Here is a 576,716-nt window from a genome sequence, read left to right on the forward strand (position 1 = left end):
CTGACTCGAGAGTCCAGTGGTCTCTTGCATCCTCATTTATTTGAGAGAGAGACAAGGACAGAGAGCGAGCACGAGCAGTGGGTAGGGGCAGACAGAAAAGCAGACTTCCTGTTGAACAGGGAGCCCGATGTGGGGCTCAATCCCAGGACCCTCGATCCCAGGCTCATGACCTGAGCTGAAGGCAGACGCTTAACTAACTGAGCCACCTGGGCACCCCTGCTCAAATCTTCTTGTATTTATTCCTTACACAGGTTTTCTGTGTGTGTCTGCAGGTATGTACATACATTGTGTATATACGTGTATACATCTGTATCTATAGCCATCCACGTTTGTCTGAATGGCAACAGTAACAAAATTTAACCAAGTGCAGTTCTGATTAATTAATTTACTTTACAAACCCTCATATAGCCCTTCCTGTATGTGGGGTGCTGTTTCAAGTTGTTTACAAATATTGCTGCATTTAACTTTCAGAACCATTTTATGAAGTAGATACTATCACTGCTTCTGCCTTGGAGATAGGGAAACTGAGTCACGGTACCATTTTTCTTACCCAATTCCTCACTTACTGGGTGGTTATTGTTTTAGGAAAAAAACGACCTTGAGCCATACCCTACTTCCTCCAAAGCATAAGAACACTTTGTATATATAAATAATGCAGGCTAAGAGCTTCCCTCGGATATGGTGCAAGAAAACCTCATTGATTTTCCTGGGAGAGGATGTGATAAGGTCTGTGGCAGAGTTTCATTATGATCACAGTTTCCTCTAGGAAGTAAATTATACTTCGATAACAAGCAATTGGAATAATTTAAGACTATGCCCATTTTTTCCCATTGGATTTATGGATTGCATATCACTGGGAAGGAGTTGTTTTGTTTTGTTTGTATTTTTTAGAGAGGGAGGGAGAGGCCGGGGAGGAGCAGAAGAAGAGGGAGAGAGAGAATTTCAAGAGGCTCCACGCCCAGAACAGAGCCCGATGTGGTGGTTCATCTCACAGACCCTGAGATCGTGACCTGAGATCATGACCTGAGCCAGAATCAAGAGTTGTTTGCTTAGCTGACTGAGCCACCCAGGTGCCCCTCACTGGGAAAGAGTTTAACAATCAGCCTAACAAAGGAAAGGTAGGGAACCACGATAAATAATACTGAAGTTATCTAAAGAGTTCGGGAGACCAAACAAGTCAATCTGCTTGGGTCTGGAGGTCACCTTGCACCTGGGACTTTGAGTTTTAAAACCCTGACTGTTGCAGGCAAACGGAATAGTTGGTCTCTGTGCTCTTGGCTTCAGGCTTCTGACAGTGACAAAAACAAAGAAGCAAAATTCGATTATCCGTGGGCTTTAAAATCCGGAAACCAAATCCCTCAAGTCTTCCCTTGGGACCCTACAATGAACTCAAGAACAAAGCTGTGTTAAAAATGGATTTCCTGCCTTATACAAGATTTTCCTGGCCTTTGTGCTCCCTGTGTTAATGTAGCTGCTCTGTATTTTAGACATAACACAGTTTAAAAAAAAAAAAAAAAAAAAAAAAAACCTCTTAATTATTTTAAGCCTCTTTACATGATTGCCCTTTGATATGCGACTTTTTTTTTTCAATGTCTGTTTCATTCGATGTCTGGCCTGCCTCTTCGTGAGAAGGCAGATTTCACCAAACACAAGGGTATATATAGCCATTGTGGGAGAATTTCTTTTCATTCTTCTGATTGGAAGCTTTATAATTTGGCCAGCCCTAGAAGCAGCAACAATTCTCATCTTTCAGGTAAGTCTCAAGAGCCCATTTTTCCACTTTAGATCTGATCACATGTATGAAAGCCTAGATGAAAAGAGGTTAATTCGTTGCTCTGTAAGTAGAGAACAGTTTGGTTGGTTGCTCACAAGGAACCAGGAAAGGTGAGCCCCTATAATCCAGATCAAGGATCATGTCTGTCCCCCTGATCCTGCCCTCTTCCCACCAATGGCTCTGTATTTCCTCTCTGTCAACCTCTCTTCGCTAAGCATCACCTCTCACAAGAAAAAAAGGCAGATGCTATGCCAGTGATGGACACGGAGCTCTAGGGAAGCTGGCCTCACCAGACAAAGGATACCGTCAAAGACCTGGTGCGGGGAGGCCATGGTTTGTGAATTTCCTCTGTTTCTGGTGTCCCACCCAAACAACTTCTTAATATGCCTTACAAGGGTTGCCCAGGTCTGTGGCCTCCCTTGGTGTCAGCTGCTTTCAGAAGTTAAGCCCTTCTGGACCTGGGTGGCTATTAGGTTTTACCCCATATCGACCCCTGCCTCCCCTTGTCCTGACCCCACAGTGAAGACAAGCCTTCCTGATATCAAAACAAAGTAAAGGCAATGAGTTTGGTCAAATAAGTGCCCAATTTGATGAAAATATTTAGGTTTTGGCTCAATTGGTGAAATGAATATAGCATTCAAATTGTGTTTTCATGGTGTCCGAATAATTGCTTTCAATGAGGAGAGTTCAAAGACACTGGTTTGAAATAATTGATTTTCTGTCCTTTTTTTTCCTTTCCCCCACAGGTTCTTGTTTGGATTCAGCTGCCACATTGCTTGATCATGGAGATCAGCTTTAATGTCACCTTTCAAGCTGGTTCACACAAGGTAATTAGGCTCAAAATGGATTATTTCTCCCCTGGTGAATCACGAGCAGTGAGAGCCATGATTTAGTGTCACAGGGCAGCCTGGGGTGGTGGGAAGGTGGTGGCTTCGTGTGGGGGCTTGGGCCAGAGTGACTGTGACTGTGGCCAGGCCACTGCTCTCCTGGGGTTCCTTGCCCTCTGCTGTGAAAAGAAGGGCTGGTGCACGCCAGGCTCCTAACTGTAGAAGATCCAGGATTTATGATGAAATGATTGAATGCCCTCTTTCCTTCAGGTTGGCTTTAATTTCTTCCCTCCAGCTCACAGGTAGAAACATTCTGTGTCTTGGGCCTTGTACACACTTACCACACCTGTAAGACCTGCGGAGAGAGAGTCGGGTTGACACTGAGCCTTGTGCCGGACCTCTCAAGGTCGATGGTACGGAAGTCTGCTATGAAGCCCAATGTCTGAAAAGGGGCTGCAGGCTCCCGCAGAGTGACGGGGCATCTGAAGGGTGGAAACACCTGCTGTGGGTCAGGCTGGAAGAAAGGTCTCAACACCTTTGGTTAAACCTTTATGATCTTTTGGGGCACCTGGGTGGCTCAGGAGGTTGACCATCTGAGTCTTGGTTTCAGCTCAGGTCAGGATTTCGGGGTCGTGAGATCGAGTCCCAAGTTGGGCTCCGTGCTAAGCATGGAGACTGCTTAAGATTCTCTCTTCCTCTCTCTTCTCCCTCCCCCTTCCCTCTCTAAAACAAAGACAAAAACCTTTATGATCTTTTGAGGTCCCTGTCTTCTGCCACTTTTTTCTACAAAGCATCCAGCATCTGCTTGCCATGCTTCCCTTCTGTCCCTGAGCTCTGGGAGCTTTTCATCATGGGCACTTGCGGGCGTTGGTCTGGCTCTGCTCTTGCAGACTCCCGGCTACTTAGGACAGGGGCAACACTCTTCATGTGAACCGTCCCTTCATTTGCTCACTCACTCGCATACCCTGAACGTCTGTGTGTGTGGAGGGCTACCCTCAAAAGATGTCATGTGAGGTCTGACCACCCCAGGGTCCAACCTGTGACCCCACTTTCCACAGATGCTGCTTGGAGACAGGCCCTTGGCTCCCCGGCAGAGGGGCTGAAGCTTGGTTCTGGAAGCAGCTTCCATCTCAGGGACTGGGAAAGGGGCCAAGCCAGGGGTTCATGTAAGTATTCGTAAGATATTTCAAATATAATCGGGTAGGACAGTCCTTTACTTCTGGCCTCTCTTCCCCACCGCACGTGAGGAATGAGTGGCCAGGACAGTTCCTGCAGCTGCTGGGACAAAGCGGGTGCTCCAAACAATGGGAATTTAATCCCTCCCGTTCTAGAGCCCAGAAGCCCTGGATCGAGCAGTCAGCAGTGCCGCCCTTTTCTGAAGGCTCTCGGGGAGAATTCTCTGTTGCTCCTTCTTAACTTCTGTGGCTCCTGGAGACCTCTGGTGTTCTTTGGCTTGTGGCTGCCTTTTGGTTTCTGCCTCCATCCTGTGGCTTTCATATCTCTGGACCTATCTCATCCCCTCTTCTTGAAGGTAAGGGCATCTGTCATGTGGTTAGAGACCGCCCCCACCCCCGCCCCCCCACCACGCAGTGTGGACTGATCTTAACCAATCACATCTGCAAAGACCCTATTTCCAAATAAGGCCCATTCTGAGGCTCTAGTTGGACATCAATTTGGGGGGACATATTCAGCCCAGGATAGGTTCGTTCTCTAGAAACCAAGCTCTGAGCTGGGGATTTGTGTGCACGAAGAGGGTTGGGGAAGCTCTGGACGCCAACACCTTCCCGGCCACGAGGGAAGCAGGGGGAGAAGTTAGCAGAGAGGCAGTCGTGAATGAAGAGGCAGGGAGCATGTTCACACACGGGAGAGGGATGAGGGTTTCTTGCTGACTTATCAAAACACTGACATCTTCAGCAGGATTTGTCACATACCATTACAGTGCGAACGGCAGTTACAAACTAGTTATGAGTTTACTATTTTTAAATGGCATTTATGAACTGTCGGAGGCAGGCCCCTGGCCAGGGCGGCCTCCGCCATTAAAAGATGGCGCCTGGCTAGTTGCCAGGTGAGGATTGCCTCGTGAGACTAAGCGGAACGCCCAAAGAGGAAGTAAACAGCATTGGTTGCTAGCGAAGTTGTTCGTTTAGGTGCACAGCCTGATTCGCTCCCTCCTGTACCCTGCTCGCTGATTGGTCATGTAAGCGTATATAAGTGTGTAGCCTTGCGGAAATAAAGAGAGAAGATGCATCCGAACCAGGGTTCTTGTCCTTGCGGGTCGAGGGCGATAATGAACATTGGAATTGTTCTGAAATCTTATAGTTAACATGTAGAGGAAACATCATAGAGGTTTCCCTAAATCTGACAAAAAATCAAGGCCACTGTAATACCAATAATGAGCTATTAGCATAAAAGAAACTCCCCAAAGTTATCGATACTAGAAGACAAATTTCATTCAATCATGGAAAAGAAAAGCTGAACCATCCTCTTTATCAAAAGATGACCTATGAAACCATGGTCATCTGGGAAAAAGATCAAGAAATATGAAACCCAAGAGTCTTTAGAAAGTTAAGTATTATAAAATTACAATAGAGAGTAAGTTAATTAAAAGTATTTTCCTGCATTTTGTGATATTTATGTATTTGCCAGCTTTCAACATTTTCAGAATGCTATCTATGGTTTCTTTCTCCTTCTAAAGAGGCACTTCAAACCTAATTTTGTGTTCCAATTTTTAAAAAGTATTTTATTTATTTTTTTGACAGAGAGAGATAGAGCGAGAGGGGGAACACAGGAGGGGGAGTGAGAAAGGGAGAAGCAGGATCTCTGCAGAGTAGGGAGCCTGATGCAGGGACTCCATCCCAGGACCCTGGGGTCATGACCTGAGCTGAAGGCAGACGCTTAATGACTGAGCCATGCAGGCGCCCCAGTATTCCAATTTTTCTTAAGGAAGACTCTTTCAAAATATGTAAGCTCCAGGTCTCATGCAGTTTGGATCTGCCCTGGCTGCTGGGACCAGGCCGCCATCCAGCTTGGATGCAGGGCCAAAATATCAGTGTTTAGAGCCCGGGAACTCAGGGTTCCTGGAACCCTAGATCACAGAGGCCCATGCTGGTGAGGTGGCACTTGAGCTTCTGGGAATGGGGCCCAGAGCACAGCTGTAGGTGGAATGGCCCTGAGGTCACCCAAGGTCTGGCCCCTCCAGGACTCAGCCCAGCACACCCTGGGAGTGTGAGGCACTATGTGACCTCTGAGCTTGGCTGAATTGGGGTTGCAGGTGTGAGGCTGGGGAGCACAGGGGAGAGGATTGCTTTTCTCGAGAGACTTCCCTGGAGAAAGTCTATCACATCCATCATCTCTGCAGAGCAAGACAGAGGCCCCAGAGGTGGCACAAGAAGGCACCTGCTCGTCTGCACACTCATGTCTCCCGGCTAGGACTGGACCTTTCTTTGGCTCCTTTGGGGGCTGTTTTGTTCCTACCCCTTTACCAGGGAAAGAGAAGCCAGACCTGTGACCCAGCTTCTCTGGGTTCAAACTGATGACTTTATTGAAACCGGCTGGGCTGTGGGGAGCCAGAAGGTGCAGAACGTCTCTACATCTAGGAGAATGAGAGCATGGAGAGATGGGTGCGGAGGGCAGCTTCCCCAGCTCTCCCAGGAGCACACAGATCTCCACACAGATCTCCTAGGAAGCCAGCAGGAGGGAAATTTCTGCAGGTTCAGGGAGGCACCATAGTTCTGTCTCCAGCCCCCACTGGCCACGCTCTTGCACAAATCACTGATCTGTCTCTACTAGACTCAGAATTAGTCCCTGCTCCTTGAAGGGGAAGCAACATCTTCTACTGACTCCGTCTGTGGCGGGAGGTGGATTGCAGGTGCCGATGCTCAGGGTGCCGGATCAGGATGTGTGTTGCGGGTGGCACAATGCAAGCCAAGGGCACAGCTCCAGATGCCCAGAGGGCTGGGAAATGAACAATGGCCAAATATAGAGCTTGATGTCCCTAAAGCCACTTCACGCTTTACACTGCTATTTAGGTAGCTTTTAAAATATAATATTGAGCTTTCTTGTCCTCAATCGGAGGTGCAGAGACTTGCTTTGATGCTCATCTCCTTCCTGCTGGGAGTGCTCCAGGACTGCCCCTCTCTGGCGACTGGTTATCTCCTAGGGGCTGCCCCCCACTCACAGGCTGGCTGTGCAGGGACTCGGCTGGAACCTAGGAGCCAGGCCTCATACATCTGCATTGCGTGGGTACCACAGTTCAGCGCAGACTTTACCCCGGGGAATAGCCTTGTCCCCATCTCCTTACCATCTGGGTTAGCAAGGTCAGCGGCGAGGGCAATGGCCAGGGCCTGGAAGTGGGTGTGCAGTGGCATTTGGCTTTGGCTTCCCCGGTGGCCGGCAGGGCACGGGTGTTGGTGAGGCAGCTCCTGGAGGTTCCCCATTCTTGCTCCCATCAGGCTGGGAACTTTGGGGCAGGCTGTGTGCCTTCCTCCCCAACCCACCCCACTCCAGCCGCATTCCTCCCAAGAGTCCTTGTCAGATGTTGTCCAGAAAGGCTTCCTTCAACTTACCCAGCCGTTCATTCCACAAACACCCTAGAAATACTTCCTGTGTTCAGGACAACGTGCTCCGTGCAGAGAGCCTGGAGATGAATGACATGTGGCCTTCGCCTTGTGGGTGACTGACCACCCCCAGTCCTCTTTGGCTTTGCGGTACAAATGTCCCCGTATGAACAACAGTGGCCAAGCACCACGACTTCTTACAGGAGCCTGTGCCATTGCACGGCTTTTCTCCAATCAGTTGTCCCCGCCACTCTCAGAGCTCCCAGAGAAGTTATGTTTTTCACGGTGGGAACGCAGCCTCCCAGGGGCGTCGCCATGCCCTTGCCCTTCGGTACCCATGCCCTTGCACGGTGCCCTCCCACAGGGAAGCTGGGCTGGCCTGGGTGGCCACTAGGGGTCCAAGGAAGCCATGCTCTCTGCCTTCTGAGGCAAGGTCAAGAACAGCTTCATGTGTGGCTGGGAACAAAGCAGAGGCGGCCTCTGCAGCACCTGCTGGCAGCCCTTCAGCCCCAGGTCTGTCTTTCTCTCCCAGGTGAAGGGTGGTGATCTGTTGTCAAGGTCCCTCGGTCTGAAAAATATGGCTTTACACATGTGTAACTTAGCTTAAAAGAAAATGGTCATTCCTCCTCTGATGTGCCCATCTTACAATCTTTACAAAATCTCTATCAAAACTATCCAGTATATGCAGGTTGAATCAGCATAACACTTACTCAAATGGGGTTTAGGAATGAAGGACAGAGAGGAGTAGCTTCACAAACCCCAGCACCATGCAGGGGTATTTCTCTCTACCCGAGTTAGACAATATGGTAATATCCAGAAAATCTTTTTGCTTTTATTTTCCTTATGGAGCAAATTTATGGTAAACTCAGATGCAAAAGTAAGGTGTTTGGGTTACAGCATTGCTGTAAGGTATTTAGAAATACATCCATTGGGCTATTGATGTCTGTGTGTGGATCATGTGTCCATATTATTTCTCATCTATTATCTCTTTATACTCATCCAATCCCGGTCACCACCACCAACTCTGTCTCTAACCAGACCGCACAGACGGACTCCCGGTACCTTCTCTTTTTTCCACGGTGTTTACGTGTGGCCAGGGTCATACACAAAACAACTACTGGTCAGTAAGTATTTCCTTTTGGGTTTTGTTTTATGGACCTGACATAACTTTTTGTTTATTGAAGAAGAAAAAATCACAGCAAGCAATCCAAAAAGTACAAGGCAAAACCAAAACCAAATTCTTTCAACTCTTATCATTTAGAACTAGACATTTCCTTCGTGACGATCACACCAGTCCTCTCTGTACAAACAGGTGAAAGTACAAAAATAGACACATTATTTTATAGGATGGGATCTTATTTACTATGTTAAAATAAAATTGTAACCGTCTTCATGGAACTTAAAGAGAAAAATGGGTAGGAATTTTGAAATCCAGATTAATGTTTCTTCATGAGAGAGATTCACTTCTAGAAGCTTCCTCTCAAATTTGAAGTGGACTAGATTATTGAAGCTCTTATGTTTTAGAATTTCAACTATTTCAACATTTTCTGTTGATTCCTTGCATGGGAATATGGGGACAGGGGCACACCTGGGGCCTTGCACCATTTTTAAAATATGTCTTGATTTTTTTTTTAAAGCTATATTATTTATTTTCCATTTTTAAGGTTTAGAATATTTACATTGCATTCTTTAATGACCATTTCTCAATTTTTTTTAGTCTTTTTTATTTAAATGGGTTCAGAGCTCACCATCCATTTTTAACCACTGCTTTCTGTTTTTATAAGAAATTTTTGTGATTTATCCCTTGCTTGGCTAAATGTCATCCTTTTTCTTTCCCCAAGAGAGGCTCATGGGTTTCCTGAATTATTGACTACTTGACAACATCTGCCTTTTTTTTTACTGTATGTGTCACCTGGCTAGGGGGAAACTCCTGGGTGACACTTTTCCAATGCAGAACCTTAAAAATACTGCTTCCCTGACTTCTGGCACTGAATACTGGAATCTGAGCCCAACCCAATCTTTTCCCTGGTATGTAATGTGGATTTTCTGCCTGAATAAGCGTGTGAATCCCTCCGTACATTTGGAGTTCAGTAAGTAGTCTGGATTAAGTTTGATCTTGATAATTCTACCCCACTATCATCTATCTCTATCTATCTACAATATTTATAGTACAGGTTGTATTCTTTCATGCTGTAGAGTCCCTGCCTCCCTAGTCCTTTTCTTGGTTTGCTCCTTCACTGTAGTGGAACATGTCTTCCAGTAACTACCCCCCCCCAAATGGAGGCAGAGGTACTGTTTTGAACTACACATATTTGAACTGTTTCCCTCTAATATTTGTGATCTGACTGAACTACATTCTGGTTTGGAAACCCTTAGAAATTTGAAGACACCCCTCCATTATCTTCTAGTCCCCATGTGAAAGACCCCCCCCCCCGCCCCCGTCGTTAACTAATTAACTGCTCTTTTGTTGTGAGAAGATCATTATGGTACCTTTTCCCCATTCTCTTTCTCTGAAACTAATTCGGATATTGTTTCTAACTCTGGGGTTCTGAAACGTCATGATCAGGTGCTTTGAGAGATTCTTTTCATTGATTACATGGCAAAAATCATGATCTTCATTTCTTTTATTTTGGAAAAGTAATTTCTAATCATCTGTTTTCTCTTTTTAAATTCCCAGCAGTGTGGCGTTGCACCCTCTGATTTAATTATCTGATTTTATTATCTTTTCTCTCTTGTCTTCCTTCTTATAATTGAGGATCTTTGTCAATTTCATCTTTCAAATCTTCCATGCGTGTTTCATTTAAACTCTCATATTTTTAAATTTCCCTCTCTTCTTACCTTGTTTTCCGAGGGCCATTTCCTCCCTCCTAACATAAACTGTTCTTATGTCTAGAGTGCAAGATCATATTACCTTTTGGAACGCGTTATTGTGCTTTTGAAATTCTGCCCCTGAGTTCCATTTGTGGGTGTTTGGCCTCTGCCCTTAGGGTTGAAGGCCCTTCCCAGTGTCTCAGAGATTCTCAGTGCCAGAGGGAAGCCCTAAGGGCCAGTGGGAGGAGCCACTAGTGGGCGGGCCTTACGGACAAAAGGGCGGTGCCGCAGGGCACTGTGTACAGGTAGGTGGTCACAAGTCTCTTCTGAGCATCCTCAGATCTTCAGGAACCTAAGGTCTCTTCTTCGAATCTATACTATTTCCCAGAGAAGACATCTCCAGGGTTCTGTGAGCAGGTGGGGGGCTGGCGTCCCTCAGCAGCCCGTGGACATTCACCTGGACTGCCACGACAGCCCTTCCGCCCGGCTGCCCTACCTCTGACCCTCTAGGGGTGGAGAGACTCTCACCCAGGGAGCACGCAGGTGGGGGATATGAGGAGCTAACTGCTCCTCGGCCAGATTTGGACCCATTTCCGTTTCCAGCCCTCACCTCACTTCTCTGGTTGCTAGCCTGTCTCTCTCGCCAGGCTTCCTGCGAGCCTGATGGGGTGGCTGGCTCCCGCCTCCCAGCCGCCACCGTGACAACTGTCCTGTTAGGGCCCCGCCCCACCTGCCTAGTCTATGTGTTCTAAACCACAGCCGTCCTTGTCCTTGGTGTGTTTGTTTCTAATGACATCATCGTCTAAAACTCCTGTTTTTGTCTTCTCTTTTTTTCCTTGAGGGGATTGCTATGGACCCTAAAACCTCTTTTCCGTGTCAAAGCATGTGTATGTGTGTGATTTCTTTAAGACTATGGAGATCTATTTCTCTAAGCCTGCCTCCTTCTTAGGCAGAAACTCTCTTTTTTATGATTGGGTAGTGTCTTCTTTTTAAGATTTTATTTATTTATTTGACAGAGAGAGAGATCACAAGTAGGCAGAAGCAGGCAGCAAGAGGGGGAAGCAGGCTCCCCACTGAGCAGAGAGCCTGATGTGGGGCTCAATCCCAGGAGGCTGGGATTGGACCCTGGGATCATGACCGGAGCTGAAGGCAGAGGCCTTAACCCGCTGAGCCACCCAGGCACCCCAGTTTTTTTTAAGAGTATTTGAGTGTAATCGACGCACAATGTTATATTGACTTTATGTGTGTAACACAGTGATTTTACAAGTTAATGCGTGATGCTCAGCCCACCACAAGTGTAGCTACCAGCGGTCACCATGCAATGCTGTTATAATACCAGCGACTAAGTCCTTAGTAGGCAATCTCTTGTGAGACACATTTGTCTTCTGCCTTTCACTTTTATTAATTTCCTACTCAAAAATATTTAGATCTAGGGGCACCTGGGTGGCTCAGTCTGTTAAGTGTCTGCCTTCAGCTCAGGTCATGATCCCAGGGTCCTGGGATCCAGCCCCACATTGGGCTCCTTGCTCAGTGGGGTGCCTACTTCTTCCTCTCCCTCTGCCTCTCCTCTACTCGTGCTCTCAATCTCTCTGACAAATTAATACATAAAATTTTTAATAAAAAATATTTAGGTATAGACTCTATGCATGATCCTTTCTGATCACTACTCCTCTTTAAGTATTAGTCAAAACTTCCATGGGGAGGCTAGCGTCACCTTTCAAGACCTCCTGTTTGCTCCTAAACAAGGCTGTGGTGTGTGAAGGAGAGAAGCTGGTGTTTCTTCCATGCTCTGAGATGTGCAAACACCCAGCATCTCTTCTCTGACTTCTGCTGCCAGCCATCTCCTTGAACACTGCGGATGATTTATTCCATTGGCTGGGTATTACTTGGCTGTCAATATTTCCAGAGCTTTCTTGGGGATTTGACTCATCGTCCTTGAACTTTGGTGAGAAAATTATACAAAATACCATATGTGTAAATGTCAGTGAGAGGAGACAGTGTCATGGAAGTGGATTGGCTGACCTGCCCGTGGCCTGGGGCCTGGGGGCCTCACCCCCTCCTTTTTCAGGTAGGGTCTGTTCCAAAGAAAGAGAACCCAGAGAGTGGCTTCCAGGATGGAGCGAATGTAGGAACTCTGCCAAAGGCTGCCCCAGCCGTCCTAGATGACCTTGGGGGGATTCACTCCTGGTGTGGTTTAGCCCCTGTGTGGGTCCCCTGGCTGCAGGCCAGAGTAAGCTAGCTGAGTAACTTCTAATTCAGACTAGAATTAGAAGAGAAGCAAGATTCTCCTACCTGTGAGCCAACAGAAAGGGGGCATTGTGGCAGGAAAAGATCTTTGGTGAGTCAGAATGTGCTCCTGCTGACCCAGCCAGACTCAGTAAGGCCACAGTGCTGGGGGTGAACTCATGGTTTGATCATCTATCATTGCCTAACACTCCATCCCCTAGCTTAGAGGTGTAAGCCAGCACTTTATTATGTCTCCTGTTCTGCGGGTTGACTGGCTTCAGAGAGGCAGTCTTATTTGGGCCCTGGATTGCTGCTAGAAGGAGGGAGATTGGAGTCAGATAAGGGTGGAGATGGCTGGCTATCAAATATGGTGCCCTCCCTCTGGGGCCGGTGGTCGATGCTGGCTGTTGGCTTGGACCTTAGCTGCAGTGGTCAGTTGGACCCCCACCATGGGGCATCTTGTGTGTCTAGGCTTTCTATATCATAGCAGCTGTGCTCAGAGGGCATCCCAGGCACAGGCATTCCAGGGAACCCAAGTGGGAGCTGAAAGGCTTACTATGGCCTAAGATCAGAAGTCTCCACGTGCCATTTCCTCCTCATCCTATTTGTCAAACCAATTGCTAGGACTGGTCCAGACTGAATGGAAGTGTAGATTGATTCCACTTTCAGATGGCTGAATGGCAAGGTCAGCTTGCAGAAGAGCGTGTGGCAGCCACGGGGTGAGGTGAGGACACAGTGAGGAAGGCTAAAGTTGGACCCATCTCCTACCTTCCACTCTAGTGGGGAGAGCACAGCCAGCCCACTCCTCACTTATGGCTTTCATTCTGACACCTGCTGTGCAGAAATCAGCTGGGGATAGATGTGAATATGAGAGTAGCTTCTGGAAGGATTATCATCTCTTCGGTCCTCCTGGATAAGTATATGACCCCATGAGTGTCTCTGCCCCATGAACTTGGCCAGGGTCACCCCTCCAGGACTGAGACAGGGGTAGGTCCTATTCTCTGCCCTGGCTGCAGGAACACTGTTTCAATCCTGCATTGCAGGATTGGAGTCCAGAATCCACATAGGAATCCATGGATTTTCCATGGACCCCTTCACGTGCCTCCCTGCCCTGTTTTATCCTGTTTCTCCAGCTGTATTGCCCATCGGAGGGCAGTGGCCTGGGATGGCTGATTGCAATGCCAAGCTTAATTGAGCCTTTTCTCCAGGGAAATCAGCATGAGAAAGCAGAATAGGCCACGAGGAGACCCTTCCCCGCAAAGGGTACAAATGGACGATGTCTCCAGGCTTATTTTCCCAAACTCGCTTTGGAGAGTTGGCCGAAACATCTAGATATAGAAGCTTCATACTGGCTCTGTCTCTCCACCCAAACATGAGTTCTCTCACTTTCCTTTGGGAGCTGGATACTGTGTTCATAAAATGATACCTGCTGCCATTTCTGGGAGCATATTCCCTGGGGAGCAGGATGTTTCCATGGACGGAGACCAGCAAGCTCATGGCTGCCAAGCCTAGAAGAGGGGGACATGGAGCTAAGCCTCTTCCCGGAGCGGGCCCCTGGAGTAGGAACCAAGGCAGAAAGTGGCTCCAGAAATGCAAGAGGCTGGCCCACGGGAGCTGCACTGAAGGGAAGGGGCGAGGGCGTTGGGTGGGTGAGCAGCAGGCCTGCGCCAGGCCTCATCAAGGCGGCCTTCCCAGAGGCGGCCATGGTGCCCTGGAGGAGCTCGGTGAGCAGCTCTGGGCCCCACCTCCTGGCTGAGCCTCAGAGAGAGGAGACGTCCCAGGGTGCATCTAGTTGGTGCGAGCACAGTCCCCAGTGCCAGCTGCAGGAGTCACACCCAGCTACTTTTTCACCTCAGTTTACCTCAGGAAGGGGCCAAGGGGGGGAGAGAGGGAAAAGGAAAAGTGATCATGGTTTTACGACTTTGCCTTGTTTAACACAACTTTCAAAGTAAGAAGCGTTGTTTCCATTTTGAGGGATGAGGGAACTGAGGCAAAGCAGCGCTCAGTCCACTCAGCCGAGATGTGCTGGTGCTGTGCTAAGAAGGAGGGAGAGCTGCTGTCCCCCTCCCTCCTCCACAGGGTCGTAACACAGGCCCCATCTGAGGGTGGCCAGCGGGCTGAGGGCCTGGGGTCTCACCTCAGGATTAGTTTGCAGCTCCTGGGGCAGAAGAGGTGAGGAGAACTGGTTGCGGGCTACCGAGGGAAGCAGATGGCGGGGAGCGAGGGCAGGGTGGGCACCCCAAGTGGAACCCAGAGCTGACAGACAGTTCTGTGTCTCAGCACCGCAAGATGGCTCTGTGCGGGCCACCATGTTTAAGGCTTCGATTGTGTGCTGTGTCTCCTCACCAGAAAAGTGTGTGATACAAGGAACCCCGTGATTTTTCTCTTCTCTCTGACCCGAATGCTTCCCTGCCCCTCATGTCATCAGCGTCATCGTGATCCTGGGTGTCTGTGATGAGACCAGACTTATGTACCGCGAGACCATCCCAGATCTTCTATTCTCCACACCTCAAGCCCCGTGAACATTTCCTCCACAGAAAACACGGAGAACTAACTTAGTTTACTCCAGACAGTGGTTGGAAATCCAGGAACCCTGCTCTGTAAGTTCTGTCTCATCTGTGATCAGCACGTCAGGACTTACCTGAACATCCCGGGAAAAAGAACCATGTGACCAAGGTGTAGCCTTCCCTAGCATTTTGTCACAGAGAATATCTTTTGGTTAATTTGGACAAACATAATTTTTTTTTTAACTCAAGACAAAACTTGAGTTGTGCTATCCAGCAAATGCAGTTTGGACTAACACCAAAGCACATTGATACATTTTTCTTTTATGTCTTAAAAGCTTTTTTTGATGGCAAATCCTGAGTATGGTTTTAAAAGCATGATTAATAGCTGGAAGAGGGTTGTGAATTATGTATGAACCCACAAACTCCCATAGGGGGAAGTGTATGGAGGTGACAAGGAGAGGACAGCACCATCACACTCCAGAACTTTCATTCCCGAGTGCGATCAAAGTTGTAGAAGTCTCTGGATACCTTGCTGCGTGGTAGAGGTAAGAATGAGAATCCGGGGTCAGGCAGGATTAGCGGCCAGGGGGCTGTAACCATCAATCAAGCTTTATTTCTTTTCTCTCTCTCTCTGTCCTTCCTTTTTTCCTCTCTCCTTCCATTTACCCTGTATCCATTCATCTTTTCATCCCTTTGTTCCTTTTCCTTCCCTCCCTTCTCCTACCTCTCTCTCTTTTTCTCTCTCTCTCTTTCTCTCTGTCTTGGGCAACTAATACTCCGGTTTGTCTGTGGAAAACTGTCTCGTAAACTAATAAAACCAGATCAACCGAGACAGAAATACATAAAATTAATTGTACAACCTCAGACTCAAAGGGTCAAGCATTCTTTACATTTGTTTTTTTTAAAGATTTTATTTATTTATTTGTCAGAAACAGAGGGAGAGAGAGCGAGCGAGCACAGGCAGACAGAGAGGCAGGCAGAGGCAGAGGGAGAAGCAGGCTCCCTGCCGAGCAAGGAGCCCGATGTGGGACTCGATCCCAGGACCCTGGGATCATGACCCGAGCCGAAGGCAGTTGCTTAACCAACTGAGCCACCCAGGCGTCCCTACATTTGTTTTTCATCAAAGGGGGTCATGTGGTCCCCCAATCCTGGAAATACCACTCTACCTCTTAGAATAAAGAATATTCGGTAACTTTAAGTCAACACGCCAGCCCTCTGGCATTCTCTCTGGAAATGGAGTCATGCACATGGTTTAGCAGCAGAGAGGCTGTGCGCCAAACTAATTCACTGAAGGCTCGGGTCCTTGGAGCGAGGGTGAGCCGGGCACTGTGGGAAGCCGGAAGTGCAGGGGTTCTGCACGGCCTGCAGAGACAAAGTGTGGAGTCACGAGCTGAGAGGCTTGGTCCTTATTTTGTTTTTTCCTTCATGGACCTTACCCCTGCTACCTAGTTAGCATTACAGAGTTACCAGCACAACCTTCAGAGTTCACCCACACAGTCAGGGAAATGGATTATAAACATGTATTATAAAAAGAGTTACGGGGAAAGTTCAATTTCTCTAGAAGGTTCTGTTTTTTTGAAGTTTGCACTGAGTTGCGAGATGGTAGGTTGTCTATTCGCCCATCCCTGGTCCATGCTGTAAATGCTCCGAGCACTGTATGTTAGAAAAAAAGCCTAGAGTTCAAAAAGATAATAAAACAGCACGATCAGAGAAGGCCTCGTGCCTTAAGTATCATTTGCGCTAAGCCTTAAGATTGAAGGTGTGGGAGGCCTGGGTGTCTCAGTTGGTTAAGTGTCTGCCTTCATCTCAGGTCATAACCTTAGGGCCCTGGGACTGAGCCCTGCGTCGGGCTCTGCACTCAGGGGGGAACCTGCTTCTCCCTCTGCCTCTGTCCCTCCCCACCACTTGTGCTCTGTCTCTCAAAGAAATAAATCAAGCCTTTAAAAAAAAATGAAGATGTGAACAGAAAAGGCTCATGGGTGGTAAGGCAGGTAATAAGGCAAGAAGAGGAGAAGTCCAGGGGGAGAAATGGCTTGAGCTGCTGAATCCCCACCCCCGATCTCCCCCAGAAACCTTGTGTGCATAGCTGTAACCCTCATGGATTGTGGCATGTTACATCTGTTTGTTTCCTGCTGCCATGTTACACTGTGAGCTCATCTAACACTGCACACGGCACACAGTTCTAGAATTTCTCATGGACGGAAGCTCACAGTATGTTCTCTTTCACATAACCCCCCCACCACCACCACCACAGAGCATAATGCTTCTAAGATTCATCTATGTTGCTATGTATTTCAGTAATTCCTCATGTTTAATTGCTGAGTAGTATCCATTGTATGATTATCCCACATATTTTTTTTTTCTAATTTTTATTTAGTTATTTGACAGAGATCATAAGTAGGCAGAGAGGCAGGCAGAGAGAGTGGGGGGGGGGGAAGCAGGCCCCCTGCTGAGCAGAGAGCCCAATGCAGGGCTCAATCCCAGGACCCTGAGACCATGACCTGAGCCAAAGGCAGAGGCATAACCCACTGAGCCACCCAGGCGCCCCGGATGACCCCAGCTGACCTTCTACTCATGATCACAAGGGCTATTAGAGAGTTTTCCTCTTCCTTTCTGATATTTCTGACTTTATTTCTTTTTCTTCTCTTACTGCTTTGTTTATACCCCTGGTATGGTGTCGAATAGAAATGCAGAGAAGGCATCTTTACGTTGTTTCCAACTGTAGGTAGAAAGCACTCAACTGTTTATAATTCAGTACTATACGTTTTTCCTAAAATGTTCTTCATCACACCAAGACAATTCCCTTTTATTCCTACTTTGCCAAGAGTTTTTATCACCCTGATAAAAACGTTGACTGCATCTACTGAAGTAGTGATATTGTTTTTCTCCTTTTTTTTTTTAATTGTTGGATTACAACAATTGATCTTTCAACCCTGCGATCCTGGAATAAATTTTATTTGGCTTTAATGTATTATCCTTTTAATATATTACTTGATTCAATTTGGTAATTTTTCTTGAGAAATTTTATGTCTATTTCATGAGGATATTGGTCTGTGTTTTTCTTTTCTAGAGATATTTTATTGTATTATGTTCATAGGGTTATACTTGCCTCATAAAATAAGATGTTTTACTTCTTTCTCTACTTTCGGAAAGAGTTTGTGTAAGATTAGTGTTATTTCTTCCTTAAATGTTTGATAGATTACCCAGTCAAAATCATCTGTGCCTGGAGCAGCTTCTGTGGAAAAAATGTTATTAAAAAAACTCACTTTCTTTAGCATACATCTGGTTTCCAAATTTTCTCTTTCATTTTGTGCCAGTTTTGCTAAGTTTTATTTTTCAAGGAATTTGTCCATTTTATCTTAATTGCCAAGGTATCTGCATATTCATTTTCTATCATCTGCAGATTAAATAATTTCTACTAATCTTTCAAGTTCACTCACTGCTTCGTCTGTCATTTCGTTTTAGGCTGATAAATATTTTCATTTTAGGTATGCTACTTTTGAGTTCAGAACAACCACTCGGATCTCTATATTTTCTATTCCTCTGCAAAGAATTGCTATCTCTTTATTCATTAAGAGGTTGTCATTCATCCAACAAAGTTGTCTTCATGGCTTTAAAATCCTTGTCTGCTAATTTTGACATCCAGGTCATATCCAAGTGGTCTCTATTGTTTGTCTTTTCTCTTGAGAATGTGTCACACTTTCTAGTTTCTTAAAATGTCAGAAGATTGTCGTTTGTGCCCTGATCATTGTGAATGCTCAGCTGTGGAGACTTTAGGTTCAGGCATCTTCCTCTGATGAGCACGTGTGATATTCTGTTTTATCAAAATTAACTTGCTTGGGGGCACCTGCGTGGCTCAGTGGGTTAAGCCTCTGCTTTCGGCTCAGGTCATGATCTCAGGGTCCTGGGATCGGGTCCAGCATGGGGCTCTCTCTTCAGCCGGGAGGCTGCTTCCCACCCCCTCTCTCTGCCTGCCTCTCTGCCTACTTGTGATCTCTGTCAAATAAATAAATAAAATCTTAAAAAATAATTAACTTGGTTAGTTTCAGACATCTAATTCTGTCTCTTGAACAAAGGAACTCTATCTCAGTTTAGTTCTTTGCTTTTTAAAAATTATTTTAAATTTTTTAAAAATTTATTTGGGAGAGAGAGTGAGAGTGCATGAGCAGGGGAGGGGCAAAGGGAGAAGCAGGCTCCCCACAAAGGAGGGAGCCCAGACACGGACGTGCGGCTGGATCTCAGAACCCCAGGATCATGACCTGAGCCGAAGGCAGACACTTAACCTACTGAGCCACCCAGGTGCACCCAGTTCTTTGTTTTTTAACTGGGCAGCTTGTCACCTCTCTGCCCAAGCTTAATTCAGAGTGGCCAGAGAATTCGACTTTCTGACTCTCTCCTTTCCAGGACCATCCCCCTCACTTCCTCCCTCCATCCCACCCTAGGACTCTGAACCCTGTCCTCCGCTTCTTCAGACCAGAAAGCCCGATGTGAGGTAGCTCAGTAGTCCCTGCACCTCTGCCTGTGCTCTGACGTCAGGCTAGGAGTCATGAAAACCAGAGCGCACCCAGAGCCTTTCTGTGCTTCCAAGAGCCAACCTGCTTTCATTCTCTTCCCATGGTCTCCGGGCTATTTTGTCTTTCTTTTCCTCTCCCCTTTTCTTCCTCTTCTTTTTCTTTGTACTTGACTCTGTGGTTTCTAGCAGTTACCTGCAGACGGGCTTTCCTGACAGGGGCTTGGTCAGCTCTGTCAAAGATGGAGGGCGGCTCTGTATCTGAGTCCTAGGGAGAAGAGAGACCCAAGCCAACCAGCCAACAGAAAGGAATGTGAAGTCTGCTCTGTGGCTTCTGTGTCTGTTGACAGGGGTCTCAAGGTAGCACGTCAGTGGTTCAGAGCAAAGGAAGACTCCTCAGGCTGAAAGGATATCCACCCAGAAACTGTGGGCCATGTGGGCTTCGAGGGCTCCAAGGAATGCAGGCCACTCCAGCGCTTTGCAGACTGCCTCGCGGAGGAGAGGACATGCTTGGAGGCCAAGGGAACTCACAGAGAACTGATTCACAAGGGCATGGAGCCCCCTTTATGGGGCTCCTAGAACCGCTTGGGCATGTGCCTATTACGGTACTACAAGGAGCTCAGGCTCTAATAGCAAGAAAAAGGAGAGACTGTTAATTATGTCATGGTAACCACTTTTCTTAAGTGTGGGAATAAGAAAACTGACTCTGTGAACAGAGTCTCTAGGACAGAACAGGTCCAATAAAGAGATGGAATTCCCTTTCTTCACAGGCTCGCAGCCATGACAGCCTCTGAGAGAGCCTCTAGACCCACGTCTACACCCTCGATCCGGCTTTCGTCATGCTGATTCCAACGTCGTTGGCCAGTCTTGTGACAGCTAGGGAAATAGCCCATATGAGGCATGTGGCTCATTTTATTGCTATCAGGTAAGAGGGCACATGATCTGAAAGGCCACCGGAAGTGGGGGATGAAGAAAAGACACTAACCTTACAATGATATTCATGCCTATTCCAGGGCACCTGAAATAAGCCTGTAATTTATGAAGCAATTAGGATGTTTCCCTTTTTCTGAGTTAGACCTGTAATGCCTCAGGAAATTAATGTTTGTCTTTGGGAATGTGTGTGTGTGTGTGTGTGTGCATGTGTGTGTTCTCAAAAGACTGTAGAGGTACAAATGGTGGATACTTGAAGAAGAAGTTATATTGAGGAGAAGGGACAAGAAGGGACCTGAGAAAGGTTGAGTTCTGCGAAACTTTCCCTCAGACCCTGTGGACATAAGCAGTCCCATGTCTGCTGTCCCAACCATGCTCTGATTCTCCGTAGATGTCCCCGCCTGGCAGGACAGACATCTGTACGTGGTGCTACAAGAGAAGCGTTGGGGAGGCAGGCCACCTTCAGGCGGAGAAGCAGCACCCCTGGGAGACAGCCTGAGAGGTTCTGGAAGGGGTCAGCTCACAGCATCATGGGGCGGGCTGGGCAGGTGTGACCTACCAGGGCGGACGGTGAGGAATGGGGGCAGCTGAAGGTCAGGGTGCTATGGCCGGCCACCTACCGACTTCCGTCTGCTTTGGGGCCCGTTTGCTCTTCTTGTAGGGTCTTCCCACTGATTGAATGAGGCTAGCCTTCCTTATCCTAACCGTTTCTAGACTTAGCACTGAGGAAATATGGCAAATGAAATCCTTTTCCTCTAGTGTCTGACTACCAGGCTTTCCCACCCCTCATCAGTTACCGTGTTCTCCTTTCTCTGGCAGCAAGAACATTCCAATGCTTGTTTCTCCGGCCAGTTTTCCAGCCCTCTCTCCCTGACGGGTTTCTGGATCTTCATTGCCTCTCCCTTCTCACAGTACTGCGGCCCCCAACTTGGTGTCCACCCAGCAGCCACTCCGTTCTCAGTAATGAACTTCTGAGGCGGCAGGAACAACCAGCCTGGCTTATTACGCACCCAGACCTGTCCGTACCTGTGACATGCAAGGTGCCATGAGAAATGCAACAGGGCAAAAAGCTTGCCATCCGCTTTCCTCGACTGCCAATAAACTGGCTTCAGTTAGGTTTTATCTTCCCTGGAGAAAACCCTAGAAAGTTCAGGAAGATCCTGCACTTTCTCTGTGAGCCCCTCCTGCATCTGCTGGGCTCACCATGTGTGTAACAGTTAGTTTCACACCCAACACACCCGCCCTCTCCCAGCATGCCGGCGCTCCTTCCCCAGCTCCGTGTGCGGCCAGCTCCCGACCCCTGCGCAGGAGAGAACCCACTCCATCATGGTGGATTTTGTTTTTTTCCTTTTAGCACCCTGCTGATTCTATTGGCAAATATTTTGTTAAGAATTCCATGGATTGACCGGCTCAGTTGGCTGGGTGTGTGCCTTCAGCTCGGGTCATGATCCTGGCGTCGGTCTTGTTTGATGACTCAGTGTATGGTCCATCTTCGTGAACGTTCCACTGGGAAGCAGATGGTTTTTGTCATTGGGTGAAGCGTTCTCTACATGTCGATTAGGTTAAGTTGGTGGGGAGTGTTGTTCAGATCTTCCGTGTCCTTACAGATGGCTTTTTTTCCCCCTTATTTATTCTGTCGGTTGCTGAGAGAGTAAAATATAAATATAAATATAAAATTTATATTTATAGAATATATGTATATTTATAGAAGTATAAATTTTTTTTGCCAGAGTTGAGCAGTGTGTGTGCCTAGCCTGGAGTTTTCTTTGTGAGAAAGTTTCTAATTATGAATTCTATTTTCTTAATTGTCACAGGGTCATTCATTCTGGTTTTTAAAAATGTTGAGTCCCTCCTCCCTCCCCCCTCCTCCCTCCCTCCCTCCTCCCTCCTCCCTTCCTTCCATCCTGTGGCCTGTCTACAATAAATTCTCTTTTTTTATCTGAAAACACTTTTGTCTTCATTTTTGACAGATAGTTTTATTTCACGTTGAATTGTTGTTTAACAGTTTTCTTTCTTTTTTTTTTTTAATCAATTTGAATAGTCATTCCAAACAGACGTTTTGTTGGACTCTATTGTTTCTGCACTTGATCTTAGCCCAAAGGCCAAGAAGTGATTAGCCTCTATTGTTCTGGATACAGCATCAACTGCTGACTGTAGCATTGTTCCATGTGTATGTTGTTTTTTTCCTTTTCTTTTTTTTTTTTTTTTTCTTTACTGGTTTTTTAGATGATTTTCTTTTTTCTTTTCAGCTCTAGAAGTTTCATTATATTCAGGTGTGGCTTTCTTTATGTGTATCCTAAATTCTGATTGTTGGATCTTCTTGGATCTGTAAGCTAATGGTTTTCATCACATTTGGTAAGCTTTCAGCCATTATTTCTTCAAAATGTTTGTCTATCTCTTTCTCTATGGTTTATTCTGTAACTAGATAGGTTGTTGGAGGTTTGTTCACAAATTTTGTTTTCTCCATCTTTCTTTCATCTTTTTTCCCTCTCTTTCCTTTGGATTCGATATTTTCTTTTCTTTTCTTTTTTTTTAAGATTTTATTTATTCATTTGACAGAGAGAGACACAGAGAGAGGGAATACAAGTAGAGGGAGTGGGAGAGAGAGAAGCAGGCTTCCTGCTAAGCAGGGAGGCCGACATGGGCTTTGATCCCAGGACCCTGAGATCATGACCTGAGCCCAAGGCAGATGCTTAACAACTGAGCCACCCAGGAACCCCAGGATTAGATATTTTCTACTTAATCTATATTCAAATTCACTCATTAAAAAATTCTACCTTCACATGTCTGTTGTTGACCCTTGGTAATTTAAAAACTAGCATGGATTTTGTAAGAATTGACATGTTTATGATTTTGAGATTGTACATCTATAAACATGATGAACCTCTGTTAGTCAAGTGAATTTTAAATTTTTTTTCTTAGAAACTTTATACTAGGTATTTTAAAGGTTTTCCCCCTCTGCATGTTATGAATGCTGTCCTTTTTTATCCTGGTACATTTCGTTGTTGGTTATTTCTGCTTGATAGCAACACTGTTGATTTTTGTAGGTCAATCTGTTATTCAATAGCCCTGCTAGGGTCTCCTATTAGTTTTATTGGTTGTGTGTAGGCTCTCTTGGGTTCCCTAAGCAGACAATCAGGCGTTTGGTTTTTTTTTTTTTTTTTTACTCTCTTAACATTTTTTATTTATGATTTCTTTTATTACCTATTTTGATGAGTTTAAAATTTTTGAATTTCATTTTCAGAATGCATGAACTATTTAGGAACTTATTATTTCTGGCCATAACCTAAGAATTATTTTTGCTTAGCTACTTAAAATGTAGTTTAGAAAAATAAATTTAACTTTGTACTGGTTTAAGAAGATGTTAGCCAAGATAGCCTAGATCATATTGCCATAATAAATAACCCCCAAATCCCTGTTTCTTAAAACAACAAAATGTTTATCTCACCTACACTATCTGACCATCAAAGTTTGGCAGGTAGGATCTGCTCCTTGTGATGACTTTGACACTCAGGTTGATGGAATAGCCACCATTTCAAATTTTGGCAGTTGTTATGCCAAGGTGAGGAGAGAGAGGAAGAAAGAACGCTCTGGAAGTTCTCTTGGGCAATCGAATGCTCTAGGCCAGAAGTGACCCATTTCATTTCCGCTCACAACTCATTGGCCAGAACTCATCCCATAGTCATACCCACTCACAAGAGGTTGGACACAGGAAATGCGATCCCACTATGTTCCTCAAAGAGGGGAGACCTGCAATGGTTGAACAACACAGTATAATAACATTTGCTAGAAATTTGTTGATACTTTTCTCTCCACCTATTCAACTTCTGTATTCTCTATCTGTAGAGGCTGCATTCCATTAATAACAGACACATCAAACTTCTGAGCTGAGTTGTTCAAATCTTATTTTTATTCAACCTGATCTGTAAGATTCTACAAAAGCTATATCGTAATCTCGCACTATGGCTAGGATGTTGGTTTTGTCAACTTCTCCTTGCAATTATTTTTTTATGTTTATGTATTTTGTGTGTGTGTGTGTATGTATATATGTGTATATATATACACATATGTATATATATGTTTATATATTTTGAAGGGGATATGATTAAGTTGAACTTATTGCTTGTCCTTTTGCTCTGTATCCTTACTTCTATCAAAATGATGTACATATAGATTGGTCGAGAAGTTACATAATTTTCCTACATTTGGCCATCTTCACTCATTGACAGGGCTTGGCACTAGTAGTTACTTGTAGCAGGTGTACACGATTTCATTTTCTCCCAACCATACCCTTGTAAGGTCATTGCCGTATTGTTATTCCTGATTTCCTCCCGAGTCCATGGATCCCGCACTAGAACCTCAAAGTCTGGGCTCTTTTCTAGGCCTGTGCTGCTCTCAGAAAACACAAGCCAACCTTTGAGGCCAAAGCAATCATCAAAGACGTATTCTCCCCAGAAGCTGTTTTGGTGGCTCTCTGTGGTGCCAATATTTGTACTAGAAAGTAGCTGTTCATGCTGTGCCTTGCCGCTCTGCCAAACTGAACAGCGTCTTCCTGGTCTTTCATTTCCCTGTACCTTGTTAGCACCTCGCACACAGTGGAGCTCAGCAGCACCAGGGCGACGAGGGAGAAAGGAATACAAGCTGTTTAGTGGAGAAGTTCTCCTAGCTTGGAAACCTTCTTCCTTCTAATTTCTTCCTGAAATATGTATTCCCTTTGCTAGAACACATCTCCTAGGTTATTCTCATGAGGGGTCCCTTACATCAGTCCCGAGTCTGATGATTCATGTTTATACTTCCTCCTTGGGGAAGCTTTTGGCCTAGTCCTGCTTTGGAGTTTCTTTGGGGCCTGCCTGACTGCAGTGAGAGGTGGTGGCCTGGTGGTCTGATTAGGCTCCTTAGGTAACTGCTCTCTGCAAGAGTTCCTGTTCTCCATTCAGCAGACAGGCTGTGCTTTTCATTTACTGACTTAGATCAGAGGGAGTTTTTTTCTGTCTTCAGGCATTATTGTGTTTTTTGGGTTTTGTTGTTGTTGTTGTTGTTTTGTTTTGTTTCTTTTCTTTTTTTTTTTTTTTTTTATGTTTTCTCGGTCCTTTGTTCCAAGGGCAATGCAGGACAAAAGCTACTTGGCTTGTCATGGACCGCCGCACCCTCAGAGCAGTACTGAACCGTGTGCAATGCAGCCATCTGCAAGGTTCATTAATATTTCACTGCCTTGCTTCGGTCTGGGTGCCACGAAGCAGCATCATTCATAATTTACTGCTATTGCTGGGCCATTCCCTAATGCGTCATTAGTGTTTTAGGATGGTCTGGCCCACGGAGCACTCAGCATATGTGTCAGCAGCCTCAGAGGTCAGGCTCTGGGCAGCTCCTCTGCACCAGGGTGGGGAGGGTAGGCTGCACAGAGCAGCCCAGCTGGGCCGTCAGCTAGCCAGAGGCACCAGGAGTCCAGGAAGGTTACCCCAGAACTTTCCACAGCTCAATCCACTTCTGTTTTTGCACGAAGCCTTCCTGCATGGAGATGGAACAACATTCAAGGACGTAAAATTTTCCCAGAGAGAACTTGGCTGCAATTGAGATTGTACCAAAAATATAAAAAGATGAATGCCTTATGAAAAACAGCAAGTTAGATGCAAACTAATTTTATTTAGCCGGATTTTAAGAAGCTATATTTCCACACTCGGAAGTGTATGTCCTTATGATTTTGTTTTGCTTTACACTTGCTAAAAAGCCACCGTGGTCCTTAAGTTTTATAAATTTGATGGAATGTGCCATTGTGCAGACAGGTCCAGGTGGGACTAAGGGATAGAAGCGCCCACCCTGGTCCTGAAAGACCCCTCCCCTAGAAGATAGATAGGATAACTAACCGCTTGTTTGCTTTTCTGTGAACCGCTGGCTTTTAGGCGTAAATTAGGTTATTAATTGCTTATTAATTGCTCTTTTGCCCTTCTGTAACTGCTTGGCTTATAGAAATAATAGAAGACGCCATGATGGCATTCCTACCTTCCCCCTTCTTGTTCCCCCTCCCTGCCTCTCTCCTCCCGTGGGCGGGCCCTCAGAACCAATCAGCTTGTTCCCCCTTCCCGCCTCTCTCTTCGCGCGCAGGCGCACGGGTCCCCAAAGCCAATCAGCAAACTCCACATATGCCTTTTTCAAAAGTTCTAACTGTCAACCAATCAGTTGCGCCCCACCCAAAACTTGTTTGTACCTGTCTATAAAAACCCGGCACCACCCCAGCCGGGTGTGCTCAGCTAGCAGGAGCTGTTGACCACCCGCAGGCGCGCGCTGACCACCCGCAGGCGCCTGCGTAACAATAAAGAACCTCTTGCTGATTGCATCCAGTGGCAGTGTTGGATTCTTGGGTAAGGGGATCCGCGGGTCTTTCAAGTCTTTCAGTCCAAGTGCTCTGGGTATTCCTCGAGGTAATGTCCTTCCCTGGGGACTCCAGCCTTTTCCACTTGCACCCCCTCATATTTTCTACTCATCAGCCCTCCATATATCAAAAGGAACTCTCTGAGATGATCCAACCCTTGGCAGAATTTTAAGGCAATATTAAGGTATTCGCTTCCCTGGTGCTGCTTGCGTGTAGGAATTCGCTCTAGCTAAGGGTTGAAAAATTTTTGTTTTCTTTTCAAAATCATCTCTGATATAATCCAGTGGGAGAAGAATGATTTTATGTGAGGTGTGAGAGCCTTCTTAGTGTTACTAAACCCATTCCAAGTGGGAGACTTGCAACCTCTTCTAATTGTCTTTGAGGCTGAACTTGGAGCCACTGATTATACCTTCTGGATTATCATTTATTAATGAGGCTGACCAGACGTTTCCAATTATTGCTTACTTGGTTCCAGGTCTGAAGACTTCCCTTGTCAGGCATCATTTTTATAAGGCTGCAAAAATTCTTCACTCTTCTCAGTAAACTTGACCTAGTTTTTCCAATGGGCATTCGACTAACACCTGAGCAAGTGTGACTGATCAGGAAGCGAATGAAAGGAAACAGACCCTTACCTTCCATCTCTGGAGTTCTAGTTCTTCAGTTGCTTTAGACATTCCTTTCATGAGGGTAGTGAGGGCAAAACTTTGGGGCCAACTTGGTTGGAAGGATGGCAGAGCCCACATTTATTGTGAATCTTCTATACGTTATCATGATACATTAGATCTAGAGTCATCTGGCCAGGATCCCCTCTAGGGCAAGATGGGAAGGGAGTGTCTTCAAACCTGGCCATTGTTGAAATCATCTAAAAGGATTTAAATGCATAAAGATGTGTAGAGCCTGGTGTCCTTATTCAGAGACATAGGGAGTCTAGAATTTGTAGTTTTTAACAAGAGCAAGAGATGAGGGGCACTTGGGTACTTAGTGGGTTAAACCTTTGCCTTCAGCTTAGGTCATGATCTCAGGGCCCTGGGATTGAGCCTGGCATCGGGCTCTCTGCTCAGCAGGGAGCCTGCTTCCCAAACTTCTCTCTCTGCCTGCCTCTCTGCCTACTTGTGATCTCTCTGTTAAATATAAATAAAATATTTTTTTAAAAAGTCAAAAATGGTTCTAATGATCAGCTAGTGGATTAGATGTACTGTCCTTAAACACAGATCCATGACCAATAGTTCAGAATCAGCAGGGTACAGGTTAAAGAAGGTTATTTCTGGGCCCTAGATCTATATGATGTGATAGAGGAGTCTCATAGGCTTCAGAATCTATAGGTTTCTAAAGCTGTCTATTGATTCTGATCATCAGAAAGATTTGGAAACTCCTAGACTAGAGAGGATGGATGGAGAGTGGAAGCCTGCAAGCCCACAAAGGGTTGTTGGGGTAAACAATGAGAAGGGTGAGGGCAGAGCCGCAGGACGAGAAGAGCAGAGGTTTAGGGACTGGACCAGAGAGACATCTGCTGGACTCCCTGGCCTGTGTGAGTCTTAGACTCTTTGAGGTCCCAGCAAGAGTGGCTATTCTTAACAGACTTAAGGCAGGGAAGATAGAGAGCTGAGATGAAAATCATGATTTTGGTTTTGATCATATTGCATTTGAGTTGCCAAGGGGTTATGAATGTAGAATCCCTCTGAGCAGTTAAGAGAAGCAGAACAGACAGCGAAGAAGTCAGACTAGACATCTAGAACTGTCTGCATGGTGAGCGGTTCTGTCTGCAGGCATGGGTGACATTCGTCATCTGTGACACCGGCTTGGAAGAATCTTCAGAAGAAAATGGACCAGAGGAGGCTTTTAGCACAGATTTTAAGTACTTTTTAAAGGTTGACTTCATATCTCAGAGTCTTGGGATCAGGATACACGGGAATCTGTGGGTGCAGTTTTCTTCCTGTTGGATGATGGCTTGTCCTGTCTATGAGCCTGGATCTGGGTCCCTTATGAAGAAGAGCATGCATAGTTCTCCTACACTAAGAGTCAGGCTCTTGACATTCCTTCTGTGACCCAGATACTCCTGGGCTGTTCTGAACTCCTGTGATCACCTCTCAATTCCATCTGGAGACTGGTTGGTAGCCTCTTACCCAAGACAACAATGATGTCCATAAGCCTAGAGCCCATACCTCTTGAGTAATGGAAAAACATCTTTTAAAAATATAACCCACCTCTATATAAGTAACTTATACAACTCTACACACACACACACACACACACACACACAAACCCAACAAATAATCTGATTAAAAAATGGGCAGAGGACCTGAATATACATTTTCCCAAAGAAGACATCCAGATGACCAACAAACACATGAAGAGATTCTCAACATCTCTAGTCATCAGGGAAATGCAAATCAAACCCACACTGAGATCTTGCCTCATACCTGTCAGGACAACTAGAATAAAAAAGACAAGAAATAACAAGTGTTGTTGAGGATATGGGGGAAAAGGAACCCTGTTGATGGGAATGCAAACTGGAGCAGCTCCTGTGGCAAACAGCGTAGGGGTCCTTTAAAAAAGTAGAAATAGGGGCACCTGAGTGGCTCAATAGGTTAAAGCCTCTGCCTTTGGCTCAGGTCATGATCCCAGGGTCCTGGGATCAAGTCCCGCATTGGGCTCTCTGTTCAGCAGGGAGCCTGCTTCCTCCTCTCTCTCTGCCTGCCTCTCTGCCTACTTGTGATCTCTGTCTGTCAAATAAATAAATAAAATCTTTTTTTAAAAAAAGGAGAAATAGAACTAGCCTATGATCCAGGAATACTAGATATTTACCCAAAGAAAGTGAAAACACTAGTTTGAAATGCAACCCAATGTATTCACTGCAGCATTATTTACAATAGCCGAAATATGGGAACAGCCCATGGCTTTATCTATAAATGAGTAGATAAAGAAAATATAATATACATACAATGAAATATTTCTTAAAAAAAATCGAGATCTCACCATTTGTGACAACGTGGTTGGACCTAGAGGGTATTATGCTAAGTAAAATAAGTCAAAGAAAGAAAGACAAATGCCATATGATCTCACTTATATGTGGAATGTAAACAAAACAAAACAAAACAGACAAAAAGCAGAAGCAAAGCCATAAATACAGAGAACAGACTGATTGATGATTGCCAGAAAGGAGGGGGTGGGGTTTGGGCAGAAAGGTGAAGGGCAGTGGGAGGTACAGGCTTCCAGTTATGGATTAAGTCACAGGAATGAAAGGCTCTGCATAGGGAATGCAGTCAATGATATCATAATAGTGTTGTACAGTGATAGGTAGCTACACAGAGGGTGAGCACTCTATAAGATACAGACTTTTTGAATCCAGACGCCCTATGCCGGAAACTAAAGTAACATTCTGTGTCAGCTGTGTGTCAGTTAAAAAATACTTAGCTCAGCTGGGAAGGAGACAGACCACCTGGCAGGTACGTGGGTCAGAGAGAGCACCCCTGCACCAAGCCCAAGGAGATGGGGAATAGACTAGGCAGCTTCTCCTCCACAGCCCCCTCCCGCCCGGGGGCCTCTGTATACACGACATTACTCGCTGTTGTAATACAGTGACTGAAAGCTCTTCCAGCATCCGTGCACTTGCTGGCACAAGGCTGGGCTCCAGCCACAAAGCCTGACGAACTCACTGAAATCAAGCCGCCACACTGCCAAGCTGGCCTAGAGCACTTTCCCAGAACGAATACCTCTGGATCTTTCCAGAACTCCTGCTCCTGTATGTCAGTGCCAGTCGCCCGGCCTAGGACTCATCTACACCTTTGGCTTCTCCTTCTGCACCATCACCTCTGTCTCCTGCTCCCTAGTGGTCCCTGGCCACACCGCTCTCCCGTGGGCCATGAGTTGGTGGGCCATGAGTGGGCCATGGCCATGAGTGGGCCATGTGAGTGAAGGTGTCCTTTTCAAAGCAGTGTGCCAGACCCCAGTGGGGGACAGAGGGCAAGGAAACAGGGGCCTGGAGCTCCTTAAATACCATCGGCAGCTTCCATTCCTCCTACGATGTTACCTGGGGCATTTAGCTTCAGTTCTTTCCTTCAGCTCGCTAAAAGTTTTAAACTCACGTTCTGTTTTAGCTCTAAATCTTCGCCTGACATCCCCCAAGATGATGAGAACTTGTTCGGGGTCCTAAACCCTTGGGTACAGGGGCGCTGCAGCCAGGGCGGGGGTGGGGGAACAGGGATGGGAGTGGGGAGGCCTGACTTGCGGGTGCTGGGTCTGTGGCAGGTGCTTGGCTGAGGGCTGTGCCCCTTCCTGGGGCTGGGAGCCGTGTCCCCCATGATCGCCTTATGTCCTCCTGGCTGGTGTTACTAACCCGTACTGCCTGAAAAATGAGAATTAGAAAAGTGGATTTGTGGAAATAAAGTTAAACAAAGACATTGGAGAAAGTCTCCATGCAATCGATTAAAAGTTTTCCCTAAATCTGCCAGTTTCCCTTACCCTAAAAGATGTTTCTTGAGGCATTGCTTTAGACCTGCAAAACAGCTCCATCCTGTGGGCGCCACTGAGTGCTAGCGACACATGTGCATATGGTGGTGGCCCTCTGTCAGCCAGCATCAGCTGCCCCAGCATTGGGTCTGCACTGGCTTCTGGGATGGGGCTGTGCAGGGGCTAACCTCACGTTCCAGAAGCGGCTCCGCCTACTGCGGAGTTGACCCCTCCCATCATCTGCATAATTAATCCCCAGGAGGAAGAGCCCCTGCGGCACAAGTGGCCAACTTCAGAGGTCTGAATAATTCTACGACAAGGGACAGCGGAAGCAGTTACTCTAACTTAGGATGAACACTGCTGCTTCGTGACTCAAACAGAAAGTGCACCCAATAGCATTTCCATATACTCGCTGCCCCCACATAGGCGCATGCTCCACCGGGCGTGGTGCTTGGTTACAACTGACACACTGTTAATCATTCAGAATCCTTCATTGACCTTAGGGTTCCCTCTTGGGTTCTACATTCTATGGATTTGGACAAATGTCTCATGACTTGTTTCCATCATGACAGCATCATGAACTGTTTCCATGCGTGGAAAATCCTTTATGCTCTACCTGTTGACCCCTCCCCACTCCACCCCACACCCACCTCACCCCAGGCAATACTGATCTCTTTACTATCTCCATAATCTTGTCTTTTCCAGAACGTCATACGTCATACGGTTGGAATCATACAGCATGTAGCCTTTTCAGACTGGCTTTTTTCACTTAATAATATGCATTTAATTTTCTTCCATTTTTTTTTTTTTCATGGCTTGAGTTTTTTTAAATTTATTTTATGAATGTCTGTCTGTCTGTATGTATTTATTTAAATAAATAAATAAATAAATATTTATTTATTTAAAGATTTTTATTTATTTGACAGAGAGTGAGAGAAGGAACACAAGCAGGGGGAGTGGGAGAGGGAGAAGAAGCCTTCCCCCTGAGCAGGGAGCCTGATGCAGGATTCAATCCCAGAACCCTGGGATCATGACTTGAGCTGCAGGCAGATGCTTAATGACTGAGCCACCCAGGTGCCCCAAGCGTGCAATATTTAAATAATTAAACTTTTAACTGATAATTTCTGTAAGCTTGGAGCATTCCCACTTCTGATCTGGGAGACCCTGTATATAGCCTCCAATAAGTACCATCAGACAGAAAAACAAGGATTTCTATACCCAACCCAGGAAGTCAGAATAAAGAATAACACACACATGAAAAAAAAAAAAAAGAATAAGACAAAAAAAGAAAGAAAGAAAGAAAGAAAGAAAGAAAAGAAAAGAAAGAATAAGAAAGGCAGGAGTCAAGATTTCTAAAGTAAAAAGCACATACACAATAGAGAAGATTACCAACCATGCCTTGAAAATATGAGTAGGATAGATAGACCAGCAAATTTGGTTAATGAAAGTACGTGTGAACACAACCACAGATATTTACTACTTAAAACAATTAAAATGTTTTTTTGTTTTGTTTTGTTTTGTTTTTAAAATAACTCTTACTCCAAACAATGTAGGCTCCTGAGAACTAATCACTTGTGCACACTGTGCACCTTTTTGCCAAATAATTTGTGTCAGGAGGCCAATGAGATGTCAGTCTTTATTTCCAGCTGTGAAAGTAAATGTGTTCTTCCTTGTTAATACTGTGTTGGAAGGCTGTGTTTAGAGGAATCAGGGCAGGTAAAGGCAGGAGCAGCCTGGTGTCTGGTTTTTCCTCAGTGATCCTTGTTTTCCTTCCCTGCTGCCCCCCAAACTGAGCCAACAAGGACAAACCCCACTGACTTTGTGATGTGGAGCAGCCCAGATGCAGAAGGCAGAGGAGAGAAGCAAAGATCGTCTGGCAGAGCAGGGATCCAGAGCCCCTCTTGGCAACACTGTTGGTGCCCGGGCACCCCGGGAGGGGACTGTGCAAGTCCCCATTCAGGGATGAAGGCAGGGACTCAGCAGCATGGACTGGAGGAGCAGGGCAGGCTGGACCTGTGAACTCTCAAAACGAATTCATTGACACTGCCTCCCAGGACCAGGCCCCATGACGTGGGGACATTGCTGGGAATCGAGCAGATGGAACAGCTACCCCTGGGGAGAGAGGCCCATGGAGGGACGAGTGGGGAGAGCAGCGTGGGGCGCCTAAGGAAGGAGGGCATGTCCCCTGCCATGTCCCCTCTAGCCTCCACATGCCTTCCTAAAGGAAGCACATCCCTTCTACATTTCTTTATTTCTAGTTTTTAAATTTCCTTTGACATTTTCCCCTCTGATGCATGGGGAAGGTTTTTCTTGAACCCTGGAAACTGTTCTCTTGAGGAACATGGGCATTCTGGTGTACTTTGACTTTACACTTTCTTCTCAGGAACATTGCCTCCTTCTCCTCTTTCCTAAATGTGTCATAATGAGCTCTCTGGAAATTCCCTTGAGTTGACATTTTTAAAAGAAAGAATTCACAACCAGAAATATGCACAATGATTCTTGCTGCTGTTGGAGAATCAGAATGTGGTCCAAAGAGTTCCCCTAAATAGTCAGAGCTTATTATTACGATGACTGGAAGACTTGATTTCCTCAGGGCAGAAGTATGTTGGCTTTCACGTTTGAAGAACAAATATGCACTAATTTTCTAGAAGACACTTAACAGCTCCGGATTCACTGTAACTCTTTGGAAATTAATTTGTTACCAGTTGCATCCTGCTTATATTATTCACATAGAATAATATAATCTCATTATTCACATGAGAAAGACAAAACCAACAAGAAGTGAATTCTTCCCTCAGTTGATTTTTTTAACACCTTGTTTACATAGGGTTGAAAACAGTCGTTTTTTCTACTTCATGCAAAAGAGGCAGAATGAAGAGTATTCTTGAACTGACTTTGCAAGATGTGCTTTATTTTAAATCAGTCCTGAACCCAAACTACATAGGATCATTTTTTTTTTGACGTATTCTATTCCATTCGATGATTCCTCACAAACTGTATTTTAATATGGAATGAAAACTACATTTCGATCATAAATTTTCATGCTACATTGTTATTTAATGAAGAGGTTGTATTACCAATAATAATAATTTAAGAAAAGGCCATTTTTTTTATTTCCCCAAGCTCAATATACATATTTCTTCCATAATTATGAACTTAAAAAACCCGTCTCAGATGTAAAAATGTGAATTGGAATATGTAAACTCTTTGATATACCTGAAAAACAGAGGAAAATGTCACATACTGGAAAACACCATTGCCTTAAATCATCGAAATGGGAAAAAGCATGTTGAGGGGGAGAGGGGAAAGGTAGAAGAGCATTCATGACCTCAGTTAGTAAAAGTTACAAAGTCAGAGTATTCATTCCACACCCAACTGGGCGCCATTTTTATCTTTCTACCTGGAGCCCGTGTCTGAGGAGGAGCGGAAACTCTAAAGCAGAACAGCCACCCTCACGGAAGCGGGTCATGAGCTGGGCCTCAACAAAGCCAGTCCACATATTTGTTTTGCTGCTTTTTTTTTTTTTTTTTCCTGAGAAGTCACTGGTGTTTAATGGAAAGATTTTTTTAATTAGTCTTCAGTTAAGATAAGGCAGTAAGAGTGTCACTAATGTTAACTTTTTGCTTAGAATGAGGCTTATCCTTCCTCTGGTATCTTCATGGGTCTTTAGCTCCCTTTCTCTTTTCCCCCTAGAAATCCGTTCGGGAGTTTCAGCCTCCTATTGCTGTTGCATATTTTTGGGGTGTGCTGAGTCCCATCTGTTCTCCTTCCCCACTGGTGACAGAGCGCAGTGTCCGCCATGATAGCATCTCTGCAGGAAGGGTGCAGTCCCCGTGCCGAAAAACACAGGTGTCTTACCTTCTCCCTTCATCTTCTCTCCTGTTTCTCTGAGAGAGGAGATCCATAAATGACTCCTTTGCATAGTCAATCAGAACACAAGACACTGTTGACTAAAACATAAAACAAGTAGCCCTGATTTTGGAGAAATGGAATTACAAATAACTTTTTCAACAGCGCCTTCATTTGCAAGGTAGCTTAGACTGCAAAAAGAAGTCAGCTCCTTCTGATCACCTGTCAGAAGAGAAGCCATTTCCATCCAACTAGAAATGCTTAGCTCTTATGAGAATATTGTGCTTTTTTAAAAAAATTCAAATGTTAACTTGACTTGCAGTCTGTGTCTTAAATGATCAATTTGTTTTTTCTCTAGTCCATTTGATCATGGTTTCTGGTGAGCGGTACAGGAATATTAATTTGGCATAGAGATCTTCCTCTAGTTCCAGTTCCCCTGTCTCTCGAACTAAAAAAATATCTGTGCACAACTTCAGGATTCGATCCACATTTGGAAGCTCTTCAAACATGATCGAGTGAGAAATGCCACTGAAGAACTCACGGACAAACTTCCCAATCACAAGGACAACCGAAGCATATAACCCCATGATACTGAAAAAAAAAAAAAATCGAGTAGACATTGTATTTACCAGTTAAATACAGTTAATAGAACGCATCTAAAAGAAAAGAAAAAACAGTATTTCCCTCCAACTCCACATAAGATATGATAAACTGATCAAAGTTCAAAGTTTTTCCCTGACAGAACTATAATACTTGAAAAATGAAAATGAAAAAAAATCCAAATTTTGAAATAACCGATGTTAAGAGTTTCACAGATGAACTTCAGGTGGTTTTACTGCATATATTAAATAAAGAAATCACACAATCGATTTGGTAGAAATGCCACTGTATTATATACACTTTTCTGCACCCAGCACTTTATTTTTAGAAATACAATTCTGCATAGACAATGAACAGATGTTCATGTCCTATTGGGGATGTATGTGTCCTAGCATTTAAGGATCAGAACACTGTGAAATGGTATCTTCAGACCATCTGGACATCGGACCATATCCCAGACTGTGACGTCTGACTAAGACCCTGTCTGCTAGGGTAAGAAGGCAATCTAAACAGAAAAGAGGTAACCCAACATCAATTTCTATGTTTAAACACTGAATGGCCTCAAACATAACAGGAAGGTGTAGAGCGAAGAAACTGGACATATGACTTCTAGACCTGTCCTTAAGGGTGTTACTCACATCAGGCATTTTGACTTCTTTGGGACTCTGGTTCTCCATTTTTTTAAATGAAGAGCCAATAACCTATGAATTTTAATGTTCATCTATTAAGTTCAAGAATTCTGGGAAGATATAAGGCTTCCTATCCTCAACTTTATATGATACAGAAGTAGACTCTTACAAATGTTAACTATGAAATAAGTTCTTACCCGTAGCCAGCCAGGAACCCCAGACTTGGGGGGCTGACTTTGTCATTGAAGACCACCAGTTCCAAGGCCTGGGCGTGCTGATTATATATTCTATTTCCAGTCAGATTGAGAACCCACCACTCACTGTTAGATTTAGTTGTATTGTCTCTGGACAAAATGATGGTGATATTCATGAAATTATTTTCTGGAAGAGGAGTAAAATGAAATTATGTTAGCATCAGACTATTAGGATTTAGGCTCAGCAGTCCTCAGATGGCAAACCCCGGTTACTATTATCCATAGCATGGTGTATAGTGCCTGGATGAGTAGGACACAGGGACACGGTAACAATGTGAATGGGGAAAGAAAAGTGGGCTCTTAGGTGTGCATGTTTTCTCCTTGTCACTAAACAGGTAGCTCCCTACTGCTGAGTGAGCATGGCAGACACGTCACAGGAAAGAAAGATGACCCATCACCTGAGTGTCCTTGCTGAGAATTCCAGACAACTTGTTAGACATTTAAAAATCCCAAATCACCAACTTTTTAGTGAATTGAGTAATTCACTAAATTATTACCAGCATTTATTAAGTGTCTTTGAGAAGAAGCCCCTCTGTCAGGTGATGAGGGGTTACAAAATTGCATACAGCATGATTCCATATCTCAACAGGAACAGGCCATGTATACAAGTGTGGCTTATGGGCATGAGGCAACCACTACAGGACCTGCACCCACAAGTTCTGTAAGCATGGGGAGACTACTTCTCCTTGGTAGGATCCAGGAGGGCTTCCCAGAGAAGACGGCTTCTGAGCTGAGTTTTGCAGGGTGAGAACTTCAGTAAGTGGGGATGGACAGGGAGAGGAGGCTATTTCAGGAGGGCTTGATGGCGTGAAGCTCAGTAAAGTTCTGAAAATCCATGATGCGTGGTTAATGATTGCTTTTGTTGGAGCACAGAGTAAATATAAAAGAATTGTGAAAGGGTGGAAGAAAACTTGGAGTTCTTTGAGTAGGTCTTTCTAAGAAAATACCACCCCCGTCAATAATAATAGGGCCTCAGCTGAGAATTCTGGTGGTGGACTGTGAGGGTAGGGACCTTGTCTTCATTATTTCCTGCTAAATTCCTGGATCGGAGGAATCTGGGACAGTGCCTAGTAATGAATGTCTATTTGATGGATGGATTGGATGGATGGATGAATGGATGGACAGACAGATGGATGGAATGATGGAGTGTGAGGTAGGAAGCTCTTAAAGATAAAGAAACCCTTACCCAGCCTGAATGTGAACCATTCAGAATGCTCAGGAACAGAAAGAACCTTGGTTCTGAAGTCTAGAGATTTCTAAGAAGTGACATCTGGCCTAGGTTTGAATCTAGTTTGTTCACATATCAGTTGTATAAACTCTGCTGAGTAATTCACACCCTGAGCCTCAGTTTCTTCCTTCGTAAATTGGTGATAACCACCAACTTATGCTAAAGATTAGACATTACTAAGAAAGCAGCTCATCAGAGAAGCTATTGTGTTGGCAAGACCCGAGAGCACAAGACCGTGTGGTCTGGGGAAGGACTTTGTTGACTGGACCTCAGATGACCCACAGCCAACAAGCCTATGTTTGGGGAGCACAGAGCATGTGGCTGATAAAGGGGAAAATAAGGGTGGAGAAGGGCTGGGAATCTGGGCACAAGGTGAGGCTGACCCTGGAAGGAGGAGTCCCATCTTTCTGAAGCTGAAAGGAAGTGGGGGGATTGGTGAACATTTGAGCCCCATTGCCAGGGAGAGGGAGGCAGCTGAAGGAGGGCCCTGGCAGGCTTGCAGGATCATTTGATGAGGGGGGCAGCAGCTGTGAAGGACCCACTGAGGGACAGTAGCATTTCAGAGGGAATGACTGATCATTGAGCAATCTATGCTCTTGGACTAAGCATTTCTAGAACTATCTGGACTGAAACGGAAATACCAAAGTACTCAGTGCATCTCACAATTACCATGTAAGACATATGTATTATTTATTGACTGTTGAGGAAGAAAAGCATAGAGATGTGGGGACCCACCCATGCTTGTCTTCTGAACCTGTATCCTGCCTCTACTTCTGTTGGTCTCCATGGGACCTTCCAGCTGTTCGTTTACATCTCCATCTTTCCAGGTAAACATGAGCCTCAAGGAGCCTGGTGTCCAGTGCCTGACACACTGTCTGATGACCATGAGCACTCCATGTTGGCAAAGGAATGAACATGACTTGGATAACAGCTTTGTCCTTTTACTTTTATCACATGTACCCATCTGCTCTGACCCAGACAACTGATGAAGGCAAACAATGCTTAGTAATTAATGCTTAAGAATCCCCAAACATCAACATGCTACCATCACTGTTTTTTGGGGTACATACAGTCCCTAGAGGCTGACCTTGATACTTAACCACCCTTGGGCTGAATCAAGTACATTTCCTGCTCCGTTTTTATTGTTCTTATCATAGGGCTTTCATATTTAATATTACGTTAGGCCATTTTCTGCCTAAGAGATGGACGTTAATAGAAACAAATGAACAGACTGATGAATCAGTAACAGAAGCTGCTAGAACACAGATTTAAGCCAATCATGTTCTATATCAATGAAAACCATGAGGAATATGGTTCCCGGTGCCTGACTGGCTCCTTCTGGCTGGTGACTGTAGCTGGGAGTCTTTGGCTTCTGTAAGCCGCGTCTCACAGGGAAAGAAAACTGGAAAGCAGCTGTAGAAAGGCTGAAAATGCAAACTATAGACACTGATAAAAGAATTAAAAAGAGTTCTGAAACAATTCCTTCTCATCCTTACCAGACAAAAGTTGCTTTATAGGTTTAGAGTTCGAGTCACTAGGTGCTTTCACGTAATATGGGTAGATCCTTTCTATAGTCCTATGCGTTCAGAAAAAAAAAGAGGAGGAGGGTCATGACATTTTAGTTGTTTTATCCACATAAAACTGACTTTTTGTTACCATCTTTTACCTCATCTCAAACAAATAACAGTGAGTCGGTACTTCTACGCAATGTGGTGTCATCAAAATTTATGGGCCCCATTATAATCAGAAATTTCTGAAGCCAAACAAATTTAGTGGTTCTATTCAAAAACTTAGGTAAACTCTGTACATGAGCTTATTAATGCCTTAAAAACTACCTATGACTGTTTCTGAAGCAAGGGGCTATCTTTCTTGCTAGGATCTATGTCTGCACTCTATGTAGGTATATAATTATATCCATAATCAAGTGGACTGCATGAATCTATCTAGTGACAAGATTGAGGCTCGAGGAGACAGCTGGTGGCCTGGACCTCACCCTCCCTCTGCAGAGGATGAACTGGTTAATGTGAGCAGGTCACTCTGTCCTTCTAGGCCTGTTCTTTCACGGGGAAACAATGAGGGAAGACTTGGAAATCTTTGAGGTTCCTTTAACTGTAGTGATTAAAAAATGCTGTCTTAGGGAAAACAGTGTGAGGACTGCATCATGGTAGCTCTGATGCTCAGTGCAGCACAGTGGGGCCAGGGCAGACTGGAGGTCAGAACTAGACATTGACCAATGAATGTGATTTAGTGGTTTTGCACCCATAGCATTTCACCCCTTCCTCCTAGTTCTCATACTAGAATCTAAACATCCCAGCTTGGATTTCTTTGAAGTGGAGTATTTATATGCATATGCATATATGCAAGATAATATATTAATATAGAGGTCCCCCCCAAACCCCTGCCTAACTTCCCTTTATTCCTTGTCTTCCCTGTACCCCCATCCAGTAGCCAGGCATTCAATGAGCCCAGGTCGAGTAAGAGTAAAAGAAAGGTTTCCCAGGGGCTCTTCTTGGCTTTTGGTGATTATGGTCAGGTAAGAGCAAGGTCTGCTACCCAGAGACAAGATCAGGGCTCCCAGGGCTAGGTGGACAGAGAGGGAGAGGGGAGAAAACAGAGTTGTCTTAATGTAACATAATGAGATCTCCAAGTAGAGATTCACTTGGGTTACTGGAGAATGGAGAATGTTGCATTTCTTGTGTATATGAATTTGCAAATGGAGATTTTGTACCAAATATAGCCATATATTAAAGCTAATAAACAGGAGCAATCACTTACACGGGCGTTCTTGAACTTTCTGTGTTGTTGCCAGCGATCATTTTAGCTATATTCTTACGTGTATTATTTTTAAGAGGAAAAGATAGCTTATCGGTTGCTATTTCTGCTTTTGCACCCAGACTCATGTTTCTGTGAAGAAAGATAAAAGGGCCCAATGTCAGTGATTAGTCAGAAGTCTGGAAGAGAGATTCAAAAATTCACTTGACTATTTTATTAATCTCACCAAGTCTTCATTGGATCCACAACTGTCAACCCCAACCTTTTCTGTCCACCTCACCTTTATGTCCAGCTTCGTAGACAACCAAGTTAGTAAACCCCACGGAGGCCACAAACACCTTTAAAACAGACGGCACGTGAGGAGGCAGTCTGCTGACTAAAAGAGAAACTGTCTTGATGCTCTGATATGAATTTCTGCAACATTCCTATATTAATCTAATGAGGTTAGTCTCATGCTGACTAATAGAATCCACATTTTTTTTTAAAGATTTTTATTTATTTATTTGACAGAGAGAAATCACAAGTAGATGGAGAGGCAGGCAGAGAGAGAGAGAGGGAAGCAGGCTCTCCGCTGAGCAGAGAGCCCGATGCGGGACTCGATCCCACGACCCTGAGATCATGACCTGAGCTGAAGGCAGCGGCTTAACCCATTGAGCCACCCAGGCGCCCCTAGAATCCACATTTTTAAAAGAACATTCAATCAAAATCTGATCTTTAATGTCGTTAATTTTTTGGTAGCTCTTCAAAGAAAAGGCTAGAAAATAAATTTTTGGCAGTCCAGAATTTCGTGTGAGGAACTTGGGATATGAATTCTAAAGGAGAAAATAAGATTCAGGAAGGAGTTCTTTCAATTCTGAACAGCCCCCTTTGAAATCCTCTTAGGTTGGAGAAGGCTTTCTAGGTACCTATCATGATTTTTTCTTAATTTCATCCTAGAAACCAGGAATCATGGACCCAAATGCACCTACCACCTGACTTCCCAAATAAGCCGCCAGAGAATCCTGAAATCACAAGACCATGATAACAAACGAACAAACAAACAAACACTAAGCCTTTCCAACTAGCTTATCTTGTCAAGGTGTCCCAAGTACTCCACTAACACACTGGGTTTTTGAATGCGAGAACTTTTCCCAAGACATGCTCTTAGGAATGGATAAAGAAGATGTGATATATATATATATATATATATATATATACGGTTATTACTCAGCCACCAAAAAGAATGAAATGTCATTTGCAAAGCTGTGAATAAAGCTAGAGAGTATTATGTTGAGCAAAACAAGTCAGAGAAAGACAAACATCATGTGATCTCACTCATGTGTGGAATTTAGGAAACAAAACAAATGAGCAAAGTGGGAAAAAAAGAGAGGGAGAAGGAGGCAAACCAAGAAACAGACTCTTAACTATAGAGAGCAAACTGTTGGTTATCAGAGGGAAGTAGGTGATGGGAGCTGAGGAGGGCCCTTGTGATGAGCACTGGGTATTGTATGGAAGTGCTGAATCACTATACTGTACACCTGAAACTAATATCACACTGGATATTAGTATGTTCACTGGAATTTAAATAAAAACTTAAAAAAAAAATGAGCGAAATAGTGGCCGCATGCCGGCCATTGGCTCAGGTTAGGTGGGAAAGAGTCTCTCTCAGCTCTCGCCTCCTGGGACTGCCAGGCTGCTCGCACACATTACGTGTGGAGAAAAAAAATCTGTTAGGGTTTCCCCACGTTGGGGGGATGGGTGCAAGTGAGAACTGGGGTTCCTGAGGCTGCTAGTTCTTCATTCCAAAGAACAAACTTCACCCTTTCAGGGAAATCTTACCACCATCCAGACTATTTCATTTCTATGAGTCCTTACCCATTTTCCTTTCACTTTGCTTCTCTCTCTTGTTCACAGAACTCATTGCCAGCCTCTCTTTAAAGACTGAGGTTAGCAGGAAAAAGGAAAACTACAAGGTTCTTATTTTTTGCCAAAGATTCTCAGGCAGATCATTATTTAACAAACACAAAAGTTTAGCTGTAGCATCCAATGAATGTTCCCAAAGCATGATATCAACTAAAACCCACATCAATTGAATTTTTCTGTCCTTCTATCCTCCCGCCCCCGCCCCGAGTTTAGATTGGGGGGAAAGGGGGAAATCATACATGGAAAGACAGTAACTACCTCTGAATACTCCATGAAAAAACAACAGAGAAGCTACTATTGGGGTCCATGAGTTCCTCTATCATTTTCTGCTTACTGGGAGGGCTGATGGTCCACAAAGAATTTGAGTTTCCTTCCAGTTCTGCTACTGTTATGTCTTCTTTTTCATAATTTTCCAGAAATTGCATAGCACCCTGTATGCACACAAATACACATGCATAAATATATCATAGACATGGTGATGTATAAATAAAGCAATTGCTCTTCCTTTTAACTGACTGCTGAATGAGGATTTCTTCCTATGGAAGGACAGTTTCTACAGTGGATGGGCTTGGTACTCCGTGGTACTACTTTCCCTCCACATGCGGAATAGGCAGCCCCAGTGACACAGAGCAATCTCAGTATAGTACAGGTACAGAATTGTTTCAATTAATCAATAAAGGCAAATCAAAGTATTTGGTGTTGTTTTTCCTCCCCACTAAGCAGGAAACTTATCAACACTTGGGGTGTTCCCTCTCATGAGACAGTCAAATTTAATCCACCCACAACATCTTGGTCCTACCTTCACAGCTGCACATCCCTTCAGATGAGTCTGGGCAGTGTGCATTAGAGGCTGATAATTTTATAAAGGAGCTAAGCCTCCATCTGCCTAATCATTTTCTTTAAATAGGGAAGTATTATTTGTAAAGCAAATTTTAATTATGAAAAATCAATTTCTCATATTATTCTGAGTTTACAATGGAGAGAAAAGAATACATCAACCACAACTTTGCCAACAGGACATTATCACTATTATATGCAGTAGGAAATGCAGATTTTTAAACATCACTTAAAAAATAATAGCGTATATTCTTTTTCATTTATGTCTTATCTTGAGACATGTTCATGCCATGTGTGGTCTTTGCAATGATTATTTTGTATTACAAAAGAAGTTGCCTGGAAAATATTCAGACAACACAACGTGTAACTAAAATGAAAAGTGGTAGCCCCCCTCTCCCATGTCAACCACCCTAGGGAAGCCAGTGCCCAACAGATTCACTGGACACATTTGCTATAATTTATTCAACAGCCTTTACTTACTGAGCCCTCAGCTGCTTCCCACTTTTGTCAATACTAAGAATGCCATCACAAGCAGGTGCCTGCATAGAGATTTTCCAATATTTTGAATTACTCCCTGAAGATAAGATTCTCAGACTAGACCTAGCCGTCAAAGGGATCAGTATCTACTGCAATTAAAAACATCTAAAAATATAAAAGAGGACCTACATCTGTTGAGCTTAAATTAAAATGTCCTGAATTAAAATTATGTTTATTGACACTTCTATCCAATAATACAGACATAATGTCTCAGATTATCCAAGTGGCCAGTGGCCACTGGTAATCCTTGAAGAGTCCTTCCCACAACCACAGGCCACAGCAGAACAGTGAATAAAGTGACAAGCCATAAGCTCACCTAGATGAAAGGTCTTCACAGACATCTACAACATGCATTTACTTACAGTGTCCCTAGAGAAAGCTTTCATAAACTTATTAAACTTTAGCTGATCCATAACTTTCAACTGGCTTTGCTGGGCACTCATTGTGAAAATGGGCTGGAAAACAAAGAAACAGTGCTGTCAACACTCCTGAGGCTTGTCTCTGCATCCTGGGTTAAAAGAGAAATATTTATACAGTATATCATCACCCACTGTGTACCCAATGGCAACTGGCCTCAGGGATCTCTTTTTGGAAGTGATTATTCCAGTGCCTCACACCAGAACAGAACTACCCTTTCAACGTCTTCTGCACCTTATCTCATATGCCATGCATAAACTGACCAGTTAAAATGTAGGGGAAGAGAATCTGGCCGCAAAAGCTAACTGAACATCCTGTGGCTGGTGGTCAGGAAAGACACGGGCAGGGGAGCCAGACCTGGGGGAAGGGACACAGCAGTTACCTGGTACCCTCCCAGGGTAATCGTGACCGAGACGTCCAGGGGCTGGTTGATGACCCCTGCCACAGATTTGATCAAGGACATGAAGAGAAGGGGAAACCAGACGATGCAGATGAGCAGAACGATGATCATGCCTCCCATGCCATACTTCACCACTTTCTTCTTCTTCTGCCCCCGGGGCTGCGGGTATCTCTGCAACAGAAAAGTCACACAGGCCTCAGGCTTCCAGTGCTGGAAGCAGGTGGGGGAAGGATGCCTTGCTCTTCCCACAGGACCTGACTGGGACCTGATTCTGCATCACTCACCCTGAAGTGGGGAGAGCAAACTTGTCCCCAGTCTATGAAGTTAGGTGGTGATGTGAAGCTGTAATGAGCTCCCAACACATTTCCACTGTGTTACCATGAGGGACCAATGGGACCTGACAGACTTTCTCCTTAAAATTGTTGTGTGTGTGAGGGGGGGTGCCTGGGTGGCTCTGTCAGTTAAGTGTCTGCCACCGGCTTAGGTCATTAGGCCGTGATCCCAGGGTCCTGGGATTGAGCCCACATTGGGTTCCCTGCTCAGTGGGAGCCTGCTTCTCCCTCTCCTTCTGCCCCTCCCCCCACTTGTACTCACGCTCTCTGTCTCTCTCTCTCAAATAAATAAAGAAAGAAAGACAAGTAAACTATGACTAGGACCAAGTGTCCTGCATTTGTGGGTGTTCATATGTCAACACTCTCTCTTTCAGGAAATTGTTCTGCCTTCATAAGCATATTCATAAAGCCCCTGGAGCACAGTATATTCAACTCAGAGTAATCCCCAATAAAAGTCACTGTTAAAAGAAGCTTACTTTTCTGCTTCACCCTAGACAAGAGATTGTCCCTGGTAATGCTTCAGTCTCTGATGGGACAGAGTGGAAATGAGTCCCAGATTTACTCAGACTCCCTTGGTGTTGACCTCCCCAACACGTAAGTTCTCAGAAAGTTTTACCAGGTGTGATTTAAAATATGAAATACCCTTTGACTTAGCATAAGATAGCAGTATATATTTAAGTAGGGGTGATACATTAAACAAGGCTTTTTATTTCTTGAAATAAAACAACAGCAATGATTGTAAACTTTTCATGGGCAGGAATGCCTAGTGTTTCAGGGCAGAGCAACACCAGCCTTCAAGGCAGACTGACAATGGTGTCACCTCTCACTATGGTACTAAGAAGGTTGTCACCTGTTGACTCAAAGACAGTGAAAGGCTTGTAAGAGCCAACAAATGGGGCAGAAACGCTGCTTCCATGGAAAGTGACCCCGTATCAACATGGTACAGTCCTGTGAGCTCTGACGGAGAGCCTACCTCATAAGAACTCCCCACCCATTCATCTAGCGGAAGTAGTATCTCACTGTTTCTGGTGCTCCTGGGGTCGGGCCCTGGGTCCTGGGATGTCGTCCTTCCCCCTTGCTGTCAACACATGAACTCATCTATTTCGTGGAGAAGACGAGCTATGTGGTGTGTTTCTTCACTGCTCATCTTTCTCTAGCTTCCTGTAGGGTGGCCGGTCCTCTTCCCTACTTCCCTCTTCCCTCCCCAGGCCTCTGATTCCACGCTTTCCAGACCCCAGACCACCCCCCACAAGCCTCACCCCCCTGCCTTGATCCCCACCCGGACCTTCTTCCTTTGGCTTTAATACTAAGAACTTTTGCTTTTCTTTTTTCTACTATTCTTTTCCTTGACACCTATAGAGGTACAGATCCTCTCCATTCTAAAATTATCCTCTCAATTTGCCTCTCCCTTGAACTGATTCTCTCTCTGGCCTTTCTCTTGCCTGTGCTCAGCCCCTTTGAAAGGGGAGCCACAGGATGACCTATGGCAAGTCTGTTCAGTGGCGTCCAGCCCGAACTGCCCACCTGCAGAATTGCGAGCAAAGGAAATGGTTGTTATTTTTCATCCACTGAGTTTGGGGTGTCTGGGTGGCTCAGAAAATTAAGCAAGGGACTAGCTCAGGTCATGATCTCAGGGTCATGAGATCAAGCCCCATGTTGGGCTCTGCGTTTGGTGCAGGCCCTGCTTGAGTTTCTCTCTTTCTCCCTCACTCTCTGCCCGTACCTGTTCTGCATGCTCTCTCTCTCTATATATATATAAACATAATATATAATATTTATTTAATTTATTTTAAAAATATATATTTAATTAATTAAATTAAATATGTATTAATTTATTATATATTATATAGAATAAATATATAATAATAAATATATATACATTTTTAGGCAATTATGTTTGAGGCTGTTTGATTGCAGCAATAGACAACTGATATGGTAATTATTGAATGAATAAATAGCTCCTGGAGCTAGAGATGAACCTATACCTCCCAGCGGGGAGGGTCCAGGAAATGAGGTCTCCTAGTGTCACCGTGTATACATGGATACCTCCTGAGGCAGTCAAGCTATGATGGGGTAGCTTCAATTATTAGAAAGTTCTTCATATACCACTGAAACTTACCAGAGCTTTTGCCAACTTGTCTTTTTTTTAAATTTAATTTAAAATTTTTCAGTGTTTCAAAATTCATTGTTTATGCACCATACCCAGTGCTCCATGCAATATGTACCCTCCCTAACTTGTCTTAAACTCTGTTATCTTGAACCTTGCAAATAAATTCAGACATTTCCTCTATTTCCCAGTATTTCAAACAGTTACAAATGGGTATTGTTTTTGCCTCCTTCCATTTTTTTTTCTACTTCAGACAGAACAATTCTTGGTTCTTTCTCCTCTTCTTCATTTGTTATGATTTCCAGGTCCTTTGTCAACATGATTGTTACCCTCAAAGTCCCTTTGGTAGAACAGCTCTCATATATCTCATATTCTGTCATTTAAAAATTATATTTTATTTATTTATTTGACACAGAGAGAGAGCACAAGTAGGCAGAGTGGCAGGCAGAGGGAGAGGGAGAGGGAGAAGCAGATTCTCTGCTAAGCAGGATGCCAATGCTGGGCTCAATCCCATGACCATGGGATCATGACCTGAGCCAAAGGCAGCCACTTAATTGACTAAGCCACCCAGGCACCCCACCATATTCTGACATTTTAACAGTTTTTCTGCTCCTTAAAAATCAGTACAAGCTCTATGATTTTAAGTTTACTGCCAGTCATATCTCCTTCACTCCCATAAACCCCATAAACACAGGGCCCACAGGTCAGTGGGCCCCTGCCCTGTGAAGCTGAAATTCCTAGAAGCAGCAACAGAACATATTAGAAAGTATATAGATTAGAGGAAACTTTTCCAAAGAGAGTATTACGGAGAAGAAAAAAAAAAGACATTTTATACCACCTCAGCTAATTATCATTGAGCGGTCCTGTTGCTATTATTCAACAGACTCCTGTTTCAGATGTTAAACTTGTGAAAAAATCCAATAAATAACAGTAATCCTATCCATATTTAAATCTTAATATTCAATCTAACAGAATAAGCAAATATTTGTAGTTCAATTTCCTCTGTACAAAGATGTCATATTGTCCTGTCGCTCATCAAAGAATGAGTCAGAGGGTGAGCCTGAGTCCAAGCCACCTGACCTCACTTTTCTCTACCGTACCACATTCCCTTCTGCTCCCCAATGAGCCATTTAAGAATTATTGGGTCACACAGCAATATATAATTTCTTCTTTTAAAAATAACTACAATATACATTTGCCATAAGGGAAGACATCTGGACGCTATTGCTGACTAAAGGCAACAGTGAGTCCAAAATTCCCAAGTCCAGAGGGTGGAAACCAATGGAACACTTAAAGATCCTCACCGTTTCTGCCCCCCCGTCCCCCTTTATTTGGCTATAAAACTTATAGAGGTTCACATTAATCTCATAACCAGCCTGGATGGAAGGGAAACAAAAAGGGATCAGGCATTTTTCTGGCTTACTTTTTCGGACTCCCGCCAACATTTCAGGATGAATATGTGAGCATAGATATCCTCCACACATATCCAGCTGGAAAGGCTCAAGGTCGTGTCTGTCCACACCCAGTCCATCACAGCCCTCAGCTCCGTCAGAAACGGAACGAGGCGGAACCTGCCAGAAGCCACATCTTGTTAGACAGATAGTTGTGGGGTGGCCCCCATCACCCTCTCAACCCCAGGAGCTCTTGTAGTTCTCTGTCATCTTAGCCTTATGTCTCAGAAACAATTCTCAGGGTGACTCTTATGGTAAAATACAACTGGGATTACAAACTCTTTCCATCATGAGTCAATGTATAAATTAGTATTGCCCATTCATTTTTCTTTTTTTTTTTCTTTTTGTTGATGGTCTTAACAAATTAGGATTCCCTTTTTATTTTTTTTTCTTTTTAAACATTTTTTATTTATTCAAGAAAGAGGGTGAGAGAGAGCACAAGTGGTGGGTGGAGGGGCAGAGGGAGAGGGAGAAGCAGACTGCCCATTGAGCAGGGACTGGATCCCAGGGCTCGATCCCAGGACCCTGGGATCATGACCTGAACCAAAGGCAGATGCTTAACTGACTGAGTCACCCAGGCTCCCCAGGATTCCCTTTTTAAATACATTTGAAGGTGTCCTCTCCCTCACCAAAGCTTTGTAGGGGTTTAATCTTTTTGATTAAATTTATCTCTGAATATTTCATTGTTTTCGGCGATGTTGTGAACGAGATAGTTTTCTTTGTTGTTGTTGTTGTTGTTTTCCCCTCACGATATTTTGTTTTTAGCATATGGAAACACCACTGATTTCTGGGTGTTGATTTTACAGCCTGCAAATTTACACTGAATTCGTTGATTACTTTCAACAGTTCTCTGGTTGAGTCTTTAGGATTTTCTATACTTAAGAACATATCTTCTGCCAAGAAACTCCATAATTTTACTTTTTTAAACATTTGCTTGTGAGAATTTGTTGGTCAGAGGATTATTGAACATTGGGGTTTTGCTGCTGAATGAGCTAGGAAAAGTTAGGTAGCTGGTGCCTGAAAGATGAGGACAAATGACTGCTGTCAGAGGGAGCAGGACAAGTGTTTGGTGGCACACAGTAGAGCCCACACCTGGTGGACTTAGTCGGTGCCCAAGTTTAATAAGATTCTGCCTTTGTTTCTTGTATTTAGGAATGGGTTGGCCTGGGCTCCTTTTGGGTCTGGAGGCTGTTCCTTGTTTCTTGACTAACACAGAGCTTCTCTCCGGCTGGAGAACCCAGGTGCACCTCATGGACTTTCCCCTAGACCACTCAGCTCTGCCAAGTGAACACTAATCCAACACCTGGAAGAAATACCAGGCCATCCTCAGACCAACACCAAGTGACTCAGCGAGCATGCTCGACAGCTCTTTTGTGACTACGTCACCATCCCTATGTCTGGTACAATTGAGAAGCCAGCAGTGCCATGAGCAGCCTGGCCTTTTATGCTCTGGTACAATTCCAAGGGAACAGAGAGGAACTACTACCAAAGAAATCCTCAACAAAGAGCCAATATGCTTCATTTGAGTAGCTAACTTACTATCAGGAACAAGCAAGCCATGTGGCATTTAGTTTGACGCTAAATGGAATAAATGGCCCTTGTCAATGGAGGCACTTATTGTAAACACAAAATCCCAATGGTATTTTGAAAGAGTCCAGATTCCAAATTTCTGTTCTATTGTGCCCAGAAATATATTAATACTTAAAGATCATATATCCCTATTTTTCATCCTGAGATATTACCACACTAATTACTCAGGATACAGCAATAGAAAATTAAGCCATGTGGCTGATTTTAGAAGGACATACTGGCCAGATGTATGTCAATTATCCACAGAAAGTTATTTAAAGAGGCATATCTGTCTTTTGCCGAACATCATGAAGAGTTCTGGGATGCTCCATATTGCTATGCCAGTGTTCTGCACCTTCCTATTTCTTCCTGAGGAAAATGAATGTCTTTTTCTTACTAGCCTCCCCTCCATGAGTGTCTGTGGCAATACAGAGTGTCCTTCCTTACCCTTGAAACAAGAAGAGGTTGACATAATTGTAGCTCTTGGTGAGGAAGTTTCCAAGGACTCGTGTTGGGTAGCCACAACGGATTTGGTAGGCAGACAGCCCGAAGTAAACACATTTCACAAAGTACCAAAGCTGAGCAACCAGGTTCTGGCTGAACTTCCTAAAATGTAAAAACACAGGAAAGTGAAATAATGCTACAACATCACATCAGTTTAGGATTTAAAAAAAGAAAAGCCTAATTGACCCTCTGGCGCTTAGAGTCAATTCAATTGTATATAGATCACTTCAAAGGCAAAAAGTAAGGTAAGAAAATCTAATAATTAAAAATATATATATATATAAACGGTGGCTCCAATGTATTAGTGCATTATTCAGTTTTTAGACCATAATTCATTTATTTTTAAGCAAATTTACTAATATTTTCTCCCAACATGGAAGATGATGCTACCATGTTCCAAATCAAAGCTCATCAAAAAATGCATTTTTTTACTACAAAAGGACCTATAAATGGAAGATGTAGGAGAAAGTATTCTGAGAAGTGAATTACCTCCTCCCCTCATTTTTTTGTTTGTTTGTTTTTGTTTTTGCTATATATATATATATATATATATATATATAGAGAGAGAGAGAGAGAGAGAGAGAGAGAGAGGTGTCATGGATTAACAAAGTTTTAAAACCAGATGTGGGTTCCAGTTGTGTTTATAAACCATAGCAATTACTCCTCAAGACATCATGCCCAAGACATCCATGACTTTATTTGAAGATTTTCCCTACCTCTGAAAATCTATGATTCCATGATCTAACATTCTTTTCTTAATGATGCCTCGAACAAGAGAGATCACAGTCCCTTCTCGTGGGGAATAATTGATGAAGAGACCCACAGTGCTGGACAGTTCATAAATGCTAGGATAAGTTGGAGGAAAAACTTGGTGGAACTAAATTTCACACCAGAAACAAATCTGAAACACTTTTCAAAGGATGGTGAGCCACAGGACCATTTTAAACTTTGGATTAAGGCAGAATTCTACAAGAATACTAGACATGGTCAATATATGTTTAAAAGGAAATGAAACATAAGACTTTTGACTCAGCAAGCACTAGGCAGGTATCATTTTCCCTGGGTTTAAAATTAAGTGTAAAGTTTTTTACACCAGTATATTACTTTTTGTATTTTGGATTTGTTTTGTTAACTTTTAATTTTGACATTAGAAGAAGACGTGTTTTTTTTTGTTTTTTTTTTTTTTTTTAGCTGAAAATAGCTATTTAGTTGACCAGATCCAAGAACCGTCCAGGAACACTTGAATCTTTGTGTCCCAGGGGCCTGGTAACCTCCATGTAGATCTCAATACGTAGAAACCTCAAAAATATTGCTTGTAAGTGTCTCTGCTGTGAAGAAACCAGCTTTGGTATTTCAGTTCCTAATAAATTAAAAATATTTGACCATGATCTAGCACTTGACAAGTTATTAATAAACACATCAGAACCCTTACAAAGAGCCCATCTCAAACATCCCTTTCCTCTTCCTTCCTGGGGTTGTATCTATTGGCACTGTAGTAGGAAAGAACATTCTTTTAACTCTGCAGGGAAATACCCTTGGCTTTTACAAATAATTTGTACAAGAACTGCATGAGGAAAAACTCTATATTTATCAAAATTATACAAAGACTTAAAACTGTATTGTCTTCTAGTCCTTATAAAAGGACTAACCCATATGGTGATGAGCACTAGGTGCTGTATGTTAAGTGCTGAATCACTAAATTGTATACCCCAAACTCATTTTACACTGTATGTTAACTAGCTGGAATTTAAATAAAAACTTAAAAACAAACAAATAAACAAACAAACAAACCTTTCCCTTCCTACAACCTTAAAATGAATCAAGTTGGAATAAATCATAGTTAATCTGTAGTTACTGAAGTAATTGTGTCAGATCTAATTAAGGACATTAAGATTGTCCCACACTGAAAGACCTATTTCTTTGGTGATCTCTCCATTTTTTATTGCTGGAGGCTGGAATCATGCCTTACTCATCTCTCCATCGCCCAGAGCACAGGCCACACAGGGCTTTGTAGACTGTAGGCACCTAATGAAAGTCTGTACACTAAATCATATGCATATACACAAGAAATGCCATTTTTTTCAGATTAATTATTCAAAACACCAGAGCTTCCTGATGCTCAATATTATAACCAGTAGCCATAATTTTTTTCTGTATGCTTTAGAACCATACAGAAATTCCAATTCCAATGTGTACCTTCCCTTACTCTTTTCCTGTTTTGAAAGGATTTAGACAATATGACTATTAATGAATGTTTTCTTTTGCACAATAATGAATTAAGTTTTCAGTAACAATATCTGGAGAACAAATGAATTATTTTCATGTTAACAAGTGATGGCAGCATAGGGCTTGAAATGTCATGAATGTGTTCTGTCACAGACATGCTGGCAATGAAGACTCAAGGCTCACCGATCCTAACATATCTTGAATTAAATATCCAAAAATAAAGATAGGGCAATCCTTTGCATTAGGAATGACCATTGAGGTGAGGCCATTGAGATGAGACAGAAATGATCTCTGCGGCCATTCTCAAAAAATGTTTATAGCAGCTTTATCTGTAGTTGCCAAAGAAGTAAAAACAACTCGGGCACCTGGGTGACTTAGTTGGTTAAGTGAATGCCTTTGGCTCAGGTCATGATCCTGGAGTCCCAGGACTGAGTTCCCCATGTGGCTCCTTGCTCAGCAGGGAGTCTGTTTCTCCCTTTGACCCTCCTTCTTCATGTTCTCTGTCTCTCATTCCCTCTCTCTCTCTAATAAATAAATAAAATCTTTAAAAAAGGAAGTAAAAACAACCCAAATGTCCTTAAACTTTTCTATACTTAAACACGCTTCGGAACATTTATATGATAGAATATTACTGACCAACAAAAATAATTAAGTACTGACACAGGCCACGATAGGGATGAATATCAAATACACTATGCCAAGTGGAAACAGCCAGCCTTCAAGGCCATCGAATGTGTGATTCCATTCATATGACATTCTGGGAAAGGCAAAATTGTAACAGAACAGAAAATGCATGTCCCGGAAGCTAGACGTGAGGGAGAAGGGGCCTACAATGGACAAGAAGAGTTTCTGGGTGATGGAACTGTTTGATAACTTCCTAAGTTTTTATTACTTTAAAAACTGAGATATTATTGCCATACAACATTATATTAGTTTTAGGTGTACAACTGCAGTCAAACTTTTAAATATTTATCATAGTGCCTCAATCCATGGAAGCCATTGTGTCGTCCTTCCCACAAAGGGCCAGGTCTCTGCTTTAGTCACAGGGACATGATGCCCCTTTTCACCTGGTCTACTGCCCTGGACATAGCAGGTGCTCAATAAATGAAAAATTGAATTGATTATGCAATTCAATATGCACAAAAGAAGTTTTCATTCATTCAGTCATTTTAAAAAACATTCCAGCTCTGTTTGGTTTGGAAGGTATTATTGCTTAATCCCCAGAACCTATGGATATGTATTGTTTCATGGCAAAGAAGACTTTATACTTGATATTGGTTAAGGTGTTCAAGGTAGAGAGAGTGCCTGGGTTATCCAGGTGAGTTGAATCTAGTTAATGAGCCCTTAAAGGGAGAAATCTTTCTCCGCTGTGCTCAGAAGCAGCCAAGATGGCAGAGGAATGTTCAGAATGATGCAATAAGAAGCGGACTCCATGCACTGAGGTTGCCTTTGAAGGCTAAGGTGGGGCCATGAGCCAAGGAAGGCATCTCCGGAAACTGGAAAAGACAAGTAAAGGGATTCTCCCCCAGAGACTTTATTTTTTTATTTTATTTTATTTTATTTTATTTTATTTTTTTCAAGATGTTATTTATTTATTTGAGAGAGAGTGAGTGTGAGCGAGAGAGCAGAAACAGAGACAGAGGAGAAGCAGGCTCCCAATTGAGCAGGGAGCCCGATGTGAGGCTTGATCCCAGGACCCTGGGCACATGACCTGAGCTGAAGGTAATCACTTAACCAATTGAGCCATCCCGGCGACCCACCCGAGGGCCTTTAGAAAGGAATGCAGCCCTGCCAACACCTTGATTTTAGTCCAGTGAGAACTGTATCAGACGTCTGGCCTATACAACTTTGAGGTGATAAATTTATTTTAAGTCCTTAGTTGGTGGTAATTTGTTACAGCATCAATAAGAAACTCATACAAGTGGGAATGACCCAACTATTTGGTGATTTGATCCTGCTAAAGGATTCTCTAGGGTTTTGCCATTGCCATGGTCCTGGAAACATCAGTCTTTGTTGAGGACTGTTCTATCGAGACAGGGCAAGATCGATGTTCTGAAGCTCTCTGCTGGGGGTGAAAAAATTAAATTCTTTTCATAAGTGCATAATGAATAGTAGGTTATATTATGATAACAAAACTGCTTGGAAGTGAGTATAGGATGCTCCCCATGGGAAGAGAGGTGAGGCATAACAATTGGGTCAAGAGGTCTGTGATTGGGATCTGATCTCACTACTAGCTAGTTGAGTGACTTTGGGAATCCCTCTTGGGTTTGGTTTCACCCACCTTCATCTGTGGAATTAGTAGGTCTAGAAATATTTTAAAGGTCTCTTTCACTCTGAAATTAAGAGTTTCTAGGAAGGCTGATGGAGAATGTGTGTTGAAGTTTTCAAATGTCACAGAAATAATCAAAATTCATCATCTAACTACCATGGGTGTTGAATGTGGTTTATTTAGAAAATCACATTTATTCTGTTTTAAAGACTAACAAATAAGATCCACAATGTTCTCATGAACAAATTCTAGTATTTTTACAAAAAGTTTGCCTTAATCTGAATCATTTTATCAGCCAAGCTATCTATGTTCACTCTCCCCATACACAGTGTGGCATGAAAAACTTACTGGGCTGTTGGTAGTCTGGGGGAAAAAAATCCTTTCTTTACTTAGTTCTGCTTTAGACTCATGGAAAATTATCCTAATTCCATTCTTCCTTTTAAAATATTTGCATTGCCACTGAAATCAAAAGGTCAAAGTCTAGCCCACTGGGTGAAAGCAGACATGTAGCTCCAACATTGTCAGAAGAGATCTGAATTTCCTTGTTAGGAATGACAACTGAGTCAAATTATGAAGCACATAAATGAGAGAAGTTTTCCTTACTTTCTAGTCATACTTTGGAAAAGCGTTAGCCAGCCTGATTGGCTTGTTATTCATGAGGCTTGGCCAGGGATGACCCTTGAGTTATGATAATAAGATCAATTTTCCTGTTAAACGTGAAGACTTTTAATGAGATGTTAATTAAATTGATCATTATTATTACATTATAGGGGTGCTCCCACGTGCTCTAGTGCTGCCTCTTTGCTCCCATTACCTCCCATTTATACTAGTCCCCCTTGTTTCTCTTCTATCCACTAACCCACTCATTTGCTCAAGCATTAAGCACTGGCTTGGTCCCAAGTAGTGTTTCCAGTGGAGGCAGCCTGGGAAATCTAAAGAGTGAGGAAGAAGAGTGGATTGGTTGTGGGTCAGAAGAGTAGCGAGCCTCCTTTGAGGTGCAGGAGAATGTGGTGCCCTCTAGTTACTAAAGAGGTTCAATATGGCTGGAGCTTAGATTCCAAGGAGACAGAGGGAAAGGCAGGAGCCAGCCACTTCCAAGGATCTCACTAGCCCTTTCCCCATCGACCATTAGTCTCCTCTTTTTATGTGCCTCTCCCACTCCAAACTCATCTCTAGTGCATCTTAACCAGCACCAATAGCTTTATTAACAATGGCAGCATCATGGCGTCATGGAGATGAACGCTTCCTTCTCCTACCCTCTTCCTGTCAGGTGCTTTCCAAACACTGTCACGTTGCTGTTTACAACTACCTTATGTGGTAGACACTACTGTCCTCCACCACCAACCAGCCCTTTATATTTTCTTCTACTAAATGGTCTCCATTTTTTTTCATCCACTATTCATATGACATAGGCTGATATCCTCATCCTTTTAGGAATGCCTGTAAGACCATGTCTCCGTTCATCTCTGTCTACTAAGGTATAGAGACAATGACAATGGGAGAACCCTGGTTTACTCAGATCTCTCCTCTCATTCTGAATATCCTATTTCCATGAATACATATGGACATGCAGTAAAATGCTTTCAAGGAATCAGTTCACATTTTGGAGTCACACTGAATTTAATGCTGATGAAGACCTCTCACTTTTCCAACCCATGGTGCTGTTCTGTCATGCCTCCATCTGTACCTGGTGATTTTGTTGTGGCCATGCCTATGGGATGATAACCCATCATAGTGAGTGCACGTCTCCAGCTTCCACCTTACCTCTCAGTCACACCGGGCAGGATGAAGAACATCCAGAAATGAATTCCAAACACGAGAATGACCTGAAAAATGACCTTTCCCAGTACAGTCTTCCTCAGGTATAGGGCTCGGTCCACCACCATGGTTCCAAACTGAATGAGGACCATCACCAAAAACGGCCCAGGAACCTGGTCCTCCGACAGTGAAGAGGTGATGTCTGCTGCTGCTGAGTGTTTCTGGTAAGGAAACAACAGGTTCACCCATGAGTGGCATTTCACAGGACAGCATCCCTCTTACTCATTGAACGTGTGGTGGCCTTTGTCCCCAACCTACCCCGAAGGCCCAGAAGCCAAAGACGATGATGACAAAGTCAACAGTGTCAGCCAGGAACATGAGCACATACACGTCGGTCACAGCACTGTAGTCTGGGTGGATGAGGTCATAGAAGAACTGTCTGATGGGCACATATATTTGCAGAGTCCTGCAAAACAGAGACCCCCAGCACTTGCTTCAGGAGGGGTGGGTGGGAAGAATGACCAGATACTGCCATCATTCCATTCCTCTGCATCCCTCTTTCTAAGCAGGTCACACCTCCCTCTTCAGGCTCAGCAGAGTTGGCTACAGGGGCCTCCTGCTCTAACAGAGAGCATAGACAAATTTCTTTCCAAGGAAGGCACTCTAGCCCTCTTTGCTGATGAGACCACAGGCCTCTTCTCATGCTTGAAGCATAACAGTGGTCTCAGGTCTCAAGGTGGGGGGTTTGTCACCTGATTCAGTGACTCCCTCTCTGGGAGCCCCTAAGCATGCTCCCTAGTTCTCTGTGTTTTATTTCCTCTACTGGAAAACTGGGGTAAGAAGCAGACCGGAGACTCAGGGATGGGGTGAGAATTGTATGGGGCTATATGGCGGTGCTTAGACCTGGAGTCTGACCCAAACACCAGGGACACATTAGGTAGTCCCTGCTCTTCTCCTGTTTGGGTCCTGTGCCCCTCCTTGTTCCCAGGTGGTGCCTTGGGCTTTTGACTGCACCTTGTTCTGTCCAGCCTCTGCCTTCAATTCAAGACCATGTTCAGTTTGGATGGCCCACCTGGTCTTGGAGCCCACATTCAGCGCTATCCTTCCAGAACCTCTTCCATTCCTGTGGCTCATCTGCTGCCCTATGTCCCTGGCACTTGGACATGGGATGGTGAGCATTTTGTTGGAGATGAGCTGTGTGACATAGGACCTTAGTTTCCACTCTCTTGGTTGAGAGTGTTTCTCTAAGTCCCTTCCAACTTTGACATCATACCCCTGTCTGTCTGGTTGGGCTTTAGCATGATGATGCTTGGGAAATCCTGAACCAGGAATCCTGAAATCATTTATTCTTCAAATAGGAAAACTGTGCTTATAAACATAATGGATATAAAAATGAACCACACTGAAAATTGATTTTTAAAAACAACACATCCCCTCACACCTGTTAGAATGGTTATCATCACAAAGATAAGAAATAACAGGTGTTGGTGAGTATGTGGAAAGAAGGGAACCCTTGTGCACTGTTGGTAAGAATGTAAATTGGGGCAGTCATGGTAGAAAACAATAGGCTCCCCCTAAAATTCAAAACAGAGCTACCATATGAGAAAGCAGTTCCACTTCTGGGTATTTATCTGAAGGAAACGAAAACTACTAACTCAAAAAGATGTCTGCCCCCCAGGTTCAGTGCAGCATTATTTACAATAGCCAAGATAGAGAAGCCGCCTAAGTGTCCACTGATGGATAAATGGAAAACAAAAATGTGTATACACACACACACACACACACACACACACAATGGCATACATTGAAATATATATATTATACATGGAACAAGTCAGAGACTATCAGATAACATATGATCTCACTAATATATGGGATCTAAAGAAAAATCAAAATAAAAAATCCATACTCATAAATACAGAGAACAAATTGGTTGTTGTCAGAGTGGGGACTGGGCAAAGGGGTGAAAGGGGTCAAAGCATACAACCTTCCAGTTATGAAATAAGTTAGTCCTGAGCTGTAATATGCAGCATGGTGACAACAGTTAATTAATCCTCTACTGTACATTAATCTTAAATACTCTCATTATAAGAAAAATAATTTGTGACTATACGTGGTGATGAACGTTAGCTAGACTATCGTTGTGATCATTCCCCAGCATATGCATATATTGAATCATTATGTTGTACACCTGAACTTAACCTGATATTATATGTCAGTAATATCTCCATTAAGAACAATGGGATAACTGGTCATTTTCTTTTGCCTTAAGCAGATGATATCTGTGATATGAGAAGTAACTTCTCTGCCCTTTAGTCCTGGTTTATATCAAACAACTGATACCAGCTTCCTGGCCCTAAAATAAAACACCCCACGCAAATGTGTTCAGGCACTCACTTCTTTATGGTAAATGCTTTTGCTTTGATTAAATGTTCTTGAAGCTTTTCCATATAAAGTTCCCTTTTGCTCTTCTGCTTGATGCTTAAAACACTGCTTCCTTTTTGACTGCTGTTCCTTGTGCTTGTGCTGCCTAGAAATACAAAGAAACCAAGATGTTCTGAGCTATGGGTTTGTTGACATAAGAACCACAGAAACCCCTGGGACCCCCAGGGCGGAGGGATGGCGTGAAGTGGATTTAGAGGGCGGGTATACACAGGTGCCTGTAAGAACAGTGACTAAGGATTTGGAACCTGCAGTTTCACCTCTGCCTCCCCAGTAAAATGCATCTGTGGGCTTCTACACCCAACACTCACTCTTTCTGAAGTTGTTATGGGATCTTTATCCCCAGAAGAAAGAGACTGGAAGAAGGGACCCCAGGTTGTGGGGTTTCCAGATCGGGTCAGTGACCTAGGCCTTTTTCATGTCTAGATTTCTCTAACTGCAAAATGGTTATCGGACGACTGCCGATGTCTGCCTGAAAAGCGTATTCCGAAGATGGATATGCAGGTGTTTGGAAAGCTTCAGGCAGGAGCACTATATATACAAAAACCCACTTTCTCCAAGAGTGGCAACTATCGGGCCTGTCTATCTGCTGGTAATACTCACTAGTTCATAAGAAAGGAACAAGAGTATAAATAGATAGTTTTGCTAAAAGTTCCCTTGATTAAATGTAAAAATATTTTCGAAATGAATTGTGCTTTATAGTATTCTGGTCACACCCAGCAGAATTCTCTGGATGTGACTTAAAAATTAGCATGTGCCCACATAGGCAGTGTCCTGGCACCTTTGCACAACTACCCGAAGTCTTTGTCCTGGGAAGGAATCAGACATTTTGAAGCATGAAGTGACCGTCCCACAGCTGAGAGAGGATCTGAACTCGGGTCTGTCTGTTTTCAAAGTACTTTCTTCTCTTATCACAACATATTTCTTTGACAGCACCCAGTAAACCCTTTTACCAGAGACCCAGATCGCTAGTACCAGAAGAACCAGAAAACTCAGGAGTTACTCTAGCCTAAAGATATCTTGTGATAGATACCTCTTTGGGACCTATTGGAAGAAAAGCTGGATCTGGGGGATATCTGGGAGCTGCTTCCCGATCGCTTCCTCCGGATGGCAGAAGGCTGCTCTGGAAAGGATACGTGTACCGACTCTGCCGACGCAGCCAGGTTGATGGATTTCAGAGAATCGGAGGAGGCTCTCCTGCCACGACTAAGGGAGAGCTCATCATCTGACTCTTCCTTGTCCGTGCCACTGTCGGTGATGTCATCTTCATCCCACAAGCCATGGCACTGAGAAAGCATAAGGGACAACTCAGGGGAGCGTTCCAAGGGAGGGAGCTACATTCTTCCCTACAGTATTTCATCCCCCATGATCAGAAAGCCAGACGTGAGATATGGTGACTGTAGTTGGTGACACTGTATTATATAGCTGACATGTGCTGAGTTAGAATTTAAATGTTCTCACCAAATAAATAAATAAAGAGAGGCACCTGGGTGGCTCAGTGGGTTAAAGCCTCTGCCTGCGGCTCAGGTCATGGTCCCAGAGTCCTGGGATCGAGCCCCACATCGGGATCTCTGCTTGGTGGGGAGCCTGCTTCCCTTCTTCTCTCCCTGCCTGCCTCTCTGCCTACTTGTGATCTCTGTCTGTCAAATAAATAAATAAATCTTTAAATAAATACATAAATACATAAATAAAGGAAAAGACCAAAGAACATAGATACATATGGGAGGTGATGGGATTCCATGGAAAGGATCCTTTTACAGTGTTTCGTAAATCACATCATTGTGGGGTACACTTTAAATATACTATAATTTTTTTGTCATTCATACTGCAGTAAAGTGGAGAAAAGATGAGAAAACCAATGGATTCTAAGAAAGCTTTTTATCTCGATGTTTATGATGGTCGCAGTAAAGGGGAATGAGAGAGTGTAGATCATAAGAGCATGGCTCATGAACTGACATGGAGGTAGATAATGTTTGGCAGATGGAGTAAAGGTGAAATTAGAATCACTTGACATGTTCCTGAGTGAAAGCACTTTCTAGAGCATCCTTCTCTGTGCTTACAAGTAGCATTTTAAATATCAGTGGGCGAATTTACTCCCATGGCCCCATGTTCACCAAGTATCTATACTTGAATAATGATGCTCCCTCCGTCAACATACACAGTAAGATGTGAACCCCTGGATCACACATGGCTGAGTCAGGAACAGTACTGCAAATGCTTTACCCCAAAAATATTGGTCCTCATATTAGACAGGGATTATGATGCACTCTGCAGAGTCTGGATTCTGCTTCAAAGAATAAGCAAAGGGACCTGGTAGGACAGATAGGAGGAAGGACAGCAGAAGAGGCTGAGAAAAACCAGGGACCTTGCTGGTGCAAGATGCTACCTGGATAGAAAATTCCCCTTCCAATGAACTTCCTGCTTCAGCTCAAAGCCACCCAGTGAGCCCACTGTCTTCTGGGTTCCCAAACTGTCAAGCTATGCATTTATTCCCTAAGACCTTGCCCAGTCCTCCCTCTGACACAGGCTATAGAGGACAAGAGCTCCAGGCCAATTTGCCAAAATTCAGTTGGTCAAAAAATAACTTGGAAAATGATCAATTCATTAAGAGAAAAAGTCATCTAATTTACAGACTTCTTAAATGTATATAAATACATTATTTCTAAAAGTTATTCAATGGATGCTATTCTTATAAACATAGCAAACATTCTAGATTTTAATAATGGGAATTTTCAACTTCTATTAATTTCTTTTAAATCATTTTAAAAGTTGCTTCTTCTTTTGCCAACATTTGAACATACTTAGATTCTTTTACTACTTTCATAGTAGCATATTTGTTAGTGAACTCTTCCAATTATTTATAAAATGTCTAGAAACTCATACCAAATAGGATAGTTTTAACTGCTTTTGAAATTTCCATATGGTTGGAGTTGTTTGGTTTCCATAGCATTGTTTAATAGGTTTGCAAAGCTGTAGGGTAGTTTTGTCTTCTTATGAAAAGATTTGTCATTCCAAAAACTATTTTTCATTTCATTAGCCAAAATTTTAGCATTATAGTACCTCAAATACATTCATCATAAATATGAAATATTCTAAGAAGAAATCAGAGTAAGTATATCAATATGAAACACCAACATTTTGCTTATTGTATGCTTTAAATATACAATTATAACTGTTAAACCATTTAAATATTAGTAAAAAGGCATCCCAAATGTCCAAAGATTTATAAAAATTTTTAATTTTTTAAATTTTTAACTTTAAAAATTTTTTTTTAGAGAGAGAGTGAGCAGCCTGGGAGGGGTAGAGGGAGAGGGACAGACTCTTTAGCAGGCTACATGTTCCACTCAGAGCCAGATACAGGACTCAATCTCACGACCTTGAGATCATGACCTGAGCTCAAATCAAGAGTTGGATGCTCAACCAACTGAGCCACTCAGGTGCTCCCACAAATTTTTAAAATGTTGCACAAAAGGATTTAACAAGTTGCAAGGGAGTTCTGAAATGACAAGATTTATACGGTCATGTCTTTTTTTTTTTTTAAATTGAGGTATAATTGACATACAACATAATGCCACCATGTCTTAAATGCAGAAATTTAAACTTCAATTTCTAGAACTAAAATAATGATGTTACTATATTTGTTAATATAGTCAGAACAAGAATTAGTAAACTGTATGATTTCAGCTAATTTATCAGAAGAACTGGAAATTTTAGGCAAATTCAATACTGGTTAACTGGTTTCCTTGGATAATATACCTTTGCAAACCCACCACTCTCCTTGACCCAGGTAAGGCTCCCCCTGAGTGGAAGGTTAGGGACCAGCACATTTTGCAAAATGGTGAAGACAGAGTTAAGATCCTGATCAAGCAATATGCAGAGAAAGCCCAGTTTGAAATAGCATACTGAGTAAGACAGAAGTCAAACACACTGTTACATATGTCTGCATGTGTGCGTGTGCGTGTGTGTGTATGTTAACTTATGTCAGCTTGTTCTAAAAAAGAACTATAGGGCGCCTGGGTGGTTCAGTTGTTAAGCGTCTGCCTTTGGCTCAGGGTCCTGGGATCAAACCCAGCATTGGGCTCCCTCCTCAGCAGGAAGCCTGCTTCTCCCTCTCCTGCTCCCTTGCTGTGTTCCTTCTCTCGCTGTATCTCTCCCTGTAAAATAACTAAACAAAATCTTTAATAAACAGAAATGAATAAAGACACTACTTGATAAAATGAAATTGGATTATTTTGTAAAAAGAGACGAGGTTAAAATAAGAGGTGGAAGTAAAGTAGTGACAATTGGCACATTTATACATAAAATGTATATTATGCAGCAATTTCTAATTTTTAGAGTTAAGCAGTATATTTGAAAGCTTAGCTTATAGTTCACAGTGTACAAGAAGAAAGACCCACATGGTCTTTTCAGGGGGATGACAAGAGTTGCTGACTCTGAGACAGGCCATCCTGTAGATAGGTCTTCCCAGAGTAGTGTAACAAATGGCTTTCTCAATAAGCTTACAAGAAGCCCAGCTCTGGGCTTCACTCAACCATTAAATGTATGGTCTCTCACTGAAGCTAATAGTTTCATGGCAAGAAGTAACAAACAAAAGCAATTCTACTAAAAGAAGGTAGGCAGAAGTTGGACTTGAGAGGCAATATGACACTTCCTAAACTGTAGCTCTCTTGTGTTCTGGCTTAAACAAGGAGCAGAATTTAGTGTATTAGGCATGAAGATTTTTCACACCATCCAAGCAATTCCCACAAATATGGATTAAGTAGGATATGTTCATAACACAAGTAGAAATATAGGGGAATTTTCTCCCAAATTTATAACAAGTTCTGTTACTGAGCACATCGCGTTAGAGAAAATGTCCACTAAATGAATACAACTGTTAAAAAAAGAAAAAAAATACAACTGTTAAAAAAAGAGCATACAAGTAGATGCACTCATTCGCCCTCTGGCCTCATGACCAATCCTAATGTTCAGGTTCTCCAGGAATATCACAGGTGGCTGCAGTTATCAACATGTGCTGGTCAGGTGTTCATGGGCCGTACCTTCAAAATTGACCGATGGAAGAAAAGAGCCAGGAGCTGGATGAGATCATAAAGGACATAACCTTCTTTCTTTTCCACTCCTATGATATTAGGTGGGTGGTAAGGTTTATCTTTGTTCAATTCCACATTCTTGTTCCAGGGAAAGAACCCAAATTGGAAAAAATACTTGACCACAATTGCCACCTACACACAGATGATGGAAATGAAAAAAAAAAAATTTACTCCTTTTTAAAAATGGTTATATATGAAAAACAGTGATATAAAAAATTAAAATATCATTTCTTAGTTTTGATGATAAGAATGAACAAATTATGTGGAATAATAACATTATCATTCTCACATGGACTTTAGACCCACAGTAGTATTTTACTCTCACTAGTGCCTCTCATTGCACATACACGAGGCCCCATCAGGTTACCCATGACACCTACTTAAATGACTTTACTTTTGAAGAGTTGGCTAATTTATACTGATTGAATGAGATATTTATATGATTATTCAGTTATTAAAAATGGTAATGAGGAAAAGCTTGAACAAAAAGAAGTTTATATTTTATGTATTGCTTTCATTTGTTGTCCGTCTGAGCATCTCAGGTAGTTCTGAGGCCGATTTTCACTTTCCTCTGACCTCTTTCTTCTCACCATTTTATTGATCTCTGGAAGTTCTCCTCAAGAAGAAATAAAAGTAAATAAAACAAAGACTTGCCAGTTATGGTGACTAGTTCAGGGTATAAATGTAGCGAGGCTGTTTGCGATAAAGACACATGAGAAAACTGATGTGCCTCATTTAAGCATACCGCTAACATTTGTGTCAGCTGAGGTTAAGTGCAATATATGCAATTCATCAATAAAAATATTTTAAAAGTCCTCTTTTGACCTAGAGTTTAGTTTTACCTCTTCTCCTGTCTCTCTCCTTCTTACGGTCAAGCTTCTGCAAAAAACAGTCCTATGCTCCTTATCATGCTGAGCGGCACAGCCATATCCCGGATGCCAGAGCAGAAGTCTGAAGATCACATCGCCTTTCCCATTCTCACTCACACCCCAAACTCTTAGTCATTTACTAAAACTTCTCATTTACCCACTCATTTAGCCTCATCGCCGTTGGGTAAGTTCACATCCTATGACCTCTCACCCAGACAGTTAAGACAGATTCCTAGCTGGTCTCCATGCCTTCACTTTCATTTTGTGTAAAACCTTGCTAAAGATAAGCATGTCTGAGTCATGCCTCTGTCCAAATATTTCCATACCAAGAGGAGAAAGTCCTGAGCATAAACTGTGTTGACATTCCTGAGATCCTGCTACTGTGCTGTTCACTCACAGCCTGCTTACCAGCCCTCATATCCAGCTGTCATTCCTGGCACATGACAGAATATCTGATGCCTTTGTTTCTTTGCATGGGTTATTCCCAATGACTTGCACCTCCCTTTGCTTTCCATCCTTTGGTGACCTTACATTCATCCCTTAAGACTCAGGTCTAAGATGCCTTCTGCTGATAAATGGCCATGATAGCCTCCTCCCTGTACCCATTAAGCTGCAAGAGGCACAGTATCCATCGTTTTTTGTATACTCTAATGCAGTTTTGTGTCATATTATAGGGCAGTTATTTGTTTACAACATATTTTGCCACATTGGTCTGTGAGCCATTGAGAAACAGAAAACAACTTAAAAAAAAAAAGAATTTATTTTCTTTTTCTCATGCCTAGCACAGTTCTAGGGTTTTGGCACATAGTCTAAGTTGTAGAGTGAATTAACACCAAGTTAATTTTCCACTTCCTCACTCCTCGGTGTGATGGAGAAAATGGAGAACCCAGTTTAACTTAATAAAGAAGATTTTATTTTATGATGAAAGCTACATATAATTAGCTCTTGTTCCCTTTTCTAAGTTCTTAGTACCTGCTCTTCTTCCACTTCTAGGTTAGAAACTCCCTCACTCAGAGGTGTTAGAGAGAACAGACCCACTCCCCAAAGGGGAGTCATTTACGTCCCACATCACAAAGTGATGTAGTGGAAGTAATACTTAAAAGCGATTATTTTGACAAGAGTGTGATGGATAGCCTACTTAAAATAATAGACACAAATTTGGTTTTACATCTTTTATTTTTATAAGCATTTAAATGTATTTAAATAATTATTATGGAAAAGAGATACATGATAGTTTAAACTGTTGCTTTTGAGATGATTTGACAAATAACTTTGTTTCATTTTATTGAACTACCTATAAACCAACACAATTTCTAGAATCTAAATGTACATCCACCTTGAGTTCTTTCCTTTAAGAAGCAATCATAGTATCATCGTTAGCAAAAACTTTCCCTTATGAGCCACGTAAGAAAATCAGTCTTATTCATAGACTCCAGAACACAAAGAACTACAATAACCCAAGGCACAAAGTCTATCAAGTCTCCCATTTTATTCCCAGTTTTATTGTTATTATGGGAATTTGTGATCTTGTATATATTTAATGGAGGAAGGACTGAAAAGCAGGTTTAGACAATTGGGAAGCCTTGTCTCCTGTCCCTTTATATTTGATGGAAATAAGGTATCTTACCCTTTTGTCATTCAGATTTTTAGGTAGGTACTTATATGGCGTTGTGTTTAGGTGTGTGGACACTGGCTTTTAGGCTTAAAAATGGGAAATATACCTGTTGTACCAAACTATATTCACAATGATTACTGTATTGTATAATTCAGTGTCCATTCACTGGACATCCACCAGCACCAGGCACCACACTTAATTCTGCATAACACATGATCTCTGTGGCTAATATCACAGGATGCATGAGCAGATTTCAAAAGCCTACCCCACCGTTTGCCAGCTGGGTAACTCTGGTGAATTATATAGTCACACTAAAGCTGTTTCCTTCTCTGTTAAGTGGAATGACAGTAGCACTTATCTTGTGTGAGGTGTATAATGTGAAAAGATACACAATTGCTAGCATTAAACCGCTGTGAGTAATAATTGAGTGCCTATCTAAGAGCATCCATCTAGCTGAAAGTCCTATTTAAACTGTCCTGGAGACAGGGCAGAGCAGTCTAGAGTGAGTGCCAAAAGTGATTTCCAGGAAGGTTTTACCCCAAGCTTACCTCTGTGTAGACAATGGCCATCATCCAGAATCGTCTACTGGGTCTGGGAACAGACAGCATGGCCCAGAGGAAGATCAGAATGGGGAGCACAAGGGTGATCATGGAGGCAGAGACCATGTGGTTGAGTATGATCACAAAGTAGCACACCATTTCTGAGCGTGCCACTAGAGTGTTGTACATGGCGTAAAACAACAGCAAGAAGCGGGGCTGGCCAACATAGAACTTCTCAGACTCTTCAAGCTCATCATCATGGAACATCCTGTTAAAATGAACAACATCATACGACATGGGTCTTCATGTCTCCAAATTACTGATTTCCACCTTGTATGATCCCTTCCCAACGACACGCCTTCCTACATTCCCCAGATTTCCAGTGGAGTCAACCTAATAGCCTATTATAGAAAGAAATGTGTGCACAAGTGTCTACTCTGGGCAGCCTTTGCTAGTTCTATCGTTCTATGATGGAAGCGCCCAACCCCGGGTCTCTATGCTTGATCCTCTAGGTGGACGGTTTTCCGTGAGAGTTTCTCTGTCTCCAAGCACAGCAGACAGGGAAGCCCTCGCAGGCTCTTACTTGTTCAGCAGCAGCTCGCTGGCCGTCAGCTCATGAGTCAGGGGTGGTAAGATGCTGGACTCCAGCCTGTCCGAGCGGCTGTCGTCGGGGCTCACGGCCATGTGGCTCTGGCCTGCAGAGTCATCCCGCGAGCCGAAGGACAGGCGCTCGAAGCTGACCGCCTTGCTGTAGGACGGCGGGGCCTCCACATCCCCGTCTTCGGTGGAGTACTGCGGCAGCTCGGCATCCGGGGTGAGGCCGACTTCTGAGGCCTCCGACACCTCAGAGGCCTCCTCCGGCCCCATGTCTGCTGTGGCCTCCCCGCTCTGGTCAGCGTCTCCGGCTGCCGCCTCGTCATCCTGCTCGGCCTCCACCTCTGCGATGGTCTCTGTGGTCCCCTGGCGCGAGTACAACATGGTGCACTGCGTGGGCTCGCTGTCCAGAGAGAAGGACGGCACACACCCGGTCTTAGTATCCTCCGGACTCTCAAGACACCTTCTCAGCACTCCCCGATAAAAACATTAAGAGAAAATTAAATACCCCATCTCCCCACCCCACCCTAAGGCTGCATTTCACCTGCTTTATTCCTTCAGGATATCCCAGTCTGGTCCGCAGAGCCTACAGACCGCAGGCTCTTAAATGCAAAAGCCGACAGGGATCACACATCATCGTTGAAAACCTGAGCGAGTCCCATGACATGACTCCTCAGTTGCTAAACCCACCTATGCACAGAGGTTGTCTGAATTGGGTCAGGACTCACAGCCAGGGGTTCTGGTGTTTATTTCCAAATCAAGACAGAGTTAGCATAAGCCCACCTAGCATTCTATTAAAGGAGGTGCCCATGGAAACAGGAAGCCTTGCCAGCCTGGGTCTGTGGGTGTTGGTGGGAAGGTACTCTACTCTCAGTTCCACACAACAGGTCCACCCCTACCCATAAGGGGGAGGATAGGAACCATAAAACATCGGCTAAATTAAACAACAGCATTCTTTATAGAAAAAAGTGGCGATCTTGTTGAACATCTGTTCCTTCTCTCTATTTTCCCATCCTTTGCCTTCTTCTTACTGGTGCTTATCACATTTGACTGAAGCTTCACCTTTTCTCCAGCTCCCAGCCATCCTTGCCTGGCACATGCAAACACCCCTATTTTCTTCTCCCCAGTGCTGTGGACCCTTAGCCCTTCTCCCTTTTGTACTGTTGGCTTCAACCCTGGGTGTACTCCTGCTCTCGCCACTTCCCCCCCACCCCCACCAAAGACTTCAATTTATTTTCTTCTACCTGTTCCCCCGGGGGGGATTCATTCTCTCTAAGCTTCCCTACATAGCTTCATCTTCTGTTTCTGGCGACCTGTCCATCTCTCTTGCACCTCTCCTTCTTTAGTCCTTGGTCTCCTCACTTTCTCTGTCAAGTCCCTGCTGGAGACTTTGGAAATGAAAGTACAGCAGCCACACCAGGGAAATTCATGGCATGCCTGTTTTTATTGTCCATCCCAGCCCACCAAAGGGGAGAAGTGTAAAGATGTTCTGGAGTTGTGGAATCTGGCGGATGTAGAGCCATAGTGTATTAGACTACGAAATTGTACTGTTATTTGAACGACATATCGTGAGCATCTAGGGTCCACAAACACTGAGATTCTCAAATATACAGATTGCACTCATTTTTCTTATCATAGACACCAGTGTAGACATGTCAATAAGTGAGTGGATGGAGGTATGAATGGACAGATGGATGGATGGATGACTAGACCTTGGCAGAGCCCTTTGTGACATCCCAAGACTGAAGGACATTTGTGTGAGCCCTTGGTGCCCACTCATGTGTTTAATGTTCCCAGGACCTTGGCCTTCAGTATGGATGCCACATAGAAAGCTCTTAGAATGTCAAGACAAACTGGATTTTTTATTTTTTTTTTTTTTTGGACTTACCTCCATTAAACAGCCTCGTAGGAAGGTCATGAAATTGATCACCCTAGACAGTTTTCAGAGCAATAGAGCCAACCCCACATCAAGTCTAACTTCCAATTGGACTTTAACCAATTACAAACATGGTTTTTATGGTTTTGGATCAGGTCTGGCCCGGAAGGGATTCAGCAAGTCCTGGGACCTTCAAGGCTCAACCAAGTGGAGTAGAATAGCATGGGCCTGCCAGGGGACACCTTAAACGGCCAAGGCATACCCATCAATGCCAGGCTCCAGCATACTGCAGCACTGTATTAAGATATACAGGTGCCAACAAAAATAAGTTAACACCCCTCTGATTTACCACTATGTACAGTCAAAATTGGAATCTGTCTTGGACTGGGTTATTTTGGTGTCAGGATGAACATAATATAGCTGATGTTTCTGCGCCTCCGTGGGCCATTCTAAAAGGCAATTCCAGAAAGAACTTTTGGACCGTATATACATAATTTCATTTCTGATGTTTCTGCGCCTCCGTGGGCCATTCTAAAAGGCAATTCCAGAAAGAACTTTTGGACCGTATATACATAATTTCATTTCTGAATTATTATGCTTTTATGGTAGGATCTAATGAGACAACTCAAGCCCAAAGCAATACAAGTTACTGTCTACAAAGTTGATCTATTCTACTGCATCATAGTATTCTTGTCTAAAACCAATGGCAAAATATATTCTAACTTTTACAGAATTATTATTACCAATGAAAATGGACTACTGATGGCATATTTTTTTTTCTATTGCAGGTATCTTTCCTGACACATTTCCCCCCATGAGGACTACCTACATGAGCTCTCAATCAAGGAGGAAGCATGCTTATTTATTTAAAAATTAAAAGTGCAAAATACTTACAAAATGGAGGACAATGTTTATAGTAAGGATTTTTAAGAAACTCCTAACAGACAAAAACTGAAGAGCGGTTAGTTTCAGAGAATGCCGTCCTGGGACTGAGCAGTTATGTCCCAGAATGAGGGGCAGTGATGCTTTGGTGAGTCATGCAAATTCTTAGCATAAAAGTTAAAAACAAAACCAAAAAACAAATAAACAAACACACATCACAAGAACTTATATTTGCAATGACACGAAAGGGAACAAGTGAGAAAATTCTGGAACAAAGCATGCACGAGTTAAGCACCTTGATGCTAAACTGCCACTGTCAGCTGATGAGGAGGACATATCCATGCTGAACATTTTACGAAGCCTAGGTCGAGCACGCTCACTTGTTTTAGGAACAGTTTCTGGTCCATCTAAATCATCAAGGGTAGACTGCCTTGAGAACAGCATGGTTGCTTCGGTGTAGCAGCTAGCAGCGCAAACAGTCACAGAGACACAGGGTTAAAACACCAGTGGTACATCAGTTTACACACGGATCAGTCGACCAGTACACTGCCATGCAGCAGACCACACGTGACACCAACAGTGCTGACGCCGAGCACCACAGCGGGGCTCACGGAAGGGAGGTCAAGAGGGTCCCGTTTGGCGGGAGAATAAGATACAGCAGTTCTCAATTGGTCAAAATGTATGGGCGGGGTGATAAGTCATGAATGGTTCCCCTCTCTGGGTGGGGCGGGGAGCGGGAATAATGACAAGTCCCAACATGCCTTGCGCAGAGCAGAATTCACCCTTTATAACTTTGTAACTAAGCTTTTTGCTGTTTTCATTAAAGAAGATATGTTTTATTTGGAGCTCCCCATCCTGAATTCCTTGAAAGCATTTTGTAACCCAATTGCTGAAGCAGAAATATCTGCCCGTGTAAAATGGATACAGAACACTTCCATGTTTTGAAAAATAAGTCTCCAACAATGAGAGAGGGAAGCTCAGAAATAATCACACGGAACTGAATTGTCCACCCCGTTTTCTGAGTGGTATTCAGTTAAGCCAAACTAGATGCCTTGCGTGGAGAAAGAGATGCTGGTTTGATACGCAACCGGATATAAACCAACATCTGAGAAAAAAAAGAAAGAAAGAAAGAAAGAAAGAAAATGGTACAAAGAAAATAACGGAGGAAGTCTAGCGATGGCAGGGTCATTTTGTCTGTTAACTTCTCATTTTGCCTAATGATTTTTTTTTTTTCTTCTGGATCATGTTTTAGGTCTTGGCAGATGTCACTAGGGCGAGAACCCACTGGCTAAAATCCTCATGATGCCCCCACAGAGCAACAGTCGGGGAGGGAATGGTGGCAGATTCAGGCCTGAGGACTGCGTGAGCTACGAGAGGAGAAGAAGCAGACAGAATTACCATGTAGGCATCATCTCAGTGCTGACGTAGAGTTTAATCCAAAGGGGGGCACGCACCTCAAAGGCCTCTGAAGAAGGCTACTGGAATAAGAATCTCCCAGCCTGAGCACCAGTGGCTGACCCAGGGGAATGGGTCTTTGTGGTCCAGGATGGCTGATTTTTCTGGCTGAACATCGTCGTCGTGGGGGCAGACTAGGCCTGCACACACCCAGGTGTGCCCAGCCAGTGACTGGGAGGCAGAACGGAAACCATGCAGGAAGTCACAACCTCCAAGCCTAGCAGGTGAACAACCAAATGGTCTCTAATGAAGACATAGAGACTGAGTTTTAAGAAAGGCCCTAACTCCTTTAGGATGTCAAATCCTTGGCAGAATGAGGCGATGAGGAAAAGGCAAAGCGGAAACTCAATGGCCAAGCACAGGGAGCCCTGGGCTTGGGTCCCTCCCTATGCTAATGTTAACTGGCCATTGGCATTTAGATAAACTGTCCTCTCTAAGATCTCATTTTTTTTTTTTCTGGATCAGAAAAGGTTTTAATATAATGAAAATAACTGCAGATATAATTATTTATTTGATGAAGTAGTTTCAGTAGAAATTGTTGACCTCACGTTTATAGACCTATTAATATTTAACTTGTTCTCTCATTTGTAAGACAGGGGATCTGGACCTTGGAACTTCTGTATTTAATTTCCTGTTTTTAGAGCTACACTCCTATGGCCTTTTAGGGGTTTGCAGGCAAAAAGATACTGTGTACCTTTCCCTGTGGCCCTGCTCAGATTTTTTGCATGGGAACCACTGTTGTAATCCTCAAGTGTGACTCATCTTGCTAATGCCTGCGTCCACTGTCACAGCAGCTGACCCTCACACCCCACACCGTCCCACTCAGTTGGGTTATATGGAATGTGACCAGTTTGTGGCCCAATCCCGGGCAGTTTTAAAAGAAAAAGGGAAGAGGAGTTTTCTGATAACAGGCCCAGGTGACATGCCTGAAGGGACAGTTGTGGTCTCCTCACTGATCAGCCTGCCCTTCGAACCACCCCAGGGCACACCGCAGCCTCTTAGGTGACTTGTTTCAAGGGATAAACACTCCCTCTATTTCTAGGAATGCTCCTTAAAGTGTCATCTAATGTTTCTTGCACAATTTAAAATAATTTATTTTCAGGGAAAGTAGAGGATATCTGATTTCATAAAACAACCATTAAGACAAGTGCCATTTTACAGCCAGATTTAAAGGAAAGAGGGCTTTTTGCAATAAGTCAAAGGGAATATAAAGGCATTTGTTAGACTCTCACCCCATCTGCAGTATGCCCAAAGGTGAAGATGGGTGACAGGGATGCCAGGCGGGGTCACCACACAGGGGACGGGGCCACACCGAGCATGCGCAGCCGCACCCAGGGTATTAGAGGGGAATGGTACTAGACCCTCGCTGATGACATAGGTGTCTCCACTGGGAATCCCTTCTTGGGAAGACTCCTGCCTTTCTAGAAATCAGGTGGCTTCCAGTAGACTTTCATGTAAACAGATACTGTCTACTGATTTGATAGCTTCCTAAAGCAAAAAACTAGAAGTGGAGCTCAGCCATTAAGAAAAGGGCAAGTGTGGGGCGCCTGCGTGGCTCAGTGGGTTAAAGCCTCTGTCTTCCACTCAGGTCATGATCCCAGAGTCCTGGGACTGAACCCCGCATCGGGCTCTGTCCTCCGCGGGAAGCCTGCTTCCTCCTCTCTCTCTGCCTGCCTCTCTGCCTACTTGTGATCTCTGTCAAATAAATAAATAAATAAATAAATAAAATCTTTTTTTTTTTTTTAAGGGCAAGTGTGTTAACTCATGTATTAACAACAAAACAAACCCTCTTGTGTTTTCCCTTTCCTTAGGTTGAAATAAAAAGTAAAAGATACATTAGGAACTAATTTTAAAGGTACTGGTTTTGTACTAGTAAATTCATTGATCGGTCACTTCTAAATTTGGGAGATAATTCTAATAGTCTTTGTTCAAAAACAATCAGTAGGTTTAAATAACTCCTACCTCATGGTTTTTGATCGTGGGTACAGTTTTATAATTGTAATCTTGGGTCTGCTTTAAAGGCAGTTACCTGATTTTATTTGATCAGTCTTCTTCCTTTTTTTATCCTTCTTAGCTTATGTATGACTTATAACATTAAGCTAATTTCTTAGTGGGGCATATTGTCAGTTGTTATGCAGTTAAAAGTTACTAATACAGGAGTCAATTATGTTTATATTATGGACAACTTCTTTTCTTTTTTTTTTAAGTTTTTTTTTTTTTTTAATGTGTTTATTTGACAGAGAGAGTCACAGCAAGAGAGGGAACACAAGCAGGGGTAGTTGGAGAGGGAGAAGCAGGCTTCCCAAGGAGCAGGGAGCCCAATGACAGGATTGATCCCAGGACTCTGGGATCATGACCTGAGCCAAAGGCAGACCTTAATGACTGAGCCACCCAGGGGCCCCTGGACAACTTATTTTCAATTCACTGTCTAATATTCTCTTTGATTTGATTCCAAGTTTGGTTCTTGAGCAGCTCTTCTTAAGCCTGGTCAGGAGGCCTGTGACACCCTTGAAAATTTATGGGGAAAACTGGTATTTATTTGCACTTTCCCCCCTTTGGGAGATAGTATATCTCAGCATTTTTCTCATCTTACTATTCTCCACAATTTTTTTTTTTTTTTTTTTCCAAAACCAGTTGTTTGGTCATGAATAGGTTATAAAGTGGGTGGATCTGGAAACTCTATGATCCCTCCTGTGGACCCTCATTCACCCCTGTAACTAGGAAACAGCATCTGTCAGCATCTTGAATATTGACTACATTCAGACAATTTTTTTTTTCATTCAGACAAATCTTGTCTTCCCCTGCCTCTGCCAACACAATTGCACATTTTTGCAAACATGCTCATGCAGTCTTTATTTATTTTTAAGGGAAAAGCTCCCATGAAGTATCTTGGTAGAATGTGGATAAAAATGGATTTTCAGTTTTTGCATAAAAATGAATCAAAAAGAAAATAATTCTGTTTAAATTACTGATCTATATAGAGAAAATTGTTGCAACAAGAACAATTTTAAGAAAGTTGGCAGCTTCCAAATGGGATAGTTATTTATGGTTTGCAAAAAATAAAAATAAAACATAAACCATAATGATTTTTTGTCTCAATGTAGTCTGCCCAAGGAGAATGAAACTCCTCTTTCAAAAACGCAGATTGTGGGGTATTTTCAGGAAGGCACACAAGGGGGCGATGTCTGTCAAGCAAGGGACATGACGCGAAATTTTCACTTTGTAACTTTGCTATTACTAATGGTTGTTTAAATTGCCAATTAAGAAATGTTAGGGGGGTGCCTGGGTGGCTCAATGGGTTAAAGCCTCTGCCTTCGGCTCAGGTCATGATCCCAGGATGGAGCCCTGCGTTGGGCTATCTGCTCAGCAGGGAGCCTGCTTCTGCCTGTCTCTCTGCCTGCCTCTCTGCCTACTTGTGATCTCTGTCAAACAAATAAATAAAATCTTAAAAAAAAAAAAAAAAAGAAATATGGGTATGTTTGGGTGGAGAGATAATGAGAAACTTTTATTAGCATGCCCACTGTTGTAACAATCACTTATTTTATTCTAGAAATTTAAAGCATCTTGAATAGGATCTCAGTTAGCAAATAAATGTTTTGACCTTGAAAGTCTTGAGAGTTTCTGGCCTCAGTGTCTCTTCTCACAGAAATCTACAATAGCTGAAACATTTCTGTTTCTTTGGAACTGACAAATGAGCAAAGATTATTCCCAAATTATGGGAATAATGCCTTTTATTATCCCTCAAAGGACTTTAAAAGAATCACTACCTATTTTCGGGGAGGGGCAGAGGGTAGGAAAGGATATATCCAAGCAGAATTTCATCTGTACAAAAATCACATTTAAATCAATATATGAACACATATTTTTTTCATCAATAAAAATGAGGTTTGGGGCATACATTCTATTTTAAACCTCAATTTTTTGCTCAATGCAGTGAATATCTTTCTATATCAATAAATACAGATTTGCATCAATAGGTAAATTATTGGGGAGCAAGACAACAGGCACAAGTGGAGCAGCTCAAATATAGCAGTTCAGCAGCAGTGAAACATAGCTCTTCAAGGTAAACCTTTTTTTTTCACCCACCTCTCCCCATTCAGATTGCAATTTCCACTTGTGGTTATCTATTTGGGATTTGGTATCAATAAAATAATCTCAGCTCCCTCCCCTCTCTTGTCCTGTATTATATTCGTTATTTGTGGAGGTCAGATAGTCCTCCAGGGCTCTGAGGCCCTGCACAGTGTCCGACGTGGGACTGGAGACCATAGTGCCGATCACCTAGGACCTTCTACGACAGCAGGCTTGCAGGGTGTGTCTGCTACCCTTCCCCGGGCAGGAGTCCCAATTCGGGGTTCCATGGATAATCCTACCAGTGGGTCTTTCTTCCCGGACTTGAACTACTTAGAGATGATATACCTATATGTGTCTTATCTCAAAATCGAGTTCAGGGTCTGGCTTGGAATCGGTGCTTTTAAACCTGTTTGATGAAAGCAACGAATGCCCTTGGTGATAATGCTCCTGACCTATGAAGCTGTACACAACGTGTGATTCATGTAGTCTAGCTAATCATCCTAGGCCTGCTGGCCTCTTCCAAAGACAGGACTTCTGCTTCAACTCAGAAGCTAGCTCTGTGCAATCCCCAGCAGCTATCTAGAATGCTGAGGCTGAAAACAGGGGAGGCTCTACCGGGACAGGTGGTAAGAAAGACAGGTCAGTTCTTCAAAGTTGGCCTGGAGTACAAAGGAGGCCACTAGAGGCAGCACACCATGGTGGGTAAGATCCTGGGTTCTGAGCTGAACCATGGGGTTTGGGATGCTGACTCCCTTTTATGGTACCTCCTAGTTGTGTGGCTCCGGGTACGTTACGTAACCTCTCTGTAACCGAACTTCATGTTCTGTAAAATGGGGATGATAACATGAATCTTACAGGGTCTTGGAAGGATGCAGTGAGGTAATCCATACATAGTGGGTGGTGCTGGCCCGTGGCTAGTGCGGGGTCCCTGTAGTGAGACAGTGCAGGTGATCACAGAAGCCAGGGAGGATGGAAGAGGACAAAATCGCCTCTTAAATGTTTATTATGGATCACTAACAATTCTGAAAGGAGAAAGATCAATGATAGCAACAGATGGAAGAAGATTCCAGTACAGAAAATACTCTGTGGGGCAGCATTTTTTTCAGAGGAATGAAAGATGGTGGCCCTTGACACAAATAGTCATTCTGTGATCAGGAAGTCTCGTTCTTACTTGCCTCTGGCTTAGAAGTCTCTGCCCTGTGCCCATGAGTCGTACTGGTATTTTTAATATGGTCTACTTTTCTTTCTTTTTTTTTTTTTTTTAAAGCTCAGCATGGGGCTCAAACTCACAGTGGTGAGATCAAGAGTCAGACGCTTAACCGACTGAGCCACCCAGGCGCCCCTCTCATAGCCTATTACTGATACCTGATTTTTTTTCTGGCTCAGTCGAGGGGAGGACAGTGTTCCTTTCGCTTTGTTGCACCCAGGGAGGTGAACGGGGTGGGGATCCATGAACATGTTTGATTAACTTTCACCTCACACATCCATTTCTCATCTTGCTGAAGCCTGGCTCTTTCACCTTGGTCAAAAGCAAACCCACTGTTTAGAACATGAAGTACCTGGAGATGCTGTCATGGGAATCTAAGCTATCCATCCTGTGGGCTGTCTGTGCAGCAGATGCGGCGCCAGCACGGTCGTCTATGGTGTCCAGTCCAGACTCTCTGGAAAGGTTCATGATGTGGTTCTGGTAGTACATGTGGATGCTCTCCCGCGTGGGGACGTTGCCCTGCGGAGGGGAGACATCGCCACAGTTCTTACTTGTCTGGGCAGCCCCCTGGCGCTTCTCAATACCAAGAACTCTTGGTCGACATGCCCACCTCGTGCAAAGATGAAAATAAAGCTAGTCAAGGAGGCATTGATGTTAACTCATTGCATTAGTGGCCCCCGATATCACTGCGGAAGGCTCACAAGAAATCCCTTCTTGGTTATGGGTGAAGACAGTCAAAAGACACAACTTCCAGCTATAAAATACATAAGTCCCAGGGATGTCAAGGACAGCACAGTGACTGTACCATATACTTGGAAGTTTCTAAGAGGCTGGAACTTAATAGTTCCCATCACAAGAAAAAATAATTGAAACAATGTGTGGTCATGGATGTTAAATAGACTAACTGTGATCATTTTGGAATATATGCAAATATCAAATCGTTGTATTGTACACCTGAAACTAGTATGTTACATTGTCAATTACATCTCAATAAAAATAAGATAAAAACTAGTAAAAATCAAATCCTTTCTTGTATGTAGGTAGTTTGGCTAAGTGATGATAACTTTTTCAGAAACAAACTAGTAATTTTAAATACTATCTATAAACCGTATGTGCCTATATTTTGCTGTTCTGCATATATCTTGATTTTTTCCCCCTGAGAAGTTTCAGATCAAACTTCCCAGACTAAACAACATAATCCTTCCCGAGACAGCGGAGTCGGTGCACCTGCAAACTGGTGAGGGGAAGGAACAGAGTGAATAAACTGGCCATTGTCCCAGAACTGTGTGTGCACGTGTGTGTGTACATGTGTGTGCATACAGTGTCTGATTATTTTAATTCTGAGCAATGGAACAGATTTAAATATACAGAAAAACAGAGGGGTTATATAAAGACTGTCCAGAAGACAGACTATAGATTTTGTGTTATCCTTTTTGGAGTTCTGGACATTGACTTTTAAAAATCTTTGTAATGAGGGAAGACGCAAAAAAAATTGTACCCATTAGTGTTACCTTTTTAATTTCTCTGGTCAGCATACATCTTTCAATTCTCAGAACTGTAGATATATCAATATGTTCCCTTGAAATGGAGTTAAGCCAAGTTGTGAAACTATCCACTGTTGCCAGAAAGAGAACCCAGGTGAATTTCAAAATGTTAAATATCCTCTTGATGATATTATCTAGGAAGAAGAAAAGCAACAAGGTTTCAAAGGTGCAAAATGCCCAAATCAGCCGTTTTGCTGTTGTGTAACACAGCGATCTCTTACCAAGGACAGACCTGGTTTCAGACCTGCATACCTAATATGAAGTGATGCCTGTGACGCTCAGCGTGATGGGGATGGGGGGGTGTGTGGAGGAGGACAGGCAGTATAGGAAGCTATGGGTGGGTCTTTCTACACATGCACTGGCAGCATCAAAACCAAACTGGGATAGAATTTTTATCCCGTGCTCAAAATATCAGTCAGGATAGGTCCATATTCAGACCACAGGTTTGATAAAGAGTAAGGTTGCATTCAAAGTTATTTCTGTTGTTGACACAGGGATAGAAGCTATCCAGGAAACTGGATCCTTTAATGTTTTTTTTTTTTCTAGAAATTTCTTCTTTTCTTAAGGAATGACTATTTTTGGAAACAATTCTATTGATTCAGTGAGACTTTTGATGCTTGGCAGCTGCTGTTCAGTTCAATCACCCGCCACCTATTCTGTCAAGAGCTGAGTAGGGTTACCAGAAGTATACTGATACTACGAATTAGCTTCAACATTCCTATTTCATTCTACTGAGCAGGGCCCACACAGAATTCTGCACATGAGATCGATCCTGTCCAAACCAACAGATGCTGTGAGATTCCTGATGTTCTCGGGTTGTCTTCCCTCTCTGCAGCTGTGATGTGGGGAGCCGGGCCAAGCTGCCTAGCATGATAAGCTCAGCTCAGATTGTCACCTGTCTGTGACACCCTCTGGGTGCAGGCACATGTGCCTGTCTTGTGCCCTCAGGGAATCCCACACGGGCTCTCTGATCATTGTTAAGGTTGGAGGAGGTTCCCTGGCTATGACCTAACTTATTTTAGGTCAGAATCAACATCAAATAGGGAAGATGGTGTCTTAACTATCTGTCTGACACCTCCATTCCCAGAAGCCAATGGTTTCTCAGATGGTATCCAAGGAACCATTCAAGCCACCAAATTTTGATCCATGTGAATTTTTTAGTTTGGCATTTAAAACATTTTGTCTTATTAGCGATTTCATACATTGACTACAGTAAAATGACTCCTTAGTGAACACCATAATGAATTAAAAACTGCCTTCATGTTTATCAACAAAACCCTTAAACACCACCAGCAGCACCACTAAGAAAAACAACTGGTATCCCTCACCCTTTCCTCCAACCAAAAGATGCCAGGCTGACTCTGAATTTAATTTTGGAGTAGGGGGAAAAAGAAGTTATTTGTGAATCGGGTTGCCTTGGAGGAAGGCATAATTTCTCTCGGGGAAAGGTTTGTTCTTTTCAAAAGGAGAAACATCGAAGGGAGCTTTAATCTATGGACAGTGTGGCCTCAGGACAGAGTCCAGGTGGGCAAGGTAGAGACAAAGAAGAGTTGAACAGTTCTACCTACTGAAGGAACAGGAATCTTGGAGCTGCCAGCTGGTACCTGGGGAAGAAAGCGGGAATGATCTAATGAGCCGGGCCCCAGAGGCACTAGCTGGGGAGAAACCCGCTGAGGCAGGAATAGTGATCACTGATTTTCCCTCCAACGTTGTTGCCTGTCTCTGCCATCGCTGCCCACCCCCCACCCCGCTATCCCCCAAAGCCTCTGTAAAATGCCGTCACACCTAACAGTTTTCCATGAGGTGTACTTTAGGAAGTAAGGCAATGAGGTATCTTCTGCCGAGCAAAGCTCAGGAAGGGACCACCTGCTACATGAAGCCGAATGGAAAGAGGTTCTGCAGATTCCACAGAAGAGCCATTCTGAGCCGGAGGTGGCCAGGGGCCCTCTATGGGTCTTGCCCCTCCCCCAACCCATTTTGAGTTTAATCTGAGCCAGGTGTGAATTTCCCACAATGCTTTCTATGGAATCTCCAGCTGTGTTGTGTAGACGTAAAAAGAAAGTCTGAGCCCTGGAGGCTGAAGGACTTGGGGGTGTGTGTGGTCATATCTATTAATAAACTTTAGCAGCATCTCCCATTTTGGACAATTTATTTATTTACTTTGTCATATTCACAATGATCGCCTGCGGTGGTGATGAGACGTGATTATGTCACAGTTTTGCTGAGCATGGTCCTGATGGTAAGACTAAACTTGCGGTGATGGAGACACGGAAAACGCATACTTTCTTAACTCACATGATCACAAACTAACAAGAGATGTGGCTGTTTTAATTTTTATTTATTTCTTAGCCAGAGAGGCAGTAAGGCCCACAGTGGGGAAGGGCACATACTTGGGTTCAAATCCCAATTCTACCCCTTAGTGGTTATGTAGACTTGGAAAATTTACCTCATCTTTCTCTGCTTCAGTTTCTTATCTGTTAAATGAGGGAGAGGGTTTTTGAGGGGAACAGTGAGATGCCTAAAGCTCTTGGGAAAGTGCCTGGTAGAGATGTGTGATCTAAAATGTTAGCTACTATTGTTGTAGGTAGCTTCGCAGCAAGAATAGAACATCTGGCTCCACATATGCGAGAATCCAGTATTCTGGAAGTGGGGGTTCAGGTTTAAGAACAGAGCCAAAGACGGTTAGACAGCCTTGGGGAAGTCTCATTTTGGGCCAGCAGATGGCATCCTTGGAAGTATCTGTGTCCATAGCAAGAGTATCTGAAAATCTTGGCCTGTTATAAATAACGCACACAGGAGTTCTAACCCTATGACATTGAGGTAATGGCATGTTTATGGAATTACAGAAACATTTAAGTTCATTTCATTTGAAAGCTCCCCCCCCTTTTTTCTCCTTCATGGAAAAATCTTCCTCCCAGTCACATCTATGTGAAGCCCAAATGACACCATGACTGAGGTAGGGGTTAGAAGACAGGGATTCAGTCCTTACTCTAGTAACTACATAGTCCTGAGCCAGCTCACTGGGGATAGATGCTCCCTTTGTCAATTGAGGACTTTGACCAACGTTTTTAGAGAAACTCTCATTTCCCCCACTGTACTTACCTCTCATTTAAATCCTTCTATGTCTTTTAAAATTAATTGACAATAGTTTTTGTGCTTTTCTTTGGGTGGCTTCCATGGGAAATTTATAATTTACTCCCCTAAATCCCCTTTCACAAATATTTGGGGAAGATAATTGACAAACGGACTTTAATCCAACATTTAATCCAACAGTATAAGTGTCAGATCTACTTTAAGGAGTCCACTTCGAAATGTCACTAGAGATGAGATTTCAAGGGACACTTGATTATTTAGTCAAAGTCCAGAAACAGTATTTGATGAATTCTTTTTAGGCAGCCTTCCATGACATATCTTCTGGGAAAGCAACATTTTCAAATTTCCCCCAGCTCACATTTGTCTTTGTTTGGTTACCTGGTCCATCAGATTTCTTTTTGATTGGTTCCTGCTCTCGGTCTTCCCACTCCACAGGACCTGCCAAGTGTGTTCAATAAACATGAGTTAGGTCTTTTTTTGGTAGATTAAACGTCAACACTACTCTTCTGGGCTAAAAGGAATTCTGTAATTAAATCTAGAATATTCTGCCTAATATAAGAGTTCTCAGGGAAAAGTTGTAAGAACTTATAGCTCTCAGATTCTGCTTACTCCAGAGAAGAATCACTTTTAGCTGGGAATGAGTGAACTATGGTGTACTGGCTAAACCGTGCCAGCTTCCTATTGTTAAATGGCCTCTGAGATCAGAACAGTTTTTCTATTTTTGATAGTTGAAAAAAAATCTTAAAAAAACAGCAATATTCTGGCATGTGAAAATTATAAGAAATTCAGATTTTAAGGAACAGAACTACACCCATTTGTTTACATATTGTCTGTGGCTACTTTCCCACCCCCATCCTGGCAGAGACTTGTGGCCTGCAAAACTCAAACATTGACTATCTGGCCCTTTACAGAAAGAGTATGTTGACTCCTGATACATACCATGACATTTTAATTTTGAATACTTAGAGGTAATGTTACATATTTTAGTGTGTCACTCCATAGAATGGTATTATGGGACCCCATTTTATTTTTTAGCCTCTTATTTCAGGCTAAAGATGTCAGATCTAGCAAATGGAAAAATGGGACACCCAGTTAAATTCGAATTTACAAAAAACAATATTTTTTTTTTCTTAGTTTAAGTCCCATGCAATATGTCCACATTATACTTGGGCTAAAAAATTATTTGTTGTTTTTCTAAAAACTCCAGCTATCACTGGGCCCTGTGTATTTATCTGGTAGTACTAAGACCATTCATGAACTGACTTCAATGAACCATCCCAAACTTACTTTCCACCATTCTGTTTTCCATCGCATCTTGTCTTTACCAACTAAGATGACCTGTTCTTTAATTTTCATACACAACCTTTCTTTCTTCTGCCAGAATGTCAGGCTCTACTAAAATACTTTTTCATGAAGTACTTTATTCCTTTATACTCTTGGCTATAAGTCCTCCTTTCTCCCTCTGGTCCCACACTATTTTATCTATGCTTATTTTTTAAATGGAACTCTGCAGTTACTTCATTTCCTCATCTGTAATGTAGGAAGAATAAAATGTCCTGGACTGTTATAAGGATCAAATGAGTTACAGCCTACAAAGTACTTCGAGCAGCACCTGGCATTGCAGAAGGCTGGAATCCACTTGCTTCATCTGTCTGGAAGTAATCTGAAAGGGACGAGCCCTTCTACCAAAGAAGAAGTGGCTAAATAAATATTAAAGGAATGAATAAACATCTATTTTCATCCCAATACCTTTTAATTATTGCTGTCTTTGATCTGAGGTAAACATCGGCACATGGAATCATCTTCATGAAACAGAGTAATGAGAGATTTGCAAGATGACTAAAAACACATTTTTAGAGCTCAGCAGATAATTTTGTGAGAACGCATGGTGGAGGATAGCAAATACAAGTTGGCTGGGGGGGCGTAGAAAAGGGGATAGTGAGGGAGAATTTGCAACACTAAATATTAAAACTAACTCGATACCCACTGGACTTAAAAATAGATGACACTGGCCCAGAGCTAGACAGTAGGATAATGGATCAGAGTCCAGAGCCCAGAAACAGACCAAAGAATAAATGGGAGCTGAATATCGACAAAAGTAGCATTTAAATTCACTAGAAAAAAGGAGAATAATTTAATAAACAGGGATAACATAACAGCCTATCTGTGTAAAAGTAAACAAAGTAGGTCTCTAGTTCACAGAACAATAAAAATGCAAAATGTAAATAAAATTGGGAGGAAATAAGGGAAAATAATATCTGGGGGGAAGACTTTCTTAAGCAATATGGAAACCCTGAAATTGCAAAAAGAAATTGAGACCTCTCTGATATCAGAAAAAATTAAAAATTGTTTAGATAACATATACCAAAAACTAAATAAAAAGATAAGCACTGGGGGCACCTGGGTGGCTCAGTTGTTTGAGCAACCGCCTTTGGCTCAGGTCATGGTCCCGGAGTCCTGGGATTGAGTCCCGCATCGGGCTCCCAGCTCCATGGGGAGTCTGCTTCTCCCTCTGACCTTCTCACCTCTCATGCTCTCTCTCAGTGTCTCTCAAATAAATAAATAAAAATATTAAAAAAAAAAAAAGATAAGCACTGGATGTGTAAAAAATATTTGTAACACATAAGCAAAGGTTAATATCCTAATATATAGATGTTTCCTAAATCCATAAGGACAAACAACCCAATAGAATGATATTATGGAAAATGATAAAAATGTTTAAATCTCAGATTTGGAAGTATAAACCTGAAAATAGGAAATAAAAAATGCTCAGTTTCATTAGTTAGGAAATTCAAATGAAAATAAAAGCCATTTGTTACTCCAATGAAAGACAAATGATAAAAACAAAAAATAACATTCTGTAGGATAAGACTACAGGGAAATGGACGCTCTTGTACCTTACATGTAGGACTGTATATTTCTAAAACCTCTTGGGAAAATATATATTAAAGTAAAAAATGTCACATCCCTTTAGTCAGAAGTCCCACTTTTGATCTATTCTGTGGAAAGTCTGTGCTCTTCCTGGCTTTTTGCTATGCATTTAAATACACACACATATATGTATGTATGACTATGTGCATTTTTGTGCGAGGCTATCTATGATAGCATTATTCATTATGGCAAAATTTTGGAAGCAAATATAATGTCCATTAGTGATGGGATAGTTGAATAAATTATGCATATCCATACTGTAGACAATTCTGCAGCCATTAAAAAAGGATGATATAGTTTTATAAATACTTAATTGGAGAAATGTTCATTTCCCACTGCTAATGAACATACCAGAGGGATCTGTAGAGCATGAACTCATTTTCGAAAATAAACAAAGTAATTGGTGCCTGCACACACCTACATCACAGACCAGTAAGAAGTGGACATGAGTACCACACACAGTGAGGACTTAGCCCTTGCGGGGATGGGTTTCCACTGCAGATTATCAAATCTACCTCTCAACTCTTTGACTTGAGTCAAAGACTCTTGACTCATTGGCTGTGTCTTCATTTTGTCTTTTGAACAAATAAAGTAAAATAAAATTAAAGCTACCAGGAGACAGCAGGGAGCAGAATGGTCAAAGAGGAGAAAGGGTTCGTAGTTAGAATTCCATGAGTAAGTATGCTTCTTTTCTGTGACTTTTGAAGACATTTTAATTTCACAAAAATCTGGGTCTATTTCCTTTGTAAAAGAATCAAAATATAACACATAAGCGTAAAGTTCCCTAAAATCATACCACTTAATCTCAGTCTGTTCACAGAAGAGACTCCACTCCTACTTCCCCCAGAAGTAACCACTGTTGTTAATTGCTAAGTATTCCTCCCAATCTTTCTCTTGCATTTATACATATTATATGCGTCCATTAAAAATGCAAAACACTGTCTTGAGGAACTTTGTTGGCTTCCTTTGTTTCCCAAATGGTTTTATAATGTGCATGCCATTTGCAACATAATACTTTTTATTTAATAATATGTCAAGTTTAAAGTACTGTTGATGTTTGAACAACACAGTTCTGAACCCTGCAGGTTCACTTATATGAGGGTTATTTTCTTTATAAATACAGTGCAGTTCTGCAAATATATTTTGTCTTCCTTATGATTTTCTTGATAGCACTTTCTTTTCTCTAGCTTATTGTTCAAATATAGTATATAATGAATATAACATACAAAATATGTATCATTTGACTATGTTATCAGTAAGGCTTCTGGTCAATAGTAGCCTATTAGTAGTTAAGTTTTTGGGGAGTCAAAAGGTATACAAGAGTTTTGATTGTGTGCAGGTCAGTGCCCAAATCCCCACATTGTTCTAGGATCAACTGTAATCCATCTAATTTTTTTAACTACTGAATAGAATTCTAAGTTTTTGTTATTAAATAATACTTGATAAATATTTGTAGATACAGGTCTTGTGCAATATGCAAATATTGTTTCAAATTAAGCCACGCCTCTAGAAGTGGGACTGATCATTTAACATTTGAATATTTAACTGTACATTTAACATTTAAAAAAATTATTATTATTTTAGATTTTTAAAGATTTTTATTTGTCAGAGAGAGAGAATGAGAGAGCACAAGCAGGGGGAGCAGCTGGCAGAGAGAGAGGGAGAAGCAGACTCTCTACTGAGCAGGGAGCCCAACATGGGGCTTGAACCCAGGACCCTGGGATCAGGACTTGAGCAGAAGGGAGACGCTTAACTGACTGAGCCATCCAGGCGCCCCCAACATTTTTATAGATATCTAAACATTCTCTCCAAAGTGGATACACTACTCCACTACACCAATTATCGTGTTGTATGAATTGTAACTCATACAAACACTTATTTTCCTACTAGCCCCAAAAAGTGATATTAACAAATGTTCGGTTTTTTCCAATCTGATAGGTAAAACACACAAACAAACAAGGAAAACAGGATGTCAAACTGTTGGTTGTGTTTCTTACATTAGTAGTGAAGCTGGGCTCCTTTTGTCTACTTCTGTTTCCTGATCTGTGAATTATTTTTCAAATCTATTCATCTATTGAATTGAGCTTTTCTTTTACCGCTCTTTAGGAGTTCTTAGTATATCCAGAATACTAATCTTTAGTCTGATATATATATTTATATATATATAAATATATATAATGAAAATATTCTTTTCTGGGTGTCCCACTTTCACTTTCACTTTGCTTTTGGTGTATAGTTGTAGCTTGGAATTTTTCCTATCTTCGGAAAAGTGTTCCTGTTGTATGTTTTCACATGTAATGTTGGAGATGGCATAGGTAGTTATGTTCCTTTTTTGGCTCCTGATACTGATAGTGTGTTTTTCCTTTTCTTCTTAATACAATTTCCAAAAGTTTATCCATCTTACTAGTTTTTTCTAAGAACTGCTTTTCACTTAATGATAAATCTTGTCCTGTTATTTCTTTTCTGTGACTCAACATCTGCTTAAAAAATTAATTTTTTCCTTCTACTTTCTTTGGATTTATTTTACTCTTCTCCCTCTTCTCATTTTATAAAATGTATATTCACTTAAATTCATGTTTTTACTTATTCCAAAGGTCTGACATGAGCAATGATGGGCAAGCAGAACTGTATGCACTCCTTAGAATATGAGAATGATGTTCCTCCAAAGCTTCTGTCCTGCTGTAGCCCAAGGCCACAGAAACAGAGAGTGCTGGCTGGACCCTGCATTCACACAACACTTACCCTCCCCAGATCCTTTTCTCCTTCTTTTCTGTTCTTCTCTTGCAGACCTTTTTTTCTCTTTGCGTCTCTGTCGGAGTGCGGTTTTAGGGTCAGTGATCCAGGCTTGATAAACAAACTGAAGGGGGAAAGTTCGATTATTTTCTGGCTTTTTCATAATTTGAATGAAAAGAAAAGGGACCAACACCAAGCTTCCAGACTCTGATCATATATATATATCTATATGTAGATATAGATATATATACACACACATATATTTCTTGGTCATACATATATATATGTTCTTTGGTCATATATATATAATATATATATATATATTCCTGGCTTTGGTCATATATATATATATATATATATATATATATATATATATACATTTCTTTTTCTCCCAGTGCAAAATAAATCTGCTCCCATTTCCTTCAGTATCCTGAGTTGACCTGTGTTCTTTCTATTATCATGAAATGAAATATGAAAACAGACATTGGAGGAAGATATTTCTTCCAGTTTCACAATCCTGAGATACTTTGGGTGACCACCATTCCTCCCAAGTCCCCATGTACCACCACCACTTGGGAGAGTTACTGAGTCTTTGTATTACACATGACAGGAATAAGCTGGGCACCTTGCTAAGTGTCATTGGAGTAGTTTTCTCCCCTTGCAAATAAACTTTAAATCAAAAACAAAACATCGTTTGCTCATTTACTTTGGGAAAATAGCTTTGCACATTTGATACTCTCCCTTGTGGAAAACAGCTATGACCAACAACTTAGGAAAGGGTTTTGTGGATCGATTAGTATTTGGAGAGGAAAAAATAATGTGATAGCAAGGTTAAAGAGTTATTCTAGAATGTTATGGAAAGAAAACTGTGGTGCTTTTGGTTGCCTTTTGTCATTTTTATTCAAGACCTGAAAATGGTTACATTAATATAACAAACCCAATAACCACCATAGAGCAACTTTGAACAGCCCTCCCACCAACAGTCTCCCAAGTCATGCAGATGGAACCGAAAGAAAGCCCTGATACACAAAGTCAGCCATATGTAATCATGAAGCCAAGCAGACATGCTCCTCATGCACCCAAACACACCTGGGTCTCAGGGAAGCTGGGTTTTCTATTACAATGATAAAGTTAAAGGAATGTTTTGTGGGGTCACTTTGTAAACCCAGAAACTTCACTGTATTTTATATTATTTTCAGATTTCTGAAAACACAATGTAAGCAAACCACTAGCATGGTGATGTCAGTAAAAATAAAAGGGGATCCAACTTTTCAATGTACAGAAATGTAAAGGTCATAGTGACTAAAGAAGAATATTCTTTTTTCTCACTGTAGAAATCTGAATCTATGGGCAATTAACATGAATGGAACATCTGTATTATTTCTGAAAAATAAGCCTGGAAGGCAAAAAATAATCCTATTTTATGCCAGAATGTTTTTTGAGAAAAGAGAAAATGAACTGACTCTGGAAGAAGGACCAAATGAAGGAATTTATGGTAGATGTGTACTAAGCATGCTAACCAGGAACTCCATCAAGAATATCTTTGCCAAGTGTGTAAATTACCTTGCTCATTAAACCTGCCACCTACTAAAAAAAAAAAAAAAAAAAACTTTGAGGCTTAGTACATTAATAAGCAAACTGCTTCAGAAAAATATTGATTCTTTTACAAAAATCTGAACTGCTAAACACAATAAATTTTCAGGTTTAAAAACAACATCTGATGACAAGTCATTTAAAGAAAGAGTTATGAAAATATTGCTTTTAGATAATGCCATAATCTCCAAAATGGAAAATTAAAAAGTAACTCAGGATCTGTGAATGTATTAGGTGTGTAAGTTGGAGGAGTGCTTTTGTTCTGGAGAAAAATGGAGAGGGAGAGAGAGAAGGGGCATTTAGGACAGAACTGTAGAACTCTTGAAGAAGGTTGAGTGCCATTATTAAAAGGAAATTCCTGGTTCTACCTATGATCCCTTAATGATTAAGCCCATCAGTGCTTTCTCACCGAGATGAGAATTTACATAATTCAAACAAGGGGAAATGAGAGAGGGAGGAAATCTTATGAGGAGTCCCTATTTGTAGGTAAACTATCTTACTGTTCATGTTTGGGATTACAAACTCTATCGAGTGCCAGGAATATTTGACAGAAGCTCAGTCTGACTGTTTCAGGAAATGATGGTAACAAAGTAGGAGGAAAGATCCCACTTCTGAGTCAAGAAATAGAAGTTTCTTTAACTGGAACTTCTCAGTTCTCACATTGTAACTATAACCACCATCCAAGTTCATGGGTGTACACACCACTAATCATGTGAAAGAAAATACATGAAAATGTCCATAAATTAACTTTGGTTTCTTCAAATTGCCACTATTAGTCTATATTCTTAAGATAAGATAACTAATGTTAAATTTTATTTATTTATTTATTTATTAACTTCATCTTAAGTTTTATCTTAAGTCTGGTCATGTGATTTTATCTTCAGTTTTATCATATATTTTAGGGGGAAATGAGGTTCGCTTTACTGAAAATGTACTATGCAAAAAGCATTTAATTTTTTAAAAAGGATAGAACTACATAGAAATGGATGGAGATTTTTCACTGAAATTGATAAATTTTAATAAACTGTCCTTTAATTCATGTGTGACCCAGAATTTTATGTTGTATGTAAAGTTTTCTTGTTTGTTTGTTTTTAAATTATATATATATGTATATACCAAAGAAGTATATACACATATGTGTATATATCTGTATATATACACATATGTGTATATATTCTTGTATATATGTATATATATGTGTATATATTCTTTCCTTTTTTTTTTTTTTTTTTTTTTTTTAGAAAGGGAGTTGGTAGGGGGCAGAGGAGTAGAGGGAAAGGGGCAGAGAGAATCTTAAGCAAGCTCCATGTCCAGTGCGGAGTCCGATTTGGGGCTTGATCTCACAACCCTGAGATCATGACCTGAGCCTGAGCCAAAGTCAAGAGTCAGAAGCTTAACTGATGCATGCAGGTGCTCCTTTGTTTTTATTTTTAAAGTAAGATAGAGGATAATTGTGTTATAATCGTTCATGTAAATTCTTAAATATGAATGGAAAGACTTGCATGGTAGTCATAAAAGCGAAAAGAAAAGAATCCCAAGGCAGTGAACACATTGAATATTAAACTAACAATCAGAATCCCAGCATTTTAAAAATGGGAGGAACCTGGAGGTTTAGAATCCCTGGCCCCACCCAAGATGGACCAGCAGCTACCTTTCCTCTGGGCGCTCAAGAGAAACACACATTATACGTGCCGTAGGTGGGACCTGTTTTCTTTACATCACCTGCATTTAAATAAAATCCCAGGTGAAATGGGAAAAGTGCTGGTCTCCTTCACTGTACAAACAACTGCTTAACATGTGAGCATAAAGACCTAAGAGTTTAAATTCCTGCCCCAGATTACGTCCACAGAACCAGCTTTCTATAAAGTGCGTGAATAGGAGTTCACTATTTATGATTTTCAGTAAGGAGTGACTAGAGCATGGGTAGCTGGATAATTTCTGCTGTGCGTTGGCTAAACTGACCAACAGCATTCTCACATTTTATTCTGCACTCTCTGGGGTGACGTGGGAGTGAAAAGCCACACAGACCTGACATGATAGCCCAGCCTTGGAAGGGGTTGAACTGAAATCAGAAGAGTAAATGGAAGACAATACCCAATTTAGGCAAGATGGAGCCTTGAAAAGGAAGCCAACAAGGAGATGGAGCAAAACGAGTCTTTTATTAGGCTCGTTCATAGTTTTACCAGCTTTCTGAGAATAATAATCACACATTTTACACATCACGACCGATGCATGCAACCAGATGTGACCTTTTTAAAAATGAGATGTGACTTAGGCAAAACTACAAGAAGGACAGAGTAGACGTGTATCTGCATTTTCTCGCTCTATGTTTCGACAGGCTCTGGTATCAGCTGAAGAATGAGAATCAAATAACAGGAAATGTGGCTTCTCGAAACTCTACTTGGAAAGGTCTACAATTGTAAGTTCTCATACTTCCTCCATTGTAGGATCTATAGAACAGGGAAAATGCAGATGTAGGGCAACAGGGAATCTGCTTGTCTAAAGTTCTATGGAGCGGAGGGTCACACACCACACATCAGTGAAACGTCAAATACCTTTGCAGCTCTGATTAAATACTGAAGAATAGTTTTGGGAAGTTTAATGACAGACTTTGGCAAGGCTAAAATGGCCGACGCAAACTTCCCAATAGCTCTCTACAAAGAAGGACAAAGCAAGAGTGGTTAGTAGAAAAACACCAATGACTAAAAACTTAATACATGATGTCAGTGTGAGTTCGTCTCTACAATTACATCAACTAGGTTAAAACGTGCCCATCCCTGAAGCTAGAATCAAATGTGCTCTGCTCAGAGGTTAGGAATAAGGAAAAGAGTTGTTGCATGTAATCCGTAAACATGGCAAGCATGACCATGTTCTCTCCTTTGCTGAATGAGGAGTGATGGTTATAAGAAAAATCATTAGAGTAAAAATAAATGAGTCATTAGTATTTGACAAGCCAGCCGCACACATGCACACAGACGCCATCTTTAAGACAAAAATTCGGGTAGCGATGGGGCCAGTGAGAAAGCATCAGAGCAGGGTGTCTCCACAAATAATTTAGTTCCTTAATTTCATTGGGAATACAGTAACGGATGTAACCCTCCAGTTTGAGAAGACCTGGGCAGCAAAGGAGCCATGACCTTTTCATGGACACATTATGAGGCTTGATGGATATCACCCTCTATGTCTTGCGGTATAATAACTAAGAAATAACAGTCCTAACACATGACTCCTTTATAAAAGAAATATATATCAAACTTTCACCCTGCATGTAGTTCTACTGACCAGTCCTCATCTTTAACAAACATGGATTAGACATTCCCTGGATATACAATACTGGCTGTTAAGCTATGTAACTAAGAATGATCTGGCAGTTTCTGAAAAAGAAAGGCAATTAAGCTGAAAAAAAAAAAATCAGAACTGTGCTAGCTATTTCCAGGTTTTCAATCAATTCTCAAACCTTTGGCAACACAAATGAAAAGGATTCTCAAGATTTGAAGTACCATTTAAGTGACCATTTGTTTCCAAAGAAAGCAAGAGCTTCATTTTTATGATCAGCTAGTTCACATATCAAAATATAAGTCCATTCAAGTGGTTCAAAGTGATACCAGACAAGTCTTCTTCACCTCGTACTTGTAACAGAAAAATAAAGTTCACCCAGGGAAGCTTTATTTTTTTTTTTAATAGCATCAGAAGATTTTTTTGATGCAAGTGAATGAAGACCTGGTGGGAACAGTGTTCTTTGCAGTAATTATACTGATGCTGACAGCAAGCAGCGTTAGAGTTTAATGAGGAATAAACAATTTCAGGTGGAAATCAAAAACATCTGGAAGCTGTGACACACATGAACACAGTGGCAGAAGTCTAGGCCTGCAATCAAGATCTGTCAGAAAGAATAGCTCTTCAACTAGCAGAGGAGCTGGTTTTCCCAACCCCATAATTACCTGGAAAGCTGACCTCCTCGGAGGTTCTTCATCTTCCTTTTTTAATTCTTCCTCTTCCTCCTCTTCACTATCCGTTTCAAACAAGTAATAATCTCCACTCCTGACCACTAAGCAAAACAAAATATTTATTTATTTCTTGGAAGAGATATGAGGTCATTAAGGGCTTATTCATGAAATGCCCCCCCCCCCCCCAAATACATAAACTGTCCACAAAAGACCATAGCAAGAGATGTTGGTAAAAAGGAAAAGACAAGAGATGAAGAGAACTCATTCTGGGCTAATACTACTTGGTGTTGGTGTGGTTGGGTCTACAGAGCGTGAGGCCTTGTCTACACTGTGTAAGAAAACCGGCCACTACTGGGTTCATCTGACAGTTTCTTCCTTCTTCAGTGTCAATTTTACACAAATGCTTCAGATCAACTCTGCAGCAACCTGTTTTGTTACCAAAATGGCCAAAATAATGGCTAGAAAACTGTAAAAAGAGTTTCACAGTTCAGACGATTTGGCAATTTGGGTCCTTTAGACGAGGCCAAAGTGAAGTGGAAGATTTGGTGTTGTCTGAAGGGGTTGAGTGTGGTAGAAATGCCAGTCAGGATGGTTCAGGACCAAGAATCAGCATCACCAACTTCCACTTCACTTTCTACTGTGCAGACCTGGCTCCTCCACACGTGACACAGGAACATTACGCATATGCCAAGACATTTGAAAGAGTTAAAAAAACAAAAGAACAAACAAACAACCACCAACAACAAACACATTGCCATGAGGAGGAAATGGGCAGGTAACATGAAAAAAAGAAAACAACCGCAAAAACACCACTACCACACTCTGGCTATTTCTACACATAGCATGGGACAGACTAAGGCAGGGCAGACAGGGTCCGTACGGTTTAGCACTGTTGGGCTTCTGGTCAACCAGAAGGTCTGTTACCTATTGAAGTGTGAGGAGAACTGTACTGACCATAAGACTCAAAGCACAAACAGTACGGATTGCCCTTGTCTTGCCTGATATTTTCCCTGCAAGAACATATTGCTGTGTTAAAACTTAGGAGCAGAGAAAGTGGAAATGTCCAGAGACTTAAAGAAATTTGAGAATCCAATCTTTTATTAGTTTGAGCATTATTTTAAGTTGTTCAGGGAAAAGAGACCCAGCATATACATTTCTGATGCTACAAGAACTGTACCATCATTGCAGGAAAAAATATGAATTATTTTCAAGTTATATTCAAGTTTTCGAATGCTGAGGTATCTTTTGGATGACATCACATGATGTCTTTCTTTTTATTTTGGATTCATATGTTGTAAGGTAATGGAAAACCTTGGCTTGTTTAAAATTAGTTGCTTGAATATCACTAAACATGGTCAAAAGGTAAATAATTTTGCCCATGATTTCAGACGTATCTGAAGCCTCCATCCGTGAAGATGCAGAGTGAATGAATTGGGCCTTATATCCTTGAACAGAAGCACTGTAATTTGTTACTTGTATTTTGAAGAAAGAACCAGACCCAGAATACTGGGTCCAGGCCCGAGGGAATAAATGCAGTACAACATAAGGTAAGAATAAGCAAGAACAAACCAAAGTTATAGCATCACATTTGACAGTGGGGAAGACCATTAAAGTAATGCCTTCATGTAAGCTCAGACATTTGCAGGAAAGTTACATGGATTCTATGTCACATGGTAATTTGGTAAAAACAGAGTATCATAAGATTGAGCATTTTACCCTCATTATAGGCTCTAAAATCAACAATAGCTTAAATTGTATTCAATCATACCTTCTATGGCTTTTATTCATGTGGACCCAGGGGAACCAAAAAAAGTGTTCATCTCAAGCAGTCTCAACACTGATTTGATCCTTTAAAAAAAACTACGAATTTGTATGCGAGAAGTAGAATTCACACCTTTAAAAAGGCAGCAAGTGTTTTAGGAAAAGTCTCCTATTCTTTTATAGAATGTTACTGAAATAAAAGTAGGAAAACCACAGAAAATGTTTTCTTCAGTGCTACCTGCTAATAAGAAGTAGAGAGAATCTTGCATCTGCATTGATTAGTTCAGAGTCAGCTCCTGCCTGCAGCCTGTGTCCATGAACATATCCTGGATACTGATGTTATTGCTGCTGCACTGAGTGTGGAAATGACTTTTAAAATCCTACTTCTTGTATCCCCAGAAAGCTGGACCTTGATTTCAGATATTTAACAATGGAGTGAGGCATGTCATTGTTTTAGGCAGTACTGAATTGGCACGGAGACACACTATCCTTGAACAGAAGGTATCATTGAACAGCAATAATGCGATCGTATGTGTGCACATAGGTATGGAAGTGGAAGGTTTGCCACCTACAGACTAGGTTAAGATCTTGACTGCTTGCCAGTAATACGAACAACATAGCGACATTATCGTATCATGGACAGACTCACAGGAGGGTGTTCCAAGTGCACGCATTCTCATATTCCACACCTGCATGAAATATCTATTTAAAAGCCCAGCGGCTCAAGAGATCAAAATAAGGGCTTTTAATAAAGTTTTCTGATTCTAAAGATAAATTTTGGAACTCATCGTGGTCTAAAAAAATAATCCACATACTCGTTCCTTTCCTTTCCTCACAAGCTTGTAAAAGGAAACAGAGTTTGCTGAAAAATTTTAACACCACAGTCAGAATCTGGTTCCAAACTATGAATTGCACACATTCCTGCATTATTGCACCAAGAGGTGGTGTAACAAGGCACATTTCATTTAATACCGGTCTTTAAGAACTTGCTATAATGAGGGTGAAATGAATCAGAAAACTAAAGTCAATAACCTTCACGAGAAGTTCTTTAAATTATTACCAACTTGGAAGATGATTATCAAAGACCATATCCAATTCCTTCCAAAATGCAATGTTTAGATCAAAAAAGGAAAGACCTCTATGATTGCAATGGGAATTTACCCCAGGTGAAAGAGAAAACTTTCAGTATGAAACAATTTTGAAATGGATAGGTCTGTCTAAACTAGCAAAGGGCCCTTTAAAAACAGAAAGATAGGCACAGTTTACTTGTGACTTGATAGAAATAGGCTTATAGTGTACTGCTTGTGACTGTTAGTAGGACGAACATGGCCAATGAACAATACATTAAAGAGTCACACAGAATTTCCACCTGAATCTTTGTCTTTTGACTTGGCAGCAAACAAAAAAAACGCTTTAAAACTCATGGATTTTTTTTTTTTTCCTGCCATAAGGCTAGAAATTCAATATTTGAGATTAAATTTAATGACACCCAGGTATACTGAGCAAATTTTGTGCAATACTTTCTGAAATTGGCTTGCTGATTAAAAAATATTAATTTGGGGGTCAGGGAAACCAATGCCATATCTCAGTGAGGCCAAGAAATTAGGCATGGCAAAAGATTCCAATCAATTTGACTTTCTTGTGATTCTGAAGATCCTACTAGTAGAGTCCCTCCCACCATCATGCGAGGTTGTGGGCCTTGGTGATAATCCCTGTCAGGTCACATTAGCCAGGCATAAAAGCCTGAAAATATTATAAGTAATGTGCAAAATAATTAATAATTATTTTGTAGTCTAACGAATATAAGGAAGGTGAGATCAAAATGGATCATTGTATTCTAAGACCATACACTGGCCAACAGCGAGGCCAGTTGATTTCATACGTTAAGCAGAACAAATATAGCCACTGAGTTCCGTAATTCCTCATTCCTTTTATGATCCGGAGGGAAACACAGTAATTCTCTGACTGTGACGCTCTGCTTTTCAAAACCTGTTGTCTGCCTTTGCTCTTAATCGGTCATGGCTGTTTGCTGGAGGCTGCGGCCATGCCACATGCTGGGGTTTGGATTGGGAGTGTCATTTGAGAGCCTTTAGAAACTGGGGAAGAGGCAGTGACTTGATAGAAATAGGCTTATAGTGTACTGCTTGTGACTGTTAGTAGGACGAACATGGCCAATGAACAATACATTAAAGAGTCACACAGGGTGCCTGGGTGGCTCAGTGGGTTAAGCCGCTGCCTTCGGCTCAGGTCATGATCTCAGGGTCCTGGGATCGAGTCCCACATCAGGCTCTCTGCTCAGCAGGAAGCCTGCTTCCTCCTATCTCTCTCTCTGCCTGCCTCTCTGCCTACTTGTGATCTCTGTCTGTCAAATAAATAAATAAAATCTTTAAAAAAAAAAAAAAAGAGTCACACAGAATTTCCACCTGAATCTTTGTCTTTTGACTTGGCAGCAAACGAAAAAAACGCTGATTAAAAAATGCATTTTAAGTCATCCTGATCTTTATATTTGATAAATTGCTTTAAAAAACGTACATGCAAATAAAATCAAAGCTCTGGGGGTGAGGAGAGGAGATACTCATTGGCATCCAAGCCCAGTGCCTTACAAAGAGGGTCACCGACTCTTTGAATTTAATGATTATTCTCCCAGGAGGAGCCAAAACTCATTTTTAATAAGGGTTTTCAGCCGTAAAATAAATACACATCAGCAGAACTCTAGACCTCAGAATCAGATAAAATGGTGGCAGTTCATCTTCCCTTTCTGAGCCCACAAATGGTGCTCGGGAGTGTGTCAGCCATATGCTGGGCTTTCTTCAGCCAGCATGGTAACCCCGGTGGGTTTCTTGGGAAGATTCCATCTCCGGGGCCCAGGTACCCATTCACATCACCATTTTCCTACACTCTGACCCCCTATCAAGTCACAAGGATCAAACCATGCATGGAACACACAGGTCATGGGGACGCCTGAATTCTGGTCAAGGATATAAGGGTTAGAATCGATGAAATCGTAAGAGGATCGAGAAAACCTACTGGAAGCATGATCAACCCAAGGCCGCCACCACTGCTTTTTTTTGCCCTTGGCTTTCTGTTTGTCTGCTTCTCCTAAAATAAAATATGTCCAAATATTAATTCTTAGGAAGTGAGAAAACAAATTTTGAAAACCACGCTTTAACAACTCAACTGTCAAAATCTAGACAAGTCATAAAAGTACATCAGAGGTCAGGGAAAGGAACCATATTGAGTCTGAAATGTTTATACATATGAGAAAGTTGATTTCACAAGGCAAGTACTAAGTGTTCTAGGAACATTATGCCACATTTTCACTTTCTTTTTAGTACTGCAGGGCATGTAAAGAAACATAAAAAAGAAAGGATTATCTCTCAAAAAGGCATCTCACACTGAATTCTCCATTGAATTAACAGAAAAGAAGCATCACCTAAATTTTATAAGACAATTTAGTGGCAAATAATTTGTAAAAATGCCTACATTTCAATAATCAGAAATTTCCTTGTGATTATTTTAAAGCATGGTTGGAAAAATATAAATTTATTGGGGATTAATAGATGTTATGCACTGGAAAATACCATGCACTATTTCTCCATTCCCTTTAAACAGAAAAGCATGCAAACATTTATAAGAAGACCTTTCAAACTTAACGATATAACAAATCTATAATCCGATATAATAAATATATATTTCATTTTCAGTTTCATTGGAACAGACAATAATTAAAGGATATTTTATCTACCATTATTCAGATGCCACATAAATATGCATACATACTCAATATTGGTTTAGAATTTATAGAAATTAAAGACAGTAACAGTAGTCTGTCTCTGAAATACCTTCCCTAAAGGAAGAAATTAAGCAAATCCATGCTCATTTTCTTCAAAAAACTCATCTCTGCAAGACAAACACTAGGTGAGGGGTTGATTAAAGTGGTTTTGCTGAAGAGGAGTTACTTGTAAAATCATGGAGTCATTAAATATGTCCTTAATGAAACAAATACATGTATCCCATTCACAATCGGAAGATAAAACTTGCTAAGTTCAAAAAAAATTTGATAATCCTGGCAGAATAAGAATAATGTTATGTAACAGCCCTCCCCATACTCATGCTATCATTCAATGCTAAGCTACTTGAACAAGAGGGAAATGTCTTGACATACTTTCGTCATCCTCTTCAGAGAGTTTTTGGATGTCTTGGCCTTCCCCCGATTCCTGGGTCAAGCTCAGCATCCTCTCCTTACCCTTTTTGTATTTCTGTTGCCTGGCTTTGATGCGATCCATCCTGGAAAATAGAACAGCCACAGCAATGCCAAGAACACGCCCCGAGTAATCACACAGTTGGTTTGCGTTTAAACCTGTATGGATGGGACTTATGAATTTTTTTTTTTTTAATCAGCAACACATACTTGCTTGGGGATGTCTATATGTGTGTACACGGACACAACCATATTACTTGGCTTTGGGTAGACGCTCATCTCATTAAGATGATCACAATTATGTGAAGGTTTGCTATGCAATACTTGGTGTCCACTTATGCCTCGTACCATAGCCATTTTGAACACAGTAAAGGATGAAATGTGAATCCTTTATCCTCCCAGGATTTGCAATTTTAAAAAATTAGGAACTGTCTAGCTCATGCAGTTGTGAAGAGCCAATGAAAAGGGGTGAAAGGGTGAGGACTGTTTTGTAAAAAGCAAGTTGTTCCGCGATATTCATAAATACTCTCTGAGACCGCATGACTCTTCTCTATTTCAAATCTAATCTCTGATCAGTTCTGGAAAAATGGTTTAGTGTGTCTTTGATTATTGAGTCAGTGCCGTTTATTTTGTCTGCTTATTCAGGAAGTCTGACTCTTCAGAAACTATAATGTTGACCGGACCCGTCCTCTTGCGGTGTTCCATTTCTTAATTTAGCTTCTTAAAATTCTGCTCAGGTTTTTAAGCTAAGTGCCATTTCTGCTTCCTGTGGCTTAAACAACACTTTTAGCTTCTCTTTTGCAATGATTATTACCTTCATTCTTTTACATCCTGACTTTCTGTCACCTAAGAGGATGTATTCTTAAATGGAAAAACTCAGTGAAGTGAATGATAGTAAACAGGTCTTCCTAATGGGTAAATAGGAACTCATTCTACATGTGGGTCCACATTTGTTGCTTGTCTAAGCCTGATGTAGATAACTAGAAGCAACAATGGCAACAGTTATGCCATAACTGCTTATATAATAGTTTATATACCTCATATCTTTGATTCTGGAAATAACCATGCTACGGGATGGTGTGATTTATGCTAAAAACATTTCTGAGTGGGGTGGAGGAAGAGCTGGGAAATGAGGTCAGAACGGAATGAGGGGGTCTCAGCAAACCTGGGGAATTTTCCCCGGGTGTGGGGGGGTGGTGATGGAGGATGGAGTTTCTGCTTTTTTGGAGAACGTGGGTAGGTATGGAATTCTGTGGTCATCCATTCCTAAACCCAGCCCCTAAATGAAGTGCTACCTACCAATCCTTACAAGTTACATTTGCTGCTAAAAATTTCACTCTAAGAAAATTTGTTTCAAGGGCTTTTTAAAAAATGAACTAATAAAATTGAAAAAGAAATTCTCAAATCTCCTGTTAAGTCAGTCCATTACTTGATTTATCCAGAACATGACAGTAGAAAAAAAGGTCTTGAACTGCATCCATGGAGACAGGGGCTGTATTTCTAGGACTGCTTCTAGGTTGTTGTGGATTGAAAGTCATCTAATGTCATGCATCATCAGTTTCTTCCCAGAAAGACTGTTATTATAATATCTTTAGAGATCCTTCCAATGCCAAATCTCTGCATGTATTCTCTTAATTCGTAGATAGAATGAACATTTACTCCAGTTGAATGGGACCGGGAAAGACCCTGTCTCATTCATGAGCTCATTTAATCTTTATAAAAACCCAGGCAGAACTGTGAGCCCTAACTTAAATCAGAAGGCTGAAATTCAGAGAATTGGAATGACTTGCTCAGGGTTCCAGAGTAAGCAGTTGAACCAAGACTTGACATTAGTCTTGTCCAACATGGCGCCCCTTTCCACGACATTGCACCTCTCTTTCTTTTCAACTACTTCCATTTTCAGTCCAGTGAGCAAAAGCTTCTGCCATGACACTGAGCACATACCCAGAAGCTCCTTAACACGGTGGGTTTTTTAGGGCTATTGAGGCTCCCTGAGAGGTGAGAGCCAGCTGAACAGGACCAGACAAACCCCAATTATAACAAAAGAAGGACAGTAAAACCAAGCTTCCTTACTGCCTCTTCAGCTGATCCATTGACTTTTTCTCTTCCTCAATTCTTGCCTTTACAGCCTTGACAATTGTGGCTTGGAAAAGTTCAGCCCCTCTAGAGAAAAATAGGAAGTAGAGAACAAATTAGTGTTTCTATCCTTGTTACTTACCTTCCCCTGAAAATGATTATCAAGGGTTAGAAAACATTTCTTTCTGGACCATTGATTAGAGTCTCCTGGCTGGGAGTGGGAGTCCCAAGACCCCATGTAGGAGCCCATTCTCACTGGATGAAGAAGGCACAGCCTTTCCTGGGAGGGAGTGGGCTGCTCACAGCCACAGAAGGTCATCAAAACAAACGAACAAACAAAAAATGGTTTGTGTTTTCTAAGACATTAAAAAGGATGCACCCCTTTGAACCTGTCCCGCAGAACCTTACATCTCAGCAAAGTATTGTTCACCTGAACTTATTATAGTTGTCCCATGAGGGACCATTGGCAAGGAGGAGTGAGTTCGGATTAGTTTTCTACTCAGTGAGCAGAAAAGGATCTGGAGTGAGTTGGGCTTCCCTAAGGAAAAAATGCAAAATTGGAGTTCAACCTCCATCACTGAGATGTTCAGATTCCTGCCTCTTTGCTTTTCTCCCTCCTATCCTTCCATTCCCTTCTGTTTGTTCTCACTTTTCAAGCCAATTTTAGAGTCCCCATTGATCTATCTCATCAGCCTCTCTTAATGTCTTCAAGTCCGGTCCATTGTCATCTGGTTATATCCGCTTGGTAAATCCCAAGTGGATAGGAACCCAGTGGTGTGCCCACCCTTTTCCGAACTGTGGTCAGGGGTGCAGAAAAGGCGTGACCAACATGTTATCTGCTGACCCTTCATAGGCTCTGGAAATTCTTCTCTGTACTGACTATTTAAAACTCCTTACACTTTTCTCAAATCTAGAATTTTGTCAAAGGTTTTTTTACTCCTAGTAAATAACCTCATCTCCCACTTCCTGGAGAGAAAAAAGTCATGAGGCAACAGTTTGCTCAGCTGCCTACCATCTATCCCGTGGACACCATTTCCTGCAGTGACGGTGGGAAAGGTGACATCCTCACCCGGGCTCTGGCCCCTCCCCCATGCAGCCTGAGAGGCTCCATCCTGCCCTTTCTTCCTCCCTTTCTGCATTCTCAGCCTCCCCACTGCTACCAAGTCCTCCTCCGAAGTATGCAAACATGCTCACATCTTGCTAATCTTAGGAAAAAAACAACAACATGTCCACTGCACAGTTTTCTATGTATAGCCTCCATCACTATCCCTGCACAAGTATCTCACAGCCACTGTCTCCAAAACTTTCCGTTTAACCTCAGCTCATCGGTGTTAAGCTCTGATCCCACGACGTGTTGAGGTCACTGCCTTCAATGCTCAGTTTTCAGTCTTGTGTTTGTATGTCCTGTCTGTTGGACTTCCGCCTTGAAGCAGCCTTCCTCAGGCTCCTAAGGCACCATGCTCTTCCAGCTTTCCTTCTTCCTTGCTGGCTCAGAGTTCCTAGTTTTCTCTGTCCATCTCTTAAAAGTGGGTGGTCCCTGGGGTCCTCTGCTCATTCACACATTCTTTCCAACCACTCACCTGCTCTAAATCTACCTGTGTCATGATGACACTCAAGTCTATTTCCACCTGCAGACCTGTCATCCTGGCCATCCACTGGACTCACCATGGGTTTAGTTTCACGAGCCCACGAGCCCTACAACTCCCTGGTTGTGGTCAGTGTCCTCCCAGCCTAGAACTTCTTGGTTTCTTTACATTTGGGATTGGCACCACCATTGGCTTCAACCAAAATCCTTTCCATAACACCTTCTACCCTCCTTTCCTCTCCACTTCCCTTCCTTCCAATCAACTTTCCAGTTGTGCCAGTTGTACTCTTAAATGTCTTCCTAGTTTACCTCCTCCTGGTCTGAGCCACTGTCTTGGTCCTGGATGAGTAGAGTAATTACCTAACCTGTCCTGGGTCCTCCACAGTCCAGGCAGGGTGGGCTTCTGAAACACAGCTGTAACTGCATCACTCCCTGGCTTCTTCTTATCTCTGGGATTACTTCTAAAGTCATAAACATGGTTTATAAGGCCCCTGATAAGCAGACTGCTCCCTATCTCTCCAGCTAATTTTTCATCACTCACTATCTTCACCTTCAAATTTCTGTATTTAGCCACACTGAACTTCTCAGGGTTTCTTCATTAAAACTTTCCCTGGTAATTTCACTTGGGCTGTGTCCCCTGCCTCCCACCTTTAATTCTTGTTCATCCCTGGCTGCAGCTTAGAATGGAAGGTTGCCTGTGTTTATGTACCTTGATATAATTCCCACAGCTTCCTGAAGGTCCCCTACCATCACGGTAGTTGCACAGCACGGTGACTGCTTGTTGACATGTACCTTTTCCCACCAGCTTTCTGAGGGCAGGACCAAGCAGCCACCTTCTTGTTACACAGTAGGCAAAGAGCTTATCATTGAATGAATGAAGGTCTATTCTTTGGAAATTCTGTTTATTTTTAAGACATGGCTTTTCTTTCTTTCTTTTTTTTTTTTTTAATTTAAGGATTTTATTTATTTATTTGACAGACAGAGATCACAAGCAGGCAGAGAAACAGGCGGGAGGCGAAGAGGGGGAAGCAGGCTCCCTGCTCAGGGAGCCCGATGTGGGGCTCGATCCCAGGACCCTGAGATCATGACCTGAGCCGAAGGCAGAGGCTTAAACCATTGAGCCACCCAGGCGCCCTCAAGACATGGCTTTTCTTTTGCAGGCATGAGTTGTGCTCTAAACCAAACTATTGGTTTCCATAATATGAGGAATATGTTTTCTAAATAACTGTTACAACTCCTCGGAAAAGACGCTGGCTTACTATTATGTCCCGGATATCTAAGGACCAATACTGCTCAGAAGAAGGCAAAAAGACACATTTATCAGCACAAATAGCAGCTGTTATATGAGTTAATAAAATTACTATTAGGACAAGATAGCATGGACAAATCCCCAAAAGGAAAGAAAAAGAAATAAAAAAGGACAAGACATTGTGCTCTAACGAAACCGATGTCCTGCGTGTTAGAAAAACCATTATAATGGTAAATTCCTGGGTCATTTATTGTACATAAAATGAAGTCATTGTTCCTATGTATAGTGAGGGCCTAGGGTATCCCCAAACTCCTCAGATTAAATGTAGGTCCCCTACTGAAAATTCTTTCTACCGGGCTCCAAGTTAGTTAACAAAGGCCAGGAGTCGCTCCTCTATTAATGGACTTCTGCAATAAACATTTTGTTTATCCTGGCAGAGGAAAAGAAGAGTCTTTAGGAACACTGGCAGTATAAACAAAAGTGTGTTAGTCTAAACCACAAATCAAAATGATGGATTTGGGGGGAAATTTCATATGATACAAGCCGATGTTTATCAGACTATTTAACACCACAGATCGGATGGGATCTAGTGAGGCCAGTGTTTCTGAGACGGGCAGAGCAGGTTAGGGTACTACAACCTGACCTCCATGGCCAGTTTCTTCCCAGTCTTTCCCCCAAAACCTGTAAGATCAGGGGAAAATTGAAAAAGGGGTGGATAGGGATTAAGAAGAAGATGGTAGTAAAGGAATAGAACCAGTGGCCCAGAGAAAAAAATCAGATCATTGGGAACAAAGATGGAAAGGATGGAAAGGATAAGAGAAGATAGATCAGGGAGTTGAGAATGAGCCTGGAGTGTCACACTCTTCAACCTGAGGTCTGAAAAATAATATATAATTGTGTTTTTCTCTATTTTCTGGAGTATCTTCTAAACACAGAGTCAGAGAAGAAGAGTGTGGACTAATGTCTAGACCAACATGGCCTGTGGTTATTGCTTTGGCTGAGGCCAGAATGACCTGCTTCTAGTGAGTGGTCTGTGCATTGAGGGCTCTAGACGACCCATTTGTCTCTGACTTTCCATAGGATCCCAGATCCTTGTAAGTGTAACTTGGCTCCACAGACTTTCTTGTTTATTTTAAGTTTTAAAGGCCTTGTGCTAAACCCTTCTTGGACTGGTTTTCCTAGAAGGAATTTCTTAATTTCTTAGGAGTTTTCCAGGCAAGCTCAGGCAACAGCACTGCACAATGTTACTTCCAGACAGATTTTTTAAGAGAAACCACTCAATTCCATGGCCCGACCTACCTTGAGGCCAGGATCTGTGAAGCTTTTATATCAGCTACAACATGTAGGAAATAGTAACTCATGAAAACTCTTCTCTGCAGCAGAAGGAAGGCAAAACATATGCTGTCCCAAATAATTCCTGCTTCACCACTGGGTAGTTTGCATGAGGAATCATCATCAGCTAGGGTAAAAATATAGGGAAAAAAAATTAAAATTAACATCCATTTTCATTGTTATTTTATAATATCTGTGGTATGATCAGGCTTGGGCAATCCCACAGGTGTAGGAGCAAATTCCTGATGCATGGGTACATTTATTTATAAGCAAAGATACAGGTTTCAAATCCAATATCAACCTTGACTTATAAGATTGACCACAAATGACCTTGTGGCACAGGAGGGTCTCTTTGCCAGGAATGGTTCCTGAGTGCTTCTCTCAGTGGAAGAGAGCTCTCTTTCTTCCTAAAGAAGGGCCATGGAAAAATAATGTCTGTATGTCCCAACGCGAAAGGCAATGCTCCGATATAAACAAACAAACAAAAACAAAAAACAAAACTACCTCTTCTGGGAATGGTGATCCGGGCTAATCAGAAGTATAGTCTATTAGAAGAAAAGGTATCAACAGACATCTTATCCTAAATCAGAACAAATACCCAGTTACTCTTCATTGTGGGCAAAGCATAGCCTGGATTGGAAGCCACAGTGGGGAGAATGTCATGGTCAAGTTGTCCCCATTCTGGGCACCATGGAGGACCAAGCACGGTATTGTCCCAGGTTGTGGTGCAAGAGGCAGAGGGAGAGAAATGGAAACTTCTGGAACTGCAGAGACCGCGAAGGTCCTCCCAGTTGTTTTTCTGAGTCTGAAGCTTCCTGAGCTTCCTGAGGAGAGAAGGACCTGAAAGCCAGAGGAACGCTGACAACCCAGGATTCTAGTGACAACCACCACAGGCCTATGGCCTTCTGTAACTCTTCCTAATGTAACTCAAAGAAGTTTGGGGAGTTATACTGGGCCACACACAGTCTCCAGACCAGCCCAGAGCCTGAGAAGTTTCCAGAGGGTGATCAAAGTTGTCTGGAGTAGGAGCACTTCCTTATGGACAATAGATTTGTAACGAGCTACAGTCCTATTGCCTTCATCTAGAGGTTGAATTCACTGTCCCTGTTTTCTCTTTGTGTGCTTTGGCCCAATTTTAAAATTAGAACAATACAACCGTCCTTCCTTCTCTCTCCTTCCACTTTCGGACGAGATCGGGCGCGTTCAGGGTGGTATGGCCGTAGACTCTCCTTCCACTTTCGGATTTGCTTTGCATACTTACGCATTTTATAGCCTTTGACAGTGCAGGCCAGGCTGAAAGCTTGGATCAACCAGCAACTATTTTGAACCAATTTTTCAATGTATCCACATGCTCCTATCTGAAAAACAAATGGGAGTGGCAAATTGTGAAACTCTGTGCCCAGAAAAAGAGGCTGATGCTTTGTGATCCTAGTCTGTGTAAGAATTCACAAAGTCTCCATGCCAACAGGTCTAGGAGGCACCTGTAGAACCTCAAATCTCAGTTACCATGGGATAACGCATTTGATGCTTTGGAAGCACCATGATTTCCTGGGGGAAAATAAGCCCCATGAGTAAAGGGAGATCTTTAGTGTGATGATTTCAGCACTTAGAAGTACCCATCTTTTCATAGAGAAAATCATGGACTCCTGTAGGAACAAGCCAATTCTCATATCAAATGGGTGAACAATGACCACCCCCACCCCAGAACTTTGATTTTGGTACAGTTATTTTCTTACACAATTGGACGAATTAAACTTATGCTGTTTGCCAGGAGATCATCACAAACACTAGTTGTATGGCATAGTTCTTAGAATAGGAAAAGAGCTTGCGTTTTGAGGCTCTTTTGGCCAATTCTCTGGGCAAAGAAATATAATTCATTGATTGGCATGTCGTTGTCTCTCCCATAACAAAGATTTATGTTAAGTTCACATGCTGAGGGGGAAGAAGTTTAAACAGACAACCATTGCAAGCTAATTCATAAAGGTGATGGCTGAACTATGTGTATTTCCTGGGAACATATGAGGTAGGAGGATATACTTGGAAGTTGTTCCCAAGGTGAAAGTTTTTCAGTCTGAGTTCCTGCACCTATTCAAACATGCTCTTCACATGACCATCTCTGCCCTACATGGCCATGCCTTTGTTTGGGTTCTCTATGTTAGGCATGTCCTCCTCTCTTTGTCTCTCTGAACACCCTTGAGTCTGGTTTTCAAGTCTCCAATCAGTTCAAATGGCATCACCTCCAGGAAGTCTATTCCCAGTTTATTCAGGCAAGGTATGAGGCACTCCTTTTTTGTTTTGGTTTCCTAAAATCTTGTGATAATTAGCTTTTATGGACCACATTCTAATTACTAATAAGTAGGCATATCTTCCCTCTTAGAATATGAGTTCCTTAGGGTAGAAACTGCAGGCAATACTATATCTAGTTCTTGGAGACAAAAATAGTGCCTAGCAAGTCTATGATATAGGTTTACAGGATCAAAGAATGAATGAACAAATGGACTTTGTAGCCATACGTTTCCAGGATTGGCTATAGGAATCAGCCTCTGGCAACAGATCCCTCACCATCAGACTGGCCATTGATGAAATGGTGTTTTTGTTCTCTCTGTCCAAGAACTTTCAATACTACCCTCAATATAAATAAATATTGGGGGGGGCAAAATTGCTGCATAAGAATCACTTTTACTATCAACTGATCTTAGACAGAATTTCAATGTCTTAGACAAAATAAATGACTCAAATACATATTTATGGTGACACAGACTTGGCTCTTGAGGACCTCTAAACACAGAAATACACATGCAAAAAGAAAAAAAAAATTAAATGCCTGCATGGTAGACTTGCTAGGTGAGCTCATCTTTCAGTAACCAGGAAGGTGAGAAGCAGGAAGCTGTTAGCTCAGGGCTCATTCTAATGCACTCTCAGTAACCGGGAGCAGCAGGCACAAGGATTAACTTTGACTTAGGGCCAGCAAGAGATGTATGAACTCCTTCAGCTCATGAAAGGTTGTTGTTTAATTTCCTGAAACAGTAAATAACTTAGAAGGTGTCTCTAGGGTCCAAAAGATTTTACGCAATCCTGGGATGACTAGTGGGCCGTGTGAGTTACCTATTAGGTCAAGGGGGAACGTGGTGCCCCAGGACGTGGCTATTTCAAAGCAGAACAACTAAACTTTGTAGAGGAAGGACATGTGTTTTACCCCTACCCTTTACTGGCTTATGCTTTCATAATTCTTTCTAGGTAAGCCAACATGGTATCAGTTTGAAAGAGATTCAATGACTAATTCAGCTCGTAAATGGGCCAGTTTGCAGCACAAAGTGTGAATGGTCACAGATGATCGCTCATTGGAGATGGGATGTTGACTTGCAAATACATTTTAGAATGTATTCCTACAACTCCCTGTCCTCCTGTCATGTGACTTTGAGATGGCGGAAGTGAGCAAACAGGACTCTGCTTAATGTGGCGGCGTGAGAGTAATAATGGTTCTCTGAATCCTGACTTTGCATCATCTTATTTGGGGCTTTTAAGAAAGGAGTGTGACCCGCAAGTAGGCTTTTAATAACCACTGAGTGGGCTGTTTACTCTTGTGCTAAAACCGCAAATGTGTTATGCATTGGGAGGCACTTACTGACAGTATGTTTTTCATCGTAATCACGAACACGTTGTAGGCAATCAGCCAGTCCCAATAGCGCAGGATACTCTTGATGGGTTTCAGCAGCAGATCGCCCCCAAAGAGCAGAAAATAGAAACAGGCCACCAAGTAACCCATGCAGAAGATGCTGATCCTGGTTGTCCCCGTGATGAATATGATAGTGAGGACAAACCAGAAGAGGTAGCTGAAGATGATCACCTTGGACATGTCTAAGTAGGATCTGGAAAACAAAACCGAACCATAAGAGGACAATACTCATAAACAAACAGACAAAAATTTAAGGCAGGAGATTCCACGGTAAGGAGGGAAAGAGTTTGTACTGTTCATTTGACTCAATATGGGAGCACTTTCCAGTCATATTGTGAGCTTTGTACTCATCTTTCACTTAACACTGCCTCGTCTATAGGAAATCCACACCCAGTTGGTAAGAGATGAATAAGTAAGTGGTGAAAACACTTATCAGTGTCTTATTTGGGCCAGCTTTCCCACACACTGCAGCATCTTCTGCCTACTCTAGAGTACTCAAAATTCCTCACTGTCTTCTCATAGGAAGCACGAATAATGGTATGGTGGGGGAAAGTCTAAGAAACAGATGTCTCCCCAAGACAGAGAACAGAATGAACTGGAAACTGACAGATAAAACAATCTGTGTTACATCAAAGGCCTTACTGGAGATGGAAATCCCTCATTGACAATGAGAACTCGTTCTCACAAAGCACACACAGCCACAGTGGGACTTGGAGGCTTTAATCCAACACTCTTGTTTTTGGATGGTCCTGGGGTGAACTCAAGATGCCTTTTTTGGGGGGAGTGTTGTCTCCCTATGACCTTCATGATGAGAGGTGAGGGAGAACTGAGGTCAGTCACTATGCAACAAGTGGCAGCTTCTGGGAGCTTCTGAGCATGGGTCTTTGACAGCCAAGTGTAGTGGTACCCATAAGCCTAGACCCATCTGGGGTGGCTTAATTAGATCTTCATCTTGGAGGTTTTCTTTGGTTGTTTCTCCCCACAGGTAAGGAGAGAAGCAGAGCAGAACCAACTGTGGGTCAGTTATTTGATAATTACTTGTTATTTTATAAGAATTAATAAGCAACGTCTTGATACAAAATAAATTATACTGCTCAGCCTCATTAGAGAAAGCTGTTCCTAAAAGGTACATTGTAGGGTGAGCAAACTTTTTTAAACTTTACTCTTTAGGGAGTAAAATATTCAATCCATTAAAATGCTTTCATGAACTTTCCCTCTCAAATTTATTTTACCTTTCTTTGATGTCATAGTCAAAGGAGAATGAATACAATATCAGGATTTCTCAGCATCCCAGGAACATCACTGGTGAAATCAGTGATTCATTTGAGATGTAATATTGGAATGCCCATAGGGCCTTCTTCTTCTTCCTCTTTTTTTTTTTTTTAAGATTTTATTTATTTATTTGACACAGAGAGACACAACAAGAGAGGGAACAGAAGCAGGGGGAGTGGGAGAGGGAGAAGGAGGCTTCCTGCTGAGCAGAGAGCCCGATGCATGGCTCAATCCCGGGACTCTGGGATCATGACCTGAGCCAAAGGCAGATGCTTAACGACTGATCCACCCAGGCACCCGCCGCCCCCAACGGCTTTCTGGTGTGTGGTGTGTGTGTGTGTCTGTGCATGCGTGCACACTTTAGAGTCAGCTGACTGGGCCTGCTGGCATTTTGTGAGTGGGTGTGTAGAAACGTATGTGTGAGTACAACACGTGCTTTCTGTGGATTTCCCTTCCTTGCCCACAGTTGGCAATTCCTACTCCTGGCGCCCAAGCCTCAGGAATCACTTGAGCCACATCAGGCTCAGAAATCACAAGATCAAGCTTGAAAGTCACTTGGAAAACAGCAATCGAGGGGCTCTGAAGAGGAGCCCCTATGCACACTGAATGTGCCCAGGGGACACGGAGTGAGGTGAAGAGGCTGCCTTCCAGAGCTGTAGAAGAGCACATACCCACAGAGAGGGCGCGGGGGATGCCACGCCTCCCACGGCAAAGTGGTCACTTGCTTCCCACTCACAGTCGTGCTGTGTGACAGGTTACTTCCTAAGACGCATTTTTGTGGCAGTCCTCATTGAGACATGGAACTAAAAGCTTGAAATAATTCAAGTTTTCAATGATACCGCTCTAAAAATCAGGGGTACACAGTTTTCGAGTTTTAGGCTTTTCATAAATACACTGTAGAGTTGCATACTTGTCTTTCTCCAACTTGGCAAACTGATGTGATAAAAAAAAATTCCTTTTGTTCTAGATTTCCTGTCGCTGTGAATGTTCAAACTATGTCTGATTCATGGTAAAGTGTAAACATATGTTGTGAACGATTTCTTGGGGATTTTACTGTTTTGCCTTCAGATAAATACTTTTTTGGGCATCTGGGCAGCTCAGTTGGTTAAGTGTCTGCCTTTGGCTCAGGGTGTGATCCCGCAGTCCTGAAATCAAGTTCTGCATGGCGCTCCCTGCTCAGTGAGGAGTCTGCTTCTCCATCTGCTCTCCTGACCATGTTCTCTCTCTCAAAGAAATAAATAAAATCTTAAAGGAAAAAAACCCCTAATCTTTCTCCCTTTATGATAGGGAAAAAAATCAGCTGCACTGATATTTTCTGTTAGTATTATAGAGAAGAGATAAAAAGTGAAAGTCTTATATTAGTGTTTAGTGTGGTGCCTTAACTCTAAAAGGAATGTTTAGTTCTACATAGCTTATCATTTTATTTCTTGTTTTAATTTTCATTTTTATTATTTTTTAAAGATTTTATTTATTTGAGAGAGAGAGAGAGACAGAGAGAGAGAGCACAAGCAGGGGGAAGGGCAGAAGCAGAGGGAGAACCGGACTTCTCACTGGGCATGAAGCCGGATGTGGGGCTTGATCCTAGGACCCTGAGGTCAGGGCCTGAGCCAAAGGAAGATACTTACACAACTGAGCCACGCAGGCAGCCCTAACTTATCATTTTATCATTTTTTTATTTTTTAAAGATTTTATTATTTATCTGAGAGAGAGAGAGAGTAAGTGATGGAGAGAGAGAAGTAGACACCCCGCTGAGCGGGGAGACAGACACAGGGCTTAGCCCCTGGACTCTGGGATCATGATCTGAGCGGAAGGTAGGTACTTAACTGACTGAGACACCCAGGCGCCCCACCTCACTTATGGTTTTAAAGCAAATTCACTTATTGGTTTGTTCTATACATGCTGAGCTCTTAGGTCGTTGAGAGGCACAGAAGGACCTCAGCACCCAGGTTTTAGAGCTAGGTCGATTGGGTTCAAATCCTTGCTCAGCTTCCTCACCTGCAAAATGGCGATAATAATAGCTCATAGGTGGCCATTTGGGTAAGAGGGCTTCATCTATGTAATGCCCTTAGAACAAAGGGTGGCACACAGCAAGTGTCCAATAACTGTCATTACTAACAGGACCCTATGTGTTGTAGGAACAACCATTGGCAAGGATGGGGGACAGGCATGCGCACAAAAGTAAGGTAGAAATGAACTTTGCCCTAAGTTGACTATATTTCATGGCAGGGTGGGGAGAAGTGGGGGTATCAAGTTCTTCAAATAACAATCCCCTGCAAACACCATACTCTGGGACTCAGAAGCCGGGGAGCAAATCTCAGGTGAGGAGAGACACACTGGCTGGCCCAGGACTGATCTCCACGCTGCACACTGATGCACATTTCTCCCAGGTGGGACTGTGGACCTGGAGGGTAGATGCTAACTTGTGAGGATCAGGGAGTCTGGAGGTGCAGGGCTGGTGAGGAGATACAAACAATCCCACCAGCCCTTCTGACCCCGACCGCAGGGGACAGAGCTGGATTGTGATTGCTGACGGTGGAGGTGGGGGTGTCGGCCATGACTGAGGGGCAGGTGAGAAAAAGCACGAAGACTTGGGAACCCAGAGAACACAGAAGGAACACAGAGTGAGAGATTCAGTCAGGTTTCAACATAAACTCTGCTGAGGGGACAATCAGGCTGCCAAGGTCACCTGCCACCAGACTGGAGAGGAAAGAAGAGGTCGGAGAAGTTGCTGCAAGGGGAACCGGCATGCCTGAGGGGACAGCACACAAAGGGAGGGGCAGCAGAGGACAGGCTGTGCTTCCCAGGCTGCCACAGTGCCCACTGAATATGGAGGACCAGGTGGAGGACAGGGGAAGGGTAAGAGAGTGAGGAATGGGGATCAGGATGGACAGAGATGAGGAGGCAGAGGAACAGAAGATAAAGATGGAGGGGTCTCTGTTGGGGTACCAAGAGGCAGAATCACGTTTGTGAGGGAAGAAGTGAAGGGAAACTGAGGGCAAATATGTGGTCCATGATGAGAAAGGCAGAACCAGATCTGTAATTCAGAGTCTCAGTCGCTTGACCACCAAACCCTCTGTCTGCCAGTTTCTAAAAAAAAATGGCAGAGAGAGAACCGGAAGTGGAGCTATGTCCTCTGGGTGACACGTGCACACAAAGCGGCTTTGGCCCCATGCAGTCATGCTCACCTGCAGTGGATGAAATCCGGCACCGGGTTATGCTGGCTGAAGGAGGCCGCGTCCAGGTTCATGCAGATCTCCACGTTGTCCCCTGCCATGATGCGCACCGCAGCCTTGTTCTCATCCTCGAAGATCTGCCTTTGCAAGGAGGCACACAGGAGCAGCATGAAGTCATCTGGCAGGACAGAGAGATCACGGAGTCACCTTCTTCTCTTCCGGGTTTCCATGATGCAGAAAACAGCCCCCACAAGGGAGGAGCCTCTCCCTCCCCAGCTCCTTAGTGCATCACATTCCCAAAGTTCCCAACGTACAGCCCTCCCTGGATTCCAATCTAGGGGCCAAGTCCCACCTTGCCCACCATGGACGATGTAAGGGAGGGGTACAGACACGGGAGAGCACAAGTATCAGGTGATAATCCTAGCCTCGTGACTTTCTTATGGGATAATTTTTTTTTTTAAAGAGTTTATTTATTTATCTGACAGACAGAGATCACAAGTAGGCAGAGAGGCAGGCAGAGAGAGAGAGGAGGAAGCAGGCTCCCCGCGAGCCCCATGTGGGGCTCGATCCCAGAACCCTGGGATCAAGACCTGAGCCGAAGGCAGAGGCTTTAACCCACTGAGCCACCCAGGCGCTCCTTATGGGATAATATTTATTTGCATTTATCTCCCACCAAAATTTTGAGGAAGCCGGTTGAATATACTTCCCCATCTTTATCTTCTTCCTCGTGGTAGAGCCAGGAGCTTGTGGCTTTCTTCATCCTTCCATCCCCCATTGTATTTGTAACCAAACACTGTCCAGAGTGGGCGGAGCAGTGAAGGCAAGGAGTGGAGGTGAAGATCATGGCCAGTTATGGGCAGGCAGCCTCCCATACATTAAACGTGAGTGTGTGGAGGCAGCACGGTCCCTCTGGAGGTGACCTTCTTGTCTTAGGTGCAGCTGCTCTGATCTTGGGATCATCAGCCTGCCCTTGGAAGGGCCAGGGGCTACAGCTCATGCTCGAGCATCTGCAATGTGGTAGTACATTCCTAGCTTCCACAGTCTTAGCATTGGCTTTGGTCTGCCCACAGTGGCAGCATGAAAGATCTACTTTGCAAAAAACGGGGCCTCCCTCCACAGCTTACCTTCTAGAAGGTGGATAAGTAGAGGTGTGTGTATATGTGTGTGTGTTGGGGGGAGCAGTTGGAGAGTGTGTGTGTGTGTGTGTGTGTGTGTGTGTGTGTGTTGAGAGGTAACATTATGTAAGTAGAGATGGTATTTCCGATGTTTACTTATTTATTTTGCAAATGGAATAGGGCCAGTAGAAGCCATTAAGGACTTGTGATATTAATGCATCAAGACAAGCTTTTTCATGATCACCAAGTATGCTGGAGGAAGCAGGGGCACTAAAGCAGAACCCATGAAGAAGGAGCAGCAAAGAGGAAACCAAACCCCAGCGCTCTGCGGCCCCGTGGCTCCAACACTTACAGACAAGAAACACGGGGTTGGGCCGCACGATGAAGTCTGGGAAGTACAGCCACTTTATGATATTGTCGTTGAAGCTAGCCCCCTTGAACCTCCACGGGTAATCTGCAGGGACAGAAGTGGCAAAGAGTGAAATCAATGTGCTCCTTCCCTGCCCTCGTCCCAACCGTCCATGGCACCAGGGCTGATCACCAGAGCGGCCAGCTCCCGGGAGGGGCCCACGCACCTCTGCAAGGGGCTGCAGGGATGCCGATGCAGATGAAGTACTGGAAGGTGATGATGCAGGCCAGGAAGCAACAGTACTTGGGCCAGATCTCCGCAATGGCCTTTCTTCTGCGCCGGTACAAGACAGCAATCAGCCAGCAGGCGTGAATCATGGCATAGAAATCCATTCGCTGGCCAATTACGTTAACTGACATTAGGAAACAGGTCTGTGTAAGGATGAAAAGAGGCAAAGAAAAAATCGGGTTTACAGGGAAGGGGAGTGGTGTCACCTATTAGCCCTGTGCAGGTGGCTCAGAGACCTGCACTGCTGAAGAGGGGGGGGGGCGGGGGGTCTGTCTGTGCATGTTCACTGGGTCTTGCCTCGGTGGGGTGTCTTACAGCATGAAGACTGAAATCTTGTATAAGTTACTTCCAAGGTCATTTCTGTGAATAAGAACCACTTCAAATTGTGGAGAGAATATAGCTACAATCTCTCCATGAAGCCTCACTATTCCAAACTCTTTCTATAAAGAGGCAGGCAGTGCCACAACCGTTTCAGGTCAAACCAGTTCATTTTGGCACAAGTTAAACTCTCAGAATGCGCAAAACACAGAAAAGATTTGTAATACGTTAAAGAAGACAGTGAGAATGACCAAATGATATCCACACATGTACGAGGCTACAGAGACCTAGAGAGGCCAAGTTCACTGGGGCAGAATATGGAGCACTGACCTTGGTCTTAGAAAACTTTTAACAAGGCCAGGTGAACCCTTCAGTAGAATGTCCTCCTGCTGGAATTGTGGGGGGGGAACAGTCATCACATCACGGAGATGGACCAGTAAGCTCTAGTGGCCTACTGGCCTAAAAACAGCAACAGGGATTTTCATAGAAAAAAGAAAACAAAAAACAAAACAAAACAAAAAAACAACCCATGTCAGCAAGGAAACTCACCTCCAAACCAAACTTGTAGAAGAAGTAATTTATGAAATATTTGGCACAATTAATAAGTCCATCATCTAGATGGAGTCTTGTAATGTCGTGAAAGATGGTTTTAGACACAGGGGCTGTGAGGTTGTTTCGACCTCGATAGTATTCCTGATGGCGGTAAATTGTAACCTCAAAGGCCAGAATGGCCAGCATCAGGAGATGATTCTACAAAGCAAGAAAACAGTCATGAAGCCAAACGCTTTAGCTTGGTCACTTTAAGCAACCCCCATAATCAATCCTTTTTTCCTCCATTTTTGGTGTCTAAAAAAAACAATGTTTATAAAATCCCACCTCTACAGAATTATTGCATTCAATGTTCATTTTCCCTATGGCATAGTAACAAGGTGGAGAAACTTGCACTGTGCCAATCAGGATAATTTCTGGGATGCTGGAATCTAGACTCTCTAGAGAGAGAAGGCCGGTGATGCTCATTCCTGTTTCCGGGAAAGTACACTAGCCACAGGAAGATACAGGGGCCAGCTGCCTTGGGAGAGTGATCCAAACTTACTTGCAACTCAAAGTGCAAAAGAGTCCAGGGCCATCTGGGAAACCGACGAAGCTGTAGGGGAAATCTTTCAACACCCCAGAAATCTGGCTAGAGAGAGCTCGGGACTGACAAGCATTCTGCTGACCATAATGTAATCATCATAATAATGAAAATAGTTCATGTTGATGACACCCCATGGGCCTTACACCATTCTGATTGCTCTTTTCAAGTATCAGTTGGTTTTATCCTTATAACCGTTCTTGATGGTGGGTGGCATTTATATTGCTGCAATTGATGTCTGATGTATGAGGGAAAAAAAAGATAAAGCTACCCACAAAAAAATGGGATGCCTAGTACTTTGAAAAATTCCAGGTGTTGAGTATAAATGCTTTATTTCTAAGGGCTTCTGTTGGTGTGGTTGGAAGACCGCTTAGATTACCCATCAAAGTAAAACAGGAATGGTTCCAAGTATGTCGCTTTTGTTACGGTTGTTTTGACTATTTGCAAAGTTTCTTTTCAAAGACAGGTTGTTAAAATCTGTATTACCTCTAATGATAACCAGCTGGAATTCAATTGAAAAATTGAAGAAAAAACTGTATTACTTTTCAACATAATATAGGTCCTTTATTCAACATTATAGAGAAACAATTTAGATAGCAAACATTTCTCGTAATGCTCTACCTGTTTCTCAGGAATAATCACTGTAGACAGTTTGGTATATTTTACTCAATATTTTTTTCTGCATCTAGAAGAAAGCATGCCATGCAGGGTGTACTGAAATTTGTCCTTTCTCTTAAAAAAAAGTTAACATATTTTGGATGTCTTTCAACATCTCATAGTATCAATCCACCTCAATCTTTTAGTGGTTATAAAATATCCTAGTGAATATATTTGTCAGACTTTATTCAATTAATCCCAAACTCCTCAATCAATTTCTTTTCACAATGGGGCACTGATGGTAATGTCTAGTCATTTGTTTCTGACTCCAAATGTCACGTAAAAATGCAAGGTTATGATCAGTTGTGATATCAGAGTTCTCAAGGCAAAGGAGGTCAGGTGTTAACTGTGCAGAGGCTCAGGTGAAGTACAAAGGAGGTCTTACCCTCAGGTAGACAAGCAGAGGGGAAGACTTCCTCAGGCCCACCCATTCTGTTGGGTCAATAGGAGCACTGTAGAGCTGAGACTTGTTCAGCTGGTGGATGGGTATATTCGTCTGGTTTTCATTTGGCTGAAAAGAAGATAATGAAGAGTTTAAAAAAAAAAAAAAAGTTGCTCAGATTGGAAGAGCTCAGATTTTTCTCCTCAACCTTTGTGCAAACGGACACGGTAGGACCGGAAGGGAAAGTTCCACTTCAGAGGGGAAGAGGACTAGGGCCAGGACATATCCAACATGGCAAGAGGTGACTGAGGGGCTGGTCAGAATGTGCTTGTGGGTGAGGGTTCCCCAATATCTGTGTCACTTCCCTAAAGACCAGTCAAGAAAAGTCCTCTATCTTCAAGGCTCACCAAGGAACAGTTGACAGAAAAGTTCTCGGGCTTAATGGTTTGCAGCTGGTACAACATTTTGCAAACGATGATCACACACGTCCAGACAGTGCAGACACTCGAAGCGAGACGACGCAGCTTGGCGTATGGCAGAGCAAAAGCCCAAGAAATCAAAAATACATAGTTGAACAGAGACACCTGAAAACATAAAAATCAGAAATGGGGATTAAAAAATACATAACACAGTACAACAGCCATGAAATGTGGCAACTCGATTTATTCAGTTCGGCAGTCTGATTGAGTTCCTGGCATGTACGAGGAATTGCCCTACGTGTGTGTGTGTGTGTATGTATGTGTGTGAATGTGTGTGTGTGGTCTTATACGGTGGAAAGGTACATAACCAAGTAATGTAAGTATAACGTAGCAGTGGGTCAGTGATAGATGGAACAGGCTCCTGTGAGAAGACCCAGAAGGGCTCCCTGGCCTCATATGGAACTTCCAGAACATTTTCTGGAAGGGATACTACCTGAGCTGGGCCTTGAAAGATGCAGAAAGCTAGCCAGGCCAAGAAGGTGAGAAGTGTGTTCCAGGTAAAGGACATACAGGTAACAGGCAGGAAAGCATGAGGGAGCACAGAAGGGACAGGTGACCACAAACAATGGGAAATTCTGGAGTTATGTGGATGAATGGCAGCAGTAAATGAGGCTGAAGATTCAGCTGGGAGCCACACTTTATGAACCTTTTTGAAACCATGCTGTGGCCTTGGAACCCTCTGTGTGGAAAATAGAGAGTTAATAATTCTCAGCGAAAATCTTAAGGAAGGATTTTCATTTTGTTGAAATAAGTAGAACTAAAAAATGGAGATGCATCCATGGGGGTTCAGGGAGAGGTTGGGAGACCCAGTCATGGCTGCTGCTAGGAGAACCTGACCAGGGCCCAGGGCCATGGAGCAGAAATGGAGAGGAGTCACGGATTTGAGATGAGAAGTAAAACTAGATGGAGCTGTTGACTGGTTGGTTGGATGGTGGTTGTGGCTGGCGTACATGAGCGGGTACAAGGAACACCTTCCAGGTTTCTGGCTTGGGAACCAGAGCCCTGAGACAATGATAGTAACCCAACTGGCACAGGATCTTGGTGGGGGTGGGGAGCAGGTGTAAAGAGGGAAGTCTGTGACCACAACTTGGCTTTAGACTCTGTGTGTGTTTATCAATCGGGGAGTGTCCAATCATTTCCAGGGGTTCTCCACAGCCAACAGTTCATGGAACAATATAGAAGCAGAGCCATCTTACTCATCCACGGAAAACACTCAGGGGATTCAAATAATGATTCATATAAAATTGGATATTGTTAAGATAATGTCATAAGAGCATTTCATATTATCAGTATGAATTAATTAACATTAATAGCATGCAGTCAGTTGATAAAATTCCACATGTTGCCAGGGCTATGCACTGTGGGCTATGAAAAGTATGGTCACCTGATTGGCGGCAGAACTACACAACAAGAAAGGAAGAGTCTCCAGGATAGTATTTAATTCTGTAATTTAGTAAACACTACTTTTCTACTTAACTACTCATCGCTGTCCAGGAAAGGAACCTCTCTGGGAATGAAGCCCTGAGGTATTAGGGTAATAAGAACTGTATTTCAGAATTAATTAAGGAGGAAAGAAATACCGCCCTGTGAATTCTACCACACTCACAAACACAATAAATGTTACATTTGAACAAAGCATGACTCTTCCTTAGTCATTGGCCAGAGTCATGTTAACTGGGATATTAAAAAACATTTCTTTCGTCTTCAATGAATTCTGTAAGCCTATTAAAGCTACTATGAAATTGTCTCGTTATTCCTTTTAGTATGTATTGAAGGCACTGGGCACAAAAATAGCACAATGAAGTCACATAGAACTCTTTTAACCTTTGAGTGTTAGAGAAAGATATGTTTTAAGAAGTCCTAACTAGATCCAAGGTAGCATATCCTGTGTGGATTCCTGGCCTCAAAAAACACATGGGTAGTGCCGGGGAGAACTGTGTAGACAGCTCGTGACAATCTGGTAGAGGCAGAGTGTCTGCCTGGGCTGAGACCAGCTGTATGGAAACATGAGGCTGATCAGCTGGTCCAGGGTTAGGGAAAAATGCCCAATGGGCTTTTGATCCAAACTAAGGCTGGAGGGACAAATAGTAGATATCCAGACAAGGGAATTGCAGGTGTGAGACCTTTTGGTAAGGGAGAATATGGGATGGACATCCTTGGAGTAGTAAGTGGCTCACCATGAGAGCAATGTAATCAGGGTCCCTTCAGAGGGCTGCTTTGGAATCCACCTAGGCTAGGGCATCTAGGAAAGAAAGTGGCGAAGGAGTCCAGGGCTGGATTGTGAGGGTCCTATAGCTCATGCCTGTGAGGACGGGAGAGTTGTTGAAAGTTTTTGAGTCGAGGATTAATGTGACCATATCTACGCAGTGGAAAGACTGTTCTGGTTGGCTGATGGAATCCATACAGGTAGGAGAAGAGATTGCTGCAGGGGTGGGCATCTGGTAGAGCGATCTAAAAGAGAAATGATGTGGAGGGAGGTGGTTCAGTTTTAGAGATATTGAAGGTGATTTGGGGAATTCAAGGATGAGGTCATGTCCAGCTGTCACTTGGAGATGCGAGCCTGGAGTTCAAAGACCGGATGGGATGAAGACATAGATGTACAATTCTTGCATATAGATAGTGAATCACAGGCGTTCAGGAGACCACCCACAGAGTGTCTAGAATCAGAGAAGGGGCTGCAGTTAGAACCTGGAGAAGAGAGGATTGGTAGGAAAAAAAAGAGCCCATGAATGAGGCAGAAGGGAGGGGCCAGGGAAGTGTGCTGTTTAAGAAGACCACAGAAGCTCTTCAAGGACAAGGAAATGATTGTCAACCTCCAATGTCATAGAGAATCAACTAAAAGGAGGTCTAAATAGCGTCCGTGAGGTGGGAAAACACAGATTTGGAGAAACACCATACTTCGTCCAACATAAACATGGTTGATGGTGGTCTTATCCTTTCCCTGATGGTGGGAGTCTCGTGGAATGTACTTAAAAAACTTACAAAAGGCAAATATCTGGGCCCCAGCCAATATCTGATGAATCAGAATTTCTAGGGAACTAGTTGGTCATCCATGCAGCTCACATGTGTCCAGGTGATTCTTATTATCAAGAAATTTGGGGAAGTAATTTTATGCCATATGCTTTCCTCACCAAACACTTTTCCATAAATTGTCACTTTCTCAATATAAACTTGTAAGGTTTGAGACCACCACCTTGAGAGAGGAGCCCCTGAGAACTGTGGTCCCCGCTGTGTGTTGGCCCAGCGGGCCTCCTCCCTCAGAGCACCCGCAGCCTCAGAGACCGCCTCCACAGTACTTCCCTGCATGACATGCCCCTGTCTTGCACCCACAACCCTCCTGGGAATGTCGCTAATGTGACTTTGGTTTCGTGTACCAGCCATGACCATCAGACTGTGAGCCAAGGCAAGAAATACGGCTTCCATGCCTTTGTGTTAACATCTAGCACAGTATACGCATTCACTTTATTGTAATTTAAGTTTAAGTGCGTGATTAAGGCTAAATGAATGATTAGTGAGACTGAAGATAATAACAAAATGTCAACTGGCATGTAGAGTAAATCTCAAGCTTGCAAAGATGTTTTATTCCTTTCCTTCAGCCAGTAAAACTTTACTGAGCTGACACAGTTGACTGGGTCCCATAGGAGCTGCTCAGGATGCTAGAATAAGGTGCGATCCCTTCCTCAAAGAGTAACCCAGTCTCTCAGAGCTTTCTAGAAATTAGAAACATAGTTGCATATAAAAAAGAGGATAGTATTTTTCATATATATATATTTTTACATATACCATAATTATATATAACATATATAACATAAATTACTATATATAAATAAATATGTATTATAAAAATAGAAATAAATATAAGTAAAAATTGCTATATGTAACAAAAAATATTATAAATAAATAAAATTACTATATATTATAAATAAACATATTATAAATAAATATATAATAAATTTATTTAAACAAATAAATTACCATATATATTATAAATAAACATATATACACATATATGCATGTGTATCCACTATATATATGTGTGTGTGTGTATATATATATATATATATATATATATATATATATATATTTAAAATCTAGGTCCTTCCAAAGTGGTGTCCCTCTGATAAGAGATACTGATGTAAAATGAAGGCCTCTATACTAAATTCCTTCTCATGGGCTCTTCTTCCTCAGACGCCCATGAAGAGAACCTTGTAAAGGTTTAATGTTTGACCCCACAATGACCTGAGAAATGACTCTGAAAGTTTGTGAAAACAAGCAGCCTGCTGATGGCCTTAGATAAGGATGAGGATTTCACTGGGTTTGTTGACTTTGTTCTCATTTTGCCATTTACTGATAGCAATTTTTGAGAAAGGGTATCTTTTGTACCAATCAAAATTAATAAACTATGAATGGAAACATCATTGTGACAGAAGCATCAGTGACAGGCTTCTCTGGTTGAGAATGAGCCAAGCCTTCAAAGCAGAAATTCATAGGTCCACAGTGTTGGGGCTGCTGGTCACAGGTGAACACTGCCCCTGGAATTATGTGGCCTAGCTTCCTTCCTGTCCCCATCCGATGTGAAACCCTGGACACTTGTGTTTGTTTTCAGCCAATAAGATTCAGACATATCATAGCCTGGGTTTGGCACATGGCTCCTTCCAGGAATCAGTGTTTGGCCTTCTTCCCCAACTGTACCCATAAATAGAGAAAGAGTTCAAATAAAACCTTATGAGGCGCCAAGTTAGAACCGATGGAACCAAAACATTCCGAAATGAGGTGCTAGGCCAGCCAGGTAGAAATTTCAAATCAAAATAGTTGACGGGAAACCGTTTAGAGGTCTTTCCAAGCTCTCTGGGAGGGTACAGATGGGTCAAGATGGCGAAGGTGACAGGAGGGAGTGTGAGGAAATTTCTTCATAAGAGGTGCTTCTGTCAGTGCTTGCCCATCACCCTCCCCACCAGACGATGGGGGAGGGAGGAAGGGATGCTATATTCTCTCCCCAAACCCCAAGCAAGGAGCTTCAAGAAGCACCAGACAGAGATGCTAATTTGTGTATTAGGGAGTCTGGACACCGTTGTCCAACTTCGCCCAGAAAGCCCAGCTGTCACGGACTAGGTGACCAGGACAGTAATTGCCTCATTGTGAGACACATACTCTAACAGAGCACAGACTGTGTGAGTGCATCTCTTAGACCTGAAGGGGGAAGAGAGAGCACCAGAGCCATCCTAAGTCCTGCTCCGGGGACATTCGTGCGTGGGGGATGGGACTCCGACAGAAAGGGTCAGGAGGAGCAGATGCTGGGAAACCAGGGGCTAGAGGAGGCCTACGAGAGAAAGGGGAGATTTAATCAGCTCCGGGTCAGTGTGAAGCCATCCTAAGACAGCACACCGCCATTCCCACCTAAGGCTGTGGTCCAGCATGGGAGACCTTGTAATAGCCCTTATTTCACTGGAAGGAGGGACAGGGAGGGAGGCAGTGAAGGAGGTGTGTGTGAGAAAGAAAGAAGCTGCTAGAAGAGGTAAGATATATCTCCACATCACCACATGGTAAGAGATAGAGTGTTGTGTTGGTGTTGTGTTGGTGAGAGAAAGGGGAGTGCTCTTGCACTGTTGGTGGAAATGTAAATGGCTGTAGCCACTGTGGAAAACAGTGTGGAGATTCCTCACAAAGTTAAAAATAGGTTATCTAATTAGCAAGACAGGAACAACATGTGTTGAAGGGGATGTGGAGAAAGGGGAACCCTCTTAGGCTGTTGGTGGGAATGCAAGTTGGTGCAGCCACTTTGGAGAACAGTGTAGAGATTCCTCAAGAAATTAAAAATAGAGCTTCCCTATGACCCTGCCATTGCACTCCTGGGTATTTACCCCAAAGATACAGTATAGTGAAAAGAAGGGCCATCTGTACCCCAGTGTTCATAGCAGCAATGGCCACAGTCACCAAACTGTGGAAAGAACCAAGATGCCCTTCAATGGATGAATGAATAAAGAAGATGTGGACCATATACACTATGGAGTATTATGTCTCCATCAGAAAGGATGAATACCCAACTTTTGTAGCAACATGGATGGGACTGGAAGAGATTATGCTGAGTGAAATAAGTCAAGCAGAAAGAGTCAATTATCATATGGTTTCACTTATTTGTGGAGCATAATAAATAGCATGGAGGACAAGAGGAGTTAGAGAGGAGAAGGGAGTTAGGGGAAGTTAGAAGAGGAGGTGAACCATGAGAAACTATGGACTCTGAAAAACAATCTGAGGGGTTTGAAGCAGCGGGGGGTGGGAGGTTGGGGGAGCAAGATGGTGGGTATTAGAGAGGGCACGGATTCATGCTGAAAATAAAGAAATAAAAATAAAGAAAGAAGAAAGAAAGAAAGATTAAAAAACAAAACAAAACAAGTAAACCTTTGCTATGTAAACCGTCCCCCCCCCCAAATAGGTCCTCTACCCTAGGATCTGGCAATTGTACTGTGAGGTATTCACCCAAAGAATACAAAAACACGAATTCAGAGGGATATGTGCACCCTGATGTTTGTTGCAACGTTATTTACAATGGCCTAATTATAGAAACAAACCAAGTCCCCAGTGACTAATGAATGGATAAGGAAGATGTGGTATTGGAGTATTACTCAGCCATAAGACAATAAAATCTTGCCACTGGCAACAATGTGGTTGGAGATAGAACATATTAGTATACTAAGCAAAGTGAGTCAATCAGAGAAAGACAAATACCATGTGATTTCACTCATCTGTGGAATTTAAGCAACAAAACAACCAAAGGGAAGAAAAAGAAAGAGAGAAAGAGACAAAGCAAGAAACCAACTCTTAACTATAGAGAACACGTGGGGATGGGTGCAGTAGGTGTGGGATGTAAGGAAGGCGCTTGTGATGAGCGCACGGGTGATGTATGGAAGCGCTGAATCACGGTATTGTACACCTGAAACTAATATCGCACTGTGTGTTAGCTAACTGGAATTTAATAAAAACTTAACAAAATAGAAAAACTTCCATCTTCTTGAGAAAAAAAAAAATCAGAGTTTGGTTCTTTTCTGTGACCAGACCAGTCTAACTAATGAAGTAAGATTCTGTTTGCTCTCTGAGGTAACTATAGGACTTTCTATGGGCTGGAAATGATCAGAAAGTTTTGCGTTCAGGGACATGGAGAAAACTTTCTCTGTCAAATACATTTTAAAGGGAACGTAGAGGTTTGAAATGAAGTAATTTTTATGAGGACACCCCACATGTTCTGATTGCTTGATACTGCAGTGACATTAGTAAGAATAGGCCATGAAGGGAAGCCCAGAGACCAAAGTCAGTGCACAGGAGAGAGTTCATGATGTCCAAGGATCAGGCAGGAACTCACCCTTTGGGGCCAGGGAGCCCTCCTGTGGGCGGGATAACAAGATGTGAAATGAGGGTGACGCACTTTGGGCTTAGCTTTCTCACAAGGGGATTCTGGCAGAGGTTAGCAGCAATGGAAGCAGTATTTCTCTAAGGCATGAGTGCCTTATGTGTCTTAAAGTTATAGGTGAAAGAGATGGAATTAGGGAGGAAAATTCTGGAAGTCTACACAATGAATGAATCTGGAGAGGGAAATGGTTGTATGCCATCAAAGGCCTTTTTCCTAATGGTGTAACAGGATGAACAGGTCATGATGCTTTATCTACTCGACAGTCTATGAACAAGACATTCTTGGGACTCATTAAGATGATTTTAACAAATATAAGTCTGCCTTTTATTTAGGATTTGTAAGAAAGGGTTATCATTGAACTCTTCCTTTCTCTTTCTGAACTCCAAAGGATGGATTTCAGATAGTGGATTTTCTGTGCTCTACTCACACTAATTCTCTTCATTTAATGCTGATTCCTGTCATAAAACTGTCTTCTTTGCAACAACTTCTCATGCCATCCAAAGACATCTCTGCATCAGATTTGGTTAACTCTGAAATGGCCTTTGCTTTTTGCAGCCAAATGCCTTCTCTTGCCCTTCTTCATTGCTCTTTAATACTTTATCCTCAAATTCTTTCTGAATTGGTCAATTAATGGCTACAGTTAAAATGCTTACACATCTTTGTCTTCAAGGAATACACATAGTAGGCTTGATTTTAGTTCTAATTAGTGTGTATACTGTTAACAATGGAGAGCATGTCCCTCTCTGCTATAAATCTCACAGGTAGAATAGTTTCTATTTTTTTCCACACCTGGCAGTGATCATGGAGGCATTCCAGATGGTTTGCATGAAGTCGAGAATGTTCTAGTTTAGACTAGGGAGCTCGAATTAAGGTTCATCCTTTGTTACCTACTTGTGGACCTTTTAGGTGTATGGTGGTACGGTTATATGATGTTATTATTTAACTTTTTTAAAAATTAGAGGCAGTGGGTTCCCTACTGAATTTTTAGAAGGCAAAGACTCCTCAAATTGTCACTCAAAACTAGTTCAGGGAAATGAGAAACATGTTTCAATTATCTGCTGAATAAATTGAGAGTTAATATCTTCACAGTCAAGGTCAAAGAACTATGGGCTGAATGGTGGCTCTCCTCCTTCCAGAGGAGAAAACAGAACCACAATATAAGGTTGAAACGTGGTGTCTTGTCTCAAAACATCCAATAATAAACAAGGTGAACTCTGGCACAGATTTTATTAAATTTGAGGGCTGAGTTTACTCCTTGGTAACATAAACTGGAATATTACTGCTTTCCTCAGAGAGATTTTATGCATGGGTAGTACAGAAGGGCAGCCTGCTCTCACACAATTCAACTAAAGACTCTGAAAATAAGTCACCTTTCTGATATGACCAAGCCAATCAGGAACTAAGCCAGAAGCTTCTTTCAGCCCTGCTATCTTTCCCATGTCTCAGGACAACCGTCCTTTGGTTTTCTGCATGTCAAAGCGTACGTGCTGTCTCTAAGTGTTGGTGCTCTAATGTAATGGGGATTTCATTTAAAATAAAATCATAGAGTTGCGAAAGGTAAATGATGATCCGCTGTGGTTTTGTTTGGCCTGAAGACAATAACAAATGTCCACTTGCCTCTTTCACAGAAACCCAGATAATGTATGATGAAACGATTTTGATGATATGCAACTCCAAAATCCACCACACGAACACCTGCAGCTTGTGGAAATATTCCAGGAATTTTAAGAAGAGCACAGTGAGACGGTCAATCACCAGATGCCATTTGTTCCTTAAATCTGCAAAATAGTAAATTCACCCAAGAGCATAAAACATTGTGGGTTGGTTTGTTTGCAGTATTATTTAAAGAAGATCTTGTAACATTCAGATGGGAAGGAGAAGGTGCAAAGTAATAGTAGAGGATGTATTTAACGAATACCAAAATCTGGAGGAAACGTGGTCTAAAGCTCCCATGGCATGATGATTTAGACATGCACTGAGACTCTGAGGGACAAGGTTGCTTTCCTTAAATTTGTTTAATCAGGGTGAAGAAGTATTTTTTGACCTCTTAAAGCTGAGCTATAATTCCCTAATTTCTTGGGAACATTAGGTAGCTGAGTTCCCTTGAAATGACATCTTTCTTGCTTCTGTAAGTTCCAGGGGCTTAAAGAGGGAGTGGATCAAGCTCACCGGTCACCCCAGAAGAATGAGGGCCAAGAATCTCTGTCTCTTTGCAACTGAGAATGAACACTGAGTGTCTGAATGACCCAGTCCCAATTCCCGAAATGTGGTCAGACTCACCCTAATCAAAATTTTTGATCACATTAGTCATTCCCTTCTTTCCACCTTGTGCTAAGTAGTAATACTTTGCAGACTGGGGTCATGCTTCTGTCTATAAGGGCTTTCCTGGTCCATGTGACTGAAAGTCACCATAGAACTATTTTGTGGACCATCATGTTACCACATGTGTAGACAAAAAGTTCACCAGCCCAGACAGGTAAGACCTGAGCCTCTCTTTAAGGAGCTTCTTCTTCACATGGCTGGGGTGGTTGTAGCAGTTATTGTCTTCAGTTCTGAAAGTTTCAGTAAGGTCCCAGTTATTGTGAAAAATGCATATTTACAAAGTGACACAGATAATAGTTGATACAAAGATGTCAGTCATAACCGACCATAATTTAGAGTTGTAGATGGCAAGTGTATGAGGGAGTGCCAGAACAAAGGGCAGTCCACAATTTCTGGGGAGATCCTCTTAGTAAAGCTCAAAACCATCATGAAGTAGTTGAGCAAATCTTAGTCCTAAGTCCTGGGTCCCATCGAGCTTGGTTCTCCTTCATCCTGAGGAATAACCATTACTTAGACATGGAAAGGGCCATTCTGGGTCCCTCTAAGGATCTTCTGAGATGAGGGGGTAAAAGGGACCAGGTTTGGGGGAATTTGCCTTTGGGAGGGATCTTCATCCTTGTGCCTTTTCATTTTCTAATCCTTTAAAGCACAGAACCCTGGAACAGACTAAGCGTTCTGCCTTCTCTGCTCTGTTAGATAATGCGTCCTGGTCACCACATACATCTGGTTCTCGTCAAGCCCCATTAAACATTACCTCAAATCTATGAAGAACAACAGAAAAAAGAGCCCAAAGAATAAAGAGGGGGAAAACCTAAGCTGACAAGACAACAAAAAATCCTCTACGAGTTGGCTTGATACGATAATTATCCCATCGCTCCTTTGTTCCTCCAGTTCCCAGGTCCTGAAACAATTGGACCGAATTACAAGTATGTTCTTAATTACCAGTTCCCTGGGGAAGTTCCAGACTGGTTTCTTTGAGAATGCGTTTGAAAAGGCCCTGTCTAGAACCTTCTGAAATTCTACACAGCTGCCTGCCTCTGCTGCTGGTAGGAAACATCCCCAACTGAAGACACAGGTAGGAGCTACACCCACCCTGGGCCTGGTGGGGACACCTCTGGCAGATCAGGAGACGAAAGTCAGTCATCTGCTCTCTTCTCCTACCTCAGATTCACAAGGAAATGATGGGAGCAATTGGAACCACAATGTTGTAGCTATAGCAACTAAAAGACCGCACCCCAACTTTTACTTCATGGACTGGATCAAATCTCTATCCATTGGGAATGTGTCTGTTTCATTCACTGAGTCTGTCAGGCAGGATTTTCTAAGCAGCTACTGGTAGTGGGCAGGTTACCTGAAGTCTCTTCCTCCTCATCCTCCTCTTCCTCTTCCTCCTCTTCTTCCTCCTCCTCCTCGCTGTCTTTCCCAAGCTCAGCCTTCTCAGCCTTATAAGGGCATCCCTCTGATTTGTCGTCCCCAGGCTCGGCCAGCTTCCGGATGTCCGGCTTCTCCAGGATGGCAGTCAGATTCATCATGGCGAGGTCCGGAAGGCTTCCTTCAGGGTGGGCCAGTCTGTTGGCAGAGAGCAGCTGAGTCAGGGGAGGAAAGAGCGCCAGGAGAGATTGGAGTTGAGGGGGCAAGTAAAAGGAGGATAAGTAAAATAAAAATCAGTGCAGGTACACAGGCCTTGCAATGTGGGGTTGTTAGCATCTTGTCACTTTTTTTTTTTTTTTTAAGCTCTTTCTAAAAACAAACTGTAAACTCAGTTAGGTCTTGTTAGCTTTTCCAATTCAGGTTCTAGTGATTAGTCACTATTGAGAGCTATCGACACCTAAACTTGACATTTTTCCCAGAGGAGAAAATGGTCAGAGTTTAGGATGTAGAAGCATGAAATGACAATCGTGTAGAGCAAGCATTTCATGGCTTCACGGGGGACTTACTCATTTTGGTGGATTGGTAATTTTTTCTTGATGCTGCTCAAAGTAATTGAAATAGAAAGGAAAAAGAGGAGATGAGAACAGAAGAATTATAAGGAATGTCAGAGATCACACATCATGCTACATATCATCCACTATCGCATTCCTGTATGCGGATGCAGTGGTCCTAACGCCAAGAGCATTCCAAGATGGCGTCAGTAGCGTGCTTTGGCTATGAACCCTAGGCTTGGCCACTGAGTTGAGAGTGGGCAGGATTGCAGGTCATAAAGGTGGAGAACGGAGAGACAACAGAGGCAAATCACATCATGCTTTTTAAGGAATGCAGCCAACCATCCCGCAAGAATCCAGTCATTCACACTCCAAATAGGTTTTTAAAAATATATATATATTCTTAAATAACATGTAATCACAATCAACCTTTTGCACAGACTTATCCCACTCTGCCGTCATCTAAATCATAGGCAGTGGAAGCAAAATGCTTTCGGGAGTAAGAAGTCAGTATCACGTGCCGGCCCGTGGGCACCAAGGTTGACTGAGGGACTAGCCATCTTTGGGACACAGGGTGTGACAGCCCGGGTGAGGCATGGGGACACAGTTTCACCGAGCCTGGACAGCACCAGGGGCATTCCAGCTTATTTCGTGTTAGACAGTAACAAGTATCATCTTCCTCCTACATTGTTAAAAAGTATCTTTTTTTACTCATAGCCAATTTGAAGAAACATCTGTGGGCAGTAAGGAAATATCATGGAATCATCTATTGGAAATACTGATAATCTTCTCCATTTGTAATAATAAATTTCATTTGTAATAATATATTTCAGCCTAGTTATAACAGGAAGGACAATTAATAATGTTATCCTATCTGTATAATTGTGGGCTCCAAGTATATTATTTAATCTTTCTGAAATTCATCTTTTTTTCTATAAAATCAGTAAGTTTGACTAGATAAAAATCTACACTTCCTTACAACTCACTGATTTTATATTTGAAACACACCTGTGATGCTGGGAACCTATTGCAATGACTCAGCATTGTCTTTAGACTTTCCGAACCTTTATCATTCAAAAGTAATTCCTCTTAACAGGGTGCCAAGCAGGTAAATTATAGGGTGCAGAAACATTTTGTGAATTGAAGAAAGACAAAATGTCCTGAGGATGTTCCCACATTGGTGGAGGGAGTTATGATGACGTACCCCCTTCTTATTTTCCAAAGCTAGTCAATCCACTCTCCTGTCCTTGGGGAAGTCCCCCCAACTCCTGAAACTTCAATACCACATTTTCACACCAGCACTGCGCATCAAATTCAGGGGTCATATGCGCTGTTCTTGTTTTGCTGGGACTTGGCATATGAAATGGTGTTAAATGTAGAAGCAGTCAGTTGTCACACAATTGTCAATATTTATATGTTCTCTGCAGCACTGGTAGCAGGTGCATTTTATAAGTGAAAAGATACTTCTCATTATGACATTTGGTGGAGGGATGACCATCTTGGAGTGCACTTTTCCCCTCTACATCAATACTGCCATGACTTTGCACTGACAAGAAAAAAACTTGCCAGGGATTAGAGTTAATCAGTGGAATGAAACTTACAGAGATGAGGCTGTTTCTGCAGCTGTCACTCTGGGTATGTAACAAATAGCCCTCAAGCAAAGAGGCCCCCAGATTGTCTTGCCATAGGTGGGACATATTGAGGGGAGATTAGGGAATGAAGGAATCAAAGAAAAACACTGGAGTAAACCTAGTGGAAGTATGTCTAGAAGATTGACTTCAGAAACTCATAACAGTCCACAAGAGATCGAGGACTAGATAATGCTGGGGAGAGAAAAGAACATAGTATCTGCATCTGAACCAATTATCTGTGTATTTCTGTCTAACACGATCCTTAGGAGGAAACAGGGCATGTAATTCCTGGATGCCTCCTGGAGCAGTCTAACATCAGGAGCTCGTAACGGATGACAGAGAAAGAAGGGAAACCTGTATTGGGCTGTCATTTACTTGACTGTAGGAGTCTGTTAACTGAGAAATTGCATGAGATAATCTGTGTTCATAAAATGTGTACAGATGAAAATATTTTTAATGCCTGATTGGGGTTTACAATTTTAAAAAGGACACCTACGTAAAGCCTTTCATTTTTCTTCCTTTTTTTTAATAGCAGTTTTTTGAAGGTAATACAAAATAATGTTAAAGCACGCTCATTGGAATCAGAAAGACTCAGAATCAAGCCTCAACTAGACAACTATTAGCTAGATGATTTAGAAAAACTCCCTACCCTGTCTCCCAAGTCTCAGTCCATTGATCCGCGAAATGGAGTAATAGCTACTACCTCACAGAATGCTGGGAAAAGTAAGGTGATTTCTGTTAAGTTCTTAACACAGTGCTTAGTACACAGAAAATATTTTTAAAATAACCATCTGCTCATGATAGATCTTCACGTACCGCTTTTGTTCATTTGCATCATGAGAAGGCAGAGTTAGAAATATACCTATGCAAGGAACCTCACCACACTGGACAAGGGCTCATCTTGGACTCTAACTCTGTCATCAGCACATTGTTAACTGAACTTGTATATTACAATGGCCATTCAGAAGAAAAAGCGCCAACGTTTCTTCCTTGGAAGTCTGTCCCCCCTACTCTCAACCTTCTGTGCTCTCTGCTGACTGCCCTCTACCTACCTTTGCTGAGGCTGGGCTGCTGCACAGGTGGGGCTGTCGGCCCAATGTGGAGTTCATGGGCAGAACCAGTCCCCAGTTTGCCATAGTGAACAGCTGGACTGAATCTCTTGGAAAGCCTAAGTACCTCAATGTAGATACTCCCCCTCTCCCCTGCCCCCAGTCAACTTTCAAATGGGATCCTTGTTTTCCAAAACGTAAATGAGTAACCATGCTCCCCGAAACTTACAATACCTACAATACTGGTAACGGGGTGCCGATCCTCATGTGCAAGTTATATAATCAGCATTTGACGGAGATTTAAACTGGATTCTCCGAGAACTCCCTCCCCCACTTCCTTAAATCCCACTTTTTGCATGCCTTCCCACCCCCCCCACCCCCACTGTGGAGTTCATTTTCTATTCTTTTGCATCGTTTTTATCCACACCTATAACTTCCTTGCCTTGCTTTTATGATGCTCCAGGCTTGGAGCTGTAATCTTGTCACTGACTGACTGTTTCTCCTGTTGCATTCTAACGAAGCAGGTGATGTTCTTCTTCCTGTGTCGTCATTCACTCTTTCCTTCTGCACCCACAGCTTTCTTTAAACTGTCCTCAATGCATGCATCTCTCCATTTGTATCTACATAATTTTATTCTAATGATGGTTCTGGGGACTCTTCCTTTGAGGGCAGAAAGCCAGTCTTAACGCTCCTGGGCTCCCTTGAAAAGTGTAGCACTGGACTTGGTGTACAATGTGACTCACTGAATATTTGGCCAATGGCTTCTAGGCACTGGTTGGGCATTTTTATTTGAAACAGAAGAAACAAATTATGTTACATGGATAGTTGAAGAGGCTTAATTCTGTATTAGGAACTGACTTTGAGTCAATATCTGAAACCACATATTAAGGTAGTTTCTGTGAAAGAAAATGGGAAGTCTACCATTACAAAAACTCAGTCTAAATTCTATTCATTTTTATGACTACTCTAATTTGGAATATTTGGCAATGTAAAGTGCATCCACCCTATTCATTAGACTATTAGAGGAAAGAGGTGTATTGCAAATTTCTGGTGTTTATAATTGGTATTTAAATAATCTTTATACTGCTTAAGATTATTTTCTAGAATGCATACACACTTTTAGAAGTGCTCACAGATGAGCACTTGATTAGTAAGTTTAATATCATATCTTAAATGTGTGTGGTAGTAATTCCCTCTGAAAAAAATATACTTGACAGGTTTGGGTATGATGGCTCTAGTTTCTGCATTTAAGACAGAAATGACCGTTACTTCTTTTAAAACATTCTAATTCATTCTGTTTAAGAATTCAGTTGGAACTTCCCCACAAGGATTTGTATCAACAAAATTTTAACCAGTCATCCACTGTCCTCACCATCCCCACCTCATACCTTGTTAAGTCATGTCTAAATTTTAATCAACCCAGAAGCTGAAAGTAGGCATGTCTTCTCTTTCATCCAGACCTCACATTTACAAACACATTATTCTCCTTATGAAATAACACTGAACATACAAAGAAGAAATTATGGGAGAAAGCTTCCTTAATAAAAGGATTGACTTACTATTTTCATCAAGACTAGGTCCTGTTCAAAATTGGACATGCTTTACAAACAGCCTTTCAGAAGAGCAGTGAGAGAAGAGTTTATCCGGTAACATCCTCCCTGGGGAGTAACTATGGCCTGTCTTAATATGAAAAGGAAAGATTCCACTGCAAAGAAGACAGTCCTAACAGTGGAATATTTTGAGTTTTTAATTATTTTAGGTAGATTTTGATCATTCTAAGAATTCCTGAGCATATTCCCTGGCCTTGTGACTTGGGTTAATAAAGATAGGCTTTTTCTCAAGAGGGAAGTCCTAGACATCTGGAACCATAACTTGTATCAGCCCCTACTGTTGGAGCACATCAAACCAACTTCTGCCTTCTAAGGTAGGTCCCAGCCATCTCCTCATATAGCAGATGGTAAATCCTTTATGGGAAGAGATAGAGAGAGAGATAGAGAGAGACAGAGATGGATGGACAAGGGAAGAGAGGGAGAAGGATGGATGGGGAGGTATAAGAGTAGAGGGGAGTGAGGGGGGGAAGGAGGGGAGAAGGTGGAGAGAGATTGAAAGAGAAGCTCCTTATGTTTGAAGAGATGACGTTTCAATAGTTGCTCAAGATCCCCAGCTAGTGTCTATCAGCTAAAAACCCGAGGTTGACTCCTCTCTCTCAGGATGTCAACAAGAATGGCTCCCCAAGGAACCAGCCAGTCTTCATCCCTCTTTCTTCAGCGATCTGCACAGTGATGCATTAATGTTTCACCCTTCTTTCTAGAAGTTTTGGCTCCCAAGGTTTGCTATGTGGTTGTCAGCCTTGGAATTTTACATAGGAGAAAAGCGAATGGAATAGAAAACCAACAGATCTTTCAAATATTTAATTTGTTCATTGGCTTTCTTGTAAAATACGTGTTTTTATGACCTACATCACTGGCTTTACTACAAATAAGATAAAGTTATAGGAGTGGCTCTTTTAATTCACCTATTTAATAAGGTCAGGGTAGCTTTAGGAAATTAGATCTCCAAAGACCTTTTCTCTGTACTCTTAGGGAAGTTGAGAATAACTCTGCAGACAACACTATCAAATCTTACTCTTTATTATGTGTGGTCATTTGCATGTTTTATCTCCCCAGCTGAGGGATAAGGCTCTAAGGCAGGGCCTTGACCCAGGGTCCATCTTTGCATCTTTTATGAAATCTGGTGACCTAAAAGATCTTTCTTCAATACGCTGATCTTTTAAGTCAAGGTATATTTGTAGAAATCGATGTCTTAATTTTCTTTTAACCATACATTATTGTGACTATTATCACTTTATTCAGGAAACATCTACCGAGGGTCAACAGATGGGTGAGGCCCTGAGGTAAAGTGATACATGGACACAGGGTGAATTATTAATACAGGGACTCCGGCCGAGGAGCTGATGCCTCTGGCAAGGGAGATAAGACAGGCAAGCAGACAGTGTCAGAAGGCAGCAGTGATGAAGTGCTGTGGAAATTCAGAGGAAGGGCAGATTCTTCGTAGCAGGGAAAGTTGGCATTTGTGGGCAGGTTTGTGGCGGAGGCGGTTCTTGAGCTGAGCTCTCAGTCACGTGTCCAAGAGAGCGACGATGAGCTCTCAGGCCATCGTTGGACTAATTGACCAAAGAATGAAATTAATGGGGCATCTGTTTGAACCAAGCCCAAAGGCTGAGCACCAGCTGAAGACCCTTGGCAACCTCCAAGTCCACTTGCAGCACCATTCGGGATAGATACCAAATGGTCTGGTTGGCAGACTACATCCATGAGCATACCTGAAGACCACTGTCCCCTATCTGATGACATCATTTTTCATTTACAAAACAGCAAAGTGTTTAACACACCACAAGACCATTAGAAAAAAAAAAAAAACAAACAAGAGAGAAAACATTGACATACCCACCTATTTATTATTAGATAAACGCGCCCATTGACTTTGGCATGGCTACGAGGTGAGAGATGAAAGCCCAAGGTGGCGTAGGGATGGGGCGACAGGTGGGAGAGAGAAAGAGGAGACCGTTAGAGAGGAAAGACGCAGACTGTCTCGCAAGCTTTAAGGCGTCAGGTGCTCATCGATACTCCCGTGCACGAAGAGGAGTCAGGGCAGCAAGACTCAGGAGAAAGGAGAAGTTAGATATATTCAGGAAAAAAATGCTTGAAGGTAACAAGTCGCTCCATTCGTCTCGTCCCTCCCCTCAACACACTTGACTAAAGATTGGTAATGTTTAAATTTTCAGAGCACAGTTATCAAATAGGAGACAACCTAAAAGATGAATTCTTGCTCCTTCCCCCAAATTAAAAAAAAAGAAAGAAATCTTCCTAAGTAACCATAGGCCACATAGTATTCTTTAAGTTTTCTAAGACTGAAGTTAAAAAAAAAGTCATTTTGTTTCTCTGTGCACTGGAACATGTTCTAAAACAAAACACGGATCAATTGCAGGGATGGCTACTTAATGACATGATGAATATTTCATACATTATCATATATATATGTTACCATAGACTGTAGTTATGTTCTAATAGTATATATCTTATCAAGATAAGTAAAATAATATTCCTGAGAACACCTGCTTAGAAATAATAATAGTTTTTTTTTCTATTATCATGTACATCCAAACATTTTCCATAGTGTCAACTTCATCACTTCTCTAAGGTTAAACACAGTAAAGTCTTCCTCAGACGCAAGTGACATTTGCCTACACAACCTATGTGTGCACAAAAACACAGCACACACAAATGGTGGACAAAATGGGAAAACAGCAGCTGGATATTTACAGAAACCACGGTACTGGAATCAATGTTAAGGAATACAATGAATTAATTATTCCCAATTTGTGGGCCAAGTTTTGGAAAACATTTACTAAGGAGGTGGGAGCAGAGAAGGCAAAGCATGCCAGTCAATCCCAACTCTGTAAATATTCTTTCTTTTCATCATTTTGATCTCAATGTGGTCATTTATTACGGCTCCAGGGACAAAAAATACTGTTAGTAAGGAAAACACTAGAATGGGAACAAGTTAGTCAAAAAGATGGGATGTGTATCCTACGTTCAGAGTTAAAAATTGGGGACCTTTATATTACACTGTTGCAGGAAATTCCAAAACATGGAACTTGAGTTTGACCTGAGATTTGAACCCTTTAAGGCCTAGAAAACTGTTTTTTTGAAGACTGAAAATGAAAAACCATGTTCCTAACCTCTTTAGGTAGCTGGTCTTTTATAGCCTCTCATCACTCTACGTTTTCTTGGAAAAGTAACTGCTTAAGGCATGCTTGGGGTTAAACCATGGCCACGAGGAAGGCAAGCGATGACCGCAAATGGCTACAAATAATTTAGATCTTTCTTTTCTTGTCATGGTATGGAGGGTGAGGGCTGTGCGTGGAGCAGCCATGGAAACAGGGAGAAATTACCTCCACGTGAGACTGTAGTCCTTTCCAGAACCTACATAATTAAATAATGTTCTACATGCTTCCAGGGAGCTCTGAGGATCAAATTCCATTTTCACATACCCTAGGTCTCAAAAATTGTGATTCCTTTGGGCTTGTACAATCCTTGTTGAGCTGCATGGTCTTCTGCAAAACTGTGGTCCTGAGAATCTCAATTTTCCTGAAAAACTGTAACCCGTATCTCTATCTGATTGTGTGACATTAGATTCAAAGACATGATAATAAAAACAAGGGCAGGAAAAAAGCGCCTACATCCTGGAGGAATTCTGAATAAGAAGAAAATAGAGATCCAAGGCAAGAAAGGCATTTAGAAGAAAAAAAAAAATTAAAGGCATCATTAGCTATCGCCAAACATGCAAATATCCTTTGCTGCCCAACAGGTTTTTCTTAATTATTGAATAAGACTTTTTGAACAAATAGTGAGGGTTTATAATGAGATAAAGCATGTTACCTCTCAGAGTTAAATATCAAATTTTATCCCTAGCGTTCGCAAGCAATGTCAAAAACGTCATAAAAAATACTTTCACAATTACTGATAAATGTTACTTTCCTGTGCCAGGGCTGCGTTTGTAAGCTTTTAATCTTAGGGTGACTTCTCCTGCTAACTCCTGCTAACAAGTTTGCCTAGAAACCATCTCTCCTAGGGGGCTCCCAGACTTCCAATAACTACCTTATTTTTCCTAATGTTTGATTATCACTGAGAGCAGTCACTGACCCCATCAGGGCCCTCACCATGGCGGGGCATTGGGAGGAGACAGGTAATCGCTGAGTTTGCTTATTGATACAGCCAAGACAGAACAAGAAATAACAGTTGCTTGTTGACTCTGGATTCTACTGGTTGGGAGCCATTCACAGACTGAAAGGCATCTGAAGCTTACTCAGCTTACGTCCAAAAAACACAATACGAATATGGAAAAGAAATCTGCTGGCTATCCATACACAGATAGAGATTATAAAATGGTTTTCACAACCAAAGACGGGTTTTGGAGTCATCTATGACTCTAGTTCCTAGTATAGCAGAAAACCGAACGTCCAGTGGTTCATAAACTGTGCGAGATGAAATAAGACTTCATCTTCTTTTGCTGTACTCATTGTTTCCCTTGAAAAGTTCAGAGCTAAGTCAAGGGGACTAAGGGGATTGTCGGCTGGCATCTACACTCCCTGGGTACAGCCCTTTGCTCCCTCAGTTGCTCAACAAGGGTTTTTCCAGGAACTGAGTCATCAGCTAAAACTGAAGCAAAGAGAGAAATCACCATGAACGTTCATCAGAAGAATGCTTGCAATTTCCCTGTGAGAGACCCGACTGTGAGATTTGTGATAAAACCATTGTGGTTGCAACACACACGGGCGGGGAGAGAGATACCTCATCTGTTGCTTGTAAGCGATTTATATATTTACAGATGAGAAGACAACAGAGAGCTGATAAAAGCAAACACTGTCTTCACTTTATTTCCTTGCACGTCATGCTGATTTCTGGTAGACTGCAGATTTTATCCTTTTAGGCGAAGTTCATTTCCAAAGCTGAAAGGAAAATTCTGCCCATCGTTTTTGGTATGCTCTCAGAAAACTCATCCTCTGAATCAGCCAGATTTCCTAAATGTTCTAAAAACACATCACAGCCCAGACACAAAATATCCACCACCAACTCTTAAAGTATTTGCATCCACGCAGCTATTTTAAATCTACTCACGTGAGGATCAAGATCACTTGGTATTAACCAGTCCTGAGTCACTACGTAATGTTTCAGAAACTGCCATCAAATACGCCACATTTTTCTCTCATTTCTTATTTTCACTCACCCACGGAGAGCTCAAGGGTGAAACTCTAAGGTTAGTTATTGGTTTCCTGCAGGGGGCTCCTCCCCGCTGAAGTGAGTCAAAGCTGTCTTGCCCAGAGCAAGAGGCTCGTGCTTCTTGCAAGCGCTCACCTGTAGATGGCGCTGTCTTCCTTACTGGGAATGGACTTCAGGTCTGTGAGCTCCAGGAACCGATCATGGAAGTAGTGAAGGTGTAAAATGCACACCAAAAGAAAGGAGGTGGGGATGAAGATGCGAGTGAACAGCTCTGCTACGGTAAACTGTTTTAAGCCAAGATCCTCCAGCCTGTAAAACAAAACAAAATGAAACAAAACAGAAAGCGAGTGCTTTTCTTTCCTTTTTTTTTTAAAAAAAGATTTTACTTATTTACTTGAGAGAGAGAGCATGAGAAGGGAGAAGGTCAGAGGGAGAAGCAGACTCTCCATGGAGCTGGGAGTCTGATGCGGGACTCGATCTTGAGACTCTGGGATCATGGCCAGAGCCTAAGGCAGTTGCTTAACCAACTGAGCTAACCCAGGCCCCCAAGAGTGCTTTTCTTAGGCACATTGGTTTTGCTGTGGATCACATCACCCTCTTTCACCACCCTGTTATACCATTTCTTGCAACCCCCACTTCCGTGCGTTGACTTTGATTTTTGTCTCCATCAATCCAACTGACCTGCTCTCCCAGAGGTCAGAAACAACCTCAATATTGCTAAATTCAGTGACTGCTTCTCTGTCTTTGTTTAATTCTGCCTCTAGTCCTTCTTGAAACAATTCTGGTCTTGGTGCCGCCACACTGGCCTGGTTTTTCTCTTCTGTCACTGTTTCCTCCATTTTTTTGTTTGTTTGTTTGTTTTTAATTGGACCTCCAGATGTGACATAGCCCCAGACTTCAGTGCTGAGTATCTTCTCCAGCTTATTTCCCCCCCACGTTATCTCACAAGTCCCACTTGGACACTATCTTTTCTATACACCATCTTAGCACCAGTGACTCAAATATGCATTTACAGCTCTGGTTTCTCCTGTGGACTCTCATGCCCAAATATCTAACAGAAGTTCTTTTGTTTTTTGTTTTTTCCTATAGTTATTTCATATTGAGTGTCTTCCAAACAGTGTTCTTGATTTCCCAGTTTTGCTCAGTCACGCTGTCCTGCACCCCTGCCCCCCCCCCAACTAGAGTCCTTCCTTTATAACTGTCTACCCTGTGCCACATTCTGAAATCAGAAAGTCTGCCTTTCTTTGCCTTCATAGCACATTCATCCACATTTCCTTCAGCCTCCTAGACATCTCTTGAAGCTGCCCCCTTCTGTTATCTGTCTCTGCATCACCTGCTCTAGATAAACCACCATCATTTCTCATAGGACTCGTGCTGCTGCTGGCTAACCTGCCCTATGGTTTCTACCCTCACCCTCAGATAGCACATTTTTTTTCAGCCTGTCAGGAGTTCTTTAAAGACTTAAAAATGTCACCAAGATTAAAATGCCGACAAGCCCTGCCCATCCCCGGTGTCTGGCTGCATTCTCCACCTCGGCTCTGTCCACTGTCCCCCTTGCTCCCGGCAGCTGAAACGTCCCCGGCTTCCTCCCTTGTGCCAAACTCAGTCTTGTCTCAGGATCTTCCTGTTTGCAGCTGGGATGCTTTTCTGTATCTCACACCCAACTCACACTTTTCTTAAGCCCTTCAGGGGGAGATTAAATGGCACCTCCTCAGGGAAGCCTGCCCTGACCACTCCGTTTACAGTTTGTACCCTCACTGTTCACTACCTCGCCCTGTTTTTGTCGCCTGCACAGACTTGCCACAATTAATTAATTAATTAATTAATTTGCATATTAAGTAGGGGTTTTTTTGGTTTTTGTTTGTTTGTTTGTTTGTTTGATTTTTGGTCTCCTCCACTAGAAAATAAACTCTGCAGTGCTTAGGCTCTGTCTGTCGTGCTTCCTGATGGGTTCCCAGGCCAAGCCAGTATCTGGCACATGGGAGGTATTTGATAAATATTTGTTAAATAAATGTTAAAGATGGGTCAGCCTAGCTACATGGCGAACCTTTCCTTTTAAGCTTTTCTCTTTCCCACCTCAGTATACTCATTCAGCTCCGTGCCCCATTCTGGTAACTCCTTCCAGAAGTTTACAGCAGCAAATCATAAAAGAACACAGCACATGCACAGATCTATTATGTGCACGTGAATAATGATTTCCTCATTAGTCCACTAGCACTTTTGCTATGGCCTCAAGTACTCCTTAGAATCTTCGCAGCCAGCTCCATAAGCAAGGAGAGGCTGCTGCTTTTTATCATAAGCCTAGGAATCAACTGAACTGCTGAGCGTAACTTCAACTGGGAAGTAGAAGGCATGAGTGATGAATGATGAAGCAGGTATTTCACAGGAAACAGTGGGTTGAGCCTCTGCCTTCAGCTCAGGTCATGATCTCAGGGTCCTGGGATCAAGCCCCGCATCGGGCTCTCTGCTCAGCAGGGAGCCTGCTTCCCTTCCTCTCTCTCTGCCTGCCTCTCTGCCTACTTGTGATCTCTCTTTCTTTCTGTCAAATAAATAAATAAATAAATAAATATTTTTTAAAAGTTATTTCATTCAAATGGGGTTGAAAATGCACCTTTTGGTTAATAGTCATTAAGTACATACTCTACGTGTCAAGCCTAGGGCTTGGCAGGGAGACCACAGAAGGACCTGTTCTCAAGGAACTTACAGACAGTGATGACTTCACAGTTTACTAGAACCTCCCTAACTATATTTGAACAAGATGCATGGAAATCTTCACGCCATCTGTCCCTTTCACAGCCCATTTTACACCAAACTGCTTACTTTTCTTTTTTCAATCCGGTCATATTTTGCCACAGGCCTGGGAAGTTCTCAAACTGATATGTGTATATAAAGATAAGCACCAGCATTGTGTAAATCACCACAGACATCCAAAAATACTTTAGGATTCGCCTCCACCATTCATAGTGCACCTGTGAATCAGACATCAAAAAACACACAAGAAAAAAGAACTGATTAAAAAAAAACAAACTTACAAAAGCACCTGATTTATTCAAGTATGACAAGTGATGATGTTGACAAGTACTCAAAAATCAAATATATTTCATTTTTGGCTTTTGAGGCTCTGTTCCTCATAGAGGCAGCTGGGTCCAGATTAGAACCTCAGGACCATGAGAGTTGCTAAGGAGGTCTTGGGTTAAGTCGCTCGACCCTTCTGAGCTTCTGTTTCCTCCTCTGTAAGTACCTACTTTGAAAGCTGAAAAGAGGATGAAATCATCATGATTATAAGCTAGTCTATGGGAGGCGTTCAATGACAGCATTGTGGTAGTTATTGCTGGGAGAAAAAACTGCCTCCATTTTGAGATTCCAGTATTTAAAAACTTCACCAATGTCGGTTGAGATACTTTTGTCTCTACAGGTGAATTAGTGTAGTTATTTCATTTATTCTATTGGCTGCCTGCAAGAACAGTGTCCTGTTACACTTGTTTCTATCACTGAGCAATAATTTTTCTGTAAGTTAAGACTGAATTGGTGGAGATCTTCTTATATTTTAGTGGAATCTTCCATAAATCTAATGGATAAAATACTAAAGAAGGTGATGTATTATACACACACACACAGGTTCCTGATCCTAAAGTCTGAAGTACAAGTGAACTGGTTCAACCCATATTTTAGATTACCCAGCCGCTGTTCTTCACTGGCTGTTGAACAGTCAGTGAAATTAAAAAATGAAATTGAAATTGAAATTAAAATCGAAAATTGACATTAAATGTAGACTTAAAATTGAAATTAAAAATGAATTTAGTTACACAGGTTTTCTTTTTTTTTTTAATCAAGAAGTTTTGAAAAACTCATGAAGCTTTTTTTTGTTTGTTTTTTGCTTTTTGTTTTTTACTTTTGAAGAACCCCCAATTTTAAAATAACATATACGCTGAAGACAGTCATTTCCCCTTCCAGGCCTTCTTCATTTGCCTTTGAATTGCACTGATCACTTTAGATACTACATTCCTGGGATGACAATCATTTAGAATCTCAACAAAGGAAGCTCCCATGTATTCCTGGGCTGGCTACCAGGATTAGAAAAAGACAGAAGACGATGGTTTACCTACCTGATACAAGGCCACACAGAACAGAAACAGCACCATGTAGATGATTTTGTACATCACAATTTTACCCTCGAAGCTGACGAAGAAGAACATTCCTCCGCAGACGTAGATCCAGTACTTGATGAACATGGCCACCACCAGATTGCCCAGGACCTTCATGATGTCCTGGTCATCATCTTCTTCCACCTCCTCTTCTTCTTCCTTCCTTCTTTCTTGCTTCTCTTCCTTGGCTTCCTCTTCCTCCTTCTCTTCAGGCTCTCCTTCTGTTTGTATATCTTGCTCGTCATCTTCAAAATAGAAGACCATGCAGTTACACTTAGTTAGCTCCCCACCCAGAGCCACACTTTGACCATGTGATGTGTGAGTGGGTGGGGGGCATGGAAGTCTACGTTGTCTGTGTTACTCTGTGATTTGAATGATTTTAGACGGTTGCAGTAAACCAGGCAGCGTTTATACCCAATCATAATCAACTTTTGAATTTCATACAGTTTAAAAGCTATGAACCGGGAATATTTTATGCTCATCTTTTTTATAATACCTAACTTAATTTCCAGTATCCAATGACTTTGAGTACTACAGGATCTAGAAAATTAAGCTTTGAGTACTACAGGATCTAGAAAACTAAGAACAGGGACTCCCCTTGCCCTCCATTCCATGGTTTTGCTTTCTACCATTGCAGTTACCCAAGGTCAACCACAGTCTGGAAGCAGGTGATCCTCCCTCCTCCTGACACATGGTCAGGTCAATAACAGCCTAATGTTAATGTCACCTGCCTGTGTCATTCACCTCGTCTCAACGCCTGGGCATTTTCTCATCCCACAGCCTCACTAGAGGGCTGAGTACACCACAAGAAGATATTTTGAGAGAGAGTGAGACCACATTCACGTAACTTCTATTACCAAGTATTATTATAATTCTTCTTAGTAGTAGTTGTTCATGTCTTATGGTGCTTAGTTTATAAATTAAATTTTATCATAGTCTTGGATGTTCAGGGAACGAACACAAGTATCTTCAGGGTTCAGTACTATCTGCCGTGGTAAGCATCCACTGGGGTCTTGAAATGCATCCCCTATGAATAAGGCGTCCCCCACGCATGACAATAACACAAATTAAAAGGACGGTATCAATTTCAAATTCTGATTGTGTCAGGGCTCTGAAAGTGTGACCTTGGATAAAGCATTTAACTTCTCTGAACCTTTTTCTTCTTCCCTTAAGTGGAAATGAATTTTGTGAGGATGGAATGCAGACGCATTTCCAAAAGCTCTTTGTGAGCTCCCGCATGCGCACGAAATCGTCCCCACTGGGGCCCTGGTTTTCCATCACTCCAGGTCACGCTCAGCTTTTATCTGGTCTGAAGCACAGAGGCTTTCTGATGTATGTGTGGTGTCCTCTCTCTGTCATTTGCTGAGCACAAAACTCTCTAGTCCCACTAATTTACCTTTTTCTTCATTTTCCTGACTTCCGATTTTGATCTCTGATAGAAGAGCTTCCTTCTCTTGAAGAGCTTTTTGCTCAGTGAGGTGTTGCCTCAGCAGGAGCCAAAAAGTAATGGTGAAAAGTATCTGAAAGCAGGGAATTAAGAATTAAGAATTAAGCCACCCATTTGAAATGTAAATACAATTCAACATATACAACATTTTCTCCACATTTCAGCAGAAACACCATAAATAAGCCTCTCCGTTAGAGACAGTCGGGCAGACACTGGATTTCACCTGAAAGTCACTGGCTTTGAAATCCCCTTTGCTGAAGACACGGACAAGCGTGTTGAGGGCCAGGAGGACATTTGGCAGCAAGCTGGGGCGCAGGAAAGGTGTCCCGACAGCCCAAACTACTTCCATCTGGGCCGGAAGTCAGCTTTGGCAACTGGTCTCCCAGGAGGGGAGAAAGTCCTTGCTTTCCTGTCCCAACTGTGACATGAGCACAATTACAACAGGAAGACATATTTCTTCCGTAATACTTGTTGACTTTGCGATGTTCCTTGGGATGAAGAATTCCACAGATGGGGAAAAAGAACACTTCATCCCGGAAAACAGAACCCTCTAATACCCTATTCATCTCCCAACGCTGAAGGAAGAAATGTTTTAAGTGTCCACACTTGTATTTTAAGGTTTTGTGGAGGGCTGGGGGCAGAGGGGAAGCTGATGCTTTGGGGGAGCACCTTCTTCAGGAGATAGAGGACCTAGTACATAGTATTTGTTTTGTACTAGCTTTACTGCAATACAATTTACACGCCATATACAATTTACCCATTTAGAGTGTGTGACTCTGTGGTCTTTTACAAAGTCACAGTTGTGCCACCAACACTGCAGTCAATTGTAGAATATTCTCATCACCCCAAAAGAAGCCCCAGAGCAGTCACCCTATTCCTGCCCACCTCAGTCCTGGCCAACCACTACTTTACTTTCTGTACAGACTGCCTAATCCGGGCATTTTCTATAAGTGGCATTACTTACTAAACATTCTTTGGTCGGTGGCTTCTTTTGTTTGGCATAATGTTTTCAAGGCTTATTCTTGTTGTGGCACCTCACTTCTTTTTATTATTTGATAGTATTCCATTGTACAGACAGCATTTCATTTCTCAGTTGATGGGCATTTAGGTGGTTACATTTTTTTGAGGTTATTCTGAATAATACTGCTATGAGCATTCATGGCCAGGTTTTTGTGTGGACATAGGCTTTCAGTTCTGTTGGGTATAAAACCTAGGAGCAGAATTGCTGGGTCTTGTGGCAATTCTGTGTTTAACCTTTGGAGGAACTGAGAGACTGTTTTCCAAAGTGGCCGCAGCATTTTCCATGCCCCCCAGCATGGGGTTTCAGTTTCTCCATTAACACTTATTATGGCCTGCTTTCTTCTTCTTTTTTTTTAAGATTTTATTTTTTCATTTGAGAGAGAGTGAGTCAGAGGAAGGGAGCAGGGGAAGGAGGAGAAGCAGACTCACCACTGAACAGGGAGCCTATGCTGGGCTCGATCCCAGGAACCTGAGATCATGATCTGAACTGAAGGTAGATGCTTAACCTACTGAATCACTCAGGTACCCCTCGTCTACCTTTTTGATCCTAGGCATCCTGCTGAGTGTGAAGTGGCATCTCACTGTGGTTCATAGTATGATTTTAATAAACACTTGCCAAAGACATGAAAAGAAATAGACAAATGAATGGGTCAGTTTTAGTGAAATAACTGCCCACTTGATGGTCCATAAATTACCCACTTCTTTGCCTTCAGCATAAACCAGTCCCAGTCAGTCTGGGACAACATGTTTAGGGCCAATGGAAGCCAAGATCCAGAGTGCCTCCATTACTGAAAACCTGGCATTCAACTTCTGGGAGTCACAACAAATTGAACTATGGCTGCAATTTGGGAAAGGAATCTGTTTCTCTAGTGCATGTCTAAGGAGCTTAGGACAATGCTCAGTGGTAGATGAGACCCCTTTCCTGGAAAAGGTGATCGACAAGCCCGATTTAGAAAATGCGGTTGGTGTAGTTGATGGAGTGGAGAAGACACACTAGCAACTGAAGGATGTTACCAAAGATTTGAGTCTTACTTTCCCAGAGTGGTCAGACCTCTGGGGTCACGGGACATATTCTTTCTTTCCTCTCATTTTCCATCACAGTGACCCATTCAGTACTTGGCAAAGAGTGTGTTTAATAAAGTACCTTGACAAATGTCACCATGATATTTTATGATCTTAGGTTGTGTTGTTATCTGTGATAAAGACTTGCATTTTTTTTTAGCTCCTGGGTACATTAAAATATAAGTGGAGACCCTACTTTCTTCAGAATAACACTGTTTTGTTTTGTTTTTTGTTTTGTTTTACAAGTAATACATCTAATTCTCCAACAGTGTCCCCAGACCTCCAAGAGCTGTTCATCTTAGATTAGACAGGAGGTTGTTCAACCAACTAGCTGGGATAATTTCCAGATGTCTCACCAATATTCCAAGCTAGGCTGGAATGGATTTGTGTAGTCAAAAGATGAGGTTTTGAATTTCTCTTATAAAGAAAAGACTAACTTCTCAGTTTTGGGTGTGTGTTTAAGGGAAAGGTCAGGGAGGGAGAGAAGGAGTGGGTAAGAGTGTGAGACTAATGTGAATTATCGGTGAAAAACTCTGTGGGACTGTCAGCATGGGGTGGGGGTTTGAGAGAGAAAGGAAGGAGGTTGCCATGGTCTGTGAACACAGAGGGTTATGAGCTAATTTCTGTTATCACTATTTACCCGTTGGGAGTTTCTCCTCTACCTCAATAAACTTCACCAAAAGGTCTGTTATGAGAACCAATCCTTGGTTTACTAGTTCCCTGTTCATGCCTAGTTGCCTTGGATATGGGGTATTTGGTAACCTGTAAGAAAGGAGCTTGCTCTCAGAAAAGGTGGGCTTCGTGCAATATAAATTCATGTCCTTTTCAGAGAACGATTCTCTCCCTGGAGGAGAAAGGTGTTTAAGGATTGGGGAGTAATGACACAGGACTGCTCTCACAGGTCTTAACACAATGTCATCAACACAACAGACACATATGGTTTAGAGTCAACCACACTGTCCACAAAACAGAAAGGTTGGGGCACATAATCTGAAGTCAAGGGTATTAAAACAAGCCATGAAAGTAATGACTACTGGGAGATCATGAACCTTGTTGCTACCTATGAAGGCATACCATATAATCTGCAGAAGGAAAAACCAGAAGTGTCATACTCAATTTTTGCTGCTAACAGCATTTTTGAAGATATAATTGAATAAAAAATGTTGTTACTAATAATCAATGATTACCTGTAACAACAATGCATTCAGCCTATTTTGAAAAACGGAGATCAAAGAAAGTCCTCTAACGCTTACACACATTTTACCCTGTATTTTCTTATTTCCCCTTGTAAATTCTACTATAGTGTAATTGACATTAAAATATAGAAGACAGTATTTTTCCTCTCAGTGGAGAGCCTTGTTATTGTAAATAAAATATGAAAGTGTGTTATAATATTAGAGAGGCCATTAAGTAATATAAATTGTTTCCTAGAATTTTTAAGCTATTCATTTTTGTAAAGCGTCAAATATTTGGAACCCATGTGAGTAAGTCTGTGCACAGATATGCTTCTTATGATTATTGTGGATTTGTTTCAACATTTTGTTTTCTTGTTTTCCTATTCATTTACCTTGGAGGCAAGTTCTCCTGGCTCTTTTTTTTCTAAAAACCCTGGGACCTTCTTAATTTCAGGAAGTTCAAAACTCCATATATACTGTAATATCAGCAACAGATTTCCGTAGACAACCATGAAAGGAGAGCTGATCATGGCATATTTTCTTCTGTTGCGAATCATCCAAAGGGTGCACGACCAAATCAACAACACAAAGGTCAACCAGCTGTGATAGGTAATGCTCCAAGCCTTGAGGGAGAAGGAAAGAGACAACACAACGATGGTGAGTGCAATGTGAAGTCCCCACCCTCTGCTGACTTAGAAGTTGTCTTAAAGGAAAAAGTGAATAATATTCAATCCAGGGAGAGGAGGGAGTGGTGAAATCACGGAGAGACATCCCAACCTGGGGCATAGGGACAAACTGAAGAGAAAGACTGATCTTGCCAAGAACATTGTTTTTTAACTTCCTGCAGGGAAAGGAGCCAAGGGCATCGGTGTGTTCCTTCTAAATTTTTTCCCCTTTGGGTAGAAAGGTCTTCATCTTCACTGCACTTTACAGTATTGAAAGCAACTGTAAGTGCTTCATCCCTTCTTTTTCCAAACTAGCTTGAGAGTGATTTAAGTCATTTAAGAGTGGCAGGTCAATGTGGTCATAGCTGGGCTCTGAAATGGAAATCATGGGCATCACTAGGGTAAGCACACAAGTCGGGCATTAGAGATCACTCTGGGATTATCTGAGAAGATGTGCACCATAGAAATTACAAAATTTACACAAGGAAGGTGTGTCTTTGGCTTCCGCACACTCCAAACAATAAAACCAAGTTCATTTGAAGGTCAGCGTTGGCTTCTGTCCTGCAAGGGGTAGGATTAAAGAGCCATCAGACCTATTGGACAAATGATACATCTCCTTCCATTCACATGAAATTTGCAAAGAATCAGAAACGTATCATAAAGGGCAGCTACCAGAACAATACCTAAATCAGGCTCAAGACTATTAACAACTTCCAGAAATCTATCCTTTCTTACCATAATCTTTGATAATAAATCTTTGTTAAAAGACATTTAAAAGAATTTTCTAGATATATTTGAGCCTAATTGAAATCAATTGTATTCCTGAATATCATGAATCACCAGGAGTTAGTTAGAAAGCCCAAAATGTTTTACAAGTCTCTTTTGTTTCTGGAAAATAGAGAAGTATTAAGATAAAGGAAGTCAACATGGAACAGTTATTTCTTCTCAGCAATTTGCAAACTTGTTCTAAAGGTCAACTAGCTTTTTAAGGGGCGGATTATTTAAAATTTTTGGTTGAAACATATGATAAACACAAACTGGATATTAAAATTGTTTTTATTAAAATTAGATTCGTGATTGATAACTACTAGCAAGGCTGAATTATTTTCATGAAAATATGATTTCTTGGAAGTATTATTTATCGGAAGTTAAGTAACATTAAATGCTTTTACATTTGCATTAAATAGTGTATTTAATGCATTTATCCCAATATAAAATGCAGACGAGACTGCCATTTTTGTGTGTGACCCAGGAGAATAATAATCTTATCTTCAGAGATATCATAATTCTAGTAGATTGTCCCCCTCCTCCCCACAAACTACTCTTGGGAAGGTGAGGGTGATAGAGGAAGGAAAATAAGTTAAGAGGAATTTTTTTAAGCCTCTTTCCTTAATAGTGTCTAAGTCACCTATGCCTTTCAGTGTGGTGGTTTGGCCATTTCTGCATTACGTTCAGTTTCCAGATTGCCTGATAGTGTAGCAAATTTGTACTTTATAGTTTTGAATAAATACATGTATCATTCTAACAGACTTGGCTCCCCACGACTGTCCTTTCTGTCTGTGATTAAAATTCTATTGCAGTAGCCTGCTTCTGTGGGAGGCAGGCACTTTTAAAGACACTAATATTATGGCTCCGTTAAAACAATGAAAATGGCACCAGACAAGGGCATGTCTTTAATGAAGGATCTGCTCTGTTACGTTGTTTTTACAATAGATTTTTTCTACTAAGTAGCAAAATGTGTATTCCAAGTTTTTTGTTTTGTTTTGTTTTGTTTTTAAGCTCTATTTCTTTACAAAGAAACAAAGATCAAACTTTATAAAGACCAAAGACCTTTACAAAGACAAAACTAGGGGTGCCTGGGTGGCTCAGTCGGTTAAGTATCTGCCTCCAGCTCCAGTTATGATATCAGGGTCCCCCCCTGCATTGGGCTTCCTGCTCTGGGGAGTCTGCTTCTCCCTCTCCCTCTGCCTTGTCCTCCCCGCTGCTTGTGCACGTACTCACTCTCTGTCAAATAAATAAATAAAATCTTTAAAAAAAAGATCAAACTGAACTGGCTTATTTTTAGAAAGAAGAAAAATGTATAGATACTCTATTGAGTTCAGAGTCAGAATTGTATATTTCATTTATAATTGGTATTTTAAAATTAGAATTTTATTACAGTTTAAATTAGAGGTTGATTTATCAAAAATGTCAAAAGGTACCAAGAGCACAGAATTAATATTATTTAAAGAACAGAGTTTGTAATCACTAAATGAGCCATCTTTAATTTCTAGGAGCTTTCTCTTTGCCATCCCTCTCTCAGATGCACAGTGGTCCTTACGAGAAGCTGACATTGACTAAACCTGCAGGTACATTTGGAAGACATCTTGAGGGAGTGACTGGAGAAATTGTGTTTAGGTATTTCCCCTTTAGAGGTATAGAATATTTTCATTTTTTATCATCAAAGTTGTCATGGGATCTCACCATTGACAACTAAATATGGAATATTTTTGTCATTTTTTGGAAGATTTTATTTATTTATTTGACAGAGAGAGAGAGAGAGAGAGAGCCAGAGAGCACAATGGAGGGAAATAATAGAAGGAGCAGGAGAAACAGGCTCTCTGTTGATCAGGGAGTCCAATGTAGGACACAATCCCAGGACCCTGGGACCATGACCTGAGCTGAAGGCAGATGCCCAACCAACTGAGCCACCTGCCCCAATAGGGAAGAGTTTTGTGTTAGTTAAGTGGTAGGCATTTCAAAAATAAATCAGATTTCTCATACAAGCTTGTTTTTAAGAAGGTTATAATTTAGACGGTCTTTTATTTTCTATCTCTAGGTTAAAGGACTATTTTTTTGAAGCTGTGATGCCCAAGATGGAAGAAGCAAATATAAACACACATCAAATGAGTGCGCACAATCAGAAAAGCTCTTGGGTACTCTGGTTGCTTGACGTTCATACTGGTAAAAATTTACTGCAGCTAAGATGGAGTAAAGTCTCACTCAAATTTAGGGTAAGATGTGAAGGTAACTCTCACTGTCTGAAGAAAATAAAAGCGGTCATTGTTAACTTTGGACACCTTCAATACCATACAGAGAAACTACCCAATAGATCTTTTAATTTTTTAAAAATGTATTATTATTATTATTTTTATAGAGAGAGGAAGAGAGCAGGGGGAGGGTAGAGGGAGAGAAACTCTTAAGCAGGCTTCACACCTGTGGCAAAGCCCAATGTGGGACTTGATCTCACAATTTTGAGATCATGACCTGAGCTGAAATCAAGAGTTGGACATTTAACCGACTTAGCCACCGAGGGGGACTGCAATAGATCCTTTTAAACTGACAAAAAAGGAACAATCACATTTGACAGGCTAATTTGAGAGAAATATACTAATATTTAAAAAGAGGTTAAATAGAACAGAACAGGATTTTGAAGTCTGTAGTATGAGGATCCCAAGAAAAATAAAAATAAACCAACCATCCCCCACTGAGACATTAGGGAGATTAGAATCTGGTGCCAGCCACGAGAGGGTTGTGGGGGCATTTGTGGAGCATTCCGACTGTCCCCTCTCATACATACCATCATGGCAATGAGGGCACAGATGTAACTTTGTTTCATAATAAACTGGAACACAGAGACCATGGCGTGAACTTTAATGCTTCGTTTCTCCTCATGGCTCCTTTCCTCCTCAAATTCTTCCTTCTCATCCTCTTCTTCCTCTTTCTTTTCTAGATAGAGAGATAATTTATATAACTTGATGCTAATGTTTAAACTCTGGATAAATGTCCCCAGCAGTGTAGCACATATATGGTTTTAACATAGACTTTTATTTAAGATTTTAGAGATGATTTCCAACGAACAAAGCCTTTAGATTTAAACAGATTCAGTAAGTGCTGCCTGGTCAGTGTAATGGAATCCTGCACTCAGAAATCCCAGAAAGAAAATTTGAACTTAAGAGATGATGTAAGATGGTTCCTAATGATCCTACCTCATGATTATGTATTCCTCTCCCCTTGAGTGTGGGTGGGACCTCCGATGGGTCACTCACAAATAGGAGGGATGGGATAAAATTTCCAAGATCAAGTTTAAAAAGATCGTGACTTCTGCCTTGGGTACTTTCTCTCATTTTCCTGCTCATTCTGAGAAGCCAGCTGCCGTGTTATAAACTGCCCTAAGAAGAGGTCTGGGAGGCAAGGAACTGTTAGTCTCTGGCTAGTAGTCAGCAAGAACTTGAGGCCAGTCAATAACTATGTGGGTGTGGGTGAAAGCAGATTCTCCTCAGGTGAGCCTTCAAATGAGACCACAGCCTGAGCCAGCAGCTTATCTATAACCTCATTGGAGACCTTGAGCCAGAGAAACTCACCCTAGTCACACCTGATCCCTGCACCACAGAAACTGTGACAATAAATGTTTTAAGCCACTAGTTTTTGGAATAATTTGCTATTCAGTAATAGATAATTAATGCAAAGAGTATCTGGAGTATGGGTATAGTGAAGGTGCAGAAAACCAACCAGGCAACCAACTGAGCAACCATTTTGCCAGCGTGAGCTCAGTAACCCATGGTTTCCTTTTACATCACGCTGAGGCAGAAAGTCATACTAAGAATGGAAATATCACATTAAAAGCAAGAGAAAGTGTGGAGGGCTGAGGAGAATAGGACCAGCAATGGAAAAGAACTGGCACAGTGGTGAAAGCAGGGTTTCTCCTCAAGATCGTCTTCTACAGGTCAGGAAAACTAATTTGATTTCAAACATGAAGTAGTGAGTGACACACTTATGTGAAACATCCTTTCTGTCCTGTTCAAATTAAATGGGTCGCATGTAAGTGGGTTGCATCAGGGAGTTGCTCTACACCACAAAGAGGAAACATAAACCACCAAAAACCCAGTGAGCATGCACAGCACACTCCAGAAGTGAGTGTAGTGTGATGTGGCAGTATTTCCTCATGCACAAGCCCACTGCCTTCCACCCCTCCAATGTTGGGACCGGAGGCTATAAGGGGAAGTCCACAGATGGGAGACAGTGAGGAAGAAATGGAGTCTGAGGCATTTTTCCAATTCCTGGCGCTACTTTTCTGGTTGTAACACTGTCTGCATATATAGATTCAAATTAAAAAGAAACAACAACTAACTTTCCAGCTTTTTTTTTTAACCTTTGGAAGTCCAGGTTATGAAGTGAGAATGCGTACGTGCCCTGTCAGTAGCCAGATTCTGCTCATTTCTCTTTATGTTAAGTCATGGGTAATGAAAAGATACCGGGCCGTGACCTGAGTGTCTCAACCTTTAGAAGTTGCATATGCTGGTTCCTGGGCCTATCCTTTGTAATTCAGATGCCAAAGCATGGAAGAGCCCACTTGAGAGAGTACAGTATTTCCTTGAGCTATTTGGTAAGTGAAAACCTTGGTTTAAGCCCAACTTACAAACTGAAACACATGCATGTAGAAAGCAAAAATGGGTAATTAACCCATGGAGTCTGGTGCTCCATGAAGATGGCAGGTGCCACCTGGGGGTGGGGGGATGGGCGGGGCTGCTAGCTTAGAGACCTGAACTTGGTCTGACCTTACTGAGGAAGGCTGCAGAGTGTGACTAACCCTTTGTACTGCTCAGTGGATACCGGGTCAGGGACAACTGCAGGGAGTACTATAACTACATAGAACACTATAGTAGAATAAGTCTGACAAAGAATTATGAAAAAAAATACATTAAGCTGACTGTATCAATAATACAGACTGGAGAGTTGCCCAGTTGCTGGCCATTTACTCAAGGTAGGATCATGGGTCACAACTCTAGGTTTAATCCCAGATAAACAGAAAACACCTGCAGGTACTCTGCTTTTATTTTTCTCCCTCAGTAGCAAACTTAGTTAATTCTCTCTCTGTGAATTGATGATAGGCATGGTCTCTGGCAGGACAGTGACAACAGTGGTTGAGTCAACTGTTGCCTTGCAGGAACAAGGGGCTAGCATTGCCAAATATTCACATTGTTCAAGGGATTCCAGAAACTTCCATATCTCAGTCAGAGCTGCACTTTCAAAATGTTGGTTATTTTCTTTTTTTCCCTTCAGAAAATGCTGCATAGACCAACCAGACAAAACATGACCCAAGTCACAGACACCAATTTGTCATCTCTAGGAATGGCCTGTTTTCCTTCAACATAATAAACTGAGAGAGACAGGGGGATAAGGTCTAGTATAAGTTTCCACCCTCCCATTCTCCCCCACCCTTTTTTTACTAGACAAAAAGAACTCTTTCTGAAAACATTCATCCATTAACCAGCAGAATTTCTGACCATGATAATATCAAATTCTAGAAAAAAACAAAACATATACACACACATGGGTTTAACACTATAAATGAGTTGACATGTTTAAAATGATTTTTTCCCCTTTATTTTTCAAAGCTTTCAATTATACCATTATTTTGTACAGAAGGACAAACTAGCCATAGCAATATGGTAGGGCGATATACATAACTGAAGGAAAGAAGCTTCATTATGCTGACCATGGAAGACAATACCTGTTAGAAAAAAATAGAATGGACACAAGAAACAATGAAACACAAAGAGACGCCGGGCACATGCATGAGAGGAGACGAAAGCAGCAGGACTGGCTTCTTACCTGAGGAGTCTTCAGAGGGCTGCCACCGGTACTGGGGGGTGGAGTACAGCTCAGCTTTGGCAGGGCCGTTCTCTATGGGCAGACTTGGGTGGATGGTATGGTAGTCTACAGGATTGCCGTTCACAGTCACCAGCAGGCCCTGGCAGGGGAGCGCGGGGCAAAGGCACAGTTGTGTTTCCAATGTGGACACACTGTCTCCTTGCCTTGTGCTAGCTAGACAGAGCCCTAGAGCGGAGAACTGATTGACAGCTGAACGAGGTGGTCATTTACCCACTTGAGCAAAATGAATCATCTACACTCCTCGGTTCACATCTATTTTCCAGAGTGGTCCCAGTAAAAATGGAATCTGATCTTCTTGTACTTCTGCTAAACCCCAGGCAAGGTATCCTCTGTTCTTAGTACCAAGGGGAAACCCTGGAAAGGGCTGGCTGAGGCTTCCTGGTCTGGATTGGTCCCCTCTCCAGGCTCTGCTCTTAGGGTTTCTCCTCCCAGCCCTCTCTCCAGCTGTTGGAATTCCAGACTCTTCCTAGTTCCCAGCCAAAGCACCCCTGCCTTGGCCACTCCCCACCCTGTCCACAACCCAGTGCAGCTCTGCAGAGGACTAATGCAGTCTTGGGTTAGCTAGAGCCCTCTCGGAAGGTCTTTGCTGAGGCACCTTTGGTGATTTGCCTCAGTGAGTTATACTGTCTACCAAATATTGACACATTTCATTACACATTTCATTCTCATCTTGGATTTCCCATGTTGAACTTCGTAAACGCTTAGTGTGATTTCTTGTTTTTTCCCTGTCTCTTTGGCTTTAGGGTATAAGCATGTGTGTGTGTGTCCATGAACATGCAAGACTTCCTATTCCAATTATGTAATAGGTTTATCTGCAGAGCAAAATGTTTTAAGAACCCTCCAACTGGCTTTTAAAAAGTTTAAATACATTCTGTATGACTATAGTCGAGCTCATATTATATGAGGTAGTGTTATAATGGCAATAAACCAGATAGAATTTCTACAAGAAAAATATTCAGAAACTTAGGGAAATTTTATAGATCATTAAAATACACTCAAAGGAGCCAATCCCATTTATATCACTTCTGCATCACTTATACGAGCATAAAAGATAATTCTAAGAATATACTAACATCGGATGGTTTGTAGTCATCTTGGGTCATGGATAAAAGCTGTAAAAGCAATGCAGGACAGCAATGTTAATAGGTAAGCAAAAAGCATTGCAATGTTTATATATATCTGTAAAGTTTTACTACACATATTCCATTCCTTCAACTAGCTAGATGCTAGTATGTTAAAATTGCCATGCAAAGTACAAAGGGACAAATAATTGAACTGGATGTCGTTATGTGTTATAACTACTCTCCAGCTTCTGATGTTGACTTTTAATTGTGACAACAAATAACCAGTCACGAACCACGTGATTACAAAGGCTGATCATATTTTTAACTGTCTTGTTTTACTAGAATAAGCTTCTGCTATTAGTACCCCCCAAACACCTGAGACCTCTGCAGAATTCTGAAAACATTTACTTTTCAAGAAATAGATGTTTCATACTCAGGAAAAATTGATTTGTAATGCACACTGAGAATATTTTAAGATTTACATATTATCTACCACAAACTAATTATTACATGACTGTGCTTTTATTTTTTACTTTTTTATTTATTTTTTTATGACTACGCTTTTAAACAGTATTAACACCAGGTGGTTTGGGCCTTCCTCAAATAAGAAGCACTTTCTGGGCTAATGGTTCTCTGACTTTTTTGGATCAGTACTCATTTATAATCACAAAAAATCACTGAGAGTCCCAAGGAGTTTTTAATGATGTGGGTCCTGTCTGTCAATATCTACTATACTAGAAATTAAAACCGAGGCCTTGAAAAATATTTATTAGTTCCATTAAATTTTCCTCAAAATTTAACATGTTCACATAAATCATTTTATTCAAATAGCTATACTTTAAAAAAGACTGAAAAAATATGCTTTTGTGTATCTTTTTAATGTCTGGCTTAAACGAAGACAGCTGGATTCTCATATCTGTTTGTGCATTTAATCTGCTGTGATATGTTATTCTGGCTGAAATATATGAAGAATATCTGGCTTCACCAAGCTTCATAGTTGGAAAAAGAAAGAGTATGTCAATTGGCTAGCCAGGTCATTGTGGACAATTGTTTGTTTTGATACCATATCAAACTCACCAAGTGGTAGTGACCTCAAGATTAGCTGCTACGTGGAATCTGAAATTGTATCAATGAGGGTTTCATTCTGTTACGTTAAAATCCCACTGCTATATCACATATTGGTGATTTGCCTCAGTGAGTTATACTGTCTACCAAATATTGACACATTTCATTACACAATATTTAAAAAAAACTCATTTTTTAATACAGTCTTACCACTGATCTCATCATGGAGGTCCTCAAGTATGGGGGCGTTTTTAAGCTTTGAAGACTGGATCCAAGTTTTCTAATACTCTAATTTTCACTCAAAAGTTCAAATTTTACCACTGGCAACAAACATTGTCGGTTGTTTGCCTTGAAGTGATGGGCTCACTTCATGTACTTGCCAGGAATTCTCTGCCAAATCCTCATCTCTGAACACCCGTAACTCGTCTACTTGCAGCTCCTCCCAGGGCCTGTGGTGTGTGGTGGGTGACGGCCAGCTCAGCTTACCCTTCCTACACTTGACCAAGCAAGGGCTTTTGAGCAAGACATCATCACCCCCTCACACGTGGTACTTTGTTGGACTTCCCACTTTGCCACACAGGATATTAAAAATATGGTGAGTTCTGAAGTAGAGATTTAAGAAGACGGATATCCATTTTGGGTTCACCAAGGACATTCATAAGTGAACTGGCCTCACCGCTTTGTTTCTTCAGAGTGCGTGGCCACCAAGGGTAGGGCTATGGGTGTGGGGGATTCGTGCCACCGCCTGGGTTTGCTTTTTGCTTTTGTATCAGCAGAATGCAAGTCAGCATAGTGAAAAGAAGGCACATATTTTAAATATTACTTAAATAAGAGTTTTGGGCTTTTGGAGGGTCTCAGGAATTCCCCAGAAGTCCATAGGTCTCTCCTTTTGAAAAATTCCTGGGCTGTCTTCTATGGCTATCTGTCGTTTGTAAAAGAAGCAGCATAATCTGACACATGGTGTGATGAGAGAGAAAGGCCCCTGGAAATCCTCAGACATCTTAGGGCACCCCATGGGCCTGCAAGGCCATCCACTGCCCTGAGGCAGCTCATTCATTGCTTTGCACATGGTGGCCATGTTGAGAACAAGACCATGTGACTTCAGGAACCCACTGGCCACCAAATAAGTCAGAGAATCTACTCCTCAATTCTCTAACATGCTACCAAGCAAGTGGTTTGTATCTGTCATGATGACATTGCAAATGGGCATTTTTAATGAATCAGTAGAGCCCTGGGTTGAGTTCAGCATGGTCAATAATTGCTCCAAGGGTTATACGAATTACCCATCGTGACTCGTTTTTCCTTGTCAATCCATACTGTTGCCTGGGAGTCGTAAGAGATCCTTAATCATATTCACATAGACTGTTTTGTTCTAAGTGGTTACTTGAGTTATTACTGTGGCCAGCTGGCCAATGAAATGAAATTATTTTCTGCAATGTTTTTGACACTGAGACTTTCCCTGCCTGGTGCTAACAGTTGCTTTGTTATTTTTTTGTTTGTTCTAAACACAAATCTATTTTTCTTTTTAAATTAAGTCTTTCTTTTGAGGATGAAGAGACTTCATAGGAAGCACTCAAATGTAAACTGGTGTTTTCATAGCACTGGGTTCCCCTCTCTGCATAGAGCTTTCTGCTACCGAGACTTCAAAATCAAACTCCTTCTGTAAACTATGCACAATCTGAGTTTGCATACGATATATGACTCATATTCAGCAATGTAACACAAAAGAAGCAAAATAAATTAGGGAATGGAAATTGCTTTCTTGTGGCTTACTTTTCTTTCGTCAGTTGGGTAATGGGTGGCGTACCACAGGCTGCGCCTCCTCTCGGCTGTTATTTGGATGGGGCTACAAGCCAGGGCTCTGTCCTCTTCCTTGGTCCTGTCATCCTGCACCTGAGACACAGAATGACCCACAGGACAAGCTCTGCTTCCCAGAGCAGCTCCCTTAGTGCCCTGGGGGACCCCGAGAAAGTGTTTCCCCCGTGCCTTGATAATGATCAATTTTTTAAATGAATGTATATGATAGATGGGATTTCATCAAGACATTTTTAATAATGACACCAATGCTCCCTTGTAAATTCTCAGCACATCAGTGATACATCCTGATCCCTTCCAAGCCCCATAAATAACAGAGATAAGCTCTCATGTGAACTATCCACACCTTCCCACCAGGTATTCCAAATTCCACTCACCACGCAAATGGTTCTTAAAGGAAGAACCTTCAAAAAGTGCTCATTGGACTGTGTGACCCATCCATGGTTAGTTTTTAATTAAAAGGAAATTAAGTAAAGGTAGAATCATTGAGAGCTTACACACAACAGTAAGGAAGAACTTATCTAATGCACAAAACCATCACCTTGCCTTACATGACACTGGCCTACATTAGACAATTGGTCTAGAAGAGATATAAAGAAAGAGAGAGAGTGTAAGGGGCAGAATGCCCTTGAGTGCTTTTGTATGGTTTCCCAACAAAGGTGTTCCAACAAAAAGGGCATTAACACACCACTGATAGTGGAGTACAGGAAGGGAACTTAAGGTCTTGGTGCCCAATTTCTGGGTTCTGGTGTGCCAGGATAGAGCACCCATAGGGAGAACCCAAATGCCTTGGGTGGGAGTTCATGCATGCCAGGTGGGAGCCCATACACTACTTAATTCTTGACACCTGCTTCTCTCTCTCTCTCTCTCTCTCTCTCTCTCTTCTTAAACATGCATCATAGACTTTCACCTCAGAACTCACATTTGCTGGCTGGCATTTTTCATGAAATGTGCCAGGTCATCTGGAACTATGATATAATCAGCCACCTGTCTTCCATCATTGCCTCAATGAGAAAGTGCTGTGTCCCAGCCCATTTAAAATACTGGCCACCTGAAATGTTGACGCTGGTATGAATTAGGCCCTATTCTCCACACACCCCTCTAGACATGGCGGTCTAGAAGACGGCTATTAAATCTACTTTCCTTTGTCCCCAGAGAGCCCTCGGCTGAGGAAGCCGAATGTCTCATGGGCCTGAGGGGCTATAACACAGGCTTCACCCATACAGAAGCATGACAACATGGGTATGTAAGCTCCTGTCATTCTGTGGGGCTGCCTGAGGTCTCACAGAGAAAGTGAAGAACACACGGAACGCTTATTAACTTGGATGCCTTAAAGTCATCTCCATCCCATGTAAGACGCTGTTGAGAAACCGTTCCCACAATATATTTTAATTCCTTTGGTATATACTTTTATTTGCACATGTGTGCCCATCCCTTACCTTCTGTGTGTTTATGGAGGAAGTGAACACAATGACATCACTGTAAAGCATTTTATGGCCACACGCAAGTTTTGGGAGCGAGTTGGAGAAAAATGTAAGACAAAATGATTGGCATTCCTTGTGACCCCAGAAAGCATTTTGTTGCATGCAGCTGCCATCAGTGGGGCCAAAGAAAGACGCCCTATGAGAACCCCACGAACAGAAGTGCCTCGTGGTCCCTGTTATCTAGGCCTGTCTCCCCAGTGGGGAGAAGGTGTCACACAGGAGGAAGGACAGGACACAGTCCCATTTCTGCAGGAAGCACTTCAGCTGAGGAGAAATGGGGACATCCAACTCCCCTCGTTCCATTGTACTGACTCGGATCCCATTTACTTGAGTTGGGTCGGCTTTTTTTCTGGTACAATGTCCAGTTCCTCTGAGTGGAGTGCTTGCCTCTGGGCGATATTCTATCCCCAGCTTAGCGTCTGAGGTAATTGGCTTTCAATACATATCCTGTCTGCCTGCCAGGCTGCCCAAGTGAATGTGTGAACAATAGTCTGCAGGTATGAACACAGAAAAGGCCCGAATCTAGAAGTGACAGGAGAGGACGTGTGACTTCATGCAGCCGTGCTCATTAGGAATGGCTTCTCAGGTGTGAACGCTCCCCTGGCAGGGGGTGGATGAGAGGTGTGACAACCCTGTCTACACTACTTTCCTGCCTTGTGTGCTGATGAGCTACCTGACGACTGAGCTTCTTAGAGTCAATTAGGATAAGAAATATAAGTGGCTAATGTTTTCTCTCACAAAAAGGGAAAAGAGAGAAGCTACCCAGGCTCTCTCACACGGCCCTCAAAGGTGGCATATGCCTTGTTAATAATACCCCATGGGAAGAAACCAGTTCTCTATTGTGCTGGTCCCCATACCTCACAATGGGGTACTTGGGAAACTCCAGGTACCACTGACAGCTGGGGTGTTCCTATCCCATCCACAGATGTTAGAGGTCTGAGAAGTTTCTGGAAGTCCAGGCACCAAGATAACAGTCTGGCTTGTCCCCAAAGCCCTAGCTTTGTTGTCAAATGTGGGTTTGAAGCTAATTCCTACTGCTCAGACCAAGTTACCTCTCTAACCTCACTTTCCTCATTTTTAGGATGAGTATGATACCTATTCAGAGTTACGTAGTGCATGAAATGGAGATAATGTAGAGGAATAGCCTTGTGTATGACCTGGCACTTAGTAAGTCCTCAATGAAGGTATCTTTGATTTTCCTCACCACTGACCATTCTTGCTGGTGATATATCAAAGGGAAACCAGGCTTTGTTCTAATAGCATATGTATTCCCATCGTGCTCTTCGCAAAAATAAAATATTAGCACCAGAACACTATAGCTATTTAAGAATTTAGCACTGGTGGGACACCTGGGTGGCTCAGTGGGTTGAGGCCTCTGCCTTCGGCTCAGGTCATGGTCCCTGGGTCCTGGGATCGAGCCCCACATCAGGCTCCCTGCTCGGCGGGGAGCCTGCTTTTCCCTCTCCCTCCCCCTGCTTGTGCTCCCTCTCTTGCTCTATTAAATGGATAAATAAAATCTTTTAAAAAAATTTTAAAAATAGGAATGGACCGGTTCCCCTGGAGTTTCCAGGTTACTCAGCCCATAAGATCACCAAACGTTTCGATCCTTACGAGGGGCTCCTGTAGCCAGATGCGGATGAGCGTTGCGAGCGTGTAGTACATCACCAGCAGGACGATGGGGTTGGCATGGTGATACCATGATAGGTCTGGGTTTGCTATGATCTTCCAGGTGCTGGAACAGTCTGTGTGAATGACTGATTTGATACCAAACAACCTGTTTCAAAACAAAGGAAAATAATAGGAAGATGCAATAAATTACATGTCCCTAACATAGAATAAAAACATCTTATTTTTAAGAGGCTTATGAGATAGCCCTAGGCTAAGCCATCCCAGTGTAGGTATTTCATTACTTTTCTGTATATACAACTGTATCCTTAAATGACATCTGTACATATACATATAATATGTATTATATAAATATACATATAATATACATATATACATATATATACGTTATATATACATATATAGAAAATATACATCCTTAAATCATATAAATGTGTGTTAATGTGTGTGCAAGTATATAAAATCAATGATCTTTACACTGACTCAAAAATCTAATACTATCTAATCTAATATATAATGCTAATACCATTAATCAGACTAATTTATCTAATAATAGCTCCTTGCATATCTATTAGAAATTTACATTTTAATTGCCAATCAACCCTATTAGATTCCTGCATTACTAAAATGCCAAGTATGTGGGGACACCTTACTAAGGTCAGCGAAATGGGCACCTATTTTATTTTTGGCAGGATTTAGTGTTAGCTATTCAGCTAGTGTTGATATTCTTAGGCAAATATTGAAATTGGACACAGTTCTCTGATTTAGCCATAAAAGCCAGATAGTATATACTAGAACTTCTGGAAGATATATATTTCTGTCAAATTTCATTTATGGGCAAATTCTCATTTTAAAATTTATGATCAATTATTTATTTTGAAATATAACTTTATGAAGCTTGTTAAATTTTGAAATGATATACTTTTTATGTTATTCCTACTATAGGATCAGAAGGTCTCTGACTCTATCATGGAAATTATATAAATATGATTCATTGGGAATTCATTTTACATTTTACATTTTACCCTTTTTCTAAGAAAGCGTTTTATTAAATGAATAAAACATTTACATTAAGTGAGTCTCTTTCTATTGTTTGTATCTCTTAGATGTGAACTTCCATTAATGCTTTTGTTATATTCTTCATTCAGTTGTAAGATCTTCAAGAACTACACGTCCCTCACTTATAAAATCTCCCAGGGCTCTCACTGTTTTCTATCACAAGGCAAGTGTCATATTGGTGAATTGTTCAACATAGATTTTAGAGTAAGCTAAATAGAAACTAAACTTTCTTCAATTTTATCAGAAAAATGTAAGTTATAGTAGAACTTGCTCTTATTTCAAGGCTTTTCTTCTAAGTCTAGCAAGATTCTTTGTACTTAGCATTAGAGGAAAAATGTCCTGCTAACAAAAAAAAGAGTTATGTCCAGGGGCGCCTGGGTGGCTCAGTGGGTTAAAGCCTCTGTTCGGCTCAGGTCATGATCCCAGAGTCCTGGGATCGAGCCCTGCATCGGGGGGGGGGGGTCTCTGCTCAGCAGGGAGCCGGCTTCTCCCTCTCTCTGCCTCCCTCTCTCTGCCTGCCTCTCTGCTTACTTGTGATCTCTGTCTGTCAAATAAATAAATAAAACCTTAAAAAAAAAAAAGAGTTATGACCCTCTTAGAATGGTGGAACACTCTGAAAATGGTTTTGCAGTCCTAGATTAAAATGTTAATTTCTGGTATGTAGTGTGCAGAACTGAAAGCATTGAGATTTCAAATCAAACGTTAGCTGCAAGTCTCTGGATTAATCAGGCATAGGTTTCAGCCCCCAAGTCATTCCTCTTCTTGTCTCACACCTGGTGCATGCACTAACAATGACATCATCAATCACCAGTTTATATATACCTGTGTCAGAAAGTCAGTAGAAATTTCTGCAGCTGTCTGTAAACTGAACCACATGCCTCCTAAAAGTCTACATGGACACTCCACAGCTTACCATTAATATTATAGCTTATTACACACTGATTTTGCACACTTATGTAAGAATAGTGAGAATCAGTCTCATGTTTTGTACTACGAGTATGGACTAACTAACATGGGTCAGAAGCTCTAGAATGATGGATTGTGGTATCCTTTAAGGAACTTCTAACAGTATTAGACAAATATGGTTAAGACCTAAGAGTTCTCTGTTTTTTTTTTCTTTTTTTTTAATAGGTTGGATGCTCTAGATAAAAATTTTTATATAACATGGGAGGCTTGTACTTAAAGTTTCACATCATTTCTGGCACAAAAATTCTAGGATGCTGTGTAACACCCAACTATTATTTAACTTACTCAATTTTTTCTTGTGAATCTTCCCTATCCAGAATTGCTTCTTAATATTGACAATACAAAGAAAAGTGAAATTATCAGACCTGGCCTCCAGGAAACTCACTCTCGATCTCACCGCAGGGATGAGATATGCTTGTTTGAGGAGAGCAAGATGTTACAGAACCCCTTCTGTCTGGAGGTGTTTCTGTCTGGAAAGGGTAGTCAGGAGAAAGAATGTTCCCTGTTAGGATAGTCAAAGAAGGGTGTGGGTGAGTAAATGAGAGAAAAGAGAAGTCCTGTCAGATGTTGCCAGGCTGTGGGGCTGGGCTGGGAAGGTAAACTGGGCACAGTGAGAACAATCTTCTCTTTTTGTTACTGCCGCCTCATTGGATATATATAAACTTCCTTCTATCTTTTTTTTTTTTTTTTTTTTTTTAAAGATTTTATTTATTTATTTGACAGAGAGAAATTACAAGTACACTGAGAGGCAGGCAGAGAGAGAGAGAAGGAAGCAGGCTCCCTGCTGAGCAGAGAGCCCGATGCGGGACTCGATCCCAGGACCCTGAGATCATGACCTGAGCCGAAGGCAGCGGCTTAACCCACTGAGCCACCCAGGCGCCCAACTTCCTTCTATCTTGATGATTCCCATATAACTGCTCATGTATTTACAGTGGTCCTAGTTCACAATGATTGAATAAAAATGCCCCTGTTGTTCATTGGTCAATAAAATACTCAAAATGACTATCTTATATCTCTCTCCATAGAAATGTCTCTTTGCCTGAGAAGCAAATAGTGACACAACCATGGAGCTCTGCATTCCTGCTTATTGCTCATTTAGAATCAGAAAGATAAAGCTTCTCTCTTCAATGCATTTGGAATACACTTGTACCCCAGGCTGGTTCTATCAATAACAGTCAAGGTGCATTGGGTGGGCGGCTCACCATCTCTGAAAATCCAGGTCCTTATAAAACCTAATAGAATTGGGGGTAGACAGGGGTGTGAGCACATGAACAAAGAAAGAGCATTTTCCAGAAGATCTTAAGAACTCACAAACTCTTCTATTTTTCAGAGGATGGTTGGAGACAGCTTCCTCTGTGATGGTCAGTTTCCAGTAGAAACATATCAGACCCTTGGGGCACACGCTCCTGCTTTGGTATCTGGTCTGTCCTGCTCTCCTATTTCACTCCCAACATCCCTGTCCACAGAACACATCCTCAGCTTCTCTTCCTGAACAGTTGTAACACAAAGGGTGGTCTCTAGTTTCTCTCTCCTCTACAGTGTGACCATTGTTAGAGTCACCTTCAGAAAACTCAAGTCCAGCATGCCACCTTCTTCTTCCCATTTCCTATTTTCTTTTCATTTGCTGTCTGGAGAATAACCCCAAGTCCCAGCAAATTACCTCCCAGGCCTCAAGCAGCCAGGTCTCCTCTCCTTTCTCCCAGACACCATGAACTCAAGCTATGCTGGGCTATTTGGGGTTTACCATAAAATCTCATTCCCTTTGGCCTTGCTACTTCTTGTTTGACCAGAGTGATTTCCAGATAGCTGTGACTTTTCAGGGTTTGCCAAATCAATGATTGGGGTATGTGCTCCAGGGAGGCTCTGTCCTCTCCTTGGCAATGCAAAACCAAGGCAGCAGGCCAGGCAGACTCTGAGACTCTCAGATATCTCTCAGGACCACTCGAGGTCCACCCCAACTGCACCCCATAATCTACACATATCCACCTACTCCTTCCAAGTATGCTCAACCACTCCAAATTACTACAGGGGACCCAGAGACACTAGCGGCCCAGGAATGCATAATTATATTACCATCATAACCCATCACCTGAACCCTCATGCTCATTGATGATGGTTGGTGTTGCTGAAAGCATTAATTCTTCATTCTTCCTTTTGGTCTAGATGGCCTATAGTTAATGTAAAGCTGATCCTCTAAAAGTAGTTTCCAACACTCTTCATTTGGCTTCTTTTTCTTGTTCCTTTCTGTTATGGGGGGACATCCTGGACATCATCAACGTCTACCTCTTGGGAGTTAGGGAATCCACCTCTGGGAAATGTAGGATTTCTAACTGGAATAAATTTGTCCTGCCCAACGCATAAACAAGAACAGTATTTGCAGTCATAATTTGTAGTTGGATTATTGTTAGTTTATGTGCTTATCTCTGCCAGCTTGATTCTAATTTCTTTGAAAAGGGATATGTGTTTTGTCATCTTGCTTTGATGGACTTGCCTAGAATATAGCAAGTTTTAAGTGTAAGCTTCTGCGAATGAGTTAAAAGCACTAAGGCTAAATTATACCACGAAGTTATAGCAGGTGATCGTGGTTACAGCAGGAGTAGAGACTAAGGGATAGCAAGGTTACTGCTTTTGAAAAAGGGAAAGAGAAAGAAGGAATGGGAAGGAAACATAGCTCACAGGAGAATTCTAGAATTTTTAGAGAACCATTGCTGCAGCTCCGGCCACACCCTGCATCATTTTAGTGCCCTCAGTCTAGGAAATAAGAACACAGAATAAGCCTAACAAAGACGTCGAAAGGACACTTTATCTAATTCTGTCTTAGATCATATGTAACAGAATTATTTTTGTTCTCTACAGGCTGCCAATAAGAATTCAGAACTTTATCTTTCAGAAGAGTCGATACATAAATGTACATAGATGAGAAGTAACTTCTTCAACTCCAGAGGTTGATAATTAAGAAGCAGTAAGAGATTCGAATACCCAATAAGAACAAAATATGGAGCAGCCTGGAACATTCTTTCAAGACCCCCCCAAAACTGTGCCTTACTCAGATTATTATGTGTAAAAATCCATTTCACCCCTTTCAATAGAAGAGGACCTTGGAGCTACAAGGAGTATCCCTGATCCCAGAACATTGGTTATTCTTCACCTGCAGGCCCAAGCGGACAGCTGACTCTCTCAGCTCTGTTGGGCTCTGTGGGCTCGCTGTAGATGTTTCTCCACCTGCCCGGGGGCACTGGTTTTGCACTTTTTTTTTCCCTCTTCCTCCAAGGCACTCATAATATCTGACAACATATGGTGACTACAAATTGGCAGCGTATTTGTTTCAATTTGCACATGTTGGCAGATTTATAAAACCTCCACCTGTTTTCAGTTTCCTCCAGACCACATCTGCTTGGTCGCTAGTAATACAGATACCCAGCCACTTGCGAAAGAACTATGTAATACTGAAAATAAGACCACATTTTTAAAAAATCTTAATTGTGGTAAAATAGACATAACATAAAATTTACCGTCTTAAATGTTGAAGTGTACAAGGTAGTGGTATATTAACTATAGTCATCGTGCTCTGCAACCAAGCTCTAGAACAATGTCACTGGTTAAAACTGAAACTCTCTACCTGTTAAACAATAACCCCTTTCCCTTAGCACGTGGCACCCGCCATTTTACTTTCAGTCTCTATGGATTTGACTACCTAGGTCCCTCATACAAATGGAATCACGTAGTATTTGTTCTTTTGTATCTAGCTTATTTTACTGACCATTATGTCCTCAAGGGTCATCCATGTTGTAGCCTGAGTCAGAATTTCCTTCCTTTTGAAGATTGAATAATATTCCATTGTATGTATGGACCACATTTTGTTTATCCACTTCTCTGTAAATCAACATTCACCTTTAACTCATTGCAAATAATGCTGCTAGGACCACAAGTGTACAAATGTCACTTCAAATCCTTGCTTTCAATTCTTTTAGGTATAGTTCCAGAAGTAGGATTGTTGGACCTTTCTATTGGTAATTTTGTGAGGAACCTCCACACTGTTTTTCATTGTGGTTACACTGTTTACAACCCCATCAGCAGAGCAGAAGGGCTCTAGTCTTTCTTACATTATTCCCAGAACTTGTTATATGTTCTACGGTTTGATAGCAACCATCTTAGTGGGGGTGAGAGTGGACATTGCATTTTTCATTGAGCTTTTTGTTCTTCAGATCTCAGAGCTTTTTATGATCTAGGGAGATGTAGTCTTCAGTTAAACAGGCATTTGCTAATGAGAATGGATAAGTATGCAGTTAGGTTGATTGTGAAGTCTGGGCAGGTTTTACATCCTCTTATGAAACCAGGGAATATATTCTCTCCAACTACAGTAAAATGATTGCTTCAGGGCAGTAATTGTCTAGAGTAACTATATATATTTTTTAAGATTTTATTTATTTATTTGACAGAGATCACAAGTAGGCAGAGAGGCAGGCAGAGAGAGAGGAGGAAGCAGGCTCCCTGCTGAGCAGAGAGCCCAATGCGGGGCTCGATCCCAGGACCCTGAGATCATGACCTGAGCCAAAGGCAGAGGCTTAACCCACTGAGCCACCCAGGCACCCGAGAAACTATCTTTTAACAACCCTCTCATTTAACCTTAGATCCTTTAATCAAAATAAATGGGGGACTGAATGGAAGGAAGAAACAGAAAGGGAAGGAGGGAGGAGGGACAGGTATTTCTCAGGGAGTTTGAGTGCGAAGGGTGGGCTGTAGTTTAGGAACCAAGCTCAGAAGGGAGGAGGCCCACTGAAGTCTGGGATAGCTCCACCAAGACAAGATTTTCCCATCGTCAGACCTCCAGGATGTTTGTTTAGCCATTTCTATTCTGAGACCATTTTCCCTGGAAAGGGGTTTGGTGGCAGACCCCAAGGGTCCAAGGGTCCTAGTGCTCCCCATGCTGAGTATTCTGAGTATTCAAGAAGCCAAATGAGTCAGCGGTCATTATCACTGATGGCTACACACACTCACCTGAGTCAGGTGGGTACCCAGGAACAAACAGCAAGTAGATTCAAAGAGGGAAAGGTGACGTCTCCTTTCTATAAGCAAATCATGGTTCAGAGAGAAGCATAGAGCCTTCGAGACAACTGTGTTTGAAGGTATAAAGCTAGCCCTAAGGGAAGCTGCCCAGAAAATGTCCTTGGCAACCCTGACCTCTTACACCAACATGGGTACCCTGTGGAAGTAACTTCAGGGGAAATCACCAACCACTTAAAAATAACCAGCTTTCCTTTCTTCTTCCAGCCCTGCCCATTCTTTCCCTCCCCTGATGACCACAAGTCTAGGGGTAACAAGATGTGGGTTATTTTTAAAAGTTAAAAAAAGTGATGAAGATTCGGGTGGTACATACTTGATTAATATTTTGATTTTAAAGTTAATCCCTTGAGTTAAATGGCCTTAGCATGAACTCACAATAAACTTGAAAATAATCAGAGGCTGTAGGTCTCGATAAAAAGAACAGGAATCCTGTACCCCTGGGGATAAAAATATATGCTTATAAAAAATAAAAAATTATATAAAAAAAACCATGGAAATAGAAAAAAAAAAGAACAGGAATCTAGATATGCCACTTGAATTATCAACTGTGTGACCTTGCATATGGCATTTAGACATTTCTGAGCCTCAATTTCCTCCCTTGGAAATAATTCTCCTGCCAGTTCAACTTGGAATTGTTTATATGGGGTTTGCAAATATCCTAGGTACAACAGTTTCAGATTGTAAGCACTACAGCCAGTAAACCTCTTTTCAAATAGGACAGGTATTATTTTTTTTCCTTGCATAAAAATATAGATCCAGATGAGTTAAGCTGGAATTATAGACCTATTTTTTGAATAGTACTATAAATAGCTAATGTCCAGATTTGGTGATATTAATGAGAAATAAATGAAGAACTGTTCCTTGATGAAACATTCAGGTTATAATCTAAATATTCACATTTTTTTTTTATTTTTTTTATTATTTTTTTTTATTTTTTTTTTTATAAACATATATTTTTATCCCCAGGGGTACAGGTCTGTGATTCTATTTATTTATTTGAGAGAGAGAGAGGGAGGGAGGGAGAGCAGGGGAGGGCCAGAGAGAGAAGCAGTTTCCACGCTGAGCAGGACCCTGACTTGGGGCTCCATATCAGAACCCTGAGATCATGACGTAAGCTAAGGCAGATGCTTAACCAACTGAGCCACCCAGATGCCCCACAAATACGCATGTATACTTCTTTCTCATATAGAGAACATACCTTTCCTGCTCTAAGGAAAACCATTTCAAAATGCTACCCAGTTATACAAATCACCAGCTGGATCCCTACATGGTGCTTGGTCATTTCTTACAGTTCAAGAAGTACTCCATATTGTTCTGCAAAATTGCACCAACTAGTAACATCACAACTGCAGCAAAATCTCCCATCTGGAAATCTAGAGTTTGGGCAACACACTACAGGCTGGATGCTAGACAGGAATTGGTTGGGATAACTTCTCGCCTAGCAGACCAGTAAGTCTCTCGTAGGCAGTTCTTGATTCTTCTCATTAGAAGGAACTTCCTTGTCCATTGTCTCTCTTGACCCACTGATATTGGCCAATATGAACCTCATCTGCTCCCCAGACCCATCTCAACTGTTATGTGTGGTTCCATTTTGGCCTATTTAATGTCCATAGTCCTCATTTAAGCACAGATCACAATGTGTTTCATCATTAGTCTCCTGTTATATGTCTGTGTCCTGTGTCTTGAAATAGGTCATGAACTCCTTAAGGGCCAATATCATACAGTTCTTGGCATCTTCTAAAACACCTACAGTAGTTTTCCAAACAGCCCATACTCAGATTTATGATAAGCGTGGCCCTAGGAGTAGCCTTCCTAATACAATTTCAAGAATAATTCAAGATATCACTTAAAAGATTTTAGATTTCTATCATGTAATCAATGCAAAAACGTTGCAGCCAATATCAGTATTACAAATGTATTTTTCAAAGACTCAGGTAAGAAGGTCTTGAAATTGCCTGTTTCTTTGATCAGTTTGACACTAACTGCTTTCTCAAAGTCTAACAGCTCACTCAACAGCCCAAAGATGAATGGTTCAAGGCTGGTTGTTGAGTGAACATCACTAAGGACAAGTGCAGTCACTTTCTAAAACGTGTTTCCCAAACTACCTATGAGGACCATCCAGGAAATACCCATTCATTGGATACAGACACATTTGTGAAATACAAGAAAAAGTAACTAATAGAAAAATAATCACACACCTGAGTGCCACACCATTGCCAAACTGCTATATAGATTTTTAATGCTTCCTTTTTTCAGATACATCTGTGTTTAACTTGTTGAAAATTTGTTTCAGACAATTCATGGAACAGCAATGACCTGCTACATAGAGTATCCAGAAGCCCTTGTCAGAATATTGTCAGTAGTCTACTACTAAAGGTTTGATCACCTCTAATTAACCTTTTACTCTGATGCATCTTTCAAAATAAATATTTATATTCTTACATCCCACATATTAGTGAGATCATATAATTGTTTTTCTCTGATTGACTTATTTTGCTCAGCATAAAATCCTCTAGTTCCATCCATGTCATTGTAAATAGCAATGATTTGATGGCTGTGTATTCCTGTGTGTGTGTGTGTGTGTGTATGCGTGCATGCATGTGTGTGTGCGTGCATATGTGTATTTCACATCTTCTTTAAGAAACAAGGTAGTGGGGGTGCGTGGGTGACTCAGTGGGTTAAGCCTCTGCCTTTGGCTCCAGTCATGATCTCAGGGTCCTGGGATTGAGCCCCGCATCGGGCTCTCTGCTCAGCAGGGAGCCTGCTTCCCCCCTCTCTCTCTGCTTGCCCCTCTGCCTACTTGTGATCTCTCTGTCAAATAAATAAATAAAATTTTTTTTTTTAAAAAAGGAAAGAAAAGAAACAAGGCAGTGGATCATAGGGGAAGAGAGGGAAAAAAATGAAACAAGCTGAAACCAGAGAGGGAGACAAACCATAAGAGACTCTTAATCTCAGGAAACAAACTGAGGGTTGCTGGAGGAGAGGGGGGTGGAAGAGATGGGGTGGCCAGGGGATGGACACTGGGAAGGTTATGTGTTATGGTAAGTGCTGTGACTTGTGTAAGACTGATGAATCACAGATCTGTATGCTGAAACAAGCAATACATTATATGTTAATTAAAAAAATAAAAGGAAATAAAAAAATAAACATTTAGAACTACTCTTCACAATATAATTAACATTCTTAAAACTATCAATACAGTCAGTGATGAAGATGATAATTCCCTTTTGCTGTGTGTACAGGGGGAGATTCTTTAAGATCATTGAGGAAACACTGTTGTGCTTTGTGTCATCAGGGTGTCTGACAGCTAGTTGGAAGAGGAGTTCCCCAATCTAGCACTGTAAAAGGAATGCCGGCACACCGAAGCTCTTCCTGATGAACCCCAAACCCTGAAAAGAATGGAAGGAACCAGGGATCTGATGGTGTTCAGTCAGCCAACGGGATCAGCTCTCCCAGGTGAAGAAAAAGTCATGGACCTGGTGCCTAAGAGTTGCCACACGTCCTGTTGGATGGGACCAGCATCTCTCTCTGCAGTTTTCTATTTAGTGAGGACAGATTGGAGAACACCAAGCTGCTCATGAACGTCTACTTCCCAAGGTTCTAAAAACAGTACAGGCCCAAAGACAGCCAAAACACAGAGGCATGATACTTTGGATTAAACTGGATTTCATAAATAAAACTTGAAAGTTAACATCTATATCTAACCCAAATAAATCAGCGGCTCCACAGACTTTTGGAACTGGACTAGACTGAAATCTGTGTACTTCTTTTGTGTTATATAGGTCACTATTTTTAAGGAAATGGAGTATGTCTTAAATTAAGACACTTTTGAATATGATAGAACTTTTTTTTCAAGATTTGGAAAGTCTTTATGATCTTTCACAACCTTGCAGCCAATGTTGGGAACATCTGTTCCATTATATGTCATTGCATGGGTAGAGGCATAAGGTGTGAGAGTGTGCACTGGTCTTCAGAAGTATCTGATAATTTCTATTTTTCTTTTTCTTTTTTTTTTAAATTTTAAAGATTTTATTTATTTATTTGACAGACAGAGATCACAGGTAGGCAGAGAGGCAGGCAGAGAGAAAGGAAGGGAGGCAGGCTCGCTGCTGAGCAGAGAGCCTGATGCGGGGCTCAATCCCAGGATCCTGGGATCATGACCTGAGCCAAAGGCAGCAGCTTTAACCCACTGAGCCACCCAGGTGCCCCGAGAATTTCTACTTTTAAGACAGAAAATGTTAGGGCACCTGGGTGGTTCAGTTGGTTAGGCATGGCTCAGGTCATGATCTCAGGGCCCTGAGATGGAGCTCTGCTTTGGGCCCCCTGCTTACTCCCTGTGACCCTGCTTGTGATCTCTCCCCATCTCTCTAAATAAATAAATAAAATCTTTTAAAAAAAGGACAAAAAATGTTTCCATTGATTTGTCTTAGTATTTTTGTCTTTTTAATTAAAAATGTTAGCTTTCAGATTCTTTAATTTTGAGTAAGTAATTTCCTGTTGTATGTGTGATTTTGAATTACTCACTTTTTATAGATTTTGGAGATTTCTCCTAACAAAAACTACCTGAAGCTTCTTTCCTTATCCCCTTTATAATTATGATGCATTTTTAACTGTCCACTCAACAATGACAGTATTTAAGAGAAATACTACATACAGCCCTGAATTTTTTTTTTCTTCACACCCACTACTAAAGGCACTAAAACTCCATCTATTATCTAGTGTATGGAGAAATAAAAGACAGCCTGAGAGCTGTGTACTATTTTGGTGAATGATTGAGGGAATAATATCTTCCTTGAATTCCTTTTCATTCTCTTATATGGCCTTGCTTCAATTGAAACAAAGTATCAGTGTCATTGGCAAATATCTTCTCCCATTCCCTGGTTGCCTCTTTGTTTTGTTGACTATTTCCTTTCCTGTGCAGAAGCTTTTTATCTTGATGAATTCCCAAAAGTTTGTTTTAGCTTTTGTTTCCTTTGCCTTTGGAGACATGTCTTGAAAGAGGTTACTGTGGCCGATGTCAAAGAGGTTACTGCCTATGTTCTCCTCTAGGATTTTGATAGATTCCTGCCTCACATTGAGGTCTTTTATCCATTTTGAGTTTAATCTTTGTGTGTGGTGTCAGAGAATGGTCAAGTTTCATTCTTCTATACATAGCTGTCCAATTTTCCTAGCACCATTTAGTGAAGAGACTTTCTTTTTTCTTTTTTTTTTTTAATAATTTTATTTATTTATTTGACAGACCAAGATCACAAGTAGGCAGAGAGTCAGGCAGAGAGAGAGAGAGAAGGAGGGAGGAGGAAGCAGGCTCTCTGGTAAGCAGAGAGCCCGATGTGGGGCTCGAACCCAGGACCTTAGGATCATGGACTGAGCCGAAGGCAGAGGCCCAACCCACTGAGCCACCCAGGTGCCCCGAGACTTTCTTTTTTCCACTGGATTTTTTTTCCTGCTTTGTCGAAGATTATTTGACCATAGAGTTGCAGGTCCATATCTGGGCTCTCTACTCTGTTCCACTGGTCTGTGTGTCTATTTTTGTGCTAGTGCCAAGCTGTCTTGGTGATCACGGCTTTGTAGTAAAGCTTGAAATCAGGCAACTACTAGGTATTTACCCCAAAGATACAGATGCAGTGACAAGAAGGGTCATATGCACCCCAATGTTCATAGCAGCAATGGCCACAGTCAACAAACTGTGGAAAGAGCCAAGATGCCCTTCAACAAATGGAAAAAGAAGATATGGGTTATATATACAATGGAATATTACACCTCCATCAAAGAGGACGAATACTCGACTTCTGTATCAACATGGATGGGACTGGAGGAGATTATACTGAGTGAAATAAGTCAAGCAGAGAAAGTCAATTATCACATGGTTTCACTTGAGGAGCATAAGAAATAACATGGAGGACACCAGGAGAAGGAAAGGAAAAGTGAATTGGAGGAAATCAGAGGGGGAGACAAACCATGAGAGACTGTGGACTCTAAGAAACAAACTGAGGGTTTTGGAAGGGAGGGGGCTGGAGGGATGGGTGAGCCTGGTGGTGGGTATTAAGGAGGACACATATTGCATGGAGCACTGGTTGCAATGCATAATCAATCTTGGAACAATGAAAAAATAAAACAGAATTTTTAAAAAAGAAACAAAGTATCAGGGGCTTCTGGGTGGCCCAGTTGGTTTAGCATTTGACTCTTGTTATTGGCTCGGGTCATCATCTCAGGATCCTAAGACAGAGCCCCACAGTGGCCTCCTTGCTCCCCGGGGAGTCTGCTTGGGAATCTCTCTCTCTCTCTCTCTCTCTGCCCCTCCCACCACTTGGGCATGCATGCTCTTTCTCAAATAAAATAAATAAATCTTTAAAAACAAGGAAAAATAAAGTGTCTGGAGAAAAAGAAAAGGGAGAAGTGAATACATTTATGTGCCATCAACAGGTACCAATATAGGCAAGATAAAGTCCATCTTTGAAGTATCAGAGGGAAGACGGGTCCTATAAAAATGTGTCCACAATGCAATGGATTGAACTCAACCACATATAAATAAAATTCTTTTAAATTTTAAAAATTGGATGTATAGACAGAACTAATAAAACACACAAATAAATGCCCTTTGCTTAGATAAAACAGATACTAGCATTCTGACACATTGCAGCTTCTCTTACGTTAAAGCAAAAAAAAAAAAAAAAAAAAAAAAAAGTCAGTGGCCTTCTCCATGATTCTCTTGCTTCTCCTCTCCCTTCTCCACCAAACACTGTTTTGAGATTAGTGTATATCATTTCCATAAGCATCTACTCACTTTTACTACATATTTCTACATCCATTAAATAATGCATACTATTGTTATATGAATTTGACTTTATATAAGTGGTCATAAATGGTTATATTTGTATATACTCTTAAGCACATATTTAATAGAAGTCATCTTAATTTCTGGGTGGTATTTCATTGCATAAATAAACCAAGTGTTCTAGAAATTCAGAAATGGAATATTTTACAGGAGAAGAAAGAAACAAACATCATTAATCTGCGGGGAAGTTGTACTAAAAATAAAGGCAATAGGAAGGTGACATAAAAGCCTTCAAGATCTATTTTTAGAACATTCGATTCTTTTTTTTAAGATGATGGATTTCTTTATTTTTATTTACTTCTATTTTTTAAAGATTTTATTTATTTATTTGAGAGACAGAGATAGCAAGAGAGGGCATGAGCAGAGTGGAGAGGGAGAAGAAAGATCTCCGCTGAGCAGGAAGCCCCATGCGAGGCTCAATCCCAGGACCCTGGGATCATGACCTGGGCCGCAGGCAGACATTTAACTGACTGAGCCACCCAGGTGTCCCCTGCATTTACTTCTTATGTATAGCTTCCTCTATGGTACTTGTCAAAGCTTCTGTAGGGTTTATGTGTTAGATATAGACAAATCCTTGCATATGCATGCATATTTAAGAATGTTTATTGGGCATGGGCAGCTGTAGGACAAAGCTACTAAATCTCTAATTGACCATGACAGGGTATGTCCAAGTAAGTTATGGCGTATCCATTACATTGCAGATAAAGAATATCTCTATATATTTGACATAGAAAATGTTGCAAGGGATATTTCAAAGTAAGTTTTAAATTTTGGAATAATTTGAGATTTACAGAAAACTTGCAAAGATTTCACAGAGGTTTCCCCACACCCAGTTTCCTCTATTGTTAACACCTTAAATTAGCATAGTACCTTTGTTACCACCAGAGAACCAATACTAGCACGTTTTTCTTAAAACCAAAGTCCATTCTATTTTTCAGATTTCCTTAGTCTTTACCTAATGCCCTTTTTCTGCTCTGGCACCCCATCAATAATGGGGCATCACAGTTGGTCATCATGTCTCCTTAAGCTCCTCCAGATTGTAACATCTTCTCAGATTTTTCTTGTTTCTGATGACCTTGACAGCTTTGGGTACTGACCAGATATTCTGTAGACTGACCCTTAGTTGTAGTTTGTTTGTTTGCTCATGGTTAGCAAGAGTTACAGATGTGGGGGTAGGAAGACCACAGAGGTCAAGTACCATTCTCGTGATGTCACACAAAGGATACATGCCTTCAACATGACTTATTATCGATGAGATTAATTCTGACCACAGAGCTGAGGTAGTGTTTGCTAGGTTTTTCCACTGTGAAGTTGATCTTTACCTCCTGTCCTTATTTTACACTTTGGAAAGAAGTTACTGTGTTCTGCCCATACTAACAGGGTGGGAAGTTATGCCCCACCTTCCTGAGGGGTCAGTATCAACAATTAATGATGTGGAATTCTTTCATAGGAGAAGACTGTCTCTTCTCCCTTCTTTATATATTAAATCATTTACATAGATCCCTGTGGACTCATGGATCTGTGTTTTATGTGTATTTGTATCCATATGAACCCATGGATATGGTTTTAATCCAATACTGCTTTATTTATTTGGTTGTTCAAATTGTTCGAGCTTTGACCACTATGAATTCTTTCAGTTTACTCTAGCTTTCCTTTGACACGTCTATTACTTTGTTATTTTCTGGCACTACAACGGGCTCCAGACTCATAGTCCTTGACTAAACCCTAGAATCAACCATTTCTGCAAGGAGCCCTGGTTCCTTTCATGGGAGAATGGTATTAGAAACCAAGCTCTGGGCACTAAGTGTGCTCATTGCCACTGGGGTGTCACCACTTGCATGCCCTCTCTGCTGACAGAGCAAGGAAGTACTTGTGTGCATATTAACCCATGCACACACAAGTATCTATATATATTTGTGTATGTAACCTTCTGTATCTACACTAACATACACCTGAGTTCATGCTGATGTCTCTACACTGCTGTCAAATGGTCCTAGCCTTCTGCCCTTGATTATCTGTGAACTTGCACTCAGACAGTAAGAAACCTGGTCTCCAATCTGCCTTGCATTTACTTATTCATATAATCCCAGTATACATGTACAGTGGTCTCAGGATTATTAACACAGAGCACTACAGTAAACAACTTTATCAACTAGAGTATAATACTTAATGGACTGTTCTTTTTGTCTCTAGTCTTACAATTCTATTCATGTTCAAAGTTACTTAAGTAAACACCTTTCTTCCTATCTTTTCAGTGACGTTATATCATACATTTGGAACACAGATTATTTTTCCCCAGTCTGCATTCCATGCTAGGATCTTCCAATCTCCTTTTTGATTATTTTTAAATTTGCATACTTCAAGGTTCACTATATATGCTATAAAGTTCAGTGGGTTTTGACAAATGTTTGGTGTCATGTAGCCTCCACTATAGTATCATACAGAGTAATTTTGCCACCTTAAAATGCCCCATTCTTCACCCATTCAGCCTTCTACCACCCCTCCCCACAAACTATTGGAAACCATGGATATATTTTCCATCTGTACACTTTTGCCTTTTCTAAAATGTCACATAAGTGAAATCATACAGGATGTAGCCGTTTGGAACTGACTTTTTCACTTTGCAATATGCATTTAGGTGTTACCCTTCCAGCCTTACTCTGACCTTATATATGTTCTTATGTGTATGTAAATATACTAGGAAAATATTTGGAAAGATACTTATTATTGGACTCAGCTATCTCTGGCGGAAAGGAATTGAATTTCAGATAGCAGCAAAGCAGAGGAGGAAAGCTTTTGATTTAATTCTCTCACATACTATATATATATATATTTATATTTCTGGATGATTTAGCCTTTTTCTGATGAGCACGCATCACTACTGTAATTTTCAAGATTATTTTAAAAAATTCCACTCTCTGCCACATTTCTTTCTTTGTTCATGTCCTTGAATTCTTAGATGTTCATTTCTATAACTGATATAAAGAGTTTTGATTAAACGAATTTATAATTTATACAGAATAGATTCGGCACTCCTTTGGTTATGCATTTTGCCCATTTTAATGTTTAAAACAATATTAAACCCAGTTTTCCTTCCTTAGACAAGCATCCTTGCCTTCTTTCTTTTCTCTCTCTGTGTTCTTTTCCCGTTTTTCTTTAATACATTGAACCTTAACAGGCATTACACATTAGCGCAACACAAGGCTTACAAAGAGTTTTCTAAAGAATTACTCTGAGAACTGCCAAGAGGTGGTTGCATCACCCATTCTGAGAAAAAGACAAAAGAAACTGGCATTATCTTCCAATAATTTCAGCTACAAGTTATGCAGCACTTACAGATAAAGGCAAACACAGCCTTGGACAAGACCACAGTTGTGTACCCCTCTCCTCTCTTTGCCTCATAAAAAGTAAATCTTCTTCCACTCAGGGAGCTAAAATTTTGAGAGATTTCTTGAAGCACATGAAATGAATAATGGCTTTAACTTCTAAATGAGTATTTTAACTATCTTTTTTCTTTAACAATGTCAAAAGGAAAAGGAGTTTCTGGTAAAGAAAAAAAAAATCTATCCAAAAGTCAAAGGACTAAGCAATTACATCACAAGGACTTGTTATTATAGAAGCAGATTTTATAAGCAAAGGACAGAATAAAGACATAAAATATGGTCTTATCCCAAGGCAAACTTAACAACGAATAAGTCTAGGAAAACTTGAAATAGCATGATGGCATTTAATTAAAATAAAACCGATCTTGTAGATAGTCATATGTCACAGAACTTCAAACTTCAATAGTTGGAGACAGGATGTCGAATTATTACTTGATATAAACTTTTCCCAATTTCTTAGAAGTGTGTTAATGATGGAAAAATTTCCTGAGCTTTCACAATTTAAAACTGTTGGAGTTTGAATACTCACTAATGGGTATTGGACAATAAATTCATCAAAATGAAAAACAGAGCTGCTGCCCTGTAGGGATCTCTATTTTAATAAAACGTTTGGCAGCTCTGGTGCATTGTGGACTGCTCTTTTCTATGAAAGGAGTCATGTTTTCCTTCCATCACCTTCTAAATGAACCAGAAAAAGCTGTAAACTAAAGGTAAAACATACAGAGAGAACGGGTTCTTGGGAGATCATGGAATTATTGCAGTGTGTAAGATTTTGATGTCCAGATAGGCCCCTGAATTGTAAACTGCAAACTCTGATTCTACTCACTACCCAGCACTTACACCAGTATTACCACCACACAGGTGAAAACACTGGGCCGTATCTTTGGAGGAATTCCAATGCCCACATTCTGAACATCCACAAAAGTATCAGAGCCTTATAATCCATTCCACTCCCTTAATATCTGAGGCTGAAAGTTCCATCTCATCCCCCAAAGTGCTATGTCCTCAGGGTTCCTGTGCATGCTCCCTGATTGCTTTCATGAGTTCAACGTGTACAAAAATAAACCACACTGAGGCAGGAATTCACAGGTAAACTCATCTTTCATAAGAAGTAATGCACATTCACTTCCTGTCTGGCCATCAATGGTTCATGGTTCTGTCCTGTTATCTCCTCTCCGCTTCTCTAAATGAACCCAAGTCCTGGTCAAGAACTGTCATTCCCAACCCCCAGCAGCTCCAGATCACCACTATCTTCCAGCTAGTGTCCAGATCCTTTCCTTTCATGAATAATCCTGCCTCCTGGTTTAAGCTCCTCATGCCCCCACACTCAGACCCTTCCCACAGCATGTTGTGTCCACATTGGCCTCTCTTCTCTCCTCAAGTTTTTACCTCTTACTTAACTCAAGTGTTGAGAGCTCCCTTGCATTTTTACAGTCATGTATAATTTGTACCCAGCTACCTCATATGCCTTATCTTATTTGGTGGGGACTAATTTCCTACTTGCAGGAGTATAGAAGCCATCTCGGCGATCTCTGAAATTCTCCTAAGAACCAGGGTTGAAATTTATGCTTCTTTGCATCACACAGGGGATTAACTCAATCTTTCTTTAGCTGAGATGTTTTTCTATCACCTAGAGATACTGGTAAGATGTCAGGTCCTAGATCCCAGCTCTGGGCATTCTGTATCTCCAGATGGTGTGAAGCCCAGGGGTAAGCACTTTAAAAACGTGTCCTCTAGTCCCCAACCCCAGGGATTCTTATGTCATGAAAGTTTGAAAATCTTTGATCAACTCAATGCCAGTCATTGTTTCATCAAAACAATGCTGAATAGATACAAATGACATTGGAAACATTCTCATTAGACCAAGAACAATTCTAATTCCTAATTTCTCATTAGCACTGAAAGGAAGTGAGAATATTTGTGAAGGAAAGGACTCCTCCTACAGGCAGACAAGGTACTGGGAGAAGTTGTGTAGGTGTTTTTTGTTTTTTTGAATTTCATTTCATTTTATTTTTTTCCAGAATTTATTGTTTGTGCACCATACTCAGTGCTCCATGCAATACGTGCCCTCCATAATACCCAATACCAGGCTCATCCCACCCCTCATTACCCCCTCCAAAACCCTCAGTTTGTTTCTCAGAGTCCACAGTCTCTCATGGCTTGTCTCCCCTTCCGATTTCCCCCAGCTCACTTCTCTTCTCCATCTCCAAATGTCTTCCGTGTTATTCCTTATGCTCCACACATAAGTGAAACCATATGATAATTGACTCTCTCTGCTTGACTTATTTCACTCAGCATAATTTCTTCCAGTCCCATCTATGTTGATACAAAAGTTGGGTATTCATCCTTTCTGATGGAGGCATAATATTCCATTGTATATATGGTCCACATCTTCTTTATTCATTCATCCATTGAAGGGCATCTTGGTTCTTTCCACAGTTTGGTGACTGTGGCCATTGCTGCTATGAACACTGGGGTACAAGTGGCCCTTCTTTTCACTACTTCTGTATCTTTGGGGTAAATACCCAGTAGTGCAATCTGCAGGGTCATAGGGAAGCTCTATTTTTAATTTCTTGAGGAATCTCCACACTGTTTTCCAAAGTGGCTGCACCAACTTGCATTCCCACCAACAGTGTAAGAGGGTTCCCCTTTCTTCACATCTTCTCCAACACATGTTGTTTCCTGTCTTGCTAATTTTCGCCATTCTAACTGGTGTAAGGTGATATCTCAATGTGGTTTTGATTTTAATCTCCCTGATGGCTAATGATGATGAACATTTTTTTCATGTTGTCTGCTAGCCATTTGTATGTCTTCTTTGGAGAAGTGTCTGTTCCTGTCTTCTGCCCATTTTTTGATGTGATTATCTGTTTTGTGTCTGTTGAGTTTGAGGGGTTCCTTCTAGATCTTGGATATCAGTCCTCTGTCTGTAGTGTCATTTGCGAATATCTTCTCCCATTCTGTGGGTTGCCTCTTCGTTTTGTTGACTGTTTCCTTTGCTGTGCAGAAGCTTTTTATCTTGATGAAGTTCCAAAAGTTGATTTCTGCTTTTGTTTCCTTTGTCAAGACATATCTTAAAAGTTGCTGTGGCCGATGTCGAAGAGGTTACTGCCTATGTTCTCCTCTAGGATTTTGATAGATTCCTGCCTCACATTGAGGTCTTTTATCCATTTTGAGTTTATCTTTGTGTATGGTGTCAGAGAATGGTTGAGTTTCATTCTCTTTTTTGCTTTTTAAAGTTCTTTTTTTTTTTTTAATTACTGAGAGAGAAAGAGAGCATGAGAGGGGGGAGGGTCAGAGGGAGAAGCAGATTCCCTGCTGAGCAGGGAGCCCAATGTGGGACTTGATCCCAGGACCCCATAATAATGACCTGAGCCAAAGGCAGATGCTTAACTGACTGAGCCACCCATGCGCCCATCCATGTAGGCATTTTATTGAGGCTCTTATAGGGCTACTGTGCTATTATGGTGCTAACTTTATAGACAAAGCTACTGACACATAGAAACAGCAATTTGCCCAATGCACATGGTTCCTGATAAGGGCTGAGCAACATTTGAATACAGATGAAATTGGCCCTTGAAGAGGGGAGAGTTATTTTGTCTTCTTCAGAAAGAACAGAAATGATAGGTGCTTATTAATAATATTTGTCGAATGAACAAAAGCAGGAAGGAAGGACATGGGGGAGTTAGAACAAATAGAGCTCTATAATCCTATCAATCGGTTCTCAAGGTGGTAACAGCGAGCTCGTCCACCCACTGGAATGTGCTGTGAAGTACTTCTCTTTGTGGTTTCTTGTATACCTGAAGAACTTGGTAGAATGCCGATTTCCAGGCCCCCAGTTCTGAAGATTCAGGATTTTCAAGTCAGGTGAGGCCTGGGGAGAAGCCTATTTTGGGGATCAATACTTCAGGTAATCCCTATGTACGCCCTTGAAAGACCCTAAAAGGTGGCTCTCCAGGACCTGACATTTCCACTGGAGGCCTGCCTCCCGCACTCTCCACTGCCTGCTCAGATGAGCCTGCTTCATAACCCTTCAGGATCAAAGGGCTAGGAGAGGCATTTTCTTTAGAACTGGTTTGCTGGTGGCTGCAGGCAGACTTACCTCTGAGAGAAAATTCAGCGCAGAGGGACAGCTGTGGCTCTGTGCAGCTATCCCTGAAGGATGCAGTGATGGTGGGGGCAGCATTTGGTGAAAGGCTGGGGGCTCAGAGAATGCTGGTCCAGGGTAACAAGGGGATTAAAGGGTACAAGGATGAAACAGAGACCTGAGGCACTGGATTCACTTTTCCCCACTTTCTCTTCCTCTTTGCTACTTGGAACCTACCGTGGCTCCTGTAGTCTCTCTCCAATCTTGAAGCTACCTGAGGCCCTCTTAAAATACCATGGCCTGGTCCTACCTCAGAGCCTGGAATCTCTTCAGGTGGGGCCGAAGCTGACAGAACAATTCAGAAGCTCCCCTGTGGGTTTGCATTTGCGGTCAGAACTGAGAAGAACCTACCCGAGGCTCTAGAGTATAAATTGTATACAAACAACGCCAAGTCACCTCGGAGGCCTCAAGAGCCGGTCTCCCTGTTTCAGTCTATTCCACCCTTAGGCTTAGACCAAGCTTGTCAAGCTTCCAGGTCTCTGGAGAGGTCCTTCCTTCCTTCCCCTCAGCTTCAGCTGAAATAGGCTTTCCTTCCTCAGTTTGGAAGCTCAAGACTCTGCTTCTAAAAATCTATCTGCAAGTCCTTGGTTTGGAGAACTCATTAGTTTACACTTTCCCTAAACCAAAGGTTGTCCTTGCAAACATATCATTGGCACTGGCTAATGTTGCCCCCGAATGCTTGTTTTTACCATTTTTCTGTGGATCTCATTACCTTCGTGTGTGGTCGGAAAATAGGGTAAGGCAGCGATTTGGACTATGGGTCTGACTTCAAATTCTGCCTCTGCCATTCCTATCATGTGGCTTGGGATCAATCACTCAAAAACACCTCACTTTTCTTATCTTTAAAGTGGAAATACTAGAACTTACATTACAAAGTTGTGAGAGGGTAGGGGGATTCAATGCATTGATTAGAATTTGACAAAAATAAGGTTTCAATAAACCTTAACTATTGTAATTATGAACACAGCCCCACTATGTGCACTGGGTGCCTGCTTTGCCTTTTGTATGTCTTCATAGAGTTCTAGAGCTTTTCTGCCAGGCCCATTATGTCTACAATTTGCATTAACACCTCATTGGTTCCACGGGGGTAGATATTATCCAACCAACAAGAGGATGGAGAAGCCAAAACTCTTGAGAGCTTTCGTAACTGGCAGTCCCACAGAGAATGAACCAAGGCCCATGGGAACCCAGGCTGGTTGGAATGCTAAAGTCCCTCACCTCATGAGGCCAAGCTGCCAAGGAAAGGAAGAGTTCCTAAATCAGTTGCTCAAGAGAGACTTCCCTTCTTACTTGAGCAAGAAGCATCCACTTTCCTTTCCTCACACTACCTCCATTTATTCACTTTTATAAGCATATTTTTATAGGCTCTACATTGAAGGCCATACAAATGACCTTAGTCTTTTGTGGAAGACACAGGAGAAGAAATACACATTCCAGATTTAGAATATTGAGCTAGAAGCCACAGAAGAGTGCTCACTATATAATATAAAGCATTTTTCTAGAAGGAGAAACTTTCTAGATATCTGTTCAATATTTTTCCAGCATTTTTTTACACTATCATTGCATCAGAAATGTTACACTGGCAATACGCCTATGACAAAACTTGACTGCGCAATAAAACTCTCCACCAAGTCTGTACACTGATAACTTCACATTTCTAGTAATTCTTACTAGATCCCAGTTTTGACTAGTGGTATCTTAGCAAATGTGCCATTACAAAGATCCAAATAATGTTTTTATGTTAATTTTCTTTATGGAAAATCATGCCTTTGCTCTGATAGTGCAATTAATGTCATTGCCAGAAACTGATATAAATGACTCAAAATAAGCCAGTGTCACTTACACTTCAGTTTTCTGCCTATTGGAAGGTAAAATAAAACCTCTGGTTATCTAAACACTTCACGTGATTCTCTCGGTTGCTGGATTACATTAACAAGTTCCCTCACAATGGAATAAAATAACTCTAAGCCAGATTTAACTTCTTTCTGGAAACACTCCCCACATCTCCAAATTTAAGAGTCCTGAGTTACTGTCCTTCCTCCCCAACCCCCGACTTACGATTACTAGAATTTATAATGCCATACCTTAATAGTGCATTGATAAAGCTGTCCTATGCCAGCAAGCAATCCAAAGTCTACTGACTCCATTGTGTTAGACCCTGGGGATCTATTTTAAATCATAAATATTTTTGAGCTGGAAAAAATCTTAGCAATCACTGACCTTTTCCCTTGCTACTCTCCTATGTCTACCCGGTGCCCTCCCCTGCCTTCTTTTCTGGTCCAGATATGACTGGCTCAAGATCACAAACCACATAGAAGAAAAGAGCTAAAACTAGAAGAGTGAGCTCTGGAAAATGACTGTCAGTCCATCGGTAATTCCTCTACTTTGTTGCTGATGACTAGATTGAGATAACGAGGAAGACGATATAACGCAAATAAGTCAATACCACTGAACATGGCACATAATAGCTGCTCAAGAAATTCTGGCTACTGCTACTATTATTGGCATTACGATAAAGTAAAACATGAACTTGGTTTAGGCCAGGGTCCCAACTTTTTTATAATATCGTATTGATGCTGCTGACCAATAAGAGTTAAAAAATGTCCTCTTTAGGGTGGAATAGAACAACAATCCTCCTCAGAATAAAATGAATCTCTTCAAGGGTGGTAATAATTTGGCACAGATTGGGAAAGCATGGGCAAGATGGTAGGAGAGTGTGTAAAACACCCCATTGCATAATTAATTATGTTATTCACCAAGAAAAAAAACTATTTCTTTTAACCTGCTAATGCAGTCAAAGAAAGGAGACATGGACGTCTGAGAAAACTCCAGATTGTATATGGGGTTTCTGTAAAACATCCATGCACTCTCACACACGCATAATCTCTATGCTAGCTTCTTGTATTAAACAAAGACATCCTCTTTGCACAGAAATGATTTTCCAAGCCAGGAAGAAAATGAATGAGGCGAGGGTGCTGTGCAGTCTTGTACAGACATGAACTGGACTCGGGAATCGATGCTTCTGGTGGGCTTCATTTCAACAGTCTTCTTTAACTTTCTTTTTATGCTTTTCCAAGTCTGGAATGGAGAAAGTCTGTGGAATCAGTGATTCTCAAAGAGAAAAGGAAGTACCTGCTAAGGGGGCAAAACAGAAATTCTTTTTTTTTTTTTTTTTAAAGATTTTATTTATTTACTCGACAGACAGAGATCACAAGTAGTCAGAGAAGCAGGCAGAGAGAGAGGAGGAAACAGGCTCCCTGCTGAGCAGAGAGCCCGATGCAGGGCTCAATCTCAGGACCCTAGGATGACGACCTGAGCCGAAGGCAGAGGCTTTAACCCACTGAGCCACCCAGGTGCCCCCAGAACAGAAATTCTTGAGGTCTTTTTTCCCAACTGCTTGCTTCCAGCCTGCTGTCATCCTCCCCCTAATTATTCTGATACAATTTTCTGCAGAATGCTCTAGTACCCTGAATCCTAGGACAGGGTGGGATGGAGAGAGGACTGCTCTTGAGAATACGAGGGCCGGCAAACAAACTCCAGAAGCAACAGCAGATGGTGGCAGAATGTCTTCCCAATCGAAAACTGCATGGTGAGATTAGCACAAATAAAGGTCCAGATCTAATTGCTGGCAGAGGGGAAACAGGATTGGTTTTTATGTGTCAACGAAAGCCAGGACACACTGTCAAAAAGGTGAGGGAAATCAGATGTGCACAAAAACTGATGTTTGTAGTCCCAATTCTTTCAACAAGTGATTTCAATGTCAGACTAATGTCTTTGCTGGAACGAGATTAAATCTATCTTTAAGGGATCTTTCCAGTAAGGTTCTCTCTCTTTCTTATGGAATCTCATCCGTATGAGTATAATACTGCTTTTTACACATGAGTTTTTGCCACTTTGGCTTCCAATTCCCCTTTCCCCTCTGCATTGCATCATATGAAAAACACAGCCAATGTTTAACGATCTTTTTTCATTAGTTTCTTACTTGTGCTTTAAACACATTTCCCTGCCAAACCCATAGACACTTTTCGTGTGTGGGGGGAAAATTGAATTCTGACAGGTTTCGCACTACATTGTTTTTTTAAGCTTGGAAAAACTTTGCATTGAGTCCCCTGGGCTCTGCATCATGGCTTTGAAGTCTTTTTTGGCACACACGTGTCTTCACTGTTTGCCAATTTGCTATAATTGGGCTTTAGGTTACATGTGCAGAACGCTGCTTTGTAATAAAGGCGTTCTGTCCAAAAGACAATTTTGCTTCAGGTAGAAGGTGTGCTGTCCTCAGACCGGGATTGTTGACAGACAAGTTGAGGCCTTTTAAAAGGCCTTTCCATTTAACTATTAAGGCACTCTGCCCTTCTCTGATGTCACATGTAGGTTTCATAAGAGAACGTTTATATTCTATGAGTGTTTCAAATTTATGGTCTATTTTCCTTGCCTGAACACATTTTCACCTCTGAAAGAAATGTGAGAAATTAGTCAGGACCAGGACTCCCAGGGCTAGCTTCTCGTCCAGGCTCCTTCCTGTGCTGCTGCTTATAACAGTAAAGACCAAACCTGATATGTAAGCCATGGGACCCTCTGTGCTGGGGAGCAGAAGATAAGAAAGAAGTAGTAAAGGTAGGCATTTTGATCACACACAAATATAACTTTCCCTAAGCAGCTATAACGTAAACATTAATTCAAAAACCTTGTTTTAAAGTCTGACATCATTAACAACCAATAAAGTTGCAAAGTGAGAGGGAAGACCAACAGCCAGTAAGTGATTCCTCTGATGAATCAAGTACTATGTTAAAAGGTTTACACCAGCCCTTATGGGTATCTGCTCTTGCTCCCATTTACAGAGAGATTTGGGACACACATGACTAAAAGTTAGCAAGTGGTGAAGCTTATGAATCCAGGTCTCCTGGCTTTAAATCACATTACCCTATTTCTCAGATGCAGTAAGAGGTGGTATAAGAAGACCCCAAAAGGATCAGGAAATTCTACGGAAAGAGCATTGGTTATAGGGAGGTTGCATTGCAGGACTCACTTTTTAATTCATCCTTCTATTTGCTGAATCCTGACTCTGGGTTGGGTACTATCATCAGTGCTAGCGATACCCAGATATATACGATATAAAGAACACCACACTGTAGAAGGACTATTACTCAAAAAAGAGTGGAGTGCTTTTAGGAAGTTGTCCTACTCATCACATAGGTGATATGTGTCAAGCTTCATAGAATTGCTTTCCCTGGATGGTGGGTGGAGAGGGATGCTGGCTTACGCTGCCTCCTTTTGAGCGTCAAAGCAGCAAGAGGTAACTCTGAAGGGCACCAGGGCTCCTCACTGACCACACAGGAGGGTACCTTCCTTACCAAGAGAGTAGCTGCTTATCTGCTCTTGCCTTTTAGTTTACAGGTAGGACAGTAAAAAGAAACATGCAAATTAATGATCAAGGGGTTCAGGTAGTGCTAGAAATGTCAGAGAAGTAAAAGGAAGAAGACTGGATAATCTACTTACAGAGGGATACTCTCACAGGGAAAACAATAAATCTTGTACAAGAAAAGTAGCTAACTGAGAGTTACTCAGGGAAGAAGTGAACACATCTAGAAGAGGAAACAATCAGCAGAAGTCTAATTAGAACTCAGATTTTTTGGGGCGCCTGGGTGGCTCAGTGGTTTAAGCCTCTGCCTTTGGCTCAGGTCATGATCCTAGGGTCCTGGGATCGAGCCCTGCATCAGGCTCTCTGCTCAGTGGAGAGCCGGCTTCCCACCCACCCCCCACCCCTCCGCCTGCCTCTCTGCCTACTCATGATCTCTGTCTGTCAAATAAATAAATAAAATCTTAAAAAAAAAAACCAAAAACACTCAGATTTTCTCACTTCAGTTCCAGGTAAGATGTGTCCATAAATTCTGGGATAAATTCCTAAGTTTCTGAGGTTCATGTCATGGGAAATGACCTTAACTTTCCAGGAAATATCCTTGTAACAACACCCAACAAAAGTACAGCTGAATGGATCATTCTTGGGAAATTTCTTTTGTAGGAAAAAAACATAAGTAAACATAAAACATTTTAATATACAAGATGCATCATAGAAATATATTCAAAGTAATTTTAAAGAAAGGCAAAAGTCACCTTTATGAGAAAAATCCTCTTACATCAATAAATGTCTGAGAATTAAATTATCGATTTTTCCTTAGGTGATTTCTCATTTATGTCTACTCTCACAGAAATCAAATTAATATATATGCATCTAGTGTCAGATGAGATTAAAATCTTTGTAAAAAAGTGGCATATTGGCTTAGTGGTCACATTAACCAGCTCCAAAGCCAATGAACCATTAGGATGAATGTCAGAGCTGTATCTTTTTCACTTTGGGTAACAGTGGTCAGGAAGGTGACCACAATTTCTCATCGATACTAATTTCAGGTACGATTTCTTCCACAACTTTAAGTGAAACCAGTCCTTTCAGGAACAGGTGGGAAAAATCTAGCTCAATAAAAGTAAAATATGTATAGTTTATAAACAAGCACTCAAAATGTCAGATTTTGACAATAAAAGGCCCATTTCTCCTTAAAAGGTATAATGGGAGAATACTGGAATTGAATCCATTAAGTCAATTTAAAAGGTACCTACAGAAACAGATTAGATCTGCCATTGGAACCATGCTCCTATCTGTCACAGTTGCCAGATTCTTCCTGACAGCTCTTTTTGGGAGCTGGACACCAGATTTTCCAGAGTAGCTGGAAAAATTAAAGAAAAAAAAATACGTCTCTCATGCTCAATGAATTCTTACTGTTCAGATTATTATCCAAATCCTTCCCATTAGTTATGATCTGGATACCATAGTTTCATGTGGGGTGTGAGGACAGCCTTCATGTGGCTAATGAAGAAAAGGCTCCTTCATGTGTTGCCAGCATCAGGGTCTCGGATGACTGTAGAGGAAGGGATAAACAACATTCTGAACTTCCGTCATTAGCACCACTAATGACACAGAAATTTGTTTCCTGTCAAGGTGAGTGACAGCGATTGGATTTACCTTCTTTACTGGAACAACCAAAAATAAATGAAACAATGACTTGATAGACAGTAGACATCAGGGAAAGAAGAGTAGTAACCTCTGAGGAAAAAAAAAAAATGACAGAAAACAAGATCATTTCTAAAATTACCCATGCATACTACACTGGATTTCCAGTATGGAAATCTCTCCCAGTACTGGCAGGAGAAGCCCTCACAGCACATGACAAGTTCTCTGAGTGGAAGAGGTGTTTGAGGAGAGTTTAGAGAGGTCATAGTAGCTAAGTTTCAGAGAACAGAGTATCTGAGAGGGAGAGACTAATCTAAAGAGAGAGCTCCAGAACCCAGAAAGAGACATCCTTATCACTCTGCAGAGTAAACTACACTACACTAGCAAAAGAACTACCTGGAAGAACTAGAGATAACAGTACCTAGTGTTCATAGAGGGTAGAGAATAGTGCTTGTCTCACCAATCAGAGTGTGAAAACCCTTATGATCATGAAGCACTGGGTAGAGTATCCAGAAAATCCAGAAAGAAAGCATTGAGTAGAATAGCCAGAAAATTGCCTCAATAGGGAGGAATAATTCATCCCACACTGAGCACTGCTTTCATTTCTCCTAGCAAATCTTAATAAGACCTGCTTCCCAGAATACCCCCCATGAATAATTTTGAGAATACAAAATATTCAGCACCCAACAAGGTAAAAATAACATCAGGCATCCAAGGAAAATTACCAGGCATAGAAGAATGCAAGCAATTAAGACCTAATTAAAAAAAAAGGGAAAAAATCAATATTGAAACTGACCTAGAATTGAGAGTGATGCTAAATCATTAGCCAGTCAAATATTTCATAATATACAAAAAATTAAACAGTGGCATGGAAGATATAAAGAGACAAAACCCAAACTAAACTTCTATTGATAAAAAAAACTAATGTGTAAGAAGAAAAATATAGTGGATGAGATTAACAATAAATTAGATACTATAGGAAAAAATATCAGTAAACTTGAAGTAGAAAGTATACAAAATATAATACAAAAAGAAAAGAAAATGACAAAAATGTGAACAGAACATCAATGAGCTGAGGGACTACTTTAATTAGTCTAATACATGAATTATTGGAATTCTCAAAATAGATGTGTATTTGAATACATTAACAAATACATTAATGGCCTCCAAATTTCCAAATTTGATGAAAACTATATACAAACAGTTGCAAGATACTCAATCAACCTCAAGAACAATAAAAATAGGGGCACCTGGGTGGCTCAGTGGGCTAAGCATCTGCCTTTGGCTCAGGTCATGATGCCAGGGTCCTGGGATCAAACCCATATTGGGCTCCCTCCTCAGCGGGGAGCCTGCTTCTCCCTCTCCAGCTCCCTCCTTGTTTGTGTTCCTTCTCTCACTATCTCTATCTGTCATAAATAAAAAAAATAAAATAAAAACAATAAAAATAGAGAAAAATTATATCATACAGAAAACTCAGGATTATGAGAAAATCTGAAAAGCAGCCAGAGGAAAAAGACATGTTACAGAGTAACAATTATAAGAACTGCAGATTTCTTGTTAGATATAGTGCAAGTGAGAAGATGGTGGGACAACATCTTTCAAGAACTGAAATAAAAACTTCACCCTAGAGTTCTGCAACAAGCAAAAATATCTATCATCAAAAGACTTGCAATACAAAAAATGTGAAAGTAATTATTTTTTTTTAAGATTTTATTTATTTATTTGACAGCCAGAAATCACAAGTAGGCAGAGAGGCAGGCAGAGAGAAAGAGGGAGAAGCAGGCTCCCTGCTGAGCCGAGAGGCCAACGTGAGGCTTGATCCCAGGACCCTGAGACCATGATCTGAGCCGAAGGCAGAGGCTTTAACCCACTGAGCCACCCAGGTGCCCTGAAAGTAATTCTTTTATTAAGAAGAATATCAATGAGATGGAAAATTGGACATACATAAAGGAATGAAGAACATCAGAAATTATAATACATGAGGGGCCCCGGGGTGGCTCAGTGGGTTAAGCTTCTGCCTTTGGCTCAGGTCATGATCTCAGGGTCCTGGGATCGAGCCCCGCATTGACCTCTCTGCTCAGCAGGGAGCCTGCTTCCCCCTCTCTCTCTCTGCCTGCCTGCCTCCCTGCTTATTTATGATCTGTCTTGCAAATAAATAAATAAAATCTTAAAAAAAAAGAAATTATAATACATGACTAAATATGTTTTTAACTAAAAATACTTAAAATATGGTTGAACCACTTAAATAAACATAACAGTGTGGTATGGAGCAATTATATATATATATATATATATATATATGACATTTATGATAATATATATTTTATATTATATTTATATATTACATATATTTATATTTATATGTAATTATATATTTTTATTCTTAATGTTAAAATATATGTATATTTTTATATTTAACATACAATATTTTACTTAATAAACTTAACATATATATATATATAAAATAAAATGTATGACAACAATAGCACAAATTTAGGTAGGAAGAAAGAAATTATAGTTTACCATTGAACAATTCTTATGTTACACAAGAAAAGGTGTTATAATATCACTTAAATTTGAATTAATTATGCTTTAAAATAGCCACCAATTTACCAAAAAAATGCAATAAAATGAAATCATAATAAATTTTTATTTACACAAATGAGAGAAAAAAATGTAAAAATTAAAAATAATTAAGGTGATAGATCTTTCAAGTTCAAAATATTAATAGTCACTAAATATAATTAATTTAAATACCTCTAATTAAAAAGCAGGGATTGGATGTCAGGAAAGTACTAGAACGAGGACTAGTACTAGGACTCTGTCTCATGATCTGGACAACGTACTGGCAGAAACTGTCTGAAGTAATTATTTTGGAACTCTAGAGTTTTCTAGAAGTCTTGACACTTCTAGAAAAATGCTTGCAGGAAGCCATTTTTAATATGGGTCAAATTCAGTCTTCAGTGTCCTGGTAGCTATACATCTCTCATATTCCAGCCCCATCACAGGCAGCAGTGGGGATGGTGGTCTGAATTCCTGGTATCACTTGGGGGGGCCAGAGTGGGCAATAAGGATCTTGCTCTCCAAATCTCAGAGCTTGTATTTGAATTGTATATTGCTATTTATGGTCACTGAAGTGCAAAAAGAGGTTAGCTACCATTGTTTCAATCTCCATTGTGTGAAACAGCTTCCAGGGGATTTAAACCAAACCTGGGCTCTTTTTGGAGGGAGAGGCAGGGGGCATTCAAGAGCAAACAGGTATAAGGAGGAATTTAGAAAGCTATCACAGACACCCAGGGAAAGATACAGGCTAATAAAAGACCAAGGAAGACCTTAAGTTTTCAGACTGATCCCCAGCCAAGACACTCTGCAATTTAAAACTAAACAAACCAAAACAGCAAATCCTGGTAATTATTTCCAGAGTTATCACATTATAAGATTCAAATGCCTAATTTTCAACAAAATATCACAAGGCATATAAAGAAACAGAGAAGTATTACCTATTCAAATGAATAAAAGAAATTGAAAGAAACCATTTCTGAAGATATTGCAAGCATTGGTCTTACTAAACAAAGGCTTTTTATTTTTATTTTTTAAGGATTTTCAAAAATTTATTTATATGAGAGAGAATGAGTGAAAGAGAGAGAGAGAGCATGAGTAGGGGGAAGAGCAGAGGGAGAGGGAGAAGCAGACTCCCTGCTGTCTGGGACTCTGGGATCATGACCTGAGCCGAAGGCAGCCAGTCACCTAAATGACTCAGCCACCCAGGCACCCCCAGACAAAGGCTTTTTAAAAACTGTCTTAAAGATATCCAAAGAGCTAAACAAATACAGGAACAAAGGCAAGAAAATGATATATGAACAAAATAATGATACTCATAAAGAGAAATTATAAAAGGAATCAAAAAGAAATTATGAAGCTAAAAAGTACAATAGCTAAAATGAAAATTATACTCGAAGGGTTCAAAAGCAGACTTGAGAGGGCAGAAGATTAAGTAAACTTAAAGCTAGAACAATCGAAATTATTGAGTTTGAAGAATAAGAAGAAAATATAATGAAGTGAAATGAATACAGCCTAAGGGACCTGTAGGACCTCATTGAAGAGGACCAACAAATGCATTGTGGGACTCACAACAGAGAAAGAGAAAGGGGCAAAGATAATATCTGAAGAGATAATGGCTGAACACTTCCCAAATGCAATGAAAGACATGGATCTTCAAGAAGCTTATAAACTTGAAAAGATGCCCACTGAGACAAATTATAATCAAACTGTCAAAAACCAAAAAAAGAATCTTGAAAGCAACAAGAGAGAAGTGATTCATCACGTACATGCAATCCTCAGAAAGATTATCAGCTAATTTCTCATCAGAAACCTTAGAGTCCAGAAGGCAGTGGGTTGATATATTCAAAATGCTAAAAGAAAACAACTGTCACCTAAGAATTCTATATCTGGCAAAACTATCCTTCAAAAACGAGGGAGAAATAAAGATAAATTAAGATAAACAAAAACTGAAAAAGTTCATCACCAGTAGGCCTGACCTGCAACAAGTGTTAAAAGGGGTCCCACAGGATGAAATGATATGATGTTAGATAGCAACTTGGAGCCATATGAAGAAATAAAGACCTCCAGTAAAGGTAAATAAATGGACAAATTTAAAAGCTAGTGGTATTTTAACTTTGGTTTATAATGGCACTTTTAAAATATTCTATGTGATTTTAAAGGCAAAGTTGTTACAATTCTGTATGGAAAATTTATAAAAATAGACCATATTCTGTATTAGAAAACAAATCATATTCTCTGACAACAATGGAAGTAAATTAAAATAAAAAGAGAAACATCCCTGTAAAATCTCCAAATATTTGGAAACCAAATACATATATAAATAGCCAATGGATCACAGAAGAAAGTCAAATGGAAATTAAAAAGTATTTTTGAGCAGAATGAAAAATGAAACATGGAAGCTACACTTGTGGTGAGCACTGTAATATAAAAATTGCTGAGTCACTATGTTGTACACTTAAAACTAATATAAACATTATGTGTCAACTATACTCAAATACGTTTTTTTTTTTTGAGACACGCCTGGTGGCTCAGTCAGGTAAGCATCTGCCTTTGGCTTAGGTCCTGATCCCAGAGTCCTGGGATCAAACCCCACATCAGGCACCCCACTCAACAGGAAGTCTGCTTCTCTCTCTCCCTCTGCCCCTCTTGGGGCAGCTTGTGCCCTCTTGTGCCTGCTTGTGCCCTCTCTCTCCCTCAAACAAATAAAATCTTAATTTAAAAAATATATACCATATAAAAGTTTGTAAGATGTTGTTACAATAGTATTTAGATGGAAATTTATATCTCAATTTAATTAAAAATTTCTGAATGCCTATATTAGAAAAGAAGAAAAATATAAAATTAATAACCTCAATTTCCATCTTTGGAACAGCAATAGATATGATAAATAAAAAGAAGAGTGTACTAAGCCCAAAGTTTAATTTAATTAAGTCAATTAAACAAAAAGGAAGTAGAATAAAGGAAACTAAAAACATCTGAGTTGCAATCAATGTATAGAAAATAGAACAACAATAGGGGAAAAAACAAGGGCTGGTACTTTGAGATAACATTGATGATTTACAACATCTAGCTAGACTCACCAGGAGAAAAAAAGAGAAGGCATAAATGACTAATTTCTGGGATAAATTAAATAATACCACTACAGATTCTACAGATATTCAAAGAAAAATAAATATTATTAACAACTTGATGCCAATAAAGTTGACATCGTACATGCATAGACAAATTCCTTGAAAGACACGAAATACCAAAACTCATTCCAGAAGAAATAACCTGAGCAGTTTATATCTATTAAAGAAATTACATTTGTGGTTGAAGACTTTCCTACAAAAGAAACTTCAAGCCCATATAGTTTTACCAGTGAATTCTACCAAACACTTACAGACGAAATAATAAAAAATTCTAAACCAACTAACTCTTCCAGACCATTGAAAAACAGAAAATACAACCCAAGTCAATCTAGGCAAACATTACCCCAGGCCCAAACAAAACACACCCCAATAAAAGAAAATGTCTGGCCATTATCTGTAATGAAACACGGATATAAAAATTCTAAACAAAATTTTATCAATTCAAATTCAAAAATACATAAAAAAATATTGCTGCTTGGCCAAGTGAGATTTATCCTAAGAATACCAGGATGGTTTAATGTTAAAAAAAAAATCTATTCATCATATTAACTGACTAGGTAAAAATTTTTTGAAAAAGATGATTTCAATAGATACAGACAAAGCATCTGACAAAATCTAATGTGGATAGTGGATAAAAATTTCCAGAAAACTAAGAATAGATGGGGATTTTTGTCAATCTGATAAAAAGCATCTATAAAAAACCTATAATCACCATCATACTTAATGATGAAAGACTGAAAGCTTTCCTCCAAAGAGGGAGAGCAAGACAAGGCTGTCCGTTCTCACCACTTCAATTCAACATTGAACTGTTAGCACATGTGATAAAACAAGAAAAATAAATAAAAGGTATCCAGACTAAAAAGGATAAAGATAAACTATCTTTATTCATAGATGACATGGTAGAAAACCCGATGCAATCAGTAAAAAGAATCTTGTAGAACAAACACACGTGCTTAGTAAGGTGGCAGGATACAAGTTCAATACATAGAAATCAATTGCATTTTTATAAGCCAGCAATGAAAATTAGAAATAAAAATTAAAATCATGAAATACTTAGGGGAGAACTCTGACAAGAGATGTGCAAAACCTGTGAATTAAATATTAAAAAGCACTACTAAGAGAAATCTAAAAAGACCTAAATAAATCGAGAGCTATAACATACTCATGCATCAGAAGACATAACATACCCAAAAGATTATGCAGATTCAATGCAATTCCAACCACAATCCCAGCAGGCTTTGCTGAAGAAGTTGACAAACTGGTTTAATATTTTCTGCAGTTTGTCAGTTACCTGTGGTCAACTGTGGTGCAGAAGTCACTGATCCTCCCTCTGATGTATCACTAGAAGGTCAACCATAGCCTAACACTGTATCACCAGCCTACCTCATTCACCTCACCTCATCTCATCACATCACCTTAAGAATAAGAACGGTGGGTACAGTAAGACATTTTGAGAGAGACAGACACTACCTTCATGTAGTTTTTATTACAGTACATTGTTATAACTGTTCTATTTTATCATAGTTGTTAATCTCTTACTGTGCCTAATTTAGAAATTAAACTTTACCTTTGGTATACAAGTAAGGAATAAGTTAAAAAAAAAAAAAATATATATATATATATATATATATATATATATATATATATATATATATATGGTTCCTGGTACTATCCTCAGTTTCAGGCAACCACTGAAGGTCCTTCAATGTATTCCCAGTGGGGGACGAACAAATCAATGGTACAGAATAGAGTTCATGTATACATGTAACCACAATACATGGATATTTGATTTTTAACAAAGCACAAAGGCAGTTCTGTGTAGAAAGGATAGTTATTTAAATAAGTGACGACAAAACTATTTGAAATCACAGGCAAAAAAAGCCCATAAAACTTTTAGATGAAAATATAGAATTTGGGTTTGTGTATTTGGGTTTGGCAAATATTTTTTGACTACACACCAAAAGCATGATTCATAAAAGAACAATAAAGTATGCTTTACCAAAAGTAAAAACTCTACTCTTAAAAATTATAGACTGGGGAAATATTTTCCAAAACATAAATGTGACAAATAATAGATGGCTTGTATCTTGATTTTCTAAACACCTCTTAGAACTCGTTTCCAAGAAAACAAACAGTTCTTACGTTTTTAAAAAGTGGGTGTAATATTTTAATACACACTTCATCAAAAAGGCACACGAATGTAAAATCAGCTCATGAAAAGATTCTCAGGCTCTTCCGTCATTAGGAAAATGAAAATTAAATTAAACCCACAATAAATTACCAGTACATACTTGTTAAAATGCCTAAAATTTAAAAAAGAAAATCGACCACACTAAGAGTTAGTGAGAATACAGAATTGAATGTGGTTGCATTTCAAAATGATCAGGCATAGGGAAATAAGCCAGATCTACTACTCCCTGTCTCGGAGCCAATAGAGAAATCATAATCATAATCATAATCAGTACATACTGTATGATCCCATCTATACAAATCCTAGAATATGTACACTCACATAGTTCTAAACAGCACATCAGTGGTTATCTGGGCAGGGATAGGAAGAGGATAAAGGACAGGAGAGAAAAATCACAAAGGGTGTGAGGAAATGTGGGTTTGTTGGATATGTTCATTATCTTGCTTGTGGCAATGGTTTCATGGGTAGGTTTATGCTAAAACTTATCAGATTGTATGTGCTAAATACACGCAATTTATTACATACCAATAATATGTCAAGGAAACAATCACACGCTTTCACTAATAATTAACTAGCATGGTGATCAAAACCTTTGCCAATCTTCTCAGTAAAAAGCCTCCTTAGAGAAACTCTGAGGAGAAAATCAAAGCCCTCTTAGGTCATTTTCAGAGCTCCTCTCTTATACTTGAACTTGGAGTTGCTTAGAACTAGAAAGAAGACCCAACTGCAAAAATTACCGCATAAGCAACATTCGGAACATTAATAAGCCAAGCAGTTATGAGGCAATATTATTCATTATATTTATTCTCAAAATACTTCAAGAGTCAGCCGAATCAGCTTATTTATAATCAAACTAAAAAAATTAATGAAGTGTTGCTGCAATTAATGAAAACCCAGACCATGAGGAGACTCCTAATTCCAATAAACAAGATGGCCACACTTCCCAGTAAAAAGCTTAATAACTAAATACTGCTTTGTTCCAAAACGCCCTTTCTCAAAAGAGCACTTTAGATTTAATTTTTCATAAGCTGTTATCATAACTTGAAGGAACAGTTCATCTTTCTCTTACAAGAAATTCTACCATCTTTATTTTCCTGTTAATTTTTAAAGTTGAAAGAACCTAAATGTACCATCCAGACATGGTTTATAATATGTTCATTAATACCAAATATTTGAAGTAAATTTAGAAAAAAAAATGTAACTGCAAACTACATCTTTACCCATCTTACATTCTGAAAAATTAAATGTAAAATGAATCTTTTTTTTTTTTTTTTTTTTTTTTTTTTTTTTTTTTTTTTTTTTTTTTTTACCGAACAAGTGTTCACTGGAGCTTGTGGCATGCTAGGCCTGGCTCCAGATACTAGGAGAACACAGTGATAAACTAGATGTCGGTTCTGCCCTTAGGTTGCTAGGCGAATCCTCTAACACTGCTCCATGCCCAGATGTAAAGGTTATGTGTCCAGGACTAGCTCAGTCCACCTTCATTAAGTCCAGACCAACAGGCTACCTCACATTGCTATGGCTATAGATGTCCTTCCTACATATGGGCTCAAACTGCAGACCCTGGACCTCAGAGAGGGTAAGAAAGTGCAAATACTGGGTCACCCAAAAGTCATTTTGGAGCCTGGTAGTACAAAGCATTCTTCATCACTATTCTAGGAAGGCAGTAGAAACATTACTATTTACGGAGGTTGTGATGCTCAACATAGCAAATAGGGTTATAAGCTTCAGAGTCAGACAGAATCGGGTTAAAATCCTGGCTCTGTCCCTTAATAGACCTGTGGCCTTGATATGTGACTCAACCTCTGTAAGTCTCAGTTTTGTCTTTGAAAAAAATGTGCATAGAAATAACAGTATCTACCTCCTACAATTATTATCAAAATTAGAAAAGAAGTGCAGAGCAGCAAACAAAGTATCTTGTACAAAGTCATGTACCAAAAATAAAAGCTACTTGTAAGTCATGAAGCAAGCACTTACAATTCTTTTGGCCAAAACCAAAATTGTTGTTTGAGCTCAAAGTTTACAAATAAAATAAATAAAAAGATGATAGCTATATATAGTTATTGAAGTTTTGATCAAAGGTTTGAATCCCTATTGTTAGACAACTTATTTATAAGTTTATTTAATAAAACCTCTTTATAGTTCTTTCTATGTGCTAGGAACCAGTTTTTACAAATACTAACTCATTTAATATTCATGGCAGAACTATGGGAAGGTATTATTGCTATTATATATACATATATACATAATTTCAACTTAGGTGTGCCTATGGAATATGTTTTGTTTTATAGGGCGGACATCAAGAAACAGAAATAAATACTGTTAAATTTTCCCAGAGACAGGACTGTTTTTTTGTTGTCAGTAATACAGTGATGGTGATGAGACTTTTATGGGAAGATAAAAAGAGTTATTAGAATAGTTTCTACTAAACTAGTAGATGCCATGCAAGTTGGAAATCAGCAAATAGAGAAAAACATGGTTACTTACTAACTCTTACATATAATCATTTATTTAATTTGAAAAAAATCACAATCTCACCAAGGTGTTGAAATAGGTCATTCCTAACTTCACTCTCCCTCATAAGAAGAACAACTGATAACTATTCAAAACAAGACACCAGTGAGAGAATCCTAGAACATGGAGTTGAGGCTGAAGTGCTCCTGCACCACAGAAACCAAGACAGAGTACACTAGAAGGGTAAGAGAAGTAGCTACAATTGGCTGCATTGCCCTTTCACCAGGGCAGTGCAGTACTACATGGTGAGGTCCCCCTGAGCCTCCAATTCCTCCAGGGAGGGAAAAAAAACCAACAACACAAAAACTGGCAGGGGCAGGGGATGGACAACAGTGCCTCCCAGTATTAGGGTCATGCTCTTACTCAGATCTCACCCCAAAGGGATTGCAGGGGAATCTGTGGGGCTTGATCACTGGGAATCGGAGTCTAATGAAGGGAGGAAAGGCTCACAACCACCAGCACACAGATCCTGGCAGGTCGAGTTCAGACCTGCCATGCCCAGCTAGCAGTCCCAATCAGCAGTTTTGCTCAGTTGCAGAACCTTGTCAGGGGCATACTCTGACCAGGGAACTTGGTGGGGGTACAGGTCTGTCTGATAGGAACCCTCATAGGAAGAGCTTTGCTGTCCCTAAAGCCCAGTTTGCCCATGCCCATGTAAGGAGTGGAGTTGTTGTCACACCAACTGTGGAGTGTCTTCCAGCCCCTTCTCACCAGGAGGCCTGGTCACAGTTCATGGAAGCTGTGACGCCCAGTGGCTCTCCAGTTAAGGGCAGGAAAAGCCAACAGTTTCCCAAACAAAGCCCATGGCCCTATTCAACCAAAGATCATAGGGTGTGGATTAACTTGAGTTAAGACAAGGAAGAGCTTCACTGGTATCAGAGCTGCATTTCTAGCTGCACCTGAGCAGAGAATTAATTTGTAGTCCTACTCATCACTAAACAGACTTCACCCTGTCTGACCAAGGAAACTAATCAGAGCATATGGAAAGCTGTGTAGCCCATTCAAAGACCCTATGTACGAGGTACTTGAACACAGAGCACAGACCATGGCTTCCCCCAATGAAAGAGCAAAACTAATGGCTTCACCTAAAATGAGAATTCAGTGTATGCTGGATTGATTTGGGTCTCTAAACAATGAGCTATAAAGGTACTAAGTCCCAGCTTAGGGACTTAGGGACTTAGCCCTGCCAGGGTAGGGAAGCTAATTCATGGCCTTTTCTACTACTAAACATAAAATGCACTCCTGACTAGTAAGCCTGACCAGAGAATCCAGGCAACTGCAGAGGCTATGATACAGTCTTACTGAGGTAGGGAATCAAGTCAACAGTCTTGTTTCACTGTTGTCTCCTAGAGGCACACACCAATCATACTGATCCTCAGAGCCTGAACAAAAAAGATTTACAATAGTAAATCTTCACCTATCGGTAATTACTTTAAACATAAACAGATTAAATATGCTGATAGAAAGACAAAGAATGGCTGAATACATTAAAAACAAGATCTAACAATGTGCTACATGTAGGACACTGACTTGAGTCTTAAGGGCACACTGAGAGTGAAGGAATGGAAAAAGACATTTCAAGCAAATGATAACCAGAAAGCACAATAAAATGGAAGGGTAGCTAAACTTATGTCAGATAAAACAGACTTTGAAAATGGTAAAAAGAGGGATGCCTGGGTGGCTCAGTGGGTTAAGCATCTGCCTTTGGCTCAGATCATGGTCCCAGGATCTGGGAATTTAGTCCTTCATAGGGCTCCTTGCCCAACAAGGAGCCTGCTTCTCCCTCTCTCTCTGCCAATAGCTCTGCTTGTGTTCTCTCTCTGACAAATAAATAAATAAAATTTTTTAAAAATGGTAAAAAGAGAAAAATGTCATTATATAATGGTAAAATTGCCAATCCATCAAGAAGAAGATATAATAATAGTAAATATTTATGAACCCAACTTTAGAGCATTTACATATACATAGCAAAAGTAACAGAGCTAAAAGGAGAAGTAAACAGTAATACAAATATCTCACTTTGGTGAGATACCAAAGTCCCCGACTAATAGTATCTCACTCCCAATAATGAATAGATTATCCAGTCAAAGAATCAATAAGGAAACAGCATATTTGAACAACACTATAGATCAAATGGACCTAATAGGCATATACTAAACAGTCCATTCAACAAAAGCAGAACAAATATTCTTCTCAAGTGCAAATGGAACATTATCTAGGAAGACCATGATAGACCACAAAACAAGTCTTAGAAAATTTAAGAAGACTGAAATCATACCAAGAATCTTCTCTGACCACAATGACATAAAACTAGAAATCAACAAGAGGAAAACTGAAAAATACATGAATACATGGAAATTAAGCAACACTCTCTTGAACAAACAGTGGATGAAGGAAGAAATTAAGAAATTAAAGAGGAAATAAGAAAAGTTTCTTGAAAACAACATCCCAAAACATGTGAGTGCAGCAAAAACAGTTCTAAGAAGGAAGTTCATAGCAATAAAAGCATACTTTAAAAAGCAAGAAAAGTCCCAAATAAGCAACCTAACTTGACGTCAGCCTTAAGGAACAGGGAAGAGAAGAACAAATGGATCTCAAAGCTAGCAGAAAAAGGAAATAATAAAGATCGAAACAGAAATAAATGAAAAATTTAAAAACAATAGAAAAGGTTAACCAAACTAAAAGTTGGTTCTTTGAAAAGATAAACAAAATCTACACACCTTTAGCTAGACTAAACAAGGAAAGATGAGAAAGGACCCAAACTGAGGTGCCTGCGTGGATCAGTCAGTTAAGCAGCTGTCTTCTGCTCAGGTCATGATCCTGGAGTCTCAGGATCGAGACCCACATTGGCCTCCCTGCCTGCTTCTCCCTCTGACTGTCTTCCCTCTCACTCTTTCATTCCATCTTTCAAATAAATAAATAAATAAACTGACCCAAATCAACAAAATTTTAAATGAAAAAGAAGACATTACAATTGATAACATAGGAAATCAAAGAATCATAAGAGGCCACTATAAACAACTACACACTAACAAATGGACAACCTAGAAGCAATGGAAAAGCTGTTAGAAACATACAAATTACCAAGAGGGAATCAGGAAGAAATAAAAAAATTCTGAATAGACATAATAAGGAAATTCAATCGGTACAAAACTCTCTTAACAAACAAAAGTCCAGGACCAGATGGCTTCACTGGTGAATTTTACCAAACATTTGAAGAAGAATGAACACCAATCCTTCTTAAACTCTTCCAAAAAAATCAAAGAAAAGGGAATACTTTCAAATTCATTTTATAAAGCCAACATTATCCTGATACCAAAATCAGAAAAGGACACTACAAGAAAAGAAAACAAAACAGAAAAGAAAACTACGAGAAAAGAAAACTATAGGTCATTATCTCTGATGAATACTGATTTAAAAATTCTCAATAAAATACTAACAAACTGAATTTAGTGGCATTGAGAGATCATTTACTATGATCAAATAGGATTTCTCCCAGGGATGCAAAGATGGTTCAACATATTCAAATCAATCATTGTTATAAATCATATTAATAGAATGAAAGAAATTAACCACATGATCATTTCAATAGACACAGAAAAAGCATTTGGCAAAATTTAACATCCATTCATGATAAAAACTCTTAGAAAATTAGGCATGGAAAGAACATATTTCAACATAATATAGGCCATATGTGACAAACTCACATCTAATATCATACTCCATAATGAAAGTTTGAAAGCTTTTCCTCTTAGATTGGAAACAAGACAAGGTGTCCACTCTGACCACACCTATTTGACATAGTCCTGGAAGTCCTAGCTACAGCAATCAGGCAAGATAAATATATAAAATACATCAAAATTGGTAAAGAAGAAATAAAATTATCTCTATTTATTATATTACAGAGAAACATATAAATAAATTATTTATATTTATATATGTGTGTATATATATGGAATACATAGAAAACCCTAAAGACTGATTTATAGAGAAATCCTAAAGACTCAATGAAAAAAAGGTCAGATACAAATAATGAATTCAGTAAAGCTGCAGGACACAAATTAATATACAAAAACCAGTAATGTTTCTATACACTAACAACTAATTTTCTGAAAGAAAAGAAAGAAAAAGAAATTGATCCCATTTATGATAGCATCAAAAATAATAAAATACTAGGAACAAATTTAATTAAGGAGGTATAAGATCTCTTGTTGAAAGCTATAGGACATTGATGAAAGATATCCAAACAGAAACAAATAAGTAGAAAGATATCTTACATTCATGGGTCAGAAGAATATTGTTAAAATGTCAACACTACTAAAAGCCATCTATGATTCAATGCAATCTCTCTCAAGATACCGATAGAATTTTTTACAGAAGTAGATAAAACACTCTTAAAATGTATATATAACCACAAAAAGAAAAAAAAAAAAAACAACAAAAGAAATCCTAAGAAAGGAAAAACAAAGCAGGAGCTATCATACTTCCTGATTTCAAGCTATACTGTAAATCTATAGTCATCAAAACAGCATGAATGGCATAGAAATGGACAAGGGAACAGAACTGAGAGTCCTGAAATAAACCCAAGCATACAGAGTCAACTAATATTTGAAAAGGGAGCCAGGAATACTCAGCGGAAAAAAAACAGTGCCTTCAATAAATGGTGCTGGAAAAACTGAATATTCATATGTAAAAGAATGAAGCTAGATGCTCATCTTACACCACTCACAAAAATTAACTCAAAATGAATTGAAGAGTTCAATTTAGGACCTGAACCATGAAACTTCTAGAAGAAAACAAGAACAAAGCTCCTGGTCATGAGACTTGGTAATGCTTCTTTGGACATAACATCTAAAGCACAAGGAACAAAATAAAAGGTAAGTAAGTGGGACTACATCAAACTAAAAAGCTTTTGGACAACAAAATATATTACCAACAATGTGAAAAGACAACCTATGGAATGTGAAAAAAAATAGTTGCAAACCATACATCTGATAAGGGCTTAATATCCAAAACATATAAGGAACTCCTACAACTCAAAAGCCAAAAAGCAAAAGCCCAATTTAAAAATGGGCAAAGAACCTGAATAGACATTTCTCTAATAAAGGTACATGAAAGGTCAACAGGCCCGTAAAAAGATGCTCAAAATCACTGGTCATTGGAGAAATGCAAATTAAAACCACAATGTGGTATCACCTAACACTTGTTAGAATGACCATCAACAAAAAAGACAAGAGATAACAAATACTGTTATCAATGTGGAGAAAAGGCAAGCTTGTGTTGCTAAATTGTGAATTGGTGCAGCCACTATGGAAAACAGTATGGAGGATCCTCAAAAAATTTAAAAAAGGACTACCATATAATCCAACAAATCCACTTCTGAGAATGTATATCCAAAGGTACAGAAAGATACCTTACTGGGAAAGATATCCGTACGCCATGTTCACAGCTACATTATTTATAGTAGCCAAGACATGGAAACCACCTAAGTGTCCATCAACTAATGAAAGGATAAAGTTGTGGGATATAAACACAATGGAATATTATTCTGCCATAAAAACAAGGAAATCCTATCATTTTCTTCTTTTTTAATACTATTATTTCGACAACATAGATGAACCTTGAAAGCATTATGCTAAGTGAAATATGTCAGACAAAGACAAGTACTATATGATCTCACTTACTTATGGAATCTAAAACCAACCAACTAACCAACAAAAACCCAAATTCATATAGAAAAAAAAAAAAAAAAAGATCAGACGTGTGGTTACCGGATGTGGGGAGGTGAGGGAGGGGAACTGGAGGAAGGTGGTCCAAAGATACAAACGTCCAGTTATAGGATAAATAAATACTAGGGATATAATGCAAAGCCTGAAGACCACAGCTAACAGTGCCATGTGATACACAGCAAAGTTGTTAAGAGAGTAAATCCTAAAAGTTCTCCTCACAAAGAGAACATTTTTTTCACTTTTTTTCTTTTCTTCTGTCTTTTCTGTTTATCTGCATGAGAAGAAGGATGTTTGCTGAACCTATTGTTGTAATCACTTTATAATCTATATAAATCGCACCATGCTGTATGCCTTAAATGTATACAGTGATGTATGTTAAATATTTCTCATTAACACAGAAAAAAAATCATACTGTGTACTCCCTCTACACAAAAAACTACAAGGAAAAGTAGAACTAACCTTTCTTAATCACCTTCTGATTGCCAGGCCTGGGCTGACCCTGGTACATATCATCTCATCAGTATTCACCATGGCTCTCCCATTTTGAAGACAAAGTCCAGAGAAATTAAAAACCATAAACCAAAGTCTCTCAAAAAAAGAGAGGAGCCGGGTCCCTGAGAAACATTGAGTATGAACAGAAATCTCCAGTTTCTTCAAAAGTGAAAGCTACTGTCTACACGAACCACATTAACTGTAACCATCTGCGATAAAGCTATTTTTGAATTTTTTAAATAAATAAATGTAAAACCATCATTTTTTTCTCAAGCAAAAACGAAACATTTGCCAACACAAGTAAGGACCCACATGTACTGTAGCCTCCTCAGTTTCTCACTGAACTTGACATTCCAGATATCTTTCCCATTCTTGACATTCCCTACCTGGGGACAGGTACCACGGAGCAGCACAGTGGGACTGTCGTGGGGGCATTGAAATTACAGTGACCTCTCTGGGAAATAATTTTCCCATACGTGTCCTAGCCAGTGGCCTAACTGTGACTTGGACTTCAGGAAAAGCCTAAACAAATTTTACTTGATTTGGGGGCACAAGGAGAAGAAATCCAAGCGTTGTGGGAGAAAGAGCAGAAAATAGATTGAACGGGGAGTTCCTGAAAGCAGTATGATCAGCAGTATTAGAGCCCGAGAGTACCCAGTCCACCCAAACCCAAACCTTTAGCAGGGAGACACATTCACAGACGATCATTATGATCAAGGGCAGCAAGTACATGGAAGCAAGTGTGTGTAGAGTAATTGCCCAGAAGATCATTCTTGTGCCTCACAGAAGGAAACATGGAAGGTTCCAGCAGTTTCCAGAAGGTGCACATGATGGGTTTTGAGGAAAGACTAGGAAGGAGTGGCATGAGGATAGGACATTTCCAGTGAAGGAAGTGGCACAAAGGCCAGAGTAACTTAATATTCTCAGGGAACTGCATTTAAGGTGCTAGATGGCTACGGTGTCAGATATGGGGAATTTCGTTTGAATAAGAAAACTATTTTATGTGCGTTACTATGATGTCTACAACACTAAAATCAGGTCCTTTTAAATGCACACCCCATATGGCCCAGCATTTGGTGAGTATTCTCTCATTTAATACATCACTCTTCTTGGAGACAAGCACTATTCTCATCCATATTTTGTAGATAGGGAAACCCAAGCCCAGAGCATGAGGTAATGTGGTGACTGGATGCTCTGTCTAGAAAGTAGCAGGGACAGGATTTCAGTCCCAAGGTGTTGGACTCCAGAGAATGAGTTTGCAAGCATTACCACAATCTTCTCAGTATCTATCATGCTATAAGAGAGTGGAGCCCCATTTACTCCTTGATAACAGGGACAGCACTGGGGCAGAAAGGCCCTTCCCTCTTGCAGCATGTAGGCAGGGGGACCGCTCTGGTATATATGACCCCGAAAGAATGGGACTGCACTGTCGCATCAGTCACTGTCTAGTTCCCACAGAGAAGAGAGCAGATTTTCCATGAAAATGGAAAGGAGACCCTTCCTGGGAGGTGCTCTCAATGAGCAAAAGGTGAGAAATTTGGTGCACAACATGTAATCAAGGCTGAAATTCTGGAAAGTGAGGTTGGGAAGTTTTAGGTCCTTAGGTTAGATAGACATTCTGTGCCAAGGCTTGTCCCCCTGGTCAGAAGCAGGCGCTGCTTTGTACGCAAGGCCACGCAAGGTTTCCTTCTGTGAGCAGGGCACCCTGTTTCCCAGGGATCCTGGGTCTCCAATGCACCCACATATGTCACCCACTAAATGACCCCAAGATTATGGCAAATTACCCAACTGGACTCAGGGGCTCAAGGATTTACATTCTCTTGATTTTGCACCTATTCGTGGAAAGTCAAGTTCTCTTTTGGCTTCTATTTTTCACCTTTTATTTTTTTAAGATGTTATTTATTTATCTGACAGAGAGAGAGATTTCAAGTAGGCAGAAAGGCAGACAGAGAGAGGAGGGATCCAGCTCCCTTCTGAGCAGAGAGCCCAGTGCAGGGCTCGATCCCAGGACCTTGGGATCATGACCTGAGCAGAAGGCAGAAGCTTTAACCCACTGAGCCACCCAGGCGCCCCTATTTTTCACCTTTTAGATAAGTGTAGGAGAACTCTATTTGAGATATTAAAACAAGGCACTTCATCACTAAGAGTCTTTTCAAAATGAAACCCATAGTTTGGTTACCATTGTATCATCTACCAACTCTGTAATTCTATAGATATCTGCCGGTGCCATCTTTTAACAAAGAGGTAAGGGAAAAGTGTTAACTTCTTTGGGTGAATTTACATTCCTAACCATGAAAATGGTCCGCTTTACATTTATTTCCCACCCTTCCTCCCTACCCCCCTCCCCTAAATGGACTGCTTTCAGATGACATTCTTGCCAACTGGTCTCCATTAAAAACAATTTGGTCTTTCTGGGCTGTCTTTGTAACTAAACCTTAGATTATTCCAACTCAGGAAAGGCATAACATAGCTGTCTGGGACTGGGGTGCCGAAGCACATTCTTTTAAAGAACCTGAATGATAGAACAGCTTTTAAAGCAAACTGCACCAGACGTAACAGAAAGACTGATCGCACTGTTCCATTTTTCTAAAGGACCCACTGGCTTCCCCAAATCAGAAGAAAGACATACAGCATTGAGACCTTTATTATTCGTATATATTATTGACATTTTTATGATTTGCATTAAGATAGTGTAAATATAATAAATGAGATTGTACTTTTTTTAATATTCTAGGTATGAAATTTTTTTTAATTTTTAATTTTTTTTATTTTTTATAAACCTATAATATATTTATATCCCCAGGGATACAGGTCTGTGAATCGCCAGGTTTACACAATTCAACAGAACTTACCAAAGCACATACCCTCCCCAATGTCCATAACCCAACCCCCCTTCTCCCAGCTCCCCTCCCCCCAGCAACCCTCAGTTTGTTTTGTGAGATTAAGAGTCACTTATGGTTTGTCTCCCTCCCAATCCCATCTTGTTTCATTTATTCTTCTCCTACCCACTTAAGCCCCCATGTTGCATCACCACTTCCTCAATGAGATTGTATTCTTAAGTTTGTTTTTTTTAAACATTTTTCATAGAAGAGTTAACTCATGATGCTGGGTTCTAGGCTTTGCTTTTTCTCTTTTATGTTGTTTTAACACTGAAAGAAACATAAGCATTTCCTTCACTAAACATAATGTGTTTTCTTATCATCATGATTTATTGAAATAGCACCTAAAAAAGGTAACGTAGGGCAAACTGTTGTCTATTTATTTTACAGAGAATCCTCCTTTCACAGAAAATGGTCCAAAAATCTCTCATTCTTTCCCGCCCTTTTATGTTCAGGCTCCACGTCTTAAAGTGAAGAAGGCAGCAAATGAGGAAATTGAATTTGGACGAACAAGTTCAATGTCCACAGTAACTCCTGCAAATGTTTTCTTGAGAACGTTCAGGAGTTGAAGTGAAAGCCGGCTGAAGATCAGAAGAGACAATTTAAAGAATGACCTTACTCATCCAACCGTGGAACATACACAAAATGCCCATTAACCATGCTCCAAGTGTCTCCATCATAATTAAGAAAACAATTGGCATTGTAGTCTCCTGTCACATCTTCCCCACTGGCCTACAATGGAACTTTTACCTGTTTTGTCAAGATAACTCAAGATTCATAGACAAAGAATTCACTTCTTGTCGGGATTGTTTTTCGAGGAGTTCAACTCAAAATTACTTTAGGTATCACCTTCACAAGGAAAACTAGTCAGTGGTATGCTGCCAAACTCTAACAGTGGGCTTTTAATTCATGCCACCAATAAGTAGAAGTTGATCGCATTCAAACTCCTGTTAAAGCCTTTCGTCCATGAAAACGCAGAACAAATCAGGTCCACCTGCCCTCACCTCCTCCCTTCCCTGCACACCTGCAATTTTAATGCAGAAAATCACTTTGAATCTTGCGTCATGTCTTCTAAAATATGAGGTGTTTGCTGTCTATGGAAATTCCCTTGAAAACATAAAACCTTTGGAAGAGATTCCACACTGCATTAGCAAAGCCATATTTTGTTTAGTTCACCATTTTTGTTAGGGACATTTTAGAATAGCAGTTGTCATAGGGCTCTATCCTATTAAACAGACTACGTTGGCTGGTACCTTTGCGATCTTACATACAACTATGTGGATTTGCTCTGAACTTCTATTTGGCTTGATCAACCCTTAGAAAACAGTATGTGCCTTAGGATTCAAAGTTTGTTTTAAAAAAGCACATATATGCCTAGGAAAAGTTCTGGGAGAATACAGACTCAGAAATAAATAGTATTTATTTCTGGAGGTTAGGATTACATTTTTAAAAGGTGATTCTCCTTATCCTCCATTATACTTTTCCAAATAATCATCAACAAATATGCATTGGACTAATGATAAACAAATCAATTCAGTTTTTCTAAAAATAAAGATAATTCTGACGGGAGAGCATGTTTGAAAGCTTTTGAGAAGACAAATATGGCTTGGATTGTTTTAAGAATAGCCACATCCGAAGCTGGATATACGTGCTAGAGTCTCTGTGGTTATGAAATTCTTGACAAGCGTCATGGAAGATGAGTTTGTTTGTTTTTTTTAAGTCACTTTCCAGTTTGCTTTCTTCTGACTCAGAACCTGGATTTAATAACAATGCATTGAAATTATGCTTTTTGAAAAACTATTACTTTAGATATGTTGATTTCCAAGCTTTTTAGGACTAAGATACAATGTCTTGTTAAAATCAAGTGAGTGCGGGGAGGATGGGAATCTACAATAAGACCGTGTATTTATATTTACATTCATATTTCATTGTTTAGCTCAAACTGTTATACCCTAATAAGCAAATTAACCTTTAATAACTTATCTCTTGAGATTATAGTAATGGACCTTTTAAACTATTTAAGTGGATGATCTACAAATTGTAATTATAATTACATGCAATGTGATTATTATTACATGCAATAAATTATAATTATAATTTTTTGTGATGATCAAGTGAATAGTAAATACGCTATTTATTACCCCATTAAGACTATTATTATCTACACCATAGGTAGGCAAGCCTTGTTTATCACTTGCTTGGGTACAGCTTATGAGCTAACCATGGTTTTCACATTTTTTGTTTTGTTTGCTTTTATATTTTTGAGTGACTGGAAAAAAATCAAAACAAAAATAGTATTTGTGAAATGTGAAAATAATATGAAATTCAAATTTCAGTGTCCACAAAGTTTTACTGGAAGAGAATTGTGCTATTCTTTTAAGTCTGCCTGTGGTGGCTTTTTGCATTAAAAATGCTTCTGAAAAGAACTGTGACAATGTCTAAAATACTTATTAGTTTATCTTTTTTTTCTTTTTTTTTTTTTAAAGATTTTATTTATTTATTTGACAGAGAGAAATTACAAGTACACTGAGAGGCAGGCAGAGAGAGAGAGAAGGAAGCAGGCTCCCCGCTGAGCAGAGAGCCCGATGTGGGACTCGATCCCAGGACCCCGAGATCATGACCTGAGCCGAAGGCAGCGGCTTAACCCACTGAGCCACCCAGGCGCCCTATCTTTTTTTTCTTAAGATTATTTATTTATTTATTTATTTGACAGAGAAAGAGAGAGATCACAAGTAGGCAGAGAGGCAGGCAGAGAGAGATAGGAAAGCAGGCTCCCTGCCGAGCAGAGAGCCCAATGTGGGACTCAATCCCAGGACCCTGGGATCATGACCCAAGCAGAAGGCAGAGGTTTTAACCATTGAGCCACCCAGGCACCCCTATTCGTTGATCTTTGATACAAAAAGTGTTTCCAAGGTGGTTCTGAATATCGTCTGTATTTCCCATCATCAGTCTCTAGATGGCAGAAAAGATCCTTAAACTGGGGGGGGGGGTGTTATCAGGTTATAGAAGATATTTACATTCCCAATTAAATCACCCCCTAAAAGTCAGCCCTTCCAACAGCACAAGACATTTTTTCTATGCATGTTCTATAATCCAAAAATTAAACATCTAAAAGAAACCAAAGGATTCATTTAGTCTAGAACTACTGTCTGTACTGAAATTTAGCATTTATTCGCTTCTGCCTTAAATAAATAAATATTATATAAATCTACACCATTAACGAGGCTTCTCAGGTATCACCAACATATTAAATTGTAATAAATTTGAAGTGTACAATGTGATGATTTGGTATAAGTGTATATTGTGAAATGATTACTTCAACTAAGTTAATTAACACACCAATGACCTCACATAATTACTTTTTTTTTTTTTAATGAGAATGCTTAGGATCTATTCTCTTAGCAAATTTCAAGTAGGCAATATACAACACAATACTATTAGCTATAGTGAGCCTGCTACATTAGACCTTCATAATCTTTTCACCTCGTGAGTTTATATCCTTTTATAAGCTTGTCTTCCTTCTTTCCAACATGTCACACACACACACACACACACACACACACACCTCCAACCACTTTCCTACTCTGTTTCTATGAGTTGACTCTTTAGTTTAGATTCCATATATAAGCGGACAAGTCTGACTTATTTCATTAGCATAATGCCCCCAAGTTTCATCATGTTGCCATGAAAGGCAAGATTTCCTTCCTTTTTAAGGCTGAATAATATTTCATTATGTTTATATACAAATATATGTATGTATGTACATATACACTATAGCTTTTTTATCATTCATCTGTCAGTGGGCACTTAGCTTATTTCCAACCATGCTTCTTCAGTTGTAACTAGCCTCTAAGATTCTTCTCTTTAGAGACTGAATTATACTTGCTAAGCCTGTAGGTTATGCCAGCTGGGTTTAGAATTAGTTGGCTTTAAGTGTGTAGACAACTAACTTGTTTGGTTTTAGAACTTGATCCCCCCCACCGCCCCGCCCCCGCCTCGCATTGTGTAGTCACAGCTACAGACCAGGCAGATTTTATGCATGAATCAAGAAAAGCAAGGTGAGGGGTCCCCACACACATTGCTGGTTCATATTTACTAGTCCATGAAAACCAAATCTGTATCATCAGGATGATATTCACTCATGTTCTTTTCAACTGCAGGTTTCTCATTTCTCAACAAGAGGACAAAAAACTCTTACACCACTTCCCAGACACATCAAAGACAAGGCTGCTGGCACTCCTTTCATCCCCCTCACATTCTCTCCCATCATTTCTGTGCCCCTTCATTTTTTCTGTAACTTCCGGTTATAAACTTTTCCACGGAAACAGAAAGTTAAAACAGGACAATGGATAACCCGATGCCAATCATACATTTTCCTATACAACAATCATGCACCTGAGAATTAACAACGGGTCTATACAACCAGCTAATAACCAATGAACATTGAAATTTCCCCCATTTAACCTCAGAATATTTTTCAGAGACCTGTGGTTGAACAGGAATGTAATCTAAAGTCAGGCTTCCCATCAGTTTGCTGGGTTTCCCCAGTTCTCCTTTAATCTAGAACAGTCTCTCCCCTCGCTGCCTCTACAAACACTCCTTTTCATGATGTTGAGTTTTTAGGAAATTGGGTCCTTTGCCTTGCAGAATTCACATTCTGGATTTCTCTGATTGTCATTATTTTTCTATCATTTTCTATATTACCGTAAATTGGGGCTTAGGTCTAAAAGTTTAACACTATGATGCTGTATACTTCATATTGAGCTATCCCACTTTGGGTTATAAGAGTTTGATCAACTTGTTGTGGTATTGATCACCATTACAAAGGTCTGATTTTTCCCTTTGCCACTGGCAAATAATCAGTGAGGTTGTACCTTGTCGTTCTGCAAACATCTTTTAGCCCAACAATCTTTGCAAGTAAAGGTGTCAGTTTGCCATGAGAATCAATATTTCATTAAGAACTGAGAAACAGTAATTTTCTAATTTATTATTCCTTCCCTTTTCATTAGCTGGCGTTATCCTATAAAGGTGGGTTTTGTCTCATCAGCTGAGAATCGCCTAGGGTTCCTTCTAAAAAGTCAAAGTCAGTGCTGGGTCCTTTACCTTTAATTCCCATCTTCCAAAGTAAGGATTTAATTCCCATTTTCCAAAGTAAGTAACAGTTGTCTTCAACTGAAGCAAATTAGCTCTCTCTCTCTCGAGAGAGAGAAATGCATGAGAGAAAAATGCATGAATTCATACATTTTTATTTTCATATTTTTACAACCAATTCAATATGATACTTGATGCTCTGTTTGGCCTGTGAGACCATCCTCCAGCTGGATTCTTTAGCATGTTTTTTAATCTTTGATGTAAAATGTTCTTCTGGGGTCTCTTTCCACGGCTGAGACCAAACAGCAGCCTCTCCTCTCTCTCCATGTCCTAGCAGCACCTCCATTGAAGAAATCTTCTACTTCCTTCTAGACTTTGTCATTCAATAACTTGAAAACCCTGGATTGCTTCCTACTACCCCTGGCCAAACCTTTGCTGAGCACATCAAATGGCACTGAGAACCCCTGCAAATTCAAACACGATCATGAAGAAAGGCTAGCTCCTCTTGAAATGTCTTCACCGTTTCTCTTACCTTGCATAGTAGTCATTGGGTGGAACCGCTTCTTGAAAGAACTGGAACTGGTATAAATAAAGCCCAATCAAGTGTCCCGCAGTGAAAATAGCCAGCAGAACACAGAGACAGCTGAACAGCAATGGATCGAACGTTCGGCACCAGGACCACCAGGTGCACAGACCCAAAAATACGAAGAAGTATACAGATGAGGTCAAAGATGGTAACATCATACCTGAGGAAGAAGAGATATCGTCAAGACTCACTGCACAGAACTGGAAAAGCATTTACCACTCAGGAAATGTAACTCTTGGGAGATTATGTACATTTCCTTTGTGTGTTTCCAGGGATGGATCAAGTTATCAAAGTATGAACCACATTTTATTTATAAAATCAGAACTTATGCTATTTTTGTTGTGAAACAAATTCAGACATAAAATGATATTTGTAAATATAAGTAGAAATAGAAGATCATGAAGTTCTTCCCATGATGTTTGAGCAGAATAAATATCTATTTTTCATATGAACAGAATTTAGCATATTTGCTTGCTTGCTTCCATCTTTCTACTTTTCCCCCTAATTTTTCAGGAATACTTGTGTGTCTATTCCAACTTTCCCTGATATCATTTTTTATAATAACTCACTTTTTTTTGGTTAAGTAGGATTCATATCAATATTACATCTGTGGCAAAGTCTCACTAAAACTTTGCCCTACCCAACCATATTGGGATCGCACTATTAGCAAAAGGGGGCACGTAAAGTGAGGTAATTCTTTGGCAGGCATTTAAAAACTCTTGCTGGGCAGGGGATGGGGCATCTTGAAATGACTCTTGGTTAAAATATTGCGATATACTTCTTGAGGAATTCTATTCTCTTTCCCACTTTTTTTAAATTTTCCTCACATTATTTCATCTTATGCAACTTCCACAAAGAGGTATGGACTGAACTTCACAGCGGCTCTAGAGCAGCTGCCAACAGCTCGATGGAAGGAGGGAGAAGATAGAGATAACATTATTATGGAACAAGCGGTCAGCAGCCAAGATTTCAAGGAAGTGAGTGTCCGTGTTGCAAGATTACAATCTGAGGAAGAAAAATAGTATATCCTGGAGAGTTAAATTAAGATTGCTAACGGCCCAATGTAAACAGACATGCTTTCAGAAGGCACACATGTGGCTCTGGAGGGCGGGGGAAGGGGCGGGCGACGACACATCAACATGGTTCATCAGAGCCCATTGCCCTTCATGGGCTGTGGGGAGAGGAAGAGTAGCGGTTTTTTGGATCTACACCTAAAACATAAATCACTTTTAGATATAGGAAAAGATGGCTTTATGGAGGTTGACAGAAACCAACTGAACACACAAATGCTAGAACTGAACCAGATAAATGACTTCTGTGTGTGTGTGTGTGTACACGAGGCCAGTTTTCCAGCAGGTACGGTTACGAGTTTTGTGTCACAAACCAGAATTGTGTCTTTTTGCATTTTCTCCTCAGCCATGTCCTTCATTATTCACCAAAGCACTACCTGTGCTCCATCCAGTGCCAGAAACGCTCACCTGACGAACCGAGTAAAATCGTCACCACGACCTTTCCTGCGGTGGTGATCATGTTGCCAATAAACTCTTTAAGCTTGGAGGCCACGGAGGCGAGTCTGCGGAACATTTTTAACTTTGTGCTCTCTTCCACATCGCCTTCGACACCGTCCCCTTCATCCAAATCCTCTTCATAGATCAGCGCCTCTTCTGCATCTAATTTTTCCCCTCCAGCCTAAATAAAGGAGAAACAGAAAACACTGCAGTCCAGACCTCTGCCTCCCCGCCCAGCAGATTATATGGTTTGTAATTTGTGGGTCAGTCAGTGAGGTGAACTTCACAAACCGGCAGAAAAATGCAGACAACCACTTACGTCCCCCTCCAGGCCTCTGACAGTTGCTTGTGGAAGCCCAAGTCGCTTGGATCTTTCCCGAAGAAGTAAACAAGAAACATCACCTATCATAGAACCCTGAACAGTGTGTTGTCTGAGCCACAGGAACTCATTTTTTTTTTTTTTTTTTTTTTTTTACAGGCAGAAGAAACAGAAACATCTCTCAAGAGCTTAACTTTCATCAGTCTGGGTTTGGTTCCTCACATTTATAGTTTGCCACTAAGCTGATAGACAGCGTGAGGAGAATATCCATGGCTTTAACCAAAATGGTGAGTCCAACTCTTGCTTATGAAACCCCTTTTCTTTCTGAAGTCAATTCTGTCCACTATCCTAGTGTTTCCTGACAACAGGAGTGTGAGTGGTCCTGGGTTTGGTCCTGGGTTTACTTGACTAGATACAGTCACTTCTTATTTTATTCTTTCAGAGAATGATACACTCATTCTATCCTGAATGATTCAGCCCCTCAGTATGATCATCAGAGATTTAGGGAAGAAACTCATGGGCAGAATATACACATATTTCTATGCATTATTTTAAAAACTGGGTATACAAGGTGTTTTTGACCGTTTTGTTTTTAAAGAATACATAGAAATTTTTCTTGGCCAAGAACAGTCTTTCCCTAGAAGGCTTGAATTTTTTAATTTTTATTTTTTATAAACATATATTTTTATCCCCAGGGGTACAGGTCTGTGAATCACCAGGTTTACACACTTCACAGCACTCACCAAATCACATGCCCTCCCCAATGTCCATAATCCCAACCCCTTCTCCCAAACCCCCTCCCCCCGGCAACCCTCAGTTTGTTTTGTGAGATTAAGAGTCACTTATGGTTTGTCTCCCTCCCAATCCCAATTGTTAGAAATATAAGCCATCATTTTAAGACAAAAGGTTGTTTCAGATGTATGAGGTTTTGTTTGCAATTGCCGTAGGCTGGCAGTCTTCTCTTAATCCCAATTGAAAAGACTGTACTGGCTGCAGAAACAAAAGGTTTTTTACGTCCAGTTCAGACATCTCTTTAAGGCTTAGAGAGTACAGCCCAGCCTCTCCGTTTTTCCCATTTTAAAGGTTCTTTTTTTTTTTTTTCTTTTTCCGGCCCAGCCTCTCCATTTTCCTATTTTAAAGGTTTTTTCTTGATACATTTAATTCAGATATTTAAAGATTATTTATTTATTTATTTGACAGAGAAAGAGATGTAGCAAGAGAGGGAACACAAGCAAGGGGAGTGGGGGAGGGGGAAGCAGTCTTCTAGCTGAGCAGGGAGCCTGATGTAGGGCTTGATCTCAGGACCCTGGGATCGTGACCTGAGCTGAAGGCAGTTGCTTAACTGACTGAGCCACCCATGAGCCCAAGTTCAGGTATTTAAAGAATATTCACCAGTGGCAACTGAACCTCTTACTATGCCCATGTACACTGAAGGAAGCCAGCATACAGAGGCTGGTATGAAGTTCAAGGTAGTCCTGAGCAGCCTTGAGAACTCAGAGCTCTTCTCTTTGCCTAGAAGGGTACAGGCCACTCATAACATAAGCTGCTGAAGCCAAGAGTACAGAAAGCACATTTACCCAGGACACCAAATACACAGATTTAATCTCAAGCCCATTCCTGTCTATATACCCAAACGGGTTCTACTGTATCACATCATGACACATTTTTTCCTGAAGAAAAAGGAATGTCTCAAGCATATTCATGAAGATTTCTCTATATGGTCAGGGCCTAGCATATGCTAATATCTCATAAGAGATGCAGTGATAAACATGTAGGCAAGTAGAAAACTAACAAGCTATCTCACAGTAACAAATGCTAGTCAGAGAATTAAAATAGGGTGAGGTGACTGTGAGCGGCAGGGGGACTATTTTAGATTCCGAGGTCAGGGAGAGCCTCTCTGAGAGGTGACATTTAAGCCAAGATCTGAATGTCACAAAGTAACCAGCCACGTGAAAATCTTCATTAAGAACATTCCAGATGGAGGGAAGAGAAAGGTCAAAGAGAAATGGTCAAAGAAAGGCTCCATATGTTCAGAAAGAAGGCACATGTTCCCAGACATACTTCCTCTTCCACCAATTCACCCTCCCCATTGTCAGCTGATGAGCCCACTTCCTACTTCACTGAGAGAAGGGGCTAACCCTTCTCAGGGTCTATGTGTCGTCCTGTTGTGCAGGGGAAATCAGCGGGCACATCAGCTTGCCAACCTAAAGCTCACTTGCACAGCAGGTACTTGGCTCCCTACTCCGTCCTGTGACTATGGAGAAGCTGCACCGCCTGAGACACCAGAGAAAAGGACGCCCCCAGCCATCCTCCCCTCACCCCTGTATTACCTCATGCTCCCTTTCTCCCATATCTCCCCATCAACAAACAAAACATGCCTCACCATCTCCAACCCACACCTCTTCCAATCCACATTTGCCTCTCAAAGTGACTCTCCAAGAGTTGGCTAAAAACATGGCATCACTTCCCCTAGGCCTCATTTCTGTTGAACTCACTCTAACAGGAGTTTCATCACCAATCATTCCACATAGTGAGGGCTATGACGTGGCCTGTATCACATGGTGATGCCAAGGGAGACCGCAGCTAGGAGGCTATTGCTGTGGTTGAGGGGGAGACACAAGCTCAAGGATCTGAGAAGAGGATCGCGTCTTTGCCATTTGTCTTATATTCAAGTCAGCAGCACTTATTGGTAAATTTGATGTGGAGGGTGGAGGGACAGACGAGAGACAAAGATAGTGCCTATATTTTTGTCATTATTGAGGAGATGGGGACAAGCAAGGGTGAAGCTGGTTGGGGAATTCAGTTCTGAGATGCCCTTCCGGCTTTCTTGTTGGAGATGTTAAAAGGGCAACCAGCACAGCAATCTGGAGGGCTGGAGGGAGATGGAAACTGGAGAGGTCTATCTAAAGTTCAGTGGTAAAGATAAGGTTTCTAAAGTCAACGGTCTAATGAGGTTATCTGGAGAGAATACAGAGCTCACCCACCTCTCAGGCGCAGCCAACCTGGAACCGGTCTCTCTAGCCCTATCTTCTTCTTTGCCTAGAAGCACTCCCTGCAGGCAACCACATGGGGAACCCAGAGTCCACAGGCTCTCTTGGCCTTGGAACATACTTGAAACGTGTCCTTGGCCATGGGCTCCCCTCCCAAGCTCTTAAAGACTCTAGGTCCCATACCAGCTCTTCCTTTCCACTTGCTCCAGATCCCCCAGGAGTTTCTGTGGGGATCCATCCAGTGAAGCTATGGCTATGGTGTCCACACTGCCATCCACATACAAACCATCCATTCATGGGGCATGTCTTGCTTAATTTCCCCCTCATGATGCAGTGACACATATAAATCCTCCCTGGGGAAGAAAGGCCAAAACCTTCAGTCACCATCCTTGAAAAGGGAGACATGGAGAGACAACAAAGCTAGAGCTGCCTGGGTCCCAATCAGAAATGCACTCCTAACTTTCATAACAAATGGTTTCTTATTCATGTGTAGAATTGCTACGGATGTAGATTAAATCAAATAGAGTTCTCTGGTCGAGGTTAGACAAATGCATTTCCTTGACCTCTCTTGGGCAGGACCGGGACCCCATGACTTTTATAAACATACCACTGGACTTGAGGGTTTTCAGCATTTTTGTACCAGAATCCTCAGTTGGAAACACTTAAGAAACCTGCCAAGCTGGGAGGGAGCCGGAAGTGAGCCAGGCTGGCCTCTGTGAGCCCCCACTGTCTAGGCTGGGGCCAGAACGGCCATTAGTCACGTCAGGGCTGCTTTTTAACAGGCAGGCTTTCTCCCCCTAAATGATTCGTCTGGTGAAATATAAACACTGATCCTCTGGAACAGCATCCACTCGCTCAAATGTATTTACTAACAAGCAGCCTTACTTGTGGGAGCCGTAATCTCTCCCGGCTTTGGAACGCAACCGGACTCCGGCCCTGAAGCGAAGAAGGAGCAGCTATAAATGAAGATTTAATTCCCCCTGGTTCCAGATCGAGCTTAGAAATTAAAAAGACAACACTCCACAGTTTAGAAAGGCAAGAATAAATAAATAAAATAATCATAATAATAAATTCCATATTATTATTGCCCATGTCAACATCTAAAACTTATTTGAAGACGTGTAAATCCTCCAACTTGCCCTTGCTAAACGTTCCCTACTTTAAATGTGCCAACATGTAGTCCCATAACACCTCTGAAATCAACTGAGTGCGAGGCCAAGCTTGTCTCTGAACTTGGGTCAGGGTCTGAGCGCCAAGTAGCCGCCGCATCTCCTCCCACAGCTGCCTCCCCACACTCGGCACACAGCAGTCGTTCCCACACAATTCAGACAGGGAAGACACTGCAGTTAGTTTTGGTGAAAGGCAAATATCCATTTTTCTTTAACTCCGAACAATCTTTGAATGGGTTGGGGTATGTCCTGATGATGGCTCGGGAATCTTGAAGAGGGCAGGAACCTAGCCTCACTTCAAACTTACTAAATGAGAAATTCTTGGAGCGAATCTCAGGCATCCGTATGACCAAACAGTTGCCCTACATGATTCTGAAGCAGCCAATCTAGAATCCATGCACAGGCCACCATCTGTAATGCCTGATAACTGATGGCACGCTTGGCAGACCAGGCAAAACTGCAGACGTTTTGTTGGAATCATGTGCTAGGCAGACTCCCTTCCCTGGAAAATGCACTGAAGTGATTCATCTGCAGAACCTCCTTCCAGTTTCAGTCAAACTTTACGTGTTAGCCCAGAACTCCTCATCAGATGAATCCACTTTCTTCTTTGTGGCTAAAACCATGCTATTCAAAACATTTCGACGGAGTATATCAAAGTCACAAACAAATGATCTGGAGGCAAAGGGAACGTTTTTCTAAAGTGTCATGAGTTGTTTCTTCATTGTTTATTATGAAAAGTTAACCATGTATCCTTGCAGAATGGTTTCATCTCCACAGAAGAGCCCAAGGGAGGAAAAGGCAAGCGTGATGCCTCATGGCTCAAGGCAAACCCGATAGATAGGCACCATGTTGCCTGTGGAAGGGAGTAGAGAGAGCATCTCGTCTATGTGATGTCACCGTATGTTATGTAAGCCTAACGGGACAGCATTGTACAGATAAACAAATATTTCATTCTATGGCCACACTTGTTGTAGGAAGATTATCTTTCCAAACTTGCAAGAACAGTGGAGCCTTGTGCCACCATCCACATCCCCTTGCTTCCAGGACACTCTGATTCCAGAGCTCTGGGATGGGCCCTGCATCAGAACATTCCAAAACATCCCAGGTCAAATGGCCAACTTAGAAATTGCACCAATCTTTGAGAATCACCTGAACATCATTTGAAAGGGAAATGAACAATAATGGAGAGCAGCCAAATTGGACAGACTGTCATTTTAAAAGTTTATATCTTTAGGGTTTATTTTTTTAGAGAAATCACTTAATAGCATACCATAAAACCAAGTCAGTATTAAAACACACACACACACACACACACACACACACACACAGAGAGAGAGAGAGAGAGAGAGAGAGAGAGATTGATTCTGATACTATCTACTCAGTTTGTCTCTGGTTAGAGAGATTATTACTGACCCGGAATCATCCATTTTCTCTTATAAGAAACAGCAGAGTTGAGCACTTCTAAGTGACATACCCAGTGTTCCCTTTAGAAATAAAAAATTTAGGGAGTGATAACAAAGCAGCATTTTGAGGGCACAGAATCTTTCCTGTTGCTCCAAAATTTCCTGAAAGATTCAGGATCCCTATAATGCCTTCTGATGGGCTGAGATGGAAACAAAATGCAAGCCTTTGTTATTAAAGTGCTCAAAGGCTGAGCCCTGCTCTAGCTGCTCTGGAATCCACAGCATTCCAACCCCAACCCCAGTCCGGCTCCTCCCTCCTCTCAGAACTTCTCCTGAGCCTGAGCTCCGCTCTGAGCACTGTGCCAGGTCCAAGGTGGGAGTCCGCCCTGGGACCCCAGAGATTTGCTCGCTCAGAGGAAATAAACCAAGTATAAAACTGTTTATAAAGTGAGAATATGAACTCCTCTAATTACAGGGATCTGGAACGCCCAATTCCACTTATTCCCAAAGCGAACATGACTGGGGCGGGGTGGGTGGTAAAAAAAATAAATAAATAAATAAATAAAATAAAATAAAAGGAGGGGGGTTAATGTCCTGGAAAGCAAAGCAAAAAAATTAAAGAACACTCCCTGTTAGATATTTGTTTTTGCCCATCCTGGCACATATTGGGTACTGAATAAATAAATAAATAAATAAATAAATCCTTCTCTGTAGACACAGCAAGGAGAGATCACTCAAGACAGAAGAGTGGGTTTGCCTCGGCCCTGCCAAGTTCTCTGACAGTTTGGGGGAGAAGCAACTCTTTGCAGATGATCCTGGCCGCAGGCTGACCCCTTGCTTTAGTTCTATACTTTGCACAAAGCAACCCTCCGTATTAATCAGTCAGTGCCTAACCCATTAACTTGATAAGTATATAAGTATTACTATGTGCACAAGCTCAGGTTACCTCACTAACTTAAGATCTGTTGTAACAGAGAACCAGACGGACGTGTGAAGCTTTCCCTCGCTCAGCTTATAATTTAGTGAGGGAGATGGAAAGTCAATAACAGCGACCAAAAGCGGATGTAGCGTAATTACAGTGTGATAATTGTTACAGATACAACAAGACAGAGACTAGGGAATAATCTGGGCGGGTGGCTGGCGAAGGCCTTGGTGGGGAAGAGGTCACCCAATGATGGAGGAGAAACTAGCCGTGAATGAGCAGGGAGTGGACTGAATGGCAGAAAGGAAAAGTTAGTCTTTTCTGGGCGGAGAGAGGGAGTGGGACAGAGCCCGGGAGGAGGGGATGGGGTCAGGAAGTGCCATGGGCTTCAGGGTTAGGAGCCTGAACTTTGTTCTCATTTAGTGAGAATCCAGTGAAGTGTTTAACCCCAGGAAGTGACATAGTTTGATTTATAACTTTACAAGGCTAATCCAGAGAAGGCAGAGAGTTCAAGAACAGTTGAATAGGGTAAGAACAGAGTCCGGAGGTAGGGAAATTCAGCTGTAGGTTACTTTGGGGTCTGGCTGAGAGTTGGGATGAGGACTGTGGCAGGAGAGACAGAAAAGGGCAACGTGGTTAGACAAAATGTCAAGGTAGCGCCCGTAGACTTGTTGATGATAATGGGTGAGGCGTTCAAGCCATCAGGGGTCTTACCAGGGCTCGGGGTCCTAGGAAAGGAATGAAAGGTGACTCTGCGAACCTGGGTGGGCCGTCCGCAGGAAGGCTGGGTGGAGGGAGGGGAGGGGGATCTAGCTCCTACTCTCAAACATACCACCAACACTTTGAAAGTTTTGAAACATGGGGAATTAAACAACATTAAGTTGGTGGCAGTTCCATCTCGGTATTTACAGTTGAGAGAAGGATGGAAAGCATGACACCCCCCTCAAAGGAGTGCGGGAGATGCAGACCCCCTGAAGCAGAAGCAGGTGACAGGAGTGGGATATATAGGTTCCTTCCCACCCACTGTGCCTGACCAAGCTCCCCTCCCTGAAGGGACTCAGGGCTCTGCATTCTCCCCAAACAAGCCTCCCTTGTGGGTGTTTTGTTGTTATTTGCAATTCAGCTGCAAAATCACCTGTTAAATATACCAAGGACAGAACAAAATATTCTGAGAAATTCTAAAAACTCAGAACCAGACGTATTGTTAAGGGTAAAAGTCTACTTCGAAGCTTTGATTTTCTTAAAAAAATAAAGCAGAGAATAGGCACACACTGTGAAATGTTGTTAAATGAATGAACACATGGGAGAGAAATGAAGGTGGATTTAATTTGAAATAGTTTCATTTTAATGATGTAAAAATACTTGAGCTGCCTTCCTAATTGCTTATTCTTTCCTTTATTTTTACTACTGGGTCACATATTCAACTCCAGGCTGGTCAAATTTAATTCAATTAACCTAGGTCTGTAATAGAACATCCCTGCCTTTTTATGTGATAAAGAGGGTAAGCTGTCCAGGTGTGTTTCTCTCAGAGGAAAGGATGAGAGGGACTCCACACTCTCACCTTGTGGCTTGGGAGATGTAGCTGACGGACAGTCATGGATACATTCAGTCATGGATCTAAAGTTAACTTGTCTCTATGACACTCATCCTGAAACTGTAATACCGAGCTTTCCCAAAGCCTTCTGAAGACAACAGGCCAATGATTTCCTCCAATTAAAAACTTTTTCTTTGGGGTTCCTGGGTGGCTCAGTGGGTTAAAGCCTCTGCCTTCGACTCAGGTCATGATCCCAGGGTCCTGGGATCTAGTCCAGCATTGGGTTCTCTGCTCAGCAGGGAGCCTACTCCCTACCCCCCTGCCTGCCTCTCTGCCTACTTGTGATCTCTGTCTTTCAAATAAATAAATAAAATCTTAAAAAAAACAACTTTTTCTTTATTTAAACTAATGGCATCTAAAATCACCACAATTAAAGGTTTCCTCCAAACTGTAAATGTGTTTAACCCAGAGAAGACAAACCCAGGATACTGCATTTCGGGGGACATATGACAATAAGTCCTTGCCTAGTTTCTGAAAGTGACCTTGAGACGCGGCAAAAGCCAGGAAGCTCAAGGCTGGGAGGGCAAGTGGGTAGTTGCCTAACTTCTTACTCTACTGAATGCTGCCATGTTTCAGATGATTATGTCTGGGTGCCAGAAGAGACAGGATCTAGAAAACTTCAAACACATGATTCTGGGCTAAATCTCAGGTGAGAAGCTAAATGCCTTATTAGAAGGTGAGAGTAAAAAGAAAAAAAAAGGTGACAGTAAAAAGATTGATCTCTTTCATTCTTTGTTTCTTGCTCTCAAAAAAAAAAAAAAAAAAAAAAAAAAGGAGTAACTTCGAGAACCTCAGTGCTAAAACTTGAGGCACAGCCTCATTGGCGTTTTTATGTGCCAGAATGTGGATGCAGTAGGAGCTTAATGGACATTAGGTATCAGAAAGGATACAGGTTTTGAGGCTCAGGATGAATTTCCAAACAATATTAGCAGGTTCCAAATGTAGCATCCTCGAACTTTTAACAGATGGTGGATACCTATACTAAAATATTCTTTTTATGCTTCATATTTGATATGTCCGACTAAGCAGACTAAGTCATGACTAAAATTCCTATTTGAATAAACAGCTTCTCATAAATTTGGATTAATAATATACTGGAATACCATTTGCTTCCAAAAAAGTAAAGCCTGAAATCTCATTAAATCGCTAGAAAGCACTGATAGTACAAAACTATACAAGATAACAGCAGCATAGTGAAATTACAAAGTGTTTCATTGCGCAGGTGACCCTTTCCTACACGATTTTATTTTTATAACCTAACTCTTTTTTCTTAAATATTTAAGATTAGGGATCTTTCTCCCAGTTACAACATGTAGGTCTGCTTCTGAATTGCAATGAACAGATAAACAAGATCACAGATGTGTCAGTTGAAAGAGAACCTTTTCTGGCACTTGAGGAATTGGCTTACTTAACTGAGCTCTGTTCTCTGTACAATGCAAGATTCTCTGTAACAAGATTTTTTTTTTCTTTTTCCGGGAATCCAGGGATTTGTGATGCCTTTTAAAACAGCAAACTTGAGCCTCATTATCAAGCTGAGCAAGATTAGGAAAGACTCTGAGTCTTCTTCAAGGATTAGTTGCTAATTTAAAACAATGCAGGATTTAAAAAGACATTCTCGCATGCACCAGTGGATTAATCTTGCCATTTCACCATTGGGATAAATGAAAGAAGAAACAATGCCAGCAAACACTATTCTTTCAAAGGATCCTCAAAAACCAAACATTCTACAGTGCAAATGTCAAGATTTATTACAGGGAGGAAATATGTCGGGGCCTTCCAACACAAAATAAATTCTCCTACTTATTTTGGCCATGTGCTTCTATTCTTTCCAGACTCAAGCCAGATTGTTCACATGTAAGAAATATTTCCTTGTGGATTCATCTCAGAAGATTCACACACCAGCCTGCTCCTCCCGGGCCACTGGGGGGGGGGAGCGGGGAGGGTTGGTGGGTGGCTGGAATGCATGAAGAGAATGAAAATTAAGATCTAAATGAGGCCAAAGCAAATCTAAATGGGAAGAAATTCAATCTCATCATAATGACATTTAGTATTTTTCAAAGCCCCAAATAAATAGTATTTAGAATGTCAATCATCTTACAGTTATTTTTATTTTATTTATTTATTTATTTTAGATTTTATTTATTTATTTGACAGACAGAAATCACAAGTAGGCAGAGAGGCAGGCAGAGAGAGAGGAGGAAGCAGGCTCCCTACCGAGCAGAGAGCCTGATGTGGGGCTCCATCCCAGGACACTGGGATCATGACCTGAGCTGAAGGCAGAGGCTTTAACCCACTGAGCCACCCAGACATCCCCTTACAGTTATTTTTAAGTAATGTGATTAATAATATAGAGACTACAGTTACTTAAACGGGTTTCAAATGGGAGAGAAGTACCGTAAGTCTGTCTTTGAGTACAATGTGAAATCAAAAAGGAAACGTATTAGAACTAATCCATGGGACAGTTCTGTGTTCTTTTCTTTCCCAGATGTGTGACCCTAAGCATAACCTGAAATCCGTTAACTTGCATCAGTCAATGTAGGTTTCCCTGGTCCTATGGCAAAAAGGCCTTTGTCCTTAGTGACAGACGTTCTTTTCTTGAGAAGCTTTGCCATTCATTTATGGCTGTCTGTGAAAAATGGCACAGAAAGGACTCTCTGCCCGAATGGGTTGGCTTCAAAGTCCCCACCCAACTTTGCTTTCTATCATCCTAAGAGGACTCTGAATTTGAAACTGTTCTAGAACCTCTCCAACTGGAGAGCGCAAGGTGACGAGAGCTAGTAGCATCTCATTAAGCAACCCAATGGGCAGGCACTGCACTAGACGTGTTGTACATGACATTTCATTTAGTGCTTACAGCAACCCCATGACATAGGATTATGATCGACCTCATTTTGCAGAAGAGAGAGAATAAACAAATTTCTCAACATCATGTCGCCACTGTTAGTAGCTTCCACATCTGCTTTCAGTGTCTACTCAATTTACAGCAAATATCTTTTATCCTCTATATGAGGATAACTGAAAAATAATCTTGCCTTTTTAAATACTGGTAATGAAAAATCCTAAGGCTGGAGAGCTTGTGGGTTTACTTTCACCAAACTTGGACAATTTTTGGCAATAATGATCAAAGCCAGATGATTTTCTAAACTGTAACTCTTCTAAATTGAAGTTTGACTATAAAACTAGAAATAAAAATTTTAAGTTTTGTTTTAAAATTGGAAAGCCAACAGGAAGAAAAGTCACTTTCATGGTTTTACCCATTTTTAAGATGCTGACAAGTGCTACATAGTTTGTAGAAAGAATGTAACACAGGGTTAGTTGCTACCTTGCTATAATTGTTTTTCACACCAGGTACTTGTTAACTTGTGCCTTAAAAATAACAAAATATTGCTATGCAATGTGACCAATGTGATTGTGTATTTTTTACCCATAAATGATATTTGGGGGTGGTAATATGATTCCTAGTTTATAGAGATTTGTTGAATTACATCCTCACTTTATTGTTCTGTTTTTAATAACAATACAAGACCATTTACTGCTTATTTGTGAGGCACATAGGTCATTTGCCGTAACTAAGAATTGTCTTCCTTGAGGCCTTTGTGATTACCATTCTCAAAGTAAGTGATTTCAATTAACTTCAGTTTGGCAGGTTCAAGTTCTGGCCAAAACTTCCGAATAAGAACATTTGGTAGTTGTGTCTCGTGTCAACTATCCTGATGAAGTTTTTTTGTAATTTTTTCTTTGTAAATTTCATCTTTCAACTACCAAATCAATTACTTTTTTAAAATCAATGTCTCTGAAACTCACAACAAAGTGCAGTCATTAGAATGGAGCACAGTTCAGAAACTGAAAGGGATGAACTAACTTGCTCTCATACACCAAGTGAGATATGATGTGCTCCTTGCTCCTCCTGAAGCTCTTTCTACTAAAAGACATAGCTAAATTTCCTCATTATTGCTATCTTTTTCCAATTCTTATGATTTTCTAAAGGTATATATTTTTTCTCTGGAATACTTTAAAACAACCTGATCAAAATATGCTAACATAAGTCCACTCTGAAGAGCGAGGTGCACAGACTAGAAAGCTTCCGTTCAGGGAGGAATTACTTTTTTTTTTCTTTCCAAACTACCAGGTGTTACTTCTTCTCTAAATATTTTGTAATAACCAAGGTATCTAGACCATGGGCTACAGCATTATGAACCTAGATGATTAACCATCTGGGATAATACTAGATGAGAGTGAAAAGAACTGTGTCAGTATGATGCCTCACAAAGGGCAGCCTCCACGTTCCTTGAACTGGCTCCTCATGGCCAAGGTGTGGCTGCCAATGCCTTCCCATCGCAACTCCATCGGGGGCTTTGCATCGTTAACTGAAGCCAAACACCCCAAAGTTTCAGTGCTTTGCACATTTCACTCTGACACAACTCATTAGAAGGCTCAAGGCCCTCAGCAATCAAAGAAGGAAGATAGATGCATGAAATCAGATTTACCAATTCTTCGTTTTCAAACTCCGAGTTATACTGTGCTGCCTCTTCCGTCCCTGGTTTCTGAACGATGTTTCTGCAGACGAGCCAGATGGTCAGACTCGCAATGAACATCCCAATATCAGGCACGAACACTCGGATCCCATTGCCAGCATCAGCTCCCTTTAGGCTATGGAGGGACAAGAAAAAGGGAGGGGGGAGGAAATTTAGTTGTTTTTCTATTCCTATGGTGACACCCTCTCCAAATAGGTCTGTATCTCCTTAATGAATTTTTTAAAAAAGCAATACTCAGTTTCTGCCTAGAAGATATAGGAAAGCGTTTCATCGACCTCAGAATCTTACGTAATCCGTTAAGATTCAGGAAGGCACCAGGATTTCACTGGAGTTTCAGAAATATTATAAAGACTCCTAAACCAATTCTCTAAAACACGCTAATGAACTGTATTGTTATTAAATAAGCCCGTGTGCAGTACAGAACAGGTGTGGGGAATCTAACTGAAGCAGTTAAAAACTAGACCTATACCAGCAGCCAGGAGATATTTTACCTTAGAGGTAAATCAAAGCTGGAGGGAAAACAGAGAAGATGTTACAGCAATCCTTGAAGGGAGGCCCTCTTCATTATTTTGAATACATAGTTGATTTTGTTTTCCATACTGTTCCAAGAAAGGCAGACCTAGTACACTTCTTCTTTTAATCTTGGAGAATGGACTGTGAACTTCGAATTGGAAGATTTGGGTTCAAGTGTAATAAGCCTGACACTGACAAGCAGCATTCCTCGGTGGAGGGGGGGGGCAGGTAGGGGGAGGCAAGGGTCCTTCCCATGGCCCTATGTTCCTCCTCCTCCGTGCCAAAGAGATAACTACTCTTCGCCTTCCTCATCTCATTTAAGTCAAATGCAAGTGACTCAAGGTTTATAGAGATAAAAGCTTATTTAGGGACTCCGCATATGCACGATCAGATATGGACTGGATTCATTTACATTGTGTATATTATGTATTTGGGCAAAAGCATAAAGTATAACACACAGCAAGACCCCCATTGCCTACCTAGATATAACCACTGTTAACATTTTGATAAATTCAAGCATTGTTAATAATATCTACCACTAACTGAGCAATTGCTCTGTGTTATAAGATTGGTACATATTATTTCTTCCAACCAGTTACCATACAGAGTTAGGCATTATTATTTATCCTTCTTTGCATTAAAAAAACAAAACAAACAAACAAAGAAAAAAACACACACACACACACAAACCGAACTTCAGCTCCAAAATGAAAAAGTATTTTCCTGAAATCACACAGATAGAGGAGAGTGAAGTATACTCAGGCTCCATTTAGATAAAAATTTTATGCTCTCCACCACTGTGTTCTCATGTATGTACCTGCCTGGCTTTCCTTTCCAAGCTTCCTCGGTGCCTTGAAATGCATACCGAGAGTTTACAATGCTAAGCTCATACATCACCTATTGTTTTGAAAATAATTAGTTCATTTGCTGTATCACTAATATTTTTATTACTCACTGATGATTTTTATTTTTTATTTTTTTTAAGATTTTATTTATTTATTTGACAGACAGAGAGGCAGCGAGAGAGGGAACACAACCAAGGAGAGTGGGAGAGGGAGAAGCAGACTTCCCACAGAGCAGGGAGCCTGATACGGGGCTCGATCTCAGGACCCCAGGATCATGACCTCAGCCGAAGGTAGACACTTAACGACTGAGACACCCAGGCGCGCCTCACTGATGATTTTTAGACATCACCAAGTTCATGATCAGACATCACATAACTATTCCACTATTGTGCAACTAGAATGTTTTCATTTCTTTGTTACTATCATAATATGTAAAAGTTAAAACTTAATTACTTCAAGAATCTAGGAGAAAATCTTCAGACCAGTCTGATTTGCTTTTTTAAAAACTGGTCTGGAAGAGACCAAGCCCCACAGAAGCTTCACGTTCAGACATGGCTCTAAACCCTCCCGAACGGAGAAACAAGAAAGTGAGAAGAGATCCCTTTACCTCCTTAAATGAAACAAACGTGATTGTGTCAGAGGGATTAAAAAATTACAAATTCCATTCATTTGGAGTAAGAGGAAGAGAATTCAACTAAGAAAGTTGCATCGAAACGACACTTAGAACAATGAAATTTAATGATTGATTTTATCACCAAAGGTAGAAGTTTGTTGTATACTATTAAAAGTGATCAAACAAAGCAAACAAAAATTAGCATCATTACAGTGAGAAGAAAGAGGGGCTCCAGGAGACAGACCAGAGCACAAAAGCCAGGCTCTGGTAGGTGCTTGCTGTGTGGGGCTAAGATCAGGAGAGCTGCTAGTCCTAATAGGTTATTAGAGCTCTTTCATGGGAAACAAATTGACTGCGGCATTGTATAAAAAGCACTAACCAAGCAGGGTTGAGGGCAAAAGAATTCTTCAAGGAAAGGTGTCAAGGACTCCAGCTGTGGCCTCAGCTGCTCCTTGCCCCATGGTACAGAGACCTAGGAAGCCCCAGCAAAGCCTTATGCCTTTCCCACCTGTGGACTGCATTAAGCTCCCAGTCTGCAAACAGTCTCTTTGAGGCAACAGACTCAGCTTTGTGTTTCTTGGTCCCAAAAGACACATTTCACAGCATACATATATTACGAGAGTAAATGAATGCTGTTTGCAAAAGCAATCACGCTGCTTGCTGTGATAGAATTTAGCTACTGGATCCAGGATTGAGCTGTGATCCCGATTTGCAATGAAATCATTCAGCCACAGAGGTGCTAACCTATTAACTACTACTCTTGGCTTGCTGATTTAACAAAGCCGTGCATTCATAATGCCACGACTGCAGAAACAAAGACACTTTTGAAGAATATAATGAAGAGCACGTCCAATGAACAGGTCACAGTCTAACTGATATAGCATTTGGGGATCGTTTTATCAATCAAGTCTCCTTCTTCACTGTTTAGATCAGTGTCTACTAAAGCACATTCATCAGAATGTCAGTCCTCAGAAATGCACTAAGTTAAACAAAATAAGGAAAAAATGAAAAAAAAAAGTCTTCAGTCAAATAAGAGTTAGAAAATCACAATGCATAGTACTATGGTAAAGAACCTGTGAAGTTCTATAGTAAAACAAGAATTTTGAGTTGATTTATGCCTCTGTTCCAAAATTTATTTGACCAAAAATCATTTCTTAAAATTTTTATCTGATGCCTATCACATTTTACTGAGCTAGTGTTCATGGAACCGGTCTTAGGAAATGTTGGGCTACAGTCTGCTTAATGGTCTAGTTTTTGATTGAAATGAATGGATAATTTGGAAACTATCCTAATGTGCAGCTAAGCCCTACAAGTTTGATGTTTACTAGGTCTCAATAACTTTTGAAGTCAGTGGAATCTCATTCCATTCTCTTATCCAGTCGTCCAACTATCCATCCATTAACTCACTAAGTCATTGAAATCATGAAGCTGGAAGGAACTACAAATAGTCCAGCTCTTTTCATCTGATAGATAGGAAACCAAAAAGGGAAAGGGCTAAATGGTTGGCCCAACTGCTCACCTAGGGGCAGAATACTTCTACTCAAAGTCTTCTGATGAGTATAGACAACACTCACTGCTCCTGTCCTTACTCAGCCATCTTCCACCCACTTTAACAGGCTCCTTTGCCCACACTGCTCAGAAAACGCTCTTTCAAGGGTCCCAAATGATCTCCCTGCTACAAGGCCCAAATAGCCCATCCAATTCTCATCCTACCCCACCTCTGAACTGCACTTGACAAACAAGATCAGCCCTTTCTGTTCTCGAACCTATTCCTTGGTTTTCTTACCTTTCCCTTCTAGCTATTTAGATAGCTATGGATAACTGTGGATATTCCTGAAAACTTGCATTGTTTAGTGGGAAATCCCACTAAGAAGTACTGGGCTGGGGGTGCTGGGTGGCTCACAAGGGTAAGCTTCTGCCTTCAGCTCAGGTGATGATCTCAGGGTCCTAGGATCGAGCCCCACATTGGGCTCTCTGTTTGGCGGGGAGTCAGCTTCCCCCTCTCTCTCTGCCTGCCTGCTTGTGATCTCTCACTCTCTCTTTCTGTCAAATAAATAAATAAAGTGTTTTTAAAAAAAAAAAAAAGGTACTGGGCTGGGTTTTACCCATCGGACTCTTCTCCTCAAATATTGATGAGTCTGCAAGGTTCTACTCTTCACTTATTTTTCTTCTAATGCTACATGGTAAACCTGGGTGATTTACCTACCCCCCAGGCTCCCCAGGCACCAACATCATGACTTACAAATCTACACAGCCAGTCCAAACCTTTCCCCTGAGATATACCAACGGATACCCACTTTCCTACTAGATATGTCCACTTCTAAAGCTTTTAAAACTAAATGTTACCTTTATTCCAAAAGCTGTTCTTCCTAACCTTGAAAAGTGGTACTGTCATTAATCTAGAAACCAAGACAGAACCTGGACCCTGAAAAGCTGGAGGTTCTGTCTCCATAATATTTCTCTTGACGCCATTTTCCCCCCACATCTCAGTTCTGCTCCTGGATTACTGCAGTAGCACCCTCATTATTTTGTCTCAGGTGGCCCCCTCTGCCAACAGGTCTCCATGTTACTACCAGAGTTTCATTTTTAGAAGCCTAAGGTTGACCATGTGCTGCCCACAGGAAAGGTCCATATTCCTGAGTATGGTATGCGAGGCCCTTGGTGTTCCAGGCCTGGTTGCCTTAACTCTTACTCTTACTATGATTTCTTTGTACCTCAAATCCCATCCACCCTGAATATGCAAATGTTTTTCCCTGTGAGCTGTTGTGCAACCTTCTCCCTTAGCCAGCAATGCCCTTCCCCACATCTCCCCCGTGAAGCCCTTCCATCACCCTTCCTTGACCATGTCCTCCTTTAGAAGCCTGCCATACGTTGCACATACTTGATCATAAAATGTTTAATATTTTATGTCACTCAGTTATTTACCAGATGAGAACTTCCTGTCAACTTCCTCTCTGCATCCAAGAACTATATATGTATGTATATATGTATGCTTTCTTTGTACGTGTGTGTGTGTGTGTATAGAGAGAGAGAGATAGTATTTATTCTGCCAGCCCTTACTCTCTTCACACTGTCCCATATCTATATCTGTGTATAAAATTATGTACATATACGGATGTGTACATATATATATATATATACACACATACATACATATATATGGGATAGTGTGAAAAGAGTAAGTGCTGGCAGAATAAATACTGTGTGTGTGTATATATGCATGTATGCGTGCATGTATACATGTGTACACGCATACATGCATATATACATAGGTGTATATACATATATACGAGTATGTGTATATACATATATGTGCACACACATACATATATGCATATGTATATATGCATACATGTATACATATGCATACATACATGTGTTACATACATATGTATGTACACATACATATATGTATATGATATATACACATGTATACACACACACACACATATATATATATATAGGACAGTGTGAAGAGAGTAAGGGCTGGCAGAATAAATACTATCTCTAAATATTTACACTTTACTTTGTATAACAGTAGTTTGTGCAAAGTATTGGTGAAGAATTAGATGAGATATTTTAGTTCATTTAGATTGTTTCATTCAAGAAAAATAAAATACAAACCCAGACAGGAAGAAATGTTACTTTGTCTGGGAATAGCTAGAGATCAGGAGCTCATGATTAGTCTCAGTTACTTGAACACAAAGATGTAATTGACAAAACTGGAAAATATAAATCATGATATATATATAAATATCATATAATATATATACCACATATGTATGTGGTTTTGTTAAATACATACATTGGAGAAAACATTTGAAGAACAGGAGATATGGAGTGTATCTAATGAACGTTAAAAGGCTCAATTTGGCAGAATTCTTTATCCATTCATTCAAAAAATATTTATTACACCATCTCCAATGTACCAAGCACTGTCTTGGAAATTGATTGTTGGTTATAAAGGTATGTAAGGGAGATAAAGTCAAAAAGATGGGTTAAGGTTGGACCCAGCTGGGATTGGATTTTTGGCAAAGAATCCCATAGCCCAAACTGCTGAAGGATTTGGAGCAAAGGAGGAACATAATCACCAAGAAAACTGAGAGACTGTGATTTGGTTGTAGGAAGTGGGGCATGGAGGCAGTGTTTTCATGGTAATGTGAGGTGTAGTGCGGAGGCAATATTTCATGCTGGAAGCCACAGTAGGATTTGTGCTTGAGAGAGAAGTCATGGCTGAAGGGGTAAACTTGAGAGTTTCCTTCCATGTAAGTTGGCTAAAGTCAATAGAATAAATTAGATTGTCCAGGGACAGTGCATTGCATAGAGTAAATCTTTGGATAAGGTTCTTTGGTTCTTTGAACTAATTATAAGTGTACACCCAGAGCACTTAACAATAAATTACATTTTATTTCAAATAAATTCTACATTTGAAATCATACTAACCAGGTTTTGTGTTGAAGTCCTATTTTAATGAATTAATGAGTTAAATAGATAGATATTTCCCTATAAAATGTTACCCTAGGGTTCCAGGTATAAAACAGTTACATTTTTCATATATATATATATATGTGTGTGTGTGTGTGTGTGTGTATAATTTCATATTTATATATCATATAACATTTCAATATTTTAATTATAATATTTATATTTCATATAAAATGTCATATATATATAAGCTTATGCTAAACTGCTTAAAATGTCATGTTCTCTTAAACAGGCAAATATTTTCTTTCTAAACTTGCTGTAGTTGCATTGATCTTATTTGTTGAGCGTGATTATACTTCTTGAAGAGGCATTGGGGAAGCTGGAAATTGGGAATAACCTACATATCCTTCAAGAGGAAAATGAATAGATTAAATTAGTATACCCTCACAAAATAAAATAAATACTATAAATGAATAAAGTGGTACAAAAGTATGTGTGATGGATCTAAATATGGATGTATCATCTCATAACCGTAATCTCATAACATAGTGGTATTGTAAATAATGCTGCAATGAACATAGAAGAAGAAGCAAAAGTACAGAATGTAGATCACTTAGGGATTTATGCATAAAATATGACATGAAGATGACAAACACTTATTTCTGGGAAGGGAAAAGGGATATAATAATCTACTGTATAAATACCAAAAATATTACTAATGTTCAAGTCCTTAAATTGGTTGAAAGCTAGTTGATAAGAACAAAAATGTATCTTTAATACTTCATATTATTTTGAAAAGTTGGAATAGTCATGCTGCTTAAAATTTCTTGTGTAGAACATATCTGAAAACCACGAAATCAATTATCTTGGCTGGAAAAGACAATGACTTTTGTATTGAGGTAAAATTGGTATATAGCATATTAATTTCAGGTGTACGATATAATAATCGGTACTTGTACACACCACAAAATGATCACCACAATAACTCTGGTTACTATCCGTCACCATACAGTTGATCCCTCTCTACCCTTGCTGACCACCCCCTAATCCCCTTCTGTTCTCTGAATCTCTGAGCTTCGTTTTATCTTGTTTGTTCATTTGTCTTCTTTGTTCATTTGTTCTGTTTTTTCAGATGCCATGTATAAGAGAAATCATATAGTATTTGTCTTTGTCTGATTTATTTCACTTGGCACAATATCCTCAAGGTCCATCTGTTTTGTCACCAATGGCAACATTTTCTTTTTTTTATAGCCGAATAGTATACCATCATGCGTGCGTATCACATTTTCTTTATCCATTCATCTATCCATGGATAATTATGTTATTTCCATCTTTTTTTGTTATTTCCATATCTTGACTATTGTAAATAATGCTGCAATGAACATAGTGGTGCATATATCTTTTCAAATTAGTGTTCTCATTTTCTTTGGATAAATACCCAAAATAAATACCCAAAATAAATCTAGCTATTCCAAAAGTGGAATAGCTAGATCTAGAACACATGGTAGGTCGATCTTTAGTTTTTTAAGGCACCTCCATATTTTTTTTTTAGTGGCTGCACCAACAGTGTAAGAGGGGTTCCATTTCTCCACATCTTCACTGCTTGTTATTTCATGTCTTGTTGATAATAGCCATTCTAACAGGTGTGAGGTGGTATCTCTCTGTGGTTTTTATCAGCATTTCCCTGATAATTAGTAATGCTGACATCTTTTCATGTGCCTGTTGGCCATCTGTAAGTCTTCGTTTGGAAAAATGTCTGTTTAGATCCTATGACCATTTTTTAAAAATTGGATTGTTTAATCTTTTGTTATTGAGTTGTTTGAATTTTTTATATGTTTTGGATATCAGCCCTTATCAGGCATATGATTTGAAAATGTTTTCTCCTGTTCAGTGTTGGCTTGTCATTTTGTTAATGTTTCCTTTGCTGTGCAGAAGATTTTTCAGTTTGATGAGATCCCACTTGTTTATTTTTGCTTTTGTTCTTCTGCTTTTGGAGTCAGATCTAAAAATTCAGCACTAAGATATGAGAAGCTTGTGGCCTATTTTTTTTTTTTCCCCTAGGAGTTTGATGGTTTCAAGGGATTAATTTTATTAATGTTTTATTAATGTTCTAATGACCATGATTATATTAGGTCTGACTCATTACTCAAATACAATCACCAGCCTTCCTGACAAGGTCCAGAGAAGTGAGGCATGTGGGTATTTCCAAGGGCAAATCAATTCATTTTTCCAAGTTTCCCAAGTTTCAGTTTTTTCATCTACAAAATGATTTCTCAGGGTCTAAAGTTCCATTTCAACTAGGAAAATCCACCATAAGGAGGCAGCAAAATTGAGATGGGACTGGGAAAGAAGAAAAATGCTGGAGTTTCAGGTATTGCTGAGAAAGAGCAACCAGGTGTAAATGCAACCACAGTCCTCTCTGGAAGTTCAAAAACAGTAATTGCATTTATGCAACTCTTTTGGGGAGGTAAGTCTTTTGGTTCAGAGTTAGTAGGAAGGTCAACTTCAATGGGATTCCAATAAATGATTAAAATAGCAAATGAACATTATTTAAATGAATGCAAACTATTAATTTGGTCTACCTAGTACTCTGGTGGCCTCTGAAGTTGACACACTGAAAGTCAGACTACTTTTGTTTTTCTTAAGCATAAGTACTCTGAATGAGGTCCATCAGTTACTCAGATTTCATAAATCACCTTAAGAACAAAGTGAATGTATATCTAATTGTAAAACCTTAATGTCAGAGATAAAACTCTGGTTTCAACTGCTTCCCACGTGTCTTAAAAATATGTATGGAGGCTACCTTTTTATTGAATCTGTGACTTCACATAGCAAGTCACATAAGGAAGTATTAAATAGATTTCATGTAAGTGAAGAAAGATATAGATGAGTAAAACTTGAAGGAAATGTATCAAGTATTGAGAATCCCTTTCAATATTCAAATCAAGGGAGTCCACTGTTGTTAATGCATTGAAGAAGCCATGTAGCTCATTTCTATGAATTCAGAAAACTTTTCTGCCACTAAAAGAGCAATTGCTTGGCAATTTCTAATTATATTAAGGTATGAGCTAAGGCTGAATTTCCAGGATTTTTTTTTCTACATTTAGTGGCAGGATTCTTTTCACCTTGAAGGTGAAACACTACTTGAGTATTTTAATCCAGTTATTGTGAGAAGTTGCTCTTCTCCTTTGGAACACACACACTTCATTCTTATATAAAGTGTTTTGATGGCTTTTCACTTCTGTTATGAGGAAGAGGGTCAGTTAAGAGAGTCCTAAGGCTCTTGATTTGACAGAAGTTAAGAGAAGGAAGAAAAAGTGTGGAAGACAGTCACATATTTGTCCCTATGTACTCGACTATTCAGGAGTGTGCAGGACCTGGTTGGTTCTAGGTCTGGGTTCAGTGGCTATTTATTACCAGCTTGAAATTGACCTCAGTGGGAGTATTTACATCATGGAAGTTGGCAAGTGCTGTCAATAGGTACTTTTCCCCCAAAGAGTTGGTTGGAATGGAATATTACTCAGTCATAAAAAAGAATGAAATATTGCCATTTGCACAAGTGTGGATGGAGCTAGAAAATATTATGTTGAGTGAAATAAGTTAGACAGAGAAAGACAAATGCCATATGATTTCACTCATATGTGGAATTTAAGGAAAAAAAAAAACAGATGATCAAAGGGGGGAGGAGAAATAAACCAAGAAACAGACTCCTAACTAGAGAGAGCAAACTGATGGTTACCTGAGGGCAGTTAGGTGTGGTAGGATGGGCTAAATAGGTGATGGGGATTAGGGAGGGCAATTACTATGATGAGCACCAGGTATTGTATGGAAGGGTTGAATCTTAAATTCTACACCTGAAACTAACATTATACTGTATGTTAACTAACTGGAATTCTAATAAAAAACTTTTAAAAACATACTAGAACAAACAAAATACAAAATAAAATAAAACTCCAAAGCAGTAACAATAGAAGGCACTTCTTTTACTATGTGTCTATCTTGGGCAAAATTCTAAAACATACCCTTAAACATCAAATCTAAAGTCCTCTACCTGATGTTTAAGGTTCCCTATCATAAAGCTTATTTCTGGTTCCTCCTAACCTTGTGATCTTCCTCTAGGGGCCTCACCATCCTATGACAAGGACAGAGTCCTTCCAACTTCTGGATCTTTGCTAACGCAGTTTCCATTACTTGGAATTTCCAACCTCATCGTCTGCCCTTGTCCCCGTCAAAATTAATGTGTGTGCTCTTTCAAAATTGTGGCTAGAAACATGCCTGTAAATAATCATATATTCTATCCACTGGTCTCACTTCCTGTCAACTTCTTGAAGCACTGAAAGCTCCCTCCCGTGCCTCCTTTTTAGTGATTTTGTGACCATGACAAGGCTCTCACCAAGGAAAGGTCCTGGTGAAAGCCTCTCAGATATCCTTTCTTACTGCTAGTCAAAAATGGTAAAATATTCAGCAAGCCAAGAACTTCCTCCAGCTGCCCCCTCTTCTGTGCTGGGGGAGTGGATATGTCCTGCCTCTTGGATTTGTCCCTTTCTTATTTTCTAGGCACTTACAAAAGATAGTCTGTCCTCCATCAACAATGCTAATTCCTACAGATCACTCTTGGGAGTCTCCACATCATTTATTCTTAAGAGAAAACTCCATCCTAACATTTATAAAAACAGAGCTGCACCACCTGGAGCCTATCCCAAAGTGACTTGCCTTCCAAGTTATAAACAAAGCATTGGTCATACTGTCCAGCTTGTGAGCTACCAGGGTCTGGTGGATGTGGGTTTATAAAAACAACATGAAAAACAAGCTGAAATCTCCCTGCTTAAGCGATGCTAGCAGTAAACACCAAGTGCCATCTCGGAGGTCCCCTCTTGCTTGAATTGCTGTGCTGAATAGCTTGAGAAAAAAATGAACTCAAATTAATTTTGTTAAAAAGAAATTAAGACACGCAATGGATCACTGTGACCAAGTAGCCCATTTATGCTTTTCATAAACACTTGATCTGAAAAAAAAAAAAAAGGCAAGAGGCTTTGTGTCACTATTGGAAGTGAACACAGAATAAAGAAAACAGCATGAACTTTGGACTTCAAGACCTTGAAGTGAACCCTATCCCTGCTAATTTAATTCAACAAATATGTATGAGTATGTATCAGGTCACAGGCATTTGGCCAGGTCCTAGGCTGTCCGTGCCGAGAAAGATAAGAGTCCCAGCCTGCAGCAAGGTCTTGTATAGTAAGAAGGGCTGGCAGGAGGCAAATAAATTCCTGCCGGTGGGGGAAGGCAACAGTAGGCCTGTGTGCAGGTATCAGTCAAAGAGAGACAATTGACTCTCTTTGTCAAGGATGCAATAGGAAATCTCCCTCAGCTGACCAAGTCTGAGATGGGTTTTGAAGGAACTCTGAACTAGTAATGGTGTGTCTGGGAAATTACAAACAAAAGGACTTTGTTGTGATTTACAAGATGAGGATGAATGGTGGGAGACAGCCTTGAAAGGGAATGGGGTCCATGCCAAGGATGACCTTGAATGACATTTGGACATGCAAATGCAAGATGCCAAGGCATTGGAAGAGGTATTGGTCGATATTTATAAGCCACTTGATTTTATGTGCACATATGCAAGTTCTTTAACTTCTCAGTTTCCTACATTATAAAAGAAGAAAATATCACTTCACCCATAAGGGTGTGACAATAATCAGATGTTTGCTGTGCCCCAATTACCCAGCTCCCCACCAGGCAAATTTTGGATGAGTGTTAGAAGCTGCACTTGGGAGCGGTCAGAGCAGTGGGCTGGGATGAAAAAGAACCAGTGTTCATTCTTATTCAAGTGTGTGAGTTTGGAAAGGGAGAAAACTCAACATCCAGCCCAAGGCAGCCACCAGAGACTAAATCCAGGATCTGAAGAGAATCTTAAAGGAGACAGAATGGGTCAATACAGGAAGCAGTCTGAGGGACTGAGAAGAGGGTCATACCATCTACGTGCCTGCACACACAGCATGCAAATGTGGTTAAATCAAGCAAGCAGAAGCGTAGTCTAGGTACAAGAGGGTGAGCTGATGTGCTCTGTGTATTTGTGTGGGATGAATCAGGACCAGATATGGGGACCATGTATCTCCATCTGCGTCACCGCCTCCCTCTACACCACTGAGGACTTCTCCCATATAAGGACTGTCCTGCATTACCACCATGCATTCTTCCCCTGTGGACACCCATGTTGACTCGCTACCATCCAGTGTCAGACTCCGTTTTTACTCCTCCACCTCTGGGGCCAGGAGTGTGCAGTGCGTTTAGCTGTCATGTCTACTCAGTTTCCTTCCATCTGGTCAACTTCTCAGTCTGTCATTCTTAGTTTTTCATGCTCTTGGAGGTGAATGAGTACAGTCTTCCTTATGTAGGATGATCCTCAACCTGGCTCATGCTTCTTACGAAGAGCACCATGGAAATGATGCTGTCCTGCCATTCCAACACATCCCACCTGAATTATTTGGCTGGGGGCTATTGCCCTTTTATCCCCTTTGTATTTGACTCATATTTTGTGGGCAGATATTCCAAAATTAAAATCATCCTGGTCCTTGTCAGACCTCCATCTACCTACCTCAGCAAATCATCAACTCCTACCAGGACCCACTACCATCATGGCGGCTGCCAAAGCTGGCCAGTTGGGCCTGTCGTTATTAATCAGTGTCCTACTCTAAGAAAGCACATTGCCTTACCCGCAGTAGATTAATTACTTAGCCAACTGACATCAATGTGGACCCAAGAATTCCTCCTTTACTGCATAGATTGTATTTTGAAACTACCATTATTTATTTTGATGCTCAGAGTGTTCCTGAGCTGGGAGAGCCCCTAGAAGTTGGCTCCTGTGATGTCCTTATGGTTTATTAAGCATTTTCTGACTTTCTGATACAGTAAGGTCTCAGGCCCATCCCCTGTTTCCTCTTCCACCAGCCCACCTACTCTCTGGGCCCCAGAGCCCTGTTTCTACTTTCGGTGGCATGTGATCTTCAGAAATGGGCTCTCAGGAGTCTGGTGCTTGGCAAGCTCCTTGTTTCTGGGCCATCCCACTTGAGAGGGTGGGAAAAAGATAGGTATGTTTATTTTAACACACACACCAGCTGCCTCATCCACCTTCCCCTTCTGTAATCTCTGGCACAGAGTCACTTTCTTATACTGGGGACACCGCCTCCAGTAACTCCACGTTGCCTTCTCCTCAGGCCCTGGCTTCCCCACACACTGTTGCAGCAGCCACCCCTTCAAGCCAGCCGCTCATCTTAACTGCACACTGTGCAGACATCAACAACTAAATGCTTGATTGCAAAGAGGAGGAAGAAACAATGGGGAGCTAGGAAAGATGGAGAACTTCACGGATGCTTGATACCAGTGGGATTTAAGGAGAGACAACAGGAAGGAGAAATGTGAACACCTCTGAGTCAGTCCATACGTGCACGGGTACTGCCATTACAGCAATGCCCCGAGTTCCAAATCCAGCTTTATGTTCCTCCTGCCTTCTTTCCTTATCCCCTCCCCCAATCTGAGGATTGCCGCCTGAATAAAGTACCACTGAGCAATGTTGAAGGAAAACAGCAGCAAATTAATCTAAACCGCAACCTATTTAAATAGAAGTCAGAGTATTTTGGTGAAGTCAGATGGAGAAATCTTTTTGTTTTGAAAATGAATTATTTTCAGGCCTCAGACCAAATGCTTGACTCCTCTAAATGATAAAATGTGATTATAATATCTCTGCAGACTGGGGAAATTAATGATGAGCATTGACAGTACGGTTTCTGAAGACAATGGTTAAAGGCATAGAGAATAATCATTTGTGATGGAGAGGAACCTCCTAATTGCTGGGTTGGGCTGCCTCAACTTAGTTAAGGTGGGGCTGTTTCTGGAATCCTGACCCTGCAGGGTTCTGAATCAGAAATGTCCCAGGAGATACCTGTGTGTGAACTGGAGGGTACAAGTGAAGAGGCCCCTGGGTCTGTGGTCTTCTCTCCGCAGGATGCAGTGACAGACTAACAGAGAGGTGACAGTAGGTTCCCCTTGCCCTGGCTCTTCTCCATCCCACACCCAGCACTTCCTTCTGGGACCTGGCCTCAAGGCCCAGCACCCCACCTGCTTGGGTGGCTTCCCCAACAGAGCTTCCTATAGACCTTTCCAGAAGCTTTCCACCAGGTCCTGGATGTGCCCACTCCTCAGCACTGGCTCACCTCCATCTCTCTCATCAGACCTCTCCTTCCCCAGCTCTGTCCACAATTTGTACAGTCTAATTCCTGGAATAAATTCTTTATTGCATCACTGAGCAGACTGGTCCCTGACAAGCCCTGACTGACACACTCCTACTATGATTCTCTAATGGGCTTGCAAAGATCTTGTGAACTACTGCAAACTGGGGAACAGGTAAGATCTACTCTGTCCAGAGGTAGGGGATGGACTCCAGATTACTGAAGGATATGCAGCCCTGGGTCTCCATTCTGCTTGATCTCAAGAGTAAGGACTATAAATCTGATCCACACACATTTCTGAGGCTCTCATTTGTCCATGTGACAGTCTGCAAATACCATGAAGTACAAGCATTGGTCATTGCAGTAATGTCTCACAGTAAGCAGCCAAAGAAGAATTAACTTCTACTAAATCTGCTTCTAGCTATCTGTATATCATGCTGGGCAGGGCATGACCCTCCAGCTCAGTGTGGTTTTTTTGTTTGTTTTTTGTTTTTCAAATGAAAGCCATGGCTAATCAGTTTATACACTGAGGTGCCATCAACCAGCATTTTCTTTCTCATGAAGCAATAGAATAAAGTGGAACAAAAATCGAGGAGTGTAGTGCCTGTGGCAAGAGTAGCAATTGTTTTTTTTTTTTGCAACTTCATACATTGGCATGGCATTGGATCTTGACATGCGTAGTTACAGCAGAAAAAGTTTGAGAACGATTCTGTGGCACATTCTATCAAACAAGTGGTGTCTTTAGATAGGGGCAGAGGAAGATGATACAAAGGTAGAGAACAGATGAAAATAACACAGATCCTCTCTCCAGATCTCTTGGAACCAAACGGTATTTCAAAATTCATACTCTTCCTGACTTTGGAGAGACCCCTCTTACTCTATGATTTAACACTGGCAGAGGGTGCTAGAACAGTGACCACAACGAACCACACACACTTGGGGCAACTCACACACACTGAAATGGTCTCTGCTTGGTGACCAGGTGAGTTCAGGTCAGGTCAGGTTTTGCCATCAACAAACTGGGCTCTGAAACGTTAAGTTTTTGCTGTATTTTTGAATTGGAGATTGTGGATCTGTACTCAAGCAAATTAGAGCAAACTAGAAGTACCAAGCGGTAAAACAAATCAAAATTGTTCCAGGAATAAATCTAATAATCACATGAGAAAAAAAAAAAAAAACCAACTCTGGATTTTTAACTGTCCAAAAGTGTACCCATAAGTAAATCTAAAAAATGAAAATATAAATTTGTAAAGCACAAATTATAGTGTGCTGATCTACACTACAAATAGAATTGCCAGAGAGTATCTCTAAATATACTTCCCCAGTGAAAATGAGATTTAGTTTTCAAAAGTTTGTTCAGTAAGCATTTTGAGTAATGCAGAATTCATTAACTGGCAGGCAGACTGGAGGCAAAATAGACAATTTAGAGACTCCCAGAGTAAAAGAAACAAAAATATATATTCACACAAAGACCTAGATGCAAATGTTTTTAATAGCTTTGTTCATAATCACCAAAACTAAAAACAGCCCCAACATCCACAATGATCTACACAACAGAACATGATGAGCAATAAAAGGGAATGAAGCACAGATACTTCCAACTCTGTGAATGAAGCTAAAAGGCATTATAGTAAGAAAGAAGCCAGACATAGAAGGTCACTTGCTCCCTGAGACCATTCATAGGACAATTTGGAAAAGACAAAACCACAGAAACAACAATCAGATCAGTGACTGAGCGGGGAGGGTCTGACTACAAAGGAAGAGAAGGAGACCTTCTGGGACAGTGGAGATGTTCCATATCTTGAAGGTGGTGATGGGTACATGATGTATATGTCTGTGAAACTCACAGAACTACACACCTCAAGGAGGGTGAATTTCATTGAACATACACTATACTTCAGTAAACCCAATGAGAGAGAGAGAGAGAAGGAGCTGGAGTAATCCAGTATGAAGTGACAAAGGCAATCTAGAATGACCTATGTACTCCAGAAAAGAAAAACCAACATCTGAGACAAAGTAAAGGAAGAAACACTACAACCAAACTTAGCAAACCTTTGATAAAAATGGCATTCTTTAAAACAAGCTGCATCTGTAAATAATATAACTGTTGCAAATAACACAGAATATGTACTAAATGGTAGACACACTGTTCTGTGACATCTCAACATTCAAAAAGAAAGATGGTCCCAAAGGTCCTTGAGCATTTCACTATGGTATTTCCACAGGAGCTGCTCATTGGCTTCTGCTCCCAGGGGATTTTCCCTAATAGAAAAATTTATGGCAAGGATAAAATTAACACTGCTGGATGCAGAGGAAATGGTTTCTTTCGTGAATCCCTTTGCTTGAAATTCTGGGAAATTATGTTTTAACTGTCCAAGACCTATTACCAAATCACTGATTTATGGGATTATGGCTAGATTATTGAGAGACCTCCTAAACAAAGATTCTCTATTTTTATAAATAAGAAATAAAATAAACTCTCCTTGAGTGAGCTGTGGTAATTTGTATGGCTACAAATCTGAACACTGTGTGTTTCTCTCCTGTTTCAGGATAGGAGTCTTCTACTCTAGCCAAGCCATATTTTTTCAGTGGAGCTCATACAGTCATGCCCACCACATCCTTGTTTCTGTCACTGCCCATCACAGACTCTCCCCTCTCTCCATAGAAATACTAATTTTAACCCTCTTGAGTCACCAAGATGCCACCAGATTTCCACATCTCTTCCAGTCAGACCCATAGTCTCTCCACTTGGGTTCCTTGATAATTAACGCAAAAGCTGTCCATATTGACATTACCCATACTGACAACTTTGGGGCGTCTCTTTGAGAATGAGTGAGCAATTCGGGGTGAAACCAGTTCTTTTTTTTAATACTTTTTTTTAAAGATTTTATTTATTTATTTGACAGACAGAGATCACAAGTAGGCAGAGAGGCAGGCAGAGAGAGAGGGGGAAGAAGGCTCCCTGCTGAGCAGAGAGCCCGATGTGGGGCTGGATCCCAGGACTCTGGGATCATGACCTGAGCCGAAGGCAGAGGCTTAATGCACTGAGACACCCAGGGGTAAGACCACTTCTTAATGCTCCTTTCCCACCCTCTTCATGCCTACCATGAGGCTGGGTATGAAGTATTTAGTTAATTAACACCTGTATTGGACTGTTTAAGAAATCGTCCTTTTTCATTGTTGATAAATTTGGTGGGACTTGTTGTCCAATAACAGTTCATTGTTTAGGCTGTAATGACGTTCTCATTTTACCATGCAATTCAATAAGCATGTCAATTAAATATTCTTTGAGTGCTTAGACAATGCGATGGCTCTAGAGCTTCCTTCTGGTACACATAATGTTATATTGCTGCAGATTCCACAATCCTTCTCCTTCCTTACTGAGAAGGAAATTCTTTCAGAGAGAAAAGCATTCAGCTCATGTTCCCACCTGGTTTTTCCTCTCCTTACAGCCTTCATGGACTATCATTTGCCTAGAGAGAACGTTTGTCCTCCAGGTGCTTACAAGCCCCCAGCTCTGGCTGCCCCTGGCTTGCTTGGTGGATAATGTCAGTGACCTTGTGAAGCTACTTGGACCCCACAACAGAGCTACCAACAGGACACATGGCTTGGGGGATGGTGCTGTTGGTCAAATCATGTGCAGTGTCAGAGCTTGAGAGGGACTGGTGATTGTGGGGTGCCTAACTCAGAGAAGGAAACAAACCTTGGCTTACCCATTGGAATGAGTATGTTCCCTTCAACCCACAGGTTTTATTTCTACCCAATGCCTCTCTGCCCCAGAGGAGTGGGTTTTGGGGCTTTATTTGTTTGCTTGTTTTGGCTTTTTTTCTTCCCTAAAGGTAAGTCAGAGCAATGTGTGGATAACTCATAACCCAGACTAGCATTCCTGGGCTGGGAGACGTGGAGACCAGCAGTAACCACTCAACCACTTGGTGGAGGTATTCTAGTGAAAATTAATGAGTCAAGCAGAACAACGTTCATATCTTACCATCATTTTCCTTCAAGACATTAAGTACCTTTTTTCTGGAAAGTGCTGGTGACTACCCAACAATTGAGGGCAAAGCCTGAGCACTTGGTTTCAGATTTCTGGGGACAAGAATTCTCTGGACAATGGCCTACATCCATTAGTGTTCTAATACAAAACATGCTCATTCACTGAAATTACATTCATTCCAGTATGGAATTCGATTATCTGTGTGGGTTTCTTCGTAAATATATTTCACTGGTCAGAGCAGAGTGCAGAGAAGATTGCAAACCTAAACAGTGATCCTGATGACCAAGGAAAAACAATTTTCTCTCTGTTTATGACAAGCAGGTCAATGAAGGGCATCCGGGTAGAAGCATTCAAAGCTATCTCTGTGGCTTTTGGGACTCCTCTCATTTAATGTGGATACTTCCCTGTGCTACTGACTTGTTCATTGTTCAACATTCCCCATTTGCTCTGTGAATAACATGCTCTCCGGTATTTTCTCTTTCACAGGTCATGAGAAGAGGGCAGACATATACAATGTTAATGAAAAGTTCTGCTGTGGAACTTTGTCACCATCTGTTTCTGGCTCTTGAGTGTGAGCTTGTTTCTCCTCACCACCTACTGTACCATTAAGAGTGGTGGGGGCCGGGGGTCTAAGCTATTTCTGTCTCAGGTATGGCTTTCAACACTATATCTGCAGAAGAAAATCACTCAGCTTCTCAGGATAAGGTCAGCCACTCCTAATTCCCTGCAGCCATGACCACTCATTTGCAAGAATATTCATGCTTTTTTTCCTTTTCCAAGGACTTTAAATACATTTCAGGGTACGTGGATGACTTCTGAAACTGTATTCTTAGAGTCAAAGGAAAATACAGTCTGTATTGCCAAAAATTATGATTATTTTATATGTTCCTTCTGAAATAAGGGCAATGACTCTTGGATGTTACACAGTGAATTAAGGATTTCTAAAGTATTCTTCCTCTTCCACCAGAAGAGAATACTCTGCATTCTCTGCATAAAATAGTCTCCCTTTAAAGTTTTCCCTGCTATAAAATGATATTCAGGCAGGCAGATACAATGTCTGCAAATCCTCCTTCCTTACCCATTTTTTAGATAAAGTTCTAGCTTACCAGCTGTCTCTGAATTCAGTGCCACAAATGTTATTTTGTATCTGCTCTGTGCAAGGTTTTGTACTGAGCACCCAGCTGTGAATAATGGTTCTCTGTTTGGCATGGATGCTATCTGAAAGGTAAAACTTTTACAGTGAGAAACTATACATAACATGTAAAATCAGGACAGGGAAGTATTAGGAAGAGGTGAGGTGACAAAGGGAAATGCCTTGTAGATGGAAAGAATTTTGATAATAAGACACAAAGCAAGGAGTGTTCTGGATAGGAACAGAGGCTAGAAAGTGTGTGTGTTGGGGTGGGGGGATTCAGACTCCAATCTTCAGAAAACTGGAAATGCTTGTAGAAGGTAGTAGTGAAAGACAATCTTCATTTACACGTCAGCTGTGTAAATGAAGTGACTAAGCCATAGAAATGGTACAACACTGTAACTGTGCGCCACTTCCTAGATTTTGTGTAATTTAGACACGGTCGTGTGCTGCATCCATGCATAAAGATAGAGCGGGAAGGATAGTCACAAGGAACTGTTTTCAATTTGTTGGATAATCCATTTCTAAGGGTCCTTATGGAAAATTCATACAGTTCCTATGAGACAGCCTTAACACAAACTCCCACTTTTTTTTTTTTTTTAAGATTTATTCATTTATTTGAGAAAGGGAGAGCACATGCATGAGCCGGAGGAGGGGCAGAGGAAGAGGGAGAGAGAATCCTCAAGCAGACTCCCCACTGAGTGGGAAGCCCAATGCAGGGTTCCATCCTGGGACCCTGAGATCATGACCTAAGCAGAAACCAAGAGTCCGATGTTTAGCCCACTGAGGCACCCAGGTTCCCCCACAAACTGCCACCTTATGCAAGCAATAATGTCTTGGTCTCTAGCAAAAGTGTTAGCTGGAAAAGACATTTCAGAGTAATCTGAGCTATGCAAGAGCTAACTTCAGATTTTAAGTAAGATGGAGAGCAAAGAAGAAATCTGAACCCCATGCCTGTATCTGGCTATTAGCATAATTCCCCCAAACATTCCATTTTATAGACTCAACATCCAAATTTTACCTCCATATCAAACAGCGTGAATTTCCTGCCTATTATTCATCATGCTGTCCACACCAAGACTTGAAATCTTTAAGTGATATATTATACAGTTCATTTGTTCATGTCACTAATGAAATCTAAAATGTTCCTGCTGGTACCTCTAATTTTGTATAGAATGAAGTGCCAAGGTAACCACCTGAGAATTTAGATTTTTAGTTCAAGAATGCACTATTTTCTGTAGGACCTGATCTTTATCGCTCATTAACTCGAGACTGTTTATTTTAGTCATAATGACCTGATTTAGTGAAGATCAAGATTACAAATCAGAAGATCTTTCTTTCAACCATATTTTAACGAAGGATTACATCTTTTTTTTTTTCCCTAGAAGAAAAATAGGTCTGTTCACAAAATACTTACTAAATGATGTCACTATACTTGAATTAAAAAATCCACTTTCTAAGTTAGGAGCCCAGTCCTAGGGCAAAGCTTTCAACAGCCTAAGAAATGTAAATCACCCCCTTTCGTGATACACATGCATACACACACACCTGTGTATATATATTAGTCTGTAGTTTTTAATCTGTTTCGAGTATACAGAAGGAATTTTGGCAGATTAAAGAAAACTGCAAATTTGATCAATTGCACAAGAAATGTGTCATGAAACAGATGACATGTTATCACAGAGATGGAATGCCTAGATTTAAGATTTTCTAACTTTTCTTCCAGTTGTGTGTGACTTAAAGGCACTTTCTATGCACTGAATGTCTGTGTCCCTTCAAAGTGCATATGTTGAAACCCCCAATGTGATAGTATTAAAAGGTGGGCCTTCGGGAGGTGATGCGTTCATGAGTGTGGAATCCCCATGAATGGGATGAATGCCCTAATAAAAGAGATTCCAGAGAGTTCTCCTGCTCTTTCTCTCTTTTTAAATCTATTTTTTATTCTATTTTTAAAAGAATTTGTTTATTTGACACACACACAGAGAGGGAGTACAAACAGGGAGAGCAGCAGGCGGAAGGAAAAGGAGAAGCAGGTTCCCCGCTGAACAGGGAGCCTGATGTGGGGCTTGATCCCAGGACCCTAGGATTATGACCTGAGCCAAAGGCAGCTGCTTAATTGACTGAGCTGCCCAGGCACCACTCTATTTAAAAAAAAAAAAAAAAAAAAAAAAAAAAAGGATTTAATTATTAGAGAGAGAGAGAAAAAGAGAAAGAGAAGGAGGGAGAGGGGGGCGGGGGTGGGGGCGGGTAGAGAGACAGAGAGAATCCCAAGCAGATTTGCTGAGCAGGGAGCCAGACTCATGGCTCCATCCCAGGACCCTGAGATCATGACCTGAGCCAAAACCAGGAGTCAGCAGCTTAACCTACTGAGCCACCCAGGCACCACTCTCCAGCTCTTTCTGCCATGTAAGGGCACGGTAAAAAAAAAAAAAAAAAACAAATGTCTGTCTATGAACCAGGAAGCATCCTTCTAGCAGACACTGAATCTGCCAGGCTCTTGATTATGGCCTTCTCAGGCCCCAGAACTGTGAGCAATTAAAGTTTGTTGCTTAAACCACTCAGTCTGCCGTATTCTGTTAGAGGAGCCTGAATAGACTAAAACAGCAGAGTTCGTGTCTATCAAGAACAAATGGGACCTCTATCTACAATGTCATGATGAAATGCGGCTCTCTCACGACAGTGAGTTTAGAGAACATCTAAGATAGAATTCTGGTTATCTTACAGGTGTGCTTCGGGGCCAGTTCTTTATTTAGACTAAGATTAAATCATTCCATTGGTCTTCATCATAAAACCGCAGTTTCCTCTAATGGTACCTAAGGGGCCTGCTAGTCACCACAACCCTGCAAATCTTTGACGTATCCATTTTGATACCAAATGGTCACATCCCCCTGGGCTAGGCTGGCGGTGTGAACATCCACCATCCTCCTTGGAAATGGAAAACAGGGGCAGGTGTACTTCTGCTCCCACATTTGCACCCAGGGCATAGAACTCTCCAACCTGCCCACAGCATGCCCTTTTCCTTAAAATCTTTTACATTGAGGGCTCTGGTCAGCCACCAGCAACAAATCTGAGAGCCCTGGATACACGGTTAGGGAAAAGCAATATGCTTACTTCGTACTGTGTTTGGTTCTTTCTTTAGTGATACGTTTTTGAAAGGCAAGAATAGAGGGAGAGGGAGAAAATATTTATTAAACAAAACAAAGTCTCTTAGTGCCAAGGATTTCTTTGATATACACACGTTACGCGCATCTGAGAAAACTCTTGATTCTGTGACTTGAACAAAACATCAGCAAATGTCTAAGAATGATGGTGGGATGCAGGGAGACTCAATCCATCTCATTCTCTGGTGTTTTTCCAAGCTTGCCTCATTGTTTCAAGGCAAAAGGTGTCCAGGTGTTTGTTTCTGGTTGAATGGTTGGTGTTCTGAGAATAAATTCATCGTCTACTACTCACAAGCCATGTGGCCACCGGGTGGAGATACTTTAGTTTCTCTATGTGCAAACTCTCATGGAGCTAAGAGCCACGACAGGATAGCGGGTAGCAATGATGCACACACAGTTTATATCTATAGTGTTTGGCTGAATATTATTACTTACACGAATAATGATATAATTATTCTTACTAAGTGGTGGCAAAACAAATCCATTAGTAGTAAAATTCCATTTCATTGAACTTATGAAATTTAAACACAGACCTGAATTTTAACCCATCTCCATTTAAAAAATCCTCTTTCTAGCTTTTTACTTAATTCAATTATGCAAAAGAAGGGAGAGGTTCCCTCTGGGGACTCAGGAGTTGCAAACTGGATGATTCTAAGACCCCAGTTTAACTCCCAATGCTTAGGGGACTGGGGGAGGAGAGGAAACAGTTGCAGATTTATCATTTGAGAAAGAAATCCAGGACATTCTCATCCAAAATGGGGCTCTTGAACTGAGAGTTTCATGTGCTATGCTATGCTTCCGAGGCTCTTCGAATGCCCTGAACCTGAATGCAAAATTTGTTGTTTATGTGGGTACGGATGTTTCTGGATGTGAGTCTCTTACTTTTACCAGATTCTCTAGCAATCCATGACATGACGCCACCTATGCCCCCCTCCAAGAAGTCATAAACCAAGGATTTCATATTACTAATACTAATAGTGCTGTTTTTTACTCATAGAATAAGTTAACACCAACGATAAAACTGGAATCCAAGCTTTCTAGTTTAGCATCAGTTAGTGCTGGTATCTTCCTTTAGGTCTTCCAAAGGCCGACCTGGAGCAGAGGTCCTGGGTGCAGGTGGCTTATTTGAGAAGCCCCCCCGAAAAGTGCGAGGATGTGACAATGAGGGATGGACGAGAGCAGTCCACGGATGTGTACTGTGGACAGGTTGCTGCTGAAAGGGCTCCTACGAGTTGCCCTGTGGATTATCTAGGGCAGCCCCAGCACGTCTCCACTTACTTCTGCTGCTCCTCAACACTTTCCAGCCCTTCCATCCCAGGCCCTTCCAGGCCGCCCCACGTGCAGATGGAGCAAATTTCCAAAAGGCTGGAGAAGCCCTGGGCCAGAGAGCAGAGTGTTGGCGGCACCAGAAGGAGAGATGGCAGCCAGAGAGTGGAGTCAGCCAAGTGGATGTGGTCCATTTCAGGACCCTTCTCTCACACAGCACACCCAGTTACCCACGGAGTAGTAACTTTAAACTTTACAGCCTAAAGCACGTTCGGCAGACATTGTCTCTATCCCGTTCGGTTGTCCCCACCTGGGTTCAGACACGTGCAGTCAGTCCCCTGAACTCCTGCAATGCTTTTCCACTGATCTTCCTCCTTTACGCCACCCTCTGGTCTGGACTGCACCCCTGGGACTCTTCTAGAAGTGCATCTCAGAGTATCTGCCCTAGGTTTCCCACTCTTCGATGGCTCCTGATACTATCAAAGATGATCCAAACCCCTTGGCATTCCTGTTGGGTTTTTCACTCCTTCTCAAGTTCATTTCTGTATTCGTCTGTGCCCCTTGCGCTCCATCTCTAACATCCGATGGGAGGTCTCTAATAAGTTGGCGTTGCAAACCCTGCCTGGGCAGTCCCTGAAGTAAAGCTTTCACAAACCACTCTGCCCTGCCCCCAACCTAGGCAGCCAGACTTTGGCTCAATGCTGCCCCAAGCACACATTGCCCCCCACCCCTGAGCTTTCTTTCCTCCACTCTGTACCACTCATATCATTATTGTTGTACCTGGTACATAGTGGCTGCTCAAAACCATTTCAAACGACAGCATTAACCAATAGCACATAATCGCCATGCTATATTATACATATCGGTGGTGTCTCCTATAAGAATGAGACCCTGTGCTCCTATCCCCTCACCTCAGCCCTCAGCATAGGAATAATAATGTGTGTCCAGAAAATGCTTGTCAACATGAAGCATCATAAATATTGGCATGATGGACTGTGAAAGAACAGAAGATAGAGTTACATAAAACTGAGTTACTATTGGGGCACCTGGGTGGCTCAGTGGGTTAAAGCCTCTGCCTTCGGCTCAGGTCATGATCCCAGGGTCCTGGGATCGAGCCCCGCATCGGGCTGTCTGCTCGGCGGAGAGCCTGCTTCCTCCTCTCTCTCTCTCTGCCTGCCTCTCTGCCTACTTGTGATCTCTGTCAAATAAATAAATAAATAATCTTTAAAAAAAAAAAAAAAAAAACTGAGTTACTATCTTACCTTTGGCCACCGAGCTGGGTGGTCTTGAGTAAATTACTCAGCCACTCTGAGTGGACTTTGCTCATTTATTAAATGGGGGTAATCTACTCAAGTAGATTATATTACTGCTTCTAAATAGATACTCTCCTTATCCGAAACAGTCATATACACCGCTGGTTATTCCCATGTGACTACAGTGTGCCTCTGTGGGAGGCGTGTGCTGCTGTGCCCACGGACTTTGAACTTGGCCATGTGACCTGCCTCAGCAAGGGAAAGTGAGCAGATGTGGCACATGTCCCATCAGAGTCAACACTGAAAGAGCCCCATCTCGCCTTGGCCATCGCGACCTTCCCCAGCTACAAGAAGGGCATATGCTCAGTGAAGGTGATATCAGCCTAGATCCCAGAATGAGAAAGGCAACAGGAGAGCCACAGTTGCTCCACGGCTTTGGAAGCCGACATTGAATATGAACCAGAAATACACCTCTGGCCTCTTAAGTCACTGGTATTTGAACTTGTCAGGTAGCCTTGCCTAAGTCAGGAGAAGCCACTCCAGAATGTTGCGAGAATGCATTAAATCAGAAAAGCCAAGCGTGTCTCAGGCCAGCATTCCATAGATCTTTTAAAAACTCAAATCCATTTTTACCCCTGTCATGTTTTTCTGAAAATCCAAATCTAGCCCAGAGGTGGGCACAAAGTTAGGGTTCGAAAATAATCAAATGATAAGTGAATAAACACATCAGTTAGGCTTCATTTGAAAACCAAAATACAGACACATCTTTTTCATCTAGTCATTTCCTGCATATAAATTACCCTCACAAAACTTTTTTATTATAATTTCAAAACAGCTTGCTAAAACTTCCAGGAATATTTCTATGCAGTCTGAAGGAATTAAAGACTTGCCTAGCTCATCTTTCAGAAAGCCAACACAACAACAGGGTACATAATTTAATTGAGAAACATCTGTCATGTATGTTTCTATCATGTATGTTTCACCTTGACTGCTACAAATGTGATGGCGCATCGCAGAAGCCCAGCTACGATTTCCTTTGTTTAATCCCATAGACCATGAGATTAGAGCAATAGTGTGACTTGGATTGAATGTGTTTTCCCCTCTGCATACTTCTCTGAGGTGCAGTATAAAGAAATACTTGTCTTCGGGCACCTGGGTGGCTCAGTGGGTTAAAGCCTCTACCTTCGCCTCAGGTCATGATCCCAGGGTCTTGGGATCAAACCCTGCATCGGGCTCTTTGCTCAGCACGGAGCCTGCTTCCTCCTCTCTCTCTGCCTGCCTCTTGTCTACTTGTGATCTCTGTCAAATAAATAAATAAAATCTTTTAAAAAAAAAAAGAAATACTTGTCTTGATCTAAATGAAGAGGTATTCAAAATTATCCATTTGATCCTATAGTCAGTCCTATGACCTTCACTTAAAAAAATTCAGGAAAATAGAGCAGTGACTATAGAAATTGATACCTCTGTTTTGGTCATAATTGATTCCACTTAACCATCACATTTCTTGGATACAAGTTTTCACATAAAAAAACGCATCATAAATCCATCACTGGAGTGTAGCTTTGCATTCTTTTCCAACATTTTACAAAGCATTGTCTGAAGAAACACCATTAATTTCAATAACACAGCTAATGAGGTACACATAAAACTGGAGGGGAAAAAAGAATTTAAAAATTGGCCTTGCATTTCCTAAGGAATCTGTTCATTCTCCAAAGCCAATAGAAATTATAATTTATCAGGAAGAGCAGATTCCACAGGCCTGGGCCAACAGAGAAATGACACACTAATATTTATTTGAAAGGCCGTTTATTTATCAAACACTTATTAAGTGCCTATTATTTGCCACCTCCTGAACTGACCCTAGAGATTATAAGACGGCCACACAGAAATCCTGCCCTCAGAAGGATAGGTCTAATTTAAGACCCAGACAAGTACATTTAAGATTATGAACATACCCAGTGGCTTTGTTCTAAAAGACAGTAGGAAATTGGAAGACAGAAGAGGAACCCTGAGATGGTAGTCAGTGGAGTTAGGGGAAGGCTCTGGGAGGAGGTCAGGGCTAGGCAGGAACAACTACAGCATTCTGAAAGGCACCATAGACAAGAGTGGGGCAAAGCCAATGAAACATGGTACAAAGATGTTTCCTATGCCCTCTTATGGTTCTGTTGCCACAGAATCAGGTCCTCAACTCATAACTTCCCTTATCCAACCATTTCACTTTGCTGACCTTTGTGAGTTAGGTGCAAGGTGTCTCAGTTAACAAAAGAGACATGGAGGGGGGTGTCGCCTGGGTGGCTCAGATCGTTAAGAGTCTGTGATCAGCTCAGGTCTGATCCCAGGGTCTGCTCATCAAGCCCTGCATCAGGCTCCCTGCTCAGCATGGAGCCTGCTTCTCCAACTCTCACTTCCCCTCTCTCTCACTTGCTCTCTTTCTCAAATAAGCAAAATCTTAAAAAAAAAAAAAAATGAACAAACACACACACAAAAAACAAAAAACAAGACAGACCTGGTGCCACTTTCAATCCTATTGTAGAGATCCCATGATGGGGAGCAGCTGAGGCAGAACCCAGAGCATCAGACTCAGTCCTTTGCAAAGAGAGACTCAGAATATTCCATGTTAATACAAAGGTGGGCAGATTAAGTCATCACTCACACCGATGCACAGAATAAAGCCACATCTTCATCCCTATGCTTTTAGCGATGAGCCAGCCCTAATTGCAGCCTGTCCTCTCTTCCCCCAGGGCGGCTGCTGTGCAGTGAAAAAGAGATGCAGGGACCCTGGTCTCCTGCTTCCCAAGAAGCCCACTCTTGCATAATGACTCTCCACCAAACCCCAGGGCCCCGGCCCACGGAGGGCTCGGTTCTGTACTCGAGACATGTCTGATGGTCTAAGCACACAAGAGTGCCCTGGGCACCAAGATTACCGAGACAGTCCAATCCTTTCCACGCTCCTGGACTTCAAGGTCCAAAGGAAGAGAAACATGGAAAATAGGTCCATGCAATGTGTCTATATGTCACACAATGTGAAGTATCTGACAAAATAGGTCCACATTTCATCCACTGAAATATGGTCCTAATACAACCTCATAGAAGAATGCATGACATATGATGGAAAAGGCAGGGCACTGGGAGGAAGCCATCGGGAACAGTTTCACAAAAACAATAACGTTTACACCTAGACTGGTGGGCGGAAGGACCTTGCAGGAGAGACAGAAGGAAGGAGCCCGACGACAGACAAGGCTGTGGAGGGCTGCCCAACCCCCCAGAAACAAACCATGCTTTTTGAATTATGTCTACATTGGGGGAAAAAAAAATCCTTGGAATATTTGTGTTTCATCATAGCAGACTGTCTTCGGGGTGATTTGTCTTTTAAAATACTCTTTGAAGAGGAAAGAGACTTCATTCCACAATCCAAGTAGAGCATCAAATAAAGTCACAGGCAGACCGGGGAGTAATAACGTCATCTGAGGTTCTGTGCTGATTCTACAGATTCCTTAAGACTACATTCTCTGCATTTTAAGTAAAAGGGGGTGAGAGATCAGTAAAAGATTGGTATTTTAAAAGAGGCGGCAGTAAGATTTCCCAGAAGGGAGGAACTTTTATTTCTTTTGGCAACTTACTAGGCACAAGCCTATTTACTTGTTAAAATATTTTCTTCTCAGAGGGAAAGTGCAGCTTTGGAAAGAGATGAACCATTTCAGACCTTGCTCAGAGCTGACGGTGATAGCTATGACTAGCACCTTCTGCTATTTCTACCTCTTTTTTTTTTTAATTTAAATTCAATTAACCAACATACAGTACATCATTAGTTTTTGACGTAGTGTTCATTAATGCATTAGTTGCTCAAAACATCCAGTGTTCATCATGTCATGTGCTCTCCTTAATGCCCATCACCCGCTTACCCCATCCTGCCCCCCCACCTCCCCGTCTGCAACCTTCAGTTTGCTTCCCAGAGTCAAGAGTCTTTCATGGTTTGTCTCCCTCTCTTATTTCTTCCCTTTCTGTTTTCTCTCCCTTCTCCGATGATCCTCTGCACTATACCTTATACTCCACATATGGGTGGAGAATTCTCCGTAGGAGAATTGTCTTTCTTTGACTGACTTATTTCACTTAGCGTACAGTCAGCAAAACTAAGAGGCAATCTACGGAAGGGGAGAAGATATTTGCAAACAACGTAACAGATAAAGATCTAGTTCTAGCTCTTGTTCCCTTGCTGGGTACATGGCAGACTGACTCTTCTTCTTCCCCCTAAGTTAGCGAGCTGATTCTCTTTGGGTCGTAGATTGTGAGTTCCAGTGACCAATGCCACGTCCAGGTGGAAACATTTAGGAGCTGGTGCATAAGGACGCTCCCCTTCCATGCTTAAGCAAACTCAGAATCATCGTGTTGAGACAGAACTGCAAAGAAGCTGAAGTCAAATAATGGCATGCCACCCTCTAGATGACTCTGACTTCCTCATTAGATTTTGCATGAGTGAGAAAGGAACAGGTGTTGTATTAAGCCACCGAAAGCATGGCCCATCCCTTAGCTGAGATACTTGTTTCTAACTTGCAGAGTATCAGTGAATTCACGCCCATGTGTATGGAGACCGAGTGACTGATTTACAATTATAAACTTAGACAATGTGCCTAGGAAGGTAAGATTTCTGGTTGAGACCAAAATGTTGGGTACAGATTATTTTTTTCTTTACATTAACAACAAAAACAAAACAACGAAAAACCCATGTCTGCTTTTATTATGCAAATATAGATATTATATTAGCAGGAATGGGAAGGGAGTATAGGAGGTCCCATCTAAGACATACGAACCTACATCCTTCTTGTGCTACAACACACTCCTGTAATGAAGTCCTAAAATAAACTCCTGATATCCCCCCACAGAGGGGCAAGGCGATTGTCTGTAAGGTAAATAGAACATACTTTCTTGAACCACATAAACTGTGAGGATGCGTACTTATTCTGAGATCATGTACATAATCCCACAGATTCCAGAAAGGGAATGGCTGAACACCGTCTCATGGCAAGTGTTCCTGCAAGGACAGCAAGTAGGACAGATCCCTGGGTCTTCCTTTCAGTTACAAAATGTACAACAAAGGGCATCTTTGCTTTCTTATTCTTGGAGAAGACTTTGAAGATTTAGCTGACTCGGTCACTTCTTTTCTTTAGATGTGGCTACTTTAATATAATCTGCTAGCAAACAGACTGATGGGCTGACTTCAAAGAACTTAATGAGGAGAGGATCAATATCCTAGTACAACTGCTCTAAAGAACCAGGTAGCTTCATTTAAGACATAATTGTAATTCCCTTTAAGAGAGAGAAGAGGCTAAAACTCCAGAAGAAAAAAAGCACAGCTACATTGAACAGCACTGCCTGACACAATCTTTGCAACTATAAATGCACCATCACCTCAAAGATCAATATTTGTTCTATATTTTAAGATGCAGATGCAAAACAGAGAATGCTCATTGTGCTTCCGGGAGGATAATCTGGGAAAACACAACAGGACGTTTTAAGGCAATGTCTAAAAATCAAGATGATCACCCAGCTGAGATTACGGTTCAACAATAAAGCATTGCCCTTGATATACTCCCTATATATTTGTACATCTACTGGGAAGTATAACAATTTTACGGAGGCAGTGTAACATCAACTTTATACTGTCTGGCTTTTTTCAAATGAGAATATCCAGTAAGGTTATGGCTTAAGACCACATGCCCAGAGGTACAGGGATAAGGAAACATGAAACAACATAAAAAAAAAAAAAAGGATCTATAATCAAGATTTTAGGGTGTTATGGTGTAAAAATCTTCATCTTTAGAACTAGGCAAAGTAGAACTGAATGTAGGTCAGTACTAATGCAGGTCAATGGCCATGACTGTATGTGTAGGTTACTTGAATTCTTTGAGTTTCTTTACCTGTGAGATGGCAACCAGAGTGTACAAGTGTGTGTGTGTGTGGTGGGGCTGGGGGGGGGTTTCAATAAGTGATGGTCAGTTACCTGTTTTTGTAAATAAAGTTTGATTGGAAGACAGCCATACTCCTTGTATATGGATGCTTTCTGTTACAGAGGCAAAGTTAAGAATGACAACAGAAAACCTGAAATGTTTACCATCTGTCCTTTCCAGTAACTGGTAACCAATCCCTCCCTGGTCTGTGAGGTTGCTGTATGGACTAGAAATTATTTAACATAGTGTGTGGTACATGGTAGCTGTCTTGTTAGATCATTATTCAAGTAAGGGAAAGGTTAAGGTCATATAACCTAGGAAGAAAATGTTTCAACTGCCAAATACTGTTGATCAATGAATCCTTAATCATCTGAGAAGAAGCTCTTACACAAAGTGCTTCACCTAGTTGACAGAAAGGATAGTAACCTATACTTTACTCTATGGAAAAATGATGCAGGATAAATGCAATGTAAAAGGACAATAAGATTCCATTTCTCACCTATCAGACTGGCAAAAATCTCAAGTCTGACAACTTTGTTGGTGAGGCACTGGGGAAATGCTCTCATGCATTTTTACTAGGAGTGCAAATTGTTGAAACTCTAGGGAGTGAAACTTGGCAAGATTAGCAAAATTCCAGATAATTTACTCATCAATTATCCTTGGGAATCTAATCCCTAAGATATCTGGCAAAAGCACAAGTGTGCACAGGGTTATTCATTACAACATTCTCTGTAAGAGCAAAAGACTGAAAATAGCCTGAATGTGCCCCATGAGGTATTGGAAAAGAAGGAGTTAAAGCAAGTCATTTGTGATCCATTTTTCTCTGATACTGGGGTTGAGGGAAGAAGATAAGTGACCTGATTTAGCTTCTTGTAAACATATGAACTAGATACGGGACAAATAGAATAAATAACTCATTACTTATTTATTTGTTTGTTTGTTTTATTTTCTTGCTAGGAAGAGTCCTCATCAAGCAAGAAAACCCTGGTTTGGGACATTAGGATAAACAAATCTTCAATCCATAGATGGATGAGTTAAGACTCTCTGGAAAATGTCACATGAGCTCTTCAAATTTCTTAAGTGTAAACCTGGAGATGTTGCAAAATCATGTTTCCTGCCATGTGAGGGATTTGGAAATCTCACTGGAAACCTCATTTCTCACTCTGGACCAAAAAGTGTGTATAGATATAGATACAGATATAGATGTAGGTATAGATAGAGATATATATGCATATATAGTATGATAAAGAAGAATAGGACAAGGTTACAGGTATATGCAAGTATGAGCTTGCATATGTGCAAATAAACACTGGAGGATTAAACCAAAAGCTCATACATAACCATATAACTGGGGGAAGGAAGAAGGCACAGGACATTAGGGGCAGGGGACGCATGTGACATTTCTCTGAAAACACTTCATATATATAAAAACATATAATTTGTACTTAGAGACACATAAATGTTATATATTCAAAAATAAAATGAGATTTTAAAAAATCCATTAAAATTGAAAAGATTCTGAAACAAAGGAACCAAATTATGTATAAAAGTTAGAATATGACCACATAGGAGAAAAAAAAAACCCAAAAACTTAAGTAATCTAAGTTTTGAGTCTTTAGTTGTACATCTTTAATGTAATATAAAATGAAGACTGAAAGCAGATTTTAAAAGTTCATTTAATATTCCTGGGGCTCCTGGGTGGCTAAGTCAGTGAAGCATTCAACTCTTGGTTTTGGCTCAGGTCATGATCTCATGGGTTGTGAGATCAAGCCCAGGGTCAGGCTCCATGCTCAGCAGTGGCGGGGCGGGGGGGGGGGGTAGTGGGAGTTCCTGCTTGAGAGTCTCTCCCTCCCACTTGCACATGACCATAAGTAAGCACTCTCTCTCTCTCAAATAAATAAATCTTTTTAAAAAACAAACAAACAAAAATTTAAACTTCATTTAATATTTTTATTATGAGTGGTAATATTAGTATTTACATTTTTGAAATATATATATATTAAAATAAATAAGTCTTTTTAAGAACCACGATTTTTTAGTGGAAAAGAAAATAAATGCAAATATAGTGCCAGAGAAATTAAAAATTCTGTAAAGCTATGTCTGATTTGGAAATAATGTAAGAATTCGTATTATTATTATTATTTTATTTAAAAAAAGGTATTTGCAGGACACCTGGGTGGCTCAGTCAGTTAAACATATGACTTTGGCTGGGTCATGGTTCCTGGGACCTGAGATCGAGCCCTGCACTCCCTCTACCTTTCATCCTTACCCCTGCTCCTGGGACCTGAGATTGAGCCCTGCTTCTCCCTCTACCTTTCATCCTCACCCCTGCTCATGCTCTTGCTCTCTCAAATGAATAAATAAAAAATCTTTAAACAAATAAATTACAAAGTATTTTCTGGCTCAGCACAGAAACATGACAGTGCAGATATAATGGCCATCCCTAGTATTTAGACTGTGATTTCAAAATACCATTCTCTATAAAGAAAAGAGGGCTCCTTGCCAGGTCTGGAATGTTGGATGGTCTTGTACATCTAGTTGTTCTAGAAACAAGGAAACTATCAATGACAGGTGGTCCTGTGTCAAAAGGACACAAAGTCAGTGCGAAGTTGTTCCCCGTGACCAAAAGGGAACAAAGTGAACATAAGTGCAACAAGGGGCTAGAATAACAAGATAAACAATACCACAAACAGACAAATCCAGAATGGGAGACACTCTTCCAGAAACTGACCTGGTTTCTTGACAAGTCAATGACATGAAGAAAAATGAAATAAAGCTATGAGGGAACTGTTACTCTAGATGTAACAAGACAGAATGTGTAGGCTTCAGTAGCATGATGATTCAAACCAGTATCTATTTTTGAGATGGTCAGGAAATGCAACATTGACCAGATACTCTATGATGCCAAGGACTTACTGTTATTTGCATTTGGTATGATAGTGGCATTATGATTCTGGAAGAAAACACCTACTTTTTTTTTCCGAGATGTGTCCTCAATCTATGTAGGGACAAAATTACATGATGTCTGTGGTTTCCTTTAAAATATTTTAACCCTATCCCCAAGAATAGACAAAGGAAGTATGACAAGGTCCTATCGAAGATGGATAATGACATTTCATTTGTTATTCTCTTCCCTTTGCTTATGTGTTTCTCATACTATGAAAAGAGAGTCAAGAGAAAACTTCTTTGGGAAAAGATTACACACAAAATGAAGGATTGACGTGATCTTTTATGCTTTAAGTCAGCCTGTGAGATCTGCCCATCTCAAGCCCAACTCCTGTAATAGCCTTCTTGTGAGACCTACAGTGATGGTGTAGACTCTGGGAGTTTAGGGAAAGAAATAAATCTTTTTTATTTTCAAATTTTAAAGTAGTTTATTATTTCTTTAAGCATTTGGTCAGCTTGGGATTAATACACATAAAAACACATTTTCAATATGATAAAAAGAATGAGTCAAAATCTGCCTTTACAGTAAAATAAGAAATGAAAATCACTTTTCTCTATTACAATAGCTGTACCAACACGGCGAGCTCCAGACTAAAAGCCACCGGGAGGGATCTGTCCCACAGGCCATCACTGAGTTCCAAAGCAAGTGGGTTAGTAACCTTACTGACCCTACCTCGACTTTGTCTGATGTCATAATGAGTCCATTTGGGACTGCTTTTAGGTAGGAGCGCCATGATCTCAGTTTTTAACTTAGAGTGAATAAGACCTAACAATTTTGATGACTGGGAAGATGTCAATATCAATATATTTCTTTGCTCTAAAACTTTAGAATGGGGACACCTGGGTGGCTCAGTTGTTAAGCGGCTGCCTTTGGCTCAGGTCATGGTCCCAGGGTCCTGGGATCGAGCTCCACGTGGGGCTCCCTGCTCAGCGGGGAGCCAGCTTCTCCCTCTCCCTCTGCTGCTCCCAATTCTATTCTCTCTCTTTCTCTCATGCATGCACTCTCTCTCCAATAAATAAATAAAATCTTTAGACAAATAAAATAAAACTGCAAAACTGAAATGACATGGGCGGTAATAAAGCTAGAAACTTCCTGGAGTTCTCCAGTTGGACAACTTGCCTTTGATGCTCTTTCCTAGTTTAAGAGGATTTTCACATACGTTCCTCTATGGAAGGCAGGAATTTTATAATGAAAAGGGCTACTTTACAAGGAAACAGAGGCTCTGGGGACAAAATGATGACTGCCTCACGGGCACACAGTCCCTAAAGCAGTGGTGGTGAGACCACTGATTTATCATCAGGAAATTCCTTAGAATGAAGCAGGACATGAGACCCTGAAAGTGAAGACATGCCAACAGGCTAAACCCTGCTTACCTTTCAAAGCCAATCTGCCGAAAGGTCTTTTCCCACGTGGAGCCTACAAAGAGAAGGAAAGAAAGTAATTAATTGATGCACAGTAAGCACGCAGTTAGTTCTGTCCTGGGCTTGCAGACCCTGGCAGAGACTTGGTTTTAGAGTTAAGTGGGAGGAGTTTTCCCTCAGAGGCATCGTTCTCCACCTCCAGTCCCCCAACAGCCCCTTTGGAGAACAGTCCACGTAACGCTCCGTGCAACAAAGAGCTCTGTCATTTTCCTCTGGTCACGCTGCAGGCCACTAAATCATTCTCTAAACGTCTGGATGTGTCACAATAACGTGGGTGAAACTCTCCTGTCAAAATTAATGCAACAGCATAGTGTAAGTTCTACTCTCTAAAATTGAACACTTAATTCCGTGGGGGCCCATGGAAAACTACATGGGCCTCTGAAGGTCCGACTCATACCAGGTTTTTATCTCATCATTGTTGAGGGACAAGGATTCACATGTCTCTCTTTCTAAAGCTAAACATTTAAATCAGAAGACTCTTGAATATAAAAATGTTGTTTCCAGTGACATGACTTGAAGAACAGTATATCCAAATCTATAAAAGAACAGCTGGGTTTGAAAAAAAAAAGCTTTTGTATAATTTTTTTCATGTAATAGTTCTTTCCTACATTATAGGCATAATAATTTTCTGAGGACTTGATATAAAGCAAAGTGCTCATATTTGTCAAAGACCACTCTAATAAAAACAGCATTAATAAAAGTTAAGGATTGGTACTAGTCCCACAATTTTACATTTTTCCATCAATCCATGGCAAAATCATTTTGATTTCAGTAAACAGCCACCTAGCCCTAAATCTGTGAGTTGTGTTATGCACAAACTGCTTGGTAATCACAGTATATGATCACTATCATTCTGTACAATTTCCTTCTGCAAATAGGAAATGGTAGATTCAGGCTTGGGTCTCCAGAGGCAGCTAAAAATCTACCCTTCTTCTTTTCCTCCAATCACAGTTAACTAGGTTGGTGCTATGCTTCTTTCTTGAGAACTCTGCTTTACTCTAACGCTTTACTGTCAGCTGACAACTCAATGTCTCCCAGGACTTAGTCTTCTGGAAAGATAGGCGATTACACAGTATTCTCCCCAGGCCCTCTCTGAGGACTGAGCTAGTCCCAAGAGAGCATGAACATGGTGTTTCACTATGGGCTTTGGGCTCATATACTTGGTTATGATGAATCATTTTAAATAAGTATTATACATAATAAAGGACTGCCTTTTAGATATAATTACACACACACATGCACAAATTTAAAGCAGATTCAGGCTTATCTCCTCGGATGAAGTCATTCTTATCCAAATTAAATTCCAATATGCTTTGCTGAGTAGGAGTGAAAGTCATGGAATTTTAGTTCACCAGCCCAGGAATTTCCATGACTCCTGGTCCAGGGGAGTAGGCCTATATGAATGTCGTCTGTCCTGTGAATCTCATGCAATTCAAAATCCCTATCTCAGGAATTCTTGGAAGACAATTACCCTGCCCTGGAGATACTAACAATTAAGACTCTGGCAAAACATAACATAACCTGAGTCAGAAACCACATAAAGACAGCTGGCAACCGCCTGGCCCGAGCAGAGAAGTGGGAGAGATTAAGAGTCTCTTGCCAAGTGAGAACCAGACAGTCTGAGCTCAGACCAAGTGGGAAGGGTCTAGAAAGGCTGGAGGGGTTGGTGAGGGCGTTCAGATGCTACTCTTCTTGACTTGCTTCCAGGGAGAAACAAAGCACCTTTACATGTTTTCTACATTTTCATCCCCCGCCACCCCAATCTGCTCAGTGTATTCCTGAAAACCTCCCTTTTTGATAGACTCAGTCTATTATCAAGTTAAAATAAAAATAAATCATTTTGTGATATAGCACTATCAGGCTTTTAAACATGACATTTTAATTAAGACCTAGGTACCCTCTTCACGTTTCTTGGAAAAGTAAAGTTACTCAAAGAAGCAGAACAAGATAAGAGTTTTTGGTGCGAGACTTCCAGTACTCCTTAGAATAAACATTTCCAACCAATCAACCAGGCACAACAGAGATGGCAGAAAAATGACTTCGTCCTAGTAGCTAGATATTAATGTTAACTGATAATTTGAGCATCTTACATACAAAAGGCACTCATCTTTGTTTGCTGTTGATACTCTATTAATCATTTTACTATATTAGGTATAAGACTGAATAAATTAAAATATGGTTTCTGCCCTCAAACACCACATACCCTAGAGGTTTGGGTTTTTATGTCTTTTGTGAGCACTTAGTCATGATGAAATGAGAAACACACAATAAATGGAACAGACATATCCAGATCCTTTGGCACCACGAATATTTTTGGCAGCTCATTATTCAGTTGTTGGGGAATTCTTTTAAAGCCATTAACCATGTTTTACATGGTAAGGTAATATTATTCTCTTTTGCTGGAGCAGTCCAACAGGGAGAGAAAAGTAGGGAAAACAAAAGTAGCTGGCAGACTTCCTTGATTCAACACTTTTTAAATGAGATTTATAATATGGAGAAGTCTAAAACATGCTACATTCTTCAGGGGAACAGCAACAAAGAAGAAGAAAATATATAGCACAGAGAAAGGGGCACGAAACTTAGAGGGTTTTTTTTTTCCTTTCCAATCATAGATGAAGTTAGAAATAATGAATTATGATTCCTCATTTCCCAAATATCCCTAACACCCAACAACAGAACTAAAGTCTGGAATGGAGCATCATGGTATCCAGAAGCTACAAACACACCCTGGACTCAAGGTCATTCAGTCTGCAGAGCAAGTTCCCATATCTCCTGTCCTAGGTACCCAAGGTAAGAAAATGCCCTTTGGCACCCTACAGCACTGACACTCCAAGGTAGGCGAGGGGGGACTGCCATGCCCTGAAGCAAAAGCACGGGTCATTTCCTCCTCAAATACATCAATCAGCAGTCGCTCTTTTACAAGAAAACTCGACCTATCTCTTCTCTTCTCTCCCTCTCTTTCTCCCCCCATTTCCTATTGACCTCTGTAGATCCAAGCTCCAGTTCTTTCCAGAAGAGAAAGAAGTCATGGAAACTTTTTTGGGGAGCTATCTTCCCCCCACCAATGAGCTGATTCTGCTGGGGCTCCCAGTCCTACTACCTCTTCAGCCTTGTCCCAGCAGGCAAGAAAATCCAGGAGATTTGGAACCCCAAAGCTCTGAACTTCTTTACTCACAGCCTTGCCATCCTTTGGGGGCTGTTACTCTTGTCTTGCCGTCCTTCTTCATTTTCCTTTCCTTACTCTCCTTGCTATCATTGGTATGTCACCCTGATCTGGCTGTAATATGGAATTTAAAACAATTTTTTAATTCTACAAAAATTTACGTGTCTGATTATTAGCTTTAGTAGCATTCAAGAGCCTCTAATAGAAGTTATATCATCAAATACCTTCCCACACCACTTTCCATCCAGGACCTGTGACTTTCCCTAATTTCCTTGAGCACTCAGCATGCCCAGCAGGAGTTCATTTTGTACAAATAGTCACATATAGAATAGAATGCCACATGCCAACATGTCAACTTGAAGATGAGGGCACAGGGCTGATTCATTTTTACTTCTAATTTTTTTGCAGCAGTCGTTTAAAATCATGGGACTTTACCTGTCCCCTGAAACAGACATTAGAGTCCCAGGATTTGCAACCAGGTCCCTTTCAGTTTGTAATTTTCTGTTTTTCATAAACATTAAGGAGACTGCAAAAAAACATATTTTTGTGTTGTAAATTGGTTACTTGCTTTATTATCACATTTCCTCTGTAATTACTATTCTCAATCATTCTTTCAATCAACTTGTTGCTCAGCTTCTAATACAAGAAGAAAGGAACTGGATTTTTCCTTCAAGTTTCATAATGCAGTGGTGAAACTGGTAGCTAAATGAGGCAGAGTTTCTTCTAATTGAAGTTTTATACCAAGTACATCTGAGATGTTGAGAGCCACTTGAACTTGGACCTGCACCTCTGTGTTTTTTCTAAATAATTAGCAGAAAAGGACTAATAATTCATAGGAGTGGTAGATTTTTGCCAGCACATTCCTAAAAAAAAATGGAAGTATTTTTATATACGGAAGAGGTTGCCAGGCAGTAGACCATGTGAGTTGGTCCAGAAACGGGTGATCAAACAAAAATATCAGAAAATGATACTGCTTCAGAGTTTTCTAGTGGGAGCTCCATTTACATTATTTTTAACTCTTTTTTTTTTTTAAGACTTTATTTATTTACTAGAGAGAGAGAGAGAGTGAGCAAGAGAAAGCACAAGCCCAAGCTGGGGGTATGGGGAGAGGCAACAGATGGAGAGGAATAAGCAGGTTCCCTGCTAAGCAGGGAGCACAATGTGGGACTTGATCCCAGGACCCTGAGATCATGACCTGAGTCAAAGACAGTCGTTTAACCAACTGAGCCACCCAGGTACCCCTATTTCTAACTTCTACAAAGATTTTCACATCTAATGTCTTGTTTTACATCATCTAGGGTCACCCATTCATCAGTAAAGGTCAGAATTCTTCATTCTCACTAAAAATGTAGTGGTTTATATAGAACATATGATTGACAATATGCTTTTCAAAATAAATAGCTTTATATTTTTCCTTATTTGTAAAATAATATACAGTTGACCTTGAACAATGTGGGGGTTAGTGGTGCTGACCCCCATGCATCTGGGGGGTCCATATAACTTTTGGCTCCTCAGTAACCTAGCTACCAATAACCTGTTATTGACTCGATAGTCACATTACCTCTATATCACATTAACCTCTATTTTGTATGTCATGTGTAGTCTATACTGTATATAGTCTATACTGTATACTGTATTCTTACAATGAAGTAAGCTAGAGAAAAAAATGCTATTAAGAAAATCATAATGAAGAGAAAATACATTTACAGTACTATAGTGTATTTATTGATGAAAATCTGTGTGTGGCTAGACCTGTGCAAGGCAAACCTGTGTTGTTGTCTAAGGGTCAACTTTAGATCATGACAAAACATGGAAATACTTACAATCTTTTATTTTTGCATGAGCCCTACACACTGTGACTCTCACATTTATACTTGTACATAGAAAAGGAGAGTTATCTTATGTTGAAACTTGCTTTAATCACTTAATAATATATAATATAACTCTTTCCATGTCAATAAATATAGGCATGTAATCATTTTATCACTCATATAGTATTTCATAATTTTTTAAAATGCAAGTCTTTATTAATATTTATATTCTATCTACATTTTTGCTATTAACCATAAGAACGTGTTGAATAACTTTTACATGTATCTTTGAACATTTGTTCCATTAGTGCTTCAAGATAAATTCCTAAAAGTAGAATTAATACATCATGATCTATGCATATATATTAATACAGTATATATTAATGTATAAGCATATATTATGCATATATGTGCATCATATTTGATAGTATTAATCAAAATTTCACCCCTAAATCTTAAATAAAGACATGTCCTTGATTGAATTCAATTTATGAATCATTTTCCCTTTTATAAAATATTTTATTTTAATTTATATTTTCATAATTAGTAAAGAAATTAAGCAAATTTCCTAGGTTTTTAAGATTTTAATGTTTTATATTATGAATTACTTGTTCATGCTCACTGCCCACTTTGCCTATTAGATGTTTGTCTTTAATCCTATTGATTTATAAGAACACTATATATTAGCGTTCATAATCACAAATATGATAAACCTACAGGAAGTGAATTTACTTTGTAGATTAAAATCCTGAATATTTATTTTATCTTCCTGAATAGAACTGGTGAATGTTTGCATGATTAATCAATTTCTATCAGTTGAGATTTTCAGTTTTTCAGTTTGCAAGTCTGTTGCCCCAGCAGGTGGGAACAAATGTTACATTTGTTTCTTTGTATCCAAATATCTCAACTCCAGGAGGTCTTGAATTAGCATAATACATGTTTTATGCAGTCATCTGAGTTAACTGGTCGGTCTGAAAAGAAACCTACTACCAGTATTCACTCTTTGTAGAGAGGAGGGCAAGCCTATTCAGAAATAATCAGCAAGTCTATTCACAAATCTGCCACACTCTCTTCTATGAATGGAGGATGTTAAAACACCATGAAAGATTTTCTTTTGAAAATTTATCTTCAAAGTACTCTAAAATGAAGTGTAACTACTAAATAATTAATCCCCTCATCAAAAAATGGATTTTAAAAGATAATTGTTGAGTTTAAGATTTCTGGTTTAAGATTGGATCTGGGGCATGTGGTTGGCTCAGTTGTTGGAGTTCGACTCTTGATCTCAGGGCTGTGAGTTTGAGCCCCACGCTGGGTGTAGAGACTACAAAAAATTAAAAAAAAAAAAAGATTGGATTTTATTGGCAGTTTATGATGTTTCTTCTACCACTTCCAGTCAAATAGCCATGGACACGCTGGAAGTGAGAAACACACACACACACATTCACACATACACACACAGAGTAAATCTATTTTCAAGAATCTCAAAGGAACTTTCACAAGTAGGTCAACTGAACTGAACTGTGAAACTCAGCCTGTAGTGCTCTGTGCATTTGTCTCCCATGGAAACCAAACAAACCATTCAGCCCTCCAGAAGGTAAAAGTATGTTCTATTCTCTTCCCACCATACTCCCCCTGGTTCAGAAACACAGATCCATACAGAACAGGAAGTGGAAGTTGTGCCTTCTCTGCACAGAAACCTCTTCCTGAGGAGGCCAGACTGCTGTCCCTGTCATTCTCACCATCCCCCTACCCTCGCCTGCCCTCCCTGCCTTCCAGATCTTTCCACATCCACTCCAACCCTCGGAAACAACTGACAACAAGGATGTATGTGTGTGTGTGTGTGCACATATGTGTATTTGTTTGTGTATATTTGTGTCTGTGTATACATGTGTGCATGTGTACAAAGTGATGAACAGGAGGTAAAGGAACCAACCCTCCTTGGCCCAGTATGTTTTAGAGCACACAGTCCTCATCAGGAAAACTTATAGGAATAATTAGGGTTTGAAAATCCTTGGCAATTACCTATCTTGAGAACCAGAAATAGCCTAAATATTCAATGATTATAAAATTATTATATACACTGTTTATACACAGTGGAGTAGTATATGACATTAAAATTAGATTTTTAACTAGAAACTGATGAGATAATGAGACTCTGAATCTCCACAGAACTCAACTGAAATTGTACTTGATGTGATGCCCCACTCATTCCAATCAAGGTTTCCATGATGCCAAATGATTTTTGATCCTTCTTCAGCAAGAGCATTTAGAGATCAGAGATGGGAGTTGGGGGAAATTTACAATTTTTAAAGAGCAGTCAAGAAAGATGACCCAGTTAAAAGGAAAAAAAAAAAAAAAAAGGAAGGTAAATGAATGTGAGATGTGGGATTGGAGACAGGGAATCAAATACAGTAGAGAGATCAACTTGGATAAGAAGGCATTCAGGTATTTTAGCTTTGGGTAAGATGGGTAATATGCATAGAAATTAACTCAGTAGAATTACAGAAAAGGTCGTGTGGAAGAAGAGTGAGAAGTACGTGGAAGGTCAGGATGTGGAGGCAGTTAGGGTAGACTTCTCTTTTTAAAAGCCAAGGCCAGGGGTGCCTGGGTGGCTCTGTCGTTAAGCATCTGCCTTCAGCTCAGGTCCTGATCCCAGGGTCCTGGGATGGAGTCTCTCATCGGGATCCTTGCTCAGTGGAGAATCTGCTTCTCCCCCTCTCTCTGCCCCTCCCCCTGCTCATGCTCTCTCTCACTCTCTCTCTCAAATAAAAAAAAATAAATAAAATCTTGAAAAAAAAAAAAAAAAGAAAGCCAGTACTTGAGGTGGGGAGGGACAAGCTGGGGGTTGGAAGGAGCTAGGGCAAGGCCATGGAAGTCCTACTAAACTAGAGAGAGGGAAGCAGGGTGAGCAGAGAGAAAGGACAGAGATTCCTTAGCAGCCAGGATGGAGAAGATTCTGAGCAGGGAGAGGACTCTGAGACCACAGGAGACAGACAAGGGAGAACACTGTGGGCCATCTCTCAGCAGACCCTGTGCCGGGCACCGGCAGCTCGTATTGTCCTCTTTAAAGTGGGCAGGGATAGAGGAATGTAAGCAATGGATATACAAAAAGCATCCTGATTGGCTGCCTACTTGGATAAAGGCAGCCCCTACACAATCCATATATAGATTATATTTTTCAGGGAATGATGTTACATAGAACACTGAAATTATACGAAGAAAGCCAACTGTTTCAGACAAAGCAGAAGCTACTTTGGGATCTGGCCATGTTCCTCATGATGGAGAAGAACCTTTACTGCCGAAGCTTAGAATATGGGGCTGCCTCTGAATTGGCCCCATGATATATTCTGAAATCGACTTAAAAATCGAACTCTTATGCCCATGTTTGTTTTCTCATAAAAGCTGACTACAGAAGACATTCCAGTAATGATCATTTCAGTTGCTACAAAGCCAGATGAATGGGGGGGTCTCCCGTCTCCGCACAGTCCTGTAAGTAGATCTGAATGGGAGTCTCTGCACAGCCTCGTATGTGAGGCATTTGCCCAGAAAACTGCTTGAATATGACTTTGGACTTCTTAGCCTACCGCACTGCGATGATGTGCCCCATTCCCTGGCTCACTTCAGACTCTTGGATGATTGCCTGAGATTCCATTCCTGCTCATTGTTATAGGAACTTCACAGTATGGCTTGAGAGAAAAATTTAATGAAATAAAGACCTATAAGAAATCAACTAATGAGCAGAAAATCACTAGAAAGCTCTAATTGTTAAAATTCACAGTCTGCAATCCATTTCTGGTGGTGTTCAACTTTAGGGAATATAATGGGTCACAGCTGAAAATTCATGAGCAGCCCATGAGAAGAAAGGTCCAAATTCTAGCTGGAGACCAAGTTAGAGCACCGCCTTAAAGAGGGCACCAGGAGCCTGGCCATCTCTGTCCTTATAGGTCAGCACGTCTTCATAAATTACTATTTAGTTCATGTGTACCTATTTTCTAGGTTTCAAATATAAAAGGTTACATTTCAGAGGCAAGGATGCACAGCTTTTATCCTTTCTTAAACCAGCTTGCTATTTCGTAAACTTTGCCTGGATCACACCAACAATGCTGATTTCCTCCATTTTGGGGTGTCGTTTCTTCTCAAAACCAGAGATGGTGTATCTGAAATTTCAGCCGGGCAGTTGGCAGTAACTTAGCCCCAGCAGCAAAACGACTTTGGCCTTAACTTCCTTCTTTCTACCTGTCACGGTCCAGTTATGATGTTGGTGTAGGTCTCTGCAGGTCACTGCAGGTCTCCAGATTAGCTGAGGCATCTCTAACATGAGATCAGCAGCACCTTCACACAAATCCAACGAGGACAAGTATTCAAAGCACCTGCATGGTGCCTGGTACAAAGCAGGTGGTAGAAAGCTGGTAGCTGCTACAATATATGGTTCTTGATTAGCGTTGAAATGTACAATGCCACAGTGCAGCTGGTACTTGGGATCCTGAGAACCTTGATTGTACAGAATAACCAGAGCCCCTTGTCTACACACACACACACACTCAAACTTTCAGAAAGACATGCATTATGGTGTATACAAATAAGTTTGAATATCATTCCTCTCTGTAACTGGTACATCCTCACATTTTGTAGTCAGTTTCAGTTAACCTGTGTTCAGTTAATCTGCTTTTCCTTTTAGCGTGCCAAAACTCTCCTAAAATTATCTTGGGGCAAAGGCAATGAAAGTGTATGTAGGTTAAACCCATAAATAACTTCATTCATTTAAGCTTAGGTCCTTCAGAAAGAGCTTAGGAAGCGAATACTAGTATTCAAGTTGGTGTTTATGAGATTGTCCCTGAAAGACACACGTGAGAACATGAATCATGTGGAAGAGCTCCTGTCCTTTCCTATGCTGCTGGTCCCAGGTGTACAGCCCACCCATGAGAGTGGTGGTAGAATAAAGAAATCCAAAGTGGACCTACAAGATTTCTTCAAAAACAGTCCCCTAAAAATGCACGTACAGAATTCTTCTGAGAGAAAGAAGAAGAAGATAGAATTATTTCAGTTTTCTTATTTCCCGTATTTACAGAACATTGGCAAGGATTTCCATGGAGGACTCTTTGTTTCCCAGGGTGAGGATCTTCACTTTTATGCTCCTTTGGGCGTCTTTTGTGACATTACAGTTCCTTTGTAGGGTTTGTGGCTTTCTTTACGCTAACTACGAATCCCCTTTGCCAGAAGTGTGTGCCATGTTCACTTGTAAAAAATTAAATAGAGCGACGCTGGCAGACATTTTGAAAGCTGGAAATTTTATGACAAAGAAAAACTAATGAAGCATATTTAGTTGAAAATTGCAATGGCAGCAGCTGAGTACTTGTTTTCTCTGAACCTGGGTCTAATATAAAGTACAAAAGACCGTCATACCTATTTATTATATGAAGTGCTAGGTAGCACTGTAGCTCCCTATTTTTAATACAGTTGATAAAATATATACTATGCTATGTCATAAAATATTTAATGCATGTAGAGAAATCTCCTCTTGCCCTCTGTCACACATTTTAAAACGTGAATTTCAAGATTCCCTTAGTCCTGAGAACACTGCATATTTCTAAAGGATTGAGTCTATAATTATTTCAGTTATCTTTGTTGTTAAATGTCAGATATTATCTTTGGGTTAAAATTATGGAAATAAAATGTATTCTTTATTCACTAATACCCATGAAAACAGGTAAAATTAAGATATTCATTCAGTTTATTCAGTAGATTTCATTAAGCCGTAATATATGCTAAGTAGTGGTAATATAACAGTAAAGATGAATTTTAGATTTACTGGGGTAAAAGTAATAAAAATAATCTTGTTATATACATACACATACACATATACATCCACATGCATACATACGGTAGAGAAAATACAGAAGAGAGTAGGGTTAGGAAGATAAAAGGCAACAGATTGAAGATTTATTTGAGGGGGCGAGAGAGGAAGTGTGAGTGGGTGGAAGGGACAGAGGGAGAGAAAAACCACCACCAAGCGGACAGATGGAGTGCAGAGCCCCACACAGGGCTCAATCCCAGGACCCCAAGAAACCACGACCTGAATCGCAATCATGAGTTTGCTTCTAGAGGGGCTGAACCATACAGGTGTCCCCAAAGGTGTTACAGATTTAAGAGGATACATCCTTAAAAGGATTTCAGGATAAAAATGTTAAGTAATAAATGAAGGATTTATTTATAATGAAGTGAAACTTTTATGTTTGTAAATGATTTTGAACCCTCTTCATGGTGAGTGATAAATTGGAATCTAAGGTTTGACTTTATGGTGGCCATCATTCATTCTGAGTTAGCCACGTCCTCCTCAACTGGCTGTCAGTGTTACTTAGAGAAATACTCACACTGATTTGTTTTCATTCTGGATGTTAGGAAATGCCTGCCCAGGACTCCCTGTCTGATTCAGCTTGCACTCCAGGGTAGAGAACGTGTCATGGGAAATGCACAGAAAACAAGCCTCTTACAATGTTAATGTTAGCTTGAGTGAGGATGCTGAAGGTCAGGGTTTGACCTTCAGAGGTATTTTTTGACCAGCCACAGCCTGGGGAGGAAGGGTGTCCTGAGGGCAGCTAGCACCTGTGCCTGGCCTCTTCCTAACTCCATAGTCAGTAGCTTGGCATCCCCTATGGTCAGTGTAGGTCAAGGTGTTTATGCCATGGAAATCAGGAAATACTACAAAGCAGGGGGTTTGCCCTGAAGATCTGGTTGAACGTCAAATTCTCCAGTGCACCCTAGGTTGGGACATATTCCTGATGTCTGTCCTGGCACCTGGAAAGGCTCAATTCAATCAGACAGATGGCATAGGCTTAAATAGGGGTCTTCAAAAACCTGAAAATCTTTGAAAACCTGGGCCCAATAAATCAGCTGGAGAGAAAAGCAGATTACAATGAACCCAACTAGGTAAACCCTTCAGTTATCCAGACTTCCATCTGATGCTAAGTTGTGCATTTCTTTTTCCTCCAGTACTCTGCTTTCAGGAAAAAAGAAGTAATTGAAACAAACTGAAGGTCAGATTTCATGAAAAAATTGGTGCCCAGGCTATTTCCTGCCCCTTGATACCCCCATCCTCTCTCCAGGACTGCTTGCAAAGATGACTCCGAGAGGCCCTTGTTGGAACAAGAAGGCAAGAGCTTCATGCAAAGGTGTGCAACAGCAGGAGTTCTATGGGGCTGACTGTCCCCTGACTAGAAGACACAAACTGGACCCTCTATGGAACACGTCCTTCTTTTTCCTGAGGTCTTACTGGAAACAACTAAGTAACTATGCAGCCTGACATTTAAACACAGGCCCCTCGCCTCATAGCCCCAGTCTGCTTCTGTGTAAGAAACAATGAAAAGGTTTTGCTCGTGGCTACTTTTCACTTAGTAGCCACCGGCAAGGAGGGACAGGCATGTGCTTGTCATCTGGGTCACACAGGGCAGAACGAGGCAAGCTGCAAACTTCCTGAATGTCCTTCCTGTGCGTCTTCTGTTCTCCCCAGAGACCCGTGGCCACTTTTCCAAGTATTGTTATCAGATTTTCTCAGACGTCAGGATTTTCTTTTCTTTTATTTCTTTTCTTCTTCTTCTTTTTTTTTTTTTTTTCTTTTTTAAAAGCAGAGATCTCTTTTGAAAGCTTGAGTTCCTGAGCCATAAAACCATCTGTGGAGGAACTCAGCCTTCCACACAGAAACTTGAAATTGGTTAGCTGGGGCTCTCGATGGGGATTTTCCAGGCCCCAGATAGGGAAGGTCTCCTTGGGCTTCCCCCTCCCCTGAGCTATAAGGAGAGTCTGATGGAAGACAGTTCCGGAGCAGCCAAGCCTTTGTTTCAGAATCATGCTTTTTACTGATAAATACTGTGAACACTACACTCACATTTAAGAATGTCTGACTAATTTCTTGGCAAAGAGCAGAATCCCTGGGTTTTATATTCGAACTGGTTGAAAAGCAATCAATACACATTTAAAGCATGCAGCAAACGCCAGGCATTTTAAAAGCAGATAGACAGACAGACAGACAGACAGATACTGTTTTTTTCAAATCTGAGGTATTTAGTAACACCTAAAATGAAGGGCAAAACTTTCTTGGACAAACGACAGAACTTTCCTGTCTCTCTGTGGTTTTCCAGTAGTCCGACTCAAATCAAGCCAGACTAACACTTGCAGACATAAGCTTTTCTGGGGGCTGATAACTATAGCAGGCTTCTTTTATTTTATTGTCTACGCTCCATGCTTTAGGTCAAATTGGAGATATTAAAGCTGCATTTTTAAGGGAATAAAATGTTTATGACGAGGGCAGGAGACCAAAGCCTGAAGAACTTAGACGTGGATTAATGTATTTAGTCTAGGGAGAATTCAGAATTTCATAAGCATCCGCTTCCTTAATAACAATACCGTCCCTTTGCGTGGCGACACTGTGCCTAGAGCAGCCTTTCAGATGGAACTTCGCAGGGAAGCACTGCGGGTAGGCGTGCACACATACACACACACACACACACACACACAAACACACACCCCAGGAGGAAAGAGGACAGAGTTGCTCAATTTGTTCTGTGCCTTCTCACTTCCCCTTTGAGGGGAAAGACCCAGGGTTTTACTTTATTTAATTCTTGGTTCTTAAACAGTGCCAGGGCACATACATGCTATGATAAAAAATGAAAAAGGGGTACTGTGAAAGACGAAAAGTGATAAGCATGGAACAAAGGATTTAACAGGTTCCTGGTCTCGATGCCGCTGGGTTCCGGCCCAAAGGGACAGATCAGAGCCAGGAGGTGTTTCCAGATCCAGCACTACCAGAGCCAAAAGTTCCCCTTATTTATCAGGGACCTAGAACGATCTGTGGCCACCTTCCTTAGAGCATCCATTTGTCCCCTCTTTTACCGGCCAAGGCATCGCTTCCCAGGCCATAATTCAAAGCAAAAGAACATTTAGAAACAGCCCTCCGAAGCACTGGGGATAAAAGCTGCCCAGTAAGGCAAGTCTGGCCACAGCATCTCAACGCTGAACATCGCACTTTCCTAGTATGGCCCAACTTTCCCAACACTTCACCTTCATCCCTGTTTAATGGTTTAATTCAGATGCATTAACGGGAAGAGAAAAAATGATTCTTCGTTTGTCTTAGCACTGACTCGAGAAGATTTACAGGGCTTTTCTGAGGTCTTGGCTGAGGGTAGCCTCCCAGCTGCTGAGAAGGTATCCATCAGGCTTTATGTAAACACTCACAGCGTTAACCCCAGCTGCCATGTAAGTTAGAGCCACGGAAAATAGTCTTGTTTGGGGATGAGGTAGAGCATCTGCGCTCACGGGCTGCCTGAAGTACATGGAAGCTCAATAAAAGAACGTGGAAAGGGGTGTGATAGGAACCACAAACGCTTGGGGATCTCGCGAAGGCTTGCTGGTGCCTGGTGAACCAGGACATGCCACCACACGCGGTATTCCCTGAACTCATTCATAAAGGGGGCGGGGTGGGGGGGGCAGGCAGAACCGCCGTGGGCGCAAAGAAGATCTGAATAATTTTGACCGGACTCCTACACCTGTTCCTGCCTCTGCAAGTAAGACTGGAATGTTTGAGCCAAAGAAGAAAATGCTTTCACTGGTTGTTTAGTGTAAAACATAACTGGTGCATTCCAGAAGTTTCACATTTGGGGGCCATTCCGCATAAGGCACAGGTAGGTCGCGGGCGGCACACACGCTCACCTCTGCCGGGCTGGGAAGGAGGTGGTCCCTGGCAGGTGGTGAGAGGAGACGGTCCCCATCGCTTTCTCTGACCTCGTTCGCTGCCTGCCCTTAGGACAGAGGCTGTTATTCTCACCCATCATTTTCTTTTAAAGCTCTTCCACAGTGTTTAATGGAGTTCCACACACACTGGTAAATGGACGGAATGTCAGAGTAAACATATGCTTGACTCGAGGGGATCTTTCATTTACAAAGTTCTAGTGGCTTCTTAGCTGGGGGTGAAGCAGGGCACTAATATTTACTGAGCCCCCACGACGTGAATGGATGGATGGACACTGTCTGTTCCCAGTTGCTTTTTCCGGTTCTCTCTATACTTTGGAGAGAATAAGCTTGTAATTCTAAGATACCATTTCAAAAGCAAATATCTATGGAGCTATTAAAGATAAGAATTTTATAATTCTGTTGTAAAATTCAAATGTGACTTAAGTTCAGAGAAAGAGGGGCTGGATGCCCCTTTTAGGTGATCTCTTAATCTCCTAAAACATCGCAGTGTGATAACTAGGAATGTTTCACTTGAACTTTCTCAGCCTTTTTAGTTTGAAACAGAGAACAGTTTATTTTAAATTGTAGAACTTTATGCTGACTACCCTGGACTTCAATGATAAAATCAAGAACTCCATGATATAACTTTATTAAATATAAGTTGCTTGGGATTCAGGAGGGTCTAAGGTATAGATCTCAAAGGAATTATAATTATAGTTATCTCTTCCCTATTTATCTGCCATTGAACTCTCTAAATATGTATCTACCTATAATTTTAATAGGTTCTAGAATTGAATATTTTTAAAGGATCTTTCCCTATAGCACAAGTAGTAGATATTCATTATATCATGAGTAGCCCCAACATCCAGAAATTAACCATTTTTAATGTTGGTATATATCTTTCTGAACTTCTTATTGATCTGTAGGGTGTGTGTGTGTGTATGTGTGTGTAGGTGTGTGTGTGAGAAAGAGAGCCAGAGAAAGAAAATCACATATACTATTACATAATGTACTTCGCATAACATCGTGTGGTAAAATGTGTCCCGTCAACACATATTCTTAAACTTCCAGGGTACACAGATGTCCCCTAATTAAATTAGCTAGTTCTTTTCGATTAGACATTTCAGCTGTTTCAATCTTTTTTTTTTTTTTTTTGTAAAGATTTTCTTTATTTATTTGACAGAGAGAGAGAGAGAGCAAGACAGAGCACAAGCAGAGGAGCAGGAGAGGGAGAAGCAGGCTCCCTGTTGAGCTCCAGGACCACGACCTGAGCCGAGAGCAGCTACTTAACTGATTAAGCCACCCAGACATCCCTCAATCTTTCTTTTTATTATTATTATTACTAAATTATCAACAAGGCTATCAACGAGGATATCAACTATTATCAGCAACACTTTTGCTTACCTATATCTATCTATCTGTCTCTATATATCCTTAGATAATAGCAAGATATTGGCATGTTTACATCTTTTAATACTTTCAACTAAAAATGTTCTCTGAAAATCACATTAATTTATAATTTATAAATTATAATATAAATTATATTAAATTAATGAGAGTTGAAGAAATTTTGGTCTACAAGAACCATTTCATACAACTCAACACACCATAAGCATAACATTTTGAGAAGAATCTTAATAACCCCACGTCATAAATGTATTCAGTCGTTCCGAAAATGTGAATGGAGTAACCACTGCCTGTTAATTATATCTGGCCCTGTGCATAGATCTGGGACCACACCACCCACGGTTCCTGCACATTTGCAGCTTATTCAGAGCAGAAGAGAAGCAAGAAAGACTATTAGAAGATTAGAGATTAAAGCAAGTTTTAAGAAATTGAAAGACAGGTGGGGGAGAGAATACTTTATCTTTTTACTTTTTTTTTTTTTTTAAGATTATTTATTTATTTATTTGACAGAGAGAGATCACAAGTAGACAGAGAGGCAGGCAGAGAGAGAGGAGGAAGCAGGCTCCCTGCTGAGCAGAGAGCCCAATGCGGGCCTCGATCCCAGGACCCTGAGATCATGACCTGAGCCGAAGGCAGCGGCTTAATCCACTGAGCCACCCAGGCGCCCTATCTTTTTACTTTTTATTAAAGATTTTAGTTTTTCATTTGACAGAGACAGACAGCAAGAGAGGGAACACAAGCAGGGGGAGTGAGAGAGGGAGAAACAGGCTTCTTGCCGAGCTGGGAGCCCGATGCGGGGCTGGATCCCAGGACCCTGCGATCAGGACCTGAGCCAAAGGCAGACACTTAACTGACTGAGCCAACCAGGTGCCCAAGAGAATACTTTAAATTGGGAGGGCAAGGGGCATTTAGGCAGAACAGACAAGGAGCAGGGGGAAGAAATTCCAGTAAGAGAGAACAGGAAGGAGAAGACCCAGAACACAGTTGTCTTTTAGCACTTTGAGAACTTAGGGATGCAAGTCAGAAGGACCAAAAAAGTTGTAATGGGGGTGGAGGGGGACAAGGCTGCAGGCTGCGGGTGGGAGAGCAGAAAGGGGCCATTTGCTTATGACATTTTTACAGGTAAAAAAAAAAAAATGTAATCTCATGTTTCCTTTGACATTTCTTTAATTCTGGTGATATGGAACTTCTTTTCACATTATCTCAGTCATTTAAAATTCTTTCTAATTGCCTGTTTTTGTCTTTTCTCTATTTTTTTCTTTGCTTTTTCTTTTTTTTCCCTCTATTTTTCTATTGGGCTAATCATTTCCTTATTAAATCCTAAGATTGCACATAAATTTTTCATTGATTTTGCAGGTTTTTTTCTCCACTTGTTATCTTTACAACATGGAATTGATGAGTGTGTGCTGTGTTCTATGCTGCAAAGGTCCCTGTCCCTATAGTCAGGGGACCGACAACATCAGACACGTACGTCATCTGTCATTTATCTGAGATGATGGGTACACCTTCTCTCTATCCATTCGACACACTTCTTGGAGAGGTCTGAGAGCCCCGCACATGACCACCATTTGTCATGCAGACATGTCATGAGACAATCTTTTCCTGAGTTCTAATTCAGATGAACGGGGGCAGGATGTAACTATCTTTCAAAGTTTGAAAAAATGCCAGCCTATAATTAAGGTCCTTTGTGACCTCATTAGCTGTTTTACATCATCATCAAGGTTCCATGAAAGGGTTTTCGTAAGGAAAATTAGTGAGTGCCCATTGAAAACTTCTCATGTTCTCTGTCCCCCAGCAGAATTAACCACTGTAATTTCTCAAGACCTGCCTAGAGGACGGCAGTATTATGACCCCTCCCTGTCAGGGGGAAAGCTCCAGCCCTTCATCGATGTGTCCCAGGAAGCTGACTGAGGTCAAAGACAGGCTGGGGTGAGAGAACTTGAAGCTCCCATGACTTCTGGTGTGTGTATTTCAGCAGAAGGTGTGGACAGAGGTTTCTGTCCTACGTCCACCCCAAATCAGGCAGAACATCCACTTTAATTCCTGCATGGAAATTATAGAAAGCATCTGCTAATATGCTGAGGCATTCTGACTAATTGCAGTGGGTAACTTGAGTCTTATGCAAAGATTGAGAAATGAGAAGTACTAGGAATTGTCAATATTATAAATATATTATATATTTACAGACCATATATTACTTTTGGCAAACATACAATGCCCTGATTGATGAATTTTTTTGAACTATGGTAGGCCTATTGAGCACAGCAAAGAGCGTCAAAACCTAAACATCCAGGAAAATCACTTAATTTAATATCCAACTCTCCACTACTCTTGACACCTGACCCAACAGGACAATTTCACCTTCGGACTGTCTTGGGAGTCCATGCTTTAACTGCCCTCTTCAGCATCCAAAGGAATAAAGTCTTTCTTCTTAAATGACTTCCTTCCTTCCCTCCTTCCTATCTTCCTTTTGACTTAATAAGCCATTTTATAGCACTTAATATGTACCAGGTATTATTGTAAGCCTTTACAAATATTAACTCCTTTTATTAAATTTTCAGATCGCCTCTGTGAGATAGAGACTCTCATTAGATCTGTTTTACAGGTGTGGAAGCTGAGGCCAGAGAGGTTAACTAACTTGCCCTGAGTCACACAGGCACTCTGGAAGGGCCAGGATTCCAGCACAGTCCGTCTGACTCTAATGTTCTAACCACCATGTCATGGTGTTGCTGTTCCGTGGTAAATAAATAGCCATGCATGGCTCTTGCAATAAGAAAGAAAGAAAGGCCATTGGCAGCGATGGCCACAGTCGCCAAACTGTGGAAAGAACCAAGATGCCCTTCAACGGATGAATGGATAAGGAAGATGTGGTCCATATACACTATGGAGTATTATTCCTCCATCAGAAAGGATGAATACCCAACTTTTGTAGCAACATGAACAGGACCGGAAGAGATGATGCTGAGTGAAATAAGTCAGGCAGAGAGAGTCAATTATCATATGGTTTCACTTATTTGTGGAGCATAACAAATAGCATGGAGGACAAGGGGTATTAGAGAGGAGAAGGGAGTTGAGGGAAATTGGAAGGGGAGGTAAACCACGAGAGACTATGGACTCTGAAAAACAGTCTGAGGGTTTTGAAGGGTCGGTGGGTGGAAGGTTGGGGTACCAGGTGGTGGGTATTATAGAGGGCACAGATTGCATGGAGCACTGGGTGTGGTGCAAAAACAATGAATACTGTTATGCTGAAAAGAAATTAAAAATTTAAAAAAAAAAAGAAAGGAAGGAAGAAAGAAAGAAAGAAAGAAAGAAAAACATAAAAGGCACACCATTTTTGTAATAACTGAAGGGAATATCATGGTAGAATTCCTAGTTTTCTTCTTGGGGACAGTGCACTGTGGGGACTCTGGAGAGCGTTCCTTAGGGTGCTACCGTGCTCCTGAGAAGGAGTATTTATTTGGCTGGAGGAAGCCTGCATCAGTTAGCTGGCCGGCGACAGAGAGGAAGGGAAACTGGACAACTCTTAGGAACATTCTAGTGCTGTGATGCCAGAGAGAAGCCACGCTGCTTGGCCCTACTCAGCAGAATTAGAAGTTGTGGATGAAAATGACAGCAAAGGTTCATTCGATGCTTTCTAAAAGCACACCATTTCTGAATTAGATTCTGTGAACCATGATGTGGATAAAATCCCATAGCAGGGCACCCTGAAAGTCCCCCAAACCCAAGATTTCACGAGAAGGAGATTCTGCGCACATAACAGAAACCTGCTACATTATAGTCGTGAACAAATTCTGGCTTCAGTCACGGCAAACTTGGTTGGAAAAGCAGTCTGGTTCAATCTGATTCAAGAGCCAGGACTCTTCATTCTAGGGCCAGTCAAACCCACTTCGCTACTCACAACTTAAGAGCCTTCGCCTGTCTCCAGCACGACGGTGACCACTGCTCTGCCTGCTGCTTCAACAGAGGCAGCACCCAGCCCACAGCACCTATCGGAGCACCAGGGATGGCCCAACAGAGAGCTCTGTAGCCCATGTTTATCTGGAAGGAGATTCCAAGTCTCAACACTTCTCCTTTCTATCACTTTTGAGGAACAAATTTAGAGGGGTATCCTCAGGCGAGGTAATTCATTTAAAAGGGTCCCCTTAAAAACCTTCTCTTCCTGGGCACCTGGGTGGCTCAGTTGTTAAGCGTCTGCCTTCAGCTCAGGTCATGATCCTGGGATCCTGGGATCAAGCCCCACATCAGGCTCCCTGCTTGGCGGGAAGCCTGCTTCTCCCTCTCCCACTCCCCCTGCTTGTGTTCCCTCTTTCGCTGTCTCTGTCATAAATATATGACATAAATAAATAAAATCTTTAAAAAAAAACCAACAAACTTCTCTTCCACCCATCATCTCTAGCTGATATCCTTGAGGATGTCTTGGCTTGGAGGATGTCTAGGAAGCAGATTCTAGTGACTTCTCTGAACCTCTGCTCAAAGAGGCTCCATGGGGGGACATTCAGCACTGTTAAGTTGGCACCTGTGTCCCCCCACAACTCTCTCCTGCTAAAAATGAGGCTTGCTTTCTCAGAGCACCAATGCCTCTCCTGGGGCCCTGTATTACTTTCTGTCTGAAGAGTTTTCAGACTGGAGTCCTAAAACTGCAACATCTCAATGCCTTTTTTTTTTCTTTAAAGTAATGCAAACTTTACAGCTCATAAACCTTCATTAGATTTATAAAGATGGAGCTGACTTTGGAATGTCTCCTGGAGTCTGTGCAATTGAGATGGCTTTTGAACCCACTCTGCAGAGAAAAAAGAAAGAAAAAAGAGTCTTAGAGTCGCAGCAGGGAGGCAAACCTTAGGTGCAGGGTCACTGATCTCAAGGCCCCTCACTGTCCCTTTGTTTCTGCTGATGTGCTGGTTGGTGTTAACCCTCCAGGCCAGGGAAAGTTCAAGGCCTGGCAGCTATGCTGTAGCAGTTTTGCCAGGATTAAAATACCCAGGGCTAGAATTAACAGTCTCTGTAGGAAGGAAACATTCAGATGTCATCGCTCCAGGCCAGACAATCAAACACGTAACCCAACAGAATAGATCTTCGCTACAGATAAGAAGGAAAAAATGCTGTCTACACTGAGTTCCACTTTCAGGACTGTGTAGACACAAACCAACGGCACACTCCTGTCAAATACCGCCGCTGTTCTGGCTTGAATCCTGTGAGGACGTGGCTCCCCTACCAGCTTTGCCTGATGGAGCTAAGGGCCATCCTCCCTGGGGGCTCCCTCCTGGCGGACACCCCCAGCCCCTTGACAACCCTGAAGACCTGGGCAGTTTTTAAACTTGTTTAGAATGTTTGTTTGAGTCTACTCTGCTTTCTCCACAAAGGCAAATCCTAAAAAGACAATCCAGCTTGCTGTCATCAAGAGAAATGAGTATTTAGTTTAGGAGGAGTAAACTATTTGCTAGAAAATGACATATAATGACCAGGAGATGGCACAAAATTAAACACAGCTCCTGGAGGCAGCTGAATGGAGCCGTGCCAGGAGCTACTATGAGAATGAATAAAAAGCCACCGCCCATTTGCCTGATACTTTACCAAGTTCCGTGTTCTTTCCTTACAGACACTTCGAGTCTTAATGAACTCTTTTTTTCTGATTTTGCATTTGGCATCTTAATGCAGGCCTCCTGGACCTGTTGGAGACAGACTCTTCAAACTAGCTTGTGCACATGATAGTTCACGTGTTCTAAGCCTATAACGCTCATGGAGAGCTTCCTATAGGGAAGAAAGGGTCAGTGCTTATCCTGAGGTTGGACTGATTTGGGGCATTCTGGCAGATTTCCCTAAATTTTTATGTTATCTCCCCATGTACAGAGCTAGTGCATTATAATGTTGTCTTTATGCTCTATGGGATAGATGGAAGCGATTTAAAAATAGTCCTCTAGTAGAGTCAAAACTGGATGTCCACAAAATCAGATTTTTTTTTTTATTCCTTTCATTTTACCAGTGTTTACTAGTGTCTCCCAAACTTCGGAAACTCCTTTTCAAGCACCTAACCTTCCAGCCACTTCCAGTCCCTCCTGAGCAATCTACTGGGTTCTAGATGTCCTTCTTGTCATCTTCCCTGATGCTTTCTTGAGTTATGCCCCAAATTTTCAAATACTTTGCCTAGGCTGTGATTATCTAGGGAAATGATAAATTAATTCAAGTTCAAGTATTCCTTTAGGGAAAAAAATATATATAGCTTTGGCCTCCTGGGCTGCTCAGTTGGTTAAGCATCTACATTTCATCTCAGTTCATGATTCCAGGGTCCTGGGATTGAGTCCCACATTGAACTCCCTGCTCAGTGGAGAGGCTGCTTCTCCCTTTGCCTGCTGCTCCCCCTGGTTTGGGTGCTCTCTCATTCCTTCTCTCTCTCATAGAAATAAATAAATAAATAAAAACTTTAAAAAACTAAATAAAGTAGCTTTACTTCAATTGGCACAAAGAGTGGATTTCAGAGAGCCGGGCATAGAGAAATGAGCATTTAGTGTAGGAATTGAGAGGTGAGAGAAATAATTCTCAATAAAAAATTATGTAGGTAAACTTCTAATAAGTCTTATAGGTGTGAGTTTACATATGTTTTGGTTTTGCACATGTTATGCTATTATTATGCAAATAACTTAGCCATCTGAAATGGCATGTAAAGTTCTCATTTTATAGTCAATTCCACTTTATAATTCACCAAAATGGGAAGTGGGGTACCTATAGAATAACAGAAAGAGCAAACTTGGTATTGTAAGACATATGGTTAAATCTTCATTCAACCCTGACCATGGGCAATTGGCTTCAGGTTTCTTATTTGTAAGATGAAATTAGTAATACCTGCTTTATGCGGGTCTTAGCATTAAATGGAAATCATAACGTGGAGAGTGCTTTGCAAATTGTTCAGTGCTGCAGAAATGTAAAAAACTGAATAAAAGTTAATATACGAGGCACCTAATAGGTATTAATAGCAACAAGGTCCGACCACAGGCAAACACCTATTTTAAGCTCTGACTTGTGCCAAAAATCCAGGGCCAGACGGAGGAAGGAAAGGCCCATAAATCAGTCTCCTTAAGAAGTCCCCTTAGGAAGTCAGCAAAGATTTAAACATTTTTAGCTTTCAGTTTAATTAACATCGAACAACTCCAGAAAAATACTAAAAATTAATTATTTAGGCCTTGTGTGTCATGAATAAAATATATTATTGTCCTGACAGCAATTAAACATATTGAAAGATTCTTCATGACCAGGAAAAGAGACAATCCTCAACACATTTTATAAATGAATCAGTAAGAGAATTCATTTTGTAAATGAAGATGATTTTCCAAACAGCGTATTTCTAATACATGAAAGAGATAACCAGAGTATTATTCATATTTCAAAAGCAGGTTTACATTCTCAACATAGTTTCAAGATGAAACTCCTGAAAATGTGGGAGCTTTAGTGAATATTATAGATTGTACAAAAAAATTCAATCCCAAGCCCCTTTTTAGCTCATAGATGCATGTGTATTTATGCCAACAGAAGAGACACAACAGACAAGGAGAATCCAAAAAAGAAGAATCATCACAGGCCATGTGAGATATGTGCATGTTAGCGGATTTTCATCCACATCCCAGGGACAGTCAGACAAGACAGACAGTCTTGTCCGAGACACACACTCCAGGGGTGGGTAGCCAGCATGTCTTATAAGAAGCCACACTCTAGAGGAGTTTCTAGTGCTTTGGCCATTTCTATCTCTGATTCACACGGGTATTTGTTATTCATCAAAATAAATGTTAAAATGAGCATTTCTGGGTGAAATTGGTTGTGTTCAAGCTATGTTGATTGGTGGGCCCATGGCAAAGCCCTGGGACCGTCATGTAATATGAATCCAGTGAGCTCTTCCCCCAACTCCCAAGCACAAATACAGATGGGAGGGCTGATGTAGTCATAGTGCTGAGTCTGCTTCTTGAGTTCACAGGATTTGTGCTGCACCGATATCAATGACAGGAAGGACTCATCCTGCCTGTAGAATATCATAGTGTTTCCCTCTAGTGAATATGTCACGTGAGGTGTGCTCAGAGCTTCTTCTAGCATTAGGCACTGGAGCTTTGTGAAGACCATAGGACAGGCAGTATCACTGCTGGTATGCCTGCTGATAATGAAGGTTGACAACCCTAAAAAATATTCAGTCTAAGATGCTAAAAGATGGAATCTGAGTCCTCATAACTCAAGCAGAGTTATAGAGAAAAGGCATGTGGCCCTGAATTTTCCCCGAATTGTTAAAGACTATTGCCATTTACTAAAAATAACTAATAGTTACACAGGACTGGGGCGCCTTGGTGGCTCAGTGAGTTAAGCGGCTGACTCCAGCTGACTCTTGCTCCCAGGGTCCTGGGATCAAGCCCCACATTGGGCTCCAGGCTCAGCCAGGAGTCTGCTTCTCCCTCTTCCTCTGCCCCCAACCCCCTCTTGCTCTCACACATGCATTCTCTTTCTCTCAAATAAATAAAAAATCTTAAAAAAAAAAGTTGTGCATGACCAAATTTACTTGGGCCCATTTACAACTCTGACACACTGATTTGAAAAAATGCAAGGTCTCAAATGGAAATATCTAAACAGAAAGGACTTCCATTTTTGGCATGTAGCCAACTAGATGCTCTCAATGAAAAATTCTCCCAACTGAAAAATAAAAAGCAAAAAATGTTGAATACAACATTTCCAGAGACATTTAAATGCATTGCTGATCTGAGAAGAACTTAAGGAATCCTCAGAGGACAGAGAACGAGTAAAGCATAGGCCCGTGCTCCACAAGGGTCTGCTTTACCCTGCAATGCTGATACAGTCAAACAGACCACTGTGAAATGGTTATCAGTCCAAGCTCCACCCATAATAGGGAATCCAAATGGAGACATCTGGATAAAGTTGGCCTGTACATGGTTATACCCTTAGTGTGAATTTTAAGTGGAAATAATGTAATCCAGTGGTGAATGGCAAGGTGACCTCTCATCTCCATTAAGCAGTGGGAGAAAAACATTTGCCCTGAGAATTCACACCTACAAACTACTCTACACACAGGCGTGCTGCCTGAATTCACAAGACCTATGCGGTCTGAAAGATTTCTTCCTGAGAATTTATTTTAAGGTGATGCCAGGTTGATAGAGCCCCAAGGTGCCTGGTAAAAGCCAACAAATTCTTTTGGAAAGGGACACACTTTGTAAGTTTCTAAGTATCCCTCTAAGACAAGTTCCCCAGGAATAAGAGATAACAATTAAATAATAAGAATCAAGAATCCAAATATCATGATCGAAAACCAAAAGCAACTACTGAGAGTTGAAATATTAGAATTATGAGGAAAGATACAGAATATAAATTGAGTTGGCTTAATATATTATCATCAACAAAAATTAAGATCAAAAATGTTAGTAAGGAGGAAAAGACCAAAATGACAAATGGGAGGATATTTTTTTTTAAGATTTTATTTATTTATTTGACAGAGAGATTGAGAGAGCACACAAATAGGCAGAGAGGCAGGCAGAGAGAGAGGAGGAAGCACCCAGGCGCTCCAAGCAGGAGGATTTTCAAAAGAACCAAAAAATTAGAAAAGAAATGGAAATATAAATATTGATAATAAATAACTCAGTGGAGGAAGAAACCATCAGATTAGATTGGGCATAAATGAGGATAGAATCAGGGACTGAAGGATTGAAAAATAATATCCAAAATACATGAGAACAGAGTTCTACCTAGACAGAGTTTCAAAAAAGAGAATAAAAAGAAGAAAGAAACAATATTCAATACACATTATGTATAAATTTTCCAGATTTGACTAAAAATATCAATTCTTTTTTTTTAAGATTTTATTTATTTATTTGACAGACAGAGATCACAAGTAGGCAGAAAGGCGGCAGAGGAGAAAGAGGGAGAGAGAGAGAGAGGAGAAAGCAGGCTCCCTGCTGAGCAGAGAGCCTGATGTGGGGTTCGATCCCACCTGGGATCATGACCTGAGCTGAAGGCAGAAACTTTAACCCACTGAGCCACCCAGGTGTCCCCAAAATATCAATTCTTGAATTATACTATAACAATCCAATGAAACACAGACAAGAATAAAAAAAAGGAAATGTATATAAACATCTTGGTCAATGCAGAGATCACCGCAAGACACAGGCCATATCTTAAAATCAGCCCGAGAGCAAAAGCAGATTACCTACAGAGAAGAAACAATTAAACTAACCCAGAACTCTAATAACATCAGAGGCAATAGTGGGTGGAGTAATATCTTCAAATTGATGAATGAGTTTCCACTTCTAGCCAAGATGTAGTTCCAAGAATCAGACTCATTCTCCCATCAGGGATAATCAAAAGCAAAACAAACAAAAAATATACCAAAGACCAGACCATGAAACAATTATTTTCAAGACATTGAATCTTAGGCAACTTTAGACAGTGGTCCTTGAGGAAAAGAAAACAAACTAAGCACCCAACCATTGTTCCCAGATTACTGCCATGAGAATGTAGCATGTAGCATGGAGGGAAGGGGGAGCCAAGTTAGTTCAGGAGACTCCCTGGGTGGTAGAGACAGAGCTGAGTGTCCAGGGAGAGCAATGATGGCACATTTCACAGAAGGGAGTACCAGAGGGTAGGGATCAGCACAGAAAAAGGGCCCTGGATATCTGCAGTGTTCTGCTTGGGCATTCAGCCAAGTCATGGATAGCGGACATCCTTTTAAAAAATTAAAAGGAATAGTACCTACCTTTCTTAAAAGGCCAACAATAGTGTCGATTACTACCAGCCAGCATTGAGTAAAATAATCAAAAGGGTCCTGCCTCAGTAATGAAGAAAAATTGACCACAGATTTAAAGCTGTTCTGGTCTTGCATAACATATGTTAAAAACAAGACCCAAAAGGGTCAGAATGTTTCCAAATAACTTCACTTCATTTCATAATGGAGCTTAGGACATTTAGGAATTCACAAAGTGGACATTCAAACCAAATTTACCAGATATATACAGAATCAGAAAAAATATGATCCATAATTAGCAGAAAAATCAATCAAAATCCTTCCATAATTGCCACAGATGTTCAAATGAGCAGATGTTCAAATAGTAAATTAAAGCAACTGATGTAATTGTATTTTATATGTGCAAAAAGTTAAGTAGATACATAGAAGGTACTTAAAATAACAAAAATTATGCTTCTGGAGATAAAAACTATAATGTCTGAGATTAAACATACATTGAAAGTGATTAACAACAGATTAGATGCTGCAAAAGAAAAAGTTTGGGCACCTGGGTGGCTCAGTTGCTTTAGCAACTGCCTTCGGCTTAGGTCATGATCCTGGAGTCCAGGGATCAATCCCTCATCAAGCTCCCTGCTCAGCGGAAGTCTGTTTCTCCCTCTGACCTTCCGCTTCCCTTGCTTCCTCTCTCTCATTCTCTCTCTCTCTCTCTCTCAAATATATAAATAAAATCTTTAAATAAAAAAAAAGAAAGAAAAAGTTTGTGTGCATGAGTATATAACATTAGCAAGTAATCAAAATGAAACAAAGAAAAGAAAAACAAAAACTAAAAAATCAGGAGTGCCTACGTTGGCTCAGTCAGTTAAGCGCAGACTCTTGGTTTTGGCTTAGGTCATGCTCTCAGGGTCCTGGGATCCAGCCAGGTGTTGGGATCTCTGCTTATCAGGGAGTCTGCTAGAGGATTCTCCCTCTCCTTCTACCCCTCCCCCTTCAAATAAATTTTAAAAAATCTTTTTATAAAATGAAAAAGCATCATTGAACTATGGGCAACACCAAGTGGTATGGTCTACAAGTAACTGGGCTAGGAAATAACTGTCAAACATTTTCCAAATACGATGAAACCATAAACTTAGAGATCCAGGAAGCTCAATGATCTCCAGGAACAAGAGAGATGGAAAAACATTACCCTATAGCATATCATAATTTAAATGCTCAAAATCAATGAAGAAGGAAAATCTTAAAAGCAGCCAGAGACGAAAGATGGGCTATAGACAGAGAAAAAAGATATGAGTAACTGCAGATTTCATTTTTTTTTTTAAGATTTATTTATTTGAGAGAGAGAGAAAAGGAAGTAGGGGAGGAGCAGACAGAGAGACAATCCCAAGCCAACTCCCTGCTCTGTGAATAGCCTGACACTGGGCTTGATTTATGACCCCCAAGATCATGATCTGAGCAGAAATCAAGAGTCGGATACCTAACCAGCTGAGCCACCCAGCTGCCCCTGACTACAGATTTCTTATTAGAGGCAAAAAAGTGAGAAGACAGAGCCTCAACATATTTAAAGCATTGAGGGGAGAAAAACAAAACAAAACAAAAACTCTCACTTTTAATTGTAGCTCCTGCAAAGATATCTCTCAGAAATGAAGGGTTGCTTAGTTAGGAACAGTGATTTCACTTCTGCTGGGCAGTGACAGAGCGTGTGATTCCACTGCCCATTCCCTGGTATGAGTAGGTTCAGCAAGGAGCTGAGCTTACACTTGAAAGGAATGAGGTGGTATGGGGCAATAGATCATTTTCACTAGGAAGGTATAAATGGGGTCAATGGAAAGTTGATATTCATCTCACATATTTCTAATAAAGCAGTGTAAATCAACATTTCACTTCTCTAGGCTGCTTTTGGCAGGGTTCTGGGGGAAGCTGAACACCCACCTGGCCCTTGTGCTGCACCTCAACAGGGGGACTACTTGTTTTAAATATATATATATCAAATGGGATCCAGAATTGCATCTGTAACAACTAACATGCCCCAGATATGACTGAAAGTCAGTCATCCTCACCAGAAACAGAAAAATCACAACTTGAATGAGGAAAAAATGTTAACACAGACCAACACCAAAATGAACCAGATTCTGAAGTTATTTGGCAAGGATTTTAAGTTAGCAACCACAAATATGCTTTAATAAACAATCATAAATTATCTTGAAACAAATGAAAAATGGAAAAATCTCAACAAAGAAATTATAAAAAAACACTGAATGAAAATTAGAAAACAAAAAATGCAAATACAAAATAAAAAAAAAGAAACTTGTTAGATGGGCTCAGTATGAGAGTGGACATGAAAGAGTATAGAATCAATATGATAAATCTGAAGAACAAAATCTATAGAATCAGCCTAATCTTAAAAACAGAGAAAATGGAATGGAAAAAAAAAAAAAAAGGAATAAAATCTCAGCGACTTTTGGATCAAGAACAAAAGAGCTAACATTCATATCTTGGCATCCCAGATTAAAAGGCCAAAGAGTAGAAGTAAAAAAAATATTCAAAGAAATAATAGGTGAAAACTTCCAAATTTGGTAAAAGACTTAACCCTACAGATACAAGAAGTTGAGCAAACCCCAAGTAGGTTTAACCCAAAGAAACTCTTGCCAAAACACATCTTAATTAAGCTTCTGAAAACTAAAGAGAAAGAAAACAAACAAACAAACAAACTCTGAAAGCAGCCAGAGAGAAATCATGCATTATCTATGGGGAAGACCAGTTCAAATTAGGACATATATCTAGTCTGAAACCATGGAGACAAGAAGGAAGTGATACAAGACTTTTCAAATATTGAAAGAAAAGAAATGTCAATCATGAATTATATGTCTGGTAAAAATTTCTTCCAGGAATGAAGGAGAAATAAAGACATTCTCAGATGAAGCAAACCTAAGAGGATTTCTTTCTAGCAACTCTACCTTTTAAGAATAACTAAATGAGGGCGCCTGGGTGGCTCAGTGGGTTAAGCCGCTGCCTTCGGCTCAGGTCATGATCTCAGGGTCCTGGGATCGAGTCCCGCATCGGGCTCTCTGCTCAGAAGGGAGTCTGCTTCCTCCTCTCTCTCTCTGCCTGCCTCTCTGCCTACTTGTGATCTCTGTCTGTCAAATAAATAAATAAAATCTTTTAAATAAAAAAAATTAAAAAAAAAGAATAACTAAATGAGGTACCCCCCATCTCTCTCTCTCAAATAAATAAATAAATAGATAGATAAATAAATAAATAATTTTTTGAATTAAAATAATCAGAAGTGTTCGTAGAATCTCCTGCTAACAATTACTGTAATAAAATTGATGCATATACAATGAAACTATTTTTATATTCTGACCAATAGTTCTTTATTGAACTACGAGATAAAATTAATTTTGTTAAATTAGAAGACTCTTCTATAGGACATGTGTTCTTCAAAAATCTATGATGCATATTTTTTAATTAATGCAATCTCTGAATACTAGCAAATGTCAAATAATCCTAATAAAACCTGACCTGGTTCTCAAATTGTTGCATTGATGGTGTTTTGAGATTTATACAGTTTCTGGTTCCTTGATCAGAAATGGGTGTTGAGGGACGCCTGGGTAGCTCAGTTGGTTAAGCGGCTGCCTTCGGCTCAGGTCATGATCCCAGCGTCCTGGGATCGAGTCCCACATCGGGCTCCTTGCTTGGCGGGGAGCCTGCTTCTCCCTCTGCCTCTGCCTGCCACTCTGTCTGCCTGTGCTTGCTCTCGCTTCTCTCTCTATGACAAATAAATAAATAAAATCTTTAAAAAAAAAAAAAGAAAAGAAATGGGTGTTGAAAGTGTATTCACTGATGGTCAGAAATGATGGGAATCAGTATGGTACAGAACAGAAAAACAGTGTTGGGGGCAGGGAGGAATGGGGGTTACATAAAGCTTTACAGTTCCACAGGGGAAAAATATTTGGAAGTAGCTATAAAAAACCAGTTGACTTCTTTTTTTGAACAGTCGTATCATTCCCTCATAGTAACTCTCAAAGATATAACCGTCTTTACAAATTTAACTTAAAGAGAATTCAACTTCAGATTTTATTTTATAAGGTGTATGTGCAGGCATGTGTGTTATAAAAATACAAAAGTAGGCATATAAATTAAGTGGTGTGTTTTGTATAGAGGCATGTGGACATGCATGACAGTATACGTGAGGGTGTTCATGCATGTTTCTAAAAGCCAGACTCTTGTAAACACGTTGAGGTGATGTAAGCACCTAGTGTCTGCTCCAGAAAATAGATGGAACCTGTCTGTTTCAATGCCAAGGCCAAAAGCCTCCAAAAGAAGGCTAAATAATAGAACTCTGAGTATTAACACTGAGACCATCATTTATTGGTTAGTAGAAATAGTAGTTGTATCTATTTTGAGATAACATTTCCCAGGAAGCAATAATGTAAGGCTTGAGTTTTGTAATTGGCTTATGACAAAGAAATAGGAAGCATTTTTTTCCTCATTTCCTGCCACTTTGTAGCAGCCTAAATCAATAGCAGGATGTGAGTAAAGAGTCTGTGTGCATTTGCCCTTCACCAAAGCAAAGCAACCAGCCCTACAAGAACAAGAAAAATCGAACAAATTATATCAATACCAACCTGAATATGCCCAAATAATTTTTTTAAAAGGATAATGGACAAGACCTTTATGGGGCTAAAGATGTCCCACTTCCCAAATACACTTAGGAGCAATCATCCCAGGGCTGTATTCTCCAGACCAGAGTTGACAGGAAGGCTCCAAGAGCCCCTATGCCTACCTTCTTAGTGTTAAGAGTTCAGGTGGCTTCAGGAAGAACAGGAAGCCATGTCAGCTCTCAGGCCCCATGTAGCAACCTTGCACCAAATTCTTCTATGCCATCTGGATGGAAGATCCCAGAAAAGCATTCAATCTGGCCATGACACCAGCAGGAAATCACCACCTTCAGATAGCTAACAAGGCCAGCTGAAGTCAATCATTTGAGAGGTATGTTGGCTTTACCCTGTATATTTTAATGAGAGCTAATATTGAAAATGAATGAATTACAGTTTAACTCCAGGGATGAGGTTAGCACAGATCAACCTACTCTTTTCTATTACAAATTAATGGGGATGTAATGTGTCTACAGTGACCTGAAGAAAGGTCAATAGATAGTCTACCAGTCATGTCATCGCTTAAAAAAAAATCTGCCTACCATGTGCCAGACACCTTGCTTGAAGCTGAAGATGAGAAAAGCTAGCTTCTCTGAAGTTCACCATCTAATGGAAGAGGCAGGTACATACTTGAGCAACGAATGGAAAATGAGAACTGAATGACACACATTGCGCAAACAAACTGATGATAATTTGTCCTTTCAGCTGAAATCTCTGATTGCCAGTTGAATATGGCTCCTTTCCAGCTCTTTTGTTTCAAGTAGGGAGCAGGAAATGTAAGTTACTGTAAATGTGGCTTTATCTATTACCAACACCCTGATGACCTCCACATCTCTGTCCCCACAGTGTCTTTTCCGAACCATAAAGCCATTGACACAATGACCTACTGGATATTTTCACTTATAAAGCCCATCGATCTCAGGAAGGACCCATTGATCTCAGGATTTCGATTTCAAACTCTGAACTGACTCCCATCTTCCCTCCTCCTCTCACTCCTTCCCTCCCCTCCGTCAAATCTGAGCTTCCTCATGTGGTCTTATACTGTTTAAATGACACCTCTATCCACCAAGTCAGTCTTCCTCTTTCCTCATTGTTGAATTAGACAATCAATCCCATTGCTTCTAAAATTCCTCTGTAATCGACTTCATTCAGGTACCACTTTTCACCCAACAGTCCTTAGACGGGTCCTCCTGCCTCCATTGCCCCCGTTTATCATCACACACAAATCCACACCTGTACCCACACCCACCTGTACACTGAAGGTAACACTGTGACCAGGACGACCTTTCTAAAACATAAATTGCTCATGTTTCTACAACTACGTAAAACCCTCAGTGGCTCCTGTCACCTACAGACTAAATTCTGAATTCTCTAAATGATGTATAAGACCTTCCAAGTTCCAGGACTCCCTTCCGTGGCCCCACAGCTGGAGTTCTTCAACCTTTCCTTCGGGGACCACTTTACCTTCTAACTATCTACAGCAACTTCAACAGACACTGTTGCAGGGATCTGTCTACATGTTGACCTCGTATTTTAGATGGGCAATTCCCCAGGCCAGGGAGCTATCGCCTACTTATCTGTGAGTCCCTGAGGCGGGCACACTTTTGGGGACACGGTATGCCCACACAGTCAACAAATATTTGATGAATGAATGCATGAAGAAAACATAAGTTATAAAGTTGTTTCAAAAAACATTTATCTAATTTGGTATTTACATTACCTCTTGACACAAGTAATCGTGACCTTGAGAACTTAAAGCCAGAACCAGAATCTACTGCTGTGATCCACCCACTCCTCATTAGAGACCCAAAACAAATGATGAGGAAAAAATTCCGATTTCTTCCAATTATGGTCACTGACTATTAAAATTTTTTCTTCTTAAGGTATCATTTATATAGAATAAAATTCACTGCTTTCTGTGTATAATTTTGCAAGTTCTGATAAAGGCACATGGTCATGTAACTATCACTTCTGGTAGTTATGGAGAAGTTGTCATCAGCCCCAAATTGCCCATAACATTGGTAGTCAACCATTGCCCTGATCAGAGTATTGTAATCATATGGCATGCAGTATTCTGAAACTGGCTTCTTTCACTTAGCATAATGCATTTGAGAGTCATCGATGTTATTACAGTTATCAATGCTTTGCTACTTACTATTGCTGACTAGTATTCCATCAAAGGACCACAGTTTCTATCTCCACTCACCAGCTGAAAGACATTTGTGTTGTTTTGTTTCTCCAGTTTGGGCTAATTATAAATAAAACTGCTATAATCATTTGCTAGAGATTTGTGCGTGAGCAGACATTTTCATCTCATCCGAATAAATATCCAACAATGGGATTGCTGGGCTTGATGATAACCATATGGTTAACTGTATAATATATCACCAAACCATTTTCAAATTAGCTGTACAATTTTGCATTCTCACCAAAGATGCATTCAAATTCCAGCTGTTCCAGATCTTCGTCAGAACTTGGTATTGTTTCTTTTTTCTTTTACTTTGTTTTCTTTTTCTTTTTTCTTTCTTTCTTTCTTTCTTTCTTTCTTTCTTTCTTTCTTTCTTTCTGCCAATCTAGGAGGTATATAATGTTAATCTCAAGTTTTAAATTTGCATTTCCCCACCCTCCTACACTGTTGGTGGGAATGCAAACTGGTGTAACCACTCTGGAAAATAGCATGGAGGTTCCTCAAAAAGTTGAAAATAGAGCTACCCTAGGACCCAGCAATCACACTACTGGGTATTAACCCTAAAGATACAAATGTAGTGATCCAAAGGAGCACGTGCACCCCAATGGCACCCCAATGTTTACAGAAACAATGTCCACAATAGCCAAACTATGGAAAGAACCTAGATGTCCATCAACAGATGAATGGAAAAAGAAGATGTGATATATATATATATATATATATATATATATATATATATACAATGGAATACTATGCAGCCATCAAAAGAAATGAAATCTTGCCATTTGCAATGATGTGGATGGAACTAGAGGGTATTGTGCTTAGTGAAAGAAGTCAATCAGAGAAAGACAACTATCATATGATCTCCCTGATATGAGGAAGTGGAGATGCATCTTAGGGAGTTTGGGAGGTAGGAAAAGAATAAATGAAACAAGATGGGACCGGGAGGGAGACAAACCATAAGAGACTCTTAATCTCACAAAACAAACTGAGGTTTGCCAGGGGGAGGGAGGCAGGGAGAGGGTGGCAGGGTTATGGACATTGGGGAGGGTATATACTATGGTGAGTGCTATGAAGTATGTAAATCTGGCGATTCACAGACCAGTATCCCTGGGGCTAATAATACATTATATGTTAATAAAAAAATAAATTGAAAAATAAATAAATCAAAAAATTTTTTCATTTCCCCAATGACTAATGATAGTAAGCATATTTGCATGTTTTTATTTGCCATCTGCATATTTTCTTTAGTGAAGTGTCTCTTCAAAATTTTCATCCACTTTTTTAAAGATTTTATTTATTTATTTGACAGAGATCACAAGTAGGCAGAGAGGCAGGCAGAGAGAGAGGAGGAAGCAGGCTCCCTGCTGAGCAGAGAGCCCGATGCAGGGCTCAATCCCAGGACCCTGAGATCATGACCTGAGCCAAAGGCAGAGGCTTTAAGCCACTGAGCCACCCAGGTGTCCCAATTTTTACCCATTTTTTTAAAATATTGAGATGCATGTTTCCTTGGTATTGAACTTCAGGAGCTCTTTGCATATTCTGGATATGAGTCTTTATCAGGTAAGTGATTTGTAAAAATTTCTTCCAATTTGTGATTTGCCTTTGTATCATAGTCACAGTGGAATTTGAGGAGCAGAAGTTTAATGAGGTGATATCCAATTTATCATTTTTTTTCTTACAAATCATGCTTTAGTTCATATTTAAGAAATTTTTGCCTTTGTCTAACCCAAGATCACAAGATTTTATCCTATATGTTTGTAAGAGTTTTATGGTTTTAACTTTTACATTTAAGTCTATATAACTCATTTTGAGTTAGTTTTTGCATATGGTGCAAGATAAGTATTGGTGTTGGTTTTTTATTTTTTTTTAAAAGATATATTTATTTATTTTAGATACAGAGAGAGAGCACAAGCATGAGGGGCAGAGGGAGAAGGAGAGAATTTGTAGCAGGGTCTGTCCTGAGCTTAATCTCACCACCCTGGGATCACAAGCTGAGCCAAAACCAAGAAGCTGGTCACTTAACTGACCGTGCTACCCACTCAGAAACAGAGCAAACCAAGAGGGCTGTGACAGGCAGGCTTTGTAAAATGCAGAGGATAGGGTAGCCCCCAGTTACCCAGGAGGATGAGATTGGTTTATCTGAATGATTCTGTGGACTAGCAGGAAATGAAGCCGAGGCTGAAGCTGTTAGAGCTAAGTCAGGGCAACTAGTAGGGCCTTTCTAACTATATATCCAGTGACAGCAGGGAAACTTACAGTTTGGTTGGGGGCCCTGTGAGGCTCCAAGATATCAAGGCAGCACATGAAATTTTAGACCTTATGCTACACAAGTAAATCTTGAAATCCTATAGTGTAAATATTCCAACTTTCATTTTTTCTTTTTCTAAAATTACTTTGACTATTCTAGTTCCTTTGTTTTTCCATATATATGTATTAGCTGGTTGATTTTCACAAAAATACTCTGCTGGAATTCTGCCTGGAGTTGTGTTAAATCCATAGATCATTCAGGAGATACATGCCATCTTGACAACACTGAGTTTTCCAATTTATGAACACAATATATCTCTCCATCTGTTTAGATTTCATGTGATTTATTTTCACAGCATGCAGATCTTGCACATATTTTGCTAGATTTATATCTAATCGGTGCTATTTTGGTGCTATTAAAATAGCACTTTAAAAAATTCTATTTCCAATTGTTGAATGCTAACTAATATAGAGAAATGTAATTGACTTTTGTATATGGACCTCGCATCTGGCAACCTGGACTGTGGAATTTTCTACAGAGAGAGAGTACCTCTTTATCGAGGTATGGGAATCATTTATACATGTACTGCACAGAAATGATGTTGCTTAATCAGAATGCAAACAAACCAGCAGGAAAACCATGAGTGACTCACTTCCATGAGTCTCCATCAGGTTCTTGAACTGCTCCTTGGAGATAGGATCTGTTTTAACTTCTAATTAGCAACAGAAAGAAAGAATGGGGATTTGGTGGGCCTGCTGGCCCCATCCACACACCTGTGGTAGATTCAAAGCTTGGGAAGAGTGATGACTGAGGCAAAGCAGCACGCAGAGCCAGAGCCAACTGGGATCCCGTGGGTCTGTTACTTATGTTCTGGAAAGAAACCCATGTGAGTCAGATGTCAGATGCCGGGAACGCTGAGCCAGTTGCTCACGTTTCCTGATCAACACCTTGTCGGGCGGGTACCCTGTGTTAGGGCAGCGAGCAATGCAAGCATCCAGCCATCTCCAGAAAGAATTCCCTGGGTCAACTTAGTTACTAAACACATAATAATCACAAGAAGAAGAGCCTTTGTTGTTCTGTGCTATATCCATTCACTTATTTTCAAGAATGAAGATAACTGATGGGTGTTTTCCAAATCTCCCAAAATAATCAAGTGTTCATGACATGAGTTTTTCTCTAAAGATGGCCCATACTAGAACAGGCTGGTGAGCCATGAGAGCTAAGAAACAGTTGAGGAGGGCCCCACCTCTGCAGGTTATTGTCAGATCAGATCTGAGCAATACAAAACAGCCCAGAAAGTTCTGCTTCAGCCTCCCACCCATTCTCTGCACAGGCAAGCTGGCAGACACATACCTCGCTTGTTTTAACTAAATAAGCAAACATGAAAGCTGTATTTAGAATTTCTAGAGATGTCTTATATCTATAAATGTATATATAAGCTTGATTATTATGAAGAATATTTAGCTCTAAGCACCTGAAGCCATGGATATTTAGGAAAGAGGTCATCGCCAGGAGCTCCAGGACCAGGGAGAGCAAGCTACATCATGGTTCTCTCAGCCGGAGTGCCCCAGAAAGCAGACCCTGAGGGCCTTTTTTCAGGAGGGTAATCCCGAGGACAAGAGTGAAGAAGGGAAGTGAAGTAGGGAAATGGACATTCTAGCAACTGGCCACCACCTAGGGACACTCATAGCTCCAGTTTGCAGGATTGTCTACCAAGAGTAGACATAGTAACTGCTTCTCAGGACAATCCACCTTGGGAGACAGGGAGATAAATCTATCCTCCTCCTGTCATGCACCGATGGAAGGTTCTTTCCCTGAGGTATCAAGCCCCCCCACCCTTTATGTGTGATGAGCCTCAACTCCAGCGGCCTCCCCATAATCACACCTCAACCTCACCAGAAGAACCTGTGGGCAGGAGAGTGAAGTCCGAGCCTGGGTGACTGGTGGCAGCCCAACTCAGAGCTGGTTGCCATGATGATGGCTATGGATGACAAAAGTGACAGAAGACCCCAGAGACAGGGAGGCTGAGGGGATCTGAAGCAACATATAACAGGTATCTGGTACAAAGATGAATAGATTTCTCAGGGTGCTGCCACCTTTTGCCCTCAATGTCTTCTCCTCATGATGCCCTGTGGGGGAGGCTTCCTTCATCTCACACCATGAAGGGTACAGACATCACAAGATGCTAGCTTCTCTGCATTCTTGTGGCCCTTGAGACAATCCTTCACACATCATGACTATTCAATGGAGAAAAGTAGGAAGAGAAGAGAGAAGGGACAGGGAGAGGAATGGAAAGAAAGAGAAGAAAGGAGAAGAAGGGAAAGGGAAAATGTGAAAAAGGAAATGAAGTAGAGCTGAAAGGAGGTGAGTGTGTGCCTTACCTTAAAAGCTCTGGAAGAACATGTGTCTTTATGCTGTATTTCAGGGTGCAATTGAAATACATATGTTCATACAGAAAAGTTTTCTAGAAATCAAGTCCAAATTACATTTAGACAAGGTCACCTTCATCTCCACCAACTACAGGGCCTGGGGGCAGGAGAAGTGAGGCTGGGCTCTAGTGGGAGTGGAGGGGACACAGAAATGTCTCCTGATGTGGCCCAGAGGCCCATGAGATGCCTGACAGAAGTTGTTTAATTGTGTCTCATGTTTCCTTTCAGTCACCTGTTATCTGGGATCCTGAGGTGGGAAGGATGTGGACACACGGTCACTAGAGCAGAAATGCTTGTATTTTCGTGGGTTTTTTTTTTTCCAGCTACTTAACACTTCAGCTCTTTAAACAACTCCATAGAGTGTGTGCTTTGGAAGCAAACTCATCTGAAAACAGAAGTTCTATGGATGAGGAAGTTTGTGCTGTACTTTTTCATGTTTCCACTTTGTGGGTTTCCATGACCTCCCTATCTAAAATTTCAAGCACAGCAGACTTCAATATTTCATTCCTACCTTCCTGGATGGATTGTCTTCTCAGCAATCATTACCATCAGAATATTAGGAAGCTCGCTTATTCCTGTCTTCCACATTACACAGTGTCTTCTTCCCAAGAACAAGGGTTTCAGTTTTTGTTGTACTTTTGAAGTGACTTTATCCCTGATATCTGGAACAGTGTCTAATGCATTGTGTTTGACTAATCAATATTTGTTGAGTGGATAACTAGACTTGGGCGGTGTTTTCCATGACTCTGACATTCTTGGGGTAGGGAAAGGGGTACATCCTCTCTCTGTGTATTTATTTCCAGGAAATCAGATAGAAGGCTTTGAATGGATTGTCCTCCCAGGAACAATGAGTCTTATCATGGTCCAGCTTCAGGATTCTCAGCCAGTCCTAATGTCCTTGTTATAACACCTTGGTTTCACCCTAATGGAAACAAAAAGCCTACTTTTTTCCAGAAGTGCCTGCATGTATTTCAGGCAGCTTATCCTTTAAAATAAGTGTTAAGGCCATAAAAATGTAGACATATTCATATTCTAGGGAATAAATTTGGCCACTCTGACTTTAAAACATAAATAAAAATACCAACTCTATGAGAATTGTATATTATTGTATATAAAGTTTACTGGCATTGTCACTGAAACATAATAAATTTAAAAATTACATCATTGAGCATGTTTACTGCTATGACTCAATGTCAAGGAAAATAATAATTTCAAGAGTAAAATAAATGCCAGACACTATTGATGATAATGTCTAGCTATAACCATAGCACAAAGACGTGGAATATATTTGAATATGTTAATTATTCAGTCTTAGGAAGGAGATGACTGTTGTTGCATTTCACAAGCCTATTGATTCAAATTTTAAAATATGAACTAGTAACTCGAAGAGCTGTTTTAAGTGGAAAATATATTTTGTTTTATCTTGTTTGCAAAGTCTTTGAGGTAAAATGGTTGCCCACCTGCATCTGAATTAACGGAAAGGGCAAGTAATTTCATAAGGATTTCAACGACCTCACATTCTATTTTGATTCTAAGCTTATGATTATCTGAAGGCAGAATTTTAAATAATGTCTTAAGTTCTAGATCACTTCATTATTTGGATTGAGGGAAATGTCACATGACCGAGTTCATTACCAATATGTCAGAACATCATATAATCTACTGTAGGCATAGCTGACATGAGATGTCTTATAAAACATTCACCCAAATATAACAAGTAAATTCCTAAAATGTATTATGAGAACTCTGCATCGCACCTCGTCAGACAACACCTGTGCATAGCAATACCTTCTGCAAGATTTCTGATCAGTTTATATGCTCCTACCACCACCCTTTCATTTCATGAGATCACAAAGTCTGCTGAGGAACAGTGACTTGTCCAAGGACAGAAAGAATTTTAGACTTATTTAAGAGCCTCTGGTTTGAATTATTGCTCTAATGTAATAAGCATCTACATTTCTTTTAAGTAACATATTAGTTCAAAATACCTTCAAGAAAGTCAAATAAGTGACATAAATTTTAATCTCCTCATTAGAGCATATCAATGTCTTTATTGTATCCTAGGTACTTAGAAATAAATGTCTCCATGTCGCAAATACTGGAATAATTAAAGCTGCCATATTTCTAGTTTCAGGGAAACTTGAATTTATTTTATACATGGATACTAAGTTTTTAATATTTCTAAAAGTCAAAAATTATCAAATTGAGGGGTGCCCTTGTGGCTCAGTTAGTTGAACGTCTCCTTTGGCTCAGGTCATGATGCCAGGGTCCTGGCATTGAGCCCCGCATTGGGCGCCCTGCTCAGTGGGAAGCTTGCTTCTCCCTCTCCCCTACTTTCTCTCTCTCTGTCAAATAAATAAATAAACTTTTAAAGAAATGATCAAATTGAAGTAGATGAAGCTTTTTACCACTTTTGCAATAATTGAGAACATAAAGCTCCGAGCTTAATCTACAGAAATGCACTTTCATTTTTTATTGAAATTAGGAAATCTTTAAGTGCCAAAAGAATATAACAGCATTAGTGTGTACTTTAAATATTAACATTGGTTTTATTCAACCTAATGCCGCAGAGTTCATTTAAAATGTTTTAAATATAGCCTTAAAAGTCTTAGCTACGTGATAGTAAAAAGCAAAACTTCTTACATGTCCAATTTCAAAGATCCCTTATAAGAAATATGGAAGCCAGACTCTACAACAGAACTAGAAATTCTCTACCCTAAAAGCTATTGTCTTTATACTCTTGCTTATCTTCACTCAAACTCTAAAAAGTAATTAAAAATATGAAATCTAGTATTTCCCGCCCTAAAGCTGCCATTTATAAACACAGTATATCATAACACCCTCACTAACATAAAAAACCAATTGAGTAGTAATAATTACATGGCTGTGGCCACAAAAAATGAATTTTTTAACTTTATAGTAAGCATCTACTTTTATTTGATGGTTTTCATAAACCAACCGCGTGTGCATTTTTTTCTTCCTGCATTGACAGCTCTGCCCAGAAAAAGTGCCTTAAGTCTAATTTTAAAATTATACTCTCTGTTTTCTCAAAAACATTAGTAGATGAGCCATGGACTAGATGCTCTGTTGTGATCTTTGTCATCAGCGCTCAGTGATCTTGGGAAAGTCATGTGATTACTGTGTCTCTGTTTGTTTATCTCTGAAGTGAAAAGTTTGGATGGGATAATCTATGACATTCCCATTATCCTGTAGATACAGACATATAAAAATGAGTTGGCACAAACAGAATACAATTCCCAGCAGAGTAAAATCCATTTAGAATGGTGCTTCCAGGTATCCTCTTAAGCTCAAGATGAACCCAGGCAGTTCGGCACTCTCGAGTTACACTGCTAGGGATCTAACCCCACAAAGGGAATTTGAGTTCAATAGAGAGGATTTCTGTGAGTGATCTGAGGCCATGCTTATCCGACCTTTAACGTAAGAGTGAGTATGGCCAGATGGCTCTTATGTCTGAGAGGAAAGAAATTGAAACAAATGACAAAGAAACAGAAAACAAGGACTTTCATTCAAGATCCATTAATGAAAATGTCCACAACCAAACATCAGCACTGAGAGCATCAGCTTTCCCTGAAGGACATGTAGAAATTCAGGTGAGCCGCCTCACTGTTCAGGCTGTGTGAGAAGCCACCCTGTACACACCCTGATTCTCATCCACTCAGAGAGAGAGTCACCCACATGATCCTGCTTCCGCTGAAGGGAACCTACATCCAGCTGTGCACAGTAGTTTAGATCCTCAACCCTTAGCCTTCTGCCCGCCTACTGTCATCTCCCCTCTGCCAGCACACAGCTTCTCCTGGGCACTCGCTGTCCACCTACTCACTGCCCACAGCCTCCTGCTGACAACCAGCATTTCCTACAGTGCATTCTCGTTTTTGGTTTTTTTTTTTTTTTCAGTGAGTGGAGAAAGGGAAGGCATGGAGCACCAGAACTGCCCCCAGGCTTCATTCACTCCTTGCTCCTCTCCTTTGGAATCATGGCGGACTCCCATCCAGTCTCAGAAGTTATGATGGCAGAAGAACCAGCCTTCCATGCTTCATACAACTGTGCCACATCGCCTCTCCTTCTTCTTCCTTTCCTCCCTCCACTGACACCCTTCCAGTACTCACTCTGAGATTCAGTATCATCCCCACGATGTGTCCAATATCGAACCTCTTTAAATGGAAGGGTCCTTTCTAGTCACCACATTCAATGAGGACATGTTAGCAAGAGAAGGGTTACTTTGCCCTCGAAGCCATATAAGCTGGTGGCTATTTGTTGGAACAATCATGAAAGCTCCATCCTACCGAGACATGCATACACCTCCCTCATCTTGTGGACTCTAAAATATTAGACTCAGCTCTGGGGCTACAAACACGCTCATGAACATTCCTCCAATCAAATTCTGTAGGACAGCCTCAGAAAGAACCAGTTTACTGAGATTTCGGATAGCTCTTTGAACGGTAGCATTTACTCTATAAATTAAATACACGTGTCTATACCTCTGCCTGGAGTCTAATTGAATTGCACCAAAGACATATCAAATTTAAATTTGAGACCTTGACCAGATGCATAACATCTAAAAAAAGTCAGAGATGGTTTTCCCCATTAACTGGTTATACTAGATAACAATAAGGAAAAAGTACTGTTTCTCTTCTACTTTTATCTTCTGTTTCTCCCAAATAGATGTACTTACTCCTACTGATGTAATCCATGGAAGAATGACATATAAAAACACCTATAAATGAAAGGTGAGCAGAGTCTGAAAATACGTGGTACAATATGACCTTTACCAGAAGATATTTCTCAATTTTATGGTTTTTAATGAGCCACACAAGAGTTGATGCCTTACTCTGAGATGAAGGTGATTAGGTATATCAGTAGTTGCTAATTCAGGGTATTACCATCTGCATCTGGGGAATCTGCATTTTCTACTTGCATTTTGGTTTTCCAGGCTTATTCGAAATCTTCCCCAAATAGAATTTCAAGTTTCACAATAAAAAGAAGCATGACAAGGGGAGCAGAAAGCAGAAGAAAGACAAGGAACAAGAGAAGCAGACGTATTAAAGAAACAGACTCTACCAGGTACTGAAAAAGCCACCTTTCTGCCAAGCCTCTTGTGCATGCGCAAATTTACCCCAATGGCATCAACAAAAGGACTATTTAATCCGTAGTGATGGGAAACTTAATAGCTATTTTGGGGAAAAAAAAAATTCTCTAAGGTTTCTATGCAAAATAAGCTTCAGGTGAATTCAAGAGTTGCATGTATTTTAACATGTAAAAAAATGAAAACAGTGGAGTGCAATAAATATTAGCTCTGTAAATTTACAGTCATTGGAGCAATAAGAAAACAATAGGAATAAAAGATTACAATTCTAAACACGAAAAAAACCTTAAAGTAATGAAAATCAACTTCAAAAATCAAACTTTAAAAAACCAACTTTAAAAGAAATTTAAAAATCAACTTTAAAAATCAAGCTTGTAAAATATATTTACAGAGAGTAATATGAGTTGGTCTTCCACAAATAGAAATATAAATAATAAACCTATGGGAAAATGATTGTTTTTATCAACAGTTATTTCTACAAAAAGCATTGGGTTATTTGACATCTAGTAGGGTGGCAAAAATGCTTTCTTCAAATGCTGACAAGATTTCCTCGAATATGGTACTCTTTTATTCTTTTTTTTCTTTGTGAAGATGAAGTTCATATACATATAATTAATCATTTGAAAACAATCAATTCAGTGGCCTTTAGTACATGCATAATGTTATGCAAACATCACTTCTCTCTACTTTTAAACATTTTCATCACCCCAGAAGAATACCCCACACTCATTAAATAGTCATTCCCTGTTGCCCCCTCCCCACATTTGGTTTATCCATTCCCCCTTTAGGATGGATATTTGGGTTTTGTTCTGTCATCAACTATGATGAATACTGTTGCTATGAACATTCATGCATAAGTTTATCTGAACACCTGCTTTCAATTCTTTTGAGCATATACCTAGGAACGGAATTGCTAATCATAAGGTAGTTTATATGTTAGGTGTTTTGTATATAAGGTGCTTTATATTTTAGAGAACCACAAAACTCTGTTCCAAAGTGACTGCACCATTGTACATTCCATCCAGCAGTGTCTAAGAGTTTCAACTTCTCCACATCCTCACCAATGCTTGTTACCGTCTTGTCTTTTTTTAATATAGCCATCCTACTGGGAGGTGGTATTTCATTGTGGGAATGATTTCGACGATCCTAATGAATAATGTTGAGCATTTTTTATGTATTCATTTGCCACTTGTATGTCAGCATTAGACTGTGAGCAAGGGTTTCTCTGAGGTCTCAAGGTGTCCTAAGACTTCAAAATCTATGATACATTCTAAACAATCTATCGACCTACCTTTCTGCCATCTATCAATTTATTACTTATTTATTTATCTATCTATCTATCCATCTATCCTTATATCTATTTATTGCTTATTTATAATGATATATATAAGTATATATAGGTGGCTTCTTAAAGGTACAAACAATATGCTCCAATATAGGAATTTAAGTTATTTGACCTAATAAATCCACTCTTGAAAATTTATTCTGAGGAGATAAGCAACATATTTGCATATATAATTGCTCACCAAAAATACTGAATGGCAAAAATCAAAACCACCCAAGAAAAACATTAGGACACTCTTCTATGTCAACATGAAGAAAAATTATGCCAGAAATGAAATATTTATAAAGACCATATAGAAATGTGGAATCATAACCCATGGCAAAAAAGATCTGATTTCCAGGTTCGGTGTCAGTCACAGGGACACAGATTTGAAGGGAATGTCCTCAACCTTTGGGATTCTGCTTCAGTAGAACTTCCTTCAGCACTCTCCCATGCCAGGCCAAAGTAGGTACATACTATGTATATTTCTGTCCTTCTTCATATGATCTCAACAATAGTGCTTACCACACTCTATTACTGTGGTTCATTTATTGTCTGCTTCTACCTCCCACTGGCAGACTATAAAGTCTGTTAGGGCAGGGCCTGTGGTGTTTACTGGCTGCTGCAAGATAAACACCTAACAGAAGGAATGCACACAGCAGGGATTTAATAAACAGTAGTCGAATAAATTTACATATGACAGGATCATGGCATTATGATTAACCTGAATTCCTTAAAACTAATTTTCTTTGTGTTTGTTGTGATATCTATTTTATGGGGAATATTTTCAAAATTGACAGTGCAATATCTCATAATTATCGTTGTTATAATCTAAATGTGACATGCTTCCAAATTTCTCAATTAGGAAATTCTTAATTCTGCAAAAACAAAAAGAAGGAAATCTGTGACTGCTCTTTCCTGATTAGAATAATGTGGTTTATATGTCATGATTGCCTTGGTTTTTCTTACCCATTGGCAGTGGGGAAAATGCAATGACCATGTGAGAGTTTTTAGAAATCAGCCATCAAATCTTACTCCATAGGATTACTACTTTACAATAGTTTTTGGCCCGTTGAGAATGATTGCTCACTTAAAAACTAAAGATTATTACTAAATAACCATGCGAAGTTATGAAAGAAAAGCATTTGGAACCATAATTGTCAATGCAATGGATGTTTGCAAAGCAAAGACTTTTTCAGAAAATAAATGATAAAGCAATAGGCAAACCTTTGTCTGTAATTGTATCATAACATTTTTATGGTAGTATCTTCAGTATTAATATTCTATAATATGACCATAATCTGCAATGGGAATCTCAAGAAATTTTTAAATGTCTCTAAAAATGAATGTAAGAGAGAGTTTACATTAGCAACTTCTTTGCAGATCTTCTGCAGCCTTGAAATATGTTTTTAATACACGAAATCAAGAAGGGTTTTCTCAATCCAAACTTCTGTTTATAGGAAGAAACGGTATTCACTTAGGAATCCACATACCTAAGCCCTAAGATATACGTCAGTTTTGTAAGTCTGAAGAATAACTAGACTTGTGTCATACGATTAATATTTTCTGGAATGTCATGACTATATCTGGCCCACTTTTGCTGCTTCTACTCTGCCCTTGAAATATCCTTCCAGTATACCGTGAGTTTCTAAACATACAATTATAGCTTTATGTTGTCCGTCTATCACTTTGAGGTTAAGTTTACTCCACACAGACCTGTTTTAGTGCTTTTATGGTAAATAATTCACACTAGAAATGCTGCATCATGAAACTGAGGTTAGGGAAATTGTTATTTAAGCAAACACAATCGATCCCATATCATTTTAAATTTCCTGCCCTGTGATTTATCTTACAGCAAGGACCAGTGGGCCCAAGGTGGCAGCAAGGAGCTCTCGAGGAGAATGGCACACCTATCATCGTGGGCAGGCTTCTCTTCCCTCCCTCATTATTAATAAGCCTGCCCTGCCGCACCACCTCTACGCCTCACAGCTCTACTCCTCTTCCCTCCCTTGCTACTTCCAGCCTTATCTTCTCCACATTCATATCTGATCTCCCCAAATCCAAGTGGAAATCCAAATTTCCTTTGGCCAAGGAAACCGTATCAAGTTACTTTTTTGGTATATAATTTTTAAAAAGAAACAAAGGCCCTCAAACGAATGGATCATTCTCGTATTTCCTTCTGAACTGGGAAGAGGGAGATGGCAACAACTATGAGAGTCAGATCTTCAGGATGCCCGTGGGGACAGAAAGAGAGGGGTGCAAGCTCCTGGCAGAAAAGGGACATTGTCCTTTTCTCTTGATAGCTTAGCCGCCCAATGGGGAGCACTCCACTGAAAACTGGTTACAAGAGGCACCCCCTTTCATCTTCGTCACACTCTCATTTCCTTTTTTGCTGCTATTAATTCATTGATTTGCTCTTGAAACACTCACTGGGCAGTATACGATATAGGGGGCCACACTCTAGGTACTTGGGTTACAAAAATAAACAAAATGAGATAGTCCCTACCCTCCATCTGATCATATTCTAATGAGAGAATATATAAAAATCAATGATTATAACTCAGTACGAGATCCATGATAGATGCTTAGAGCATTGGGGGAGCACAGGGACCCCTGACCCAGTGGGCCCGGGCCCCCTGGAGCAGGCGCTTAGCACTGAAGCGTGGGTCCAGTGAAGGAATGGGACGGGTGGTGTGGGTAAGAACCCTCTCCCAGAGGACTAACAAGAGCAAAGGTACAGATGGGGAATTGGAAGCTTGCAGGATTGGGCAGTGGGAGGCAGAAACAACACCCATGGGAAAGGGAGAAGTAGAGCTGGTACGGTCGTCCCTCTGCTTGGCCATAGCTCTTCCTCCGTTGTCTAGACGAACCCGCCGACCTGCACACACACAGGCCCCAGGGAGCCAGCACCATCCTCGAGACCCTGCAGGATATGGTCACATTTCTCACTTTTTTCATCTAATCGGAACCACCTCTTCTGTTGCTGCTCGGTTTCTTTATCTGCTATTTGCTATCTGCTTACTATTTGATGAGTGAAACATCAGATATTTGCTATCTGCTTACTATTTGATGAGTGAAACATCAGATATTTGCTATCTGCTTACTATTTGATGAGTAAAATATCAAGCACCTTGCAGAACTATGCAGAATCAAGACAGGACACAGAAACTCTGCCTGACCTGTAAGGGGCAATTAAACACCGAGGCTATCACCAATACAGATTTAGAGCAAAACTTAGAACCAAAAAGATGTTATTAAAAAAAAAAAAAAATGAAGCAGCAGCAGCAGCAGGAGCAGCTGGGTGTGAGAGGTAGTGAGGCAGAAGCAAGAATGAAGGAAAACAAGGCCTCCTGGTGTGTTTGATCTGTGCCAAGAGCTACACACATTTTGCCTCATTTAGGGGTAAGACGGGGATGACACATGGTAAGGAAAAAGTTCTACTCAAGCAGACTCAAAATCCCAGATCAAGGATGCCTTGAGGGGATTAAAAGTTGGATTGCCCAAGAAATAGACTGGATACTTTAGATAAGAAAAGATTTGCATGGCAAATATACGATACATGACAGATCCATAATGTTAGCTGATGGGGAAAAAGGACAAGATTCCAGAACAAGGAAAGTCACAGTCTCATGGTGTTTGGCACAATGGAGCCGCGGTGATCCCACCTGATAAGATACGGATGCGTTCTTATCCAAACGTTCACACAAGACGGACACGCTGAGCTGATAGCAGAGGGGAGGGACCCACGATGGATCTGAAAGAAATACTTAGATGTGACATCACAGCTGCCTTCAAATATTTGAACGATGGTTGTGTAGAAAACATCTTAGACTCTTCGATGTGTCATTTTGGAAACAGCCTCAGGATCCAGGATCTCAGGGGTTCACATTTCAGGGGATGAGATTTCCACACACTGAAAGGCATCCCATATGTTCTTGTTGATTTATTGACTGATTTCCATCTTCAGAAAAGAACACCTCCAGTTTTCTCAGGCTTGAAGATGGCAGGTTAAAGCCACTCACAGACCAGAGAGAGGCCTTTGTTAGCAAGGATCTGCCTGAAGTGAGGCAGGTGAAGGCAGAGGACCAGGCGGGAGTAGGAAATAAGCAAATGGACACCCACGCACCCATGCACCCATGCACCCATGCACCCATACACCCAAACACGCAGCCCTGCAGAGTTCACATGGCTTCGTGGGAAGGGATATTCTTAAAGGCCAGTATTTACCAAGTAAAACATACTACCAACCATTAGTGCTTTACTTAGAGTGAGTATGGCAGATTAACTATCCTCTCTCCCAGCACATGCTCCTAAATCTGTGGCTCCCAATCTCATCTATTTCTCAGAATCTAATTAATCCAATTTCTCTACAAAGTTTTCCCTGTGCACTTACGAAGGCCATCTGACACACTGCAGAGAACACAGGCTAAGGAGTCCAGAAGCCCTCAGTTTGAATTCTGGCTCTGCCGCTGAGGGACCTCATTCATGCAAGGGTCCTCATGGCCCTATTAGTAACACGATAGTGAGTTTTTACAGACACGGGAGGAGTTAAGTGAAATAATATGAGTGAAGTGTTGGCGTACTTTACAAAAAAAAAAAGTTAACACCTCTCTTCCTAAAATTTTTATCCTTTGTCTCATCTAAAATTCCATAATATAGGGGTGACTGGGTGGCTCAGTCGGTCAAACATCTGCCTTTGGCTTAGGACAAGATCCCAGGATCCCAGGATTGAGTCCCTCATCGGGCTCCTTGCTCAGCGGGGAGCCTGCTTCTCCCTCTGCCTGCTCTGCCTGCCATTCCCCCTGCTAGTGCTCTCTCTCTCTGATAAGTAAGTAAATAAAAATCGTTAAATAAATAAATAATAAAATAAAATTCCATAACAAAGAAAGGGTAATAAATAATAAATAATGTATTAGTACTATTCCTCTGTGCTACAGGGCAGACGAGGTGGGAATTTTCAGTGGGGAAGAGGCTCTTAAAGAAGCAAAAAAAAAAGGTACTGACAGAGACCGGCGGAAATCCACACAGTGGGGAGTGCATATAAAGAATTAGTAGGGAATTAAGACAAAGACTGTACTAGGTAATTATCTGACACCAGGTAAGTTTCATACATGTCATAACTTCAGAGTTTCATCCATGTGATTGTGGATACTTTGGAGACAAGATTCAGTTCTGAGCCGTTCCTGTTACCTTGTAGTTGTGCATGACCCTGGGCAAGAATCATGACTCCTCTAGTAAGAATGACAACAGTAACAATAGCTGATCGTTAACGTGCACTCAGTGCGGGTCAGGCACTGTAGTAACTCTACTGCCACAACAACGCTTTGAGATGGCAGATCGTCATATTCACAGTCAAGGACCCGGAGCCACAGACGTGAGTCACCTCCCATGGTCATGTAAGATCCTGCATTTATTCATATACTGAATAATATAAGAAACCCTCATGTAAAGTCTTTCTCGCAATGAAATGACACATTCTATTTGAAAAACACCATGTGAACTGAACATCCCTGCATGACTGTCGCGCCGAGAATCAGGATATCAACAAGGGGCTGGCCTAAGAGATTTTTATCCCCATGCGGTTTCTCTTCCGCATGGGTGCTACTCTCTGAATCTGCCCTCTTGCCTGTAGAAATCTAGCTTTTGGCAGTCGACCCTGAACGTGTTCGTTCTTCCAAGAAAGCAGACTCCATCCAATCTCGGTTGCCAGAGTTCTCTTTCAGCAACGCTTCCCATCCAGAGACTACAGATCATAAATCAGTGTTAGACTGGAGTTGCCTTCTTTGCCCACAGTGCCGAGTGCCAGGCTCCATCGCGGGCTGGCACGTGCCTAAGTGTCAGGGGACGGAACAAGCAATCGGCCTCACTTACCAGGGGCGGAAGGAAATAACACCCAAGGCTAACTGCACGTGTAATAACTGTGATTGGGAGGTATATGGATGATCCAGGGGCTTTGAGACTATTTTAGTTTAGAGAAAATCAGACCAATACCCTCATCCTTGCACACATGACCAGGGAATTAAAACTCGGTCTGGGTATTTTTCTGATTGTTGTGTTGAGGAGCAGTATGTCCTTGCAGGGAGTTGTCAGGGGAGAGAAGAAAAGAAGAAGGAGAATCAAGGCTCTTCCAGATGCCACCTCTTGGGGCCTCCAGGCTAGCTTCCATGAGAAAGCAGGAAGCAGGAAGTGACTTCAAAAATTACTCTTAAAAAAAGCACAGGCTAGTTTCCTTTTATATATTTTGTCTTCCACTCCATAAATATTAACTCTTTCCTGCACTGTACTGTGTCAAATGTGAAAAATCCATAGGGATCATTTATATGAGGATGGATCATTATATGGGGATGGATTCATCAGGAGACTTTGCAAATCTAGGGGTCTATCTCTAATTAACACCATTAATGATGAGTATGATTAATGTGGAGTCTTCTGGCTACATGTGCCACGAGACGAGTCAGCACTAGCACTAAAAAGCAGAGTGTCTGCAAGAGAGGCTCGCTGTAAGCATCTGTCTCACAATCATCAAGATGAGATGCCCATCAGGGAAATACAAATCAAAACCACAGTGAGATATCACCTCACACCAGTCAGAATGGTTAACATTAACCAATCAGGAAACGACAGGTGTTGGCGAGGATGCAGAGAAAGGGGAACACTCTTACACTGTTGGTGGGAATGCAAGCTGGTGCAGCCACTCTGGAAAACAGCATGGAGGTTCCTCAAAAAGTTGACAATAGAGCTACCCTATGACCCAGCAATCACACTACTGGGTATTTACCCTAAAGATACAAAAGTAGTGATCTAAAGGGGCACCTGCACTTCGATGTTTATAGCAACAATGTCCACAACAGCCAAACTATGGAAAGAGCCTAGATGTCCATCAACAGGTGAATGGATAAAGAAGATGTGTTATGTATATACAATGGAATATTATGCAGCCATAAAAAATGAACTCTTGCCATTTGCAAGGATGTGGATAGAACTAGAGGGTATTATGCTGAGTGACATAAGTCAATCAGAGAAAGATAATTATTATATGATCTCTCTGATCTGAGGAATTTGAGAAACAAGACAGAGGATCATAGTAGAAGGGGAAGGGGAATGAAACAAGATGAAACCAGAGAGGGAGACAAACCATAAGAGACTCTTAATCTCAGGACACAGACTGAGGGTTGCTGGAGGGGAGGGGGAATAGAAGGAGTGGGGAGGCTAGGTGATGGACATTGGGGACAGTATGTGCTGTGGTGAGTGCTGTGAATTATATAAGACTGATGAATCACAGACCTGTATCCCTGAAACAAATAATATATTATATGTTAATTAAAAAAAAAAAAAAGATGAGATGCCAAACTGCCAGGCCCACATCTGTCTCTTGGTGTTCTTATCACACTCCACTGTTTTCTACATTGGGTCTCAGCATGGAGATCCTCCTATGTTTTAAGCACAGAAGAGCATCAGGATAAAGTACTGTGAAGGTCTATCATAACCCCTTGGTCAGTGGGCTTCTAGGCCCAGTTTCCTGTGCTCCTAGTGAGGAAAATTAGAACTCTAGATGCTCCTTCCTCTAGAGGGGGAGAAAGCAGCTGATCTGGGGGGGTCTGCCCTCAGGGAAAAATGACTCTAACCATGAATACTACAAATGAATAAAGCAAAGGAGATATTGTAAGGAAACAGCAGCAACTTATTTAAGTCCTGTGAAACTAGACTTAAGAAGTGCAGTGGAGAAAGGAATCATAAGTAGACAACAAATAACGAGTTCCCAAATAGAAGGAAAGATGGTGGAAAGCCAGGCAGCTCAGTGCTCAGATCCCAGTTCAGACGTGTGGCAGCCTGGGTGACTCACTTGCTCTCCTGGAGGCCATTTCCTCATCTTCACAATCAATGCTACCCTCACCCAGCCTCATCATCATTGAACTCATCCCTACCTCAGCACCTTTGGACAGGAAATACACTTATACAAAAGAAAGGCACCTCTTTGGGGGAAGACAGCTCACAAAAGGCATAGCCCTATTGGGGCAAGGCTTGACCAGTAGACTGCCTCTTTGTAGGAATAAAATTATCCCGTGTCCAGCTTAATCCAGCTTGGAAAAGGCCACCAGCCCAGTGCTCAGAGCCTACGGTGAATGGCAGCTCCCACTCACCTCCTCAGGGAAGCCCACAGACTTCCTCAGGGAAGCCGTCCATCGGCATAGCCTGACCCACCCTGACTCACAGAAAGGAACCAGGTCATGGGTTGGGAGAGCCCTCCCTAAGAACATTTGAGCTCATCTGTAACAAGGAAAAAAAAAATGAATCCTTAATTAGAGAAGGAATCTAATGCTCCGTGGGGTCTGACCGCTAGTAGGCGCTCTACAAAGAGCATCCATTATCACCACAAATTTTTCCTTCATAGTTTCGAACTCAAAAGTTTCTTGCAATCAGTAACCTGCTTTAACACAGCACAGGAATCCAGAGAGGCCTTGAAATTTCACAAACACTGCCGCACAACCACCAGTGAGTCCAATAAACCACTTCTGTGGCATCTGTAGTGACATAATTGAAGCCGGATTTACATTTATTTAAATAGTATAGTTTTGAGGGAATGAAAATATTTTAGTAAGCGGCACAACACATGTTTGAGGAAAATTTACAGAGGTACCTACCCCCTGCCCCACAGATTTCCTCACTTACCTATAAGCACCGTTTTGGAAATGAAGAGAGAGAGGGGAGCTGGGGGAGTAAAGTTTCAGGTCTGCACAATGGCACCTTTAACAAACCTGCCAGCTAGTCAGGAACAAAATAGGCTGGTTTGAAAAACTCTTTACCACTGCCAGTTAATATTCACAGGGCTCTAGGGGAACAAGAACTTTCAATGACTCAATATTTATAAATGCTACTGTTGTCCCCCAGACATGCGTCTTAGATTCCTGAGGGATCTTGGGAGTTTTTGCTATAATGAGGGTGAAGGTATTTGAGTTTTAAATGGGGAGAGGAGTAAGTAGGAAAACAAACTTAAACACACATAAAGGAACAATCGGTGGTCTTGAATTTGAATGTGACTTCAATGACTGGGAAATCCGACCTGTGTGGGTGATTACATTTTAATTTACCAATGTCTTAAACAGAGAGAAAGTATTTTAAATTGCACAGCCCTTCTGGTGAAGATACTTTCTTTGTCTTTTTGTTTGAAATTTTGCTGCTTTGTGTCCACAGATGCCAAAAAAGGCTACCCTTCAAATGCAGGATATCAAACTAGCTGAGTTTGTGTTTACAACTCCAATGGTGTAATCGAAACTCCAAATGCTCAAGGAACAATAACATTAGTGAAATGAAGTCAACTCTAAATTAAAAGTCAGTGTTTCCATTACCCACTCTCACAGTATTTTCTGGAGTTATATAACTTGATCATTAAAAAAAATGCTTGAGGCTGAAAACCTGTTCTGTGCCAATCTTGAACTAACCTAGTTTTGCAAAGCTCTGAAGTTTGTTTGCCCTTCCTTTTTATCCCTTTTCAAGAATGTATTACTTTTAAACACTACACATGAAACTGGACCAAAAAAATCGGTAACACCCGATGAGCCAATGCTGTTACATGCATCACTACTTCTTTTTTCAGAAGAAATTCACGATTTCTGTAAACTCACTTTCAAGGTGCCTGTGACACCTTGAAAAAGAGTTCAAATTCCTTTTTCAAACTTGGTCTTTAGCACATCTCTTCTCTGTTGGTGACCTCATCCACAAAACTGTAACTGCAAATTGGAATAGTAACTTTGGTAGGAATAAATCTCTCTCTAGAGCTTAACTTGGTAGAAATAAAGTTTACTATTATGATTTCCGTTATATTGGCCCTCTGTGGAACAGAAAAGAGCTTTTATACAAGGATATCAAAAAAAGGAAAAGAGGACAGTATGTGAGATCATTCTTCACTGACAGTAGACCGTAATTGTGCATGAATAAAGATATCTCGGGGGGGAGACATGGAAATATCTGGGCATCTGGGAACCCAAATACTTAGGATATGAAATTAGGAAAGGCAGAGCTAACTCCCCAAGATTGAGTTGTAAGGAATGCTTATGTCAAGAGGCCAGCTCTGGCTACGCTCAGGATGGCCTCCACATCTTCGCCACTGAAAAGTGCAAACTTCTGCATGGCATTAGCATAGGACCCATCCAATCTGGATACTTGCCTGGGAAGAAGGAGACAAATGAAACAAACTTCTGTGTGTGTGTGTGTATGTGTGTGTGTGTGTGCGCGTAAGTCTGTATATCTTCCTGTTTGCATCTTATAGGGGAGGCCATACATAGAGTAAATATATCTATAAATGTGGAAAGGGGAATGTTTTAACATTTCAATTACATTTTTATTTTGACTTTTATAGAACTGTGGAAAATCATCCTTTTTAAAGTTTTATTTATTTTTATTTTTTTTAATTAATTTTTTATTTTTTATAAACATATATTTTTATCCCCAGGGGTACAGGTCTGTGAATCACCAGGTTTACACACTTCACAGCACTCACCAAAGCACGTACCCTCCCCATAAAGTTTTATTTATTAAAGTCATCTCTACACCCTACTCAGGGCTTGAACTCCCAAGCCCAAGATCACATGCTCTTCCAACTCATCCACCAATCACCCCAAAATTCATCATTTTGCATAAAAATTAGAAACAGTTAGACTCTGGGTGAGAAGAAATGACGAACCGCACTTAATCTAGACACCCTCCAGTACAGTTGTTTCTACAATATCACTCAGCATCTAAATTATTTTATAGACACAGGCAAGATATATATTTATAAACTCAAATTTTAAAAAAACTGAATGAGTTGTTCTCTATCTTGTGATTAAATACTTTCAGTGATAGATAAATCATTATCCATGAAATAGCCTTTTATTCAGACAACATTTTTGGTTAAAAAATCTTTCCTCATGATCCTAGGAATGTCTTCTTAAGAAGTATCAAAAGGATTTGAGATTGAGAAGCACAAGGAAATATTGCTATAATATTTCTATTAAGTCTAAAAAGATCTGAACCCAGTCAAATGTAATAATTTTTTAATCATTAAAACATAACTAAACTACTTATTATATAAGCACTTTCTTTTATCAAGTTTTGAATAATGAAGTGACTTTCACCAAACAGTAAAGCCACGTTATTGATGGAATATTATGCGGCCATGAAAAGGAAGGGAGTACTGAAGCACGCTACAACATGGATGAAACTTGAGAACATCATGCTCAGTGAAGGAAGCCAGATACAGAAGGTTACATATTGTATGATTCTGTTTAGGTGAAATGTCCAGAGCAGGTAAATCTAACAGAGGCAGAAAGTAGGTTAGTATTTGCCTAGGGTTGGGTGGAGAGGGAATGGAGAATTACTCTTCTGTGGGCAGGGGACCAATGGAAGTGTTCTGGAATCAGAGAGCAGCAATGGTTCCACACTCTAAAAGCCACTCATTTGTAATCCTTACATCAGTGAATTTTATTGTATATGAATTATATGCTAACTTAAAAATAAGAACCATATCTTAAATCATGGATTTCACAGCAAAACAATTTTGATACATATTATTATCCAATGGATTCTGAACTCAGTAAAATGGCCAAAATGAATACTAACTTTAGGTCTGTAAAAGGTAGCTTTCTAAAAGTTATATGCTGAAGGATACTGAATAATTTATAAATATGGATTTTACTAAAGGATCTCTCACTAGAGAGATTTATGTTAATAGTTTTTGATCCATGAAGAATTTTAATCATTTTTATTTTTCAGGGAAGTGTGGGTTTACTTCCTATTATTTGTGCTTGCCTTTATGAAAGATCAGGAAATTTAAACCTCACTTTGCGTTTATTCAAAGAAAAGCTGACAATTTAAAACTTACTATAATCCATTTCAAATATGTCAGGGTTTCTTTAGATTTAACTTAAAACATGAGTGTTGTATTCTACCCACTTGTCATTCTTTTTTCAAATAACAATCACACATCCTAGAAAAACTGAAGGCAAATTTATCCAGTAACAGGTTAATTTTGGAAACATGACACTGCCTAGATAAAGAATATAGATGTTGACATTTTCAGATCATAACTTCAAAATATGATGCATATGAGACATATTATTTCTGTATAAGTAGCAGTAAAAAACTCTCAATTAAAAAGAAACTACAGAGGCGCCTGGGTGGCTTAGTGGGTTAAGCCATTGCCTTCGGCTCAGGTCGTGATCCCAGGATCCTAGGATCGAGTCCCGGATTGGGTTCTCTGCTTTGGCAGGGAGCCTGCTTCCCCTTCTCTCTCTCTGCCTGCCTCTCTGCCTACTTGTGCTCTCTGTCTGTCAAATGAATAAATAAAATCTTTAAAAAAAATTTTTTTTTAAAAAGGAAACTACATTGGGGCCCCTGGGTGGCTCAGTGGGTTAAGGCTCTGCCTTCAGTCCAGGTCATGATCTTAGAGTCCTGGGATCGAGCCCCACACCAGGCTCTCTGCTCAGCAAGGAGCCTGCTTCCCCCCCTCTCTGCCTGCCTCTCTGCCTACTTGTGATCTTGCTTTCTCTCTGTCAAATAAACAAATAAAATCTTAAATAAATAAAAAAGAAACTACATGTCATTGTATTTTTTTCCTATAAAGGCACATGAAATCTTCCATTATGCTATAGAATAGGATTGAGGTCACAGTCATATAATGTTATCCAATTTTTGTACTCATATTAGTCATGTTAGAAATTGTACATAGCTTGCCTCACTAGCTGTACTGTATGCTCCAGGGACTAATATAAATCTTGTTGTTGTTTTTTTAGACTAAGCCCAGTAATAATGTCTTGCCTACAAATAGGGACCTCATATCTAATTTTTGTTGAAAATTCATTCATTAAGTTGCTTGTATTACCCAATTTTCCATGACAGTTGCAGTACAGGATCGCTGAATGACCAGAAATGATCATGAATTCTACCATGTAATTGCTGCATAGATTGTTATGAGCATTATGACACATAGCTTTATTCATCCATAATATGAAGGGAAAAAAATCACCGTAACACTCACAGTTGTAACCAGGTCCAATACGGTGTTGAGCTTCCAGGCTAGCCAACGTGATATGGAAGATGATATGCAGCAACAGGAAGGAAAGACTGGTGAAGCACAGAGACTTTAATAGCCGGCCCGTATGTCCTAGACAGGAAGAAGCATGGAGAATTAAAGGAGTTTCAAAGGCAACGGACTTAATCTGACATCTGGAGCATTCCATCTGGATCCCATTTCTGCCTCATCTATTATAAGACACACTTGGAAGTGTATCAGGTATAATAATACTCAATTATTAGTCCAAAGCTAAAGCTATCTTATTCTCTTTATAAAATTATACAACTAATATTGATTAAAAATTCAGGCACCTGGGTAGCTCAGGTAAGTATCTGCCTTTGGCTCAGGTCATGATCCCAGGGTCCTGGAATTGAGTCCCGCATGGGGTTCCCTGCTCAGTGTGGAGAGTCTGAGTCTCCCACTACCCCTCCCCCCAGCTCGTGCACGCACTCTCTCTCTCTAAAATAAACACATAAATAAATAAATATTGATTAAAAAATCAGTGTAAAAGAAAAATGCTTTCCTACTTATTAGATGACAAATTACCACAAAATGGACCCACAAATAGTCCCTGGCCCAAAAAATTTTGTAAGAGTTCTGCCAAAGTTGAAGGAACAAACAACCCCTATCTTATAAAAGTAGTTGCAAAGAGTAGGGAAAGAAGGGACATTTCCTAAAATATTTTACAAAGTTAGAGTAACTTGACGTTTAAAGTAAAATCAGGCTAGAAAATAAAAAGAGGAGTTATAAGCCTGTTTTACTTATGAACAGAGACATACATTATCAGAAAAGATATTTGATAACCAACTGAACAAGCATAGTAAGAATATAACACATCATAATAAGCTAGATTGAAAAGAGCAGAATCAGACCTATAAATACAGAGAACAAACTAGTGGGTGTCAGGAGGGAACGGGTGGAGGGATGGGCAAAATAGGTGAAAGGGGGTGAGAGACATAGGCTTCTAGTTATGGAACAAATAAGTCATGGGAATAAAAGGTATAGCATTGGGAATTTATTAATGATATTGTCCTAGCATGGTATAGTGACAGATGAATGGTAGCTACACTTGTGGTGAGCATATGTAACATACAGAAAAGGTGAATCACCATGTTGTATACCTGAAACTAGTGAAACATTTTGTGTCAATGACTACCTGCTCCCTACTCCCAAAGTAACTAGGGTTTATTTATTGCAGAGAAACAAATGTGATTTAATGTTAGTAAATGTAAATGTTTATGTTACACACCAGTGGGCTGATATCATAATCTTCTAAATGGATGTAGAAGAAGCATTTCATAAAATACAAATGCTATTTATGATGAAAGAAGGTAACACTCAATAAACTAGGAATCGAAGGAAATATCCATAAAATGATGAAGGATTCAATACCGTAACTAAAGCAAGCATCCTGTCTGTGGTGGAACTTTAGATATACATTACTGTCAGAGAACGACCAAGGACACTTGCTATCCTTGCCATCACTTAATGTATCAGTGGGCGCACTGGCCAAAGTCATCAGATAAGAAAAAGAATCAAGAATTGTAAGAACTACAATTGTTTGCAGATAACATCCCCTTAAACTATTTGCAGATGATAGCATCACCAACACAGAATGTAAGAGTGAAGCCCCAGACCAACCACCAGAAAAAACACAATTCAGAAAGTGATTTAGACACAATATCATCTTACAAAAATCAATATAGCTCCTCTACATTGATTAGCAATAATCAAACAGAAAACAAAACATAACTTAAGTTAGCAAACAAAACTGTACTGTAAAAGGTTTTGCCAATGTATCAGTTTGGCTGGGCAATGGTCTCCAGTTATTTAATCAAAACTCTAATCTACATAGTGCCATGAATTTAGAGATGTGATCGAAGTCCATAATCAACTGACTTTAAGTACTGATAGTATCCTTGACAATTTGGGCTGGTCTGATTCCATCAGTTAGAAGTCTTGAAAATAGGTCTGAATAGAGAAAGGGAGAGAAAGAGGGTGGGGGGAAGGGAGAGAGAAAGGAAACTCTGTCACCAGAGCATAGTAGTTTGACTGCGCCCATGAATTTCAACTTGCCCATGACCGTACTTCTAACCTTCCTGAAAGCCTACCTTATGGATTTTGGACTTGCTGAGGCAGCTCATATAATCAATAGTGCAAACCAATCCCTTGTGATAAATTATATACATATAAATATATCCTATAGGTTGAAACTGGACTGAAAAAATATATACAAGAATAACCCTTAACAAAAAATACACAAGACCTTTATGGACAAAACTGTAAAATCCAACAGAAAAACAAACTATAAGACCTGAATAAATGAAGAGATATACCACATTCATGAATGAGATAACTCAATATGAAAAAAAATCAGTTTTTCCCAAATTTAGTCTACAAGTTCAATGCAACATCAAATACAATGCCAGGAGAAACCTTCAGGCCACCAACAAACATATTTCAAAATATATAAGAAAAGAATTTTTAAGGAATTCAACAAACTTATTTAAAAATATATTGGGGGGAAAAAAAACTAGGAATTGCCAGACCAACTTTGAAATTTTGAGAAGTAAGATAAAAAATGGGTGAGGAGTGTTTGTCCTAATAGACAATCAAGGTATGCTATAATCCGTAAGTTAAAATAAAACAAACAGAACTTAGATTTCTTACAGAAAGGGAAAAAAGTCAAATGGAACACTACATAGAGTTCAGGAAAAAAACCTAATTTGCTTACATGAATTTGATAAACGCCAAAGTTGATCCCACAAGGTAGTCAGAACAGGCTAGCATATGAAAAAATGGCTTCAATAAATTAATAATAATAATAATGATGATGATGATGATGATGATGCTATATCCCTGCCACAAAGGTGATCTTCAGGTGAATAAAGACCTAAATGTGAAAGCAAAAATTCTAAAAAGTCAATAGATGAAAACATGAAAGAATAACTTCGTGCCTTTTCCATGGGGATTGCCTCTAAACTAAGACCCAAAGCATAAGTTAGAAGGCCATAAATAAATAAATAAATAAATAGATAGATAGATGAATTTGACCACATTAAAATTGAAAATCCAACAAATGCCACCATAAATAAAATTCACTGACAGAGGAATAACTGGAAATCTAAGATTAGAGATGAGTTTCCATGAAATTAATACTTTAAATAGATAAAGAATGCTTGCATATCAACAAGAAGACTGGTCAACCTATAGAATAGAAGCAGTACATCTAATAAGCATCTCACAAGAGAAAACTTGAGAGGGCAATATGTTTATACAGAGGAACAAAAAGCATAGAGACATTTAATAGAGACATTATAGTTAAGACACAAACGGGTTAACATTTTATAGCCATCATATTAAATTATAAAGATTCATAATATCGGGTTTTTTTGTAAGGGGAGCGAATGTTTTGCTAGTCATGTGAAACTGGTAGTCCTTCTGGAGGTCAGTATTTAAGTATGCCTAAGGCTCTGACTTGGCAATCACTCTCTGAGTTATAAACTCCAGAGAAATTTTTGCAGCAGGTCTACATGGGGGCTTGAGTCAGGATATTCTTTATATCCTTGTCTGTAGTAGCAGAGAATTGGAGACATTCCAATTTTCCACCACGAAAGAGATGAATATATAAAAAATGAGTTGAATAAGCCTCTTAATACATTAGATGCATGAAAGCAGAACATATGTGGATCTAAAAAAAAAATTGGGTTAAGAAATGATAAGGAAAAAAATGGGACAAGAACACAAGATCATTCAGATAAATTAAGAACACAGACCTGGAAAAACAACATATATGTTTAACACCAGTGTGTTTATGGATATTTAATATATGTACAAAACACATTTGTATAGTTTCACATGGGGAGGCAGGAAATAGGAAAGAGAATGGGAGACAAACAAGCAAGAGTAGATCAACAAAACGAGAGACACTCTGAACAATCCTAAAATAAAACTATTCTTGTGAATTGATGAATAAACTGTTGCAACACTTCTCTGAAGAAGACTAGGTGGGTGTTGGATGGGGTGACCTACATTCTGGTCCTTGGTCTGCCTCTGGCCATGCAACTCTGTTTAGAGAGGCTGCCAGGCCTTTGACACTCTAATACTTTATACATAATAAAAGTTATTTATATGGCAAAAATATACATGATAGATATGTGGTATATTTACATATTTATATACATACAAAGTTTATATTTACATAATGATAAATACATAAGCTAAATACATACATGTCATATTGGCATATATAATTTTATATTTCCGTATACATGTGCAAATGCACATCGTGATCTTTAAGATCTAACCAAAAGTTACATTATCTCATCTTAGCCTAAAATTCTTCTCTAGAGGTTAAGAAAACTGTTTGCCACAGTGTAATGACTTGATGACTACTCTGATGTCAAAAAAGAAAATTGAGGCACTAAATGAAAATATCAAGATACCATAAATTGAATATCTTTCGAGTCTATATTCAACAAGCCCATACTGGAAGAGGGATTTCTTAGTAGCCCAGGAGAAGATTCCATTAAATCCTGTGCAATATGTCTTTCAGGCAAAGCAAAGTCATGGGAAACCACTCATCTCCTAGCCACTCTTTTTTTTTTTTTTCCCCAGCATAACAGTATTCCTTGTTTTTGCACCACACCCAGTGCTCCATGCAATCCGTGCCCTCTCTAATACCCACCACCTGGTTCCCCCAACCTCCCACCCTCCGCCGCTTCAAACCCCTCAGATTGTTTTTCAGAGTCCATAGTCTCTCATGGTTCACCTCCCCTTCCAATTTCCCTCAACTCCCTTCTCCTCTCTAACTCCCCTTGTCCTCCATGCTATTTGTTATGCTCCACAAATAAGTGAAACCATATGATAATTGACTCTCTCTGCTTGACTTATTTCACTCAGCATAATCTCTTCCAGTCCCATCCATGTTGCTACAAAAGTTGGGTATTCATCCTTTCTGATGGAGACATAATACTCTATAGTGTATATGGACCACATCTTCCTTATCCATTCGTCCATTGAAGGGCATCTTGGTTCTTTCCACAGTTTGGCGACCGTGGCCATTGTTGCTATAAACATTGGGGTACAGATGGCCCTTCTTTTCACTACATCTGTATCTTTGGGGTAAATACCCAGTAGTGCAATTGCAGCTCTATTTTTAATTTCTTGAGGAAACTCCACACTGTTCTCCAAAGTGGCTGCACCAACTCTTTTAAGCCACTGAGTTACCAGCCCCTGATCTGCTGCCATGGCAGCTGGAACATTGGCTCCCCCCAGGCTCTGAGCTCAGGATATTTGCTTCTGTGTTTCTAATGTTGACTTGAGAGCCTCTGTGAGTGCTGCTCACATGGACCTAAGGAAGAAGAGCCCATAAAATGTCCTCAGGGAAGACATGGAACTGCAAAAAAAAAAGGGAAGCTTAAAGGCTTAAAATGTCATAAACATAAAATATATATACCTAAAATACATATAAAATATATCTACCTAAAATGTGCATTTCATTTGAAAATGCCTTTTCTTTCAATTTTTCTAACTTTTGACATACAGAGTTTTGGCATGTAGTCAGTTATTTAAAAACATAGCTGAAGGAAGCTGAATTTATTAGCTTTTTAGAGCAATGGAAAGTTTAAAATAAATATAAGCAGAAGGCAAGGGAATTAGTCTTCTGATTTCTTCTCAATTCTACTGTAGTTTTTATTGCTTTCATAGGGACAACTAAGGATTAAATAAAGTATAATTATGTGATATGAATAATTGGGTTTTACTTGTCAAGTATTGCTTTACAGTAACATTTCCTGATTTTATATATATTTACATATATATATAATTCAAATATGTATTTTATACACACACGCACACACACAAATAACATATAAAATTTCAGAGGCATTTAGTATATTCTCAATGTTGTGCAACCATTTTCTCTAACTACTTGACAAAACATTTTCATCACTCCAGTATCACCCACTAAACAGTTACTTTTTCAATTCCTGCTTCTCCTCCCTGCTGAAAACCACAAGTCAGCTTTCTGTCTCTGGGTATTTCCCATAAATATTATCAGACATGATGTGGCCTTTTGTGTCTGGCTTCTTTTCTCTTAGTATGATGTTTTCAAGTTCAGCCATGTTGTAATGTGTGTTGGTACTCCATTATTTTATGGCTGAAAATTATTCCATTGTACGTATGAACATTTATTCATTTATTCATCTGTGGACAGATATTTGGGTTGTATCTACCTTTTAACTACTGTAAATATTATATATAGGTATTTGTTAGAGTACTTTTTCCACTTATTTTATGTACATAGGTAAGAATTGTACATACAAGGATCATATGGTAATTACATATTTAGCTTTCTGGAAAGCAGCCAAACTATTTTCTATAGCAGGTGCACCATTTTACATTCCTACAAACCATGTACAAGAGTTCCACTTTCTCCATATCTCTGCCAGAACTTGGTATTTTCTGATTTTTTAAAATTACTTTTTATATTAATAGTCATTCTAGTGGCTATCAAGTGGTATCACGTTGTGGTTTTGATTTCATTTTCCTAATGACTAATGATGTTGAGCACCTGTTCATGTGCTTGTTTGGCCATTTGCGTATCTTCTTTGGAGAACACTCAATTCTATTTTATTGGTCTACCTTTCTATCCTTATAGAAATACCATATTTTCATTATCATAGCTTTGCAGTAAGTATTAAAATCAAGAGACAGAAGTGTGAGGGCTGAAACTTTGTTCTTTTTCGATACTGTTTTGGCTATTTGGGACCCTTGCAATTCCATATGAGTTTAAGGATTACCTTTTTTATTTAAAAAAAAAAAAAAAAGGCCATTGGAATTTTGACAGGGATTGCACTTCATCTATGGTTTGTTTCGGGTAATAATGAGATCTTAAGGATATTAAATTTTTTAACCTATGAGCATAGGATTTTCTATTTGTTTAAATCCTCTTTAATTTTTGTCAGAGTGTTTAACATTTTCAGTGCAGAAGTCTTTCACCTCATTGGTTAAACTTATTCCTAGATATTTTATTAGTTGCTTTGCTAAAGTAAATGGAATCGCTTTCTTAATTTCTTCTACAGATTGTTCATTTTCCATGTACAGAAATGTAACCAATTTTTGTGTGTTGATCTTGCACCCTGCAACTTTGCTGAATTTCTTTATTAGCTCTGGTAGTATTTTTATGGATTCTTTGAATTTTCTATATATGGGAACATGCCATCTTTGAATAAGGATAGTCTTACTTTTGCTTTTCCAATTTGGTAGTCTTTTACTTTTTTTTTCACCTCACTTCTCTGGCCAGAACTTGCAGCACAGTGTTGACTAGCAACTGTAAAAGCAGATGTATTAATTTGCTAGGGCTGCCAGAACAGAGTACCACAATTAGGTGGCCCAAGCAACAGAAATTTATTTTCTCACAGTTCTGAAGACAAAACATCCAAGTTCAAGATATCAGCAATTTCTGGTTTCTTCTGAGGCCTCTCTGTTTCATTTGCTGCCTTCAGGTGTCTGCCTTTGTGCTGTGTCCTTACATGGTCTGTTCTCTATGCACATGCATCCCTGGAATCTGTGTGTCCAACCGTCTCCTTTTTATAACACCAGATAGACTGGATTAGGACTCATTCTAATGGCTTCATTTTAATGTAATCACTTCTTTAATACAAATCTGGGTCAATTGAGATGATTATGTTTTTATTTCCCCTTTTGTCCTATTCATATGGTGCATTACATTGATTTTTTTATGTTGACCCACCCTTGCAGGATAAAATAAATTCCACTTGGTCACAGTGTATAATCCTTTTAAAGTGCTGTTGGATTCAGTTCATGAGCATATCACTGAAGACTTTTACATCTATATTCGTAAGGGGTATTGGATGCAATTTTTCTATTTTTGTTTTTGTTTTTTTTTACTTGTGTTGTCTGGTTTTGTTACTGGTGTCACAGAATAAGTTAGGAAATGTTCCCTCTTATTCTATGTTACATTTTGGAAAAGTTTGAGAAGTACTGGTGTTAATTTTTCTTTAAATTTTTGGTAGAATTTACCAGTGAAGCTATCTGGTACAAGACTTTTCTGTGTTGAGAGGTTTCTGATTACTGATTCAATTCTTTACTTTTATAGGTCTGTTTATATTTTCTATTTCCTTTTGTGTCAATTTTGGTAATTTGTTTCTAGAAATTTCACCATTTCAATTAGGTTATCTAATATGTTGGCATATCCTTGTTCATAATACTCACATATAATTATTTTAATTCTATACAGTTGGTAGTATTGTCTCCACTTTCATTTCTGATTTTATCATTTGCATCTGTTCTCACTTTAGATTTGTTAATTTAGCTAAAGGTCTCTCATTTCTGTTGATCTCTTCAAAGAACCAACTTTTAGTTTTATTGATTCTCGCAACAAATTCTCTCTCAATTTATTGCACCCAATAAGTTTTGGTATATTGCATTTCTATTTTCATTTGTCTCCAAGTATTCTCCAATTTTCATTGTAATTACCTCTTTGTCCCACTGGAGTCTAGGAATGCATTGTTTAATTTCCAGGTATCTGCAAATTTTTCACTTTTCCTTCTGTTATTAATTTCTGGCTTTATTCCATTGTAATTTGAAAACTATATGATTCAATCTTTTAAAACTTCTTGAGTATTCTTTCACGGCTCCACATATGGTCTCTTCTGGAACATATTTCATGTAAACTTGAGAAGAATATGCATTCTCTTACTGTTCATGCAGTGAGCTCTCTCTCTATATATATATATATAAATATATATACATACACACACATAGTCTTGTTGGGTTATGGTATTTTCAAGTCCTCTTTTTCCTGATTGATATTTTATCTAGATGCTCTTTCCAGTATTGAAAGTGGACTTTTGAAATATCCAATTATTACAGTAGAATTGTCTCTTTATCCTTTTCAAGACTGCCAAAGTTTGATTCCCATATCTGGGGACTCTGTTGTTTGGTAAGTACATGTTTATCCTTGTTGTATATTCTTGATGAATTGACCTGTCATTGATATATAATGCCTTATTTGTAACAGTTTTTAAAAAGTATTTTATTTATTTATTTGAAAGACAGAGATCACAATTAGGCAGAGAGGCAGGCAGAAAGAGAAGGAAGCAGGCTCCCCACTGAGCAGAGAACCTGATGTGGTGCTCGATCCCAGGACCCCAAGATCATGACCTGAGCCAAAGGCAGAGGCTTAACCCACTGAGCCATGCAGGTGCCCCCATAATGGTTTTTGAGTTAGAGTGTATTTTGTATAATATTAATGTAATGACCTCTGTACTTTTTGGTTATAATTTGCATATTATTTCTTTTTCCATCCTTCCACTTTCAACCAACTTTATCTTTGAATTTTAAGTTAGTTTCCTGAAGACAACATACAACTGAATCATGTTTTATCATCCATTTCACCATCTTTGCCTTTCATTGGAGAGTTTAATCCAATTACATAAAAATCATTTCTAAGGGCACATTTCTGTCATTTTGCTATTTTTTTCTGTATATCTATACCCTTTTTGTTCCTCACTTCCTCTATTACTTAATTCTTCCATATTTAATTAATTTTTGTAGGGTATCATTTTGACTCCCTGCACATTTTCTTTTGTGTATATATTTTTAGATATTTTCCTACTTGTTAACAGAGGGATTACAGTTGATATCCTAAATTTATAATAATCTAGTTTGAACTGATAACAACTTAGCTTTAATATCATACAAAATCTTTGCTTCTATATGACTTCACCCCTTTTTATGTTGTCACAATTTACATTTTTATACATTGTATACCTATTTATAGATTTGTGATTACTGCTTTATGCATTTGTCTTTTAAATAATAAAGGAAATTAAAAGAGAAGTAATGAACCAAAGATGCAGCAATACTGTATTTTATATTTACCTATACAATACCTTTACTGGAGTTCTTCATGTCTTTGAATGTCTTTGAGTTATTGTCTGTTTTTTTCCCCTTTCATCTCAGCCTAAGGATTCCCTTCAGCATTTCTTGTAGGACAAACCGATGAGTGACAAATTACTTTTTGTTTATCTGGGATTTTCTTGTTCTCATTTGTTTCTAAAAAATTTAATTTGCATGATATAAGATTCTTTGTTAACAGGTTTTGTTTTGTTTTGTTTTTCTTTCAGTAGTTTAAAAGTATAAGCTTTCTGATTTCCATGGTTTCTCAGGAGAATCTGCCCTTAATCCTACTGAAGTTTCCTTGATGGTGGTGAAACACTGCTTTCTTACCATTTTCAGAATTTTCTCTTTGCCTTTAGTCTTGACAATTTGATTATTATGTGATTCAGTCTTATCCTCTTGGAAGTTATTGAGATTTTCAAATGTGCACTTTCATGTGTTTTTTCAAACTTGTCAAGTTTTTGGTCACTATTTCTTCAAATAATCTTTCTGGCCCTTTCATTCTCTCCTCTGTTTCTGGGACTTCCATTAAGCATGTGTTGATATGCTTGACAGTGTCCCAGAATTCTCTTAGACTGTGTTCATTTTTCTTCATTTTTTTTCCCTCTTTCTGATCTCAGGCTGTATAATTTCAACTGGCCTGTGTTCAACTTCATTGATTCTTTATTCTGTCTGCTCAGAACTGTAATTTGAACACTCTGATGAGCTTTTCATTTCAGCTATTATACTCTTCAGGTCCAGAATTTCTATTTGGTTACCTTTTACAATTTCTATCTCTTTATTGCTTTTCTCTATTTGATTAGAAGTTATTTTCACTTCCTTTAGCTCTTTTCTCATGGTTTCCTTTAGCTCCTTGAACATACTCAACACAGGCAACATAAAGTCTTTGTCTAGTAAGTTCAATGTCTGCTTTCTCAGGGAAAATTCCTATTGATTTTCACTATGAATAGATCATGTTTTCTTGTTTCTTTATATATTCCATAGTTTTATGCTGAAAACTAGATATTTTTAATACTACCATCTGATAATTCTGGAAATCAGATTCTTCTGCCTCAGATTTTGTTTTTGTTGATTACTGTAGGCTATAGCTGCATGATACTTTTCTTTTTCCTTTAGATTTTTATTTACTTGTTTATTTATTTGAGACAGATAGCACAAGCAGGGTGGGGAGAAGGAGCAGAGGGAGAGGAAGAATCAGATTCCCCAGTGAGCTTGAAACAGGGCTCAATCCCAGGACCCCAAGATCATGAACTGAACCAAAGGCAGATGCTTAACTGAGGGAGCCACTCAGGTACCCCTGTATGTTACTTTTCTAAACTTTCTTTTTAATGAAAGCTTTATTTTTTTCCACGTGTAGTCCATTCCTTTGTGTTGTCTTTCACTAGTGTTTACATAGAAATGTTTCTGAATAGCAAGGATTATGTGTGTGTGTGTGTGTGTGTGTGTGTGTGTTAGAGAGAGAACACACAGCCTATTTACAACTCTTCCTTAGGATATACTTTCTGCTTGCACTGAAACTAGAGATCTTACAGAAGTGAAAACTTGAAATCTTCTCAAGCTTTTTTAGAGTATGCATCCTGCCTTAGGCATGCATATGACTTTCTATATTCCCCAGCAGACAAGGGCACTATGGGATGCCATAATTTCCCAAAGAAACTCTCTTTCTGGAACCTTCTGAAACAAACAGCTATGAGTTGTTAATTTGCTTTATAAGGTTTCGAGAAATGCTTGCTCTTCTTTGCCTTGAGTGAGGTCTGAATTAGATGAAGCAAGTCAAGTGTCTTGCATCAACCTTTCACACAGCCCCAGACATATAAGAACACCAAACATAATTCTTTGAGAATAGGTCTCCTCTCTTCCTGCTGGAACCAGCGACCAGGGTCCAAAGACTGTCCCAGTTGCAAAGCTGCACTGTTGTTACTGCCCTCAAGGCTTCTAAAGTCTCCACATCCTCCCCACCCAGTTTTACCTCTCTGATTAGAGGAACTAGGGAGTGGGATCCCAAGAGCTAAAGATTAAAGGGGAGATACCAGCAAAAAGAAAACCAGAAGGGGGGGGGTTCGTCTAATTCTGTTATATATCAGTAAATGTCTGCTCTCACCCCCAACTACACATGCATGGAATGAACCCAAAAGACCTCTGAGAACTGAACTATGATATAATGAACTATTCAAGTACCAGTCTGATCCCTGAGTGATGCACATGCAGGGCAGACTGAAACAGAAAAGCAAAGAATTTGAGAACTGAACTGACATTGAACCACCACCCACAGAAAGTGAGACAACACTTGTGACTTGAAACCCACATGACTTACTGCAGAAACAAAGAAAAACAAATCAACAGTTCCCCCCCAAATTTTAGCACAAACCATAACATAATCTTCAAGGTGACCAGAATATAATCCCAAATTACTTGACATAGAAAAATCAGGAAAATCTGACCAATTCTTAAGAGAAAAGACAATAAAGCCAACTTTGAAATTACCCAAATGTTGAAATTATAACAAAATGATTTTTTTAAAAGATTTTATTTATTTGAGAGAGAGAGACAGAGAGAGAGAGCATGGGAGGGAAGGTCAGAGGGAGAAGAGACTCCCCATGAAGCTGGGACCCCGATGTGGGACTGGACCCCAAGACTCCGAGATCATGACCTGAGCCAAAGGCAGTTGCTTAACCAACTGAGCCACCAAGGCGCCCCAACAAAATGATTTTAAAACATCCATTACAACCCCACTCCATGGAGGTAAAGGTAAACAATCTTGAATGAATGCAAAGATCAAAGTTGTTAGCAGAGAAATAGAAAGTACAGGAAAACAAATGAATAAAATTTTAGAACTGAAAATATACAGTTTCTGAAATTTAAAATTCCCTCAATGGGCTCAATAGTAGAAGAGAGACAACAAAGGAATGAGTCAGTAAACTTAAAAAAATTAATAGAAATTATCCAACACAAGTAACACAGAGCAAAAGATTAAAAAACTTGATAGACCCTCAGGGACCTGAGCATCTAAAGACCTATAATTTATGTCATTTGTGTCCTTAGAGTTAACAAAGAAAAGAGAAGAGATTGGTATGGAAAAAAAGATGGGTAATAACTTAAAATTCCCTAAATTTTGTGCACACATAATGTACATGCTCAATAAGCTTAGCAAACCCTAAAGAGGATAAACTCAAGAAAACCACTCCCTGATACATGACAACCTAGGTACAGAAAAACTGAAAGCAGCAAGAGAAAAATGTTACATTACATTCAGACTATTTGAATTACCACGTATTTTCATCACAAACCATGAAGACCAGAACACCGTAGAACAACACCTTTTGAAGTTTGAAAGAAAAGAGCTATGAACCCAGAATTCTATATCTTGTGAAGATATCCTTCAGGAAAAGAGTCAAAACACAGACATTCTCAAGTGAAAAAACAAACAAACAAAAAGCTAAAATTATCTGTCATCAGAAATTCTGCTCTAAAGAAATGCTAACACACAGGTTCTTCAGGCAGAAGGGCAACGGTACTTAAAGAAAAGTTGAAACTTCAGTCATGAAGAACAGCAACAGAAATGAATAAAAATGTATTTGTTTTCTTTCTCTCTCTCTCGCTCTCTCTCTCACACACACACACACACACACTTAATTATAATCATGCTCCAATTAAGTCATGGCATTTTTAGAAATGATCCCTGGTTTTTCTGGTTTTGGAAATATTTTGTGTGTGCAGAAATAATTGAGGGTATTATGTTGCCCATGTGTTTTGAGTAGTCACTCTTATTTATACAAGAAAAACGAAAAATCCAAAGATATGTCACCTAATAAATAATCACTCATAATTAGAAACATAAGAAAATGAGGTATATATTAAAAAGGATTAAAAATACATATGCTAACTTCAAGATGATTTGCAAAAGTACCCAAATAGCAGATTTGCAAAATGAACAATTTATGGCCAGAATGACAGGGTACCAAACTGTGTTATTTATATACTATATTTCTCTAATTATTAGAAGGTGAAGGCAGAAAAAAATTGAGCTGTATCAGAAGAAATAGAAAACAAGGAGAAAACAGTTTTTCTCAATAAATTTTAATTTGAGCCTTTTTAAATAGATTCTGTGTAATTGTCATAAATTTCCTCAAATAAAGCTAAAAAAAAAAAAAGACTTTATCACTTTATGGATTTTATCCAGGTACTGGGAATTAAACACAGGTATAAAGGTAACTTAGGTATAAATCTAAAAATAAGAATAATAAATTATTATACTTTTGAAAGTAATTCAGAGGTTATTACCTTAGACAATATTTCTAATTCTCTAGCTTTCAAGGGATTTGAAATGTGACATGCAAATGTGGAAGATTCATGGCTCTCATAATTGTGCTAGTATGTGTAAGCTAATTTTGAAATTTTCCACATAAGAAATAAGGCATTCCATAAACCTAGCCATTCTTAAAGGAGAGCTCTGAGCCTTGTGGTCATTTGCTTTTCAGTGAAAATGAAACAGCAAGAAGTTTCATTGGTATGAGTTTATAGATAAGTTAATGAATTGAATGCAAATTCAACTTCTGTATATTTCAAAGTCTTCAGCTTATGTCCCCAAGATATTTTTATTATTTATTTGCAACTTAATTAGAAGGACCCTAGTAGAAATACCATGTAGCTAATGTACATGGTATCTAGGAAAAAAATACCTTGGGAAGCAAATATTTATATTTAAAGGATTTCCCACAACTTTATGCTCCAGAAGGAAAAAATGAAAAGCAAGTTGATATGTAAAACTGAGGTTTTTCTTTTCAATTCAAAATGAGGTTAAATATAGATACCTATTAGCCAGAAAGAGTGTGCTGGGACTTCAAAATCAACTAAGCAGTCAAGCTTTTAGGTTGAGTACATAAACTTGATAATACTAACCATTTTGATCTACAGGAATGGCCATTTCATTAGCATCAAACTCTTACAAATGGAGAGAAGAAATACATGTCTACTACATAATTCTATTTGAAATCTTATTGGTAATCATTCCAGCACTTCTCAAACCCTTTTTTGCTAAAAAGAGCAAGAGAGTCTTTCTGGGAATACTACAAGGCCAACAAAAGAATGAATGACAAGATCATTTCCTTCAGAGTTCTCCCCACCTTCACAAATTGGACTAAAATTTCCACTGCATGTCTCCAAGTGGGACTTGGAATTCCCCACCACACCCACCTCTTAATCCTCCCTTGCGAAAGCTCGACTTTCTATTTCCAACTTTTTTTATTAACATATTGTTGGAGCCAAAAAAAAAAAATTTTTTTTTCCCTTTCTGCCTTCCCATTTGGATCCATCATTTATTACCTTGGCATTATATGCTATTATTTAATAACTTTTAAAGTACTATAATTTCTGCCTAAAGATACCCCACAATGAACTGATATAATCAGAGAGAAAAATGGTGCCAGAAAGAAAAAGAGTGTTCAAGGCACATAGAACAATGATAAGTGAGGAACTAGGAAAAGGATGTGAAGCTGCCAGCATCAAAAATGTCCACTCCATCCTTCCTTCTAAATTTATCATTCACGACCAAGGCTTAGGTCTTCTATATCTTTCCTTACTACTCTGAGAGAAAGGGATCCCTTTCTGAGTCCTATATTGTATAATGCCTTTATCTGACACTTGGAAATATATACCTTACCATGTAAGTTGCTTCCCTATGCTAGGTCACCAGGAAAAGACTCAGATTGAGATTGATGTACAGGAAGTTGCTGGAGAGGGCTCTGGAAAAACTACCAATAGGGGAGTGAGGGAGGCAGAACTGAGCCAGGAGGCAGAAGGCAGGAGGCAGAAGCTGGACCAGGGCTAAAGTGGCAGTGGAGCCCTCAGAAGGTCCTTAGAGAGCTTTGGAGTTGGAATGGCCCTTCACAACTGTCCAGAATTGAGACAAGGTGGCTGAGCCTATGTATTTCACTCACTCCCATCACTGGCTAGAAATTGGATGTGGGCTGTTCCCAGAGATGGGTGTTACGTGGGCAAGGCGGCTTCCTAGAGTTAAAGACAGTGATTGCTCTGAGTAGTCATGAATCAGCTCTCTAGAAACCTGGGGGTATCAGTGCCACCATCATTGAAGGGATGGGGCAACACCCACAGGGAAACTAAGTCATCTTATTCTAGACATTCATTGTCCTCAGATACAGCATAAGCATCCTGAAGGGAAGGACCACTCCTAGCATAAGATCTCACGCCAACAGGTACCTCACAACTAAAAACTTGGACAAGAAGCAGAACTGAGAGCATGAAGCAACAGAGTTTTCTCACTCCAGAAAATACCAGGGCCTGGGACTTGCTGGGGAGAGTGCAATTCTCACTTTGAGGTATCTCCTTTGCTCTAAACACATGGAGATATAGTGGACACTGAACAACATAAGTTTGAACTGGACAAGTCCACTCATTCACAGATTTTTAAAGAGTTGACAGCAAAAGCCAGAAGATATTTCTTTACAACTGCTTGCTCTCCAGTCTTCAAGGCACCCAACTAAAAGCAATCTGCACAGGGGTCATGCCTGCTGCACTCTGAAGTGTCCCAGGCAAAGGCAGGACCTGGCAGGGCTGCAGGAGGCTCCATGTATTGATGGGGGTGGTAGGGGTGAACACCAGGTGGGCAGGAGGCTGGGCTGAAAGAGGAACTTTCCCAGAGGGCAGGGATGGCACAAAGGCATAAGGGAGCCCCTCCCAGTTTTGGCCCCTCCACACCTCCAAAGGCCAGTGTACTCGCACATGGCCTTGGCTGCGGACAGCCCTCCATTGTTGGTGATCACCTCCAGGCACATAGGGTAGCTGTCCCTGCTTGCAGAATCCCCTGGAAGCTAAGTCAAGGCCCTTTGGCAGCCAAACATTGCCATGCCATCCTGGGGTGGGACCCATCACTGCCCCTGCACTTGTCCCAGCCTGGCCTGCCTATCCTTGGATTTTTTTTTTTTCAATTAATACACATAAAGCACTATAAATGTATTTTCTCTTCCTTAGAATTTTCTTATCAATATTTTCACTTCTCTACCTTACTTTAAGAATACAGTGTATAATACTATAACATACAAAATATGCGTTAATCAACTATGTTATCAGTGAGGCATCCTATCAATAGTAGGCTATTAGTAGTTATGTTTTGGAGAGTCAAAAGTCACAGGTGGATTTTCCATTGCATGGGGAGCAGGGGCAGGGGCAGGGAGTGCTCCTAACCCCTTCGTTGTTCAAGAGTCAACTATAATAAGTAAATTATGGAGCTGATGGCCAAGAAGATAAAACCAGACACCAGCTGAAGACAATCAGCTCTAAGGGGCAGAACTAGTAGAAAAATGCAAAGCTGTGTGCAGGCTGCTCTTGAAGCAGGCAAAAAAAAAAAAAAAATCAAAGTTGACTTTATGGTGAACATCTAATTACATACTTGGTATAAGCAAGGAAGCCATCATTAGGAAGCCTGATTAAAATAAGAGTTTGGGTTACAGCTCCTCAGATTTTAAAAGGATGCTGGGAAAAAATCTGCTCCTGACTACTTTGTGATTCATAGTTTATTAGGAGCTGTGTGCTTGGGGAAGAGGGAGAACATGGATTATGAACACACACCAGGGAAGCCCAAATCCCCTATGTCATCACAGGACAGATCTCTCAGTCTCCACAAGGATCCATGGGTCCAGGTGAGAGCAGCTGGAAAGCTTTGGAAAGAAAGATGAGCATGGAGGATGTGGAGAAGGCGAGTGCTAGAATCAGAGCAAGAGAGACAGGGAGAGGCTGAGACCAGGGAAGCCTTCTTATTCTGTATGGGTAAACAAACAGTAATTCAAAACACATGAAGAAACACGAATTCACTGAAGGTAAAATGAAAAATTATGCAACATATTAAAGTAAATCCTAAAACGGTAACAAGAAATTATTTTTTTCAAAGACAGAAGAAATGAAACAAAATAGATAACACTGAAAAACAGCAACCAAATTCTTAGAAATTTAAAATATAGTCATTTACCTAGTTAGATAAATCAATAGGGAAGTTACTCCCTAGATCTGGTAGAGACAAAGACAGATTGAGCAAACTGGATGACAGGACCAAGGAGCTCACCCAGAACTTAGCACAAAGTTAAAAAGAACATGTAAAACAGCAGTCAGCAGATATCGAAGACAAAACAGAATCTCCACGTTGACCATCAGGGTAGTCCACAGAAATTGTTGAAGAAGTATTTGATGAATTGCCTTCTACATATTTGTGAGATTATTTGTGAAACAAACCATTGTTTCATAACTAAGTGTGGGGGACATCTTGTTAAAAACCTCAAAGTCTTTGGGTAGAACAAGACATATTGTACCCTTGTGATCATACATGTTACTGAGAAGTAGAAGATATGCTAGGTTCATAATAAAGACAATGACAATTCAAAAGACATCAAAAATGACATTTTTCTTAAATTTATTAGAAACCATATTCCTAAAAAGATATATTTGACTCTTAATGTAGTTATTAGGGCTACTGATCCCCCCATAGTTGAAAATCCACATGTAAGTTTTAACTCCCCCCAAATTTTACTACTAATAGCCTACTCTTCACCAGAAACTTTACCACAACATACACAGCTGATTAACATATATTTTGTATCTTATATGTATTATATCCTGTATTCTTACAATAAAAGTAAGCTAGAGAAAAGAAAGTGGTATTAAGAAAATCATAGGGCTACTGTGTGGCTTGGTGGACTGAGCGTCTTAACTCTTGCATTTTGGCTTAAGTCATGATCTCAGGGTCATGGAATGGAGTCCCAGGTCAGGGTCTATGTTCAGTGTTGAGTCTCCTTGAGATTCTCTCCCTCTGCCCCTCTCCCAGCTTATGCGTGCCTGCTCTCTCGCTTGCTCTCTCTCTCTAAAAATAAATAAATCAGGGGCGCCAAAGTGGCTTAGTCAGCTAAGCATCTGCCTTCAGCTCAGGTCATGACTCAGGGTCCTGGGATCGAGTCCCACACTGGGCTCCTTGCTCAGCAGGGAGCCTGTTTCTCCCTCTCTTTTTGCCTGCCGCTCTCCCTGCTTGTACTCTCTCTCTCTCTCCCTTTCTAATAATAATAATAATAATAAAATCTTTTTTAAAAAGGAAAATCATAAAAAAAAGAAAATACTTCTACAGTACTATACCACATTAACTGGAAAAAGAACAACACATGTGTAGGCCTGGGCAGTCCAAACTTGTGTTGCTCAAGGGTCAACTGTGCTGGTAAATGACCATGGAGAGTTGGTAAGAAGCCAAAATTTTCAGCAAAATTGGAAATTCTAGGTCCTCCGGCTCTGAAAGCCAGACTGTAAATATTTTAAGCAAGGACACAATTCTGCCCTTGTAGTACAAAAGCCGTCACAGACAATACATGAACATGTTAGTAAGGGCTGTATTCCAATAAAACTTTACTTATGAGACTGAAATTTGAATGTCCCGTAATTTTCATATGTCAGGAAATAATGTAGATTTTTTTTTCAACCATTTAAATTAACTTGCAAGTCATGTAAAAACAGTGGTGGATTGAGTCTGTGTTGGCCTGTAGGTCGCAGTTCTCCGACTCCTGCTGTAGCAAAAAAAGTCACTTGAAGGCAAGATGTTCATAAGTATAGAGAACCAAAAAGGACTGGGCCTTGACATTCAAGAAATGTTCCAGTAAGTGTTCCATGGATTCCGTGATGTTCGAGAAATTTTCTGGTAGGCATTCCATGGATTCCGTGATATCTGAGGGTCCTTCCCCATGTACGGAGAAGGAACAAGGTGCAGTGTAACTCATTCACACCAGGTGGTAAGCACCTGCCCTCACTGTCTGTGCTCATGTGGTTTGTTCCCCAGACAAGACTCCTTCCCCCACCACACACACACTCTCACTTTCTCTAATTTCACCATTTCCAAAAGGAAGTTGGGCCAAAAATCAGAGTCCAAGTTGTAAATATATGCCAGATTCTTAATACTAGGAGGTACCTGTTCAGTCATGATGTTTTATTAGAAAGAAAAAAAAGATATTCAGGTAGAAAAATATTCATATACACAGAGCCTTCTTGTATAAGCACACTGACAAACTCCTGCTGAGGTCTCATAAGCTGAACTATGGAAAGGAGGCCAAATTGGATAACTCAAGCACCCAAATAAAATGGCTTTCCTTGCACATTCTCACGGCCCTCCACAGGCAGGCTTGGCAGAGAGCAGGCCAATACAAACATCCAACGTGGATATGAAGAATTTCCTTTAGTAGGATCAATTGATTAACCAGTCCCACTCACACAGAGGAAGGCATTTCCAAGTGCAGTGAGCACTGGGGCTTCCTCGTGGAATGGCCAACGCCTTTGCATGAAGTCAAGGGCAGAGAGCCAAACACAGGAGACAGGAAGTCGCTCAGCCTTCTGCAGAGCCACCCCAGGGATGAGCCTTGCCCTTGTCCTTCCAGGTCTTCCTCCTGCAGGGGAGGAGAGCCCTGGGGAGGTCGTATGATGCAGTGAGATTCAAGACTACGCATGCTATTCGCTAGAGCACTGAGAAAAGCTTTCATGTAAAAGTGTAACCTCTGAATTGGGGCTTTTTGCCCATTCAGTAAACAAATTACAGGACTAAAGGAAGGGGAAGAACAGTCGGTATTTTATGGAGCTTTTACTTTTTGTGTGTTTTAAACCAAGCTATGACATCGCAACTGACGATGGTTTGATGGTTTCCGTGTCTTTCTGCTAAGGCCTGAGAAGTATAGGGTGTGAGTGTGGGCCTGTCCAGGGCAGAAACTCCCTGCCTGCAGACATGTTCTGGCTGCAGACATGGCCTGCCCATGCCCCTGCTAGCTCCCAGGGATCTACGTACAACACATACGGTGGGGAGCATTTAGCAGTGACCACCCTCCACCCCGAACACTGGGAGTAGGGGGCCAGCTACATTGCTCCCCGGTTCCCTCTGGATGAAAATCCTGCAAACTTCAGGGTGAAACAAAGCAAGATAGGAACTTAGATATTTACCAGACTCGGCCCCATTCCACCTCTGGTTCGGGGACTTCACAGATTTTTCCAGACTGACTTGTCCTTCGTTATTTATCCTCAAAGAAATGACATAGCAGCTCATCGATATCAGGGAGTAGTCATTTGGGAATAAAAAGCCTTAGTCATTTTTTTAGATGATTCAAACTATAAGCCAGTATGGTTTGATGTCCATACATTTCCTTTCAGTTGGAGAGGATGTGGAAGGGAAAAAGAAAAAACAAAATAAACAAGTAGTACGGGGCGCCTGGGTGGCTCAGTGGGTTAAAGCCTCTGCCTTCAGCTCAGGTCATGATCTCAGGGTCCTGGGATCGAGCCCCGCATTGGGCTCTCTGCTCAGCAGGGAGCCTGCTTCTGTCTCTCTCTCTCTCTCTCACTCTCTGTCTGTCTCTCTGCCTACTTGTGATCTCTGTCTGTCAAATAAATAAATAAAATCTTAAAAAAAAAAAAAAAAACAAGTAGTACATGAGAAAAATCTGCTGTGCTGCTCAAGCTGTCAAAACCAGAAGGGAGAATTTTAAGGAAATTCTGAACTTATGAATGGTCTCATTTCTCAGAATTTCAGTTATCTCAGTAATTCGTTATTCCAGAGAAGAAAAGGTGTCCTTCTGAAATGTGTGCTTCCCCAAATCCCCACCACATTCACCACCATGCAGTTTGACAGAGAAGTCCTTCCCAACATCTCGCTCCAGATAATTGATTTGTACATTTCCTAATGTTGACCAGACTGTAAGTTCCTTGAAGGTAGGAGCCAAATATCACACCTCTCTAGACACTCCCGAGTGTCTAGCACAGCGCTTTGCACATAAGAGTCCCCATTAAATGGCTCCTGAAAGGACATAATAAATGAAAATTACATCAATGAGAAAAGGCGGTCCTTGTGTACTGATCTCAATATATGTTGGCAAGAACATTTTGCATCAAGCCAACAAGAAGTCTGCATACTTCTTGTTATTTTACTAGGCCGGTTTGCCAAATTCGGCACCAAGGGACCCACAAATGGTAATGAATGGGAGAAAACAATTAGGTTATTGAGTCCATTCCCCGTCAAGGCAGGCTCATTCCCTGCGGAGCATTCTTCCAGCAATTAGCTTTAGATGTTTTCTGCACAGTTATTCTGCAATTCCTTTAGGAAAACAGTGAATTCAATTCTGAAAAAAAAAAAAAAAGTCTCCTCTGCTACACTTCATTCTCTTAGACACCATATAATTTTGCCTTCGTCTCTTTTTTCTTTCCCATCTCTTTAAGAAGTCTGGTTTAGTTCCACGTATATTGTCAGGCATGAATACATGTAGAAAAGAGTCATTGCCTTCAGCTTCATGTTGTTGGAGATTAGGAAACTCGGGGGAGAGGCGCCTGGGTGGCTCAGTGGGTTAAAGCCTCTGCCTTCATGATCTCAGGGTCCTGGGAGGGTCCTGGGAGGGTCCTGGGATCGAGCCCCAGATCGGGCTCTCTGCTCAGTGGGGAGCCTGCTTCCCTTCCTCTCTCTCTGTTTGCCTCTCTGCCAAATAAATAAATAAAATCTTTAAAAAAAAAAAAAAAAAAAGGAAGCTCGGGGATGAAGGGAAGAGTGCCATTCATCAAAGGCAGGTGGAGAAATCAGGGACTGTCAGCATGCTTCCCGCTCCTCTCCTTCATCATGCTGCCCTCCCATCCCGCTCACCCCCAGCCCTCTGCTTTTCCATCAGTGTGAGATGCCCAGATTAGTTGGCAGGAGGCGCTTTCGGTCCGGCTCATTAAGAGAGACTTCTGTGCTGTTATCGGCCCATTTGCCCTCCAGGGAACGTGCACCAGGTCCCGAGGTCTAACTGCCTTGTGACCTGCCGTGTTTATGTTCCCCATCCCGGAGCTTCCTTCTCAGGCTGTGGGAGCCAGGCAGGGCAGCTGTCAGCCAGCACGGCCCTCTGTCAGTTGTTTGTGCTCACAAGCACCAGAGGAATGACTCATCTGCAAAGCCAGGGCTTGGGGGGGGGGGGCAGTAAAAGGCACCTATTATCCTCAACATCTCTCCCCAGGAAGAGCCTCACACCTTTTCAAAAATCAGCCTTTTAATTAATTTTTCGCCATTGCTACAAGGGTATGTTTTCATTTGTCTACAAAACTGGCAGGAAGATAAAGCAATTTCTCTTTTTAGATTGTACGTGCCTGTCTCCTTCCTTTCGCTCAGGTCTTCAGGTTAGATGTTGAACCCTTCCCCCATCCTGCAAGCTAAGGAGGAGACCATCTCCCCAGGTGCTGATGTTACCCTGCTGTGCACACCTCACTGCTTGCAATTACTTTATTTCTTTTTTTATTCTCTCACTCTCTATCATCAAATACAGGTTTCACAAGTCCAAGACCCTTTTTCCCCTGCTTGGTTATCACTGTATAGAAAAGTGCTTAGCAGATAATTAACACATAATAAATATTGGTTGAATGAATGAAAAAAATGAATGAAATGTAACAGGTGAACACAGTAAGTCATGTGGATTTACAGCTGTTAACACAGCCATGTGGGGGACACAATGTAAAATCTTTAACCTTAGCCAGGGTCAAAGATTGAAGGATATTAGCATATGGCAGGGAAGGAAACAGGTAACACTTGTCTCCTCACAGATAAATTCAAAGTTCAAGAATTTTCCTACTATTAGCTTACTGGCCTTACATTCACATTCACACTCCTACATTGCTATGAAACAGAGCAGCCAAATCCACCTTCTCATCATTTTCAAGTTTATTCATCCTTTCTTCCTTCATTCCTTCTTTACTTCCTTCTTTCCACCATCTTTTCCTCCATCCCTTCTTCATTCCTTCCTTTCCTATTCTATCCCTCTCTCTCTCTCTCTCATGCGCACACACATTCTTAAGATGCTTTCCTTTCAGTCTTATCTGTTATTTAATTCTTGAGTATATTTCTTGGTATGAAGACCCTTTCTGAATAATCTAAAAGAATTATCTTAATGTATTTTTGTTTTTTTAAATTATATTACTTTTTTTTTTTTCATTTTAACCAGGGCTTAAATCATTTAGAAGAAAAAATATGTGCAAATTTTAGAAGTATCCTCAAAAACAAAATAGTGAATTGAATTCCCACATTTAGTCATAATAGACTCAATTATTAGAGAAAATGGATCTAGCTCCCATAGATTACACTTAAAAAAAAAAATAAAAGCTCTAAGTCACTTGTCTAGACTGAGTAAAGTGAAATATATGGGTATTTAGTATAAGACTCAGTGAGTTTTGGCAAATGTTTGCATCTGGGAAACCATTTGACAAGATCTAGAGTATTTACACCACCCAAAATGTCCCTCATGCCCTTTCCAGTTAAGAATCTCAGTGCAACCTCAGCAGAGTAAGCTCAAAGAGAAATCACTGCAGGATACATCACAATCAAATTACTAAGAGTCTAAGATAAAGAGAAAATGTTTAAAAGAGCCAGAGAAAAACATTTACGTAAGGGAGAACAATCACAAGATTTATGACGGACATCATCAACAACTATGGAATCTAGAAGACACTAGAATGACATAGTTATCACACAGAAGCAGAGAGGGAAAAGTCCATCAATGAAAAATTCTGTACCTTGTGAAGCTACCCTTAAAATCAAAGGCAAACATGAAGACACTTTAGACCAAAACCAAGAGGATTCACAACCAGAAAACCTGTGCTATCAGGAATGCTGAAAGAAGTTCTTCAGGAAAGGAAAATCACACTACCTGGGAGCTCCTATATATAGGAAGGAATGGAGAATACAGAAGTCGTTAAGTATGTGAGTAAACAGAAAAATCTGCCCCTTGCCTACACCAGCTTATGTCACACAGAGTCTCACTGGTTCCCACTGCCTTCAGAGGCCACATCTTCCTCCTCAATTGGCAAGTACAATGTGTACTCGACACAAGGGGCCTACATGTATCTACAGAGTACTCTATAAACCTGGGAATCCTTTTTCCAATAGTTTTTCCCTTCAGTCACTTTGTGGGCATTGAACTCCCTCAATTTAGAAATGTTCGCTTAAGAAATATTTTTTGCTAGATCATTTGGAAAATGGCCAAACTACTTTTGCCTTTTGTGACTATAATACACATTCCAGCCATAGCAGAGACCTTGTGCTAATCACCCAAGATGCTTTCTCTGCACTGAAAACAGGTCAGCCACACCAGAGCACTGGGTCCTGTCCAACCAACAAACATCAAAGTCAACCCCCCAAACACGCCCTTGTCTTAGTTAGTTCATACTGCATGGCTAGTTAACTCTTGTGGCTGCCTTGCCTCCCGGCTACCTGCCCAGTTCACAGCTCAGTGATGAGTTTCCCAGTTCCTCGATTGTTTTCCTATGCACATCTGTATTTGGCTAACCACTGGGACCCACTTTTTATTGAGCCCACTGGCTTCTGCAAAACTTCCTGGCTGTTGACCCTTGGCCACTGATACTTCTGATCCTCTAGCTCTAATCATCTGGATTCCAAATCACTTTTCTGGTCCAAAATTCCATCCTTTGTATGTCTCTTCCACATCCCCTCATCCATTCCAGCATTTTCTAGCTGCATACTATATGCCAGCATTGTACTGGTGGCTAGAGTCACCAGGGTGAACAACACACAGTTCCTGCAATGGAACCACTCACATTTCTGAGGGGCCAGCTAAGTGATTTAAGGGTAGAGGGGATGACAAGGGGTTCTAAAGGCTTAAGGCTCAAAGAAATGTGTCCTCTTTTTCACAAACTTAATTAAAGATCATAAGTATATTAGAGCCTTCCCATTATTGTTAATAATAAAACTTACAGCTGATTAATTCAATAGGGTAATGGTAACAAAACTTTTTCATACAATGATCATTGTTTTTATTAACTTCTTATATTATCCCTTATACTGTATTGAGGACTAAATTTGCTACACAACTACTGAGGTAATATTGCTCAACTCCTTCACAATCTCTGTGACATACTCTCTTATTACACCAAATTGGTGGTTGCCTCAAAGCAGAAATTGGGGTTGGGTCTTCTTGAGGTTTAGTTGTCATTTAACTGGACAATGTATGCCAAAGTCCTTATGAAATAATTTTTAACTAAGTGCTGAGTGCTAAGTGCTAAGTCCCTGAAGGGTGCAGGGATTCACAGAAGTCATGAAAGCTCCTTGGGGGTCTTTGCAAACAGAATAGCCAGACTCTGCTCTCAAAGCTTATGATTACATTGCTCTAGGACAGGTTAAATCATGGGTTTGTTGTCAAGGTCCTCCAGGTAATTCCGCAGTAAGCTGGGGCTGAGAATACTGGGCAGAAAGTGCTGGAAGAGGGAAGGTTAGGCCTGGCTGGGCAAGTAGACTGGTCGAGATAGACTGTAGAGTGTTTTAGAGGTCTTAATAGGTCTTAATTTTTAAAGGTTTTTAAACTTCATTTGTATTCATACAAAGTAATATAAATAGAACTCTGTAAAAATAAATTGTGGACTGAATTGTGTTCCCCTCAAGTGCTTATGTTGAAGCCCTAATCCCCAGAACCTCAGACTGTGACTGTAGTTGGAAATAGGTAATGTTTCCTATAAGTTAAAATGAGGTCTGGGGTAGGGTGGCATGGGAATGATATCCTTATAAGAAGACACACACAAAGGGAAGACCATGTGAAGACACAGGAAGAAGATGGCCATCAACAAGCTAAGGAGAGAGGCCTCAGAAGAAACCAACCAGTGCTGACAACTTGGTCTTGGACTTCCAGTCTCCAGAGCTGTTATACTTTGTTATAGTAGCCCTAGCAAATGGGTATCTATGGGTACTCCATGAAAAGATAAAGATTATGAAAGAACTTTCCTAAACCTTCAAGATGTTCTTAATCAATAGATGCCCCACCAAAGTGCTACATAGTTCTAGTTCAATAAACATGTACCGAATACCTACTAGGTGCAGTAGACGGTACCTGTCCTTGAGTAACACATAAATCAGAGGGAAATAAAGGCCCCTAAAGAGATCAGCAAAATTATCAAATTGAACTATTCGAAATGCTCCCTATCTTCTCCCAAGGGTCTTTGCGAGATCATGATTCAATGATTGTAAATTGCTCTGAGAAGAATGGCACGCTGTATAAAACCCAGGAATGACAGGTACCTAATCACGCAATTCCTTGGAAGGCCAGAATCTGACCCCCCACTCTTCACAGACATCCATATCTCTGAGGACAAAAAACCACCAATGAAACATATCTTCCCTCTAAGTATGCATGAATAAAGTCACTGATTCAAAGGGTCTTTCCTCACTAATCCCCATTTATCCTCGTCATTCTCTAGCTGTTTTCTTGGAAAAACTCACCAACTTGGATTGGGTGGCTCTGAAAAAATGGAGAAAAGCAAAACTACAAATGGTCATTTGTGGGTCTTTAATAACACAAGAATCTAATACATTATTATTTTGCCTTCATGACAACTGCCATGAGGATGGGGCTCTTGTCTATTTTCTATGTGTTCATATGCTTAATCCAAAGACATACTTGACCCAAAGAAGAATCCCAATCAATGTTTTTTAAGAGACTAAGTATATTATAAACATCTTCCTACTGAATCAACAAATAGCTGAAATGTTTTTTAATGCACTGAATGTGTTCATTCAGTATCTATTCATTGTACCTTTATAGTAGATACGACACTATGCTACATAGTGTGAAGAAAGAGAAGGCACAGCCCTTGTCTACAGGTTGCTACATCCAGTCCCTCAGCCATAACATGCAAAGACCTTCCTATAAATTGCAAGGAGGAAGGACTTAGGAACTTCTAAATTTATATATATTGTCTCTTTGACATCTGAATTTTCAAATTAAATCTTTTATTTCTTTATTGATTCATTTGTTTGACAAGGATTTGTTTACATATGTTCTATGTTTCCTATAAATATACTTTTAAAAAGAGTCTTCATTCAATTATATTACTGAAGATTGAAAAATGGGGTTAAGGTTATAAGTCTCGATATCAAAGTAATCTCTCCTGGCAACTGGAATCTACTACACCTGACTTGGATTTTTTTCTTTTATGTAAATCAGGGTATAAGTGCATACCAATCTTTTCTCTTTTGTAGAATAATGAAACTTACAATTAAATATTTCCTCCCTATGGCTAATGAAGATCTTATTACTGCATGTATTAGCACAATGTTTATATTTTGAATATGCTAAATAGTTTTACTTTAAGTCTCTTACATGTAATAGAATTAGAATTCTATTTTAGATATAATATTAAAAACTTAACAATGGGCATTCTTTTTTCTTTGCTAGCCCATTTCTTTTCTTTTCTTTTTAAAGATTTTTATTTATTTATTTGACAGATGGAGATCACAAGTAGGCAGAGAAGCAGGCAGAGAGAGAGGAAGGGAAGCAGGCTCCCTGCTGAGCAGAGAGCCCAGTGCAGGGCTCAAACTCAGGAACCTGAGATCATGACCTGAGCTGAAGGCAGAGCCTTTAACCCACTGAGCCACCCAGGTGCCCGTCCATTTATTTTCTATCACTCAACTGCTATAACTTCATTGGGAAGATCCAATGCCTAGATAGCCCATACATAGCACACTGCCTTAGAAGAAACACCCTTCAGACAGGCAGTTAGCTACTTTTTGACTAGCATTCCCAAGGGAAATTAAATCTACAAACCTTGATATGTCTATGGCCACCAAAAAAATTAAATATAAACGTGCATATAATTGAAAACATGTATGTTACATATCAATGGATTTCACTGCAAGGTCCTTTAGCAAAAAGAAAGAAAACATTTTAGGTTGTGTTCTATTCTTGAAGGTAAAATAATTTAAAAAGTATGTAAACCTGAGTGATTATTACTTATAACTTCAGAAAATCATTTTCAGCAACCTCTTTGACTGCCTTAAGTGCTCCATTAGGCATCTAAATGTAAGCTAAAGCATCTACCCACAATGTTTAATGACCAGGTTTTTTCTTAAGTACCACACTTCCTCAAACTAAGGTACAGGAATCATCTTTATTCCCAGCACCTAGGACACATATGGTCCTTCAGTCCTTATTCCTCTCATATCTAATCTCCACAGACACTGTGAAAAACCTATTGAACTCCTCTAGATGCTAACAACCTTTAATTAGGCTTCATTTCTATTAAAAATTAAAGAGATGCAAAAACTTGTATGAGCAATTTAAATGTCTCATTTTCATTGTACACACCAGCCTGCCAGCTTAGGTGGTAATTTAAGTTGATTTCTTTTTGCATTTCTCACTGTATCACACCATGCAAAAGAAAACATCTTTAAACCAGGAAATAGAGAGCCATCCTTTTCTCCCCATTAGTCTGTAAACTAATGTAATATTTAATTTGACTTACACTGGCACTGGTTATCAATGCAGTCTTTCAAAACATTAAGTTATTCATATATTCTCAAATGTTCTGATTAAATCTTTTACTTCTTCATTACACATTTGAAAAGTTATTTGGCAAAATAATGGCCCTTGAGGATGCCCACACCCGAATCCCCAGAATCTGAAAATATGTTTCCTTACTTGGCAAAAAGGACTCTGCAGATGTGATTGAGTTAGAGATCTTGAGATAGAGAAAGGAGCTTGAATTACCCTGGAGGGCTCAGTGTGATCGCAGAGGCCCTTATCAGGTCAAGATAAAAGCAGGAAAGAGATGGCAGGGTGAGAAGGACTCAACCAGCCATTGCTGGCTTTGAAGATGGAATGAGAAAAAAAAAAAAAAATCCCTGGAAGCCTCTAGAAGCTGAAAATGACAAGAAAATGGGTTCTCTCCTGGGCCTCCAGGAAGCACTAGAGCCCTTAAGTTTAGTCCATGTCAAACTTTGGACCTCCAGAACCATAAGAGAATACGTTTATGTTGTTTTATGACACGAAGTTTGTGGTAACTTGTGACAGCAGCAGTGGGAAACCATAGGCTTTATCAATACTTGACCTTGACGGTACCATTTTTTATTATACATTAGTCACTAATTCAAGATCATCCACAGAAAAATCTTCATTTTTAAGCAATTTGGGAGGCTGTGAATAGAGCAGATGGACCTGTCGCTACCCCTAACAGTTCCAGAGCTAACCACCTAATGGCGAACAAAATGGTCCGCAACATCTGAATTCATCAGGAGCATTACAGCCCATGTGGGTGGTCTGATGTGGGCCTCAATCAGAAATTAAATGGTCTCTTTAAAGTGGGGATATGGGAAACCTAACACTTACATAAAACTTGTTAAAGAGACTTCTAACAGCTGGATGGCGCCCAAGACTGTACTGTTTGAATCCTCCAGTGTGTTATTCTACCTCGAATAGAGGTCATTCAAAAACACAAAGTTCCAAAGTTCTCCCAGGTTTTATAGAAGTGATATCAGAAAGCTAATGTGACTTTAAGAACATTGCAAACGAGCTAAGAAACCCAGAGGAACAAAAGGTAAATGATGGTTTATCGGGTCATGAATAGAGACCACCCACTTGGTCCCTAATGAAACCCACAGCATCTGTTGGCATTAGCAATTTGGAGGCCCCATCACCTGCTTCCGGTGCTGGCATAAATCCAAACGACAGACACCTGGGCCCCTTTCCCATGCCTCAGAGTTACATCATCACCCAACCTCCCTGATTTCATCCAGAAATCAAAAAAAGAATATTCTCTGGCAATGAAGATTTATCACTTTGCCCACCTGGTTCACTTGATTGTTTGACCTTGAGGAGAATAGGGCACAATTCTTACATACCTGAAGCGACAGAACAGAAAAAACTGGCATGTATAATACTTTATTTCTGCTTTGTCCTTATGGCAGCCTTGAACTCCTTATGGAAAGTTAAAACGCAGACACACACATGAAAACCGCTGAAGATACACCGGTTCGGTCAGAACTGATGGCAGATGCATGTGTATTCAACTTCACACTGCAGTTGTTTTTCCCTCTTTCCCATTATTCTGGTACACCAAAACCAATAAGGACAACAGAAACTTTTATAAAGCTATGTTTATGCCTCCATGTAGCAAATGTATCAGTACTGTGAACAGGGGGAAGGAAATGAGCCTTTGGTGACTCCCCAGGGAGCTGGACTCCCACAGGCAGAGAAACAGAGGTCGAATGGCCAAAATGGGCCAGATAGAATGACAGTGAATTTGATCGTAAAAACTGGACAGATGTGAACAATGAAATACAGAGAACAGGAACAAAGAAAGATGCACAGGCAGAATAAAGGAAACATGGGAGCCACAGTGAGGATAAGGGTTATTAAACAAACAGAAGCCCAGACCATTCAAGGTCCAGTAGAGAAAGTGAACATTGGAGAGCCTCCACAAGAACATGGGAGACCAAAGCACTCAATAGAAGATAAACCTAGGGGGAAAAAAAATGGAGTGGGTTCACCAAAAACAGGCAACAAGCTTTGCATAAAAACAAGGGATCTGATGGGTGTAGAAGAAAGAGACATGTAATTTGCATATGGGTTGAGTTCTGGAAAGGGCAAAAGCAAAAGGGTGTGAAAACAGACATGTGGTACTAAAAAGTCAGTTTTAATTATAAAAACTGCATCTAGTATAGAGTATATTTTCACTGGAGACATATTCCCTTCCAGTTTTTGTCCACATGCATGCAGACTTTATGTACTTATTCAGCTTTTTTTTTTTTTTTAATTCTGTACATGGAAAAAATTCATTGTTTCATGCTCAAAACCTTTTGTTCTTTCCTTCTCCCCTCAGTATTGATTTTTAACGTGGACATTCTGACCTGCTGATGTTTAAGCACAGACTTGGGAGCCGAAGGGAGGGCCAGGGTGCCAGAGAGTTGGTGGGAGCCAGAAACAACCTCGGACAGAAGACTGGGACACACCAAGCACACCAGAAAGCGGCATTGCCACATCTAAATGACTTTCTGGGTGCCAAGAAATGGAACTTAACTTTGAGATTTTTTTCAAAGAACATAACTGAGGAAAGTTGCTGAAGTCATCAAGAGATGTGTTTTGCTCTCTAAGGTCAAAACGTCTAAATGTCAAATGGCTGGGCTGCCTGGAAGTCAATGAGTTCCTTATCTGACTCAAGTGTTTCAGTAGAAATGAAATGACCTATTCATGGTAACATAGGAAGAGAGTTCTTCAGCATTGAGAAGAGAGTTCTTCCAGAGATAAGCTCTAATGTCCTTTACCAGTTCTGGAAACGGTGGTATTTTTAACACTCTGAGGAAGTACAAATGACTTTCACCATAATACATTTTATGCCAAGTAGGCAATTGTTATTAAAACAGGAATGCTTTTTATTTATATTCGCTGGGTATTTATAACATAATATAATATCTATTTCAATCATTCTAGGGATGGGAAGCATGCTATAAAATTTCATTCCTATTTATTTTCTCAGTGTTTCTGATAGTTGCATCACCTAATGATGGTGGAGTAAAAGTGAGATAGCCACATGCTGCCCAGACAAGTGCACTTTACTCTGCCTGGAACATTCTCCCTTAGGGCCTCTGCACTGACGGACTTTTTTCATCCTCAGATTCAGTCAGACTTAGCTCAGTCAGACTTTCGTATCAAATCAACTGCTTGGACATTGCATTAGCTTTTTGTGGTCACCCTAGGAAGTTCTACAACCTGGGCAACCTAAAACAATAGAAACTTACTGCCTCACAGTTCTGGAGGTTGGATGTCTGTAGTCAAGTTTTCAGCCATGGTCCCCCGGAAGTTTCTGGGGTAGAATTGTCCCAGGCCTTTTCCAGTTTCTGGGGTGGCCAGCATTCCTGGCATTCCTTGTCTTGCTGCTGCCTCACTGTGATCTCTGTCTCAGTCATGACATAGTATGGTGTATGCATGCGTGTGTGTGTGTGTGTGTGTGTGTGTGTATGTTCATGTCTGTCTCTTTTCTTGTAAGGTCACCAGTCATATTGGAGTAGGGCCAACCCTACTTCAGTATGGCCTCATCTTAACTAAGAACATATGTAATACCTTAGTTTTCAAGTAAGGTCCCATACTGGGGCACCTGGGTGGCTCAGTTGGTTGAGCATCTGACTCTTGATTTCAGCTCAGGTCATGATCTCAGGGTCATGGGATCGGGCCCTGCTTCAGGCTCTGCATTCAGTAAGGAGTCTGCTGTCTCTCTCTGCCTCTGCTCCTTCCCCACCTCATGCTCTCTCTCTGTCTCTATCTCTACAATGGATAAATAAATCTTAAAAAAATAATAATAAAGTCACATACCAAGGTACTCTGGGTTAGGATTTCATCATGTCTTTTTGAGATACAATTCAACACATAACAGTTCTCTTTAACAGAATGTATCAGAAGTGAATCTCTTAATTCTACCCCCCAAAACACTTCCCCACCTATTTATTTCATGTCAATAAATATCACCATAATCCATCCAGTTGATCAGTGCAAAAACTCCGGAGAAATTCTTGATTTTTCTGCTTCCCTTGATAGTCCACATCCAATCTATCAGCAACACCTGCTGACTTACCTCCCAAATGTCCACTAATTCATCCCCATCCCCATCTGCACTGCCATCACCAACAGAGGATGAGCCCAAGCCACCACCACTTCTGTCCTGGACCATGGAAAGCAACAGCCTTCTAAGGAGTCTCCCGGGGACCCCTTTCATTCCCTGGCCATGCATTTTTGATCGAGGTCTTGTGAAGTCATTGATCATCTCACATAACTTAAAGCCTTTAAGACCTCACATAGCACTAACAATGAAATGAAAACTCCTTAGCAAGGTCAACAAGATCCCCAGTACCAACCACTCCATATCCTTCTCATCTTCATCTCACATAATTCTCCCTTATCTGCAAGGGCTTCCTTTCACATCATGAGAACAGGTGCGCCTTTTATGACCTGAGAACTTTTTGTACTTCCTGGGTGGTAAACTCATCCAGACGGTCAGCATGACTGGCTGTTTTCCCTCCCTCAAGTTTCAATCTAAGTGTCTCTTCCCCTGAGAGGCCTTCCCAGGTCACACCAAAACATTTTTCTAGCTTTTCTCACCTTGTAGCAGTATTTGATATTGGAGCCTTTGTCACACTTCAAACTGGACAGAATGTCCTTACTTCCCTGCCCCATACACATGAATGAGCAAGAAATGCTGATTTTTGTATGTCACTGGGATATCATGGTTGTTTGTTATGCAGCACAAGATGACTGATACGCTTTCTATCTCACCAAAGATATGCTTTTCTTCATAGCACTAATTATAGTCTGTAATGGAATTATGTCCTTGATCACATCCTTGTTGATTAGCTCTCACTAGAGAGTAAACCCACGAAGACAGGAGGCATCTCGGCCCTGAATGCTCTGCCTATTATAGGTACAGGAAGCTCTCTGTGTAATGAATGCAGAAACTCCCTTTGGTGCTCATTTTATTTTGTCTTCATTTGACCCGATTTGTACTCTTTTAAAAATATGCTTTCTAATGAAATGAATTAGATATTTCAACTTCAATTTCCTACTTTTCAGTATTTGGGTTAAATTTGGCTTAAAACACAAAACCCATCCCATAGCAAGGAAAGACAACACAGAACAGGCCACTTTTACAAGATTAGATGTGACTTTGAATTATATATTAGGCAATTTTACATAGTCTGTAATATTTGTCCTCAGTCCTCCTCTGTCTGATGGACTCCATTAACACCTCAAAATTACCATCAGAGCTCTAAGGCTCCAATGACTTGGATGATTCAACAGTCTTCACCGAGTCACCTCCCACAATAATATTCTGCTTGGCTTAAACCGAATTGGCACTTGGGGTACAATTATTTCCCATCATGAGTTCAAGTCAAAATGAAAAAATGAGATGTTTCCAATTTGCACATTTACATACCCATTGTTTTCCTGTCTATGCCTGGCACTGATGAATTAATGTATTTTTCTAAAAAAAACTCTCATAACTCTTGGGGCTGTGGACAAGATCATGGCAGACAGCTGGTGTCCAAACTGCCCAATAATTGTGGAGTACAGCTGTAGAAAATATTAAAATCATGTCTCTAGTAGTTTTCTAACCACTAAATAGAAGTTGGGAATAAGGGACAGGAAAACCCATACTTTGTATTTCACAAAGCGATCCCTGTCTTTTTAAACAATTAGTGGGTTTCACTTCGATAATCCTTTCCTGAAGCCCGAGGCCTCCCAGGCAGCTTTAAGAATACTTGAAACTCATTGTTTTATAAGAAAGTTACTGACCAGCTACTGTATTCTACTATCTTATACTGCAAGTTATTTTCTTGTTATCCTTTGAACCAAAAAAAAGAAATAAACTAACATGAACCCTAAAGAAAAACAAAGAAGTATGGCTGGTGAACATCTGAGAAAGCAAAGTGATTAAAATTACTTCGTTACCTGAGGTGGACATACTTGCCTACCCCAGGAACAGCAACAGATGTGGCTGTACCACAGGAAACAGGTCGTCTGGGTGAGCAAGATAACCCCAGACCCCACTGAGGGGATCTACAGTTATCGTCCAGTTCATAAAAAAAGGAAACTCCAGCCTTCTCCACCTGTCCCCGAAACACATTATCTCAACCAGCTCAAGTGTCACAACCCAACCTAAAGGCGCTGGTCACAGGGGCCAAGGAAATGGGTAATCCCTGCTTGGAAGAACTCAAGCTGGTTTTTCACGGAGCAAAATGGGAAGCGATGCTGTCACTCCTTGTTTCTGCATCTCCACCACTCTGGAAAAACACTTTCTTTTGCCTTCAACAAAATCATCCTACAGGATGCAGTCCATGCTGTCTGGGAATTTCTGGGAAAAAAAAAAAAATGTCTCCTTCTCTCCTCCGCACCACATAGGCTTAAGGTGCGTGCTTTGTTGACGGTGGTGCTGGGAATATGGGCTGAGCTTCTGGGAAGACCAGAATGTTCCACCCTCAGACGGCTTTCTTCCTCCACCATGCACTCTCTCAAGGATGAGACACAGCATCATGAAAACCTCTACCTGGGAACCTGGGAACTTCCTTTCCCTCAGATCTCATTATCCAGCCCACTCTAAAACTGCCAATGGAATGAATGAGAAATCTGTGTCCTTTCCATCTGTACCTTCATAACCTCAGCACGTACACTTGAACACCTCCACTGTACTAGGCATTATTTTAGAACCTGGGATTACAAACATAAGTGAGGGAAATGCCCAGCCCTGACTTGGCGCCATTCTTCTCAATCTTAACGTGGCAGTCCAGGCACCCAATATTCTTGACAGCATCCTTTGGTCCTCCCTTCTTCTAGTTGTTTCTCAAGCACTCCAACAGAGCCTCCAAAAGATAAGGTGGGTCTTTGGGAGGGGGGCTCATGAGTAAGCCCTATGCATTCACCCTGTGTTTGCAATCTCTTACAATTGCCAGGTTTGAATGCTTTGTGACCTGTCTCTACCAGGGCTCAGTTTGGCAAGCAGGCTGGTTGCATGAAAGAGTGGGGCAAGGGGAGGCTCCTTACTGTTGGCTTGATGCTGCCAATGCTTCCAGTTCAGAGGTCACTTAAAGCATGACGTTCTGTCCAAGCAGGGCTACATGGCTCTCTTTTCAGGCCTGGCCTTTGGACAGGGTGCAACAGTTAGCAGCATCTGCCAGAAAATTGCTCATTCTTGTTCTAAGGGGGGAAAAATGAACTCTTAAGAAATGACTTGAAATGAAGTCACTGGAGAGGAAGGCAGCATCTCAGGCATATTTCTACTGTCTTCATCTGCGCAGGTTGCCATTACAAAGTACCACACACTAGTGACCTGGAAATTTGTTTTTTGCACAAATAAACATGGAGGCTGGAAGTTCGAATCAAGGTGTTGACAAGGTTGTTTCTCATAATGGGGTGCCTGGGTGGCTCAGTGGGTTAAAGCCTCTGCCTTTGGCTTGGGTCATGATCCCAGGGTCCTGGGATCGAGCCTCACATCGGGCTTTCTGCTCAGAATGGAGCCTGCTTCCTCCCCTCTCTGCCTGCCTCTCTGCCTACTTGTGATCTCCATCTGTCGAATAAATAAATAAAATCTTTTAAAAAAAGAAAAAAAAGTTGTTTCTCATAAGGCTTCCCTCTTGGTTTGCAGACAGCCGCCTTCTTGCTGTATCCTCAGAGAGATGGGTGACATCCTCTGGGTCTCTCTTCCTCCTCTTATGAAAGCAGTCTATTTGAATTAGGGTCCCCCTTATGACCTCATGTAAGCCAATTACTTCCAGAGAGACCATCCCTAATATGGCCACACGAGGACTAAGGCTTCAACATACTACAACATACAACATACTTCAACATACAGGGAACACTATTCAGTTCATAACAACTGCATAATGCTATGGCCTTACATGTGAATAGAATTCTGGACCTCAATAGTACAAGACTCTGTTTAATTACATAAATGAAAAGAGCTGTCCTTGGCTGTAAAAGAAAAGGGAAAAAGAAGGATGGGGAAAGGTAAAGAGGGAAGAAAGGGTAGAGAAAAGATTGAAGATTTAAGGGTTTTTAAAGTGTATTTACGGTATGAGATTTGTAACATACAGGCGGGTGTGGAACATGTCCACCTTGTGAGGTTGAACTCCATTCTACATCAAAGCTTTCGTACAGGTGTCATCTCTTTGAGGGGACTGACCTTAGAGAGGAGGAAGAGAGTCTAGGCCAAACGGCCTCCATTCACTCCTCAGCTCCCACAGTTAAGAGTAAGTGGTGAGTCCTTACACTCTTGCTGCCTTCTGTCCACATTAGTGAAGTAAAGACGGTAACCAACATACTACACTCATTTTTTGGTTAAATTAAAATATATAACCCTTAAAATAGAGTAAAATAAATAACACTCTCGAAACAGTGTCTTTTAAATAGTAAGCTATCCATACATGTGTCTTATGGTTTTTGATCCTCACACATCTTATGGGAGGTAAGAAAAAAAAAAGACAGTATTGTATTTGTTGTCTTGTAGGAAATACTCAGGGTTTGAGAGGAATGCCCAAGGGTGCACAATAAATCCCTGGTGGAGCCAGGAACACTGATCTCAACTCTAAGTGTTCTTCCAGTGCAGGGTGTGCAGGGAGAACTTGGAAAGAGACAGTGGGCTTACGCACGAGGAATGCCAGTGATCTTATCCTACGATCCCCATTATTCAGAAGATCTTATGCCAGCAGAACTCCAGGAACTCTGCTCCTCTCTCCATCCCAGGGTGGATGTGCTTTGTGCCTTTCTGGAATCAGAAGGCTCTCAGTTTTTGACTCTGACATTTCCTGAATGCCTGGCCCTCATGAGATCATGAAGACACAGAATGAGGCCCCCTTAAAGAACTCAGAACCTCTAAGGACAACTGTCCAGAAAATGAAAATGTCCCCTAATTTACCCTCTCCCTGTGTAGTGATTGGGGAAAGGTTTAGCTGGCCCCAGTGAGTAGAGCACAATTTCCACTGAGTCAGTAAGGGCAGAAGACAGAGCTCAGATTAACCCCACAGATTTTCACCTCTGGGTTCCACTCATAGAAGGAGGAGCACCAAGCCTTAGGGGCCACCAATCCCTGCTGGTGCCCCATTCTGAGAGCCCCACCACACAGTCACAAGTCAGAAGTGATGACCCTTCCAATTCTTGTCAACTGGTTGGAATGCACTGCCTTCTAAGCTTACAAGGACCTGTCTACTGTTCAGCTCAGGCGGGGGGGGGGGGGGCAGGATCACTCCTTCTTTATGAATGTGCTTTCAAGTTGCACCAGAAGCCATTGTTAATAACCAAGGCCACCAAAGAAATGAGGAAAGAAATGAGGAAGTAGTCAGTCTGGAGCTACTCTGGGTGACTACCTTTAATTTTTCTTGCATATTATTCTCATTTAATATTTTGAAACTATGGTTGCCTTTAAAATCCATTGCACAACTAAACAAATCCAATCAAAGTGCATCAGGATGGAAACAATGTTTCTGCTCACCTCCCTGCATCCAGCTGGGTCTCAATCTTATCCATAAAAAGAAAGTTGGCCATTCTGCCCACTTCCCTAGAACTCTTCTGTGGCTTCCTGATGCCTCAGATAGCTCCAAGCTCTTGGGCACAATCTGTAGCCTGATCTCATTCACATTTCCAACTTCTAGGATTCCTTGTCTTGAATCTACTAGCAAACAGTAAGAGCCAACTAAAGGCAAAAGCACTGATGTAAATGCATTTTGCTTTCAGGGCTATTGTCTGCATTCTGGGTGGATTGAGCTCTACATTCCAAACTAGCACTCAGCCTCTTAGGGCTTCTTCCTCTGCTCAGGGCTTCTTCCACTGCCCCTCACCTGCTCCACCTTGCTCATACTTCCCCAGAATTCCCAAAGACTCAAACGTCTCACTTCCATCTCCCCAACACCCTCTTCAAAGTTCCACTCCCTCACTTATGCATCATGTATTAAATTAATTTCTGATGTATCTGTCTCCCCAACTAACCTATAAGTGGCTAAGAACACAGGCCACATCACATTCGGCTCTGTTAACATCACCTCCAGAAAGGATGAGGGGGAAAGAGGCATACTAAATCATACAGAGGGAAGGAGAGAAAAAGGAAAGCTCACTGCCCTGGAAAGAGCCAAAGAGAAGAATCTATGGCAGCAATCAAACCCTTCCAAGTTCTGGACAGGATTGGTGGTGATTAGATTTGACTCTGCTGGAGAGCATCTTATAAACCAGTCGGTGACACAAGACCAACATAAATGAAATATCACAGAGCAGTCAACTATTCAACTGCACGTGAAGAAATGTGAGCTCATGTTAATGTAACCACACGTTAATGGTAGAGAGAGTTTCAGACAAACGGAAGGAAGTGCTAGAATTCATGGCAGGGGTGGGGTGCGGGGGGCGGGGATGGAAGCTGAACAGCCCCAGAGTGTAGGTAAAACATGGAGAGATGAAAACAAATGGCATTTGAGACCAAAGCACAGAAGGAGCCAACTGGGACCCCTGACCTCTGAGCTCCTGTCTAGGTAGGACCCGGCTTTGCTATTCGTATGCCTGAAAATTGAGGGGCTGCTCCAACTGGCCAACCAAATACCACAGAGACCACCAGGCCACCATGAATGATCCTGTCAAGGAGTTCTGGTAATAAGTCTCAAGAGGCTAAAAGAAATCAAATGGACAGTTAAGTGGGAAATATTTAAAATTTAATTTTCAAGATAATCTAAGCTTTGCATGAGAGCCAGACCTAAAAATCATCTGGAACAATCTTCAACTTCACATTTTATTTGCATGGTTTTCTTCAGAAGCTATTGTCAGTACCTTAAGGGAAAAAAAAAAAAAAAAAAACCTGGAGAAAATGTAATTTAAACATCTGTCTTAGGTAATTGGTTGATGGACAAATGGAAGTTCAGTGGGGCTTAAGTTCCATTTGGGGTATTCTTTCACAATTATGCTGTACAAACAAACATAAAAATCATTAACATTAACTGAAAATAGCCATTCACTGTGACTCCAGGTCTCATAGTGATCTTGATATATCATTTAGAGTTTCAGTTCAATACGGGAGTCTCAGCTCATGACATGGTAAATGGTTTTTCCATTTAAGAGGTTTTTAGGTTTGTTTTTTTTTAAAAGATTTTTATTTATTTATTTGACAGAGAGAGATACAGCGAAAAAGGGAACAGAGCAGGGGGAGCAGGAGAGGGAGAAGCAGGCTTCCTGAGGAGCAGGGATCGAACCCCCAGGACCCCAGGATCACGACGCGAGCCAAAGACAAACCCTCAATGACTAAGCCACCTATGCGTCCCCATTGTTTTGTTTTTTATTTTTTATTTTTTCACAGCAGAACAGACTTAATTGTTAAGTAGACAAAAAGAGTTTTACTAAAATAGAGTCTTTTCTGGTAAATTTTTCATAAACCCTGTCTTGAGAAGGACACCACAGAACCAAATTTGTTCTTCATGGTTAGCTCAGGGTAACCTGCAAATAATGTTTACACAAGTGCTTTCACAGAATGACAAGCAGTAGGGACTTCTGTTTCTAGATCAGATGCTCACGTTCATATTTAGGCATGGTGGTACCATGAGCTGTAAATTTGAGAAATTCTAGTTGGCTTTCTGCTTTCAGAATCAAATGCCAGGAAAGAAACTGGGCTTTGCTGCTTTGGGGATCTCATGGAGGGAAGGAGCCTCACAGACGTGTGACAGCACAGTCATTGAGCTTTACTTTAATGTCTCCTGTGACGCCGTGTGACCAAGTAGAGCCAGACCACAAAATCTGCCATTTTAGACATTGGTGTTTCCTTGGAGATGGAACTGACAGTCTGAGCAGGTCTGAATATGTGGCCACCCAGAACTGGCCACGCAGTTGAGATACTTAGTCTTGGACTTTTGTGTACTTGGTACTTTATCAAAAAACCCACTAGTTCATTTCCTCAGCAACTATTCATCACCTGCCCCCATGTGAAAGACCACGTTCAGTGTCACAGGAACAGAGATGAAAAAAAAAAAATCAGCTAGGATGGCACAGAATATTTTACTTTGCTTCTAAAGCACCAGGGACGGCAAAGCTGCACCATCAATTACTTCAGGGACAGCTAGGGGAACACCTGGCTAACTGTAAAAATTTTACTAATTTATAATAGTCTAAGATTACCAAGATATTACATTAAATTCTCACAATCACGGTTAAAAATTAACCTAGGCCTTCTTCATATGCCATATGAAAATATATCTGAATTCGGCCCACATGGCAGAGCTGTTTGGCAGATTCCTTGCCAACTCAAACATAACACAGCCAAAAGGAAACTCTGGTTTTTCCTCCATCGGCTCTGCTCTACCTCCATTTCAGTAAATGTGCACCATTCAGCCAGTCGCTCAAACTTGAAACCAAGGACTTTTCTTTAACTCTTCCTCTCACTCCCTACCACATTCCATATCAAATTCATCTGCCAGTCTTGCTGATTTTTCCTCCAGAACAGATTGTGAATGTCTGCCCCCTCACTGCTACTGTGGCCACGCTGGTCCCGCCCCCGCCATGATGGCCCCGCCCCATGCCAGCCCCGCCCCCTACCCCATGTCATCTCACCTTCCACTCTGGCCTCCTCGGATGGATTTTCTTTCCTTCGAGCTTATAATTGCCATGTAGTAACAATAATTGTGTTAACAATACTACATGACAATTATAAGCTCGATGGAAAGTTGGTTCTAGGTGCACAACATACTGATGTGATAGATGCATACATTGTGAAATATTTAGTGAAATATTTAGCGAAATATGTTGTTAACACCCATCACCTTGCGTGATGCAAATAAGACCTCACCACTCTCCTGCTCAAAACCCGTTACACATTGAATAACATCTAAATTCTTGGCCAGAGCCTACACAGCGCTGCTTTTCGGTGGGAGCCCAGCTCTGGGCGTCTCTCACTCCTTTCAGAGCCAGCCACTCTGCAACAGGCCAGCAGACATGTACAGTTTTCTCTGCCCCAGGGACGCCTGTGTTCCTGCCTATGCTCCATCCTTCACTTGGCTGGTTTTTCTTCCTGCATCAGAGATTCCTAGCCTGTCCCCCTAAAGAAGGTGGCCTCTTCAGCATCTGTCTCCTCTCCTACAGAACCACCCCATCTTCTTCACAGCACCAAACCCAATTAGTAACTCCATGGCTGTCACTTTCCTTGGGGATTGTCTGTCCCCCTCACTGGGCTGCAAGCTGTATGAATTGATCTGAACAACATTAACTAGCCTGAAAAGATTTTATGTCCTTGAAAAAATGGGGGGCTTTTTATTGTCTTTAAGTAATAAAAGAAGGCAAGGTTCTGCATACACATTTTTCAATGCCAACGCTTCTCATGCTATGCTATTTCTGAAGAATTTTAAATGACAATTATCACCCAAAATTTCAGCCAAGAAACCAACCCTTTGTAGTGTTTTTCTGTTTTCACTAGTTTCAGAGGTAGAATTTTGTGATCCATCACTAAATGAGTGTGTAACACCCAATTCTCATTACATCATGTGCCTGTCTTAATGCCCATCACCCAATTACCCCATCTCCCACCCACCTCCCCTACAGCAACCTTTGGTTTGTTTCCTAGAGTTTGGTATCTCTTAGTTTTCATCTTATTTTATTTTTCTTTATAGTGTTTTTATGTAAACAAATTCAACTAAGACATCAAGCCCCTGAATAGATCCATGGTTAAGTCCAGAGGTGTGATGGAAACGGAGACTGGAAGAAAATTTGCTCCTCCATTATGAGTCCATTTTATATTTTCAAAATTCCAAAACAAGGGGAAAAAAATGTATCCAGGAATCAAGAAAAACCAGCCTTGCTTTTTAGGAGTCTCACAAAATTCCCTTTAGTTTTTGGACAACCTTTCCTTTATTATCTAGAGGTATCCCTTGGTACTCCTTGAGTTCAACTCCTCACCTTGTGATGAGAAAATGGAGTCATCAAGTAGGGACTTTGTCTAAGGTCAGACAACTGCTCCATGTAATTGGGAATGCCTGGTATCAGGTAGAAAGCTCTAGCATTTATTTACCTTCATCAAGTTTTACTTCCATTCTGGTTTCCAAAAGTGAAACAAAATGTCAGCTTAGATTGCTCCCAAGGGAAGGGCTAAGAACTCTGGTCTTCTCTGGGTCCGTGGTGAGGACCCAGGTTGTCCAGGCAGGGGTGGTTGTGTCCCCTTGTAGATTCTTGGCAAGACCTAGTCCAGGGCTGAGCATATTCAAGATGACTCATTGATTGGGACTGGAAAGTATGTCCATAAAGATGAGCATTTAAAAAAAAAAGGTATTTCACTGAGTAATCACACTTTTTATTAACTTGGGTTTTGTTCTAGTTACTCTCCAAAATGCCCTGATACTTTTAGCAGGATTTCAGAGCCAATCTCAAACAGACCACTTCATGGTGATAAAATCTTGCTTTGTGGGACGCCTGGGTGGCTCAGTTGGTTGGACGACTGCCTTCGGCTCAGGTCATGATCCCGGAGTCCCGGGATCGGGTCCCGCATCGGGCTCCCAGCTCCATGGGGAGTCTGCTTCTCCCTCTGACCTTCTCCTCGCTCATGCTCTCTCTCACTGTCTCTCTCTCAAATAAATAAATAAAATCTTTAAAAAAAAAAAGGTTTAAAATCTTGCTTTGTAATTTTTTAATTGGCCCATCAGGATCTTGGCTAAGCTTATTTTTGTCTCCAAGAAAATGAATTTCACACATCATGATTTTTCAAATTATATTCTACTCTTAATTCTCAGATTTTATATGAGAAAAAAATTTTGTGAAGACTACTAGAATTTTTTAATTGGCCTAGTCACTTCTCCAAGCAGCCGATTTTAAAATTCTCGAACTTATACTATTTAATATTTTAATCTTCACAAAGGTGATATTCAACTTGTACTATTTTTATAATTTTTCCAACAATAATATTCAAGTTACCTGAATACCAGTCTGACCCAGAAAACAACTACTCAGAACTAATGCTGGTTTTATCACTAGGGCAGGGCTCTGGGCATCTTCAGATAAGCCAGATGTAACCTTCCAGATGCTATCCATAAGGTGATCTCCTGATCCTGGAGGGGATGTTGAGAGCTGGGATTCTAGGGTAGTGGAGGAAGGGCTCAGAGCAATGACTATTTATTAACCTGTTGGGTATATTTTAATATTCTATAATCCATTTGGATGCATAGGTGCATGTCAGCTGAATATCAACCCAACCCTTTATTTTCACCATCACATCTTCAAGATGTAAGACAAAATTCTCTCTTTCACACACACACACACACACACACACACACACATCTACAGCTGATTCTAATGATGACAATAATAATGAGAACTAACATTTCTGAGGGCCTGTCATGTGCCAGAGATACTCAATATTAATTATTTTATTTAATTTGAATAAACTTATGAAGTAAAAAAGCCTTTGTGAATGGCAGGAATTCAAAACTCCAATGAACATGGCAGCAGAGAGCCTTCAGTTCCAACACTGATTTTCAGGTCTCCAGTATGGTCTAAAGGACAGAGGACTACATTTGAAACAAAGCTCAGGGGTATTTTAAATAGGCCACAGAGATTTCTGCGAAGGAATCAATGACATTGACACCAGTACCGGCCATTCATTTCCGTGTCTGCAGACAGAAGGTAATAGCATCTGCCCATTATAGCCTTCCCTCACCTGGGAATCAAGACTCGTTGAATTTCAGCCCATATGCTCTTAGTACAAGGAGCTATTCTGGGACTGCCCTAGAGCAAGTGTAAATACTTCAGCCATTCTGGTTGGCATATGGACAAGGAATGGGAATTTCAGCTCCTGAGAACCTTCCAGTCCAGGATAGTGCTCAACTCACAGTCTAGGAAGATAAGGAATGAGGGTACAAGTAACCAGTGGCATCAGACACTCTTCTTCCAACTGACCAGATATGGACCATTAGTGAAATAATCATAGTTAATATGTGTTAAGTATCTGCTCTGAATCTGACACACTGTGTCATTGAATGCTCTCTACAGCACTGAGGTGGGCACTATTCTTTTTTTTTAAATTGAAGTATGATTGACATCCAATAGCCTATTAATTTCAGGTGTACATAATAGTGGTTCAATATTTTTAGTTGATAAAATGACCACCATGTAAATCTAGTTACCATGACCATACAAAATTACTACAATATTATTGACTATATTCCCTATGTACATTACATCGCCATGATTTATTTACTTTATAACTGGAGTCTGTACCTTTCAATTCTCTTCACCTAGTTCATCCACTATTAACCTCTTCTGCCTCTGGTAACCAACAGTTTCTTTCCTGTATCTATAAGTCTGTTTCTGTTTTGTTTGCTCAATTTGTTTTGTTTTGTCTTTTTAGATTCTACATATAAGTGAAATTACACAATATTTGTCTCTCTGTGTGTGACTTATTTCACTGAGTAAATGCCCTCTAAGTCCATCCATGTTGTCGGGAATGACAAGATTCCATTTTTTTTTACATAGCGGAGTAATATTCCAGTGTGTGTGTGTGTGTGTGTGTGTGTGTGTGTGTGTGCATGTATTTATATAAGCACACACCATACCTTTATCCATTCTTCTAACAAGGGACATTTGGGTTGTTTCTGTATCTCAGCTAGCATAAATAATGCTGCAGTGAACATATAGGTGTATACATCTCTTCAAATTGGCAATTTTGTTTTCTTCAAATAAATCACCAGAAGTAAAATTGCTAAATTGTATGGTAGTTTTATTTTTAATTATTTGAGGAAACTTCACACTGTTTTCCATAGTGGCAGCACCAATTTACATTTTCACCAACAACGTATGAGGGATTACCACCAAGAATACTGTATCCAGCAAACTTATTGTTCAGAACTGAAGGAGACATAAGGAGCATTGGGTGTTTTACATACTGATGAATCATTGAACACTACATCAAAAACTAATGATGTACTCTATGTTGGCTAATTGAATATAATAAAAGATTTAAAAAATAGAGTTTCAGAGACAGGCAAAAGATAAAGGAGTTCATCAATACTAAAATGGCCTTACAAAAAAAAAATGTTAAAGGATGTTCTTTAAGCAGAAAAGAGACGGTCATAACCAGAAATTTTTAAAAAAGTATACAGAAGAAAAAAATCTCACTAGTATAGGCAAATATTATTTAAAAGGAATTGTAAAGGGGTGAATCAGCTACATAAAAATTAGTATGAAAGTTAAAAGACAAAAATAGTAAAATCAACTATAACTATAATAAGTTGTTATAAGTTAAAAGATGCATAATAAGGGATGAACATAATAGAAAGATGTAAAATACGACATCAAAAACAAAATGGGGGAGGGGCAAAAATGTAATGCTTTTAGAATGCAGTCAAATTTAAGTGACTTTCAGCTTAAAATAAACTTTTATGTATATATACATAGAATATATATGAACCTCATGGTAACTACAAACAAAAACTTACAATAGAAACACACACAGAAAAGAAAGGAACCCAAACATAGCACTGAAAAACACCATCAAGCCATCAGAGGAGAAACCAAAAGATGAAGAGAGGAACAAAGACCTCCAAAATCAACCAGAAAAAATTAACAAGTAAGTACATACCTCCCAACAGTTACTTTAAATATAAATGGACTAATGTTCTAATCAAAAAACAGAAGGTGGATGAGTGGATAAAAAAATAAGACCCATTTACATGCTCCCTACAAGAGACTCACTTCAGATCTAGAGAAAGTGAAGGGACGGGAAAGATATTCCATGCAAATATAAATGAAAAGAAAGCCGGCATGACAATACTCATATCAGACAAAATCTACTTTAAAACAGAGATTATAACAAAAGACAAAGAAGGACATTACTTAATGATAAGGAGGCCAATTCAAGAGGAGGATATAAAGTTCATTAATATCTACGTGCCCAACACAGAAGCACCTAAATATATAAGGCAAATATTAACAGACATAAAAGGAGAAATGTACAGTAATGTAATAATAGTAGGGGGCTTTTATACTCCACTTCCATCAGTGGATAGATCACCCAGACAGAACATCAATAAAGAAACACTGGCTTTAAACGACACATTAGACCAGACAGACTTAATAGATATTTACAGAAAAAGCCATCCAAAAAAGCAGCAGAATATAATATTCTTGTCAAAGGCACAGGGGAACATGTTCTGGGATAGAGCCCAGGTTAGACCCCAAAACAGTTCTCAATAAATTGAAGGTGGGTACTATTCTAACCTTCGTTTTACTAACGAGGAAACTAAGGCTTAGAGGCACGACATGACTTACCAAAGCCCCAAGATTACTCAGTGGCAGAGGCAGGATCTGATACTAAGTTCATGGAATTCTGAATCTAGACAATAGACCATTAGCGATTCTTGGGTCAATTCTGGCTAGTGATGCCCATCTCTTTCCTGCCAATCTCATGCAGATGTGGCACTGGCCCTGTGCAAGCCTTCTGCCTCGTATGTGTATTTAGAGTGGGATTAATGTCAAATTCAGCATAATATTGACCTAGAGAACGGCTTATTTTGCCATGTCTTTTGACAGCACAACCTAGAAGATGCTGGAGGAGCAAATTCTATGACAAACGTCTGACTCCTGGAAACTGTCTCTAATGCCTAATGTCAAAATAACTGCATTTCACTGAGAAAGTCAGTCTCAAAACATAAACAATATAACAAGAGTCAGATGCAGAGAGCGCATGCCAGAAACGAAAACTTCTCTGCCCTGTGTGAACCCGCTGGGCTCAGGGATAAGCATCCCTCTCACAGCAGCGGCTTGGAGGAACTCAAAAATAGGATTTAAAGCTGGCACAGGACTGAATAGGCTTGCGATCCTTAACATAATTAAGTGCATAATCACTGACCATGAAGAATGTGCAAAGCTGAGAAGTAATGGTTTTTCCCCAGCACCCTACCAAAAATACTATCTGCAGATTTTACTAGGTTGGGTTGTAACCCACCCCCTGAAAAACCCCACCTAACTTCGCACTGAGTTGAAACTGAAGGGAGGGAAAAGGTCACATTTGAAATTTGACCCTGTTTTTTTTAAAAAACCCCAAACTTTGGAGGGGCTTATCAGTGACTTCCTCTCACAGGGCACTACGTGCATTTCCTAGGACACCCAGAGCTGACCTGTGTCTTTCAGTTCTAGCTGAGGTCATCCTCACTGCACCGCTCTCCTAAACTGTTTGAGTCAAAAGTTTCATTTCACTTGCTTCTGGGTCAGACAGGAAGAGCATTCTTTTCTCTCTCAAGGAAGGGCTAGGAGAGAAGTAAGTTCTGTTTATTAAATTAAAGGTGCCATCATTTTAGGATTGTCTTCACCCAGTCTTCCTGATCTCCTGCCCAAAAGCAGAACTGAAACAAACACGGAGGCTTCCACATGCTTAAAAAATCTTCCCGCTTCAAAAAGAAACAAGATGGGCTCGGGAGGGAGACAAACCATAAGAGACTCTTAATCTCACAAAAGAAACTGAGGGTTGCGGTGGAGAGGTAGTGTAAGGAGAGGGTGGCTGGGTTATCGACATTGGGGAGGGTATGTGCTATGGTAAGTGCTGTGAAGTGTGTAAACCTGGTGATTCACAGACCTGTACCCCTGGGGATAAAAATATATGTTTATAAAAAAATAAAAAATTAAAAAAAGAACTACAATGAGATATCACCTTGCACCTGTCAGAACGACTAAAATCAACAACACAAGAAACAACAGATGCTGGCGAGGATGCAGAGAAAGGGGAATCCCTCCCACGTTATTGGTGGGAATGCAAGCTGGTACAGCCACTCTGGAAAACAGTGTGGCGAGGTTCCTCAAAAAGTTAAAAATAGAGCTATCTTATGATCCAGTAATTCCACTATTGTGTATTTACCCAAAGAAAATGAAAACACTAATTTGAACAGATACCTATGTATCTGTTCATCTCTAGATTTATTGTAGCATTATTTACAATGGCCAAGCAGTCCAAGTGTCCATCAACTGGCAAATAGATAAAGAAGATGTAGTATAGATACACAATGGAGTACTATTCAGCCATAAAAAAGAAATCTTGCCATTTGCAACGCCACAGATGGAACAAGAGTATAATGCTAAGCGAGATAAAATCAGTCAGAGAAAGACAAATCCCAGATGATTTCACTCATATGTGGAACTTAAGAAACAAAACAAATGAGCAAAGGAGGAGAGAGAGAGAGAGAAGTCAAGAAAAAGACTCCTAACCATAGAGAACGATGTGATGGTTACCAGAGGGGCAGGGGTGTGGGGTTGGGTGAAGTGGGATAGGAAAAAAGAAAAAAGAAAAAGAAAGTGAAGCTAAACTACAGAGCAATTATTGAGCTCTCACTCTGTCTCCTATGAAAAAGGTTCGAATAAAAGGGAAATACAATCTAGTTGGAGGCACAAGTCACACTTATCAGACTATCCCCATCAACTGGAGACATGTGAGGAGCCCTCAACTGTGAGGTCCAGACGTTAGGTCCTATAGGGGTTCAGAAGAGAAAGCTTGTTATAGATTGGAAGGAGAGGGGAATTTCGCGCACACACAGAAGATGACACCCTTTCACCACTTCCTCAAGGACCCTCGGAGCTTCCAGCCCTGCCTTCAGAGAATACCTCCTGGCCGACAGACACAGGTGAAACCATGGGCAGGCACACTGGCAGTCTGCCAGAGAAGGCATCCTACCTGAAGAAAGACAAAGTAGTGAAGCCTGAAAACCTTGTTGGGATTTCTTCCAGGACCCTAACTCCCTGTGGAAGCACCTGAGAGGCTCTGGAAATAATTGGTTTCCCTTCTGATTTCTCAGGTGTGATCTGATGTGCAAAATTTTCTGACTTTTCCAAACAAGTAGGATTATTAAACATTTAAATAATTCTGGCAGACCAACTATCTTTCCACGCTTGAGTTTCCCCAAACTAAAAAAAGAAAAAAAAAAAAAAAACCACTTCTGGTCCAAATAAGAACCTGAATGTCTTTCTACCACACACATGCATGCACACACATGCACATGGACATCTAAGTCAAGTAAAACCGAGAAAACAAGACAGATGGTATCACACTTGTTTTTTTGTTGTTGTTGTCTCAGACACTATTAAAGATCCTCAGCACAACTTAAGAGAACTTTAGCAATATTAGAGCCTGTGTAACTTTTCTCTTCCCCAGATCCCAGGCACCGGAATCACTATAAAATAGCATAGCCATAAACATCATACCATCTATTCACATAGAGTTCAACAGATTGTATTTGGACAATGTAAACTCCCTGCAAGGAAAAGCCATAAGCCTTCAAGCTACCTGGCTGAGCAATATTGTTTCTTTTTTTTTTTTAAGATTTTTTTTTTCTACACACAGAGAGAGAGATCAGAAGTAGGCAGAGAGGCAGGCAGAGAGAGAGAGGGGGAAGCAGGCTCCCTGCTGAGCAGAGAGCCCGATGTGGGGCTCGATGCCAGGACCCTGGGATCATGACCTGACCCCAAGCAGAGGCTTAAGCCATTGAGCCACCCAGGAGCCTGGCAATATTGTTTCTAAGTTATTATCATCTCCCTAGTTTTTAACCAAGACTTACTCAATGACAGGAAATTACAAAGTAACCATTTACCACACCAAGTGTAAATCAGCCATTTATTTGAGAATCTCCATCCATTCCAGAGTGTTAGGTCCAATCCAATTTCTCCTTGTCACTTGTCATTTTTCAATATGCCTGGGAGTCTGGGAGATTGTGCTCCTTAGGCAAATTTCCTGCAAATGCCTAGGCACGTAGGCACCCAGCCTGTCCTTGCAAAGCGGCATGGTGGTCAGCAAAGAGTACTGGGTTAGAAACCAGGAGTGTGGCTTCCTGTGTGGATTTCACCTCTCGCTTTCTTTGCGGCTTTATATAAATGGTGCAACTTCTCTAGATTTCAAACTCTTCATTGGTAAAATGCAAAAGAGAGGGGAAAAAAAGAAAAAAAAAAAAGAAAAGGAAAGGGAAAAGGAACAGGAAAAGTAAAAGAAAGGAGAAGGAAAGGAAAAGAAAAGGAGAGAACAGAAAAAGGAAAAATGGCTCCATGCAAATCGTAAGTGTGGCTATGAGGGACAATTAGATCAAAAATTACAAAGGGCTATGCTTCATTTTCCCAATTTTTCAGTTTTTCCATTTCTTCGAGATTGTAGCCTTGAAACCACAGTAGCTTTGACTAGAAGTAGATGGGGAGGTGTTGAATGCATCCTTAAACAAAATAAGTGACCCAGGGACACAGTTTATAGAGTTTCTAATTTACAAAATAGTCTTAACCAAACTCACACTGTCTGTAGGATCCCACGAAACTGAAGAGGAAAGAAAAGGAAGGAAATCGAGGGAAGGGGAGAAAGGAGGTATCCTAGCACAACTGAGGGGAATGAAGCAGGAATCCCATGTGTTCGCACCATCTGATCCCCACTACGAAAACCCATGGGTACTGTCCCCTTGAGCAATGATTAGGTGACAGCAGTGAACTCTCTGCAGAATTTAACACCCAAACGCTGACTTGACTTTTTCAGACAAATGGAACATTCTATAGGCAGAAAGGAAAAACAGCTGTGCCAAGTTCCATAACCTGCTAGAGACATCATCTTAACAGAGTTCTTCTAAAGCCAAGCTGCTCTGGGCGAAGTTTTTGTTACGCGCTGCTTTCTGGCTTTATGTTGCAGAACTGTTCTCCTACAGCACCATTCTCCTTTCAAACATGCGGGCAAACGCTGAGGCAAATTCTCCTGACTTTCTCACTCTCCCCTTTCTTCTCATCCCCTTGACTGAAATGACCCACTTAAGTTGGATCTATTTTAAATAGACACATATGTACACACATGCACACAGGTACAAACACACACAGAGATGCATGTACTCACAGAGACACACATGCACACACACATACACATGCAAAGACACAAAAACACATGCGTGCACATGCAAACACACATGTATACACACTTTCTTTCCCTTTCCATCACTACCCTCAGGCTTAGAAATTAGCAAAAATGAGCTTCAACACTGGATAGGTTAAGATTTCCCCCAAGGACTTTTTTTTTTTCCCTGATGCTTTCCTATGAATAGGAAATAGCACTGTATTAACCTCCCCAATCCCTTCAGCTCCCTACAGACACATAAATGGACTCATACTTTTTAACCCAGAGCTGTATAGTTAAAAACAGCCTTTAGATAAACAGTAGCCCAGAAAAACACAGACACATTTCACAGGTGACATGGGGACCTGCTTTCACTTTTTAGGAGAAGCCATAAAAAACATATAGATCTGTTATGGGCCAAACGTGGTCTGAAAGAGGGATGGGATATTAATTCTGTCCAAGTAAAATCAGGACTTTTAGTAGATCTCTTCACCATCCAGGACAAGCTCACCCTCTTTAGTTACATAACAGTAAATGTTAGTTATCTGTGTGATTATTCCCACTATTGACGCAATGCGACGTCATTTAACATGATTTCCAAGTAGAATCTCAGAATTAGATGGTAAATTCCTTGAGTTTCAATACACTGGGTTCTCTATACTTCTCTGTATCTTCTATCCTAACTTTAAAAATCTCCAATAAATATCTCGGAGATAATGAATATGCCGATGAGAACATAATGAGAACATAACTGTCATCTTCACTATTGATAAAATAATTGCATCGCATGTCTGCCATATAATGAAATTAGTTCCATAAGTGGATATTTCGCTGCTATTCTTGAATGACAGCACAGAAGGATATGGCTGGAAATGCTTCGTAATGTGCTGGGTTCTATCATTCTTACAGAAAATACAATCTACTGTCACCTATGTACCTACTCATAAAGGTTACTTTCTGCCTTTGTCCTTAGGGCAGTGTACTTCCCTTTCTGAAATCTCTTCTCGGGCTCTTTGGTCCCCAGCCCCGTAGTTATCCTCAATTTGGAGGGAATGATTATATTTTGGTTTCATCATTAAGTCAGTTCTTGAATTAGTGCTACTTTTCTTGCTAGTAAGTTTGATTTTCATGAAGCTGTGTTCTGCTTGTCACCTTTCCAAAAACATTCTGATTTTTCCTTGCAATTTCAAGTCAAATAATACTCAGTATACAGTATTACTGAAAATTATCTTTATTTTTCCAGAGGAAAGTATAAATGAAGCCAATTAAATGGGATTATTGGGAATTGTCCCAAAAGGCTGGGAAAACCAGCCATTGGGGAACGGTTTTGGGCAATGTGGCGCCCTCTTGTGGAAACAGAATCCTCTCTCTGACCGGACACTTGTTCAGAGCCCAGAATGTTCTACTGTCTATTTGAAAATGTCACAGTAAGGAGAGAGAGTCAGCTACTGTGACTTTGACAGACCGTGGCAGGTGGGAAAACTGAAGAAAATTCTAGAACATGACTCGTCAAGTGTTTTGCATTCCACTAAACTGTTCTAATCATTGCCTCCAAACTCTCTGGGGGTAACAAGCCAGGGGAACCCTGAACAGTGATATGTGCCCCAAAATATGCACACTTGGGAGTTCACAGGAGCTGCTAAGGGCATGAGATTACGTGACTCACAAATTGCCCAGATTTAATCCCAGGGCTCTGGGAATGAAAAGAACGAACAATTCAATACCAAGTTCGGGAGCTTTGGAAGGTCTGCACCCTAGAAGAGGCGAGAGCTGGGCAGCATGGCCCTGAGCTCATGAATGGACAAAGCCATGATTGCAAAGCAGAAACAGCACTAGAGAACCCAGCCCGTCCTGCAGACAGCCACTCTCATTGTCTCTAAAGGTCAATGGGGTTTTAAATTAAATAGCCGGAACCAGAGGAAATCATGATGTTAGTCATTGTTTATTTTACCATATTATCTCCCCACATCTGTGGTCGTTTTGTGTTTAGACTAAATGTGTTCATCATTTTTCTGCTATGTCAATTGAATGGGTCTTCTTAATGTGAGAAAACATGACACATCAGCGTTGCTTTAATACAACTTATAAAAATGTGACTGCTGTGCAATTTGGAAAATTAAATTAAAATTCCTGTAAGGAAATAATCCCCTTGCAACTTCCTCCATTTCTCCAGTGGAGTAACAGCTGCTCACTTAGTATCTATAGGGCCCTTTGGTGCAAAACCCATCAAAAATTACACCTGGAACTGAACTCTTAGAGCATCTGTTCACCCATTACAGCTAAGTCCCATCTGTCTTTCTAGAGACAGCCATTTTATCCAAGCTCCTAGTTGGCCATTTTCTTGCCATGACATCTATTTCACTATTCATAAAGGCTGAATGTCCTCTCTGACAAAGATGTTATCCTCTAGCAGTGTTTGTGGAGAAGGCAACGCGGAGCACACCATAACCATCTCTCTCCCCTGAGAGTTACAACACGTGTTTTCCTTCGGGTCAACCGAGAAAACCTGCCTCTGACCAAACAAGGTACTAAGAAATGTAGACCCTGGGTGACTGCCCCCATCATCTGCTGTCCCTTCTGATCTCAGGAGAACTCACAGCCATCACAGCCCAGTCACACAAGGTCAGTCTCTCTCTCTCTCTCTCTCTCTCTTTCTCTTTCACACACACACACACACACACACACACACACACACACGCCTCCTCACCGGGGCACAGACTGTGCGCACTTTGTACACGTAGACCCCCCACACACACCGCCCCGCACAGCGGCCAAGTGTCAGATGGCCAGTGTGGGAAAAGGAAGTTTGGTTGCTTCACTCACTGGACTGTGAATAAATACCACTACCACCAAGGATTCCTCAGGGGCCTGTCCTCAGAACAGTGATGATCTGGAGGGAATGCTGCCCGAAATGGATTTGTTAGAAGTCTCAAGGGGAAGGATGGAGATGAAGTGGATCTCTTGAGAGCCTGAGAGGAAGCTATCAGAGAGTCACCTGTCACTGTCGGCAGGACGGGTGGGTTGGATGGAGGATCCGCCAGGATGTGATCACGCAGCTGGGAGGGGCAGGGGTAGGAATGCCAGTCATCAAACCCATGGCAGTTTAATGGTAAAATGTAGGGGCTTGAAGCTAAGAAAGTAACTCAAGGACCCTAATCAGCCTCTGAAGTTGAATTAAATTTATAGTTAAATAAGATAAGGAAAACTCTATCTTTAGAGTATTCTGCTGATAACTTTCAGTTTTAATTTTATCAGTAAGCTGGCTCTGACCCCCTAAAAAAGGTTATCAAAAAGGTGTTTTGACATATAAAGGTGTATTCTAGATATAAGTTTAATTAGCTAACTATAATCTCAGCCTGCTGAAATTTTCAATCTCTCTTGTTGTTAACATGCTAAACATCTATATAAATAAACAGTTGGAGGGGGAAATCAACATTTTGCATCAAAGTGAAAATTGTAGAGTTTAGAAATGCTTACCTGTATGATGCCTGTATTGAGCCAAGCAAATGGTGATTTGAAAAAGTAGGGACTATCTCCTTCTTTTACAAACATACACACATGTACACACATATGATTATTATCAAGGTTACCAGATTTAGCAGAGAAAAATGCAAGAAATCCAGTTACATGTGAATTTCAAAAAAATGAATAATTTAATTTTGTAGTATTAATAAGTATGTTCCATGCAACTTGGGAAAAATCATACAAAAATGCTATTCTGTGTTTATCTAAAATTCAACTGTAACAGGTCATACTGCATTTTATCTAGTAATTATAATAATTACATACACATATGTATATATAGACTATCAATAAGTTGCATGTTTTTTGGACATTTTACCTCCATGTAGGCAAGACAGAGGTTGTGAGAGAGAGCAAACCTACAGGGTCTTCAAAACCCGAGAATTAAGGGACATTCATGAAATTCATGGGGATAAAAGGTACCCATTTTCTGCCTAATCATATTTACTTCCTGAAATAAACAGAGAGCTTACTGATATGTTTTCAAATAACAGCAGTTGGGGTACCTGAGTGGCTCAGATGGTTGGACATCTGCCTTTGGCTCAGGTCACAATTCTGGAGTCCCAGGATAGAGCCCCACACAAGGCTCCCTGCTTGGCAAGAAGTCTGCTTCTCCTTCTCCCTCTGCTCCTCCCCTTGCTGTGTTTGCTCTCTCTCACACATTCTCTCTCAAGTAAATAAATAAAATTTTGAAAAATTAAATAAACAAAATAGTATCAGTAAAAATTATCTTAGCGATATGCTAGTCCTGACATTATCCAAGATTCCTGCTAACATTCCTTTCACACGTTTCACAGTTTGGATTCATTAGATTTGCAATTGGCATAGAAAAACTTAGGAGAAAGTTTATATATATTTATATACATAAATATACATATAAGATTTATATATACAGTTACGTATCTAGTGTATACATACACATATATAGTACATATACATTAAGTATATATATACTTAGATATTTATACAAACATCTAGCAAATTAACCTGAACCTATTTCTCATTTGTAAAGTAGGAATATAATAATACCAATCTCTTAGGATAATGTTGGGAATGCTATAGAAATAAAAAAATAGAAGTCTTTGTAAAATGTAAAAACATTATTATTATTATTATTACTAAATTAATGGATAGTTTACTTAAACATTGAAAATGTTAAAAGCGCAAGCTTCTCTGCCCTCCCTCCTACACACACCGTCTATAAGGATAACGCAAATCTAATATAGTACTGCACTTCCAGAGAAGTTTAAAATTCCAGGCCTCTAAGAAAACAATTCAGAAAAGAGACTTAAATGAAAATTGGAGAACTCCTCGCCAAAGAAGGAGTTTGAACAACTTCATAGAGGCATTCCTCAGCCACACTTAACCTCCACACTGTCATAACACAACTCACCTTAAAGAAAATTCTGACAGCAATACTTAAGAACTCACATTCTAGCACAAAAATTTATACAATTAATTCTTGTTATTCAAGGGAGTTAGGTTCTATCATGCTGCCATGAACACTGAATTAGAGAATACTTAACCGCTGTTCCTAGGAGAAAAACACAGGGTCAAGTTCCTGAGAATCTCTGGTTACAATATTTTCATCAACCGATCAATAGAGAGCCTTGTTTTATGTGCATGTCTGTTTAAAGACACATTATTTAATATATCGTGCTGATTCATTAACACCGAACTCATGGCCGACAGCACCGTGACTCAAGAGCCAAACAAACCTGTCGTGATAAAGGAACTTTCTCTGTAGAGCCCCTCACTTCCTTCTTGCACTTGGGAACAGGAGACAGCACTTTAACACTACCTGGGACTGGGATGGGCGGGGAATTTTAAACAGCAACACCACCCGCGAAAAGAACAAAATGTGGAAAATATGGCGCTAAATAAATGCAGAAAAGACACCTAATGTTTACAGCCCGGGAGCTAAAGCCAGAAGGGAGAGTTTCTGCTCGTTCTTCCTCCACTGGAAACATGCGTGGCGGGAGACTCCAAGTGTTTGCCACTCTGCACACATCCATGAATGACCACAGAAGCCCTGGGAGCATTATTCTGACCTAACAGATACATTTTAACAGGTAGACAAATTCACAAATATAGACTCTTTGAATACTGAGGATTGACTATATTTAACGCTCTAGAACATACTTTAAACAATTAAACATACACTTAATCTAATATCACCAACTAGAGAGTCAATCTGGATTATAGGGGCTATGTTGCTTTTGGCTTCCTGTCGTCCTACTGGTTCTATCCTATTTGCAAAAAGTAAATGCCTCATAAATATTTGTCAGATGACTCAATCAAGTTAATCAATCAATCAGCAGTCTGTCTTGCCCTGGCCACTCAATATAGTTCTATCTTCCTATAATAAGTGGTCCCAGGAATAAATGTAGGGCACCTGGTCATTCAGGTTCTGTCAGGGTTTTACAAACAAAGCAATTAAAAAAAAATCAGCAAAATCTTGGACCATGAATATTTTTAGATTTCCCAGGTAATCATTCCCCTACCAACTCCCTCCTTCCAACTAGTCGGTGCTCAAATAAAAAAGCCAAGCCCAGCTTCCAGAAGCTCAGTCTCCTTATTCCCTGCTGCATGTGCACGCACCTATAAAAAGCCTTTGTAAAAGCTCTAGCCACTGAATATTTGATGAGTGACATATGGCTGAATGATAGAACGGGTTCCTGCTATTCAAAGACAGACACAGCCCAGTCAGCACCTTGTCATGTCTGCCGCTCACTCCAAAAGACAAGTGTTTGCTAAACACTCGTTTTTATGAAAAAATAGCCTTTGGAGCCTCTGTCCATGATCAGAGCTTTCTAATAACCCAGCTGCTGAATGAGCACGGCGAGAAAGAGGTCATCAGTCCTCACCTACTGCGCAGTTTGCAGACAAGTCCCCGTGGAACAAAGAGAGAGTGCCAGGTGGTAACAGATCACATGATCACAAGACTCTCATCCTGCAACTTTGTTGCCCATTACTCATCTCTTTGAGGACCTCGCCTTGCTATCAGCCACTTCCTCTGCTCCCTTCTGTCTGTCTCTCAGGCTCTTAATAACCTGAGCACTTATTAACTCCCACTCTGTGATAAAGCAGGGATGGACCACTTCAGTCATTCATTCTGCCACCTGCATGGCCAGGCTGCATGGCCAGGCTGCTCCAGGCAGATGCAGGCAAGAACCTTACAGCTTGAAAGCACATAATGGCATCTCTCGAGAATGCTGAAGAAGTTAGGAGGGGGCCCTGACAGGAACATTTTGAGTGAGGGAGTGCTCACCTTCAGTAAAACAGTGCATCACTCTAAAATGTGCCCAAGGCACTCTTACACCATACACAAAGATAAACTCTAAATGGATGAAAGACCTCAACGTGGAATAGGAATCCATCAAAATCCTAGAGGAGAACATAGGCGATAACCTCTTTGACAAAAGCCACAGCAACTTCTTTCAAGATACATCTCCAGCAGCACCTGGGTGGCTCAGTAGGTTAAAGCCTCTGCCTTTGGCTCAGGTCATGATCCCAGGGTCCTGGGATTGAGCCCCACATTGGGCTCCCTGCTCGGTGGGGAGCCTGCTTCCTCCCCCACCCCCACCTGTCTCTTTTCCTACTTGTGATCTGTCTCTCTCTCTCCCTGTCAAATAAATAAATTTTTAAAATCTAAAAAAAAAAAAAAAAAAAAGACATGTCTCCAAAGACAAAGGAAACAAAAGTGAAAAATGAACTTTTGGGACTTCTTCAAGATCAAAAGCTTCTGCACAACAAAGGAAACAGTCAACAAAACAAAGAGACAACCCACGGAATGGGAAAAGATATTCACAAATGACAATACAGACAAAGGGCTTGTATCCAAGATCTAGAAAGAATTTCCCAAATTCAAAACCCAAAAAACAGATAATCGTGTCAAAAAATGGGCAGAAGACATGAGCAGACACTTCTCCAAAGAAGACATACAAATGGCTAACAGACATATGAAAAATGTTCATCATCATTAGCCATCAGGGAAATTCAAATTAAAACCACACTGAGATACCACCTTACACCAGTTAGAATGGCAAAGATTAACAAGGCAGGAAGCTACATGTGTTGGAGGGGATGTGGAGAAAGGGGAACCCTCTTACACTGTTGGTGGGATACAAGTTGGTGCAGCCGCTTTGGAAAACAGTGTGGAGATTCCTCAAAAAATTAAAAATAGAGCTACCTTATGACCCTGCAGTTGCACTATTGGGTATTTACCCCAAAGATACAGATGTAGTGGAAAGAAGGGCCTTATGCACCCCAGTGGTCATAGCAGCAATGGCCACAATAGCCAAACTGCGCAAAGAGCAGAGATGCCCTTCAACAGATGAATGGATAAAGACAATATGGTCCATATATACAATGGAGTATCATGCCTCCATCAGAAAGGATGAATACCCAACTTTTGTATCAACATGGATGGGACTGGAGGAGATTATGCTGAGCGAAATAAGTCAAGCAGAGAGAATCAATTATCATATGGTTTCACTTACTTGTGGAGCACAGGAATAACATGGAGGACATTGGAAGATAGAGAGGAGAAGTAAGTTGGGGGAAATTGGAGGGGGAGATGAACCATGAGAGACTGTGGACCCTGAGAAACAAACTGAGGGTTTGGGGGGGGCTGGCAGTGGATATTAAGGAGGGCACATATTGCATGGAGCACTGGGTGTTATACATAAACAATGAAACAGTGCAAACAAACCCCATAATTATTAAAAAATAATACGCTCTGCTACTTTTTTCTGCAGGCCACTCTTAGTTCACCCATGCCTCTGGAAGGAAGCAAGTGGTCCCGCACTAGAGTATTATTTTTTTAGGTAGCAAAACAAGGGTCAGAATTCAGTCTCCATAAGTCCTCGTGGCCAGAACCCAATGTGGAACAGGGCCTGTCTGAACCCTTGGAGCTGCCTGTTTCTCAGCATGTATCCCCCTGCCACCAGCCCTACCCCAGAGTCACCTCCTCTGTGGTGTCTCTCATGATGCCCATCCTTGCTCCCAGTGCGGGGTGGGGGTGGGTTGGGGAGGGAGATGGAGAGATCGGCAAGGTCAAATGCAAGAGCAATTTTCATTCTGCAGATGCTATTAAACCCAAAGGATGGTGATCAATGATGAAGAGGTTGATACATGAGGGTGACAATGCTTCACACCCAATGGGAAGGGATCCTGTAACAACAATCATGGCTGGCCAGGTTCTAGACAAAGAAGAAAGAGGCTACCTTGATGATCTGAAACCACTCCAGAACATACATGTGCAATCCTCAATACATAAATAGGCCACAGACTCTAGGCCTTCCTCTCACCAGGTCTGGAACTCTGGACAGAGTCTCCAGGCCAGCCCACGCAGTGTCCGTCTCCCAGCTTGACAGCTCTGGCTCTAGCCCTCCGGAAGTGGCTGCTTCTGGAGTACAACATTCGTGGCTTTCCCCAGTGTTCTTTAAATGCATATAGAATTGGCAAGTGGAAATGTAGAAAATAGACTTGGGCAAAATTAATTAAAAAGAAAATAATGGAGAGAGTGAAAATAGGAGGAAGGGAGGAAAGAGAGAGGGAAGAAAGACCAAATGGTGAGATGTATGATTACAAGAATCAGGGTTTCAGTTACAAGTTGATTGCCTGACCCACTGCAGACACTCAGTGATGCTTACTCGGTGAACAAGCAACAATTAATGCATATTTTGTATCAATATGCTCAGTGTCCTAATTCCTGCTTAATGCCAACAAAATATACTGGAAAGTGATTTACAGGACAATAATTGTCTACTTTATTGTCACAAGACAACTAGAAAAGATGCGTAATCTATTTTCACTCTATATTAGTTTAATAATAAAATATAGTCAGATGAGGGAAACGTCTATGTAGGTAACTGAATTATTTATATTAGATGCTCTCCCGCATTGAATCAATCTAAACCTTGTTCATTTCAGGAATTATTCATTAACCTCTGTGTGTTTCTCAGTTTTTCTTATCTGTAAAATACAAAATTATTAAATCCTATCTCATAAGGGCACTGTAAGAATTAAAGGAGTTACAGTCTAGAAAGCTTGGAGTGTTGCCTGGCATGGAACTTATAACTAATCATCAGCCCTGTTTAAAGGTTAAATGTATGTTTTCATCCCAAAAGTTTATTTTGTATAAATCTCTGCAAACACAGGTGGGTTGCTTAAGACTCCCTAACATGTGAATTAATCAGAAATTAGTCTTGTCCAGCCTTTGAAGCAAACCATGTTCAAAACTGAAATAAATTGCCTCAACATACATACTTAAGCATACCAAATCAGTTGAACATATTCAAAGGGAAAATACATTTTAAAAGTAAAAGGAGGGCACCTGGGAGGCTCAGTTGGTTAAGCATCTGTCTTTGGCTCAGGTCATGGTCACGGGATCCTGGGATGGAGCCCCACCTCAGTGGGGAGTCAGCTTTTCCCTCTCCCTCTACCCATCCCCTCCACTCCTGTTCTCTTTCTGATAATAAATAAAATCTTTAAAAGAAAAAAAAAAAAAGTAAAAGGAGCCTCTCTCTACCTCTCTCTCTCTCTCTCTCTCTCTCTCTTTTTTTTTTTTTTTCTTGATGAGTCTGGCTTAAGGTCGATCAATTTTACTTATCTTTTCAAAGAACCAGCTTAGTTTCATTGCTCTTTTCTGTTGTTTGGTGTTTTTTTGTTTGTTTGTTTGTTTTTGTTTTTTCAGTCCCTATTTCACTTATTCCCTCTTTGAGCTTTATTATTTCCTTCCTTCTACTAACTTTGTGCTTTGTTTGTTCTTCTTTTTCTAGATCTTTTAGTTATAACTTAGATTTTTTGAGATTCTTCTTGTTTCCTCAGATCTGTAATCGTTGTAAACTTCCCTCCTAGAAGTGCTTCTGTTATATCCAAAGAATCTGAACTGTTGGGCCTCTATTTTAATGTGTCTCAAAGTAGCTTTTGATTTTCCCCTTCAGTTTCTTCATTGACTGACCACCGGTTGGGTAGCATTTAGTAGCATAATGTTTAATTCCACATGTTTGTGTTTTTTCTGTGATGTTTTGTTGTTGATATTGCTTGTTTTCATTTTTTTCTTTTGTAACTGATCTCTGGTTTCATGCTATGATCAGAAAAGATGCTGGATATGACTTCAATCTTCTTTAACTTATTGAGACTGCTTTTAGGGCTTCCCATGTGATCTGTCCTGGAGAATGGACCACTCACAGTTGAGAAGAATGTTGTATTCTGCTGCTTGGGCAAAGAATGTTCTGTAAACACCTACTGAATCCCTCTGGTCTAATATGTTGTTTAAAGCTGATGTTTCAGATGTGAGGACGATCTGGCTGTGACATCTGTCACCCCATTGATCGCCAGGGTTGATTCAGCTGATCTGGCAGGCTAGGCAGGTGTACCCTTCCTCCTTCCTCTTGCTATGTGTGTCCCTCCCGAAGCTGTGCACTTAGTCAAAGAGGACGACCTTCCTGGATAGAAGAGAGGACCGTTCTTTGGTCAAGGGTATACGAGTAGCTGTGCTCCCCTGCTAGAACCTTCAAACAAGCTCTCAGGTCCATTTGTAGGAGAATGGAGAGTACTCAAGCTTCCAGGACTCCAGACACATCCAAATGAGGTGCTGCATGTGGCAGTCTGTCTTTAAAATTTTTTTAAATAAATAAATAAATAAAATACAACTGATGTTTCCTTATCAATTTTCTGTCTGGATGATCTATCCACTGATATAAATGGGATACTAAAGTCCCTTACTAATATTATATTACTGTTGATGTTTCTGTTTATGTCTGCTGATATTTGCTTGACATATTTAGGCATTCCTATGTTGGATGCATAAATATTTATAAATGCTAGATCCTCTTCGTGGCTTGACCCCTCTCTCATGATGTAATGCCCTTCTTTGTTTCTTGCTATTGTCTTTCTTTTAAAGCCTGTTTTGTCTGACATGAGTATTACTATCCTAACTTTCTTTTCATTCCCATTTGCAAGGAATATCTTTTCCCATCCCTTCACTCTCAGTCTGTGTGTTTCTTCAGATCCAAAATGGGTCTCTTGCAGGCAGCACATTGGGCTTATTTTTTCATCCATTCAATCACACCATGTCCTTTGATTGGAGTTCATTTACATTTAAAGCAATGGATAGATATGTACTTGTTGCCATTTTGTTGATCATTTTCTGGTAGTTTTTGTAGTTCTCTATTCCTTTCTTCTTTTCCTGTACTCTTCCCTTGTGATATGGTGACTTTCTTTGGTGTTACATCTGTATTCCTTTCTGTATTCTTTGTGTATCTATTGCAGGCATTTGGTCTGTGGTTCCCATGAGGTTCATATGTAAAATCCTATGTGTATAGAGTCTATTTTAAGTTAAAGCCCATATATGAAACTCAAGCTAACATCATACTCAATGGTGAGAAGGTGAAAGCTTTTCCTCTAAGACTGAGAACAAGACAAAGATGTCCACTCTTGCCACTTTATCCAGCAGAGTATTGGATGTCCTAGCCACATCAATCAGACAAGAAGAAGAAATAAAAGACATCGAAATTGAAAATAGTAAAACTGTCACTATTTGAATTCAGTAAAGTTACAGGATTCAAAATTAATATAGAAATCTGTTCCATTTCTATGCACAAGTAATAAGTTACCAGAAAAAAAGAAACTTTAAAAACAATCTCATTTACAATTGCATCAAGAAGAATAAAATACACAGGAATAAATTAAAGCAAGGAGATGAAACACCTGTTCTCTGAAAACTCTAAGACCCTGATGAAAGAAATTGAAGATAAATGGAAAGACGTTCATGGACTGGAAGAACCACTATTGTTAAAACGTCCATATTATCCAAAGAAATCTACAGATTTACTGCCATCCCTAATCAAAATGTGAATTTTTCACAAAACTGTAAAAAATAATCCAAAAATTTAGTATGGAACCAAAACCAATCTCTGAATAGCCAAAGCAATCTTGAGAAAGAAGAACAAAGGTGGATACCATGCTCCCTGACTTTAAACTATACTACAAAGCTATGGTAATCAAAACTGTGTGGTACTGGCATAAAAACAGACACACACATCAGTATAGAAAGCCCAGAAATAAGCCCGCACTTACACAGCCAATCTTCAACAAAGGAGGCAAGAATATACACTGGGGAAAAGACTCCGCAATAAATGGTGTTGGGAAAATTGAATAGCTCCATGCAAAAGAATGAAACTGGACTACTTTCTACACCAGACACATGCCAAAAAATCTGAAATGGATTAAAGGTTTAAATATAAGACCAGAAGTACAAAACTTCTAGGGGAATAAAAAAAAACATAGGCAATAAAACTTCTAGGAAAAAAAATAGGAAATTAAAAAAAACAAAACAACAACAACAAAAAATCCCTCCTGGACATCAGTCTTAACAATAATTTTTTGGATTGGTCTCCTTAGTCAAGGCCAACAAAAGCTAAACTAAATAAATGGGACTACATAAAACTAAAAATCTTCTACGTAGCAAAGGAAACCATCAACAAAACAAAAAGGCAACTACAACCTACTGACTGTGAAAAGATATTTTCAAATGATATAACCAAGAATAATATTCAAAATATATAAGGGACTAATACAACACAATATAAAAAAAAATCAAACAACCCAATTTAGAAACGGGTAGAGGATCTGAATAGACATCTCTCCAACGAGAACCTGCACATGACTAACAGACCCAGGAAAAGAGGCTCAATATCCTCAATCCTCAGGGAAATGCAAATCAAAACTACAATGAGATACCATTTTTTCTGTGTACATGGAGGAAAGGGAGTCATTGTGCACAGCTGGTGAGAATGTAAATTGATACAGTCGCTGTGTAAAGCAGTACAGAGGTTCCTCAAAAAATTTTAAAAATAGAACTACCATCTGATCCAGAAATTCCACGTCTAAATATTTATCCAAAGAAAATGAAAACACTAATTCAAAAAGAGAAATGCACTGTATTGTCACTGTAGCATTACTTAGTCAAGATTTGGCAGCAAACTCAGCATCCACTGAAAGATGAATGGACTAAGAAAAAAACCGCACACACTAGAGATACATAGTGGAATATTACTCAGCCATAAAAAGCATGAAATCTTGCCATTTGTGCCAACACAGGTGGACCTAAAGGATACTGTGCTAAGTAAAATATGTCAGATGGAGAAAAACAAATACTGTATGACTTCACTTATATATGGAATCTAAAACAGAAATGAACAGCAGACTTAGAGAAACAGAACAATCTGGTGGTTGCTGGAGGAAGGTAGGGGATAGACTAGATAGGGAAGAGGATGTAAAAGTACAAACTTCCAGTTATTGGAAACATAAGTCATGGGGATGCAATGTGGAGCATGGGGAACAGAGTTAATGATATGGTAACGATATTGTACAGTGATGGTGGTCAGATGGATGGAGGTGATCAGTTTATAATGTATATAAATGCTGAGTTACTCTGTGTTATACACCTGAAACCAATATAACAGTGATGTCAACTACAATAAAAACTTTAGGAGAGGATCTATGGTTTCTAGAGCTCCTTGTCCACCTATTCAGCACATGTCCCAGAACTAGGTTCCCATGAACATGATCTCCCCATATGTAGGTCTCTAAATATTATACCTAAGACCAGTGTCAAGGACTCCCGAGAATGTAAGGAACTTGCCCAAGACCATGCAGTTAATAAATGGCAGAGCTGGATTCATATCCTAGGGACAGAGAGCCTGTACTATCTACCTTACTATATCCGATTGCTCAGTACAAGTCCCGACGGCAGCGGGGGGAGGGCACCCATAAATGTTTGTCAAATGAATAAACAAAAGAATGGTAATTTAAGGATGAGGTCAACAAACTGGTATCAGTTCAGGTGAACTGTCTCACTATAATGATAGGACAGCATCTGAACAACAGCCAAAGCCATATTACAGGTCTGATATATCATAGTCAAATAAAGCCAAAACTGCCGCACTTCTGAAAACCTATCCCTAGGCATAAGATATGAGCCAAGAATTACATGTATATTCCCTGAAAGTCCCTGTGTCTGACTGAGCAGGGTTTGCCAAATTTGAAACAACAGAATATTACATCTGTACCATCCCCAAAAGGACCTGTAATAAATTCATTCAAAAAATCCAAGAAACAAGCATCTCATTATTTTTGTTAGCACTCCTCTTGGTGGTGAGCATAGTAAAATACCTAATAATTTACTCAATTAAATATATTCTTGCTTTTTGCTTTATTATGACATAATAAAATATAGTAATATTAAGTCTAATGGTATAAAGACTTAACAGTGTTTTTAACAAAAACCAGATGCAAGCAGTTTTAAATATCTGCTACTATTTCCTCTCTGACGTCTAAACACATTTTGACAAGTTAGCAGACCTCGTTGACTCTTCATGTAGGCAAACTGAACATCATTCTTCTTTTCTTGGGGTGTTGTGAATGATTTGGGCATAGTACATCCTGGGTAAGACCCTCAAAATAAGGTCTTTTGATGATGATGGTTATTTCAAACACACACACACACACACACACACACACACACACACACACTGACTTCTTATGGTTAGTACAATACAATTTCCTCCTAAACTAAGACGCTTGTTCAGAGCTGGATAGAAAAAAGGATTTTTTTTTTCTCCCCTATCATCTTAGAATAACTTGAGCGATTATTTACAAAAGTTAACTCAGCCCACTAAAAACTTCACTTGCTCACCATTGTCACCAAGGCATAGTGAAGCCTCCCCTTTACTACCCTCTCTAACTGTGTCCCCCTGCGAAATGTTGAAAGAGATCCCAATGACCAGAAAAAAATACGTTCTTAGTAAGTTGTGTGTGTAAATGCAAGGAATTATACCAGGCAAATTGGTACCTTGCTCAAAATAACAAAGCAAAGTGATTTTAGGAAAAAATATATCTATTTCAGGAGCTCACTCCTTTTATCACAGGGAAGAAAAATGTCTCCTCCACAAAACCATAAATTGAAAAATATTGGAGGGCAAAGCCAGAAATGGTTAGCAATGTGCATTTCCATTATTCCTCTGGCAATCTGACTGACCTGGACACAGAAATGGGCCCACTACCTGCGCCTCACCTATTCCAGGAGGAGTTAACCATCATAACTGAAGGACAAAATTTAAGAAAGATCCTCGCAGACACCCAAGGTCCTTCCCTTTCTCTCACCACTGGGAGTTTTGTTCTGATCTCTCACGGAGTTGCCCAATCTTGGCGAACATTTGGAAAGAAGGCCCTCAGAAGAAGAGATAGGAAGATAACTTTGTCATTAGAAATAATTACATACCTTAGACAACAATCATCTCTATTTGCCTTAGTGTGTGTGTGTGCTTGTGCTTGTGTGTGTGTGTAATGTAAACATATCACGTGTGAATTGAGGAAATGATGAGGCTTCTAAGCTATTCTTACAATGGGTCAACAGTAAATATTGCCCAGAGAGTGCTTTTGTCTTATAACTTGGAGAATGCCTACTCAAGTAGCCCCCAATAAGTAAATGACTGTACTTATTGAATAGTGCTAGTAAAATAAGATGCTTTTATCTGCCAGCCTGTAAAAGAACACATTAGCAAAGGTAACTTACTGGCAGGACCAAGCAAGCAGACGGAAGCAATTTCTAGCAAATAGCAAATTTCACGCTACTGCTAGATGTATGCCTCTAATATTAGAACTATTATTTATCAAAAGTATATGAAAAGATGTAAGATTTCCTGTTGGAACCAACTGAAAAAGGCTCTGGACGCTGAACATTTACAGAGTCAAAACCTAAGGATTTACGGTCAGGTTCATGAAAGGAGGCAGTCTATCCCAGCTTAAGGGGAAGGACTCCTGCGGACACATGGAAGGATTTGGTGAAGTGAGATGGCAAAGGACAACAGGCACCTGGACTGGCCAAAATATGACTAAGTCTCATTAATGTGGCTTGCCCACATGCCTTAATAAAGAGGAGATCGTCATAATACCAGTACCTTAGTATATGGCATTCCTAGTTTGGTAAATGGATTTATTATCTAGTTCACAATATATGTGCGTTTTTTCTCCATAGAAAAAAGGAACCACTTTCCTACAGAATGGAGGTTCTGCCTTTTCAATAAATCATTGTTACATCTTTTAATTAAATTACGATATAGGGAATGCTTGGAACTGTACCTGTGACATAAAAGTTGGTTACTTTTACTATTACTAACACTTTCAGTTCAGACACATCTCTAGATATTACATCTGATTCTCTGGTCTGGCTCAAGAAGACACTACTTAACTATCAGAGTCAAGATTCCAGAGCAAATCTAGTAATCACTGCTTCCTTCAGGTTTCTTCTCATCTGGGTATCTCATTTCATAATGACCTCCTAGAGGTAATATATCTTTACATCTACATGTATCCATCACAGAAAGATGGTCCATGTGTATTTGTCATCTGGGGGTATCAGCAGTGGTATTCTCACTCAAAGAAACTTTAAACCTCATTTATAATGAGGCATGACCTTCAGATACTTTGTTTATACTAAATACTCTGGGTTTTATCCTTTTTTATTTTTCCTAAAATTGACATGACTAATTTCATCATCAGTTTCCCCCTCCCCCCCGCATTGGACTTGACACCCAATGTTGTACATATCAGACCTACCTTAAGAGGACAACGGTTTGTTATCGTTGAGCCTACTCAAGGCAAACTCTTTATACAACTGCAAAGAAGTAGTGTGAGATTGGTTTAGAGAAATGACAGCATCACTGAGTAAGTATATGGTTTACAAAGACGATCTCTTTGCAAGAGGTTATCTCATTTGATGAGATATGATATCTGTGTGTTTGGGAGGCTACTCTAGTGAAGAATGCTGTTTTCTTCTCCTTTTTATCCTCCATAAATCCAAACACAGTGCTATATAAAGGGTGGTCTTCCAATGAATAGTTGTTGAAAGAAATAACAAGTCACAGTTAATAAGATATATTTTGTAAATAATATAACATGTATGTCATCAATCTGCTCTAATGAAAATTCAAATATCTCCTTTAAATATACTCCAACTGTTTCTCCAGACCAATGTACACAGAGCCTGGTAATCTATCAGCCAACAAGTACTTATTAAGTGACTAGGTTTCCCTTGTCTCTTGCAGATCTCCAGAGGACCTTGTTCTGTCCTGGGCATGAGTCAGAACAACAGAGTAGCTAGGAGGGCACAGCCCCCCACAAGACACCTGTGTGTCCTAGTCCCCCACAGGACACCTGTGTGGCCTGATTCTCAACCCACCTGGGATTCAGTCTCTGTCCGTAAGGATTTTTGATAATAGTTTTTAATAATAGTAGCAGCCCCCTCCAAAGGTCATTGCAAGGATTAAATTAGTTCATGCATCCGGATAATAATATGCACTTAATAGAGTTATTGGCTCTCTATTAACACGTTGCTTGACTTGAATGTTACTTAGCAAGGAAGCCTGGAAATCACATAATTCTTAAATAAATATTGAGAGAGCACTAGGAAAAGTCCTGAGATAAATATTGGTGATGGTTATACACATGAGATTGAGATTTCTAAATCTTGCTCACTCTGATGTTCAAAGTAATGATGTTGTTCTTCATAATAATAATATTATTATTAGCCAATTTATACCAAGCATTTACCATGCTCTTCTTCCGTATCTCATATGTTTTATTGCTTAGAGTCCAAACAAAATACAACTCTTCCACCATATTGGCTGATGTGATCTACTCAATATGCCATAAGATATAGGAAACCTGTGTCTGGTTAAAGAACTTAACAGCTCCTCAACTTTGAACATTTGGGCTACCTGCAGCTAATTATTTACGAGTTCCTCTTTAATGAAGTGCAGTCTCAATCTGAATGCAAAGCACACCATTAGGTAAAGAGCAGAAAACTATTTATTTCCCTTCCTCCAGTATTATATACTTAAATAAAATGCCTATAATTTTAAGTAAGAGCATAAAACACCTCAATTTATTAAATTTCTTATGATCCTCTGATCCCAATAAAATTTAGTATAGCAAAGTCCCATGGCCCATTCTACCCTAAGCTTTTGTCTCTGAAGGACAGTTATACATAATAAACTGTTCTATGATGTTTGCTACTATGGATACTGAGGTAAGCATAGGACTATAGTTGTTTTATAAATGTTTCTAAATTGAGGGACTCTGAGAATAAGTTCATTCATTCATTCATTCATCCCATAAATATTTACTGACTGCCTGTTACACACCAGACATTGTTTCCGTGTCCTGGAAATACAGCAGTAAACAAAACAGCACAATCTTTCCCATCTTGAAGTTTACGTATTAGAAGAGAAGGAAACTCAATAAATAAATGTATTAAAGTGGGGCTCTGGCTCAGTTTCAGATTCAACCCTAAAAAGCTGGGATACCAGGCTTCCCTCATTTTCCCATGAATCCCACGGCAAATTGGGGTTCCCTGCCCCATGGAAGATATGAAAGAGAATGTTGGAGAAGCGGAGAGAATTGAATATTGTAGAAAGATTTTCCAAGTCTGGTGAGAGTGGCTTCTAAGAGATGCCTTGTGAGCTCAGGGACAAGCTTCCCCAAAATATGACTTGCCTGGGAAATTCAAAGGGCAAGAAGAGAGGTGAAGGTCCTTTGAGGGAACTAATTGCACACTGACCCATGGCAGATCAAAGGTCCCTGCTCTCCATGGGATGGTATGCACACCATGTGTATGTGTGCATGCATATGCATGTGCGTGTGTATGTGTGTGCATGTGTGCATGTGTGAGTCCCTTCAACCACTAATTTCCAGTGAAAGATTCCACTGTGCGCTGTTACAGACAAGGCCTTCTGGGGGCTGGGGAATGGGTGCCTCAGTCCTCAGAGGAGATTCCAAATTTCTACCTCAGCTTCCTGCACATCATGGCTTAAAAGAGTTTCTGACAGGGGTAAGTGCCTCCAGGACATGTCCACCCAGGTGGAGTTGCAGGGGGCAGGGGGCCGATCACTGTTAAGTAACTAGGAACGTTTTGCCTGGTGAAAAACAGCATTAAGGGAAAGAGGATCTCCTCCACCACCACCCCTCACATTTGAAAAGCTATAGGTATAGCTTACTGACACTGAACATGAAAGGGTCTCATTTGATTCACATGACTAATAGGAAAAGTGCCAGTCATGGCCCGTCTGCACAGATCGGCTCCCTCACTGCCTCCTATGGTTCTAAAAATGCACAGGTGATTCTTGTTTCAGAGTTATGCTCCTGACCCCTCTCTGTTCTTCCCCCCATTCCTCCCTGCTCTGCTGAGACCTAGGTCCCCCAACCTTCCTCTTGACTTCTTGGCTCTTCCGTCATCTTTGGTAACCCACCCCCTCCACCACAGTTCCTCTCAAAGTACCTAGAATGGCTTGTGGTTTCTGGTTGGGTCCCGACTGATACAATCCTCCTAAGATAATTACACCTCTGAAGATCTTTAACAGAAAAATGAGAATTCTAAAATCCTCGATTGATAAAAGACCCACAAAATGATGTCGTCGAAGCCAATCCCATCACAATATGACTATAATCTAATTATGTTATCTTCTAATGACTATAACCCTCCAGCCTCTGTTAATTCCTGCTTTCTTGCTCTGGGTTGGGTACGACAGCTTGGGTATCCCTATGCAGTCAGCTTCAGTATCCTTATGCAGTCAGCTTCGGTATCCTTATGCAGTCAGGCGGACTTCAGGTCTACCCAAGAAAGAACCGCCTAAAACCTCCAGAGGAGACAGGTAGCTGCCCCGCCCATCTGTGATTGGGAAGAGACAGCAGGCACATGGTGGAAATCTACTACTGGTCGCCGAAACAGGTTCGGTGACTCTTGCCCCAGTGGTTCCAATGAGGGCCACGAGTAAGTGGCCAAGCCACCATGCTTACTCTGATTCTTTTTTTCACTTGATACCATTTCAACATATGACGGCTGACTGCCCCCGATCGTCCCTCCTCTAGGAAGCAGTCATCTCCAGCCTTGTGACAAATCTCTGCTAAGTCACAGGCATGGGGGGCATGCCCATTGCACTCTGATGTTCTGGGAGCTGCGGAGGCCAACGCCATCAAAATAAGTAGACATCCTTGTCCCAAATCACAGTGGAGACACTGGGGTTTACATTCAGAACTATCCCAGGAACAAAGCCACAGGAATACCCTCCACGCTACAACTGGGAAATTCTCCCTCCACATGCTGGGCCCTCTATGGAGACACTTACAGGAAAAAAGAATCCCACAAAAGAAAAATAAATCCAACAGACCAAAGGCAGGGCAGAGGGGCACGGAGTAACTTTTACACGTCTGCACTACACTTCCAATACGGTGTGTGTGTGGTGGTGGGGGGGGGCAGATTCCAATGTCATTTTGTAGTCCTGGTAATGGCAATGCACGCAGATGCCTTTGGCTCCAGAGGCAGTCCAAATTTACTTGTGGCTTCAGGCAGACTGTCTTCGAGCAGATGGTGTGGAGGTTGCTAACGGTTCTTTCAGTCTGACAATATACTTTCTTACCAATTCATGAGAAATGTGTGTGAACATGAACTTGAAGTTCCGAGTATGTGTGTGAGCCCACATCTTCCAGAAAAGCCACATGGCGGTCACTCTTCCAGACCCATCACTGCCTGCATCCATGCCCTGTCACCTTCGATGTCCCAGACTGTACATCTCCAGAAGTCCCCAGCATGAGATATCTTAAAACACAGATTTACCAATGCCTGGACTGCAAGTTCTACATGTTCAAAAAAAAATGTGTGGGCGCCTGGGTGGCTCAGTTGGTTGAGCAACTGCCTTCAGCTCGGGTCATGATCCTGGAGTCCCAGGATCAAGACCCACAGTCTGCTTCTCCTGCTGACCTCTCTACTCTCATGCTCTCTCTCTAAAATAAATAAATAAAATCTTAAAAAAAAATGTGTGGGACACCGTGTCCTAGAGACCGCCTGCATTTCCATAAACAAACAAATAAATAAATGAGGTTCTGTTGACTCTCAGTCACACTGCTTGGCACTGAAATGCAGGAAAGAGGAATGTAATGGCAACACCGCTTCCATAATCCTAACTGGAAAGATGCCTGTGGGTTTCCCTTTTGAGCCCTGGGCTTCCCTCTCCAGCACCAGGAGCAGCACCAACAGAGGCGTGTGGGGGGTCATTGTGCTTTGTTTGTGCACTGACCTAGTTACATTTTGTTAACTCAGGATATTGCTTTACACAGAGAAGAGCTGCTGTTTGCTTTTGATTTTATGTTTCACTCTGAGCTTCCTGACATCAGTCCCCAGTGCACCTAGCTATAAACAATGGGCCGATTAACCCATACTTTGGATATAGTCTTACACCAACTCCTACAGGGACGGAAGCACCCCAATGGAAAGCAGGGTTGGTGAGCCGGGAAGAAGGTAAAGCCCGGTGCCGTCCCCTAAGTCTGAAGGGGAAAATCCCATTATCTGATTTCCAGATAAAATAATAAGGAGACGCCTTGATATAAAAGCAAGAGGTAATTTAATTGAATCTCCTTTTTAAAGCACTTTCTCCTGAATGTGTATGATACCTTCTTTTTTTTGAAACATGAGCTCCAAGCCATGAAATACAGCTTGCCTGTATGTTAATCATCTTGGCTCCGAAGCCCAAAAGTAGTCTGTTTCAATGTCTTTACTAATATCGAACTGTCCAAATGAGGCTAGACTGTGTGTGGTCCCATGAACAGGGATGGTGGGGTCTGACAAGGATTTGTATACACTCACTTTTTTCCAGATCCTCTTTACTTTTTGCATTAAGTATTTAAGTGACTTGGAAGAGCTGTCACTTAGGTTCTTCCTCAGGCAGGAAAGTCATCATAGCATGTGTGTTCTAATTATTCAGATGTGGAAACATAATATGCGTTTAAATGCAATAGTTAAGAGGAAGGTGGGAAAGACAGAGCCGTTCTTTGCTGTTCTGGGTACACCAAGTCTTCACTTCTTTTCCTGAAGAGTCACCAGCATGAGTTGAGGACAACCAATGGCCTTTCCCATGCCACGTGGTCGGTGGGGTTAAAAACAACTTCCTTTTTCCCCCCCAGATTAGTATACATACGGTAAGCCATCACAGACTCCTAAGACATGGGGCACAGTCCTTGTTTCTCATGGCATTGTTTGGAAAACTAAACTACTAAGTTGATCGGGTATGGTTTAATGTTTATACTTGTGGAAGGACTTCAAATATATAAATTCACAAGCCAGACCATGCTTCCTAATGAGAGCCTTAGAAGAAACAGTCACATTCTTTTCTGTGCCTGCAGATTCTTGCAGAGCAATGGGAGATGGATCTAAAATTTTGCAGTGACATGCTTGAGAAACTATCCCTTGGACTCTGGTTACTCTCTTTTAGTACTCATTGGAGGCATATGTGAGAGATCTCAGCTGATGTATAAACAAGTCATGATGGGACGTGGTCTTACCCAGCTCTCCTGCTTCGTGGCTTGGAAATGTAAGACGATGCTCTGTCTCCTTTCCATCTCTGCCACATTTTCCCCAACAACCCAGTATGCAAAGCGTGTGCCAAAGTTGCTCTACCCTCTGCCTTATTTTATTGAAAATGCATTGAGTTCATTTCAACTAGCCAAAATGTTCCAGATACATCACAGGTCTGCCAGTAAAAACCTCTCGGGAACTCATATGGGAGGACAGCTGTATAAGGGACAAAAACATGTCACCAGCAAGCTCCACCCTACTCAACTTGTAGCCGCCCAAATGCCTCCTGCCTGCTCCTGGCTGGACCAGCATGATACACAGACCGCATCTCTCCCATCAAATAAAGATGGACCGAACAGCCCAGCAAAATCCATTCAGAGCACAGTAGGGATCATCAGATTACCATTATGCGGTCATCCATTAGAGGGCACCATCCCATGGTGGGGATCATTGCATTTCCATCTCTTACCTTGCATCGTTGCTTTTGTTGGTTCTGAGAACAAAGGGATGAGCAAGAGGTAGATGAGGTAGACAAAGGAGAGCCCATTGTACCGGAACGCACACGCTGCAGTTGAGAAGAGAGAAGAGAGGGAGAACGTCATTAATAATGGCAGGCTGCTGGGCCCAGGGTGCAGAGACCTGTGTGGGTCACTGCATCAGGGACCGCTGGATCCAATGGCAACCCAAGTCGGTATGTCAATTAGGAACTAAAAACTGAGCGTTTATTCTGTGTTTATCACTATGTTGAACATCATGAGAAATGCAGAATTAGAATGCATGGCCCCTGCTCTTAAAATCTAGTCAAGAAGGCAATACCCATAAACTACCTGAATGAAGGTAGTCCTGAAACAAGTCATCAATTGGAGGAAGCTGGAGAAATTAAAATGGCTACAGAAATATAGAGGGCAACAGGACTGGTGAGGGTTTGGGGTGTTCAGGTAAGGCTGGCCACAGAAGAGAGGAGACAGAAGAGAAAGAAAATAGAAGAATATTTGTTCAGTGCTCCACGGCAGGGCTTTTCACAATTTATCTCATTTAATCCTCTAAGTTTTCTAAGTTAGAAATGCTCAGGCTCAGAAAGACTCATAATCATTCACCTGAATCTCCCAACTAGGATTTGACCAAGTTAAAATTAACCTTAGGTCTGCCAGACTCCCGACCCCACGCTCCTTCTTCTGCATCGCTTGTCCTAGAGCTAGAACTCCAGAGATTTGCTTCAAGGGGGTGCCTTCCCTCTCCAGATTCCCGTTTCCCCATCTGTGAAGCAGACCTGATATCTGTTTCTAACTCATAGACTCATTCCGAGGAATAAATAGAATGATATATAATAATACTGTGGCTCAGCATCTCATGCACGGGAAACCCTCAAAAATACCAGCCTTTACCATAAACATCCTCATTATTATCCAGGGAGAAGAACGCATGCAGTGTTCCATGCAGAAAGAAAATGAGCACATTATAGCAATAAAAAATAAATTTATTGGATGACTAAAGAAAAACTAAAGAGGAGAAGGACTGAGAATGAGTCTGCAGGATGAGGAAATTGGTTCAGTGATGATGAAGGTGGAAAATGTTGGAAGGAACCTTGGTAGGAGAAAAAATGGAGGGCAAGAGACATGGTACCCAGACAGGGAGACCAGATCAAGAAGTTGCTAGCTCGAGAGGGGATTAGAAGCCAGGCCCCAGCCCTTGCTTCTGGTGGCTTACTCCCAAAGCCAGCAATCAGAGACACAGTAGAGGAAAGTGAGGTCTAGTGTGCTAGGGAAGGAGGGAAGCCACAAATGGTGCTTTTTCATTCCAAAGGAATCATGCACATATTTGTAGCTTTTTTACCATCATGGGTATTCCTAACCTCCTTCATGAAAGATCCAAGGCGGGAAGAAACTTTCACACTATTCACAGGGCTGATAGGAATATACATAAATGAGACAATGTACAAAAATGAAAACATATGTTTGAATTGTCTTTGTAGATTTTTTTTTCCTTCGGCTTCTTATTTCTCACCCATAGTGGAAGCTCCTTAAAAACCAATTCAAATATATCTGGGGATTCATTTAGTCGACAAATATTTATTGAGCATGTCCTACATGCTGGGACCCACAGAGGTTCTTTTCTATCTCTGGGAACTTATATTTTGGGGGGAAATGTATGGTAAACAGCAAACACGATAAAAAGTCAATCACAAGGAACGCTGGAAGACAAGCACTACGTGAACAGGAAGCCAGCAGGGAAAGGGGGAGCAGGGGGTCCTGGGGGAAGGAGGACTGGCTGCAGCATTCAGGAGAAGCACTGAAGGTAGACCATTGTTGGGAGAAAGTGAGATGTGGGCCAACGGGTGAGGTGGGTGAGCCTGCAGACAGAGCCTCCGTGGGTGCCAGAGGGGTCTTGGAGCTGAAGAAGGCCTCACCTATGTGACTTGCCCCAGAGAGCCCCACAGAGAGCCCAAGGTGCCAGGAGAGTCCCGGATGAGGACAGATCATGTGGACTTGCAAGAGATCCGAAGGCGATGGCGGTCACTTTGAGGTGTCAACTGAGTGCCGGCTGTCACCCTCAGTTCAAGTCTGCAAGCCCGGTTCCTGCCCCCACCTGCAGCTCCACGCCCTAATGCACCAATGCATACCCCGCGTTCTGCACTGCTGCCCAACTGAACTGCCAGCACCTTCCCCATGTTTTGCTGCTTCCTGCCTCTAGGTCATGCCAGCACTCCTCCCTCTGACTGCAACACCTTCCCATCCTTCCTCCACCAGGCATATCGCTACAGGGCTCCCAAGTTTCCTTTTCTGGGTCACGGTCCATGTCCACAACCTCCCCAAACAGATGCATTTCACTCCCCGGTGCCTTTTCCAGAACACTTGTCATTCAGTGTCGCAGGCTTTGGTTAGATGCCCATGAGCATCTCTGCTAGCGCCACGGCCCAGGGCAGGAGGTACTTGTGTCCAGGTAAGGAAGGAAGAGTGAATAAATGAATGAAATGGAATGAGAAAGGCATGAGGGGCATGTGGGAAGGAAATCAGGGCATGGTCACATAAAAACGTCACAGCTGACATTTCAACAACAATAAACAAAATAAATACCTAATCAAGTGGAACGTTTCTTTCTTTTTAGTCTTAGGCTGTTTCTGCAACATTGAAATTAGTATTACGCAGCAAATTTCTGGGTATTTCTGAGTATTTCTGGGTAAAAACTAAAACAGAACTCTCTTGTATGATCATAGCACTTTAAGGAACATTGTCAGGGACCCATCTGCTGGTAATTTATCTCATTAATAGCTTACAGCAACGTGCTTGTTCTGTGTCAAGCCCCAATGGGTACACTTCATGTACGTTAACTCATACTATTACTATCCTCCTTTTACACAGACCATTATTACTCCCTTTTGACACATGAAAAAGCAGAAAGCGCAGCTAAGGAACCAGGCGGTGGTCTGAGCCTGGGAGTCTAGGGCCCGACACTGCACTATCACTAGCAAGCATCATGGCCCCAGCATGAAAACATATCCTCACCTGTCCGTCCTGTCCCAAGTTAATTCTCAGGGGTTCAGTGAGCCAGAGCCTGGCCTCAACAGGATGGCAAAAGCTCTTGTATGGATCTTGCTGTTTCTGTTTTATAACCTCATTCTGTAAGGTTTCACAGTATACATGGTGGAAATGTATTTACGGAGGAAATTCTGCAAGATTAACTTCGGGGCCAGGGAGGAAAGGAGCCTGCTCTTGGTTTCCCACATCGCAGCCTGAAGTTATTATTATTTATAGCAAAGTCTGAAGAGTCTCAGGAGAGAACAAGGACAACCCAGGGTGACAGGCAGCCTCCAAATGGTCTCCAGTAATCGCCACCTCCTGGTGTCACACCAGGATGTCCTCCCCTGCTCTTGAATATGGTCTGGAACTAATGACTCATTTCCGGCAAACAGAAACTGTAGAAGTATCACGATACTGCATGGCAGCTTCTATCCTGGGTGTTCCTCTGCCTCTCCCCTTGTTCACTGTCAAGGAAGCCAGCTGCACTGTTGTGAGTTGTCCCAGGGAGAGGTATATGGCAGGGGACTGTAGTCGCTAGCCAGTAGCTAGCCCTCACCAGCGAACAGCCACAAGAGTTCACTTGGAAGCAGCTCCACAGTCAGGAGCCTTACCACCCCCTTGGCGGCAGCCCTGCGGGACAGCCTGTGCCAGAGGTGCCCTGCCACCAGCCCCCCAGGCCACACCTGGCTTCCTAACTCCCAGAAACTCAGTGTGTTGTTTTAAGCTGCTAAGCACTTCAGTAATTTGCCGCAGCAATAGATACCCAAACTTAAAAACAAAACAAAAAACAAGCCACTTGTAAAAGCCCAACTTCATTTATTTTTACCTGAAATTATCCCATTTGACTGATGACAGTAGCCCAACTGCTGAATTCCCTACTTTACTTTTTATGTATAAAATTGCTACCCAAGAGCTCCCCCAAGCTGATGAGGGCTTCGAATGACATTTCTAAGGGAGTTATCCCCATCAAGACAAAAATATGCCTTTGAACTTGTCAATAAAACATATTTGAGCTAGAAAAGCCTTAGAAGGCAAATAGCAATGGTTCCTTTACCAAGCATGATGTTGTCTTTGTTCAGGAGCACATTCCTTATTCTTCCTGAGGAGCTCTCTTACTCTACTGCACAGCGTTCTCAGCTACCCGACACCTCTCACTCTCAGGTCACCTGGACCTTTGCCTTCTGCCTCAAAATTTTGACTATTGACAGTACAGTTTTTTGAAATGCACACCAAGTTGTTCAAAGGAGATGGGCACTTGGGTGGCTCAGTTGGTTAAACAACTGCTTTCAGCTCAGGTCATGATCCTGGAGTGCAGGGATCGAGTCCCGCATCGGGCTCCCAGCTCCACGGGGAGTCTGCTTCTCTCTCTGACCTTCTCCTTGCTCATACTCTCTCTCAGTGTCTCTCTCTCAAATAAATAAAATATTTTAAAAAAAAAAGGAGAAAGATTCTCTGTTCTGGTAAATAACACACTGTTGTTTCCATTATTCCTACCTGGTCTTACCCCCCCCCTTCCACCTCCCAAGTATCATGTGGAAACCTCTCCAAAGGGATGACAACAGTTGACAAGAATTTCCCAAACAAAAGAACTTGCCAAGCCTAGAGAGTTCACAATGACAAAATGAATCAACAAGTTATCAAGTGGAGTGCTTTATAAACATTAATACCATCATCTGAAATGTAAACAATTGACCTCGCCTCATTAACAAACTTCATTTTCTAAAGATAAAAGCTGGTAAGCAGTTTTGGCAAAAACTCTCCAAGAAGGAAATGATTTGACTTTGACAACCTAGTTTACCAAAATAGAAAGCGGAAATCTCTTGCAAGTATGAAATTGTTTAGATGGTCATGTAACATTTATAAAAATACTTGACTGTAGTTTGTGTACAGATCTTCCCTGACTTACAGTGGGGTTACACCCCAGTAAAACCAAAGTATGCTGAAAATATCCTAAGTCGAAAATGCATGGAATACACCTAACCTACTGAATGAGTATCATAGCTCAGCCTAGCCTGCCTTTAATGTATGCAGGGTGCTACAGTTGAGCAAATCATCTGACACAGAGCGGATTGTATAACCACGTGTGGATTCATTCATGTAACTGACTGACTTCCATACTGAAAGTGACAAACACAATGGCTGTATGGATACAGAATGGTAAGAATGTAACCCTCCCACTTGCTCACTCAGGAAGACTGGGAGCAGCTGCTGCCGCCCAGCATTATGGGAGAACACTGCACTGCAGGTTGTGAGCCCAGGAAGAGATTCAAATTCCAAATTTAAAAAAAAAAAGCTTTCTATTGAATGCATATTGCTTTTACTACCCTCGTAAAGTCTAAAAATCGCTAAGTCCAATCATTGTCAAGCCAAGACCGTCTGTATAATAATTTCCCCATCATTACAATAAGATCATGGAGAAGTTTACGCACACTTTAATTTGCCTTTCCATAATAGTTGAAGGCAATAATTTTAGATTATGTTATTAAAGGTAAGTGCTCTCAGAGCTGAATTTTTAGCCAGATGTGATCTCCTATCTCCTTCATACCCTTTAGCAAGGCCAAACAACATCTCACTATTAATGGCCTGGGAGACAATTCCTTAAATGTTTCGAATCTCCATTTCAACTAAGTACGTTCTAAATGCTCTTTAAGGCCTCCAAGAGCTTTGTTTATTTTAACAGTTGCCAGAGGAGTAGATACACAGCACTCAGAATAAGCAACTTCAATATCAAGTGACAAACAGTTCTGTCAATTCGGTGAGTCCAAAAATTTTTGTTCGTTCATACTTTTAATTTTTTCTTCTTGACTCTGAAGCAATCAGTTGCTTTTAAAAGGATGTCCTCTCGGAATCCTGGTTCTTTTCTTTTTTTTTTTTTTAATGACAAGAGAATCAATTGCAAATATTTATCATGTTGTAGGAAAAAGAATTAAACAATGGTAGATGTTCCCTAAGGAAAACTCTCAAAGAAATGATTGACAGGAAAAAGGCTGTTTGGTCACCTGATTCATTGCCTATTTGTATAGAATTCTTTTCCCCATTATACACTCCTGTGGTTTACATCCGGTTAAAGTTACAAATGTCTGAGTAAGTGGTGCTTTAGAACTGACAGTCAAGACCCAGTGCCCTGAGCTCTTCCCGTTTCCTTGATGTGACCTCCACATGGATGAGAGGTCTTGTCCCAGTAGCTTCCTTCGGGAAGTTCCAGAAGTAATTTCATCAAGAAGGATGCTAGCAGAAGGTTTCTTCCACAATAGCTCATAAAAGCCAAGACATAGTCTTGCACACTTATTTTTTCAGGCTTTTATCAGGTAACACCTGCATTATATTCTTCACGCATGGCCTAGGAATGTTCATCCATTTGTGCTACAAAAAGCTAATAGAAATAATTTTCAAAGAAGGAACTATGTTAACCCATTGGGGGAAAGTCCCTATATTTTAACATTACATGTTGACCCAGATATGCATGAACGGTGACTTTGGTGCTGGGAGTTCGTCAGTATAACACTGACTCTGTCAGTCGTGTATTTCTCACACTTCGAGAAATAGAAGTATCCCACCACAAAAAAGAAATAGTGATGATGTGACACGATGGAGGTGTTAGCTGTACTGATGCGGGAAACAAAGGCAGAAGAAAAGTTATTAAATTTCCTTACTACCTAGAGCCACTGACAAGTCCTTGAAAGAGGCAGAGCAGAGTGAGAGTCCTCTAGGGACTCAACTGCTTCCACCATAATACTTTGATAAGGGCAAAAGGCAATCCTAGCCTGACCGCCCCTCCTCCCTAACCAGGATCCTGTGAGTCTACTTTAACATATAAAAATTCCTTTGGAAACTTCATCTCAAGCCTCCAAGATACAGGCTGGCAATCATTCCCAAGCATATGGCCCACGGATATACTTCTGAAAGGTCTCATGACTAAGGTTTAATCAGATGGTAATAAATGACATTTCCCAACAACAGCTAGCCCCTCAAGGTCCTCACAGCAGCTCTTTTGCCCATTGTTCCTGTCCCCGTGCTTTAATAAACCACCAGTTTGCACCAAAGACATCTCAAGAATTCCTTCTTGGTGGTCAGCTCCAGACTCTACCCCACTGAATCTCACTTATATTCTAAAACTTCATCAATAATCACAGTGGTCTTCATTTTGCAATATATATCAAAGCAACACACTATATACCTTAAACGTACACAATGTTTTATGTCAATGATATCTCAGAAAAATTGGAAAAGAAGAGAAATATGATATTGTACATTAATTTCATTAAAGAAATTGGTTTAAAGAATGTAAATTTAGAATAAAGCATCGAGGACAAGAAGACTTTTATAAGGTAATGGATGGCAAGGTCTTAGAACCCAATTGTAGCAGAAAATCATAACCATTACTAATCATAACCATCGCTAAAATTTCTAAGCCAGTTTAAGGATAAATCAGATGGGGGCGCCTGGGTGGCTCAGTGGGTTAAGCCGCTGCCTTCGGCTCAGGTCATGATCTCAGAGTCCTGGGATCGAGTCCCGCATCGGGCTCTCTGCTCAGTGGAGAGCCTGCTTCCCTCTCTCTCTCTGTCTGCCTCTCCATCTACTTGTGATTTCTCTCTGTCAAATAAATAAATAAAATCTTTAAAAAAAAAAAAAAAAAAAAAAAAAAAAAAAAAAAAAAAAAAAAAAAAAAAAAAAAAAAAAGGATAAATCAGATGAAAGCATATTATTCATAAAGGATAGAAGCTTTTGGTCTAAGTTTTCCGCTTATGCAAAATAACTGGGAGTGTTATCTGTAAAATATGAGTTGAACAGGGAGTCACTAAAATCTTAGTTGGATTTTTTTGGGGGTGGGCCTATCAATTTAAACAGGTATTGCCTTTTAATTCTTATTAAAAAATGATTGTTTTCTTTTTTAATTATTTGAATATACATCAACAAATATTACTAATCATATTAACAGTTTAAATGAGTTTTCTAAACTCATCCTGACTGATTGTACAGTTTGCAAAAGACAAATGAAAGAATATGGTGCTCTTTTCCCTCTTTTATAAATTTTTTATGGTATTCACCATTTCATAAGTTTCCCCACAGAAATTTGTCATATTTAAATTGCAAATCCTTCTGCTCAAGCTTGACCCTGCTCATGCTAAGAAACTCCCTGGGATCCAAGAGAATAATAGCACAGATCATCTCCTGTGATTGCAAATGAAAAAACAAAGCTTTTATGCTAACAGTTCCTTAAGCTATCTGAAAAATTATATTAGGAATTAGATCTATTGCATTAGGAGTATGAAGAGCCTTGCATTTAAATCCACAGTTCCTCAGATTACCCCAAATAAAACTTGCTCTCTTACCATGGTGATGGATAAGACATCAGGGTGGGCAGGTGAATGCTGACAGAGGTCAGACTTTGCAACTTTTCACCCACTCATTTCGGTAGCTTTTTTTTTTTAATCTATAGAAGAGGAGAGTCAGTGCTTGCAGACTGGGAGACCTAGAGTGAAGATGAGCTAGCCTGCTCAGATTCATGTCACTGTGTTTACTGATTTAGAAATCATTCCTCCTCCTTCATACTCACATTTATTCTCCGGGGAAGAATATACCTTTTAACGCAGTCTTAATTCACTTTTGTGTAGCTGAACAATTTACAAAGCTAGGGGTCATTATACCTCTTCAGCAGTCTTTTACTAGCAGAACATAGACCCTCTTTTTTAAGTTTTCAAATTATTGATCACAATGAACCCTTAGCCTATAAAAAAGATTAATTGTGAGAATTGAAAAACTTATTTTCCTCAGTTAAAACATTATTCTTAAAGAGAGCTGATTATCATTCATGTTTAATTTTTACTCACTTTTCAGTTCCAGCTTTTGACTTTTTAATTAACTCTGCCTTCATGAACTCGATCTTACTTATTTTTAATTCATGCTACTTTAGTGTAATTTTCCCACAGGTTAACTTCTCTTCCTAAAATTTATAAATTCTACTATATGAAAAATTCACTATAGCAGGGTTTTTACATCACTGAAAAATCTCAGAGAAGTGCTTAGGACCCTAACCATAAAGCAAAGCTCCTTACTCGACTTTTGCTTACTTAGACTCGATAATCTACAACCTTTCACAAGACCTTTACAGACTCATGGAGATTTCAGATTTAGAAACTCACCCTCCACCTTGTGGGTGTCAGTATCTTTAAATTATTAGGTTGAACCACTGAACTAGACAGGTCGTAAATATTTAAATAGTAGCAAGTTCATAAGAGTCAAACGGTGTTACAAATGAAAAATAAACATCATTTCCATTTCAGAAATAAGAGAATCAACCACAATTCCATCCTATCTGTAAGCAACTTGAGACAGCAGCTATAGAAAGGCGGGCGGGGGGGGGGGGGTGTTGGACAGCCAGGGCAGGAACACGGATGAGTACAAGTATAAATGTAGACTTTGTGTAAGCAGCAATGGCTTTTTAATAACAGTAATGATTTATTGCCTGGCGCACGTTCCTTCTTTGAAGGAATTAGTGAACTGAATTTTGTGTGTAGGCTTCCCCTGTAGCTTGCAGAATATTCTCCATTATTCTCGGCAGCATCCTTCGTGGTCTGACATGCACACTAGCACAAGAAGAAATCAATGCAGTTTGCTAAAGTCAAGTTTCTTCCGTCTTCAGCACACAATGCTGGTTGGTGCTATACTTTGTTCAACAACGAATATGGCTCAAAACTGATGAAAAATGACCATTTTTATCTTGACAAATTTACTTGAACATCCTGCCTGCTTCTTCCTGGGAACGCCCTCTTCCCTGCCATCTATAGGCCTATTGTTACTGGCTTTCAACTATTTCTGGTGCCAGAGAAGTAGTAGACACACCTTTCGTGGCATGAATTCAGCCCTTGACTGTGTCTGGGCTTTATGTTTATGACACCACACTAATGAGGAACAGCTTCTGACCACAATGTCAGATCCTCACTCCCAGAACAATATCCAAAATAGCAATGAACTGGACGAATGCCTCAAGATTAGCCTCTTCTGCCAAATCTCTTTGTTCTAATGGCAGAAACTTAGACCTTGGATTTAGTCCCTTCTTTATCACTTCAAATGCTGACGGCACACAGACTTTGTCTCTGAGAATGGAGTGGGTACAAAGGAATCCTTGTGGTGAACAAACCAGAGACCTTTGGGCTTGCCCACCCAACCACATCCCACTCCACAGACGGCCTTGGCCTTTCCTGCTCCTTCCTTACTACCCTTCTTTTCAGTATCCATGTACATTCTCCCGCCTTATAAAATTAAGGTACTTTAAAAATTGTTCATAGGGTGCTCTATTTGGAATGAGAGTAATAATTCTGGTAATGTGTTTAAGCTTACTCTGGGTGTTTTCATTGGCTCACAACCTTGACCTGATAATGTGCTTCATTTTTTGTCAGTAGATAGAGAAGTCTTGGACCTCCTATATTTCCAGGAATAAGATGACATTTGATTCTTCCTGATCCATCATTATGCCCTGTATTTACTAGAGGATCCATAATGGGTCAGAACTTTCCCCAGTGTCCTCCTAGATGAGACTGGGTATAGTGGTCTATCTCCAAAGTGCAGGTGCAAATCATGAGCCACTGTGAAGCTAAGCTCCATGGCTCATATCAAAATTCTACAGAGGTCTGGTTACCTCTACAAATGTCTTGACTAAGTCACTTGGTAATATTTCAGGGAGGCTGCAGAACCCTGCCACTATTTGTCTATCTCTTGGGAAAGCTCTAGCAAAAATGTACTTCCCTAAATAAACCTCTGTTCTAGCCAGAGCCCCCAATTAGCTATTCCTTAAACATGCATACCACCATGCCCTAGGCCACCTTCAAACATGGGCTCTTTCCAATTCATTACTCTATTTCCAGTTTCTATCCCAAAATATAATATGGATTAAATATTTAAAAATTTATTAATTAAATATTAAAAATTTAATCTCAGTAAATATTTACTGAGTGAGTAAATAAATGCCTGCCTCTTTCTTTGCCAGCTTCTTAAGACCTCTGCCCAGTAGTGTATTCCAAATTCCTAAGCACCCTTCTAGCTCAGATGTTTGCCTCCTCCCAGAGAATGGCCTAATTATCCCACTAAAAAAGTAAACTTTTCCAAATAAAAAAGCATTTATGTCGGCCATAAGGGGATAATTCAATAAGGATTGTCAGTCACACCATGCAACTCTGTGCAACAGTCACAAAGAATGATTTTTGCACGTGTGAATGAACATTAAAAGATGTTTATAATACACATGGTTAAAAGAAACAGGTTATAAAACTGTATAGAATAGGACAGGTCTAAGAGGTAGATATTAACAATATCCCCCACTTTTAGGAAACTAAGGCTCTGAAATGATATATAACTTATCCATGGTCAAGGTGAAATTGGGATTTAATTCCACTCAGGGATCCTTCACCCAGGACGACTCCAGCATCTGTACTCTGCCCCATTGCACTCTGCTACCCCTACTACGCATTGAGAACATCTTTAGGAATATATCAGACTACTACCAGGAGTTGCGTCTGAGAAAAGACATTGAAGGAGGGAGAACACTGTCTTTTTATCTTACTACGTTAAAGTTCCCTGTTATGTGTGTATTTTGTATTTTAAAATAAAATCAAATCTAAGATAAAGTAATCTCTTCCATCTCTGCATGCTCACAACATTTGGCTTTCTCACTCTTATGCCTTGACTACATAGATCCTGGTAGAATTTTCCTGTGTAAACATGTTACTTTCTTGAGTAAGCTGAACTCCCACTGCCCTTAATAACAGAAGATGGACCCTGTAGGCGCTGTTCAGTTGGGAACTCAGGCTCGCTAGCAGAGAATTGGCCCCGGGACAGCTCGTTGTGATTCATGCCATGGGTTATTTGAGCATTTCTAGTTGAACTAGCCTCTAGTAACATTAAAAAAATTATACCTGATAGAGTTTCTTTTTTTGTGAAGGGAAGCTGAGGCTTGAGATATTAATGGTTTTGCTTAATGTGGCTCTACTGGGATTAATATTTTGATTTTTTCTTCTGGTTGTCACTAGTTAGGAGTCAGGTTATGAGGTTCAGGGAATGTTTGCTAAAGATGTACAGTGGAAAGCCCCTTGTCCCCACTTTATTAACCTTTTATGAGGTTAGTAAATGTTTTTCCGTCTTGGAGAGCTGACCAAAATTTCATAGAGCCTCTTGTGATGAAGTAGGATTTTCGCTGAATCCCTTTGTGAGAAATAATGCTTAAGACTTGGAGTTTAACTTCACAACACCCTTTTCTTCCCGCAGAAGCTCCCTGGAGCTTCACTTCTTTGTGATAGATAAAGTTCAAGGTTTAAGAAACTCTTCTTTCTTGGTTACCTGTGTGGCTCAGTTGGTGAAGCAACTGCCTTCAGCTCAGTTCATGATCCCGGAGTCCTGGGATTGAGTCCCACATCGGACTCTCAGCTCCATGGAGAGTCCGCTTCTCACTCTGAGCTCCCCTTTCATGTTCTCTCAGTCTGTCTTTCTCTCTGTGTCTCTCAAATAAATAAATAAAATCTTAAAAAAACAAAAAAGAAAGAAACTTTTTTCTTGCCTCTTCCTGGATGCCTGAGAGAAAATTATTACCCTCCCTTCTTTTTTTTTTTTTTTTTTCCAACAAACACTTCCATCTCATTTGTTTTTGATGTTTTTTTTGTAGCCATTTCATTATGTCAGCCAGAAGGAGTGTTGCAGAATGATCTATCTGGTGAAAGCTGGTGAACATTTACACCATAGTCAGTTAAATAGCTCTTCTCTGACCCTTCTGTTATTAAGGGCAGTGGGAGTTCAACTTTTCATCTCTGTATTCATTCTGCACAGTCATCGTGTGCTTATAATGTATGAGGTGTTACACTAGGTTTCCAAAGACACAATGATGGCCAAGCCCTGCTTTTAAGGGGCTTACATGTTACTTACTCAAGAAAGTAACATGTTTACACAGGAGAAACAAGGGAGCAGGAGTGTTGAGAATAAAACATTTCCAGTCAACACAAAAGCAAACACACCCTCCAGGGCCTCCCTTGAGGTTTTCTTCCTTTTCTTTTTCAGTTAATGGGTGGGAACCTTGTAAATCTAAACTTACATGATTTGGGCTGAATCACACAATGGCCAACAAGACTCCCAACACCAGTAAGAACTAGCATAGTAAATCAATTAAACCTTCGTAGTAATAAAATAAGCTGGAGGACAAGGCCAGGGACACAGAGGTTATGAGTTGTCATTGTCTTCTAGTTGAATGTACACCATCCTGACATTGCTCTGTATTTTTAAGCTGGCTAGCCCTTCTTTGGCACAAATGAATCTTGAAGAACAGCTCATTCTTCTCACTTTTGTCTCACACAAAGATCAGATTGGTGGGTGTTTTCTCAGCTATCATCTGGAACCTGTTAATTTTTGCAGCAGATTGCCTAAAAATACAACCTGGAGAATAATGGAAAACAAACACCCACTTTTTCTTACTCATTTTCTTCAGATATATAACCTGCAGTCCCCAAATTCCTCTTCCCAGGGCCTCTTCAGAGGGCAATTAAGCAGGGGGAGGGGAGAAATTTCAATGGAGAAAGAGCACAATTTGGGTCCAGCAAATTATACCAAACCCATGCACTAGTATGTAGGAATGTAGAAACACACCAGACTGAATCAATCTGGAGCTTTCTATGAATCAGAGATAACACTTTCTGGCACAGAAGTCATGGTCACTAGAGCGGCCATTACTTCCTTCATTTTGTAGAACTCATTCAGGGTGAGTCCAACAAGACGTTCCACCTGCCAGCCCCCACAATTCACAGCCTGAGGGTCTAGCCCACACCCCTCTTTTTCCTTGCTGTTCATTCCTAACCAGCCGCTAGTATAAGGACAATCTTCTCACTCAGGCAAATCTGAATGTGATCAGTTTACAGATGAAGACCATCAGGCAGACAGATATATATGTTTTAATTTTATTTCATGTCTAGCTACTCTAAAAAGCTGATTTGTTGTGTTTTATGACAAGATGGAGGTATTTGTATTCAATTAGTGGCAGGACCAGAGTCTCTTAGAAGGAGTATTTGTGTGGATGCTTTGTGTGGTAGATTCTTGGGGTAGAATAAGAGATCCTGAGGAGTCCAGGTAAAGGCACAAGTGCTCTGCTAGAGAGGATGATGCTGTCTGGGCTTCAAAAGTGGAGAGTAAATAGAGCGAGAACACTGAACATGGAGACGAAGCCAGATGTGTAAGTTCTGCAGGACATGGCATGGCCTCCTTCTGGGACATGGCGAACTCATGGAAGGTTTGGTGCAAGTGCAAAAAGGATTGTTCTTTGCATCCACCTTGACATGAGGTAAAATTGACATAGGCTGCAGACCCAGAAAGCCTCAAGGCATAAGGGCTTGGGGAATTTTGCAGAAATCATCCTCAGAGTTCTCACAGGCCAAGCAACTGGGGCTCAGGGGACAGGAAAGCGCCACATGACAGCCATTGTAGACGCACTTGCTACCGAAACAACCAGTCTATGCCATCCATTTTGATTCAAAAACTAATCAGTTCAATTAGGAGAAAGAAGTAGAAAAGGGAACCCTAGTTATCTGATATCCAACAGAATTAATTTTTCTCTTTATAACACTTGGTTGAATCAATCAAATTTTAAGGAGCTTTTGTCAGGTTCTAGAAAAATAACTTGCTCGTGCTGTTCAGGTTACCAAGGCTTTATCTCATTTGATACACTCTACAGTCCTGTGAAGTAGGGGTTGTCATCACCCCTTTACAAAGGGCACATATCACTCAAGGATTAGGATGTAGAAACGGAACTTAAACCTTGGATTCCAGAAGCTCTCCTTCATTCGCACTGGCCATCCATTGCCATAGAGATGCAACCACAAGGGGTCTGTCCTGCAGACTTCCTCCTTTCTCATCGCTCCCCATGGAACACACAGTGTTTGGGTTTGGCTGCCCACGCGATTGAATTTTACTTACACTTGGAAGCCAAAACCCTACCCTTGTTGACTCTTTTATTTGATGAGAACTTGATTCTAATAATCTGAGATGGTGGAAACTCCACTAGACATTACGCCGCCAGCAAATGTGAGCTTCCCACTTCCCACTTGCAAGAAACTAAGTCTGAGATAGAATGGAATGGAACGCAAGGCTCCCCGCAACATCTTCCTAAGATACAAATGTGATCATGTCCCTCCTTTGTCTGCAACTAGCCGTGGGAGAATGGCACTAAAAACAGTTATTATTTTTTTTAGTTTGTTTGTTTTGTTTTGTTTTTACAGAGAGAGATACAGCAAGAGAGGGACAAGCAGGGGGAATGGGAGAGGGAGAAGCAGACCCCCCACTGAGCTGGGAGCCTGATGTGGTACTCAAACCCAGGACCTAAGCCAAAGGCAGATACTTAAGGACTGAGCCACCCAGGTGCCCCACTAATAACAATTATTAGTCATATGCATATTGGGTCATCTATTAGTTGTCCTTACAATAGCGACTCAACGTCATCTGGCTCTTTGCTTTGTCCATTTACCCCAGAATGAGGCTGCCCCACAGCATTTACTAAGTGAATGAGTCCAGGACAGAAGGGACCCCTGCATGAAGATATTTTTTATCTTCCCAAAGCCCCACATGGCACCATCATTTTTATTTTAAAGATGAACACAGTGTGACTCTGAAAGGATGCGTGGCCCTTAGTCATGTCAGTAGCTGGAAAACAACAGGATAAGAATCAGAACCGGATCAATCCATTCCAGACTTCTGCTTCCTTCCACCGACTCCCCTCCTCAGTAGTTCACACCCTCTAAAATCTGGACAATCCCTCAGCCTCAGGCCTCATTACACCACAAACTCCAGTCACCTACTTACTTTTCCTGAAGTATTCAAAAATTTTCCACCCTCCTTTCCTTCTGAGGGGCTGTCCGATTTCCCGGAAAGTCCCTCCACTTTCTTCCCCTTCAAATGCATCTGGTGAAACCAGCTCTAACACTGCGTGCTGGCGGAACTTCACCCCAGCCTCCCACATGCGCACCCTGACTTAGAGGGTTCCTACACTCATCTTTTACTCTTGAAACTGTTTACTGATCATTAACACTGTTAGGTTGATACATTGTGAATCTCTGGCCCTTCCTTCTTCCTGAGCCCCACTTACCCTTCTGTATTAAAGCTGCAGTGGCCTAGATGGTAATGGGAAGCTAAATATGGAACAAAATACATCACTACGAAAATACAGGAAATTTTTAAAAATCTTACTTGAATTTTAATGGTTACTGGAATACACATACACACACACACACACACACACACACACACACACACACAAATACTGCTTTGAGAAGGAAGGAAGAAAGGAGAGGGGAGGGGAAGGGCCAGAGAGGGCCAGCAAGAGAGAGGAAAGGCATACTTTCCATAATGAAAATCCTAATGAGCACCTGTGGTGATCGGAGCCCTGGGAATTACCCAGGACAGAGACTAGAATGATCCTCATATTCCCAGCATCTAGTATAATGTTCTGGCATGGAGCGAGTGACAAATAAATATATGTTATATTGAACAAGATCGATATGACTTACAAGAAAATAGTACTTATTATGATATACATATTTTTGAAAATTGAGAGTATGTCAATGGTGGGAAATGTTAAAATTACGCATAGCCATAAAAATGAAATTGATGTAAACTTGACTTTTAAAAACATGATCTTGCCTCTTCTAGTGACAAGAAAATTCAATATGGAAGTGCTAATAAACAGGTTAATGAGATAGACAAGTGGGAAAAGTAAGTAAAAGGAAAACTTGGTATTATGATTAAATATCCAAACACTAAGAGCAAGTTTACAAATTTGCCAGTAATTGTTCTGAAACGATAGATGTGAAAAACACAATCATCTGGTGAGAATGGACCCCTGCTTATAAAGCCAAGCTCTCTTATTAAAAAAAAAAAAAAAAAAAAAAAGTACAAATAAATAAATCAAGTTTTAAACTTATTTTATTTTTATTTTTTATTTATTTTTAAATATTTTATTTATTTATTTGACAGACACAGCAAGAGAGGGAACACAAGCAGGGGCAGAGAGAGAGGGAGAAGCAGGCTTCCCGTTGAGCAGGGACTCCCCCACCAACCCCATCCATGCAGGGCTCGATCCCAGAACCCTGGGATCATAATCTGAGTGAAAGACAGACACCCAATGACTGAGCCACCCAGATGCCCCAAGTTTTTTCTTTTAAATGAGAAGAATTTTTTTTTTTAAGGTGAAGAAGCTGAAAGTGTCATATGTAAGAAAAGAGGATTTTTGAGCCCAAATTGCACCTCAATGTCCGAGGTTTTTCTTCTCATGGAACAATGTAAGTGGTGTGTGTTTTAGGTTAAAAGTGAGTGCCAATCGGTGGCAGAAATTGGCCAAACCCCTCAACGTCCCTCTGGGCCCTAAGGCCTTCAGAGTGGACGCCTCAGCCCCTGATCAAACTACCCTCAGGGCAGGCAGAGGCCTATGTCTGTGCACAAGCACCTCTCCCCAAGCAATACTCTTGGTCGTCCTTCATTCTAACATAAACCCATTTCTCTGACTCTAGACAATAAGAGTGTTTTTCCTCTGCAAACAAGTAAGAACATAGTGCCCGAGCTCCAGGAGTTTACAGCCTCGATGGACAGTGATGAGAGAATAGCATTATGCTCTAGGGCGATCTTTACACGCTGAAGATTTGATTCCCCACTTTGTTTCTCTATCTCTTCACATCCCCTAAACACATCGCACTCACTCTCCTTGCCCTCTTTCCCCAACTTTTCACCACAAGGGCATAAGCCCTCATGTTGGGTTTTCATTTGTGCTTCTGTCCAGCTACAGAAAGTCTTCATCGTTCTCCAAGGGGGGGAGCGCCCCTCCAGGGTTGGAAGCAAGGTGGCAATGGGAGGGTTCTGCATGCCACACGGGTGTGCTGGCTCCTTCTGCCTTTCCACCTCCCACCTTCTGAGCGGGCTCAAAACCTCAACCACAATAACCTTCGGGCAGCTCCCCTTGCTGCTTCCTCTTTTCTGGTTTTCTTTATCTTTTTACTGCTTCCTGTATTTCTTTCTTAATCACTCAAGGGTCTCATTCAGTACATCATCTCTTCAACACTGGATGCTGGTTCAGGCACTTCCTTGGCTGTGTTCCCATGAAGCCTCATACGGACTCCTATGTGTAGGCAACAATTGAATTGTTTGCTTTCAAGTCCTCCCCACCCACCCACCTACAAAACTAGAAGCACCTAAAGGCAACAATGATGTTCTATTCATTCCTGTATCCCTGGGGACTTGACACAGATGAAAGTGCTAAAACCAACATATGGGATCAGAATTTAAAGACAATTAGAATAATGAAGAACTCTCACTTTGATGCTCTTATAATCAGTGCTTGGTTGAGGAAACCTAGATGAAATAAAGCCCTAGGACTCCACACCTTGAAATTATGAATCTGGAACATTCTCTGTGACTGTCTACTCATTGGACTTCCACATTAAGGAAGACTTCTCCAGCTCTACAGAGCAGAAATAAGAAACGTTCATGGGAGAATGTTTAAAGCTCCTGGCCAACTGAGCAAACTGTATTGCTCCGTTCTGCTACGTTCTAATTTTCTTTATTCTTTGAGCTCTAATATAATCAATTGACTGATTGCTTTCTTTATCTCCTGTACTACTTCCTAGCTACTAATAAAAAAGACCATGTCAACCAAGGTTGTAGCAGAGCACAGGTGGTACACTCAAATCAGGTCACTGAAGAAAGTATAAAGAAAGGGGCTATATGGAGTGGGGTAGCCTGGGTTACAAAGAGGTGCAAAGGATGGCAGAGGACCAGAGGGCCATAACGGTGGGGGAGGGGGGGACACTGCACCTGCACTCTCTCCTGCTGCCATCCGATCCCTTGCCGCTCATTGGCCAAGCGCAAGGGCAGAAAAGCAACTCAATACAGTCCATGCGGGGTAACCTCCCAGTGTCCGAGGGTGGCCTGTGCCTAGCGGAGTAAATGGAAAATTTCCAACACAGTGACTGATGCCCACTTGCAGGCAAGTGTATAGAAACATGGGGATTAGCCCATGCCCATGGGAATTAGCCAGGTAACTATATAAGCAGCATTTAGTTTTATTTTGTTATCAAAGAAACTGCTCTCCTGATGCACTGTTTACAAATCAAGACAGAAATTATTAGTCTGCTGAGTGTTAATGATGCATGCACATGTGTGTATCCTCTGTACTGACCAGCGGTCCTTACGACTGGCCACATGTCAGAATATTCTGGGCGGCCCTATTCACACTCACTGAGTCCAAATTCCCAGGAGCAATACCTCAACAACCATATTTTTCCAAAGTATTGGTAACCACCCCTGTAAACTCTCAGAACTTAATTCATCTTAATTCATCTTGATAACCCAATGCTTAACAGGATACCGGAGGATCTCCCTAATAAGCCTTAAAACTTGTTGGATTGAACTACAAGGGAATACAACACACAATCAGGCACCTGTAATAGAAAAGACATAACTGAATTCACGAAACATTTCCTTTATCAAGAAATGAGAATCTAGGGCAAGGAAGACGGCTGAGGGCATCTGAGTCATGGGCAGCCTCCATGACCTCCCAAGATGCCTTTCCATCCCAGGACTCTGGAAAAAAAAAAAAAATGAAGAAAGGATGTGCACACAAAGGTTAACTGCCCAAACTTAAAGTTCATTTTAAGACACAAGCTCGTAGAACTGAACTTCAAGGGAAACGATTGGGGCAGCGGGAGGGGAAAACCATTATTTTTTTGAAGAGTAGTAACACTCTCTAGCATTCTGGAACACCAGCTGTAGGTAGGCTAGGTACCCTGCCAAGTCCCCCAAAATGCCCTCACAGAACTTTCTAATTGGTGCATGGTTTAGTGACCTGATAGCACAAGAATGTGGACAGGTGGAGGGTACATCTAGCTCCTCAAATATTCTGTCGGTCAAGAAATGCTTCGGAGGTCCTCAACAGGAGGAGGAGATGCTCCTTTCTGTGTCTGCAGGGCCTGAGGCATGAGCAGTGTTCCAAGCACCGGTCCTCTAAGCTCAGGAGCATCTCCTTACCTCGCCCTTCCCTGCCATCTCCATGTGGGCTCTGATAAAAATCCAGGCTACTTTAAGTCCTACAAAGAGAACCTATTGATCTCATGAGCCGTGATCTCAAACAAGATCATAAAATCATGACAAAAGATGTCAAAACTTTTCCAATGCATCTTCTTATGATGGGAAAGAGACTTGAACCAAGAGTTCAACTTGAAATTCGGAAATGGGCGTCAAGCTAATGATCAGCCAGGCAGAGCCTTTCTGAAAGGAAAAGGGTAGGAAAGAAGAGCGGGGAACCTAACAGTCCTGATGTCCAGATTCTGCTGGTTTGTGCCTTTTGTTCAGATCAGCTTGCCGAGGTTGTTCTCTTCTATTGATTCTCCATTACAGAGCATCGGTAACGGTGCCTTTTCCTGGAACAGACTGCAGATGTCCCCTCTGACCTTTGATAAACTGGCTGCCAAATCTGGCCTACCAGATTAAGTGGTGAGGAAGAAAGGGGGTGGGGGGAGGAGGGAGGAGGAGATTTAAAAACAAACGAACAACAACAACAACAACAACAAAAACAGAGGGGAAAACTAAGAATTTATATTTGGCTTTAAACTTGGAAATGGAAGTGAGTGCACCAAATTCAACGATCTAACGGCTTGATGATATCCACCGGCTGGACTGGCCAAACACTATGGAAACCTGTTTTGGACCTGAAGGGATGGGGGCTCCGGGGAGGGGGGAGAAGGCAAGGGAAGGAAGTCAATTAGTTCTAGGCAAAGTGCCCAACAAGCAAGCTTCAAGTATAAATACAAGGCAAAAAATAGATGTGCAACCATTTTATCTTTCCAATCAGAGTTTCACAACCACATCCCTTACTTCCTTTAAGAGTCCGTGTGGGACACATTGTGCCTGTGAAAGATAGCACCATGCATTTCCATAGGGAAGACACATTTGTTAAGAAAGCCATGAACCTAGGGCTGCAGGGATCCCTATGTTAGCACACATAAAATGTCAGCTCTCTAGCCTCTTTAAAATTAAACAAGAAATATTCCCTATAAACTTACAGGTAGAGTGGAGGCATTATAAGAATGGTAGGTTTTGAACACTGGTATTAATAGGGGATGCTTATCTTGAAAACATTCATTTAGCAACTAGCATATTTGGCATGAAGGTTTCTGGTTCCATTATCTCTTCTACGATGGAAGGATAAGAAGACCACCTCTTTCGTGGATGACAGGGGAGGGGTTCAAGAAGATGTAAACATGCCCAGAAAGGGCCACCCATCATGAGCACTATCAAAGTGTTTCTTTTGTTCATAATGCTGTTGCTGTTATTGGAATCTTCTAGCACTCAAGGTGTTGTCGGGGTAAAGATTTGTTAACCGCTGATCCTTGATCCATCTCGCAGAATCAGGGAGGCGTAACCGGACACCAGATTCTGGTTCAACGGCACCAGACAGGTCTCACCTGTCTGTCTGAATCACAATTCGGATATGTCCAGGAGAAGTCCTCCACCCACCTCAACACCCTCCCAAAGCAGAATGTGCCATCACCCAGTTCAGCAAAGGGTACAAAAGTGGGTTTCCCACTGCTATTAGTGAAACGCAGCCAGTATTCCAATAAAAGACTCTTTGGAGCATGTGGCCAATGTGGTTTTTTGATGCAGGCTTAATTTCACTGACAGAGATGGCTAAAAAGTCAGCTTTCAAGAGGTCACTTGTCAACTTGGCTATAAAATGAGATTTGAGGATAGAAATTCAGGGGGTATATTCTGCTCCAAGATCAAATATACATCCTTTTAAACATTACTGATAAGAACAAAGAATTGGAAATAACTATAGGTTATAGTTCAATACAGTTAAAAATACGAAGGGAAGCCCAAATTATAGAATACTGTGCACCCATCTGAAATCATGTGAATGAGGAACATTTGCCAAGTGACTGCTAGATAATTACAGCAAATCGCCAAAAATGTACAGCATATGATTACATTTTATTAAGATATCATACACAGTGATATCTAAATTTTTTTTTAAAAAATTCTGGGGTGAGAGAAGATTAAAAAATAGTCGTGGTAGTCATTACTCAGTAGGAGAATACGATTGATTTGTATTCTGTTATTTACAGGTTTTAGCTTATTTTTATATTTTATGGAAGTAATATAGATTATTTCTATAACCAGGAAAAGAAGTTATTAATTTTAAGATAATTTTAAAGAATTTTTTAATTCCCATGAAAAAACCTAGGCACTTTTTTTTTTTTTTTTTTTTTAATGACCAAGAATGAACTTAACTGGGCAGGGCAATCTGGATGCAACTTTGGATGTTGAAGAAATTTGAACAAAAAGAGTTTTATAAAATCAGGAAAGAGATTCACATGAAATTCAGTTTTTTGCCTGTTAGGTGGAATCATTAGGGTTGGAAGTGAGAAAATCATGGTGCATGGAGCTCTTCTACCTGCCTTCACCAACCTCACAGTACCCACGTACCTATCTTTTGAGCAAGTAGCAGATCTGTACAATTTCTCTTGCCTTTCCCTGCCAAAACCTCTCCTGGGGGGTGGGGAGGTTTAATTAAATGTGTCTAAGGTGTTGGCTTAAAACCATACCGTTCTCACTTACCCTAAGGCCTGACATGCCCAAGAACTTCTAATAGTGAGTGTCTGAAACCAGTTTTAGTTTTTGGTTTCCAGATTTTCAAACTAGAGAATGATTTCTGGAAACGCTCTAAATTTGGTAGTTTTGCTTACCAGTGATACGTGGAAAAAATAATATGGAATTTGTTGTTAGGGAGCCTAGTGGAAGCAGTATCTTTCTCCTTCCTTCTATAAGGTGCCCTGCCATTTCAAGAATGCAGTGTAGCCTGAATAAAGCAGGACCACCATTTTGAGGCAATGGCCCCATCACCACACAAGGTGGTTCTGGACCAATAGCCCCAACGGCAAACAAGGCTGATGCAGTATGAATATCCTGAAAGAGTCTGAAAATTACTTCATTTTAATGTACACAATTCAACGAACAAACACAATAACAAAACATGTGTCTATTTGTTTTTCATCTTTTTATGACTTCATGTCAATTCACCAAGAAGAAAACAAGCTTGTTCTGATGATGTAATTAGATGATTACAGTCAACTCAAGTTTGGACGACCAGATATTCTCTTCTACAAAAGTCTCCCTTTGCAGACTCTGGATAGATGCCAAAAACCGGATTTCTCTTTGGTATCACATCTATTCACTCAACATCTTAAACTACCTTAAAAGACACTAAAAATTTTAAATCCTTAGCATTTTAGGCTAAATAAAAGGTTTTCCTACGGTAAGTACCTTGAAGGTAAATAATGTATCTTGTTTGTTCCTCCCCATACACTCAGCACCTGGCACAGAGCCTAGCACATGCGTGATGAACACTCAGTAAAGAGGTATCAAGGGACAGAAAGAATGTTAAACGTACAGCCGTGTAAGTCTAGTGGGTTCAATGGCTAAAGCAATTCAATGTTTCCACTCTAATACTCTGATTCGTGGTTCTGTGTTCAACCTTTCACCCGCATCTAATAGTTAACCCTCCCAAACCCCCAAACTCCCAGGAAAGTCGTTTATCATTAAAATGTTATCACTTAGGGGCACCTGGGTGGCTCAGTCATTAAATGTCTGCCTTCAGCTCAGGTCATAATCCCAGGGTCCTGGGATCTGGGATCAAGCCTGGCATCAGGTTCCCCACTCAGCAGGAAGCCTGCTTCTCCCTCTCCCACCCCCACCCCGTTTGTGTTCCCTTTCTCGTTATCTCTCTCTCTCTCTCTCTGTCAAATAAATAAATAAAATCTTTAAAATATTAAAATTAAATTAAATTAAATTAAATGTTACCATTGAGGCATCTATGGCAAAGTCACTTTTGTAAAGTCCCATGAAGAGAAAGTAGCTTTGACAGAGCTCAAACCCAGACCTCTAACTTCAAATAGCTGACTTTTCCACTATTTTACAGTTTCCTAGGAAATAAAGCAACTCCTTTCTCTCAAAGACCTACTGCCAGAATCCAGGAGGTCAGGCAGCATAGGTGCCTGGAGGGAGCAGCAGCATCTGCCCTGAAGCCATTAATTTCCACAGGTGCTCACCTCCCCTGCCACTCACACCCCGCCCCCCCACACCTCAAGCCTTCCTATTAACTCCAGCTGTTCTTTTGAAACTTTTAATAAAGTGAAGACATTCCTTTTCAATTTTCTGCACAGATTCTAAACAGGAAAGAAAAACAGGAGCTGAGTGAAGAGCTGATTATTCAACATAAATTATAAAATATCTTTAAACATGGCCTGGGACCATTTTCTAGTTCTCGTAAAAATGTCTCTCTATGTAAACATTAGTCTGCAAATTTAGAAGTACTTAATAAAAATTTAAGGGAAGCACCTCAGGGATGGCCTGACTGAAAGCTGTCTCAGGACCTCTGTCGGCTCGTCCTAGGAAGCTGAAAACCCATCTACTGCAAAGGGGTCCAAGACGGGGTTAGCACACCACTGCCAACCCCGTGGGGGTAGGCAGGGGAGCCTGATCTGGTCCCCACCTGCTACCCATGTTAGCCTCTCCAGAGGGGACATCCCACTCAAGCCAAGACTCTACTGCTTATGTTCTTCTGAATGGGAGGGAGATTCCAAAGCTTGCCACTTAACTGTTTTGCCACGTGGTTAAGTGAAAATGGATGCTAGCTTCCACAGGAGACCTGTGGAAGAGTAGCCATTTCTCTTCCATCTGGAAAATCATGAATAAAAGCATACACCTAATCAGGACTTGGAGTTGAAATCTAGACATTGGCCTCTTTCCCTTTTCTTCTGAGGCCCAGTGAGAAAAATAATAATAATAATAATATCCTCCTTCCTTGCCATGCAGGAGATACAAGCTACTTAGGAAGAAAAAAATGCCCTAACTCTGTGTTTTGAAATCATGGTGCGGTTGAACTCTGTGGCTTTCATTTGTAAATCGAGGAAACTGACACTCAGCCAGGGAAACCAACTTGTCCTAGGTCAGAGCTAACCCAGAACTCAGGTCCACATCAACCTAGCACTCTTAGTAATTCCATCCCACAACTTTGCCGCCCCTTCCATTTCTTTAATTAATTTAACAGTGGCCCAAGATATTTCTGAACAATACAGAACACACAACACACACATAGAACACTGATGAAAATTACTGTATTCGGTCCAACCAAGAATCGAATGGGAGGGGGAAAGAAAGAGGCATATCCTGTTTTGCAGTTAATAAAAGTTAGTAACCTCAACGTGAACCCTCTTTCATAGGATTCCTGGGTCCTAAATCAGGACATCAACCAATTTGGAAGATTTGATCTAAAGAGCCCTGAAATCCCCTGCAGCAGATTAGAGGAGAGACAGAAGTGAATTGGGCCCTTTTTCCTTTACTGGCTCCCCATGACATCCAAAAATAATACTCTGGCCCAGCTGTTCAGTAAGGCCTTTGGTTTATTTGTAGTTAGTTGAAGTAGAAGACTATAAATTAAGCTCAGATGCCATGAGGGAGAAATGTCAATCCTTCCAAATTCAATATTGAAAAGCCTTTCTTGTTTTCGTGCTGAATGAAAGACTATAGGAGCCATGACCCAGTACTCCGATTCCAGGATAAAATGCCTAGAAAAAAGTGGAGTTATTCTGAACTGGTTCACATTCTCTAGACCAGCAAGCCAACTCCAGCCCCTTGTTGCAATCCCCAGGGCTACCTGCGCAGCAGCAGATCTTCTGAGAGGCGACATAATGGCTGGGCTACCGCCAGGCCCTGAGCCTTCCTGGCCCGTGGGCTGAGGGAGGCCGTCATGGCAGAGGGACCACAGTGAGACTGTCCACCAAAGAGACCTATGGGCCCCAGGCTTTGGGTTCCATATCCTGCTACCAAATACCATTTCATTGGCTTCTGTGATATTTGCTTGGCTTTGAATGCTGAAGCCCATCCAAAGGGGCAGCGACCAATATAGAAGCCTCAATTCTGAGTTTCAGACCTGCTTCTGCCCCTAGAGACAGGCAATCCGAGACACACACCTCACTGTTTCTGGGTTTCGACTGGCTCCTCCCTAAAATGAAGACGCTCTACTGCAGGCCATCTATGTGGCCATTTCCAGCTCTCTTCACAAGGATTTGAGGGAAACTGGAAGTAGACTACCTTGCAGACTTAACTTCTCCAATGGATGCTTTCTTTTCTGCATTTCATCCTCATTGCCAAACCCCGCACTGCTCTTCTGTCATTGCAACAAAGTCTGTCCGGAAACTGGGACAGAGAAAGACATCGGGAGAGAAGGAGGAACAGTGTGTCACCGCAGTAACTCGGGAAGAACAAACAAACGGGACAAGCCTTTCTCCTCCTGGGTTGCCTGCTGCCCACTGCCAGCAAAATTAGAAACTTGCTTTTCCCCACCCTCCACCCCCCCCCGAACCCCAGGAGATGAGAGCTAGCATCAGACTTTCACTCGCTTTGTCTGAGAAATATTTCACATCTAAAGACAAGAAGGTTTTTCCTCTCCGACACTGTCAGACAAAAAATAGCTAATGAGTTCAGTCCGTCTCCTGGGCAGGACATTTCTTTTGTATATGAGGCAATTCCATCCATTCCTTGGAAGTGATTCCTGTTCCATTTTCTGTGAACAGGTGTCGGCAAACCATATCCCGTGGGCCAAACCCTGCCCCACCAGCTAAAAATGGTTTTTACATTTTTAAATGATAGAAGTCGAATGGAGATTTCATGAAACGTGAAAATTATGTGAAAGTCAGATTTCAGCGTTCCTAAATAAACTTGATGGCAGCTCAACTATGCTCTTCCCTTTTAATATTGTCTACAGCTGCTTTTTAGCGACGACAGCAGAATTGAGCTTTTCAACGGAGCCTGTGTGGTGTGCAAAGCCTGAAATATGGACTGTCCAGTCCTTTGCAGAAAAGATGTGCCGATCCCAGATGGAGAAGGATTGAGTCCCGAATATGGTATGGAGCAAGCACCGAGCTGAGAGCCGTCTGATAAAACACAGGGCTTGGCCAGAACCGGCTTATCATTTGAGGAGGGCAAGAAAATCTTCACCAGCAAAAGAGCCCACCTGCCACTGATCTAGTCATCTTCACTGACCTCTCCCCACTGCGGGCTAGTCCCATCCCAAAAGCCCTCCAGTTCATTTTAACGTGAATATGTTCCCTCTCTTCTTGCATTACGAACATCTTCATTTACTCCTTAGATGATTTTGTATTAAATGGTTGGAAATACTGTTTTATGGCAGATGAACATTCCTAATTCAGAAATAATTGACTCACTGGGCTGTTTTCTGAAAACATCTGTGCATTTCTATGTTTTTCCCATTATTTTAAATGGGACATGTTGGTTGACAAAGGAAATACATGAGGCTTTTCTTTTTCACCTCACAACCTTCTGTTCTATGATTTTCAAAATTAAGTTATGCTAATTATATTATAAAAATGAATGGGTAATGAAACAGATGCTCAAATGGCTTAATCCAGTAAACTTACCTCTAGGAATTTATTTTAAGGAAATAACCAGAGAGATGGGCAGAGATTTATGCATTAGGATGGTAGGCTGAGCAGTAACGTAATACTTAAAACTTAGAAACAAATTTAATATCCAACAGTATGGAATAATTAAGTTAATTATGGTGTTGCCCTGGCACAGGATATCATCAGCCACTATTAACAGGATTTTCCCGAAAATACTGATACACGGGAAAATCTGAAAACAAGAGAAATACACACACATATATGGAAATATATAGATGAAAGTATGATCCCCAAAGGTTAATAAAAGTTATGTTTGGTGGTAAAGTTAGGGGTGTCCTTTGTCTCTCCGTGTGTTGTTTTATTTTCCACTTTTTAAATTTTCTTTCTTAGAAAATAATAAATGCTCTTAATAAAGTTTTCCAACATGAAAAAGTTCAGAAAATAAAAAGAAATTTCCCCACCCCCTACGGCGAATTCCATTCCCAACAAGTCCTCATTATTAACTTCTTGTGTGTCTTCTTCTAATCTAGTTTCTTTTTTATAAAAACAAGAATATATTACAGGCTATGTTCTATGACTTGCCTTTTTCAGTAAACAATCAATTTATTATGTTAGTACATAAATAGGTATTGTATTCCTTTTCAAAAGATGCCATGGTTTCCATGGTTTCCATGATTTATGAAACCAGGCCCCTGTGACTGGACCTCAGATTTCAGTCCTGCATTCAGCCATGCTATCCACATGCCTCTGCTCCTGTGAGCCAGTATTTCTGTAAGGTTAACAACCCAATGGAAGAAAACATGGGGAGTATTTTAAATTTTGATAGATTCTACCCAACTGTCCTCCAAAACAAGTTGAAAAACATATAGAAGTTCCTTATTACATGCACCCTCAGCACAACAACAGAGTTCACTTTTTCTCAGTATGTGAGGTGTGGGATCTTGTTATCATTTAAATTTATCGCTTTACTATTAAAGAGTTCAATTTTATTTTTCTATGACTTCCTGGTAATTTGTACTTCCTCTTTTGTAAGTCGTTGATAGTATCATTTTCCATTTTCCTTGTAGGCTCTTTCTTTTTTAGTCCAGTTGAACTATTCTATCCTCTGATGTACTATGGATATTGTTGGTTATATCCTCTACGAACGTTTACTCCTATTATATCATTTGCCTTTATACTTTGCTTATCAAGTTTTTCATCATAAAAAAACTTTTAATTATTATTTTTATATTAAGAAAATCAAGGGTGTTTTAAAATAGATCAATACAAAGCTTTCAACAGATATGGATAAAATGGAAAGTTGAAGCATCCATACATTAGCCATTTTTTCCCTCACCTTCCTACACATTAAGCTGTATCTTGCTCTGCAGGGAAGGTTTAAAGGTTTAGACTTAGGAGAGTTTCCATAATTATTCAAAAAGAATGAGGTTTTTAATTGAATACACCCATTGCCCTAAATCCACAATCATTTGATTGTCTTGCTAAAACAATTGATGTTTCAAATGATTGTTCCATTTGATTTTTCCTTCCATCTGAATGCTTTTTAAAAAGCAACAGAATTAATTATCATAAAAAATATTCATGTAATAGAGTCAACTGTCTCTTGAAACTAAAGTGATGATTTAGATGATCTCGCTGGCTGGAACTCAGCCAGCTTCTATCCTAAATGCCACAGACAGCAGCATTTTAAGTTCATTCTACTCATGGAAAATTTCTACTGTATCCTGTGTTTCTTGGCGTATAATGACACCCTCTTGGTTTCTGTCCAGTGTCCTGCTCACCACATTCTCACTTTTGTAACACTGCAGAAGTGCCTTGGGCACCTGGGGCCATCCAAAGGTGAGTAGAACGATTAACTTAAACTCAGGCGGCTGAAGCAAACTCAGAAGTTCACTCCAAGTGGGGCAGCCTTCCGGCTGGAGATGCACTTTTGGAAGGTGTTTAAAGATGGTGGCATCCCCGGGGGTCTAGGAGCACGTGAGGTCTGGGTTTGGTCTGGCCTCTTTACAAGCTTCCCAAGGTGAAGTGGCACCGCTCCCCACCCCTACCCCCCACATTGAGTTAGGTTCATTCTACTCAAACCCAAACTGGGCTTCCAACTGACCCAACAGAAGTCTTCTACTGGTTAGCTTTTTCTGATCCTCAAAACATTTCTAGAAATTCTGAAATCCCCTCCAGAGTCTGGAGACTTGACTGAATCCATACAGTGGCTCTAGAGCAGCTTTGGGCACCTCCCCCACGTACCCCTTGCTCGCTGGACTGCCAGGCAGGACCCTGGTAAAAGAAATCCAAGTGGTTGTTCTTCTTTCTTTTTTTTTTAATTTCAAAGCCAACTTTAATACTGTGATCTTGCTGTACACAGGCAAGTGGTTCTCTTAACACTACAGGAAAATGTAGAAAAAGGTCTGTTTTCAGCCAATCCCTTCTTTGTTATACTATTTTATACAAGAGACCATGAGTTATAATATCATTGTTATGGACAAATGACACATCTTTGTTATGGGCCAGTAAGAAAAAAAAACTGCCAAATAGCTTAACATATCAATAATTTAAAAACACATTATAGAGTTGTTGACATTTTTTAAATGAAAAAAAAATGATATTTTCTGTGTAAAATTCCATTTTTCACTTGTCCATTTGGCAAAAATAAATAAATAAGATAGTGCTGATATCCTCACAAAGAATTGCCTGAAGTATTTAATGTAAAATTGGGTTTTGGTCACTTTCCTCTTAGGTCACTAAAAAACTGCTACACAGATATCACCCTGAGGAAACCTTCATGTAGATGCTCAAGTGGCAAAAGGCCCCTGATATCCAGGGTCACCTGGGTGGCGCAGTGGTTAAGCCCCTGACTCTTGATTTTAGCTCAGGTCAAGATCTCAGGTCATGATCTTAGAGTTATGAGATTGGGCCCTACATAGGGCTCCATGCTCAGCGGGCAGTCTGTTTGAGATCCTCTCCCTCTATCCCTCCCCCCACCAAATATATTTTTAAAAACTTAAAAAAAAAAAATAAGGAAAAAGAAAGAAAGCCTCTGGTATCCAGTGAAAATTTTCTAGGATACACAAACTCTCATACTTAGTTTCCTAATTATAAGCTATCAAATGTAAAATCATACATCAACAGGTTTTGAAAGTAAATAAAAGATAGGATGCATTTTTGAATGAAAGCCAAATCCTTTTAAAATTCCTTAAAACCCCCTCTTAGCTTTCTTTATTTCTGCTCTGTATTTTTTCTAGACCAAAGACACAAAAACGATGGAGGGATTTTGGTTGTCCTAGGACCTGCCTTGATCGTTGTCATTTTAGAAATTCTCAGTTAAAAAAAAATGAAGATGTCAATTGTTACAAAGAGATAATTATAAAGGAATTTAGCTTTCTATCTTACGATATGTTACATATTCTTTATTTGGTTTAGGCTTAACTTACATAGAGCAATGTGCTGCATAAAAACTTTTTTTTTTTTTTTAATTCAAATTCTAAGTGGCTTAACATTAGAGGCACATGGTTTACCTGTTGAATGGATTCTGAATGAATGGACCTTGCTGGTCTGTCTCCATCACACTTCACAAAGAAAGACCTCTTTGATATTTAAAATAAAATTGCTTTCAAAGGCATGGAACATACTTACAAAGCCTTCTAAAGTTACTGGATATTATGGGATGTACATTTAATTAAGCATCAGTTATTAAATATGAAACTTATAGAACGTATATGTCCAAAACCACAGAGTAGAACAATTCCATGACATCATGTAGTAGAAATCTGGTTTACTTCTACATCTCACCCTTCAGAAGCAGCACCTTTTGTAGGGACAAACATTCCCATAGGCATTTCCCCAAACATTTCTTCCTAGCAATTGCCCCAGTCCTAATTAGTACACCTTGGCCCTGGCCAACGATGATTGGACCAGAGCACACCCCTGACTCACAGAAGACCAGTGAGAATCCTTCCCTGGGTTTTTGTTTATTTATTTGTTTTGTTTCGGTTTTTTTTTTTTTTTTTTTTTAACTATACCTAGGAAAAGAGTCTTGATCCCTCTCCATTGGCAAAACTGGGAAGTACAGTGCCCTAGGGATGGATCAGCCAAGTTTCTAGCCTTGCAAATGAAGTGTCTGATTTGAGATAATAGAGTTTACCCAGAGAGGGAATTAGAGATACCCAAAGCAAAAGGAGAATCAAAGTGGCATTGAAATTCCTGGTTCCAATTTCCCTGATGCCAAATGTATTCCTGATTTTCCTGCAGTCATACAAATATTCTCTTTGTCTGAAGTAGTCTGAGTTCAACAGCTGTGACTTGGAAGCAAAAGGTCCTTACAGACCTGTGTGTGACCAAATTCAACCCTATTTCCTTCTTGTTCTAAACAGTAAAGGGGATCGTGTTCAAATTGCACATATGATTACCTCACCACTCTTTAGACATCTAGAATATCCCCATTGAACTGTAAATTCAATTAATATCCATGAAAGAAAGTAGTAAAAAAAGGTCACCATGATGTGGTCATTCCCAAACTAGATCCACATCTAATATCTCCATGTGGTGACCTAGAGACAATGGAGGGTATACAAGCAATGGCTGTGACCTTGGCTGAGGGTCCAGTTTGACCCCAGAACCAACCAACTGGGTAAAATTCTGTAGGCCTCTCTGTCCTAATTTCTATCATGCAAATCGGAATAGGTAATATCCACGGTAACTGCCAGTTCTTTTTAGCTCCCACAATACCCCTCTGGAGGATACCCTTTCCTCAAATAGCCATTGTCTGAGACCAGTATCTCTGGAGATTATAAAGAAAAATCGAAGTAAAACCAAGCATTCCTGCGGGGTTTGTGACTTAGAGAAAGTCACATAACTGCTCTATACCCAGTTAACCTGTCACACGAAAAGTGCCAGTTCCTCTATTCTCTCTCCTCTCCTCCTGCAGCAAGCAGAAAGGTCTCAGGACCCAAGTCAGAGGAGCTCCAGGAAAGAAAGTCTTGGGGAAAGGCAAGGTAAATGAGCTCATTGGCAAGCCAAGGTCCTAGGAATAGACTTCATAGCACATACTACAAAAGTTATTTTTTCAGCCTTTGGAGTACCGGGCAAGTACTTGTTAAGTTTAATAATTATCCTACTATCATGGTTGCAAGCAAATTTCTCAGGATAGAATGTTCCCAAGGAGCACCTGAGTGGCTCAGTCAGTTAGGCATCTGTTTTCAGCTCAGGTCATCATCCCAAGGTCCTGGGATCAAGTCCCACATTAGGCTCCTTGCTCAGCAGGGAGCCTGCTTCTCCTTCTCCCTCTGCCTGCAGCTCCCCTTGCTCCCCGCCCCCTCTCTCTCTCTCTCTGTGTGTGTGTGTGTGTGTATGTCAAATAAATAAATACAATCTTTAAAATAAATAAATAAACAAATAAATAATTTCCCCAGAGGCATCTAGTTTAACCTCCTGGCCTATTCCCTTCCACTAACCCGATGCGTACCCTCTCATGGCTGGCTATACCCCTTCCTAGACTTCTCCTTACCTGCTGAGATCCCAGGTACTTTCACTCTTCATGACTCAGCACAACTCCCGGGGTGCATGAGGGGTCCTTCACTCACACATTTGGGCACTATTAGCTGCCATTTTTTGACTGCCTTTCTAGTATATCATTGTTCTTAATCGTGGCTGCAGCCCCAGAGAGACCCACTGTAGGAGAATCACATGACCCACTGTACTGACACCAGGCTTGTCTTTGTGATTTGCTTGACCAGCCATATGAGAGAGCAGTGTACTTTTTTTTTTTTTTTTAAGATTTTATTTATTTATTTGACAGACAGAGATCACAAGTAAGCAAAGAGTCAGGCAGAGAGAGAGAGGAGGAAGCAGGCTCCCTGCTGAGCAGAGAGATCCCAGGACCCTGGGATCATGACCCAAGTCGAAGGCAGAGGCTTTAACCCATTGAGCCACCCAGGCACCCCGAGAGCAAGATCTTTAAGAGCAACTGCGTGGCTGGCCACCTTGTCTCTTTCCCTTCCATAAGAGGAGCAGTGTGCTATGGGTTGTTTCATCAACCTATCCCACAATGAAGAGGCCCCAGGACAGGGCTGCAGCCAAAATGCAGTGAACATGTAGGGCCAGCAAGAGATGTACATATTTTGTTGCAAACCACTGGGACCTTGGGGTCCTGTGTTGCTGTTGCATAATTGTACCTCTTCCTTTTGGGGAACACTCTCCTCCAGCACGGTTTACATAGTTCAGAAGTGGTTGACCCTATCCTCCATCCTAGATGTGACCTGGTTTGGCCAGTGAGGTCCCTCCCACAACCCTCTTCCTGCTTGATTCCTACTAAAATTCCAGCAGCACCATTAGCATTGTCTCAGGGACTTTGTTAGAGCTGATGGAAAAGAGATTCTTTTCCTGGGAGTTACCAGCTCTATGTCTATTAGCAGAGACCTGCCCTTTGCCTCATTTGGCAAGACACAGCTTGGAAAAGAAGAAGTGAGATCTGGACCCCATGGCCTTGCCATGCCTAAGGGAGTACTAGTGAATTGTCTGCTTTCTGTAACCAAGATTTTGCTTCTGAAACTTGCAACCAGAGGAAGGAGGGACAAGATGGCAGAGGAGTAGGAGACCCTGTTTCAATGGGTCTTCTGAATTGAGCTAAATATCTACCAGAACACCCATGAAATCAGCCTGAGATGTAGGATTATATATTTCTGGATCTGTACGGGGGCAGAAGACACCAGTGGAGAGGTATAGAGGAGTAGGAGTGCTCGAACTGATATCGGAGGATAAACAGAAGAGAGAGGGAAGCACCAGACGTGGCTCACTGGAAAGTAATACCCCAATACAAAAGTGCCCAGTGCTTGGGGACTAGCAGTAACTTGGAGACTGGTTAACAGCACTGAACTTGCAACCGTAAACTCTAGTTCTGGGCCAAAACACTACAAGCCAAAATAGACTCACATCCCCTGTTTGACGGTATCCAGGTGAAAGGGAACTTGGAAATCAAACTTCTTCCTCTGGCCTGTGGACTAGACAGAAACAAATGGGGGATACGCCCCATCTGTAGAATGCTTCTAAGGAGGTGTGGAAATAGCTTGATGCAGAAACTCATTCCGGCATTTAACATCATCATCACAGCATGCTCCCACGCTCAGAACAGCCACTTGGCAAGCATGCCTAGCCCAGTTTATCTCAATCTCCCCAGCCTCTTATCAGCTTAAGGAGCTTTAGGTGTGAAGTTTTAACAAAATGGACCCAATCATCTGCAGAGTACTTGAGTCCAACCCAAATGACCCGCGGTCGTCGGAGAGCAGCCACAGAACAATATCATATAGCATCGCATGTCCTGCAACGGCCCGAACTGGGGAATATTTCATTGAATGCCATTGCTTCCTGAGTTTTGACTGTAAAGCTCCCTAACTGCATAAAAATTGCATTATAAAATATAAGCAAAATTATGTTGGATAACAACCAGCAAAGCATTTAGATTGATCCTCCCTCCAGGCAAGATTCAGCTGGAAGTATCAGCAGCCTAATGGACCACACAGATTTCCCGAACATCTAGTGCCTCTGCTCTAGGGTTATCTGACTGATTAGGTCATTCCAAGGGCTTCTCAAAAGGACCAGATACCTTGTTTATTTGAAAAGTTCAAGTTCCATTTTTTGGCACATGGGAGGAAAAGTCATTCATGAATAAATTCTAAAAATGTCTTTTGGTCATTGTGCCTAAAGATATCTGAAAAATGCTGCTTTAGGCCAACACTCAGATGGCAACAGTTTTTATCAATAGGCCATCCCCTCATGACCATTCAACCATGGGGCCCTCTTCAGCCTTCTTCTCTTTCATGCGTCAGCTATAAGGAGCCTAACACAATGATTGTGACACAATTGTTTGTGAATGCCTTCACAAACAAGTGTGCAAAGAACACCAGCAGCTTTCCCTGAGACATCCCTGGAAGGACTGGCTTAGGACTGACTTCCAGTGGGGGAATCCTTATATAAATGCTGCCCCAGGGTAGGCTGCCAGTTCTTGGGACTGGCAAGAGTTGACACAATTCTGCTGGGAAACAAACCATCACAGAGGGTATCCTGAGCCCTGAGAAGATGGGCCACTGGGAAGAGATCTATGAATCAGGTAAAGTTTCAGTTTGACAAACCATGTTTGGTCGACCTATGTAGGGGTTCAGAATGAGTCAACCCAAAATATGCCACTTTGGCATGCAGATTAATTCAAGCTGAAAATAATCAAGGCCCAAAAGACTCAGGAAGAACCTTTGACCTATCCCCTAACTGCCTAAAAGAATTTAAACAGAGGACCTGCTCCAGGAAGAGAACACCACCATAGATAACCACAGTATAATACAAACTAGATGGGGCAGATAGGGAGGAACTTAGTAAAGTCTGTTTGATAAAATTCCTCTCTAAAGCCCATTGTTTCTAAGTGGCCCAGCAAACATTTGTTTACCCAACTATTACTTTTTCATCTTCTTGCAAATTGCTTTCCTACTCAATCCCAGACCTGTACGTACACCTTTCTCCTTCATTCAGAATAACATATATATCTCATTTTGCTTGATAATCTTTGAAATCTCATGTTTTTGTGGATTCCCTGTATGGATGAAGTTACATTTTATTTTCTCCTGTTAATTTGTTTCATGTCAATTTAATTCTTAGACCAACTAGAAGAACCTTGAAGGGTAGAATAAAATATTTCCTCCCCAACACCTCTCAGGGCTTTTGTCCTACAAACTTGACTCTTCTGACTTCATACACCCTTTCTTTGGTGGGGTGGGGAGGAGTTAGGGGTGGTTAAAAATGCTCCTTGAATTATTTTAAGGCAGATCACATTTCTAAGAGGGAAGGAAGAGATGCATAACAATAGCGTGGGTCCCCCATGGCTGTTATGAGTCTTAAATGTACGCAAAGGGCTTAGAACAGTGCATAGTCTCCTTAAAAACACTTAGTGAAGGTTTTTGCTATTATGATTAGACTTCAAAATATTGCTATAAGCTTACTTTGTTCTCAAAGTGTGAGAAAACATGCCAGGAGATGTTATTAGATTATCAACCTTCAGGAACTTCTGGGTGAGAGTGGAGAGAGAATGGAGACAATAAACAGATAAAATTTAAGTATTTGAATAAAATAACATAGGAATCTAGTGGGTAAGAAAATATGTTTTTGCTTCTCAAAGTAAAACATTCAAAAACTCAGTTGAGTCAGTTTTTTCAAAGGAAGACTAAAAATTTATGTAGAATACTATGGAGTTTACTGGACAATAGATTTCTCTCACAGACATGCTTCTCCACGATGGCATTACAGAATATTCAAAACGGCAGAGACTCAAATTCCATGCTATTGAGTTTGAAACCTTAGCCCTCCCAAAATTTGGGGAAGGTCACTAAAAATTCCTTTGATTTCACTTTGTATTTAAATAAATCAGAAGGTAATTTTTTCGTTTGGATGGAGGGGCTCAGAAGTATCATTTAATTATGTAAGTGAATACCACAGCCAGGAGCAAAGAAAAACGAATCCTTTACCTCCAAGTTTCTGCAAAAGTGAGTAAATCCAGAGCACATATCCGTAGTTGGACAGTCGCTTTAAATACTCAGTACATGTTACAAAAATTATATCTTTTATATTAAGTTGCTCTGCTTTAACCTACAAGCCGTGTAGGTTTGGGAGAATATCAAAGTCAACTGTATTCCACAAAAACAAAGAAATCACAAGAATTTGCATTGGCTAGTGTTGATTGTGTTATAATGTTCACAAAAATCTAAGTCACTCCCTTGTCACTGAGATTACTGATGGAAAGTTCTCATGGAAACTCCGTGCCCAGGGTATTTGTGTGTTCTGCATTTGCTTAAGAAAAAGGACAGAGCAGAATATTACACATTTACCACCCATGTTCAGATCTGTCTCACATAAAAATCACAGTATTTTTTATTCTAAAAAAATAGCTCGTTTCTACCTGTGGAACTTCAGAATTTCATAAGTGAAAAGCACCACAGTACAAAGAGCTGAGTAGGAAAAGTCATTAAACAAAAGTGCAAAAATAACAAATGACATCGAGATTTATAGCTTGAAACATATTTCCAAGTGTTATCCAATATTATTCTCATAGCAACCCTCTGAGGTGGGGAGGTGGTTCTTGTCAGTCCCATTTTTTTTTCAAGATTTTATTTATTTATTCGACAGACAGAGATTACAAGTAGGCAGAGAGGCAGGCAGAGAGAGAGGAGGAAGCAGGCTCCCTGCTGAGCAGAGAGCCCTAAGTGGGGCTTAATTCCAGGACCCTGAGATCATCACCTGAGCCAAAGGCAGAGGCTTAACCCACTGAGCCACCCAGGTGCCCCTGTTTGTCCCTTAAAAAAAAAAAAAAAAAAAAAATTATTTCTTTGCTTTGAAGGGGTAAGGCAGAGGGTCAAGCAGACTTCCCGCTGAGCAGGAAGCCCTAGGGGACCCTGAGCAGAAGGCAGGGACTTAACCCCTTAGCTGATGGAGATGCCTAGGCCCCCCACTGTTTGTCCCCAGGGTGAGTGGGGGTTGTTTTTTTTTATTTTGATGCAGGTGTAGAGACCAAAAGTTAACACCCACATCACAGCTGCTAAGGGAGAAGCCCAGGGATAGCAAGTCAACAACCCTCGCTCTTGCCACTGTACCATAGCGCCCTCCAACATGCAGGTAAGAAGATACAGAAATACCACCAGTGGAAATGTTACAGAGTCATGTGGATTTTGTCTTGCACAGGAACTCTTTGCAAGAGATTTTTGAGGAAAAGTACCCTTTCCCTGTAGCTGTCAAAGGGCCCTGCCTCCAGGGAATTAGGGAAAGGTGACATCCTGCCAGGGGATCAGTAATGACACTGAACAGTCTGCAGAACTCACAAACCACATCTCCATAACTTCACTGAGCCCCCAAACTCACCCCAGAGCAGCTAGAAATTTCATTAGTGCCTTATGGTCCCCATGATCCTTAAAGGAGGGGCAGAAGCTTCTTTGGCCAGAGGTATTGCCGGATTAAACAGCATGAGCAAATCTCTGCGAGAAAATTACTGGGCTCCCCATGTTATTTGTAATGAACTTGCTCCTTTGGCCATTTATATGCCATGTTCATGGGCGAAGGAGGCTCTCTTTATTTCAGTATGGAACTAAACACAGCGATTGTAATGCCAAGAAGTAAAAAGTTGTATGCTTTGGTCAATTCTAAATACGGCAAGATGATAACATCTTTGTTTGCAGACCCTTCCTCTCTTGCAATTTTTTTTTGGGGGGGGCGTAAAATTTCTAGTTAGATTTGACTTTATAGATTTGACTTTCCTAAAGAGCAACAAGGCAATTTTTTTTTTTTTTTAAATCAGAAGTTGACAGGGAAGTAGATGGCTAGAATTGAAACAGAGTTCTCATTTTTAGAACTTAAGCCCTTCAACTGTGCTCCCTCCCACTCCATGGGTACCTTTGGCAGAGGAAGGCAAGTTCAAGAGCAGTGGGAAGCTCTTCATTTTCCAGGGGCTGCAGCTGCGGCATTTCCATCCCCACTTTTCTAATAAATATACATAAAATGTCTTAATAAGCACTTCTCTGTTTCTTCTCCAAAAACATCCTTTTATTTGAGAAGAAAATAGGAAGATTACACTTCTGTGTTGAGAACTGACCCTCTACTACACGCTCGCTCCCAAGCCTTTGTGATGGGCAATGAGGACTTGAAATCCAGTGGTTTCCTACATGGTTTCAGTCTAATCATTTACCTTACTGTAATACTGTGATTTGTAATAAGAAATACAAGTTTGGTCTTTGTCCTTGGTTTTGGTGCAAAGCTCCTAGAACCTTTGGAATTTTCTAAATGATAAGAGAATCAGAGTGTCTTTTGTTATTCCTAAGAAGTCAAATAAATAAATAAATAAAATCTTTAAAAAAAAAAAAAAAGAAGCCTTTTCAAACTTGTCCGAATTTATGTTAATGAGGCAACTTTTGGAAAACCCCTAGGGATAGGGGCTGGTTGCCAGGGGAACCAATGTGATCTGTGGTCTGGAACTTTCAACTTCACCCTCCAACCTCTGGGGAATCAGAGAGGGGTTGGAGATTGCCTTGATCACCAATGGCCAATGATTTAATCAATGATGCCTACCTAATAGAGCCTCCTGGAAAACCCAAAAGGACAGGGTTCAGAGAGCTTATGGGCTGGTGAACACAAGGTGGGACTGGGAGAGTGACTCTCCCAGAGAGCATGGGAGCTTCGCCCCTGCCCCATACACTGCCCTGAGCATCTCTTCCACCTAGCTTTTCCAGAATTATAGCCTTTAAGACAAACTGGTAATCTAGTAAGTAAAACACTCCTCTGAGTTCTATGAGCCGCTCTAGCAAATTGATGGAACTTAAGGTGGGTGGTTATTGGAACCTCCATGCATAGCCAGTTGGTTAGAAGCCCAGGTGATAACCTGGGCTTGTGAGTGGCATCTAAAGCTAGGGGGAGGGACTGAGCCCTTAACCTGTGTTATCTGATGCTATCACCGGATCCCTTGATTTAGAATTTGGTTAATTGCTTGATGATACTGGAAAAAAACACACATTGGACCTATTAAGTGTCTGGGTCTTTCTCTGAATAAATGAGAAATCACAGAATTATATAGTAGTTGCTCCATTATTTCGCAGAGATACTGAGAGTTTGGAACAGGGGAGCAAAATGAATTCAGAAAGCCAGGCTTGGCCAAATCCTTAAGTCAATCAAATTGATTTAGTGCCTTGCCGTCTCTTCTGAACCAGCCTGCCTCCTGACGCCTTTCTGTCCGTCCTGGGTCCTGCGCTTCCTGCCATTCCTCCCGTCCAGCTGACCACAGGCAGCTCTGGCCCACACATGCATTTTCTTTGGAACACACAGTGTTGGCTAGCACAGCATTTTAAATTTGAATTATTTGCCAACACACAAAGTCCAGGAGTGGGCTGGATTGTCTGCCATCCAGTCTCCAGCACGGCCACCCCCTTGTAAGGCCCTCTGTGCACAGGAAGGGGAGGCCAGGACTGCTCTCCCCAGAAACCTCGACTCCAGAAGGTTCTGTGTTAGAGTCCTGCCCAGAGAAACCCTACACAGACTCAGAAGGGAGGAGAAGTCACGATGCTTCTCAAGTCGTTCACACAGACATGCAGGCAGACAGGGCAGGGGCAAACGTGAGGTCTCAGCAGCCTCCCAGGGGCCAGGGAAATGGCCCACTTCTGTGCCACAGGCACCAAGACAGATGGCGGCAGCTTCTCCCGGCTCCTGCAGTGCTGGGGCCGCCAACCTACAGAGTTGCAGGGCGCTCTGAGATCAGCCAAGGACGCCTGGCGGCGGTGGAGCCTTCCTGGTACCTCAGACAGAGGACTGTGGGCCTGTGAGAACTTCCTCTGCTCACAATCTTCCCAAGTGGTGTAAACCTATAGCTCCCTTACTTAAAGTGACTTCTGTTTTCCTGACCAAATCTTGAACTGACTCTATGATTGCTTACAAACACCAATTTGTACAAATTTTCCAATTTTTTCTTTCATTGTGCTGTCTTCCAGAACTTGGCTCCTGTGTCCCATTAGTTAGTGTCAGTCCCCAGGCGCTTGTCCTCTCGGAAAAGTACACATCCTCAGGGAGCCAGCATCCCCCACATCCCCCACCTCTGTGACACTGAAGCCACTCTTTGTACCACCTTTACCTGCCTGATACCTGTGGGCACTTGACCTTGACAGTCCTCATCCAGTTCTCCTGCCACCCCTCCTTCCTCTCCTGTTTTCAGGCCGCATTGAATCCCTACTTGAACTTGAAGCTGACACAACTTCTTGAAGCAGGTACCAGTGTGCCCTCGACCATGGTGGGTGCATGGCCAATATCCCTGAGGCTTCTGGATGGGTATGTTGATCTTGGTGAGAAGGAATTTTTTATAAAATGTTATTTTTATATCAAAACAACTATGTGTAAATTACAAAGAAGAATAAAACTATGTCTTTTTCAAGATAAAACACAATATTGCCAATAAACTTTGATCTCAGGCTCACCGCTCTGTGGACCCTCATGAGTTCCTGGTTCTCACTGAAGAGTGAGGCTCTTGCCTGGGTTTGAGGAGCCCTGGCTGAATTCTTTACACTCCTGACATTATACCATATATACTAATAAAGAACTCTTCGTAACTGACTAAAATTGACTAAAAGTAACTTAACTTTAAAATAAGATATGGAGGGTGATGGTGAATTACTACGAACACCCAGATATCCCTATTTAGAATTTATCTTGTAGATCTTTATTATCTGCAGGATTAGGCTTTGACTATTCACAAACATAATGAGTTTTTAAACTCTAATTAAACAGGGCTTTTTTTGTTTGGGGATTTAAAAACTCCATTATTTATTTATTTATTTATTATTTTTGGTATCAGGAAGATCACTTGAGTTCAAGATTAGTTAAAACCATTGTTTGAAAGGACTGCTTTGGCCCATTAGAGATTTCCCGACCAGTCTGTCCATCTGAAGGCATAAGCGTCTTTATTGAGAGCAAATCTTCAATACTTTAATCCCTCATGAGGACCTCAAAAAGGTCTACAACCTCGGAATCTAAGCATCAGGACCAAAATACATACTCCCCCGCCCCCCATCATTTATTTATACGGCGCCACTAAGAGTCCAGGCTCCAAATTACACAGCAATTGATGAGTCCAGGGCACGTGGAAAAAGTTATGGCAGATTGGCCCCTCTATAGTTGTTGACATCCCATAAATGTTTGATATCGGTCAGGATCTTGCTGGGGTTGTGAAAAAGAATTACAGACTTGGTCATACATCAGCATTTTCCAAATCAGGTAAAGGAGAAAAAAAAAAAAACCATAAATACATTCTGAAAATTAAGCTAAGAATGCCCACTCTTCTGTCTACTGTGAAAACACATAATGGCCCAGAATTTGCCCACCTTTAGACCCTGCCTCCTCTTCTGTAGCTAGTGCATAGACAGGATGAAGGAGACACTCCAGAGAGGTGTCTTGGCCAGTCTCAAACCCAGTCTCTGGGTCTACCACATTGATAACTACCTCCCCAGGGTTTTCTCAGTCAACTCCTACCTGGAAGAAAAAGGTCATGGTTCGTTTCCTCATTTTTGCCACAATCTCACACCCAGCAGTGTAGACACTTAAGAACTATTCACTTGAACTGGTTGATTCGTGAAATGCCAGAAATATAACCCTGGTATACATAAGGTAACAATATAGAACTTCAAGTGGGTCCTGTGTTGCTAGAAAACAACAGTTGTTAAGAAACTCCCCATCCATGAGGACACTGGGAGCCCAGTCACAATTGGGAATTCAGGGAGTACAAAACAGATTTGAGTGGTGTGTGCAAAATCAAACTTTAAAACATTATCCTTTTAAAACAAATATGCCAGGGCGCCTGGGTGGCTCCATCATTGGGCATCTGCCCTCAGCTCGGGTCATGATCCCAGAGTCCTAGGATCGCATCCCACATCAGACTCCCTGCTCGGCAGAGAGCCGCTTCTCCCTCTCCCACTCCCCCTGCTTGTGTTCCCTCACTTGCTGTCTCTCTCTGTCAAACAAATAAATAAAATCTTTAAAAAAAAATAATATGCCGTACCCATACACGATATAATACTTGTATATGTAAAATCTCCCTGTATTTGTTTAACTTGAGCCACTAAATCTAAGCCAATGTACACACATACAATGAAAAATTTAAATTCTTAGTTATTTTCCCCAGCACAGTGTAAAATCACCTTTCTCTGACAGTGAGATTTGCACATTTGATATTAACAGCTTTGCTCACTTCCTGATGAGGGTGGTTCAGTACCAACTGGTAATGGAACCCAGGGGTTCAAAGTTACTTTTAAATACATATACAAATAACTATCAAAAATAATATTACTAAAATGCATTTTTTACCAAAAGAAAGAAAGGAAAAAGAATGCCCTCCCCTTTTTGTTCCGGGAAAAGTTCCCTGCAAAGCATCTCCCTCCCCTTAATGGATAGATGAAATTCTCAAATGCCCTCCTTTCTACCAAAACAAGGCCAGACACAGATCCTCCACACTCTCATTCTTTGTCTCATAGATTGTTAACAGAACTGTTTGTCCCCATTGACCAAATAGGACAAAGGACCACTTTCTTCACTTGACCAAATTTCAGCCACCCCCTCCCCATAAGACCTTGGACTCACCCATGAACAGAACACCCCACTCCTTAAGGAGCCTCCTAAGAACAGACTGGCCACAGGGATACACACTCCCCAGCAACTGAGGACTGTCCCATGATGCCACCACTCATCCCTCTTCCCCACACCTCATTTACCTGTTTACTCCCCCCTATGGAAGGGAAAGCCCTTTCTTCTTGACCTTTGAGATGCTGTCAATATCTCACAGCCAGAAAGTCCTCCCCTCTGCCATAAGTCTTTTTGAATGAAACCTCTCTTTACCCAAATCTGAATCTGGGTCTTCCTTTCATGGAAGGAACGGCTTCAGTATCAGCAGATAGGTTATCCCCTAGCCATCATCTGTGACAGTGCACGACCTCCCAGCAACCACCTCCCAAACCACTCTGGAGATGTGATCATGAAGAAAGGTCAGAAGTAGACGGAGCCAAAGCAGTGGGTGCCCAGACTGTTGGTGTGTGCCCAACCCCACTGCCCTTTCACACATAATTTTTTAGCGCTGTCCTTTTTTAATATTTATCATATCACTTCCCTGACTAGGATGAAATATTCATGTGGTTTCAATAGCTACAACACAGCCAAGTCTATGCCAACTCTGCTGTTATACAATAGAGTCAACTACACTAATGTGATGGATACACTACAAATACACTACAAATATCATCAAATATCATTGTAGGCCGACCGTCTACCTCAAAAAGTGTATGCCTCTTTCTGTAAGTCAGGACACTGGTCTAGTTGCATACACAGCCTTGAAAGGAGCACCTTAAAGAGTTTAGGCTAAGGGTGAGTCTATCATGATTCCCCTCTGCATGAACTCCAAGTTCTCTAGTTTGGCACTCAAGGTCTTCAGAAATCTCTCAAACCATGTGCAAAGCTTATCTTTGAAATGCTGGCTGTATTAAAACAGGGCTCTTTATCACCACAAGGAGGAGGCATGCACAACTGTCTTCAGCAATAAGGCATTCTTCTAGAGCTGCCAGAGGACAGGAGATCTTCTGAGGAATCCTGTTCTTAGCCACAGACACTGGATTCCAAGGTCAGCAGTCCTCATGGGATACCCAGGAACATAGTTCAGCATCCCTCAGAATGCCTTCTGCTCTTTTGCAAGCTTATACAGGGCATGAAATATATCAGAACAATGTTTCAAATTCGGACAAAGTGTATTGTATCTGAATAAGAGACAACACAAACCTCTTGCTTATAAATTAGGCAAATAAATCTAAATCCTGACTCATGACAACTCGATGGCTTAGATCCTTTCCCTACCCAACGGAGATCCAAGTCAGATTTTAGACATAAAACTTTCTAACTGGACTAAAAAAATTATATCTTGCATAAAGATGTTTTAAAATTATACTTGTGGAAGGTAAACTTGCCAAACTTTCATATGATCTCAGGAGACTTACTTTCTAAGTATTTTCCTTTTATTAACTGAATTATAATTAACGTACAGTATTATATTAGCTGCAAGCGTATAATTAATGTTTTAAAAATTCTATACAGTACTCGGTGCTCATCAAGTTAAGTGTACTCTTAATCCCCTTTATCTGTTTCACCTGCCCAACCCTGCTTGTTTGCTTTGTTTCTTAAATTCCACATATGGGGGAAATCATCATATTTTGCTTTCTCTGACTCACTTATTTCACTTAGCCCATAATATCCTCTAGGTCCACCCATGGTGTGCATATGGCAAGATCTCATTCTTTTTCATGGCTGAATCATCTTGCATTGTGTTTCTATCCATACCACGTCTTTATCTATTCATCTATGGATGCACACTTGGGTTGTTTCCATATCTTGGCTATTGTAAATAATACTGCAGTAAACATAGGGCTGCATATATCTTTTCAAATTTGTGTTTATTTTCTTTGGGCCAATACCCAGTAGTGGAATTAGTGGATCATATGGTAATTCTATTCTTAATCTTTTGGGGAACCTCCCTCGGGTCTTCCACAGTGGCTGCACCAGTTCACACTCTTGCCCACAGTGCATGAGAGTTCCAAACTCCCAATAAACAAAGTTTAGGACCAGATGGCTTCACAGGTGAACTCTACCAAACATTTAAAGAAATACTAATACCTATTCTTCTCAAACCACTACAAAAAGTAGAAGAGGATGGAAAGCTTCCAAATTCGTTCTATCAGGACAGCATAAAGACACTACCAAAGACACTACCAAAAAAGAGAACTACAGGCCAATATCTCTGGGGAACACAGATGCAAAACTCCTCAACCAAATGCTAGCAAACAGAATCCTATAATATGTTAAAAATTTCATTCACCACCATTAACTAGAATTTATTCCACGGATGCAAAGGTAGTTCAATATTCATCCATCAAAGAATTTTCTAAGTAATTTAAGAAAAACTTAAACATTTTCACTTTGCAAAAATTTATCCATTTGATGTAGAAAACCATGTTCTACAGTAACAGTAAAGATTCATTGTAATAAATAATGTATTACGTACAATGTCTTAAAATTTGATCTAATACAGGGGCGCCTGGGTGGCTCAGTGGGTTAAAGCCTCTGCCTTCGGCTCAGGTCATGATCTCAGGGTCCTGGGATCGAGCCCCACATCGGGCTCTCTGCTCAGCGGGGAGCCTGCTTCCTCCTCTCTCTCTGCCTGCCTCTCTGCCTATTGTGATCTCTGTCTGTCAAATAAATAAAATGTTTAAAAAAAAAATTTGATCTAATACAAATTATGGACTTAAAGCAATAATGGTGTGTCAATGTAGGTTCATCAATTGCAACAAATAGTCCACTCTGGTGGGGGATGTTGATGGTGGGGGAGGGGTGCGTGTGCACGGAGGTGGGAGTATATGGGAAATCTCTATTTTCTGCTCAGTTTGGCTGTGAACCTAAAACAGCTCTAAAAAATTAAAGTCTATTTTAAAAGAAACACATTTTTGATGCACTATTATGAAAAATAAGTATGTGAAGAGACATCAAAATCATCTTCCCTCATCTTTCTGTGCCAATTATAGCCCAAGATTCTATGAGAAAAGAAAAATGCATTTGATTCTAACTCAGCTACATGAATCCCTCCCACAAGCTCCTTGCTCATCTAGCCTTGAAGCTGAGTAACCATTTTTGAATGCCCTTACACTGTTTAATCACGCAAAGCTAACATATAAAGACTTAAGTGTTTTTCTCAAATATCATACAATGTCACTGAACAACAGAAAGAAGTCCTAGATACAGAGAATAGCTTGGTGGCTGCCACAGGCAGAGGTACAGGTACGCGAAATGGGTAGAAGTGGGTCACCTGGGTCAGAAGGTACAAACTTCGGTTATAAACTGTGTAAGTCCTGGGGATGAAATATATAGTATGGTGTCTATAATTAACACCACTGTTGTATTTTTTTTTAAGATTTTATTTAATTATTTGACTGAGAAAGAGATCACAAATAGGCAGAGAGGCAGGCAAAGGGGGGTGGGGGAAGCAGACTCCCTGCTGAGCAGAGAGCCCGATGCGGGGCTTGATCCCAGACTTCTGGGATCATGACATGAGCTGAAGGCAGAAGCTTAACCCACTGAGCCACCCAGGTGCCCCACCACTGTTGTATATTTGAAAGAGAATAGATATTAAAAGTTCTCATCAAGAAAAAAAAATTATAACAATCTGTGGTGATGGATGTTAACTAGACATATCGTGATCGTTTCTTAATATATCCCAATGTTGAATCATTATGTTATACACCTGACACTCATATATTATACATCAATTATACCACAATTTTAAACAGCATTTTTGTCATCCTAAAGGTTTCCAGTCAAAATAGGAAAAACGTGGGCATGCCTGTCTTAGCACAGTGGTTCTCAACTCACCCGGGGCACGTGACAAAACACAGACACCTGACCCTCACTCTCAGCTTCGAAGTCAGTGTGTCCAGGGTATGGGTTGGGAATTTCCATTTCTAACAAATGTGAGGCTATGTTGATGATGCTGGTTTGAAAATGAGAAACACTGTCTTTGTATATATCGGGAAACTCCAGGAGGTAGTTTTTAGTATATAAAGCCGCAAAGTTCACTATATATATATACACACACATATATAGAAGAGTATTTATGTAGGCATTATATACATATGACTATTGGGTACCATAGGTAAATAGCCACTCACGTAAGGGTTTGTTTACTTTTTTCCTTCAATGTCAACTAAGGCAGAGTTTTGTTTTGTTTTGTTTTTCACCCCTATTTTAAAAAGGCAGATGATAGGTAAAAACAGCTGGATTATACGGTTCTCTACTGAACACAAAAGTTTTGTAGATTATCACAAAGGATCACCAAGAGTAAGATAAGTCTAGTGGGCTTCAAAACCAAAAAGAAGCTCACAAACTTTCTAAAACTGTCAAAAGTCTGATTGAGCTAACTAATCAACAACAGAGGAGCAATTAGTTTGACTTTGACTTTGAACTCAGTAGTTTTGCCATTCACCTAAATCTAGTTATAGATAAGAGCAAACATAAAAATGCATAACTACTATGGTATTTTCTTTTCCTTTTATTCTTCTGTCTCTCCCCAAAGCTAATGTCTTTTGTTTAAAATCAATTGTTTTCTATTTGATATTCAAGGGCTTCGAAGGTTTTGGTATCTACAGACCAGAACAAGTAGGATGGATGGTTTAGTTATAAATAATTAAATGAGTGCTCATGAAAACATGGAAATCAGCAGCAAATGCTCACACTTTAAGTATGTGAGATTTTTTAAAGTCCTGTTCATTTATAACACACTTGGTAATTGACAATTAACTTGTATAAATGGTTATTAAGCTTTAAAAAGTCTATGAAGCAAATTAACATCACAAAAGAATGAAAATCCTTGTTTGAGTTTATCCCTATCCATGCTCCAATTTCTAAATCTCTTTGAGGTCAAGAAAGAGAGGTTTTTGATTATTGTTCTAAGTGAAAATAATTGAGATATCCTAAATGTTCAAAATCAGGAACTGTTAAATAAGCACGATATTTAACTCATGTAAATGGTATACAGCTGTTATATAATAACTATTAAGACTATGTAACAAAATAGAAATGCTATTATGTTGTAAGACTAAACAAGAAAAACGCAAAATTCACATACATGTAGTACCACAATTATTCACAAAATACATAAAAGTGGGTAAAACAAAATACTTCAAGAAGCACACTATACTAAAACAAAAGTGCACTGTTTATCTGAAATTCACATTTGACTGAGAACCTTTAATTTTATTTGGCAACCCTAATATGAGACAAAAATGCCTGCACTAAATTGTAAACATTGAAAACTCTTTAAGTGCTATAATTGAATCAAACAAGTTTGTGTCCTAGGTTGAGGATAAGGATAAAGAAGAGAATCACAGCCTATAAAAAGAAGCTTCATTCTTTGAAATGACAAAATATGAATATATATGCACATTTTGGAGAGAAAATCTAAATATCAATAAATAGCTGCGCCTGGGTGGCTCAGTGGGTTAAAGCCTCTGTCTTCAGCCCAGGTCATGATCCCAGGGTCCTGGGATTGAGCCCTGTTTCAGGCTCTCTGCTCAGCAGGGAGCCTGCTTCCTCCTCTCTCTCTGCCTGCCTCTCTGCCTACTTGTGATCTCTGTCAAGTAAATAAATAAAATCTTTAAAATAAATAAATAAATATCAATAAATATTTTCACTTTTCATTGGTTTGGAATAAACTTCTCAGACCTATTTTAGAAGGAAACATAAAAACAGATCCTTGAACAATGAAGAGGTTAGGACTGCTGACTCCTGCACAGCTAAAAATTTATGTATTACTTTCGACTTCCCAAAACTTAATTACTAAGAGCCTACTATTGACTGGAAGCCTTATTGAATGACATAAACAGTTGATTAACACATATTTTATACATCATATGTATCATATACTGAACTCTTACAAGAAAGTAACTTAGAGAAAAAAATCATAATTAAGAACATCATAAGGAAGACAAAGTACATTTACAGTACTGCATTGTATTTATTGAGAAAAAGAAAAATAACCCATGTGTAAGTGGACCCATGCAGTTTATACCTGCGTTGTTCAAGGACCCACTGGAGTTGAAAGGAAAAGTATGTTCACAATGTTTAGATCTGGTAATAATAAGCCTGAGACAGTATCCTATAAAAATAGAGTAGCTGAAATAATTGCTAGTTTCCAAAATGTATCATAAGAAATTTTCTAAGAATAATAAAAGTGAAAAAATGAGGGTTCCCTATCTTACCTGGTATTTGATTTTGGAAACTTCTGAAGCTGTGGGACTCCCATGATGGGCAATGGATTCAAGCCTCAGAGATACTAATAGATGATGTACTTAGGAACCTTGAGAAGAAAGCTTCCAGAAGGCATGAAAATACTCTTCCGTAAAGCTTGATTTGTTCCCTAGGTGTGAATGAGTAAGATTTGCAAACTCCCTTTCTTATCCCATGGTACTGAGTTGAAAATCACTTTCCTTGTGGAAGAGAATTATACCTAAAGTTAAAAGAACTCTAGTTAAATCCCAGGAAGGCCTTCAAACTTCAAAGTCACCAAAATGCAGGCAAAACAGATGACGAGAAGCGAAATGACTGAAAGACTCAATATGGCCAGAATTGTAGGAGTCATGATTTTATTGAGCACCTAGGAAAATAAAATGTACATTACCACCTAAGGACACTCTCAATAATTATGCCAGTATACAGATTTCACAATCTGATTTGTAAATAGCCAACTCAAAGAATTTGTCTCACTGGCTAGTGAGCTCACATTTTAATCTTGGGAATCCTCAAAGTGAGGAATCTGAAAGTGAGACAGGACTAGTGACAAGAAGTGCAACTTTTCTCTGTGAATAGGGAGGCACAGATCCTGCGCCGAATTACAGAAGTTCAATGTAATAAAATAAGTCGTTTAGGACTTTTTCCCTACATTTGACTCATCACCTACACCAGTAAGTCTTAAAATTTCCAAAGCCTAAGAATTAAGTATTTCTAGTTGAGACAGACAGAAAATTGGCCTTTGGTTGTTTGTCTATGGGATCAAAATGTGGCATCAACTTGAAAGACCCAGCTAACCTTTGAAAGAAGGTTGGATGGGAAGTCTGTGGAATCAATGGGGTTCTTCTTTAGGTGTCAGTCTTCTCCAGGAGCATCATAGGGTCCAACAGAGGGACATGAAGTCAGTGCCCTCTGCTTCCAAAAGACTGAATTCCGCAAGGATATTCGTGCTCAAATACAGCTGTTCTAATGCCAAGGGATACAGAGGCTGCATTCAAAGACGTTCCTAAGAGCAACTTGCTGGCTTCTCTTCCATTGATTCAGAATACTAAGCTTTCCGTTTATTTACTAGTTGGATGGCTAAGCGTTTACGTTGTCAGCACACATGTACCAATTTTTATATTCCCTTCAATCCCCATAAACTTCTCAACACATGCCACAGAATTCGCGTTTATTTTTACCGCTGCTAAGTCCATCATCTACTCATTCCACTTGTGTGAATTATTTCTTGGGGTACTGTTATCAGCACAAATGGGCACGTCTGAAGCACAGCTTATGCCAACCACCCACCATCAACAGCCAGATGCGAACCCGAGCACTAGAGTTTCGCTTTGCGCGACCTCTACCACTACATACTCTGCCTCTCTAATCGTGGGCTTTTAAGGGGCCCTGGGTCTCAGGTGTTGCCCAAGCCTCGCCCTCTTCCACACCTGTTTCCTTTCTACTTCACTGCACAATTGATTGAGATGCTGGGAGAGAGAACTCTGAGATGTGTTAGCACCATTCACTTCCAACAGGCCTAAGCAGAGGACAAACTATTCCAAACAGCATTAGAACATTAGACAAAATAGTGAGGCTCAATCGATTGCACCGAACCTTTGGATTTCATTCAAATGCCAAATAATGCCGGGACATTTCATAATAGAAATAATGTAAAAAGAAAAAAAAAAAAAACACCATCAGGAAGTAGAATAAGAAGTATGAGAAACGCCTCACATGCCCTTATGTCACTGTAAAATAGTTTCCTAAGGATAAATTACTGGCACAAATTCTGGTTGAGTGCCATTGTTTCACAGTGTTTTAACTTAAAGAACTAGTCTGATAAAAAAACATCCATCAGATTAGATTAATTACACCAAAAAGAGCCTGAAGCACCAGACTGTTTAAAGAATCTGCAATTCAAGTAATATGGGTGGATGGCAGGCAGAGAAAGACCCAGGCCAAGAAACAAAAACACTAATCTGCAGACAGGTTTTCAAATCCCCATCTTGAGGGGTGTCTGTGTGGCTCAGTTGATTAAGCCTCTCTGACTCTTGATTTCAGCTCAGGTCATGGTCTCTCCGTTTTAAGATAGAGCCCCCATGGGGCTCTGCACTCAGCAGGGAGTCTGCTGAAGATTCTCTCTCTCTTCCTCTTCCTCTTTAAAAAAAAAAAAAAAAAAAAAATTATAAATCCCTGGCTTGAGAACAATTGAAGCCTAAAAAAATCTCTCTCTAGGGAAACCTGTATCCTGTCACATGTTATATAACTGCAGTTTGCTTTGTCCAATCTCTAAAGGGATATAAAGTTAGAAGAAGGACAGAGCTAGGAGAGTTGAATGAACATTCTTACTGATTGAAAATAACACTAGGGGTGCCTGGGTGGCTCTGTAGGTTAAGCCTCTGCCTTCGGCTCAGGTCATGATCCCAGGGTCCTGGGACCGAGCCCCGCATCGGACTCTCTGCTCAGAGGGGAGCCTGCTTCTTCCTCTTTCTCTGCCTGACTCAGCCTACTTGTGATCTCTCTCTCTCAAATAAATAAATAAAATCTTTAAAAAAAAACAAAAAGAAAGAAAGGAAGGAAGAAAATAACACTGAAAAGATTTAAAAAAAAAAAAAAAAGAGCCCCCTGGGTGGATGAAGAGAGAAGCAACAGAATAAACATTAATAAGTGATTACAAATAAAACCAAGTTACTCTGGCTGAAGTAAAAAAAATCATCAACTGATAACTGTTTTTGCCTAATTATGTTCTAAAAGAACTGTGTGTGTGACTTTCTCACAAATAATTGCTGAAGTTAACTTGGCCTCTATGGTTTATATGAACAATGAAATATGCTATTTTTTTTTAAAGATTTTTTTTTTTTTTTTTATTTGACAGAGAGAGAGAGGGATGACAAGTAGGCAGAGAGGCAGGCAGAGAGACAGAGGGGAAAGCAGGCTCCCTGCTTCCGAGCAGAGAGCCTGATGCGGGACTTGATCCCAGGACCCTGAGATCATGACCTGATCTGAAGGCAGAGGCTTAACCCACTGAGCCACTCAGGCGTCCCAACAATGAAATATGAAGACAGCAGGCTTACAGAATAGGGAGAAGGCAACGGAACTTGGTTCTTGAATGTAACTCAGCGTTTGGCTCGCCGACATGTACTTGAATCTGAACCCTACCTCTTGTGGTGGCCAGCACACGGCTGTGCCAGGATAATTAACGTAGGAGGTGACTATTTCAAACAGCTTTCTTTCAGGGGCTTAAAATATACTAAACTACTAGTCTCAGAATTTCTCAAGGTAGTTTCTCAAGTTTCAATTGTATGAACGTGAATGCAGTGGAAAAAAAACACAGCTTGGAACGACTCACTAATTGATAGTTCATAAAACTTCAGTGGTTTTGGTAATCAGAATGTAAGTTTAGGGGTTGGGTTTTTTTTTCCCCTATCTTAATTTGGAATGGTTATAAAATAATCAGGATAATAAAACTGCATCCAGCAGAACCAATCACAATTGCCTAGGGCTCAACGTCTCCCCCCCCCTATGTTCTCAGGCTGCCATCATAGTGCCAATCAGCCTTCCAGACCCATCTGTAGTTAAAATGACCACCAGCCAGGGGCACCTGGATGGCTCAGTGGGTTAAAGCCTCTGCCTTCAGCTCAGATCATGGTCCCAGGGTCCTGGGATCGAGCCCCACATCAGGCTCTCTGCTCAGCGGGGAGCCTGCTTCCTCCTCTCTCCCCGCCCGCCTCTCTGCATACTTGTGATCTGTCTGTCAAATAAATAAATAAAATCTTTAAAAGAAAAAAAAAATGACCTCGAGCCACAGTTTCCACCAACCCAGAATAACACCACGTCACACTCAGTTAATATGTCACCCAATCTTCTTTTAAACTTTGTGTCTGTTACAAAGCGCTGGCAAGATCATACCATTGGGACCCAGGTGTGGGTTCGGTGGCATCTATGTTTAATGAAAAATATTTACCACGAATTAGATTCTCCTCAGAAAGACATTTTTTGTTGCTTTACATTGTTAGCTACATTTTCTTGTTTTCTTTGGTGAGTTTTTCACATTGTTAGGGAAGTTAGGCATCTGGGCATTTAAACAAGACAAATGCTTACCCACTTGCTGGTTCCCACCCAGGGAACTGGCAGAAGGAAAGCAGTGCAACACATTTTATTAAGCACATACTGTCTGTTGGGAGAACAGGGAGGGCTACCAAATAGGAAAAGAAACAGCTGATTCTACCCACCATGCGTAAAAGACTGCTACGCACCCTGTGATCCCAAACCTTAAAAATAACAAAATTAAAAAAGAAAGTTTTGAAGAATTATCAGCAATTTATGGAAATTCTGGTTATGCAAATCAAATCTAAATCTAATGACATATGTTTGTAATCATGGCTATAGGACTTTGAGGATATTCATGTTAATATAAATCAAATACCTAACTCTGCAAGGCCACATTACTATTTCTATTGATCTGTAGTTTTAGGACGTATGATTACATGTATTTTTCTAATGACAAAAATATGTAAGTTAAATCACATCTTATTTTGAACAAATCATCTCTATGAAGAAATATAAAATAATATTAAAAATACAAAATTCAGGGGTGCCTGGGTGGCTCAGTGGGCTAAAGCCTCTGCCTTCGGCTCAGGTCATGATCCCAGGGTCCTGGGATCAAGCCCTGCATCGGGCTCTCTGCTCCGCGGGGAGCCTGCTTCCTCCTCTGCCTGCCTCTCTGCTTACTTGTGATTTCTCTCTGTCAAATAAATAAATAAAATTAAAAAAAATACAAAATTCAGCAAAACATCATGCTGGCTGTATTTTTTCCATTAATCAATTAAGTTGATGGGAGTATTATTTCAACTTCACGTATCAAAGGAACTAGGTTTGCTCCGTAATGGCTCATGCTCCCCAATATTCTCAAGTATCTCTTGGCACATCTTTCTTTCAAATTCCAAAAGATATTATGACCTGAAAGGTCAAAGTCTTCTCTGACACCAAATGTGGCAAAGCCATGGAGACTACCCGTATTACAGCATTAGATCCAGCAATGACAGAACATACTAATACGTATTCCCATGACCAAAATGTAGGCGTATTCAACCTTCCATTTATCTATAGATAAGTTCTCCTTTGTGAACTCTCAATGACTCATTTCAATGATAATGTGAACTAAACATATATACTTTGTGACAAAATCATGCATTACATGAGAAGACTTCTTTCAATCTCATTTGGGACTTTTTCAATTTTTCCAGTGCCTTTCATAGACATTAGCATGATTTACCTTCTAAAAGTCACAGATTGAAGCAATTAGTCAAGGACTGTCTTGTGACCTCTTTCAGCAGATGCAAACGGCAATGAATACGATCACTAAGAGTGTTATTTCACAAGTTTTACATAAAATACTAAACGATAATTTTCCTTCCTTAAAATTCCAGCCCAAGAATAAACATTCACATATAGCGTCCACCTCACATGGTTGATTGGTCCGTCTTTTTATTTTAGATCTAACGTCACGGTAATTTGTAGCAAGACTGCATAGAGAACAAAAACCAAACTTCTGAAATAAATTCTTCAAAATAATTATTCACCAGTGGATTTTTCTAGCAATAAAAAGTGAAGTGAAATTCATTAGTAACATTAGTAGGGAGGGAAAGCCTCAGAGTCTTGTCCTTGAAAGTAGCAAGTTTTCTACAAAACACAGTGATAAACTCTTCCTCATCCAAGAGCAGATAGCAGGGTCATTCTAATACACTGATAGTCTAATTTTATAAAATCCTTACATATTGGAGTTTTAAAGCAAACAAGGTAAATCTTTATAATTTAATTCCTTGAAAATTAAAGGTGGTCAATACATATAAAATCTGTAGGGTTTTTTAAAAAGTAAGCAAACAGAATATTACTCTTTCATTGAGACACACACCATTATACTCCCCCTCCCATCCAATATTGTACAAACTTAAAGCAGGTAAAGTAGCTACTTCAATTACCAACATATCCCAGTGAAATGAAGACTTGCTAATTCCAAGAGGGAAAGAACTGCCATAAGCTTTTTAATTTCAAAACAAGTAAAATTTCACGAAATTGGGCTACTTGGTAGAGACCATTCTGTGCTAATACAAAGACTGACCACTAACTACTTATGAAGGAATATTTTCATTTTCTAGAACATAAGTGGATTTAATTGAGTTAACCTCTACACCAGGCAGAGATCCCACAGCCTCCTTTGCCATAAAGATAAACTAAGCAGAACACAGATAAGTATAAGGTAGCACTCTGCCTGAGAAGACAGGAGATATTTTCAGGAGATATTTGTTGGATAAATGAATAAGCAACAGCCTACAGAGGACATTTCAGGCAAACTGCACTTGAATATGTGAAAGTTACTTAGCAGGAGACCAGAGCTTTTGGCAACTTTGTATTATTCCTCCAGGATCACAATGGCTATTATGTAAGGGCCCAAAAGGAATGAAGACAAGGAATTCATGAATTTAATTCCTAGCTTTTCCCAGCATTTGCTGTTACTCAAGTAATGATTTCTTGTGTCAGCTGTGCAAGAAAATAGAGCAGTGCTGTGCCAGAGGAAAAACAATCCAAAAATGCTAGCTGAAAACATCTACAGGACATGTGCTAGTGACAGATGTCCTTGAAGAAATGTGTAGATTGTGGAACACCTTAAACCTTAGCAGTTAAAGCCATGGGTTCCTGGTGAAGACAGTTAGACAAGAGGAAGCACCATGAGCATGATCTCATCCAACCAGTCCCTCTAGACAGCAGTCGAGACCCTTGTCAGTGCACCAGCAGAAGCCTGACTGCAGGCAGGACTAGACCCTCAGAGATGACAGCATGGTCCTTCCCCATTGGCAGAATCGAGAAAATCTAGCAGGAAACGTGGGCCCCTTTATCTGTTCCTCAACATAAATGACAAATTCTATTCTAAAAGCTACATTTTATGCATTGGATTTTACATGGGCAGATTTTCAACTTAAAAAGGTCTCTCTGGGAGTGCCTGGGTGGCTCTGTTGGTTAAGCGTCTGTCTTTGGCTCAGGTTATGATCCTGGGGTCTTGGAATCGAGCCCCACCTTGGACTCCCTGCTCAGTGGGAAGCTTGCTTCTCCTTCTCCCTCTGCAGCAGCCCCTGCTCGTGTGCTCTCTCTCTCTCTCTCAGATAAATAAATAAAATTTAAAAAAAAAAAATCAGTCTGGCAGAAATGGAGAAAATAGATGGAAAGATCCAGATTAAGAGCATTCATGAGAATCAGTACTTGTTAAGAATCTATCTTTCTTTCTTTCTTCCTTTCTTCTTCTTCTTTCTTTTCTTTTTCTTTTTTTTTTTTTTTTGCCTAGACTAAAACTCCAAAAAGTTGTATAAGGAACCCAGGTTCGGGTCCAGCACCATCTTGACACTGGACCATAAAAAAAAGTTAATTTGGGAGGCTCCTGGGTGTTTCAGTGTTAAGTCTTTGCCTTCAGCTCAGGTCATGATCCCAGGGTCCTGGGATCAAGCCCCTCATCGGGCTCCCTGCTCAGTGGAGAGCCTGCTCCTCCCCCTGCCTTCTGCTCCCTCTGCTTGTGCACACCCACACACTCTCTCTGCCAAATAAATAAGTAAAATCTTCAAAAAAAAAAAAAAAAGGTAATTTTTCTGAGTTTTCATTTGCTCATGTAAAATCTATTTCCTCCTTCCAGTACCTTGAATATAAAGTCAACATAGTGTAAGGGTCTATTTAGCCAGAGCGATGCCATCCCATTAAACAAGGACTTTGTTGTTTATACAGTAAAACTTAAACTGTCCCTGCCCCCCTTCCCACAGAGGACTTACTTAAAACAAGTCCCAGAAACTAGTCCCAGATAATAAAGCCCAAATACAAAGATGGGTCAGGCCTGGTGGAGGTATTCAATCAGTGGGGGTGCGTACTGTCTCCCCAGCTACCAAGGAGTATGGGCCCTGCCCTTTGGGCGCCTTTTGAGCACCCATTCTGACCAAGGTGATAGGCTGGTTCAAATATCTACTATAGGGTAAACTGTAATTCAATTGGTCACTTATGTGTGACCTAGCAGGACTGCGCAGCTTTCTCTGTGTTACAACCTCATTGGCCACCTGTGCATGGCCAGGCCCAACCACATGGCCTTTGCCTTTAAAAGCTAGTCTGTAAGGTGAGGCTCGTCGCCTCTTTGCAAGAGATGGCCCTGGCCTGTCAGTTTGATTCTTGAGGCTTGGAGCAAAATAAAGCTTTGCTTTACCTTTGCTTTGTATCATTCTCGCTCCTTTGACCATGGACCCAACAATAGTAATACCTATTTCCCACAGCACTTGCAAGTATTAAATGAGAGAAGAATGCTTAAATAGATCCAGGAACACAAGCAGGCATACACAGGTAAGTACAGAGGTACCCTGGGTCCTCCATCTGCCAGGCCACCTGAGCTCTGCGGTGGGGTATGGGATAAAGACTGGAGTGAAAAAGGAAACTACAGTCCCTGTCCCTCTTGAGCTTATAATGCAAAAAGTCTATGAACATTTTTATAAATTGCAATAGGTTAGATAAAGTCATTGATAATTGGTCACCAGTGTTGTCATAGCCCTTGCCATGATGAATGCACCATTTCAACAATTTTAAATTCCAACTTTTGCCATTATCTCCAGCTACATGAGGAAGGAAATAAGTCATTCCTATCACATATACAACGAGATCACTCTGTTTACTGACACAACTCTTGCTGAGTGCTAAAGGACCAGCACACTTCATTAAACTGTTCCATTGTTTCCTCCACATAGCTGCGGAAATGGAGACACTTCATTCTGAATAAAGGATTGAGCTTCAGGGAAGAGCCTGGTTTTGTGAAGCCCCGTCATAACCACAAGGAAAGAAAGAAAGAAACTTCAAAGCCAGATTAAGCAGCTCCTTGCCAAAAAAAGAGACTCTAGCCCAAGACTAGACAACCTTCTAGCCCTGGATGACAATAACCTTGGATCCTCTTTGTGAGCAGTGCCAAGTTTTCCGAAGTGTTTAGAAGTTCCCTTGAACCAAAGCCCAATCCAGAGCCAGGCCCTAAGTCTCTTCAATTCCATGAAGGCTGAGAGAGGTAAGGAAGCTACAAACCTTGCTGCTGCTTTTAACTGAGTTTATGGAATATTCTAACTCCTTTGTTGTCAATTCAACAGTCTTCGCCAGAAGATTCCATCTCAAGAAACCACTTTCTTTGCTCATCCATAAGAAGCAGCTCTACATCCATCCAAGGTTTATCATGAGACTGCAGAAATTCAGTCACAACTTCAGACTCTGCTTCTAATTCTTGTTTTGCTGTTTCTGCCACATTCGTACTTACTTCCTTCCCGGAAGTCCTGAACCCCTCAAGGTTATCTATGAGGTTTGGAAATTACTTCTTCCAAACTTTTTTTAATGTTGATAGTTTGACTTCTTCCCATGAGTCATAAATGTTCTTAGAGGTGAATTTAGAACGGCGAATCCTTTCCAGAAGGTTTTTCATTTACTTTGCCCAGATGTAGCAGATGATTCAAGAGGTATGGCAGCTATCACCTTATGAAATGTATTTCCTAAAGAAGGCGGCTCAAAAGTCAAAATTACTCCCTGATCCATGGGTACAAACACAGAACGGATACTGTGTTTGCAGGCATGAAAACAAGAGTAATCTTGTATGTCTCCATCAGAGCTCTTGGGCAACAAGGTGCTTTGTTGATGAGCAGTAATACTGTGAAAGGATTTTTTTTTTTTTTTTTTGAGCAGTAGGTCTCAATCGTGGGTTTAAAATATTCTGTAAACAATGTTGTAAACAGATGTGCTGTCATCCAGCTTTGTCATTGCACTTACAGAGCATAGACAGAGTACATTCAGCATAATTCTTAAGGGTCCTAGGATTTTCAGAATGGTCAGTGAGCTCTGGTTTCAATGTAAAGTCACCAGTCGCATTAGCAATGAACAAGAGTCAGCTTGTCCTTTGAAGCTTTGTAGATAGGCATTGACTTCTCTTCTCTGGCTATGAAAGTCTTAGACAGTTTCTTCTTCCAGTATGAGGCTGTTCTGACTACACTGAAAGGTGTTTAGTGTCGCCGCCCTCCTGAACTGTCTCAGCGAGACCTTCTGGATCACTTACTACAGCTTCTACATTGGTTTTTTCTTCTCATCTTGCACTTTTATGTCAGCCTCTTTCCTTAAGCCTCACAAACCACCATCTGGCAGCTTCTAACTTTTCTCATGCAGCTTCCTTACCTCTCTCCGCCTTCACAGAATTGAAGAGATTCAGGGCCTGGCTCTGGATTGGGCTTTGGTTCAAGGGGAACGTTGTTGCTGGTTTGATCTTCTATCCAGACCACTCAGACTTTCTCCATGTCAGCAATAAGTCTGTTTGGCTTTCTTACCATTAGTGTGTTTACTGGAGCAGTACTTTGAATTTCTTTAAGAACTTTTCCTTTGGGGGCACCTGGGTGGCTCAGTGATTTAAGCCTCTGCTTTCAGCTCAGGTCATGATCCCAGGGTCCAGGGATCGAGCCCCACATTGGGCTCTCTGCTCAGCAGGGAGCCTGCTTCCCCCTCTTTCTCTCTGTCTGCCTCTCTGCCTACCTGTGATCTCTGTCTGTCAAATAAATGAATAAAATCTTTTAAAAAAAGAAAGAAAGAAAGAACTTTTCCTTTGCATTCACAACTCGGCTAAATGTTTGGCCCAAGTGGCCTCACTTTTGGCTGGTCTCAATTTTTTTTTTTAATTTTCAGCATAACAATAGTCATTATTTTTTGCACCACACCCAGTGCTCCATGCAATCCGTGCCCTCTATAATACCCACCACCTGGTTCCCCCAACCTCCCACCCCCCCGCCACTTCAAACCCCTCAGACTGTTTTTCAGAGTCCATAGTCTCTCATGGTTCATCTCCCCCTTCCAATTTCCCCCAACTCCCTTCTCAATTTTTTAAATGCTTTCCTTACTAAGCTTACTCATTCCTAGCTATTTATTTATTTATTTATTTATTTGACAGGCAGAGATCACAAGTAGGCAAAGAGGCAGGCAGAGAGAGAGGAGGAAGCAGGCTCCCTGCTGAGCAGAGAGCCCAATGCAGGGCTCTATCCCAGGACCCTGGGACCATGACCTGAGCCAAAGGCAGAGGCTTTAACCCACTGAGCCACCCAAGCACCCCCTAGCTTTTGATTTAAAGTGAGAGATACAAAACTCTTCCTTTTACTTGGACACTTAGCGGCCCCTGTAGGGCTGTTAATTGGCCTAATGTGAATATTGCTGTGTCTCAGGGAATAGGGTTGCCCAAGAAGAGGGAGAGAGACAGAGAATGATCCGTCACTGGAGCAGTCAGAACACACACGTTTGTTGATTAAACTCACGATCTTACGCGTGCCTGGGTCATGGTGCCCCAAAACGATTATGATGGTAACATCAAAGATCATGATCCCAGATCACCTTAACAAATAAAATACTAATGGAAAAGTTTTAAATACTGTGAGAATTACCAAAATGTAACACAGAGACACGAAGCGAGCAAATGCTGTTGGAAAAATTGGGCTGAGAGATTTGCCAGATACAGGCTTGCCACGGACTTTGCATCCATGAAGTATAATAAAGGGAAGCACAATTAAAGGAGGTCTGCCTGGAATCATAAAGAAACGCACTAACAGGAAAGGAATGGGAGAGTAATAAGCATGGTGGAGACCCTTCCAGTAGGGTGGCAGGGCAGGTCCTGAGTGCTGGGGCTTCAGGAGGTGTGGAAAGATGTCCCTAAGAAGTGACAGTCACACTGAGGCCTAGTGGAAGCTTCTCCTTAGAGCAAACAGCAAAGGCAAACATCTTAAAGCAAACAACAACAACAACAACAACAACAACAAAAAAAAAACTATCTGAGTTTTGCAGACAATTCCAGGGTGGTCAGAGTGTGCAGGAACCATGGACTTTATAGGGTCAAGATGGGGAGTCAGTGTTGGTTTTTTAAGTGCAATGAGAAGCGGCACCTGAGTGGCTCAGTTGGCTGAGCATCAGACTCTTGGTTCCCAGCTGAGATCATGATGTCTCATGGCTGTGGGTGCCCGCATTGGGCACCAATGCTCAGCTCAGTAGGTGTGATATCCCCTGTGTCCTTCCCTCTCCTCATGCACTTATGCAGGTTCTCTCTCTCTCTCTTTCTCAAATGAGTAAATAAATCTTAAGTGCAATGAGAAAGCGCTGGAGTTCTCAGAGTGGAGGGGTGACGTCTCTCGAACTTCAATATAAAAGATCACTGTGACCGTATGTGGAGAAGGGACTGTATAGAAGTAGAAGACACAGGGAGACCCTCAGGTGGCCACCACAGTGTTCAGTCCAGAACGGACAACAAGGATGCTCAAAGAGGTGGTCCAGCTGATTATAACCCCCTGCTTTTTCACTCTAGCACTGCCAGGCCAGGCAGTGTTTATAGCCTGCTTATAAGAAGGTCTTCTACAACAGCTGGAATATCTAGTTTCTCAGATGGTTTCCCTCCTTTTGACCACTTTGCTTTTAAAACAAACCATGGTACAAACAAAAGTCAGCAATTATATATAAGAACAGAACAATCCCGGGGCGCCTGAGTGGCTCAGTGGGTGGAAACCTCTGCCTTCGGCTCAGGTCATGATCTCAGGGTCTTGGAATCAAGCCCCGTCTCGGGCTCTCTGCTCAGCAGGGAGCCTGCTTCCTCCTCTCTCTCTGCCTGCCTCTCTGCCTACTTGTGATCTCTGTCTGTCAAATAAGTAAATAAAATCTTTAAAAAAAAAAAAAGAAAGAAAGAAAAGAACAACCCATTTATCTGTCCACCGGACAGATAAATGGGGACCACCAATCAGGGTTGGCTTCCTGCCCATGCTTAAAAGGAAACTAGAGGTCTTCTGAAAGGTGCCCTCATCCCAGTGCTGGTCTACCAGTTAGTCCAAAGTTTCCATAGACCTCTCCACTATGTGCTCCTTAGAGCACTGGGGCCAAGAGAAACAAGTAGGGATTCTGTGGTCAAACAGGTTTGGGAAACTGCATGTTATACCAGATTCTTAGACATTCATCATTTGCATTAGATACTAAGTTCGGAACAGTGTCACCGTAAAGAACACTGACATTTATTTCACCCTACTTTCCCAAAAGTATCTAATCGTGAAACTCTAAGTATCTATCATAAAATACTGGATTAAGATATTGAACATTTATGTAAAATGAAAATATTTCCCGATAGGAATTACATCATTAAATTCAAAAAGCCCCATGGGGAAGGAAGAACAGTAGATGATTTACTGAGTACCATTCTCTCCTAGGCACAAAGTTGCCCCCGAAAAGGCTGGGGTAGCATTTTCCACACTGTCTCTGTGAACAACTGAGTCACAAGCTACCAGCGCTGGGACAGACAGCTGATCTGAGTTTGAGACCAGACTCCCTGAGTTTGAGACCAGACTTGGCCAGGATCATAAAGTGAGCATGTGACAGGACGATATCTATCTAGAATCCAGCTGGTCTACCAAACCCACAGAAACACATTTTCAAAGCTGCCCTCCCCCTGCAGTTAAAAATCTTAGCCTGTACCTTCAGAAACAGTTGGGGAGCACAACAGACCTATAATCTTTGGAATCTTTGTTCTACTCTAATATAAAGTCTGTGACTTTGGGAAAATTACTAGGACTATCTAAAACACAGTGTTTTCACCTATAAAATAAGACAATGCATACTTTGGAGAGTTTTAAGAATGAACAAGGAGCAATATAGGCAAAATACCTGGGACCTAGGATCCAGGTTTCTCCTTTAGATCATCTGTTTCTTTTGCATTCCTCACAGTCACATGCATAAAACAGTCACTTTTTAAATTGTATTAAAAGACTGAATCAATCAATCAACGATTCTAAATCATTTTTCATATTTAAGGTACTTCAAATTTTCCACAGCAAAAGCATATAATAAATTCTAGATATTTTACATATTGAGGTTTATTTTTTAAAAGATTTTATTTATTGGAGAGAAAGAAAGAGAGAGAGAGAGCATGAATTGGGGGAGAGACAGACAGAGAGCAAGAGACAGACTCCCTGTGAAGCAGGGAGCCCAATGTGGGGCTTGATCCCAGAACCCCAGGATCATGACCGGAGCCAAAGACATACACTTAACTGAATGAACCACCCAGGCACCCCACATACTGAGGCTTCTACTATGCCAGGTTCTTCTAAATTTAATACTCTGAACAACTCTATGAGATAGGTTCAATAATTATTTGCATTTTATACATGAGAAAACTGAGGTGCAGAGAGTATAATAGCTCTCTATGTGACTCAGATCCCATATTGCAGAGGTGGGATCAGACTGATTGGGGCTGGCTTCATACCAGGTGCTCAGCTACCATTGACCTGGTATTTAACTCCGGGTAGTGACTTTCTATGGCAGAGTATGCAATTGACAGTAAGGTGGAAAAATTGGACAAAGTAGAATGTGAGAAGCATGTTAGTTTTTAAGCAGAGTCAAGGCCTGCCTTGATTTGACCCATTCTAGAATGGTTCAGATTAATAGCTGTGACTGTATGAAAATATGCAAGATTTTTGTAAAGGTGTTTGAATTCCCCAATTGTGTCAATTAATTATAATAAGCAAGGCATCAGTTTTGAGTTAACAAATTATTGTTTGCCACCCTGATGAAATGTACAAAGTCTGACTTCATTTATCGGGTCCTTCCTTTCTCACATAGAGAAACTGGCTAACATCTGAGAAGTGTCACATATACAAATGTTAATGCACACAAAAAAGTTAAAATTAAAAAAATAAAAAGCAGATTCTGGAGAAAGACAAAGAAGAAAAAAACAAATACTAATGAACGGATTCAGAACAATTCTGCACTTTGTGAGTCTTTCTGTTGATGTTCAAGTCCTTATTTGAATTTCAGTTAGTTAACACGCTGGGTTGTATGAGTTTCCAGTGGACAATATAGTGATTCAACTCTTCCAGACAACACCCAGTACATATTACAGCAAGTGTGCTTCTCAGGCCCCCATCCCCTCTGGTATCCATCTTATAATTAGGAGTTCGTTTCTTAGTTTGCCTCTTTCTCTCATTTTTTCCCCTTTGCTTGTTTCTTAAATTCCATGTATGAGTGAAATCGTATGGTATTTGTCTTTCTCTGACCGACTTATTTCACTTAGCATTATACTCTCTAATTCCATCCACATTGTTACAAATGGCAAGATTTCACTCTTTTTAATGAGTAATATTCCATTGTGCGTGCACGTGTGTGTGTGTGCACATGCACAAGTCACACCTTCATCCAATCATAGGTTTATGGACACTTGGGTTGCTTCCATATCTTGGCTATTGTAAATAATGCTGCAATAAATATGGAGTGCACGTATCCTTCTGAGTTGATGTTCTTGTACCCTTTGGGTAAGTACCCAGTAGTGTGGTTGTTGGAGCATAATGTAATTCTATTTTTAACTTTTTGAGGAACCTCCATACTGTTTCCCAGAGTGGCTATGTCACTTTGCATTCCCACCAACATAGCAAGAGGGTTCCTTTTTCTCTACATCCTTGCCAACACCTGTTTTTGTGTTGTTGGCTTTACCCTTCTGACAGGTGGCTTTCCACCAATTTTAATATATCACAGGAGATCTGTGAGGAGGCTTATGACCCCTTAACATCCCTTCCTGGAAATTAACAGGACTCTACATTTGTAACGTACCTTCAAGCTCCGCCCTGGAATTCCCAGTAAGGCTGTATAAGATATGCAATGCAAATGTATAGAAATGCAAATGGTGCTTCAAACTTTGGGTCAATTATATTAAAATTTCATAAAACTCAGTTTGACTATATTGGGAGCTAAGCTGAAATAGCACAGCCCATTGCCCTCAGATACTAAAAATCCACGTGATACATAAAGAAAATGTATTCTTAGCAGGAATTTAGACATTATTAAAATTCTTGGCACCGTCATGGTATTTAAAATATCCCCAGAACAGGGGCACCTGGGTGGCCTGATCATTTAAGCATCCGACTCTTGATTTCAGCTCAAGTCCTGATCTCAGGGTCTTCATAGAGCCAGGTCGGGCTCCAAGCTCAAAGCAGAGACTGCTTGAGATTCTCTCTCTCCCTCTGCCCTTCTCCCTACACGTGCTCTCTCTTGTTCTCTCTCAAATAATCTTTTAAAAAATATATCCTCCAAACATAAGATTGCATAAGATTAAATAATTTAACACAGAAAAATATTTATTTACTCTCCTTAATGTCTTTCACTCTTTACAAAAGTTATTAATTTTTATATTATAGATAAGCACAGAGAACCACCTTTGTGTTATGTCTTTGAAGTTTTTCTTTGAGTTGTGCAAAACATGATTGTCTTTGCTACTGTCTTAAAATTTTCTATATTTAGCTCACCTAGCAACTATCATAAAATTGTTCATTCTTAAATGATTCTTAAAATATGTTTAAATCAGAAAACTATAACTATCATCTCCATCCAACTAAATAAGCCATCCTTAAAGAAATCCTTTAAAAAATACTCTTGGAAGATTAATTCGGCACCTAACATCCTCAATTTGAAGCAGGCTCTAAAGGCAAAGGCAATTACCCAACTCCACTCAAATTTATCTAAAATTACCTGTTATCTCTTAGACCTCAAAATTGGGAACATGTTCACTCTATTTGAATATCCTAAGAATTACAATTAGGGAAAATTAAGATTTCCAAAAGTGAAAATATAAGATGTTTTACACCTATTAAGTTCAGTGTCTGAAATAACAACAAGAAAAAAATCAAGAAATAAACTCAAATATTAAATATACGGCCTTGATACCCTATAAGACTTGAAAATAAATTTTACTGCCATAAAATAGGCAGCCTGCGACAAGCCACTGTTGGCTAACCTTCATCACTGGCTACCATCACTTAAGATGAATCCACCTCAGTTCCTACCTTTTGCAGATTTTACTAAAGAATTTTAACCGAAGTGCAGGCACCGTAAGCTCCACAGAACTCACTTCACCATTACACTGGAATCAGACCTGATCTTCTTTTCTCATCAGTCACTGAATTCCCATCCTCAGAATTGCCCCCTGTTTGGTAAGAGCTTTTTGCCTATTTGACATCAGGGGCCCCTGGGCGGGGGGCAAACACACACAGTCAATAACCTCCTCCCCTCTTTAAAAAAGATTTTATTTATTTACTTGACAGAGAGATACAGCGAAAGAGGGAACACAAACAGGGGATTGGGAGAGGGAGAAGCAGGCTTCCTACCAAGCAGGGAGCCTGACTCAGGACTCACTCCCAGGACCCTGGGATTATGACCTGAGCTATAGGCAGATGCCCAAGGACTGAGCCACCCAGGTGCCCAATAACCCTTTCTCTTGATGCCTGACCAATCCATAAGGCTCTGAATCAGAGGAAACAAGACCATGACATTCAGGGTCCAGTGTTCAGAAGACAGGTGGATAGGCAGAGACCCGGGCACATGGGAGAGAGAGAAGAGAAACAAGAGAACATTCGGTTAGCCTTTCATTTGTCAGCGTTGCGCTAGGTGCTTGGTTTACATCCTTTCATTGACTCCTTCCCAGTATTTTTCAGAACATGGGGTGTCTGTCATTTTTCAGACTGAGAAACAGAGGCTCAGAGAAGCTATACAATTTCAACTTGTCTTCATCTTATCACTAAGGAGGAGTTAAGCCAAGTGTCAATCCTTGTCTAATTAACCCCACAGTCCTGGTTCTTCCCTTGCCTGTCAACCCTGCTGGAAAAATCCTGGCAGGCCCTAGAGGAAGGGAGAGGGAAGAGAAGGTGAGGAAGCAGTTCTTACTGAAGGCAGGCAAGCTCAGTGGGGAGGGCGCAGCTTGTCTGGGCATGGTCCGTTTTTGCTAGGACAGCTCTACATGGAAACCCTGTGATTCTGAGAGTCTAGAAACTTGTTGAAAACTCTGTTGGAGGGGAGACAGCCATACTTTGTGTTTATGTAGCTGCATGTCAGACCAAGCGCTATAACACTCTATAGAAAAAATGGTGCAAGGGAAAAAATATATGCTCGTCCTGGACTCATGAAAGGAAGACTATCAAGAAGACAAGAGCTGTGATACTCACTGAAGGGAATGTTCAGGAAGCAACTGTGATTTAATTAGTTTGACTAGAAATATACACCCAAGAATGAGTGCATCCATGACAATGGCCTTTCCTGAACACCTAATAGCTTATTGCCAGCACAGGAAACAGGATCCCTAGGAGCCCACACACCTCCTGTTGCAGGCAGTTGGGGTTAGGGGTACACAGCGATCCAGTGAGAACTGCAGCCTGGGGTCAGCCCTGAGCTCCACGCACCACAGATGACCTGTGAACCTATTAGGTGTATCCCTCCCTGTGTTGTTTATTATTTAAGGAGAAAAAAGAAAGTGGGTGACCAACAAAACAAAACAAAACAAAACAAAAACTTTTCTTACGCTTTTATTGAGAATCAAGAAGAAATGCCAATAACTGAGCCAGTAATACATGGGTGGGGAGGTCTATATGGTAGTAGTTAGAGAACTTGAAGATTTTCAAAAATTGTCAAACTCCTCCTGGGCAATTGCCAAAAAAGAAACCTAGAAAGCAATAAAGTCAAAAGGGATAGAGAGAAATGAATCAGCACAAAAACCAGCCATGAGTTTTCTTTGACATTGGAGTAAACAAAGGCCGATGCTATTTTAAGACAGGAAAGACTGGGCACATTATGAAACAGCCTTGGGTTACTGTAATATTTGAGTGCCTTCTGGGAAATGTATAAGGGGAGAAGGGCGAGAAAAATTGGTTGAAATCAGAATAAAGAATAATGAAAGAAACAGAGTCACCAAGGACTATTAAAATCACATTTCAAATACATTCTTTTTAATAAAATGCATTTTAAGCATATTCAAATTTAAGAAAAATGATCCCAGTGTGGCACGTACCTGCAAAGATATTCTAAACAGAGTTTGAATAGCATGCTGTCCCTCTTTGGTAGACCAGCAGTACAATTTTTTTTTTTAACTTTAAAAAACTTTTATCCTAAAATAATTTGGGGTTGAATTAAGAGTTGCGAAATTAACTCAGAAAATTCCCATGATTACTTCAACCAGCTTCTCAACATCCTGCATAACCTCAGCAGAATTCCCAAAATTGAAAAATTAAGTTTGGTACAATACTCTTAACTGTCAATTTTATTTGGATTTCACCAGATTACCATTAGCATATATCTTCCGTTCCAGGGACCCAATCCAGGATGTCACAATGCATTTAGTTTCCTGTTTTCTTTGTCTTTTCCACTCTGTGAAAGTTCCCTAGTCTCTCATGTCTTTCATGATTGTGATGTTTTGGAATAGCCAGAGCTACATTTAAAATGTACTTTCTGGGGCTAGATCTAATATGCAAATCTGAGTATTGGAACAGATAACTGATCAGGGTCATAAGAATAAGATAATCCCTGCTTTATTCCCTTCTAGGTAGTAACTTTGGGTGGTCACCATTATTCTTAAGATAATTGCTCAAAATATTTTGATATCCAATTTAACAATGCCTTGGGGGTTTGTGCCACATCCCTTCTGATTAAGCTCCATGATGGGAAACTGTTGCATGTCAAGGGTGGTTTCAATGTTCTTACATAGCCCAAGGTGTGCTTGAGGTGGGGTTGTTGAGCAATGCTGGTGGGAAGCCTAGTATAGTCCAAGTGTGTGGCAATGCAACATCAAGAATGAGGACACTGAACGTTATTGCTAAAGAGGTTTGTGGTCATTGATGATAAATTCCAGGGAGCTGGAGTTTTCTGGAAAATATGGCTCCCCAAAAACAAACCCCATTTTACAACTCTACATCTTCCCGTAGCCTTATAATCTGACCTTTAACTGTCTCTCCTGCCTGGCAATGACCCACCAGCCACCAGTGAGGGAGTGCTACGGCGGAGTGTCAAGCCTGGTTCCAGCTAGGAAGGCTTCACGGCTATCATCTATCCTGACTTCGGGACCCAAGGCCAACAAGAGTCAGGATTCCGCTGGCCGGGCTAATTCAAAAAACTTTTAAAACTGGAAGTCTCAAAAAAGTGATAGAGAAGGAGTAGATAGAGGCCTTGATGTGTGGGAAGCTCATACCCCCACAGTACCCCCACAGCCAGGAGACAGCAGTGCCCCTACAGGGTATCCTCCACTCCCAGCCTGGGCTAGGACTCTTACCTACACACACCTGAGTTTTTGTCCCCCCACCTCCACCCCCACCCCGCCACAGCACCTTGTCCTTGTCTGTGTAACAGAATGGCCAGCTAAAGTCTCATGAGGTCTACAATGTCACTGACATGCTACATTTTGATAAATTCAATATTTTGCTCAAAAATAAATATTTTCCTGGTTCAGATGTTGTTATATAATTCCAGGTCTCTACCGTTTCATTTAGCTTCAATTAATAACTCCACATGTTTAGGTTTTCCTTACAGGCATGTCTGACCATAAACGATGGGTGGCAAAATTCCTTTGGTTCCGCAAAGGTGTACACAGCTGATTCTCAACCAGATTTGACCACACATTTTGTTTTTCTTTATTATCATCCCCGATAATGATGCGTGTGCGATTCTGTGTTGGGAGCAGGGCTGGAGAGTCATAGAGATGTGAGGATTACAAAAACCTAAACCCTCCTCCATACCAGCTCTTATGAAAAACCCTCAAATATCCACCACGACCCAAAATTATTTTCCTCTCCTTTTCTAACATTTCTTTGAGATCAAGTGTGAAACGATTTACGTATGACAGTTATGAAGGGCCCAGAGCAATTCAGATGTAAAAATTCTGGTGCATTGGTTAAAAAAACAATGCTTTACAGTCATGTCTTCTAATATTGAAGAAAAAAACATTATGTGCAGAAATTTTACGGTGAGGACCATGAAAATACTTCTCAGGCTTGAGCACCTCATATTCTAGATGATGTAATTGAGGAATAGAGAGTTTCTGTGACTTGGCAAAGTCGCATAGCTCATTATGAATAAGGTCAAGACTCATTCGTGAAACTTTCAGACCAGGGCCCTTTCCAAAACACTTGCAGTGCAGACTGTCCAGCAGGGGCACGTCCTTCCGTGGTGATGCCAAAGAGGAAGGCTGCTAGGAGGCAGGTAGAGTCTGGGGAATGTGAAAGGAGAAAAGAAATGGCAGGAGCAGAAACCACTCAATGCTGTGCAGATCTATAATTCATTTCCATGGAGCTTTGGTTCAAAATTATCAGCTTGTTAAGGTTCGACACTCTTCCTCCTTCCTGCACCTGTGGCCAAAACTGCTAACAGAGCAGATTTGACCACAGCAGAAAACAGATCGATTTTGTGTGGTTCCAGGAGAGCTGAAAAACATTTTAAAAAATCATATGCACTTCAAGGATGATGCTCCGGGCAAGCTTTACCACTATCAAATGCATTTCTCCTTCTCTAGTCGCTGCAGAGCAAGTAAAATTTATTCATCCCCATGTTGATCAAATTCATGCTTTGAAAGCCACATGGCATGGAAGTTAGACCTGTGAATTTTATCTTCAAACACAGAAAACCCAATGGCTAGGAGATGCTCGACCTAACAGAATTTTCCCATGTCTGAGATATTCAAGAGAAAATGTTCAGCCTGTGAATTTCCTTAACTAATCAATTGGCAAATATTTCTTCAGTATTCACTGGATGCTTAGCCCTTGCCAGACAGCCAAAGTATAGTGACTGGACACAACTCTGCAGCCAAAAAAACCCTCCAATTCAAAAAATATATATATTTTAGGGGGCGCCAGGGCGGCTCAATCAGTTAAACATCTGCCTTCAGCTCGGGTCATGATCCCAGCGTCCTGGGATTGAGCCCAGCATCAGGTTCCCTGCTCAGCAGGACCCTGCATCTCCCTCTCCTCCCTGCTTGTGCACTCTCTCGCTAACTCTGTCACTGTGTCTGTCTCTCTTTCTCAAATATATAAATAACATCTTCATAAATAAATAAATAAATAAATGGAAGTGTGTGTGTGTGTATTTTAAATACCTATTACGCATTAGGCATTAAGTGAGTGCTAAGGAGATCAAGAAGGATCACACCAGGGGCGCCTGAGTGGCTCAGTGGGTTGGGCCGCTGCCTTCGGTTCGGGTCATGATCTCAGGGTCCTGGGATCGAGTCCCGCATCGGGCTCTCTGCTCGGCGGGGAGCCTGCTTCCCTCTCTTTCTCTCTGGCTGCCTCTCTGTCTACTTGTGATTTCTCTCTGTCAAATTAATAAATAAAACCTTTAAAAAAAAAAAAAAAAAAAAGAAGGATCACACCAGGTCCCTGAACTTGCAGATACACGGAAGGGAGGAGAACAATCATACAACTAAGTACAAGACTCTGTGACAATATGAACCAAGGGCCAGGTAAACACAGAGGGAACACTTCATTCTGCCTGGGAAGGAGAGTTGAAGAAGGGGAGACGATCTCACAGATGTCACATTGTTCCAAAGGTCACAATAAACAATGACGCAGAACCTTCCAGCATAAATGATAGGGGAAATGGGAGGGAGTATATGGGCACCAGATAAACAGTCCTCAACGTCCAACAGGTCTCATTCCAAAGCTTCTTTGGAAGCTGATTGGAACTCCAAATCATCTGCACATTGAAACTATGTTGCTCCTAATGTGCAGATCCTCAAACCAGCCTTTGACTAATAGAAATGCCTGATTCCTGAGGCTGGAACTAATCCTCAGACTTAGGATTTATTGAGTGTTTACCATGTGTCATGCACTGCACCAAGAATTTGGGTGGCAAAAGCACTGTCATCTAAGCCTTGCGAGTGCTTGGGGCTAGGTCATATTACTAACAACTCATTTTTCAGATGAAACTTTTCCAAAGAACAAAGGGGTTAAACAGCTTGATTAAGGTCATACAGCTGGTATGACAGGCCAAGATCTGTACCTAAATGACTTGACTTTAGAGCTGGGGTACTCAATCAAAACAGGTTCCCCCTTGGATGTCAGAAACCATATAACAGGGGCACCTGGGTGGCTCCGTGGGTTAAGCCTCTGCTTTTGGCTCAGGTCATGGTCTTAGGGTCCTGGGATAGAGCCCTGCTTCAGGTCTCTGCTCAGCGGGGAGCCTGCGTCCCCCGCCCCCCCACCCTGCCTGCCTCTCTGCCTAATTCCAAACTCTGTCAAATAAATAGATAAAATCTTAAAAAAAAAAAAAAAGTTCACCATCTTTAATTAAAAAGGAAGAAAGAAAGAAAGAAAGAAAGAAAGGAAGGAAGAAAAAACAGAGAATACAAATAAAAGAAGGAGGGGGGAAGGATTTTTGTGTTCTGTTTCTCTTGTACTTTAGGTATTGGAATACATCCTGGTAAGCCCCTAAATGCCGAGGGGTATTATGGCTCCTTAAAAAAAAAAAAAAAAAAAAAAAAAAAAATCCCTAGGATCTACACCATACCTACATACAATAAGTAACAACGATGTCTCCCCAGTCAGTTAACATTTCCACTCCAACCCAACTAGGTGAAGAAAGGAAAATAATCTATTTGAACTAACTTATATTATCACCATGTGAATGACAGACAGTCGTCTAATCTTTCCACAAATATTTACACTTTAAATGAAGATACTTATTGGCCAAAAATAAAGTGAAGAAAGTAAAATGGAAGTGTGGTTGGCGGGTAGAGGTTCCTACATGCAGGAGACCTCGTCTGCTATTCTGAGTTAAGAGTAGTTAGGGCTTTTCTCAGCATCAATTACATCCCAGCCTTCACTCAGCCGAATCAGGCAAACCATTGCTGCCATTCCACCCGCAGTACAGAGCCTGGCCATCAGCCCAGAAAGTTTGTATTCTCATCCTGGTAGCAAGATTCTTTTTTTCTAGTTGATAGATGGCCCTTTAGGCCACTTCTTTTTTTTTTAATTTTTTATTTTTTATTTTTTATAAACATATATTTTTATCCCCAGGGGTACAGGTCTTTGAATCACCAGGTTTACACACTTCACAGCACTCACATACCCTCCCCAATGTCCATAATCCCACCCCCTTCTCCTAAACCCCCTCCCCCCAGCAACCCTCAGTTTGTTTTGTGAGATTAAGAGTCACTTATGGTTTGTCTCCCTCCCAATCCCATCTTGTTTCATTGATTCTTCTCATATCCACTTAAGCCCCCATGATGCATCACCACTTCCTCATATCAGGGAGATCATATGATAGTTGTCTCTCTGCTTGACTTATTTCGCTAAGCATGATACGCTCTAGTTCCATCCACGTTGTCGCAAATGGCAAGATTTCATTTCTTTTGATGGCTGCATAGTATTCCATTGTGTATATATACCACATCTTCTTGATCCATTCATCTGTTGATGGACATCTAGGTTCTTTCCATTGTTTGGCTATTGTGGACATTGCTGCTATAAACATTCGGGTGCACGTGCCCCTTTGGATTTTAGGCCACTTCTTAACAAGTCCTTCATTCAGCATTCTGAGTCTGTAAACTGGCTCAGGCCTGGGAGGTGATTGAGGGGCCCTGACTCTGGATTGGGGATTCAAGTCAAACTTTGGTTCATTTGACCTACAACTCATCCGTGTATACAGATCAAGTCAGAATTTAGTACACTGCCTATATATTTCTTCTAGGGACAACAAAAACAGCAAGACAAAGGTCAAGTTCTCTTCAAGTCAGAATATTCTGATTACTGCTTTGACTCCACTGTCTATTATGGTAACCACACCCACCTTGGCTTGGGCAATTAAGTGGGCCATTTGGTGACAGGGACCCAAATATCCCCATTGTATTTAAGGATCCCAGTCAATGGTAGCAGTTTCTACTGTAATATTTGACCTACAGGGAAGAGCAACCACAGAACTCTTTGAGAATTTTGAGGGTCTTCTCACAAATTTATTTCTCAGTTGTGGAGAACCCATGTGTCCTCTGGACCAGGTGCATGAGAGGGTCTTACATGATAAATTCACACTATTATTCCAATCCCCCTAAGCCTTTGAATCTCTTCCACTATAGTGTACCAAGACAAGTCTTACATTACTTCATTTAGCGTAGGTCACCTTTTTGTCCCTGTTCCAGCCAACCAATCAACCACATCAACAGAGCCCTTTCTAACCCCTAGAGAAACAACACTGAATCCAGAATTTCTTCTTAGTGGTTCCATATGAATAAATTTGGCAAGATCTAACCTTATGTTTCTTCATTATATTATCCTATACCCTTAAGCTCCCATTCCTAAATATGTTCCTCAAATTTCTGTCTGTATAAATTGGAAAACTCAGTTCTTTTGGATTTTCATGAATCATACTTTGTACTTCACCTTGAAGAGCATGCTGGAAACTGACTCTAGTTACAGGACTGGAAACAAAGTGGAGATGGCAGACAAATCAGCAGTGTCTGCAAGAGGAGAAAGAGACTGATATTTGATCTTCATTCTCTCCTTCTCCATCACTGTAAAAGAACCATCTTCCCCCATTGTTAGCTGAGCTCATTACCAGCTAAACTAAAGACATTTCCCAGATTTCCTTGCAGTGGAATTGGTAAATAATATTATTAAACTCAAGCTAATGGGATCTGAACAGAAGTGATTCATGCAACTTCAGGTTGTGTCCTTAGAAGATGAGGAAGAAGAAGTGTCCCTCTAAGATGTTTATTTCCTCCATCCTTCAACTTGATGTAAACATGGGAACAGACTACCTTCAACCCCAGGGATGACTGCAACACCTGAAGGTAGCAATGATGATTTCCCCATGTAACATCATAAAGCATAGTTAAATATCTTCTTTCAATCACCTACACCTTGACTATCATGTGACAGATATTAAGTTTATCTTATCTAAACTTCATTAGCCTGAGTGACCTGTATTTTAAAAAAAGGACTTGCAAAGAATAAAATTGTCTTTGATTGAAACTGGCTGAAAGGGTCATCTATCCACTGGAGAAAAGAATCTACTTGCTCCCAGGAGAAGAATACAAATTCCATGTGTGGATAACCAAGCACTCACTGTATGGAACAGAATGGTTCCAAGAGTGGTTTGCCTGATTTGACTGGGGTAAGACTGGAATGTAACTGCTGCTGACAAAACCCCCACGATCTCCAGAATCAATTCTTGAGAGCTTTGAGCAGGCAAAGTCACACCTGGCCCAGCACTTGGGAAGGATGGAAAGAGGCCAGGAGGCCAAGATGGAGGTCTGAGGTTCTCTAACACTATAGGACATGCAGAATGTGAATCCAAGACAACCCTCTGTTGAATGAGATGAAAGATTACAGAAAAACCTAGAGGAACATCTATGAACAAGATATTTTATTTGCAAAGCTCTTGCACCTGAGGGTCAATGTCACCAACAGTATCAATGTAACTGTACAGGTCAGGAAGAGGAAGGAAATTCTGCACTGAGCTCATGAGAGCTGGCTGTAGGGGGAGGATAAGAAGCTGGGTGTTGATCAAACCAAGTCTAAAGCAAGGAGGAGGCAGGGAATGAATGAGAGAGTTCACAGTTGGAAAAAATACAGGAAAATCCATCTGAGTTTGGGTAATAGAATAAATAACTCCTTAAGAGAGCAGTTAAGGCACTAACAATGAAATTTTCAAAACAAGAAAAAAGAAATTTCCAATAGCATCAAAAACAATGAAATACTTAGGAAGAAATTTAATGATGAAATACTAAGAAGATAAAAGATATCTATGCTGAAAATGACAAGATATTGATGAAAGAAATTAAAGGTGACACAGATAAACAGAATGGTATCCCGTGTTCATGGACTGGAAGAATTAATATTGTTAAAATGTCAATACTGCCAAAAGCCATCTATAGATTCAATGCAATCCTTATGAGATTCCAACAGCATTGTTTACAGAAGTAGGTAAAACACTCCTAAAGTTTATAAGAAAGCAAAAAAGACCCTGAATAGACAAAGATATCTTGAGAAAGAACAAAGCAAGAGGCATCATGCTTCTTGATTTCAAGTTATACCATAAAGATATAGTCATCAAAACAGCATGGTATTTGCATAAAAACACTCAAAACAGATGAATAGAACTGAATTGAGAGTTCAGATATAAACCCAAACACACACAGTCAACTAATATTTGATAAGGGAGCTCAGAATACTCAATGGAGAAAAGACTGTCTCTTTAATAAATGGTGTGAGAAAAACTGGATATTCACATGTGAAAGAATGAAACTGAACCCTTATCTTATACCACTCACAGAAATTAAGTCAAAATGATTAAAGACTAAAAGACAAGACCCGAAGCCATGAAATTTCTGAAAGAAAACACAAGAACAAATCTCCATGACATGAGATTTGGTAATGAATTTTTGGATGTGGCACTTCAAGCATAAGGAACAAAACCAAATAAACAAGTGAGATTACATCAAACCAAAAATTTTTTGCACCGAGAAACAACAACAACTACAACAACAACAAAGTGAAATGACAACCTATTAACATCCAAAACATATAAGGAACTTTACAACTCAACAGCAAAAAATCAAATAACCCAATTAGCAAATGGGAAAATAACCTGGATAGACATTTTTCCAAAGAAGATACACAAAGGGCCAACAGGTACATGAAAAGCGCTCAACATCACTAATCATTAGGGAAATTCAATTTAAAACTACAGTGAGATAGTATCTCACACCTATTAGAATGGCCATCATTAAAAAGACAACATAACAAATGCTAGCAGGGATATGAAGAAAAGCGAACCCTTGTGCCTGTTGGTGGGATTGTAAAATGGTGTGGCCACCATGAAAAACAGCATGAAGGATACTCAAAAAATTAAAAATAGAAAAACTATATTATCCAGCAACTCAGCTTCTGGGAATATATGTAATGATAATGAAAACACTAACTCAGGAAGATATCTGCACCCCCATTTTTATAGCAGCTTTATTTACAGTAGCAAAGACATGGGAACAACCTAAGTGTCTATTGATGGATGAATGTATAAAGAAACATATATATACACATACCTACACACACAATTGAGTATTATTCAGTCATGAAAAATGAGGAAATCCTATCATTTGCCACAATATAGATGGATCTCAAGGGCATTATGCTAAGTGAAATAAGTCAGAGAAATACAAAACAAATACTGTAACATTTCACTTATATGTGGAATTTAAAATAAAATCAAATAAAATAAAGGCAGGGGATAGGAAACAGGGGAATTAGAGGAAGTTGGGCAAAGATACAGCCTTTCAATTGTAAGATGTAGAAGTATTAGAGATGTAATGGACAGCATAATGGCTACAACTAACACTGCTGTGTGACATACAGCAAAGGTGTTGAGAAGAAATTCTCATCATGAGAATTCTCCTTCATTCTTTTCTTTTTTCTGCTCATTTTATGGTATCTATATGAGAAGATGGATGTTAGCTGAACCTACTGTGGTGATCACATATATTGCGATATATGAAAGTTAAGCCATCATGCTGTGTGCCCTTCATTTATACAGGGATGCTTGTCAATTTTTTCTCATTAAAACTGGAAAATAAAAGTAAAATAAAAATAAAAGGAGAGAGCAAAGTCTTAGCAACACCTTCACCCCCAGATGACTAGTGAAATTGTAACAGAAAGCGGGAACTAACCACATAGATAGATACAAAAGATCCATTCTTCTTTATAAAATGTATCTAAAATTTGGAATTCGCATACCAAAACGTTTAAATATGTCCATCCATAATATCCTCATAGAAGGCAGAATCGTGCCTACAAGTTCAGCAAAGAAGATCATTCAAAAGTGAAAACTGGAAAACTTCACCATCCTGATACGATAAAATGAAGCAAACAAAAAAAGTATATTCTGCAGGAGACTTTAAATGTATTTTTTTAAAAAGATTTTATTTATTTATTTGACAAAGAGAGATTACAAGTAGGCAGAGAGAGAGGGGGGAAGCAAGGCTCCCTGCTGAGCAGAGAGCCTGATGTGGGGCTCTGTCCCAGGACTCTGAGATCATGACCTGAGTTGAAGGCAGAGACTTAACCCACTGAGTTGCTCAGGCGCCCCTTGAAATGCATTTTTTTTTAAGATTTTATTTGTTTATTTGACAGAGAGAGATCACAAGTAGACAGAGAGGCAGGCAGAGGGAGAGAGAGGGAAGCAGGCTCCCTTTTGAGCAGAGAGCACGATGTGGGACTCGATCCCAGGACCCTGAGATCATGACCTGAGCCGAAGGCAGCAGCTTAACCCACTGAGCCACCCAGGCGCCCTAAAATGCATTTTTAAGGACTATTACATGTAGTTTTTCAAAAATCTACCAATAAACAGAAAAGATACAAAAAAAATTCTTATCACTCTTAAATTTTAAAAATGATTTGGCTAAATAGGCCATGCCCATTAGATAATCATTGGGGAGGCCACAATTATGAAATTGTCAAAAATGTCTAATGTGCTCTTTCCAAAGATCCTATGTATCCTTCTTGATCCTGCCATGTCCTGATGGGTCTGAAAGGCCAAGTGGAGGATCTGGTGAATGCGATAAGCCTCATATACACTTATCTCTTACAGCCAAACATTTTGAAAATGTTTTCCAATACAGCTTTGTGTTTAGCCTCAATTCAATGATATACTTGTTTTATTGTGTATACCTGAATCCATGTCCTCAAAGCAACTGTTTAAATCTACAGCTCTTACAAAATTTAAGTTTTTATATTATGTATGTTGTATAATCATATTCTTCTTAATCAATTGCTCTTAAATATCTAGATGTGCCTGTATTATTCTAAGTTCTCCTGAAATTTATGGGAAAATTTATAATATTATATATTGTTACTGTGCAACTTCTTATACAATTATAGTAGCATAGGAACTAAAAGGAAAATGCCGATGTAAAAGCAGATAAATAAGTAAAATAATATTCAATAAATACTGTGAAAATGGTGGTATAAAGTCAGAAAGTCAAAAGTAAGCACTGGCAGCACAGGTGGAGGGAGACCTACTATTTAACCAGAAAATGCAATGTGCATATGTAGAATATCAAGCAAAACTGGTGTGAAAAATCCTGATAACTAAAAATTCTTCCACAACACACACACACCCACTTTCAATAGTGTAATTTGGTCATAGGAAGGTACAGAATTGCTCTCATGTGAATCCCACCTACTCATATCAGTATCCTTATGACCCATGTCACTATCGGTTAGTCTTAATTTCTACCAAGACATTCCTCAAGCATCCCTGCTCTTCTGCTCATCTACATAAATGTAATAATAATACCTCCCACTTTGAACACTTGCAGAGTGTCAGGCACTACACAAGGTGTGCACAGCACTATTTCCCACCTGCTCAAGGAAGGAGACATTAAAAACTCCCTTTTACAGAAAGAAAAGAGAAGAAGTACAAACAACTCAATGATCACATAGTAAAGGGCAGAGCAAGGATGTGAACGGAGATGTCTGAAACTGCCAAGTCACAGCCCCTTTTCCCCGAAAGTGAGGTACAAAGCAGCCTGCTTATCACTGACTATGAGCAAGCATATTTTCCCTGCAAAGCAACACAGCCTATGCCAAACCCAGAGGCTGGACACACAGTTCCAGCTCTCACAACCCATGTAACAAAATGACCAAGTCCATCTATATTTATCAAATATATTTTTTTTTAATTTTATTATTTATTTATTTATTTGACAGACAGAGAACACAAATAGGCAGAGAGAGAAGGGGAAGCAGGCTCCCCGCTGAGCAGAGACCCTGATGTGGGGCTCAATCCCAAGACCCTGAGATCATGACCTGAGCCAAAGGCAGAGGCTTAATCCACTGAGCCACCCAGGTGCCCCTATAAAATATTTTATTTCAGAATTAAACTATCTATTTCTAATCCTTCCCACTATTACTTTTCTCCTTTCCAAAAATGATAAATAATATCTATCTACATAAGACTAAGAAGGTGTAACAGAAAAAAAAAGAACTTTGAACACTGTTAATGCATCCTTCAACAGCTGAAACCTCCTTCCACTGAGAGCTACAGCAGGGGCAAGACAGAGGGGAGACCTCCAATGAGGCATCATCTATAATTCTTTGAGTGTATGTCAGTGTGATTTTGAAATAACACATGCCACATAGGGAGAAATGTATTATGCTATAGAGAAAAAAATTATATTTAGATAGCTACACCCATACATATTTCAAAAGTAACACCGTGGCTTTGCTCTAATTTTTATCCAGTATCTCTAAAGGGAATTTTAGAAATTATTCCAGGATTTGCATAATTACACAAGTGTGATTTTTTTTTTTTTCTCAAAACACTAGTTGGTTGGCTGATTCTTTTTGTGTGCTTTATAGTCTCCTGTTCTGCTCGGTTCTCTCCTAAGCTCTGGCCACTTTATTTAAGGGAAGCAAAAGGTAATGATGCCACTGTAATTCTGTTCTTCCTGGACCAATCTGTCCTGTCTAAGCCAGCTCCCCTTCCCCGCCCTGAAAATGGTTAAGTTGCCTCTTTAGGCAAGATGTTAGGAAATGCCAACCAGCACTGGAATGCATGGGTCAAGGGCATGTGAATTAAAATGGTCAATTCCAGTTTTGACCCAGAAATAGACTCAAATCATATACTTAAAGATGGGTGGGACAGTACAGTCATGTTAAAAGAAAAAGAGTGTAAACATATTTTTAAAGCACTCAATAATGATCAGATAGTATTATAATTATTAGAGATTTCATAATATAGAAGATTTTTGTCTGCCCCCCCCCCCCACTATGTAGTATTTGTAAGAAAAAAGTCAGAATGGCTACTCAATAATCATAAATAATTCTGGAAATCTTTAAAGTGCTCAGTTTCTGCTGATGTGGGAAAATCTGTCTCTGGATATTTATTTAGGATGGTAAACAACCATTTTATATTAGATCGTATTTTTATTTTGTGTTTAACGCTCAAGAGCCACAGAACACCTGCATTAAAAAGACCTGTTTCACTTCTCACTTCTCTGTGAACTTCTTTCTACAGGAAAAAAGAAAAACCTTATGCATCTATTTAAACACAATGACAGTTAATCTGAACATCTAGGCAAAATGACTAGAGCAGATCTGTGCAGAAAAAAATTCAGCATCAATGTTAGAGAAATGTTTTGTCTTGTTTTTAAATACACAAGCTTCTGCAAAGGCCTGGCTTTGAAGGTTGCCTTGCCCAGATATAAAAATAGATGGCTAAAATGTAAAAATCGATGGTAATGGCAAACAAATCATTGCACTCTCCATGACCAGGATATTACAGAAACTTGAATATTTGTTTTAGTAGCACCGTGGGAGTAGGCAGACCTGAAAAACCCTCCAATAACCTTGAAAATAACCAGTTCTTGATGAAAATTGAATGCCCACAACAGGCGACACCAACCCAGTCCCTTTTTGTTCCTACAAGTACAAGGATCAGAAGGCGTCTGACAGTAGCTGGGGAGTGGGCTGTCTTTCCTAAGTAGCAGCCAACAAGTGAGGGGCTTCTTGGGATCAGCCCTCTGCTCTTCCCGGGAGCTCTCGCTCTAGCTCTCTTGCAGGCAGGGGACGAGGTCCGAGGTCCTTGTGCTTCACATTTCCTTAGGTCGGCTTTCCACAAGGGTGGGGGATGCAACAGGCTCCAGTCCGAGCTGGGGGCTTCCACCGCACACCCACCCACCCACCCACATACAGGTTAGCCTTCCTTTTGTTAGCCTGGAGGATGCGTGGGAATCCAGAAGCCTAAGCAAGAAAGGAAAGGCGGCCCAGGACTCTGGAGCAAGTCGAGGGGCGAGCCAGAGCTAGCATCTGAGTCTCTGAAACCAGCTCTCCTTCCAGGAAGGTTCGGTCCCGCGAACTAGCCACGGCGCGGGGTCTCACCGAGCGCCAAGGAACAAGTCAGAGGGTGGGAGCCAGAGGCCCAGGGCCGCGCGGGTACCCCGTCCTCAGGCAGCGTTCCAGGCTCCGCCCTGCACCCCTGGCAACCTTCGCCCAGCTCTGGAGTCTCCCGCGGGCGCCTCGGGCTTCTGCGCGCAGGACCTGGGAGTGCGGTGCGCCCCTGCCCCTCTGGAGGGCAGAGCTCAGAGCAGTCCCACTGATGGAATTTGCGGTGTAGACTACCAGGGATTAGACGGAATGACACAACCCGGGCCCCCGCAACCCCAGGGGCATCCCGGGCTGCCAGGGCCGATGCTCAGGGCGACGTGGGTGGCCAACAGCCGGTAATCCCTGCTGTCACAACACTCAGCTCCGACTGGATGGAGCTGGCAGCAGGTAACCACCTGCCCAAACCTTCCAACAGTCTTGGCGAGCTGCTACCCGGAGAGGAGGCTAGGAGGAGAAAGAGGCTAGGGTGGAGGAAGGAGTGGGATGAGGGGACACCGCGGAGAGAAGAAGAGATTGCCTTCTGATCCTCGTGCCACTCCCCAGGCCTCCTGCTCCGTCCGCACGGACAACCGCAGATTGGCCCTCGGACTGAAAGCCCCTTGTAGACTCCTGCACTGGCTTCCACTGGGCAAACAGTAAACTGCCAGGCACGGCGCCAGGCGCTTCAGATACTCAAGACGATTCCCCAGACCGTATGTATGGAAGGCACCAGCACAATCCCGGCGCAGTTTTCCCCATGTCGCTCTCCTAAAGCCTTTTCCGTTTTGAAACTTAAGCAAACTGGTAGAGAGAGACGTCCACGTAAACTTCGAGCACGCTGCGCTCCTCACCTCCGGGCGTGGTTGTTAAGGATAAAGATGCTTGCAAAATGGTCCTGCCTCGAAACTCAAACGGCAAAGAAAGACCAGCACATGCGCCCCGGACCCCTCGGGTTGCCCGAGGCCGCTGTGCCTTCTCCAGGGACTATTTTCACCCTGAAAGCCTTCTCTGGCTTTCCGCGGAGGATTTCTGACAACTTAATACTCCACTACAAAATCCTTCCAAGTAGCTGGGATTAGAGCCTCCCTGTCGATTACTTGCACAAATAAAACACCTGGCACAGGTATGATCTTGAATCCTGAACCTCTAGCAAACTGCAGAAAGGTGGCTTTTTTCTGCGAAGGTCATGCTTTTTTGTAAAGGCAGCTGCTGCTTGGTAAAAGGTGTTCCGTTTTCTAGCTCTGGTGGGGTAAGCGATAAGTAAGGCGCTGTCAGTTTTTCCTAGAAGTGGGATTCAGGATAACAGGCACCTTCTATTACAAGAGCATCTCAGAAACTCTCACTCTAGGCAGGATGCCAGTCTTTAGACCAGACACCCAGTTGTTTTTAACGACCCGCTGGCCCTGCAGAAATAGTGAGATCGACTAAGAGTCGAAGACCCTTCCCTTAACCCTCAGCGGTCCCAGGAGTCCCAGTTCGGTTCCCTAGCCCTTTAAAAATCTGTAAGGGCGGGCGCCTAGACGGCGGAGCTGCGTCTTGGTCCTCTATGGCCCCAGCATCCAGCGCTTTTGTTGTACCGGCTTTTGCGGAATAAAACAAAGTGAGCAACGCGAGGGTACTGTTTCCCTGCACCTTCTAACTTTTTCTCTTTTTAGAATGGCCAGAGTCCTTCCCTTCCTCCCTCACAATTTCTGGGATATGGGGTGGGGGCGAAATGGCTTCGGTACCTTCTGGGTACGCCAGGTGCTTTGCGTCTGCGGACGCGGGCGCAAGGGGACTCTGGTTCGATGCTGCGCTGTACCTGGGAAGGCAGTGTACGACCGCCTTCCAGGCAGATTGGCATCCCTCGTGCGCAAGTCAATACTCTACGAAAGAAATTCCACGTGTAACTAAATTCAACACAGAGTCTTGAGCACATGCCAGACCTGGCAGTCAGAACCCTGGACCGTTATGTGAGACCCCAGTCGTGCGCCCCGGCGCGGGAAGTGAAGGAGCCCAGCTGTGGCACTGGGCGACAGCACGCGTCAGACTCCGCTGGTACAGGAACAGAGGCGCGGTCTTCCCCAACCGCGTTCCAGAACGCTATAATCCTTAACTTAGGTTTGCTCGGTAGCCTGGGCCCCTCCCCAGGTGCCCCCTCTAGCCTCCCCAAATAACCACGGCTAGCGGACCGCACTCACCTACTGCCAGGCAGATGGGGAGCAGCAGCCTGAAGATGAGCCCGCACACCACTTCCGAGGCCATCGCGTCGGTCCGCCGAGTCCAAGCACAGGGGAGAATTTAGAGGTCCCTAAGACTGGGGCGTCAGGTCCATGTCCACCTAGGGCCTCGGGCGGCGGGCGGCTCGCAGCCGACCCAGCATCGCCTCGCAGAGGGCCGCCGCGCTGGCCGCCCCGAGGGCGCGCTCCCCGGGGTGTGGGCCGCCCCTCACTCGGCTCTCTCTCGCCCCTTGCAGGTCTCTCAGCCGCCCTTGGCCGGTCTCTCCTCGACGTGTCGCCGGGCGCTCGGCCTCCCCTAACCAGGCTTTAGGTAGCCCCCTCGCCAAGCGCCCGACCCCCCCACGACCGGTCCATGAAGTGTAGAATCCCCAGTCCGGCGGCGGTGGCCTCTTCAGCAGGGAGCCGGAGCCAGAACCCTGCACGGAGCACTTCGGAGGGTCCCGGGGGGGGGGGGGCGGCGCAGCGAGGAAAGGGGCCAGGAAGGGCGAGTTGTCCTTTAGCCTGGCTCCTGGAGACGCGTCGCTCAGGGACGGGAGGGCAGTTTTCTTCGCGGAATCCCCACCGGAGCCAACGTGCCTCTGCTGCCGGCCGCCGGCCCCCTGCTCACGCAGGCTGCGGCGCACCGCCTTCGGCCTGGACTCTCGGAGCTGCCCGAGGTCCCGAACCGCCCCGTGGCAGATCGTTGAGCGGCGGTGCAGCTCAGCCTCTGCGCCCCCCAGATTCGTGCGGGACAGACCCGGGTGGGAGCAGCAAGGCGCGCAGAACCATCCCCGACTGCACAGGGCTCGAGCTATCGGTCCGGGGGTGGCGCTGCGAGTCCCTCCTTTACTAGGAGGAATCGTGCGAGCGTGGGCAGAAATCAAGACGAAAGCACAAAGCCAGTGGGTTCGGCTCCAATTCCCTCCTCCACGGCCTCAATTTAAAAAAAATAAAATGAAAACCAAACGCCGTCCGGATGCCGGCGCGCCCCCCGCCCGCGGCCGTGCAGCCTCGCCCAGGCGGCGCAGCCCTGACTTCCCCGCGGGCGCGCACTTCTCTGCCTTCAATGAAACTTTCGAAGCCTCACTCCGGGGACGGGCGTGCCCACGGACCAATGGGACCGCGGCTCCGGAGCCGGCGCGCGGAGAGCCCGCCCCTGCGCTGAAGCTCTCGAGGCCGGCGCGGAGCACCGAGGCGGCGAGCGCGCCCCCACCCGTGGCGCCGGCGCGCAGGGAGAAGCGCGGCCTCTCCTGCCGCGTGGACTTTTAAGCGTCCGCTTGCCCCTGCTCGGCGCCTTTCCACCGCTGCTGGCTCCACCAGACCTTCAGCCCTGCTCCGTCCGGTCATTCTGCGGGAAACAGAAGCCCCAAATCCTGGCATCCCGTCCACAGGGAGTGCCCCTGAGCTTACACAAACTCAAAGAATCGTTGGGTGCGCCAGGAAAACTGCACAGGTGTGGCACAAGAGTAGTCGGGGGCTTGAACAACTCTGTGGAACTGTCACTTGTGCCAAGTTCACGCGTACCCACTTGCATCGATTAAGAAAAATAGAGCCCGGAATCAATCCAGACCAATAACCTCTTGTGAAGTCATTTTGAGAAGTTTCAAAGCCGAATGGGCTCTGAGAAATCCCCGGTCTTACCGAGAATGGGTGTGGGCGTTCAGATATGTACCCACTTAGTACATTCTGGAGAACTTTTCTTTTCTTTTCGCCTCAGATTTGTTTGTTCCTTGCTATGACTCCTGGGGGAAAGAGTATACGGTTTCCCTTTTCTCCTTCTTGTTCCCTGGGTGAGATCTAGAGAAATCGGTAGCCGCTGGGAGATGCCAGTGTGTCCCGGTCCCTCACTTCATTATCCAAGAATTGGGGAGATCTGCTCCTGCTGGAGCTCTGTTGAGATCCTCAGAAACAGAAGACAGATGATTTTCTGATCTGTAGGGAGGACCATTCAGAGTTGGGGTTTTTTCCACCAAGAGGATGAGAGGGAAGAATTTAACTTCAATCAGCACCAGCATTCTAGGCTTGAATTGGTTGGAGATGATAGAAAAATCTGCTGATGAAAATTATGTAAACCTTGCTTCTCTGTGTTAACCAGGTCTCCCTTCTTTGAGATAACAGCAAACTTGTGTTTTAAGTTCAGATGCCTTCCCAAATTTTGTGAGAATGACAAACTGAACCATTACTTTTTAAATGAAGACTGGAGGTAGCAAAATCTTGTGAAGATACCCCCAAACCTAGACCTTGTGTATACCCTGGAGCTCTGAAGAAGCCTGGATATCTAAACCCCAAATGTATTCATGAGCCTAAAAGTAGGGGTGGAGACAATAGGAACTTAAATTATCAGCAAATCACTGACTACTACCAAGAACTGTTTTGTGTTTTGCAGAATCTGCCTAGCATTTGGATGGATGTTCATAGATGGATTTCTCTCCCCACCCCCCACAACTTGTTTTGGACCTAAGAAGTCTCAGAGGCCTCCTGAAATTTAAATAGTATCACGTAACTATATGAATGTTCAGTTTTCTCTGAATATTTCCTCACATCCTTACTAAGCTTTCCATACACCAGTCATGTAGATGCCTTCAAAATAACTAACACGGATGCTTAAGTTAGAAGACACAAGAAACCTAGCAGATAGATGATCTTACCAAATGTATTACTTGCTTTCTCTGCCACATTGTGTACCAATATGGCTGTTCAGTTTTTAAAGATGGTAAGACCTGGATCTCTTTTAGTCTTACCAGCATATGCACCTAAGGAGTTTTAATTGTCTAAACTATATGTATAAAGTATTTTCCATCTTGGCTGCATGTGACCGTCACCTGGAAAGCCCCGTATGGAATCTCAGTGCTCAGTCTCCATACCCAGAGATTCTGATTTAATCCTCCATACCCTCCCTTCCATGCCTATATTTTTGTGAAAGCTCTCATGTGATTCTCAGGTGTGCAGTCTGAGTAGACAATCACCGTCCTCATTTACATATCAGAATTCAGAAGATGTGCTTTAAGTTTTCAATATGGGCATCACCAAACCAAATCCTCCTTCCAGGGGGCTACATTTTCGTAATGGGGTGACAAATGCATATCAGTAACCAGTGGCATTGTCTTTATAAGGGCTATTTTACCCTAAAATTCACCTAAATTGAGAAGCGGTAGGTACCTAATACCTAACTTGTTTTTAAAGACAGCCTTGATTTTAAAGACTCGCTAGTCCACAAGAATATTGATCCCACTGGTCAGGACTCTAGCGTGGCTAGAGACCTTAATCCTCAATCTGAGCAAGAGACCCAGTATGAGGTAGAAAATATCTGGGGGGAGAAAATTAACTACATAGAAAACTCATTAACACATTATTTTGATAATTGATGAGTGCCTAAAGCACATGACCCCAAGTTTAGCACAGGCGATGAATTAAGCACCAGTCACCACATGCCTCTCTGCATCTATGTGGACAATCAATGCAACAGCTCCATTTGATCATTACAGAGAGTTTAGTGCCTTGGAGTCATAAGTTGAAGAAAGTCATAAAACCTACATGATATGCAGTGGGTTTAAACAGAGACAAATTATAGAGTGCTAAGCAACGTGTCTGGGGCATAGTAATCATTCAGTGACTATTCACTGCCATTATTACCATTATTGTAACTGTTGTCATCGCTATTGCTGGAAAACAAGGACTGGTTCTGTATTTCTGAGACTGTCACACTAAGCACAGTAACCTGCTCCCATACTCAGGAAGATGCAGGGGATCTAAGTAATATGTTTAAAAACCATGGCACAGTTGCATAATACATCATTTCCTAAGTGTTTGAGTTTTAGCCATAAACTTTGTGCCTTGCGTTTGTTTCGTCTTGAGTTTGGCCTTGTGTGGGTTTCATCTTACCTGTTTAGATATGATCTTTTCTGAACTTAATTTAATGCTACACTGATTAACAAAATCATTCAGAAACACCATCTTCAACCCTGGTGCTAATTTTCTCTAGCATGCTCACTATTCAAACACTACCCCATATCATGTCTTGCCCTATTTCATTTATTATGACCTCAAATGCTTTGTTAGCTTCTTTTGGAAGATCTCAGGGGTGGGTATCATCTCAGTCACGCTGCAAACCCTATTTCCCAGAGGAACATAAAGTTGTCAACCTGGCATTTTCTTCTCCCAGCGACCTCTGCCAAAATTCCTTGGTGCCATCTAGCCTTACAGAGGATGGGATGCCTGCCTCCTGCCAGCCTAGAGGATGTCTTCTAGCATTGGTAACATGTTTCCCTTAGGTATGTATCCATACAACATTTTTAGATGTATCCATTTCTATGTTTTAATTTATAAGTCACAATATTTATTTAGAAGTCATTTTAGTTAGACAGACATTAGTTAGGAGCCACATAGTTTGGGGCTCCTATACTTGAAAAAATTTGGAAGCAGAATAGAAGTTTTTGCAACTTTTTTGAGCTGTAGATTTAATGTTTACAGTGGAAGTATTTTCAAGGTCCCTGTATTCCAAAAACCTAGATCACTTCTAATAATTTGTAAGAGGCATCACCGTGTTATACCTCTGCTACAGAGGTTATCCCCCTAATAGTCTTTCCAGAGTCATCTAAAGGGAAGGTGCATAAAACGTCTTATGTAGCCAGCAGACTGCTGATTTTGTGTCAAGAACCTTGAAAAATCGGCTGACATGTATAAGTGTTTTATCTTTCCAGTCAGATTTTAGGCTTTCAGTGCACAGACAAAATTTCATCCACAAAGTAAGGCATAAAGCAGGCTACACAGCCAAACATTGTTTCTAAATGAGTTGCATTCGATTTATTTGCTATTTATTTGCTTCCATGACACATACACACATGTCCAAACACACAAAATATCTATTACTGGGTAAGAAAGAGCTCATATGAAAATAATGGAGCATGTAAAATTTTACTTTTTTTTTTTTTTTTTTTGCAAGGTTCACACATAAAGGAAGAGATTATAAACTCATGGGGAGGGTGTTCTGCCAAAGCTGATGACTTGCCTTGGGCACACAGGTCCCCAGATGGCTGACACTAACACGTGGAAACCACCATTCATTATTCACAGCCAATATCAGGAGCAGATTTTTATCTCAGGAGTTGTCTGGCTGTTTTCTGTGTATTTGCTTTTGAAGGCTTTGAAGAGGTTGCTGGTCTAAAAAGGCTTATCAAACTCTGGGGAGAATTTTAAAATGGGCACTGAAATTGGGGGGACAATTTAACAGTGAATTACAGTCATTTGAAGCAACTTAATATGCAAAACAAAAATCACGAGATTTTCTCTTTATAGCTCCCCAGTCTGTATCCTAGTAGATATTTATTAGTTAATAAATACACACTTCAGAATGATCTCAATTCCAATTATGTGTTTAAACTCCATCAAGGTCTCTTCAATGGTGTTAGAAATGCTAATATTCTCAGTAAGCCTAAATAATTTTCATTCACTGGTCTTTTATAGAAGTTTCAGATATGGGTATGCAAGTTTTGGAATTGGCTCTAATTATTAATGTTAGCCCGTAAGGAGGACTCACAGAGCCCATTCAATGACTATTCAGTCCTCTAGGTGAAAGCTTCGTTCACTTACTCTCCTGCAGTGCCACCTTTCGGCTAAAAACATATTGAAAAAAAAATACAAGTACTTAAGTCAGGAAAGCAAGCAATTAGGCACAATCCACAAAGATCTCTTGCAGCCAAAGATACACTGATGGACTCAGAAATACAGCAGGAGCAGAACCAAGTGGCTGCTGTCTTTATGAAGGAGCATCCTATCAAGACAGACATTAATCAAATAATTATAAATAATGAAGTAAACAATACACATGTGCAGAGCACTAAAGGGGCATTAGACATTAGAGGAGAGTATAAAAACAGTGAACCCAACTCATTCCTGGGGAGTTCTGGGAGGACAGATTCCCCAAGAGGGTGGGTTTATTGCAGTTTGGAGGGTGATGGATCCTCGAGAGGGTAAGCTGCATGAGGGCAGGGGCTTTGTCCTGTTTACTGCTGCACCCCCAGCACCTACAACAGGACGTGGACCATAGCAGACACTGTCTAGATACTTGTGGAACAAATAAAGGCGTATCTAGGTGAGTGGAGGAGGAATGACAAAAGGGAGGCAGGAAGAACAGCCAGCCTTCCGGAAGCAGAGGACATGACATGGTGAAGGAATTGCAAGCATCTTGCAGTCAATTTCCATATTTTACTAACTCTGGGTCCTCCACAGCTTACACAATGAGTTCTAATTCATGTCCTTTCTATGTTCTTTTTTTTTAATTTGCTTGTAACAGTCCTAAATGCTTACTAAGCAAAAGTAGAATAATGGATGCAGCCAGGCATGTTCAAGGAATAAGGATGGTTGCCCCCAAACCTGGGGGGTTTACCAGCCTATGTGGACCTGCCTTTGGGTTGCTACTCTGCACAGAGACTCAGCCAGAGACACTGGTAGGAAGTTTCCAGACTTGGGTCATCATTGCTGCTCTGGCTAAAATAACTGCTGGATTTTTTTCAAATTTCCCCCAGTTCGAAGTTTCTGTGTGTTTAGTGTACCTTCTTTTAAATCTTTGTATAGAGAGAGCATATGTGTGTGTGTTCTCGGGGCCTGTGGCCACACTGTAGCCAACGGGCTTCTTGAGGTCCAGAATGTATTCATGCTGTCCGTTCACTGTTCAGTCGATGGAAGGCCCTGGCACTTCTGAGCAATACTCACCAACCTGCCAAACAAGCAAAGCAGACGTCACTGGTGCACTTCCTGACTCTGGAAAGTCCAGACCTTTTCCTCCGTGGAGCAGCATGAGACTTTTTTCTGCTTGCCCAGCAATGAGATAAACATCACGGGTTTTTCCAAGATTCTTTTAGGTCCTTCATGAGCGTTTTTGCTTGTTTGTTTTGGGATGTGAGGAAATGGTCCCTCTCACTAAAATAAATAGAGGACGCCAGTGTCCTTTCTCCCAAGACCGAAATACAATATCCAGGTCAGAACCAAACCCCCTCCCCCGCCATCACCTCAGGAAAGCAGAGTCTTCACACCCACTGCTGCAGAGCTAGACCCAGGGTTCACTTGTCCTCCCTTTCTAATGGGTCGGAGAAAATGCCTCTTTCTGTATCCTGTTAAAAAGCTGAGGAAAGTAGACATTTTAAAGAGTGCTACAGAATCAAAGGTGAACATACAACGAATAGTATCAAGTGTCTTTTCCAAAATACAAGTTGCTGATGTTATACATCTCACAACAGTGGCAGCATTCGTAGACACCCTAAAATAACTGGCTTCCCTCTTCCCACCCCCCCCTCCCCGTCCCCGAATGAATCCAGGGCAGGCTACACAGTTTGTGAATTTCAGTGCAAAATTATTTCAGTGCAAAATGTGAACTCCTTGTTCAAAAAGCAGCAGAAAAGTGCTAAGGGTACTAGAAGAGAAAGTTCTTCGCTTTCTCCCACAGCATTTCTCTCTAACTGCTGCAGCATTTTTCATTTGCTATTTAATGATGTTCTATGTGAAAAAAATTAAAATTATTTAAGCTATTAGCATGAATTTAACCACAAATCTTTTTACCATGCAATGCCAGTTTTAAATGTAAATATAAGAGCAGGGACCTCATTTGCAGAATCACTGAAGTCACATAATTCATATTTTGCAGCTTGTGCACGCATTCCTATTTTGTTCTTGGCAAAACTATTGACATGAAATGAACCCAATTGCTTTCATTTCCCTTTTTGATACACACACGTGCTACCAGCACACTGGACTTCCAGTTTACTGATGGGGAGGAAAAGACTAAGAGCAAAGGGAACTGTGGGTTGTCTTCTTTTCTCTGTCCCTGTTATTACTCAGAGTATTTGTGGTTCGCTAACACAGGGAAGTCACCTAAGTAAGAAAGGACAGGACAAACAGTGTGCCTTGGCTATCAGTGATTTTTACAGTGCCACTGCCATCTTTCTGCCCTCTTGTTCAAACAAATGGTGTGGACTCTGGAGGCTGTGAGTGTTCCGGCAGCTTTCTCAGTCATAAGTAACACACCTGCCATGTACTCCCCAGAATCGCAGGTCCACTGAATTCTGCTCACGGACACCAGGCCGGCCAAATGTGAACAGAACACCAAGGTATGGTGGACATGCATATCACATGTATCTCTGCTCACGTCATGTTCCGTTGTCCTCTGGATGTCACTTGCAAAACACAAGTTCAAAGATAAAATTACTAAAAATTGCAAAATAAGAAAAACAGAGCATTCAACCAAGCCCGCAGCCCTTTTAGCTGGGGGTGGCAGTGGGGGGTTGTGTGGGAACTTGTCAGGTAGCACATGAGGAAATCCAGTCCTGGGCAAGTCCTACGTGTCCTTTTCCTGGCCATTCACTCAACTCCTCCTCTCCAGCTGAGTGTCCACTCGTGTTGCTTCGCCCGGACATCTAACTCCATTCCGAGAAGAATCCCAGCCCTTCATCTGATAAAAACCTATCACAGTCTACCTGCATGTCCCTCTTCCGATCCAACTATGCAGTTCCAGGTTCTGCTCTACAACAAGTTGCCAAGATAAAAAAAGTATGTTTCAAGGTTCCCTGTTAGCATGCCTGTACCCCAGGAAATTACTTCTCTTTCATATTTTTCATTCCAAAAACTCCTGAGGCTCCTCAATATCCCTTACCACACACACCTTCACGAAGCTAGGCTTGCACAAACCTACCCATAAAGTTTTTCAATATTGTTAGACTTCAACCATTCAATAAAAAAGCATATAATAAGTATTAGCATCATGAAAATATGAAAAGAAAACAACAGACGGAGGGGGATATTCACAACATATGACAATGAGTTGTGATTGCTAGCCATAGTATTTAAATAATTCATGAAATTTACCTAGGAGAAAAATAATACACAGGAAGACATTCAACCTTGCTAAAACTAAGATTAGAAAAATTAAAAACCAAAGTGGAGCACAATTTTTCACCCATGAAATACATGATTAACTTGAAAATGTTGTAAATGATGTTGGCAAAATTATGATGAAAGGCAAACATATGTTTCTTTTTTAATCCAATGTAAATTTGAAGACTCCTTTCATAAAGGAATGTGGGGAAATGTATCCCACATGAATCCTATAAACTTATCCTGAGAACTAATACAAAATAAAGAAAACCTTTTCATCATAATACATTCATTAAAACATTGTTTGATGAGAGTGAAAAAGCTGGAGATAATACCTGATTATCTAGCAATAAGGAAAGAGATTAATAGAGCCCACTTATAGGTTATTCATTGAACTGTATTCAAATATTTTAATTACGAAAAAATCAGTAGCAAGATGTTTGATATGTTAAAAAGCCAACAAAATTCTGGCCAAGCTATGATTTCATTATGTGAAATGAAGTATGCTGAATAACAGAACAAATTAATATAGTTTGATTCAGTCAATGGCAGATTATAGTATTTTCCCCTTTTGTCTTGTATTGCCATGATGTTCTATGGTATTTGTTGGACAATCACATTTTTTTTATTGTGATAAACTCATATATCATTTAATTTTCTCAGTAATTATACGCTGACACTGATTTATGACTTGGCATAAGCAAGCCCAACTAAACACACGAGCTTGTTGGAAAAACAAGATGAGGAAACACACTTGAACACATTTAATAACCTATAAGCTATGAAATGTAAACCAGTATGTATTATCATTATGATCACTAACATAATTTTTAGTTAATGCTGTATTTTTTAAGCCATCAGCTTTGAGGAGAATTCTCACAGAAATAATGTGGATCAAGCATATTTCTCCCCATGAGTCCTGACTCCATTCATTTTATCCACTGGAAGAGAAAATCATGTTACATTTGGCAACTTCGTAGAAACTCAGATGCAAGGAGAGTGGCCTTTAGGGCATTTCTTTCCCCATGGAGTGAGCAACATGCTTGCTTCTTCTTCTTTTTTTTTTTTTTTCTTTCCTTTTTTTTGAAGTTATTTATTTATTAGTTAGTTATTTATTTGACAGAGAAAGACACGGTGAGAGAGGGAACACAAGTAGGGGGAGTAGGAGAGGGAGAAGTAGGTTTCTTGAGGAGCAGGGCAGGATCCTAGGATGTTGACCTGAGCCAAAGGCAGATGCTTAATGACTGAGCCACCGAGGCACCCCAAGTTTCTTGAGATAGTTTCTAGAACAGGTCAGCATTAGTGACTTCAGGAAGAAGTTCTGATTCAGAATGGAAAAATAGTACAACTGAGGAATAGAACATGAGCCCGAAAGCCAAGAAGACTGGGTGTGTGGTTGCCCTCTTGTCTTCCTTGCCAAGGAACAGAGCACAATCACACAACCTCTCTGCCCTACAGTTTCGGCAGGCAGAAAAGCTAAGCAATTGTATTAATAATCCTTATTTCTCAGGGCTCTAATGTAGATCAAAAGTACCCGATACTATAAAGCTTTGAACGACTACTATCATTGAGTTTGCAGACTTTATGGGGAGATGGTCTCCATGTTTTCTGGGCCACACACACATACACACACTGACCAGAAAAGGCGGTCTTTTGCATATGCCCCAGCTATGAGTAATGATATTTTTATGTTATAAATTAAACATATAGGTATCATATGCATTATCTATATCTGGTAATAGCTAAATGTGTATTGTTATATATGATATTTATATTTATAATATGTTAATATGTATGATACTTATATTTGTATGCATGATACATATATATTTTATTTATATTTATATTTGTATCATATATATTTATATTTTATATATGCAGTATTAATATTTAGCATATATGTACACATCTCACTATCATTACCTAATAAATCAGGGCACACAACAAATTTAGGACAAGAATCATTTATAAAACATAATTCAAACATCTCTTGATAGTGCTGAATTTTTTGTTCAATTCCTATTAGATCTGACTGAATGAAAATTGCTTTGATGGAAGCCCTGTGGTAGTGGCTTAAGCAAACAAGAATAGATTTTTCTCACATGCCTAGAGTCCTGAGATGGGTAGTCCGGAGCTCATGCAGCTGTGCTGTAACATCTCCAGCATCTCAGGCTGGTTTGACACTTCCATCCTATCACCGTTCACCTCTGATATTCCTTTGTGGTGACTCTCACGTGGGCAAGACAGTGGCTCAACCTCCAGCGCTCAGCCTGCTTTCCAAGCTGGAAGAAGACAGTGACAGAGGAGTGAAACATTTACTGGTTGGTGTGTCCACATGTGTTTTGAGGACAAAGCACCTCAGGTTAAGAGGCTGTGGCTTTGTCTTCCTTTCTTGCCCCCAAAATGTACCTTTTAAAATCCAATCCAGTCCAATACAATACAATGTACTTTTCGCATCCTCCCCAATTCATTCCCCAAGTCACCTGAGTTGCATGGAGGTTTGACTTGTTCAAGGTCTCTTGGCAAGCAAGGGGCAGAGTTAGGACCAGCAGACAGATGGGCAGACTGCACCGGAGTCCTTTCCACAGCTCTGTGGTGGCCCTGGGACAACAGGCACAATGGACACCATGAGCAGGCATTCTGGGGGCGATCTAGGATGAGCCCACAGCCTCAGCAGCCATGTCCTGGCATTGACATTGGAGGTCCACCCAAACACGCAGATACTGTGGTTCTTGAACACAGGGCTTTAAGGGGACTCAAGAATTCAGTAAGAATGATAGAACCCGCACCAGGAGGTAAAAGTGCACTGCCCCCCCAACCCCCCCAACCCCAGAGCCCTTACCACTGGATGAATATATCTGCCCCAGCTGGAATTGCTACATAGTGTGACTCAACCTCATTCACTCTCTCCCCTTTTCTCATCATGGAATCAGGGAGGTTAGGGAAGCTATTTCTTATCCTTAGAAAAACAAGAGTATGTGAGGATGGGATCTGAGATTAAACAGATCAACATTCAAACCCCAGTGTGTGCACTTAGAAGCTGGATGACCTATAATGGGGGACTTAAAATTCTGGAATTCTGTTTTTGTTAAAACAATGAAGATGAAGTATGGCCAGAGAGAGCCGCAAACTCACAGTCTGTACAGAAACCAAGGGTCTGGCCACTTGGGTACAGGGCTGCTGGAAAGGAAGAAACAGCTTAATCATTTTCCCAGAAGCCTGAAAGTCAAGCAGATTGTAGTGACTATAATGATGATACCTTGCGTTTATCTGGTTCCTTTCTCTTAAGAGCTCAGAGTGCTTCTCAGACATTATCTCATTAATTTGCAAATCATTCCTGGGAGTTAGGTAGGAATAAAGCCAGAGAGAAAAGTTTCTAGCTTACCACTTTACTAAGAGGCAATGATTGAAATATCCTCTCTTGCAAGTAGATGCACCTTCTTTGCACAGATACGCTGTTACATAAAGCATGCACAGAGAAGATCAGCAGATTCTTGCGATCTCTAAAATAATACACATTTTGCAGAAAAGAAAGTCTTGAAATAAAAATCTTTTTTGGGGGGTGGCGCCTGTGTTGCTCAGTGGGTTAAAGCCTTCAGTTCAGGTCATGATCCCAGAGTCCTGGGATTGAGCCCCGAATTGGGCTCTCTGCTCAGCAGAGAGCCTGCTTCCTCCTCTCTCTCTGCTTACTTGTGATTTGTCTGTCAAATAAATAAATAAAATCTTTTTAAAAAATAAACAAATAAAAAATTTTAAAAAAATTTCTTCATAAATGAAAGGGCTTAGGGAGTTATACTCCCAGAAGTTTAATAGGAATCCAGTGAGATTAAAAATATGATATTTAGTGTATGTAAATGTGAGCTTTCTTCCTCAGCACATGGCAATGACTGGAATATGATTGTCCTTTAAAAAGAATCCAAAAGTATGGAGAGTGGAAATATTTTCCAGTGATCAAATGAATACTGTGCAATAGAAAAGGACACTGATCTGATCAATGCATTGCCAATATTTGGTCCCATTAGCAAGGAAGTTCCTAGAGGGAACGTTTCCCCTGACAGTTGTTCTTGGCATGAAAATAAGGAGGTAAACATGAAGTCCCTAAGCTCATTGAGTCTGGGAAGCAGATATCCAAATGGGGGGAATCAGTCCAGGCAGAGAACAAGGCCCTTGCCAAGAAGGAAGATGAACTCTGGCTGCCTTAGGTCAGGGTCTCTAGAAGCCCAGCCTGAGTGGTGCTTTTGGTGCAAGTGACTGCTTGAGGGGAGGCTGTCAGATGAGGGGTGGGAGAGCAGGTGGGCAGGGGAGGAGAGCGAAAGAAGGATGGGGACTCTAACACAGACTGGGGTCAGCCTGGTCGCAAGAAGCCCTTAGAAATGCAGACTGCATCACAGAGAGGACTCCGCTTTATGAAAGGGACTGCTGTTGTACTTCTTTGCTGGTCAGTCACTGGCCATGAGGTGCCCAGGGCATGCAGTGGGGTCATAACCTCCCTTGACAGGTGGCTGCTATCCAAGCAAGGGCCATGCACTGTAAAGGGGCAGCTGTGACCACGAGTAGCCGGGACTCAGTGTGCCTGGGGAGGCAGTGAAAGGCAGGTGCCGAGGAGAGCTCGGGGGTTGGCTTTGGCGCTGCTCGATGACCAGGCAACTGAAAACACTCGTGGTCTCTCCCAAAACAGACACTATGTTTCATTCGTCTCTCCCCAAACATATTCCCTTCTCTTCCAATAAACCCATATACAGGCGACCAAGAAATCAACTCATCAAAAAAGACAATAAGGCAGCCAGTCATGTGAAATAAGGTATTCAGTAAAAGCTGTGAAATGCTCTCTACCGTCAAAGCACAGTGGCCAAACGACTCCTCCCCTTCTCTTCACTGCTCTAAATCCCATCCATCAACTTGGGCAACGCTTTCGGGGGGTTTGTGTTTTGTTTGTTTGTTTGCTGTCGTTGTACTCTTAGCATTTGCTTTATTTCAGACACTGTCCTTGGCGTGGGCACATAGTAGTAAAAAATGGAGTCCCTGTCCCACGTCCAGTCCAGAGTAGGACCTTTTCAGGGGCCATCTCCCCCCAGCACAGCCTGCAAGGCCCCACACAAAAAGAGAGTTGGATCACAAAGCCAGTGTTCTCTCTTAATGGGCTTGGTGTGTTACTGAGACTCGTGTCAGGCCTTTTCTTGCCCAAGAGGACAGTTGCCAGTTAGGTCTGCTTCACTGCTCTGCAAGATTCAGACAGATGCCAGGGGCTAGGCCATCCTGGTTGTAGTTGCAGCCAATCCTGTCCCACAAGGTGGCCCACATGTAGTTTGACAACCTCCCTTACAGAGTAGTCATGAATCCTCGCCAAGGACAACATGTATTATTTCTAATATACTTTCTATATTAAAAAGGATTAGAAGTGGGCATTGATATTGGCTAAATGCCTTGGACATGCAGCTAGGCAGCGGTTTTGATTTCACTCCACGTGAAAACAAGTTCTTTTTCTTTTCAAAGCTCACACATCTGGTTTCTCCCCCCCCAAAAGCTCATCTTCTCTGACTTCTTATAAGGGTGTTATTCTCATTCTTCAGTTGTGGCTTCAGACCCCTCCTGAGAGAATCCTTCCCTAAACCCCCAGTCTGTAGCTTCTGTACCCTCTTCCTAAATTTTCATTATTCTCCTTCTCGGTGGGCTGTTCTTTTTCTTCATAGAAGTTTCATTACTTTAACTTTTACGTGTATGTGTCTGTGTGCACATGTGTGTAGGTTTGCATCTGTTGTCATGCTAGACTGAAAGCCCACTAGGGCTGCAAACATGTTTTGTTCATCGCTCAGATCCAACCCCAAGAGAGACTGGCACAGAAAACATACTATTGGAGGAGAAGGTCTGGTGCAGTGGCTGAGAGCATGGACCCAGGATTCAAATCCTGACCTTCCACTCACTAGCTCTGGGGCCTTCGAAATCTCTAGGCCCCAGTTTCCCTATCAGTAGAGTGAGGATATTGATACCACCTGTGTTTCTGTGTCATTGTCCTATTTAGATGGACTACTTCATGTAAAGTGCTCAGATATGTCCCTGGCACTTGGTAAGCCCTTAACAGATAATAAACCACTTTCGTTTGTAGCTTGGATGAAGAGACAGAATGTGTAGAGCACTTCAAAGTCCCGTGATTCTAATAGCTCTGTGTGCACCAAGCAATTGATTTGGAAGAATGAAAACCTTCCATCTGTCCATTGAGTCTTTCTCTTGAAGCTTTGAAATTCTGTTTTGCTTGCTTTTCAGTTCTCCCTTTGCCATTCTTGTGAGAGATGAGATAGCGAATGCCTCCTTTTCCTCGGTGCTGCCCCTGTTGACCTCAGTGCAGGGAGTGGAGACACAGAAGAAGCAAGCCCACAGGGCCCTGGCTGGGCAGGTGCAGTGGCAGCCCTTCCAGCACCGCACAGCCTGCTAACCACTAAAGCAGGTGAAGGACAAGCTTGTGCATGGCTGAGCTCTCCATGGAAGGGGACAGTCCCTACCGCTCACCATAAAATGTACGACCTTATTAGAAGATGCCATAAGCACAGATGTAAAGGAAAACGATGACTGCAAATGGAAGAAGATTAAGGGAGATGAATTTATTCCTACGATCTACAGAGAAGAAATTACATCCGTGGAGACACAGAAAACTATTCCAGCCCACAAGACATTTATAATCTAGGAACACAAACTAGGCTCAAACTAAGTCACAGGAAGAAACAGCAAATGCGAGAATTTGCCCACACTAGAATCATGAATCCTATTTGCTTTCATGAAAGCTCTCCCATATAGAAGTATGAACAGTATTTAGATTCTTTTTGATTTGAGAGGGAGTATATGTGGATTTTAAAAATGCTAGTGAAATTTAAACAAAGTTTAAATTTGATGAAGGGGCCACTTATTCTCAATTGCTCTGATACACAAGTGCATGAGATCACATAATATGAGGCCCTCACCCATACTGTGAACTGGTGTAGTGTTACTAGAAAATTGATTTGCATTAATTGTAAAGGCAGATTGCAAACTCTAAGGTCGCCACTGAAAAATGTTTTAAAAAAAAAAGTCTTACTTATTTTCCATTTGTATATATTTCTGGGAGAAAATATTTGCAAAAAACATATCTGATAAAGGACTATATCCAAAAATACACAGAGAACTTCTAAAACTCAACAATAAGAAAATAAACAACTTGATTTTAAAAAATGGGCCAAAGTCCAACCTCATCAAAGAAAGCACATGGAGAGATACTCCACATCATGAGTCACCAAAGAAATCCAAATTAAAACCATGAGATGCCACTACACACCCACTCATATGGGTAAAATGCAGAACACCGACAACACCAAACGCTGACAAGGACATGGAGCATCAGGTACTCTCATTCATTGTTGGTGGGAATACAAAACGATACAGCCACTTTGGAGACAGTTTGTTGATTTCTTAAAAAACTAAACGTATTCTTACCATATGATCTGGCAATCACATTCTTTGGTATTGATCCAAAAGAGTCAGCAAATTATGTCCCCACAAAAACCTGCACATGGATGCTTACACAGGCTTACTGACACGAGCCAAACTTGGAAGTAACCAAGGTGTTCTTCAGTAGGTGAGTGGGTGAATATACTAGGACACATCCAGACAACAGAATATAATTCAGGGCTAAGAAATGAGCTATCATGCCATCAAAATATCTAGAGGAACCTTCTATGTATATTACTAGTATATTATATTAGTATATTAATATGTATACATTATATATTATTTATATTGTATATATTTGTATATATAGTATATATTAGTATTATATTAATATATATATTACTATTGAAAAAAGCCAATCTGAAAAGGCTCCATACTGTGTAATTCCAGCTATATGACATTCAGGGAAAGGCAAAACTATGAAGACTATAAAAAAGGCCAGTGGTTACCAGGGGTAGGGCAGAGTCCCAACTGTCCCAGGAAGAAATAAAGAATTTGACTTGCTTTGCATCTACTAAAAATATATTTTTTTAAATTAAAATCTCCAAACCAAGGAAATGTTAGTTCCAGATATTATTGGTAAATTCTATAAAACATTTAAGGAAGAAATACTCACTTTCTAAAAATAGCAGAGGAAGAAACACTTTCCCAGTTAGTTTATGAAGATAATGTTGTTCTGACAACAAAATCAAAGATATTATACAGGAAGAAAATTATAGATCAGTATTCCAAGGAACACAGACTAAAAATTCTTACCAAAATATTAAATCCAACAATATGTAAAGAGAATACTACTTCATTACAACATAGTGCTTATTTCAAGATTGCAGCATAGTTCAAATTTGAAAATCTGTGAGTATATATGAAATCACTACATTAGAATAAATAAATACACATGGTTATCTCAAAAAATGCAAAAGTTAATCTACAGGTGGGGACAAGCGGCTATGGAACCTCAGTTGCACTGCTGACTTATCCCTGCCTGAAGCAAAGGGTCTTGAGGTGACTCATGTCAGGAAAGGTCAAAGGCAATTTTCTGGAGAAAGGGGCAGTAATGAGGGAGCCACTGGGCAGTGGGTCTACCAGCCAATAGAGGATATCTTTGGGAAGGGGTACTGCAACATCTTCTGTATTATATATACTCTAAAGTATGGTATCTCTTCAATTTGTTTCTTGTACCTTCATCAGTACATCAAGTGGTTAATATAGCAATAATGTATGTGTGTATGTATAGTTTGTATTTTATGTTGTCTGAATTCTTGGACTATATGGATATATGGAGAGCGACAGAAAAAGAGAGAGGACAAATATCAAATATGAATCTTAGAAATGTTTGGATCGTGGGGCACCTGGGTGGCTGAGTCAGTTAAGTTTGTCTGCCTTCAGCTCAAGTCATGATCTCAGGGTCCTGGGATTGAGTCCCGCATCAGCCTCCCTGCTCAGTGGGACAGTCTGCTTTTCCCTCTCCCTACCCCTGCTTGTGCTCTCTCTCTCTCTCACTCACTCTGTCTCACAAATAAATGAAATCTTAAAAAAAATTTTTTTTGGATCTTCATAATGGATGTATAAGCATTTACTGTATTATCCTTTTAATGTTTTCTGTGGGTGTAAAAATTTTGAAGTGGATGAAAACTAAGTATCCCCTTTAAATATAAAATAATTCTAGAACAATATAAAAAAAGATGCTTTTGCCTCAAATACATGGAAGGTGCTCTGTAAAGCTTTGCGGACCTTAGGAAGCTTCCTTTCAATTTAGTTGTGTGCAAATGACAAACTGCTTATACAATTAGATTTTCTGAGAAAACTGTCCCAGAAATATTCAGACCTTAGCCAACTGTGAAAGCAAAATGTCTTTTAATTTGCAAAACAGTTTGTCTTTTTGTACATAGATATTTTAAAAACGATTTTAACATTTAGAGTTTCTTGTATGTCTCATAAAGGAAAGCTTCTTCTGACTTCCAAAACTTTAAAAAGTTTAAAAACGTAAATTATTTGCAGAGGTTTTATGCAGTTTAGGAGAACTATGCAGCAGTTTTGTAACTGCAGAGTTTGGCACCTAGTATTTTGCTTTGGTAATTACAGAGCTATGGTATTTAACATCATATTTTTACAGTTTTGTCACTGTATTATGCTATTCTGCAGCCAAGAGGAAAAATAGCAAACCATTTTTCATTGGATATCCCCCCCAAAAAGAGAAAAACACCATGACAATGAAGCCAGGGTATTAAGTTAACAAAAATCTGCAAATCCAAAAAAGGAGCTCTCCCTAGCTTTCAGGCATCCTGACTAGAAAAGATTCACCTAATTCTCCATCACACTTTTTCTCCACTCATTTTCTTGGTCTCTTCTGGATCATCTTCGGAAACAGGGACAGGGCAGGCAAAAGTGACTGTGCTAGTGCCGTGGAAAAAAAGTCACAGAAGGCTGTATTTCTGGGAGATTCGAGACACATAAAGCTCAGGAGACATAGATCAGTCAGGCACTAGCTCGTTTGCTACCACAGCCCTGGAGGCAGAGACCGCTTCTACTTTTCATCCAGAGAGAATCCCATGTTCCTTTCCCTCATCTCCTGCTTCTCTATTTCCTCCTCTCCTTTTCTCCCTCCTCTTACTTCTCTCCTTCACTGCCCAATGCCACGTTCAGTCAATATGCAGTCAATACAAGCTGGGGGCAGCATCGTGTGCCTTCTATTACATCACTGATTCTAGAAGGTCATGCCTGTCCCTTCTTTGGCCCTTCTTCCACTCCTGAAGCCCCCCAGACACACTCAGAAGTCACTGTGAGTGAGCAGCCTAAGAAAGAAAGAGAGGGGTAAAGAAATCTTTGGCATGAAAATGCAATGAAGAATTCCCTTGGAGTGTTCTATGTCCTGTGTCACTACACTCGATGTAGTCAAAATATAAAAGTCAGTCTATGACATGGTAACCTTATCTTCAGATAATATTTTGCAAGAAAAGTCATCTGTAAATTGATTGACTAGGTTTATGGAAAGGATTAAAGTTATCTGCAAAGTAAAGGAAACTCCATCGTCGCCATGATCACCCCTCTTGCTTTTAAAATCACACAGTTCATCAAATGCAAAGTAGACACTGCACTATATTCATGTTAGCAACAGGGAAGAGGCACAGGGCTTCAGAACAACTCCCAAGTTCCAATTGTGTGCAGCTTCAAACATCTTTAAGTGCAACTGTTGAAATAGGTTCTCTTTTCATAATATCTTACACCTGTAATAGCGCCTTATGATTTGTAACCTCGGCCCCAGACACATCCTGGCAAGCCCTCCCTGATCCAGGAAAGTTAATATTAAATGTCTCTTGGAATGTTTGTACTTTTCAGGCTATGCCACCTGGTAAATTCCATGATATTTTGGCAAAGTCTATCCACCTCCTCCCTCCGTGAGTCTCTCAGGATTGCCAACTGAAGCGATTCCATATGACTCAGACCATCCCGGGTCCCACGTCTCCTGCAAAAACCATCAGAAGTCAGGGCAGAGTGGAGTAAAGCTCAAGAGAACCATCAGGTGATAATGCATTTTCCTTGGAACATCAGTCCTGAAATAACCTCTTCAATGGCCAGGTCAGGCAATTCCCCCTGGAAGCATCAAACACACATTACAGCTTGAAAAAGAAAAACTGGACTTCCCCCAAGAAAGAACTAAAAAGGCACCAATTAGCGATACCACAAAGCCACAAACAAACCTACCTCCTTCATCCTGTCCTGCTCTTTTAATTAAAAACATCAGTAATATGTAGCGTTCAGAAAATGTTTACTGAGCACCTACTGTGGGCTGGGTAGCCTCTACTTCTCCTCTCCTTGCCTGGCAGTTAATTATAGCTGTCCCCCTCCAACCCCAGCCACCATGAGCTTCATTATGTAACTTTTCACACACTGTGACTCCCTCTTCACTTTGCTCCCCGCCCACCACTCCTCAATTCCAAACTCTTTGCTGTTATTTTATTCAGAGTTGTATCTTCGAAACATAGTTGGGTGCTCAGCACACAGTAGGCACTCACAGACTAGCCACTGAGTGAATGAATCATCAATGGAGGGCTTGTCAGGCACTCTTTTGGAATCTGAACATTAAAAATATCTTTTCTGAGATCTAGCTGTGCTATAGGCAGTGTGTTTAAAAGTATGTTACATTGTTTCATTTAGTCTTAACAATAGCTCTGCAAAACAGGTGTCATGGTCATTCAGAGTGAAGAGGTCAGACAATGTGTGTCCAGCCAACAGTAGAATCAGGATTTGACCCCAATCTCTCTGATACCATAGATGTCCCTCATCCTCAAGGAGCTGACAATTTCTAGAGAGAACACGTATGACTGCAGACTAACTGTCCTTATTACTCTTCATTTAGATTTCTGTGAGGCTATAGGGGAGCTCATTGCTGATAGAATGTGAAGGGGGAGAGAGAAAAGGGTAAGAAAGGGTTAAGTTGATGTGTGAAGGACAAATAGAGTGGGGAATCTAGCTAGGAAGGACATTAAAGAGCATGCTTGGGAAGCAAAAGTAGTGTGTCACAGTAGACCAGCTGTTCTCGGGGAAACCCTCCTGAGTCACCAGACAGAGCCGGACTCTTCTCTGGCTGGTGGAGGAGCTGATGGGGTCACAGAGAAGCCTGACTGACTCCCGTCTATAGGTCAGAAAAATGTTCCTACCAATAACATGGAAAGGGGTCGATTCTGGGGACGGGATAAGGGTTAGTTTCTAGTTAAAACTAACAGATGAATGAATATGTGGGGTGAAGGGCAGAGAATTCAAAAGGATTTCCATCTCAGAGAGTTGGAGGAAGAAGAAGAGAAGTTGTCTGAGGATCCAAAAAACCTGAAAGGTAGCAGAAGGGTCTGATACAGGTTTTGAAGGATTTGCTTGCATGTGGTGTTTTCTGACTCAGCAATTCTTCTCATGAAGGTATTGGTTCCAGGCCTGAAGGGCATTTCCCAGTCTAGATCACTCATTACTACAGAAAATTCTTGATGAAATTAGAGTGTCTGCAGTTCTGGCTTCCTGGTCCTCTGACTGTGTCATCCCTTGTCATTCCACCATAGTTTCCTGGGCCTGAATTACCCAGAGAACCTGAGTAGCAGACATGACGATTTCTCCTGGGTTAGAGCACACAGCATGCAGATCTTGCTTCGGCAGAGCTCCCCGCACTCTGCTAGGGACCTTGTCCCCAGTGGCAGGTTGCTGGCTGAACATGTCTTGGTGGCAAGGTCCAAATGTAAGGGATGATAGGATGCTTATGTGGGATTTTGGAAAGTGGGAAAGAGGCAAGCTCTGGCCATACTCACCCTCAGCAGAAGGAAGAAAAATACAAATTTGGTTCAATGCAGCTTTCTCTGTGCATTTAAAACCTGGTTCCCTTTCATAACCAACTTGCTCACTGCCTGTGGGTCTGCTTGGGCCCATGAGGGGTGTGCAGAAAAATCTGCTCCAGTCCCCTGGAAACCCAGGGTGCTTGGCAAGCACCATTTGGAGCTCCCTTCTGGAATCAGTGACAGCATAGACACCTACAGTTAGGTACCAACGAAGTCTGGAGATGTGGCTTTGGAGTCAAGCCAACTAATGTGGGGGTGGCACTGCCCTTTGGGGCCTTACTGATGGTGGGGACTAACAGATAGCAGGTACTTTTGTAAATTCAAAAAAGATGCTGTCCTTTTGTAGGAATAGGCCATTCTGATTTTTTTTTTTTTTTTTTTCATTTGAAAACCCATTCCTCTCCTTCTAGCTAATAGTTACAGGAGAGAAGGGCTGCATTACCTGTTGCATAAATTCTTCACATTCTAACACCTGGGGCTTAAAGAAAAAACGGCCTAGAGAGAGGCTGGGGTGGGAGAAACAGAGAGAGAGAGAATCAAGAGACAGACAGACAGACAGACACACACACACACACACACACACAGAGCCACTCTAGGAACAACAAAGCCACAGGCTTTGTGAACAATAAAAGTCAGGAAGGAATTTAGAAGGAATAAGAAGGGATTTCTGGCTTAGCCTTATATAATAGGCAACAAAACCCAATGCTTGAACCCAGGCTGGAAACTCAACAGGACGTAGGTTTCGGTTTGCTTGGGGCACAGCCCCTCAGAGGGCCATAAGTCATTGCTACCAAGTGCTGGGGAGGGGGGTGGGGGCTCTCAGATCCCTCCATGTGTGCACAAACCTTCTTTGCATATTTATTTATTTTTCATATTTTAAAACTGAGGTATAATTGACACATAACATTAGTTTCAAGTGTACGACATGACAATTTGATATTTGTATACTCTGAGAAATGATCACCACAATGAGTCTACTTAACATCTGTCATCATACAAAGTTATAAATTTTGTTTTTTCTTGCAATGAGAACTTTGAGGATTTATCCACTGTCTTGGCAACTTTCAAGTATGCAGTACGATATTATTGACTACAGTCACCATGTTCTACAGTACATCCCTGTGACTCACATATTTCTTCTTGACCCTCTTCACCAATTTCCCCCACTCCCAAGCCCCCCCTCCAGAAATCTCCATTCTGTTCTCAGTTTCCAGAGTTTTGTTGTCTTTTCATTGATTTGTTTTGTTTTTTTAGATCCACATATAAAAGAGATCATACAGCATGTGTCTTTCTCTGTCTGACTTATTTCACATAACTATTTCCCTCTAGGTCTATCCATGGTTTCACAAATGGCAAGATTTCATTCTTTTGATGATTAATATTCCATTGTATTCTTTATCTATTCAACTATCTGTGTACCTTTACTCATCTATCAGTGGAAACTTGTAAATCAACTAACTATTGTAAATCATGGTGCAATGAACGTAGAGGGCAGGTGCCTTTACAAATTAGTGTTTTTATTTTCTTTGGATAAACACCCAGAAGTGGAATTGCTGAGTCATATGGCAGTTCTAGTTTTAATTTTTTGAGGAACCATCAAACTGTTTTCCAGAGGTTGTACCAATTTACATTCCCACCAAGAGTGCGCAGGGATCCCCTTTTCTCCATGTCCATAGCAGCACTTTTATTTCTCATCCTTTTGATAATTTGAAGCCATTCTAACAGGTGTGAAGTGGTATCTCATTGTGGTTTTCACATTTCCTTGATGATTAGTGATGTTAACCATCTTTTCATATATCTGTTGGCCATCTGTATGGTTTCTTTGGAAAATTTTCTACTTAGATCTTCTGCCCACTTTTTAATTGAGGCTTTTTGTTTTGTTTTGTTTTTTGCTACTGAGTTATATGAGTTATTTATATTTTTTAGGTATTAACTCCTTTCAGATGTATGATTTGGGAGTATATTCTCACACTCAGTAGGTTGCCTTTTTATTTTGGTGATGATTTCCTTTGTTGAGTGAAAGTTTTTAGTTTGATGTAGTCCTGTTTGTTTATTTCTGCTTTTGGAATCAGATCCAAAAAACCCTCACCAAGACCAGTGTGAAGGAGCTTATTGCCTACGTTTCCTTCTAAAAGTTACATGGTTTCAGGTATTGCATTTAGTCTTTAATACATTTGGGGTTAATTTCTTGTGTGCCATAAGATATAGTCTAGTCATTTTTTGACATGCAACTGTCCCATTTCCCAGCACCATTTCTTTCTTTCTTTCTTTTTTTTTTTTTTTTTTTTTTTATTAATTTGACAGAGAGAAATCACAAGTAGACGGAGAGGCAGCCAGAGAGAGAGAGAGAGGGAAGCAGGCTCTCTGTTCAGCAGAGAGCCCGGTGCGGGACTCGATCCCAGGACTCTGAGATCATGACCTGAGCCGAAGGCAGCAGCTTAACCCACTGAGCCACCCAGGCGCCCCCCAGCACCATTTCTGAAAAGACTCTCTTCCCCTATTGTACATTCTTGAGGCCTTTGTTATGATTAACTGACTATGTAAGTGAGGGAGGGCTTGTTTCTGGGCTCTCTGTTCTATTCCACTGATCTCTGTGTCTGTTTTTATGACAATACCATACTGTTTTGATTACCATAGCTTTGTTTGAAATCAGGGAGCATGATGGCTCTGCCTTTGTTTTCCTTTCTCAGCGTTGTTTTTTCTATTCAAGGTCTTTTCTGGTTCTATACAAATTTTAACATTGTTCTATCTCTGAAAAATGTCACTGGAATTTGTACTGAATCTGTAGATTGCTTTGGACAATATGAATGATATCTTTTCATCTGTGTCTTCAATTTCATCAATGCCTTATAGCTTTCAGTGTATAGGTATTTTACCTCCTTGGTTAAAGACCTAGGTATTTTACTGGTGTTGATGCAATTGTAAATTGAACGGTTTTCTTAACTTCTCATTCTGATTGTTTTTTGTAGTATATAGAAATATAACAATTTTATATCAATTTTGTGTCCTGCAAACTTACTGAATTCATTTACTGTTCCTAACAGTTTTGAGGTCAGAGTCTTTAGGGTTTTCTATACATAGTCTCACATCATCCACAAATAGTAACAGTTTTACTTCTTCTTTTTCGATTTGGATGCCTTTTTCTTTTATTGACCAATTGCTCTGGCTGGGACTTCTAATACTATGTTGATAAAAGTGGAGAGAGTGTACATCCTTGTCTTGTTCCTGATCTTAGAGGACAATCTTTTAGGTTTTCACCATTGAGTATGATGTTAGTTGTGGGTTGGTCATAAATGGCCTTTATTATGTTAAGTTACATTCCCTGTATACCCTCTTTTTGAAAGCTTTTATCATAAAACAATGTTGAATTTGGTCAAATGTTTCTCTACATCTATTAAGTTGTTTTTATCCTTTGTTTTATTAATGTGGTGTATCACATCGATGTTGAACCATTCTTGCATTCCTGGAATAAACCCACTTGATCATGATGTGTGATCCTTTGAAAGTATTTTTTAATTCGTTTTTTTGTTGAGTAATTTTGCACCTATGTTCATCAGGGATATTGGCCTATAATTTTCTTTCTTTGTGTGTGTGGTGTCTTTGTCTGGTTTTGGTATCAGAGTATTCCTGGTCTCATAAAATGAGTTTAGAAGTAGTCTCTTCAGTATTCTGGAAGAATTTGAGGACAGGTATTTTATCTTTTTTGAACATTTGGTAGAATTTGCCAGTGAAGTAGTATGATACTGGGCTTTCTTTTTTTGAGAGGTTTTCTGTTTACTGATTCAATTTCCTTACTGTAATTGGTCTATTCAGATTTACTATTTCTTCCTGATTCAGTTTTAGAAGAGTGTATGTTTCTAGAGTTTATTAAATTCTTCTAGGTTGTCCAACTTTTGGCATATAATTATTCATAGTAGTCTCATGATCATTTGTACTTTTGTGATATTGGTTACAACTTCTCTTTCATTTTGTATTTTATTTATTTGAGCCCTCTTTTTTCCTTGTTAAATCTAGCTAAAGGTTTGTCAATTTCATTTATCTTTTCAAAGACCCAGCTCTTAGTTTCAATGATCTTTTCTAATGTTGTTTTAGTCTCTATTTATTTCCATTCCAATCTTTGTTCTTTCCTTCTCTCTACTAACATTAAGTTTCATTTGTTTTTGTTCTTCTGGCTCCTTTAGATTTAAAGTTAGATTGTTTATTTGAGATTTTTCTTGTTTCCTGAGGTAGGCCTGTATCTCAGAACTTCCCTCTTAGTACTTCTTTTTCTGGAACCCATAGATTTTAATGTGTTGTATTTTTAATTTCTTCATTGATTTCTTAATTGTTCCATTGGTTGTTCAGTAGCATGTTGTTTAATCTTCACATATTTGTGATTTTTTCAGTTGTCTTTTTAGTAAGCGATTTCTGTTTTCATATTATTGTGATCAGAGATGTTTGATATGATTTCAGTCATCTTAAATTTATTGAGACCTGCTTTGTGGTCTAACATACACTTTATCATGGAGACTGCTCCATCTTCAATTGAGAAGAATGCATATTACACTGTTTTCAGATGGAATGTACTCTATATGTCTATTAAGTCTATCTGGTCTAATGTACCATTTAAGGCTGATTTTTCCTTATTAATTTTCTGTCTGGATAATCTACCCATTGATACAAGTGGGATATTCAAGTCCCTTACTATTTTGTATTGCTATCAGTTTCCCACTTTAGGTCTGTTAATATTTGCTTTATATATTTAGGTGTTCCAATGTTGGGTGCATAAACATTTACATATGTTATATTGTCTTGTTGAGCAGGCCCCTTTTGTATTATGCAATGCCCTTTGTTGTCTTTTACTATTGTTTTTGATTTAAAATCCATTTTTGTCTAAGTATAGCTACTCCAGCTTTTTTTTTTGGTTTCCATTTGCAAGGAATAGCTCTCTCCATCTCTTTGTTTTCAATCTGTGAGTGTCCTTATATGTAAAGCAAGTCTCTTGTAGGCAGCATATAGATAGGTACACAGACCTTCTTTGTTGCAGTTAGTAGCCATAGACCCTTATGCTCTCATTTCTTCTAGAGTCTTCTAAATTTGATTCAGAAAACAAAGGAGATCAAATGTTTTAAAGATCATTTTTGGCTCATTTTTCATCCAGACTTATTCAGTATTAGAAAAATTTAATTTTTTTTAAAGATTTTATTTATTTGACAGACAGAGATCACAAGTAGACAGAGAAGCGACAGGCAGTGGTGGGGAAGTAGACTCCCCACCAAGCAGAGAGCCTGATGCGGGGCCCCATCCCAGGACCCAGGGATCACAACCCAAGCCGAAGGCAGAGGCTTTAACCCACTGAGCCACCCAGGAGCCCCTAGAAAAACTTATTTTCAAGGAACACAGGCTTTGTCAATTTCACTGAAGAATCCATATCAAAGCAAAGTAATTTAATAAGGATGCTGCTATACTTACAAATTCATCCATAATATAAGTTTTGCTTTAAAAGAGCCATAATATGGCACTTTTATAAATCTGAAAGTGTCATCAGAACAATATATCCAGTGGTGCCTGGGTGGCTCAGTCAAACATCTGCCTTTGGCTCAGGTCATGATCCCAGGGTCCTGGGATCAAGGTCCACATAAGGCTTTCTGCTCAGTGGGAGCCCCTTCTCCCTCTCCCTTGCCTCTGCTTGTACTCAATCTCTCTCTCTCTCTCTCTCTCTCTCTCTCTCTGCCAAATAAATAAATAAAATATTAAAAGAACAATATATCCATTCATTTTACTAACATATAATAAATTCTAATAGTAGTACCATACATACTTCTTGAGAACAATCTATCTCAGGCATCTAAGAGAAGAATGCAAATTAGTAAGATGATGTGTGTTCCAAAGGTTTAATTGTATTTCAGTTAATTTTGCTTTAAATCCAGAACATGAAGAGGAGGGTTATAATCGTAAGAACAGATAAGCCAATTCGTTCAGGATAATTTAACCCATTATACAACTAAATCACAGTACCACCATACCCAGCCCCTATTTAAAACCACATTTCTGAAGCGAACAAACACTATGTTTCTGTAGCAAATAACTTCAGGTTCCAATGTAGCATACTGGGGGAAAAAAACCACCCCTACCTCTTCTCAGTTCATAGCCTAGGAATTGAGAGCCTGGGTGTGAATTCAGGGCAGGGTACTGAGCTCCCTCTGCTGAGGACTCCATTCCTGTGACCCTGTGTGGGCTCCAGCCAGGAAGAGCCGACACCCTGGCAGCTTCATGGGGTTAGGGGGTTATTACTGAGCTAGAGGCTGGGGAGGTGCTAAGAAGCAGAGACATCTTTCCTCCTGTTTCATTTCATTCTCCTCCTGTCAGGAGCCTGATAAATATTTAGTTGAAAGATTGATTCATAAACGAGAAGTGGATATGATTTCCCCTCACTGCAGAAAATAATTAATTATTTGTAATTATTTATCTAATGCCTCCTTTTCCCACTAGACTTCCAGCTCCAGGATGTCAAGGCTGTATTCGTTTCAACCTTTGCTGGCCATCAGCACAGACCCTTACCCATACTAGAGTACATTTGCATTAATAAAACAAATGAAAAACAAAACAAAACAAAACGAGTGAATCGATGGGTATAACTAATGACAATGGAAGCTCAGGAGGATTTGTTGATTGTTATGTATTTTCCTCTGGCATTAGAAAAATCACCCACAGGGTCTACTGTCATATTGTATGTCAAGAACAAGAGAATTTACAAAAGCTTGGAGCTTGGAGTGCTCCATAATAAGATTCTCATACATATATATAGATATATATATCTGTATCTATATAATATATATGATATATAGATATACATGTGTATATCTATATAACATGTATATGATATGTAGATATATATTATCTATAGATAATATATAGATAATAGATATATATCTACATATAAATATATAGATATATATATCTATATAATATGTATATTTATATCTATCTATATATCTATCTACATAAATGTATATGTAGATATATATACATATCTATATGATAGATATAGATGGCCCAAGTATACCAAAAACAGTGGAGTAGGGACTTGGACCCCGAACCAGATTATAGTCAGAGTTTTTAAAGGCAGAGTAGGGGTGGATTCGGCGGTAGGTGAGGACAAAGGGGGTTATGGATGATGCAAGTCTCTAAGGAATTTTGGAAGCGAGGTCTCCTGGACCTTGAGGGGCTACCTGTTGTCTGAGGAAAAGATTATTCATTACCAATAATAAAAATCTTCCTGTGAGACCCTTTAGATGTATATCAGTGGGTCATATACTTGGGAATGATTATCGACACTATCTTGGAGGTTTAGAGATAAAGTTTCCTAAAGGAATTGTTAAAGTAGACTTACAGGATTCTGGTCAGACCTGTCGGGGTAGGGGGTCGGTCAGGCTAGGATTGTCCTTAGCAAAATCTCAGGGTGAGGGCAGTTAAGTCTCAATTTTAGTATATGTGCTGCCGAAGCAAGCACAAGGGCAGTTAAGTCTCTAGGGGAGAGCCACTCTATCTGTTTCAAGGGCTTGTCAATAGGTGAGGAATTTTAATGATATTTTTCTCCCTCTGTTTCCCACATCAGCTAAACTTGAGGGGGGATGGCCTTAATTTTCTCGGCCTCCACATTTCCCCCTGAACAATTTTGACCCTTAAATCTTTAAGGTTGTTGAAGGTGGAAGGTCTCATCTTCTGTAACTTCTTCCTGCTGAGTAGGGGCGTAGAGTTGTCCTTCCCACTCGGGTCAACACTGATCAGTTAAGGAATGTGTAGGGGAGTTACGAAAGATGGAGGCAGCTGAATCCAGGGGTTAAAATCAATCATTAAAGGAAAGAGAGACTGTTAAAAGTGCTAACCTGAGTAGGTCAGTTTTCTTGGCCTCCATAGAAAGGGATCCTATAAGGAACACTACAGTTCTTGGAAGTCAGAACCTAGCAGAGGACTTTGTGTTTACTGTTTACCAAATCTCAACTTTCTATTGATGTAGCTGATTTCAATTTTGGACTTCAATCCGACTTGTTACACTAACTCCTGATTTTTTTTTTAACTTTTTTTCTTAACTCATGAATTTCTACATTGAGACAAAGGTGTTTCCAAAAGTAAAGTCTACTTTTGGAGGCCACTTGAGCACAATCAAAGGGAGCAGCAAAAGGACTAATCCTGGCTCTGGAGACTAACCAGAGCTCTGGACCCTGCAGAGGAGATCCCCACGGACCTGGTGTGCAAGGAGCACTTTTACTTCTTTTGCCCATTTCTCAACAACCACCCTATTCCTAAATAATTCTGCAAGTGAGGGCTCTTCAATTTTTTTTTAAGAAAGATTTTATTTATTTATTTGAGAGAGTGAGCCAGTGAGAGAGCATGAGCAGTGAGAAGAGCAGAGGAGGAGCAGACTCTCTGCTGAGCAGGGTGCAGAGTAGGGGGCTTGATCCTGGGACTCCGGGATTAAGAACTGAGCTCAAGGCAGATGCTTAACCAACTGGGCCACCCAGGTGCCCCTAGGTCTCTTAAATTAATATTCAAGAGATAATAACCACCTTGGGAGTTTGTTTAAACAAAACTGTCTACAAACCTAAAGGTTCAGACATGCGTACTTTGGAAAAGAGCTTGGACCGATTTGAAATGGTTAGGAAGCTCTGTTCTAGAGTCATCAGCTTCAAGCTCTTTCAACCACAACCCACGTGTTAAGAAATGCATTTTCCTTCCAGACCACATATGCATACACATGACATCAGAAACAAAATTTTGCTGTACAATATACCATGTGGCCTATTTGCCATTGTTTTTTTTTCATTCTTTTTTTTTAAATATTTAATTTATTTATTTGATAGAGATCACAAGCAGGCAGAGAGGCAGGCAGAGAGAGAGGAAGGGAAGCAGGATCCCTGCCGAGCAGAGAGCCTGATGGGGGGCTCGATCCCAGGATCCCAGGAGGATTATGACCTGAGCCAAAGGCAGAGGCTTTAACCCACTGAGCCACCCAGAAGCCCCTTGCCATTGTTTTCTATCTCATTAAACTGGGGGGAGGGGGTTGTGACTGATCTGTGGGCTGAGACTGAGTTAGTGTTAGCTCAGCAAACACTTTAAGAAGATACTAAAACTGTTTCTCAGGTCATTATGGAAAGTTTACTTTTCTTCTTGATTTCACCATTATGCATCATCATAAATCCTCACCATTGCTCCATCCTCTGTATCACTTAATCTCATTGAGCATTATTGAAAATTATTCAGTCAAATTTTGGTTCAATCACTGTTTAAGACAATATTGTGGTATGTAACTTCTTGCACCTGGGCAAGCATTTAGCTTTCCACTATTTTTTGATACAGCTTTATAGAAATGGCAATGATTTGTGAGTTTCAGTTCCTAGCACATGCCTTACTAGTGGTCAAATGTATAAAATAGAAATGAGTAAGGTTATTTGGAAGAATATCACTTACAAGTCCTTTAATTACTCATATTTCTAAAATCTTTGAGTGTTAGAATCTTGAAAAAGACAAATAAAACGGGACTGTGATAAAATAAATTAAATGATGAAAATATTCTTCACGGTGCTCAGAAGAAATCACTGAACTTTAAAGCTGAGAGGCAATTCTAGAAATTATCTGCTCTTACGTATTCATACTCATTTTGCTTCAAATTGGTACACTAACAGAGAGCAGCACACTCATGTTCCCCTTCTTTTGGTAACCATTCATAGAACTATGTCTCAAACTCCTAAAGAATGGCTATAGAATTTTTGCAAGAGTCAGGATGTTTAAAAATACATTATGCAGCGATGCCTGGGTGGCTCAGTCAGTTAAGCCTCTGCTTTCAGCTCAGGTCATGATCCCAGAGTCCTGGGATCGAGCCTGGCATAGGGCTCCCTGCTCAGTAGGGAGTCTGCTTCTCCCTTTCTCTCTGCCTTTCTCCCCTCCCCGCTCCTTCTCTCTCTCTTTCTTCTCTCAAATAAATAAAACCTTAAAAAAAAATACATTATGCAATGCATGGTAGAGCTTTTTAGGCTCAGATCGTGAAAGCCCAAAATAAACTAGACTTAGAAAAACACTTGGGACTAGTGTCCTCATCTTTGACTCAAATATTTAATTTGGCTTCTTCCCATATTCCAGTCTCAACTAAAAAATACTGATGAAACAAATGCAAATTTTTACTAATTAACTTATTAAATTCACTTTAACCTTTCTAATTAAAAGCAGTAATACTAATAATAACCTTCTTGATACTAATAATAACCTTTCTAATTAAAAGCAGTAATACTAATAATAACCTTCTTGATAATACTAATAATAACCTTAAGCAATATCATAGTGAGCTAAAGAGAGTTCTTGATTCTTAATAGGGAGGGGTTCTGTACCTAGTATTTAACACCAACCCCAGAACTAAGCATGTGGCAGGTATTTGAAAGAATTAGTATTAATTAATTCATTAAGAATGATTTAGTAACTCCTGAAACTTTCACTGCAGAGATTTTGGCTTTAAAATGACAAAAAGTAACTATGGACAGTAACAAGACAGTATACCATCAATGTGGTTTTCGCTAAAAACTACCCAAAGCTGAAACATTTCAGCAGTGCAAATTATTCAATCACTATACTGAAAACCTCCCCAAAATATTCTGAATGGATCATAGACAGAACATGTTTCTATTTCAAAGCTACCAAATTGGAAGTTCTTTTGAAAGCATATAGGCAAAAATGTACTACTGTTTTCCTAAGGTAATACTTATACAAGTGTCACATAATCGGGCAGTTAATTGGTTAGTGATAAGATGCAATGTATTTGATTAATTTTGGTTGAAAATGGTATTGCAAAAAAGACCACTTCATCAACTATTAAAATAATAAACAAGGCAATTCCCACAATTTACAAGTAGATGTGTGATAAGCCAGAGTGAACTGATGATACATAACCAACAGAACTAAAAGCAGAAAATCAGACATCTCATTTTCAACACAATTCATGATTAAGCAGAGAGGAGATATTGACTCTGCACACAATGTGAATAATGCTTAATCTGTTGAGTGTGTAAAATTTTACACATCATCAAAGAGGCAAGAAGAAAAATAAAATGCCAAAATACTGAATGACTCATACATGCTTTTCAAGTGAAAAACACCTACTTATGGAAATTATGACTATTTAGAACAACAGAGTTAAAGTAAACATTCATTCCCTGCCTATGGAAACAAAGTACAATTTGTCTTTTATCTAACTTAATTATCACAATTATAAATTAATAGGGTTTGCCTTCCCAAAAGTCTCTACCCAATTTCTAGAGCATGACTCTCAGCATTTGGAAAAATCATTCATTTCCATCACTCCGCTAAAAGGTTTCAGGAGCCTGAGAAGCTGGGTCATCAGTCTGGAAGTTGTACAGTCAAAGAAAAGTTAACCACAAAATGCAAACTTGCTTTTAAGTTCATAGGGCAGTTTATAAAGGTTACTCCCATACTTACTGCAAATTGAATCATATAAAAGTCAATACATAAAAACATATTGCCTTTGTTCGATAAGGATGTTTTCGCCGTCCATGCCATGTCTTTACATAGACCTCTGCAAAGTCAGCAAATCAACAAGAATTCAAACCTATGGAGCCTTTAATTCACTTTTGGGGTAAGGGTGAAGGGAAATATAACAATAATGTGACAGCCTAAATGTTTCAGTAATCTCAGACTTCTTTGTTGATTTAGCAGAAAACACAGCAAGGGAGGTGAATTATAAAAAATCCTTTAGGTAATGGTCTTTTGTGTTCTGCCTGTTTGTTTTATTTTCTAATGAAGATCATCTCATTTATACCATATTGTAAAAGTACTATTAAAACATTTAATCTATCTTCTTTTTAAAAAGATTTTATGTATCCATCTGACAGACCAGAGATGACAAGTAGTCAGAAACACAGGCAGAAAGAGAGGGAAGCAGGCTCCCCACTGAGCAGAGAGCCTGATGCAGGCCTCGATGACCAGGACCCTGGGACCAGGACCTGAGCCAAAGGCAAAAGCTTTAACCCACTGAGCCACCCAGGTGCCCCATAATGTTTAGTCTATCTTTATGCCAGAAAAAAATATATCCTAATAGACAGTATTAATATAATCGTTTTTTAAATTTAAATTCAATTAGCCAACATAGACTACATAATCAGTCTCAGATGTAGAGTCCATAATTCATCAGTCATGTACCACACTCTGTGCTCATCAAGTCATGTACCCTCCTTAATGCCCATCACACAATCTTATAATTAGTTAAATCGACAGATTTACAAGAAATCCTGGGTATGGTGCATAAACAATGAATTTTGCAACACTGAAAAAAAAATTGCGAGTTCAATAGCATAAGAATTGTAAGCTTTATCAAGGGAGGAACATTTACAGTTATAAATGCAAAATGAGCACATTCAAGTATGCCAAATTGCTCTTTCTTCCAACTCACTTTCTTTTCGTGCTTGTCTATCATTCTGTGATTCTGTGAAGCGCCTACAATCATGACTGTTTGCCTTTGGACCAGATACTCTGGGCTATACCTAAGCTGTACTCTGCTGATTGCTGGTCTGCTAGCTGATGAGGCATGGACACAGGGAATGGCCTGAACTTTGAAGCATGTACATAGGATGGCATCTTCTAAGATGGTTTTCTTTCCCAGATAACCTACAAGAATGCAGTCACATTGCAGGGAAAGATACACAAGAATTAGGCCTGCTTTACTTGCAAATTTCTCTGGAATTGTTTTGCCAATAACCAAAACTGGCAAGAAACATCTTCCTTTATTCTCTCTCTAGTATCAGTTTGATTTGGAACTGTGGTTTCATTATTAGTCCAGGATGTTCTATTGTTACCTGCAGGCTACAATTGTATATAATTGTTTCCAAAATCAACTGATTTCTGATAAGCAAATCCTTAGTTTGAAAATAATACGATAGTTGAAAATTGTTAGATTCAAATCAGAAGACTGGACCCCTGAATCCTTATTAGAGGCCTAAGAAGGCTCCCCAGTGATGTCTGCATACTAATACCCAGAGCCTATGACTATGTTAGGTTACATGACAAAGGGGCGATTAGGATTGCTAATTAGCTGATCTTGAAGTAAGGAGATTATTCAATTACAAAAAGGGTAGAGGACCTGAATAGACATTTTTCCAAAGAAGGCACACTGATGGCCATCAAGGTACAAGAAAAGGTGCTCATTGGGCGCCTGGGTGGCTCAGTGGGTTAAGCCGCTGCCTTCAGCTCAGGTCATGATCTCAGGGTCCTGGGATCGAGTCCCGCATCAGGCTCTCTGTTCAGCAGGGAGCCTGCTTCCTCCTCTCTCTCTCTGCCTGCCTCTCTGCCTACTTGTGATCTCTCTGTGTCAAATAAATAAATAAAATCTTAAAAAAAAAAAAATTTAAAAAATAAAAAAAAAAAATAAAAAAATAAAAAAAAAAAAAGAAAAGGTGCTCATCATTGCTAATCATCAGGGAAACGCAAATCAAAACCACAGTGAGATATCATCTCACACCTGTCAGAATGCCTAGAAATAAAAAGATAAGAAATAACAAATGTTGGCCAGGATGTGGAGAAAAGGGAACCCTTGTGTATTGTGGGAGTGTAAATTTTTTCACCCATTGTGGAAAACGATATGGAGTTTCCTCAAAAAATTAAAAATAAAACTATCATCTGATCCAGTAATTCTACTACTTATTACCCAAAGAAAATGAAAACATTGATTCAAAAATATGTATGTACCCTAAGTTCACTGCAGCATTATTTAAAAGAGCCAAAATACCAAGATCTGGAAATAATCTAAGTGCTCATCAATTGATGAATGGATAAAGAAGATACAGTATCTATCTACAATGGAATGTTACTCAGCCACAGTTTAATCTTTACTGAGGGCTTATTATGCATCAGATACTACGCAGTGTCTTTCCTGTATATTTGATCAATTCTCCAAAAACCTCATGAGGTACATATAAAAATTATGCCCATTTATTATGAAAAACTGAGACTTACTGATACTCTTTTGTCCCAGGTCCTACACCTGCATAAGTGGCTGAGCTGTGATTTGAACCCTGACACCTACCTAATGATCCTACCTTCTCAACCACCCCATGATTCTGGTTGGCCAACTGTTCATACGTTCCCCAAATACTTCATCAACCAACAAATATTTATTGAGTACTCACTATGTGACAGACATTATTTCATGTTAACGAGGTCATAGCAACAATTTTAAAAAAAGATAATGCTAAGCTCTCAAAGAGTCTGCAATCAGTAGCGACTGATAGTCAACAAATATTTTTTAATTGCTTATCAAATGCCAGGTATTATCCAAGGCAGTTCACTGAATGTCAGAGCCTACAACATCTAGTACATGCATCATGGGTATCGGCCAGAGTGATCATCTGAGAATCAGCCCATCAAAAATCATTGTCTGATGCATCACAGCCTGTCCCATACAGACTGAAGTTTTTACTGCTTACCATATGGAGTGGCTCTGTTTTCACTAAACAGCAAACAGTATTTAACAACACTGAATTTACTTAGTATTGTGTTTTCAAATTATAGTAGAGATACTGTGGGTAGAAGATGTCCACTTTCAGGATGCCTGGGTGGCTTGGTTCCTTAAGTGTCTGCCTTTGGCTCAGGTCATGATCTCAGGATACTGGGATCAAGCCCCGTACCAGGCTCCCTGCTCAGCAGGAAGCCTGCTTCTCCCTCACCCACTCCCCCTGCTTGTATTCCCTCTCTAGCTGTTTCTCTCTCTCTGTCAAATAAATGAATAAAATCTTTTTAAAAAGTTAGAATATGTCTGGCTTCTAATTGGAAAGGACATTGTTTAGTGGAAGAAAAGCAATGTGTATCATACCAAATGTTAAATTTGCAAAAATCACTACCTTTGCTCTCACACAGTTTTAGCAATGATGTCAGAGAATTTTGGCTTGTCGAGTTCCTGTCTTTCATCCTGGTTTGCTTGTGAAAGGCTTTCAAGCTTAGAATGTCACAATAGAGCAATATTTATTCCTATCAACTTTTATTCCAAAAATGATTTTTGGTAGCTAAATGTCAGAATTTTAAGGATTTAGTAAGTACATCCACTACATGCATACTTTTAGCAGATTCTCCAAAAGGGCTTAATCTTTGTTCCTAAAGCACCACAAATCTTCATGAGATCATCTTTTAAGAATGCATCCAGAGTTCTTTCTCATTCTCTATAACTATAAATCACATCAGAATACCATCATGGGACTTGGATTCTACTAAGCTTTTAAAATTTTATGAAAACCACATTTTGACAAAATGATGTTAAAATGGTGAGTTTTGACTATGGCAAAAGGAAAAGTACATTCCTACTTAATAAATTACTAAAGTAAGTGGGCATGCATAGATAAAGTTAGGGATGAGGGAATATCATAGATATGGTTCTTTTTACCCTAAATGATGAAATCCTAATCAAAGTTCAGTAAGAATATAAACTTTTGTATTTAAAATGAGAAAAAGTATCTTGGTTATAAAGATATTTTCCCCTACAGATTTTGAGCTTCCCTCAAAAGAAAATATTAGAGATTATTCTCTGAGCTTACACTACATGTTTCCAGGAATATGTACTCTCTCTGCTAAAACAGCAGAATATCATCTTTCAAAGGATTATTCCTCTTATGAAAAGAAAAAAGTTTTTGTTTTTGGTTTTTTGTTCTTGCTTTTTGTTTTTGGTAGTTCCATCTCTCCCCTGGAAATTAACGTATAAAGTAGACTATAGGTGTAAATGTGTGTTACACACACACACACACACACACACACACAAACATATACAACCTCACAATTGCTCTAGACATACAAGAAATCAAGTAGGAGGTGGGGGATAAAGGTGGCCGATTTGCCTTTGAAAAAAAGAAATGCCATCCATTATAAAGAAAGATCCAAACTTCCAGCAGAATTAAGAGGGAAAAGGGAGGGATGCCTGTGTAGCTCAGTTGGTTGAGCAACAGCCTTTTGCTCAGGTCCTAATCCCCTGGATTGAGCCCTGGGATAGGGTCCCTCACTTGGGCTCCCTGCTCAGGGGGAGTCTGCTTCTCCCTCTCTCTCTCTCTCTCTCTCTCTGCCCTTCCCCCAGCTCATTCTAGCTCTCTCTCACTCTCTCACTTTCAAATAAATAAATAAAATCTTTTAAAAAAGGGGGGGGATTAATTTGTGTAGAGTATCTCAATGTTCAATGTACAAATCCCCTTAGTGGGTTGCTGGGTGGTATGGAGACTAACCATTAGGTCTGAGGTTCTCTGGAACCATTGTTGCAAGACCCCAGGCTGCCAAAGCACCCCAGCTCAAGATGACTATATTGTTGGAAGGAAGAGAAGTCCAGGGAGGGGCCATCATCCTTATGACTCAAATGTAGGCTTTACCAAAAGTCCTATGATATTTAGGAAGATGGTCAGAAGATTTGTTTTCTGTGAAGCATTTACTACTAAAATGTTTGCTTTAAAAAGATAATTATAGAAGAAATTCACTGCTTACCTCATCTGTTTTGGGAAGAAAGAATATTACATTATAAGATACTTAAAGAAAATAAAGAAACAGACTTTTAGTGCTGGAACTCTGAAGTTCAATTGCAGTAATTCTAGAAGGGCAGAAGGATAAAAAAGCCCAATAGCAGCATTGTCAGCAGTCACAAAAGCTCTGCATAGAGCTAAAGAAAATGCATTGCAGGTGTTCTCAATTGTTTAATGAAGATTTCATAGCCAACTGTAGGCATCTCCAGCCTTGGCAGTACCTGGCTTATCTGAAATGTTTGTCTATAAATTTCAGTAGACTGCTGACCTAAGTGTTATTTAAAATGTCTGTACCCATTAGGTCTGGAATGCCAGAGGTAAGTGTGATTGCTGGTTTAATTTTAAGGTAAATATGATTGATTTCAAACCCTCACATTGAATATGTACATGGTAAACATTTCTACATGTAGATTGCTTTTAAACATACTTCTGTAAGTAATTGTATGTGTAATGAAGATTTTTGGTGGGTAAAAGGATATTTGGATTTTTTAAACTATAATTTTGCCTAAGTTCCTTCTGCATCCCAATTTAGGTTAATAATAACTCCCTGGACACAAACGCTTCTAATAGAGATTATATTAAAGATAATCTTGTTTTAGAAAGAGTCCATCTTGGTATTAACACAAAATCATGGCAGTTGTCATTTGCAGGAACTTCCTATGTGTGGATGGGAGTTTAAGAGGCAGTTACACTGATAGACCTCAGACCCTTACTCGGTAGTGTTTTTGCTCTTTGGGTGGCCCAAACACCAGGAAGCAGTCATGCCCACAACTGGCCACAGGAACCCTCTGTATACTTTACAACAGCCCTCATCCTTCCGTTGACATCAGGCCAGAAGATGCCTAGGACCTTGAGTCATTTCTGTCTCCAAAGAAACCCATGCTGACATTTGGAATATCTGATGTCAGCTACTTCCTCTTGGACTTCTCATCCCCACCTTCTCTTCCCACCCCACCCCTCTTCTATACAGAGCCTCATCTGTATCAAAGCTCCCCACCATACTTTCCCAGCTTCTGTATGGTCATGAAGCCAGCCTCCTCCACACCTTTCCAGTGTTCATTCTGGAACTGCCAATTATCAACCAGTTCCCTTACACTACGGTGTTTTGAGGAAACACCCTTTCTCTTTTCTTTTTCTTTTCTCTCTTCAATTACTATGTTCAATTAGCCAACATATAGTTTTATCCACTTGCCTCGTCCACATGCGCCCACAATACAGTGAATATGGATTGTCCTTTCACATTTTCCTGCCTCATTAGTTTTAGTACTTTCTCACTAGCCCTCCTTGAGCTTCTGAAAGGAAAGCAGTTATAAACCAAACTTTCTTGCCATTGTCACTTGCTAATCTCCCTCCAACCACAACCACAAGCTCTACCCTAACTTCTCCCTACATCTTAGAAGACTTAATATCCACTCTAACAACCCATCCAATAACTAACTTTACAATGACTACATATTTGCCTGCACTCAACTTCATACACTGACTTCCTGGTTCACTGTCTTGATCTTGTTTTCACTGGAGATTCCTCAACATCTGAAATCTTAAATTGTGGTATACACTCTTCTTTTTTCTGTTTTTAACTGTTTTTATTGAGGGGTAATTGACAGATATCCAGGGTATATAATTTGGAAAGTTTTGACATATGTATGCTTGCATAAAACCACCATTACAATAAAAGAATGAGGAATTTTATCACCTTCCAAAGTTTTCTCCTTCTTTTTTTTTTTTAAAGAATTCTTCCCTTCCAATCATTCTATTCCCTGTACCTTGTCCAAGGCAAACATTGATCTATTCTTCATCAGTATACATTAGTTTGTATTTCCAAGAGTTTTGCATAAATGGAAACAAAGAATATGTGTTTTTTGTCTAGCTCTCTTCAGTCAGTATGATTATTTTAAAATTCAAGCGTGTGTGTATCAATAGTTCATTCCATTTTCTCATGGGAGGTATCCCATTGTAAGCATACACCATAATTTGTTTAGCAATTCATTTGATGGATTGTTTCCAGTTTTTGGCTATTACAAATAAAGATGCTGGGAGCATTCATGCATGAGCCCCTGCATGGACATTTGAATTCATTAATCTTAAGACCTAGAAGTGAAATAGCTGGTTCTATAGTAGGTGTTATGTGCAATTATTTAAGAAACTTTCCACACTTTTTTCCAAAGTGACATGCCATTGTTCCTTCCCATCTGCACTGTTTTGAGAGTTCTGATTGTTGCATGTTCTTGTCAACACATATTAAGGTCTTTTAGTTTCAGACATTCTAACAGATAACATAGAATATTTCATTGTGGTTTTGATTTGCATCTATCTAATAACTAATAAAATTGAGCATTTTATCACGTGTGTATTTAACATCCATATATCTTCTTTGGTGAAACAACTCTTCAAATGTTTGCCCATTCTTTATTGAACTGGGTTCTTACAACTGAGTTGTGATAGTTCTTTACGTATTCTGGACAAAGGTCCTCTATCAGATATGTGATTTACAGATGTATATTCCAAACCTGTAAAATTTCTATGTCTAAGTTCATGAAAAATTTTGTTTATAGATTTCTTTTTTGTTATTGTTCTGTTAAGCTTTAGAGTCAGAGTGATACACACCTCATAAGGTTATTTAGCAAAGTATTCCCTCTGCCTATGTTTTCTGAAAGAGATTATATAAAGTTGGTGCTCATTATTTTTTATATGTTTGGTAGAACTCTTCAGTGAACCTATCTGGCCTTGGCAGTTTTCTCTTTAGAAACATTATAATTTAGTTTAAATTACATACCAGTATCTGTAGTGTGATTCAAATAAACTATTTCATGTTAGTTGAGTTTTGTTGGTGATTTTTGAGGAATTTGTCCATTTCCTTAAATTATTGATTGGTGATTTGTCATTATTGATGGAGATTTATCATTTTTGTTGACTCGTTTCTGGGAATCAACTCTCTGTTTTCATTGATTTTTTTCTATTGCTTTCTTATCTTCAGCTTCATTGATTTTTCTGTTGATCATTACAATTTTGTTCCTTCTACTTGCTTTGATTTTACTTTGCTGTTCTGTTTCTAGCTCATTAAGGTAGGAATTCAGATAACTGGTTTGACACCTTTCCTCGGTTTATTTTTTTTTTTTAAGATTTTATTTATTTGATAGAGAGAGATCACAAGCAGGGGGAAGGGTGAAGGGAAAAGCAGACTTTCTGCTGAGCAGGGAGCCAGATGCAGGACTCTATCCCAGGACCCTGGGATCATGACCTGACCCAAAGGCAGATGCTCACCTGACTGAGCCACCCAGGCACCACTCTTCCTCTTTTTTTTTTTAATGTAAGCAGTTAATGCCATAAATTTTCCTCTTGGAATTGATTTAGCTGTGTCCTATATATTTTGCTAAACTACATTTTCATTCATCTATGCATTTTAAAACTTCCTATGAGTTGTGTTCTTTGACATATGGATTATTTCGAGATGTATGTTTGATTTCCAGGTGTTTGGAAAATTTTATGTTTCTGATTTTTCAATTGATTTCATTTTGGTCAGAGAACAAATTTTGTAGAATTCCAACTCTTAAATTTGGTGAATTTTTTTTTTTTTAATATCCCAGGATATAGACTATCTTGGTGAATGTTTCATGGGCACTTAAAAAATGTTTCTTCTATTGTTGTTGACTGGAGTGTTCTTTTATACATTGCCAATTAAATCCAATTGGTTGAATATCTGGTACTGCATGCTTGCTGATCTTCTATCTAATGTTTCCAGAAATTACTGAAGTTTTCGAAGTTTTGAGGTTCCCAACTATAACTGTGGATTTGTCTTTTTCTCCTTCCAACTGTATAAATTTTTGCCTTGTGTATTTATTAGGCTTTGTTATTTGGTGGATATCCATTTAGTACTGTTGTTTTCTACAGGAATCATTCTTTTATCATTTTATAATGTTCCCCTTTTTATCTTACCCTGAAGTCTTCTTCATCTGATATTAATAGAGCTACTTCTGTTTTGGTTTGGGGTTTTTTGTTGTTGTTGTTGTTTTAAAGGGGGACAGATTATAAGTAGCATGATATATCTTTTCCCTTACTTTTCCCTTCAACCTATCTATGTGTGTTTGAAGTGATTTTATTGCAGACAGCATATAATTGGTTCATGGGTGTTTTAAATGCACTCTGTCAATCTCTGTCTTTCAACTGGTATATTTAGAAAACGTACATTAAGTAATTATGACTATGTTAAGGCTTAAGTCTGGCATTTTTCTTTGTATTTTCTGTTTCTTTGTTTTTCTTTTCCTGTGGGTCACTTGAAAATTTTCTCTGGTTCTCCTTTCCTGTGCCTTCCTGTGGGTCATTTGAAAATTATAAAGAATTCTGAGTTTGAGAATATTGCTCTGTTTTGTATTATTTCTCAGTGGTTTCTCTGGATCTTACAATATATAGAACTTAGCACAGCCAACAGGTGTAGATGTTTTACAATGCTGAGCTAATTATTGAAGTCTTCCTTCTATTTACATCCTTTTGCACTCAACACTAACCAAATACAATTGTCTCAAGTATTTCCTCTACATACATTAAGCCTAACATCAGATAATATTATCATTTCTGCTTCAACTACCAAATACAATTTAAGAAAATCATGAGAGTAATGATATTCTTTTTTTTTTTTTAAAGATTTTTTATTTATTTATTTGACAGAGAGAGATCACAAGTAGGCAGAGAGGCAGGCAGAGAGAGAGAGAGAGGAGGAAGCAGACTCCCTGCTGAGCAGAGAGCCCGATGCGGGACTCAATCCCAGGACCTTGAGATCATGACCTGAGCTGAAGGCAGCGGCTTAACCCACTGAGTCACCCAAGTGCCCAGGGTAATGATATTCTACTTATCCCTGTTTTTACCCAGCTGTTGTTCTTTCCTTTCTGAGGTTCTAAGCCTTCTTATGTTGTCATATTCTTTCTATATGGAGAACTTCTTCTAGCCATTCCTTAAGGGTTGGTCTACTAGTGAAAAATTCTTACTTTCCTTTGTGGATGTGTTTATTTTGCCTTTATCCCTTCATTGTTTTGCTGGAACTAAAATTTGCATTTGAAAGGACATCCAGTACTTGAAAATGTTTTGCTATCTCTTTGGGTCCTCTGTGGTTTCAGATGAATTATCAACTCTTACTCAAACTTCTGCCCCATAGGTAAGGCATCATTCCTCTCTGGCTTCTTTATGTTTTCTTGGTCTCAGGGCACCTGGGTGGCTCAGTCATTAAGCAGCTGCCTTCTGCTCAGGTCATGATCCCAGGGTTCTGGGATCCAGCTCCATATCAGGCTGCCTGTTTGGTGAAAAGCCAGCCTCTCCCTCTCCCTCTACCTGCTGCTCTGCCTACTTGTTCTCTCTCTATGTCAAATAAATAAATAAAATCTTAAAAAAAAAAAAAAAGATCTTTTCTTGGTCTCTAGTTGTCAGAAGTTGTTTAATTATGAAGCATGTTGGCCTATTCTGGGGGGGGGGTATCTTATTTTGTTTTATTCAACTTCTTGAATATATAGGTTTGTATCTTTTGGTAAATTTGAATTTTGGAAGTTTCCAGCCATACTTATTGAATATTTTTTTTAATCTCACACTCTTTCTCTTCTCCTTCTGGGCTTCAAACTATATAATCTGCAATAGATCTTTTTTTTTTTTTTTAAAGATTTTATTTATTTATCAGAGAGAGAGAGGGAGAGAGCGAGCACAGGCAGATAGAATGGCAGGCAGAGGCAGAGGGAGAAGCAGGCTCCCTGCCGAGCAAGGAGCCTGATGCGGGACTCGATCCCAGGACGCTGGGATCATGACCTGAGCTGAAGGCAGCTGCTTAACCAACTGAGCTACCCAGGCGTCCCTGCAATAGATCTTTTATTATTGTCCACAACTACCTGAAAATTTTTACTTTTGTTACAGTCTAATTTTTCTCTGTGGGATCTGAATAAATTATATTGATCTGTCCTCAAGCTCACTAACTCTTTCTTCTCTCATCTTCAGTCTGCTTTTGAGCCCATCCGATGAGTGTGAGTTTTTAACTTTGGTTATTGTATTTTTCACTTATACAACATCCATTTGTTTCTCTTTTAAAACTATTATTTCTTTGCTGTTAATTTTGTATTTTGTATTTGCTTTTGAAGACATTTTTATGATAGCTGCTTTCAAATTGTCAGGTAATTTTAACATCTTATTATAGTATTGTGATTTTTAAAAATTAATACTTTGTTTTTAGAGTCCAACATTTCCTTCATTCTTATTAAGACAAATGACCTTTTTTTTTTTATTGAATCCTGGACATTTTTACATATTATTTTAAGAAAGCCCAGATTCTATTTAATTCTTCTATTTTAGCATGCATTCTTTCAGTTTCAGTTTAGTGTGTACATTGTGACTTTTTTTGGTGGACAGTGATTCCAATGACAATTTAGATTAAAGAATCCTTGTCATGTGATTCTAGTCAGCTTCATCTACCTGACCCCGTGGGGTACCTGCTTAATCCAGATGGCACCATCTTCAGGGACAAAAGGCGTTTTTCTTGGCCTGTTATTAGGTAGGACACATGAGATCCAGAGGGAGATAAATTTCCAGCACTCCAGGCTGCTAGGTGCTGGCAGAGTTCATGCCCGCTCCCTGATGGTGCTACCTTCAGGGTCAGAAGAAGCTTCCCTGGAAAGTGCAGTGTCTCTAGGTAGAGTGTGGTCACTCGGCCTGCCTTCCATGTGACTTGGTTCTAGGGAGCTACCTGCTTGGTTTCTGCCAGTGCAGCTGGGAGGAAAAGAACACCTAACCGGACTCCTTTCTGCTGCTGCAGGGAATTGTGCTGAGATGCAGACATGAAGTGAATCCTCTGCAGATCTCCAGAACTCCAGCATGTCTTTAAAGGCCATGCTCAAAATTGTTGTCAATGCATTAATCAACAGAATAGTATAAACCAATTCTGGCATGTATAATGTATTTATACTCTTCTCTAGTCATTGATTTAATGTTAAACATAAACATAAACATATTTGTGTCTTTACTTTTTCTCAGTAGTGCCTTACAGTTTTTAGTGTATTAGTCCAGCACATCTTTTGTTAGATTTATCCCTATGTATCTCATTTTTATGTTATCCTCTATCATTTTATATATATATATATACATAGACACACACACACAGATATATATTTGTGTGTATATATAAGTATGTATGTATGTATTCAATTCTATGTAGTCAGATTTTTGTTAGATATTTTTGCATTTATGCTTATGAAGAATATTTATATGTAGTTTTCATTTGTTTCCATGTCTTTGCTTTTAACACCAAAGTGATTCTGACTTCATAGGATGAGTTGGAAAATATCCTCTAACTTACATTTTTTGGAAGAATTTGTCTATAATTGCTACTATTTATCCCTTGGATTCTTGGTAGAATTTGCCAATAATGACATCCAGGCATAGAGTTTTCTTTTCAACGACATTAATAAATACAGAGGAATTCAGTTTCTCAATTTTTCTTGAGCAAACCTTGTTAGGTTCTTCCTTTCAAGGTATTCTCCATTTCATCTACATTATTGATGTTTTTGCCTTAAAGTTGTTCATATGTGTCTCATAATTTTTCAATATCTGTACAATCTATTATGATATCACCCATCTGATTTCTGATGTTGGAATTTTTTTTCCCACTCTCTCTTTTTGTTATCAGTCTGAACAGATGACTTAATTTTGTTAAATTGCGTTTTCATTAAGTTCAAGATACAGTTTTATCTCCCCCCTCCTTTATTCCCCCCTCTTCCATTGACCACTTAGTATGCAACTTGCTTTCCAAATATTTGGGGATTTTCCAGATATTTTTCTGTCATTGACCTTTAAATTATTTTCATTGTGGTGAAAGAACATAGTTTGTATGACTTGGATCTTTTTGAATTTTGGGGATTTATTTCATGGCACAGAATATACTCCATTTTGCAAGTGTTCCACGTGGACTTCTGAGCACTCTACCCGATGCCCCATGAATTATGAGGTGTTCCACTCTGGCTGCTGGGAACAGGAAATATTCCCACCTGATGCGCACTCCAGCTTAATTTCCTCTTTTCCTTTTGGGTGGGTCTTTCCCCAGCACTGGGTATTTTCCTTATTTTCATGTAGTGATTCATACGTACTCAGCTGAATGCTCAAGGGCAAAGATCCCCAGAGTTCTTTATGAAGCTCTTTCTTCCTGGTATCTCCCCTCTGTGAAGTCCTATGGTTTTGCCCTCACAGACTCACAGTTTCCCTTCTTCACTCAGTAAGATCACCCTACTCTTCCATGTCCCCCATTCCTTGTGCTACATAGAGAATAGCTGGATTCTCATACCTGTTTCCAGACAAACTGTGGTAATGTGTTATTTAGGATGAATAAAATCCAGCCTCACAGAGGTATGACGTATTTGGAAAATACATTATTTTAGTAGTTATTCCAGATTATTATAGGTATTTTTTATTGACAGTACACCAAAATTTGACAAATGATAGTTTCTAAAGGTTTAATTGCAGTGAGTAATCAGTAGTCATATCGATGAAATATTTTTGTTACAGCAAGAGTCTTTGGTCTATCTTTCACTTTGAATGGATTATTTATCTATACACGATTTTGTTACTTCATACAGTCACTAGACAATGTTGACTCAGGGTTATGCTGACTTTAGTAATGTTGATACATTTTATTACCCAGTATAAAACATTCACAATTGTTATTTTCATTACAAATCTCACATAAATTCTTTAAAATTGGAAAGATGTCAGCCTCACAGTGGCTACAAGTTTTCAAAAATTTTGATTTTCACTCGAAATTTCTATCATGGCAACAAATACCATTTGTTGTTTTCTTTAAAGTGACAGGCTCACTTTGTTTTTGTGAAAGCTTTGGTCAAAACCCAAGTCTGAGAAATTTTTTCTCAAGTTTGTCAAGTTTGTCAGTTGTTCTTTCAGTCACAATTGCATCTCATGAATGCTTCTGCATAGGCATTCCCCCTCCTGATTGTGCAGTCCATGTACTTCCCATTTCTCAATACAAAACTTAAAAAGATGTATAGTGCTGTATGGTGAAACACAGTAGCTACGCTTGTGGTGAATATAGTACCATGCAGAGAGAAGCTGAAACACTAAAATGTACACCTGAAATTAAAGTCACACTGTGTGTCAACTATACTCAATTTTTTTCCAAAGATTTTATTTATTTATGTCAGAGAGAGAGAGCACAATCAGGCAGAGTGGCAGGCAGAGAGCAGGCAGAGGGAGAAGCAGGCTCCCTGAAGACCAAGGAGCCCAAAGTGGGACTCAATCCCAGGACCCTGAGATCATGACCTGAGCTGAATGCAGATGCTTAACCGACTGAGCCACCCAGGTGTCCCTCAAATTAAATTAATTAAAAAAAAAAAAAAAAAAAACTTAGGGCAGGGCCAAAATTCCATACAATTAACAACACTTAGAGTTTTACCAATGACATTCTGAAGTGAAACTGACATTCCCTTTTAACCATGTGTGGCAGCGTACAAGAACAACACAGTTTTTCATAACTTGTGTTAAGGTGCTAACATTTCTTTTCATTTAAATACAAAAGTCGGGGCACTGGGTGGCTCAGTCAGTTAAGCCTCCACTCCTGGTTTTGGTTCACGTCATGATATAATGGGTCATGGGACTGAGGCCTGCTTTGGGGTGGGGGTGGGGGCAGGCTCAGCAGGGAGTCTGCTTAAAGATTCTCTCCCTCTGACCCTCCCCCACTCAAACATACACTCTCTGAAATAAATAAGTATATCTTAAAAAAATAAATACAGAAGTCAACATGGTTCAAAAGACAAATAACATCTTAGTTTTATTATGAAAAGTTTTAACCTCATGAATTCCTTGAAAAATCCACAGAAACTCCCAAGAGTCCAAATGCTGAAATCCCACTTTGAGAGTCACTGGCTCAGGAAAAGTAAATATGATTACATATTATAACAATTAATTGAACCAGTTCTCTTGAGTAGACCTGACTCCCAGCTCTTTCCCTTATCCCTTCTCAAATGTCTTCTCAGTCTTATATCTGGTATCTGGTAGAGTTATGCAGGGTGGTAAGGTAAAAGAGATAAATTCAATTTTTCTTTGCTTCTACCACCTTTTTCTTATTAACTTCCATGTCATTCTGCATTTCATTAGGTCAGAGTTATAAGAGCCAAAGCACTATTTTTTTTCAGAGTTAGAGACTTTATTGCCAAAAGCTAGCTAAGTTATGCTCAGGCAGAGTTTTCTTTCTTTTCGTATTGAGGCAAAAGAAACAAAAAAAGTCTAAACAAAAGACATCCAGACCAGGAGGTTTGATGCTGCTACTGAATTTTAATGTGCAGACATACCGTCTTGCCAGAAATCTGACTTCCAGCCACTAACTCCTGCCAGGCCTCAAGTTCTTTTGTATTATGTCACCCGTAAATTGGGCTGGGTGGACAGGAAGGGATATCTTTTAATTGGGAAAATATGTATTTTCTTTGAAATTATTTTAAGTTATAGTTACTGACTCATACATTCAATTAAAACATATTTGCATAACTATACTTTATTTCACTATTACAAATGAGACCTAAAAGAAATCATTTGAAGGCTAACATTTTCATTATGATTTTCTTTTCTTTTTTTTTTGTACCAGCACCCTTTGTTTGGACCTGCTGGAAAATCCTGGCCATCCCATACTAGAACTCACCACGTTATCAATTGAGCCTTGGAGTTCTATCCTTTTCCAAATGTTCTGCATTTGATTGAGAGCAAGAATCTGGGGTCAATTAACAGAACAGGCTCAATAGATAGCCACCTCCCTATTGAACGTATTTGAGGGCTCTATAATCTTTCCTGAAATTTTTTTAATGATTATTATTTTAGCTTAAGATACTGATGACCCATTAAAATGCCTTATGTTACTTGGGAGAGGTAATGTGTTACTAAAGTATTACTTTTCACATTCAAGATGAGATATCCCCCAATTTTCAGCTAGTCACTGAGGAAGATCATGAAATGTGGGAGATAAGACAAAGTTTAAAGATTATGAAGGTGTAGAGTGCACAGCCTGAGAAATCTGTGGCATCTTGTTCTTCGAGTTATTCAGATACTTCCTAGTGCATTGTTAACAGCAATGCTTTATGTGAATCACCAACAATCATATTTTTTCTCAACACCTGGTTTGAGTCAACACGGAGACAATTGTGGAGAAATCATTACATATCATATATCTCTATTTTAAAAAAGAAGCAACTGTCTAAGCCCATTTTAAAGGGATATGAAATAATTTTTGTTAGGAAAAAGTTCTGCTTGCCTTAAAAATTGTATGCAAACTTGTTAAGAGCTGAAAGCTTGTACAAAACAAGAGAATGACTTCCATGAATTATAGCTGACATATCAAAACTCATTTCCTGGAAATTGGTAGATGACACAAGCCCACCGCCGGAAAAATCTCCTAATTAGAAGGAAAACATAGTAATGTTTAAAATGCTTGACTTAACCATTCTTTCTTTGTTCTCTCTGACTTTCCAATGAAAGAAACAGAGAGCCAATGACTTGGACTCTTATTAACAGCATCATATATGATTATTTTCCCCAGATCCTCTCAGAACTATGAGTGTAAAGAAAGACCTGCCTAAAGTCTGGAAACAAATTTTCACAAACAGTGAAGGGAAAAAAAAGAGGGGGGGGGGCGATCCAAAACTTGAGTAGATGAAACAGAAGATATAGTTGCAGATACACGAAAAATAGATTCACTTTTATTTCTGTTTAAATTACGTCATGGTATAGTTAATACCTGGAGAGCTATTCTGGAAGTCCTACTGGAAGCCTGTCTGGCCGGCCCATGGAGGTGGTGGTGTCACCCGGCTCTCCAAACAGCGCCGGCGGCTCGCACTCCATCTCTACCAAGGAAGAGAGAAGTAGCTTTGCACGTGCTAGCAAACCTCAGGCGGGTAACAGGAAGAGGAGCCCGCACGCTCTCTAGGTCAGTGCCACCAGTGGCAAAGAACCACACTGTTCTTGATGAAATCTCTGGCGGCTTTTTTCACCCCCCCTCCTGATGGAAATGTTCAGGAGGAAACTACCTCTGCTCCACAGCGTACCAAATGCACCACGGGGATGTTTATGTCATTAGGAAGAACATTAATCCTGTTCGGAGGCTTCTCCCTATGTTTTGAACAAGGGTCTCATATTGAAGGATTTCATCCCCGGGGGAAAAGGCAGCAACTCACCTCCTGTCTCCACCGGGCCTCCCATGGCCCAAGCTCCCAGGTCAAACTCACCAGTGAGAAACTTCGGTGCAGAAGCCCGCACCCGAGAAGCCTCTCGAGAGAGGCAGCCACAGATGGGAAGCCGCGCTAGGGGAGCTTCCGGCCTAGTGGCCCCAGAGGGGTGGGAAGCCCTAGGCGCTGAGCTGCGCGCGCAGCAGTAAGGCGGGGGCGGCTCAGAGGGCGCACGTGCCGCAGGGCAGTATGGGTCAGTACCTGACTGGAAAGCACTCCTCTCTGGGCACCGCGGCGAGCGTGCGACGCGCTGACACCCTTGAACAACTTCGTTTTCAGTTTTCAGCCACAGAGTGGGTTCTGGAGCTTGTATCTGGAACCGTACCGGACACCGGTTGGGTGTCCATTTCCTTCACACTGACTGCCCTGTAATAATCAACTGCGAGCAGGGTTGAAGGTGTCGGAGTGCCTGGTGCTCCTCAAGGAGCCGTAGATGTATCTGTTAAAGGCTCTTCAGGAAGCTGTGAGCCCGGCTCCTGGGGCAGCAAGCCGTCGGAGCCCAGGCTTCCGAGTCAGGAAGACGTGGCCGTGACAAGGTAGGACGCTGGAATTTACACGGAGTGTGTGACGGCTTGGTGTGGACATTGCCTACCCTCAGGAGGCTCTGCCTATCTGCGTATGGGTTAGCCATCCCCGGTGACTGTGTGCGACTGCTGTTGCTATTGTTATATACGTATACGTAGGAAATAGAACCTAAGCAGGATAAATAATTTTCACAGTTACGCCGCCAGTGTAGATGGAGCTAAAATTCAAAACCAAAACCGTTTTACATTTCCAAAGTCCATCCATGTCTTTTCGATGCCACAATGCTAGATAAATAGCTGGAATTTAAGGACGGACCTTCCTATTCTTTCCTTTTTTTTTTTTTTTTTTTTAATTTTTGCATGGAACTTTTGACTTCCTCAGTAAACCAGACTGACATGTTGCCTCCCATATCCATAGCTGTGGCCACTGTCTCCAGCCCTTAACACGCAGTTTGTGAGTGTGTAGACAGTTATGTGGGACAGAGTCACCAGGCATTTTTTCACTGGGACGTAAGAAAAAAAGTAGTTTCTGCCCATCTGGTGATTTTTGCTTACTGCTGTGCTTCTCCATACCGATTAGCATAAAGCAAAGTGAACTGAAAAACAGAAATATACAGAGAAGGGTAACAGGTTGTCTTTTGTTCCTTCATTACACTTGAATTCTTTCATTGGCTCCATTTTTCCCACATAGAGTTGGCATAACAAACTTTCCGTTGTCTTTTCCGTTTGTTAATGAACAAAAAGCACTAAAGTTCTCTTGAAATTAGAGTTGTTGGTTGAAAGCACGCCTTTATAATCTATACATCTATTTATTGAAATACTATAGAGTAGGGCTTAATAATTCTTAATTCTTGTCTGAATTGAGTTTTCTAACATCTATAGGGCAGACATAAAATATGTGTTATTCTTGAATAACTAAATTAAATTCCAGCACTCATTTGTTTTATTTATTTTTTAAATTTTGTTTTTTTTTTTTCAGTGTTCCAAGATTCATTGTTATGCATTTTTTTTTTTAATCCTTGGGATGATGTAGACTTTGGAGGAAGGCAGGAGTGCCCTCGTTTCCATTTCTGTTGGAACGCGTACCACAGACTTCGTGCCTAAAAACAATACACACTTAATCTCACAGTGTGGACACTGGAAAACAAGTCACAGTGTGGCTCAACTTGTTCTCCGCTCCAGGGCTCACAGGTGTCAGCAGGGCTTTGATCCCTCCTGGAAGCTCTGGGGATGAACTGCTTCTGATCCAAGCGGGTTGTTGGCAGTTCTTTTCTGAGCTGTGGCACTGAGCTTTCCATTTCCTTGCTCACTGTCCATCAACAGCCATTCTCGGCTTCCAGAGGCTACCATTCCTTGGCTCATGGTCCCCTTCTTTCATTTTCCAAGCCAGCAACAGCAGGCTGAGTTCTCCTCATGCTTCAGATCTCTCTGACTTCCCTGTGCTACCTTCTCTGGTGGGCTCATCTGTCCCCCTCTTCTACTTTTAAGGATCATGAGATTCCACTGAGCTCCCCTGGATAGTCCAACATGCTTACCCCACTGTAAAGTCAAGTATTTTGTCACCTTAACTGCATTGTGAAGTCTATTCACAGTAGTACTAGATTAGTGTTGGATGGAATAAACCAGAAAAAGGAATCTTGAAGGACCGTCTCTAGAATTCTGTGGGCCCCACCTTGGTGTGACTCCTATTTAACAAACAGTAATCCTTGACTAATCCATTAAATTCAATGAACCCTGATTTCTCTTTTTCTTTTTGTAAAATGGAATTAACTATGATATATTTCACAGAATTCCTATAGAGATTAAAAGAGACTGCCTATGTGAAGTGCTTGCTGCAGTGGCTTGGCAAATAGATTATCAATGCATTATAGATAGTAGTAGTTGGAGGAGGAGGAGGAGTGATCGTAAAAGTGTCTTTAGAACAGCGTAGGTGCTTAATATATGCTGATTTTCTTTATTCCTACATATGTTGGATTTAAGCACTAAGCTTTCATGTCTCAGATCTTTCAGGGGATATTATACTTTAATGGTCCTGGAGCCTAAGTTGTCTGCTCTTTGCAGATCCTTCTACTCTTATGTAGCTAACTCCATCACTGACATATGGACAGTTATAGTTGTATGGTACTCATGTGATAGGATGTTGAAACCTATAAGGAATAAGGCAAAGAGTTTTTTTATATCAAATATTGAATTAAACTCAAAAGACCAATTCATCAAGAAGACATAACAATCTGAAGTGTTTATATACTTAATAACGAAGCTTCAAAATACAAGAAGCCGTAACTCAGATCTGTAAGGAAAAACAGACAAACCTGAAATTATAGGTAATGGTTTCTATCTCTCCCTTTCAATAACTGATGGGAGAAATAGGAAATCTGTAAGGATGTAGGTGGTTTTATCAACAATCAAACAATCTAATCTAATCAATATTTATAGGACATTCTATCCAAAACAGCCAAGTACACATTCTTTCCAAGTGCACAAGTACATCATAACACTTACCAAGATAAACAATACTTTGAGTCATAAAACAAGTCTCAATAAGTTAAAATCAACAGATCCAAGTCATACCAAGTATGTTCTGTGATCATAATGGAATTGGATTAACAATCCATAGCAGAAAGATCTCTGGAAAATCTTCAAATATTTGGAAACTAAGTAACACACTTCTAAGTAAGGCTTGGGTCAAAGAAGAAATCAAGAGAGTAAATAAAAAGTATTTTTAAGTGAATGAAAACAAAAATACAAGATATCAACGAATACAAGACCTGACAAATAATAAAGTGATGATTGCTGGAGGGGAGGGTTTGGGGAAATGGACAAAATAGGTGAAAGGGGTTAAGAGGTACAAGCTTTCTGGCTATAAAATAAATAAGATACAGGGACATAAAGTCCAGAATAAGGAATACAGACAATGCTGTAATAACTATATATGGTAACAGATAGTAACTAGACTTGTGATGATCATTTCATAATGTATACAAATATTGAGGCACTATGTTATACACCTAGAGCTAATATAATATTTATGTCAACTATACTTTAAAAAAACAAACAAACCGGGATTTGTGGGATGCTAAACCAGTCCATGGGGTGGAGGGGGGTGTGTGGAAATTTATAGTGCTGTTTTGAAAAGAACAAAGTCCTCAAATGATCTCAGATTTTGCCATAGAAAATTAGGAACGAATCCAATTAAAATCTTACTTCAGTAAGAATTAAAAAGGTGATGATAATGTGGCCAGTAGAATTTAAGATGGCCTCCAAAATTCCTTCCCATTGGTATATGAACCCTGTGTAATATTCTTCTTTTGAGTGTGGACAGGAATTGTGAATAAATTAGGATATCGCTTCCAGGATGCCAAAGGAATTTTGATGTGTTATTAGGTTACTAATCCGCTGACAATGACTTAATAAAAAAATAAAGAGATCATCTTAGGTGGGCCCGACCTCATCAGGTGAGCCTTTCAAAGAAGGTGCAGCAATAGAGGGATGCTCCTGCTGTCCTTGAAGAAGAAAACAATGACCCGTATTACAAACTGTCTATGGAACTAAATGGTATCTGGCTGCTGAGTGACCCCAGGCCAACAAGTAGAAAGAAAATGGAGACTACAACCACAGAGAATGGAATTTTGTCAAACATGAAGATCTTGGGCCAGGACTTGAGCATTAGATGAGATCACAGCCCCAGCTTACACCTCAACTGTAGCCTAGTGAAATCTTGAACAAAGGATCCAGTTAACCCATGCCCTGACTCCTGATTCACAGAGTATCTTCGATGATAAATTTGTGTTGGTTCAAGCTACTAAATTTGTGGAAATTTGTTATGCAGCAATAGAAAACTAATACAGATAAAAGCCAAACAAATAAAACAGGAAACAAAAATGGAGAAAATTAATAAAATAAAAAGTAGATATTGTGTAGGAAGGTTTTAAAAACCCATCCACTAATCAGAAATAAAAGGAGGAGATACAAATTCCCAATATCTGGAATTAGAAGGGTGCCACCACTACAGGTTCTAGCGGAATCTAGAATATTGAAATGGAATATTGCAAATACATTTATGCCCATAAACTTGAAGGTTTTCTGAAATGAAAGAATTCCTTACAAGACACGATCTTCTCAATGCCTACTTAAAAGAAATAGATAACTTGAACAGCCCTCTATACATGAAGAAATTGGACTGAAAAAATTCTCACAAAGAAATCTATAGGTATAGATAGATTCGCTAGTAAGTTCCACCAACTGTTTAAGAAGTCAGTGATCCAATTCTTCATAAACACTCCAGAAAATTGAAAAGGAAGGAGTACTACCCAGCTAACTATATGAAACCAGCATTACTCTGAGACCAAAGCCAAAAAGATACATTCCATAAAAGTAAAAGTGTCCCTCAGGAACATACATGTAAACATTCTAGCAAAATTCCCGTAAGTCAAATCCAATGTATATGCATGTATATGTATATGATATGCATATGATATAATACTATGATACATGTATATGACATGATACTCTGGTAATGTATATGATATAATATATCCAAGTGGTGTTTATCACAGGGATGCAAAACTGGTCTCCCATTTGAAAATTCAGCAATGTTCATATTGATGGACTAAAAAAGAAAAGCCATATTATCTATTTAATATATACAGAAAAAGCACTAGACAAAATCTAACATCCATTCTTGGTAAAAACTCTCAGCAAACTAGAAATACAAAGGAACTGCCTTAATCTGATTAAAGGGATTTTTGAAAAATGTAGAACTATTATACCATTATTATACTTAATGTTAAAAGACTGAATTCTTTCCTCCAGAAGATGTCCACTTTCACCACTTTTATTTAACGTCATCATGGAGATTCTAGCCAGTGCAAAGGCAAGGAAAAGAAATAAAAGGCACCCAGGTTGGGATGTAGGAAGAAAAATTCATTTTATTCTCAAACAACATAATGTCTATGAAGAAAAATCTAATGAAATTTACAAAAATTATACTAGAATTAATATGTGTTTAACAATGTGGCAGGACACAAGATCAATATATAAAATTTAACTGTGTTTCTGTATATTATAAATGAACAATTGGGAATTGAATTTGATACAACTAATAAATCTGAAAAAGGATGTCCAAGACCTATGCACTTTACATTGCTAAACAGTGCTGACAGAAATTAAAGAAGGCCTAAAGAAGTGGATGAAGGATATATACCACGTTCGTGGGTCAGAAAGACTGAATTAATATTTCTAAGAAACCAGTTCTCTGAAAATTGGTTAATAAATTGAATTTAATCCCAGTCAGAATTCTGGCAAGCATTTTTGAAAAAAACCGAAAAACTGATTCCAAAATTCACATAGAATTGCAATGTACCTATGATAGCTAAAACAGTGTTAAGAACAAAATTGGAATGCCAACCTTCCCTGATTTCAAGACTTACCATAAAGCTACAGTGTTCAAGACAGTAAGGCATTATTGCCTTGACAGACAATATAATCAACTGAAGTAAATAGAAACTCCAAAAATAGACCCACTTATTTATAGATGACTGATTTTTTACAAAGGTGCAAAGGCAATCAGTGGGAAAAGCCTTGTCTTTTTTTTTTTTTTTTAAAGATTTTATTTATTTATTTGACAAAGAGAGAGAGAGAGATATCACAAGTAGGCAGAGAGGCAGGCAGAGAGAGTGGGGGAAGTAGGCTCCCTGCCGAGCAGAGAGCCAGATACGGACCTTGATCACAGGACCCTGAGGTCATGACCTGAGCCGAAGGCAGAGGCCAAACCCATTGAGCCACCCAGGTGCCCCAGGATGGTCTTTTTAATAAATGGTGGTAGAACAAATGGATACCAGTGGGCAAAATGTGAAGTGTAGTTCATACCTCACACCATTTACCAAAGTTAATTCAAAATGGGTCGAAGACTTCAATGTAAAACTTACATCTATGAAGCTTGTAAAAACAAAAACAAAAACAAAAAACAACTTTGCGACCTTGGATTAGGCTAAGATCTCTTAGATATGACACAAAAATATAATCTATTTAAAAAGCTGGTGAATTTAACTTTATCAAAATCAAAAATGAAAAATCTAAGCCACAATTTGGAGAAAATATTTGAAGTCCTGTATATGATAAAAGATTTGTACTTAGAATTGTATAATTTAAAAAGTCAATCATAAGGAAACAACCTGATGCAAACGAATAAAAAATTGGAATAAACTTGATCAAAGAAGATGGAAAATAAGTATAAAAAATGGTCCACATTATTAGTCATTATGGAAATTCAAATTAAAACCATAATAAGATAGCATCTCACACCTATTACAATAATTCTCCTTGTGAATACTCAGTATATCAAGTATTAGTAAGGATGTGGAAGAACTGGAGTTCTCGTAAATTGCTGTTAGAATTTTAAAATGGTACAGAGACTTTTGGGAAAAAAACAAAAAACTCTGTCCATTTCTTAAATAGGCAAATCCTATACCTTTCATACAATCCATCCATTTCAATTCCAGATACTTATTTTAGGGAAGTAAGAGCATAGTTCATACAATGACTCACACATGAATATTCACAGTAGTTTTATTTTTAATAGTCAAAAAATGGAAGCAACCTCAATGTCCATTAATCGGTGAATAAATAAACATTGTGGTATCTCCATACAATGGAAAATAGCAATAAAATATTTGGATCACTGATACATACAATGACATGGATAAATCTCAGAAAGCATGCTGAGTGAATAAAGTCAGACAAAACACAACCCTATTACGTTTCTATATAAAATGCTAGAAAATGAAAATTAACCTTGAGTGTCAGAAAACAGACCAGTGTTTGTCCCTTGAAGAGCAGAGGGGTGGGTGGGAGGATTGCAAAGGAGCATGGGGAAACTTTTGCAGGTGATACCTGTGTCCATCCACCCAACTCAAGATGAGTGGTTTTGGCCAGGGTCTCTTGGTGATGACCTATGGTCATCTATCCCATTTCTACAAAAGCCCAGTAGTTTGCCAAGAACTCCTTTCCCATTGGTGTCTAATTCTCCTTGGCAGAATCATGGTCTTGCTGCAGAACCCATGGGGACTGCAGTCACTCTCCTAGTCAGAGACTCCCTAGGAATCTTTGTGTACCACAGATAATTCTGTGGGATCTGCTAGGTCATATGGTCCAGGGGAGTCGGCTATTTGTATCTCAGCATGAACCTAATGCAGAACCTTCTCTCTTATGGATTCCCCTTAAAATTGACAGCCTTTCACATCATTTGGTATGTGAATTAGAGCCAAATTCCAAACTCTGGTATAGGCTGGATTTCAGATTTATGTCCAACCCACTAGCCATGTATATCTTACCACTGTATTCCAGTATATAGCAATATACATGATGGCACCAATATAGGGAAACAATGAAATGGTTTATGAAACATCCAGATGACACACTGCAGTAAAGAATGGGGAAATTAACATAACCCTGAGATAAGATTAGAAATGTGTATTGCTATAACTCTCTCTGATGGTTCTCCTCCTAAATGGGGACTGAAAAGCACTCATTCATCAGATCAATAACCTCATGCTGCATTAATCTGTTCCTACATCATTGTAGCACTGCAACTGGGATTGAGATTGGGGCTACTACTTTACTACTTGATTGTCTGCAGTGGTCCATTGTCTTTGGCCATTTCCCTCCCTTCCTTCCTCCATCCTTGCCTTCCTTCCATTTTTCCCTCCTTCGCCTCTGTTTTTTCCTTCTTCTTCTTCTTCCTTTTTTTTTTTTTTTTTGGTGTGTGTTTTTGTATGTGCCTTTGTTTGCAGTTTAAGTCCCTGAAGCAGCCTCTACCTATAGCTGCTATTAATTAACTATATTAGTGAATTAAAATGACACCACAAATTAAAAATGATTAAAAATAATACCATATCCCACATGGAATGGGATAGATTTTCATGGTCCTTAAAGAAGAAAGGATGCAGGGGCTGTGTTCATAAATACATATATAGACATTTAATTTACCAGTCTGATACTAAGATAAAAACATTAATTTATCTTATAGGCTGTAATCCCTTAACGCTTTGGATAAAAGGTTGTGGAAGAGTTCACACCATTATGAGAAACTCCTAACTACAATCATGCATTTTTGATGCTTTTTGTGGTGAAAATTACAATTCTGAATTCAGGTATTGACCCCCATGAAAAGGACAAATATTGATGTGGAATTCCTACTTAAAAATTAGTTACAATCAAAATTGATACTCAAACATCAAACCTACTTGTGTGGCATGGAGACTAGTCACATTCCTTAATCTTGGCCTAAGATCAGAATGTTCTCAGTGTTCTATTTGCAGAAAATAAAGTTAACTAAGATGAAGACAATCTGGCCCACTTTCCTTTCATGTGGTATAAGTCAAAGGACAATGTCTTTAAATAACAAAGCCTATTAAAACTAGCTTATGGAAAAAGGAGGGAATTTAGCAAAACTATGGGTTAACAATGGTGGAACTGGCCTTACAAACCATTACTAATACCCTAACAACCTCAGAGTATCTCCTGCATCTGGGATATCTTCCATCCCCTCCCTACAGATGACAAACCCTCTCCACACAGCAGGCAGTGCACCACAAGCAACTCTAAACTCACATTCTTCTAACTTATTCAGGCCCAGAAAGAGAGAAATCTCCCTCTCCACCAGTTCCAATTAGAAACATCCCAGAATGCTCGCCATTGTCCTAGCTTAGATCCCATCCACCTCTTGACTCAAACTCCGTGGCTACCAGGCTAGGACTACCATTGGCTTGTCTCTATTACATGTGTACATGCATGGTTAGGAAGACTGGATATGTTAAGATTGGAGGGGTCAGTGATAGGTAAATAAGAACAATCAGCACTACCCATACTTTTTACTGTAAGCTGACAAGAAACTTTTGAACTATATTAAAATAAAGTATTATAGATCTTTGTGTGTATATGCATATCCTTTTCTCACCTACTCTGTGGAAAGCTCTATACAAGTTGCAAAGATAAGCATCACTCTATCTCAAAATTACTAACCTCAAGAGCTTTAATTTTTGATAAAGAAAATAAGAACAATAACAACAAAACTGGCAGTGAAGGGCTGCACAGCCAAGTGCTCTAAGAAAGATACGAGAATCTATTGTAATTCAATGAATTTGGTGAAGAACCATATATTTATCCATCCACCCAACCAGACATCAGAATCACTCATGGAGCACTGAAGAATCCAGGCAACTAGGTCAACCTTCAGAGATGCTGATTTAAGGGTCTGGGATAAGGTTTGAACATCATATTTTTAACAACTTCTGTGAGACATGGGGCTAAAGCTGAAAATCCAGTTAGTGTTGAGAGCTAACATTTGGAAACATTGACTGGAGGACAGTATTCACTATACCTCAGATGATTTTGATTGCCAGGGATTCCATCTCAAAGAAATATATTGCCATCTGTATGACACAACTACCAACCAAACAACTAGGTAAGGAACAAGACCACCCCTACTCATAAAGTTCCCTTTCTGGAAAGACTTAGGTGACCTCAAGAGTTGACCACTTGAGTGAGTGACCTTGCTTCTTCCTTCCCATGGCCTGGTTCCCACTGTTACATTTTAAATTTGCTGATCAAAAATAAAATGAGCCTGTGAAACCCAGATACCCCACTCTTGACCCCAATGAAGACAGAGCCCAGGTAGGCTCTCTCTCTCTCTCTACTACTATGACCCCAGGCATCTTTTGTGTCCTCTAGAATTAAGCAATAAACCTTGATGTTTCAAAGTTCCCTGATGGTTGTTGCTGAGGTGTGTCTTGCAATCTTAAGAACCACATAAGGGCCAGTCTAGCCACAACACTGGCTCTGGTTGAGGACTTGTGTGTTGGGTCTTGCCACAAGAAGTACTGGTCCAGGTGAGTGCCTCAGGCATTCCTACCTTATAACATCATTACCAATAGGCTGAGATTGACAACAAACATGCACTTAGTATGAAATTTGTATAATTTGAGGGGCACCTGGGTGGCTCAATGGGTTAAAGCTTCTGCCTTCAGCTCGGGTCATGATCCCAGGGTCCTAGGATGGAGCCCCACATCGGGCTCTCTGCTCAGCGGGGAGCCTGTCTCCCCCTCCTCTCTCTCTGCCTGCCTCTCTGCCCACTTGTGATCTCTGTCAAATAAATAAATGAAATCTTAAAAAAAAAAAAAAAAAGAAAGTTGTATAATTTTCAAGTAACAAATTTTGGGGAAAATGAAACAAAGCTTATAAAAACTTGATGCCGATTCTACAATACTGCTTCAATTTAAAGTATGAACTAGTGGTAATAGTATTACTTCAAATACTCAGATTGTATTGGTTATAAAAATATGTATTTGAATTGTTTGGTCCCATCTTCCACTCTGGTGGAAGAATTCACACCATTAGGAGAAACTCCTAAATATAAATATGCATTTCGGATGCTTTTTGTGGTGAAAATTACACTTCTGAATTGAGGTGTTCACCCCGGTGAAAAGGACAAACTAAGATGCACCCATGTTAGCAATGGAAGTTATCATCTGTTACAGCTTACAAGTTTCCTGTGCTCTTCTGGAAACAATCCATCAAAAGAGGTAATTAACAATCAAAATGGGCCAGTCAGCTTGAATAGATCCTTAAGAGTGGGTTGTAGGTGTCTCTCTGCAATGGAATCCATAACATACAGAGCCCAGTGACTGCCCCAGCCTCAGTTTTAAAAGAATATATCCACTTTTTTTTTTTCAGAAAGAACATTTTCTGTAGGTTACAGAAAACCAGTGTAAACTTCAAATTTAACTAGTTAAGTCTAGTGGCAAGTTGAACTTGAGCGTTGGTTGAGCATTTGGCTGGGGTCAGTTATGTCAACTATGGCCTCTGCTCTGCCAACTGTGGCCTCCCATCACCAGTCTGTCCTCTTTCATGGTCATAATAACATAGCAAATTGGTTGTTCATGTTTCCTTGTTCATGGACAGCTCCAGATGGAGTTGGAACCAGGAGCCTGGCTTGTGTGAAGAAGGAACTTTCCCCGAAGCCTCCACCAAATCTCTTCTGATATCCCATTGACCAGAACTGGGTAACATGTTTATTCTCAAAGAATCATAGATGAAGAGACTAGGATTACTCATCAGACTCAATTTAGAGCTGAAGTGACTAATTCAAACCACATTATTGGTACTCTAGTCTAGGAGAGAGAGTGGGATAGACATTGGACAGTAGCTGCAGTGCTCACTAGAACCCTGGAAATTGGTGTTTGCTTTTGCCTCCATTTCTTCTCTTCTGAGGGGCTACAGCAGAAACCTGCAGTTGATGACAATGAGGTAATAGGATAAATATTTTGTTAAGGTTGTAAAGATAGTAAAAGAAACATATGACTAAGACAAAGCCATTAAAAAAAACTAACAAACCTAAAACCTTTTGTCTCCACATTCTTGTCTACTTGTATAAGTAGTGAAGAAAACAAACACAGTCCCTGCTCTTGTGAAGATCATAGTCTGGCTCAAGGAGTGAGTTCATGTGGGAGATGGCGGGAGACATGTTCTTTCCAGGGTTCATAGGGTGTGAGAAAGAGCAGCACGAGTACAGTCTTGGTGATAGCAAGCATAGACTCTGAGAACAGAGTACAACTTAACTATAGGACATATACAAAGGAGCACTGAAAGAGAAGGCCAGAGAGATCTTTTGAAAGATATTGCAGCAAATCTCAGGCATCAAACCAAAGAAATTGTGCTTTGTTGTTCAAATGTAGGCTATGTGAAACTGATGGAAATTTTAGAGCAGGAAAGTAAAATGATCGAATCTGAGTTTATAAGAAGTAATCTTTCGGTGAATAGAACTGGTGTGAAGGTCATCTAATGAGTGATATTGAGGATGTAGATAATGAGAGAAACAATGGACAGAGGAGCAGATGTACTAGTTGTTATTATTAACAGTCTTATCAGTGGGACTTGGTCACTGATCAAATTACAGATCAGGGTACACATGAGAGTCAGGAGCCAAGATTTCATGTCTAGATGGCTGGAAGAAAACAAAGCTTCTAATAGGAAAAAAATAGATCTGGGCAGAAAGGTAGGTTTCATTCACCAGTGGAATAATCATATGGTAATAGTCAGAAGGTAACTGGTTAGAAGCCTTCCCTAGAGTCAGAGGTTCTCGCTTTGGCCAAAGGCAGTTACATGCCTGTATTCCAAACATGAGCCACTGAATTAGAATCTTTAAGAATGGACTGTAGAATCTGTTTTTAAAAGCATCATGGTTGATTCTGAGGCACAGAGAGCACTGATTATCACCAGCTAAGTGCTACTTTTCATCGACAGAGTGCTTTTGCAAGGGAGCTTCCATTTGACCAACTCCACTTACAGGTTGTGTTTAGACAAAGTTTTTTCAATTTATGTCAAAAGTCCATTTAGGATATCCGATGGAACCCCTTCTCTCAACACATGAGAGCAATTAAAGACCTATCACGTTTCTAAGCCTTCAGCACTTTTAAAAACCACAGTATTGCAATTTATTTGTTCACTCTAAGTGTTGTCCTAAACAAGTCAAGCTCAACTACATTCTTTAAATCAGTTTGAATGGAGTACAAAGTACAATTTCCATTCCTAGATTTTAGAGAAGAAAAGAAATTTAAATGACCCACAGTCTCAAAGTTTTTGGTAAATGATACCAGCAATCCAGAAATTTGAGATGAATAGGTCTGCTGCACAAAGGGCCATTTCTGGAGTTTTTCATAGTTTGTACATAAGTAACAAGGCACTGCTTTTTTCATTCACTGTTTCTATTAAACCAGAAAAAAGATCTTTAAGAAGAAAAACATTTCTAACGATTGTACCTACTTCACTGATTGCCAAGAGTTAATCTTACTTCAGTCCAACACAGAGAGAAAGAAGTGCACAAAAACAGAGTACTAGTGAGAATAATATGGGCAACAGACAAAACGCTTTTATCAGATAATATAAGGGATATCTACATTCAATTTTAAGATAAGGTAAGTAATCTTGGAATACATATGGCTTATGTATATAAAGAAGTCTACTTGGGGAACCCTCTTACCGTGTTGGTAGGAACACAAACTGGTGCAGCCACTATGGAAAATAGTATGGAGCTCCTTAAAAAGTTAAAAATAGAGCTATGCTACGACCCAGCAATTGCACTACTAGGTAATTATCCAAAGGATACAAACATAGTTATTTAAAGGGACACATGTACCCCAATGTTTATAGCAGCAATGTCCACAATAGCCAAAGTAGGAAAAATGCCCAATGTCCATCGACAGATGAATGGATTAAGTAGAAGTGGTATATATATACAATGAAATATTATGCAGCCAAAAATAATGAAATCTCGCCATTTGCAACAATATGGATGAATTAGAGGATATCATATTAAGTGGAATTAGGCAATCAGAAAAAGACAAATACCATATGATTTCACTCGTGGAATTTAAGAAACAAAACATGAACATAGGGGAAGGGAAGTAAAAATAAAATAAGATGAAAACAGAGAGGGAGGCAAGCCATAAGAGACTCTTAATTACAGAAAACAAACTATTGCTGGAGAAGAAAGGAGTGAGGTAAGTGGGTGATGGGCATTAAGAAGGGTATGTGATGGGCGCCTGGGTGGCTCAGTGGGTTAAGCCGCTGCCTTCGGCTCAGGTCATGATCTCAGGGTCCTGGGATCGAGTCCCACATCGGGCTCTCTGCTCAGCAGGGAGCCTGCTTCCTTCTCTCTCTCTCTCTGCCTGCCTCTCACTGTACTTGTAATTTCTCTCTGTCAAATAAATAAATAAAATCTTTAAAAAAAAAAAAAAAAAAAAAGAAGGGTATGTGATGTGATGAGCAGTGGGTGTTATATAAGACTGATGAATCCCTGAATTCTACTGCTGAAACTAATAATACACTCTATGTTAACTAAATTAAGTTTAAAAAAATTTTTTTAAGATTTTATTTTTTTTTTCTTATTTGACAGAGAGAAACACAGCAACAGAAGGAACACAATCAGGGGGAGGGGGAGAGGGAGATGCAGGCTTCCTGCTGAACAGAGAGCCCAACATGGGGCTCCATCCCAGGACCCCAGGATCATGACCTGAGCTGAAGGCAGACACTTAACAACTGAGCCACCCAGGTGCCCCAAGTTTAAAAAATTTTTTAAAAAAAGTTTACTTAAGAAACAAATAATAAACAAAATAGAATATGTTCAACTTAGAAGTCAACAATACTAAGGCAACAAGAATATTCTGTTTTGTTTTGTTTTTTCTATCAGACTGGAATAATTAAAGACTTTGACACTTTGATGCACTTAAGGATGTGGAGAAATTGGTGGTTTTGACACATTGTTGATGAACATGTAAATTGGTACCCTTTGAATGAATTTAGCAGTTTCTGTTTATATATTCATTTATTTTTTATTTTTTATTGCAGCTAACGTAAATGGCATACTCGTTTCAAGTGTACAACATAGTGATGCAGCAGTTTTATACATGATACAGTGCTCACCATGACCCGTGCGGTGTCCATCCATCACCTTACTTTGTATGTCCTATTACTGATTATATTGCCTGTGCTGTAGTTTTAAACCCCTTGACTTGTTTATTTTATAACTGGAAGTTTGTATCTTTTAATCTTCTTTACCTATTTTGCCCATTCCCCCACTTCCCTCTCCTCTGGCAACCACCAGTTCTCTCTTAATGACACTGCTTTTGGGGTGTGTGTGTGTGTGTGTTTTCGATTCCACATGTAAGTGAAATCATATGGCATTTGCCTTTCTCGCTCTTATTTCACTTAGCATAATACCCTCTAAATCCATCCATGTTGTTGCAAATGACAGGATTTCATTATTGCAAATGACAAGATTTCATTCTTTTTGATGGCTGAATAACATTCAGTCATATATATATATATATATATATATATATATATATATATATATATATATATATGCATATCTATCTCCTGAATCTGAAATTCCCCTGTCTGTATCTAATCTGGAGAAATATATACACATGCAAGAGGACATATATAAAGGATATAATTACAACATTGTGTATAGGGTGAGAAGTAAAAAATAAATCAAAATAACCAAATCAAAACAGCAATAAATTACAGGATTAATTGTGGTATATACGTATGATGGAAACCACCTAGCAGATAAATATAATGAGGTGTGTCTCTATGACCTTGGAGATAGATACTTTGTTGTATAGGAAAGGAAAGTAGGATAGAATTTACAATTTGATAATAATGTTAAAATAATAAATTAATACAAAGTATTTTAGAGGGAGCATATCTGTTTGTTAAAGCAGGAGCACACCACTGTTTGTAGCTTTGAGTGATAAGGTGTGACAGGACTGAACGGTAGGCTGTGGTCTAAAGGAACTTCAGTCTGACCCACAATGCTGCAATATTGTATTGAAATAATTGGATTCATATATTACTTGGCAAATAAATTATTAATAATTCAAGAAGACAAGACTGGTTGTATGTCTGGTGCCTGTGCATATAGCTGAAAAATTATTGAATGCTCCTTTGTAGAGCCTTTCTCTTCTGCCTTTCAGGTCATTTTCTTATACCTTTTAAGTAGCTAAGCACTTTCAAATGTATCATCTCATGTACTGCTCCTTATCTGTGAAGTAGGATAAGGAATGAGCCTCTGAGTAATTATGTAACTTTACTAGTAACCCATAGCTCATAATTGACAAGAGTCTAAATAAGAATTGAGGTCTTCTGAGGTCAGGTCCACTATATCACTTTTGCTTCTCTGTGATTGGCAAATGTAACATAATCCCTTTCCATCTTTTGTCCTGAATTGGTCCTCCATGGATGCATGCCAAAGACCAACACACCTGGGCCTCATGAGCGTCATTAATCCCAGAGTTGTATAATATGCAGTATCCTTATTAGCATACAAGCAAGCATGAGTTAACCTTTCCTCTATCACTCAGCTTGCCAAGCGAACGCAGCCAGATCCAAACACATTCCTGCTCTCTGTGCTGCGGAACTAGAACAAGGGTCACTTACCAGGTCCCTTGACAGTCCTACAGCACACCCTTATAGCTCATCCTGCAGTCACCAAACTGTGTCCTTCAGTCCAAGGGAAAACTATTCCACATTCACATATAAATTCATAAGAATTGTTTTCCCAAATTCATGGAACAAGCATTGGACTTCTCAAGTATCCCATTATGTTCACAATATTATACAAATAGATGTTGAGGGGAGAAATCTCACCAAAATCCTTCACTGTTTTACATTTCTTTATAATATATTAACTGCATCTCTCACCCTCTTTTGAATTATAGCTTCACAGCACTGAGAAAAATAGCAGTGTTTTTCCCAGGAAAAAGAGATAAGAGTCAAGGAATAGTGGGCAGCCTGTGTATTATTAAGTACCGAGAAGGGTGCCAAAATCCCTTTGGCATCTGAGCACTGTTTTATAGCCTCTCTGAGGAACAGAGGACCGACATCTTGGAAAGATTGGGCCTCTGGAGGGTCAGTTGGGTGACCTCTTCTCTCAACTAAATCCAATGTTGGCAGAGGCTGAAAGACAGAGAAAGACAGTGAGCCATGAAAATCATGGCTAATAACACAAGTGATTATATTCTCAAAAAATGTATCATGAGAATCTCTAATAAAAGTTGATCCAAACAGTACATAAAAGAAAACCAGGAACATCCTTGGAAATTTTTAAAATATAAGTCACTATTGTTAAGGTAGGAAGGCAGCATGGGGAGTGTGGAAAGCAACTGTCTCCACTGGACACAAAAAAATGGGTTCAGGAACATTGTTCCCTTGCTACCCAAGTGACCTTGGAAAGCAGTGTTCTCTATTTGTTCATCTATTGTTTCAGAGAGAAAACAACTTTATAAGTTGTTGCCAGAATCAAATGAAATATATGTATACATATTAGTTCTTATTGTTGCAAAAACCTTTTATAGAGCCCTTATAGCCCCTTATAGATGCCAAAGGGATTTTGGCACCCTTCTCGGTACTTAATAATACACAGGCTGCCCACTATTCCTTGACTCTTATATTTGTGTATCACCAATTACACATCTGTAAAGAAAACTTTCTAAAATTATTCACACTGGGTTTTCTTTAATTTTCCCACAAAAGTTACTGTTCCTAAAATTTTATTGCCTGTCATTTTCTAAGGAGAACGTATACAATAGTGTATAGGCTCTCAAAACAGACTTCAAATCACAGCTCTGCTAGGGTGGCAGGTAGTGGTATTTGGGAAAAATTTAACCTTTCTTCACCTCAGTTTCTTAAAAAGAAAGAATGAGATGAAAGTAGAGCTCAATCCATAGTATTTCTATAGGCATTCAATAAACAGTATCTACAGAATATTTAGCACAGTACTTGGCACATAGTGAGCATTCAGTAAGAGGAACGATGACGATCATCTTCTGATGAGGAGTGAGGGGCATATTTAAAACTGGCTTAGGGTATCAGGATTGCAGAAAACCCAAAGATATGCCACAGAACTATATTAGTACCAAAAATGGAACAGCAGATGCACTAGGATACCTCAGCCCCTGTAAAGCCCTAGAAATGATTCAGTGAGTCATTTTACTGGTGATTGTTGGTTTTTTCTAATGTAGCAAGCACAGAAGATTCAAAGGACAAAAACTATCATGGTCCTCACCTTTGTGGCCCTGACAGTCTAGAGAAGAGAAAGAATGTAATCACTTGGCCACACCAACTAATGTAAACTTACAACAGTGGGAAGGGCTGAAAGAAAGTCAGGCAGGGCTTTAAGTTCATATATGGTTGGGTTGAGGCTAAGCCATTGAAGGTTTCCCTGAGAGACGGTGGGAGAAGGATGAGTGGGGTCAAGGAGACAAAAGGAGGAAGTGGTTAGTTTGCCAAGCACGCAGTCCATGGAAGGCCTGTGGCAAGGGGAGCAAGCATGTCTGAGGAACTGAGAAGGGCAATGTGGATGTAATGTGGAGGAGTCAGAAGCATGGGGAGAGTTAAGGCTGAGGAGTAAGGAGGACCTAACCGTGTAGGCCCAGGAAGTCAGAATAGAGATTTCAAGGTTTACTCCAAGAGAAATGGAAAATCTCTGATATGTGTGTAGAAGTAGGGGGTGAAGGGGGCATATGAATGCTTGTAATAGGAGAGTGTTGACAATCATATTTGCATTTTAAAGACTCTCTGGCAGGCGCCTGGTGGCTGAGTCTGCCTTCAGCTCGGGTCATGATCCCGGGGTCCTGGGATCGAGCCCCACATCAGGCTCCCTGCTCAGTGGGAAGCCTGCTTCTCCCTCTCCCACTCCTCTGCTGTGTTCCCTCTCTTGCTGTATCCCTCTCTGTCAAATAAATAAAATCTTTAAAAAATAAAAAATAAAGACTCTCTGGCTGAAGTCTAGAGAATGGATCATTTCAACACTTGTTTGAGGAACAGAAAGAAAAGCTTATATGTGGGGTGATCACAGCCTTAGGAGAGAAGGAGAAAAAGAAAAATGCCGTGTGGACTGGGTAAGGGAATGGATTGAGGAGGAAGGAGGCAGAAGGAATTAGGAATGATCCCTAAATGTTGGGCTCTAGCAACTAGGTGGTAGTGTTATTCACTGAGACTGTGTTCCCTTGAGGTATCTGGTGAAAATGGATTTATGTTTTTAGTGGGGAGGCTTAGGGCATGATCATTTGGTAAAACTATTTTATCAGAGAAGAGGAGATCTAATCAGTGGGCATGAGAGGGGAAAGCACTAAGAAATTTGAGAAGCTTGAAGAAAACTTTGAATAATTTTTGGAGAATTGGAAACAGTTATCAGGGAGACTTAATGGCTAGTAATTGGCCCTGTTTGAGACTGCAGATCATGAATTCATGGTAGTAGCAACATTCTCCGTTGTAATCTTTTAGGAAGAATTCACTGCTGGCATTCAGGTAGAAACATATCAAGGGCAGGGGTTTTAACTAGTGGGAGTGAAGAAAAAACAGGTGAAAAGTAGAGGTTATCAGCAGGACATGTACTTAAATCGATGGACTGTGGAATGTAAAGATATAGTTGAACCGCACAGCAATCATCCAACTGGATTTAATTGATATTTGTAGAATTTTATCCAAAAACAGAATACCCATTCTGCTCAAGCTCACGTGGAACAGTCACCAAGAAAGACCACATTTTGGGCCGTACAACACACCTTAACGCATTTAAGAGAATAGAAATCATACAAAGTATGTTCTTAGGCTTTAGCGGAATTAAACCAGCAATCAGAAACAAGAGATAGCTGGAAAATCCCAAAAGATATAGTAACTAATCAGCACACCTTTAAATAATACTGGGTCAAAAAAGAACACTAAAGGGAAAAATATGTAATATTTTGAATAAATAATGTAAAATACCACTAATCTTATGGGACACATTGATAGCAATGCTTTGGGGGGGACTTATAGTGTTAGATGTATATATCAGCAAGGAAGAAATATCTAAAATGAATAATCTAAGCTTTCACCTTAGGAAACTATACAGATGAGAGCAATATAAAACTAAACCCATTAGAAGAAATAAATAATAGAAAGTAGAGCAGAAATCATGGAAATTGAAAACAAGAAAATAATATAGAAAACCAAAAAACCAAAGGTTAATTATTTGAAATTATTAATAAAATTGGTAAACCTCTAGCCAGGCTAATAAGAAAAATATACAGAGAAAATATAAATTATGATACCATAAGTGAAAGAAAAATTACTGCTGATCCCATAGACATTAAAGGGGTAATTAAGATTTATAGTGAATGACACCAAGCTCACAAATTTCATAATTTAGATGAAATGGAACAATTCCTTAAGACACACAGCCAACAAAACATACAAAGATAAATAGATAATCTGAATAAGCCTCTGTCTATTAAAGACATTGAATAAATAATTACCTCCTACAAAACAAAGCACCAGGCCCAGATGGTTTCACTGGTGAATTCTACCAAATATTTTAGGAAGAAATGTTACCAATTCTCTACAGTCTCTTTGAGAAAATAGAGCCAGAATGAACACTTCTTAACTCATTCTAGGAGACAAGTATTATTGCCAGATTGAAACCAGATGAAGACATTACAAGAAAGGAAAACTAGACAACAATGTCTCTCATGAACATAAGTGCAAATTATCTTCAACAAAATGCTAACAGCCTTATTTATAATCGAAAAACTGGAAGTAACCACAATGTCCTTTAATAGGTGAGTGATAAAACAAACTGGTATATCTATACAATGTCAATAAAAAGAAATGAGCTATCAGGTCACAAAAACAAACAAACAAAAAACCATGGAGCAACCTTAAATGCATGTTACAAAGTGAAAGAAGCTGATGTAAAAAGACTACACATCATTTGATTCCACTTTATGACTTTCTGGAAAAAGGAAAAAAGGGCAAAGAATCTGAAAAGACATTTCTCCAAAGAAGACACGAAAGTGTCTTTGGCCAATAAGTTCATGCAAAGGTATTCAACACCATTAGTCATTAGGGAAAAGCAAAGAAACCCCACAAAATACTACCTCACAACCACTGGGATGACTGTAATAAAAAAGACAGGCAATCACAATGGAGAAGAGAAATATGAACCTCATACTTTGCTGTTGGGAATATAAAATGGTACAGTCACTTTGGAAAACAGTTTGGCCATTTTTCAAAACAGGAAATATACTTTTCCTATGATCCAGCAATTTCACTTCTGTGTATACACCCGACAGAAATGAAAACATACTTTTCACATGAAAACATGGACACAAAGGCCATGGCAGATCTATTCATAATAAAAAAATCATCAACCAAGCGTCTATCAACCAATGAACATGTAAATAAAATGGTGACTACCCACACAATATTTGACAATATTATTTGACAATAATAAGGAATGAAATATTGATAGATGCTGCAACCTGTGTAAACCTGGAAAACATGATGCTAAGTGAAAGAAGCCAGTCACAAAACCACCTATGTATGTTCGTATATTTCCATTTACAATAAATGGTTCAGGATGAGCACATCGACAGAGGCAGAAAGTAGATTGTGGTTGCCTTGCGTTGGGAGAGGGAAGGAATGGGAAATTCACTAATGGGTCAAGGGTTTTATTTTGGAGTGATGAATATAGTCTAATGCTAGCTTGTGGTAATGATTGCACAACTCTCTCTATATGCTAAAAACTATTGAATTGTATATTTAATTGGGTAAATTGTATGTTATGTGAATTATATCGCAATAAAACTGTTAAAATGCAGCATAAATATTTTCATAACATTTTGGGTAGAGAAGAATTTTCCTTATATGCCAGGAGAGCAAGAGCTAGAAAAATTATGAGCTGTAGATTTGACTTTGTAAACATTTTAAAATTCTTTCAGGCAAACAAAATACACCACAAAGTTAAAAGAAAAAGATGGATAATATTTAACACATACATGACCAATAAAGGTTTATTATCCTTAACAAATAAAGATTTCTATAAATACAGTAATCAAAGAAAGAAACCATTGAAAATGCACAATGAAAAGCTTGTGATAAAAATAATCAACTGGAAAATAAAGATGTGAAAGAAATCAATCCTATTTTTCTATAATCAGAGAAATATAACAAAAAATAATACATAGGTGTATTTCCTTATCACCTTGAAAAAGACTTAAAAAGTTTGATTATATCCAACCGTGGAAAAAATGGGGAAATGGCACTGAATACAATGGCATGTTCCATAAAGAAGACAACTTAGCAACAGGTGTCCAAATTTTAAATTACCAGAAATTTTGCTTCTTGCATTTTAAGGAAATAATTGAACAAACAAAATTTCCGAAGGTGTCTATAAAATAATTTTTATTATAGCACTACTTGTAAGAGTGAAAACTCTATGCAAGATAGAAGTCCATGAAAAAGAGTTGTTTTTTTTGATGCTGTATATTTGCACAGTGGAATAATGTAAATCTCTTATAAAAAATATCTAGGTTATACTGTTAAAGAGTGGCTTACAAAATATTATATAGAAATATCATAGGAAAAAAGCATATCAAACTATGAGCAGTAACCATCTGTGAATCTGGGATTATAGTTGATTTTTACTTTCTTCTTTATGTATTTCTAAGTTATTTTCATTTAAAAAAATGAATCAATATCCATTTCTAAAAGGAAATAAAAATATTTCCAAATATCCAATCTTATTTAAATGAGGTTGAAAATAAAGGAATAGGAAGATATGGCCTTGCACAGCTAGAGATAATATTCACTTCCCAGATGTCATCTGCAGACAGAGAATTAGGAGGTTTCTGATCTTAACACAGATTGTCATTAACAATGCTTGCCATTAGGGTTTTCTGTTCAGCATGTATCCTCCTCAGTAGGATTTAAAGTGAATAGTAGCATGGGGTTCAGATGGCAAATTTTCAGCTGGGCTGTAGCAGTGCTGGAAAGCCAAATATTTAGAATAAAACATTCCCCATGTCCACGAAGCATGAAAAGAGTTACATCTTCAATCACATTGGAAGAAAATAATAGAATCTGGAATATGAGCCCCAGTTGCCCTAGTGTTTGTCACACCATTATTCATGAAGTGTCCCTAGGGAAACAAAATTTAGGAAAAGAGTAAGAAATGGTCTGAAATCCTCATCTATAGCACAAACAGTAGATTAAACAGTAAAAATGTTTCAAGTTCAATAATGGTAGCTTGTTTTATACAAATCATATGAGGCAGGAGTAGATTTTCTTTTGATAGGAGTTGACTCTTTGAATAATTTTTAATCAATTTTGTGATAAAATTGTGATTAGGTTGTAAGAACATAAAACATCAAGTAATCCAGGATGTAGTAGGCATCATGAAGTTAAGTAAAGTGGAATGTGGGGATGCTAAGTCCTTGACTAGAGCCCAACCCAAGAGCTCCTCCTGCTGCCAAAGCTGAAAGTAAGTGAAGCTCAGAGCTTAAGGCATGGAAGACATAGACCCAATCCCAGCCTAAGAAAGTGTAAGGGAACCAGTCAGAACAGCCCTCCCTATGGATGACATAAGGATAGAACAGACAGGATAGCTAGGCAAACCTCATGAACCTAGGCAGCTGCTGTTGGAAGAGTTCAATGGGAGATAGTTGGGCCATAGATGCACACATGATGGAGGTGGTGATGTTCAGAAGACTGGTCAATAAGAGTATAGATTAACAAAAGACACTTGCAGCCACTGCAAAGGCAAAGGTCTAATTTGAAGGCCTGTGTGTCCCAAGACCATGGAAGAACTCATATCCCAACTAACATAACTCTTCATCAAGCTGCTTCAGCACGTCCCACCTAAGGTGGTGAATGGTCTTGAATATCATTGTAGGAGCAGAGAAAGCAGAAACATTGAGATTGGACAAGGACTCCCAACTCTGTGAGGGAAGAAGGAGACATTGGACTCATCTACAAGAGAAAAGTAGTTATTTATGATTTACTTATCACAAAAGTAGGGATGCAGAGAATTGACTACAAAAAGCTAAAATTGTAAACAAAAATAAAAGCCCTCAAGTGAAATGGTCCTTAAAGCAAATCCGTGGTAGCATGATCTTAGAAGTCCCGTCGGTGCTCTTCCAGAGCTGCCGCCAGTGATGGGCCATGCATGTGGCAGGCTAACCGGAGCTCTCTGCACTTCTGGTTCTCTGCCAGCAGCACTGGGCTGATACGTATGCCCGATGAAAGGCTGGCCAACATCAATGGTGCGCAGTTTGTCTTTGAGTGCCACTGTTCTCATCTGGAGGCCATTTGCAGAAGTGCATGCATATCTTTTTTTTTTTTTTAACTTTCTAAAAAATGTCTAATTTTAGTGCCTAGAGACATAGGTAGAACTGGGCATTTGCCTTTACAAATGCAAAGCTGTTATTTACTCTGAAATATTTCACATTGTTGCTTACCCTTCTTCTCTGTCTGCCACTGAAACTACATAGCAACATATCTTAGAAAGTCTGCTTTTCTGCATGAGAGAAGGGAGTAAGTTGCTCCTCTCCCAGATATACTCATTTGAATCTCTATGGGGCAAGCATCTTTCGAAAAAGCACATTTGATTTTATGCAGTTTTGTATTTGGAAAAAAAAGTAAAGTATATTATCATAAAACCAATGGCAGAAAATAAAAATAAACAAAACCGTTTTGACAAGAATATGTTGGTAGGGTCAGTCAATTTGACTTTCTTTGCGATTTCATTCCCCCGGTCATATGTATTTTCCACCCTACTACCTCCATTCAATTACGCGTTCCTTGAGGACAGAAAAAAATAATACTTTCCACATTTGCATAGTCCTTTGTGCCACAATGAAATGGGGAGCTATAGACAGACTGCTTGAGTTCAGATCCTGACCCTCAAGACAAAACTGCATGACCTTGAGCAAGTCCCTTCCTCCATGACATGGTGATGGTGACAGTACTGTTACATTCTCATAGGAAAATTGTGCAGATTAAACAAGTCATGTATACAATACATTTAGCACAGTACTAGCTCATAGTGAATGCAATGTAAGTCCTGGCTTTTATGTCACATGTGATATGTGTGACAAATACATGTGTGCCTGGATAATCCTTACAATGATCTTATGATGCCGTAAGGGAAGTTAGCTCCATTTTGTTAATGGGGTCTCAGGAAACGTTGCCTAAACCTTGTAGCTCCTGAGAGGTAAAGCTAAAAGTAGGTCCCGATTCTTAGATCATTGCTCTTCACAGGACCTACAGTATGTTTTATTTTAATACATGTCAAGGAATTGATTGGAAAATCTCACCAATAACTTTAGACCTCTTTAGCCTACATAGATCTAGGTGTAAGTTAGGGTCACAATGACACCAATAGAACATTTCTACCTAACTTTACCAGTTGGAAGATTCTAACCTCCCCTTCCCCCAATTTCATTTGAGCTGGTCTGAGAATTGTGGGAGTGTATGATCTGCCCTTTGACACAGTTCCTCTTTGCTGTCATTGACAAGTGATCTTTTTCCTCACTGACTTCATCTACCATGGGGATGGTATTACGTGGGGCACCGGTGTCTCTGCCAAAGCTGCCAACCTATAGCCTATAGGTCTCTCCCTACTTCTCATTTCTACAACCGAGGCCTAGTCAGCCTCTGTAGGAGCTGTTGAGCTGTTGAGCCAGCCTGGGGCACAGCCTTCTCCCAAGCCCCCGACATGTCTCAAACCAGGCTTAGTTGTGACCCACTCCTTACATAGAAAATTGGGGATTTTATTATTTCTTTACCAATATATTAATTCCTTATTAGTAGTAAATGTGAAAGTAGAATTTTCAAACATATAAAAGTATGACTCTCAGGCAAATGTGAAATGAATACAGGTCAAATATTTTATGTAACTCACCCATTAATGAGGGGACCAGTAAGATGCCATGACCATTCAAAAAGCTTTTTAGATGTGCAGGCATTTACAGAAGGATAAGATTTCTGGCTTAGACACAAAACTGGCTAATGCCCACCAGGACCATTATTCTAGAGAAATATGGAATCCTTCCAATTAAGCAGGTTTAAGGAAAGGTAAAAAATATTCTTTCACCTCTTGTTAAGAGTTCTAAGATAAATCAGTCATCTCAGTAGAGAGAAGCCAAGTTCAAGTTTTATTATCACATATTTCACAGTAAAAGTTTCACAAGGTTTTTTCCCCTATGAGTAAATCCATCAAAAATAAGCCAAGTTCATCAAAATTTTAATACATTTTATTGCATCTTCAGACTCACTATTAAAAATCAAAACAAATAAAAATTTCCTTTCAACAAATCCTCTGCAACTTTCTACCCCCCACCCCAGATATATTTCTGAAATAACCAGACACTTCTCTACTCTCTTTTTAGAGACAAGATACAAGAATGTATCTCTGACCTTTAGTTGTATTTCTGTTACCATTGCTTATAGTAAGAGTCTCACCTACTTTTATTTGTCATAACTTTTAATCAAAGTAACTAACTTCTGTTATAAGAGAAATCTGGGGAGTAGAAAATTAGGAACTATCTGTCATGTACAAACATTTTGGCAACGAATACATCTAAAACACCATACATCCTTTTCCTTCCTTTTCAAAGTGACCAAATGGATAGTTTTATTAATGTGACATTATAGCATATGAAAATAAGAGGTAGAAGTATGTAATTTTAACTTAGTAAGGTCTCAGCATTCAATTTTACTTAGAGATCATCTAGGCATACAATTATTTAGTAATTATATTGATTTAATATTAAATCGAGTTGTTAAGTAATCTAAGGATCTTGGACTATTTAAACTGCCATACTATAAAACATAATTACTGTTGATTGATAGTGTTTGCCAGAATAATAATACTTGAACACAAATTTATCTTTTCCATAGTCTTAAACATGGTGTAGCAGTAGTGACTGCTTTTTGATCAGGAAGCCAATATAAAAAGTTTGGAAGAGTCAACATAAAACAAATATTATGAAGAATGTACCTATGTATTATATTTAACATCAATCAGAGAAAAGACTTAAAGCTGTTTTTTACTCTCTTAAACCAAAATTATTAAACCAGACTATTTTTTTCCAAAGACTCATCTTAATTATATGAACTTGGATGTGTTGAGATATTTCTGAAGCAACAAAAGAATATCACATTTCAAGTATTAGAAGGTCTGTTTAATTTATGTGATATTTGGGCATATTATATTTGTGTAAGTACTTCTCTATTAACCAATTGGAACAGAGATCCTTTAAGAGACAAAGTAATCTAATGTATCAATACCATCTTGTGGTATGAAAATATTTCACACTCGCAATGACCATTGAAGGCCTTCCTATATTACAGACACACAGACACATAGAAATGTTATAGCTTTATTTCTACACCTTCAGCCACAGGTTAAAAGTAAATATAGAAAACAAAATCTCACCTGTTCAAATCTCAGAGAGGTGCTTTTTTGAGCAAGGATAAGACTCAATTGATATGAGCACACAAATAGATGAAGAGACACTAGCAAATTGTGTTCTTTATCATCTCTCAGCCAATAGGGACTATATCTGTATCATCCATCCAGTTGATAGCATCATATGGTGAAACTATAAAACCAAATTCTCCAACATTGCTGCTACCAGTAGGAATAACTTACCAGCCATATATTAACTGGAAATAAAAACAAAACAAAATTATTAGAAAGGGAAAAAACAAAAGGAAAGTGAGTCAGTGAAGTGGAAGTTCTGTTTCTATTTGGGATTCATTCAGGAAGACAAGAAAAGATGTGTGGGTTTAAACCAGCCATGACATCCACTTCACAGACCTGGTCTAATTTTGGGTACAGTTTACTTGGCTTGGTTGGATGAGTCTACCTGGGCTTCTTGGTGGACCTCCGAAACAGTTCAGTTTTCAAAAGAGTAAAATCATGACTTTCATGCAAATATAAAAGGAGTATGTGTATCAAAGATTTTATTCCACTTACTAAATAGTGAGGTATTATGGATGGAATATCTGTATCACCCCAAAATTCATATGTTGAAATCCAAGCGCCTGATGGGATGGTATTTGGAGGTGGGGCTATTGGGAGGTGATTACATCATGAGGGTGGAGCTATCCTTAGGATTAGTGTTCTTATACAAAGAGACAAGCTTGAGCTCTCTCTCTTACACCTTTCTTTCTCTGCCTCCATCTTTCTCTTTCCTATGTGGGGAAACCAGGAAGCCGATCCTCCCCAGAACCTGACCATGCTAGCAGCCTCATGTCAGACTCCCAGTCTGCAGAGCTATGAGAAATGAAAGTTTTCTGTTGAAATCACCCAGTCTATGGTATTCTTGTTGTAGCAGCCTAAAATGACTAAGACATGAGAGAAACTGTAAGACACTATGATCCATGAGAAGAATATTTGAGAAGCTGGGATGTTTAAAGAAGGTTGAGAATGCTTGATTGGTTAGATACAAAACTGATTTCCATGGGGCAATAAAACCTTGGAATTATGCATTCTACTGTATAGAAGTTATTGTATATTTATTTAAAAATGTACAAGTTAAGATGAAATTTGACTAATCCCAGGACATTAAATGGGTGGGGAACAATGAGTTGTATTATGTGCAATATAGGAGGGCATCCTTGCCTGGCCATCATGCCATTTTCAACTTTTGGATAATTTTTCTGATTTATATCACAGAAATTCAAGAACTGTGGTAGAATGACTATTCAACTGAACTTTTTAAAGGAAGAGTAAAAACCCAGAATTTTTAAAAGCCACATGCAAATGTTTACCATTCACAAATACAGCTACTGTGAATATTAAAGTTTCTCTCCACTATCTCTCATCTTTCCTTCCTTGTACTCTTTTATTCCTTTCTTGGTGTAATCTCCCTTTCCCTACTCCCATCCACACTAAACACAGTTTTCAGGAAACCACAGTTTATCAAACACACAGCAACACACACACATAAATACTCCTCCCTGAATTCTGTACCATGTTCATATTACCTCTCCTTTTCTTAAATATCTTTTCCCTAGTTCACTGCTATTAACCAAACCTGTTAATGAGTGAAAGAGCTAATGCATCACTCCCACCAGATTGATGGGAGCTAGCACTGTAGGTAGCTGGAGCAGTTGGGTGAATGGAGCTGGCTTCTCAGTTTTCTACAAATGTAACAGAAGATTGAAAAAGATGACATTATTGTCTATGTAGAAAATCCCAAGGAATCAACAAAAATACTCTTGGAACTATTAAGTGATTATAGAAAGTTAGCAGGATACAAGGCTCAACAACCCATCTGAATAGACTTGTAATTAGAAAGGATATTGAATCAGTAATAATAATAATAATAATAATAATAATAATAAAAACCTCCTGACCAAAAAAAGCCAGGATCTAATGGCTTCATTGGTGAATTTTACCAAATACTAAGGGAAAAATTAGCACTAATTCTTTAGCACTAATTCTCCAACATTGCCTTGATACCAAAGCCAAAGACACTACAAGAAAAGAACATTTACAGACCAGTATGCCTTATGAATATTGATGCAGAAATCCTCAACAAAATCCTAGAAAACTGAATTAAGGTCATGATTTCAGGGTCCTGGGATCGAGTCCCACATCGGGCTTTCAGCTCAGCAGCGAGCCTGCTTCCCTCTCTCTCTCTCTCTCTGCCTGCCTCTCAGTCTACCTGTGATCTCTGTCAAATAAACAAATAAAATCTTAAAAAAAAAAAGAAACATATTTAAAGGATTATATGCCATGACCAAGTGGCATATAAAAATCAGCTGCTTTCCTGTCTAACAGAAATGAACAGCTAGAATTTGAAGTTAAAAAGGACAATACTATTGGGACACCTGGGTGGCACAGTCAGTTAAGTATCTCTTAGTTTCGGCTCAGGTCATGATCTCAGGATCATGAGACTGAGCCCCATGTCAGGTTCTGTGCTCAGTGTGGAGTCTGCTTGAGATCCTCTCTCCCTTTTACTTGCTCCGCCTATCCACTCTTCTTGCTCTCTCTCAAATAAATAAATAAATCTTAAAAAAAAACACAAAAAATAAAAACACAATAACATTTACATTAGCACCAAAAAAAAAGAAATTCTTAAATAAATACTAACATAATATGTATAAGATCTGTAAGAAGAAAACTACAAAACTTTGGTGAAGAAAGCAAAGAAGATAATAAATATATGACAGCAACTGAATGACATTTCTTTCTCATTTTAAAAAAGATTTATCCACTTATTTGAGAGAGAGTGTAGGGTCACAGGGAGAAGGAGAAAGAGAGTCTCGAGTAGTCTTCATGCTGAGTGTGGAGCCCAATGTGTGGCTCAATCCCATGACCCTGAGATCATAACCTGAACTGAAACTAAGAGTCAGACGCTTCAACAACTGAGTCATCAGGCACCCCAAAAATGAATTTGCTGAATTGGTTCTGGAATTTCTGGAGTTGACTATCTCATATGTTTAAATTTAAACACATTAATGACTGTTTCTGGAAGTAAAGAGAGAACTAATGGTCCATGGTGTGATCTGATAATAAAGACATGCAAATTACCTGCATTGAATACTCTTAATAAATCACTTATAAAAGACAAGGAGATGAGTGACTGTGTATATAATGTTTTTTTTTTTTAATTTAAATTCGTTAGTTAACATGAAGTGTCATATTAGTTTCAGGTGTACTAAATATAGTGATTCAACAATTCCATACAATACTTATCACAACAACTACACTTCTTTTTTTTTTAAGATTTTATTTATTTATTTGACAGAGATCACAAGTAGGCAGAAAGGCAGGCAGAGAGAGGAGGGAATCAGGCTCCCCACTGAGCAGAGAGCCTGATGTGGGGCTTGATTCCAGGACCCCGAGATCATGACCTGAGCTGAAGGCAGAGGCTTATCGCACTGAACCATCCAGGTGCCCTACAACAAGTACACTTCTTAATCCCCATCACCTCTTTGACCCATCCCCCTACACTTCTCCCCTCTAGTAGCCATCAATTTGTTCTCTACAGTTAAGAGTCTGTTTCTTGGTTTGCCTTTCTTTTCCCCCCTTTATGTTTCTTTGTCTTATTTCTTAAATTCCACATATGAGTGAAATCATATGGTGTCTTTCTCTGACAGACTTATTTCACTGAGCATAAGACTCTCTGGCTTCATCCTAGTCATTACAAATGGCATGATTTCATTTTTATGGCTGAGTCATATTCCATTTTATATATATATATATAATATTCCATCATACACACACACACACACACACATATGTATATAAAGAAGATGTGATCTTTATCCATTCATTAGCTGATGCACGTTTTGGGGTCTTTCCATAATTTGGCTATTGCTGCTAATGCTGCTATGAATGTCAAGGTGCATGTATACCTTTGAATTCATATTTTTGTATTATTTGGGTAAAAACTCAGTAGTGTGATTGCTGAATCTTAAGGTAGTTCTCTTTTTAACTTTTTGAGGAACCTCCATACTGTTTCCAGAGTGGCTGCATCACTTTGCATTCCCACCAACAGTGGAAAAGTGTTCTTCTTTCTCCACATTCTCACCATTCTGATTGGTGTTAGGTGATATCTCCTTGTAGTTTTGATTTGTATTTCATTGATGGTGAGTGATGGACATCTTTTCATGTGTCTGTTGGCCATCTGTTGCCTTCTTTTCAAAAATGTCTATTCATGTCTTCTACCCGTTTGCTCACTGGATTATTTGTTTTTTGTTTGTGTGTTGACTTTGATAAGTTCTTTATATAGTTTGGATACTAATACTTTATCAGATATGTCATTTATAAATATCTCCTCCCATTCCATAGGTTGCCTTTTAGTTTTGTTGATTGTTCACTTTGCTATGTAGAAGTTTTTTTTATTTTAATTAAGTCCCAATAGTTTATCTTTGCTTCTGTTTCCCTTGCCTCCAGAAACATATCTAGTAAGAAGTTGCTATGGCAAAGAAGTTATTACCTATGTTATCCTCTAGGATTTTGATGGATTCCTGTCTCACAGTTAGGTCTTTCATCCATTTTGAGTCTATTTTTGTGTATGGTGTAAGGAAGTGGTCCAGTTTCATTCTGCATGTGTCTGTCCAATTTTCCCAACACCATTTGTTGATGAGACTTTTTTCTGTTGGATTTTCTTTCCTACTTTGTCGAAGATTAATTAACCAAATAGTTGTAGGTTCATTTCTGAGTTTTCTATTTTGTTCTATTGACCTATGTATCTGTTTTTATGCTAGTACCATACTGTCTTGATCACTACAGCTTTGTAATATAATTTGAAATCTGGAATTGTGATAACGTCAGCTTTGCTTTTCTTTTTCAAGATTTCTTTGGCTATTTGGGGTCTTCTGTGGTTCAATATAAATTTTAGGATTGTTTCTTGTAGCTCTGTTAAAAATCTTGGTATTTTGACAAGAATTTCATGAAATGTGTAGGTTGCTTTGGATAGTATAGACACTGTAACAACACTTTTTTCTTCTAATCCATGATTATGAGATGTCTTTTCATTTTTTCCACAGTTTCTTTCTTTTATCAGAGCTTTATAGTTTTCAGAGTATAGCTATTTCGCCTCTTTGGGCAGCTTTATTCCTAGGTATCTTCTTGTTTTTGGTGCAATTGTAAATGATATTGATACCTTAATTTCTCTTTCTGCTGCTTCATTATTGTTGTATAGAAATGGAACAGATTTCTGTATGTTGATTTTCTAACCTGTGACTACTGAATTCATGTTTCAGTTCTCACAATTTTTTTGGTGGAATCTTTCAGATTTTCTATGTAGAGGATCATGCCATCTGCAAATAATGAAAGCTTGACTTTTTCCTTGCTGATTGGGATGCCTTTTATTTCTTTTTGCTGTCTGATTGCTGTGGCTAGTATTTCTAGCACGATGTTGAATAACAATGGTGAGAATGGATATCCCTGACATGTTCCTGACTACAGAGGAAAAGCTCTCAGTTTTTCCCCATTGAGGACATTAGCTGTCGGTTTTTTGTATATGGTTTTTAGTATGTTGAGGTATGTTCTCTCTCAACCTACTATGTTAAGGACTTTTTAAAAAGGTTTTATTTATTTAACAGAAAGAGAGATCATAAGTAGACAGAGCAGCAGGCAGAGAGAGGGGTGGAAGCAGGCTCTCTGCTGAGCAGAGAGCCCAATGCAGTGCTCAATCCCAGGACCCTGAGATCATAACTTGAGCCAAAGGCAGAGACTTTAACTCACTGAGCTACCCAGACACCCCGGATTTTTTTTTTCTAATCATGAATGGGTGTTTGCTTAGTTAAATGTTTTTTCTGAATCTATTGAAATGATCATATGGTTCTTATTCTTTCTTTTATTAATGTAGTATATCATTTTGGTTGATTCACAAATACTATACCATGCTTGCAACACAGGAATAAATTCCACTTGATCATGGTGAATGATTCTTTTAATGTACTGTTATATTTGATTTGCTAGTATTTTATTGAAAATTTTTGCATCCATATTCAACAGGGAGACTGACCTATGGTTCCCTTTTTTAGTAGAGTCTTTATCTGGTTTTGGCATCAGGGTAATTCTGGTCTCATAGAAAGAGTTTGGAAATTTTCCTTCCTTTTCTATTTTTTGGAGTAGTTAGAGAAGAATAAGTAATAACTCTTCTTTACATGTTTGGTAGAATTAGCCTATGAAGCCATCCATCTGGTCCTGGACTTTTATTTGTTGGGAGATAATTTTTTTTAAAGATTTTATTTATTTATTTATTTGTTTGTTTATTTATTTTTAAGATTTTATTTATTTATTTGACAGAGAGAGATCACAAGTAGGCAGAGAGGCAGGCAGAGAGAGAGAGAGGGGGAAGCGGGCTCCCTGCTGAGCACAGGAGCCCAACTCAGGGCTTGATTCCAGGACCCTGGGATCATGACCTGAGCCAAAGGCATAGGCTTTAACCCACTGAGCCACCCAGGCGCCCCTGTTGGGAGATATTTTTATTACTGATCCAGTTTCCTTGCTTATTATCTATCTGTTCAGATTTTCTGTTTCTTCCTGTTTCGGTTTTGGTAGGTTTCTGTTTTGGCGTTTTTTTTTGTTTTGTTTTGTTTTGTTTTTGTTTTTGTTATTTTTTAAGATTTATTTATTTATTTGTTTGTTTATTTTATACAGAGGTAGAGTGGGGGAAGAATGAGAGATTCTCAAGCAAACTTCCCCCTAAGCACACATCATGTGAGGGGCTTGATCCCATGGCCATGAGATCATGACCTGAGCCCAAATCAAGAGTTGGCTGCTTAACCCATTGAGCCCCCCAGGCACCCCTCAGTTTTCATAGTTTATGTGTTTCTGGGAATTTATCTGTTTCTTCCAGGTTCTTTAACTTGTTGGTATATGGCTTTTAACAGTATTCTTTGTGGTGTTAATTGTCATTTCTCTTCTCTCATTTATAATTTTATTTATTTGAGTTCTTTCCCATTTTGTTAAGTCTGGTAGAGGTTTATCAATTTTAATAATTTTTTCAAAAATCCACCTTCTGGCTTCATTAATCTGTTTTGTTTGGAGTTTTTTGTTTGTTTGTTTCTAGATCATGTATTTCTGCTCTAACCTTTATTACTTCTTTCCTTCTGCTGGCTTTTGTCTTCATTTGTTGTTCTTTTTCCAGCTTCTTTAGGTATAAGGTTAGGTTGTTTATTTGAGGGGTTTTTTGGGGTTTTTTTTTTAGAGGTTTTTTTGTTTGTTTTTGTTTTTAGGTTTTTTGTTTGTTTGATTTGTTTTTGGTTTTGGTTCTTAAGGTAGGCCTGTAAGTGTATATGGTGTTTGTTTTTTAACATTTTTGAAAAACTAACAAATATAATGAGATTGGCTGGTTGCTCTTATTGTTGCTGGACAAAGTGGTGAGAGAAAATGATGAGCTCAGGTTTTGAATTCCTACCTCAAGCACTACATAAATGACCCCAACTTCCATGTATACACTGAAGGAGTCCCTAATCTCTTGTAGCTGCAGTGCTGAGATTGCTCAAAATCAAACACAGAATCTCACAATCCCAGTATCCTGTGACTGGGTGAATTACAATGCAAATTGAGCCCCTAGACTCACCGGGTGTGTGCTCTTAAACCAAAGTCATAAATTGGGAAGGAATGGGATCTTATAAGTTAGAATGGAGACTGGTAGAAGACCCTGATGAAGCTGGAGACATTGAGCCCTAAATTCTGATGAGTCTTCTTTGCCTTTTTATCCTAATGCAAGAAGTATCTCCAACCCTGGCTAGGGGCCTCTCCACTACCATCTGGGGAGGTTAATCCTACATTGCCTGTGGAATGGCCTCCCCTGAGGCAGTGTCATGAAAGACCATGTTGATTCGCCTTAAGACTCACCTCACCTTTTGTTAAGAATGTTCGCATCTATGTTCATGAGAAATCTTAATTTGCAGTCCTCTTCTCTGGTAATTTTGTGGTTTTGAAATTAAAGGTAATGCTGGCCTCAAAAAAAAAAAATGGTGCTAATATCATCTTGAAAAGAAAGAAAAGACCTACTCCACCACCTCCCTTGGCTTCTAGGATTTGACTAGACTCAAACCCAACAGGCCTCTAAAGATGAGATACAAAGTGTGGCCTATGAGGTGGCAATAATCCAAAATAACTGATTGAGTTTTCTAATTTATGCAGACAGAAAGTTAGAGCCCTTGTGCAGGAATGGATGTTAGCGTATGGGATAATGGTAGAAGGAACATAAAGATGGATCAGACTGAATTTATTGATAGGGCTCACTAAGAAGAAATTCTGTATTTAAATGTTGCATTGAGGAGTTAGGATGGGATCTAGCAGTTTATTTAGTTGATTGGTTGAAATGTGGACCAAAAAGTGCCCCACAGTGAGTGAGTTGGAAATGCCAGATCTGCCTTGGTTTAATGTAGAGGAAGGGACTCAAAGGCTTAGAGAGATTGGAATGTTATAGTGGATTTATCGTATAAGACCTGCTCACTCACTCTGGGGGTCCCTAAGACACACATTTCACTACTACTATAAGAAATAAATTTGTGAGGGGGGCCCCAGAATCCTTGAAGTACTCTATGATCACTCTTCTATGTTGATCACACCTTACAGTGGGGGCTGTGGTCACTGAATTGAAAAAACTAAATGCAATGGGAATAATTAGACCCTGGGGTGGCAGGACCAAGTGGGATGATGACTCAACCACTATGAGCAAAGAAAGTGTGGCTACTGTCATGGACAGCAGAGTCAAAGCAGCAATCAGAATATGTCTGACTCATATAGACTTATGGTGTTGACTGGTTCTCTGGCATTCTTATAAGTGAAAGAGATAGAAAGCCTATTAAATTCTTACTTGATCTGTATAAGTAGAAAAGAACTGGATCAAAGAAAAAAAACTAACATGGATCATAACAACAGTCATAGCCCTTCTAATAATTCCCAGACTTTAACAAGTTTATTGTCCCAGAACCTCTTGAATGAAAAGAGGCTAGGTACTCTTGAGAAAGGACCACTGTGAAAATTTTATATTGTTAATCTTTTTTTTCCCAGCCTTCCCCAAATAAACCTACAGACACCAATGCGGGGCTTGAACTCACAACTCTGAGATCAAAACATGAGCTGAGATTGAGTCAGATGCTTAACCAGCTGAGCCACCCAGGTGCCCCAAACCTACAGATTTTTACCAGGGTATCTGCATTGAGGCAAAGGAAATAATTGAAATTTGGGGGGCTACTCAACATTAATTCTTTTTTTTTTTTTTTTTTTAAATTATTTTTAGACAATTTTATTTATTTGAGACAGAGACACAGAGAGAGACTGCATGGGGGTGCACAGAGGGTTAGAGGGAGACAGAGAGAAGCAGACTCCTCCCTGAGTGTGGAACCCACACTAGGCTCATCCCACAATCCTTGTTTTCCTGAGGGCTGGTGAAGCTCTACCTTCGGAGCATGACGTCCCTTTTATGACATCACATACTCCTTTCTGTGGTTATGGTATAAATATTAGGTACTTGGTCCTCCAGGTCTCAACATTAATTCTAAATGACATTAATTTTAGGAGATCCCAAATATCACTGTGGTCCACCAGTCAGAGAGTAGGGCTTATGGAAGTCAGATGAGCAATGGGGTTTTAGCTCAGGTTTCTCACAGTAGGCTTAGTAGGTCCCCAAACCTACCTTGTTATTTTCCCAGTAATAGAAAATATAATTGGAATATACTTATCAGCTGACAGAATACTCACATTAGTCCCCTGACTTGTGGAGTAAGGGCTATTATGGTGGGGAAAGCCCAGGAGAAGTCTACTACAAGTGCCTCTAAATAATACACAAAAAGTAATACCACATTTCTGGAGGTATTGAAATGATTAGTGCCATCATCAATGACTCGAAAGATGCAGAGGTAGTGATTCTCACCACATCCCATCCAACTTTTCTATTTGGTCTATGCAGAAGACAGATTAATCTTGGAGAATGAAAGTGGATTACCATAAGCCTAACCATGTGGTGACTCCAGTCATAACTGTTGTACCATATATGGTTTCATTGTTTAAATAAATCAGTTCATCTTCTGGTACCTAGTATGAAGCTATTGATCTGACAAAGGACTTTTTCTCCACCCCTGTCATTAAGGATTTTCAGAAGCAGTTTTCTTTTAGCTGGCAAGGCCAGCAATACATCTTCATTGCCCTAATTCAGAGCTATATCAACTCCCTACCCCTGTGGCATAATGTAATTAACAAGAGGACTATCCTTCAGAAATAAAGGAGACTTTATTTCTTAGACTTTTTTAGACAAATGAGAGCTGTGAGTGTTCACCACTAGAATTTCCTTACGATGCCAAAGAGAACACCTGAAATGAAAGCATGCAAACTAACATCATGAAAATACATGAAAGCATAAATCTCTCACTATAAAGGTAAGAATAGGGGCGCCTGGGTGGCTCAGTGAGTTAAGCCGCTGCCTTCGGCTCAGGTCATGATCTCAGGGTCCTGGGATCGAGTCCCGCGTCGGGCTCTCTGCTCAGCAGGGAGCCTGCTTCCTTCTCTCTCTTTCTGCCTGCCTCTCAGTGTACTTGTAATTTCTCTCTGTCAAATAAATAAATAAATAAAAATCTTAAAAAAAAAAAAGATGTAAGCTGTGACGTCAATAATACAAAATGTGGGAGGAGAAATTAAAGTGTAGTTTTTTATAGGTCAACATTAAGTTGCTATCAGATTTAAAATATTGTTATAGTAAAACTATATATAGTATAGTAAAGAGGTTTTTAGGGGTACCTGGGTGGCTCAGTGGGTTAAAGCCTCTGCCTTCAACTCAGGTCATGATCTCAGGGTCCTGGGATCAAGCCCTGCATCAGGCTCTCTGCTCAGCAGGGAGCCTGCTTCCTCCTCTCTCTCTGCCTGACTCTCTGCCTACTTGCGATCTCTGCATGTCAAGTATAGTAAAGAGGTTTTATGTAAACCTCATGGTAACCACAAGGGGAAAAAAAGTGGTATGTACACAAAATATAAGGAGAAAGGAATCCAACCACACCAAAACAGAAAAATCATCAAGTCACAAAGGAAGACAAGAGAGGAAGAAAGAGACAAGGGATCTACAAACCACTCAGAAAACAGTTAACTAAATGGCAGTAAGTTCTTACCCATAAATAATGAATTTAAATGTAAATGGATTAAATTCATAAATCAAAAGATATATAGTATTTGAATTGATTTTTAAAAGTATCCAAAACTATATGTTGCCTATAAGAGACTCACTGTACTTATATAGTGATAAAATAGACATTAAGTCAAAAACTATATAAAAGACAAATGTTGCTATGTAATGTAAAGGGGTAATTCTCTATCAAAAGGATATAATATTTGTAAATACTTATGCACCTAATATCAAAGCACCTAAATATATAAAGCAAATATTAATAGACCCAAGGGAAGAAATAGACAGTGATACAGTATTACTAGGGGACTTCAGTACTCCACTTTCAACAATGGATAGATCATCCAGACATAAACACAATAAGGAAAATCAAACTTTTTTAAATTTATTTTTATTTTATTTATTTTATTTTTTTATTTGACAGACAGAGATCACAAGTAGGCAGAGAGGCAGGCAGAGAGAGAGGAGGAAGCAGGCTCCAACTTGAAAAACATTGTATACCAAATGGACCTAACCAACATATATGTATATAGAACATTCCATCCAACAAGAGCAGAATACACACTCTTCTCAAGTGCTCATGAAACATTTTCCAGGATGAATCATATATTAGGCCACAAAACAACTTAAGAAGATCAAAATCATATCAAGTGTCTTTTTTGACCACAACGGTATGAAACTAGAAATCAATAACAAGAAGAAAACTGGAAAATTCACAAATATGTGGAAATTCAACAATGTGCTCCTAGAACAGTAAATGGGTCAAAGAAGAAATCAAAAGGGAAATTAAGAAATATTTTGAAACAAATAAAAATGGAAACACAACATATCACAACAGTCAGATGGGACAATCTTTATATTCCCTGGAAACCCCAAGTGCAGCTTTGAGGACTTCAAGGAGCCATGAATACTCAGACAATTATACAGTGATGAATGTAGTGCTTCCTGTGTGCCAGGTGATTATATTACTTCTACATCTATGTGATATCATATCATCCCTTTGAGAGAAGGATGGGAAGCAGAGAGGTTGAACAGTTACTCTAATTCAGCAAGGTGGTGCCTGGCACAGCTGAACCCTGTCCCAAGTGTCTCATGCTGGCTCTCACATCCATTTTCACCATGACAGCCTTGTCTTTTACTATGTAGCTATGCCTCACATGGAGATTTGGGCAGAGGAAGGCCTAGAAGTTCTAAGCTGTAATTTGTCATTTCTGACCACATCACTGTGCTCTTCCACAGGCTTTGCTCCTTGGGACAGTGTGTCTTCATCATGCCTTGTTGGTCAGGAACTGTAGACTCTACAGATTGATTCAAGTTCAATGCCAAATGCTGGGGAAAAGCCAGGAAACTATGGGGTTCTCCCAAGGTCTGAACACTAAATAGAAACTCACACAGGGAGCGACAGCGATGCAAGATGGCAGCCACAATGGTCTCAGGAGTAAAAGTACCTTGCAATTTTTGACTGTTGGAAGAACTGGAAGAAGGCCAGAAAGAAGTAGGAGTTGGCACAGTTAGCTGGGGTCTAGAAGCTGACAAAGACATGACACTTACAAGATGAACAGGGATGATAATTGGGCCTCCAAGAACAATTTATGAAAACTGAATTTACAGCCTTAAAATAGAATGTGACCCTAAATACCCAGAAGCACCCCACCTTTGTAAGATTTGTAACAAAAATTACTATGAATGGAGTTAATAGTTCTAATGGAGGATAGACCCAAGAGCCATATCAGTGCTAGCAAAATGGCAGAATTCATATAGCATCAAAGTTGTCCTGCAAGAGTTCCAGCACCTAATGATGTCTAAAGGAAACATGAAACTCTGTCAGCTGCCTGAATGACAGTGTTATGGCAATTAATCAAAAAGAGAAACTACAGACCCTCCCCCACTTCCCCATTCAATTTAAGCAGTAATTTTCCATAGTTACATTATCTAGATATGTCTTGTAGAACTCAAATCACCTGAAAGGAAGCTCCCATTCAAAGGCAATTTATCTTAAGATATTGTAAATGATACTAATTTTTTGTCCATTTGAAATATAGAAGTTGTGCTATAACAAAAAAAAGAAAGAAAGAAAGAAAGAAAGAAACTCACACAGACCCCTCTGTCTTTTATTTTCCACCCCATCCCCCATACTCCCGTTAGCACCACAAGTAGTTATTTCTACCCTGACTTCATCTTTCATAAAATTGTAACTCTTATACTCCCACAGGTGTTTACATGTTTTACCATGATATGTATTTTTTTAAATGTGGGTTTGTTTCACATTAATTTCATAAGTAAGAAGATAATTTATAGCTGTGGCTTATTAAAACCAAAAATTTTGGGTGCCTGGGTGGCTCAGTGGTTAAGCCGCTGCCTTCGGCTCAGGTCATGATCTCAGGGTCCTGGGATCGAGCCCCACATCGGGCTCTCTGCTCAGCGGGGAGCCTGCTTTCTCCTCTCTCTCTCTCTGCCTGCCTCTCTGCCTACTTGTGATTTCTCTCTGTCAAATAAATAAACAAAATCTTTAAAAAAAAAAAACTAAAAATTTTTTAAAAGGAAAAATCATCTTGGATTCTTTATTACTATAAAGTGCACTTTAGTGCTAGCCAATTTCACAATCTTATAATGGAGAAAACATAATAAATTAAAATGTTTGGGTGAATTTTAAAGGACATCAGTTACTGTGGGGCACCTGCATGATCCAGTTGGTTAAAGGTGAGACTCTTGATCTCAGCTCAGGTTTTGATGTCAGGGTCATCAGTTCAAGCCCCACATTGGGCTCCTCACTGAGCATTTCAATTACTGATGTTCTCATTATTTAACACATGAATAATTTTATGAAAAATATATTTATGGGGTGCCGGTGGCTCAGGTGTTTAAGCGGCTGCCTTTTGCTCAGGTGATGATCCCAAGGTCCTGGGATCAAGCCCGAATTGGGCTCCCTGCTCAGTGGAGAGCCTGCTTCTCCCTCTCCCTCTGCTGCTCTGCCTACTTGTGCTTTCTCGCTCTTTCTGTCAAATAAATAAATAAAATCCTTAAATATATATACACATATATTTATATAACAATCTACTAAGAAGTGGTGTAGGGAAAACTAGATATCCATCCACATCCAAAAGGATGAAACTGGACCCTCAAAAACTACCTTGAAATGGGTTAAAGTAGGGGTGCCTAGGTGGCTCTATTAGATAAGCAAAAGACTCCTATTTCAGGTCAGGTCATGATCTCATAGTCATGTGATCAAGCTCTGTGTTGGGCTCACCTGGGCATGGAGCTTGGTTAAAATTATTTATCTCCCTCTGCCCTTCCCCACATCTCTGTCTTAAAAAAAAAAAAAGGAAAAGAAAAAATATGGATTGAAGAGGTAAATATAAGACATGAAATCACAAAACTCCTAGAAGAAAATATAAAGAAACAGCTATTTAACATTG

At 40.5% G+C, this 576,716-nt stretch overlaps 1 protein-coding gene and 1 pseudogene across 5 annotated transcripts; one reads left to right on the top strand and one right to left on the bottom strand.

Moving 5' to 3' along the window:
• Positions 1-33,850: 33,850 nt before the first annotated feature.
• PIEZO2 (piezo type mechanosensitive ion channel component 2) lies at positions 33,851-484,479 on the bottom strand. Of its 5 annotated transcripts, XM_059139044.1 has the most exons (53): positions 484,344-484,479; positions 399,566-399,661; positions 324,057-324,182; positions 266,222-266,264; positions 230,482-230,644; positions 217,568-217,778; positions 216,036-216,249; positions 162,446-162,608; positions 159,309-159,428; positions 156,480-156,518; positions 155,347-155,485; positions 152,312-152,460; positions 148,480-148,710; positions 144,780-144,903; positions 143,345-143,628; positions 142,059-142,207; positions 139,374-139,547; positions 129,206-129,423; positions 127,150-127,310; positions 118,056-118,232; positions 117,652-117,777; positions 116,027-116,227; positions 115,098-115,302; positions 114,875-114,976; positions 113,420-113,585; positions 108,912-109,155; positions 106,548-106,644; positions 105,254-105,413; positions 101,118-101,207; positions 99,009-99,130; positions 97,871-97,942; positions 93,077-93,183; positions 87,552-87,666; positions 82,257-82,316; positions 78,753-78,919; positions 77,594-77,760; positions 70,804-70,971; positions 67,740-68,153; positions 67,166-67,424; positions 64,083-64,265; positions 60,077-60,329; positions 58,999-59,131; positions 56,920-57,067; positions 56,608-56,822; positions 50,292-50,450; positions 48,248-48,395; positions 44,368-44,556; positions 43,931-44,023; positions 42,453-42,625; positions 40,296-40,424; positions 39,017-39,096; positions 36,236-36,419; positions 33,851-35,400 (listed from the first exon to the last, which is right to left on the bottom strand). In XM_059139044.1, exons 1-53 carry the CDS (start codon positions 484,405-484,407, stop codon positions 35,148-35,150), a joined length of 8,427 nt encoding a protein of 2,808 aa, XP_058995027.1. In that variant the 5' UTR covers positions 484,408-484,479; the 3' UTR covers positions 33,851-35,147. The 5 variants fall into 5 exon arrangements, 4 of the variants coding, with proteins under 4 accessions (XP_058995027.1, XP_058995024.1, XP_058995025.1 ...); XM_059139041.1 differs by lacking the exon at positions 70,804-70,971; XM_059139042.1 differs by lacking the exons at positions 70,804-70,971; positions 156,480-156,518.
• A 90,235-nt stretch (positions 484,480-574,714) lies between these two features.
• LOC131811738 (ubiquitin-conjugating enzyme E2 variant 1-like) lies at positions 574,715-575,158 on the top strand (annotated as a pseudogene).
• The last annotated feature ends 1,558 nt before the right edge of the window (positions 575,159-576,716 follow it).

Source organism: Mustela lutreola, chromosome 11, assembly GCF_030435805.1.
Source record: "Mustela lutreola isolate mMusLut2 chromosome 11, mMusLut2.pri, whole genome shotgun sequence".
In the NCBI taxonomy this organism is placed as follows: Eukaryota; Metazoa; Chordata; class Mammalia; order Carnivora; family Mustelidae; genus Mustela; species Mustela lutreola.

Bases quoted from the DNA above. Each gene is read 5' to 3' on its own strand.
- PIEZO2 (XM_059139044.1), bottom strand. From the start codon at position 484,407: ATGGCCTCGGAAGTGGTGTGCGGGCTCATCTTCAGGCTGCTGCTCCCC. The intron at 142,208-143,344 runs GTAGGTAAACCA...TCTGATTCACAG, and splicing joins TCTGTGTGGCCTTGTATCAG to GTGCACTATGAATGGTGGAG. The intron at 113,586-114,874 runs GTAAGTGTTGGA...CTGTCCTGCCAG, and splicing joins CAACCCCGTGTTTCTTGTCT to ATGACTTCATGCTGCTCCTG.